A 507,487-nucleotide genomic window follows, 5' to 3' on the forward strand; every position below is an offset into this window, starting at 1 on the left:
TTGCTGCTTCAATTTCATTTTGTGTTATAGGTCTATTCAGGTGATTAATTTCCTCTTGGTTCAGTTTTGGATGATCATATGTATCTAGAAATCTGTCCATTTCTGTTAGATTTTCAAATTTATTTGAATATAGGTTCTCAAAGTAGTCTCTGATGATTTCCTGGACTTCCATGGTGTTTGTTGTTATCTCCCCTTTTGCATTCCTGATTCTACTAATTTGGGTTTTTTCTCTCCTCATTTTAGTCAGGTTTGCCAGGGGTCTATCGATCTTGTTTATTTTTTCAAAGAACCAACTTTTTGTTTCATTAATTCTTTGTATGGTTTTTTTGGTTTCTATTTCATTGATTTCAGCTCTTATTTTTATTATTTCTCTCCTTCTATTTGTTTTGGGATTTGCTTGTTCTTGTTTTTCTAGGAGTTTGAGATGTATCATTAGGTCATTGATTTGGGATCTTTCAATCTTTTTAATATATGCACTCATGGCTATAAACTTTCCTCTCAAGACTGCCTTAGCTGTGTCCCATAGGTTCCGGTAGGTTGTGTTTTCATTTTCATTGACTTCTAGGAACTTTTTAATTTCCTCTTTTATTGCATCGATGATCCATTCTTCATTAAGTAATGAGTTATTTAGTTTCCAGCTGTTTGCATGTTTTTTGTCTTTACTTTTGTTGTTGAGTTCTACTTTTACTGCATTGTGGTCAGATAGTATGCATGGTATTATTTCTATTTTCTTATATTTGCTGAGGCTTGCTTTGTGCCCTAGGATATGATCTATTTTGGAGAAGGTTCCATGGGCTGCTGAGAAGAATGTATATTGTGTAGAGGTTGGATGAAATGTTCTGTAGACATCTACTAGGTCCACTTGATCTATTGCATATTTTAGATCTTGGATTTCTTTATTGAGTTTTTGTTTGGATGACCTATCTATTGATGATAATGGAGTGTTAAAGTCTCCCACAACCACTGTGTTGGCGTTTATATATGCTTTTAGGTCTTTCAGGGTATGTTTGATGAAATTGGGTGCGTTGACATTGGGTGCGTACAGATTGATGATTATTATTTCCTTTTGGTCTATTTCCCCTTTTATTAGTATGGAATGTCCTTCTTTATCTCGTTTGATCAATGTAGGTTTGAAGTCTACTTTGTCAGAGATAAGTATTGCTACTCCTGCTTGTTTTCGGGGGCCATTGGCTTGGTAAATCTTCTTCCAGCCTTTCATCCTAAGCATATGCTTATTTCTGTCGGTGAGATGAGTCTCCTGTAAGCAACAAATTGTTGGATCTTCTTTTTTAATCCATTTTGTCAAACGGTGTCTTTTGATGGGTGAATTAAGTCCATTAACATTAAGTGTTAGTACTGATAGGTATGTGGTGATTCCTGCCATTTAGTTATCTTAGTTGTTTGAAGGTTTGATTGTGTGTACCTAACTTGATGTTACTCTCTACTGTCTTGCTTTTTCTTATCCTGTGGTTTGGTGCTGCCTGCCTTTTCATGGTTAAGTTGGGTGTCACTTTCTGTGTGCAGGATCCCTTGCAGAATCTTTTGTAATGGTGGCTTTGTGGTCACATATTGTTTTAGTTTCTGCTTCTCATGGAAGACTTTTATTGCTCCATCTATTTTGAATGATAGCTTTGCTGGGTAGAGTATCCTGGGGTTGAAGTTATTTTCATTCAGTGCCCGGAAGATCTCACCCCACGCTCTTCTTGCTTTTAGTGTTTCTGTTGAGAAGTCTGCTGTGATTTTGATGGGTTTACCTTTGTATGTTACTTGTTTTTTCTCTCTTGCAGCCTTCAATATTCTTTCCTTAGTTTCTGAACTTGTTGTTTTAATGATGATATGTCGTGGAGTAGTTCTATTTTGATCTGGTCTGTTTGGTGTCCTGGAGGCCTCTTGCATTTGTGAAGCTGAGCATTCTTGATGGACTCTATTTCTAGTTGTAAGTGATGTACTATCTGTGTTAATTGACTCAGACCTCTTGATAGGGCTTCTATTGCCTCAGCCTGGTGTTTTGTAACCTGTTTTAGATCATCCAGGGCTATGAAAAGTTGTGCTGTTAAGGTTGTCATTACCACAGTTGCTACCACAGTTGCTACCACAACTGCGATGACACCTGCCATAAAGAACTGTGACTTAGGCCATATGAAAAGGTAGGTAGCTTTAACCCTTTACATTTCATTTCCTTAGGCACCATGTTATTGAGATTTAGTGTGAGTGTAAGCTCTCTTATCCTGGGGTTAGGCAGTATTCTTAAAGAAGTGTAAGTCAATGGTAAAATCATTGGGGGTTCTCTCCAGATGATGTGTCTATGTATATCAGAAGTATTTTCTGATATCCTTGGTGCAAAGAGAACCTCCAGTTTATAATGTATGGAGTAAAATTTAAGTGTCTCATTCCAGCCTCCTCTATATAATACACATGGTGTATCTGAAAAGTCTTTTATCCAACATTTTTTAAATGAAGCTTCTAAATGGTATATTGTGTCCCAATCATATCCAGGCATAATAACTGGTATTCCTTCTGTTGGCATTGCACTGGATGTATCATTTCTCCATCTAGGTTTGTGGGCTACAAAGTCCACTGTATGCCATCTTCCTTTACATGGTAATAGGAAGGAGAATGCGTATGGGACACCAAAATGGTTTATTTTAGTTAGTCCCTGCATGCTCATCCCTGCATTGGACCACCACCATAATGTATGGTTGTTGGCTTGTGCTGTTTTATATATAGGTTTAACATGAATGAGAGGTCTAACATAAGCAGATTTCTTAACTTGATTAGAGGTTATCAAACCATCTAAAGTGTAATTAGGTGCTGCATAACTACTGATCTCATAGTATGTAATGTTTGTCCAATTTGTCATAGCTCTAATAGGCCCTGGTAGCCATTTATAATTTAACTTTTGGGCATTTAGCACAATAGTTTTAGTAGCTGGTGTTACTAAGTCCAGTGGGATAGGTTGTTCAGCTATGCTAGATTGGTATGGTAGGGCTTTTCTAGGTATATATTGAGCTTCATGTATATATGTTGGAATATCACAATCCAAATTGCCTGGGATTGTGCCTGTTCTATGTATATTTGAGAACTGGGTCTTATTCATTAAGGCATACACTGTTAGATTCCTTTTTCCCGCAAAGCGAGAGCCGTTCTGGGTGTAGTACCAGTGTCTGCAGGTTTCCCTGTATGATTAAATAAGACAACATGGAAAGTCTTATTCAGAAAAATGGGAAGTGAAAAGTTGAAACTGGCCACACCTTCAATAGTACTACCATCTTTTGTTCTGTTATAAAATTTATAGGTTGTTCTGATGCCAAAATCTATTTCAGCTAATGGAGAACATAGGTTTGGATAAGTTGATGCCAGAGATATTGTCCATTTTTTTACATTTGCACCAGAATCAGTGGTAGAATTCAGTTTTATCTGGTGGAGCGCAGTATCATTAGAAAGGTCTTGATGTGAAAAATTTTGTGCACACAGGAATGACATGGCCACTCCTGTGGTATCATTACCCAATTTGGGATGAGCACTCCATAGAGGCGCATCATATTTTGGTATCTCTTCTGGCCTTGGTAAATCCACATAGTGTTTACCAATGTAAGAAATCCCAAGACACAATGATAGTGGTCTTGTAATACCAATTTCTGTTTAGTATAACCTTTAATTTTTTTCCTGCTGGTGTAATCTGTCTCCATAATTGATCAGTATTTTAGCTGTAAAAGAAGGGTCTGTTGGTGGGAATGGTTGTGGCAGTAATTCAGTTAAAATAATCGGGAATCTCCAATGGTGTATACCCAATGGGAGTATGTCCATCCATGCTGGAATGTGTGGGAAGGACAGGTTAGTCACCTTGGGTGTGCTAACATAGGAACTGCCATAGTAATAGTGTAAGGCTCCATAATATGGCAAATTTGGGAAGTTAGCAACACACACTACTATCCTGGTATCATTTTCCTGCATGAATCATGGGATACTCTTATTCATAGCTGCTTCTGGGCATATATCCCCATATGGCTCATTGGGATAGTCTAGATACAAAGTGTTCCTGCCTTCTGGGGGGGCAAAATTTGGTATAGGTTTTCTAAGTATATCCTGTGGTAATGTTGTGGGAGTACTTGGGGTACTTAAAGTATCACTCCCTTCCTCCTCTCCATCATCCTTATTCTCACTATCCTCATACTCATAATCCTCACCCTGTTCACTCTCAGTTCCAAATTCTTGTCTGATCAATGGGGAAAAGAAGATTTGAGGGAATGATGTCTGTATAGCATCATCACAAGTATAGATGGGTTCCTCCTCCAGGGTAATCTCGGTGTAAGAACTGGGTCCCTTGGTGACATTGAATATATGATAAGTTGGAGATTTCCACATCATGGTGTTAAGTTTAATGTCTACTACTTATGTAGTGTAAATGGCTGACTCAGTAGTGGCATTCCTCCATAAAACACTTTCAATACATGCTGCAGGACTTGATTTAACATGACTGACTGATGGAAATAGCTTCCTGCCCATAAGGTGGAAATGGAACAAATCCCTGGTTTCAAAGTAGTCATTGCAGTAAGATGGAGCCACCCACTTTCCTCTAGTATAGTCATGTGTATACAGAGCCCAATAGGAAGGCCTATACTTAAAAAATGGCTGTCTGTCTAAGTATTTCCATGGGACCAAGAAAATTGAAGAATTAAGTGTAGGATTAGGGTTGTATGTGGGTAGGGTTTCAGGATGCAAGTATTTAGTGGGTTTAATGATGGTGGTAGGACTAGCATCACTGGAGCCAATGATCCAGGATATACAAAGTATGGTTAGTAAATTTCTTGCACATGAGGTTAGTACTATTGGTAGTATTGTTATCGACATTGCCCTGGCATCTCCTTTCATGGCAGAGGGTATAATGGCCAACTACTGTGATTCCTACCCAAGCTACAGTAACTATAGTAATGAGCAAAATAATGCATTTCAGGTAGTGTGATGCTAAAGATGGCATTGTGGTGCCAGCTTGTCTATTTTAGTGATTTTGAGGTTGCCCTTTTTCCCTGTGGTCCAGTGTTGGGCGCTCCTGAGCACACAATCTCCTGTGGAGAGAGATTATTATTGTGATCTTTTAAAGTAACTTTGTGTGGTAGGAGTACCTTGTTATCCTGAGTTACCACCCTTGGGTTAAAAAATGGTGTGGGGAAGGCACTTTCAAAGGGTGAGGGTCTGCCAAGCCTTAATCTAGAATTGAGCTCATAACAAGCTATCTCTAAAGATCTACTCAGTGGCTGATCCTTCAAATATTGTAATTTCAGTTTTAATAACCCATTATGTCTTTCTATGTTACCTGCTGCATGTGGGTTGTATGCTAGATGATAATTCCACATAACATCCATCTCCTGAGCCCATTTCTTGACTATTTGGCTAGTAAAATGCGTGCCTTGATCTGACTCAATAATGGCCGGGGGGCCATATCTGGCCCACCAACACCATAGGGTGTATATGTTGGCCATAGCGTCAGGTCTCTTATGTGCTTTTGTCAGCATTACACCAGAATGTACATCTACCATTGTGCATGTATAATCTCCCTTATGTGTTTGTAATGGTCCTATGAACTCTATCTGTATTATAGCATTAAAGCAATTAGGTTTATACAACTCTGGTAGGGCTCTATATCTAAATCTTTGTACTGTCATTGGGCAGTTTTCCACTGCCTGTTTACATTTTGTCCAAGACAGATCAATATTCCTTAATTGTCCCCAAGTAAACAATGCATGTATGCCACAATGGCCTAATGCCTTATGAAGGTCTCTTAGTTCTTGTATTGAGGGGGTACATGCCTTGAGTTTTTGTTGTTTTATTTGTTTATTTTGTTCATTCTTATAATTCCTAAATGTATTTGTTTTAGTCCATTTAGGTTTATCTTGTATTACCTTACTCCCAGGCCCTCTTTTGAGAGTCATTTTTAGTCCTTCTTGTTTATGCACATGCCATGGATCTGCCCAATTATCTTTCCTATACAAGGTTACAGAATGGTCTGTGGACTCTTTCACCTGCCAAGGTCTATTTCTGGTAATCATTAGAGCTGCTAACTTATCTGCCTTTTCATTATGCTAAGATGTTGGATCGCCTCTCCCTGTGTATGCATTCATGTGTGTCATGTAGATGCTGATAGACTGGGAGAGTTCATCCATTTTTATCCAATCTTGCTTAGACCATATGTCCTTGCCATTTATCTGCCAGTTAGTATGCTTCTGTTTCCCTGACCATACTGCAATGCCATTGCACACACACCATGAGTCTGAATATATCCTAACAATTTTATATCCTTCCTTTTGAGATTGTTCAATTGCTAATCTGGCTGCATGGACCTCTGCATGTTGCTCTGATCTACCCATGCCTTGGTCTGTGAGGATTTGCCCATCTGTGGGTCCCCAGCCTGCAGATTTCCAATGCAGCTTACCACCCCACAACATGGATGCTCCATCAGTGAGCCAGGCATTTGTCTGTGAGTTGTCCCACCTCTCTGTCCCCCCAATGGCCAATATTCTTGGTCTGTGTAATTTTTGGCATGGCTATGGGGTATGGCACCATCGGGGCTGAGGCAATCTCCTCCACCCAGAGTGGTGTCTTCCCCTTTGCCATGATCTTACGATTATTGAGGAACTCAGAGAGGAACCACTTCCATTGCAACACCTTGGGTTTAGGAGGGGTTCCAGCCAGGGCTTCCCCTTTCATGTTGATCCAGTCCAATATTGGCACTGGGCTATGGATTACTAGGCATTGATCCATCAGAACCAGGCACACTATTTTCACTGCCTCCATGAGCATCCAAGTGAGCCTCTCAAAAATTGTATATTTGGATTCCACATATGGGAATCTTTTACAATAAAATGATACGGGTACTGTGCGTGAACCTTGTTTACACATCACGCTCCAGTTTCCATTTCCTGCTTGATAGGAAATATCCAGAATCACGGTGTCAATGTGGGCAATGGTATATAGCTGACTATGAGTTGCTATCAACTCTTTTACTGCCTTAAAGACATGTTCTTGTTGTGGGCCCCACTCAAAATCAGAGGCATTTTTAATAACCTGATACAAGGGTTGTAATAGGATCTGTAAATATAGAATATGATTTCTACAAAATCCAAACAATCCAATAGTTTGTTGCACTTCCATTTTATTAGTTGGTGCTTTTAAATTAGTAATTTTGTCTAGGACTGGGTCAGGGACCTTTGGTCCTGTCACCGTCCATATCACTCCTAAGAACTTAACAGAGTCTTGTGGGTTTTGTATTTTATTTGGGTTTATTATCTATCTATCTTTCCTTAATATCTCCACTGTTTCCTTTAGTAATTTTGATACATTTTCTTTGCTCTTTCCAGCTATAATTATATCATCTACATATGATAGTACTAAGCATTCATCTGGGATCTTTAATTTGTCTAGTGACCACTGTAGTGTCATATGTGCTATAATGGGGCTGTTCTTTTATTCCTGTGGTAATTTTTTAAATTGATATTGTTTGTTATTCCAGGTAAAGGTGGTAATCTCTCTAGATTTAGGGTGCAATGGTAAGGCAAAGAACATATCAGATAAGTCCACTGATGCAAACCACGTGTATGCTCCCTTCTGTATTTTATGAAATATGTCCTGTATATCTGGTAAATTATCAGGCATTGCAGATGAAAGCTCATTAATTTTCCTAAAGTCCACAGTGAATCTATAGATGCCATTTGGTTTCTTAACCAGTCAGACTGGGCTGTTAAAATTAAAGGATTGTGTCCTTTCAATGACTCCTTCGTCTATCAGAGTATTTATGCATGCTGTCACTTCATCATGTCCTCCCTTCAATTGATATTGTTTAGTAAAGGAAGGTTGTATTTCTGGCAGTCATATTGGCTCTACTTTTACCTCTGCCAGATTTACTTGTAACATTTTGTTTTTCTTTAAAGGTAGCCATGCACCAAATATTTGTGGAATAATATCCATTCCTAGCAAATCTGTTGGTGCAGACATAAAGACTGCATTTATTTCTATATGCTCTCTATCATACACTAATATTCTTACTGGGCATCTATAAGCAATATTTACAGCATTTACTCCCTGTATCTTTATAGGATCCTGTTGTTTGGGGCAAAGCACTGATGTAATAATTGTGACCTCACTTCCTGTATCAATTAAAAATGTTAGGAAGTGGGTCTGTCCATTGACAAGCACTGGTAGTTGGATGTAGGGCCTGACATCTGTGGTCTCTGTGCTGGCTGACCCCATAACCTTGGACCCCATGAGTGTGTTTCCGGCCTTGGGCCTCTGCTCATGTTTGGGTCCCCAAAAGGTCTGATATTCCTCATCACTTGTCCCCATCTGTTCCATCCTGGCCTTCTTTGTTATATTTGGCCCCCATAGGGGCTTCCCCCATTTTTTGGAAATGAGTGTCTATAGGTACACTGTGGTTGGGGTCTGGTTAGGACATTTTGTCTCTGCCTGCAGGGACATTCCCTTCCAGGCCTACCACACCTGAAGCACGTTGGTGCTTCAGTTACAAAGGTGGTAAGCTGTTTTGGTAGCCATTTACATTCTCTTTTCTTTTCTACTGGGAAGGACAGTACCTTGCATTTTTCTAAGTTTCTTACTTCCTTAATAAAGTCTATGATGTCCTGTAAAGTTTCTGCCTGCGCTAAGGCTGTTGTTAAGGTCATTTTTAAATGTGTTGGAGCACCATTTATAATTATCTTTTTCATGTCTCTCGAGACTGGTGTCCCCAATGGTGTCCTAATTTCAGGGTGGTAAACTTTATATATAATCCCTACCTTCCTTAACAGTTTTATGGCCTCATCTAAATTCCTCCACTGAACTGCCTCTGCCTCTACTGAGGACAGATCCATGTCTGGTACTGTATTCCTCCATGCCTCTGTTATCCTGGCAAACAAGATCCTGATGGCCTCTGGGCGCCCTTCCAGAGCCATCAGTAGTCCCTCGTGTATGTGGGGGTTTTCTATCATACCTGCCAGCTGTTTCATTTCAGCTGCTGATAGTTCTACTGTATCGGCTCCATTAGACCATATTCTTTCTAGGTAGGTTACATCTTTCTCTCCTTTCTGGGCAAATTCTGTTCTATATTGTTGCAACTCAGTTCTTGTCAGAGATCTCTTTTCTATTATGGTGGTCTCTTCTCCTGACTCCTCATGCCCTTTTACAGGGGTGTAAGTCACCTTTCTAGTTGTTGCTGGGCATGCCTCAATGAAGGGGTTATTTTTGCCTAGGACTTTATTGACTGGTTGTTTTTCCCTTCTTCGGTCAATATCTATGTCATCTATTATTTTGCACAATATGGCTGGTATCTCTTCCTTTTGGGCCCTTTTCACTATGGGGTTTACAGTGTATGAGTCTGTTAGAGGAATAGTTATATCTTTTCCCTTAGGATAATCTTTAAATTTTTCCTGTGTTAGCATCTCTGACTCTTTCCAAGGGGATCCTGGCTCTATCTCCACCCTGGTCTTATTTTTACCCCATTTCCTTTTCAGCTTCTCCCATGCTTTACTCCCAGCAGTAGCCATGACCTAGGCTTCAGGTTCCCACCAGGTGGCTAGGGTAAATATTCCCTTAATGAGCATCTTCCTTAGGTACCAACGAATGATCCAGACGTGCTTAATTCCCGAATTTGTTTGTCTAATAGTGAGTCTCCAATTTTATACAATCTTTTAGCTATCCACTGTTTCATAGCCACTTGGCGTTTTTCATCAGGGGTGAGTTCTAAAATCCCTCTGAGAGAATCTCAGTGTTGGAGGCTCCCTTTGCTCCAAGCAAGGGGTAGCCTTCACCCAAGTTACCCTCTCTTCCCCAACCAAGGCTGGGTTGGCTTCCTATGGGTGGTAGGCCTAGGTACGCAGGAGAGAAGGACCCACACCTGAGTTACCTGCTCTTCCCCAACCAGGGCTGGGTTGGCTTCATACAGGTGGTTGGTCAAAGTTTCTGCTCACTGTGCCCTTCCTTGTTCCTTTACTCAAGTACCTCCAATGCCTTGATTAGTTCCCAGACCAAGATTTGTGTCCAGATCGCCTTTTCTTGTGCCAGGCTTATAAAAAGCCAAAAAGCCACAATCATAATCCCCTTCACAATATCCTGCTGACGACGCCAATTGTCATGAGCGCCTGTTGGTTCAATTGAGTACAGAGAGACAGTACTCAGGAGACTCTTATTTCAGAGAACAGGGTTTTTATTCAAAAAATTCACATGGCACTTTCCTATGGATCCTAACACCTGTCTCTACTACCCTAGCCAGCCAGGAGTTACTCAGACCTTCCCCCAAGTCTCGCTCACCGTGCGCCGTCTTCTCAGCCAATGAGGGGGCGAAGCTGTGCCCCAGGGGATCCTCACAGCCACCTTCAGTGCAGGTCCAGTTCACGGTTCACCGGCGACACCCAGTGGTGGTCGGGAGAAGGGGCACATTCACAAGCGCGGCGGCTGCCTCTATGTCAGCATCTCAGGGGGACTCCTGACAGCATGGGCTCTGATGTCAAAGAGGCGAGCAAGGCTTTGGGTTCTGGCCTGAGTTTATATACCCTGTGGTGACCTCGCTACTTCTGTTATCCACACTGTCACCTTAGGATTGGCTTATTAGCATATCAGCTGCCACCTTAGGTTTGGCTCATTAGCATATCAGCTTGTCACACTCCTCTGGCTGGCCTCTAAGCCCTAACACACACTAGCTAATGCTTCTTTACTTCAACAATTTTTCATGCTTTAACACAATACAACCCATCAATACAATAACAATCTTATATGTGTTTACCACAACAATCCTTCAATACAACAATCTTATATGTGTTCACCACACACACACACACACACACACACACACACACACACACACAAGGCTATTTTATACCAGTCAAATTCAAGCTAGAATTCAAAGCAGAAAATATCATCAAGGTCAAAGCATAATAGGTTTGATGCCTATGGAAGGCCCTGGGTTAGATCCTAGCACTGTGGGGGTGGGGAGTGGAGAAGGAAGGAAGGAAAGGAGGAAAGGGCTTGGTGCTGGCTGTCAGGATATATAAAACTAGATATATATAGAACTGGATATATAGAATTAGAATTCAGTGGCAAAGTTCAGAGTCAAAGTCAAAGCTGAGATATAAATTTGGAGTCGTCAGCATATATGTAGTACTTAAAGCCTCAAGACTGGGTGAGACCATCAAGGCAATATAGTCAGGAAAAGAGGTCCATGGAGTAAATTCTAATCTACTCCAGTATTTTGAGGTCAGAGGGATGAGGAACCATCAAAAAAGATATAGAAGTGACAAAAAAGGTAGGAAGCAAACCAAGAAAGCATGATGTTATTCAAGTCACATGAAAAACTTATTTCAAGGAAAGTGACCAGCTGTTTCAATGTGCTGATAGCTCAAGAAAGACAAGGACTGAAAATTAATCATTGGTTGTAACAATATGGAGGTTGTTGGTACTCTTGGCAGGAGCAGGTTCAATGGTGGAACAGGGTCAAAACCCATATTAGAATGGGCTCAAGCAAGGAGGGAAATTGGAGACAGTGAATTTATACAATTGTTTTATTTTTTGTTTGAGACAGGGTCTTGCTGTATAGTCAAGGCAGGCCTTGAACTCAAAATTATCTTGCCTCTGTTTCCTAAGTACTACAATTATGGGTGTGTACCACCACGTTTGGCACTATACAGTTTTTTAAAGGAGTTTCTCTGTTAGGGGAAAGAGAGCATTGAGGCAGTAACTGGCAAAGAAATTGGGTAAAACAGAGAGTTGCTTTTTGTTCTTTTAAAGTTGAGGGGGGAAATCATGTTGGAGAGGAAAAATGATTATATGTAGAAAAAGAGAATTACTGAAGCTATATCCTTGAACAGAGGAGAAGAGATAGGATCTGATGTACAAGTGAAAGGGCTGGCGTCAGATGGGAGTCAGACAATCTGTCTACTGGTAACAAGAGAGAAGTAGAATATATGGGTACAGATATATTTGTGATAAATATATATAGAAGTATGTGTGGGGCCCTATGCTCCTTTGCATAGCTGCCCACCATTCTACCCCCTTTCAATGGCATCCTAATAAAAAATTTGTTTCTCAAAAAAGGAAAAAGAGGTATGTATAGTTTTAAAAAATGAAATAAATATGTGTAGTTAATAATGATTGCTTCTAATGCAATAAGAAGCCAAGTCATCAGCAAGAATGAAGATGGAAGAGAAGATCTTAAAGATTCAAGAAGACAGGGGAAAACACATAATTCTTGTGTAGCAGTGTGAGTGCATTAGAGAGATATGTTTGTCAGTCAGCATTCTGGGGCTACTGGAGGTTAATGATTATTTAAACTGAGACCAGTTAGTAAGTTTAAATGTTTTCCTGAAGCTACATTCAGCTCTCAGGGTGCAGGTATGGAGTAGGCAGAAATAACTATAAAGCTGGGCTGAGGTCAGTCAAGATGCACTTCAAAGCAAGAGAGAAGAAAGTGAGTAGGAGGTGAGCAAAGGACTGATTATAATTATTGACCATGGAATTTAAACTGGGTAACAAAGGAAATGAGGACATGAGTCAGTGAAGGACAATAAGAAGGTGATAGAATCAATTATGTAAAAGTTCCTGTGAAGATCAAAGAATTCTCAGTTAAGGTACTAGAGGGAATGAGCTTTAAATAGGTGATGTTTGAAGAATAAAATATTTGAAATTTATAGAAGGGTTGCAATTTTTTTGTTTTTGTACAACAAAGTCAAGGGTATAACCAATGGCTACAGGATTGTCTCACTGGAAGAGAACAAATAAGAAAACAGAAGCCAAGTGTTGGAAAGATCTATGTGAATATTGAAATTGCTGGGGATTATGACAGAAGAAGTGGATAAAGTAATGATGAGCAAGGAGGTAGATGACAACAACAAGTAGGGTAGTGAGTGGCATATGGTCCTGTAACAGGAGATTTGAAGTTGGGTGTGATTAGGGAATTGCAATAATGATCTGGAAGCAGTATTGAGGAGGATCCTCATGTCATTCCCAGGCCAATGTGATAAAGGAGGATGTGGGAATTAAAGGCATCATTTGCTGGAAGCGAGGGGATGGGGAGGAGAGGGAAGGGGCAGGAGTAGGGGGGGAGAAATGACCCAAACATTGTATGCACATATGAATAAACGAAAATTAAAAAAAATAAAGGCATCATTTGAAATGGCTTCAGGTGAGGTAGTATTATCAAGGGAGAGCCAGAGGTCAGTTATTGCTTTATATATTGTGAAGTTATGTTGTTAAAATAGTTACATTAATGATCATTACATATTTTTGATCTACTATTTCCCTTTTCACATATTGATGCCTTTTCCTTGAAATATGTTTCTGATATTATATGTCTACTTGCCTTTCTTTTAGTTCATATTTACCTTTTCCCCCTTTGTTTTAACTTACTCTATCCTTTTAAGTATGTCTCTTATAAACAATATATTGGTAGGTTTTGTCTTTTTTTTAAAAAATTCAGTCTTAGAATCCTTTCTTTTTTTTGGTGAATTTAATATATTAAATTAATTTTATGTTAGAGCTTTTTACTCCATCTTAGTTTGTATTTTCTTTATTTTTGCTTCTTGTTCATTTCCTTGAAAAAATCATTTTTATTTCCCTATGGGTTTGAGAAGCATATATTTTATATTTGTTCTTCCAGTGGATATCCCTCTGGGCTCTCTGAAAGTTGTAACCTGTTCTCCCACTTTGTTACATCTGATTTTTTTTACATATATATTTTACTATATCCTTTTTATTGTGGCATTGGGGTTTGAACACAGGGTCTCACACTTGCTAGGCAGGCATTCTACTGCCTGAACCATGCCCCCAGTCCTTTTTTCTTTGGTTATTTTTGAGATAGGGTCTTATGTTTATGCCTGAACTGGCCTGGACTACAATCCTCCAATTTATGTTTCATGTGTAGCTGGGATGACAGGCATGTACCACCACCATGCTCGGCTTTTTATTGGTTGTGATGGGGTCTTATGAACTTTTTTGCCTGGGCTGGCCTCAAACCTTGGTTCTCCCAATCTCTGCCTCTTGAGTAGCTAGGATTATAGGTGTAAACTACTGCGCCCAGCTAGTTCTCTTGCTTTTGTTTTCAGATAGGGTCTTGCACTTTTTGCCTGGGCTGGTCTTAGATAGAGATCCTCCTACCTCCACCTTCCATGTAACTGGGATTACAGGTGTGTCCCACCACACTGTGCACCACCATGCCCAGCACATATATTTAGATAACAACTTTACAAAGTTATTTCCCCTTTCTTATTTCCTTATATTTTATAACACTCCCTAAATATTTCTTTTTTTCTTGGTTTTCTTTGAGACAGGGTCTTATAGCCCATACTGGCCGGAACTTGCTGTGTTGCCCAGGCTGGCCTCAAACTTGCAACCCTCCTGCCTTCACCTCCCTAGTGCTAGAATTACAGGTACCCCCATGCCTGGCTACATTTCCTAAATATTCCTTATTAACAGATTAATTACCCAAGAGTACTTTCAAAAAGGGTCTGCATGATAATTTGCTGAGACCATAAAGGTCTGAGAATATATTTATTGTACCTTTATGTTTAAGTGATAGTTCAGCTAAATGTAAAAATTTAGAGCCACAGTTTCTTTTTCCAATACTCGAAAATATTTCTTTATTATTTACCTGATTCTGATTAATGTTGAGAAGACTGATAGTATTTGGATTCAGTTTTTTCTTCTCTCTCTCCAGACAGGGCCTCTGTAGTCCAGGTTGATCTTGAACTTGTGATCTGCCTGCCTCAGGCTTCCAAGTGTGAATGTTATCATCTCTATCTCCAACCACCATTTTTCTTACCTTTTTATGTTTCCATCTTATTCTTCCATAATGTCTTTTGGAAATGTTCCTTGACCCAATCTTGACCTGTGTCAATTTTGCTGTTTGCCAGGATCGCAGAGGTCCTTAACCCAAAAGGGTTCAGGGCAGGAATCAACAAGACAAGACAAGACAAGACACATATCGAGAGGGCCAGCAGGCTGATGACCAACTGGCAAAATTTTTTCTCAGTCAGCTTTATACAAAAGAAGAAGAGACTTAAACATCAAAAACACTCTGACCTAGTTACAACCTTTCTGTGTTTTTCACCCTGCATTCTTACTGCCAGTGTCCTTGACTAAGTATAAACTTCTTTTCAGTCAAGGGAAGGCTTTGGCCTCTTAAGGAGCCTAACCTAGGGCTTTGTTCTTTTCTAAAAAAAGTATTTATATTCTAGAGGGGGACACCGTTAGATGCTTCTCAGTAAAGCCAGCATTTACTATTTTTTTTCTTTTATGCCCTGCATCCCAATATTGCTCTCCTATGAGCCTCTTGGCACTCCTGCTTTATGGAATTGCAGTAGGGCTGATGGGAAATGCAGTTATCTACTTTGCAAAATGTGAATAGAAAAGATCCTATCTCAAAAATTTTCCCCAAATCTATCCCAGTGTAGGAAGCCTGGCCTTCTTCTATACAGTGTGACTATTTCCCTTTCTCACCAAATGATAACCACCTTCTGATTCTTTAGGGGTTTCTGATGGCTTTGGTTTCCTTTATTTATATCCATTTCTTATTTCTGAGACATCTATGAGTTTGGATTGGTAATTGGAGGATGAAGACTGTGCACTTTACCCTGTCCCTTTTTATGACTCAGCCCATTCCAGAGTTTGGTGTAGCTTTATTTCCAGTGAAATAAAGAGCAGATAACATTTCTTAAGTGGTCACAGCAGTATTGTGGAAATGAATAACACCAGCACAGAACAGACAAAGCAGTTTATATCCACGAAATAGAGAAAAATAGCCATTTTACTGAAACACATTGAAATTTACTTCCAACATGCTTGTATTTCATTTTGCAGTCACTTGGGAATCTTCTTAGATCTGGAAATGAGGTAAGAAAATTAATTATATTACAACCTTCTCTTAAACACATTTGTGGGAATAGAGGTGAGTCATATGGAAAATGCCTCTGGAGCTCACAAAAATAGACTAGTAAAGTCAATATATAATCCATATTTATAAAAGTTACATTGAGGAGGCAGAATTTCTCCTAGGACCAAAATCAGGAAGAGTGGGGCTTGACAATGGATTATTACTTACTGAGCAGTATTCTTAAACCTAAAGTTAGAACATGAGTTAAATCTTGACAAGTGTTTGTTATTTCTGGGGGATGGACTTGCCTGCATTTTCCAAATTGTCTTTAGTAAACTTGCATTAACTTTGTAATTGGAAAAAAACCTAAGTATTATTTTAATAGAATTATCATAGGGAAACAATCGTGTAAATATACAAATTGTTTAAGAATATTTGGTGCAGTATTGTTGGTAATGTTGACAATTTCTAATTTATTTATTTGTTTTGAAATTGACCTCATGATTTTATTTTCTTCATAAAAAAAAAAAGAGGGAGCTTAGAACTGGATCACTTGCCCCTTTTTCTTATCTCCTCCCAGTTCAAAAAGCTTGCATCTCTTTTTTTTTTTTTTTTCATTTTTCTTTTATTAGTCATATGTGCATACAAGGCTTGGTTCATTTCTCCCCCCTGCCCCCACCCCCTCCCTTACCACCCACTCCACCCCCTCCCGCTCCCCCCCTCAATACCCAGCAGAAACTATTTTGCCCTTATCTCTAATTTTGTTGTAGAGAGAGTATAAGCAATAATAGGAAGGAACAAGGGGTTTTGCTGGTTGAGATAAGGATAGCTATACAGGGCATTGACTCACATTGATTTCCTGTGCATGGGTGTTACCTTCTAGGTTAATTCTTTTTGATCTAACCTTTTCTCTAGTTCCTGGTCCCCTTCTCCTATTGGCCTCAGTTGCTTTAAGGTACCTGCTTTAGTTTCTCTGCATTAAGGGCAACGAATGCTAGCTAGTTTTTTAGGTGTCTTACCTATCCTCACCCCTCCCTTGTGTGCTCTCGCTTTTATCATGTGCTCATAGTCCAATCCCCTTGTTGTGTTTGCCCTTGATCTAATGTCCACATATGAGGGAGAACATACGATTTTTGGTCTTTTGAGCCAGGCTAACCTCACTCAGAATGATGTTCTCCAATTCCATCCATTTACCAGCGAATGATAACATTTCGTTCTTCTTCATGGCTGCATAAAATTCCATTGTGTATAGATACCACATTTTCTTAATCCATTCGTCAGTGCTGGGGCATCTTGGCTGTTTCCATAACTTGGCTATTGTGAATAGTGCCGCAATAAACATGGATGTGCAGGTGCCTCTGGAGTAACAGTCTTTTGGGTATATCCCCAAGAGTGGTATTGCTGGATCAAATGGTAGATCGATGTCCAGCTTTTTAAGTAGCCTCCAAATTTTTTTCCAGAGTGGTTGTACTAGTCTACATTCCCACCAACAGTGTAAGAGGGTTCCTTTTTCCCCGCATCCTCGCCAACACCTGTTGTTGGTGGTGTTGCTGATGATGGCTATTCTAACAGGGGTGAGGTGGAATCTTAGTGTGGTTTTAATTTGCATTTCTTTTATTGCTAGAGATGGTGAACATTTTTTCATGTGTTTTCTGGCCATTTGAATTTCTTCTTTTGAGAAAGTTCTGTTTAGTTCACATGCCCATTTCTTTATTGGTTCATTAGTTTTGGGAGAATTTAGTTTTTTAAGTTCCCTGTATATTCTGGTTATCAGTCCTTTGTCTGATGTATAATTGGCAAATATTTTCTCCCACTCTGTGGGTGTTCTCTTCAGTTTAGAGAGCATTTCTTTTGATGAACAGAAGCTTTTTAGTTTTATGAGGTCCCATTTATCTATGCTATCTCTTAGTTGCTGTGCTGCTGGGGTTTCATTGAGAAAGTTCTTACCTATACCTACTAACTCCAGAGTATTTCCTACTCTTTCTTGTATCAGCTTAAGTGTTTGGGGTCTGATATTAAGATCCTTGATCCATTTTGAGTTAATCTTGGTATAGGGTGATATACATGGATCTAGTTTCAGTTTTTTGCAGACTGCTAACCAGTTTTCCCAGCAGTTTTTGTTGAAGAGGCTGCTATTTCTCCATCGTATATTTTTAGCTCCTTTGTCAAAGATAAGTTGCTCATAGTTGTGTGGCTTCATATCTGGATCCTCTATTCTGTTCCACTGGTCTTCATGTCTGTTTTTGTGCCAGTACCATGCTGTTTTTATTGTTATTGCTTTGTAATATAGTTTGAAGTCAGGTATTGTGATACCTCCTGCATTGTTCTTTTGACTGAGTATTGCCTTGGCTATTCGTGGCCTCTTGTGTTTCCATATAAATTTCACAGTAGATTTTTCAATCTCTTTAATGAATGTCATTGGAATTTTGATGGGAATTGCATTAAACATGTAGATTACTTTTGGGAGTATCAACATTTTTACTATGTTGATTCTACCAATCCATGAGCATGGGAGATCTCTCCACTTTCTATATTCTTCCTCAATCTCTTTCTTCAGAAGTGTATAGTTTTCCTTGTAGAGGTCTTTCACATCTTTTGTTAGGTTTACACCTAGGTATTTGATTTTGTTTGAGGCTATTGTAAATGGAATTGTTTTCATACATTCTTTTTCCGTTTGCTCATTGTTAGTGTATAGAAATGCTAATGATTTTTCTATGTTGATTTTATATCCTGCTACCTTGCTATAGCTATTGATGATGTCTAGAAGCTTCTGAGTAGAGTTTTTTGGGTCTTTAAGGTATAGGATCATGTCGTCTGCAAATAGGGATATTTTGACAGTTTCTTTACCTATTTGTATTCCTTTTATTCCTTCTTCTTGCCTAATTGCTCTGGCTAGGAATTCCAGTACTATGTTGAATAGGAGTGGAGATAGTGGGCATCCTTGTCTGGTTCCTGATTTTAGAGGGAACGGTTTTAATTTTTCTCCGTTAAGTATAATGCTGGCTGTAGGTTTGTCATATATAGCTTTTATAATGTTGAGGAACTTTCCTTCTATTCCTAGTTTTCTTAGAGCTTTTATCATGAAATGATGTTGGATCTTATCAAAGGCTTTTTCTGCATCTATTGAGATGATTAAGTGGTTTTTGTCTTTGCTTCTGTTAATGTGGTTTATTACGTTTATTGATTTTCGTATGTTGAACCACCCCTGCATCCCTGGGATGAAGCCTACCTGGTCGTGGTGAATAATCTTTTTGATGTGTTGCTGAATTCGATTTGCCATTATTTTGTTGAGGATTTTTGCATCAATGTTCATTAAGGAGATTGGCCTATAGTTCTCCTTTTTGGAGGTGTCTTTGCCTGGTTTTGGGATAAGTGTAATACTGGCTTCGTAAAATGTGTTTGGCAGTTTTCCTTCCCTTTCTATTTCATGGAACAGTTTAAGGAGGGTTGGTATCAGTTCTTCTTTAAAGGTCTGATAGAATTCAGCAGAGAATCCATCAGGTCCTGGACTTTTCTTTTTGGGGAGACTCTTGATTGCTGCTTCAATTTCATTTTGTGTTATAGGTCTATTCAGGTGATTAATTTCCTCTTGGTTCAGTTTTGGATGATCATATGTATCTAGAAATCTGTCCATTTCTTTTAGATTTTCAAATTTATTTGAATATAGGTTCTCAAAGTAGTCTCTGATGATTTCCTGAACTTCCATGGTGTTTGTTGTTATCTCCCCTTTTGCATTCCTGATTCTACTAATTTGGGTTTTTTCTCTCCTCATTTTAGTCAGGTTTGCCAGGGGTCTATCGATCTTGTTTATTTTTTCAAAGAACCAACTTTTTGTTTCATTAATTCTTTGTATGGTTTTTTTGGTTTCTATTTCATTGATTTCAGCTCTTATTTTTATTATTTCTCTCCTTCTATTTGTTTTGGGATTTGCTTGTTCTTGTTTTTCTAGGAGTTTGAGATGTATCATTAGGTCATTGATTTGGGATCTTTCAATCTTTTTAATATATGCACTCATGGCTATAAACTTTCCTCTCAAGACTGCCTTAGCTGTGTCCCATAGGTTCCGGTAGGTTGTGTTTTCATTTTCATTGACTTCTAGGAACTTTTTAATTTCCTCTTTTATTGCATCGATGATCCATTCTTCATTAAGTAATGAGTTATTTAGTTTCCAGCTGTTTGCATGTTTTTTGTCTTTACTTTTGTTGTTGAGTTCTACTTTTACTGCATTGTGGTCAGATAGTATGCATGGTATTATTTCTATTTTCTTATATTTGCTGAGGCTTGCTTTGTGCCCTAGGATATGATCTATTTTGGAGAAGGTTCCATGGGCTGCTGAGAAGAATGTATATTGTGTAGAGGTTGGATGAAATGTTCTGTAGACATCTACTAGGTCCACTTGATCTATTGCATATTTTAGATCTTGGATTTCTTTATTGAGTTTTTGTTTGGATGACCTATCTATTGATGATAATGGAGTGTTAAAGTCTCCCACAACCACTGTGTTGGCGTTTATATATGCTTTTAGGTCTTTCAGGGTATGTTTGATGAAATTGGGTGCGTTGACATTGGGTGCGTACAGATTGATGATTATTATTTCCTTTTGGTCTATTTCCCCTTTTATTAGTATGGAATGTCCTTCTTTATCTCGTTTGATCAATGTAGGTTTGAAGTCTACTTTGTCAGAGATAAGTATTGCTACTCCTGCTTGTTTTCGGGGGCCATTGGCTTGGTAAATCTTCTTCCAGCCTTTCATCCTAAGCATATGCTTATTTCTGTCGGTGAGATGAGTCTCCTGTAAGCAACAAATTGTTGGATCTTCTTTTTTAATCCATTTTGTCAAACGGTGTCTTTTGATGGGTGAATTAAGTCCATTAACATTAAGTGTTAGTACTGATAGGTATGTGGTGATTCCTGCCATTTAGTTATCTTAGTTGTTTGAAGGTTTGATTGTGTGTACCTAACTTGATGTTACTCTCTACTGTCTTGCTTTTTCTTATCCTGTGGTTTGGTGCTGCCTGCCTTTTCATGGTTAAGTTGGGTGTCACTTTCTGTGTGCAGGATCCCTTGCAGAATCTTTTGTAATGGTGGCTTTGTGGTCACATATTGTTTTAGTTTCTGCTTCTCATGGAAGACTTTTATTGCTCCATCTATTTTGAATGATAGCTTTGCTGGGTAGAGTATCCTGGGGTTGAAGTTATTTTCATTCAGTGCCCGGAAGATCTCACCCCACGCTCTTCTTGCTTTTAATGTTTCTGTTGAGAAGTCTGCTGTGATTTTGATGGGTTTACCTTTGTATGTTACTTGTTTTTTCTCTCTTGCAGCCTTCAATATTCTTTCCTTAGTTTCTGAACTTGTTGTTTTAATGATGATATGTCGTGGAGTAGTTCTATTTTGATCTGGTCTGTTTGGTGTCCTGGAGGCCTCTTGCCTTTGTATGGGAATCTCTTTCTCTAGATTTGGGAAATTTTCCGTTATTATTTTGTTGAATATATTACGCATTCCCTTCGCTTGCACCTCTTCTCCTTCTTCGATGCCCATGATTCTCAAGTTTGGTCTTTTGATGGAGTCAGTGAGTTCTTGCATTTTCTTTTCACAGGTCTTGAGTTGTTTAATTAATAGTTCTTCAGTTTTTCCTTTAATTACCATTTCATCTTCAAGTTCTGAGATTCTGTCTTCTGTTTGTTCTATTCTGCTGGATTGGCCTTCCGTTTTGTTTTGCAGTTCTGTTTCATTCTTTTTTCTGAGGTTTTCCATATCCTGGCTGTTTTCTTCTTTATTGTTGTCTATTTTTGTCCTGAGTTCATTTATCCATTTATTCATTGTGTTCTCTGTTTCACTTTGGTGTTTATACAGTGCTTCTATGGTTTCCTTTATTTCTTCTTTTGCTTTTTCAAATTCTCTATTTTTATTGTCTTGGAATTTCTTGAGTGTCTCCTGTACATTTTGGTTGACCCTATCCAGTATCATCTCTATAAAATTCTCATTGAGTACTTGTAGTATGTCTTCTTTTAAATTATTCTTGTGGGCTTCATTGGGTCCTTTGGCATAGTTTATCTTCATTTTGTTGGAGTCTGGATCTGAGTTTCTGTTCTCTTCATTCCCCTCTGGTTCCTGTACTAATTTTTTGCTGTGGGGAAACTGGTTTCCTTGTTTTTTCTGTCTTCCTGTCATTGTCCTTGGTGTTGTTACTGTCCCTGTACTGTGTGTAATAAAGTATTTTCTAGCTTGTAATAATAACAATGGTAATATTGAGAATGGAAGAGTGAGCTGAGATGGAAAGCAAGAAGTTAAAGGGGAAAACAAATATACAGACAAGAGGGAGAAAGCAGAACAAGGTATCAGACAAGAGAGTTTCAAAGGTATAAATAGGGAGTGTTAGTGTACTAATCGACAGTAAGCTGGTCCGCGTCTTCCCAAGCCGTATGGGCGCCGGCCACTGGCGGCCCGGGGGCCTCCTCGGTTCTCCGTTTAACGTGAAGTGGAGATTCTCTGCGCCGGCTGGAGATGTGGAGGGGTCAAAGTTATGCCTTTTCTTGGTGATTATGCCTGCTAAGTGTCAGCTTGCATCTCTTAATAGCCAGCATTCTCTTAGATCTGCAGTTGGGTTCAACACACTCAAATCTCAGCACAATTTTCTTTGTAGTTTTAGCTTTTTTCTGGAAAATCAGCTTGGTCTGCCCACCATAGACACTGCTTCCTGTCATAACGCCACTTTCCCTGGGCATACAGAGAATCCTTGCCCTTCTTATACTGTGTCACTTTGTGAGGTTGGTGTTTGCCACACTTTTTACAGAAAGTCTGGCAGGTTTTAGGAATGTTAGCTATGATTACAGGAGGGCTGTCGGCACCAAAAGATGAAAATTTCTAATTTATATCAGTATGAGAATAGTTCAATAAATTATGATAAATCAATACAATGAATGTCAAGCAAACAACAAAATGATGATATCAATCTATATTAACATAAAAATTCCAAAGATATGTGTTAAGTAAAACAAAATCGGGTTTAAAAATGTGCCCACTACCAGATCAGGTAGAAGCTGATACTCCATTGAAGCAGAGTGATGAGTACATGGAAATCATTATGTTGTCCTTTCTCCTTGAAGTTGTCTTTAATAAATATGTTGGGACAAATTAGTAAAAAATAAATAAATAAATAAAATTAAAAAAATTAAAATGTGACCAATATGAGCTTGTTCTTGTAACAGAAAAGAGCACACACGCGCGCATGCGTAAGCAGTTACCACTCCATCCTAACAAGTAAAAAGCTGAAAAACTGAAAAGTCAACTACTCTAGATATGATAGAGAAGTGAGAGAAGTGAAGCAGGGTAAGCTGTTGTCTCCCAGAGAGACAGATACAGATGTAGAGAATCACCACGTAATGCAGGAGAAACCATCAGTGTAATAATCCTCAGTGGGCACCAGAGCTGGGGTAGGGAACCAGAGTTGGAATTGATGAACAGCGCTACAGGCTCAGTATAGACAACTCTGAAATATAAAAACTCCAGGGGATCTAGTAATAAGGAGGCCCCTACACTTTTGTGTGTTTTAATCAGGGCTCTACCAAGTATTCATGGAAAATATTGAAGAAAAATTCCTTGTGCTCTGACAAGACGAAAGGAGAAATAACCATTGTGAAACATGCTAGAACATTCTGTTCTTAACAAGAACTGTTTTTACCAGAGCCTAACCTACCTGGGGCACAGTTCAGAGGCACAGGCTCACCAAAAGACAGACCAAATAATAGGATTATAGAATGCTTCTCATCTCCCCATACCTTAACACCACAATGCTAACAGCCTACTTTCTGGAGTTTTTTTCACCTGGTACATTCATGTTCAGATTTTGACAAAAAACTTTAAGGCACACTAAAACGCAAAAAAATATTTTGACAGATATGCCAAGAATTTGGAATGACTAGACCAAGAATCTAAAACAACTATGATTAATGTTCTAAGGACTCTCATGGAAAAAGTAAATAATGTACAAAAATGTAAATAATATACAAAAAGCAGATAATATAAGCAGAGAGGTAGCAATCTAAGAAAAATTCTGAGATCAAAAAGACTAGCAGAAATGAATAATGCCTTTGAAGGGCTCATTAATAGACTGTATATAGCTAATAAAAGAATTTCTGAGCTGGGTGCTGGTGGCTCACGCCTGTAATCCTAACTAATCAGGAGGTAGAGATCAGGAGGATCAAGGTTCGAAGCCAGCCCAAGCAAATAGTGCATAAGACCCTATCTCAAAAAACCCCTTCACAAAAAAAGGCTGGTGGAGTGGCTCAAGGCTTTGAGTTCAAGCCCCAATACCACAAAAAAAAAAAAAAAAAAAAAGAATTTCTGAGCTTGAGAATATGACAGTAGAAACTTTGAAAACCAAAAAGCAAAGGAAAATAAAACAGTAACAAAACTAGAATAAAATATCTAAAAACTGTTGCATAGCTATGAAAGCCATAACATGCATAATGGGAATTCCAGAAGAAGAAGAAAAAAGGATCAAAAAGCAATATTTTCCCCCAAAATAGTATCAGACACAAAATCACAGATTCAGGAAATTCAGAGAACGTCAAACAAAATAAATTCCAAACTATGCTTAGGTATATCATATTCAAACTACAGAAAATCCTGATAGAACTGGTGAGGAGGAGGTACTTACCTATTGAGAGGCAAAGATAAGAGTTTTCAGAAACTTTTCAGAAACCATTCAGGGAAGTAAAGAATGGAGTGAAATATTTACTATTATTACAAAAAATAACCAACCTACAATTTTCTACCCTCCAAACTTATCTTCCTCTCATCCTTCTCCCTACCCATGATGCTAGGGATCAAACCCAGGTCCTTGGGCATGCTAGGCAAGCACTCTATAACTAAGGCACATTACCTTGCTGCAAAGTTATCTTTCAAAAGTGAAGGAGAATTTGGTGTGGTTGCACACTCCTGTAATCTCAAAACTTGGGAGGCAGAGGTGGGAGAATTATGAGTGCCAGCCTGGGCTACATAATGAGTTCAAAGTTAGCCTGAACTACATATCAGGAGTCTATTTAAAAAAACCAAGGACTGGGGGTGCAGCTGTGTGGTAGTGTCTGCCTAGCATGTATCAAGACCCTGGGTTTGATCACCAGCACCAAGAGAAAAAAAAAAAAAAAAGAAAAGGCAAAGAAAATATCCAGACTAAAAAGAAAAAAGTTAAATTATCTCCATTGACAACATGATCTTGTATATAGAAAAGTACCCCCACCAAAAGACTGTTAGAATTTTTGGTAAACAAAGGCAGTAAAGTTATAAAGTTGCAACACACAAAACCAACACAAAAATATTAGTAATGAAAAATAATATTAGTAAATTTCTGTACATAATAAACTATGTGAAAAAGAAATACAGAAAACAATTCCATTTATAATAGCATCAAAAAATATTGAAGAATAAATTTAATAAAATAGGATGAAACAGCCATAAACTATAAACTAGAAAACACTGATGAAAGAAACTGAAAAACAAATGTAAAGATATTCCATGTCCGTGGATTAGAAGAATTAATGTTAAAATATCTGTACTAAACCAAAATCTATAGATTCACTTTTAAAGGTCGGTTGGGGGTGGAGGTGTAGCTCAATGGCAGAGTGCATGTGCTTAGCATACATGAGGCCCTGGGTTCAATCACCAGCATCAAAAAGAAAAAAAATTCAAGGTCATTCTTCACAGAGATAGGAAAAAGAAATTCTAAAATTCATATGGAACCACATATGAAGACTTCAAATGTTCAAAGCAATCTTGAGCAAAAAAGAACAAAGCTGAATTATACTTACTGATTACAAAATATAACGTAAACCTATAGTAATTAAAAAAGCATGGCACTGGCGTAAAAACAGACACATTTATCAATGGAGGATAATTGGATGGAGAGCTAGAAATAAACCCACACATCTATGGTCAATTGATTTTTAACTAAGAAAGACATAATAGGGGAAAAACAGTCTATTCAATAAATAGTATTGGGGAAACTGTCCACATCCAGAAGTGTGACATCAGGTCCTTATCTCACCACTTATACAAAATCAACTCAAAATGGATCAAATACTTAAGACATGATACCCAAAACTATAGAAATACCAGAAGAAAATGGGGAAAGTTCTATAATATCAGTCTGGGCAGTGACTTTATTTTTTAAAGACAGGATCTTGCTATGTTGCCCAGGCCAGCCTCAAGTTCATAATCCTCCTGTCTCAGCCTTTTGAGTGCTATGATTACAGGTGTATGCCCAACTTGGATAGTGATTCTTGAATATGATCCTAAAAGCACAAAAATATACAAATAGGATTGCATCAAACTAAAAAGCTTCTATGCAGCAAAGAAAATACTGAACAGAGTGGAAAAAAAACCCCAAAGATTGGAAGACAATATTTGCAAATCATACCTTGGATCAGGGGCTAATATCCAAAATATATATGGAACTCACACTGCTCAACAGCAAGAAAACAACTCTATTAAAAATTGGCAGAAGCCAGACATGGTGGCACATGCCTATAATGCCAGCACTTGAGAAGCAGAGTCAGAAATTGGGAGGATTGATATTTGAGGCCAGCCTAGGCAAAATGTTAGAAAGGCCCCATCTCAACTAATAAGCTGGGTATGGTGGCATGTGTCTGTCATTCCAGATATGCAGGAGGCATAAGAAGGAAGATCGTAGGCAAAAACATGAGACCCCATCCAAAAAATAACTATAGCAAAAAGGGATTGGTTTGTGGCTCAAGTAGTAGAGTCTGCCTTTCAATTGCAAGGCTCTGAGTTCATACTGTCACCACCAAAAGGAAAAGGAGGAGGAGGAGAGAGAAGAGGGAAGAGGAGGAGGAGGAAGAGGAAAAAAGAAAACGTTAAAAGAAAAAAAGTAAAGACTTTTTCAGACAAAACTTGAGAGAATTTGTTGCCATTAGGTCTACTGTACAAAAAAGGTCAAACAAAATTACTTAAAGAGAAGAAAAATTTTATAGGCCAGAAACTCAGATTTGCATAAAGAAAGCAAGACAGCTGGAGAAGGAATAGGTAAAATTAAAACTTTTATTTTTCTCATTCTTAATTAATCTACACATAACAGCTAATAGTTTGCTCAAAATAATTTCACCAACAATATATTAGGTTATTTGTTCTTATGTATGTGTGTGTATAAACATATATATGCATATAAGTATATATATGCTTAGATGTATTTGAAATGAATGACAGCAGTGATAAAAGGGGCAGGAAGGAAGAATTAGGATTATTTTGTTATCAGGGTATTGCATTTGAAAGTGAGCTTGGGTTAGTTATAAATGTATATTGCAAACTTTAGAGCACTCAATAAAAAAGTAAAAAAGGAAGTTTGATATACTATGAAAGGAGAGAAAATGGAAATCATTATAATACTCAGTTAAAACCAGCAAAACCCCTTGTTCCTTCCTATTATTGCTTATACTCTCTCTACAACAAAATTAGAGATAAGGGCAAAACAGTTTCTGCTGGGTATTGAGGGGGGGAGCGGGAGGGGGTGGAGTGGGTGGTAAGGGAGGGGGTGGGGGCAGGGGGGAGAAATGAACCAAGCCTTGTATGCACATATGAATAATAAAAGAAAAATGAAAAAAAAAATAATAATACTCAGTTAAGATGACAAAAGGCAAAAAAAAAAAAAAAAAAGGAAAAAGGAAAGAATGGAAGCCAGGTGTGTTGGTACATATCTATAATCCAAGCACTCAGGAGGCTGAGGTGGGGGACCATGAATTTGAGGTCAGCCTGGACTATACTACATAGCAAGACCCTGTCTCAAAGAAAAAAAAAAAGGAAGACAAAAATAGGAGCAAACAGGGCAACAAAAATAGAAAATAATAACAAATATGGTGGACACTAATCCAACTATATCATTAATGACTTTGAACACCAATAATCTAAGTTAAAGATAAAATTGTCAGAGTAGATTAAAAAAACAAGATCCAGGTATACATTGTCTAGAAGAAACCCACTATTAATATAAAGTGCATGGAAGCAACGCTAGGAATCTCTCTGTATAGCTGTCTTTATCCCAAACTAGTGAAAATGATAGGTCTTTCTTGTTATCTCTTATGTTTTCTCTTCAACAAAATTGGAGAAGAGGGTGGAACAGGTTCTGCCTGGAAGCGGGGTGGGGGGTGGGGATGGAGGGAGGGAGGAGGTGGTACAAACAATATATTCACATGTAAGTAAATGTAAAAACAATAAAAATAAAAAAGATGCATATAGATTAAAAGATGAGTAAAGACATAGCATGACAATACTACAATACTAATCAAAAGAAAGCAGGAGTAGCTATAAGTTAGAGCAAACTTCAAAGCAAGGGAACTTATTTGGTATAAAGAAGAGCGTTATATAATGACAAGGGGCTAATTCTCCAGAAGACATGACAATCCATAATGGTTTCCACCTAACAACACAGCATCAAAATATGTGAGGCAAAAACTGATAGAACTGCAAGGAGAAATAGATGAATCTACTATTATAGTTGGAAACTTAAACATTTCTCTATGAGAAATAAACAGATCCAGCAGACAGAAAATCAGTAAGGAGATAGTTGAATTCAACAGCACAATCAATCAGCTGTATATAATTGACATCTATACATTAATTCAAGCTTACATGGAACACTCACCAACATAGGCCATATTCTTGGACATAAGACACACTTAATAAATTTTAAAGGGAATAAAAATCATAGAATGTCTACTCTCACGGTACAATGGAATTAAGCTAGAAATTAATAACACAAAGATAGTTAGAAAATCCCCAAATAATATATTGATTAAATAAATTTCAGGAGAAATTTTGAAATATTTTAAACTAAATGAAAAGACAACTTATCAAAATTTGTGGGATATAGCAAAAGCAGAGCTTAGTAACAAATTTATAGTATTGAATGCATAAAATATAAAAGAAGAAGGGTAAAAATCAATCACCTAAAATGGCTGTGTTGGCACATGCCTATAATCCCAGCACTCAGGAGGCTGAGGTAGGAAGATCATGAGTTTGAGGCCAGCCTGGATAATATAGCAAGAACTTGTCTCTAAATAAATTAAATAAAATAAATCAATCCCCTGAGTTTCCACCTTAGTAAACTAGAGAAAAGAGCAAATTAAATCCAACGTGAGCAGAAGAAATAAAAAAATTAGACCAGAAATCAATGAAATTGAAGATAGAAAATTATTAATAAAGACAAGAAATTTAATTGGTATCTTATATTTTACCTGGCAAATTTACTCACCCCTCAACCATTTATTTATGTTGTTTAGAATTCCCTATATAGTTAAAGTACAAATACAAATGTGTAGTAAGGAAAAAAGTGCCATCAGAGGTACACAAAGAAATTTAGTCCTATGGGTGTTTGTATTATGTATGTATTCTAAAATTCTACTTTTTGTGGTTTTCCTTTCTTTTTTTAGACATTATGTTTTATTCCTTAAGCTTATTAATACAAATATAACTATGCTTATTGTTATCTAAAATAATTATAATTTATATTTAAAAGTTTTCTTTATTATTGTGCTGGGTGGGGATATATTATGGCCTTTATAAAAGTTCTTACAATATATCAAATATATCATACTTGAATTCACCCCATCCTTAAAATTTTTCAGTAGCCCTTTAAACAAAGGCCAGAGAATTTAACTTGGAGTATAAATACTTTCACGGTTTCTCTGACTGCTTCCTTCTATAATCTTGTTACTCCCAGTTTGTACATGCCAGTCTGGCTAAATGGACTAATTTTCCTCAAAAGACTTCCAAATCTTTGCCTGTACTAACCTCTCTGTCCAGAGCACTCAGTCTCCCTCACCTTTCTCTTGTTACTCTAAATCACCACCTGTCAATATCTTCAGGACAACATCTCTGGCAACTTATTTTAAGTCTGGTTTAGGTATTTCTCTATGTATGTCCTAAACATTCAGTACTTTCATCATAACATACCACTTCTTTGCACTACATTGGCATTGCCAACTTACTTCTCTGGACCTCTCATTAGAATAAAAACTGCAAAAGAACAGAGACTGTGTCTTATCCCCCGTAATGTCCCTTGCCCCTGCTCAGGGCTTGACACTAATAGGTCAGCAATAAATATTTGCTATAGGAATTAATTAGTTAATGATGGGTGGAATTATTTAACATTCTTGATGCATCCTATAGTTTTTTTAATTATTTAAGAAAAAGACATTAAAATTGACAGATAGATGGTCAACAGGAGAACAAGAAACCTGGGGTCAGAGTGGAACTTCTAGTAGTGTGCAGACACAACTGTCTGGGTTGCTTGATGAAATCATCCATACATTAGAAACAAATGCAAACCATGATCTTATGCCATTGGCATCACACAGCTAGCTGCTCCTGCCTTGACTCTGTACTTCCTAACCAACTTACTGATTTATGATTTGTATTCTAAGAAGCTTTCTTGAAAAGGAAAATGGTTTTTTTTAAGGAAAATGTTTTTAAAAAGTCATGCAAACATCTGGAAATTTAATTTTTCATTTACTTATGCAAACCTTCACATAGAACCATCCCTTAAGGAATTAAAGGATTATGATGTAACACACTATGTGCCAGCCTTATCATTTAAACAAAGATTTGCATGATGAAAGGCAAAAAGGCAGCCTGTTCATATGTGTTTGTGTGGGACACACAGAGAGTGATGGAGTCATAGAGACACAAGTTGAATGACAGAGAAATGGCAAGTACAATCATTCTGAATAACCCTGACCACTGCCTGCTCTTTGGTAAGAGTTTTCATATCAGATTAATTATTTAAAGCACTTGGATTAAAGTACATCTCATGCTTATCGTGTGGCATAGAGAATTTGTTTGGCAAGTGCTATACCATTGATGTAATTCCCAGCCCTTTATTTCTACTTCCTATCCTCCAAAATGCTTGCTCTAGCTACTTCACCACGATAGTTGTAAGTTTTACACTTGTAAGTAGAATCACTATTTGTGAAAAGCACTCCCCAAACATGAAGCGTTACTCTCGTTACTTATCAGGTAGTGGTACTTTCTTTACTTCATATACATTTCAACAGACACCCTACAAATTTCAAAGCTTCTTCTGTCTCAGGAGAGTTTTTATGATAGTTTTTCCCCCTTCATACTAAGGTTTGGACTCAGGGCCTTGTGCTTGCTAGATAGGCGCTTTACCATTTGAGACATAACCCCAGCCATGATAGTTTTTATCCTTTATAATTCTTCTGTATTTTTTTCACCCCCTGTTTTATTATCTTTTTCAGGACAGAATAATAGGCTTATTCATTCATTGAACACTGAACTTTTTAAAAAACTCTTATGGACCAGGCATAGTGCCAGACCTCCAAAAAAACATAGAAGCAGGTGTATAAACAGATAATTATAATACACAAAGTAAATGCAATGATAGAGTAATGAGCTTAGGATATTACAGGAATATGGATGAATGGGACTTAAAGGTAATACAGACAGAGGGAAGGGCAAGGTGACAGATCAGAAGAATCCTGTATTTTCACTCCTTTAGTGAGACAAGTCAGGTAACAAAGAAGAGATTATATTCTGAAGAGAGGAAAAGCTTTTCAAAGAATAACTGAAAAGCACAGAGATATAAAAAGGCAACAAATAAAAACAGAAAACAGTCCCAAGCCCCTCCCTAGATCTCCTGGATCCCCTGAGAGGAGAAGCCAAAGACACAATCACAAGGTAAGCCAGATAGTCCTGGCAAAGACTGGCTTCAGTATAAGCTCATACTTCCTGCAAGTCTTAAACCCAATGCAGAGATTTGGTGAAACAGTGACTGCTCTACCATGGAATGCTAGCTTTGGAAATGAAAGACATTCTGTTGCTCCCTTTATCTTGGATAGCTATAACAAAGTACTATCTTGAAAGAAGGCCTATTGTTTAAGACTGAACTATACTGAAGGGCTTGTAAAAAAGGAACAATTACAGTTCAGGAAGTCTTGGAACACCCTGCCACAGTGTCTGAGACAGACATAAGAGGTGATCATGGAGAGGGAGAGGATCTGACATGAACAGAGTTCAAGCAGTGGGGTGCTGAAGCAGTGAAGGGTGTGGTAGCCAGAGGCCTTGCCCTTCCTGTGAGCTGAGGGTCACAGAGGGAACAGAGTACCAAGCTCATGACTGAAGTTATACTCAGCCTCCAGGTCTTACCTCCTGTCTATGTATGTTGGTTGCCAGGCTGGTCTGAGAGCTCAAAGCCCAGACCTGCTGAATCACATGATTTCCATGGTCTCCCTTTCCCCTCCACCCACAAGGGGGGTAAACTTCTGGGCAGGGTCTGAACGCACTGAGACCTGCCTCTGAGAACTACACCCCAATGTGTGTTTGCTGCCAGGTAGCACTGAGGACCTCCAAGAACAGACCCTCCAAAACACATGATTTCCACAATCCCCTTTCCCTCATATGGTGGTAAACTGCTAGATGAATTTGAAACCACTGAGACCACCAGGAAGAATGCCTCAGTCCCTCAGTTCTTTTCCTGCTAGAGCAGAACTCAGTGTTCTATTTGGTCCATCCACTATCTGATGTATTCAGGGAACACCCCTTGGCTTGGATGCTTGCTGCCCTTTGGGAAACAAATTGGGGGGCATGTGTAGCAAGTGGGAACCTGCCCAGCACACAGGTTGCAAAGTTCATTGGCCAGAAGCAGGTCCCAGTACACAAAGAAGGTAAGCTTCTATAGTGAAATAAGCCCAGAAGTGGACAACTGATCCTTTTACAAGGGACTGCAACTTGTTTTCCTTGATCTGAGCAGAGTTGGGGTTGGTACCTTGAGCATATGGGAAAATGTTTGGCTACTAAGCCATGCCCCAAATTCAATGGTGTAAAATAGCACCTCAACCCTGCCACTACACTGCCTGCCTGAACATTAAAAATAATTGAACTGAAAAACCACAGGTGAGTACAACTTCTAGCCAACAATTGCCTCAGATACATAAATCCCAATGCAGAGGAGGAGCAAGATGGCAGATTGTTGACATCCCTAAGTCCCAGCATGACTAACTATCATGTAGAAGGAAGATTGGGGGACCCCAAAAGGCACCCATGGGGTCCCATAACCAGCAAGAAACAAAACCCTCTCTGAATCCACGAATAGAGATGCAACTAACCACGGGAAGAATGATTTGCAGCTCAGGACTCCCGATCCCCTGCCCCTGCAGTCTCTGCACAGCTCCAGGTTCCATTACTTGGCACTCACTTGGTGGTAAGTCCTGCTTCCTGGCACACTCAGGAACTCAGGGCTCCACACTTCCCCCAACTACACGACCTGTGAATTTCACTGTGAAATGCCAGGGAAACTGATGCCCATGTAGAAACAGGACCCAGGCCTCCTGCTCTACTGGTAACAGAAGGTGCAAGCCAGCAGGCTTGGTTTCCTGTCCTGACAGCAGCTGCTCTATCACACTCCCAGAAGCCTGCACTGGCAAGCAGGCCCCAGGGCTCCTGCTACCCTCAGGCTTTGTTCTCCTGTGACTATAGCAGCTCCTGTGGCACCTGGCAAGCAGGCCCCAGAACTCCTGCTGCCTCCAGGCTTGGGTCCCCCATGCCTGTACAGCTGCCAGCCTCCTGGTAGCCTGTGCCAGCAAGCAGGTCCCAGGGCTCCTGCTGCCCACAGGCTTTGTTCTCTTGTGACTGCAGCAGCTGCTGTGGCTCCTGGTAGCCCATGCCAGCAAGTAGGCCCTAGGGTTCTCACTGCCCGAAGGCTTGGTTCCCCTATGCCTGCAGCAGCTGCCATGGCTCCTGGAAGCCCATTCCCCAACACAAGTAGACCCCAGGACCTCCACTGCATTGTAGACACCAGACAATTCAAGCCTGCCAGTTTTGCTGCCCCATGGGCACCCTCAACTTGCCACTCAGTGTCAGAAGCCCACTGCAAGTGAACCCGAGGCTTCCCACCTCTATGGGGAGGATCCAGGCCTCCTGCTGCTTACACTTTGCTATTCTGCTGGTGCAAGGAATCGTCCCTCCCCACAGAGCATGGATTTTTGGCAAAGAAGCAGGATACAAAATTAACATACAGCAATCTGTAGCTTTTCTATATACCAACAACAAACAGGCTGAGAAAGAAACAGGGAAACGATCCCATTTACAACAGCCTCAAAAACAAGAAAGTACTTGGAATAAATTTAATGAAAGAAACTAAAGATCTTTTTAATGAAAACTATAAAAGAAAGAAGAGAAAAAAAGAGAAATTGAAGAAGACATTAGAAGATAGAAAGACCTTCCATGCTCATGGATTGGTAGATGTAGAACATGTTTGTAACAGTGGATCTACTCTGTGGAACTCAGGGAAATAGGGAAAGGAAAAGAATGATAGCGCATCAGTAAAATCACATAAAATAATATGTGAAAGTAGAGGATATAAGGATATTTCATCCACTTCATTATCAGTAGCATTTGTTATTGTGGAGTTAAGTTTTGGAGAAGTCATGTTGCCTTTTTTCATCTATCTTGTATTTCTGCATTGGGATTTACTTTTTTAATAAATTTTTTATTAGGATATATTCATTATACAGGGGGATTTGTAGCGACAATTCCAATTAGACTTATATTGTACATTATTTACATTGCCCCCATCATCTCTCCCTCTCAACCCCTCTCCCCATTGCACTTAAAGCAATCTCAAGAGGTTTCTTAGTTTTGTTTCATATAGGTATATGAAGTCTATCTGCCATATACTGTCACCTTAAACTCCCTCCTTCATCCTTCCCCCTCCCAATAGTCCTACACACACACATACACTGTACCTGTTTTACCATCCTGGTTTTCATTATTAATATTTAAGTTGATTTTCAAAAATGTGTCTCAATGTATGCCCACTGTGGGTGTACTTTTCTTTGGTCCATTCAACCCCTTCCATTACTCTCTCTTACCCTTTTACCTCCCAACCCCCATTTTTCAACAGCTTTCATTATAAGAATCATCAGGGAAATTAAAGAGGGCATAAATAAACACCTGAATGAAACCACCCAAGAAATTTCAAAGAGCTGAATGAAAGAAGACAGCAGAGGACATAACAGAGGATGATGGATCCTTTTTTTTTCAGTGCCACTGGGGCTTGAACTCAGGGCCTCACACTTGCTAGGTAAGCACTCTATCACTTGAGCCATTCCACAAGCCCCAAAGAGGAATTCAATAAAGATATAGAAATTCTGAAAAAAATCAAATTGAAATTATTGAATGGAAAAGCTCAAGACAAGTTGAATAAAAAACTCAGTTGAAAGCCTCTCCAGTAAACTGGATCAAACTGATGACAGAATATCAAGGGCTTGAAGACACGATAGATGTATTAGAATATTTAAATTAAAATAAAGAAAAAAATGAAGTACAAACAGCATGCAAGTCCTCTGGGCACCATTAAAAACCAAACATGAATCATGGACATAGAAGAAGAGGTGCAAGTTAATGGTGTAGAAAATATGCTTAATAGAGTAAGAGCAGAAGACTTCTTAAATCTTGAAAAAGAGATGGTCATCCAGGTACAGGAGCATTTTAGAACTTCAAAACAGACAAGACCAGAGAAGAATTTCCCCAAAGCATATTATAGTTAAAACATTCATATACAAAATAAGAAAAAATACTGAAAACTACAAGACAGAAGCACCATGTCACCTATAAAGGCAAAACCATCAGAATAACAGCAGATTTCTTGACAGACTCTCTAAAAGCAAGAAGGGCATGAAATGATGTGTTTCAGGCACTGAAAGAAAATAACTGCCAATCTAGATTACCATATCCAGCAAAGCTATCCTTCATAATTGAAGAAGAAATAAAAACCTTCCATGGTAAACAAAAACTAAAGGAATTCATGGCCACCATGTCAGCATTGCAGAAGATACTTGAAGACATTCTACACACAGAAGAGGAACCATGAAAATACAGGAAAGAAGAAATCTTACTAGATGAGTAGATTATCAAATGAGAATAGGGAAGAATCAAATGCTACAAAAATAACAAAATGGCAGGGATTTCTACATATCTTTAAATAGTAACTCTGAATGTCAGTGGTCTCAATTCTGTAATCAAAAGACATAGACTGTTTCTGGAGAAGATCATTAAAAAAAATAGAATGGCAGATTTGTTGCTTACAAGAAATCACTGGCAAAGACAAATACAAACTTAAAGTGAAAGGATGGAAAAAGATTTTCCAAGCAAATGGAACTCAAGTGCAAACAAGAGTAGCTATACTCATATTTGACAAAGCAAAATTAAGGCTGGAGGTGTGGCTCAAGTGGTAGAACACCTGCTTTGTAAGCATGAAGCCCTGAGTTCAAACCAAAGTCCCATCCCAAAAAAATGCATTTAAAAAAATCAGAGCACAATGGAAACCAGTAATAAGAGAAACTACAAAAAATACTCACACATGGAGACTGAACAATTCACTTTTGAATGATCAGTGGATAATCAAAGAAATAAGAGGAAAAGACAAGGTGTGGTGGTTCATGCCTGTACTCAAGAAGCAGAGATCCAGAGGATCATGGTTTGAGTCCAGCAAAGTGCAAAAAGTTAGTGAGACCTCATCTCAACTAGCAAGGTGGGCAGGGTGGTATATGTCTGTGACCCCAGCTACACAGGAGGCAATAGGTAGGAGGATCACAGTCTGAGGTTGCCCCAGGCAAAAATTCAAGAGCCTACCTGAAAAATAAAGCAAAAAAGGGCTGGGGACATGGCTCCACTGGTAGAGTACCTGCCTAGCAACCATGAGACACTGAGTTCAAACTCTAGTACTACCGAAAGAAAGAAAAGAAGGAAGGGAAGGGAAGGGAAAGGAATGAAAATAATCAAGAAACAAAGGGGAAAATTCCTAGAATCAAATGAAAAGGAAAAAACAACTAACCAGAACCTTTGGGACACAGCCAAGGCAGTGCTAAGAGAAAAGTTATAGCTATGTAGCTTATAGCTACACTAAAAGAATCAGAGATCTCAAATAAATAACCTATCAATGTACCTCAAGATCAGAAAAACAAGAACAAGAACAACCCAAAAGCAGTAGTTGGAAAGAAATTATAAAGATCCAGGGCAAACATTAAAGAAATGGAGACCAAAAGAACAATACAATCAATGAAACTAGAGTTGGTTCTTTGAAAAGATTAATAAACGTTTAACCAAAATAACCAAATGACAGAGGGAGAAGATCCAAGTTAACAAAATTAGAGATGAGAAAGGGGATATCACAACAAATACAAATGAAATTCAGAGGATCCTTGGAGAAAAGACAGACTCTTCAACAAATGGTGTTGGGAAAATGGATATCTACACAAAGACTAAAACTAGATCTCTCTCATCCTGTGCAAAAATCAATTCAAAATGGATCAAAGATCTTAACATAAGACTTGAAACTTCTCAAAGGAAGAATTACAAATGCGTATTAAATGAAGAAAGCCTTAGCTGTAAAGGAAATGCAAATCCAAACCACATTGAAATTCTATCACACTGTAGACAGAATGGCTGTCACCAAGAAAACCAACAACAAATTCTTGTGAAGATGCCGGGGAATATGGAACCCTTATACCCTGTGATAGGAATATAAATTAGTGCAGCCACCATGGAAATCAGTATGGAGGTTCCTCAAAAAGCTAAAAATAGAACTAACATACAATCCTACTACACCATTTTGGGGCAAATATCTGATGAAATTTAAGTTAGCATACAATAGAGATACCTACAATCTGTGTTTATATCTGTACTATTCCCAATAGCTAAACTATTGAATCAGCCTTAGTGCCCATCGACTGATGATGGATAAAGAAAATGTGACATATAAACTGGGCACCAGTGGCTCATGCCTGTAATCCTAGCTACTCAGGAAGCGGAGATCAGAAGGATCGCAGTTGGAGGCCATCCCTGGTAAATAGTTTGAGAGACCCTATCTCAAAAATACCCAACACAGGCTAGTGGAATGGTTCAAGTGGTAAAGTGCCTGCATAGCAAATGTGAGGCCTGGAGTTCAAACCCCATGACCACCAAAAATAAAAAATAGCCAGACCCAAAAATGGCCTGGAGGAGTATCTCTAGCAGTAGATTGCACAGCCCTGAGTTCAAACCCCAGTTCCACCAAAAACAAAACAAAACAAAAATATCCAACACAAAAAAAAGCGCTGGCAGAGTGACTCAAGTGGTAAAGTGCCTGCTAAGGGCAAGGCTCTGAGTTCAAACCCAAGTACCGCCAAAAAATGAAAAGAAAATGTGATACACAACGGAGTATTATTCATCCATAAAGAATGAAATTACATCATTTGCAGGAAAATGAATGGAACTGGAGACCATCATATAAAGCAAACTAAGTTAGACTCATGAAGACAAATACTTTATGTTTTTTCTCATATGCAGAATCTAGACTTGAAAACAAAAAAGAATGACACAAGTGTAAAATGGGGACTGTTGGAGGTAGGAACCAGTGGAAAGGGGGGAGGGCGACAGGAGAGGATGAATTGGTGGGGAGCAAATATGATCTAAGTGCCTTATGAAAATAAAATAATGAAGCCCATTACAAATTGTTTTAAGAAGAGAGAGTAGGGGATAAGAATAAGTAACAGCTGGGGTGAATTTGATCAAAGTATATTATATGCATGTATAAAAATATCACAATGAAACCCCTTTATACAAATAACATATGCTAATAAAAATTAAAATAAAGTTTAATCCCATAAAAAAGGCAATAGAGAGAGTTGGGGAAGAGAAAATGTGTAAACTGAGTAAATTAGTAACATTTTTGGATGTAAGAAGCAGAATACTTGACTAGATGACTAAAACTCTAAGGCCATTTATTGCTCACTTAAGTGAATAACAAAAAGCTCAGAGAAAGGTGTATTAAAGTAAATGAATATAATTGAAAAAACTCCTAACTCCCCTGTTCCTTTTCTTCCTGTTTCCAACAAGGTTGACAAGAACCAAAATTTCTCCCTTTATCTTGCCTTAATGTGTTTGTGATGCTTAGAGCTACTGCCATCTTTAGCCAACTGAATGGTGGTATGCACAAGAATAAAAAGACAATACACCAAGAATTTCAGAGGGAAAAGATCAGAAAAACTCCATCCTTAATGACATCATTGAGTTGCTAAAAACCTGTATGTGAATTCGTTGTTGTTTTTTTTTTCAGTATTGGGGCTTGAACTCAGAGCCTTCACCTTGAGCCACTCCTCCAGCCCAATTTTTTTGTGAAGGGTTTTTTGAGATAGGGTCTCACGAACTATTTGACCAGGCTGGCTATAAACTGCGATCCTCCTGGTCTTTGCCTCCTGAGTAACTAGGATTACAAGTGTAAGCTACCAGCACCCGGCTGTATATGAATTTTTATATCAATTTTATAATTGCCAAAAACTAGAAACAACTCAAATGTCCTTCAATTGGATAAAGAAGTGGATAAACAAACATGGTTCAGCCACACAATAGAACAATACTAGTCAGTTAATAAAAACAATGAATTACTGATAAATGCAGCAACATGGAATGGAATAAATCTCATATGAATTATGCTAAGTGAAGAAAAGGTATGCTTCAATTTATACAACATTATGGAAAAGGTAAAACTATATGGTCAGAAAATAGATAGACAAGTGTCATGATTAAGCATTTGTCAAAACTCAAAACTATGCATTTGCTGGGCATGGTGGTGCATATCTGTAATCTCAGCATTCAAGAGGTAGAGCTGGGATATATAGTGAGAACCTGTCTCCAAAAAGTTCTATGAAACAAATCAAAAAAATATCTGAAAGCGATAAAAGTTCCTTGATTCTGAGTTTGTCTATATGGTAACCTGGAAATAGAGTCTCACTAAGTCTGTAGGGATTTGGCATGAGAAGTGGACAGTTTAGTTCAAGAGGATAGCCAATGGAATGAATGCAGGTAAGGCAAATGTTCTCAAAGAAAAATTCATGTATCTTGTCCTGAGCATTATAATCATTAAATTAGCAGTGTTATCCCTTAAAGTAATCTTAAATGAATTAGCTTAATCACTTAAAAGATGTAATGGATGGGATAGTGTGCACCTGTCATCCCAGCTATGCAAGAGCCTGAGATCAGGAGGATTGTAGTTCCAAGCCCGCCCAGGTAAAAAACTTTGCAAGACCCCATCTCAACAGAAAAAAACTGGACGCAATGACATTCGCCTGTCATCTCAACTGTGATGGGAAGCATATAATAAAAGGCCAAAAAGTGAGACCCTATCTCAGAAGTATCCAAAGCAAAAAGGGCTGGAGGTGAGGCTCAAGCGGTAGAGCATCTGCCTAGCAAAAGTGAATCCCTGAGTTCAAACCCCAGTACCACCAATAAATAAATAAGGGAAAATGGAAAACAAAAAGTTGCTCTCAGATTACATCCTGTAATTTATGAGTCACACGTATTACTTTTAATGGCTGCATTTGGTGTGATACCTCTTCTTTCTTGACCACATAATGTTCATTTTATCTATCTATCTATCTATCTGTCCATATTGTTTGGTTGGTTAGTTGGTTTTTGTTTTGAGACAGAGCCTCAAATTCTTGATCTTTCTGCCTTAGCATCCCAAGAGCTGGGATTATAGATATGTCCCACCATACCTGGTTATCTGTTTTTATATTACAAATATTATGTAGTAGTATTTTTGCTGTTATTTTGTCTTATTGTAGGATTTTTTAAAATTATTTTTATTTCCTTTATTTTTTTAGTAGGACTGGGGTTTGAAGTCAGGGCTTTGTGCTTGTAAAGCAAGTGCTCTACCACTTGAGCTGCACCTCCAGTCCATTTTGTTCTGGTTATTTTTGGAGATGGTGTCTTATGAACTATTTGCCCAGACTAGCCTCAAACCTTGATCCTTTCTATCTCAGCTTCCCAAGTAGATAGGATTTATATAGGTGTGAGCCATTGGGCCTGGCTTATTCTATTATTAATTTTGTTTGCTTTGCAGTGCCGGAGATGAAACCCAGGGTTTCAGGCATGCGGAGCAGGCACACTACCACTAAGCTTATAGAATTTTTAAAAAATTTTTATTGTTTTATTATTCATATGTGCATACAATGCTTGGGTCTTTTCTCCCCCCTGCCCCCACCCCTCCCTTACCACCCACTCTGCCCCCTCCCTCTCCCCCCCACCCCCGAAATTTTTTTTTTTATGGTACTGGGGTTTGAACTCAGGGCCTACACCTTGAACCACTCCAGCAGCCCTTTTTTGTGATGGGTTTTTTTGAGATAGAGTCTCACAAACTGTTTGCCTGGGCCGGCTTTGAGCTTCAATCCTCTTGATCTCTGTCTCCTGGGTAGTTAGGATTACAGGCTTGAGCCATCAGCGCCCAGCTGTTATAGAATCTTAAATGTTTTATTTCATGGTGTCTGACACCTGAACACATTTGTAAATTAACACTACTTCTTTTTACTTTAGGACATAGGTTTTACCATATTAGACAGCTCTTATGAACTCTTTCGAGTTAATAAGCTCAATATTCTAAATTCTCGGTTTAGAACATTGAATAATTCTCTGTGCTGAAAGAGGTGATGCAGACTACAAAGCTCTTTGCTCTCACTGGAATGATTTGCAATAGAATTGCAAATATGGAATTTGGAATTATGGACCATATGATCACCTTATCTATACTTTCCATATCTCTTAAGTATATTCTGGGCTATAAGCACCTACTTTATGTCAAGTTTTTTGTTTGCTTTATTTTTATTTTGAGACAGGGTTTCACTATGTAGCCCAGTCTGGCATCCAATTTAGAATCCTCCTGCCTTACCCCCTATGTGTTGGGATTACAGCTGGCAGACACTATACCAGGCTCCATTTTTGGTTTTTTGAGACATGGCTTCACTATGTTGCCCAGGGAGGTGTCAAACTCATGGGCTGAAGTGATCCTCCCATCTCTGCCTCCCAAGTAAGCTGGGACTACAGGCACATTCTACCACTTTGGGCTAAGTTCCCTCAAACTGTATTTAGATATGACAATTGCATTTAAGGTCATGTCATTGAATCATAATATGAATAAAAGCATTTTACAATGCTCTTTTGATATTTTCAATAACAAATGCCTAAAGGCATAATTCAATGTGGAACTAGCTAGTGTTATATTAGTTTCTGTATTGTGCCTATTTGTTTCTTCGTTTTATATTCAGTAGTGACAGCTACAGGCCTATGAATATAAACACTGACTAATGCTGAATTTAACTGCACTAATTTGTGAGTCTAACTTCACACCATTTACTTTAGCTAACTCCCTGGTGCTGTGGAAAAAAATAAAGTTAGGGAAACAAAAGATATACAGCCAAAGACCCAACCAATTACCAGAGTGCTCCCAGTCCTTACTTACTGTGATTGAATGGATGTGAGTGATTTTCTGAAGGTTGACTGAATATCTAACTGGAGTAGCCGAGGAATATCTGGGTACCCGCCCAGCTGGGCCCAGAGTGACTGAATGGTTGTCTTCTCTGTTATTGGGTAGCTCGAAGTAGAGAGATCAGCATTCCAGATGGACTCCATCTGATCTTGTTGTCTACAGAATCAGAGAGCATTAAGTGGAAGTGCCAAACCCTTCCGAGCTCTATAGCCAATCAAATTATTTGAGTCTTAGTCTTCACCACCACCTTGTCCTACAATGTCCTCTCCTTGTACTAAGGAACATTAGTTCTGCCCACAATGACAGAGGATGTATGTAAAAGCAGAATTTGTTAAAATAGTTACCAAACTACATCTCCACAACTTTACCTAGTCATCTATTTCAAAACTGCCTTCATAACTTCACGAAGTATACAGACCATATGTCATTTCCCCTTCCTTCCCAAAGCTATGGTCTTCTTAAAGACAAAGAAACAAACGACAACAACAAACAAACAAGAACTAGAGATGTGACTCAAGCAGTAGAGCAATTGCTTTGCAAGTGTGAAGTCCTGAGTTCAAACCCCAGTCTCACCAAAAAAAAAAAAAAGAAAAAGAAAAGAGTGGTTTGTGCTTCTAAATATTCTTAAAATAATTTGTTTCTTAGTAAGGAAGAAATTTTTTTTTTCTTTTTGGTAGTACTGGTGTTTGAATTCAGGACCTACATACTTGGTAGGCAGGGACTGTACCTCTTAAGTCATATCCACAGCCCTATTGTTTTGCTTTATTTACTTTTTTGGATAGAATCTCCCACTTTTTTGCCTGGGACTGGGACCAAGATCCTCCTACCTAAGCCTCCCATGCAGTTGGGATTACAGATGTGAACCACCATACCTGGCTCTATTTTTTTCTTTTAAAAAGGAACTCAAATCCAGATGTTAAATATTTAAGTGGAAATATTTATAAATTATAAATAAACCTCTTGATGTACTAGTTAAGGAAATTAATATTCCTATAGACTCTGCCTGTTACCATATCATAACTGTGGAAAAGGAAAACTCTTGGGTAAAATTTTTAAAAAATGAAAATAAAACATTAGATGCTACATATTACCCAGACAAAGCTTAACATCAGTCTATCACATACCTAAATTTCTTGAAAAGGCCAGAGTTTTTGTCCTCTTCAATTAGTAACTCTAAGAATGGTTGTTGAACAAATTCAGTAATAGTAGGTATCTGCTTACTGTCAGTGATCAAAGGGATAGGTTGACTAAGATTCAATTTATACATCTCTCGGAGCTAGAATAATAAGTAAATAAATAAGGAAAAAAGAATCACTGTACGGCTTCTCAGTCTTTTGACTAAGACTAAATGTGAAAAAAAGGAATAGTAAAAGAAAGGGTCAGAATTTTTAGAAAGGCCTTCTAACTGACCTTAAACATGACTCCTCTTTTTCTACAGATTTACAAAGCCTCTTTTTCATCCACTCCACCTCCAACATGCATAATTTTACAGGTGGCAGCTATGATATAAAAAAACCTTGGTCCTACTTAAGCTAGTCCTACTTGGTCCTCTCATTTCTTGGCTATGAGATTTTGGATTAGTTGCTTAATTTACCTGCACCTTTTTCTTCTCGTTTCTAAAACGGGAATAACAGGATTGTGAAAGTTGTGTAATATATGTGGAAGCACTTTGTAAATTGTGAAACACTATGTAAATGTAAATGACAGCTAACACTTGCTAAATTACTTGCCGAATACCAAATGCTGAGCTAAGTACTTTCCATATGTCAGTTCATTTGTAATAGCTTTATGAGGTAAGCACTATTAGTATTTTTATTTTACGTATAGAGAATCTGAGGCTCAGAAAACTCAAGTCATCCAAGTTCATTTAACTAGTATGTGGCAAAGTCTGATTTGAACCCAGACAATATAGTAGCAGAGGTAACCTTCTTGATTACAACCTGATTCAGTGTAAGGTACTTATTCAAACCTACACTCTATCCCTTTTGTTTTTTTCCCCCTCTCCTTTCTTTATGCTTTGATCTCCTTATCTCATCATTTGCATTCTGAATTTCCTGATTCTAGACCCTTATTATCCTCTATGCTCTAGACTTTGTGATTTCTGTTAGATAGCTCATGTCACTGGTAACCCATCTTGCTTTACTCCACCTGCACTGGCCATATTTGCCAAATCAAAAATTGAGGCATAACACCAGGTATGGTGACACACAACTATAATCTCAGGCCTTGGAAGGCTGAGGCAGGAGAATCTCCAGAGTTCAGGGGCAGTCTGAGCTGAACTCAAAAAAAAAAAAAAAAAACAAAGAGGAAAAGAATTGAGGTATATTAATTTTTTTAACAAAACTATAATATTTAAAATGTAACTATTATGGAAAATTCAGACTATTCATTTAATTTGGATCTGGTGATGATGATGAGTCTCTCTCTCTCCCCACCAAAGTAGCATATAAGTAAGTCTTGTAAATTAATCAATGTTAATGAAAAAAAAAGTATATATAGATATAAAATATTCCTAGAACTCCAGCTAGTGGCGTTTATTATTAGAACTCTAGCTTGTACTAGGAACTTTGAGCACATAATCCCAGAGCTCTGTAACCTTTTGGAAGGTCACTGTCACTCCCCAAAGCATATTGATAGTCATCTCAGAAGGGGCTCCTGGACATAATGGTTGGATGCTAGAGTTTAGCAGAACCTTTTGTGTCTGGTGTTATGTAAACAAGTTAAACAAACCCTTTGTTGTAAACACATGATATAAAACCGGTGTCCTGAGAGTTCTGAGGAAAGAACTCTGCTCTGATCCAGAATCAGTCAGAGGGTAGCGACTTCAAAAGGTCATCTGGAAGCTGGTAAATGTAAATTGACTAGGAAGTAGTTGAGCATTTCTGGAAGTTTCTACTATTCTCATCTTACTATCTAGCAAATATTCCTGTTGTTAATTTAGGAGTCATGGCATGGTGCATTGAATGGTGCCTCCCCCAAAAGATGAATTTGTCCTATTTGGAAAAAGGGTCTTTGTAGATATAATTAAGAATCTCAAGATGAGATCACCCTGGATTAATCAGATGTGTCCTAAATTCAATGATATGTGACCTCATAAGAGTCAGAAGAGAAGATAGGAGACATGCTGGGAAGAAGGCCATCTGAAGGCAGAGTGAAGCTACATGGTTACAAGCTAAGAAATCCAATCCACAATCTAAGAGAAGCGTGAGACAGATTTCTCCCTCAAAGCCACCAGAAGGAACCAACCCTGAGAACTGAACCCTGAATTTCTGGCCTTTAGAGTGTAAGATAATAAATTTCTGTTGTTTTAAATCAAGTTTGTGGTGATTTGTTATAGCATCCCTAGGAAACTAATATTCATGGTCTCAAGTAAATGTTATTTTTAAAATGTATCACTTCATATACATATATATGCATAAATAAACACACATGTATATACATATATGTGTGTGCATATATGTGTATGTGTGTGTATATATCAACTAAAGTAAAACTTTATATATATGTATATAAAGTTATACATATATATAAAGTTATATACATATATACAAAGTTATATATATATTGTTTTGTTTTGTTTTAGTTTATTTTTCAGATACGGTCTCAAGCTTTTCTCCAGGACTCACTTTGGGAGATGATCCTTCTAACTCTGCCTCCTATGTAGCTTGGAGTACAGGCCTGCACCACAATACCCAGCTATGTTGTCTTTTCACAACACAACTGGAGAGAATGGGAAATAGGTTACCTGGTTAAATAAATTTATCATTTTCGTCAGGCACTGATTTCGTTTCTGTTGTAGAAGCTTCTGCTTCTCAGTCCAAACCTTCATCACTTTTTTCTGGTAGTCATCAATTCTGCTGAGCGTGGTGCAGAGGTCCTGGGTCTCAGAACCTTTCCCAGTATTTTGGATGGCTTTTAATCGCTGGATTATGTTGTTTCTGGAAAAATAAATAAGAATTAGATTGATACAGTTACAAAGCCTAACACAGCAAACCTGCCCTCAGTTTTTTTCATCCTAATAAGTACATATGGGATGGGAATGGAAGGCTTGTTTAATTAATGAGACCATAATCTAGTTTCCATATATGAAGAACTTCCAAAACCCTATCTGGCTATCAAATTTGCATGAACTCTTCAAGTTTTTTTAGTGTTACAATAGTGTTGCTTATTCATTTTAATATATTTAAAATTCAAGGACTGGTGGTGGATCAAGTTGTAGAGTTCCTGCCTACCAAGTGCATGGCCCTAAGTTCAACCCCTAATACTGCTCTCCCACAAATTCTAGATGGTATATGGGGGCTCTTGCATGTAATCCAAGCACTCAAGAGGTCACTTGGATTATATAGAAACCTGGGCTACATAGCAAGGCTGTGTCTCAAAAAACAAACAAAAAATGTCCTTCAAAGCATTTACAATTCAGAAAAGGAGACTAATAAATTAACTAAGAAACACAAACGTGCTGTATTGAGCAAAAAGGAAAGCACACTCTTGAAAAAGTGATAAATCTTATGGGAAGTTATCAGATATTCTCTTTCTCTCTCCCTCCCTCCTCCCAAATTCTCCCCCTCCCTCCCTCTCATTCTTTCCTACTATATGACAGTTTAATTTTTAGTTTTTTGAGGAACCTCCACTGCTGATTTCCATGGTAGTTGCACTAATTTACATTCCCACCACAGAGTATAAGATTTTCGTATTCTGCCTCATCCTCACTAGCATTTGTTATGTTTTCTTTTTTTGGTTTTTTTTTTTTTTTTAGATTTTTAATAAGTGTATATTAGTTGTACCCAGGGGTTTCACTGTAACATTTGCATATGTGCTTACAATGTGTGTTTGTTTTCTTGTGAGATGGAACCTCAACATCATTTTGATCTGCATTTCATTTATAGCTAAGAATGTTGAAATATCTTAATTTCTTGGCCATTCATACTTCTTTTTTTTTTTTTGGCAGTACTAGGGTTTGAACTCAGAATCTTGTACTTGTTAAGCAGGCACTGTACCACTTGAGCCAGGCATTCAGCCATTTGTATTTTTCTCTTTTTTTGTGGGACTGGGATTTGAACTCAGGGCTTTGCGCTTGCAAAACAGGCACTCTACCACTTGAGCCATGCCTCCAGTCCATTTTACTCTGATTATTTTGGAAATGGGGTCTCAAAACTATTTGCCCAAACTGGCCTCAAACTGCAATCCTCCTGATCTCAGTCTCCCAAGTAGCTAGGATTACAGGTATGAGTCACAGGTACCAGGCTGTATATCTTTTGAGAAATGTCTGTTCAATTCACTTGCCCATTCATTAATTGGATTGTTTATTCTTTGGATGTTTAATTTTTTTAGTTCTTTACATATTCTGGATATTAATCCCCTGTTGGATGAATAGCTGGCAAAGATTTTCTCCCATTTAAGAGTTGTCTCTTCACTCTGGTAATTGTTTCCTTTAATGTGTAGAAGCCTTTTAATTTGATGCAATTCAATTGTCAATTCTTGTTGTTACTTCCTAAGAAAGTAGAGTTTTATTCATAAAGTCATTGCCTGTGCCCATATCTTCATGTTTTCACTATGTTTTCCGCACCAATTTCACAGTTTCTGGTCTTACATTAAAGGCTTTGATTAATTTTAAATTAATTTTTGTACAGAGTGAGAGATAGGGGTCTAGTTTCAGCCTTCATGTGGATATCCAGTTTTCCCAACAACATTTGTTGAAGAGACTCTCTTTTCTCCAATGTATACTTTTGACACTTTGGTAAAAAATCAGATGGCAATAGCTATATGGGCTTTTTCTGGATTTTCTATTTTATTCCATTGGTTTACATATGTTTTTGTATGAATACCAGGGTGTTTTTTTTACTATGGCTCTGTAGTATAATTTAATGTCAGATAATGTGATGCTTCTTTTTACTCAGAATTGCTTTGGCTATTTGGGGTCTTTTGTACTTCCATACGAAATTTAAGATTTTTTTTTCTATTATTGTGAAGAATGACTTTAGAATGTCTCTGGGATTGATTTCAGTAATATAGTCATTTCACAGTATTAATTCCTAATCCATGAATGTGTGGAATCTAGTGTCTGCAATTTATTTCTTCAAAGTATTATAGCTTTCATTGTAGAGGTCTTTCACCTCCTGAAGTATATTTCTGCTTTTGAAGCTATTATGAGTGGATTGTCCTCCTGATTTCTTTCTAAGCCTGTTCATTATTGTTATATAGATAAGCTACTGAGCCAGATGTGGTGGCTCATGGCTATAATCCTAGCTACTTGGGAGACAGAGTTCTGGAGGATTGTAGTTCAAGGCCAACCTGGGCAAAAAATTTGCAAGATCCCATTTCAACCAATGATGGGACACAATAGCAGGTGCCTGTAATCCCAGGTGCATTCGGAGATACAAATAGGAAGATCATAGTCCCAGCTGGACCAGCATAAAAACGAAACCCTATCTCAAAAATAACCAGTGCAATAGGGCTGGCAGAGTAGCTCAAATAGTAGAGAGCCTGCCTAGCAAGAGCAAAGCCCTGATCAGCCCCTTGTACCACCAAATAGTTTTTCTTTAAAAAAAAAAAAAAAAAGACTTGATTTTTTTTCCAGTTTTTTTTATTGTTTTATTATTCATATGTGAATACAAGGCTTGGGTCATTTCTCCCCCCCTGCCCCCACCCCCTCCCTTACCACCCACTCCACCCAAAAAACTTGATTTTCAATGTTGATTTTGTTTTCTGCTACTTTGCCTAAAGTGGCTATAATATCCAACAGTTTTTTGGTGGAGTCTTTAGGGTCTTTAAATATAGGATCATTTCATCTGCAAATAGGGATATTTGGACTTCTTCCCTTTCTAATTGTATCCCTTTTATTTCTTTTTCTGCCTTATTGCTCTGGCAAAGAATTCAAGCACCATATTGAATAAGAGTGGAGAGTGGACCCTTGTCTTATTCCTTACTTTAGGGGAAATGCTTTAATTTTTTCTTCATTTAGAATTATAGAACCCTATAATTAGAACTATATGCTTTTGTTATGTTGAGGCATGTTCTTTCTATTCCTAGTTTCTTTGGGGCTTTTATCCTGAAGAGATGTTGAGCTTTGTCAAAGGCTTTTTCAGCATCTCTTGAGATGATCATGTGATTTTTGTCCTTTAATCTATTTATGTACATTTATTGATTTGCATATGTTGAGCTATCTTTCAATCCAGATTCATTCCAGAATGAAACCAACTTGACATGGTATATAATCTTTTCAATGTGTTGTTGAATTCAGTTTCAAAGTATTTTATTGAGAATTTTTGTGTCTATGTTCATCAGTGAAATTGGCTTAGAATTTTCTTCTTTTTTTTTGTCTTGTCCTTATACAGTTTTGGTATCAGGGTAATAATATTGGCTTTATAAAATGAGCTTGGTAGTATTCCTTCCCTTTCTGTTTTTTGGAGTAGTTTGAAGAGCATTGGTGTTATTTGTTCTTTAAATGTGTGGTAGAATTTAATAGTAAATCCATTTGATTGTGGGATTTTCTTTGTTGAAAGACTATTACTGCTTCAACCTCATTGCATATTATAGATCTGTTTAGGTGGTTTTTACCCATTGGGTTCAATTTTGGGAGGTCATATACATCTAGAAATTTCCCCATTTCTTCTAGAGTTTCCAGTTTATTAGAATATAAAATTTCACAATATTCCATAATGATCCTGTGAATTTCATTGGCCTTTGTTGTGATATCCCCTTTCTCATACCTTTTTTTTTTTTTTTTCCAGTACTGGGGTTTAAACTCTGCCTTCATCCTTGCTAGGCAGGCACTCTAACATTTGAGCCATTTCCCCAGCCCTCTAATTTTGTTAATTTTTATCTTTTTCTTCTTTCTAAAGTTTTGTCAATCTTGTTCATCTTTTCAAATAACCAACTCTTTGTTTCATTTTTTTTTTTGCCTTGTTCTGTTTGTCTCCATTTCATTGATTTCTGCCCTGATCTTTGTTATTTCTTTCCCTCTACTGCTTTTGGTTTTGGCCTGTTCTTGCTTTTCTAAGAGCTTGAAGTATAGCGGTAAGTTATTTGAAGAGCTCTCTGACTTTTTAATGTAGATGCTGATAGCTATAAACTTTCCTCTTAGCACTGTCTTTGCTGTGCCCCAAAGTTCTGGTAGTTGTGTTTTCATTTTCCTTTGTTTATAGAAATATTTTTTAAATTTCCCTCTTATTTCTTTGGTGACACACCTTCTTTCAAAAGTGCATTGTTGGGCTGAAGATATAGCTCAATGATAGAGCAATTGCCTGGGATGTGTAAGGGCCTGGATTCCATCCCCAACATAAAAAAGGTGTATTTTTCAGTCTCTATGTGTTTGAATATTTTTTATTTCATTTCGGTCTGATAAAATACAGGAAGTTATTTCAGTTTTCTTGTATTTGCTAAGGCTTGTTTTATGTCCTAAAATATTATCTATTTTGGAAAAAGTTCTGTGAGTTGCTGAGAAGAATGTGTATTCTGCAGCTGCTGGGTGGAACATTCTATAGATATCTGTTAAGTCCATTTGATCTACAGTGTTAATTCTTAAGTTTCTTTTTTTTTTTTTTGGTGGTGCTGGGACTTGAACTCAGGACCTCGTGCTTGCTAGACAGGCACACTACCACCTGAGCTACTCCACCAGCCCTGTTTTATGCTGGGTATTTTTGAGATAGGGTTTCTTGAACTATCCACCCAGGCTGACTTCAAACCATGATCCTCCTGATCTCTGCCTCCTGAGTAGCTAGGGTTATAGGCATGAGCCACTGATAACCCAGCTTTAAGTTTCCTTTTGGTTTTTTTGTTTGAATGACTTATCTATTGGTGAGAGTAGGTTATTAAATTCACCCACCGTGCTTTTATGTTTTATGAAATTGGGTGTGTCGATGTTTGGTGTGTATATGTTTGCAATTTCTGTATCTTCTTTATGGATTGGTCTTTTTGTCAATATAAAATGACCCTTTTTGTCTCATCTGAATGAATTTCGGTTTGAAGTTTCCTTTGTCAGTTATGCATATAGCTATTCCTGCTTGCTTTTGAGATTCATTTATTTGGAATATCTTTTTTTATCCATTCACTTTAAACTTCTATTTGTTTTTTTTTTTTAAATATTCTGAATTTTATTTTATTTTTTTTTCATTTTTCTTTTATTATTCATATGTGCATACAAGGCTTGGTTCATTTCTCCCCCGTGCACCCACCCCCTCCCTTACCACCCACTCCGCCCCCTCCCTCTCCCCCCCAATACCCAGCAGAAACTATTTTGCCCTTATTTCTAATTTTGTTGTAGAGAGAGTATAAGCAATAACAGGAAGGAACAAGTGTTTTTGCTGGTTGAGATAAGGATAGCTATACAGGGCATTGACTCACATTGATTTCCTGTGCGTGGGTGTTACCTTCTAGGTTAATTCTTTTTGATCTAACCTTTTCTCTAGTACCTGTTCCCCTTTTCCTATTGGCCTCAGTTGCTTTAAGGTATCTGCTTTAGTTTCTCTGCGTTAAGGGCAACAAATGCTAGCTAGTTTTTTGGTGTCTTACCTATCCTCACCCCTTCCTTGTGTGCTCTCGCTTTTATCATGTGCTCATAGTCCAATCCCCTTGTTGTGTTTGCCCTTGATCTAATGTCCACATATGAGGGAGAACATACGATGGTCTTTTGGGCCAGGCTAACCTCACTCAGAATGATGTTCTCCAATTCCATCCATTTACCAGCGAATGATAACATTTCGTTCTTCTTCATGGCTGCATAGAATTCCATTGTGTATAGATACCACATTTTCTTAATCCATTCGTCAGTGGTGGGGCATCTTGGCTGTTTCCATAACTTGGCTATTGTGAATAGTGCCGCAATAAACATGGATGTGCAGGTACCTCTGGAGTAACCTGTGTCACAGCCTTTTGAGTATATCCCCAAGAGTGGTATTGCTGGATCAAATGGTAGATCGATGTCCAGCTTTTTAAGTAGCTTCCAAATTTTTTTCCAGAGTGGTTGTACTAGTCTACATCCCCACCAACAGTGTAAGAGGGTTCCTTTTTCCCCGCATCCTCGCCAACACCTGTTGTTGGTGGTGTTGCTGATGATGGCTATTCTAACAGGGGTGAGGTGGAATCTTTGTTTTAATTTGCATTTCCTTTATTGCTAGAGATGGTGAGCATTTTTTCATGTGTTTTTTGGCCATTTGAATTTCTTCTTTTGAGAAAGTTCTGTTTAGTTCACTTGCCCATTTCTTTATTGGTTCATTAGTTTTGGGAGAATTTAGTTTTTTAAGTTCCCTATATATTCTGGTTATCAGTCCTTTGTCTGATGTATAGTTGGCAAATATTTTCTCTCACTCTGTGGGTGTTCTCTTCAGTTTAGAGACCATTTCTTTTGATGAACAGAAGCTTTTTAGTTTTATGAAGTCCCATTTATCTATGCTATCTCTTAGTTGCTGTGCTGCTGGGGTTTCATTGAGAAAGTTCTTACCTATACCTACTAACTCCAGAGTATTTCCTACTCTTTCTTGTATCAACTTAAGAGTTTGGGGTCTGATATTAAGATCCTTGATCCATTTTGAGTTAATCTTGGTATAGGGTGATATACATGGATCTAGTTTCAGTTTTTTGCAGACTGCTAACCATAAACTTCTATTTGTCTTTGCCAGTGAGGTACATTCCATGTAGGCAACAAATGGTTGGGTCTTGTTTTTTAATCCAATTTACCAGTCTGTCTCTTTTGAATTGAGACCACTGACATTCAGAGTAATTATTGAAAGGTATGTAGTAATTCCTGTCATTTTTGTAATGTTTGATTCTTTCCAAATCCTCATTTGTTTATCTACTCATCTAGTGAGATTTATTTTTTCCTGTATTTTCATGGTTGCACATATCTTCCTCTTCTGTGTGTAGGTTTGCTTTAAGTATCTTTTGCAGTGATGGCATGGTGCTCATAAATTCTTTTAGCTTTTGTTCTAATGGAAGGTTTTTGTTTATCCTTCAATTATGAAGGACAGCTTCGCTGGATACAGTAATCTATGTTGGTAGTTACTTTCTTTCAGGGCTTGAAATACATTATTCCATGCCCTTGTTGTTTTTAGAGTTTCTGTAGAGAAATCTGCTGTTAATCTGATGGTTTTGTCTTTAGATGTGACTTTGTGCTTCTCTCTTGAAGAGTCCTAAAAACCCTACTGACTGTCCCTCAAGATTTGGAAAATTTTCTACTATTTTTTTTAATATGTTTTTTATGTCTTTACCTTACACCTCTTCTCATTCTTTTATGATTCTAGCATTTAGTCTTTTTATCTTTTCTTTTTGACAGGACTAGGATTAAAACTCAGGCAAGCTGAGTTTTGTGCTTGCTAGAAAAGCTGTCTACCACTTGAACCACACCCCCAGCCCATTCTTACTGTAGCTTTTTTTTTCAAACAGAGTTTTACATTTTTGCCTGTGGCCAGTATTGGACATCTAGCTTCCTATCTCAGCCTCCTGTGTAGTTAGGATTACAGGCATGTGCCATCACACCCAGTTTGACTTTTGAAATAGTCTATCTTTTTTGGGTGGCTTCGAACTGTGATCCACCTATCTCTGCTTCCTGCATAGGTGGGATTTCAGACATGAGCCACCATTCCTGGCCCAGGTTTGGTCTTTTAAGGATGTTCTAAGGCCTTGCATGTTCCATTTATACATTCTTATTTTTTTCTTTGTCTTTATCTGAATGTTCTGACTAACCTAATTTGTCTTCAAGCACCATAATCTATCTTCAACTTGATCCAGTCTATTGGCTAGACTTTTGGCTGGGTTTTTTACTTGATGTATTGACTTTTTCATTTTCAGAATTTCAATTTGATTTTTTCAGAATTTCTATATCTTTATTGAATTCCTCTTTTGTACCTCGAATTTTCTTTCTTATTTCTACCTATTTATTTGTAGTCTCTGAGTTCATTCAGCTGTTTATTTATATTCTCTTTGAATTTCTGCAGTTGTTTATGTGTCCTCTTTAATTTCATTGATTATTGTACTAATCATTCTTTTGAATTTTTTATCTGCAATTTCATCTACTTCACTTTCATTACAGTTCATTCTTGTGGACAAGCTCTTTTGGAGGAGTCGTTTTGCATTGTTTTTTCATATTTCTTGTGTTTCTGCACTAGAATTTATGCTTTTGAGGCCAAGTACTTGACTGAGACTTTTAATCACCTGTAGTCTCTTGGGTGAAATATTCTCAGTGCTCAGGTAAGACTAAAATGGCAGGGTTGGGGTGCAGTTCCTCATCACTGGACTGTGGTGGCAGCTCATTAGCGAAACATTAGCCCAAATATTCAGGACACCAGTCCTGCAGCACTACTCAGATAAAGGAAAATTAGCTGGGCTATCTTGTAGTTCCTAGTGTACAGGTCAGTGTTTTATGTGGGCTGAGGGCAGGGTCAGTTGTCCACTTCTGTACTGCTTGTCAAGGGTCAATTGTTCACTTCTGTTCTGCTTTCACTTTAGAACCTACTTTCTTTGGTAGTAGAAGCACTGCTGGCTGCAAGGATCTTTGAAACCTGTGGATTAGGTAGGTTCCCACTTGCTCCACAGGTCCTCTAGTTTATGCCCCTAGGGCAGCAAGAATCTAAGCCTGGTGTTCCCTGTAAGTATCGGGTAGTGCAGATACTGAGTTCTGGACTGGAAGACTCAGATGCTCTGACTGCTGGTCTCAGTGCTTTCAGACCCACCTAGCAGTTCATCACCTTGTGTGCCAGGGTAGACTGGAGAAATTGCATGGTTTTTCAGAACCTGGACTCAGTGCGCTCAGTTCCATCTGGCAGTAAACAACCCTTAACAGGCATGAGAGACATCTCCCAGAGGCCAAACACTCCACCAACCATAGGGTCATGCTGTGTTTCTACAGTGATCCTCAGATGATACGACTTGCTCCTTACCAGGGAGGCAGGGCCACTGACCACTTTGCTGCCTGAGCTTCTTACTACTTAAACTTCTCAGTAGGCCAATGTCAGGCCCTCTGAGTCTCCATGACCACCTCTCCTGGCCATCTCCCACCAATATGCTGTGGCAGGGTGTCCCAAGACTCCCTAAGATAGTATTTCTTGTTTTGTAAGTCTCCAGAGTATCTCAGTCTTCAAAAATAGCTCACCTCCCTTTAAGATGGTGGCTTACTGCAGCCCTAGGAGATATGGAGAGTGAAAAAATGTCTTTCTTCTCCCATACTAACCTGTTACATAGGAGAAGGCACAGTTGTACTGAATACCTGCACTAGGTTTAAGGCTTCTGGGAAATGTGGGCTTGTCCCACAGCTAGGTCTGCCAGTCTGTCACTGGGGCCACTTAGCTTACTTTGTGGTGGAGGCTTCAGCTTCCCCTTCCCTGTGAGGAGCCAGGGCAAGAGTTGCAGATTCTTTCTTAAATTTCCTGTTGCCTTTCTGCTTCTTTGTACTTTTTAGCTTTCCTGTCCCTCTTTCATGGTTCCTGGTGTTCTTCCTCTTTTTTCAAAATATAGTCTCTCCTTTGTTACTCTGACTCTTCTCATTTATAGAGTCAAACAGAGAAAGCTTCTACTGTTCCATCATACCCCACTTCCGTTACTTACATTTGCTATTAATAAATAGCAAATCTGGGAAGCAAATCCAGATGTTCTTTCTTTTCACAGTAGCAATATTTCTCAAAGTATGAACCCTGTTGCCTGGATTGACTTATTTGAGGATGCTTGTTGAAAAGGCAGATACCAAGGTGTTTCCCCAGAACATTTTGTTTGTTTTTTGAGACATGGTCTCACTATGTAGCCCAGACTGGCCTCACTCTCCCAAGTTCTGGGATTATAGGCGTGTACCACTTAGCTCAGCTAATAACTTTTTTTTCTTGCAGTGCTGGGGATCAAAGCCAGGGCCTCACACATGCTAGGAAAGCACTCTATCACTGAGCTACAACCCCCAGCTCCCCAGACCTTTTGAATAAAAATGAGGAATCAGCATTTTAAACAGAATGGGATAAAACTTACTTTACTAAAGTTTGAAAACCATGTGTTCACCAACAGAACAGGGAAGAAGAGAATGAGGAATTCCAGGTTGAAGGAATACTATAAAGAAAGGCAAGAGGCTGGGAATGCATTTCAGTAGTACACTTGTCTATGATGCACAAGACCCTGGGCTCAATCCCTAGTATAAGGTGCGGGGGAGAGAGAGAGAAGAGGAGAGGAGAGAAGAGAGGAGAAGAGAAAGCTTATTGAAAAGATGGCTGGATGAATAAATGATCACCTTCAGGAAAAAAAAAGAAGAAAGCCAGGTATGGTGTCACACACCTATAATTTTGTAATCCCACCAGTCAGTAGGCTGAGGCAGGGGGATTGAGAGCCCGAGGCCAGCCTGCGCTACATAGTAAAACACTTTCTAAATGGAGGAGGAGAGGAAGAGGAGGAAGAGGAGGAAAAAAGATGATCCTCCTATTTTATGCTTCCCTCCATAGCTGGGATGACAGGCATGCCCTACCACACCCAGCTTTCTTCCACTGACATGGGGTCTCACTGCCCTGAAACTACAATCTTGTTCTTAGCCTCCCGTGTAACTTAGAATGACAGGTCCGCACCACCATACCCAACTATTGGGAAACCAATGTCCAGCTATTGGTTGGGATGGGGTCTCATGAGCTTTTCCCCCAGACTGGCCTTGGCATCATACTGCCATTCTCCTCACCTCAGCCTCCCAAGTAGCTAGTATTACAGATGTGAACCACTGGCACCTGGCTACATATCATTTCTTATTTCCTAAAGAAATACATCTCCTTTTGCTATCTTAAACAAGCTTCCCACAGAACCTCTGTAAGAGAATGTTTTAGAGCATATGATCCATGATCTGCCACATATGAATATACTTCTAGGCAATCAGGACTATATCAGAAAACTGGATATATAATAATTACATCTACCTGGCACGCTGGATCAGTCTATAGGCAATGTACTTGCGGAACAAGTATCCCAGCCGAACTGTGTCCATATGAAGTGTCTCAATTATAAGATTACAGGCTATTGCATATTGCTGTGAAGGGAGTCCAGAAGTTTTGGTGGCCTGTTTTAATAGTATCAGGTTCTTCCTCTGAGCCTCCACATCAACAAAATACCTGTTCTCTTCAAGGTCTTGGAGAGAAGAAGGGGGCACCATCATCTTGGTTTTCTTGGCACCTAAAACTGAAGTCAGTATCCAGGACTTGTCTATAGGGGGAAGTTGGGATTTCTGGTCCCATTCAAAAGGTAAGATCTGTGATGTTTTGGGTAGTTGAGTACTAAGAGAAGCTAATGATGTTATAGGCTTTCCAAGAGTGGAAAGGGTTGCCTCATCAATATAAGGGGTTTGTGATTCTGGTGTCCTATAATTGGTGAGGTAAGACTGAAATGGTTCCATGACAAAAGTCTCTGGGAACATCGGGGTTTCTTCCTCAGATATTTGGACCTTCTTAGTGGTGAAAGGAACTTGAGGTACCTTGAAATCTGGGACACTTGGTTGGATCAATGATGATTTAGTCTTCAGAGAAGAAATAGTTTCCAATCTTTTCTGAGTGACAGAAGAGGGAAAAGCTTTCTTGGGTTTCTCATGAATTGGGAGGGTCCATAATGTGGAGGAATGCCCAGTAGTGGGAGAGATCCATGATGGGGAAGCTTGTCCAGGAAGGGTCCATGGTGCAAGATGCTGCCCAGGGGTGGAAGGGGTCTGAAGAAAGGAAGACTGCTCAGAGGTAGCAGGAGGTTGGAATGCCTGGGGTTGCTCTGAGATGGCTGAGAGTCCAGATTCCAGGTGCTCCCTGGGGATGGAAGAGGCCCCAGGAACCAAGGGCTGTTCAGGAGAAAGAGAAGCCAAGTGTCTGGGAATCTGTCCAGAGGTGAGTGGGACTCTGGATATAAGAGGTAGCCTGGGGTTGAGAGAAGCCTCTGATATTGGAAGTGGCTGAGGAGTCAGAGAGCTCCTAGAGATGAAGAACTGGCTAGAACTAAGGGACTGCCCTGGAATGGCCGGGGCCCCAGATATTGGGAGCTGCCCAAGGTGGGACGAGACCTCTGGTGGCAGGGACTGGGAAGGAGTGGCTCCACCTTTATACAATGGGATCTGCGTAGAGGTAGGAAAGATTTGTGGTGCCAGGAGCTTCCCAGAGTCAGAAAGAATATTCTTTCTGAGGTGTCCCCCAGGGGCAAAGGGAACTTGGGTGAAAAAAGGCCTTGGTTTCTGCAAAGGAGTAGAAGTGACCTTAAATATAGATGACTTCTCAGCAATAGATGATGATGTCAGGGGCTGCCTAAGGCTTGGAGATAATTTTGATATAATGGATGGCCCAGTGGGAAGAGAAGTCTTTAATTCCTCAAATGGTCTGAGAGTGGAAGGAGCCAATGTGGCAGGCTCTTCTAAGGTGAGAGGAGTGTGAAATGCCTGAGCCTGCTGATGAGAGAAAGTGACTCCCAAGGCTTGCAACTGCTTCAGAATAATGCTTGGTGCTTTTTGAGCTTTTTCTGGAGTGATAGAAGCCCCCAGTTTCCAAACCTGTTCTTCAGTAAGAGGAACTTCTAATGCCTGTGCCTGCTCAGGGTTGAGGGTGATAGCTGCTGCTTGATCTTGTTCACGGGTAAGTGTGATACCCAAAGTCCGGGCTTGCTCAGGAGTAAGAGTGAACATCAATGACTGTGCTTGTTTTGGATCAGGATGGCCCTGCAATGCCTGAACCTGCTCAGAGGTGAGGGTGGCACCAAATGTCTCAGTCTGCCCTGGCATGATAGTAACTCCCTGACTGTGGGAGAGTGGGACCCCAAATAACTGGGCCTGCTCAGTCTCTAGTGGGACTGGCATTGCCTGATTCTGTTCAGAAGTGACAGATGTTTTTAGTGTCTCTGTATACTCAGGAGTAATAGGGACTTTCAGTGTTTGGACTTGCTCCGGAGTGAGAGTAGTTCTCAATCCCTGGGCCTGTTCATGTGACATTGTAACACCCGAAACATGGTGCTTCCCCAGAGGAAGAGTAATATCCTGAGCCTGGGCCTGCTGAGAGGTGAGCGTGAGCCCCAGGGCCTTCACTTGCTGAGGGGTGAGAGTGATCCCCAGGGCCTTGACTTGCTGAGGAGTGAGAGTAATTACAAGGTCCTGGGCCTGCTGAGAGGTGAGAGAGAGTCCCAGGTCCTGGGCCTGCTGAGGACTCAGAGTGATCCCCAAGGCCTTGACCTGCTGAGGGGTGACAGTGAGTCTTAGGTTCTGGGCCTTTTGTGAGGTGAGGGTGATCCCCAGATCATGGGCCTGCTGAGTGGTGAGAGTAATGCCCAGGGCCTTGACCTGCTGAGGTGTGAGAGTGAGCGCCAGGTCCTGGGACTGCTGAAGGGTGGGAGTGAGCCCCAGGTCCTGTGCATCCTGAAGGGTGAGAGTGATCCCTAGATCCTGGGCCTGCTGAGGGGTGAGAGTGATCTCTAGATCCTGGGCCTGCTGAGGGGTGAGAGTGATCCCTAGATCCTGGGCCTGCTGAGGTGTAAGAGTGATCCCTTGAGCCTGAACCTGTTGAGGGGTGAGAGTGATCCCCAGGTCCTGGACCTGCTGAGGGGTGAGAGTGATCCCCAGGTCCTGGGCTTTCTTTGGGGTGAGAACAATCCCCAGGTCCTGTGCCTGCTGAGGGGTGACAATGATCCCTAGGTCCTGGGCCTGCTGAGGAGTGAGAGTGATCCATTCAGCCTGAGCCTGCTGAGGTGTGACAATGATCCCTAGGTCCTGTGCTTGCTGTGGGGTCAGAGTGAGCCCCTGTGCATATGCCTGCTGATGGATGAGAGTGATCCCTAGATCCTGGGCCTGCTGAGGGGTGAGAACAATCCCCAGGTCCTGTGCCTGCTGAGGGGTGAGAGTGATCCCCCAAGACTGGGCCTGTTGTGGTGTGAGAGAGATCCCTAGGTCCTGGGCCTGCTGAGAGGTAAGAGTGATCCCCTGAGCCTGGACCTGCTGAGGAGTCAGAGTGATCCCTTGAGCCTGAACCTGCTGTGGTGTGAGAGTAATCCCTAGGTCCTGGGCCTGCTGAGGGGTGAGAGTGATTCCCAGGTCCTTGGCCTGCTTAAGTGTAAGAGTGATCCCCTGAACCCGGGCCTGCTGAGGTATGAGAATGATCCCTAGATCCTGGGCCTGCTGAGGAGTGAGAGTGATGCCTTGAGCCTGAACCTGCTGTGGGGTGAGAATGAGTCCTCGGTCCTGGGCTTGCTTAGGGGTCAGAGTGATCCCCTGAGCCTGGGCCTGCTGAGGAGTGATAGTGACTCCCTGTCCCTGGGCCTGCTCAGGAGTGAGAGTGGTGAACTTTGTGACAGGCTGCGCAGAAATAGGGAGGGGCCCAAATGGGGAGGGCTGCATGGAAGTGGAAGGAGTGCCTGGAATGGTGTACTTCTCAGCAGAAAGAATCTCTGATGTCTTAACATCACTTTTGATCTTTGTTCCTTGTAATGGTGGTATAACTTGTAAATGTTTCATTGGCCTGGGAGATAATGTCACTTGACTTTGAGTGAATCCTTGTGTTTCATCTTTAGGTTTGTCCTCATTCCTCATCCTCTCTTGCTTTTTTTGGCTTATCCTCTTCTTGTCACCACCCACTATTGCTCTTCTCAGCTTCTCTTCCTCCTCCTCCTCTATCTCTGTTTTCAGCTTCTGATATCTCTTGTCTTTCTGAGCCTGCCTTGTCTCGCCTTCCTTCAAGGTCACCCCTTGCCCTTTCACCATTTGGTTCCCTTCTTCTAGCTGCTGCTGCATGGGCTTCTCTTGCCCATGCTTTTCTTTCTCATCTTGTTCCATCAGTTTTTGAATTCTCTGTTTTTTCTGTTTCTTCCAGACATCCTCTTCCTGCCACTGTTCCTGCTCCTGTTGTTGATCTTGTTTTTCCTCCTTCATCTGGAGCAATGTCTTTTTCTCTTTCAAACTTTTCTTTCTCAACAAATTGTCCTTTGAGAGTTTTTTTTCTTCTAGCATCTCATGTTGGACACTTTTGCCAGATAAGTCAGCTACTTTTTCTTGATCTTTTAAATATTCCTCCTGCCTCTTTTTTTCCTTGCTGTGCTCTTTCTTTCTTACTGAGACTTGCCTACTGAGAGTAGCTCTTTCACTTTCTATTTCATCCCAGAGCATCTGTACTAAATGGCTGATTACTGGGTCTGTGCTTTCATCTGTGAGGAAGGAGCTAATTTCAGACTTCTGAAAATGTGATCCTGGCACAGGTTCCTTTTGCCATATCACAGGTTTCTCTCCAACTTGTCCTTTCTTTTTTATGTTTTTGTATTTCCTCACGGTTTTAGTCACAGTTTCAGCCACTTTTTGGAAATATTCTTCAATTTTTTCCTTTATGACTTCTAACTTTTCAACTTCTGTTCTTTTTAGTAACTCCTCCTTTATCACACTCTTGCTTTCAAAAGGCATTCCAATGTTATCAGTTTTCTCTTTTAGGAAAGTTAGTATAGCGTGGTGAAATGCTTCTAGGTTACTTTGTTCACTTTTGCCATCTGCACTTCCTACAGTCTGTTTAGTGACCTTTGAATGTGATTTACCAGGTTGAGAAGACAGGATTTGTTTGGTAAAGGCTAACATTTCTTTCTCTTCAGTTGCTCCTTCTTTGCTTACTTGTTTCTTTCCTTTCTTTTCAACTTTCTGTGGCTCAGAGGTGAAATCAGGTTGCTTCTCTGCTAATCTACTTATGTTTTTTCTGGATTCTTTGTCAGTTGATTCCATAGAGGGTTCCCCTTTAATCTCTGATGACAATTGGGCTTTTCCAACTAAGTGTTCAGATTTGAGCTTCCTGAGTGACTCCTCCAAGACATTTGTCTCACTTTTGACATCTTCGCTCTTTGTTTTAGCAGAAGAAATTTGTTGGCTTTTTGGTTCAGTAGATGACTTTGATTGGACTTCTTTTCTCTTTTTATCCACTGTTTGTGGATCAAAGAAGTAACTACTTTTGCTCTCTACAACATTCTGTTCAGCTTTTGATTCAGAGGTGTCTTGTGGCTGTGGGCCTTTTGTGCGCTTTCTTTTCTGTGATCGATACAGACCAGTCCCATCTTTTTGATAGACACCATCTTTCTTCGGTGCTATGTTTTCTTTAGTAGTATCTTCAGGTGGCTTTTTCTTTGTTTTTTCAGATAAAAGGTATTGCTGTTCAGTTGACTCTGGAGGCATTTGGGCTGTATATGACATTGCTGAATCCCACTTTTTCACAGTGCCTGTAACCCCTTTTCTTTGGGATTCATCTATAACATTTCCAAACTCTTTGGCTAAAATAGTGTCCATGCTGCTCTCTTTGTCCACAGCTTTGGTCATTGATGACTCTGGAGAAATTGTAGGTAATACTTTCAAGGCTGAGGTTATGGGCAGTGGTGTAACAATTTTGAATCGAATAAGTTGTTCACATTTTTCTTCTGCATCTTTAAGTTTCTGCTGAAGCATTACATTTTCTTCACTGAACTCTTTTATTATCCTCAGGGAGAGCTGTTTTTCTGGTTCTGTTTCATCTGTATACATATTGCTAATTTGGAAGTTAATAAGTTTTAATTCATCATTTACTAGAGTCAAGGCTTTAGAAAGATTTATCATTGTTGATGATATATATTTAATAGCATTGTTTTCCAATTTAGTGAACATTGCTGTGCCTATGAGTTCTTGTAGCATATCTTGAATTTCTGAAACCTTTGTATTTGTTGCAAATTGATCACTAATCATCTGATCTGGTCTTAAAGCATGGGCTGTTGCAGGTCGTTTTATTACTCTTTCCTTCCAGGGTTTCCATAGAGTACCTCTAACTACTGAAATTAAAAAACAGAATGAAACAATGAAATTGCATTTCTTCTTTTATGTTGTGCTATATCCATATTTAAGCCTAAGGAACTTAGCCTGAATTAATAGATACCCATAGGATGAAGATTCACTTAAAAAAAACTTTACTCCCCAAATAAACAATATTATTTTTTTAAAAGAATGACTCTTTTCTCACAATCACCTAGAACTTCTACTTCCAGAGTTTAAAAAAATTAACTCAACTGTGTTCTAAACTTATTTTCAGTTGTAACTATGGGATTAGATAAAAATGTAAGTCAAAACTTTCCTCTGGCTTTAGCTATGCTTAATGCTTCCAATTTTCTTTCTTGGGTTCCTGCCTCTCTTTTCTACCTTTTCTGACTCAGAGCTAACTTTAGTTCTTTCAAAAGGCTGATGAATCAGGGCTGCTCAAGTTGTTCAAGAGGTAGAGTGACTGCCTAGCAAGTGTGAAGCCCTGATTTCAAATCGTAGTACTGTTAAAAGAAAAAAAAAAGGCTGATAGACAAAAGCATTTGAGGCAGGTGGCTTACCCTGTAATCCTAACTGATCAGGAGGCAGAGATCAGGAGGTGAATCATGGGTCGAAAGCCAGCCCAGGGAAATAGTTCATGAGACACTATATCAAAAAAACCTTCACAGAAAAAAAGGCTGGTGGAGTGATTCAAGGTGTAGGCCCTGAATTCAAGCCCTAGTACCACAAAAAAAAAAAAAAATGAGGGGATTTCCAGAATGACTGAGTGAGAAACTCAGATTTTCTCCCCCTAAAAGCGATAATAAAACTAGACAAAATGGTCAAAATGATCATTTTAGGACTCTGGAAATTGATCAAAGGCATACAACAAATTGAGAAGCATTTATTCAAGAAAAACTACTAAAACTCAGTAAAAACAAAACCAATGTTAAGTCTGGTAACCTGGAGCTGCTTCCATCCCCAAGTCTTCCCCCCTACCCCGCCTTCCATGGCCTCTAGTTCTACCAAAGTGAAGCAGATTGTGAAGACTGATAGTTTTATGCTTGAGGAGGTTGACTTGATTTAGAACTAAGCATGAAAAGAAAAAAAAACAAACAAAGAAAAAAACATGCCCAGGGTTATTATCATAAAAGTCCTAAACCCTCCACACAGATTCACTTGCAGAGTGGAAGCCTCAGTGGATCATCCAATAATTGGTCAGTTGTTGATTGACCACAAACTATAATGATCCAAGGGTGACCCTAGGAATTGAGGCTTAAAAAATAAATAAATAAAAAGGAAAGGAAAGGAAAGGAAGAAAAGAAAAAAATTAAGAACTGAGAAGAGATATTAGTGATTTAATACTTTGGGAGAAATAGACTCTATAATAACTAAAAAACAAACAAAAAGCAACAAAAAACAAACCCTGGCGGGATAGGGGGAGTTATTATAGTATCTAAAACATCTAGTTATGAACATTAAAGAAACATGCAAAGAAACAGAGAAGAGCAACTTGTACAAAGCGGGGGAGGGCAGTCAATAAACATTGTCTCTGAGAAGGGCCAAATGCTAGATTTATCATACAAAAAGACTTCAAAAGAAGCAATGATAAATATACTCAGGAGAATGAATGGAGGAGATGAAGGTGAGGGAATATGATTGATGGGCTCCATATACATAAAGGAAGTAAAATGACAAAACCTCTTGCAATTGCTTTAAGTGGGTTGGGGAGGGGGTTATGGCAGGGAGATGGTGGGGGTGATCTAACCAATATACAATGTAAGGCTATTCAGAATAGGCACAATGGATCTCCCCTGTATAATGAATATATGCAAATAAAATGAAAATAAATTAATATGTGCAGAGAAATAAGAAAGCCATACTTAAAAGAAAATATGGTGGCAATTACTTATCAAATAGAGCATATCAATAAAGATATGCAAGTTGGGGGCTGGAGGCATGGTACAAGTTGTCATAGGCAGTCGTTCTCAGAAGATCTTGGGCCTTGTGCTCCAAATGGAGGAATCCAAGCAGAAAACATGGGTGTAGAGGGAGTTTATTAAAAGTTAGCAAAGGGCTGGCAGAGTGGCTCAAGTGGCAAAGCGCCTGCCTACCAAGTGTGAGGCTGTGAGTTCAATAAATTTTTTTTTTAAGTTAGGAAAGGAAATACAAAGGGGGCACAGGTGGAGTCCACCAGCAGAAAGAGCATCTAACCCATGGGAGGGCAGACCCAGTAGATTCCCACCCAATAATGTACAAGTGAGGAGGGGTATGGGCGGTTATCAGCTAGGTGAGAGTAGTCTGGGTCATCCCCAGGAAACCTACATGAGCCCCAAACTTTTCCTACTTCTAGCCTGCCTCAAAGAGGTAGACTGCTTGCCTTTGAAGCCCTGAGTTCAAAGCCCTGAGCCCAAACCCCAGTGTTGCCAAAAAAAAAAAAAATTTTTTAGAGTTAATAAGTATATAATTAAAATGAAACATTCACCAGAAAGGCTCAAAGACAGATTTGAGGTGACAGAAGAAAATAAGCAACAATTGTTTTTCTTTTTTCTTTTTTTTGTAGCACTGGGGTTTAAACTCACAGCCTCATGCTTTCTAGGGAGGCACTCTCACTACTTGATACACTCTACCAGCCCTTTTTTTGTGATGGGTTTTTTGAGATAGGGTCTCACAAACTATTTCCCTGGTACTGGCTTCAAACCAATTCTCCTGATCTCTACATCCTGAGTAGCTAGAACTACAGGCCTGAGCCAACTGTGCCCAGCATAATCAGCAAATCTGATGCCAAACTAATGGAGATCATTCAAGCTGAAGTACAGAAAAAAGAATGAAGAAAAATAAACAAAGCCTCAGATTTGTGGGCTGCTACCTAATTTTGTTAACACTGCTATAACAGTGTATCTATTAATTTATTTCTCAAAGTTCTGGAAGATGAGAAATCCAGGATCAAGTGAAATTTGGTATATTTGGAAGCAGGTAAGAGGCCTGCTTCCCATGGTGGAAGGGGTAAGAGGGCCTCTTTTATAAAGATACTGTAACAAATGCTTCAATTGCTTTTGCTTGAAAAAGCACTGACTCTTTACTTGGGCCCACAGATTAACTAAAAACAGGAGAAAAGCTTGGCATCTCTGTCTCTATTTTGTACCTGTTGTCCTTTGCTTTGAAACATTCTCTCCTGAAGCCATCTTGGAATCAAGGAAGGACAGGAATGATCATATCCATAACATCTTTATGACAAGGGGCTGAAACTACATTTCTAATGAACAGAGGAGCTTTGCAGGACAGATCACTCTTCAAATGAGGACAATTACTAAGAATGACCAGACTGCACCCTGAAGCAGGAGTAATCATCTTATGAGAACCAGGCTGCCCCTCTCAGGTGATGACAGTAATAACTTCTCAAAGAACAAAGACTGAGAACTGGTGGAAAGGCCTAATAGGTAGAGCACCTGCCTAGCAAGTGTGAAGCCCGGAGTTCAAAACCCCAGTACTACCAAAAAAAAAAAAAAAAAAAGAAAGAAAGAACAAGGATTGAAACAATGGTCAACCAGACCCCACCCAACCAATCCCGGGATAACAATCCAGAAACAATGACCTGCTACATCACCTGACTGCTGCCCCCTCTGACAAAGGGAACAGGCCTGTGATTAGGGCTATCTAATTATGTATACATTTTGCCCCCTGCCTAATTCTTTGTTTATTTAAAGGTAAAGCTCATGTCTATACCCTGAAGATGAATGAAGATGGGCTGGAGTGCTTACTTTTCTTCTCCTTAACGATTACTAACATCTCTTTATTTGGCATACAAGGACAAGTGGCCAGATCTGGCATATGGAAGCCCAGGAGTTTGGTCCAGGGGTTCAAAACTTCAGTACTAATTCCATTCATGACCTTATGATTCAATCACCTGCCAAGGGCTCCATATCCTACCATCACCTTGGGGGTTGAAATTTCAAATAAAGAATTTTTGGGAGACACAAACATTCAGACACTACAAAGCACTCCAATCTAGGACTTCTGGAAGTCCCAGAAGAGAAGAGAGTTACATAAAAGAATAAAGAAGGCTATAATCCCAGCTACACAGGAAGTGGAGATCATGAGGATTATGGTTCCAGGCCATTGGGGGGTGGCAGAAAAAAATCAGCCAGGCCCCATCTTGACCAATAAACTGGGTGTGGTGGTGTGCAACTACCATCCCTGCTACAAGGGAGGTGTAAATAGAAGGACTGCAGACGAGACTGGCCCAGAGCAAAAATTAATGACCCTATCAGAAAAATCCGTAAAGCAAAAAGGGATGGGCCTGCTTGCCCAGTGTGAGGCCCTGAGTTCAAACCCCTAATACCACAAAAAAGAAAAAAAATAAAGAAAATAATGGACAGATCATCTCAAATATGATGAAAAATATTTACCTACAAATTTAAGAAGTTCAGTAAGCTATTTTTTGAGACAGTGTTTCACTGTATAGCCCAGGCTGGCCTCGAACTCATGATCCTTCTGCTTCAAGCTCCGGAGTTGCTGGGATTACAGGCATGCATTAGCATGCCTGGCTCCGGCAATTTCTTTTGGGGACAGGATGGGGAATGGTGGAAATTGAACCCAGGGCCTCTCATACACTAGGATAGAGCTCTATCACAGAGATGTACCCCTAGCCTAGCAATTTCCTACAAAATTACTTATAAAATAACAATCTTATCATATAATCCAGGACCTCTACTCCTAGGCATTTGCTCAATTAATTTGAAAACTTATGCACCCCCCACAAAAAATTTGGCAAATGTTTATAGCAGCTTTATTTTTAATCACCAAAACCTGGAAGCAATCAAAAGGTCCTTGAATAGAGGGATAAATTAAGTGAGGCAACCTATACAATTGAATATTACTCAGCAAAAAAAATAAGTGAGCTAGTCAGGTGCCAGTGGCTCATGCCTGTAATCCTAGCTACTCAGGAGGCAGAGATCAGGAGGACTGAGGTTCAAGGCCAGTCTGGGCAAATACTTCTGTAAGACCCTATCTTGAAAAAAACATCACAAAGAAAGAGCAGGTGGTGTGGCTTAAGGTGTAGGCCCTGAGTTCAAACCCAAGTACTGCCAAAAAAAAAGAAGAAGAAGAAGAAGAAAGAAAGAAAGAAAAGAAATGAACTATTAAGCCATAAGAAGATATAGGGGGAATTTAAATATGTATGATTAAATGCTAGGAATTGAAAAACTACATACTGCATGATTCTAATTTTAAGATATTCTAGAAAAATAAAGACTATACATTCATTTAAAAAAATCAGGCTGGACATGGTGGCACATGCCTATAATTCCAGCACTCAGGAGCTGAGGCTGGAAGATTATGAGTTCAATGCCAGCCTGGGCTACATAGCAAGACCCTGTTAAAAAAAAAATCAGCTGTAGATGTAGCTCAGTGGTAGAGTCTTTGCAGTAATCAGCAAGATCATGGTGTGAAGCCAGCCCGGGCAAAGAGTTACAAACCCTATCTCGAAAATACCAAACACAAAGGGAGGGGGTGGGGGCAGGGGGGAGAAATGACTCAAGTCTTGTATGCACATATGTATAATAAAACAATAAAAACAATAAAAAAAAAGAAAATACCAAACACAGAAAAGGGCTCATGGAGTGGCTCAAGTGGTAGAGGGCCTGCCCTCAGCATGAGGCGCTAAGTCTAAACCCCAGTACCACCAAAAATAAAAGCTGGGCATGGTGATGCATGCGTGTAGTCCCTGCTACTGAGGAGGATGAAGCAGGATTACTCAAACTTGAAGCACAAGTTTGAGGCCAGGTTGGGCAATATAGCAAGACTCCATTGAAAAAGAAAAACATACATATGTATACATATGCTATTGTCATATATACATATATATACCCATACACATGTATGCATGTATACGTGTGTGTGTGTGTGTATAGAGAGAGAGAGAGAGAGAGAAAGAGAGAGAGAGAGTAGTCCCTCCATCTGTGGGGAACACAGTCCAAGACTCCCCCCAGTGCATGCCTGAAGCCACAGATAGCATCAAACTCTACATACACTACATTTTTTCAATACATGCAAGCAGTAAGAGATTAACAATAAAATAAAATAATTGTAACAATTAACTATAACAAAAGTTGTGTGAATGTCATATCTCTCTCTCTCTCTCAAAATATCTTTATTATACTATACTCTCCCTTCTTGTGCTGATACACAGTATTTATGTGATGAGATGAAGTGTGACTCAAATGACTAAGCACTTGCCACTTATCGCATCACTTTTTCAGTTTAAGATGTGACAACAAAATTAGCACAAATTCTCTTTCCTTCTTCACGATTTTATGGGCAGAAGATTCGTTCTTTTTTTTCTTTTGTGGTACTGGGGTTTAAGGGCCTACACCTTAAGCCACTCCACCAACCCTTTTTTGTGAAGAGTTAGAATTACAGGCGTGAGCCACTTGTGCCTGGCTACAAGATTCTTCTTACATCTTTGCAACCTCAGCATATATATATATATATATATATATATTTTTTTTTTCCTTCTGTTGCTAATTCACCAGCTTTCACCTTTTCACTTAAAGGAAAACTCTACAACTTCTCTTTGTTTTTATTTATTTATTTATTTTGTGGTACTGGGGTTTGAACTCAAGACTTACACCTTGAGCCACTCATCCAGCCCGTTTTAGCATTGGGTTTTTTTTTTAGATAGGGTCTCATGAACTATTCGCCCTGGCTGGCTTCAAACTGCCATCCTCCTGATCTCTGCCTCCTGAGTAGTTAGGATTATGGGCATAAGCCACCAGCGCCTGGCTACAACTTCTCTTTAGACTATACAAATTGTCAGCATCACTATTCTTGTACTTTCAGGACTATTGTTGTTGTTACAGCAAACATGAACTGATACTGGCTCATTCTTCAGTAAAATAAGGGTTTCAAGTGAACACAAGATTTGTGATACTGTAATAGTCCACCTGATAACCAAGAAGGCTACTAAATGACTGGTCTAACGTGTGGGTATCCAGTATGGATAAGCTACATGAAAGGATGAGTTACAAAAGTAACTAAAACTGCAAAAAAGCAAAACTGTAGATAAATGGAGATTATTGTATACTGCAATCCCTAGTGCAAGCACTAAGGACATTACTCCAACAATATACTGAGAAAGGGGGATTTAAATGGTATGCTAATCTGGGCACGGTGGTGCATGTCTATCACTCCAGAGGCTAAAGCAGGAGGATCTCAAGTTCAAGGCCAATCTGGGCTACATATGGAGACCCTGTTTCAAAAACAATGACAAAGAACTGGGGCATAGTTCAAGTGGTAGAGTGCCTGTCTAGCTAGCATGAGGCCCTAGGTTCAATGCCAATACAATAAACAAAACAAAACAAACAAACAAAAATCCTGTCAAACTTGTATTAAAAGAAAAAAATTCTGGTCTGGTGCCAGTGGCTCAGGCCTGTAACTCAGTCCTGTAATCCTAACTATTCAGGAGGTAGAGATCAAGAGGATTAATTAAAGGAATAAACACATGGTTCTAGACAATGAAAGACACTTTATAATGAATGGACAGTTAATTCATCAGGAAGCTAATACAATTATAAATAAATATGCACCTAACAACTGAACCCCCAAATACAAGAAGCAAAAACTGACAGAATTAACAGGAAAAACAGACAACTCAGAAATAATAATTGGAGAGTTCAACATCCCACTCTCAATAGTGAATAGAATAACTACACAGAAAATCAGTAAATACACAGAAAACTTAAACAACACCATAAATCAAACTTAAAATGCTCCACCCAACAATAATAGAATATATTTTTCTTTCAAATACACATAGAACATTCTCCAGTTAGAACATACAGTGGACTAGGAAACGAGTCTCAATAAATTTAAAAAAGATTGAAATCATATACAAAGTATGTTCCCCAATGGAACACACAGACAGACAGACAGACAGTCAGACACACACACACACACACACACACACACACAAACACACATGGGTTATATATGATCTCCTATTGGTTCTGCTTCTCAAATAAGTCTCTTGCCTCTGTCTCCCAAGTAGCTGGGACTCTAAGCACAACTGTGCCCGGCTTGATACAAGTTCTTAGTACAATGTTAAAACCACGTTTCATAAAAGAAAAAACTGACAAAGTGGAGTTTTTCAAAATTAAACACTTTTGGGCTTCAGAGATACCACTAAGAAAATGAAAAGTTAAGCCACAGATTATAAGAAAATATTCACAAATCACTTTTCTGATAAAGAACTTATATTTAGTCGGGTATGATGGCTCATTCCTTATAATCCCAGCTACTTGGGAGGCAAAGACAGGAAACTAAGGTTCAAGGTCAGCCTGGGCAAAGTTATCAAGACTCTAACTCAAAAACAAAATAGAAACAACTGGGCCATGCCTATAATCCTAGTTACTCAGGAGGCAGAAATCAGGAGGATGGCAGTTCAAAGACAGCCCTGGCAAATAGTTCATGAGACCCTACCTCAAAAAATAAAAAACACAAAAAAGGGCAAGTGGAGTGGCTCACGTGGTAGAGTGCCTGCCCAGCAAGCATGAGGCCCTGAGTCCAAACCCCAGGAACAAAAAAATTTTTTTTAATTCATATTTGCATACAATGTTTAGGTCATTTCTCCCCCCTTCCCCTACCCCCTCCCTTATCCTTCCCAAAATAAATTAAAAAATGATTAAAATATAAAAACAAAAAGGCTGAGGGCATAGATCAAATAGTATTTAAAGTCATAAAGCACCCTTACATAGTTTTTTCTTTTGTCTCTTCTGTTCTTCAAGGAGAGTCATACTAATTCTACATAGTATCTTGACATCGTTGTCAATTGCTTTTAACGTTTCTGGTAAAAACTCCATTTGTGCTACCCAGTGGTGGTATTCTTCAAAGTCTATTTCAGTTATCTCAGACAAAGTGGCATCTTGAAGAGAGTAAAAAAAATTATTTTTGTACAGAAAGATAAATAATTACAACCACGCAGACTTTTTTTTTATTCTCACCACTATACAAACGAGGACATATAGACTTACAATGTTGCATAACTATATAACATAATAATATGGGTGGCCAGGCACCTGTGGTTCATGCCTATAATCCTAGCTACTCAGGAGGCAGAGATCAGGAGGATCACAGTTTGAAGCCAGCCCAGGCAAATAGTTCCATGAGACCCTATTTCGAAAAACCCTTCACAAAAATAGGGCCGGTGGAGTGGCTCAAGGTGAAGGCCCTAAGTTCAAACCCTAGTACTGAAAAAAAAAAAAAAAGTGTGGGTAATATAATTATCTTGTACTTATTGTTATTCTGAACCTTTTCTCTATAAAGCAATTATAAAGGAAAAGACGAGAAGTCTTGGATATGAAAATATGAATCTGATGAAAATGTGTCTATTTAGTTTATTTCCCTGACTCAGGGAAGTAGATATTGAAAATATGAGTGCATGATTTCTTGCAACAAAATGAAATTCCTTTACATTTTTAAATTTTTAGCTTATTCATCAATCTCTACCCTGTCATGTACCGTTCTAATTTTCTTTTTTTTTTTGGCAGCACTGGAGTTTGAACTCAGGGTCTCACACTTGCTAGGTAGGTGCTTTTACCACTTAAGCCATTCCACCAATTCCTCACGTACTGTTCTACATGTTGTAGATAAAGCATTAAGTAAAACAAATTTTCTGACTTCACAGTATTTACATTCCAGTGAAAGGAGACAAACAAAAAATAAATATGAAGTCAATCTATGTAGTATATCAGATACTAATCCTATAGACAAAAATTAAGGATAATGAATGAGGCATGCTAGGTGACAGGGCTAGGTGACAGGGCTAGGTGACAGGTGTCAGAGACCAAATCATTTAAAAGTAGAAGTTAAGCAGGAAATGAGCCATGTGGTTATCCGGTGAAAAATGTCCCAGGCAAGAGAATAGTAAGCATAAGGACATTGGGCAGGAGAATGCTGGCATACTGGAATAAAGAAAGGAGGCTGAGGCCAGGTGCAGTGGCTCAAGCCTATAAAATATGAGCTACTTGGGAGATGGAGACTGGGAGGATCATGGTTTGAAGCCAGCCTGGGCAAAAAGTTCATGAGACCACATCTCCACCAATAAAAGCTGGATGTGGTGGCCTGTGCCTCTCATCATAGCTACTTTGAAAGCATAAACAGAAAGATTGTGAATCAAGCTGGCCAGAGCATAAATGGGAGACCCTATCCCCAAAATAAATAAAACAAAAAGAAGTGAGGGTGTGTCTGCCTAGCAAGTGCAAGGCCCTCAATTCAAATCCTAGTGACTCATAAATAGATAGATAGATAGATAAAATAAAAATAGGGAAACTGGAATAGCTGCCACTAATTGAGTCAGCCTGTATTTTTGATTTGTTCTTACTGAAACAGAGAAGAAGTGTTCTCTGAACAACCACGTTAGCCTTTTTTTTTTTTTTTTTTTAAACTCAGGGCCTCATGTTTGCTAGACAGGTGCTCTCCCACTTGAGCCACTCCGCCAACCAGTCTTTCCTTCTCAAATCTGATTAATTCTTCAAAATGTACTTATAAATTCTCTTCTCTGTCTTTTTCATTAACTTTGTGGTTTTCCTCTGAATCCCTTAAGGAAACTTACTCCATTCTTCCAGCCAGGCCAGAATGTGGGCAAGAGTCTTTTCTCTAATGTCAATGATCTTAGAATAAGCAATGATTTTCTCCAAGAAAGCGTTCCTCTGTTTGTTCCTAGATTCAATAAGGAAGCTCCTTCTTCCAAAGGGTAAATTAAAATCAATATTATAGCGAGCTATTATGTGCTGCACATTGTTCATTATGTCATTCAGCTGCATACTAATCTCCTACAAGGACAAAAAGGAGTAAAAGATTAATACTTAGTTTGAAAATAAAACTTTTGTCACCTTTCTTCCCAGAATGTCAGTAAGAATTAATATAAATCTGTCTGTTTAAAGGTTTGCTAAGCTCAGCTACTTGGGAGGCTAAGTAGGAAGATGACAAGTTTGAGGCTAGCTGGGGCAACATAGTGAGACTCTATCTCAAAAAAAAAAAAGTTTTGCTAATTTTGGTTTTACAGGGGCTTCAGATTTTCCCTCTTTAAAAATTCTTTTTTCTGCTTTACTCCCATTTCCTACATGGGAACAGGAAATGTTTCTCCCTTTTATTTTCCCACTTCTCTCTACTTTATCCTGCTCTGCTGAAATAAATCCTTGGCTGGGTGCCAGTAGCTCATGCTTATAATCCTAGCTACTCAGGAGGCAGAGATCATGAGGATAGCAGTTCAAACCCAGCCCAGACAAATAGTTGTAGAGAACCTATCTCAAAAAAACCCATCATGAAAAAGGACTGATGAAGTGGCTCAAAGTACAGGCCCTGAGTTCAAGTCCAAGTACCACACACACACACACACACACACACACACACATACACACACATAAATAAATAAAATAAGTCCTTGCTAAAACTTCCACCTTGTGAGACTCTTGCAGATACTGTGGGCTGCATCTGATCCTCTAAAGAATCCTTTGGATAAATGGACTGATTGAAGACTCCCAGACCTGTCTGGAGTGGGGTTGGAGGTGGGGGGCATCAGAAGCCAATCAGCCAAGAATCTTTACCCAAAGGAGATGCATGAAGCCAATGACTAGCAGGCTAAAGCTCAGCATCTGGGTCTCTATACGAAAATAAGGACGATACCAGGTGAACTGGGCAGCTAGCTAGAGCCCTTAACCTACCACACAATCCAGCAGCATGTGCATATACACAAGTGACAGAAGCTATTCTCCCCTGGCTCCTCAAATGAAACATTTAAACTCAAGGCTTAGGTAGAAAAGGGAGAAAAGCTCATTGTGGACAAGTCAGAGCAACCATTGAATTCCCTAAACAGGGAGAAGAGTCAGAGTGCTTTCTAATCCATTAGCTGTGCTCAGAGAACCCACAAACAACTCATGAAGGCTATTTCATATACCTAGAACTGCCCCACCTCACTCCAGCAACTGCCTTATCCAGAGGCTCTTCCCCACATCCCCTGCCAAGTTACACCTGCAATCCAGGGTTGTAGACAAAAACCTAAAGACCAGGCTATGCTCCTTTGTGCAGCCACCCACCATTTATCTCTTCTTTTAATGGCAATCTAATAAATCTTTGTTTTCTCCTAAAAAAAGAAAGAAACAAAAGCCAAAAAAACAAAAAACAACCAAGAACCAGAGATTAGAAGGGAGCATCTAGTGTACTGATAGAGCACAGAAGATATCCATTCTTCCCCTCATCAACAAAGAAATACCAACTTAAAAAAAAGTTTGTAAGACTGGGTGTCTGTGGCTTACACCTACAATGCTATCTACCAGAAGGCAGAGAGATGAGGAGGCCAGCCTGGGCATAGTTCATGAAATGCTATCTCAAAAATATCCAACACAAAAAAGGGCTGGTGGAGTGGCTCAAGTGGTAGAGCACCTGCCTAGCTCTACTCCTCTGTATTGCCAATTTTTTCTACTTACTTTTTCATTTCTTTTCAAAATTTTTTTCTTCACTTATTCTATCTCCTATCTTTTTCTTATATTACTCTCAGCCTTTCTATCCTGACAATAACACACTTCTCCACAACAATTGAACTATATCTCTACACACTAGGATTTTGCTTACCTGCAGCCCTCACACTTCACTCCCCTTTTCCACATCTTCCTTTTTTCTTATCTCCTCCCCCACCTGAATGTAAACAAGTTTTATTTTTCTAACCCCCTACTGTATGATACAAGAGCACTAGTCCCCTTTACATATAATGTAGGTATACAGATAATACCATCAATGGTGTTATACTACATGTAAATATCTAGTTTGGTATTGAGTTGGTGAATTTGTTATTGCTAAATTATACCCCAGGCCAGTCATCAGAAATAGCACAACAACCTAGTCACTAACCACTCTTGCCAGAACATAGAAAATAATTCAAGGGAAAGATTTTAGGTGACTAAAAACCACCAACCAACTAATTGACTACAGATATGCAATTCTCAAAATAGAGTCATAAGGTATATTAAAGACAAGGGAACATGACTCTCTAAAAGGTTGACAATTATACAACAAAGGATCTGAAGGAGGAATGAAATCTCAATTTCTGAGCTCAAAAAAATGATGATAAGCTGGGTGCCAATGACTCATGCCTGTAATCCTAGCTACACAGGAGATCAGAAGAATCACAGTTTGAAGCTAGCATGGGCAAATAGTTCATGAGACTTTATCTTAAAAATATACAACACACACATACAAAAAAAAGGCCTTGTGGAGTGTGGCTCAAGTAGTAGAGCACCTGCCTGGCAAGTGTGAGGCCCTGAGGTGAAACTCCAGTACCACTAAAAAAAAAAAAAAAAAGATAAGAATGATTAATGAGATGAAAGAAGACATGCAAAAACAAGTCAATTAATCAAAGAGAATACAAATAAACAGCTAAATGAATTCAATGAGAATGCAAAGAACAACTAAATGAACTCAAAGATGATGCAAACAACTGAGTGAACCCAAGGAGGATACAAATAAATAGCAAAATGAAATAAGGAAGACAATACAAGGCATGAAAAAAAATTCAATAAAGATATAGAAAGCCTAAAAAACTCAAACTGAAGCTCTGGAAATAGAAAGTTCCTTAAGTCAAATAAAAAATTCAGTTGAAAACCTTCCCAGAAAACTGAATCAAGAAGAAGATAGAATTTCAGGGCTTGAAGACAAAGTAGATGTAATAGAAAAAAAACAGATGAATACATAGGAAAAAGAATGAAGAAGTATTAATGGAATATGGAAGAATTCTGTGACTCCATTAAAAGCCCAAACCTACAAGTCATGGATATTGAAGAGGGTAAGAGGTGCAAGTTAAAGGCATAAGAAACATACTCAACAAAATAGCAGCAGAAAGCTTCACAAATCTTGAGAAAAATATCCCCATCTGTGAAGGACTCTAGGATTTGAAACAGAAATGACCAAAATAGAACCTCTCAATGGCATATTATATTTATTTTTTCAAAGTCACTTTTTTTTGTTTGTTTATTTATTCACATGTGCATACATTGTTTGAGTCATTTCTCCACCCTGCCCCCTCCCCCCTGCATCCCCCCCCTTAGTTTCAGGCAGGTCCTATTCTGCCCTTATCACTGATTTTGCTGAAGAAAGGAGCAGAGTATATTTAAAACATTAAGAAAACAAAGAAAGAATATTGAAAACTGCAAGGGAGAAACATCAATACAAGTATAAAAACAAAGCCATCAGAATAATAGCAGATTTCTCAACAGAACACTTAAAAAGCAAGGACAGCATAGAATGAGGTATTTCAAGCACTGAAAGAAAATAATTTCAAACCTAGATTAACCTGTAAAACTATCATAATTGAAAGAGAAATAAAAAACTTCCATGATAAACAGAAACTGACACCATTTGTGGCCACTAAACAAGCACTCCAAAAGGTACTTAAGAGGAATATTACAAAGATAAACACAGCCATGAAAGCATAATTAAATCTCACCAGATAAGCAGATAAGCAAATGAAAAATAGGAAAGAATCAAACACTAAAAAAAAAAATAATAATTACAGCAACAAAATAGCAGGAATTACCACCTACCTTTCAATATTAACATAGAATGTCAATTATCTCAAATCCCCAATCAAAAGACAGATTGGTGAGCTGGATTAAAAAGCAAGAGCTGACAATTTGTTGCCTACAAGAAATGTATCTCACTTAGCCGGGTGCTGGCGGCCTACACCTGAAATCCTAGCTACTCAGGAGGTAGAGATCAGGAGGATTCTATTCAAAGCCAGCCCAGGCAAATATCTTGAAAAATCCATCACAAAAAAAGGGCTGGTGGAGTGGCTTAAGGTGTGAGCTCTGAGTTCAAATCTCAGCACCACAAAAAAACAAATGTATCTCACTGACAAAAACGAACATTGGCTTAGGTGCAAGGGTGGAAAAAGAGTTCCGAAATAAATGGACCCCCAAAACAGGCAGCAGTAGGTATACCTGTATCTGATAAAGTAGACTTCAAATGTAAATTAGTCAGAAGAGACAAAGAAGTCACTCCATCCTACTAAAAGGAACAATACATCAGGAGGAAATAACAATTGTGAACTTGCATATATGCCTAATATCAGTGCACCCAACCTTATTAAACATGAAATACTGAACTTAAAACCACAGACAAACCCCAACACAATGATTAGAGACTTCAATACCCCACTATCACCAATAGATAGAGCAAGTAGGCAAAACAAACAAACAAACAAACAAAAAAACCACAAAGCTCCAGACACTGGTGGATCATGCCTGTTCAGGATATTAGGAGGCCCTGAGTTCAAACCCTAGTACCACCACAAAAAAAAAAAATCAAAGAAACCACTGAATTAAATGATACTATAGGGGTTGGGGATTCAGCTCAGTGGAAGAGCACTTGCCTGGCAAATGCCAAGACCTGAGTTCAGTCCCCAGCACCAAAAAAAAAAGGAAAAATAAATGATACTATAGACCAAATGGACTTAACAAACATTCACAGAGTATTTCATCCAGCAGCATCACAATACACATTCTTTTCAGCAGGCCATGGAACTTTTTCCAACATAGATCATATTTAAGGAGACAAAGCAAGTCTTAACAAACATAACATAGTTGAAAAAATGAAGTAAAGAAAAAATAAAAGAAAAAAATATATATATAAGAAAGTTGAAGTTGGGCACCAGTGGCTCATGCCTGTAATCCCAGCTACTCAAGAGGCAGAGATCAGGAGGACTGCAGTTTGAAGACAGTCTGGGAAAATGTTCACAAGACCCTATCTCAAAATACCCTTCACAAAAATAGGGCTGGTGGAGTGGCTCAAGGTGACTGAGTTCAAGCCCCAGTACTGCAAATAAATAAATAAATAAATAAATAAATAAATAAAAAGTTGAAATAACTCCCTGTAAGTTATCAGCCACAGTGGAATAAAACTAGAAGTCACCAACAAAAGAAACTACAGAAAATATTCAGACACCAGGAGATCGAACAGCATGTTGTTGAATGACCAATGGGTTAGTGAAGAAATAAGGGGGGAATGAAAATGAAATCACAACCTACCAAATCTTATGGGATAGAAAGTTTACAGATATGAGTACCTATATTATTATAACAGAGAGGGCTCAAATAAATGACTTAATGCTGCACCTAAAGCTCCTAGAAAAAGAAGAACAAGCTAAACCCAAAATTAGAAGGAAAGAAATTATAAAAACTAAGGCCAAAATCAATTAAATAAAAATTAGCATCTTTGAAAAGATAAATAAGGTTGATAAACCCTTAGCCAATCTGACAAGAAGGTAGAGAGGGAAAGGCCCAAAGTAATAAAATTAAAGATGAAAAAAGGGCTATCACAACAAATACCAATGAAATCCAGAGCATCATTGGGAAAAACATCAAAAACCTGTATTCAAATAAACTGGAAAATCTAGAAAAATGGATAAATTTATAGATGCATTTGACCAACCAAAATTGAAACAGGAGTTTGGTAAATGTCACAATGTACCCCCAGTACAATAATAATAATAATAAAAAAAACCCCTCAACTCCCCCCCCCAATTGAAACAAGAGGACATAAAATACCTAAATAGATCTGTAACAAACAATGAGATTGAAGCAGTAATAAAGAATCTCCCAACAAAGAAAAGCGCTGGGTCCTGATAAATTCACTTCTGAATTCTACTAGACCTTTAAAGAAGAACTAATACCAATACTTCTCAAACTTTTCCATAAAAGAAAGAGAATTAATACTACCAAAGTATGAAGCCAGTATTACATTCATTTCAAAACTGGACAAGGACTCAACAAAAGAGAGAATCATAGGCCAGTCTCTTTAGTGAACATAGATGCAAACATTGTCAATAAAATACTGGCAAACCAAATTCAACAACATAGCAAGGGCTGGTGGAGTGGCTCAGGTGGTAGAGCACCTGCCTAGCAAGCATGAGGCCCTGAGTTCAAACTCCAGTCCCACCAAAAAAATAATAAAAATAAAATTAAAAAATACATAAAAAAGAACATATACCATGACCAAGTCAGTTTCATTCCAGTGACGCTGGGATACAAATCGATAAATGTAATACAGCATATAAACAGAAGCAAGGAGAAAAATCCCATGCTTATTTCAATAGATGTAGAAAGGGGCGGGGGGAAGGGGGGAGAAATGACCCCAACATTGTATGCACATATAAAAAAAAAAAAAACCCAAAAAACATTGATAAAGGTGGGCAATCTGCAAAAGGTCTGAGGCCAAAAAAAAAAAAAATAGATGTAGAAAAAGCCTTTGACAAAATTCCACATCCTTTCATGATTAAAAACTCTGAAGAAACTAGGAATAGAAGGAATGTACTTCAATATAATTAAGGCTATATATGACAAACCTACAGCATCATACTAACTGGAGAAAAACTGAAACCATTTCCTCTAAATTCAGTAACAAGACAAGGGTGTCCACTCTCTCCACTCGTATTCAAGATAGTCTTGGAATTCCTGGCTAGAGCAATAAGACAGGAAGAAGAAATAAAAGAAATTCAAAAGTCTAACTATTCCTATTTGCAGATTATATGATTGTGTACCTGAAAGATCATAAAAACGCCATCAAAAAACTCTTAGACATCATAGACACTTTCAGCAAAGTAGCAGGATACAAAAATCAATATACAAAAAACCAGTAGCTCTTCTATAAAACAACAATGAACAGATTAAGAAAGAAATCAGGAAAACAATTTAATATACAATAGCCTAAAAAAAAAAAAAAGACAAAGGAAGTGGAAGACATCTACAACAAAACAACAAATCATTGAAGAAAGAAAACATCAGAATATGGAAGGATCTCCCATGCTCATAGATCAGCAGAATCAATATCATAAAATTGGTATACTATCAAAATCAATTTATATGTTCAATGCAATTCCCTTTGAAATCCCAAAGACATTCTTCACAGAGATAGAAAAATCAATGCTATCATTCATATGGAAGCACAAAAGGTCTTGAATAGCCAAGGCAATACTGAGCAAAAATAGCAATGCTGGAGATATCACAATACTGTACTTCAAACTATTCTATAGAGCCATAACAAAAAAACCCAGCATGGTATTGGCACAAGAACAGACATGAAGGCCAATGGAACAGAAGACTCTGACATAAATCCATGCAGCTATAGCTATATGATTTTTTGACAAAGAAGTCCAAAACATATAATGGAGAAAAGACAGCCACTTTAATGTTGCTGAGAAAACTGGATATCTGCACGTAGAAAACTGAAACTAGATCCCTGTTTCACCATGTACTAACATCAATTCAAAGTGGATCAAAGAACCCAGTGCTGGTGGCTCACACCTGTAATTCTAGCTACTAGGGAGGCTGAGATTGGGAGGCTAGCAGTTAGAGGCCAGCCCAAGCAAATAGTTCAGGAGACCCTATTTCAAAAGTACTAAACACCAAAAAGGGATGGTGGAGTGACTCAAGTGGTTGAATGACGGCCTAGCAAGTGTGAAGCCCTGAGTTTAAACCTCACCCCCAAAAAGATCTGAAACTTTGATTTACAGGAAAGAATAGGGAAAACATTCTAGCATATAAGCATAGGCAATAACTTCTTTTTTTTTAATTTTTATTATTTTTTTTCTTTAAAGTCTCTGTGTCTCTGTTGTTTTTTTTTTTCTTTTATTATTCATATGTGCATACAAGGCTTGGGGCAATAACTTCTTGAATAGAACTCCAGTAGCTTAGCAACTAAGAGAAAGGACTGACAAATGGGACTATATCAAACTAAAAAGCTTATGCACACAGCAAAAGAAATAGTTACCAAACTGGAGACACAGACCATAGAATGGTAGAAAATATTTGCAGACTATACAATATCTGAGAAGGATTACTAACCAATGAATCCACAATGAATCAACAACCCAATGAAGAAATGGGCAAATGAACTGAACAGATATTTTGCAAAGGAAAAAGTACAAATGGCTAATAAATACATGAAGAAATGCTCATCTATTTCTCTGTCCATAAAAGAAATGCAAATCAAAATGACATTAAGATTTCACCTCACTCTTGCTAGAATGACTATCATCAAGAATACAAATAACAACGAATGTTGGTGAGGATGTGGGGCAGCAGAAAGGAACCCATTTATAGTGTTGGTGAGAATGTAAATCAGTGCAACCACTATGAAAATCAGTATGGAGGTTCCACAAAAAACTAAAAATAGAACTACCATAAGATCCAGTGATACCATTCCTGGGCAAATATCCAAAGGAATGTAAAGTCAGGATACAATAAAGACATTGCACACTCATGTCTATTGCAGGCGGCACTATTCACAATAGCCAAGCTGTGGAAACAGACCAGATTGCATTACAATTGATGAATGGATTAAGAGAAAGATGTACATTATTCAGCCACAAAGAAGAATGAAATTATGTCATTTGCAGGTAAATGGATGAACTATAGGTCATCACGTAAAACTAAGTACCAACATATGACCGCATATGTAAAAAACCCTAAAGAATGGACATACACAGACATACATACATACAAACTGTTAGAACTAATAAACAAGTCATGCTTGGTGGCACATACCTATACAGATCCCAGCCCTCAGTAAAAATGGAAAACTATAAGGATAGAAAAGTAATGGTTGTCAGGGTCTGGGAGAGAGGGAGGGGTCAACTGCAAAAGGGCACAGAATTTTTCAGAGTTAGCTACTTGGGAGGTGGAAATCAGGAGGATCATGGTTCAAGGTCAGTCCAGGCAAAAAGTTTGAGATCCAATCTCAACCAATGGCTAGGCACAGTGGTGTGCATCTGTAATGCCAGCTACATGGGGAAGCACAAATAGGAGGATCATTGTCCACACCTTATTTCAAAAATAATTAACACAACAAGGGCTGGCAGAGTGGCTCAAGAGGCAGAGAAAATGCCTAGCAAGAGCAAGGAACTGAGTTCAATCCCCAGTACCACTAAGAAAATAAAAATAAATAAAAGCTGTTGGAATTAAAAAAACAAAAACAAAAACAAAAACAAAATACAAGCAGGGCACAGGTGTCTCATGCCTAAAATCCTAGTTACTCAGGAGGCAGAGATCAGGAGGATTTCAGTTCTAAGCCAACCCCAGGCAAATAGTTCTAGAGACCCTATCTCAAAAAATGCACCACAAAAAAAAAAAAAAAAAAAAGGTTTGGGGGGGCTGGTGGAGTAGCTCAAGCAGCAACAGTGCCTGTCTAGCAAGCATGAAGTCCTGAGTTCAAACCCCAGTGACACCAAAAACAAAGAAACAAGAAGGGCTGCAGGCCCTGAGTTCAATTCCTAGTACTGCAAAAAACAAAAACCAAAACCAAAAAGCCATGAATGTTTGTTCTCAGATCAGGTGTGGTGATGAATGGCATGCCTATAATCCTAGCACTTGGGACACTGAGACAGGAGGAGTTGGAAGCCAACATGGGCTACATAGGGAGAAACTTTCTCAAAAAAAAAAAAAAAAAAAAAGTCTAAATTCCTAACAAGTCAGTAAAGAAACTTAAAATGCACAGAGATGAAAAGATGAAAGGTAGAAATAAAGCTGACTTTATTAGCATATAATAAGACTGCATATGTGGAAATACCAAAGAATCTACCAAAAAGTCAGAGAGGACCAACAACTGAGTTTCAGTGTACCAGATTAACATGCAAAAATCCATCGTATTTCTCTACAATAGCTGTGAATAGTTGAAAATTAAAATTAATTGGGAGGCAGAGATCAGGAAGATTGAAGTTCAAGACCAGCCTGGGAAAAAATTCATGAGCCCCCCCCCCCCCCATCTCAGTCATCCCAGCTACTCAAGAAGCATAAATAATAGCTGGCACTGATGGCTCACATCTGTAATCCTATCAACTCAGGAGGCAGAGATCAGGAGGATTAGAGGTTTGAAGTCAGCCCTAGGCAAATAGTTCACCAAACCCTATCTCCAAAACCCTATCATACACACAAAAAAAGAGCTGGTTGAGTGGCTCAAGTGTGCCTGCCTAGAAGGCATGAGGCCCTGAGTTCAAACCCCAGAGCTACCAAAAAAAAAAAAAAAAAAAGTTCACCACTCAAGAAGCATAAATGAACTGGGCACAAGTGGCTCATGCCTGTAATCTTAGCTACATAGGAGGCAGAGATCAGGAGGATCATGGTTTGAAGCCAGCCCCAGGCAAATAGTTCCTGAGACCCTATCTTGAAAATAACCAACACAAACAGGGCTGATCAGTGGCTCATGTGGTAGAACACCTGTCTAGGGAGCACGAGGCCCTGAGATCAAGCTCCAGGGCCACCAGAAAAAAAAAAATCAATTCTCCTTAACTTGATCTATTAATTAAGTACAATACCAATACAAATTATAAGCATTAAAAAAGAGAAAACTACAAAGCATAGCTGAGAAAAGTGAGCCATAAAAAAATGGAGAATACTCTATGTTGAAGGGTCAGAAAGCTAAGTATTGTTAAGATTTCAATTCTTCCCAAAAGAATCAATAAATTCAGTAATGTTACTGAAGATCAAATACAAGCAGACTTTTAAAGTGTTTATATGGCAGAATTTGACAGGCTGATTCTACATTTTTATTTGGAATCAGAAAAGGAGAATTTGGCGTGGATAAACACAGTTTTCAGATTATGTGTGGTTGAGTGTGTCACTCCAGAGAAAGAAGTCCAAGAAGAGGAAAAGGAGAGAGAGGAAAATGTAAGAGAGGTTTATCATAATTGAAGAAGTACAAAATGGGAGAACAAAACTAAATGATCTCACAAATAACTGTAAACCCTCAGTAATCAAGACATGCTGGTATTGGCATAGAGGAACAGATTAATAAAACATACTAGAGTCAGGTGCCAGTGGTACATGCCTATAATCCCACCTACTTGGGAGGCTAAAATTAGGAGGATCCAGATTGGAGGCCAGCCTGGGCAAAAAAAAAAACAAACCAGAGCAAAATGGACTTGAGTCCATTTTGGAGTCCTATGGCTCAAGCCATAGGGCCTGTTTCATGAGCACAAAGACTTGCTTGAGTTCACCCATGGGGCAGGGGGTGGAGGTAGGGGGACAACTGTTAAAAGCAAACACTTTTTTTGTTTGTTTTTAATTTTGTGTTTGTGGTACTGGGGTTTGAACTCAGGATCTACACCTTGAGCCACTCCTCCAGCCCTTTTTTGTGTTGGATATTTTCAAGATAGGGTCTTGTGAACCATTTGCCTGGGCTGGTTTCGAACCGCTATCCTCCTGATCTTTGCCTCATGAGTAGCTAGGATTATAGTCATGTACCACTGGGCACCCAGCTCAAACACTGTTATTGTTACTAGTTGGTGGAGGTTGGAACAGAGAAAATTCTGTGTAGAGTGAGAAAGTACCAGTATTTCTTTTTATTTTTCTTTCTCTGCCTGCCCCCCCCAAGGTAAGGATCAAACCCAGAGCCTTCAGCATGTACCTACCCTATTACTGACCTTTATTCCTGATTTTGATTTACTTCTTTTGAGGGGGGAAGGGATGGTTTCACCTTAGAACCCAGGCTGGTCTTGAACTCAAGATCCTCCTGCCTCAGGGTTCCTGAGCTAGGATTATAGAAACTCATCACTGCTCCCAGCCTGCTTTTTCACCTGTCTTGATTAATTCTGAGTTCTGATATGGAGAGATTAATATCAAATTTGAGTTTGTTATACACGGGGGTAAAATTGTCATTTGAAGTCAAAGTTATCTCAAATACAGTTAAATATCATGAATGTAAAGTGAGTTCTAAAAAAACCAAATGTACTCAAGTCATGGGAATTTTCAAAGAAAAAAGCTGCAGTGTGTAAACTTCCCATTCATCACCTACCTCTTTGACTCGAAGGAGCTGTGCTTGCTCAATCTTGGAGAGGACAGCTTGTACTGCTAATGGGGTTTTAAGCTCAGGGACCACAGGAATATCAAGAATATTTCTGGATGTTCTTTTCCATTTTTTTGAGATGATGGTTTCCTGGGTTTCATTTTCTGAGTCGGAGTCACTGCTGGTCTTTGTTAACATTTTGGAAAACATTTTAAAATAATAGGTGATTTGCTTTTATTTCTTTTTTTTTTTTCATAGAATATTGGCAAATAAATGCTAATAAAAATGTCCACTAGGAAGCTAGAAGGCTGCTCCTAGAGGTTGCGGCTTACTGTTATTAACTAGCTGTTAACCAACCATGGTATTCTAGTTGTGGTGATGTCATAATATACCCATTATGATATCATTGACTTGAACATTTAAAGAGTGCTTACTCTATTCAGAGAAGTAGGCATTCCATATGCTGTGATGGTAGAAGGGTGAAGGGGGGAGGGAGGGCAGGAAAGAATTGAGGACAAAGACTAAGAGAAATAGAAGACAGCACTGCTTAAATGAACTTAAAATCTAGCTGTTAGAATTCAAGATCCAGTGTTTTAAATGTAACTGTTCTCTCTTCCTGGGATTTTGCTGAAATATTTTTAAGCCTGTAAAGGAATAGTGTGTTATCACTCCTCAGTGGTCCCTTAACTTTTCCTAGATGTGTAGTAACTTGGAAGATATTTGGATGAATATCACACTCTTTCCACTGCCTATTTGTCTTTTCAAGGACCTGACTGAAGAAGGATTTGAAGTTCCATAGTTGGCTCAAAAATTTGAAGAGAAAACTAGAGGCTGCTTTCTACCTGGGAAGTGTGCTTTGGGCAGCTCTGACTGTAGAGATGATGAACAGGTTTAGGAGACTGGAGCAATTAAAGGACAGGGTGGTTTTGTTAGTCGTGTAGCTTCATTTTTTAATTTAAAAAATATGACAGAAAATAATATAGGTGTGCTCAGTACGAACAATGAACAAATATTAACATTTTATCCTATTTGCTTCAGATTTTCTTTTTAGTTTTTCTTTTTTAAAATTTTTTGTTTCTCTCTCTCTCTGGTTGTACTGGGGGTTGAACTCAGGGCCTCATGCTTGTTAGGCAGGTGCTCTTACTGCTTGAGCCACCCACCAACACTTTTCTCTTCTTTTGGGACAGGTTCTTGCTAGGTAGCCCAGGCTGGCCTTGTACTCAATATCCTCTGGCCTCCTCATGTGCTGTGCATCACCATGCCTGGGCAGATAGTGTTAAATAAAGGAAAGCCTTAGAGACAAATTGACATCCCCTGGGCTGTACTCCCCAGATCCTTTCTCTATCCCATTCCAGAGGCCATGACAATCATGAATTTGATGGGCTTGTGCCTAGTCTATCTTTATCTAGTTTTACTGTAGGTATTGGAATTCATAAACTATATAGCATCATCTTACATGTTTTAAATTTTATACAAATTGTGGCTATATAATTTAATTTCTCTACAAGAACTTCCTCTGTTGGAACCTTACTATAAAATTAGTCCTATAATGAGTCCTTGTAAAATTTATGTAGAACACAACTTAGGTGTTTTAGTCCTTTAGAAAAATGGAGGTAGGGAATCATAAAGTAGTTGTCTTTTAAAGATAATATAGAGAGAGCAAATTTAATGTTTTCCTTTCTCTTTAAGATCTCATTGTCTAAGTGATTCCTTCCTTGATATTCCCAAGTCACTTTGTAAACTTATTTGTTTTTCTCACATTTGTCATATTATTTATCAGTTCTTCTTGAGATATTGACTAAAATGTGGAAATCTATTATTAGTTTCACAATCTCTCCTTTTTTGGCAGTACTGGACTTTGAATTCAGGGCATCATGCTTGCTTATGCAGGCATTCTATAACTTGAGCCACTCCACCAGCCATTTGTTGATGGATATTTTTTTTTTTTCAGCACTGGGGTTTGAACCCAGGGCCTCAAGCTTGCTAGGCAAGCACTCTACCACCTGAGCCAATCCACCAGTGGTATTTTTGAGATAGGATCTCACAAACTATTTCCTTAAGCTGGCTTTGAACCACAATTCTCCTGATCTCTGCTTCCTGAATAGCTAGGATTACAGGCATGAGTCACTAGTGCCCAGCTAGTTTCAGAATTTCTCCTTAATGGAAACTTTCATAAGCTCGGGAATACTTTTTTGAGTGGTTAGACCAATTCTACCCCACCTTACTCCCACTCCCACTCTCTGCAGTCATAAATCTCCTCCCCTTTCCTATAAATCACAACTAAGTCTATTTACTCAGATTCGTAATAGTTTCTGAAAGTACCACAACTAAGGAAATTATTTTTATAAATGTGAGCTTTGATTAAAATAGCCATCATTATCCAGCATTTTTGACATTATCAATTCACTTCCAAGTACTTTTGTTGATATTAGATTGAAAGTCTTGCATAACTTTTATTGTTTTCATTGTTTTCTCTAGCAGCCATTTGCAAAGCAACTAAATGTTTGCAGACTAAGCTAATTTAGCATTATTTATCCTCTCTCTCTCTCTCTCTCTCATTTTTCAAGCAGCATGGATTCATCATGGACTGGAAATGAAGGCTTTTTAAAGCAAGTTTTTTAAATTCTTCCCTTTCATTTCAATAAGCAATTGTTGAGACACTACTGTGCAGTTACCAATCCTAAACTGAGGAGAACATATGCTAGGGTTCCTATCAAGAAGCTTAAAAAAGGAAAGAAAATAATTTAAGATTGAACATAATGATCGAGTGCTAACGAGAAATGAAGAAGAGATGTGTGGGGAGCAGAGTCTTTGGGAAAACGTTATGGAGAGAGATGGTTGACTAACAAATGAAGCCACTGCAGAGAGGGAAGATACCCTGAGCCATGGCTTTGGAGGTGAGTGCTAAAGAGTTGGCATTTTAGGGGTAAACTAAGGATGCAGTTATTCTTTATGCAGATCAATTTAGAGAAGGTCTAGGATACAATTATCAGCAACTTAATGGTAGAATGCATTTGGTATTAAAATGAGAAAGGCCTTTCCTTTACGATTACACTGGATCAGAATGGGTTTTGTTTTTGTTGTTGTTTTTTTTTTTTTTGTAGGCACTGAAGTTTGAATTTAGGGCCCCCCCACTTGCTACGCAGGCGTTCTACCACTTGAGTCACTCTACCAGCTCTGTTTTGTGTTCGGTATTTTCAAGATAGGGTCTCGGGGAAATATTTGCCCCAGGCTGTCTTTGAACTGCGAACCTTCTGATCTCAGCCTCCTGAGTACTAGGATTCCAGACATGAGGCACTGGCGCCTGGCTGGAGTTTTGGTTTAAATGAAACCTTCACTTTAGGAGGATTTTTAAAAAAACAATGGAATGGAAAAAAAAAATTCATTGGAAAAGATCAAGACAAAAAACTCTAGTAGCGTCCGGGCACCGGTGGTTCATGTCTGTAATCCTAGTTACTTAGGAGGTAGAGATCAGGAGCATCAGTGTTCAAAGCCAAAAGCGGCAATAGTTCGAGAGACCCTACCTCGAAAAAACCCAGAACAAAAAAGGTCTAGCGGAGTGGCTCAAGCGCCTGCCTAGCAAGAATAAGGGCCTGAGTTCAAACCCCAGTGCCACCAAAAAACAAAACAAAACAAAAGATCTTGTGGCTCATGCCTGTAATCCCAGCTACTTGAGAGGCCTCCATATGGAAAAATCGAGGTTTCCAGGGCAGCCCAGGCAAATAGTTCACATATGAGACCCCATTTCCAAAACAACCAGAGCAAAATGGACTGGAGGTGTGGCTCAAGGGCGCATGCTTCGCAAGCCGGAATCCCTGAGTTTAAACTCCACCCCAGTCCCACCAATAAAAAGAAAAAAAAAATCAAGATATGATTATTTCAAAAGACGAGTAGTTGAACTAGGGTTATGTGTAGTATTGACAAATGCGGAATACAAATGCGGAATAAATCTAGTAAAAAACCGAATTTTTTTTTTGTAAAAAGACAATTTTAAAAATTCTGTGTTTATTGGTATTTCATTTGAATATGGCAGAACACTAATGAAGAAGCTGTCTAGACTAAGTATTATTCATTTGCATTTTTATCAAGCGTAGAAGTGGAGTAGCATTATATTGATTCCAGCGAACTTAGAGCAAAGTTCTTCAAAGGTGTGTCAAGAAAACTCGTCCGTCCTAGAGCGCTCCTTCAACACTCAAATGGGAAAGATAAAAATTGCATAGGATTACTTTAAGATTAATTCACCAAAAATACTTAGTATATAGTGCTAAGCACATCGTAAGCACTTAATATACAGTAGCTGTACTAGTATTTTTACTACTAGTACAGATATATTTTCGGTACTTTTTTTTTTTCTTCGAGTCACTGCGTTTTCAGCAGGGCTGGGAGCCTAGTACACAAGAGCGGCTTTTAATCAAATCTAGACTGAACTATGAAAACTGTGGAAAAACTAAAGGCTGGGGTAGCTATCTGTTTGACAAGTGATAAAATGCGTCGATAAAATTTTTACACAACCCAGTGGCTCACGCCTGTTAATTCTAGCTTCTCAGGAGGCAGAGATTACGAGGATTCCGGGTCGAACCCAGCCCGAGCAAATAGTTTGCAAAACCCTATCAAAAAACCCTTCACAAAAATAGGGATGGTGGAGTGGCTCAAGGTGAAAGGCCTGAGTTCAAGCCCCACTACCGCAAAAATAAATAAATAAATAAGATTTACACAACCCAGTGGCACAAAATGGTACCTCTTCTTGATCGTCTGCCCCCACTCCAGACAGACGATAGTACATTCCACACCGCCGCTGGATAAGAAAGTGCTTAACTGGAGCGCGCCAAGGGCCACCTCTTCTCCCGGAAGTAATTTTGTCTAGAACCGGAAGCAGTTGCTGTTTCAAGGGAGGCGGGACTGGGCGGATCAGGTCGCAGCGGCTGACGGCGGGGGAGGAGTCGGGTCCACTGCCGGGTGGAGGGGCAAGGCTAGTGTCCTTATCCTAGCGATTGGGGCTCGGGCCTGTGAGCTAGTTGGAGTCGCGGCGGCGGGAACGATTGGGCCGAGTGGAAGAAGACATGTTGCTCTTCGTGGAGGTGAGTGGACTTGGTCATCTAGTCCTGCTCTGAGGAGAGCTGGAGCTTGGAGGCGCCGGCCGGTCCCACCGCCATGTGACTTTCCAGGCCGTACACCCGGCGGAACCGGCAGATAGGCTGACACAGCACCTGGGCCGTGCAGGCCTGCAGCTCCAGTCTGCGCGCTCCCAGCCCTTTAGGAAGCTGTCGGGGGGAGGCTGTAGGTGGGAGAGCACGGAAGGTTGGGTATGAGGGCTTGTCTGGTGTGGGGCGAGGATCAGAGGAAGGGGAAAGTGTCCCATATGGACGTACAGGAGTCAAACGGGCGGGCGGGGGGGGCGGAGTCTGTCGGAGAAAAGGGTAATCAGGTGGGCGCGTTCTCGGGGCGAAACGAGGCCTCGCGGGGCCCTCTGGGCGGGAGGCGAGCAACATGTGGGACCGTGGAGAAGGTGAAATGCGACTTAAGTGGGTCTTTTTTTTTTTTTTTTAAGTTTTTGGCTTAAGTGTTTTAAAAAGAAAACTCGAAGCTTTTTAGCAAGTTCTGTCAGATTTTTTAGGTCCCTTTCCTTGTATCTGGAAGGTTCTGTGGGTGAAAGCGAGTTGCTGTGAAGGCCAGAGGCAGCCAATGGGACTTGGAAGCCTTGAAAGGCACCGCTTTGACCTTTTGTAAAAGTTGCTCGGGCTGCGGCTGCGTGATGCGGGTTGATTCTGTGAACTGATTAAAACGCGCTCTACAAGGAAAATTCCAAGAATGAGAGAAACTTAGTCCGGGAAAAGCCGGATTTATTGTGTTATTTGAACAAAAGTCATATTTTTGTTACTTTAAGGTTTCAAGGTGGTGATACACGCCTTACACAGCACGAAGTTTTAGTTTTCTCCTTTCTGGCCTTCTGTTGTGTGCAGTGAGCATCAGCTGGCTGCCTGGCTAATGCTTTGAGTAGATTCCAGATCATACTGTTCTTACATTGTGAAAACGTCAAACCAGCAAAGCTGCAGCTTGGCAACTGAGCATTTGTTAACTATGCCCATAAAAAGAATCTTTTTCAATGAGGGAAGGAATTTACAGGTTGTATAGTGGGCTCGGGAGCTAGGGCCAGCCTTGGGAGAGGTGGAGGGTTCCCGTAATAATGAGATATAAAGTAAATTTATTTTATTTTACTTTAGTCTGATATTGTGTAGCTGGTAAATTGGATATCTGTAAGGGTTTTTGAAAAATAAAGATACTGCTACCTTAGAGTATAAGCAGTGTTAATAATAAACATTCATTGGAATTTTCCAAGCAAATCATTAAGAGGTTTAAAATTGGGCTGGCGGAATGACTCAAGAGCTACAGTGCCTGTCTAGCAAATGTGATGCCCTGAGTTCAAACTCCTGGGGAAAAAAGAAAGGTTTAAAATTACTGATCTCTTTTGTTGGTTTGTTTTGTTTTTTTGTACTGGGTTTTTGAACTCAGGCTCTTCACGGTGAGCCATTCCACCAGCCCTTTTTTTTGGTGGTGTGTTTTTTCGAGATAGGGTCGCGTGTACTATTTGCCCTGGTTGGCTTTGAACTTTGGTCCTCATGATTTCTGCCTCCTGTAGCTAGGTTTACAGGGCGTGAGCCACCAGCCCTCGGCCTGAGCTCATTTCTGAGTTTTTTGTTTTTTTGTTTGTTTTGTGTGTGCTGGGCCTTGCTCATGCTAGGCAAATACTGTACTACTGAGCTACACCCAGCTCTTGGTTTTTTTTTGAGACAGGATCTTCATAGGCACACATCAGACTGGCCTTGAACTCACTGTATAGCTCAGACTATCCTTGAACTGGCATCCTCCTGCTTCCTCTTCCTCCAAAGTGCTGAGATTGCAGATATTTTATTTATTTATTTTTTTGGTGGAACTGGGATTTGAGCTCTTTAAACTTGAACTCTTCAAGCAGGAGCACTGCTTCTTGAGCCACACCACCAGCCCTGGCTGTTCATTAAAAATCCACGTTTTCCTTCAACAGAATCAGAAATCAGATTTGATTTTAAGCAGGGCTAGGTTGTCTTAGAAAAGTTATATCACGCAAATACTGCAGGTTTTAAGAATGTGAAATTTGGCCTATATCATTGTTATTCACAGATGTCATAATCTAATGGTGTGCAGTGTGTTTACTTATCTATCTAATTTTGGCAGTACCCGGGTTTTGAGCTCTGTCTCATCCTTACTAGGTAGGTGCTCTACCAGTTGAGCCACACCTCCAGCCCTCAATTTATATCAATATTAATTTCAAAATAAGCTTTGGAATTGGGAATTGATTCCTTTGTCTTTATTAAAATGTGAACTTTAGTAATAGGCCACTTATTTAGTGTTTGAGCTAGGTACCTCTCCTGTCTCTAAAGAAGCTTTACAGTGTTTTACAGGGGAGGAAAAACAGACTGAGAGGTTAAGTAACTTAATAAAATTAAAGCAGTGGAAATGGCATTTAGATCTAGATCATTCTGATGTTAAATCAGCCTGTCTGCCCACTTTAGCCCAACTTTATCATAGTTTTAGTAAACTATTTTGTATATATAGTCAGTGTCCCCATTAATATTTCTTTATAAATCTTTTTTTGTTTTGCAGTACTGAGGTTTTAACTCAGGCCTACACCTTGAGTCACTCTACCAGCCCTTTGCTTTGTGTGTATGTGTGTGTGTGTGTTGGGTTTTTTTTTTTTTTTTTTTTTTTTTTTTTTTTTGAGATAGGGTCTCTGGAACTCTTTCCCCTGGCTGGCTGCGAACCGCCATCCTCCTGGATTATAGACTTGGGCTACCATACCCAGTTTCATATAAAGTTTTATTGTAAATTAATTATGTCATTAAATAGGTCTGATTATACAATATTAAAGTCAGTCATTCGGCATTTTGTTAACTATTTTTGTGCTGTTGGCAGTCGAACTCACACTTGGCAAAGTATGCCACCACTGAACTACACCTGATGCCCTCCCTTATTGATTCTTATAACCTTATGATATAGAAGCCAAAGCTTAGAAGTTACATGTCTGCAGTCATTCGGGTGTAAATAATGTGGGGACTAAAGTCTGAAGTGTGCTTGTAGAAAATATATCTCTGGCTCCAAAACTTATTTTTCACTTCCCCCTAAGGCATGGATTCTTCATGTAGGTTGCTAGGTAGAATTGAAGAAGTATGTGAGCTTGTTTGAGGAAAAAACCTATCTATTTACTTTCCTTGGCATCTAACAGGATTCTGGATGGAAACAAATTGAAAGTTTAAATTTTAATGATGGCAATAGGGCCTGTGACTTTGTCACCAAAAGAAATCATGTTTTTTTAATTTAAAAGTTTTGCATATATTTTGAAATACTGTTTATGCTCATTATTCCTTGTTATGTTAGTAATCCTATTTAGTGCATTAGTAAGCACATTTATGACCATATTAGAAATTTAAAATATTTCGATAATTATATTTCAATCTAATTGGCTTACTTTGTGATTCTGTATATTTCACACCGTATTTAAAAAATGATCTGAAAGAAACTCATAGATAATTGGACTAAAGAGGTCTGTGGCACAAAAGAGGTTAAAAACCACTTTACTAAACCAAGGTGCTTGTGGATCATCGTTGCCAGGGTTAATCCAGGATCAGTAGTGTTCAGGATCTTTTTTCTCCAATGCATTTTTTTCTTTCTTTTTTTACTTTGTTTTTTCATTTTTGGCTGTATTGTGGTTCATTTTTGGCTGTATTGTGGTTTGAACTCAGGGCCTCATGTTTGATAGGTGCTTTACCATTTGAGCCACTCTTCCAGTCTTGTTTTCAAAATAGGGTCTTGAGAACTACTTGCTTGGGGCTGGCATCGAACCAAGATCCTCCTTATCTCTGTTTCTTGAGTAGCTAGGATTACAAACGTGAGCCACTAGTACCTGTCTTGAATTCATTTTTTCTGATGAGACCCCCAGCTAAAATAGTTTAGAATTGGAATCAGTGGAATAGATAATAGTACCAATAATTATTAGTATTTCTACTATGGACATACATGTGTATGGTGCTTAGTATGTGTCAGACAAATTAGGTGTTTTTGCATGTATGCATATTATTCAAGTCTTACAATATCTCTTTGAAGTACTGTTATCCTCATTTTAGAGATAAGGAAGCTAAGGCACTGAGAAATTAAATTAACTTTGAAACAGCAGTGTGTGTTCTTCACCTGAGTGGTGTTGTATTGTTTACACTTACGAGCACTGAAGAGACAGATTGCAGTTTTTTCATGTTCTTCATGGTTAATCTTCTGTTCATTTTTCATACCATGTTTCCCCTCTAGTATTTGTCCAAGATTATATAGCTAATGAATGTTGAAGCTGGAATTAGATTTTTTTTTTTTTGAGACAGTGTCTTGTTATGTAGCTCAAGCTGTCCTCAAACTTGGTCTCAGCCTCCAAGTGCTAGGGATTATAGATTTGAGCCCTGTGGATTTAGAACTCAGTCTATCTAGTTATATTGCAATAGATAGCTACAGGTAGACAAATACTTAGTTCAAGCCTTCTCTTATATACAAAGGACTATACTAGCTTCAGTAGTTTATCTTGGTTGTTTTTTGTTTGTTTTGTCACCCCTGTTCTGAAGGAGACAAACTGTCTATCAGGGACGATTTTTTAAAAAAAAGTTTGGAGTGAGGGGCCTGGCAGAGTGCCTGCCTAGCAAGTGCAAGGTCCTCAGTTCAAACTCTAGTACCACCAAAAAAAAAGTTTGGGGTGGCATGTGCCTGCCATCCCTAGCTGTACTGGTTGCTGAGATTCGGAGGATCCTGGATAAGAAAGTTTGTGAGACCGCGTCTCAATGGAAAAAGCTAGGCACGGTGGTGCTAGCCCGTCATCTTTGCTGCTTCAGGCATCTTAAAATAGGAAGATTACAGGTCTACCCTATCCAAAATAATTAAAGCAAAAAGATAATTGGACTAAAGTAAAAAAAAAAAGTTTGGGTAATTTACAAATTTGTCAAAAATGACCTGATTTATATTCTATTACAAATTCCATTAGGTTTGAAACAGCAATGAGTGTCCTTCACCTAATTGCATGTTTTTTGTGGTTAATTTTTTAATGTTTTTTTGTTAATTTTTCAGACCACATTTCCCCCTCCAGTAATTTTAGCTAATTATACTTGCTGCTCTAGTGTGACACTTTTTTTTTTTTTTTTTTTTAGCAGTATTGGGGTTTGAACTCAGGGCCTACACTTTGAGCCAATCCACCAGCCTTTTTTTGTGAACTATTTGCTCAGGCTGGCTTCAAATTTCTATCCTCCTGATCTCTGCCTCCTGAATAGCTAGGATTACAGGTGTGAGCCACTGGTGCCCAGTTAGGCAGGGGGGTTTCTAGTTCCCATCCAACTGGGGCTATGTAGTGAGACTTTGTCTCAAAAAACCAAAGTAAAAGCAGCACAAAGAACCCAAACATCTGGGTTCCAGTGGTTCATGCCTGTAATCCTAGCTACTTGGGAGTCAGAGATCAGGAGGATCATGGTTCTAAGCCAGCTCTGGGCAAATAGTTCGTGAGATCCTATTTTGAAAAAATGCTTCACAATAAAGGGCTGGCGGAGTGACTCAGTTGGTAAAAGTGCCTGCTTAGCAAGCATGAGACCCTGTGATCAAACCCCAAGTGCTGCCTTTCCCCTCGAAAAACCATCCAGGCACTGGTGGCTCATGCCTGTAATCCTAGCTACTTGGGAGGCAGAAATCAGTAGGTTCAAGGTTTAAGGCCAACCCAGGCAAATTGTGAGATCCTCTCTTGAAAAAGCCCAACAAAAAACAAGGCTGGCTGAGTGGCTCAAGTGCCAAAGCTCCTGCCCAACAAGTATAAGGCCTTGAGTTCAGTCCCCAGTACTGCCGAAAAAAGGAAATGGTTGCCAAGAAAAGTTATGAGTTAGTGAACAGCTGAGAACTTTTCGAACAGTTTGATTTTGGAATATTTATTGGAGCTGGATGCAAATATTAGAATTCAGAAGAAATGTTGCTAAGTAATACCTGTAATGGATTGAATGACTACAAAATACAAAATTGGAATAAAATGCTCAGAAGTGAGCATAAGGGTGTAAATGTATCCCATAGTACTTTAAAGTATGTTTAAAAAGAAAAGGGGCTAGAAATTTTGTATTTTGATCAATTTGGATTTGTTTAGGCTACCTGACAGCTCCAAGGGTTAATGAACATTTCAAATCTGTAATTTTGGTTTATTACTTTGGGGCTTAAAACGTGATTTTGACCCTGTACTTAGAAATTAAGTCTGAGTCTTGTATTGTAAAGGAGTACAGAGTTGAAGTTGAGAAACTCACCAATCCATCTATCAATCTGAAGTTATAAAAAGGATGTCTTCTCTTTGAATATCCTAAAATGAAAGTAGAAAATGGCTTGGTGGCTCTGATAGTGTTTATAGCGTTTTGATTTATCATTCCCATAATCTGCACTTTGCTTAAACTGTGGTGCTAGGATGGAATCCAGAGGGCTGGAGGGATGGCTCAAGTGGTAGAGCACTTGCCTAGAAAGCGCAAGTGTGAGGCTGTGAGTTCAAGCCCCAGTACCACCAAAAGAAGGAAAAGATAGAACCTAGGGCCTAGACCAGTGCACTCTGCTACTGAGCTGTAGCCCTAACCCAAGTGTTTTGTTTTGCTTGTTTTTTGGGGTTTTTTTTTGGTGGGACTGAGGTTTTAACTCAGGGTTTAATCTTGTAAAGCAAGTGCTTTGTGGTTTGAGCCACACTTCTAGTCCATTTTGCTCTGGTTACTTTTAGAGATGGAAGTCTTGAAAAGTATTTGCCTGGGCTGGCCTTGAGCCTCCATCGTCCCTCTGTCTCCCCAGTACCTAGGATTACAGGCATGAGCCACTGGTGCCTGGCTCCAAGTTTTGTTTTCTTTAAAGTTCAGTATTTAAGGCAGGTTTATCTTGAAAACATACATAGCAAATATTCTATATATGGTAGTTTTGTTTTCTGTTACTGTTTTTTTTTTTTTTTTTTTTTTTTTGGTGGTACTGGAGTTCGAACTCAGAATCTCACACTTGGTAGGCAAGCACTCTACCATGTGAGCCATTCTGCTAGCCCTGTTTTTTGTTGGGTATTTTTGAGATACGGTCTTGAGAATTATTTGCCTGGGCTGGCTGGCCTCAATCCTAAATCCTCCTGATCTCTGTCTTCTAAGTAGCTAGGATTACAGGTGTAAGACACTAGGGACTGACTTGGTGACAAAATTGAGTTTCACTTCTTATCTGTAATTTGTTCCTATTTGTCTTCTGACATAGTTGTGTTTGTAATGTTTCTAATAGTATGTGGTGTTAATTGCTGATACATGAATAGTTGCTCTCAAAAATCCATTGAAATTTGTGTTTTATATAGTGTGTAGTTCTGGAAAGTTTATGAACCACATCATAATAGTACTGGCAATTGCAAAAACTACCCTGAGATACCACCGACTCAGGAGATATGTAATTTTCTAGTTCTAATCCCAGTCTTTTCACTAATCGCTCTGATTTTGGTCAAACCAAATAATTTAATTATTTTATTTATTTATTTATTAAATAGTTGAAGAGCATAGTTTCAACTGGGTGCAGTGGCACACATCTGTAATCAGTACTTGGGAGGCTGAGTTAGGAGAATAGTGAATTGAGGGCTAGCCTGGGCTGTTGCAAAAACAAAAAATTTTTTTTTATAATTGAAGTGTATACTTTTGGGGGACAAATAAAATGAGAGTGAAGGTTGCAGTGTATTAAAACACATTTAAATATAAGGTTTAAAGGAATACAAATTATAAAATGCAGATAGGCACTTTTTAGTCTTGTCTGTTCCTTTGTCAGACTATTTTGACTAATCTTTAGTTCAGAGAATGTCTGTATTTATAAATGAGTGGCTCTAAACCAAAGACAGAAGAATACTTTATATATTACTATAGGTAGAGTATAAACTCAGGCATGAAACCATGCTCCAGAGGTGAGAATTAAGCTCTGTTGCCTTTACCTGTCATTGAAGGGAAAGGGTTTTTTGTTAGGGCAGAAAAGTCAGGAGTGATGCTGGGTTTGTATAGCGCATGGTTGGTTGGTTAGCATTTCATAGGACTTACTATAAACAGATAAGGTGACCATACCTCCCACTGGGCAGTTTTGGGGTTTGAACTCAGGCTCTCATGCTTGCTAGGCAAGCATTCTAAGACTTGAGCCGTGTCCCCAGCCCCTTTTTGCTTGAGTTATTTGGCAAGTCTTTTCTTTTTTTCTTCTACATCATTCACAAAGCAAAATGGGACATGTAATGTTAGTACTAAAATATTTGTTACTGTATGGCTCATGCCAGTAATCCTGGTTACTCAGGACCAGACATGCAGGAGAATCATGGTTTGAAACCAGCCTGGGCAATGGTTCTCAAGGCTCTATCTCAAAAATACCCAATACAAAAAAGGAGTGGAGTGGCTCAAGTTGTAGAGTGCCTGCCTTGAATTCCCAAGTTCAAATCTCAGTGAAATTTGTTACTGAATTGGCTATGGGGTTTATTTATTTATGGGGTTAAAAGTTGCAATTGATCATTGTAAAAAACAGGATTATTCTAGCCTTTGAAGTTAGTGGAAGGAAGAGTAAATAGGGAGACAGTGATTGAGTATAAGACACATTTACATATTATATTCAAGGCTGCACAAAAGAGCAGTTAAAATATGAACTCTAGTCAGGCACTGTGGTGGATACTTGTAATCCCAGCTACTCTTAGAGCCTGAGGTAGGAGGATCACAAATTTGAGCCTGGCCAGGGCAATTTAGTGAGACCCTGTCATAAAATATAAAATAAAAAGGATTGGGAATGTAGCTCACTGGTAGAGTGCTTGCTTAGCATGCACAGGGCCCTGGGCTCGATCTGTATACTGTAAATAAAACAAAAACCCAAAGACTTGGACTGGAGGTATGGCAAAAGCAGTAGATTGCTTGCCAAGCAAGAGTTTAAACTCCATTAACACCCCCAAAAAAAGAAATAGACTCTAAACTGGGCTGGTAGTCTCAGCTACTTGGGAGATTGGGAGAGTGAAGCAGGAGGATTGCCTGAGCCTAGGATTTTGACCCGCTTGGGCATTTCAAAACACATTAAAAAAACCTCTGGGGCCAGGCTGACTCCCTGCTTAGATTGCGTTGTTAAAACCATGCTGGTGCAGTCAGAAGACTTCCACATTCTTGGCAAGAATCCATGGCAGGACACTTGAATATAAAGGGAGTTTATTAAAAATTAGGAAAGGAAATTACAAAGGGGAGTGTGGCCAGGGCCCTGGTAGAGTCTGCCAGCCGAGAGAGCTTGTTTCCACTCTTCAGGTGCTTTTAAAACCTATGATAACCTGTGGGAAGGGGAGAACCATGTGATTCCCATCTAGTGGGGAGTGGCATGGGCTGTTCCCAGCCAGGTGAGGGCCGTCATGGAGCCCCAAAGACGTGATATTTTTCTGATTCCTGATCTTTTCCTAATTTAGCCTGCCTCAGGGTCACTTTCTAGTTGTGTACTTGGAGGCAAGTTGTTTGACCTCTGTTTCTCAGTTTCCTTATCTGTAAATTAAGATAATATTACTATCTGTCTTAAGGTTGTTCAGAGGATTGACAGGGTAAAGCACTTAAAGTATAAGCACTGTATGTGACCTGCTGCTTTTAGGTAGAAAGAACTTGGGGAGACATTTTCTGTCTTTTTCTCTAGAGGACTAGAAATAATAGCTTTAGTGATGAAATAAACTTCAGCTTTTCTTCCACAGTGAATAGACAGTGAACCCTGATTCTGGACAACTTGGAGAGCTTGACATAGGGTGTTTCACTTACCTTGCTGTTTTAAAGCATGATCCCTGGCCAGGGGCTCACACCTGTAATCCTAACTACTCAGGAGGCAGAGATCAGGAGAATTGCCATTCAAAACCAGCCTGGGCAAATAGTTGTTGAGATCCTATCTTGAAAAAAATCCAACACACACACACACACACACACACACATCCAACACACACACACACACACACACACATCCAACACACACACACACACACACACATCCAACACACACACACACACACACACACACACACAAAAGACTGGTGGAGTGGCTAGAGGTGTAGGCCCCAAAATGACCACGGGCCATCTGGCCAAGAGATTCTTTATTGCCAGGTGGGAGAGGGAGTGAGGAGAGAGAGAGAGAGAGAGAGAGAGAGAGAGACAGACAGACACAGACATGATCTGATTGGTTAGGATCTTATGGTTCATGTTGATTGGAGGTTGGGGCAGAAGCAGAATTCAAGCTAGACTTGAGGCAGGACCGTGACCCTGGGAAACAGAAGCTTAAGGGTGCAATAAGAACCGAAACCTATCAGCACCATTATTGCCAACACCCTGAGTTTAAACCCCAATACCATCAAAAAAAAAAGATCCCTGGACTAATTAGAATATAAACTGGCCCTGTCCTAGAATTACTGAATCAGATTCTGCATTTTATCAGTATCCATAGGTGATTCTTAGGCACATTGAAGTTTGAGAAACGCTGACAAGCATATACTCATTCATTGATTTATTTATTAAATTTCATTTTGAGTTTCCTGTGTTCTAGGTGTTCTTTCACTGTTCATACATTCTGGAGTTTTTGGATAAAGTAATTCCAGATAGAATAAGTGCTTTGTGATAGAGGATAAATTCTATTGCATAAACTTCCATGAAATTTTTTCTTATACTGAAATTTATCTGTACTTTTGCCCTCTAGGATAGAAATCATTGTGACTCTGAATTGACTTCAGCCCTGGGGACCATAGTTCTTATCTGGTGGCTATTTCCTATATTCATTTCTTCTGGATCATAAGCCACTTTTAGGCAAAACTTGGGTCAGGGGTCTGCATGACTTTGAAAGAAGATATATAATAATCCTATATAGTAAATAACTGGCCTCTTAAAATATTCCTCTTAGGCCCGAAGTGCATTAATGGCTAAAAGCATGGACTGTGCATACTAACTACCAAGGATCAAATCTTGGCTCTGTCTTTTTTTTTTCTTTTTTTCTTTTTTTCTTTTTTTTAGTACTGGGGTTTGAACTCAAGGCCTACACCTTGAGCCACTCCACAAGCCATTTTTTTTGTGATAGGTTTTTTTGAGATAGGATCTTTCGAACTATTTGCTTGGCTGGCTTTGAACTGTGATTCTCCTGATCTCTGCCTCCTGAGTAACTAGGATTACAGGCATGAGCCACTGGTGCCCGGGTTGGCTCTGTTTTATTAGTTGTGTAATCTTGGGCATTGGGCAGCATAGGGTAACTTTTTCCTTATCTGTGAAATGTGGATGATAATACTATTTAAGTGAGGTTTTTAAGATGACTAATTCAGTGTTTCTTAAATATTAGCAATTATTGTTAGAGTGAGTGGAGAAGTCCCACTTCAAATTTCATTTTTACATTCCCTACAGTACTGATAAGTATATTCTGTAGGACTGAACTTTTGCTGGATGAAATAAGAGATGTTTGATCTTTTTTTTGTCCGTCCCTCCCTTCCCCTCCCTCTTTTCCTTTCCTTAGTATTTTAGTTGCCGTCAGTCTTGAAGATGTAGAAACAACCTGAATGATAAATCTGCCATAGGACAAATAAATTTAACTAAACATTCTATTTCTGCTTTATAGCATTTATGGGGCTAAGTGGTTTGGGATTTCTGTTTCTGATAGTAAATAAGCAGGTAAAACAAAGGTTATGTATATCCCAAGAAATAGTTTCACTATATTTATGGTGACTTCCCCAGTTATTTTTTTTCTAAACATAAGTAGTAAATGACATATATAACTTAGAAATAGCACAGCGGGGGGGAAAAATAGAAGCGGTGGTTTGTATATCAGTTTTAGGTATAGTTCAGATATTTTCATTGAGTATCTGTGCTTGCATACTTCAAACCATGATCCTCCTGATCTCTGCCTCCTGAGTGACTAGGATTACAGATGTGCCTGGCTGGGTTTTTTAATTGATTGGGTTTTTTGAGAGAAGGTCTCACCATGTAGCCTCTGCCGGCCTTGAACTCAGAACCCTGCTTCTGCCTTCCTGAGTGCTGGGATCTCCACCATACCTGGTTCTAAGCTGTAGAAATTTTGAGACTATTTGTTAGGGAAAACACTAACTGTTTTGGCTGAGTATTTTGTTTCCAATTTTCCTTCTTTCTTGTGGTGCTGGGGATTGAACCTAAGAGCTTGCCATTGCACGTGCTAGGCAAGTGTTCTACCACTGAGCTACATTTAGCCATTTTACAATATATACATACTTTATATAATGTGTTGTATACCATAGATATTTATATAACTTAAAATATATATATATATACACAATTTTGTCAATTTAAAAACCATAAAAGTAATATACATACTTCAGAATATCTTGTTATATACCATAAATATATACATATAACTTAAAAATGTATATACACGCATGATTTTTGGTCTGGGTTATGGCTCAAATGGTAGAGTGGTGTTAAATGTAAGGCTATATAGAAAAGCACCAAAATGAAAAAAAAAAATGCTATTACTTGGGAGTAACCAGTGATATTTATTATTATTATTATTATTGTCTTTCAGAATCTTTCCTGTGCTTGTGGATGCTGTTCACACAGTTGAATCATTTTTCTAATATATAGCAGTTTGCTTTATTTTCTGCAAGTTTTTTTTTAAGGTGGAAAACATGAAATTTTACTTATTTATTTTGTAGATTTAATGCAAGTTTTGTTTTATTTTGTTTTTGTGGGACTGCAGTTTGAACTCAGGGCTTTATACTTGCAAAGCACATCCTCTACCACTTGATCCACACTTCCAGTCCATTTTATTCTGGTTATTTTGGAGATGGGATCTATTTGCCTGGGTGGGCTCAAATCTCTGTTCTCCTAATCTCAGCCTAAATTTTTGTGAACATTTTCCATGTCTGTTTTTCCTGATTCATAGATTCACAAGACATTGTCGAAAATACATAGAGTAGTCCTGTGTACTCTGCCCAGTTTCCCCCAGTACTTGCATAACTATAGTATGGTGTAAAACAGCAAGTTGACATTGATAAAGTCCACAGAGCTTATTCAGATTTCACCAGTTTTATATACAATTTTAAGGTTCTGTCTTTATCCTGTTATATGAATGAACTACAGTTATTGAACAAATAACTACCATTGGATATTTCTAATTTTTCACTATTATAAAATTAGTGCAAGTAAGCATGCGCAGTTGGATGCACTGGTGGTCCTAGATACTTGGGAAGATGAGACAGGAGGATTGCTTGAGTCCAGGAGTTCTAGACTGTAATGCACTGTGCTGATTGGGTGTTCGCATTAAGTTCAGCATCAATATAGTGACTTCCTGGGGGACCACCAGGTTGCCTAAGGATGGGGGGGAATGGCCCAGGTTGGAAATGGAGCAGGTCAAAACTCCTGATGCTGGTAGAGGAATCGTGCCTATGAATAGCCACTGCATTCCAGCCTGGGCAAAACAGATCCCATCTCTTAAGAGAGAGGTGGGGGGAGACAGTAAGTGCACAGCAATTCTTTCCTTCCTAAAACCAGGATTTCACACAAATTCTGTTTACACAAGGCAAATGTACCTAATAGAAAATGCTTTTGCTCCAAGGCAATTATTGGTCTAGTACAACCAAACAGGATTTTTGTAGAGGGAAAGGGAGAAGTATATACATGGGGAGAGGGAGAGAAAGAGGAAGTTAGTGCAGGCAAACAAAATGTTTTTGTTTATCTGGGTTTTGTTTATTTGTTTTCAGTGCTGGGGAATGAACCCAGGGCCTTGCACATGCTAGGCAAGCACTTTATCACTGAAGTACATCCCCAGCTACTTTTGTATGGTTTTCTAAGTAAATTTGAGAACTAGAATTTCTGGACCCATGAATGTATACATGTAAAACTTTTTTGTGTGTGTGGTACTGGGGTTTCAACTCAGGACCTACACCTTGAGCCACTCCTCCAGCCCCCCCCCCCCCTTTTTTTTTTAATTTTAACAGGTTTATTTATTTATGTTTGTTAATAAAGTTGAACTGCTGAAATTTGTTGACTGAAACATTTGACTTGCATTAATGCTTTACATCCATACATTTATATTTAAAACTCACATACAAATGAAAATGGAAAAACTGCCAATACCTGATTTCTGTCCCCTGTTTTTCCACTTACAGTCATATACTTAGGGACCTTTTGACCACATGGGAAAAAAAGATCTAACATTCAGAACTACTGACAACAGGAAGAAGAGGGAAAAAAAATTGTTTAAAGAATGAAATGTTTCCCACCCTGGTGGTTCTTAATTAAGCACACTGTCCACATATGCAGCATGCTAGCTGGATGTCTTTTGGCATAATTGTCAACATTTGGCATGGATAGCACACAGGTTGGTATCTTTAAAAAGGCCAACCAGATAGGTCTCACTTGTGTCCTGCAAAGCACCAATAGCTGCAACCTGGAAGCGCAGATCTGTTTTGAAGTCCTGAGCAGTTTCTCATACCAGATGCTGGAAGGGGAGTTTGTGAGTCAGAGTTTGGTGGACTTCTGATAGCGGATAGCATCTTATTTCACGATTTCACAGAGTGCCACAGTACCAGGACTGTAACCATGAGGTTTCTTCGCCCCTCCAGGAGAGGGTGTGCTCTTGCAAGCAGCTTTTGTAACTAGTTGTTTCCTGGGTGCTTTACCCACTGGTGAATTTGCAGGATGTCTGCTTAGTACCAGCCATGGTACAGAGAGCTCCTTACTTACCCCGCTTCTCTTTCAGCTGGAGCTCAGCGAGCAAGAGGTGAGGCAGCACTGGCATTGGAGAGCAGCAGCTAGGAACACCACCACCACCCCCCTTTCCCCCGCCCTTTTCTTATTTGTGATGGAGTTTTTTGAGATAGGTTCTCCTGGAACTATTTGCCTGGGCTGGCTTCAAACCAGCCTCCTGAGTAGCTAGGATTATAGGCATGAGCCTTTGGCACCCAGCTACACGTAAGGCTTTTGATAAACATTGACCACTCTACAGAAGTTACCTGAATTATACCAGTGAGCCAGATTCTTTCTTTTTACACTTGTCAAAATTATATTAATTCCACTTGTGAGGATAAACAGGAGGATCACCAGTTCCAGGCTAGCCTGGGCTAAGGAGCAACACAATGTCTCAATAAACAGAAAAAGCATTAAGTCTGGGTAGTTTAGTAGATAATTGTGATATACTGTTTTTCCTTTGTACATTGTTCCCATTTGGCAAATAGCCTATTAAATCATAATTCTATTATCAATAGATTGCCTTCGTAGCCTTCCAGTTCTTTTTTTTTTTTTTTTTTGTGGTAGTATTGGGAGTTGAATTCAGGGCCTTGTGCTTGTTAGGTAAGTGTTCTACCACTTGAGCCGTGCCCCCAGTCCTTTTGCTTTTAGTTTTTCAGATACCGACTTTTGCCCTGGTGGGCCTGCAAACCTCCTGACTCTGCCTCCCCAGTAGTTGGGATTACGGGTGTGTGCGCCATCATGCCCAGCCTCTTTTCTGCTTTTAATATGGTTATTTATTTATCCAGGCAGTGATTTTATGTGTTTGGTAACAAATGATAAAGCACTTAGTGATTTGTGACTTGATTCCCCCCCCCATCCCCCCACCCATGTCTCCCCATTTACAGTACAGACCAGGCACAGGGCCTGGGCTGAGGTATATATGGGGGAGGTTTACTTTGCCTCCTCTTTCTATACAGTCAGTGTAAGAACACAGCCTGTGATAAGCACCAGGCCATGACTTGGTTTTTAATCACTGAACCTTATGCTTTTGAATACTTTACATATTACAGTAGTTCTCTTATCCACTGGGGATACATTCTCAAATCCCTAGTAAATGCCTGAAAGTGCAGATTTTTTATTTAACATGTTTTTTCCCTCTTATGTTCACATAGCTAAGGTGAAGTGGTTTTTTTGGTTTTTGGGGGTTTTTTTTTTTTTTTGGTGGTACTGGCATTTGAACTTGGACCCTTACACTTGGTCCAAGGCCAGCCTCAGGGAAAAAGTATTCTACCACTTGATCCGCTCTACCAGCCCAAAGTCTAATTTATAAATGAAGCACAGTAAATGAATGATAATAAAACATGTTGTATACTATAATAAAAGTTTGGTGAATGTGGCCTCAAAATATCTTAGCAACCTCGACACATGACTTTTCTTTGCTAAAAGGAACTTTTCTCACTTAAAAAAACTTAGCAGCTCTGTTTAGCATTCCTGAATTGCCAGCATCTCCATTCTTGCACTTTTAAGTTATTATGAATAATAAGGGTATTTGAACACCAGCAGTGTAATACTGTGATGGTTGAGCTGATGATAGTTGATCAGTTAATTGAGCCAGCTGTTAAGTAACTAAGCAGTTGCATTTATGGTGTTGATTCATACACTGAGTGGCTTGGGATTTCATCACAATACTCAGGACTGTAAAATTTAAACTGTTTGAGTTGTTTATTTCTGACTTTTCCATTTCATATTTTCAGAATGTTGTTGACCATAGGTAGTTGAAATTGTGGAAATCGAAACTGGACTAATTGGGGGGGAGGCTACCAGATAGGCCTTTTTTTTCCCCCCCTAAAAATTACTATTATATAGCCAGGCCAGGTGTGGTGGTACACTTCTGTAATCCTATCTATTCAGGAGGCAGGAGGATGCTAGTTCAAGGTCAGCACCCCTCCTCCACTTTCAAAAACAAACCAAAAGTTGGGGGGTGTGGCTCAAGTGTAGAGCACTTGAGGGAGGAAAACCCTGGGCTCAGTTCCCAGTACCAAAACAAGAATAGCTTCAAAAACTTTTATAGCATTTCATATTAGAGATATGTTACTTTATTGTTTAACCATTCACTTTTAGATGGACCTTTATAGGATCATTGCTGAAATACACAGCCTTGTACATGTTGTCTTGTGTACATGAATGACTTTTAGATGTATCCTTTTAACCATGCCTTGAAAAATAAGCCCTGGGGTACTGCTTGTCTATATGCCATAGACCTTACACTTCCATTATCCTTAGCACCATTAGCAAAAAACATAAAATTTTTTGGGTAGCATACTGCTGGAAGGCATGTTTTTGTTTAATTATTTTGATTATTTACTGAAATAATATTCTATCAGCAAAAAGTAAATACTGCGGTATTTGAATTTTTATAAATTATATGACCATGTATTTTGTATGTTAAATATTTTTAATTTTTCTTTTTCCTTTTTTGGTGGCACTGGCTTTGAACTCAGGGCCTTGTTTTTTGTTTTGTTTTCAAGACAGTGTCTTGCTATGTATCCCAGCTGGCCTCAAACTTGATTTTCTTGTCTCAGCCTTCAGAGAGCTGAGACCAAATTTTTAATTAGTTGTGTACATTTGCAGATATGCCCAAATTATGAGTTAGCTTCTCCAGTGTATGTACTAGTCAAAAATCAAATTCCTGGGTTCTTTTGTATTTACATGTGAACCGGCCATGTGACCTAAGAGCCACTGGTGAGACACACCATCTCTTTGAAAAAGTGCACAGGTTAAGGACATTAAGGGTCTTACATAACTTCCATTTGTAGTCAGGAGTACAGCATAGAGATGGTCAGTTTTCCCCCCCCTTGGTACTAGGGCTATATCCTAGGGCCTGGAGCAGGAACGGCAAGCACTCTTGGCACTTGAGTCATGCCTCCAACCCCAAGAGATGGTCAGCATTAAATGGAGGTAATAGTTGGCAGATTGAGTTCCTGATGGCTACTATGGGGGTGCTACTAGTAGTAAAAGTTACAGTGGATTTAAAACTTTGCTTTAAGTGCTTAGTGGTGACAAAGATAGTGGTTTCCTTATCAGGCCACTTCTGCAACATGATTTTGGGTGTTGCTATCTTTGCATTTGTTTTTTTTAGCCCTTTTAGTGACATAGAGGTAATGATACTATTCTTTAATAAATTACCTTTCTGTTTAATTTATCCAGAATGTATTCAGTCTTTTATAAGTAGGAGCTTTACCACAACCTGCAGCTCCTCCTTCTTTTTGAATATTTATTTATTTATTGGTGGTATTGAGGTTTGAATTGGTGGCCTTGTGCTTGTCAGGCAAATGCTCTACCAGTTGAGCCATGCTCCTAGCGCTATCCGTAAGGAGTTGTGATAAAATAGGCATTATACTTTCAAAGATGAGGAAGCTGCCCCTGGTGCTGGTAGCTCAAGCCTGTAATTCTAGTTACCTGGGAGGCCGAAATTGGGAGGATTGTGGTTGGAGGTCAGCCTGGGCAAATAGCCATGAGACTGCATCTCCAAAATAACCAGAGCAAAATGGACAGGAGGTGTAGTGAGATAGAGTGAAGTTTTTTTTTTTTTTAATGTTATATTATAGTTGCTTCTTAATTGTTGGGGTTACTCTTTAACTTAGCTTTAAGACAATATATTGGAATGAGACCCTATCTCAACAAGCTGGGTGTGGTGGTTCATGTTTGTGATCCTACCTATGAGGGAGGTAAAGGTAGGGAGGACCTAGGCCAGAGGCTAGCTCCTGGCAGAAAGCAAGCGATCTATCTAAAAAATAAAGCGAAAAAAACCCCCCAAAAAGCTGGAGGCATGATTCAAATAGTAGAAAGTTTTTAAGTTCAGGGCTCTGAGTTCAGACCATAGTACTGCAAAAAACAAACAGTACATTGGTATTCTTTAAAGAAATACTACAAATTGAATGTTTTGGTATAGTTTGTATATGGTTTGTCCCCTAAAAGTTCATGTTCTAGAAGCATGATGTCTGTCCCCAGTGTGGGATTTTTGAAATGGTAGACTGTTTAAGAAGTGGGGCCTGATAGAAGGTAATTGATTAGGCCATGGAAGTTACACTCTGATGACCGAATTAATGCTGTCTTGAAGGAGTGGGTCAAGGTCTCCTATGACTGAATTAGTTCTTTCCAGAGCAGACTGTAAAGCCAAGGGCACCACAGGAGCTTGGTGACTTACTGCTGTAATTCCAGCTACTTGGGAGGCAGAGAAAGTAGGAACTCCATAGGCCAGCTCAGCCAAAGTTAGCAAGACCCTACCTCAAAAAAATCAAAACAAAAATGTTAGGGGGTGTGGCTCAAGTGGGCAGCTCTGGGTTCATTCCCAGTACAAAGTCTGAAATGCAAGAAAGGTGATCAAAGAAAATGATTAACATTGATGCAAATTTAAGTAAATATTGACTGGTATACAACTGTGTTTGTATACAAGCAGAAAAGGTACAAAAAACAATCTTTGATTTCAATGTATTAAACACTGTAACATTCATACTCTGGTTTGAAAATTTCAGTAGATACAAACTTTTAAGGTTTGTTTTTGTTTTCTTTCCCAGTGCTGGGGGATTGAACATAGGGCCTCCTGCATGCAAGGCAAGCACGCTGCCCACTGAGCTATATGTCCAGCCTCTAGATTCATTCTTTTTTTTGACTCAAATTTCAAGCAACATTTTATTTTTGATTTGTACTGGGATTTGCTTGCTTTACCACTTGAGCCACTCTTATCAGCTCCTCAAGCGACATTTTAATGTTAATGATTTACTAGGAAAAAATCTAGTTTGGTTATTGTAGCAGATCATGTTTCCTTCCAGCCCATATCTATATACTTACGTACTGTTTTGCAATTATAATAATCTGTGGATTGTAATAGTTGTGTAGGTCATTTTTGTTTTGTTTTTCTGGTGGTACAGAGTTTGAAGTTGGGACATTTTGCTGACTAGGCAGTTGCTTTACCACTTGAGCTGTGCTGCGAACCCAGATTGTGTGGTTAATGGAGTCAGGCTGCCTGTATTTGAATCTGACTTCAGTATTGGGAAACAAACCCCATGGCCTCAGGCATGCTAAGCACTTTCTCTTCCAGGGAACTATACCTCCAGCCTCCTCTTTGTCCTTAACTGGATGTATTATTTCTCTGTGCCTCTCACAGTCGGGTAATCTGTAAAAGGGAGATAACTAGAATTTTGTTTTAACATAGTATATAAAGCATTGGGTACCATGACTAGTCTGCAGAACTAATGTATTTGCTTTTTGGTGTCTGTGGAGTTTTCCATTCCATTATGTGAAAGCATTTTTTCCAGGTTGATACTTTCATCAACTGTAAAGCACAGTTTTGTACATTCTAACTTCTCTGGAAATTGGGATATATCCAATATTTCAATTTTTATGTAATAGTTTTTTTTTTTTCATTTTTCTTTTATTATTCATATGTGCATAAAAGGCTTGGTTCATTTCTCCCCCCTGCCCCCACCCCCTCCCTTACCACCCACTCCACCCCCTCCCGCTCCCCCCCTCAATATATGTAATAGTTTAATAGCATTTTTTTCTTTGTAATATACTAATATGCCTCCAGATTTTAGAAAATGTGATGTCTAGATAAATTTTTATGGTGATCAAATATTAACTTGATAATTTTCTTTGTTCCTCATCTGTTTGACTTGGTTTATTTCCATTTCTTGGATTTTATGAATAATGCTAATAAGAGGGAATATGAGTTCCACCATTTTATATAGTCTAGTAAAGGATGTTTGCCAAATTTTTGCCAGTCTGGGAATTATTTTAAGTGCTTTCCGGATGTAATAAGTATAAAGTGATATTTTATTTTCCCATTTGTGTGCATATATAAGTACGACATTCTTGATTTTTATTTTCCTAGCCTTTTTTTTTCTTTTTGTGATACTGGGGCTTGAACTCGGGGCCTTCACCTTGAGCCACTCCACCAGCCCTATTTTTGTGAAGGGTTTTTCGAGATAGGGTCTCACGAACTATTTAACTTAGTTGACTTCAAACTACGATCCTCCTGATCTCTGCGTCCTGAGTAGCTAGGATTACAGGTGTAAGCCACCAGCGTCTAGCCCTACTCTCATTTGTTTTTGTTGTTGTTTTTAATGTTATTCTGTTACTTTCTTATGATTTTTTAAAGCTAATTTTCTATGATATAATTTATATTTAACTTTGGCTTGGAGGTTTGTTTTGTTTTGTTTTAATATGCAGTACTGGAGTTTGAACTTGGTTTACACCTTGAGCCACTCCACCAGCCACTTTTTGTGAAGAGTGTTTTTTTGAAGTAGGGTTTCATGAACTATTTCCCGGGGCTGGCTTGGAACCGATCCTCCTCATCTCTGCTTCCTGAGTTTAGGATTATAGGAGTGAGCCGCCAGAGCCTGGCAGCATGGAGTTATTTTGATGGAATGCCTTAGTGTTTATGTATGTAGTATACTTTTTTGTGGGGGTGGTGATGGACTTGCTCAGCAGGTATTCTACCTACTCTTCCAGCCCTTTTTTTGTGTTGGGTATTTTTGAGATAGGGTCTTGTGAACTGTTTGTCTGAGCTGACTTTGAACGGTGATCCTCCTGATCTCTGCCTCCTGAGAATTAATTTTTAAAATAAGGATTCCTTACCTCAATTTACAATTGAGGTTCAGATGAATTAAGATTTCCCAGGCTTATACATGATCACAGGTTCATATTTGAACTGTTTTGAATTCAGGTATAATTCTAAATCTCAATTATTTTTTGTTTAAGTAGTATTTATTAAACTACCTCAAAATAACTATTTTGCATTACTAAAACTCCAGTCTACTCTGCATAGCAATCCTATGAGTTAGGGGTATTTTTTGTAAACATACGTTTCTTTTATTTTATATTTTTCACATAGAGCTCTTATTCATTAAATGAATATTATACTTCCATTGTATTTATTAAATTCAGAAGTTTGATATCTTATGAGAGTTTTGTATTCATGTCCTTTCTTGGTAGGGATATATCTGGAATTCTCAGAATTGAGAAAAGGATGGATTAAGTATATAAACTCATAGATTTTCTTCTATTAAATGTGCTTCAGGGAGGCCGAGCGCTAGTACCTCACACCTGTAATCCTAGGTACTCAGGAGGAGAGATCAGGACAACCCAGGTTCAAAGCCAGCCCTGGGCAAGATCCAACCATGAAAAAACCCTTCACAAAAAAAGGACTGGTGTGTGGCTCAAGTGTTAAAGAACCTGTCTAGCAAGTATAAGGCCCTGAGTTCAAATCCCTACTACTGCCAAAAAAAAAGAAGCTCATGGGCTAGAGGTGTGGCTCAAGCAGTAAAGTACCTGCATAGCAAATACAAAGCCCTAAGTTCAGACCCCACTCCCACAAAAAGAAAAAAAAAACCTCCAGTTGGGAGTTTAGTTAAGTGGTAGAGTGCTTGCCTAGCATATATAAAACCCTGGGTTCAAAAGAACACAAAAATGCTTGCAAGATCACTATTTTTGACTGGGGATAAAATTTCCAGTGGTTGAATCATTTAAGCCTTAGATAGGGGTCTGTAGCACAACTTAGATGGCAGTAAAAATGTTATATTCTGGGAAATTTCTATAGATAACTGAAAAAATTGCTTTAGATACACAATGTTTCAGATACATGAGTTTGGATAAAATTCATCATATTCAAGTAGGAGAGGATATAAATAGTATTTTATAGAGATAACACATTTTTATTGTATAGGTAGTCAGATTTGATCTAGACATTTCAAGTTTATTATTTTTTTAATATTTATTTTTATTCATTTATGCCTATGTGCATACGTTGTTTGGGCCACCTACCCCCGCCCCCAACACCCGTCCATTACTTTTAAAGCTTTGTATTTCCAAGTTGACCAGAAATTGTAATTTAGGCTGTGTATGGTGGTACACACCTGTAGTCCTGGGACTCAGGAGCTGGAGGTAGCAGGATTGCAAGTACGAGGCTACCCTGGGCTACATAGTGAGACCTTGCCCTTTTTTTTTTTTTTTTTTTTTTCCTTTTTTAAAGCTAATATTTGCATGACACTCGTTACTAAATTATTTCATATTTAATATATGTGTTGCTAAAGCAAGCACATTATTTCACATTTAACAGAAAAGTCCTGGATCTAAATTTGTAACTTAGAGACTGGTGGAATGGCTCAAATAGTAGATCATTAGCAAGTGTGAGATACTGAGTTCAAGCCCTAGTACCACCCGTCCCCCCCCAAAAAAAAAGAAAAACCTAAAAGCAAGCCCTGTAGTTTACATTTGTAATTTTAATCCACTTTTTACCTTTGATTATTTAGCAGGTAACATCTAAAGGGACTGGTTTAAATCCTAATGCCAAAGTATGGCAAGAAATTCCTTCTGGAAATCCTGATGCCCCTTCTTTAACTCATGGAACTGAAAGCTCTTGGCATGAAACGGCAGCGTCAGGGTCTCATCCTGAGGGTAAGTCCTAAATATTTCATTGGAAAATTACATTTGAGTTAAATGTGTGACCAAACCAGTTTATAGAACTTTGGGTACATCCTTTGATTATTTGATATCTTAGTCAGTTTTCTGTCACTGTGAGAAAATACCTAAGAAAATCCACTTTTTAAGGAGGAAAGATTTGATTCATGGTTGTAGATATTTCAGTTGATTGTGACTTGGCCCCATTGCCATTTGGTTAGGCAAAACATAATAGTGGGGGGCTTGTGGTATAGCAGATATGTTCACCTTATGGTAAACAGGAAGGAGAAAGAGAAGGACAAAATATAGTACTCAGGGGCTCACTCTTCAACTCTGTTCCACTTCCTAAGTTACCATCATTTCCAAATAGCCCATTGATTTATGAACCCATCAGTGGATTTATACATTGGTGAAGTACTTACTCATTCACTTCCCCCAAAATCCCACTTCGGAACATTGCTGCACTGGGGACCAAGTCTTCATCATTTCAGCTTCTGGAGGGATATTCCAGATCCAAACCAACATTTGATAAAATTTATAAATGTTTAATGTATAATTGGTATGTATTGGTCTTTATGCCCAATGAGAATGAATTGACATAAATTTCAAGTAGTATCTGTGTCTTTGGGTCCAGCATCTAACATAATTTGGTATTTATACATTAGTTTTGATTTACCATTATTGCTCTGTTTGCTCACTGTTTGACCTTGGGTTAATGACTTCCATGCTTGTTTACTCCATTTGCCAAACAGAAATCCTAGTAATTGCTTATAGCATAGGATTTTCTGAAAATTAAGGGAATAAAATATGTGGAGCACTCTGATACATAGATAATGCTATGTAAGTTTTAGTTATTATTCATCATTTTAGCTTATCCATGATGTTTAAAACTTACCTCCCGTGGGGAAATAACTCTTATTTAACCAGGTGGGCATTGCTCCAACTGGTATGATTACTTAAAATCTTGTTATTGAAGGCATAGTGCCCAGAGTTCCTGAAAATAGGATTTAAAGAGTTCCTGTTTACTTTGACTGCCTCTTCTTTAATACAGGTAATACAGAGCTTTCAGAAGATATGTGTAAGGAATATGAAGCAATGTATCCTCCATCTTGTGAAACCACAAGACATACTGCAGTCATTGAAGAATCAACTGATGGAATGATTTTAGGACCTGAAGATCTGAATTACCAAATATATGAAGTTTCTGGTAATCTTTGTAGCTTTATTGATGAATTGAGAATTCACTACCCTATGGTCTCCCCTTATCATTCTTACAAAACATATGGCATTGATCTATTTCCTCTTCTTTGAAAAGAAGCTTATGTTAAATGAACTGTTAGGTTATTATTAAAAAAGTACTTTTCCTAATATCCAGAAATAAAATTTATAATTTAAAAACAACCTGTATTTTATGAGGTCCTATTAAGTGTATTAGTTGGAATCATTGTAAGTTCTACCAGTTTTCCTGTCACTTTGGTTATTGTGGAATATATTTAAAAATAAAAGTTTTGTACAACAACAATAATAAAAATGAGGAAAAGATTTAAAAATAAAAATGTTCAATTGTAGAGATTAATTTTAAGGGGAAAAAAAAAACAAACCTATTAGGATTTGGGATGTGGCTTAATGTCCTGAGTTTGATCCTCAGTACCACACCAAAAAAACCCCACATGAGTTCCAAGCTGGGTGTGGTGACACACCTCTATAATCCCAGTATTCTGGTGGTAGAGGCTCTAAGATCTTGAGTTCCAGGCCAGCCAGGACTACATAGCACACACTCTTCAAAAGAAAACAAAGTGGGTGCCCATGACTCCTATAATCCTAACTACTTGAGGCTGAGATTGGGAGGATCGTAGCTCAGGGCTAGCCTGGGCAAATAGTTCTAGTTTGTGAGACCCCCCCATCTCCAAAATAGCCAGAGCCAAATGGACTAGAGTTATGACTCAAGCAGTAGAGTGCCTGCTTTACTAGTGTGAAGCCCTGAGTTCAAACCCCAGTGTCACCAAAAAACCCAAAACCAAAACAGTAACAAAAAAAAAACTTATGAGTTCCACTATATTTACCTTCTGAAATATTTTTCCACATTCATACAACCAGCATGGATTAGTGGTTACTTGATTTTAAATGGATAAAATTTAAAAGAAACTAAAAAGAACCATAGTTTTTTTGACTACCTGATCTAGTTTTTTTAAGATCTAAAGGGTCTTTTTGAAATATGGAGTAGGTATTGCTGTTTCTGCTTTTAAGCAGTTCCGTGACTCCCAAACATGGTGAAATGTTTGTTCTCAATTGCCTTATAAATGTTTAGACTACATTTCTATGTCTGTTGGCTTGTAAGGTAGTTTCTGAAGCAGGGAGGAGTTAGTATTCTCATGATAACCTAGGATGATAAGTTCTTCCAAGCTGTAGTTATATATAACTACTTACTACTTGAAAATAGACTTGTTTTAAAAGGATGTGTTAATCAGTTGATGTTTTAATGAATTTGCTATAAATGATATTTGAAGGTTAGGTGAAATAATGCATTTAGTTAGCATTTAGGTGGATGAGGTTTTGCATTAGCAGCATCGCATATACATAGAAATAGTACGAAAGGTTAACATTATTAATAAAGTTAGTATCTAATGTCACTTTCATTCTTGTGGGACAATTTAGTAGTAAAATGATAGATAAAATTTACTCAACCTCATACATCCTATTGTCTTTGTATTTAAAGAAAATTTAGTTTCTGTTATCATTAATGGCTCTTAAGAAGATGTGCTAACAGTGTGTAATATTTATGTAAGATTCTAAAAAGTGATGGTTTGGCATGTTTGTTTCCTAAAGAAAAGTTCACGTTTCTGGATTTAAGCAATAGAAATCATAGAAGGCTATTAGAAAGTTGAGGTGATTCACTGAATATTTGAATACTGTAAACATGCCTAGGAAGATACAGTAATCTAAAATTAAGTATTGAGCCAGCGTGGGTCCACAACAGGAAAAAAAAAAAAAACAAAAATCAAGGAATGGAGAGTTGAAATAGTGTGGTTAACATCAGATTTATTACCAGTAATTATATAAATATGTCTCACTTGGTTTAGCTAATTCCTATCTTCAAATTTAGATTGCTGTTGTTTTTGTTCTTTGAGTTTCCACCAAAGACATAGCTACTGCTTTAAGTGTTTAGGGCAGTGTTTTCAACATAGTAAGTGCTTTTTTTAAGATTATGGTCCTCTGTAAATTTCTTGATTAAAAAATAGTTTTGGTGATTAAACCCATTGCCTCATAGGCAAAACACTATACTGAACTCTGTCCTCAACCCAGTAAGATAATTCTTAAATTAATAGGAAATCTATCTGAAAAGGATGGGTTGAAAGAAATTAGACATTGAGCTATCTAAGTTTAAAAAAATGTGAACATGCAGTTTGGTGGTAAATTTTAATTTATGGGTACTTTGTGACTTAAGTACAACAATATGTAAGTTTCATTACCTATGATAATTTGATGTTAACTTTTCCCCTCTCTCTCTTTTTTTTTTTTCTGCCATTAGGAGAAAGCAGTTCAGCAATTTCTGCAGAAGACCTAAAAGAATGTCTGAGGAAACAATTAGAATTCTGTTTCTCACGGTACAAAATCATTTTTTAATATTGTTCCTTTTTTTTTTTTTTTTTTTTTTTTTGGTTAGATGTAAAATACCTATAGAATTGAGTAGAAGAATGGTAGTTACCATTTCCTTTTAGTGATGTATTTTGGTATCATTCCTTAGTATACCTTTTTGTGGGGGTGGGGGGGAGAGTACTGGGGCTTGAACTCTGAGCCTACACCTTGAACCACTCCACCAACCCTTTTTTGTGATGGGTTTTTTGAAATAGGGTCTCATGAACTATTTGCTTGGGCCAGCTTTGAATCACAACCCTCCTGATCTCTGCCTCCTGAGTAGCTAGGATTACATGCGTGAGCCACCTGCACCGGGCTCCTTTTTAGTTTTTGTAGTGGGAGCTGTTGGTCATGATGTACTACATTTTACTTTTGACTATGATATAGTTAACACCAGCCACGCAAGTGTCATTTGTATCCCAGTAAAATTGCTGGGTATTACTTTTGACTAGGCACTTGTTAGATGTTATATCTACTAATTTGATTTATTTCTGACATTGTGTATCTTCTTTAGATTTATAATCAGTTTTGACACACTGATTATAAAAATAGACCTGCTGAAAGTCAGGGGTAGGTAAAGCTACAGCTTCTTACTTGTGCAAAGATCATGTTTACAGATGACTGATTTCTAAGTTATTAGGCAATATCTTATTAATTTGACTGACATTAATATGTTCTTTTATGTTGGAATGTGAATTTATTTAAACTTTACTGGTATCTTATATCACTGCTCCCCTAACAAACAACAACAACATGTTGGTATTTGTAACCTAAAGAATGTCATTGCCAAATTTTAATGTAAAGGTCTTTGAGCTTAATCTTTGCCAGGCACAAGGATTTTGAAACATTATTGAACAACAAAGATTATCTTTTATGGAACCCATATTCTGGCCAGGGGACACAAAAGAATAAACATAATAAATAAGCAACTAAGGAATATGTTTGGTGATAATTGCTATGGAAATAAAAAGTAAATAGTACGGTGTAAGCAAAGTAAGAATCTAGAGTGTATGGTTGCACAGTGTGGAATTAGGGTCATTAAGCAAGCCTCTTTGGAAGATTTTAAACACAAATTTCTAGCTATTTTTCACTAGCCTGCTTTGAAGAATATTTTATATGAATAAAAAGACTAGAATTTGACCCAGGCATGGTAGGCATATGCCTGTAATTCTAGCACTAGGCAGGCTAATGCAGATGGATCAGGAATTCAAGACTAGCCTGGACTACATTTTAAGACCATGTCTTGGAAAAAAAAAAAAAAAAGACAAGCATTTGATTTACCTTAGTTTATTAAAAATATGTTACATTTGTCAGTCGCTGGTGGCTCACGCCTATAATCCTAGCTACTCAGAAGGCAGAGATGAGGAGGAGTGTGGCTCAAAGCCAGCCCAAGCAAATAGTTTTATGAGACCCTATCTCAACACAACCCATTTCAAAAAAGGCTGGAGTAGTGTCTCAAGATGTAGGTCCTGAGTTCAAGCCCCAGTACAGGAAAAAAAAAGTTACTTGTAACATAGAAGTGTTTATATCTTTTTTAAAAAGGTACTTTAATAAGGAATCTTTTATCTTAATTTTAAATATGTATTTTTAGCCGGGAGTTGGTGGCTCATGCCTGCAATCCTAGGTACTTGGGAGGCTGAGATCAGGAGGATCATGGTTTGAAGCCAGCACAGGCAAATAGTTTGTGAGAGCCCATCTCCAAAATAAGCAAAGCAAAAATGGACTGAAGGTGCACTCAAGTGGTAGAGCCCATTTTTGCAAGTGCAAAGCCCTAAGTTCAAACCCCAGTCCACCAAAAGGGAATATATATTTTTTTAAGTTACAAAAGTAAAACATACTTATAAAAAAATGCAAACATTTACAAATTTAAAAAATCTTCCATGATTCAACTCATGAGTAAACTACTATTTTCTTCATAGTCATACTCTTTTCTCTTTCTCTCTCTCTCTCTGAATAAAAACAAAAAAAAAAACCCCAGGCATTTATTTCTGGGTTACGTCTAAGATTAGTGTGTCACGTGGTCAGGTTCACAGATTGCTATCTTCTTGCTGTCCCCTCAGAGATCAGAAAGGGCCCATGTGCATATTTTAACATTGATGATCCAAATGTTTACAAGATGTAATTCTCTATAGTGTGGACTTTAATATTAAGCCACTTATCAATATAATATAAAAATTTCTCATCTAAAACTATTGGTCCCAGATATGTGTAGGGATTCAGAAACTTTGTGAAAGTGTTACTGATATATATTATGTTGGTATATTTTAAATTGAGCTTTTATAACTGAGTCTTCCATGGTTTATCATATTATTTCTAATAGCATAGTGTTAAAAGTGAATAAGGTACACTTTCTTAGCTGCCTTGTAAGAATTGCTTGTTATGTTGCTTCTGTTTATCCCTTTCAGAGAAAATTTGTCAAAAGACCTATATTTGATGTCGCAAATGGATAGTGATCAGTTTGTTCCAATTTGGACAGTTGCCAACATGGAAGAAATAAAAAAGTTGACCACAGATCCTGATCTTATTCTTGAAGTGTTGAGATGTATGTAAATAATACTTGTTAACTTATTTTGAAATTTAAAAAGTAAATATTCTTTTGACTTCTGATCATGCAGGGAATTGTTTCAATTGACCTTTTTCTATTTTATTCCACTAATTTAGTTTCCTGACTGGGGTGTGTGTGTGTACACATGTAGTTTCTGTATCAATTCTGTGCTTTGGTTCATCTTGATGTTCACATATCAAGTATAAGCAATTAAATCTTTTATGGGATATTGGAAAAAATATCACCCTTGCATCCCTTAAAAGAAATAGATTTCCAACTTGAGGGCTTTTTTGTTTGTTTTGAGACAGTCTCTGTGAAGCCTAGGCTGGCCTCCAACTCTTGATTCTCCCATCTCAACCTGCCAAGTACTGGGATTATAGGCATGTACCACAACACCCATACTATTTCAAGCTTTTGAACCTAAGTAAGGACATTTACATCACAGTCTAGTACATCTACCACATAACTACACACAATTGAAATGTTTCTCACATTAATGCTACATGTTTGCAATGAACTCTTTTCTTTTACTCTAAATTTGATTTCATGACCTAAGAGTTATGACTTGTAGTTTGACAAACACTCTAGAGTTTGGTAAAGAATTTCCCTTCCTTCCCTGCCCTCCTGTCCCCTTCTCTCCTCTCCCCTCCCCTCCCCTCCCTCATTTGCCTGGATCTCACTATCTCCCATGTTGGCCTCAAACTCAAGATCCTTCTGCCTTAGTCTCCAAAGTGCTGGAATTTATACCCATATGCCATCAAGCTCTGCAAGAATTTGTTTCATTCTTTTTTTGGTACTGGGGATTAAACTCCAGGGTTTCACACTTGTTAGGCAAGTGCTTTACCATTTAAACTTTGTTACCAGCAATCCCTCGCACCCCACCCCTTCAAGACAAGATTCTTACTACTTAGTTGAGGCTGGCCTCACAATGTATTCTAGACTGCCTGAACTCAAAATTGTCTTCCTCAGATTCCTAAATACTGGGATTACAGGCATGTTCCACTATGTCACACTAAAATTTTGATTCTCTTGATTTAGGCTCTAAGAATTTTTAGTGGTATTTGTGTTCTGTGTTAACATTTCTTGGTAGACTCGCTTAAGTGGATTTTATTAATTATTTGACTAAAGACAGTTTTCACTTGTATATGAAATATGTTCAAAATGTTTAAAGGTTAAATATAGTAAGTGTAATAATGGACTTATGTAGAAATGGAGTTTCTAATGGGCTCTCATCAATATCATTTTTTAAATATGTCCCAGTCTTGTCTACATAGGAAATTAGCAAACCGTCACCCTTAATGTCTTCTTTTTTTTTATTGTTTTCGGCAGAACTGGGGCTTGAACTCAGGGGCTACATCTTGAGACACTGCATCAGCCCTTTTTTGTGATGGTTTTTTTTGAGATAGGTTCTTATGAACTATTTGCCAGGGCTGGCTTTGAACTGTGATCCTCCTGATCTCTGCCTCCTGAGTAGCTAGAATTACAGGTGTGAGCCACTGGTGCCCAGCTTTTTCTTTTTTTATTATTATTCTTGCTTTTTTTTTTTTTCCTCTTTCTTTTTGGTATTGGGAATCTAACTCAGGGCCTCATGATTGCTAGGCAAACACTCAACCACTGAGGTACATCCCCAGTCCCCTTCTTAATGTGTTCAGAGAAATGTGGTATATTACCTCTCTGAAGGAACTAGAAGCAAATGTTTTGGCTGTGTGGTACTATCCTCAAAATCATCATCTAAATGATGGCTTGGCTCTTTGTAGTAGTAGTAAACATAATGGGTAAGGCGCTGGGATCAATCTCTTATACCACCCAAAAAAGAAAAAGTAAATGCATTATTCAAGTATAATCATGTGTTTTATGCTCTCCGAAGACTCTCTTCTACCTTGTCACAGTGCTGAGTCACAAAGTAGATACTCAGAATATTTGTTAAATGGGCAACATTTGATAATATTCCTTGCATAAAACTCAGGGTTTTTTTTTTTTAAATCCTAACAGTAATCTTTGCTAATTTATTCAGTTGAAAATTGAAATGAATAGCTTTTAAATGGCATTATTAATATTGTCTCTTGTCACTTTTACATGAGAGTTCTGTTTTTTTTTTTTTTTTTTAAATTTCAGCTTCTCCCATGGTACAAGTTGACGAGAAGGGGGAGAAGGTGAGACCAAGTCATAAGCGTTGTATTGTAATTCTCAGAGAGATTCCTGAAACAACACCAGTAGAGGTAAATCATTAATCATTCTTTTAAAGCTAAATATTCTTTTAACTGTTTAAATTGGAGGAGATAGGAAAGCAAAGTATATAAGTCAGTGCCTCTATCAATTACTGTCAATAGGGTGAATACTAATTTGTTTTGTTAATCCTGAAGTATTACAATTGTAAAGGGAAGAAAAGATGTAATTCTGTGGTTTTGAAAGGTAGGGTATATTTGCAGTGAATTCTGAATTTATTGGTTTGACTAAATGGCAATTAAAAATTAAAAATGGCTATTTTGGGAACTTCAGGATACATCTAGAACAATAGATGAAAACAAAAAGTTGAATACAGATTTATGAAGCAAGACTAATCCTCCTGGTTAGCAAAATACAAAGCAATACTGTGGCTACTTGGGAGGCAGAGATTAAGAGGGATGTGGTTGGAGGCCAGCCCAGGCAATTACTTCAAGAGATCCTGTCTCCAGAATAACCAGAGCAGATTGGACTAGAGGTGTCACTCAAGTGGTGGAGTGCCTGCTCTGCAAGCATAAAGCCCTGAGTTCAAACCCCAATCCCACCAAAAAAAAAAAAAAGAAAAACTTGACTGAAACAATTTAATCCAGAAATAGACCCATTTATATAACAATGTATATATAATGACATTTAATAATTGAGCTCTGCTAGATATTTTTGCTTTGTAGTTTTTTAAAGACAAGGGTTTTATTTTCTGTTTTACAGATGAGAAGTAGGAGCCTAAGGATGACTAAGTAACTTGCCCAAGGATAAATTAACTGTTAAATGACAGTCTCTTTTAAAAGGGGTGGGACAAAGGGATGGTTGTTTTGTTTTTAAAGACAAGGTCTGGCTGTGTAGCCCAGGTTTGCCTTCAACTCACAGTCCTATGTTTTCAGTCTTCCAAGTGCTGGAATTATAGCCATGAATGTACTGCCACATCCAGCTTGATTTATTAGCCATTTAGAAAAGAATTTTTAGCCTTGGCACTAGTGGCTCATGCCTGTAATCCTAGGTCAGGAGGCAGAGATCAGGAGGATTGTAGTTTGAAGCCTGTCTGGGTAAATAGTTTTGAGAGACCCTATCTCAAAAAAAAAAAAAAACCTTCACCAAAAAAGGGCTGGTGAAGTGGCTCAAGGTGCAGACCCTGAGTTCAAACCCAGTATCACCAAAAAAAAAACAAAACTTTTTTTTTTAACCTTAGTAATTAATCTTTTTTACCCAACTCATTTAGCATTAAACCTTTAGATTGAAGATTTCTTCTTAGATTTTCTTTTTTTTTTTTTTTTTTGTCAGTGCTGGGCCTCATGCTTGCTAGGCAGGCACTCTACCACTTGAGCCACTGCACCAACTGAAGATTTCCTAAGCTTAGAAGCAATGAGAAAAAAAAAAAAAATTGTCAAAAGATCTTTGATTTTTTTTTTTTTTTTAACTCTATGTTTAAAGTAACAGAAAAGGAAAATCAGAGTGGAAAGAACATTTGCAATATTAAGAAACAGTGAAGTAAGAAATGGTAGCATCTGCAATCTCAGCACTCAGGAGGCACTGGCAGGAAAATGGAAGTAGTTGGAGGACAGCTTGGGTTACATAGTAAGACCCTTTCTGGAAAAAAAAAAAAAAAGAAAAGAAAAAGGAAAGCAAAGAAACAAAAACTGTGTATGAGCCTGCACTCTAGAGCCAATACACCTGCGATTGAATTCTAGCTTTTACTAGCTAGCTCTAAAGTTAAGGATGTTAACCTTGTTTACCTCAGTTTTTGCATCTGCTAAATGGGATAATAGTAATGAGTAACTCATAGAGGTGTTGTAAGAATTGTGTGAGTAAATATATAAAGAGCTTGGGCCAGTACCTGAAGGATAAAATACACTGGCAAATTTTATGTTTATTTATATATTTATTCTGGTTAAGGCATTCATACACATAACAGTAAATCAATCAGTATGACAATAATCTATATTATAAAAAATAAAGGAAATATAGATTACTAAAATAGCCAGAAGATTAATTTAGATAAAAATCACTAAAGTGCATTTTTTCCCTTCTTTTTTTTTTAAACACTTTTATTAGTATATGATAGTTCACAGAGGGTTTTATTGGAACATTTCCATATATTTAAATATATACATATATTTATTCCTTCCATTAATGTCCCTTTTCTCTCATTCCCCTTTTTGAAATGACTTTGATTGTACCTCAACCATATTCTTCCTCCTTTACCTTCTTCATTTATCTCCCCCTCTCACTAGTACCCTTCCTATAACATGACCTGTATTACATATCTGTCCTTCCTTGTTCTAGTGTCTGTTCATTGTTCAGTGGGGTTTTGCCTTGATTTTTTACTTATAAACATATTGTACTTTAGTCCTTCAAACCCCCTATATTTTTCTCCCCTTATCCTTTTCCCCCTACCCTATATTGTTCAATAGTTATCCATTGAAGTGCGTATTAAAACGAGGGATTAAGGGGGTAAACTTTAAGGTTCCTGTCAGGATAAATTTTTTAGCATTTTTTTTAGCATATATTAGTTGTATAGAGGGTTTCCATATGTGCATACAGTATACCGTGGTTAGGTTCATTCTATCATCATTCTCTCTCATCCCCTTCCCTCCTGCTTAAAAGAATTTCAACAGGATTCAATATTGTTTTCTCATACAGGATTTTTTTCCCCCTACACTTGCAAAGCAAATAGTCTTAACACTTGAGCCACCCCTCCAATCCATTTTGCTTTGGTTATTTTGGAGATGGGCTCTCACGACATATTTCCCTGGGCTGGCCTAGATCTCAGTCCTTCCAATGTCAGCGTCCCATGTAGCTAGGATTACAGGAATAAGCCACTGGTGGCCCACTAGGATAAGTTTTTCATTATAGTAAATTCAGACTTCCTTTCTTATGCTTAGGAAAGTCAGTCTGAGAACATAACTTTCTACAAAATGATAAAGGTGGAAAATAGGGATTTTAGTAAGATTTAAGTAAATTCATTCATTATATGTTTTAATGGAAGTTGAAATATTCAGAATGTATTCATCTATTCATGGCTTTAGTTCCATAGATAGTCATACAGAAATGTTATTTTAGATTGGATGAGAATTTTCTTAACTGAATATGGTAATATTTTCCCAGTTTTTACAAAAGTTACTGAACTTAACTGTTTGCCCATTGATTTATCATAAATATTATTGGACCTAGTAACATCACATATATAAACCGTTTTTTTTTTTTAATTCAGTGTCTTAAAAATTTGATGGACTTAATTATACAGGTTACACTTTGTTTCCATACTAGTTTTCCAATCAACGAGGGAACAGTCTATTTAAAAATTGATATCTAATGTTCAGATGTTTGATAGTTTGACCCAGTCAGATTATTTTATATTTTGGAATTGCTGGTTGTTATTAAATTTTGTTTCATACTCGAATTGGTTGTAGACTAAGTGGATTCGGGTGGTAAAAATGGAGGTGATAAATCTTAAACCTCGCGTTGCTTTGAGGAGTAAATTGCAGTGCTTAATAGTACTTCAGCAGATGTTGTTTCCTTTCCTTTTGTAACTTCGTGAATATTCAGTGTTCACGTCTAGTTCTTTTCTTTCTGTTCTTTTTGTAAGTTTCTTTAGCCCATTAATTGTTTTTCCATACTGAGTTTTAGTGTAATTCGTTTTTTTCTGAATCCATATTTATTGGACTTCCTTTTTTTCCAGTTATATCAGTTATAGAAAAGATTTGTTTGCAGAGTTCATGTCTATGACTCTGATGTGAACAAAGCATCTGAATTAAGTGAGAATTCATGAATATTATTAAGGCCTACAAAATATTTATAATGGACTTTTTCTTTAAATAATGGCAGGTCAGGCAGAGAAAGGACCGGAGAGATTTTACTGTAAATGTAGCCCACTACTATATATTTCTGGTTTACTGATGCTATAATAAGATTTCATCCCTAAATCATATGAAGTTTTACACTGCAATTGTTCCTGTTTTTGTTTCATAATAATAAACAGCTAAGTAAAGTTGTAGGATCAAAAGAAATGAACAGGGCCAGGGGTGTGGCTCATGTGGTAGAGTGCCTGCCTAGTGAGTGTAAGGCCCTGAGTCCAAACTCCAGTACTGCAAAAAAAAAAAAAAGATGTGCTTACCCATACTATTAAACAAAAGTTCATTGTTGATACATTTTTCGAGTTTATTTTATTAACTGTAATTTTTTCTTTTTTAGGAAGTGAAATCTTTGTTTAAAAATGAAAACTGCCCCAAAGTTATAAGCTGTGAGTTTGCACACAATAGCAACTGGTATATCACTTTCCAATCAGATACAGATGCACAACAGGTGAGAAGAAAGTTTTTCTTCTGATACAAGTCCTGGTAGTAAGAGAATTTGTAGTATCTTTTAGTTAAGAAAATGGTCCAGGCATAGTGGTTCATATCTATAATCCCAGTTATTCAGGAGGCAGAGATTGGGAAGATCAGGGTACAAGGCCAGCCTGAGTAAAAGGTTAGCACGACCCCATCTCAACAACAAACAGGCAGTCTTAATACCAGCTACTCTTGAGGCATAAATAGGAACATTGTGGCCTGAGGCTGGCCCTGGACAAAAATGCAAGGCATGATCTGACAAATAACTAAAGTAAAAATGGACAGAAAGCATACTTAAGTAATAGAGTGCCTGCCTAGTAAGTATGGAGGCCCTGAGCTCAAATCTTCAGTACCACCAAAAATGAAAAAGTAGAAGAAAGAAAATAGGGTTAGGGTTATGACTCAGTGGTAGAGTGCTAGCCTAGCATGCTTAATGCCCTAGGTGTGCTGTATACCTGTAATCCCAGCACAAGGAGGCTGAAAGTAGGATTGTGAGTTCAAGGCTAGCTGAGGCTACAAAGCAAGACCATGTCTCAAAAAAAAAAAGAAAGAAAATGTTTACTCTTTTTATAAAGACTAATGAGCACCTTGTTCACTGTTTTGCTTTTGTTCAATTGGCTTATTTTTAACCATTTTCAATTTAAGAGTAGTTTATTTCCTGTTAATATAAAAATTAACACCTAGCTGCACACTGACTTACCCTTGTAATCCTAGTTACTTGGAAGACTGAGATTGGAGGATCGTTGTTTGAAGCCAGCCCCTGCAATAGTTTGCAAGACTCCATCTCCAAAATAACCAGAGCAAAATAGTCTGGAGGCAAAGCTCAAACCATAGAGCACCTCCTTTGTGAGCGTGAAGTCCTGAGTTCAAACCATAGTCCCACCAATAAAACAAAAAAATGAATACAAGGATAGGAAACCATGTACTCAATAGTTAGTATTTCTAGAATATAATAGGTCTGCAATAAAAACAAAAAATTCTTGGATTTTTGACTTAATGGTTTTATTCCTTTTTTGAGAGAGGGTCTTGCTGCGCAGCCCACACAGTCATGGAAAACCCTATGTAGCCCAGGCTGGCCTTGAACTTGAGATCTTCCTGAGTGGTGGGATTATAGGTTTGTAGTTTTATTCTTGTTCATTTCCTACTTAAAGGTAAGAGAAATAATATTCCTTTGGAACAAAAATATATCTGTGATATCTTTCTAAACTCATTTTTATTCTTGTAAACAAGTTTCTTCATCTTATGTTATCTGAGTTATTTTAATTTAATACTTAGTTGTAATTCTGTTTTGAATCTTAAGCATCTTGTCTGCAGTAGTGCACTTCTACAATAAATTGAACTGTAGCTGAGAATGTCTTAAATATTTTATTTTCATTCCCTATCACCTCCAGAATTTTTTATCTTAGAAACAATTCATAATACCAAATGTGTTTTATATAGTAAAGGTAGCTTTAATGTTGAATACTGATGAAAGATCTTTTCTGCTTTGTTTTCAGGCTTTTAAATACTTAAGAGAAGAAGTTAAAACATTTCAGGGCAAGCCAATCATGGTAAGGATTATTTGTAAATACAACAGAAGACTTTATGAAAATAGATTTTTTTTAAAGAATTTTTAAAAATGGGCAGAGTTGTATAAAACTTACAGTAATTTTAAAGATGTTTCTAGCTTATGTTGTGTTACTCAGAAAATTAGGAATATCTATTTAAATCATTTACCCATTTTGTGGTAGAGGCATGGCTCAAGGGATAGAGCATCTGCCCAGCAAGTGCCAAGCTCTGAGTTCAAACACCAGTACTGCTAAAAAAAAAAAAAGTGGGGTGGAGGAGGAAAAAGGAAAGTACTTTGGCATCAAAATTGTCTGTATATGGTAGTCTTCTCAAAGGATTTATATTCCTGGTCCCCTTCCCACCCCCGTAAGTACTGGGGTTTGAACTAAGGGTCTCATACTTACTAGGCAGGTGCTCTACTACTGGAGCCACTCCACCAACCCTGTTTTGTGTTGGGTATTTTCAAGTTAGATCGTGCGAATTATTTGCCCTGGCTGGCTTTGAACTGACATCCTCCTGATCTCTGCCACCTGAGTAGCTAGGATCACAGGCGTGAGCCACCAGCACTGGGCTAAGGATTTATATATTGATTTAGATATTTGATAAAAATTCTTTCATTAATTTGATATATAGTATACAATAGGAATCTAATTTCCTTTTTTTCCATATGTGGAAAAGCAATTGTCTCCACGTGTATTTGTTCACTGGTCAGTCCTTTACAGCTGTGTGTAGTACCACATCTCTGAGAGCTGTTTCAGGTTCTCTATTAGGTTTTATTAATCTCTACTTCCCTGAACCAATATTGTTATTCATGTTACCAGAGTTTTGCATATCCTTATTTACATAAGCACTTTCTTTATCCTGATGATTATCTTTCTAGATTATCTCAACTAATTCTCAGATTATTAGTTTTCTGTATAGATTTCAGAATGTTTGTCTAGTGCCAACAGAGAACCAGCCAAAAATCATTTTGGAATCAATGGGATTATATGTTTTGGTATATATATATTTTTTCTTTTATTCATATGTGTATACAATGTTTGGGTCATTTCTCCCTCTTTCCCCCTTGGTATATTTTTTGAGCTGGATTTAATGAGCTTGTATTTAACAGTTAAATTGAGGACAGTTTGTGATTTTACCCTACATTTATTCATTATGATAAATAATGTTTTAGTATTAATTCGGTCTGCTTTGTTTTATAATTCTTTCCTTAAAGAGAATTTTGTTGCTTCCCCCCCTTTTTGGTATTTCAGTGATTTCTTTTGAGTGTTATTTGTAGCACATTTGCTGAAATTCTTTATCTAATGGTTTGATGGGTCTTTTGGATTATAAGCCTCACAGATGACATTATCTATAAATAATCACTTTTGATTATCCCCATACTTTTCTTTTGTTTTCCTTCCTTCCTTTTCTCGCTTTTCCTTTTCTAGACAGGGTCTCACTATGTAACCCAGGCTGGCCTAGAACTCAACGATCTTCCTGTCTCTGCCTCCTGAGTGGTGGGATTTCTTTGTTGTTGTGGTTGTTATTGTGCTGAGGGCTGTGCACCTGCTAGGAAAGCACTCTGCTACTATTCATCCCCAACCCCTGTTCTTACCATGCAACCCCTTCCTTCCTGCCTCCCTCCCTCCTTCCCTCCTCACTGGATACTGAGTCCAGGGCCTCACTCTTGCCCATTTCTGATTTGTTATTTTTGTTGAAATCTCAAGTTGTGATTTTGAATGGTTGTGTAGGAGACAGCGTCTTGCCATGTAGCCAGCCTGATCTTTAAATTAAAATCCTCCTACCCAGTCTTCCAAGTGTTGGGGTTAAAAATATTTCATTATAGATATTTTTCTTTGAGCTTTCTTTTGTTTTGTTTTTCCCCTTTGGTGGAACTGGGGTTGGAACTTAAGGCTTCATGTTCATGCTTATAAAGCAGGTGCTCTAACACTTGAGCCACACCTCCAGCCCTCTTATTGGTTCGTAGATTAGCCATCATACAGTAGTATTTTTGCCAGGATATTTATTATTATTACTCTTTGCAATTGTGAGATTAAAACCCAGGGTCTTACACATACTAAGCAAGTGGTCTACCAATGAGCCATGACTCTTGCTCCTCAAAATATGTTTGCTAACTGTATTCTTTCTCTGTTTTTTTTTTAAGATGGCAGTGTAAAAGTGTAAACTATAGTTATTTTCAAACTGAAATACTTAATAAATTGGAAATCCTGCGTTTTTGCAGTGTTGTGGATCAAACACATGGCTTTGTGCATCCTACGCAAAGGCTCTATCACCACTAAACTACATCCCCAGCACTTGCTAGCTGTATACTTGAGTTGTAGTTTAGTGTGGTTGTCTATTCTCTGTATTTCATGAAAATTAGTACACATTGGTGAAATTTGAGTTTGGTATCAGAGCAACAAAGAATAAAAACTAGCTGCCATGATCATTGACTACATCTATTCATTTATTAAGAATTGCAAAATAGTACTATTTCTACATTATGTTTTTTCCATTTCTTAGGAGCTTACTCTCATCTTCATTGTTCTGAGGTACAGCTCATATGTGAAATGCATGCTAAATGCTTGGTTCTAACTTCTTTTCTTTTTTTGAGACAGGGTCTCACTGTGTAGCCCAGGCTAGCCTCAAATGGTGATCCTCCTGTCTTAGCCTCCCAAGTGCTGAGATTATAGGTATACACCACCATGCCTGGCTACTTGGTTCTAACTTTTTTTTTTTTTATGTAGAAGTGTCTTTATTTATCCTTGCCAATCAATACAGGCTTTTTAGACGGCCTTATTTCATTAACGTGTCTGCGTTGGCAACCTGAATCTTTCTTTCTTTTTTTTTTTTTTCCTTTATTATTCATATGTGCATACAAGGCTTGGGTCATTTCTCCCTCCTGCCCCCACCCCCTCCCTTACCACCCGCTCCGCCCCCTCCCTCTCCCCCCCACCTCCTTGGATCCTTGATCCATTTTGAGTTAATCTTGGTATAGGGTGATATACATGGATCTAGTTTCAGTTTTTTGCAGACTGCTAACCAGTTTTCCCAGCAGTTTTTGTTGAAGAGGCTGCTATTTCTGCATCGTATATTTTTAGCTCCTTTGTCAAAGACGAGTTGGTTATAGTTGTGTGGCTTCATATCTGGGTCCTCTATTCTGTTCCACTGGTCTTCATGTCTGTTTTTGTGCCAGTACCATGCTGTTTTTATTGTTATTGCTTTGTAATATAGTTTGAAGTCAGGTATCGTGATACCTCCTGCATTGTTCTTTTGACTGAGTATTGCCTTGGCTATTCGTGGCCTCTTGTGTTTCCATATAAATTTAACAATAGATTTTTCAGTCTCTTTAATGAATGTCACTGGAATTTTGATGGGAATTGCATTAAACATGTAGATTACTTTTGGGAGTATAGACATTTTTACTATGTTGATTCTACCAATCCATGAGCATGGGAGATCTCTCCACTTTCTATAGTCTTCCTCAATCTCTTTCTTCAGAAGTGTATAGTTTTCCTTGTAGAGGTCTTTCACATCTTTTGTTAGGTTTACACCTAGGTATTTGATTTTGTTTGAGGCTATTGTAACTGGAATTGTTTTCATACATTCTTTTTCCGTTTGCTCATTGTTAGTGTATAGAAATGCTAATGATTTTTCTATGTTGATTTTATATCCTGCTACCTTGCTATAGCTATTGATGATTTCTAGAAGCTTCTGAGTAGAGTTTTTTGGGTCTTTAAGGTATAGGATCATGTCTCTGCAAACAGGGATATTTTGACAGTTTCTTTACCTATTTGTATTCCTTTTATTCCTTCTTCTTGCCTAATTGCTCTGGCTAGGAATTCCAGTACTGTGTTGAATAGGAGTGGAGATAGTGGGCATCCTTGTCTGGTTCCTGATTTTAGAGGGAATGGTTTCAGTTTTTCTCCGTTAAGTATAATGCTGGCTGTAGGTTTGTCATATATAGCTTTTATAATGTTGAGGAACTTTCCTTCTATTCCTAGTTTTCTTAGAGCTTTTATCATGAAATGATGTTGGATCTTATCAAAGGCTTTTTCTGCATCTATTGAGATGATCAAGTGGTTTTTGTCTTTGCTTCTGTTAATGTGGTTTATTACGTTTATTGATTTTCGTATGTTGAACCACCCCTGCATCCCTGGGATGAAGCCTACCTGGTCGTGGTGAATAATCTTTTTGATGTGTTGCTGAATTCGATTTGCCATTATTTTGTTGAGGATTTTTGCATCAATGTTCATTAAGGAGATTGGCCTATAGTTCTCCTTTTTGGAGGTGTCTTTGCCTGGTTTTGGGATAAGTGTAATACTGGCTTCGTAAAATGTGTTTGGCAGTTTTCCTTCCCTTTCTATTTCATGGAACAGTTTAAGGAGGGTTGGTATCAGTTCTTCTTTAAAGGTCTGATAGAATTCAGCAGAGAATCCATCAGGTCCTGGACTTTTCTTTTTGGGGAGACTCTTGATTGCTGCTTCAATTTCATTTTGTGTTATAGGTCTAGTCAGGTGATTAATTTCCTCTTGGTTCAGTTTTGGATGATCATATGTATCTAGAAATCTGTCCATTTCTTTAAAATTTTCAAATTTATTTGAATATAGGTTCTCAAAGTAGTCTCTGATGATTTCCTGGACTTCCATGGTGTTTGTTGTTATCTCCCCTTTTGCATTCCTGATTCTACTAATTTGGGCTTTTTCTCTCCTCATTTTAGTCAGGTTTGCCAGGGGTCTATCGATCTTGTTTATTTCTTCAAAGAACCAACTTTTTGTTTCATTAATTCTTTGTATGGTTTTTTTGGTTTCTATTTCGTTGATTTCAGCTCTTATTTTTATTATTTCTCTCCTTCTATTTGTTTTGGGATTTGCTTGTTCTTGTTTTTCTAGGAGTTTGAGATGTATCATTAGGTCATTGATTTGGGATCTTTCAGTCTTTTTAATATATGCACTCATGGCTATAAACTTTCCTCTCAGGACTGGCCTTTGCTCTGTCCCATAGGTTCTGGTATGTTGTGTTTTCATTTTCAATGTCTTCCATGAACTATTTAATTTTCTCTTTTATTTCATCAATGACCCATTGTTCAAGAAGTAATGAGTTATTTAGTTTCCAGCTGTTTGCATGTTTTTTGTCTTTACTTTTGTTGTTGAGTTCTAGTTTTATTGCATTGTGATCAGATAGTATGCACAGTATAATTTCTATTTTCTTATATTTGCTGAGACTTGCTTTGTGCCCTAGGATATGATCTATTTTGGAGAAGGTTCCATGGGCTGCTGAGACGAATGTATATTGTGTAGAGGTTGGATGAAATGTTCTGTAGACATCAACTAGATCCATTTGATCTATTGCGTATTTTAGATCTTGGATTTCTTTATTGATTTTTTGTTTGGATGACCTATCTATTGATGACAATGGGGTGTTAAAGTCTCCCACAACCACTGTGTTGGCATTTACATATGCTTTTAGGTCTTTCAGGGTATGTTTGATAAAATTGGGTGCGTTGACATTGGCGCATACATGTTGATGATTATTATTTCCTTTTGGTCTATTTCCCCTTTTATTAGTATGGAATGTCCTTCTTTATCTCGTTTGATCAATGTAGGTTTGAAGTCTACTTTGTCAGAGATAAGTATTGCTACTCCTGCCTGTTTTGGGGGGCCATTGGCTTGGTAAATCTTCTTCCAGCCTTTCATCCTAAGCCTATGCTTATTTCTGTCTGTGAGATGGGTCTTCTGTAAGCAACAAATTGTTGGATCTTCCTTTTTAATCCATTTTGTCAAGCAGTGCCTTTTGATGGGTGAATTAAGTCCATTAACATTAAGCGTTAGTACTGATAGGTATGTGGTGATTGCTGCCATTTAGTTGTCTTAGTTGTTTGAAGGTTTGATTGTGTGTACCTAAGTTGAGGTTACTCTCTACTGTCTTGCTTTTTCTTTTTCTGTGGTTTGGTGCTGCCTGTCTTTTCATGGTTAAGTTGGGTTTCACTTTCTGTATGCAGAATCCCTTGCAGAATCTTTTGTAGTGGTGGCTTTGTGGTCACATATTGTTTTAGTTTCTGCTTATCATGGAAGACTTTTATTGCTCCATCTATTTTGAATGATAGTTTTGCTGGGTAGAGTATCCTGGGGTTGAAGTTATTTTCATTCGGTGCCCGGAAGATCTCACCCCACGCTCTTCTTGCTTTTAATGTTTCTGTTGAGAAATCTGCTGTGATTTTGATGGGTTTACCTTTGTATGTTACTTGTTTTTTCTCTCTTACAGCCTTCAATATTCTTTCCTTAGTTTCTGAACTTGTTGTTTTAATGATGATATGTCGTGGGGTAGTTCTATTTTGATCTAGTCTGTTTGGTGTCCTGGAGGCCTCTTGCATCTGTATGGGAATCTCTTTCTCTAGATTTGGGAAATTTTCCGTTATTATTTTGTTGAATATATTACGCATTCCCTTCGCTTGCACCTCTTCTCCTTCTTCGATGCCCATGATTCTCATGTTTGGTCTTTTGATGGAGTCAGTGAGTTCTTGCATTTTCTTTTCACCGGTCTTGAGTTGTTTAATTAATAGTTCTTCAGTTTTTCCTTTAATTACCATTTCATCTTCAAGTTTTGAGATTCTGTGTTCTGTTTGTTCTATTCTGCTGGATTGGCCTTCCGTTTTGTTCTGCAGTTGTGTTTTTTTCTTTTTTTCTGAGGTTTTTCCATATCCTGGCTGTTTTCTTCTTTTTTTTAATGTTGTCTATTTTTGTTCTGAGTTCATTTATCTGTTTATTCATCGTGTTCTCTCTTTCACTTTGGTGTTTATACAGTGCTTCTATGGTTTCCTTTATTTCTTCTTTTGCTTTTTCAAATTCTCTATTTTTGTTGTCTTGGAATTTCTTGAGTGTCTCCTGTACATTTTGGTTGACCCTATCCAGTATCATCTCTATAAAATTCTCATTGAGTACCTGTAGTATGTCTTCTTTTAAATTATTCTTGTGGGCTTCTTGGGTCCTTTGGCATAGTTTATCTTCATTTTGTTGGAGTCTGGATCTGAGTATCTGTTTTCTTCATTCCCCTCTGGTTCCTGTACTAATTTTTTGCTGTGTGGAAACAGGTTTCCCTGTTTTTTCTGTCTTCTCGTCATTGTCTTTGGTGTTATTATTGTCCCTGTACTGTGTGCAATTAAGTATTTTCTAGCTTGTAATAATAGCAATGGTAATATTTAGAATGGAAGGGTGAGCTGAGATGGAAAGCAAGAAGTTAAAGAAAAGGGGAAAACAAATACACAGACTGGAGGGAGAAAGCAGAACAAGGTTTCAGACAAAAAAGTTTCAAAGGTATAAACAGGGAGCTTTAGTGTACTAATTGACAGTAAGCTGAACAGACATTAGAGGGACAGAGATAGGATTGAAAATCAAAAATAAAAAAATTAAGATAGGAATAAAAATAAAAAATAAGTTAATGAAAGAAATATCTATATATTAAAAATGAATTAAAGTAAAATGGAAAATAGAAAGTTAAAAAAATAAATAAATAACCAAAAAACCCTCCAAGTTCAAATGCAATGAAGTTTCCCTCTTAATAATTTGGGTGTCTGTCTCAGTCTCCAATCCTGGAGGTGGTGCTTCAGATGTTGTTCTGTAGTTGTCTCATCAAAGGGGACGCATAAAGTAGAACAAAACTACACAGACACCCACACATACACAAAAAAGAAAAAAAAAATAACCCCACCTAGTGTCCCAAGTTCAAATGCAATATGCAATCCAGTTTCAGTAAGTTTTTCCGCTTGCAGGTTTAATTTGGTTGTTCTCTCATCAAAGGTAGGGAGACAAAGAAAAAAAAGAGTCTAGAGACAGTTCTGAGAATGGTTTCTGCAACTGTGGCTTGCCTGCCCACTGCTGTCAACCTGCTGTTGCTGGAGGCATTGTTTATGCAGATCTCTGGGGTGAGCTTAGCACTCACCTGGCCCTGCAGGGTTTGTTTGGTCAGAGTTCTGTGTGGGAGCCTCTGCTACAGGCTTTCCCCTTTCCAAGCACTGGGAAAGGTGACACTGCCCCCGCGTTGTCAGGCCTGCGTGTTTATTTACAGTTCATGTGGGAGGTGGGTCTTCTCCCCTCTCCTGTGGAGTTTTCCTCCCACCGCCACTTTCACAAGCTTTCCTGCCCCTGCTTACTGGGCGGTGCTGCTGCTCCTGCCAGCTGCCCTGTTTGTTTACAGCTCACGTGGGAAGTGGGTCTTCCCTCCTCTCCTGCGGAGTTTTCCTCCCTCCGCCACTCTCACAAGCTTCCCAGCTCCTGGTTGCTGGACGTGCACCTCTGCTCCCGCCAGAGGCTCTCTGGCCCACCCGGCTTATTTATTTACAGTTTATTTACAGTCCCGGGAAGGGTTCCCTTCCCCCAATCTTCAGTGCTCAGGGTGCCCCACCCTCTTTCCAGCGTGTCTTTATTGCTCTTATTGCTTATTACTCAGTTTCTCTTTTTTCCCTGGGTGGAGGTTGGTCTGTCCAGGGGGCATGCTGCTCTGGCCCAGGCTTGTCTGTGGAAGTACCGCGGTACCGTGAAGCTCACCTGGTCTGCGTCTTCCCAAGCCGTCTGGGCACCGGCAACTGGCGGCCAGGGGTCCTCCTTGTTTCTCCGTTTACCGTGAAGTGGAGATTCTTTGTGCCAGCTGGAAGTGTGGAGGGGTCAAAGTTATGCCTTTTCTCAGTGATTATGCCTGCAAAGTGTGTCTCTGGCGTCTCTCCAAGATTTCACTGTAGGAGGCTCACTTTCTGCTTCCTCCCTCAAGCTGCCATCTTGGAATCCCCCTTGGTTCTAACTTTTATTAACAGTTTTTTTGTAGGTTTGTTTGCTTGCTTCTTCCCCCCGCCCCCTCACATACAGTGTTGGGGGTAGGGATGTAGTTCTATGATAGAATGCCTAGTGAGTGCTAAGATCTGGGTTCATTTCACAGCAATAGGTAGGTAGGTTGGTAGGCAAGAAGGTAGGTAGCTGGATCCCTGACAACATCAAAAGTAGCCTTTCAGGGCTGGGACTGTAACTCAATGGGAGACCACTTGCCTAGCATGCCTAGCATTATAAGGCACTGGCTTTGATTCCTAGCACCACCAAAAAGAAAGAAAATAAAGTAACCTTTTAGTTTTTGTTTTTGAGTATTGAAGTATATTTTGTGTATTTATTGTCCATGTTGATTTTGGCCCTGAGAAGTCTCCTGAGTCATTTTGTTATAGCCCTGTACTCTTCAATAGTTGTCTTGCTTTGTAATGTTTCCTTTTGTCCACATCCTCTCCAACAAGTTAATATTGGTCTTTTTGACATAGCCATTCTCAAAAGCGTGTAGCATTGTCCTCTGATTTTAATTTGCATTTCTCAAATGCTTGGTGATTTTGAACATTTTCCGTGTATCTCTATTGTAATTGTTTCTCTTTTAGGAGTGAGGTTTAGCATCTATTTCATACGTGTTGAGTCATTTGCCTTTCTTTCATGGTGGTACTGGGGTTGAAATTCAGGCCCTTATGCTTCCAAGGCAAGTACTCTACCACATGAGCCACTTTGCCAGCCCTTTTTGCATAAGGTATTTTTGAGATAGGGTCCAGTTTATGCCCAGGTCAGCCTGGACTGTGATCCTTCTATTTGTGCTTTCCAGTGAACGCCACCACTCCCAGCCATTGATTAAGGTAGAATTTTGTGAATTTTTTGCCTGGGCTGGTTTGGAACCATGACCCTCCCAGTCTCTGGTTCCTGAGTAGCTAGTATTAAAGGCCCAACTTAATTTTTTTTTTTTTTTTTTTGATTCTCACTGTGTAGGTCACGCTGGCCTCAAATTTGTAATCCTTCTGCCTCAGCCTCCTGAGTAGCTGGGATTACAGGTGTGTACCACCACATCTGACTTTTCTCTGTATATATTAGGTATTAGTGCTCTTATCTGATGAATTGTAATTAATTTTACTATTTGTGCTTTTACCTTTTTTATTGTGGTTTTTCCCATACACTTTATTATTAATTAAAGCTATAATTTCTTTTTCTTTTGCTCTAGTGATTCTAAACAGAAACAGTATAATCTTATGTATAAAATGTGTTAAAATACAAATATAACATATTTGTTAAAATGTATACTTCATTTTTTATTATAATATTTTCCTCTTCTAGGCAAGGATAAAAGCCATCAATACATTTTTTGCTAAGAATGGTTATCGATTAATGGATTCTAGTATGTATAGTCAGCCCATTCAGACTCAAGCCCAGTATCCCTCACCAGTTTTTATGCAGCCTGTATATAGTCCTCACCAGCAATACTCGGTATATAGTATTCTGCCTCAGTCTTGGTCTCCAAGTCCTGCACCTTACTTTGAAACACCACTGGTAAGTGAGATCCTTACAGCATGATAAAAATATAAAAAAGCAAGAATTTTAATTTAAGCTGAAATGTGAAGAAACCATCTGGGGTAGTTCATTTGTTCTGTATTAATATTGCCTACTTTCTGGCTTTTGAACTGTGGTATAGATGCCTAATAATCGAGCTATTGGTTTCTACAATTTTATTTTTAAAACTTTGCTGAGTCAATTGAAAGAAGAGACCAAGTCCTGTGTGATTTTAAATCTTTTTAGTGTTGTGAAGTTTTGTCAGAGAAGAATGTTCCTTATTAAGTAATGAATTAGTGATAATGTTCGTAGAGGGATACATGATGTGAATGGTGCAAAAGTGAATGAGTAAAATGTTTTCATTCTTTTAAATGAGCGAAGTTATCTCAAGGTATTTTATAACCCTCGATGCATATTTTCTCTTTAATTAAAATTATTTGTGTTAGCTATATTAATTATACAAAATGATCAGTTTCATTGTATAATATTTCCATACATGAATATGTACTTTGATCGTATTCATCCCCTTTATTATTCTTTCTTACCTTCTCTCCCCATATTTTGTCTTTACCATTAGTATTGTTTAAACATTAACATTTTATTCTAGGCTCCCTTTCCCAATGGTAGTTTTGTGAATGGCTTTAATTCACCAGGATCGTATAAAACAAATGCTGCTGCTATGAATATGGGCCGACCATTCCAAAAAAATCGGTAAGATAAAATTATAGCCGAAACTTATTTTAAACAGTTCCTAATAATTCTTAAGAAAGTCCTGTACTATTGAGGGGGTGGGGGGGGAGAAGGAGGAGGCGGAGTGGGTGGTAAGGGAGGGGGTGGGGGCAGAGGGGAGAAATGACCCAAGCATTGTATGCACATATGAATAAAAAGAAAAAAAGAAAAAAGTCCTGTACTAATAACAATGTTTTTTGGTACTCAAGGATTATTTTTATTTTTCCAAAAAAGTATATGAACAATTCAGTCTAAAATTCATAAAACTACTTTGATCTCAGAGTTGATAATAAATGTAAGGAAGTAGGGACTTTAATTCTTGTTTTAGTAAAAGGAAATTGAGATAAGTATTGTAATAGCAATCTGATGTGCAGTGTAGTGTCTGAATGCCATTTAGTAAGTTAAATGGCTACCATTTTGGGAAATCTTTGGGGTTAGAAATGTGATATAATTTGAAGAAAGTTGAAGTTATACCCGTAAGTTATGGGAATTATATATATCTTATAAATAAGGAAATTGAAATGTAAAAGCTTAAATATTCTGTCTAATAGCATGTAGCTAATGATTGACAGACAAGGTTTTAACTCAGGCAACATGAAAACCTGCACTTAAAATATAATTTTTCAGAACAAATAGTTATGGGGCTGGGGATGTATATCAGTAGTAGAACGCTTGCCTTGCATGTCCAAAGGCCCTAGATTTGATCTCTAGTGCTTTTTACCACCTCCCTCCCCATTCCCCCAAAAAACAGTTATTAGGAATTCTGTTAGCTATTTCCTGTCATATAAAAACTTGAGAAGTCTTTAAGTATTTTTCTTTATATGGACATTAACTGATTCAGTATTTGGTTTATACTATGGCTTTTGACAAAGTGTGTGTAACCAAAGAATAAAATGGCAATGCCTGGTGTTTAGAACTATTTAATAACTTGACATTAATTATTTTTTATTTACCTGTTCTTTGAGAGCCTTTTTTTTTTTTTTAAGTTTTTTCACACAGTACGTGATCTTTGAGAGCCTTTTTAGTTTTCGAAGTTTTTTTCCATAATAATTTCTTTTCAGTGATTTTTCAGTCTCTTGCCAGAACTGATTCCTTTGCTTGGTTCTTTTTGGCAAAGAGATCACATGAAGTATGTTTTTCTAAGATGACTGTTAGGAACCTATCCTTTTTTATGAGGTTTTTCTGAAACATGCTTTATTAGAGAAAGAAACCTTACAGTATGAAAAACAATCAAAACTCAATGTTGTAATTTTGGGTCTTCCTTTGCATGGTGGGTTAAAGCATTGAAAGATCATTTTTAAGTGTTGAAAAGTTTTGCTACATAAACATTCAAGTTTCAAACAGTATCTCTGCATATTCTTAGAATGAAGGACAACTGATTTGCCAGGTCTGGTCACTCACACTTGTAATCCTTGCAGAGATCAGGAGGATCATGATTCCAGGGCCACCCTGACAGAATGTTACCGATATCCCCATCTCTACAAGTAAGACAGGCGTGGTGGTACATGCCTAGGTGGGAGGATCACTGTCTAAGGCCAACTCTAGTTAAAAATGGGAGACCCTATCCGGAAAAATAACCCACAAAGAGCTTGGAGGCATTGCTCAAGTGATAGAGTGCCTTTCTAGCAAACCACAAGGTCCTGAATTCAAACCCTAGAACCACCAAAAAGAAAGCGGGGGGGAACCCACATATAATGTGCATGAAGCATATAAGATTTCTAGACGTAGTAACGTGTTCTAGTCCCAGCTACTCAGGAGGCTGAGGCAGAAGGATCACTGGACCCCAAGAGTTGGAAGCCAGCCTGTGCAACCTAGGCCTTATAGATGACTCTTAGTTTGATAATATAACAGCAATTAACTGTTGATTCAGTAATCCTAGGGCATGAATAGAAGTACATAAATTGTTGGGAAAGATTAATTTCTATGAGCACATAAAGACAATGTTTGAACCTTTGTTAGTATGTAGTTTTAACTCATGTACTTAAAAGAAAATAACAATTAAATAGCCAGGTGCAGGGACTCAACGCCTGTGATCACAGCTACTTGAGAGGCAGAGATAGGAGGATCAGGGTTTGAGGCCAGCCCAGGTGAACAAAAGTTCACAAGACCCTCTCTCAAAAATACCCAACACAAAACAGTACTGGTAGAATGGCCAAGTGCTGTAAACAACAATAAAATTTCATAGAGTATATCACAGTTGATAATAGATTGCTCATAATGAGAAATAGTAGGTTTTTAAAGGTATGTATCTATTGATTACGCATGTATTTTTTTGAAAGGGTATCTTTTACTTTAAACAATTGTATAAGATGTATTAATATATTGTTGTTTTTGTAAATGCTTGTCTTTTTTTTCTGATTGCAAAATCTTTTTTTTTTTTTTAAATTCATTTATTCACATGTGCATTACATTGTTTGGGTCATTTCTCCCTCCTGCCCCTGCCCCCATTCTCTCTCCCAATGCTTGTCTTAAAAATATAGGGTTGGGGGCTGGGGATATAGCTTAGTGGTTTAGTGTTTGCCTTGCATGCATGAGGCCCTGAGTTCAATCCCCAGTACCACAAAAAAAAAAAAATATATATATATATAGGGTTGGGCTGGGCCCAGTGGCTCATGCCTATAATGATAACCTACTCAGGAGGCAGAAGTCAGGAGGATCACAAGCCCAGCCTGGGGAAAAGTTAGTGAGACCCCATCTCAACCAGTAAAAAGCTGGGTACAGTGGCATGCCTGTCATCCCAGCCTCATGGGAATGCTAAATAGGAGGATTGCCATCCAGGTTGGCCCCGGCATAAATGCAAGACCTTGTCTCAAGAATAACCGAAGCACTTGGGTTGGGTGCCAGTGGCTGATACCTGTAATCCTACCAACTCAGGAGGCAGAGATCAGGATATCAGCCTGGGTAAATAGTTCCATGATACCCTATCAAAAAAAAAAAAAACCTTCACCAAAAAGGGCTGGTAGATTGTGGCTCAAGGTGTAGGCCCTGAGTTCAAGCCCTAGTACCAAAAAAAATAAAATAAAAATAATAACTAAGCAAAAAGGGCTGAGGGTATGTTTCAAGTGGTAAAGCACCTACCTAGCACATGCATAGTCCTGAGTTCAAAATCATAGTATTGCCAAAGAAAATATAGGGCTTACTGGCTCACGAGTGTAATCCTTGGGAAGTTGAGATCAGGAAGACTGAGGTTGGAGGCCAGCCCAGGCAGATAGTTCACAAGACCCCATCTCCAAAATACCAGAGCAAAATGACTGGAGGTGTGATTCAACAGGAAGGAAGGAAAGAAATAGGAAATTATTAGAAATGTAGCTCACTGATAGAATGCTTGCCTAGATATACAAGGAAGGCCCTGGCTCCACCAAATAAATAAAATTTAAAAATCATTAGATGTGTTCATGTAGCCTTTTTTATTGTCATTGTTTTTTTTTTTCAGTGTGCCTTCTTGGTAAAAGGAGGAAAATTTCAATAAGAAAGCCAAGAAAAAGTGCTGGGTTATGTCTCAAGTAATAAAGTGCCTGCTTCATAAGCCTGGAGCCCTAGTACACCAAAAAGAGCAAAACTTTGGGGTCAGGCACGATGGTCCATATGTGTAATTCCAACTATGTGGAAGACAGAGATAGGTAGGGAGGATCTTTGTTCAAGGCTAGCCCAGGCAAAAGTTAGCAAGACCTCATCTCAGCATGTAATATATGGTGGTATGTGTCTGTAATCCCATCTACCCTTGAGGCTACTCTCTAGACAGAAATGTGAGAAAAGTCATGAAAGCCAAAAAAGGCTGGGGATGTGGCTCAAGTGTGAGACCCTGAGTTCAATCCTCAGTACTGTTGGGAGTGGGGGTTGGGGGAGCCAGGAATGAGTCTAGCCATCTTTGCTTGAAAAGAGGTATGCCTATGGTTTTGAAGATACAGTATAGGTTTATAGTCTCTTTGCGTGTTATTCAAAACGACCCACAGGGACAGACAAGGTAGCTCAGTGAAAGAACTTGAGTGGGCAAAACCATGGTTCAATCTCTAGTGCCACTAGAAAACAAAACACATACACAAAAAATTCATGTGTGGTTCTTTCCCTGATAGTTAATTAACACAGGTAATTTTTTATTGCAGAAATAATACATGTTCTCTTATAATAAAACTATTAAGCATTCCAGGTGGACACTGGTTGCTCAGGCCTGTAATCCTAGCTACTCAGGAGGCAGACGTCAGAAGGCAAATAGTTCACAAAACCCTAGCTTGAAAATACCCAACACCTAAACAGGGTTGGCAGAGTGGCTCAAGTGGGGTACCTGCTTACTAAGTGTGAGGCCCTGACTTCAAACACTAACACTCCCAAAATAAATAAACAAACAGAGATGAAGCTAAATAGGTTTTTTTTCTTTATTTTAAGGAGTGCTGGCTCTCAGGCCTTTATTTTTTTAAGTTGTCAGTCAAGAAGAAAGTAAATATTAGTCCTTTTGTAACTTTCTATTAACTTTGTGACAGCCCAGTAATGATCACTAGTCTTACTTAGAGAGAATAGGACTAACTTTCAGAAGTCCAGACATTTTTCTACCTTTCTTATTATCTTCATTTTATCTCTCCTTCCTTTCTTTTATCACTTTTTTCTTTATTCTTTTTTCTGTTGTCTGGATTGAGATTGTAAATCCCTCTCAGTGAAGGGTAAGATTATGAGATCTGAGGGCTGTTTAGAGTTAATACTTAATTGTTGGGCCTCTTGAAGTTTATAATTCTTGTTCTGAGACCTAGGAATTGACATGTTATTAATACTATGAATTTTTAACTAGATTGTAAGGAGTGGAATGTATAAACTGCAAGCAGTACGCCAAATGTAAAAATACCAAAATCCTCTATTACTTGGGCTTACATTAGAGGTTTTTAGTGTTAATGCACCTGTGTCTTCTCTCTATTACTCTACCCTTGCTTCATTTGCACATATATTTTTAGGAAGTTGGGTGCTTATACTCATTATTCAAGATACTAGCTACTTTTGTAGAAGTAGGTTTCTTTGTGGATTTTTTTTTTTTTTAAACCGTGTTCCGTCCCTTAATTCAGAATGAAGTCATGCCAGGCTGTTGGTTGTTACATTGCTGTATTTCCCTCAGTGCTGGTATCAAATCTAGAGCTTTGCACATGCTAGGCAAGCTTTTACCACTGAGCTATATCCCCAGCTGTATGTATGAGTCTTTGAGCAACTAATTTTATTTGATGATACCTGAGATTTTAGTATATTCCATTATTTCTCTCTTTCCATTGTCACTACCCCAAACGTGTTTTTAAACATTATTTTTACTAATTTTGTCCTGCAAGAATGGAATACTATAGATAATTATTATTTATGTAATGATTATCTGTGCTTTATACATAATATGAGCACAATTTTTTTGTTTACACACACTTAAGAACCAGCTTTTACTCCCACTGTTGCTTTTGCCCTTAGTGACAAAAATGCACAGCATAGACTCATTAGTAATTTCAAAATCTGGCTGATGCAGACATGTCAAGACTACAGCTGATTTTTTAGATTACTGCCAAAATTCTAATTATATTCTACATATTGAGGTCAAAGTAGCTTTGTCTCAAAGATCTTTGGATTTTTCCACTTAATCTTTCCAAATTATTTAATATAGAAATTCTTTAAAAAAAAAAAAGAAATTCTTTTGTCTTTTAAAAATACTATGTATGGGTGGGCTGGTGGAATGGCTCAAGTAGTAGAGCACCTGCCTAGCAAGCATGACGCCCTGAGTTCAAACTCCAGTGCCGCAAAACAAACCCCAAAAAACAACAAAAAAAACCTATGTATGGGATATAAGAGGGGGTAGCATCTTATAAAATAATACTTTTATGTTTATAGAAAGTTTGTACAGGCTAGGCCTGGTTGCTTACAGCTACGCCGGAGGAGTGGAGGGGGAGAGGGAGACCTTGAAAATCCCAGTTTGAGACCAACTTAGACAAAAAGTTAGCAGGACCCCATCTTCATGGTCCATCTACGTGGGAGGCCATAGGTAGAAGGATTGTGGTCTAGACTGGCCTGGACAAAAGTGCTAGACCCCATCTTAAAAATAACCTGAAGCAGAAAGGGCTGCAGCTGTAGCTTAGTGGCAGAGAGCTTGCCTAACAAGCACAAGGCCAATTTAAAAACCCAGTACCGGGCTAGCAGAATGGCTCAAATTCTAGGGCACCTGCCTACCAAGCAGAGGCCCTGAGATAAAACCCAAGTACCACAAAAACTTGGTACTACCAGCTGCGCACAATTGGCTCATGCCTGTAATCCTAGCTACTCAGGAAGCAGAAATCGGGAGAATCATGGATGATGGTTCAAAGCCAGCTCCAGCAAAGAGTTTTGTGAAACCCAATCTTGAAAAATACCTAACTCAAAAAAAGGGCTGGCAGACTGGCTCAAGTGGTAGGGTGCCTGCCTTGTAAATAGTCCCTGAGTTCAATCCCCAGAACCATCAAGGGTTGGGGGGGTATCAGTACAGTAGAAGCTAATTTTTAGCCTGAAGAAAGATTTTTCTATCATGATTTATCCTTTCATGTATATATGGTCTTATATTTCTTTTAGTGTGAAGCCTCATTTTAGGTCATCCAGTGGTTTGGAACACTCAACAGAGGGCTCTGTATCATTGGGGGATGGACCATTGAACAGATCTAGTTCAAGGAACTTTCCACCTGAGCGAAATAACCTTACAGTAGCAGAGAATCAAGAACAAACTTATGTTCCAAAGGAGACTCCCATTTTACAGATGGAACAGAATGGGGACTATGGTAGGGGCAGGTAAGGGTACATGAAAATTCTTTGTTTATAATGTGATCACTCTAAGTATTTGAAGACCACACTCTAATGATTTTTGTTCTTATTAGTGGTATATGGTTATGCTAAATTAATATATTGTTCAAATAACATGGGATGATAGGTTTTTTGGTTTTTAGAGGGTATTTTGTTTTCAGTTTAGATGAGGGTTTGGCAGTGCTAGACATTGAACCCAGAGCCTCATGCATGCTAGATCCTAATCAGGCGCTCCTCTTTTGAGCTATATTTGCAGCCCCAATAGGGTTAAGTTGTTTTTTTTTTTTAAAACTATCAAATATAGAGTACCTATATAGAATCAGGCTTATATTCATTCTCAAGTTCTTTATAAGTTCACTGAAGAAAGAACTGCTTAGAAAAATGAGGTACACCTTTGCTTTTTAATTTTTTCCAACTTGTAAACTAGGTGTGGGGTTATATATTGGCTACCCTGGCTAAATTAAGCTCTAATATGCTTCTGGTGTGAAGGGAGTGCCAATAATAAAAATAAGGTCCAACTAACTTTGTGGCATTAGTAGTAGGTGAAATTTTTGGTACATTAGCTCAAAATTTCTTCAGAAAAATATATTCTCTTAATAATAAAGGAGAATAACCCCAGATTTAGAAAATACAGATATCCATCTTTTATAGGCTGTGTATATTTGAAGAATCTTATGAGTTGTTCCCCCTCTTTTTTCTTTAAAAGGAGAACTGTCTTCAGAGGTCGAAGAAGACGAGAAGATGACAGGATCCCAGTGAGTATTTTTAACCTTTAATTACATCTTTTTTTTTATTTGTTTTTCTCCTGTTGTTGTCATTGTGGCATTGCCTTGTTGGTCTTTCTGTTTTTTTTTTTTTTTTCTTTTTGTGGTTATATTATGGTTGTACTATTCAACAAAGTACATAAAGCCTGAGATTGAATTTATACTCTCCCTCGAGTATACACACTTAGAAGTTTGACTTGTGTGCCTCACTTGAAAAAAATATCATCTGAATGGTTTAAAAATAAATTTGAAAACTTTTAACTATTGCAACTGTTATTGCATTTAAGTAGTTTCAATCCTGTGTTCTTACAAACAGTACTATTAGAAATAAGGCAGTGAAAGCCTCTAATAATCATCATTTCCCATCTATGTAATTATATCTGAAGGAAAATTGCTATATAGGGAATTTTTGTGCTGTAATTCAGTAATGGTTGCCAAATAGTCTTCAGTAGGAGTTTTACCAATTTTCTCTCACATAAACAATGAACAATTACAGAATAAATGTTGTCATTTGCTTTAAAAAAATGTAGCAGTAAAGTTTATTAGGAGAGTAATGGGGTGGGGAGAGAAGCATTTCCTGTTTGCCACTCAGGAAATGGCAGGAAAGATGTAGAAATTTTTTTTTTCTTTTTCTGGTGGGTCCAGGATTTGAATTTGGCTTCATGCTTACAAAGCAGGCTCTCTAAGCTTGAGCCATACCTCTAGTTGTGTTGTTTGCTTTTGTTTGTTCTTGCCAATGTGAAAAGGTGCATAGGTATAGCATTCATTCTTAAAGCTCTGTTGAATGGTGGTGGTATGTTTTACTATTCATTTATTATAATTTTAGAGTAATTTTCTACAGTTGATTCTTTTGAGGGGGAATTAATTACTGGGGTTTGAACTCAGGACCTCACACTTGCTAGGCAAGTGCTCTACCACTTGAGTGACTCGACCAATACTACAGCTGATTCTTGTATCAGCTATCTTACCAAAAAAAAAAAACTTACAGATTAAAAGAAAACTTTTATATTTGAACCTTAGCCTTATTAATATTTTTATTTCTTTTGATCATAGTGAATGCTTTCCACCTCTTTACTAGAGGCAAAAAGAGTTGAGGAATAAAAGGTATATGAGTTGTATCCACTGGTAGACTTTGAACAATTTGCTGTTGTTCTTTTGGTTTGCAATAGGATGCAAAAGAAAATACTCCTTGTCCTTTCTGTCTTTGTGGCAGCCCAGATTGAATTAGGGGAATATACTAACAGAAAAAAAAAAAGTGGTGTGGAAAGGCATGAAGGTCTTAAGAAACACATACATATACACCCTTAAAATTTACAGATATATGATAAATTTGTAGTATAATAAGTCATATGTAGGAATTTTTGTAGCAAAAAGAAACCATTTTCAAAGAAGAAAATTTATTGTATTGTTACACAGAATATCCAAGGCAATCTGAAGCTTTTAAAAACAGTACTGTTTTTCATTTGTAATTTTCTTATTGGCAGCCATGAAACTTCAAGCAGTGATATCTTAGGAACACATTTTAGGATTTCTAACACATAGTAATTAAAGTGATAAGATTAGATGAAATCATAAAGAAAACCCTTTGAAGAGTGTGTGATAAAAGAAGTCTAAATATGGAACTTGGGAAGCATAGTTGTAGCTTTGTTCAAAGCACCAAAGTGAAATCTGAATGTTGATGGCTAATAGAGGTGGCCTGGGTTGAAAATATTTGAAGTATACAATTTAGTGATACTTTTTTTTTTGTAAACCTTTGTGCAACTATGGCCACCAAAAGGTGAAAAAGATCATTTTAAGACTTGTTTGCATATAGGTAGCCACTAAAACCACAGTCATACTAGGAGAATGTGGAAAGTGAAAAGAGTAGAAACCAAAACACCAAAAATTAAAACATGGCAGGGAGAAAGGGCACATGATTTTCAGATTTGAGAAGAAGCAAAAGAGAGGTATACCACAGAAGCTAAGAAAAGAATGAGCTCTCAGGGCTTGGGCTGTTGCTCAGTAGTAGAATGCTTGCTTAGCATTCTTGAGGCTTTGAATTCAATCCCCAGCACTAGGGGTGGGGAACACTCCCAAAAGAAAGAGTGTTGTGCTGAGGTTAGAAAAAAGTATTGTCAGATTTGTTGTGGAAGGCATTGGTGGTTTCCCAAAACAATTTAGTTTGGGGGCAAGGAAGCAATAGAATATGCAAGAGGCTTATTGGAAGATATGTGTATATATAGGGTAGTAGATAGAAAGTAAAGATGAAACCAGGCACTGGTGGCTCATGCCTGTAATCCCAGCTACTTGGGAGACTAAGAATGGGAGGATCTTGATTTGAGGCCCGCCTGAGCAAATAGTTCAAAATAACCAAATAATCAGAGCAAAATGGACTAGAGGTGTGGGTCAAATGGTAAAGTGCCTGCTTTGCAAACTTAAAGCCCTGTTTTCTTGTAGCTTCTATGGCAAAGGACTTAAGAATGTAATAGGCACAGGAACTGTTTCATGATTTGTTTTTTTTTTTTTTAGAGACCTAATCCTTCAACCACTGAAGCAAAGGCTCCAACACCAAAGTTTGACTTACTAGCTTCAAATTTTCCTCCACTACCTGGAAGTTCATCAAGAATGCCAGGTGAACCCATTCTGGAGAATAGAATGTCTGATGTCGTTAAAGGTGTCTGCAAAGAAAAGGTAAACACTGAAGCATCCAATATGATTCTCTACTTTATGGAACATACTTAGGGATTGTCTTTAGGGTTATTTAAAATTACTATTTTTTGTTGTTGGTGCTGGAGTTTTGAACTCAGGGCTTTGTGCTTGCAAAGCAAGCAGTCTACCACTTGAGCCACAACTCTAGTCCATTTTGCACTGGTTGTTTTGAAGATGAAGTCTCTATTTGCCTTGGCCAACCTCAAACCTCAGTCCTCCCGATCTCAGCCTCCCAAGTAGTTGGGTTTATAGGCGTGAGCCACCTGGCACCCAGCCACTGTTATACGTAATGAAAAATCAGCAATCTACTGTAACTACATTCAACTTTTTAGCTTTTTATCCTGACATTCCCTGTATTTCCAATTAACATTTTTTATTGCTATCTTTTGACTTACATTCTAGAGCTAAGGATATATGAAGCTTATTTAAACAGTCATGCATAAAATATTTTCATCCTTCTAGTGTATTGTGTTTCATCATATCTAAGATAGCATTGATTATAAGATGTCCATTATTTTAACATTACTAAGTAAAAGGGATTGGATTCTTGTCACTTTTGTTTTACTCTCCTGTTTTGGTAGGTCACATCTTCTAGAGCTTCCTGAATAAGTTGTCATGAAACCCAAGTTTCTTTTTTCTTTTTTCTCAGAACTGTGTTTTGACCTTAAGGCCTCACACTTGTAGGGCAGGGCGCTTTACCACTTGAGCCATTCTACTACCCCTTTGTCTTGGTTTTGGTGTTTTTGAGACAATGTCTTGTTTTATAGCCCAGGCTGGCTTTGAATTTGCAATTCTCCTGCCTTGGCATCCTAAGAGGTGGGATTATGGATATGTACCATCACTCCCAGCCTTAGATATAAATTTATTTATGCTCTTGCTTTTCTAGGGAAGGGGAAGGAGTGAAGACAGTGACATGCTCATGATTGGGGAAGGGAATAGCAAGAGCTAAAGTTAAAGTAGGCAGATTAGAAAAGAGAATGTAAAAAAATACGGGGGGACTGCTAGAGAGGAAATACTAGGGAGGGGAAAGAAAAGAGAAGGAAGGGAAAGAATAGAGAAGGGAGAGGAGAGTGAAAGCAACAGATATATAAATTACTTGATCTTTCATTCTGAAAACATTTTACTGCTCACACACTTAATCAGCTTATATCTGGGTAGAATTCTGTATTAGAAATCATTTCTGCAGTGGTAGAGCACCTGCCAACCAAGCTCAAGGTCCTGAGTTCAACCCCCCTAGTGCCACCCTAAAAAAGAAAATAATTTTCTTGGAATTTTGAAGGTATTACTTTACTCTCTTCCATCATTTAAAAATATGAAATGTAATAATTTCATTAATTTTAAGGTGTACCTTTTTCGTGTTTTATCATCTTCAAAGTTAGGCCATCTTTTTTGTTTTATTGTGGTACTGGGGTTTGAACTCAAGGTCTACACCTTGAGCCACTCTACCAGCCCCCTTTTTTTGTGATAGGGTCTCACAAACTGTTTGCCCAGTCTGGCTTCAAACCACCATGCTCCTGATCTCTGCCTCCTGAGTAGCTAGGGTTACAGGCATGAGCTACCGGTGCCCGGCTTCTTGAACTCTTAATTTCAGTTTATTTGACTTCATTGTTTGAACATCTGACTTTCTTGTTTTGGCATTTCTAATTTTTACTTTTGTTCTTCTTTATATTTTCTACAAAGTTTTCTTGAACATTACCCTTTAAAACTAGTCAAAATTTTATTTCATTAATCACTTTTAAATTCTAAGTCTCTTTCTGATTTACCTGTTTTTCCTTTTAAAAATTGTGCTAAAATACACATGAAATTTAACAGTCTTAACTATTTTGATATTAGTAGGTGCATTCAGGTTGTTCAGTCTGCAGAACTTGTGAAAAGTCTTTACCCATTGAACATCATTATCTTATTTTCTCCTTTTCTTAGTTCCTGGCAGTCCCCTCTACTTTCTATCTTTATATATTGACTCTTGTAGGTCCCTCAAATAAATGGAATCACAGTACTTCAACCTGGCTTTTTTTTTTTTTTAAACACCCATCAGTCTTTAATGAATGTGATGTGCAGACCTGGCTTATTTTGCTTAGCAGAATGTCCTCAAGGTTCATTTACTTTGAAGCTGTTCCTTTTATTGCCAAATAATACTACTGTAAACATTTGTGCCTGAGGACACTTTTTTTGTTCTTTTCCTTTCTGAAACAGGATCTTTCTTTGTAGCTCAGACTAGCTTCAAACTTCTGCCTCAGCCTAGGTGGATACCACTACACTCAGCTAGACCTTTTCTCTGCCTATTAGAGAAACTTCTGTTGTTTTCATATGGACATACGTTTTATTTTTCTTAGATTTATGCATAGGAGTAGAATTGGTAGGACATAGGATAACTACTTAAATTTTAAGGATCTGCCAGATTGTTACCTCAAGCGGGGCATCATTTTACATTGCCAACTTCAATGTGTGAGAGTTCCAGTGTCTTCATATCACTAACACTTTATTAATGTCTGGCTTTTGTTTGTTTGTTTTGATTTGGTTTTTAAGACAGGGTCTCACTATATATAGCCTAGGCTGGCCTTGAACTCAGTCTTCCTACCTCGTCTTCCTGTGTGCTGCGATTATAGGCATGTGGTACCACATGCAGCTATTGTGTGTCTTTTGATAGCCATCCTCACAGGTAAAAAGTGGCTTCTCACTGTTGACTAAATATTGAACATTTTTCCTGTGGTTTTTGGAAATTTATTCATCTTCTTTGGAAAAATGTCTAAATACAATTTCAAAATATCTATTTACTTTAAAGGACAATGAAGACATGAGAATTTGTTGTCAAGTGCCTGCAGAGGATGAACAGACAGACTGCACTTCTGCCCAGCAACTCAATATGAGTACCAGTCCTCTGTGTACAGCTGAGCTCCCTGTATTAAGGTACATATTTCATAGATGATCTTGAAGATTAAATTACTTTTTCTTAAGCTAGGTGGTGCACACCTGTAATCTCAGACTACAGGAGACTGAAGCAAGAGGATAGTGATTTTGCTGCCAGCCTGGGCTGCATAGCAAGACCCTGTGTCCAAAAAATACATACATCAGTAGCTCAACTGCTTCCTGTGCTGTCCTAAGTCTAATGCCATGCTCTTTTTTCCTTAGTACAATTCAGCAAGAAAAAGATCTAATAGAGGATTCCACCGTTGATAAGGATGTTATCAGTCAGATGACTATACCAATTGCTTCCCCAAGTACTGCAAAGCCATCAAGAGCAAGTACTGCTTCGCCATGTAATAACAACACAAATATACCTGTAGCTGTGGCCCTACAGGTAACTTAAAGAGTTTATTTAATTGAAATTTTATGTTTTCACGTAACACTTTGCTAGAGATTAGTTACTTGGAAGTATTCCAAATTAGGGCTGCCTGCATTAGAAAGAAGCTAAAAGAGATTCAGGTCACTATGAAGAGATGAGAAATTTCAGTTATGTTGTAGAGTGAAGAATTTACTGGTCACTTTCTTTTGGTTGCTTTTTTTTCTGATCATCTTACAGTTAAAGGAAACTTCTTATCCAAGTTATGGGGAATTTATGGTGTTAAAGAGGCTCCAATCTTCTTAAAATTATTTTGTATGATAGTTAAATCTGATGAAACTGATAGATGTTCCCATTTGTATTGAAATTCCAGAATCATTTCATAATTTTATAATGGGAAATATATATAAAGGTAAGGCAAGACACTCACAATTTACCTATAATATATTTTGGTTGAATTCATCCTCTCTATTGTTCTTTCTTGTCTCTCACCCTCTCTTCCAACACTTTTTTGTGGGGGAGGGGAGTCCTGGGGTTCAAACTCAGGGCTTCTACTCTACTAAATTGAAGCCACAGCTCCAATTTATTTTTCTCTGCTTATTTTAGAATGGGGTACAAAAACTGTTTGCTTCTGCTAGCCTTGGACCGAAATCCTTCCAATCTGACCTTTCCAAGTAGCTAGGATTACAGAAACAGGCCACTGGCACCAGGCCTAAAACCAGTTTTGGGTTTCGTTTGTTTTTGGGTTTTGGTGGGACTGGGATTTGAACTCAAGCCTTCCCCCTTGCAAAGCAGGTGCTCTATCACTTCAGCTATGCCTCTAGTCCTAAAACCAATTTTTAATGCGGTTCATTATTCTATTTTCATACATGCATATAAAGTACTTTGGTCATAAGTTCTCTCCTGCTGTCACCACCCCCTTTTACTCTCCACCCACACTGATTCCTCTTCTAAAACAGTTCCTATTTTACATTCATATCATCTCCTCCCACACCCCCACACTCCCCAAGTGTAGATTCAACATATGAGAGAGAACAGAAGAGATTTATCTTTCTCTGTCTGGTCATTTCACGTAACATGATGATCTTTAGTTCTATCCATTTTCTTGCTAATGACATAATTTCATTCTGACTGAATAGTAACTCCATTGCCTATATATATTACAGTTTTCTTTATCCATTTGTCGGTTGATGGACACCTAGGCTCATTGCCTAGATTGGTTATTGTGAACGGTGCTGTTATAAATACAGGTGTATAGGTAATTTCTCTTGTATGTTGACTTATATGCCCAAGAATAGTATAGTGGGATCATATGGTAGTTCTGTTTTAGTTTCCTGAAGAACTTCCATACTGATTTCCACAGTGACTGTACTGATTTACATTCCCACCTACAATGTTATACGGGTTTCTCCGCCCCACCCTGTCCTCATCAACATCTGTTTTGCCCCAGTTTGGTTTTGTTTTTAGTGAGACTTGGAAAGCAGGCACTCTGCTAGAGCCAAGCCTCTAGTCCATTTTGCTCTGGGTATTTTGGAGATGGGGATCTCTCCAACTGTTTGCTTGGCCTGGCCTAGAACTGTGGTCCTCCCCATCTCAGTCTCCCAAGTAACTACGATTACAAGCATGAACCACTGCACCCAGTTCTGTTGTTTATTGTTTGTTTTGGCTTTTTGTTTCTTTTTGGTGGGATCAGGGTTAGAACTCAAAGCTTCAAGGTCACAAACCTGCAATCCATTGTTTTGTAGTATTTTCTTGATGAAATCCATTCTGGTTGGGATGACATGGAATCTCAATGTCATTTTGATTTTCATTTCCTTTATGGCTGAGGATGTTGAATATTTCTTCACATATTTATTAGCCCCTTGTACTTCTTTTGACAACTCTGTTCAGTTCATTTGCCTATTTATTAATTGGATTATTGTTTTGGTGCTTAATTTTTGAGCTCTGTTACTAGAATTTAATATTCTAAATATTAATCCTTTATTCAGTGAATAGCTGACAAAGATTTTCTCCCATTCTGTAGGTTGTCTCTTCATATTAGTGATTGTTCCCTTTGCTGTGGATAACCTTTAATTTGATGCAGTTCCAAGCATCAATTCTTGATCTTGATTTCCTGAGCAGTTGGACTCCTATTTAAAAAATAATTGTGTATGCCTTTATCTTCAATGTTTTCTAACCCTAGATTTTACTGTAGTAGTTTCAGAGTTTCAGGTCTTGCATTAAGGTCTTCTATCCATTTTGAATTAATACAAGAAGAAAGATAGGGAAGTAGTTTCAGTCTCCTAAATATGATTATCCAGTTTTTGCAACACCATTTATTGAAGAGGCTGTCTTTTCCAATGTGTGTTTTGACTCTTTGGTTAAGAATCAGATGGCTATAGTTCTACAGGTTTATTTTTGGATTTTCTGTTATAATCTATTGATGTGTCTGCTTTTTGTGTTGGTTCAAGCTGACATGAACATCCTTATGAAAAACTCCTGAATTAAAATTACTGTATCATAGACCAGTTGCTAAAACTTACCATTTTCAATGGATACTTTTTTAGTTTATACTTACTGTAATAGCAATGTATTTGAGAATTCTGATTGCCTAGAAACTAACATATGCTTTTCTTGTGACTAGACTGACCCTTTTTTTTCTTATCCCTTCAAAGGAACCCCGAAAGTTAAGTTATGCTGAAGTGTGCCAGAAGCCCCCGAAAGAGCCATCTCCAGTTCTTATACAGCCTCTTCGGGAACTTCGCTCCAACGTAGTATCTCCCACCAAAAATGAAGAGAATGGAGCTCCTGAGAAGTCTATTGAAAAACCACATGAGAAAACAGAAGCAAGAGCTAGTAAGGATTATTCTGGCTTCCGAGGCAATACCATTCCCAGGGGCGCAGCTGGAAAAATCAGGGAACAGAGACGCCAGTTTAGCCATAGGGCTATACCTCAGGGAGTAACTCGACGTAATGGCAAAGAGCAATATGTGCCACCCATATCACCAAAGTAAAAACAAACAAAAAACTATTCAAAAACTTTCTCTCTTCCCATTAAACTTGAGCCATGGCTATATTGAACTGTTTTGGAGGGGAATGGGTAGCCAGGAAGGAAACAGAAAGTAGGTCCTTAAATCATTATGGATTTTGGAATTGAGAGCAGTAGGATCCCAAAATTCATCTCTAAAGTGATTTTAATATGCTGGAGGATTCCAATCAGTATAAATATATATAAATATATAAATACATATATATAAATATAATTTTTCTATTTTTGTTTTTGATTTTAATTTGAAGAGATTTTTCTGCCTGGAATCAATTTGAGGGTTCAGATTTAGCTTGGGTAGGGGACAAAAACGTTATACATCCTTCAGTATAGGAGATGAGGGAGTGAGAGAAAATATTTTTTGAAGAAGCATTTCTGTAAAAATTAGAAATTACTTTTTTAAATCTATTTCAAGTTTGGCTTGGAGAATGCCATCTCTTACTATATGGCCTTGTGTTGCAAAGCAGATCAGTGGCTGGGTTATCTGTTGTGGGTATGAGTGTACAAGAGTGATTTAAGCCAAATCTGTTGTCATGTTAGTAAATGATTTGAAAACAGAATGTATTACTTGAGTAGAATTTTTTCCTTGTTTGAAATTTGGTTTGTCTTTTTGACCTTACTAATATTGCGTTCAACAAGCTGTTAAACTCTGATTGTACTTGGAGGTGTGACTACCAATCAGTTTGATCCTCAAGGAAAACAACGGGAGTTTTTCAAAAATTGAAACTTTCGTCTTAGACCTGAGTGGTGGATAGGTCAAATGGATTTCAGAGGTTTAAGTTGCCCTGTAATTTTTCCCCCTTAAAATGGGAAACAGTTTTTTGTTACTTTATTTGTTCTTTGTTCTGCCTACTCCCAAAAGCAAAATAACCAACCACCTCTATATGTTTCTAACTGCTTTGACCAATCTATATAACTGTTCCAAATGTCAGAATTGAATATTGAAGTATTTTTACTCTTCTGTTCAGATACTTAGAATTTTAGGTCCAAGATGGTAGGGCAGACAGACCTGCCAATAATTTATTTGTGTTAGTGTTAAAGATGAAACAATGTAAATGACTTTTTAAAGTGTTAAATAGTATAGAAAGAAGAAAGAAATTTAAAGGATTATTATGGGGGGAATTTTTTTTCTGTTTACATTGTATTTGTCATCTTCCTTCCCTCTATTCCAAAATACATACCCATACAAAGTCAAGAGATTTTTTTTAGATAAGGTGAAAGATGTTTGAAGAGAATTAATGCATAATTTCTCAATGAATAAAGTTGTAACTGTCATATTTAATAGACAAGTTTACATGCTGGTGTTTAGAAAGCAGCTAAGATATTAAAAACCATGTTGCATTTAATGTTTTAAGTCATACCATGTTCAGAGTTCTGTGTAAGAGGCAGGGTTTTATTTTTCTTTTTAGGGATAGTTTATAACAGTAAGAACTGTCCCTTATGTTAGTGAGTTATATGTACAAATTGAAACTGTAAATTGTGAACACTGGAAAGCACCATTGTGACATAGAGTAAACATCTTAGTAATATATTAAAAATGAATGTAAATGGAAGTTAAAATTACATTACTGTGAAACTCATCTTCCAACTCTAAGTTAAGCTTTGGAGACATATTAATGGGTAACTGTTAACAGCTTTGAAAATAACTGCGCATTTCTATACAAGCCAGAATTACTGTTTCTTTGTAACTTATTATTCAGTTTGGCAATTGTTTTTGATTTGGTGGATTGATAGCATGGTATAATACATTTACTCAGTTTGAAACTATTAATTTCTACACACTATTTTTTAAAATCATCTTTTATAGGAAACATAATAAAACTACCTGTACTAACATTTTGGAGAACTTCATAGGTCCTTTAAAAAAAAAGTATTAATAATCATTGGCTACATCTGATAAAAGTGCTTATTCTGGTTTACTTAGATAATGCTGCAGTTGGTAGAATGGTAAACATTTAAAGTGTTAACGCCTCATGAATGCTTTGGATTTCAGAGAATAAATATTTTGTAAAAATGACTTGGTAAGGATTATAAAGTTAATTATTGCACTTAAATGAAACATTGCCCTTTTTTTTTTTTTTTTTTGGTAATGTGTCTTAGATGTAGTCTTGAATTACTTGTATGCTTGTGTGACTTATTCCTTGTTCACCAATTTCTAAAAGTCTGCAGGATTTTTTTTGCAGTGCTGGGGATTGAACCCAGGGCCTTGCACATTCTATGCAAGTGCTCTACCACTGAGCTGTGCCCCCAACCCCTAAAGGTTCTAAAGATCTCATTCATACACAAGAAAGTTTCCTTTTTGAAGAAAACAAGTATATTCTAGTTTTTTCTGAAAATGCCAGTGAATGTAGAAATTTAAAGGTATGGTCATTTAAAAATTTTCTTATAAAACTTAATTACTTTGCCTCATTACATCTAAATAGTTCCCATTTGATGAGATATAGGGAGGAATAAGAGTGTGTGTATGTGTGTGTGTATTTAATATATATATATATTCACAGTATGTATTTAGAATTATTTTATTGCAGCAGATTTAAGGTTTGTAACTAAATGATGCCTGTGAGTTGTGTGAAACTGTTGGCTTTTTACCCAGCATTACTCTGATGCGGGTGGGTATTCATAATAGTTCAACTATTTATTGGTTCTTTAGATAGAAGAGTTTGAATATCAAAGTTTTCGCTTCACCCTCATGGACTATTGGTGGATAAAAATAGATAAAGGTGATTCTGAATGTATGGTACAGTGATCTGCCGTAGTGCTTACTGTGTGAAGAGAACAAAAGTCACACAAGTTCATCACCTTGTACATCATAGAGAAGGTACATAGAACATTGCAAAACCTGTCTCCATTTTCTCTCATAGTTAAGGTTTTCATAATATCTAGGGTCTGTCTCTAATGTGAGTAATCTCAAGCTTGCCAGATACAGACTTTGGCATTTAAAACATTTATTCATTTGATTTTTTTTTTTCCAACTGAATTTTGGAGGAAGATGAGACCTTTCAATGATATGGGTTTGTTGTCTTATGTGCTTAATTTACACATAATAAATGACATGCAGAATTTAATTTGTTTTTGGTTCCTAAACTTAAGATAGCTTAAATATTTCACATTCCCTTTTCTTTTTAAGTAACCAGATTTTCTTTGCAAGAGGCTTTAATGATGGAATGTTAGGATCTTCACTAGTATAAAGGAGAATAGGAAGAACATTGCTAAAACGGAGCATATTAAAGTTTCTAGTTTTATTAGTTATAGCCTTAATTAGTCTCTTAACTGTCCACTGATTTTACTTCAACACAATTATACAACACTGGGGTTCTCTCTCTGATATTTGTGTTGGTGATATATAGTAACCATATTTTAAAAGTACCAGTTTTGGTTTTTTATGGTAAAGATAAAACTCAAAGAGAACAGTATATTCCTTTTGAGAAGTTTTTATAAATTCTTAAACATAATATATGATGGATTTTTTTCCAATTTTTTGTATTTCCTTACAATTTGATGGCCATTAATTTAACTTTTTTGGCATATGCTAATGTAGCCATTCAGCTTTCAAGAAGACACATAGACATTTCCATTTTCATTAGCTGAATGAGGCCATTTTAAGAAAAAAGAATTTGTTTTCAAGTTGACAGAGTCTCTTAAAATTTACCCGATTATTAAATGTGTATTTTTGAAAGCTAAGAACTTTCTATGAATCTTTGAGTAGACAGTTTCTAAAAGTACAACTCAGATATCTACACACCGTGTATTAAATGGTTTTATTTTCACTTTTGCAGCAAAGAACACTGATTAGTATATGTAAAGAAATACCCATGTCAATGTTTTTTTTTTAAACCTCATTCAGGTGTCCCTCGTGTTGGAGGAGGGGGGTGTGAGAGGGGAGAACCAGTTACCTGGCTTCTGTTTTGTCCATTGCTTAGATTTGTTCCTGTTGTCAAAACTCTCCCACTAAAAATGGTATGGCACATGCTCATGTATAAAATGTTAACATGAGTACATCTTTGTATTTGTATTTGTTTTCAACATTGCCAAGGTGCTATGGGAAATTAAAATACAAAATTAAAAAAAAATAAAATTATTAAAAAGCGGGACTGGTTTCCTTTTCTGTAGGTGGTATATGTCTCATGAGTATTTGTATTGCCAAGTTTATATGTTGCCTACTCTAGTTCAATCATTATTCTCATCTCATGTTGTTTTTTGTTTGGAGGGTGGGTGATATTTTATGTGTAAAATAATGGCAGAGAACAGGAGTTTCTTTGATTTTTTTTTATTATTAAAAGTGACATGCAGTTTATTGGAAGGCAAAAATTGACAGAGCAATGTGCAGCCTAAGTATTTGCCCTCATGGAGTAGATTATGGCCAGCTAAAGGTTTGGAGACTGTTTAATGGGAAAGTTTTCAGAATAAGCCCACCCTTGTCTTCCTCCTTCTCCCTTCCTTCCTTCCTTCTCTCTTCCTCCCTCTCTCCTTCAAAGGCAAAAACGAGCAGAGTGATCTCTAGGTTTTTAAATTAATGTGACAGTTCAACCTTTATTGAATATTCTAAAGGTATAGCACATTGGTAAGGCGTTTCACACCTTTGTCCAACAGTTTATGAATTGCTTTGCCAAAATGAATTTTTTAATGATGGTAATCCAGTTCTTTAAAATATTGAAGAATATCCAGTTCTTTAAAAATTTCAAGTTATAGTCTCAATCCTCAAATTTTGCTACACTGTTTTATTGTTGTCTGTAAATGGTATAAATTGTGTGTAGATAATATGTATCATTTGATCATTTAATATGAGCATTCGCTTTGATAATTAACTCATTAAGTAGTTTTTGCCCTTTAGTTAATTTGCTGATGATCATTATTTGTCTTAATGAAGAGGACTGTCATTGAGCAAAATGGGCCTCTTGATTACCGTTTTACAGGGCATTAAATGCTAACAAAGCCTTAGGAGCTTTATTTTATTTACTTATATTTGTGATGGTCCTGGGGTATAAACTCAGACCCTCAACTTGCTAGGTGCTCTACCACTTCACTAGCCCTGTTTTGTATTGTGTAATTATGAGATAGGCTCTCAAGAACTCCCTGCCTGGGCTGGCTTTGAACTGCAATCCTCCTGATCTCTGCCTCCTGAGCAGGTAGGATTATAGGTGTGAGCCAGTGACACTCGTCTAGCCTTAGGAGTTTTATATATAAGTATGTTGATCAATTTGACCAAAGTGGGGGAGGTGTATAAATTTCTTCTTTTTTTGAGATTGGGTCTCATAACTTAGCTAAGGCTGGCCTTGAACTTGCAGTTCTCCTCCCTGTGCTTCCCAAGTGCTGGGATCACAAGCACGCATCCTTAGCCCTTCTCTGAATTTCTTCTTTATCATAGCAGAGATACAGCATAATTGTGTATTCCTTTTAGTGGATTAACAGCCAAATTGGTAATCTCACATATAGTCTTTTGAGTTGTATTTAAATGAATGGATTTATCAAAGGTTTAATCATAGAGAGGGCTGATGCAGGTGGCTCTGCTTGCCTGCCAAGTGGAACACCCTGAGTTCAAACCTCAATACTGCCCAAAAAAAAAAAAAAAGTAGTTTCATCACAAATACCTTAGATTTAACTACATACATACTTACAGGTTTTTATGAAATGTTTAACAGTTAACTATTTGTGAGTTTTTACAGGTTTTTATGAAATGTTTAACAGTTAACTACCTAAATGAAATGAAAAACTATTGAATGTCAGAGGAACTGGGGTATCCTCACTTTCTGTGCTTTTCCCAAATAAGGACTTCCAGCTTCTGGTTCTGTAGGAAAGAGCAAGAAATTTCATTTTTAGCAGCTGCTCTCCAGGGAGATTTTGTTGTTTCAGCTTTGTTTTTTGTATTGCTGGGGTGTTGTTTTGGTGGGGTTTTTTTGTTTGTTTGCCTTGAGACAGGGTCCCACTATGTTCCCAGGCTCAGATTTGTGATCCTCCCTCAGCCTCCTGAGTAGCTGAGATTAGATGTGTGTGCCACCAAACCAGACTGCTGGTTTTTTAAGATGCTGTCTTTGTCTCCTGTTTTCATTTACTTACTGTATCAGATTTAATAAACTAGTAGTATTACTGCCCCCTCCCCCAATATTACAAATATTTTTGGGGGGATACTAGAGATCAAATCCAAGCCTTTGAGCATGTTACACCATGTGACTCTACCACTGATGTACACCCTCAGCCCAACACACACTTGTATTTTGAATGCTACCCCTAACTTCCAATTTTGCTGTTCTGTATTCCAAATTCTGCATTGACAAGTAACTATCATCTTGATTTGTCAAAATGGAAGACATTAGCTGGGTGCTGCTGGCTTGTGCCTGTAATCCTAGGTACTCAGGAGGCAGAGATGAGGAGGATTGTGGTTCAAAGCTATTCTGTTCAAATAGTTCACAAAAACCTATCTTAAAAAAACCCAACACAAAAAGGACTGGTGGAGTGGCTCACGGTGTAAGCCCTGAGTTCAAACCCTAATACCACAAAAAACAAAAAGCCACAAGGATATTGACTTAGTATTGAACCTAATCATAATGTGTGGAGTATTCAGTCCGCCAGGGTTCCAGATAGTGTACTATGTGGCAAAACAGGGTTCTTGCTCTTACTGTGCTTAAAAGTTGCATGTCGTTTACAGAATTAGAGCAATGGTAAATGTGAAAAATGGAGCCAGCCATAGTGGTGCATTAACTATAATCCCACCTCTTGGGAGTCTGGGGCATCAGGATTGCAAGTTTGAGATGAACCTGGGCTACATGGGAGAGACCCTGTCTCAAAAAAAAAAAAAAAAAAAAAGGAATAGCTGGTTTGGTGGCTCAGGCCTGTAATCCTAGCAGACATTGGGAGGCTTGCAGTTGTAGGCCAGTCTAGACAAGTAGTTGGAGAAACCCTATGTTGAAATTAACAAATGCAAGAAAAGGCTGGTGTAGCTCAAGTGGTAGAGCAACTGTCTAGCAAGCATGAGGCCCTGAGGTCAAGTCCCAGTACTGCCACAAAGAAAAAAAGAATGTGCTTAATTGGTCATTGAAAGCTTTAGATCTTTTAAAAGGCACCCATGTCTTTAGCAGAAGTTGGGCGGCATTATGGGTGCAGAATCCAACATCTGCATTATAGTCCTGAAGACTAATCCTGAGTATTAGTGGTTTTTCTTTCACCATGGTCTTGGAACCATAGACCTATGGATAACAATGGCCTTCTATACATACATACATATGCACTAAAAGTATAGAATCTTGCCGGAGATGAAACACCTCTTAAATTTTATATTTTCCTTGTCAAAAATAAGACATATTGAGTCCAGGCACGGTGGCACACACTGAAAGCCCACATTTTGGAGGCTGAGGTAACAGGATTGCAAGTTTGAAGCCAGCCTAGGTACACAGACCCTGTCTTAAAAACCAAAGACCCAGGCATGGTGTCATATGTCCTAACACTAAGAGCCCTGTCTCAAATTTTAAAAATAACAAAAAATAGGTGGAGTGGCTCAGGTGGTAGAGTGCCTGCCCAGGAAGTACATTCAACCCCAGTACAGTCGCAAATTAAAAACAAATAGTCCAAGCACCTGTGGCTCACGCCTGTATCCTAGCTACTCAGGAGGCAGAGATCAGGAGGAAAAAAGTTTGAAGCCAGCTTCGGGCAAATAGTTTGTGAGACTCTATCTAGAAAAATACCATCACAAAAGAGGGCTGGTGGAATGGCTCAAGGTGTAGGCCCTGAGTTCAAACCCCAGTACCACCAAAAAAACCCCAAAAAACATGATAAATATTTTGTAAAGTAGTATAACAGGTAGCCATGTGCTTTTACTCTGTTTGTCTTTTGAATATATTTGGTAATTTTTTTCCAGTACCTCTTTAAATTTTTTAATTTATTTTTAAACTTTATTTTTTATTTTCATTTGTTTGTTTGTTTATTTATTTATTTTGAGGCAGGGTCTCTGTTGCCCAGGCTGGTCTCCAGCAACTAGAATCAAGCAATCTTCCCACCTCAGCCTTGAAAGTGCTGACACTACAGGCATGTGCCACTATGCCTGGCTTCTTTAAATTATTTTTTAAAATTTTGATTTATTTATTTTTGCAGTACTGGGGTTTGAACTCAGGGCCTCATGCTTGCTAGGCAGGTGCTCTTACCATTTGAGCTACTCCACCAGCTCCCTTTAAATTATTTTCAACATTAATTTAGAATATTTATAAATTTACCAAGTAGTTGAAAAGACTCACAGGGCATTCCTATAGAGCCTTCATCCAATTTCCACTATTGTTAAACATCTTCACCATGTATATTAGTCACAATCAAGAAGCCAACATTGGGATGCTACTACTAAGTAAATGCCACAGTTTATTTGGATTTCATTAGATTGCACCCTCTCCCCATGTTATTTTTCTTTTCCAGGACCCCATCCAGGCTACCACATTACTTGTAGTGGTCATGTCTCCTTATGCTTTTCTGGTCTATGACAGTTTCTCAGATCTTTTTGTTTGTTTTTGACTGTACTGGGGTTTGAACTTGGCCTCATGCTTGCCAGCCAGGTGCTCTACATTTGAGCCACTCTGCCAGCCCTGTTTTGTGTTGGGTGTTTTCAAGGTAGGGTCCATAAACTATTAACGTGGGCTGGCCTAAAATTTTACTCCTCCTGATCTCTGCTTCCCCAGTAGCTAAGATTACAGGTATGAGCTGCCAGTGCCTGCCCAGCTTGTTTGTTTTTGAAGACATTAACAATTTTGAGTTTGGTTTTTTTGTTTTTGTTTTTTCCCCTCATAGACTGCAGTTAAGAGTTCCTGGGCTAATGGCCACAGAAGTAAAGTGCCACTTTGATCCTGTCACATGCAGTATGTGTTCTGTGGACATGGCTTGTCATTGATGGTGTTAACTATCACCTGACTGACAGTGTGTTTGCCAGGCTTCTCCCCTCCAAAATTATCTTTTGTTTCCCTTTCCTATATTCTGCTGTTTGGAATCACATTACCAAATATAGCTCACCTTCAAGTGGTGAGGAGTTAAGCTCCTCTTCATAGAAAGGAAAAGTATTTACGTAAATTATTTGGAATTAATCTGCATGGGAGATCTCTTTTTTATAATTTCTTTTTTAAACTAATAATTTTTTAGATAATTTTGTATAGACTACTGTTTGCTTTTATGTTCTTAAAACTTATTTTCTTCCTGCTATAGTTTGAATAAAGTAGCCCCCAAAGTGTTAAAGTCTGGGTCTCCAGTCTGTGACCCTATTGGGAGGTGATTGGACCTCTAACTGGAGAAAGTTGGGTTATTGGGTGCATATCTTTGGAGGGGATATTGCAACCTTTATTTACTTATGGTAGTACCTGGAGTTTGAACTCAGGGCCCCTGCTTGACAGGCACTCTACCACTTGAGCTACTCCACCACCTCTTTTGGTGTTAGATATTTTTGAGACAGAGTCTTGGAAACTATTTGTTTGCGGCTGGCTCTGAACTGCGATTCTCTCAATTTCTTGCCTCTTGAGTAGCTAGGATTTAAAAGCATGAGCCACCAGCACCAGCTTCGACCCCTGGTTTTTGTTTTGTTTGTTTGTTTTGCTGCTTGCTGACTGATTAAGTGAGCAGCTCTTCCACCATGATGTACTGTGTTGCCATCTGCCCAAAGGCAACAGGGCTAAAGAATACGGACTGTAACCTAGCAAACTGTGAGCCAAAATAAACCTTTCCTCCTGCCAGGTGCCAGTGCCACCAAAAAAAAGAAAGAAAAAAAAAATCAAAACCCTTTCCTCTTTATATAAGTTGATTATCTTAAGTATTTTGTCATAGTGATAGAAAGTTAACACACCTCCCAACAGAAGTTTGTTTTGCTTTGTTTTTTTAACAACCCATTAAGTACTCATTGCATGAAGGATTAAGTTAGAAATAGAAAAATTAATAAATTGGTTCCATTTATGACCACATTATAGTCCTTTCCTCAGATATCGCTATGGCTCTTTTAGGAATGTGGTCTTAAAAATTGTTGGGATATTGTTAGAGTTTAGAGACATCATTTTAATTTTTTCTGTTTTTCTGCCTGCCAGCATTTCATTTAAGATCACATTGTGAAAACATACCTTTGTGGGGTGGTGGGGTGTGTGTGCTGGGGATTAAGTTTATGCCACCCTCTCACATGCTAATCATCCACTCTACCACTGAGGTACATCCTCACCTTATCTTTTTTTCTTTTTTTCAGTACTGGGGCTTGAACTCTGGACCTACACCTTGAGCCACTCTACCAGCCCTTTTTTGTAAAGGGGTTTTTTGAGATAGGGTCTCACAAACTATTTGCCCGGGATGGCTTTGAACCTTGATCCTCTTGATCTCTGCCTTCTGAGTAGCGAGGAATACAGGTGGGAGCCAGGGATGCTCAGTTTCCCCGTCTTTCATTTTAAAGCATACCTTAGTACCCCAGTAACATGTCACAATATATAAAGAGAACTTTCTTCCTAATATTTTTCCACAATTTCTAAGTTGCTGAGAGCCTATTGTCCTATGCTTCTTCTGAAACCCTGTGGTTTCAGATGAACTTAAGAACAAAAAGTCTGGAACTGGGCAGTGGGGAAGGCCTATAATCATAGTACTGGGAAGCCTGAGACAGAATCATGAACTCGAAGCCAGCCTGAGCTACATGGTGAGACCCTGTCTCAAAAACTCATAACATAATCATCTCCCAATAATCACGGGATGTTGGTTCATCTCCCAACCACCTTTCTTTTGTGGAATAGTTCAGTTTACATAGGAGTTTCTTACATAGATTCAATTGTAGAAAGGTTTTATATGACATATTTTGCCGGTAGTCCATTTAGGGGCATAAGTAAGAACCTATTAGCATGAATGTAGACATGGTATTGCTGCTGCCTTCAGGCACGGCTCCCTAGAGTTCTCCCAACTCAGCCACTTTTGGGTATTCCAGGATGTGGGTCACAAATCATTCATTCTGCTGCTCTACCACCACCGCCAAGACAGTGCTTTCTCTGTGTTTCTTCCTTTCCTTCCTTTTTTTTTTGACAGTATCGGGGCCTCACACTTGGTGGGCAGGTGCTCTATGTAGCACTTGAGCCACTCGTCATCCCTGTCTTGTGTTGGGTATTTTTGAGATAGGGTCTTGCAATATTAGGCAGGCATTCTACCTCGTGAACCACTCCACCAGCTCTGTTTTTTTTGTCTTTTTGGTGGTACTAGGGTTTGAATTCAGGGCTTGCCTTTGGCAGGCAGGTGCTCTGCCACTTGAACCATGCCCCCAACCCTTTTTGCTTTAGTTACTTTTGCGATATGGTTTAGCTTTATGTTTGGGCCTGTCTGGACCTTGATCCTCCTATTTACACCTCCCGTGTAGCTGGGAAAACAGGCACACACCATCATGCCCAGCTTTTTATGGTTGAGATGGGGTCTTGCAAACTTTTTGCCCAGGCTGGCCTCCAATACAGTCCTCCCAATCTCTACCTCCCAAGTAGCTAGTGTTACAGATGTGAGCCATCATGCCCAGCTGTTCATATGTTTTCAGCTTTTTGTTTGCCAGACTTGCCACTGTCATTGTCTTCTAATTTTTTACTTTTTAAAAATTCATTTCTTGATTATTAAAAATACTTTTTTAATTTATTTTTTGAACTCGGCCACATGCTTGCTAGGGGAGGCACGCTTCCTCATGAGCCACTCCACCAACAGTCATTCTCTTCTGAAAGCACAGTTTTCCAAGAACTTGGCAGAGTTCTTGGGATTCTCCCCACATGTCTCTCCTATCAGGGAAAAGTGTCATTCTCAGAGTTCTGCCCTCCGCCCCTACAGCCCACTCCCCTTTATGTCCCGTGGACAGGACTGGGTTATGTACCAACGTCCTAGCAGCAAGAGAGGCTGAGTGTCTGGCGTTTCCAGCTTCTGGGATAGTGGGCTCACCAAACAAAATGGAAGATAGAAAAATGAGTTGTTTTTTTTTAGGGGGGGGATGGGGCAGTATTGGGGATTGAACTCAGGGCCTTGCACTTGGTATGCATGTACTCTACTGCTTGAGCCACACCCGCAGCCCAGAAATGAGCTTTGGATAAACAACTGAGTCCCTGCCACACCCCCCTCATTCGTTGAAAATTTGTATTCCATTCTAAACAATTAAAAATGCTATAGCATTTCATCCTTTTCTTCAAAGGGAGACACCACCACTATCTTCCAATTACTGCTACAGGATTCACGTACAAGACCTCTGGGACTATGCAGTCGTATTCAGGTCTGAAGATGGTTTCACTGGTAGCAGCAGCCTGGAGTTAAAAGACAAGTTAACTGGGCCGGGTGCTAGTGGCTTACACCTGTAATCCTAGCTTATCGGGAGGCAGCCGAGGAACCCTATCTCTAAAAGCCCATCACAAAAGCCTCCCCTCCCAACCATTTTTTTTTTTTTTTTTAAAGATAGGGTCTTCCTGCTACCTTTGCCTAGGCTAGCCTTAAATTCATGATTCCCTTGCCTCAACCTCCTGAGTAGCTGGGATTATAGGCAAACACCATCATTCCCAGTGGACTAATGGTGCTTTGCGCCCAGTCCTCAGCTATAGGGCTGATGGCTCAGTTACTCTCATCACCCCAGCCATCTGCATTACTTGTGAAACTTGTTAAAAATGTAAATTTTGGACCATACCCAAAGCCTGCAAACTCTGGGTTGGGTCCTTCCCCAGGATTCTGCTGCATGCTAAATTTGGGGAGTTCCTGCGAAAATCAGTGCTGGGCAAGGAAATGTAGGGGCACTAATTCACCTACCATTCAGTCAAGGAACCATGCAGAGATACTGCTCCTGAGCACAGATAATACTCTGTGTTTTAAAATTAGCCATTATGCCGGGGGTTGGTGGCTCATGCCTGTAATCCTAGCTACTCAGGAGACAGAAATCAGAAGGATTGGTTCAAAGCCAGCCCTGGGCAAATAGTTTGTGAAACTTTATCTTGAAAAAAACTCAGCACAAAAAATAGGGTTGGTGGAATGGCTCAAGCTGCAAGAGCACCTGTTTAGCAAGTGTGAGGCCCTGAGTTCAAACCCCAGTGCCACCAAATATAAAATCAGCCTTTGCTGTGCAACAAGCTGACAAAATTAGTGCCTTAAAACTGCAAGCATTTATTTGCTTATGACCTAGGGTTGGCCATTTGGTTTGGGTTCAGCAGGTATCGTTCATGGATTTGTCATCAACGGGCCTCCCTCATATGCTTTGCAATTGGTTGGTTTGTGCTTGGGTATGTTCATTCAAGTGGTAATGATCTCAGACTCTCCAAAAGCAGAAGGGGCAAGCCTCAGTGCACAAACACTTTCTCTGTGTTACGTTTTCTATTATCTCACCAGCCAAAGCAAGACATAGGATCAAACCCAAAATGTGTCAAGGAGGGCTCTACCTAAGGGTAGCAAATGGGGTGGTGTTGGGGGCACATTGCCATTTTTGCCAACTGCTTACCATAGTGCTTCCAGTACAGTGAAAAATAAGCTTGTTAGCTCTTCTGGCCTCCCTGGCTCTGACCTTTGGGAATATTTTAGTCATCCACTGTCCCTAGGGACATTCCTAATATGGGCATTTAGTGTGTGTGCTTCTTGGGAGCTGCAGAGCTTTGCTGGCTATCTTCCTAAAGTGAGAGCTGGGAATTTAGGACCTGCTTTAGATATGAGGCAGTTAAAGCCAGGTAGGAGAGTCTTTGGCTGCAAAAACTTCAATGGGTTTCTGGGGTATCCATTCTAGATAATTCCCTATGCTAATAAAGGAGGTAACGGTCATATCTAGATTGGTTTGGTTCAATGAAAGCCATTAACTGCATATAGATGTCAAACACTTAAAATTTAGCTATTCTAAAGCTGAGTGCTGGTGGCTCACGTCTGTAATCCTAGCTACTAGGGAAGCAGAGATCAGGAGGATCTTGGTTCAAAGTCAGCCCAGGCAAATAGTTTGAGAGACCCTATCTTGAAAATACCCAATACAAAAAAGGGCTGGTGGAGTGGCTCAAATGGTAGAGTGCCTGCCTAGCAAATGTGAAGCCCTGAGTTCAAACTCCCTGCCAAAAGAAAAAATGTAGTGAATTTAATTAATTTTTGTGGTGCTGATCATGGAACCCAGGGCCTTCTGAATTGAGATGTGCTATTTCTTTCTACCTTTTAAAATGTAGCTAGTGGGGAGGGGGAGAGGTAGCCCAAACAATGTATACACATGTGAGTAAATGTGAAAATAAAATACAATCTCCAAAAAAAATAAATAAACCAAATGTAGCTAGTAAGAAATTTAACGCTATACATGTGGCTCATCTTGTATTTCTATTGGACAGCATCGATCAGTCTTTAAGAATTTCTGCCTCGTGGCTATTGTCCTATATGCAGGGACTACTCCTTTCTTAGTTTAAAGGTCTGCTCTTTGAGACAAGTTGATCTCCTCTCTCTTTTGATCAAATCCAGGACATCACTCATCCTGGCCAAGTGCTCTATCACTAAGCTACATTCCCACTCAGGAACAATTTGAATTAATGACCAGGGGAAAGGAAGATTCCATCTTTAATCTAATCTTTCCTGCCAAGCTTGCATTCATTACTAACTTTACCCTCCCTCATCTGTCAAAAAATGTTTTATGAGAGGTGTTCAGATCCTTCTCTCATGTTCTTGCTTCTGTTTATCCTAACTTCAACTTGGGTTTAGAAGAAGTTGGCTTCCCCTAATCTGCTTGTCAGTACGAATTTCTTTAACTTCTTTTTTGCATCCCACATGCATACCTATGTTTATTGCAGCAGTATTCATAGGCAAGCTATGGAAAATAGCCCAAATACCCCACAACTGAGGACTGGATTAAGAAAATGTGATGTATATACTACAGCCATAAATAAGAATGAAATTATGTTGTTTGCAGGTAGATGGATGGAACTGGAGATCATCATGTTAAGTGAAGTAAGCCAGGCTCAGAAGGACAAAGGTGGAATATTTTGCCTTCATATGTGGAAGCTAGACTTTTTAAATCCTTAGGTGACAGTCATCTTTTTCTCTTTATTGCAGGGCTGGGGACGGGACCCAGGGCTTCACACACGCCAGGCAAGTGCTCTAGCACTGAGCTACACCCTCAGTCTCCATCAGTCTTGCCCAAGGCCATATGCCTGGGTAGTACTAATTTCTGTGTGCTGGCTGGAACCTCTAAGGCAGAGGCGAATTTCCCTTAGACTGCACTGGAACCTAGGAGGCACAATCTGAGGGCTTCTGGAAGCTACCATGTGGATCCTAAAAATAAAATGCTCACAATGGAAGAAAGATAGAAAGAGACAATGTATCTAATATCATCTGAGCTCTGACCCAAACCATGACATGGGCCAGAACTGCTCTAAACCTTGTCATTTTTGAACCAAAAATAATGCAGAAAAAAGTGGGCTTTCCCACACAAACGGAGCTCCATTCCTCACCTCTGTCAATCTAGAATACAGTCTGAAAACCTTCTTAGCAAAGCCAAACTGTTTCCCTGTCCTCAGTTGGGACATTTCCAGACTGTTAATCTTTTGTATGAATTGACTGAAAGACATACCAAGCAGTCAATTCATTCCAGAAATCCTGAGTTTTTCTTATTATCTCCAGTCTATATGTGATGAGTCATAACAATGTACTAGACACTTTGCAACTGTACTCAATTTCACATTTTGCTCACTCAGCCCATTTTTGATACGGAATTCAGTATCAGATAGGAGCCTATTATATAACAGGAAGTTCAACGTAGGCAGCTCTAGGATTTGTTGGTTTAGCAGACCTGTTTTGTGCAGTTCAAGGTGATGTTTCAGTGTTTCTCTTAGTTATTCCCTTGTGACTACAAGGTGACTTCTGGTCACTGAACAGCACAATATCCAAAGACAGGAAGGAAGTGAAAGGTTAGTTTTCTATGTGCAGTTCTTATCAGCGAGGAAAATCCTTCCAGATGCTCCTGTTTCAACAGTTCCCTGAGTGAATCATACACCTGCCAAGAGGTAAGGGAAAGTGAGCATTTATGCACTTGGCCTCCACAGGGGCTATGTGGTCTGCTAGTAAGGAAAAGGAGAAAGCAGAACTATTAAGAGGGTAAATAAGAATGCCCGCTGAGCCCTTCTGGCAGTCTATTGCTGGGTAACAAACCACCTCAAGTTTAGGGCCCACACCTTGAGCTACTCCACCAGTCCTTTTTTGTGATTTTTTTTTTTTTCAAGATAGGGCCTCAAGAACTATTTGCTCAGGCTGGATTGGAACTGTGATCCTTTTGATCTCTGCCTCCTGAGTAGCTAGAATTACAGGTGACACTACTGCCAGACTTGGGAGGCTTTCTTGATGGAAGGAGTGTCAGTGAATTAGTAGCCTTTAAAAAAAGAAAAATGCCTGGTGCGGGTGGTTCACACCTATAATCCTAGCTTCTCAGGAGGCAGATCAGGAGGATCGTGGTTCAAAGCCAGCCTGAGCAAATAATTCATGAGAGACGAAAAAATAGGGCTAGGGTGGCTCAAGTTGAAGGCCCTGAGTTCAAACCCCAACACTGCAAAAAACAAACAAAAAACCCAAAAAAACCAAGCCTATAATCCTAGATACTCAAGAAAGCAGAGGTTTGGAGCCAGACCCCAGCAAATAGTTCTTGAGACACTATCTCGAAAAAACCCATCACAAGAAAGGACTGGTGGAGTGGCTCAAGTGGTAAGAGTGTGGGCCTAATAAGCATGAAGCCCTTAGTTCAAACCCCAGAGCTGCCAAAAAAAAAAAAAAAAAAAACCAACAAAAACAACCCAAAACAACAACAAAAAAACAAAGCAGCTGGGTGTGGTGCCTATAATCCCCACTACTTTAGAGGCAGAGATGGGGAGGATTGTAGTTTGAGGCCAGCCTGGGTAAAAAGTTTCGAAGACCTCCCCATCTCAACCACTAAACCTGGGTGTGGAGGCATGGGCCTGTCATCCTAGCTGTGTGGAAAGTGTAACTAAGAGGTTTGCCTGGGCAAAAATGTGAGACCCTATCAGAAAAATAACCAAAGCCAAAAGGGCTGGAGGCATGGCTCAAGTGGTAGAGCACTTGCCTAGCAAGTGCAAGCCTTTGAGTTCAAAACCACAGTACTGCAACAAACAAAACAACCAACCAAACCAAACAAACCTCCCAAAACAAAACAAGACAAAAAAAACCAAACCAAAACTGAACTGGGTTTGGTGGCCTGCACCTGTTACCCTAGCACTCGAGACTGAGGCAGAGGAAACATTACAAACTTGAGGCCAGACTGAGCTATATAATGAGAACCTATCTCAAAAAGAAAAAACAAAAACAAACAAACCAAAACCAAACCAATCCCCAAACCAAATGAAACCAAACCAACCCTGTGACAGTGCTCATGTAAACCAGAGGATGTGTACAAATTTCCCCTTAGATTATCTTTATGTTGTTTCTGTTAAAAGGAAATTTCAAAGTCCACCCCTCAATTAGCCATGATGTCACACTCCCTTTTTTATAAGTGGAAATTCTTTTTTTTTTTTTCTTTTATTATTCATACGTGCATACAAGGCTTGGTTCATTTCTCCCCCCTGCCCCCGCCCCCTCCCTTACCACCCACTCCGCCCCCTCCCGCTCCCCCCCTCAATACCCAGCAGAAACTATTTTGCCCTTATTTCTAATTTTGTTGTATAAGTGGAAATTCTTAACTTTTTTTTTTTTTTCTAAATGCTTTCCTTCCAGCCCATGAATGATACAAAATGCTGCCTAGAAACTACTACCGTGGGCTGTGGATATAGGTCAGTGGTAGAGCAGGGGGTGAGAGGCCCAAGATTAGATAATCAGCACAGCAAAAACAAAGCAAAACAAACGAAAAGATCTCTTCCTGAATACATGTTGGGCCTGGTCTCCCAAAGGATCAAGTTTCGCTTTTTATTTTTTTTGCGGTACTGGGGCTTGAACTCAGGGCCTAAACCTTAAGCCACTCCACCAGCCCTTTGTTTGTGTTAGGTATTTTCGAGATAGGGTCTCTTGAACTATTTGCCTGGGCTGGCTTCAAACCGCTATCCTCCTGATCTCTGCCTCTTGAGTAGCTAGGATTACAGCCATGAACTACTGGCGCCTGGCTTCACTTTTTATTTTTAATGTTTTTATTAGTATATAATAGTTGTACAACAGGTTTCATTGTGACATTTCCGTATATGTGTACAATGTAACCTGTACATCCCCTCCATTATTCTCTCTCTCCGCTTTCCGCCTTCTTAAAATGACTTCACAGGTTTCAGTGTTCCATATTCATACATGTGTGGAAAGTACATCAACCACATTCACCGTCCTTCACCCTCTTCATTTACCCTCCCCCTCCCACTAGTGTCCTCCCTTAACATGACCTGTATTACATTCCTGTCCTTCATTGTTTAAATGTTTTCATCGTTCAGTGGGGGTTTCCTTTGGCATTTTAACTGTAAATACATTGTATAATCAGTCTAACCCTCTCTACTACTCTTCCCTACTCAAAGGACCAACTATGGAACAAGGAACGGAAGTGAAAATACTGGAATCCCTCAGATTGTGGGGGAGGGGAAGATAAACAGAACAATAAACCAGTTGTCTCCATGTCAAAATTTTTCAATACTATTAAACAGAACACTGAATGATAATGTAAAACAACTGTCCCCTTAGTTCCCAGAGGGTCCACCATGTTTGGACCCACTTATATTAACAAAAATTTTTTTTGGCGGTACTGGGGTTTGAACTCAGGGCATCACTCTTGCTAGGCAGGCACTCTACCACTTGAGCTACTCCACCAGTCCCCAATTAGTATTTTTGGAGCACTTGTCAAATCATATACTAAGAAGGAAAAAAAAGATAAAAGACTAAGTACTCCTCTTATAAGTAGAGGCATAGGATGGAGAAAGCGGTCCCCCTCTCCATGTCTCAAAAGCTATAACCAAAGTAGTGACAATGCAATTGTCAGATGGAATCTGGAAGTCCTAGAGAAGGAGGTGACCTGCAACAGGTCCTAATAAATGGGCAGGTGTCCATTAGGGGAAGTGGGGGAGACAAGACAAAGACATACACTAAGTAAGGGGACAGGAAAAAGTGAGGCCAAGGTCCCTGAAGTTCGTGAAAGGTAATGGCTAGTATCCCGCGTGATAGAACCAGACAAACGCACCTGGAGCTCATCTGACTCAGCAGAGTTGGGGGCCGAGTTTGGACCCGTGGTTCCGGAGTATGCCCACTAGAGGGCGCGGAAGCACCACGCGTCCTCTGTCTGCCTGGGCGGTGCGTCCTCCGGGGGCGGGGCCGCGCGCTCACGTGACCCTCGCTCATGGCGGCAGCGGCAGCGGTGCTGGCGGCGCTTGGCGGCCGAAGCGAGATCCTGTAACCCGGGTGTGGGGCCCGAGTCAGTCCGTCCCTCCTTCGGCCCCCTCTCTCGTCTTCCGGACTGTGACTGGCGGAGCCAGGATGGCGGAGCGAGGCCTGGAGCCGTCGCCGGCCGCGGTGGCGGCGCTGCCGCCCGAAGTGAGGGCGCAGCTGGCGGAGCTGGAGCTGGAGCTCTCGGAGGGTAGGCGCCGGGCGGGGAGCGGGGAGCGGGCGCCGGCCGCGGGGCCGGGGAGGGGTTGGGGCCGGTCCCGCCGCGAGCCCCGGCCGAGGGGAGGCGACGGCCCGGGCACAGGGAATCTGGCCTAGCCCTCCCCGCGCGCCCTCTGCACCCCGCGAAATGTTCCGGGGCTTTCATTGTTTTCCCTCGGATTTCTCAAGCCAGGCTTTCGGGAGAGCGGGGCGAGGGGGAGTGGGAAGAGGTCCGCCGGGTCCCGGCTGCTTCTGGGTCCCCTTCCCCCCACCCCCCAAAACCCCGAGACAAAGCTGCGCCCTCCGGCTTCTGCCCTGTCTGGGCAAGCGGCTGACACCTTGCCCCTTCTCTTCTGCCTTTTTCTTGGTGGGGGTGGGGGGGTGGGAAATGCCTTGATCCACCCCTTCTTGTCCCTTCAAAGAGACACAAGGGAAAACCGCAGCAGCATTTTTTCTTCCTCCTTTAACAATGCGAGGTGCCTCCCCAGTGACAGGAGTGGGGGAGCCATTGAGGGTCCTAGGGAGGTTGGAAGGAGGAGACCAACCCAGAGACACACATACGGTTGCTGCTTTTAGACCACCTTTGTCGTTAGGGTTTTTTTCTGGTCCCTGAATTTTTCTGCATCTGATCACCTTTTGGCGTCTGAAGAGGGAGGGGAGAGGTGACTGCTGGTTACGTGCAAATCCTGGCCGACACCCTCTTTCTTTTGACAATGGATTGATTGGTAGAGGGAGGGTTGGCTTTTTTCTTTTCAGAATTACAAAAGTGGAATAAATGAAGCCACTATTATTAGAGAAGTCCTTTGGACAACAATGAGAGAAACACAGCGCTGGTTGTGGGCATGTGATCAGGCTTGTGTGCAGTTGTGATCAGTTTTCTGTAAAGTTCCTGTTTTTATCCCAGGCCGCCTGGGAGACAAAAGCAGCATTTTCTCCAAGCTTGGTATCTGTACTTTGGTAAGAGTTGCATATTTTTGAGTTCCTAGCCAAAGGCCCTCTTCACTAGCAGTTTTCAAGAGGAGTAAAAACTTGATGGGAGAAGAAGAATGTGACAGGTTCCCAGGAGAGTTGACTTTTTGTTTACTTACCAAAGCATTATGGGTTTTTTCCTCCCCCCCCTTTTAAAATCCTTTATAATTGAGAAACAGAAGTGTGAGATATGAGTGTTATAAATCCGTTCAGGCTTTGAAAGAAATAATTATTTTTAATAGCCCTTTTAGGCTTTTCCAGTGTATGGGGAGGTGCTGTTTTCACCTGCACTTAATTGCTAACGTATTATTTTTCAATTAATCAGTTGGGAAGTGTTTAGGAGCTTGGAATCCTTTGGGCTTGTCTGCCAAGTGATACCTTTGGTTGAAATAAGACACCAGCAGACCCTGTTGAAGTAGACTTGAATGGTTGAGCTGTAGTTTGTTAAAACTAAATTTCTGTAAGTTTTTTTTTTTTTTTTAATTTCCTCTTAAATTGAGGGGCTTGTGGATTGCCCTCTGTTCTACCTGGTAAAGGTACCTCATTCTTCTGAAGAAATCTGTGATTGCTTCCATTCAAATCTCTTAAACAGTTATTTTGTAGCAACCAATCAGCAAGCTTTGATTAGCCAGAAAGAGAGGTTTGTCTGGATGTTTGCATCAGAGAGAGATTGAAAATAGAAGTGATTGATTTCACATGGAAAGGAAAGTCCTGGGAGTGCCTTTTTCTTGGTGTGTATTTGCTTCCCTCTGATTACTGGTTACAGCTCTGGGGATTTCTAGACATCTCTAGAAGCATTCTGAGGAACTATTTCGAGAACCCACAACTGACTAGCTCACCTTCTCTGCTTCAGAAAGTGTGAAACTCCTAAAAACTGTGACTGCCAAAGCTTAAAGATTGTAAGGACAAGTGCAGGATGATTTTGGTTGTCACATGACTTAGTTTGAATTAGTTTCTTATGGATTTGTATTACACTATCCTATATTTTATTTCTTATAGCTCTGAAAAAAATATAGATGAAAAACCTTGGGCCCACAATATCAGCATAATGGCCATCTGTTTTTCTCCTGCTTAAAGTACAGAGATGTTGACTTGGAGAGGTAGGACAACATTAGGAATACAAGTGAGGTTAACTCCACGGCCTCCAAATCTGGTGTTATTTGTGACATTGGTAGCATACTTTGAACTAACCTTTTACATTTTCTCTATAATTACTGCTTTGACAAAAGTACTTTGCTTTAAAAAAAAAAAGATGCTTGTAGCCGAGTTTTTATCATACCTACCTTGTTGGCATTGATGCATTCATTTCTCTCCTCAGGTTTCTTTAGGTTCAGGTTGTAGTTGGTCCTAATCGTGGAGATAGTATGAGCTTTGTTCTGTTAAAGATTTTTCTTTGTGTATGGTGTTTGCTGTAGGCGTTGCTCATAGATAACCTACTCTGTGCTGAAATGCAGATTTGTGTCTCCTTTGGGCTGTTTGCCGCAGAGCGTGTTGCAGAAACTTGTGCTGTGTCTGGTGCTTCAGGCAGGTCACTATGCACTTGGTGGGTAAAACCTTCTGCACCAAGAAGAGCAGCCTGCAACTATCTGGAGAATCACTTAGAAATTGAATTACACATAATCATAAGTTTTTCATCAGAGGAGTTTAAATAAGTGGGTTTCTGTGCATATTCCCATAATTTAAATTTTTTCATGATGTACATATATTATTATTATGTATTTGAAAATAAGCTCTGTTGTCTGAGCTTTATTCATATGGCCTACTTAAGTATATGGACATAGAGTAACACTTACGGTGATAATTTATTTCTTTAAATATATTTGTGTAATGATTTTCTTGTACATGGTCATTTGAGCTTTACTAAACTTTGCAGTTAAGTAGAATAAGTATTAATTACTACTTCCTCAACCCCTTTTGGTTTAACAGAGAGGACTTGGTCTCAGAAAGGTTAAATATTTTGTCTAAAGTTGCACGTCTCATAAGTGCCATTGTCTTAGGCTGTCATGTAATTATGAGATCTGAATGATTTAAATAGCTGAGCTGTTATTATGCAGGCTACCAACTTTTTTTTTTACTACAAGGAAACACTACACACAGTTGTATACCACGATTCTGAGTAGTCCTGTTGGTTTCTTTTCTCAAATCTCTTTTAAATTCATCATGCTTGCATGCAGTGTTTTGTTTTTTTGAGACAGGGTCTTGCTGTGTAGCCCAGGCTGGCCTTGAACTTGCAGTCTTTCTGCCTCAGCCCTGCATGCAGTTTAGCTGACGTACGTTTTGTGGCTACTCTGTGCAAGGGATACAAAGATGAGCAGAATACTATATCAGCTTTTAGGGAGTTCTGAGCCTAGTAGGGAAATCCCTTAAAAATATCAGCAAAACAATGTGCGAGCCATAATAGAGTCATGCCTTCTAAGGCATGACATAGAGGCTGCCTTCTAAGAAAAGAGGAAGCTATTTGCTTTGTTGTCATGCAAAAAGAAATGGCAGAGAAGTATAAATACAAGATTGGATTGTGTGGTTAGTAGAGAGGGCTGTGATTTAGCCTGTGCAGTTCAGATATAAATGTGAAGGGAAAAAGGATGGTAATCCCACATGTCTGTTGCATGTTGGAAGGAGCTTAAGTCTTGAACCTTCAGTGTGTGAGAACAGTCCAAAGATGACAACTGGAAAGGTATTTAAGAAAAGTAACACTTACTGGAAGGGATCCTCCCTTTTCTTGTTTGAATACTTCCCTGAGCACAAACAACAAACACATGCTTCATCTTACCTCTCTATAGTCCTTTTTTTCAGGGTGTGGGGATATGTGTTGTACTCAGGGCCTTGTCCTTGCTAAAAGGCAGGTGCACTACCACATAAACCATGTCCGAAGCCCCTTTGTGGTCCTGAAAACATGGCACAGGGTCACTTCACTTTGAAGGTGAAGGTAGAAGAGAAAGCTGCTTCCTAGGAGTTGCATAGAATTCTCAATAGGAGTGGGGAAGAGGTAGGAGAGTTGAATAGGAAAAGAAAAGGTACTGGATAGATTGTATTTCAGTCTGAGAAGTGAGCAAGTAGACTTGTCACCAGAAAACCTGTAAATCCCTCCTGATTTGTCTGTAGTGGGAAACATGGCCACTTCTCTCCAAATATGTAAATTACTCATGGATTCATAGGATACACCTGTTTCACAAAGTTATAGCTAAGCAGTTGTAGTACCTGATGCTGGGGGTGTTAAGGAAAGCTGGAATATAGATTTTATTTGTTTGTTTTGCTAGATGCCAGGCAAACACTCTACCACTGAGCTATACCCTCCGCCCTGTAGATTTTTATTAAAAAAATTTGGGGGTGGTGGTGGTGTTGGGAATTGAACCCAGTACCTTCCACATTCTAGGCAAGCATTCTACCCCTGAGCTGCATCCCTGGTCCTCAGTCGTATGTATTTTTAAATAGCCACAAAATGGGATCTTGTCTTAGTGATCTACCTCCTAGAATTTGCATGTACATATTTTTGGTGGGCTATACTTACGTTGGAACTCATCCTTAGAAATTGTAAACTGGGCACCTATCTTGAAAAAGCCCACCACAAAAAGGGCTGCAGGAGTGGCTCACGGTGTAGGCCCTGTGTTCAAATGCCAGTACTGGAGAAAAAAAGGAAGAAAGAAATTGCAAGAGCCTATGATAACATCTCTTTGAAAATCCTCATGGTGGCAGATTTTTATTCTTTGAGGGTGGTGGTTCAATTTTTGGTTACTTGGAGCCCAGAAGAGTAAAACTGGGTAGTAGTCTTTTTGAGCCCAAATGAGTTGTAATGAAAAATTAGAGTGATTTTAAGCTGATGTTAGTTGTAACTGTCAAAAAGTTATGGTGATTATAAACTGGCTTTGAGGACAGTTCAGGAAGAGAAGTGACAGATTCATGGAAGAATGACTTGCCTTATTGAAAACAATAGAGCTTTTTTCGATACCCTACTTCTGGTGTGAGTATTATGAAAAATTAATCTTGTGCTTTGACAGTCCCACAGCACTGAGCTGGATTTTAAACACGGTAAATCATTAACCCATCACCCTTGGCCCAGTCCTTGGTTGCTACTTTCTTTTCAGGCCTGTGTAAGACCTAGCACCTAAGGGTTGAAAGTTCAGATGATTGACTAAAAGGCTCCTCACCATATATTATTATTATAATTACTACAGTTCTCCCCCCCCCCTTTTTGTGCTCTTTTTTTAGTGATGGGTTTTTTCAAAACAGGGTCTGGCTGACTGTTTGCTTGGGCTGGCTTTGAACTGTGATCCTCCTAATCTCTGCCTCCTGGAGTAAATAGGATTACAGGCGTGAGCCACTGGCACCTGGCTAAAATGCTCTTTCTTGTCTGTGTGATCTCTTGGAGTTTTTCAAGTGCTCAACTAAAGAACTTTTTTTTTTTTTTTGGAGGCACTAGGGTTTGAACTAGGTAGGCACTCTACCACTTGAGCCATGCCTCCAGCTCCTTTTTTGCTTTAGTTATTTTTCAGGTGGGGGTTTGTATTTTTGCCAGGACTGGACTGCAGCATGGGATTATAGGCTTGAGCCACCATGCTAGACTAAGAACTACATTTTTTTTTTTAAACTTACCCCTGACCACTGTGATTTCTGTTGCCTCAAACTTCACAACACTACTAATTTATATAATTTTGCCAGTCATATAGCTTTTGTTTGTTTGTTCGGGTTTTTGTTTTTTTTTTGCTCTGCTGGGGTTTGAACTCAAGGCCACTCCAACAGCCCTTTTTTGTGATAGGTTTTTTTCGAGATAGGGTCTTGCGAACTGTTTGCTCAGTCTGGCTTCCAACCATAATCCTGCTGATCGCTGCCTCCTTCGTAGCTAGGACTTCAGGCATGAACCACCAGTGCCCAGCTAGTTAAATAACTTTTAATTATTTAAATTGCTTTTTAGTTAATATAATGACAGGAGTCATTTATATTTTTTTGAAAATAACACTCAACTACTCTACTCTTCTCCTCCCTCTCCTCCTCCCCCACCCCCCATTTTGTTTCAGACAGTATTGTTCTATATATATACATATATATATATATATATATATATATATATATATACACATATATATATGTATATATATATCTCCCAGGATAGCCCCACACTGTGATCCTCCTTCCTCAGCCTGCCAAGTGTTGGGATTATAGGCACGTACCATCACATACGACTTATTTCTGTATTAATATTGTTTTAGTAGTGCAATAAATGTTTGCTCAGTTCAATTTGATTTAAATTTAAAAATCAGTTCTCTGTCTTGGGGACTTGATTTTGGCATGAGGTGTGTTGTATAATCATTTGAGAAACATATTTTGTCATCAGGTAGGCCTGGGTCCAAGGTACTACTCTCTGTGATCTTGAACAAACTTCGCAACCTCCCTGTTTTCAGGGAGTGAAGCCCTCATTAGAGTTGTAAGGAGGTTTAGAATGAGATAACAGGAAAACTGAATATAGTATGGCATGCAGGGAACACTCAACACATGTTAATGTTTATTGCTTTTGATAGTGAATGGATGCTCAGTGACTTGGTTGCTTTTAATATCTTGGGCTACTTAGTAAAATAAGGTGAAGTGATGAATGGAATCAATTTGTGGATATATATACTTAAAAGTAGAGCTTCAGTGCTTCACCATTTGCTCCTGTCGGCAGCCTGTTTCCTTAGTCCAACACATGTTGGGTCACTGCAAGCAGTTGAATAGAGTAGGAAAGAGTGGCTGGTTTGTTTCATACAGACATCTGGCATATGGCTATATCTCAGACTGTATATTCAAGCAAATGGCTCTGACATGTAAGTATGATTTCTGGGCCTTCAGCATTTACAACTATGAAAAGTCACACATTGATGTTCAGAACTTTTAAATAGTCTCTGACTCTCATATGTGCTTAGTGGAAACATCCTTTTAGTTTCTCCTTCAAATTTTTTTTGCATCTTCTTTTCCTTTGAGTTGACTTGCCACCAGCCTTGTTGAATTCTGTACCTTTATGACCGGTCAGTCTATGGGTAGTATCCTTTTGCCTCTAGATTGAGCTTTCATCTTTTAGAAGTACTACTTTTTTTTTTTAAGCCATTGCTAAATCTAAGGCTATGTTACTCATTATCTTTAACTTCTAAGTTTCCTAAAAGTAGGGATAATTTCCTATATTACTTATTTTAGTGCTTTTATACATGTCAAACAGTCAGTCCATCTCTTTCTGTTGATTGTTTTTTTTTTTTGTACTGGGGTTTGAACTCAGGGCCTCATGCTTGCACTCTACTTCTTGAGCCACTCCGCCAGCCCTCCTTTTTGTTGATAGTTAAGTGAGCGTTTTTCATAACTTTATAGTGAAAAAGATATTTTGTGGTGCGGATAGTCTATGAACAGAATAGGTTCTAAAAGCCCTTTTCCTTGGAATTCCATAGTGTCACAGCTGACAGAGTCTTTAGATTCTTGGGTTGGCTTCATTGGACCCAAAAACTCTCTGAAATTACATGGAGAATTTTGAGTGTGAATTTGTATCTTTTAGGAGTTGGGTGTACAGTCTCATCAGTTTCTTAAAGAGATTTATGAAGCACAGTTAAGAACCAAATCTACATGTTAATTGCTTTTCATTCTCACTAGCTTATAAGGAAAGCCATACTCCTCCTTACCTTTCTCCCCACTACTTATCTATGTCAGTTCCCACCCTTATCTCCTGTCCATTAGTTCCTAGAGGAAGAACTGTCCCCCTCCTGTTCTAAGGAATACCCCCTCTGACTGCTCTTACTGTCATCCCTCCACCTTTTCTGGGATCTACCTTCATGGATTGATCTATTCATTCGTAGTCTTTTTGTCTTTCCTCTCATCTTTTAGCTTCTCACTTAACATTTGACTTTTCAGCCCTTTCTCTTCTGTCTATATATTTGCTTCCTTTTCTCCCATGGGGGGAAGAGAGGAGGGAGGAACCAAAACCTCCCTACAGTCTTGTGTGAACATCTGCTTACTCTCATGTGCTGGCATTCTTTCCTTCTATAGCCTGGAAGATGTGGACTACATTTCTTCCTTATAGTTCTGTTCATTGTTCATTACCTCTGCCTCATTAGGCCTCTGAAACAGTCACCAGTAATATCCATGGCTATGGCCATGGCCACCAATAATTCTTGTTTCAGACAGTGAAGTACCTGCAGGATATGGCACCTTTCTTTGCAGCATTGGATGCTGTGGACCATAATGTTCATGAAACTGTCTCCTTTTGTAACTTTTATGGGCTAGTTTCACTCTGTATCCTTGACTGCTCCTTCTCATGCTTTTTCTTGGACTTCTTTTTCTTTTTTTGTGGTACTTGGGCTTGAACCTTGAGCCACTCCACCAGCCCTTTTTTGTGATGGGTTTTTTTCGAGATATGGTCTTGCAGAACTATTTGCCCAGGCTGGCTTTTTTTTTTTTTTTTGTCTTTTCTTTTTTGATGCTGGGATCGAACCCAGGGCCTCGCGCATGCTAGGCAAGCGCTGTACCACCATGCTACCTCCCAGCCCCCAGGCTGGCTTTTGAACCTCCATCTTCCTGATCTCTGCCTCATGAGTAGCTAAGATTACAGGTGTGAGCCACCAGTGCCCTGTTATCTCTTGGGCTTCTTATTCTCTCTCTTTCTTCTGATGAAAGTGTTCTTCAGTCATTACTCTTCATCTCATCTTAAATATACTTGCAGAGTAATCTCATCCATGCCCAGGGCTTCAGCTGTTGGTTCCCTAGTCTGTATCTCTAATCCTTACTCTCCTCTGCTCTGGACATCCTATTGGTGTCCCTCCAGAAAACTGTAATTTATCAAGTCCAAAACTATTCCCTGTTTCAGATTCTTCTTCCATCCTCCCCACTTCATCTTTCCAAAGATAGTCACTACTTCAGAATGTCCACTTACTGTCTCATTCTGTTTCTGCTGCTATAATGATACCTTAGACTGGGTGATTCATAAGCAATAGAAATTTACTTTTTTTTTTTTTTTTTTTTTTGCAGTTACTGGGGTTTGAACTCGGGGCCTCATATTTGCTAGGCAGGCACTCTACCTATTGACCTACTCTGCAGCCCTAGCAATAGAAATTTATTGCTCACATTTCAGAGGTTAGGAAGTCTAAGATCAAGGTGCCAGCATATTCAATGTTTGGTGAGGGCATGCTCTGTGCTTCAAAGTTGGCACCTTTTTGCTTCATCCTCAGGCAGTGGAAGGTGCCTTTTTTATAGGACACTAATTCCATTCTTGAGAGCTCTGCCCTCATGACCTAATCACCTCCTAAAGTCTCCACCTCTTAACCACTGTCACATTGTGAATTAAGTTCCAACATACAAATTTGTGGGTTTGCACTAACATTCAGACCATAGCAGCTTACCCAAGTCAATAATTGGGCATTATCGCTGGATGCTGGTGGTTCACACCTGTAATCTTAGCTACTTGAGAGGCTGAGATTGGGAGAATTATGGTTTGAGGCCAGCCTGGGCAAAAAAGGTTTGTGAGAACCCATCTCAGTGGAAAAAAAACAAAACAAAACTGAGTGTGGTGGTGCGGTCTTGTCATCACCGCTATGGCAGGAAGTGTAAAATAGGAGGTTCACAGTCCAGGCCAGTCTGGGTAAAAAATGAGACTCTGTCTCAAAAATGACCAGAGCAAGCCAGGTGCCAGTAGCTTATGCCTGTAATCCTAGCTACTCAGGACGCAGAGACCAGGAGGATCGAGGTTCGAAGCCAGCCTGGGTAAATAGTACCCGAGACATTATCTTGAAAAAAACCCATCATCAAAAAGGGGCTAGTGGAGTGGCTTGAGGTGTAGTCCTCAGTACCACAAACAAACAAACAAAAAAACCCAGAGCAAAAAGTAGCTAGAGGTACTGCTCAAGTAGTAGAACACCTGCATAGTAGGCGTGAAGCCCTTAGTTTACTGTCCTTTTCTCCATTCTCATCATTTGTCTTAGTTCAGGCACTTAGCTCTTTCCTTGACTGTTGTGGTCACTCCTATCTCATCACCTGCTCCAGTCTTTTCTTCCCCAGTCCATCCTTCTCCATCTTGTCATGGAGTAATCATTCTGAAACACAAACCTAAATAAGCCCTTTTTGTTCTTAAAATTGTTTCATTAGCTTTTTTTCATGCTTGGAATAAAATCCAAGCATCATCTTTATGTACTTGCTACCTTTTAAACCTCATTTTCCACTCTTCTCTATTTTCTCTTTGGTCTCCAGCCATGCTGTATGACTTGCATTTGACTGCATGTGCAGTGCTTTTTCACTTCTATGCCTTTGTCCAAGCTTCCTTTCTCTAAAATGCCTGCTCAGTATGTTCTTCCCTTTTTTTCTGTCTTGCTAACTTCTGTTCCACTCAGTTTCCTGTGAGCAGCCTTTCCTCAGCTCTTAAGTTTAGATCTCTGTGTAAGTGTCATGAGTTCTCAAGTGCTTACCTGTACAAGCCCTGTGCTTAGCACTTTACTTGCCATACAAGTAAGTAGGTACTGAATACAACATTGATTTGGGAAAACAAACACATGTTGTCTCACATTACCTGATCTTTCACCTCTTCCTTGGCAGTAATAGTAACATTGATGATACTTAGCTACTTGAGGGTCCTGTAGGATTGAGTTCAAGTCCTATTTCTGCTACATACTGTATGACCTTGGGCAAGTCTTTGAAATGTGCTTCTAATCTTAACTTCTAAAGATAGATGTGATTTCCATTTTGTAGATTTATTAAAGAACATGAACCTGAAAGCACAGTGAGCTGGGATTGGAACCTAAGTCTGTTTGGTTCTAAACCAGTGGGTATTTTCACAACGCCTTTCTATTTCTATCTCAGTGAATAATGTTTTAAATAATTTTAGCAAAATTCTTTCACATCTTAACTGGAAGGCCCCATTTTCCTTAGGATACAGCTTCTGTCTTTGGAGTTTTGGAGGTAGGGCTCCCTGGAGAGAAAAGAATGGGAATGTTGTATTCTCAGAGAAATAGATAAGATACGGGAATACAGTTTGTTATTTCTGGCCTTGCTTTGCCAGAATAGAAGGATCAGTGCTGTAAATTATATGTAGAGGGGTCCCTTCATGCCATCCTAACTGCTGATACAATGTGGCTTAATTGTTTTTTTCATTAGTGGGTGCTGGTGATTGAACCCAGATCCTTGTGCATGTTAGGCAAGCACAGCACACTACCATTGAGCATTCTCTAGCCTGACTTGTTTTTTTAGAAGAATAAAAAATATTGGGTAAAATCTTTTAAGACCACCTGTAAAGTGAAAGGTAATGTTATATACTTGTGTTTTGATGTGAAATTAATTTTTCTTCCTTGTTGAGTTGTGGAAAAATTTTTTGTTTGTTTTTTGAGATGAGGTCTCTGAAAAACTGTCATCAGTTATCGAGTTTGTTGCTCTGGCTGGTCTTGAACTCAGTTGTTTAAGTGATCTTTCTGCTCCCAACTATGTGGGACCACAAGTGCGTGTCATCACTGGTGACTGTGGGTTGGCATTTTCCAAAGTTCTGTGGTGTGTACTTGGCATGAAATTCTGGCTGTTAGTACATCCTTACATTCTGGTGAAGAAAGAGTTTTTAGTCTTAGTCTTTTTTTTTCCTCCAATATTTAGTGTTTCATTTAAGAATTGTTTAAATTAATATAGGTATTTCTGTAAATGACTTTCAGTAAAAGACTTTAATTGCTTTTTCTTGGACTTTTCTTTTTTCTTTTTCTTTTTGGTAGTTCTGGGGTTCAGACTCAGGGCTTTGCACTTGTTACATGGGTGCACTATTGCTTGAACTATGCCTTCAGCCTGAGTTATTTCTTTTTCAATGAAGGAATGATGCTCTAATACCCCTTTATTTCAGAGGACTATTGCGTTTAGATATACATTGAAGCATCTGTAAGTTTCTTCTTGTTTAAGAATCTTGGATCATATTGTCTTAAGTTATTCATAGACTGGAACTTGTGTGGTCAAGTGAGAATGAATTTTATAGTACAGACAAGTCTAGTCACTGAATCTCCTTTAAGAAAATGAACCCAAGGCCAGGTGTTGTGGTGCACAGCTGTAATACCAGTACCACTGAGGCAGGAGTTTGAAGCCAGCCTGGTCTACATAGCCAGATCCTCTGGGTGGTAGAGGTTTTGAGAGAATGGTGGGGTGGGGGTAGGGCAAAGAACTCAGTAGGAAGTGTTAGATAGAAGCTGCTGCTGATTTCTTGTTCAGTGAATCTGAGACAAAGGCAAATGGACTACCTTACAATTTTAAAGAGTTGTCAATCTTACTTTATTGTACTTCTCTGGTTTAGAGCAGCGTTCTTTTTTTTGGACATGGAATCTCACTGTGTGTACCAAGTTGACCTCAAAGTCACAATCCTCCTGGGTCAGCCTAATAAGTTCTGTGACTATAGGTGTGTACCACCATACCAAGCTGAAACTTTCTTTTTTTTCTTTTTTTTTTTTGGTGAGATTGGGGTTTGTACTTAGGACTTTGTGCTTGCAAAGCAGGCTCTCAACCACTTGAGCTGTACCTCCAGTTTGAAACGTTTTTAAGTGGAACATGTACAAAAAGCATTGTTATACGTTTTTGGGGTTTTTTTTGTTTTGGTTTGGCTTTTTGGCGGTATGGAGTTTGAACTCAGGGCCTCATGCTTGATAGGCAGGTGCTCTTAGCACATGAGCCACTGTGTCAGCCCTGGTAAAAGTTTTTCTCCTGTAGTTATTTGCTTGTCTTTCCTCAAGAAGACTAAGGGGCCAGGCACCAGTGTGCATGCCTGACATACTAGCTATGTGGGAGGCTGAGATCTGTAGAATTGGGGATCCAGGCCAGCCAGGGCAAAATAATTTGTGAGACCTCATCTCAATGGAAAAAAGCTGGGCGTGGTGATGTGTGCCTGTCATCCCAGCAGTGGTGTGAATTGTAAAATAGAATTGTGGTCCAGGCTGACCTGGGCAAAAAGCAAGACCCAATCTCCAATATAACTAGAGCAAGCAAGCTGGGAGCCAGTGACTCACACCTATAATTCTAGCTACTTAGGATGCTGAGATCATGAGGATTGAGGTTGAAGACCTGCTTGGGCAAATAGTTCACAAGACCCCCATTTCTAAAATATGCAAAGTAAAATGGCAGTGGAATATGGCTCAAACAGTAGAACAGTTGCTTTGTAAGTATGAAGCCCTGAGTTTAAACCCCAGTACCACCCTTCAGTCAGTCAATCAGTAACTAGAGAATAAAGGACTAGAAGTGTTACTCAAGCAGTAGAGTGTTTGCCTAGTAAGTGTGAAGTCTTTGGTTCAAATCCCAGTACTGCTTAAAAAAAAAAAAGATTGAGGGAAGTACTAGGAAATGAACTTCCTTTTGAAAAATCAACTTCCCCATTTGTTGGTTCTCTGAGCTCTGATCTCTGTTACTCCTCTAATAGGTTTATTTTTCAAATTGTCTTAAAGTTATAAAAATTGTCATTTGCATAATAGTTTTTATCTCCCCTTAGTAAGTTGCCTGAGGACAGCACATAAATGCTTTTTAGTTCAACTAGTGAAAAAAATCTAGACTGCTGTCAACTTCTCACTCTATTCTTATTTTCTTTTAGTACCTGACAGACTTTTCTATTACAGTCAAATTGATCTCTTTCTTCTTTCTGATAGGTTCATTCCCATCTTGGTATGCCTTTTTGCAGGAAGGGATTTCCCTGTTAGGACTGCCTTTTCTTCTGTTAACTTCCTAACCTTGTCCCAATGCCTGGCTGACATCCCCTTCATTATGAAACCAGCTGACTGCTTTAGTTCACATTAATCTGTTCTATTTTTAGACTGTTGTACTCAGCAACATAGATTAACACTTAATTCACCACTATTTGTTTCATTTATGCTATTTTTTACCTCCTCATTTTTATTTTTATTTACTCATTTATTTTATTTTTAATGTACATACATTTTTTGAGACAAGGTCTTGATATGTAGGTGGGCTGGTTTAGAATTTACTATGTAGCCCAGGCTGGCCTTGAACTTGGCAGTTCTCCTGCCTGAAGTTCCCAAGTGCTTACATGGGAGTACCACCATGCCCTGCTTTGCATCCCTCCTGAGTTAGACTTTAGATTTCTTGAATGTTATGACACGGCTGTCTACATTTTGGAACATCTACATTTCCGGTGAGTTACTGAATGTAACAATGTGTCAGTAAAGATTTTGGAGCAAACCTATATTTGTAAGAACAATTGAGAGCATAAGATGTATGAAATGCAGATTCCCTGCTTTCAGCATATCTTTCAGTCTCTTAACTTCTTGATAAATAGGTATTCAGCGTTTCAGAACATTAGATAATTGTCTTCGGAGCATTTATAAGTATTTTTATTTTCTATTTGAGTGATAAGATAGCATTTAAAGGACTGGCATTGTGGCTATGTGGTAGAGCACCATCACCATCTAGTAAGCATGGGGCAGAGTTCAAACCCCAGTACTGCCAAACAAATAAACAAAAAAAGATATCATTTAAAGAATCACACTTTTGAAATGATTCTGGGAAGATGACAGCTGACTACATCTCTACTGCTGTCTTTAAAACTCAGTTCAAATAAATAATTTCAAAGTTTACACCAAAAATACCAAGAGATAGAATGGGAACTCATGAAGATAAAAAGGACTTAGAAAATAGGCCTAGGAAACTAAAACTGTAAATAAGAATTTTAGAAGGATAAGTGATAAAAAGAAAAATTTCCTGACCTGAAAATAAAAGATTACAAATGGGAAAAGACCACATATGAACGAGTACACTGTGTTTCTAGAATCATTGATGAGAAAAGGCAAAAGTCTAGGCAGACTCTGATAAAATTCTTGAATTTAGTAATCAAGAAAAAAAATTATACACGTAGTCCTAGATAGAAAGATCATGTTAAAAACTACAATCACTTGAGCTGGAGGTGTGGCTCAAGTGGTAGAGTGCCTGCCTAGCAAGTACAAAGCCCTGAGTTCAAAGCCTAGCACTGCCAAAAAAGAAAAAAAAAAAGACTTCTCATTAGTAATACTAGGAGTTTGATGGTGAAAGAAACATCCACAGACTATTTATTTCATGGAGCAGAACACTCTGAGTGTGCAAGAATTCAGAGATCAGACCACCATGACTCAAAAATGACTGGTACACTCTAGTGAAATAGATATGTGAAACAGAGACCCCAAGGTAATAGTAGAGGAAATAGTGATGGATGATGGAGTTCGAAATATGCATCTGTATATATATAAATATGAGTGACAAGGAGTGTGTAATATAATTGTTAAGTAAGGATCCTTGAAATAGAAAAGACATATTGCAATAGAAAACCTAGTCATCTGAATACAATACTGTTGTCCCTCAGTGTCTTAGGACCCCCTGGAGACCAAAATCTGTGTATGCTCAAGTCTCTTATATAAAATGTCATTGTGCTTGCATCTAATCTGTATACATCCTCCTGAATACTTTGAATCATCTCTAGATATTAGCTATTATACCTAATTCAATGCAAGTGTTATGTAAATATCTGTTATTCTGTATTGTTTAGAGGATAATGACAAGAAAGTAGTCTGCATATATTTAGTGCAGATGAAATTTTTTTTTTTTAAAGAATATTTTTGAGGGGTTGGGGATTTAGCTCAGTGGAAGAGCGCTTGCCTGGCAAGTGCAAGGCCCTGAGTTCGGTCCCCAGCACCGAAAAAAAAAAAAAAAAAAGAATATTTTTGATTTGCTGTTGTTGAATCCTTAGATGTGGAACCTGTGGGTATGGAGGGCTGGCTGTATTCTCAATGATTTCAGAAAACTCAGACATTGTTGGACAGGTAGTGTGGGGTGGATGCGGGGAGTAAAAGCATTCTCTGGTGTCATTAGGATGTTGGTAGTGGAAATAAGGGATTGAACCAACTTGGTGAGAAAAATGCTTCATTTATACTAGTGTAAAATTATAGAATACTTAAGCCAAGCACAGTAGCACATACTTCTTGGGAGCCTGAGGCAGGAGGATTGCTTGAGCCAAGGAGTTTGAGGCCAGCCTAGCAAGACATTGTCTCAAAAAATAAATTATAAATGGGCTTACACCTGCAATCCTAGCTACTTGGGAGGCTGAGATCTGGAGGATCACTGTTTGAGGCCAGCTGAGGCAAACTGAGTCCCCACCTTAGAAATAATCAGAACAAAATGGACCAGAGGCATGGTTCAAGTGATAGTGCTTCTGCTTTGCTAGCACGAAGCCCTGAGTTCAAACCCCAGTCCCACCAAAAAATATAAATAAATAAAATACTTAAAGAAATATTACATGAAAGGCATAGGACCTCTATGAAGAAAATTATAAAATCTTAAAGGATGTAAAAGCAAGTTCTGAAAAATGGAAATATTTACCATGTTCCTGAATGGGAAGATTAATGTACATAGAAGCATACATGCATACATACAATGAAATTTAGTTAGAATGGCAATGGAAGAGTCTCCTAAGGATGAGGAATTAGATAAAATTACCTCAGTGTTTGTTTGGAAGATACGTTTTAGAACAGTCAAGAAAATTTAGCAACTTCTCATATTAAAACAGATTCTAAAGCTACTATATTCAAAATAAGTTGGTATTTGCTTTTTTTTTTTTTTTCTTTTTCCTCTCTGGTGTTACTGGGGTTTGAATTTAGGGCCTCATGCTTGCTAGGCAGGTGCTCTTCCATCCACTTCGGCCACTCAGCTAAGTGCCAGCCCTGGTATTTGCTTTTAATGTTGGTATTTGCTTTTGAATGAGTGACAGAGTACTTAAATTCTCTGTTTTTGCAGTGTTGGGGTTTGAGCTAAGGCCTTACGCTTGCTAGGCAGGTGTTTTACCTCTTGAGCTACTCTGTCAGCCTTTTTTTGTTAGGTGAACGTGATAACCATTACACTATGGAAACCCCATTGCCAGCCTTTTTTTTTTTTGTGTTGGGCATTTTTGAGATAGGGTCTCACTTTTTTTTTTTTTTTTTTTTTGCCTGGGTTGGCCTTGAACCTTGATCCTCCTGATCTCTGCTTCTGAGTAGCTAGGATTACAGATATGAGCCACTGGCACTAATCTCCCAAATTCTTCTATCTGTAGGAAAAGCAATTATGAAAACATGGATGTTTCATTAGCTTAGCCCAACAGTTTCTGAGTGTCTGAGTTAGAAAAGATTATATAATTTGGCCAAGGACTCTACAGGACATCAGAAACCCTGAACTTCTTGATAGTCTATTCTTCTTCCAAGAGGAGCATATGGAATCCAGAAAGATAAGGTCTTTTTTTTCTTCAGTACTGAGGTTTGAACTCAGCTTCATGCGTGCTAGGTAGGAGTTCTACCACTTGAGCCACTCCACCAGCCTGATAAGCCCCTTCTGGCACTGTATTTCCAGTGCCCTCCACAGACATTCTGGCAGAACTTAACATTATGGCAGCCCGCAAAGTAAAAATATTTAAAGGAACTTCCCCTCTCCCCCCCCCCCACCATATTTTGGGCAGTATTAGGTTGAACTTAGGGCCTTATGCTTGCTAGCCAAATGCTCTATCAATTGAGCTATTTCCCCAGTCCTTTTGCTTTTAGTTTATTTTTCAAATAGGGTCTAGGCTCTCTTTGCCCGGGCTGGCCTTGAACTGAGATCTTCCTATCTCACTGAGTAGGTGGGATTACAAGTGTGTACCACTATGCCCAGTTTATAAGACCCATCATAATTTTCACAGAGTAGTCAGTGAAGGGTATATTTAGAACTGAGAGATGATAAATTGATAACAGGCGCATCCTGATTGCTGTCTTTCCTTCAGTCCACACATGCATGTTGGATACATTGATGAGTCTTTTTGCTGCTTTGAGAATGTATCCTAAATCTGCTTTTGTTCAGTAATTATAGGTAATCATTGCCTTGCCTGTGTTACCACATCTCTTGCTTCCAGAAGTTATCTGGTATCTCTGTTTTCTTCTTTCTAACCAATTTCCTAATTGGTTATTTCCAATAACAGCCAGAAAGCTTTTTAAAGTGGAGATTAGATGATGTTGCTTTCCTGCTTCACAGCCCTGCAATGGATTCTCTGTCTTTAAAATGAAAAATAAAATCTAAGCACCTTTCTACAGCCTACAGGACCTATTCAGTCCTGTCCTATCATCTATTGCCTTCACTCACTTCAGTCAGCTACACTGGCTGACTCTTTTTTTTTTTTTTCTCTCTTCTGACTCTTCTTCCTCTCTCTTCTCCCTTCCTATTTTCCAGTCTCCTTTTCCTCTTTTATTTGTTTTGCTGATATTTATTGAGTGTCTACTATGTGCCACGTAGGTAGACATAGTACAGCAATGTTTAACAAAAATCCCTGCCTTTAAGGGTGCTAACATCCTGCAGGAGTGTGGCCAGAAAGTAAGTAATATGTTACTTATCAGATGGTAAAAATTTCAGTGGAGAATAAGCATAAAGAGGTGAGAGAATACTGGGCAGGGTTTATGGGAACAATTTAAAATAGACTAATCAGGGAAGGCTTTATTGTAAGATATTTGAGCAAAACCTCAGGCTGATGAGGTTTGCTTTCTTTTCCTTGAAGTTACCAGGCTGTGTTAAGTTCTAGGTCTTGTTCTTGTTTTTGTTTTGCCTGGAATGCTCTGCTTCCGATCTGTACTTGATCAATAACTCTGTCTCCTTTTTGTCTCAGCTCACGGTTAATTCTCAGACATGCCTCCCCTGACACCCATGTTTAAATCAGTAACTCTTCCATCATTCTACATCTCAGCACTTTTACTTTCTTTGTTTTTTACTTTAAATTTTCGAATTAATTCCATCATTTGAATTTATGTATTTGTTCATTATTGGATTCTCCCCTGGTAAAATGTTAGTTCTGTGAGTGCAGAGAGTTTGGCTGCTTGTTCCTTGCCATCTCTCAGGCCAGAATAGAAGGTTCTCAATAGACACTTGTTTAGTGAACAAATGGACATGGCTGGGAAAAGATTCCAATGAATTCTTTAGATTGTAGCTGCCTTGAAGAGTAAAGCTGTGTAGTCTGTGTCCCCAGGGTCTCTGTCTGGGAGGAAAAGGGACCCTGATTGAGGCTGACCAGAGCTGGAACACCGAGGCCTATGCATTTTCTGGCATTTGGTTAGTATCTGATGTTTGTTTTTATTTCCTTCAAGTATTTATGTGCACTCTGACTTATGTGGGACTTTTACGGTTGGATGTTTTTGTGTGACAATTTTCAATTTTATCAGCCTGCCTGGCTGCTTTGCTTATTCGTTTCAGGTGACTTTACTATGCAAATACCTCTGGCACTCACAGCTCCATGCCTGGCACAGTGCTTATAGGAGAGCTGGAGCCACACCCTAGATCTAGTGCATGCTCTCTGAAGAGGGGGATTCTCACTTCTTGTCTTTGTTTGCTCACCTGTTGGTTCCTTTTTCCTCTACCTTAACCAACATAGTACCCATAGGGTCTGATCTGAGACTTGTTGACTGGATCTGTAAGACCAGATATTGTCAGCAGCCTTCATTTTGGTTTAACTGGTTCTGGGTGGGAAAAAAGTAAATATTTCACATTCCAGGTTTTCCATTTTCTCCTGGTTATACCACAGCTTTTGTGACATGTTAGAAAAACAGAGAAGCGAAGTATTTAGCCATATGGTAAATACTGGATTTGTTGAACTAAGTCAGACCTTTGGTTGATTTGTTCTAGCATATGCAAACAGTGTGGCTAACTAGAATTCCAAGGACATTCATGAGCTGTCTGTAATGTGTCCAGCTGTACACACAGAACATTTGTCTTTCTGGTTCTGCCACTGCTCCTTGCAGGTGCCTATTTGACTACCTATGTCCAAGGCAGTGTTTCAATACTAAATTTATTATGCTAGTGCATATAGGATAAATACACTAAAAACCTCAAAATTTCCAGTTATTTATTATTCTGTCATGAACTTCAAGTTTATCTTTGTGGCTGAGAAATAGAACTTCTGAAACATCTTAATAATCAAGATCATCCTATTTCATACTGGCCTGGTGGTACATGCCTGTAATCCCAGGAAGCTGAAGCAGGAGGATCATGAGTTTGGGCTACATAGTGAGACTTTCTCAAGCCTCCTGCCCCCCCCCCCATTATTCTGTGTCGGTAACAATTGAAACAATATGATTAAATGATTATTAGATCATTATTAAGGTGATTATTATTATTAGTTAACAGAAGATCATTTGTTGTCAGAAATAAATTTCTCAGAATACTGAATTAGATTTGATTATCTTCTAACTTTTCTTTATACTTGTAGAGAAATGTGCTTTTCATTAGTGGTGGTGATTCTACCCCACCTTTATAGTCATATTTAGTTGTCTCAGTTTTCTCATCCATAAAACAAGGGTTGTATTAGTATTTGCCTGATAGGATTGATGTGAGGACTGAGTTCATATGTAAAAGTATGGTGATTAGAATAGTGTGTGGCACAGGAGAAGCGCTGTAAGTATGAATTATATTGCTGAGTTATTTTATATTCCCAAACTTTCATCCATGCAGAAGTTGCGATTAGTAAATAAAGTATCTAAACTGGGTATATGGAGTCAAATTTGGGTTCCAGCTTTATCTAAAACACTGATAGTTAAAGCCATGAGAATAAATGAGTTTACCCAGGAAAGAGGACTTAGAGTGAAAAGTACTTAAGACAGTCCTGAGGAATACTGCTAACATGGCACAGGAAGAAAACCTGCAAAGATGACTTGGAAGACATGGTGGGAGGCTTAGCAAGAAAGCTAGAGAAGGAAAATCAGTAGAGTTTTGGGCCCAGGAAGACAAGAGAGAGAGAATGAACAAATGTTAATACAAACACAAAATGATAAAGGTGAAGATGGATTCAGTGAGGTGGGCACTATGGCTCATGCCTACAATCCTAGCTACTTGGAAGGCAGAGATCAGGAGGATCTCAGTTCCAAGCCAGCCAGGGCAAATAGTTTGGGAGACCCTATTTCAAATATATTCAACAGAAAGGGCTGGTGGAGTGGCTCAAGTGGTAGAGTGCCTGTCTGCCACACATGAAGCCCTGAGTTCAAACCTCAGTACTACTAAGAGGAAAAAAAAAAAAAAAGATGGATTCATTGGCTTTAGCTACAAGATGATTTATTTATTTATTCATTTATTTATTTTTGCAGTACTGAGATTTGAACTCAGGGCCTACACTTTAGCCACTCCACCAGCCCTTTTTTGGGAAAGCTTTTTTTTTTTTTTTTCCAGATAGGGTCTTGCAAACTGTTTGCCCTGGCTGTGTTTGAACCTCTATCCTCCTGATATCTGCCTCCTGAGTATCTAGGATTATAAGCATGAGCCACCAGTGCCCAGCTCACAAGATGATTTATGAGGTTAGTGGTTTTAATGCAGTGGTGAGGGTCAAAAGCCAGATTATAATGGGTAATGAATGAGTGGGAGTCAATGGATGAATTTCAGAAACAAAACTTTCACTAAGTTTGACAGTGGTTGGGAGGGGACAGGACATGGCACTAATTTTTTGTAGTTCTTAGGTGAGACATGATGTTGCAGATAGTATATCATCTTCCTCCCTCCCTCTTTACTTCATTTTTGAGACAGGGTTTCACTCTGTAGGCCAGGCTGACCTCAAACTGGTAGTCCTCCTGCTTCGGTCTCCTGTGAATGTTGGGATTGCAGGTATGAACCACCATACCTGGTACAAACAGTATCTTTATTGAGTAATAAATGCCATAAATGTACATGCTCAAAGGAAATATATGCATATACTTGAAGGCACTTAGGTGAAGGGCATTAGTGTACCTGCAGTGTTCTGGGAAGTTGTGTCACTGAGGCTCAAATATAGTAGTGAACTAAGAGTTTGAGCAGATGGCCAAGGGAGGAAGAAACTTTAGATTTGGAAAAAGGCATGGGTTTGTGAATTATTGCAGCATGTTTGAGGAGTAATGATGATGTAGTGATACTAGAGCATAGAATGTAAGCTCAGTAAGTCCAATAAGCCTGGGCAGGTGGGCAAGGCTAATAGCAGTGCTGGGGCCAGGGGTGCCTTGTGGTTCATAGACTTTTAACTTTTTTATTTAATTTTTTGGTGGGACTACGGTTTGGACTAGGGTTTGGAGTCAGGGCTTTGTATTTGCAAAGCAGGCACTCTACCACTTGACTCATATCTCCAGTCCATTTTGCTCTGTTTATTTAGGAGATAAGGGTCTCATGTACTGTTTACCTGCACTGGCCTCAAACTTCGATCCTCCTGATCTCAGCCTCTCAAGTAGCCAGGATTATGGGCATGAGCCACCATCACCTGGCTAGACTGTAAGCTTTTACCCTGTAGATCTTTGCTTCTCATTGGGGATTTGTGTTTATGTACCAGGGATGCTCAACAATAGTATAAGTGTGGTGCATTTTCTTGGAATATTCATTTAATTGATATTTGGGGAAATTGATTGCTTTATTAAAACATGAATATATTTTAATGCAGAATTGAAAATATAATCTTAAATTTTAAATTTAGGATTTTGCTGTAGTGGCTTGGCTTCTTCATGCTGTGTCTGTTTTAGGCCCTCTAGCCCTCCCCACTCCACATCACTTTTAGGGGAAGAGTTTAAAGACTATCCACATAGGTCATGGGGAATTACTAAAGAATTGTAAGCCAGGGTGGATGACATCTGTGTTTGGTGGAGAAGGATAGTTTCAAGCTCCTGTGTCATACTACCAAGGAGTACCTTCACATGGAATGCAATGCAAAATAGCCCTAAAGAGAGAAGAATAGGACTAGAGGGCAAGACATAACCAAAAGACTCCTAACTAAGGAGGCTACTAAAATGAGCTGCTTCTGCAGTAGGATTAGGGAAGATGGACTGAAAAGAGTGAAAAGGAGGCAGGATTGCTGGATGAGTATGGAGAAGCAGAAGGGCACATGGATGTGTAGATGTGGTAGAAGAACTTAGGAGGATTTCCTAAATCTCTGGCTTAGATTTCTTGAGAGACAGATGGCACTGTTTCCTAATACAGAAGAGGAAGAACAGTTCCGGGAATGGGGGGAGATAAACTCATTTCTCTGAATTTGGGGCAGTGCAGATAGAGGTCTATAGCAGGCAGTTAGCTCTGGGTTTGGAGTGCTTTAAAAGGCCTGTCCTGAAGGTACATATTAAGTATTCCTCAGTGTGTCTCACTAATAATGGAAGTGACGAGCATGGTTGAGGTTGTTCGAGGAGAGCATATAGAGTGAGAAGAGGCTAAATATAGAGCTCTGGGAAACACCACCATTTATAGAGGAATCTGGAAAAGAGAAAAGCCAAGGAGAGAGAAAAAGAGCAAAGCACCAGGGAATTTCCATAAGTATCTGTTATTGCAGAGGGTTTAACTAAGATATGGGTGAGAAAATGTCACTGATACTTACAAGTAGAGGTCACTGGTGATGACCTTTGCCTGAGCTGTTTAGTGGCACCGAGGGCAGAGTTGTGTGTTGGGGACTGTAGGTAAGGAATACAAGGTAGGTAGGAAGTGGAAGTAGAGGCAGGCAGTAGACACTGCACTTTCAAGCCTGGCTGTGTAGAGTGAAGGAGAGAAAAAATAGTAGCTAAGATGTTTGTTCATTTATCTGTCTTTGTGTCTCTGTCCTCTGGAAAGTAAGTTGCAGGAACTTTGTTCTATTCACTGCTTTATCTCCAGGGTTGAAAACAGCTTCTGGCCCATAGTAGGTGTTCAGTAAATATTTGATGGTTGACTTAATGAGTTATGTTGAGGGGGAGACTTGCGCTCATTCCTTTGTGGGGAAGAGGAGCAAGAAGTCTTGGAGTGGAGAGATTAAAGGTCTGAATAGTTGTAATGGAACAAGGTCTCCCTGAGTCAGCAAAGTTTGAGAAGTTTGAGATCCCATGCACTGCTGGAGGAGCCATCCAGGGTACCAGAGGTGACTTTTTCTGTTGAAACAGAAGGGAAAGAGGAAGGCAGATATTTGTAAGTGGTGGAGGAGGAAGTTGAGCGTTTTCTCTTAATAGCCTCATGAATATTCTCTCAGTTAAAAATAAATTGAGAGTGAGTGCATGTATATTTGGAAAACACTTTGTGAAAACATACAAAAACCCCACCCCCATATTAAACAACTGCTTATGAGGAAAGTCATAGCCATATAATTGTAGGCATATGCAGGGTTGTGATCATTGACACAAAGGATAGTAAGTGAGCTAAGGATGAGTAAGAGTAGGTGAGACAAGAGGTCTCTGTCTCAGACCTGAATGTTGGGTGTGGCTGTGTTCAGACAAGTGGGGGTGGTGAGTAGGCACACCTGTGTGCATACTAGCTCATTCTGCCCCACAAGTCCTTGGGCTCTTAGGGAAGTGGGGGGAGAAGGGGCAGTACATGAGGCCTTTTTTTTTAACCACTGTGAGAGAGAGCCTTGAGTGATGCTAACACACTCTTTGTTAGCACACCAACTTGGGTTTTCACCAGGCTGCCTTTCCAATGATCTATTTCTGATTTCACATGACAGGAAACTGCTTTCCCAATTTTGGCTAACCTGTTTCTCAAAAACTCTGTTTAGAAGTAAAGTTAGTAGTGTGAGAGAGGATGTGACAGTGTCATGACCACATTTGTCTATTGTATCAGGGTTATGTAGAATTAATTTAGAGAATATTAAAGTGCTCACTTGTTCAGAGTTCTCTATTTGCAGTTTAATCAAATTCAAGATTACTTATTTCTCAGGAACTTTTTGAAAGTTTGAAAAAGAGAGTAGTAAGGATGGGTTTGTAATCTTCTAGATTTTAGTTGAAATTAAATAACTAACCAAGCTGGTTGTTATTTCCTTTGGTGTCATCCAAATCTGCCAGTACTGGAAACCAACTTCTGACAACCAACCTATACAAGGCAGGTAGAGCGGACTTGAGTCCTGGCTGTTTTTGTCTTTGCATTTCTCACATGTTAGAACATGTTCCCTGTAAAGTGAATAGAGGATCTTTCAGAAAGAGAGTAAGTTTTAAGGGTATGGAGGGATTTTACTGAGACAAAGCTGCAGATTATAATCATGTATTTACTTTCCCTGTCAAGGAAGACAACTTCATAATGTAAAAAAGCATCTGTTAACTTTTTGGAGATGGAAGGAAATAACTACTTCTTCCTCTGACAGAAGGTGAAATCAGAAATTGACCAAGATATGATAATTAGAACTTTTTATCATCATAATTGGTTCAATACTTAGAATCCACTTTTTTTCTAAGCTATCCCACTTCTGCTTGGGGGTGGGGGAAAATCCTATGTGTCTCTATCTCACTCCCTGAATTCTAAGTTCTTTAGCCATTAGTTGAATAGTTAGAACTCCAGTTAGGCGTTTATTTTGGGGAAGAAGAAATAACTTTGTCAGCATTTTTGAGGGAGAAATCAGGGAACAAGAGGGTCATGCAGTCAGTTTGGCACCAACAAGTTAAGGACCTATTGCTCATTTTCAACAACTAAGACCCTTATTTTCCTGGGATTTATAGTGTGTGTGTGTGTGTGTGTGTGTGTGTGTGTGTAAAGGACTACTTTCAAGAATTTTGAATCTGGGTATGGGGGTGTGCACCTGTAGTCCTAGCTGCAGGTGTAGGCAGGAGGACTGGTTGAGCCCAGGAGTTGGAGGCCAGGCCAGACTGGGCAACATAGCAAGACCCCATATCAAAAAAAAAAAAAAAAGAAAATAAATGTTTGTAAGGAACTTGATATCTCGTTCCCCACCTTTTTTTTAAATATGCAGACTCTCATTTTTTTTTTTTTTTTCTCCCTGAGACTCAATTAGAAAGCCTTCTGTGATTAGAGGCTTACCAGATGTAGTGAGGAAACATGAAAAAGATCATGGCTTTCAGGCTCCACTCCTGTTATATACTTTGCTTTGTGCCCTTGGACCAATCATTGAATCTTTTCTATCCTCTGGGAGATGAAGTGGCTGAATGAGAGAATCTAGTTTTTTCTAGATCTCAGTTGCTGAGATGACCTGTGGTTGGGTATATTTATGAAAATGTATAAAAAAGAGATCCTATTTTAAATTCATCAAGACAGTTGCTTTTTAAAGAAAACCATATGTAGCGTGAGCCATCTCACTACAGTTGAAACTTATGTTAAATTTTAAAAATTTATTTTATTTTATTTTTGTGGTATTGGGGTTTGAACTCAGTACCTACACCTTGAGCCACTCTACCAGCCCTTTTTTGTGCAGGGCTTTTTTGGGATAGGGTCTTACAAACTATTTGGCCAGATTGGCTTTGAACTGTGATCCTATCTCTGCCTCCTGAGTAACTAGGATTACAGGCGTGAGCCACTGCTACCTGGCTAAATTTATTTATTTTATTGAGGTTATTGAGAATTTATCAAGACCTGGTTTGGTGGTGTTAGGAGTCTAGAAGTTTAACTGCAAAGCTTGAGGGGTGAGAGGTATAGGAGAATAAGGAGAGAGAGAGCTCTTTTTTGCTTACTGTGGTTGAGAACAGGGACACTCAATAGTGGGGTAGGATGAGGTTTTATTTCCCTAGCAGAAGTTTGAACATACTTATAGGCCAATGGTAAGATCTAGTTGAGAGGAAGAGGTTGAACATTCAGGAGAGAGTATGGCTGATTCATAGGGAAAGCCTCTGAAAAGGGAAAGGGTACAAGAAGATCTGGGCAGACTGAGGGAGGTTCCTGTGGCTTAACAAAATGTAGCAGATGTAGGAAGGTTTTGTTTGCTTTTAGCTGAACTCTGGCTTGTGGCTGACACATATTGGGACAGCAGGTTGTATTTTGTATTTCTGTCTTTTGCAGGTCTGGGCTTTGTGCTTGTCCAGTGAGCCACAGGGATTATCCACATTGGGCTGGGTAGAGGCTGGGTAGAGGCTGGGCACCTCAGTTCTGCTCCCTGATGAGATTCTCAGACTGTTTCCCCTCATCGATGAGGAGAGAGGTTCACAGAGCAGGTGTGGGAATCTGCCCAGCGTCCTTTGGCTCTCTCTCTGAGGTTTGCTGCATTACTACCTTCATTCTCTCCCAGTCTGCACTGGCCCACAGGGCCACTGAGGACGTGGGTATGAGCCAAGGCAGGGGCCCACCAGTGTCCTGGGATGCTCCCCCGCCACAGCCCTGGTGCACATGGAGATTTTGCCCCTTTTGCAGGTGCCGGGGGTGGGAGCTCTCTGAATGGAGGTGGGCTGCTTAGAGAGTAGGGGTAGCAGGTTCTAACGTGATCTGAGACCTGCTCTGACTCGTGTACAAGTGGTATCCTGGCCAACTTAAGTTTTATTTTTAGTGGACAAATAATGGTATATGGTTATGTTGCACTTTCTTTTGCTTTTTTGTTTTGACGATACTGGAGTTTGAACTCAGGGCCTCCTCCTTACTAGGTAGGCATTCTATCACTTGAGCCAACCCCAGCCCTCTTTCTCCCTCCTTCCCTCCATCACCATGTTGGAATAGAACCCAGAGTCTTGTGCATGTTCTGCAAATGCTCTGTCACTGAGCTACATTCCCCTAGTTTGCATTTTCTTTTTTCTTTTTGTGGTACTGAGGATTGAATTTAGGGCCTCGTGCGTGCGAGGCAAACACTAAACCACTGAGCTATATCCCGAGTTTCTTAAAGCAAGGTATATAATTAATTATTTAGGATGCATGCTGTTATTTTGATACAGTGAGGTGAAGGGAAGATCTTTTTTTTTCTCCAAATTCTGTAAGTATTTTATTTATCACTGAAGAAAAACATAGAGGGAAGGTCTTTTGTTCTGACTCTTTTTAAAAACATTTTTATTTGTATATGATAGTTGTACAGGGGGGGGGTTTGTTACAACATTTCTGTGTGTGTGTGTGTGTGACACACATTGTACCCTGGTTTGGTTCATTCTCCATTATTCTCCCTCTTCCCCTGCTTCTCTTCTTAAAATGGCTTTGACATGTTTCAATATTTCATATTCATACCCATATAGAAAGAACATCAGCAATATTTACCCGCCTTTACCCTCTTCATTTTATTCTGATCTTTCCTCCCTTCCCTTCTTCTCCCCTCCTTTCCCCTTGCTTCCTTACTTACAGACGTTTACTGTGTAGCCAGGCTGGTTTCCAACTGTTGATCTTCCTGGCTCAGCCTCCTAAGTGCTGGAATCACAGGCTTGTGTCATCATACCCACTCCTTTTGACTCTTACTCTTTATACTTTGTTGAATTCTCTTAATGCATCTCCTTTCTTCTTGGTCCCCTACCCCCAATCTTAGCCTGTGCAGTTATCTTTTTAACAGGTACTTATCAGATTGCTTTATAATTGTTTGCTTCCCTGGAGGCTGGAAATCATGTCTTACTCATCTTTGCTTCCCCTGTTGCAAAACTTTAAGGAAAAGAAAGAAGGCTGTAGGTTTGTTGTATATAGCTTTTATAATGTTGAGGTACTTTCCTTCTATTCCTAGTTTTCTTAGAGCTTTTATCATGAAATGGTGTTGGATCTTATCAAAGGCTTTTTCTGAATCTATTGAGATGATCAAGTGGTTTTTGTCTTTGCTTCTGTTAATGTGGTTTATTACATTTATTGATTTTCATATGTTGAACTACCCCTGCATTCCTGGGATGAAGCCTACTTGGTCGTGGTGAATAATCTTTTTGATGTGTTGTTGAATTCGGTTTGCCATTATTTTTTTGAGGATTTTTGCATCAATGTTCATTAAGGAAATTGACTTATAGTTCTCCTTTTTGGAGGTGTCTTTGCCTGCTTTTGGGATAAGTGTAATACTGGCTTCATAAAATGTGTTAGGCAGTTTTCCTTCCCTTTCTATTTTGTGGAACAGTTTAAGGAGGGTTGGTATCAGTTCTTCTTTAAAGGTCTGATAGAATTCAGCAGAGAATCCATCAGGTCCTGGACTTTTCTTTTTGGGGAGACTCTTGATTGCTTCTTCAATTTCATTTTGTGTTATAGATCTGTCTAGGTGATTAATTTCCTCTTGATTCAGTCTTGGATGATCATATGTATCTAGAAATCTGCCAATTTCTTTAAGATTTTCAAATTTATTTGAATATAGGTTCTTGAAGTAGTCTCTGATGATTTCCTGGACTTCCATGGTGTTTGTTGTTATCTCCCCTTTTGCATTCCTGATTCTACTAATTTGGGCTTTTTCTCTCCTCATTTTAGTCAGGTTTGCCAGGGGTCTGTCGATCTTGTTTATTTTTTCAAAGAACCAACTTTTTGTTTCATTAATTCTTTGTATGGTTTTTTTGGTTTCTATTTCGTTGATTTCAGCTCTTATTTTTATTATTTCTCTCCTTCTATTTGTTTTGGGATTTGCTTGTTCTTGTTTTTCTAGGAGTTTGAGATGTATCATTAGGTCATTGATTTGGGATCTGTCAGTCTGTTTAATATATGCACTCATGGCTATAAACTTTCCTCTCAGGACTGCCTTTGCTGTGTCCCATAGGTTCCGGTAGGTTGTGTTTTCATTTTCATTGACTTCCAGGAACTTTTTACTTTCCTCTTTTATTTCATCAATGACCCGTTGTTCATTAAGTAATGAGTTATTCAGTTTCCAGCTGTTTGCATGTTTTTTGTCTTTACTTTTTTGTTGAGTTCTAGTTTTATTGCATTGTGATCAGATAGTATGCACAGTATAATTTCTATTTTCTTATATTTGCTGAGACTTGCTTTGTGCCCTAGGATATGATCTATTTTGGAGAAGGTTCCATGGGCTGCTGAGAAGAACGTATATTGTGTAGAAGTTGGATGAAATGTTCTGTAGACATCAAGTAGGTCCATTTGATCTATTGTATATTTTAGATCTTGGATTTCTTTATTGATGTTTTGTTTGGATGACCTATCTATTGATGACAATGGGGTGTTAAAGTCTCCCACAACCACTGTGTTGGCATTTACATATGCTTTTAGGTCCTTCAGGGTATATTTGATGAAATTGGGTGCGTTGACATTGGGTGCATATACGTTGATAATTATTATTTCCTTTTGGTCTATTTCCCCTTTTATTAGTATGGAATGTCCTTCTTTATCTCGTTTGATCAGTGTAGGTTTGAAGTCTACTTTGTCAGAGATAAGTATTGCTATTCCTGCCTGGTTTTGGTGGCCATTGGCTTGGTAAATCTTCTTCCAGCCTTTCATCCTAAGCCTATGCTTATTTCTGTCTGTGAGATGGGTCTCCTGTAAACAACAAATTGTTGGATCTTCCTTTTTAATCGATTTCGTCAAACGGTGCCTTTTGATGGGTGTCCGTTAACATTAAACGTTAGTACTGATAGGTATGTGGTGATTCCTGTCATTTAGTTGTCTTAGTTGTTTGAAGGTTTGATTGTGTGTACCTAAGTTGAGGTTACTCTCTACTTTCTTGCTTTTTCTTTTCCTGTAGTTTGGTGCTGCCTGTCCTTTCATGGTTATATTGGGTTTTACTTTCTGTGTGCAGAAGCCCTTGAAGAATCTTTTGTAGTGGTGGCTTTGTGGTCACATAGTGTTTTAGTTTCTGCTTATCATGGAAGACCTTTATTGCTTCATCTAGTTTGAATGATAGTTTTGCTGGGTAGAGTATCCTGGGGTTGAAGTTATTTTCATTCGGTGCCCGGAAGATCTCACCCCATGCTCTTCTTGCTTTTAATGTTTCTATTGAGAAGTCTGCTGTGATTTTGATGGGTTTACCTTTGTATGTCATTTGTTTTTTCTCTCTTACAGCCTTCAATATTCTTTCCCTAGTTTCTGAATTTGTTGTTTTAATGATGATATGTCGTGGGATAGTTCTATTTTGATCTGGTCTGTTGGGTGTTCTGGAGGCCTCTTGCATCTGTACGGGAATATCTTTCTCTAGATTTGGGACATTTTCTGTTATTATTTTGTTGAATATATTACACATTTCCTTTGCTTGCATCTCTTCTCCTTCGATGCCCATGATTCTCAAGTTTGGTCTTTTCACAGGTCTTGAGTTGTTTAATTAATAGTTCTTTGGTTTCTCCTTTAATTACCATTTCTTCTTCAAGTTCTGAGATTCTGTCTTCTGTTTGTTCTATTCTGCTGGATTGGCCTTCCATTTTGTTTTGCAATTCTGTTTCATTCTTTTTTCTGATGGTTTCCATATCCTGGGTCATTTCCTCTTTAATGTTGTCTATTTTTGTCCTGAGTTCACTTACCTGTTTATTCATCGTGTTTTCTGTTTCACTTTGGTGTTTATACAGTGCTTCTATGGTTTTCTTTATTTCTTCTTTTGCTTTTTCAAATTCTCTATTTTTGTTGTCTTGGAATTTCTTGAGTGTCTCCTGTACATATTGGTTGACCATATCCAGTATCATCTCTATAAAATTCTCATTGAGTACCTGTATTATGTCTTCTTTCAAATTATCTTGTGGGCTTTATTGGGTTCTTTGGCATAGTTTATCTTCATTTTATTGGAGTCTGGATCTGAGTATCTGTTTTCTTCATTTCCCTCTGGTTCCTGTACTAATTTTTTGCTGTGGGGAAACAGGTTTCCCAGTTTTTTCTGTCTTCCCGTCATTGCCCTTGGTGTTGTTACTGTCCTTGTACTATGTGCAATTACCTATTTTCTGACTTGTAATAATAGCACTAGTGATATTTAGAATGGAAGGGTGAGAGGGGATGGAAAGCAAAGAAGTTAAAGGAAAAGGGAAAAACAAATAATCAAGTAGGAAAAAAAAAGAAAAAGAAACAAACAAAAAAAGTTTCAAAGATATAAACAGGGAGAGACAGTGTACTAATCAACCGTAAGCTGAAAAGGCATTAGAGAGACAGAGGATTGAAAATAAAAAATAAAAAGAATAAAGATAAGAATAGAAATAAAAAATAAGTAAATGAAAGAAAAAAAATAAAATTATAAAAATAAAAATCAATTAAAAATAAAAAACCCTCCAAGTTCAAATGCAATGAAGTTACAGTCTTAATAATTTTGGTGTTCGTCCCTCAGCCTCCAATCCTGGAGATGGTGCCTCAGATGTTCTGTAATTGTCTCATCAAAGGGGAAACATAAAATAGAACAAAATCACACAAAACAAAAAAACCCCCACAACGTGTCCCAAGTTCAAATGCAATACAGTTTCAGTAAGTTTTTCAGCATGCAGGTGTAGTTTAGTTGTTTTCTCTTCAAAGGTAGGGAGAGAGAAAAAAAAAAGAGTCTGGAGACAGTTCTGTGAATGGCTATCTGTGGCTTTGGTTTGCCTGCCCGCTGTTGTCAGCCTGCTGTTGCTGGCCATATTATTTATGCAGATCTCTGGGGTGAGCTTAGCACTCACCTGGCCCCGCAGGCTTTGTTTACCCAGAGTTCTCCTGTGCAGGAGCCGCTGCTACAAGCTTTCCCCTTTCCAAGCACACTGGGGGAGGTGACACTGCACCTGCTTTGGCAGGCTTGCGTGTTTATTTACAGCTCACGTGGGAAGTGGGTCTTCCACCCTCTCCTGTGGAGTTTTCCTCCGTCTGCCACTCTCAGAAGCTTTCCCCTCCTGGTTGCTGGGCGAGACCTCTGCTCCCGCCCTCTCTGGCCAGGCCTGGCTTGTTTATTTACAGTTCTGGGAGGGATTCCCCTCCCCCCCTCTTCGGTGCTCAGTGCACCCCACCCTCTTTGCTACCTGTGTTTATTGTTCTTATTGCTTATTACTCTTTCTCCTTTTTCCCTGGGTGGGGGTTGGTCTGTCCAGGGGGCTATGCTGATCTGGCCCAGGGTTGTCTGTGGAAGTACTGTGTACCGCTTAGCTCACCTTGTCTGCTTCTTCCCACGTCGTGTGGGCGTTGGCATCTGGCGGCCAGGGGGCCCTCCTGGTTTCTCTGTTTAACGTGAAGTGGAGATGTTCTGCGTAGGCTGGAGGTGTGGAGGGGTCAAAGTTTTGCCTCTTCTCGGTGGCCTTGCCTGCAAGGTGTATCTCCAGCGTCTCTCCAAGATTTTACTTTAGGAGGCACACTTTCTGCTTCCTCCCTCCTGGAGAGGAATCTTGGAATCTCCCGAGGATTGCAATTTGAGGCCAGCCCTGGCAAAATGTTTTTGAGAACCCATCTCAACCAATGGCTAGGTACAGTGGTGCATGCCTGTCATCCCAGCCACATATGTGAGGAAACACAAATAGGAGGATCAAGGTTCAACATGGCCTGGGTATAAAGTGAGACCTTCTCTCAAAAAATAGCCAGTGTGTAATAAGGTCTGGCAGAGAGGCCAATATAAGTCCCTGAGTTCAAGTCCTGGTACTATTGTGAGGAAGAGTGTGCTTCAGGACCACGGTGTGATTGGCCTTGTCTTCACAGATGCTGTTGTGTGTTGATCACCGCATATTCTTATGTGACTGCTTTTGTGTGCATGTGTGAGAAGCAGAAAAAAAAATTGCATTATTTTGAGGGTTACTGAGGTAGAAATGCTTGTAAAAATGCTGCATTTTTTTCCTATTCATAAAGACATGGGAACATCTTGGAAAAAAAAAAAAAAAAAAGAAACAAAGTAGCCTGCTCCATTGCCCATGCCCCAGTGTTGCTTCCCCAAATGTAAACCACTTTTTAAAATCAGTTTTGTAGTTCTGGTAGTTAATAGTATAACTTCAGTAATATGGTGTGTCAACTTTAGATTAAACATCTCTTAATTCCCTATGAACAATGAGAAATCTACCCATTACTTACACTGTTTTCTTTCTGAGTCTTTTGCAGTATTATTAATTAGTTTTTGTGGTACTAGGGATCAAGCACTGGGCCTTATGCGTGCTAGACAAGCAAGCACTAAGCCACTGAGCCTTATCCCCAGCCTTTAATTATTTTTGGGAAACAAGGTCTTTCTACTCCGGGCTGGCCTGGAATTTACTGTGTAGCCAAGGCTGGTCTTGAACTCTTGATCCTCCTGCCTCAGGATTTACAAGTGTGTGCCATCATGTAAGGCTGTGTTGTTGTTCTTATATTATCAAAGTAAATAATATTTATATTTTCTTTTGTGTTAAAAAAAAGTCTTCACACTGTGTACAAATTAAGCCTAAATAGTTTTATTCCACATGTACAATTTTTGCAATGTCATTTTAAAGTAAATATTACTTACTTTGGAACCCAGACGTGCTACTGGATATATGGAGAAAGAAGTAGAATAGTTTATCACCAAACCCCTGTCTCTCACAGTGAATGGCCCCAACATCAGATCTACTGAATCAGCTTTTCCTTTCCACTTTCTGTGTTCTTGTTAGGTCTTACTCAACTGTTGTTTCTCATACTTTACTTTGCCATTATAGATATAAGTTTATATTTTTTGTATAATGTGAGGTGTTAAACTTTTAAGTCTTTGCCTTTCAAAGATCTGTCTTTCTTCCTTCTCCTTCCCCTCCCTCTAGAGTCTCTGTATGTAGCCTAGGCTGGCCTCCAACTTACCATCTTGGAGCCCCCACGCCTGGCTTTTTCTCTCTTAAGACTGTAATTGGTTAATTTTATTTTATGCTAGGTTGTGGGGCAGAAAGCAGTCCTTCATAAAGTTGACAGCTTCACTCAGAAGTTTTTAAGTAATGAACATTAAAAAAAAAGTATTCATGTAGCTGGGTGTAGTGATTCACATCTGTAATCTCAGTTACTTGGGAGGTGGAAATTGGGAGGACTGTGGTTTGAGGCCAGCCTGGGCACAAAGTTCGCAACCAATAAAGCTGGGCATGGTGGTGTGTGCCTGGCATCCCACCTACATAGAAACATAAATAGGATCTCTGTCCAGGTCAGCCTGGGCAAAACTAGAAGACTGTTGAAAAAATACTGAAAGCAAAGAGGGTTGGAGTTGTGCCCAAGAGATAGAGTGCTTGCATAGCAAGCATGAGGCCCTGAGTTCAAATTCCAGTTCCACCCAAACAGAAAAATAATATTCATCAGCTGGGAATATAACTCAGAAGTAGCATGCTTGCCTAGCATGCATGAGGCCCTGGGTTTGATTCTCAGCACCAAAAAAAAAAATAAATAAATAGAATAAAATCATCTTACAAAATTGTTCTGCAATCTAAATATCAGTAGTTTAGGAAACAAAAACCAAAGTAAAAAGCAGGATTAGAACAACTAGCACAGTGCAGTTGTGGGGTTTTTTTTTAGGGGGTGGGGCGGACAGAGGGTGTGTGTACTGGGAGTTTGAACTCAAGGTTTCCTGCTTGCTAGGCAGGCACTCTGTCACTTGAGCCACACCTCCATTCCCACTGCGCTGGTTTTATATGGCTTGTGTTTTAACAGTTTTCTTACTGCATCATCGTCAGAAATCCGTTCCTTTAGCTAACTCCATTTCTCTGGATTTAAAGAAATACCCTTTTCCCCCTGCTTTTATTTTGCCCCTGAATCCAGCCAGTATTTTCTAATCTCTATTAGAACTTCCCTTTAATATCTGCAACACTGATCAACCTCATGTTCCTAATCTGAGATGTGCTATCTTCTCTGCTGCTGCTGCTCTTCTTAGAAGGTGACAAAGTTTTCGAAATTTAATAGTCTTTTGTATTTTTAGCAGGTTTTCCTGGAGAAGCTAGTTTTTTCTAAACCCTTTAACTTTTTGTGAGCAACACCCTGAGAATCCCTGTCTGAGTTCCCTTGATACAGGCTTGAGCTTGCTAAGGTCTCTCTGTTTCTCTTTCTCTCCCTCTTTTTTTCCCCCCGCTCTGGACTTTGAACTCAGAGCTTCACATTTGCAGAGCAGATGCTCTACTACTTGAGTCACACCTCCAATCCGTTTTGCTCTGGTTATTTTGGAGATGGGGGTGTCATGAACTTTATTTGTCTGAACTAGCCTCAAATCACAATCTTTCTGATTTCAGCCTTACAAGTAGCTAGGATTACAGGCGAGAGCTACTGACTCCTGGTTCTTTCTCTATTGAGGAGAATCTTATGTTTTATTTTTATCAACACGATGCCATCTTGAATTTCTCTGAGCATATTAACTAGATTGTAAAAAGTTTTCTAATTCCTAAAATGTCTCGTATTTCCTTTGGGAAAGTTCTTTGAGCACACTATCTTGGCCTACTTTCACCTTTCTTTTATTTTCTCAAATGTCACGTAATTGGTGGTTCACAGTTACTGTGAATGATTTGCTTAGTAGTATGGGTTGTTGGTGTGGTTTTCTTCTAGAGTCAAAGAGGTCTTACTAAGTATTTAAATTATTGTGGAATGTTACATGCAAAAGAGTATGTAAATGTGTGTGCAGTTTGAGAAACAATTGTAAATAGAACACTGCTCTGTCCATGATCTAGTTTAAGAACTAAAATTTTAAAATACCTGTGAGGCACTGTGGGCTTCTTCTGTCACTCTTCCCTCACCCACAGATGTAACTGTCATCCTGAATTGTGTTCATTCTCTAATTTTGCTTTATATTTTATATATATCCTTAACAATTTATTAGTTTTCAAGTTTCTGAACTTTGAGTGCAAACATGCTGTGTGTACTCTAGTGGCTTCCATTTTTGACTCAGTATTGTTTGGGACTCATTCTTGCTGATGCGAGTAATTGTAGTTCCTCTATTTCCTGCTACTGAAGCATTCCACTGCATGAATTCATCTCATTAGTCCAGTCACCAGTTGTCCTATAGTTTCCTTGTTTCTGGTTTTTTGCTATTGCAAATATTACACCATATTTCATATTAAAAATATGAAAAATATGTGTTTATACCACTAGTCATGGATTTTCAAAATGTATATCTTAAGTGAGATATAATAGTCTAAAATGAGATATAACAATATATCTGGATAGGAAATTGTGAATGATTAACAATTATTTTATAGACTTTATATTTTCCATAGTTCCTTAAATGCACTTAGTTTTATGTTCTGGACTTAAGAAAATAATTTAACATATACTTTCTTCCTTTGGGGAATACAGAAAAAGGTAAGAGTTACAAGAGAAATTCACATAAATAAACGTGGAAAGAATTGGTGCAGGCCGAGCGTGGTGGTTCACACCTGTAATCTCAGCTGTTCTGGAGACAGATTGGGAAGATCACATTTCCAGGCCAGCCCAGGCAAAAAAGTCTGTGAAACTCCTATCTCAACCAGTAGCTAGGCATGATGACACCCACCTGTCATCTTAGTGTATGGGGAAGTACAAATAGTAGGATCACAGTCAAGGCTGGCCCAGGCAAAAAAATGCAAAGACCCTGTCCCAAAAAAAACCAAAACAAAAGGGCTGGCATAGTGGCTTATGTGGTAGAGGGCCTGCCTGGCAAATGTAAAGACCTGAGTTCAACCCCCAGTACCAAAAAAGAAAAGTGAGTGCAACTTTCATGTGTTAGTTTGGCAAGGCCATCTGTGTTATTTTTTGAGTACTTCCTTCCAGACTTGAACTACAGTGTTTCTGACAAGTTTTGTAATTTTTAAAATTTATATTTTCTTTCCTTTTCATCTACTGTCAGTAACTCAATTTTTTTTTTGTCAGCATTATGTAAGATAGAGACCCTTCCTTGGTTCCATCCCCAACACTGCAAAAACAGAAGAGAAAAAAATACTTTAAAGTGTTAAAAAGATTGAAGAGATTTGTTACAGATTAATTGGGATTTCAAATTGAAAAGGTGTTTGGGTTTTAGTGCTAACAGTTTTTAAACTCAGGTATGCTTTACATTTTTTTTTTTTTTTTGCTGTACTTGGGATTGAACCTAGGGTCTTGGGCACACTTAGTGCTCTACAACTGAGCTATGTCCCCAGCCCATGGTATGTTTTTTATGAGTTTTGATAATCTGTTTAAATTGTGTAGGTTACTTGAGTAACACTTTTCCTATACCTCTTTGGGTTGAGCAGATAAAAGGGATTTGAAGCAATTTATCACAGAGCTCAGGAAAATTGTACTTAATTTTGATTGATGCTAATAGGACTGATAGACTCCAAATACTTTTAAACTTTGGGAAACAATTTGGTTGGACTTTCTTTTAAATATGCATGCTTTCTGATAAAACTTACTCACAGGCCTCTGAAACTCCTGTCTGGGCAGACATCGTAAGTGTCTCCTGAAGCATAAACAGTGATACATTTCATTTAAACATGTTATGGGAGTTGGTTGGAAATGTTCTGATGATCACCATGGTAATTAAATTTGGATAATGGAACTTGCTTGAACATGAGAAACCCTAAGCATATTTCCTCAGTCGGGTTTTGGAGGCATCCCAGATGTCCTCCTCACTTGCCACATCCCTTTGCAGCAACGTGTGCTGAACAAATGTGAGAACAAGTTGGCTGTGATGCTAGTCCTTGTTCAGGAAAGTCAGGTTTCAGAGTTAGGGTGGATGAAGAAAGTTTCATGATAATAGCTCAGACTTAGTATGGCTCAAGAGATTAGAAAGCAAAAATTAAGACTGAAGCAACAACCCACTTAATGTCCATATTAACTCCTAAAAGGTGAATACTTTGTTCTCTAAAGTCTCCTTTTCATAGTTCACCAAACAAAATACTCACGATCTTTCTGTGTCCAGCTGTGGAAAAACCTTTTAAAAAAGATATTTTGGTCCTGACTGATGTAAAAATATTTGTACATTGATTGTAGAGAAATACTATTTTTCCCATACAGAGCATAATGCTCTTTTTCATTGATTAGTCTGAACATGAAAATGGGGACAACCGACTAAAATGTTACCAACATTTTTGTTATTATTTTAAAGAAAAATTAGTAAGTGAAAGAGAACCACATATTCAAATACTGGTTTGAATAAGAATCAAAATCCCTGGCTGGCAAGAGTGGCTGAAGTGGTAGAGCACCTGCCTAGCAAGCCTAGCAAGTATGAAGTCCTGAGTTCAAACCCTAGTACTGCCGCCAAAAAAAAAAAAAAAAAAAGAATCAAAATCCCTAAAAGTGCTTAGGGTACTACTAGTAGTTTTAATTCTGGTTTGAAATTCACATCATTGTCCAAGAAGAACTGAAATCCTTACAGGTGGAAGGGATTGTACTTTTAAATCCAAATAAACAGCTTCTGTTTGGAGAACAGAGAAACACAAACTTAGAGAAATACAAATAGAAAATAAATATTTGATCTTCTATTGTGGCTTATGGTAGCATTTCATATTCTCTTAAATTTTGGACTAGACTTCCTCCAAAAATCTGTAACTGTGAGATGGTATGAAGGTTGCCAGCTGTCTGACACCTTTCTAGATTTGGAACTTTGTGGAATCTGACTCTCTCTCTCTCTAATCTGTACTATGAAAAAGAAAGTAACACACATACACACACACACACACACACTCTCTCTCTCTCTCTCTCTCTCTCTCTCTCTCTCTCTTTCTCTCTCTCTCTTTCTTTCTCTCTCTCACTTTCTATTAGGGCAAGCAAGAAAATCTCATAAATAGGCCTAGGCACTGGTGGCTCACTGTTGTAGTCTCAGCTATTTGGGAGGTCTGGTTCGAGGCCAGCCCAGGCAAAAAAGTTAGCAAGAGCCCATCTCAACCAACAAGCCAGGTGTGATGGTGCACTTCTGTAATCCTAGCTAAGGGAAAGCACAGGTAGGAGGATTTCTGTCTGAGGCTTGCCCCAGGCAAAAATGTGAGACCCCCCATATGAAAAATAACTAAAGCAAAAAATGCCTGGAGGCATGGCTGAAGTGGTGCAGCATCTGGGCAAGGCCCTGAGTTTAAACCCCAGTACTGCAAAAAAAAAAAAAAAAGAAAAAGAAAGAAAAAAGGCTACATTTGTCTTAGAATTCATAAACATGTTCAAAACGTAAGTTTTTTCCATCTTTATTGATAGTACTTTGGTAATACTTTTTCCTATCTTCATTTTCCCTCCTAAGACCAAAAGTGCTATTCTTGAGTTAGTACTCTCCTAAAGTCTACAGTTTTACTCAAATCTGTGTTATATATATAGTACTGTGTTCATGCCCATGTCTGACGTGCAAGAAGAGACAGACAGTGGGTGACTGACTCAGATGATGTGATCTTATTCTACTTGAGCAGCAACCACACCTAGAAACCTTGACAATAACAGGGCCTGTATTTGATATGCCTTACTTGTTAAATCCTGTCTGGGTTTTAGCATGGCATGCGTGTTGTTCATCAGCAAAACTAAACAGGTGCTAGAACAATTATAAAGCTTTAATCAGACTTATGATGACACTGCTTCGCACTTTGGCCTTACCAAAAAGATGAAACACAATAACCAGAACAAATTTCTGGTGGTTTCTTGTGGTATTAATTCTGGTTCAGTGGTTTTTATGCTATACATACTCTACCAATACAGATTTTCATTAGTAAATTAATTAAATATAAGTCAGTCTCTTAATATCTTGTGGCAAGCTGTTAATATTTTAAAAATAGTTTTCCCCTCATTATAGAAATGACACATACTTAATGTTAGAGACAAACAGAGGGAGGAAGAGGAAGAGAAAGAGAATAAAGAAAATGAGTGTTTCCAACGGGGTTAAAACAGTAAATTCAGTTTTATTAACTTTACAAAAAATATTTTGAACATTTCTTAGGTCATTATTATTTAAGAACATGACTATGGTAATATTCATTGGTTTGGATATACCAAAATGTTTCATTATCTATATTATTGGATATATAGACAGATTTCAGTTTCTCTACAGTAAGTATTTTAATTTAAATGTAGCTTACATACAAAAAGCCCAAATAATAAACATGTAATGTAGTTTGTTTTTCTGATAGCGTTTTGAGCTTTTGCCTAGGTCAGCCTTGGACTGTGATCCTCTTACCTCTGCCTCCTGAGTAGCTGAGATTATAGGCATGTATTACCATGTCTGGCATATGTTCTGCTTTAATAGATACTAACCATTTTCCAAACTATTTATACAAATTGGGTGTCCCTAATCTGAAAACATAAAGTCCCAAATACTTCAAAATCCGAAACTTTTTTTTTCTGTTGAGACAGGGTCTAGCTAAGTAGCCCAGGCTAGCATGAAACTTGCAATCCTTCTGCCTTGGCCACCTGGGTCCTGGGATTATAGATGTGTGCTACCAGTGCCCTGTCAAAATCCAAAACATTTTGAGGGCCAACATGATGTCACAAGGTAGAAAATTACACACCTGACCATTTGATGGGTCACAGTTAAAACACAAAACTGAGAATGTATAAAATTACCTTCAGCCTATGAGCACAGGTATATATGAAGCACAAATGAATTCTGTGTTTAGACTTGAGTCCTATTCCTAATATGCATATGCAAATATTCCAAAATCCAAAAAAAACCCTGAACTCAAAACACTTCCAATCTAAGCATTTTGGATAAGGGATTATCAACTTGTACCAGTTTTCATCTCCATCAGTGATCTATGAGTGTTCAGTTTGTTCAATACATGCTCACACTTGGTATTGGTAGTTTCCTTTTTTCCATTCTGATAGGTATGTAGTAGTATTTTCTTGTGGTTTTAATTTGCATTTCCCGAATGTCTAATATATTGAACACCTACCCAAATAGTATTGGCTTTTTACATATCCTTGTTTTGGAGGGTGGGGGAAATACGGTCAAATGTTTTGACAATTCTAAAATTATGTTTGTCTTTTTCTTACTGATTTGTAGATATTTTTATATATTCTGGATGTGAGTTCTTCAGTTATAATATATGCGTCTGAAAAAGGGATTATATATAAACAAATTAAATTGACTTCTTCTTTCTCCAGTGTTAGATTAAAATCTAAAAATGCTGCAAGTTAAAAGTTAAAAATACATATTGGGACCCGTGGCTCATGTCTGTAATCCTGGCTACTCAGGAGGCAGAAATCAGGAGGATCGCAGTTTGAAGCCTGCCTGGGCAAATAGTTCATGAGACCTTATCTCAAAAATACTAAACACACACGCACATGCACACGCACACACAAAAAGGCTGATGGAGTGGCTCAAGTGGTAGAGCACTTGCTTAGGAATCGTGAGGCCTGAGTTCAAATACCAGTACCACCAAAAAAAAAAGTAAAAAGTACACAGGGCTAAAAGACAGAAATTGGTTTCATTTAATGGTGGGAGCTGAGGTTGTGCTGTGAGTTGAATTTATCTGCTGGTTTGGCAGTTTAGGTTGATTCTTTAGCTTCCTTAAGCTTCAGTTTCCTCATCTTTGAAATGAGGATAACCCACCTCAAGGGTTTTGTGAGGATTAAATGAGATAATTTGTGGTGAATGGCCTGTAGTGAGAGCTCAGTAAATGTTTACTGTTGTGTATTAGGAAGTAAAGAATAAGAAGTTGCACCAAATACATTTAATTTGTAAGGACAAACTGAACATTCATACTTTTCCTGAAAAACTTTTTTTTTTTTTTTTGGCAGTCCACTAGTCATTTTTAGTAAAGGAGTGTCCCAAAAATGTTGTGTGGCAGCAGAGGCCAGTCTGAGCTACCTGTGTTTTTTCCTTCCCCTCCCTTCCTCTCCCCTCCGTTCCCCTCTCCTCTCCTCTCCTCTTTCATGATTTCTGAATTTTATGCCTAATAGATCATTAGTAATCTATTTAAATTCATTTATAATGACCCCTTACAAATGTGTAGCTCATGTCTGTGTGTTTTTGTTTCATTCTGATTTTCCCACCCTTCCTCCCTCCGTCCCTCCCGCTAGGCAAGCAGCCTACCACTGAGCTGTATCCCATCTCTATTCTAAATAATTTCTAAAATTGAATTTTTATAACTTGTTCCTTTTTAGCTAGATTTAAATTTCTCATGAAAAGTTCTGTTCTGATCTAACAGTCAAGTTACCTAGTTGTTTGAGATTTGGAAATTTTCTTGATCCTCTGTTTAGTGTTAATGGCAATTTTAGATTTTCTAGGGATTCTTCACTTTGCAAGTTACTCCACCTTTATGTTTTCCTCTTTTAGCCAACAGAATGGCAACCATTTTGCTCTTTGTCTGGTAAAGGAGAGAGATGCCTAGAAATTGAATTTTGTTTTTCAGTCCTGATTACTTTTGTCTGAAGTCGATAACATTAAATTTTTAAATCACCATGTGGTCTCTTGGGATTTAAATTTAGAGTTTGTGTCTTCTGGGGCCAGCTTGATTTTTGAGAATTAAGGATTGTCTACAAATTGTTAGACAGCTTCTTCATTGATTTTTCTCATTCCTCCTTTTCATGAGGTTAGGACATTCCCAATTGAATTGAGAAATTGAGCTGCTCAGAATCTAATTATGACTATTTAATGAGTTACCCAGTCTAAAAGAATGATTACCCTTGAAGATATTATTTATAATCATTAGCTTATTAATAGTGCTATAAAAGTTTCTTATATACTAGGGTCCTGAGGGGAATGGTCTGGATAGCCTATTTCTACTTTCATGATTTATTTTACTTTATTGAAACATTAACTTAAGTAGAACAAAACAAATAGGCCTAGTAGAACCAGATCCTGAACAGGACTGCTCAGTGTGAAGAACTGGTCTGTCAGTGCCAATAAAGGCTATTTTGCCAGAGGCAGCATCCTGCAAGCATCATTTGTGCTTCTCTAAGGATTCCATGTAGCCACAGGTTCAAGGTTTATCAATAGTATTCTCTTCTGTTTCTGTCTCTGTCTCTCTTGCTGGGGATTCAGCCCAGGGCTTCACGTATGCTAGGTTAAGTTCTATCTGTACCTTCAGCTCCTCTTTATTTATTTTGAAGTCTGTAGTGTGTAGTCAGAAGCAGTTTCATTAATGTATATGTCATTTCTACTAAATCCCTTCTATTTATTGAGTATCAACTTTGTACTAGTCATGGTGCTAAGTGCCTTATGAAATATATTATTTCTACCACAACCCTACAAGGTAGGTATTATTATTTTCATGTGAATATGAGATTGTATATGTAGAACTTTTGTGAGTATTACTGGTATTAAAACTTTGAAGTCTAAGTAATAATAGGCCTAGCATCTGGAAAGGTATTAACCCCATTTTGTTGGTAGGATTATTTCATAGTGCTCATGGCTGTCTGATTCTTTATTAAGTATTTGTTTTTTTTGCCTGTGTGCCCCGCTAGATGTAAATTCCAAAATATCATAGCCTCTGTATATTACTTCATAGTGAGCACCGGAACAATCATAGCCTTTTAAAAAACATGGTATCTTCTGTCTTAGCCAATTAAATAATTTCTATTTTTGTTATTTTCCCTTTGCTTTTTAAAAATTTTTTTAATTTAAGAGATGTTGAACTTGATATAGTGGCCCAATCCTGTAATCCCAGCACTTGGGAGACTGAGGCAGGAAGATTATGAATTCCAAGCTAGCCTAGGCTACATAGAGGGCTCAAGGCCCAGGCTGGGCTACATAGTGAGACCCTGTCTCAAAACAAAAAAGGAAGAAAGATGGAAATAAGAGATTTAAATTCTTGGAGCTTTTTTTCCCCTTTCCTTCTTTTTTTTTTTTTTTTTTTAAATGATGCCTCTATTGAGGTATAATTCATGTTCCCTTAAATTCATACTTTTAAAGTAAGTGGACAACTTAGTGGTATTTAGTGTATTTATAAAGTTGTACAAACATCACCACTGTCTAATTTTAGGATATTTTCAGCACTTGCAAAGAAATCCCAAATCTATTAGCTGTCACTCCCTATTTTCTTCTCCCCAAGCTCCTGGCAACCACTAAATTACTTTGTCTCTATGGATTTGCTTGTTCTGGATTTTTCATATAACTGAAATCACACAATAATATGTGGTCTTTGGTGCTTCTTTTTCTTACTTCTTTTCTTTTAAAATATGAGTCAGATGTTACATTAGTCACAGTGGTTTATTCAGAATAAAGTAATAATGTGATAATTCTTTTATTATTGAGTAATACAGTATTTTGGATCTGTAGTTTTCCTAGTGGCTGATAATTACGTCAAGTGAATTGTAAGAGCTAAAATTATTTAATGAAAGTTTTCCATTGTGCTGCATAATTCTCTAATTTCTTTAAAAAAAAGTATAATTAAGACAACAGCCTAACAACTTTTTTGTAATACCATGGGGTCCATTGTCTTAAGTGTCCATTGCTCTGTACCATACTACTGAGGTGGCTGTGGGTATTTGAGGTGACCTTATTCAGGTTACCTCAGCACTTACTGCATGGTCTCTGCTTACTATGCTTCAGTAGTTTTTAATGTCTGTCTGAGATCAGATCATTTACTTTAGACTGGAACTTGATTTAATTTTTTCTTAGTTTTTCCTGTATACACAGAGCAATGCACGTTCATTGTAGAAAAACAAATTCATAGGTAAACAAAAACAATGTGAAAAATTACCCATGTACCAGAGATAAGTGTTGGTAACCTCCCTCTCTTCCTCTCCCTTGCTTCCTTTTCACTTTCTTTTTTCCCATCTTTTCTTTCCTCTTTCCCTCTCCTCACTCTCACTATGTAGTCAGGTTGGCTTTGAACTCACGATCCTATTGCCTTGGCCTCCCAAGTGCTGAGATTACAGGCCTGTGCCAGAATGACTAGCAGGGTCCTTCCTTTTTATAGCAGAGTAATTCCATTTTTGTATAGCTCACATTTGTTTATTAGTTTATCTGTCAATAGACATTTGGATTGCTTGTATACTTGTGATTAGAAATAGTGCTGCAGTGAGCGTGAAAATGCAAATGTTTGTTCAAGTCCCTGCTTGAAGCTCTTTTGTATATACACCCAAAAGTGGGATTGCTGGATCATATGGTAGTTCTTTTTTAATTTTTGAAGAAACTCCATACTCTTTTTCCATAGAGGCTACACCAATTTACAATCCCACCAACAGTGCTCAAGGCTCCAATTTTTCCACAACCACACAGACACTTATTTTCTGGTTTTTTATGATAGTGATAGCTCATTGAGGTTTTGATTTGCCTTTCTCTGATCATTAGTAATGTTGATCATCTTTTCATATGCTCATTGCCCATCTTAGGAGAAATGTCTATTCAAGTCTTTCACCCTTCCTATTTTTTAGTTGGTTTGATTTTTGTTGTTGAGTTATAGGAGTTTGTTGTCCATTTGTTTTTTTTAACTTTTTACTTTTCCTTTTTTTTTCCCCCTTTTTTTCTGTTGAGAGAATCTTGCTATATAGCCCAGATTGGCCTCAAACTCTTGATCCTCTTGTCTCTGTATCCTCAGTGCTGGGATTATAGAAGTGCACCACCACACCAGGCTCTTTTGTTTGAAATGATTGCCAAGTTCAACCTCATAGAGCTTTCCTCCAGTGTTTTCTCCTAGGAGTTTCAGGTCTTAATGTTTAGGTCTTTAATTCCATTTTGAGTTAAAGTTTATATATAGTATAAGAAAAAGGTTCATTTTTCTACATGTGGATATTCCTAGCACTATTTGTCAAAGAAACTGTTGTTTTTCATTAAGTGGTCTTGGCACCCTTTGATCAAAGTTGTTTTTAAACTGCCACTTTGTGTGATCATTTCATTAACTCTTTGTCCCAGTACTATGAAGTGCTATGGGAGTGTTTTGCTGACCATTATATGCCTACCGTTATCACAGTGCCTACCTTCAGTATAGTCACTTTATATTCATTTATTGAATATAATGAATATAATAATGCATTAAGCAATCCTGAATGTAACAAGAGATGACCTATATGTTGCAGGTCTGTTTGAGAAATATTGCCAGGGTGTGGTAAAATAGGACTGAATTAAACAGTGGTGCTAATGGTTTTGTCTAAATGGGAATGTTATTCTGACAGCCAGTATAAAGCATTTTTAATGTCTCCTTATAGGAGGACTTTTGGGCTGGGCGCTGGTGGCTCATGCCTATAATCCCAGCTACTCAGGAGGCAGAAATGAGGATGATTGTGGTTCAAAGCCAGTCTAAGGCAAATAGTTTGTTAGACCCTATCTTGAAAATACCCAACACAAAACAGGAGTGGCCCAAGTGGTAGAGTGCCTGTGTAGCAAGTGTGAGGTCCTGGGTTCAAACCCCAGTACCTTCAGAAAACAAAGAACAACAACAAAAAACAGAGGACTTTTAGTTCATTTTTTGCTTTCTTTTAGTCTTATATTGTTACTGAACTTTTATTGATATTAACGTTTTGTACAGATTTGAAAGTTTCAGATCATTTTATAAGATATCTAAAACAGCATGCTCTTAACATCTTCCATTCACTTTCTTTTTCCTCAGAGATTACCTCTTTCAACTCTTTTACCTGATACTTTTATGTCTTACCTTCATACTTTTAAATAACATGCATACATTTCTTCTTGATTTTCAAGTTGTTTGTCGTTATGCATTGGCTTCACATCTTAGCTACTCCCCTCTGTACTTCCTCTCCATATAGTTAAATCATAATTTTGGTTAAATGTTAGGTTGATAGTATTTATCTTATTATGACTATGTAAATGTTATTGACAGCTAAGTCATGGTATTCCGAAATTTGTTTTTTCCCTGCTTAAATTTTGTTTTCTCTGGAATTGTTAGATTTTTAAATTTGCTAATTTTCTGTGTATTTATTGTTGATATGTCTCAAATTCTTAGTTGTGTGAATATTCCTCTCTATGACATCATACATTCTGTCAGTTTCACCTTCTTGGATAAGTCCACCATGGAGTATTTTCACATGTACTGGTTTAGAAGGTGGGTTACTAGGTAAATGGTACCTAGTGGGATGGATCACCCTTCTTCAGCTCCTGAGAGATTTCCTTTGCTTCCTGTGTTGTAGCCTCTGTTTCCTGAGTCCTGGGTCCTCACCTTTCTGAGTTTACTTCTTCACTTGGTATAGTGCATCTCTGGAAGACATTCTACATGTCTCTTGTTCTTTCAGTATGATGTCTTTGCCCTCAATTGTGCCTGGTGTTTCCTATCTTTGAGACATTCTATTTGCTTTCTAGAAAATAAATCTTCAGTCTTCCGGCAGGGTAAGGAAAAGACATTCTCTTGGCTACATGGAAGAAGGCATCTGGACCTTTCTTAAACCTTCAGTGAGCCTGCCTATTGGCACCTGTGTCTACTCCTGCTTCCAGAGGGACCTGGTCCTTACATTCATATGACTTTTCCTAGTATAAATCACATTGCCTTCTCTTTGCCACTTAGAATTCAGCTTTCTCAGGCCTGCTAAAACATCTATCACATAACTACTTGCTGTGTTGTTGCTGTTTTTTCAGTTCTTTTTTTGTGCTTGTGGGTGAATGCTTAATCTGTTTCTTTACTATCATTTAATAAGGTCTGAGAAGAACAGAGAGTGGGTACTTTTTTGCTGTCTCTGTGTGGAAATCCCTGAGTTGTCCTTTTCTCCCCTCTTCCTCTCATGCTGCTCTTCTTGTTCTAGCCCCAGTCGCTTTCCCAGCTTTTTGGACCTTTTACCTTTCATTGCATCCTTTCACCCCATGCTTCTCTGGCCCCTCGTGTTCTTTGTTTCTAGATGCCTACACCCAGGAGAGTAACCCTTCTTTTCCTTTGCTTCTTCAGTTTACCTCCCTTTCTATACTTCTTTGCTCCCCAAGACATAAAGCACACCTACCAAAGGGTAGATTCTAGCTATGTTTGGTTACTGTTCAAGAAACTTCTAAGCAACAACAAAGTCATACACCAATCTTTGGAAATTAAATTCTTGTTGATTTAGTGCATGGTCTGACTTTTTTTCTCTTGCTATCCTTTATCCTTTGTCATGACTCATACATCATTTTATTAACTGCTCCTTTTATTGACATATTTTCTCTGCAGGGTTTTGCCACTATGGAAACATGTGTTTACCTTTTAAGGAAAATAAATGCTGTGAATAGAAGAACAACTTTTATATTGGGAGTTAGAAGGAAGTTCGTTTATTGACCTAAATGATACATATCGTTAAACTTTCTGAATTCCTGAGTCTTAGCTCTTTCTCTATAAAATGGGGTGGGTCCAGTTTTATAGCACCTGCAGAAGCAAAAGAGTGAAAGTGTTAGGGAAACTCTGAAATGATACGTAATTTGTGTGACCTGTCCATCTTGCTTCTACAGCTGGTTTAGGCTTAGGTATGAGAGCTGCTTTTCTATCTTGTGGCATGTGACCATGAGCAGGACTGAGTAGATCTCTGGAGGGTATACTGTGGCTTGGGTGATTTCTCCATTCTTGATCATCATTCCTGCTTTCACATCTTAGCCTGAAGCATTGACTGTGCTATTCTTGGTACAAATCCTCGTGTTTTTGGTGGCAAGGGCTTCCTAGGCAGAGGATATCTTCAAGGACTAAGTGCCTGGTTGGTAGCTGCCACCAACTGAACTGTGACTAATGGGCTGCTTTGGGGGAGATAGTCCCTGAGGGATCTGTTGGAGTTTGTGGTGGGCAGAGGCTAGCAAAATTTTTGCTACTGTTATTGTGACCATTTATATTATGAACTAACTAGGCTGGAAAGAATTTAGGTTATATAAGTCGAGCAAATTTTAGTAAATTCTAGAGCCCTCATTTTCCTCAGGTTGAGCTTGCCCCTTTGTCATATAACTGGAACCACTCATTTGTTCAGTTAACCATTTCTTCAAGAAAAAGGAAATTTAAGTACTTAAGTGTACTTACACACAATCCAATATAAATTGTTACAAACTTCAAGATTTATGGAGTTTTATTAATTCATCCTTGGCTCAAAAACATTTTGGATATTACATTATTATTTTTTGGAATACTGAGGTTTGAACTCTGGGCTTTGTGCTTTCTAGGAAGACACCTCTACCACTTGAGCCACATTTCCAGCCTGATGATTGCATTATTTTGATTAGTCTCCTTTAAAGTAACACAAGTAATGAAGATGAAATAGTTCTACATACACTAGTGCTGGTTGAAAACATGGGTGATAACACTTGTAGACCCGAAAGAATCTTAGGAATTCTCTGTTGTTACACTTTGTATAGATGTGGAAAAGCAGGTCCTAGGGGTAAAGAGTTGGTACTGAGAGGTCAGGTTTTCTCAAGGTCACAAAGTTGGTAGCACTGTACTTCCAAATTTGTGTTCTACCAACAAGGAGCATCTCAGGTATTAAAAAGTGAAAGTAAAGAGCAGTTCAGGGAGTGCAATATGAGATGGTGAAATGAACTTACCTGACAGCCTCTGTTCTTTCGCAAACCTCACTAAATGATAATAAAGAAAAGCAAAAGCATTAACTGAGAAGAACAGAAAAGATCTGCAGAAGAAACAGCAGCAACAAAATTTTGGAGACTCAAAGCAGGTAGGTGAGTGGTCACTGACTTAGCAGACTTAAGAAAGCTAAATCCTTAGTGGCAACTGGGGAGTAAAGTGATTTAAACTATGAATATCCAGAAGGCTCAGGAATATAGACTAGTTTGCAAAAAGACTCAAATCCTCTCCCTTCCTTCATGAAGCCAAGAGAACATCCTTTCCTTACTTTAGCAGGAGAGAGTGCAGATTTGTTTTCTTTTTCTTTTCTTTATTCCTTTCTCCTCCCTGCTTTTCCTTTCTCTCTCCTCCCTCCTCTCTCCCCTTCCTTGTCTCTGTTTCCCTCTCCCTCTCTCAATAATGTTTCACTATAGCTCAGCTGACCTCAAACTCTATCCTGAATGCTGGAATTATAGATGTATACCACCATACCAGGCCAGATTTATTTTCTAGAAGGGTCTCTAGAATGGGGGACAGCAGGCATAGTTGAGTTCAAGACTATATTCTGTCAAACACTTATGTATAATTTTCTCTATACCCAGCATCATATGTCAAGGTTGCTTTAGTTTTAGATTGGGAACATGGGTGATTGTCTTCGCCCATTCTCCATCAAGGGGCAAATTTCTTATTAAGTGTTTTCCCATTGACCAAATCATTTAGATTTTTTGGGTTTCATTTTTCTCTTTTCCTTTGTGTTTTGGTTATTTTAGAGATAGTGTCTCAGTTTTTGTCCAGGCTGGCCTGGACCACTGTCCTCCCTATTTATGCTTTCCCTCATAGCTGGGATGACAGGTGGGTGCCACCAATTCCAACTTTTTATTGGTCAAGATGGGGTTTGGTAAATTTTGCCCCAACTGGCTTTGAGCCTTTATCCTCCCGTTCTCTACCTCCTAAGTAGGATCATAGGCGTGAACTGTCTCACCAGACTCCAACTACCATTCTTTGTGCACTTGTGTATAAGTATAAGCCTGTATAAATGTTGAAAAAATCTTGTTCACTCCTCTCAGAGATGACAGTTTATAATGATCTTTCTGAAAATACATTGTGATGACCAGTAATCTTCAGTGAGATAGTTTATTAAAGATATAGTGGCTTAATATCTTCTTTTTGAGAATGCTGTTAAACAGTAGCATACTATAAAAGGCATAGGCCAAATCTTACCATTTGCAGGTAAATGGATGGAACTGGAGAACATCATCCTGAGCGAGTTAGCTAGGCCCAGAAGACCAAAAATCATATGTTCTCCCTCATATGTGGACTTTAGGGCAAACACAACAAGGGAATTGGACTTTGATCACATGATGAAGTAAGAGCACACAAGGGAGGAATGAGGATAGGCAAGAAACCCAAAAAACAAGATAGCATTTGATGTTCTCAATGCAAAGGAACTAATGCAGAAACTTTAAAGTGACAGAGGCCAATAGGAGAAGAGGACCAGAAACTAGAGAAAAGATTAGTTAGAGAAGAATTAATTTAAAATGTTACACATATGTACAGGAAAGCAATACGAGTAAACTCCCTGTGTAGCTATCTTTATCTCAACTAGCAAAAACCCTTGGTCCTTCCTATTATTGCTTATACTCTCTCTTCAGCAAAATTAGAGATAAGGGCAAAATAGTTTCTGCCTGGTAGCGAGGAGGTTGGGGGGGACGGGAAGGGGGAAGAAATGACCCAAACATTGTATGCACATATGAATAAAAGAAATTTAAAAAAATTAAATAAAAAGGCATAGGCAAGCATCTGGCAAATAAATCTTTTAATGTTTTTGTGGTTTAGTATTTCTTAAAATTATTCTAAAGATTAAAACTTTAGGAAATAGCAACCTGTGTAAGAAAATGTTCCTCTAGCCTCCATGGAAACTAGATTGGCAGTAAATCATGGTTAAATCACCAGTCTTTTCCCCTTTATTTACTCATTATAGGTTAAAAGAGTAAGGCACCATATCCCCTACATTCTCTCCCTCCATGAAGCTAATGGTGAACACTTGAGATTTTATTTTTATTAATTGTCCTTTACTGTGTTAGACTTTCTATTGCTGTGGTTTTTCAGCAGTTTGGTTATGATGTGATTTTTTTTTTTTTATGTACTAGGGCTTGAATTTAGGGCCTACCTGAGCCATTCCACCAGTTTTTTTTTTTTCTGAAGGGCTTTTTGAGATAGGGTCTTACGAACTGTTTGCCCATGTTGTCTTGGAACCTTGATCTTCCTGATCTCTGCCTCCTGAGTAGCTAGGATTACAGGCGTGAGCCACTGGCTCCCAGCGAGTTTATCCTGTTTGGGGTTCCCTGAACTTCAGTCTGTAAATTTATGTCTTTCACCAAGTTGAAACTTTGTAGCCCCATTGTTTCTTCAATTACTTTCTCTTCCCTTCTAGGATTCCAGTGACATGTATGTTAGGCTCTTTGATAATTTTAGTCTCTGTTAATTTTTGTTCCTCTTTTTTCTTTCTGTTCTTCACATTGAATCATACTGTTGATCTTTATGTTCACTGAATTTTTTTTTCTCTGTTACTGCTATTCTGCTTGGCCTATGACTTTTCTGTTTTACTTTTCTTTTTTTCCTGTTTTTCTTGATATTGGGGATTGAACCCAGGGCCTTTGTGTGTCCTAGGCAGGGGCTCTACCACTTGAGCTACATCCCTAGGCCCTTTGTTTTTATTTTGTTTTGTGCTGGCATGGAATTTGTAATCCTTCTGCCACTCCAGTAATTGGGATTACAGGTATGTACCATCATGCCCAGCTGTATATTACTTTTCTAATGTAAAATTTTTAATGTGATTCTGTTAAAAACACTTCTGGAAGTAATTACAGATTTACATAAAGTTGCAAAGAAATAGAGGTCCCAGGAATTTTCTGGCCTCTCCCAATATTAATGTCTTGCATAAGTATAGCACATTATCTATAGTAAGAAATTGACATTGGTAGAATCCACAGAGTTTACTCAAATTTTTCCAGTTATACATGTGTGCACGTACCTCTGTCTGTGTGTTTGTGTGTATAGTTTTCTGTAATTTTAGCTCATGTATACCTATATGTAACTACCACTACAAACTACAAAGCTACCATCATCCTTTTGCTTCTTTTTCATAGTTTCTGTTTCTCTGCTGAGAATGTCTTTCTAGAGTGTTTACCTTTACCTCATAGAGCATGGTTATGATAACTGCTCTATCTGGGGTTTGATCTCAGGGCTCACATCTTGAGTTCTCCATCAGCTCTTTTTTTTTTTTTTTGGTAACAGTGAACTATTTGCCCAGGCTGGCCTCAAACCATCCAGCCTCCTGATCTCTGCCTCCTGAGTAGCTAGATTATAGATATGAGCCACCAGCATCTGGCTTCATTGGTAATTCTAATATTTGTTTGACTTCAGGTTTTTTTTTTTTTTTTTTTTTGCAGTACTGTGGTTTGAACTCAGGGCCTTGCAGTTGATACACAGGTGCTCTACCACTTGAGTCATACCTCCAGCCCCTCCCAGAAATCGCTCATTTTCATGGTTCTTTGCATGTCAGGTAACTCGGGTTCTTTGCATGTCAGGTAACTCGGGTTTTTTGAGAGTTGGGATCCCATTAAAATCCTCTGGAGAATGTTGAGTTCTGTTTTGTTTGCTTTTGAGGTAGGCACTTAGCTTGGCCAGGGTCAGATCTTGAGTTTGGGCTCATGTTGTTGGATGGTGGTTCCAACATGAGTTCATTTCTCAGCCTTTTCCATGCTGTTTCTAATGCACTAATCAGGGCTTAGTTTAGGACTTGGGCAGTGTCTTATTGTAGTTCAGGTCTCAAAGCTTTTGCTGGCCTTCCTTGGAACTGTTTTACATATGTGAGCTTGAGGGTCAGCCCAACACTTGGCTTGTTCATAATTAGAAATCCAGATTTTTTTTTTTTTTTAACTTTCTCCTGTTTGGAGTTACCTCCCACAGTCTTGCACTCCCAAGGGGCCCTTTTTCTTAATACAGTTCTGTGTCTGGCCAGACCTCTAAAGGCAAGGGCCAGGAGTGAAAAAATGAAAAAACTTAAAAAAAGGGAAATTTACCCTCATATTTGTTGGGTTGCTTGGACTTTTCTCAGGGCTCTGGCCAGGGTGAGGTTGTTTCTTTCAGTAGTTTTAGTGTGTGTGCACTGTGTTGTTCTGTGAATTGGGTCACCAAGAGAGGGCTATTCTTGGGTCAATGCCAGCAAGTAAAGGAGTTTACAGAAAAAAAAAGGCAGCAGCAGCAGGAAACACAATGTACTATAAGCCTCCAGTGGACCTCCCTCTTCATTTGCCTCTTTACCCTTCTCAGTTCTCAGGTAGTTGCTCACTGTATTTAATCCAGAACTTTTACTTACAGTCAGTGGGAGAGATAGGCTATTGAGAGGTTATTCTCATCTCGGCTGTCATCAGAAGTACGATTCTGTTTCATTTTTTTTGAAACTGTAAAACTTTGATAAATAATTCCATGGAAAAGGCAAGATGTCATGTTTTGTATGAATGATTTTAAAGGACATTGCCTGAGACTTCCACATTAGAACAAAGTGTGATAAACCTTTTTGCCATATCCATTTTTTTCTCCATAAGAATGTTTCCTCCTTTTGTGAGCTGGGGACTGGAGGTGGTGTGAGGCATGGTGATGAGGGTAGTGGCTTTCTGAAGTTGTGCCTCCTTTCCCTCTTAGCTAATTTGAAGTAGTCCTTGAGTTACATGGCGAAATTTGCTTCGTTAGAGTTTAATTTGCTAATTTCAGGACAGGTAAAGTATCAGATACAGAGAAACTAGTTAATGACATAGATTTGTGAAAGCAGAGAACTAGTTGGTGCTTAATAGATATACACTTTCCACAGAACTGCCTTGCAGTCTGTGAAAAGCACTGAGATGTTATCCATCAGTATATTAAACTTCCTGGGCCATGGGCCTTTCTGTAGACCAAACTTATTGTTTCATTGTGACACACTAAATGACTTCTTGTTACTGAAAAACAGGGCCTTACATAGTGATTGATACCCTTCTTAACTGTGCCAGGCATTTACAGGTAGCAGAGAATGTGCATGTGAATTCCACCATGCTGAGTCATGTGGCCTCTTGTCACAGTTGGCTTGATCTTGTCACATTTATTTCCAGGGGAGGCTCTAAGAGAAGACTGACACTTTTAACTCCTTGCCTCACTGTTGGCCCTTAGATTTTTTTTTGAAAAAAATTTAAAGCTGCTTTGTATCATCTTTTACCAAACTGTGGCTTGAGATTCAGTTTGTGTCCGTGTGTGTTCCTTTGGCAGTACTGGGGTTTGAACCCATGGTCTTGCATTTGATAGGCAAACCTACACCTCTAGCACAGCTGTGTTTTATAAAGCTATATTCTACTTTTAATGAATTATAGTTTTAGGAGTTATACATATCAGATAAATAACATTATCTTCAAAAATTTTACTTTTGCACTTCTTTTCTTTTGAGACAGTCTTGCTCTGTAGCCTATGCTGGCTTTTACCTTGGCAATCCTCCTGCCTCAGCCTCCCAAGTCCTGGGATTACAGGTATGTACCACCATGTCTGGCTGTATTTGTTTTTAATACTATTTAAACAGTCATGTAAATATTAGATAAGTGGTCTTATAAAATATTTTTACATATTTTTACATTTTCTGGGAAACTGTTTTAAAAATCATCTAACTTTCAAGCAGGAGTCACAACTGAACTTCTCCCATATGGACATCTGTTGCTGCTAGTCATTAAACTCAGAATTTTTTTTTTTCAGTTTGGTTGTAGAAACTGGGTACCTCTTTAAGTGGTATTCTCTGATTCTTTTATGAGAGAGTCATTTGTTTAGGTCTTTGTTTGTCATGATTCCTTTAACACTTCTGAAAATCAGCTCTTGAAGATTTTCCAGTTCTCTGAGACAGTTCTCTGATTTTTCCTTTAGGCTTTATTTAAAATTGTGGTTTTTTTTGATAGTACTGGAGTTTGAACTCAGGGCCTTACACTAGCTAGGTAGGTGCTCTACCACTGAGCTATTCTGCCAGCTGTTTTTTGTGTTGAGTTACTTTTGAGATAGGGTCTTGCTTTTTTGCCTGGGCTGGCCTTTAACCACAGTCCTCATGATCTCTGCCTCCCAAGTAGTCAGGATTACAGGCGTAAGCCACCGGCACCTGACAAAAAAAATGTTTTTTTGTTTTTTTTTTTTTTTTTTGGTGACACTGAGGCTTGAACTCAGGGCTCACGCTTGATAGGCAGACATTCTACCACTTGAGCCATTCCACCAGTGCAAAAAAAATCTTGGTATTTTGAAAACATATAGGGAATTCATCTTTTATATTTTGGTGTGTGTGTGTATACATACACATACATACATACAGATGTATGTATACCCAAAGTGTTCTAGATGTATTAATTGGGTCATGAAATATTTGAGTACCTACTAAGTTTAAACATTTTTGCATGAGATATTGCTAACATTCTAAAGTATAAAAATACAGGCAGACAATGCATGGCTATATCATGCATAAAGAAATACATAAAAAAATAATTTTTGGGCTAGGGGCATGGCTCAAGTGGTAGAGTGCCAGACTAGCAAGCTCAAGGCCCTGAGTTGAAACTCCAGTATAGCAAATAAATAAATAAATAATAAAATAAAAAATAAAAAAAAGAAAGTAAAATATTTTTTTGTAATACTTCAGGTTACTTGAAGTATTCCTTTGAAAGAGTAGCTTTTTGTGAGACAGAATTCTTAAATGTTTTGCATTTACTCTTTCAACAAAACTTTAATTAACTGTTTAACTATTTAGTGGATACTAAATGTGGCAAAATGACTATGACCCAGCTTTTGTTTATAGAGAACTCATAGTCTAATCAGGAACTGATTTATAATGAAAAGGAAATTAAAATATGTATGCTGAGGTAAGTGACAATAGGGGTATTAAAAGAAACACCATGGCAACATTAGGGGAGGGGTCCTGGAAAGGATAGGGTTTCCAAGAAAGGGCTCACAGAGAATATCTTATTGTTGGCAGCCTCTTGAATGGTTTTGGCTGTAAATAGGTGGGAGTCAAGTTCTCTGACCCTTGAACCTAGGCCTTTTAATTACTTGTGTAACTTTAACATATATTTATTTAAAAATGCATCTTTCCAGTTAAACTTTGAGTTTAACTGTTCCCTTATGGATGCAGCTGTGAGACAACATTGCAGAAATTTGCTTCTTAAAGTCTATTACAACATAGCTCCAGCTATACTGCTGGAGTACAGAAGGAAAATCTTTAAAGAAATTGATGTTTATCTGATACTCCTAAAATTACTTAGGCAGTACCTTCCTTTTTAACACTAAATACTTCTCTCTAGTCTTCTTTCTGTAAAAATAGGGCAAGACTTTGAAGTATCACAATTTTGGATCTGTTTTATCATCCTTAAGTGTCTTCCTTTTTTTTTTTCGAAGCTCAGATGCCCATCATGTGCTAGACTCAGACCAAGACCGTGGTTACCTCAAAGTTTGCATTTGCACAAAGGAGATTGTGGGTTTTTTCACTTACATATTATGAAGTTAAGATATATTTCTTAGAAAAGTATTTTGCAATAAGAGGAATCGAGACAGCATTTACTAAGGAAAGAGTTAAGGGTTGCTAAATTTCTAACAGCCTAGACTGATGGTGTGTTGGGAATACTTTTGCAGCAGTTTGTTTCAGCATACATTTACTGAATTGCTGTGGGCAAAGGACGCTTAGTAGACCCTTCTCATGGATAAGAAAATGAACAGAGCACAGGCTCTGTTTTGAAGGAACTTCCAGTTTACTGCACTGTTTCTGAATTGCACTCCTTCCACTTCCCATTTTTGCCATTTTCCAGATAGTGAAGATTAGAGCTCTAATATATCAATTCTGTAAGGTAAAACGTCTATAAAATTAGTTTGCTTAAAATGTTGGTTACAGATTCTCCACTGCACTGGCAAAATTTAGAATAACAAACATTTTTGATGTCTCACTGCCTCCTTCCAAAAATTGACATTCACGTAAGTGACCTCCTTTCATAGAGTGTCATGATGCAGTCCCTTACTTTGTGTGACTCTTCATGGACAGTATTAAATCTAGGAGCAGCTCTAGGAGACAGTGGAGAGTTTGAGAATATGCCCAGGCTCAGCATCTTGGCTAGGAGGTGCTATTAAAACAAAGGACACTTTTGACATTCAAAAACTGTAGGCATGTACCATCCTACATGGGAGGTCTTATAAATAAGGCCACATAGGGTGCTCTGTGCTTTCATTTGGGCTGAACTAAATGGTTAATAACCTTTTAGGTTTTCCCCTAAATCTCTCACAGTATTTGTACACTGTGATAATCCAGAAGAAATAAATCCCATAAAGTTTTCAAGTTGGCCACTTACCCAGAAGCTAGAGTTCCAACTTCACCAGCTGCAATGTTCAGTTCCTTTAAGCAGATAATTGCTCGAATGCCTACTGTATAAATCTCTGTGCTGAGTGCTTCAGGGAATAAAGAGGTCACTAATATTCAGTACTATCAGAATGATTCAGATTCACTAGAGCCTGTGCTCTTGTTGTTCTACCTGCTATCCCATTCTCAGTCCCATTTCTTCCTGGAGTCACTCTGCTCTGTAACCACTCAACTTAGTGTTGCCACAAACTCATTTGGTGTGTTTATTACACCATAGTCTGTATGACCTTATTCTCAAAGTATAGTAGGTGTTGGAAGCAGTAGAGAAGGTGTGCTTTGACAGTGTCTGTAGTGATTGGTGGAGAACCCCATTGTAGCACTGTTCACTTAAGGTGCTGTTTCAAGACAATTTTATTTTTCTAATGGAATCCTACATTTCTCATAGTTTAAATAGGCAGAACTCGGGCAGGAGGTGGTTTTTAAAAATGGTTAGTTCCAGTTTGTTGACATTTCCTTTCTCTGTAGAATGTGTTTTCCCTTCCTCAGATTAAAAATGGCATAGCATAATGTATAATAGTGGAGAAGTATTTTGAACGAAATCATTAAATTCATTCAAGTAACCAGAGATAAATATTTATGAGTCATATGTAAGGATTTGAAGAACACTTTGGAGATGTATTTTTCTTATGAATAGAATTATGCTATGATTTCCTTGAGTATGTTTAATGATGGTAAGAATTCTTAAAAATCTTTTTCATAATCTTACAATCTGAAAGTGGAAGTGACATTAAAAATTCATCTCAGCCATAATTGTGTCTTCAATGTCAGCAGTCTCTTGTCAGTTTCATTTTAGAAACAAATGTGAAATGTAACACTCTCTCCATCAAAATACTTAAGAGACATCCACCTAACAGGAATGTAGGGAGGTAAGATACATTTAAAAAATTTTGAATTATTTTACCAGAATTAACATTAAATTAGGTTACTCTAATGATAGATTGTTGTTTAAATTCTTAATGTTAGCTTCTAGAAACTGTGGTAAGATTAGGAGAAAGCCATAAATAGCACCTCTCTTTATCCAGGTTCTGAATTGTGGGGAGTGGAATAGGAGAAGCCTGTGAGGACATAAGCACAGTTGTACTCAATGTTCTATAGGCTGAATTCACACAGCTTTAGCCACAGAATAAGGCTAAAGTAAGATGCAGAGCAACTGCTTTTCCTAAAATGTTTATTTCAAATAATCTGCAGGCTGAGATTTGGCACAGCCCCAGCCTCAGAAGAGAGCAAGAAGCGGAGATGTAGTTTAGCTGCTTTTCCTAAGTTGTTTAGAAGCAGGAATGCAGGTTCCTCTTGTTACAATGTCACGCCCCTCCCTGAGAACTGCTGCTCCACCTCCTTGTTTACCACTGGGTATAAAAGACTCGCTGAAGGAGGATGCAAGGCTTTTTGGATGTGGGAGGCTTTTGGATGAAGGGAGACTTTTGGATGAGGGATTTTTGTCTGGAGGGAAAGTGCTGGTGGAGGATTGCTGAAGGAGGGAAATGAATTTCTGGCTAAAGGGAGGATTGCTGAAGGAGAATTGCTAAAGGGAAATTGCTAAAGAGTGGTTGATAGAATTGATTGGCAGCTTGCGAGGAGAACATGGGACAGTGCAAGTCTGCACCGAGAACTTTATACATAGGTTTTAGAAGAAGCTAAGCTAAAGAGAACATGGGACAGTGCAAGTCTGAGGGCAAAGACTTTAAGAGAGATTATGCTTTTAAAGAAAAGCTAAGAGAAAACATGGGACAGAGTGAGTCTAAGGAAAGAGGTTTTAAAGAATAGTGAAGCAAGGTTTTAAAGACTTTAGAAGCAAAGTTTTAAAGAATTGTAAAGGAGTAAAGCCTTAAAGAATAGAGAGAGAGAAAAGAAGCAGCATAAAGAAAAGAGATCAATAGAGATAAAACATAATAGAGATAAGAGATCAAATGAGATAAGAAGTGTGTCTCCATCCAAGCGCCCAACACACCTGGCCCCAGCTTTCTGTCTGTCTTTATTATGTGTCCTTTCTGCATTTCCTGTTGCCCTCAGTTAGGCCCAGTTAGGTTCAGTAGTAACAAAGGAGCGAGAGAAAGCTCCCTTTACCAGATAAATTGAGAAAAGCAGAAGAATGAGCAGATAAGGACCATAATATCACTTTCTTTATTGATAAAGGTGAAGGTAAAGGAAGCAGTTCAGTGTTAAGGCCAAATTGGCTTGCTAGCTGAATTCATGGTAGGCAGGTGATCCCTGTTTTCTTGTTGGTATTGGATTGGAGAAGGTGTATGCATGTGCAAACCTCTACCCAACCCAACTCCAGGAGCTCATGTACATGAGATAGAACTAGATTGTGTATTTTTCTCAAATGTGCCAGTCAGGTCCATTGCTTCCCTCTCCAGCATAGAATCATCACAGCAGCAAAGAAATGTCAGCAGTGTTAGAAATGGTGGTTCTCAATTGTTGGAAGGAGACTTAAGAAGCAAGGAATAAAGATTCCCTGCCTCTAGCATGTCCTTCCTTCTTCTATGCATGACTTATATTATAAGAATGGGTTGATAATCGGTAGGAAACAGCATAAGTAAGTCAAGGAGTAAACCTTGTTTTGGGGAATTATAACAATTGGTCTCTTGGAAATTGTAGCAAATATTTATATATGGGAATGTAAGAATTGTTTGTTTAGCATTCTTTCCTGAGTAATAAGTTAAGGCCCACAATTTTATCTATCTTTCTATCTTTTCTTCTCTTTGTGTCCCCCCCCACCCCACCCCCCGTGTTACTGTTTCTGAGGCAGGGTCGTGCTGTGTAGCCCAGACTGGCCTTTTTTTTTTTTTATCTTTTTTCTTTTATTATTCATATGTGCATACAAGGCTTGGTTCATTTCTCCCCCCTGCCCCCACCCCCTCCCTTACCATCCACTCCGCCCCCTCCCTCTCCACCCCCCTCAATACCCAGCAGAAACTATTTTGCCCTTATTTCTAATTTTGTTGTTGAGAGAGTATAAGCAATAATAGGAAGGAACAAGGGTTTTTGCTGGTTGAGATAAGGATAGCTATACAGGGCATTGACTCACATTGATTTCCTGTGCGTGGGTGTTACCTTCTAGGTTAATTCTTTTTGATCTAACCTTTTCTCTAGTACCTGTTCCCCTTTTCCTATTGGCCTCAGTTGCTTTAAGTTATCTGCTTTAGTTTCTCTGCGTTAAGGACAACAAATGCTAGCTAGTTTTTTAGGTGTCTTACCTATCCTCACCCCTCCCTTGTGTGCTCTCGCTTTTATCATGTGCTCATAGTCCAATCCCCTTGTTGTGTTTGCCCTTGATCTAATGTCCACATATGAGGGAGAACATACGATTTTTGGTTTTTTGAGCCAGGCTAACCTCACTCAGAATGATGTTCTCCAATTCCATCCATTTACCAGCGAATGATAACATTTCGTTCTTCTTCATGGCTGCATAGAATTCCATTGTGTATAGATACCACATTTTCTTAATCCATTCGTCAGTGGTGGGGCATCTTGGCTGTTTCCATAACTTGGCTATTGTGAATAGTGCCGCAATAAACATGGGTGTGCAAGAGGCACCTTTTTCTAATGTAAGTTTTTTACTCCATTGTTGAAAATCAGATGGCTAAAGCTATGTGATCTTCCTTCTGGGTCTTACATTTTATTACATTGGTCTATATGTCTGCTTTTATGCCAGTACCTTATTGTTTGTGTTACTATGGCTCTGTATTTAAGTCAGGTATTGTGATCCCTCCAGCATTGCTCTTTTGGCTCAGGATTGCTTCTGCTATTTGGGGTCTTTTGTGCTTCCATATCAATTTTAGGATTTTTAAAAACTTTTGTGAAGAATGACACTAAGATATTGATACAGGTTGCATTGAATTGGTAGACTGTTTTCAGTAGTATAGCCGTGTGTGTGTGTGTGTGTGTGTGTGTGTGTGTGTTACTATGGTTTCTTATCTATCCTCACCCCTCCCTTGTGTGCTCTCGCTTTTATCATGTGCTCATAGTCCAATCCCCTTGTTGTGTTTGCCCTTGATCTAATGCCTCTGGAGTAACAGTCTTTTGGGTATATCCCCAAGAGTGGTATTGCTGGATCAAATGGTAGATCGATGTCCAGCTTTTTAAGTAGCCTCCAAATTTTTTTCCAGAGTGGTTGTACTAGTCTACAGTCCCACCAACAGTGTAAGAGGGTTCCTTTTTCCCCGCATCCTCGCCAACACCTGTTGTTGGTGGTGTTGCTGATGATGGCTATTCTAACAGGGGTGAGGTGGAATCTTAGCGTGGTTTTAATTTGCATTTCCTTTATTGCTAGAGATGGTGAGCATTTTTTCATGTGTTTTCTGGCCATTTGAATTTCTTCTTTTGAGAAAGTTCTGTTTAGTTCACATGCCCATTTCTTTATTGGTTCATTAGTTTTGGGAGAATTTAGTTTTTTAAGTTCCCTGTATATTCTTGTTATCAGTCCTTTGTCTGATGTATAGTTGGCAAATATTTTCTCCCACTCTGTGGGTGTTCTCTTCAGTTTAGAGACCATTTCTTTTGATGAACAGAAGCTTTTTAGTTTTATGAGGTCCCATTTATCTGTGCTATCTCTTAGTTGCTGTGCTGCTGGGGTTTCATTGAGAAAGTTCTTACCTATACCTACTAACTCCAGAGTATTTCCTACTCTTTCTTGTATCAACTTAAGAGTTTGGGGCCAGACTGGCCTTGAACTTATGTTTCTCCTACCTCAGCATCCCAAGTGCTGGGATTCCAGGTGTGCACCACCACATCCAACTAAAGATTTCTTCACAGACTCCTACTTTCCTTTCCTTCAAGCTCTTGGTGTTTCCAAGATGATAACCAACTTTATTTTTATTTGTCACTCTGTGCTTGGCTAATGTTAGCCACTTACACAGTTTTAATGTGTAAGTAAATGATTTCCACATCTCTGTCTCCTGCTCAGACCCATTCTGAGCTCTATTTTTATAACAGTCTACTTAATAGTTCCACTTGTGCCATCAAACCTAAATTTATTTCTTGTACCCATTCTCTCAAAAACAACTCAAAAGCCCTGCCTTTTATTTTGTTTTCACAATCTTTGTGAGTGGTACCCACAGCCTGTCCACTAGGTTAGACCAGAAATCTGGGTGTCATCTAAGGCTTCCTTCTTCCTTACTGCTTGCATACCGTGGCTGCTAGGTCTGTTCTGGCTGTTTGCTACAGTGAGCCAAGATGATTTTACTTTTTTTTTTTTGTGGGTTTGAACTCAGAGCCTCATGCGCTTGCTAAATAGGAGCTCTACAACTTTTACATTTTAAATGATTTAGGCATGCATACCTACATATATGTATACACACGTGCGTGCGCACACACACACACACACACACACACACACACACACACATATTTGTGATAGAGACCATACGTGGTCTGCAAAGCTTACTTACTACCTGACCTTTACAAAAAAGGTTTGGCTGCTTCTGTCCTAGGTCAGGTTCTACCAGTTCTGCCTCTAAAACATCACTTTTGTTTCCTTCTTTCTGTTCCCACTGCCCCTGTTTTCCCTTAGACTAACACATGTAGCCTACGGACTTGTGTCTTCTGAATCTGTTACCAGATTTCTTTATAAAACACAAATATAACCATTTCTTCTCATTAAGAACATCCCTTTCTCCTCTATTTTTGACTACAACAACCTCCCCATCCCTTAGGACTTTGTTCATTTGTCATCTTTTCCATTAAGCTCACCTGTCTCCTACAAAATTATGCCCCACTTCAGCTGTTAGACATTTTAGATCTGGTCCTAAGAACTCACTGTCCATTAAGTCATCTCTTTTACACTCAAGAGCAAGTTTAATGTCCTCTTTGTTTTTATGTTCTCTTTAACTAACACCCTGTCTGGCATGATGTAGGATTCCTATGAGTATTATAATACATACTTCCAAGGACAACTTTTATTCCTAAGACATGAAAAATATTAGTAGACTAAAGATTATCATTGATCAGCTTGATTGGTAGGCAGGATTTATAGGTTCTAAGTTATTGATACAATAATACTTCATTCTATCAATTTATCTGTTTCATAACTTCTTTTTAAAAATTTTTTTTATTATTCATTTATTCACATGTGCATACATTGTTTGGGTCATTTCTCCCTCTTGCCCCCCGCCCCCACCCTCTTCCCCTTCTGCCCTCCCTTCCAAGGCAGAACCTGTTCTGTGCTTTTCTCCAGTTCCGTTGAAGAGTAGAAATAGGCAGTAATAAGAAAGATAAAGCATTTCTGCTAGTTGAGATAAGGACAGCTATACAGAGAGATTCCTAGCATTGCTTTCATGTACAAATGTGTTACAACCCAGGTTGATTCATCTCTAACTGATCTTTACACTGGTTCCTGATCCCCTTCTCGTGTTGACCTCTGTCGCTTTAAGATTTCTGTATTAATTCCTCTGGAGTGGGGACATCAAATGCTTTCATGTTTTGGGTTTTCTTTCTAACCCTGTACGTACCATATATGTTCTCCCCTTGTCATATAACCCAAGTCCTACAACATTGCTGTATTTGCCCTTGATCTAAAGACCGCATATGAGGGAGAACATATGATTTTTGGTCTTCTTAGTCTGGCTAACCTCGCTCAGAATGATGTTCTCCAGTTCCGTCCATTTACTTGCAAATGATAAGACTTCATTTTTCTTCATGGCTGAGTAAAATTCCATTGTGTATGAATACCACATTTTCTTGATCCATTCGTCAGTTGTGGAGCATCTTGGTTCATAACTTCTTAAAATTAAACTTTTTAAATTTATGTTTGTGTTTAGATTGTACAGTTATAAGAAATAATGCAGAGAGATCCTTTTACTTAGTTCTCCCAGTGGTAACATATGGTAAAACTACCATACTGTATTACAACAGGATATTGACATTGATACACTAAGATAACATTTCCATCCCCTCTTTTATGACCACACCCACCTCTGCTCTCTTCTTAGGTTACCAGGGCTACCATTAATCTGTTCTCCATTACTAAGTATTTCTCCAGATCTATAATTTTGTCAATTGAATAATGTAATCTGAATGAAATCATAAAATGTGTAACCTTTTGGGATTGAATTTTTTCATCATCATAATTCTTTGGAGATATGTTTGGCTTGTTCTGTGTTTCAGTAGTATTTTGTTTTGTTTAGTTTTGTTTTGTTTGAGACAGGGTCTCACTATGTAGCCCAGGTTGGCCTTGAACTTTTAATCCCTCTGTCTCAGTTCTCAAATGCTTAGATTATAGGCATGTACTACCATGCCCACCTTCATTAATTCTTTTGTTGAATTTTTGTAATGTTTAAAAGATGGAGCACCCACGCACAGGAAATCAATGTGAGTCAATGCCCTGTATAGCTATCCTTATCTCAACCAGCAAAAACCCTTGTTTCTTCCTATTATTGCTTATACTCTCTCTACAACAAAATTAGAAATAAGGGCAAAATAGTTGCTGCTGGGTATTAAGGGGGTGGGGGGGAGAGGGAGGGGGAGGAGTGGGTGGTAAGGGAGGGGGTGGGGGCAGGGGGGGGAGATGACCCAAGCCTTGTATGCACATATGAATAATAAAAGAAAAAAAAAAGAAAAGATGGAGCAGTCACTTCTTTATATGTCATTACAATTTCTTTAAAGGCTAATTAAAATTTTTACTGCTTGTTTACAGCAGTGGTTTTCTAACTTTATACATCCTTATCATTATTATTATTGCATACTTTTTGTGGTACTGGGGACTGACCCCAGCATCTGTGCATGCTAATAAGCAAGCACTCTACAACTTAAGCCACACCCCCAGTTTTACACTTTTAAATATATATTGAGGCTGAAAGAGCTTTTGTTTTTGTGGGTTATAGTTGTCATAATTTACCATATTAGATATTAAAACTGAAATATATTTTTACATGTTTATTTAATTCATTTTCAATAATAAACCTGTTGTATGTTATAAGTAACATTGATAGTGAGATAACTGTATTTTCCAATAAAATATTGAATGAGAAGAAAAGTGCTGCTTTACTTTTACTGAATCTCTTTAATGCCTGAATTCTCATGTGCTTCTGCACTTATCTGTTAGAATTTTTTTTTTTTTTTTTTTTTTTTTTTAGTGGTAGTGAGGTTTGAACTTAGGATCTTATGCTTGCTAGTTGCTAGGCAGGTGCTCTACCACTTGAGCCACTCCACCAGCCCTACACTTATCTGTTAGAATAAGTTGTTTTGGTTGAGATCCTCTGAAGAAAATTTGACCTCATGGAGCTGTGTAGTTTGAAAGGTTAGAAGTTTTCTAACAGTTTTATCAGATAACTGGACATGCTTTTTGGACACAGTATCTACACTCCACAAGTAGTAGTGTCTTAAAGGTTAATTATAATGTAGACTATGAAATCCTGTCAGTTAACTTTCATACTATCTTACATTAAAATCCATTGTCTTTTGTGCTTTGAAGAGATGATACCCATAAATGTTTTCTTGAAATATATGTTGATCATTTGGAAAACACATATCTTCCAAATGTTGACATACTTCATCAAATATTATCTTGCTATTTGATGCTGTTTTTGATAGCATCAAAAATTATCTTGGGAAGCTATCTAACTTGTTTTCCAAAACTTGGTTTTTGCTTGAAATCACTGTCACTTCACTGAAATTGATCATTGTCAGTAATATTCCAGTGACAGGCTTCCTTCATTCATTTTTGAGAAATGTCTGCCAAATACACATTATTCAAACAGAAATGAGGTTAAATTAAAAAAAAAAAGGCAGCCAATTCAGCTTACAGTTCAGTTGTACATGCGCTTTTCTTTGAGTTTCACGGAATATTAAAAAAATGTGGACTCAGGAGTTAAGACATGATAAAAATCAGCCAGGCACTGTTGTGTAGGCCTATAATCCCAGCATTTTGCAAGCTGAGGCTGGAGGATCACCTCTAAGGCTGGTCCAGGCAAAAGTACAAGACTTGTATTAAAACAAAACAAATAAGCCTGCTGTGGTGGTACATGCCTGTAATCCAAGCTACTTGGGAGGAAGCATTGCCATTCGAGGCCAGCCTAAGCAAAAACACAAAGCCCTATCTGAAAACAAACTATAAAAGCTCAAGTAGTAGAGACCCTGAGTTCAATCCCCAGTACCATCCAAATCAAAACCTACCAACCAAATAAACAAAAAAGGTGACAAAATCAGTAACTTTTCTTATGAGCACATGGTCTAAGTCACCACTGCCTCAGCACTTTTACTCACCATTGCTCTTGTACCATCAGTGTGAATAATTTAACTGTTTTTGTGGATACAGGACAAGAAGTAAATATTTCAAATAGCTGTTTACACAGTAAAAAAGGCAAATAATATCATTACTGAATTTTTTTTTTCTTTTTTAACTTTCAGGACTCCCCTAAGTTCTTAGGAGGCCCCTAGAATTGAATGATTTGGGAGAACTGTTTATTTACAGTGAAGTAATTTCTGGCTTACAATGTTTATTCCTGTCTCCTCTGATATTCTCTGTTTGCCTTTATTTTTGTTGACATAGACCCTATATGTGCGCTGATCTAGGCAGACTACTGCTCCCTGTCAGTTCTCCACTCCTACAAGCAACCTTAAATACTCATCAGGCAAATGCTGGGAATAAGTGTTGGGCACAAAAGGAAAAACCAGTTCATAGCCTCATCCTAGCCTCGAGGGGCAAAAGCAACAGGGAAGGGCAACAAAACCTGCTAACTTTGTTGGCTTGCATGTGTGTGCATTCAGAAATTGGTCCTATAACATGGATGTGAATCCACAATGAGGGCATTGAGTATGAATCATTTGTGTTTTTTTCTGAAGAAGTCTTTTGGGCTCCAGGGTAAGAGAGACTCTTAGGTGACAAAGACCTCCAGAAGTCTCTCTCAGCTACATGTGCTAGTTCTAAAGTTTCTGTGTAATGTCACATTCTAATTATCTTCAGGATAAGATCTCCAGATCCTGGCTGTAATAAACTTTCATAGCCAAGGGATTTTCCCTTATAAGTACTCTAGACACTTCCTTTTGTAAGTTAAGCCCATTTCCTTTAGTTTTATTTTTAATAAAAATATCTAATAGCAGAACTCCTTATGATTTCTTTATATTTAAAGGCACTTTCATTTCCTGTTTCTTTACTCTCAGTCTACTTTATCTTTTCTTCTATTTTTAACATAGTTCCTTTAGTCCAGTGTTCTAAAGTGGGGTGATTTGGCCCATAGGGACACTTGGCAATATCTAGAGACACTGATTTTTATGAATTGGGAGGAAGAGGAGTATTTCTGGCATCTAGTAGGGATCTTTCCTTCATTTTAGCAATATCACTAGTTATGTTGTTACAATAAGATTTCACTGAATTTATGTCAAATGATAGGAACATCTTATAAATTAGCACAAGGCAGTTTCCACCAACAAAAATTATATAGCCCAAAATGTTAATAATGACAATCTTAAAAGATCCTGTCTTAGTTCTTGTAATTTATTAGCTTTTAAATATTTTTTTCTGAATTAAGAATTCAGTTTTACTTAGTATTTAAGTTTTAAGATATTTTGGAGAAAATATCTTACATTCAGCATAACTAAATATATTTTAGAAGTGGGTAGGTCACTATTTAGAATTAGTTTATGCCTTAAGTCATTAATTTCTAAACCTGAAGACCACAAATACCTGATGACTTAAAAATACAGATTTCTAGGCCCCAGCTGATTCTTTAAAAAGAAAAAGAAAAAAAGAAAGTTCTAGAAATGCCTACAACTCTCCAGGTATGAGACTCACTGAAACCGGTATGCATTTATAAACTAAAAGATGGATGTGAAGTATGTTCCTGTGTAAAGAAAACATCCTTTATTGTTCTCAGAAATAATATACACCCTCCTGGGCAACCAGTTCTGTCAGTAAAACCAGTCAGGTAGCCCTCAGGTTAGCAAGGCTGTGCCAGTAGGAATTTGATGTCCGATAGAATTTTGGTTCTTTCCAACTGCATGGGGTGCCGTTCATCTGGTTAGCTATGAGCTAGGTTTTAGAAAGGGGAAGGGCAAAAGGAAATGTGAGAGGGGATGAAGGGCATGGGTAGTAGAATCTGAGAAATTATACTTCCCTATGTCCTAGGAAGGGAATTGCTCAGTGCTGACTGTTTTCTCCTCAGCATTTGTTTGCTGCCTATGTTCTCCACAGTGGTAAGTGTCCTTAAAAGATACTTTTGCTTAAGTTAACCTACTCAAGGCAGTGGGGACACAGGGAAATTTAGGGCTAGGTTTTCCATTCCTACTGTTAAGGACACCCCTGTCCCTATTCATATTTTACTTCTGGCTGAAAGAAAAGTTAATGAGAGTGAGCTTCCTTGTTGTAATGGTTTCATGAACTGTAGAGACCAGAAATTTGTTGAGGGAGAAGTCAGGCATTGTGGTGTATATCTGTAATCCCAGCAGTTTGGGTGACTGAGATTGGGAGGATTGCAGTTTGAAGCCAGCCTGGGCAAAAAGTTAGCAAGGGAAATCCCATCTCATTCAGTAAGCTGGGGGTGGTTGGCGCATGCCTATCATCCCAGCAATGTGGGAGGTATGAATAGGATCATGGTCCATGCTTGCCTGGGCAAAAAACGTGAGCCCCTCTCTCAGAAGCACAAAGGGCTGAGGGAAGCTGGGCACCAGTGGCTCATGGATATAATCCTAGCTACTTGGGAGGCTGAGATCAGGAGGATTGTGGTTCCAGGCCAGCCCAGGCTGAAAAATTTGTGAGCCCTCATTTCAGTGGAAAAAAGCTGAGCATGGTGGTATGTGCCTGTTATCTCAGCTATGGTAGGAAGCATAAAATAGGAGGATTGTTGTCTCAGCTGGCCTGGGCAAAAAGTGAGACTACTTCCAAAATAACTAGAGCAAAAAGGGCTGGAGGCATGGTTCAAACAGTATTGTGACTGCCTATCAAGTGCAAAACTCTTGAGTTCAAACTCCAGTATTGCAAAAAAAAAAAAAAAGAAAAAAGTTCAAGGCCAGTGTGGGTTAGAACACCTGCCTAGCAAGCACTCAAAGCCCTGAGTTCAATACTGGTTCCCCCCCCCCCACCAAAAAAAAAAAAGTCTGTTGAGGAAGGAAAGAAAAGATTTTACTTTTTTTCTTAGGCCAAAATGCAAAATGTCACCTTTAATACTGATTGAGGCAGAATTTAGCATGAAAGTCAGGAGAGCCTCCCCTGCTAGGCAGTAGTGCCCACCTGTTCTTAGGTAGTGTTGGATCCAGCTAGGCCTCACTCACAGCATAATGCAGTGGGATGGATCCTGAAAGAATAGGAGAGGCAAGTGCAGGAACTTTTATAATAAAGCAAATTTTGATTGGAAGGACAATAGCTTTTATTTCTGAGTAGCTGTTTAGAAAACAAACTAGAATGTTATGAAACTTTGTAATATTAGCTTGTATCAGAAGTATAAAATAAATACTGTTTCCACTTTGACCTTCTGGGTTTCTGTTATTAATTTTATCTTTAGTAGTGGAAAATTTCAAGCAAAGAATAGAGAGCCTAGTATAGTAAGGCTCCACATACCCATCTCTCAGCATCAGTAATTACCAACAAACACATGGCCAATTGAGTTTCATCTATGTCCCATCTAATTTCTTCTTCTGCTGTATCCTTGTCCCCAGTTATTTTTAAAATATAAGCATTAATACATAATTTCCTCCAGAAATAGAAGATACCTTGTTTGATTTCATAATTTTTTTCTTAATTGGTTTGATTTCTTTTTAAAAAATGGTTGATGATGAAGTGACTGAATCAAATTCGGAAGGTACAGAGTATATAATAATCTAATTTGGGGAGATACTTACTTGGATAAGATTATCAAAGATATTAAAAATCTAACTCTTGGTATAAACTTAATAAAATTAATTGAAATAAATATTTGCTATATACAGAGTATTGATAGAATTCCATGTAGCTGTAACCACAAGCCCACATACGGACTTCATTGTACCTGGAAAGCCCCTGCTGATCTGATGTTTTTTTTGTTTTCTCATGTTCTGAGAGGATTGTTTCATACTTATTCTTCATACCTCACATACTTCTCTGTTATTTCACATTTGACTTTGTTTCATGTTCCTCTGAGAAAATAGAAATCACTCTAGAAGCCCACCCTCATCTTTTTTAATTTTTTTTTTTTTTCTGCTGATACTGGGGTTTGAACTCATGGCCTCACATTTGCTAGGTCAGTGCTCTACCATTTGAGCCAAGCCCCCAGTCCCACCCTCATCTTCTTTACCTCACTACCTCACAGTACTTTTTGGCAGCTAGTCCATTTTCTTCCTCTGGTTGGTTATAGTGTACTAGGTACTTGTGTTGTCTCTACTCCCACCATTCATCAGCCCTTCCACCTCCTTCATAGGACCCTGCTGCCTGTATGTCCCCTTTCTGTCTGCCCTGTCTGGTAAAGTAGTCTTATTGATATGCAGATATGCACTGGCAACCTCTCCTTATAGTTAGTGATCCACATTTTTCTCCCCTTCACAGCAAAATCTTTCCAAAGAGTTTTCTGCTTGTCTTCTAATCCCCCCACCCCCAACCGCCCCCAGATGAGGCTCCTGCACAGGGCTTTGTGCTTACTAGATAAATACACTCTACCACTGAGCTACACCCTCCCCTTCCCCAGCTTGCTCCTCTACTTTTTGTTCACTTCTATTCAGTCTTCTAGCGTACTTGATTTTGGCTTCCATCCTCACTACTTTACTGGGATCATCTGTGATGGAATCCAGTGGTTTTCTTTTTTTCTCACAGACCTATCCTTCTCATTCTCTTTACTGCCCATACTTGCTCTGTCTGTCTCTCTCCCCTGTCCCTTTTCTTTCTTACTCCATGACTTTAATACCATCTTTATGTTGATAACTAAATTTGTTCATAGCTGAGACTATCCTCTGACTTCCACCTGGATGACACTAACCTGTGATCCAGACTTCATGGATGAAGAAGAGAGTGTTGGCTTCTGTTTTGGCATCACTGGGATTTAAACAGAGGACAGTTCTGACTCTCTCCATTTTGTTTTTCATTTTAGTAAATGGTCAAGTCAGAAATCTAGAAGTCTGGGATGGAGGTGTGGCTCATATTATCACATCTTCAGATGTGAAGACTTGGGTTCAAACCTCAGCACCACCAAAACAAATGAAAACAAAACAAACAAAAAAGAAATCTGGGAGTCATCTTAATTCCTTTCCTGCTTCTGTGCAGCCCTTCAGCTACCTTATCAGTGGTACCTCTGTGCATATCTCAAATACATTTTCTTCTCTCCACTTGTGCGCCTGTGCATGTGCTTCAGCCACTAATCATTATTTCTCTTGGTCTCCTTGCTTCCACTTTAGTCTCCTTTACACTATTCTCATTACAGCAGGCAGAGTGCTCTACTAAAACCATATCATGTAACTCCCCACTTAGTCCTTAGTGAGTATGTTTCATGTAGAATCAATTATTGACTCCTTTTCATAGCCTTCAGGGTCTTTCCTGCTTTGCTAGCTCATCTGTATAGCTATATTGGCTATAGATGTATTTGCCCCTTTTCACACCAAGATCTTTCATGCCCTAGTGCCTTGATACTGCTGTTACACAGACTGTGCTGTTTCTGCATCTTGTATTTATTTAGGATGCAGCTTAAATGTCACCTCTTTTGAGAGCCCATTTCTTTTCATTTTATTTACATTTTTTAAATTATCATTATTGTTGTACAGGGGGTGCATTGTGGCATTTACAAAAGTTCTTACAATATGGCATAGCTGAATTCACCCCCTCAATCCTTGATAGCCCTTTTCTGATCACTTTTCCCAGATAACCACTTAATCTATTCTTTGTTACATCATTGTTTTTTTCCAATATGTACTTACTAAGTTCCTACTCTGAACCCCTGCTGTTCCAGGCACAAGGGATATGGCAGTGAACACTGTAGACACACCTGGGAGTATATAGTGAAGAAACAAGCCATAATTAAATCATATCCTGACTGTGATTTGTGTGGTATAGACAGTGGAAGCAGGCTACAGGGATGGAGTGAATTGAAGGATAGATCCTATTCTAGACAGTGGTCAGAAGAAAAGACATTTTGGCAGGAACTACAATGAAATGAGAGAGAATCATATGAAGATTTAGGGGAATGGTGTTCTAGGCAGAGGGAACAGTGTATGAGGTCTTCCAAGGAGCAACAAGCTGGGTGCCCGCAGGGGGGAGAAATGGCCCAAACAATGGATGCACATATGAATAAATGAATAAATTAAGAAAGAAAACAAGCTGGGTGCCGTGGAAGACTCCAGAGTTGAGTGAGGAAGTGCAGAGAGCAAAGAACCTTCTGAGAGATAAACAAGAGCCAGATCACTTGGGGCTTCATGGGTTGTGGTAGACTTTGATTTTACTCTGAGTGGGAGTTTTTGAGAAGATGTAGATATGATCTGATTTGTATTTAAAAAGGATCACAGCCTCCCATGTGGAAATCAGTGCAGAGGCCAAGAGAAGTCACAGAGACTGCCCAGAAGTTCACTGCAGTCTAGACTGGAGAGGATGATGCCTAGGTAATTATGTTGGGTATTCATTTGCTTCTTTTCTAAAATTATATCTAGAAATAAGAGCTCTATCTATGAAGTTTGATATATCTATCAAACTATCTGTTCAGTGCAGTTCCTGATACTGAGCTCAGTGCCTGGCCTATAGTGAATAACTTTTGGGTTCTGACATAATCATTGGCATTTAGAGGACCTCTGCACTCCAGGTGTGGCCCATTTCCTTTGTCTCCAAGGGCTTTAGTCCTTCTGAGGGTTGCAGGAGGGGGTCATTCTCAGGAGATGATTTCTTTTTTTATTGTTCATTCATTTATTCATATGTGCATACATTGTTTGGGCCATCTCTCCCCACTGTGTCTCCCCCCTCACCCCCCATGTCCTCCCTCTCCCTTTACTCTCCTTCACTTCCAGGCAGAACCTGTTTGGCCCTCTTCTCCAGTTTTGTTGAAGAGAAGACATAAGAGAGAAAAAGAAAAACATAGCGTTATTGCTCGTTTGAGATAAAGATAGCTATACAGAGAGATTCCTAGCATTGCTTCCATGCACATCTCTATTACAACCCAAATTGTTTCATCTCTACCAGACCTTCCTGGTCACCTTTCCATAGTGGCCTCTGTCAGTTTAAGATTACTTTATTCACTCCTCCACAGTGGGTACATCAAACACTTTCAAATTTTGGGTTTCCTGCTTTTTCCTATTGCTCCTGGACGTGTTCTCACCTTAGTGTGTGACCCATGTCCAATAATATTACTGCATTTGTTTTAGGTCTAAAGTCCGCAAATGAGGGAGAACGTACGATTTTTGGCCTCTGAGCCCGGCTAACTTTGCTTAAGATGATGTTCTCCAGTTCCATCCATTCACTTGTTGATGACAAAATTTCATTCTTCTTTGTGGCTGATTAAAATTCCATTACGTATAAACACCATATTTTCTTAATCCATTCATTGGTAGTGGGGCATCTTGGCTGTTTCCATAACTTTGCTATTGTGAGTAGTGCTGCAATAAACATGGGTGGGTGTGCAGGTGCCTTTGGAATAACCTGAGTCGCATTCCTTTAGGTATATCCCTAGGAGTGGTTTGCTGGATCACATGGCAGATCTATGTTTAGTTTTTTAAGAAGCCTCCATATTGTTTTCCAAAGTGGTTGTACTAACTTACATTCTCACCAGCAATGTATGAGGGTTCCTTTTTTTCTGCATCCTTGCCAACTTTTGTTGTTGGTGGTGGTTTTGATGATAGCTGTTCTAACAGGAGTGAGGTGGAATCTTAGTTTGGTTTTGATTTGCATTTCCTTTATGGCCAGGGATGGTGAGCAGTTTTTCACATGTTTTTTGGCCATTTGGATTTCTTCAGGAGATGATTTCTAAGGCTCTGCTGCCCGCCCTGTGGATGATTGTATGCCCCATTCCTGGTTTTGCTGAGGTAGTAGTAAAGAAGTTTCAAAGGATTTGAACATATTTAGTTGACCTAAAACTAAGATTTGCTTTTAAAAAATTATTTCAGTGAGTAGGGTGGCTTGGAGGTGGTAAGAAAGTAGATTATTTGGAGAATGTAGAGAAATTTGGGCAAGTCCAGGCTGATGATGGTGAGGTAAGGAGGTACGAGAGAATGGCAAAGAGATGCTTTTCTACATTTGAACAGAGTTGAGGCTAGAACTCATATTCCTGGTTCCTAGTCCAGCACTTTTACTCTGCCACTTCTGTGATAATTTTTTAAATGTCTTAAGTCCTCTTCTTAGAAAAGTTGTTGTAATATATGGATGTGTGTAATGCCGGTGAATTTAGTTAAAAAATTATTTTGTGAGGGCTATACTGGAGTTTGAATACAGCCTTGCTCTTGCCAGGAAGCGGGTAGAATGGGACGTATCTACAATGGGCTCCTTTGCAGTTACCATAAAGGCAACAAGATCTACATTCTACCCCTTCTGCAAATGAGAACGATTAGTGAATCACGTAAGGTCATAAGTGGAGTTGAGGTGTGGGCATTATCAGGAAATCAGAACCATAGTTCCTGCTAGGAACACATCTTTTGGTTCATTTTAGGTATGAAGTACTGGAGCCGAACTAATCCTCTCTGTTGTTTCAGTAATTAGAGCACAGATCCAAATGTTGTCCATTTGGATGAATATCCGTGCATCTTTTGCCATTCCCTCAGAATTCTTGGACCTGTAAGGATCTTATAAAGAATTAATTTAGGTTTAATTTATAAATGAAGCCTCTGCAAGGAAAGAAACTGTTCCCTTTTTTATTTGGCTGATGTTTAGGCCAAATTTAGAGCTTTGTAGAATTTAATTTTAGAAAGTAAAGTCAATGTGTATTAATGAGAAGTTTGGTACATGTATTACGGTATCATGGGATATAGATTAAGACATACACTTATTCAGTATAATGATTTGTGCAATGTTCAGTATTAACTGTCAGATAGGGAGTAGGTCATCAAAAATGAAAGTTTGGCCCAGTTCAAAGATATAGTTTGATATGTGATAGAATATGCTTCTTTCAGTTTGGATGTTTTGCTGTTTTTATTTCATGTAACTGTTTTTTAGGTAAGATTATTAGTTTATTTTAGCAAGGTAAAATAATAGTGTCAGCCTTGAATGACAAGTCTTAATGGGTTTATCCTCTGGATTCATTTGAGATATACTTTTTTCTTTTAGTTATAATATATTCATTTGGCTTGCTTTGTTATTTCTTTTGGGGGGGAGAGGAATAACATGTAAATTAAAAAGTTATTTTCATGCTACAATTGAGTTAAATTGGCTATATAAGTTATCATGGAGGTGAAGGTATAAAAGGGATAGATAGCCTTTTGGCAGTTGCTGGCTCTAACAACAACAAAACCAATCAGACTCTGATAATGTTAGTAAGCCAGTGGTACACATGGCTGATCAGTTCTCTGGCCCTTTATGTATTGTAAATCTATTTGAGACTCAGGTGGTAAATGAGTTTTATTAAAAGAAAGCTTTAGGCATGCCAAAATTATACTCAGTGCCATAAGGGAGAACACTATATACATGTTGGTCAAGTACAGTTTACTCTTTATGACAGTTGAATGTATTCAGCCAAAAGAGTATATTGATTTGTAATAAATAAGCCATTTATTAACAGAAGAAAAGTCCCCAGATTGACTAAAATAAAAATGTATGAGGGCTGGTGGAGTAGTTTAAGTGGTAGAGTGCCTGCCTAGTAAGTATGAGGCCCTGAGTTCAAACCCCAGTGCAACCAGAAAAAAAAAGCAAAAAGAATGAAATTTGTGGTATGTGGTCTCCAGAGAATATTCATCAATGTGCTTTTCCCTTCCTTCCCTTCCCTCTCAGCCTTACCTCTCAATGCTGTAGGAGTAGGATTTCTTTATGCCTTTGTGATTTCCTAACTCCAGTTCAGCTCTGCCGTATAGTTTCTTTCCTGCTTTATTTCAGGTGTTTATAGTGTTCATGAAAGCTGGATTATTTTATCATACTTTGCCAATAGGCATAGTATCCTGAGAATTCCATGGCTTAAGACTTAGGTTCATTTCAAAAGAATTCAGTCTTATTTAGTGCTTTATATTTTATGTTATGTTTCTGAGTTTACTTATGGGTCCTTTGGCAGGGAAATATAAGCATCATAAGTAGAAATGAAAAAGTAGAGAATGGGAGAGGATCTTAATGACTCAGTTTTGATTGGAATCAGGTTATGTCTGTTTTGCAAGTTGGTGAGACAAGATTAATAAAATCAGTTTGTATATGGTTGAAGAATGATAACTTATATGCCCAGACAGCCCGGAGCTGTTGAACCTTATGACTTTTCTGCTCATCTTTCAAACAGCTGTATAGATGCCAGATCAGCCTTGACTTTCCCTTTGACATGTGTCTAGGAGGTTTCAGAGCATTGATCTGGCTGGATGATCCTTAGAAAAACACAATGTCAGCTGAGCGCCGGTGTCTCATGCCTGTAATCCTAGCTACTCAGAAGAATCGTGGTTTGAAGCTAGCCCTGGGTAAATAGTTTGTGAGACCCTATCTTGAAAAAACCCATCACAAAAAAAGGACTGGTAGAGTGGTTCAAGAAGCAAGAGCATCTGCTTAGCAAATGTGAGGCCCTGAGTTCAAACCCCAGTGCCGCAAACAAACAAAAAACATGTCTCTCTCTCTCTACACAACACACCCCTATCTTAGGGAACATTCCAAATCAGCATATATAGATTTACTTTTTTTTTTTTTTTGGATGCTGGGAACTGAACCCAGGACTTCATACATGCTAAGTTGATACTCTACCATTGAGCTATATACCCTCAGTCCTTACTATTCTTTTTTTTTTTTTTTTAAGGCCTGGATCATGCATCTCAGAATGAGAGTATCATCATTTATTTAATTAAAAATTAACTTAAGCAAAGGTATTTGAAAATCTGGCATCTTATATTTGTTTGGATTACTTGTCAGCATTATGCAGCTTCATATAAATGACTTTTAACTTACCCATTGTGCTAATAATTAGAATATGCAGACAGCAGCTACTTCAGTATTCTGGTTTGTCTGTAAAGGGAAAAGGTTAAAAATGAGAATGTTACCTTGATATACCAGTAGTAGGTGGTGTTGAGGACTTATGTGTGCAGAGGAGTGTTACTAAAATTAGCATCTCTTCTTTGAATTAGAGGGTGGCATTGGAATGTGTGCTGTCTGATGGATCTGAGGAAGTTTGAGGGGAAGGTTTTGTGACATCTAGCACATGGCAGTCAGTGAGTACGGCTCAGGTACCTGTCCTGCTCTGTCCTTTACTGAATCACAGATGACACAGGCTGGCATGTGTGTAATGAAAGCTGACTCCAGTTTAGTCCAAACAATAGAATGCTTTAATGATATATTTGAGCCCTTTTATAATCATCTTTTCAAGCTTTACGAAATAAAGTATATGCTACAGAAAAGTTAATTCTCATGTTTAAGGAGAAAGTTAGAAACTGAACTATAAAGGTCTTTTGATAATTGTATCAATGGCTTAGTTGTTTGCAATCTTTCAGCCTCTTTGTCACATTTGACAAATATACATTACTGCTTCCCAATTTATGGGAAAGTGAGCACTGTTTTAGAATGCTGTCTTAATCTGTCCCATCAGATGGAGTCCAAAGCAGCCAGGTGGCTGACTGATGGTGAGATTCAAAGATAACTCAAGTAAGTCCTCATTATGACTTTGATTTATTTGCTTTCCTTTAATGCCATCAAGTCATTTGCACTTACTCCTGCATTAATGAACAAAAAGACTTTTTCTTTTATAGAAAGGATAGATTAGGAATCCTGATGATTTCTAAAAGTTGAAGAAGCCAGTTAATTAAAGTAATGAACTTTCTTGGGAGCAGCAGATACAACCTATATCTCAAGATGTACCTTTCTTAAACATAGTTTTGTTAAGTAGTCTTAATCCCAGAATTACATCATTAGGGAGAAATATTCTTTTTTCTTTTCTTTTTTTTTTGAGACCGGATTTCATTATGTTACCCAGACTTTTAACTCTTGTACTCAAGGGACCCTCCTGCCTCAGCTTACTGAGTGTTCAGATTATAGGTGCACACCACAACCCCTGCCTTAGTGAGACCTTAACACAAGTCCTTTTGTTGCCCCCACTGCCCCAATCCTATCCTTCTCCTCTTAGAGCCTTTTGGACTGGCTTTTCAACTGCTTCTCACATTGCTTTAAAGTATATCTTTGCATGATGGCACATTCTTCATGAATGCCACTGCTTTATCTCTCTTGTCATCTTTCCAAGAAGGCAGTTTTACAAAGCAGCCTGCTTTCCTTTCTCCTTTGCTTCTCTTTTCCCCTTTGAAATGCTTCCTTCAGATGCAGATTTGATGATGATCCTTTATTAAACATCTTTCAAAATGTTTTTGGATTTATTACTTTCCCTTGGTGCCTCCTCCCCATACCAACAAAACCCTCAAAGACAACTCCCCTCAAAAAAACAAACTGCTACGGGAGCAAAATTGTGTAGTCATATCCCCATTTTACAGATAAGGAGACCAAAAGTACTGGAAATGACGTGCCTATGGTCACACAGTTAGTTAGGAATGAATCCAGCTTGTCAGCTAACGCCAGTGCTTTTTATACTACCTATATTGTATATTAAAAAGGTCTTTTAACCAGGCACAGGGTGCACAGCTGCAGTCCCTCCTACGTTGAAGACTGAAACAGGAGGATTGTAAATTAGAGGCTAGCCTGGGTAACTTAGCGAAATCCTGCTGCAAATACAATTTAGGGAAAAGGACTGGGGAATATAGCTCAGTGGTAGATCTCTTTGCATAGTACTGTTTTTTTTGTTTGTTTGTTTTATATTTTAAGTTTTCAACAAAGACAGTTCTTTTTGCCAGAAGAATTGTTTTTTGGAGGTACTGGGGTTTCAATTCAGGGCTTACTACTTGCTAAGCAGGCTGTGTACCTCATGAGCCACACCTCCAGCTCTCCTAGAGAAATTCTTAGTAAAACCTCTCTTTTGGGGCATTGTAGGGGGGGGCAACATAATATATCAAAATAAAATTTTAAGCCATTTCTGGCTGTTAAGCATCCAGAATTTTCGTGGTTGTTACCTTAGAAATAACATTGAGTGGGACAAATTTTTGTTTCTGTTTTGAATAGATTCCTAGAAAAGATGTATTAAACATTTTAAACATTTTAGCCAGTGTGGTGATACATGCCTTATAATCACAGTATCTGGAAGGCTGTGACGGGAGGATCATGAGTTCTAGGCCATCCTAGGCTATATGAGACCCTGTCTTAAAAAAAAAGATAGATAAATAAACATTTTAAAGATTCTTGAACTCTACACATTTGCTTCCCCTGAGGGGATGTTCTGATTTCATTATTTCCTCATTTAACCAGATGTCCACATAATATGATAAACAAAGCTTGACAGAGTATAATTACAGCCTTTCTCAAGGAGATTCGAGTCACTGGTTGTTATTTATTAGTGTAACAGTTATCAGCAACACCATTTCTATTCAAAGATTACCTGTTTTCTGTGATGGCTTCAGTAGGTTTTTGAGATTATAATCTTCTGTATTGTTTTGCTCTTTTCCTGATCATGTAATTTATGACAACAGTTCTGTAAGGACATCCGTATTTATGTTCACATCCAACTGTTTCCATTTCCTGAAGCTCATCTGAGCAGGAAAAAAAAAATGGAAATATTGGAAACCTTTCTTTTTTAATTAGCAAGATAACTCAAATGTCTGAGAGGTGGTGTCAGATTTATAGAACCAGAAAGAGTATTTTCATGATGGTTAGTAATTAACATTTACTCTTTCAAAGTAGAAGGCAAGTAACCAAGAATCATATATATTTGAATTAAATACATCTCTGCCTCTCAGTTTTATAAAAGCAGCCAACATAGTTGAATCAGACACCTTTTGATATTTCAGATCATTTCCCTTGGCCCCTATCACCTAATATAAAATGAAGATAAAATATTTTCCGAGAATTTACTATTTATTTTATTTTTTTTTTTTGGTACTGAGGTTTGAACTCAGGGCCTTATGCTAGCTAGGTAGGCACTCTACCACTTGAGCTATCCGCCAGCCCTAGAGAATTTATTATTTTAATTATTAATAGTATTGATACTTGAATAAGTTGACTGCTGTTCTCCACAGAAATATCATTGTTGTAGTGTGCACCAATATGGGTGCAAATAACATTTAAATGTTGTAGTGTGCGCCAGTATGGGTGTAAATAACATTTAAATGAGATAAACAAATTTCCCTGTTACTAGTACTTCCTGTGTTGGGGGAGTGACCTGATAACAGAATGGTGATCTACCCTCTGAATGGAGGCCATAGGTTGAAGCAGAACCTTTACAAAGAGCCAGGGAGGCTGGGCCTTGTGAACCTGACCTGGGATTAGCTGGTCACAGGCTCATTTTCTCTCTCCCATTGGATAGTTCATGACAGCATTCACATACCTGTTTAGGTAACATTTTAGTTTGTTAGTTTGTAAATAGGTGGCTTGGTTTTAGAAATGTTTCTGACAATACAGGCATTTCTATTTATCCTTTTTTTCCTTCTGAGAATTGTTTTCTAAAGATGAGGGAGTGTTTGGGAGAAGAATGATACTTGCCCCCAGTGTTAAACCTAGAACATGTTTATATTTATAAATTCATTGATTTGCATAGCTATTTACTCTTCCTGGAGGGTTCCTCTGAGAAGGCTGTTCCCAAGATAACTACTCGTTCAGGTTTTGCTCACTTTACACATGGTCCCATGAGTTCTGCTTGATTTCCCTATTCAGTGTTATAGCCTAGATCTCTCATCCGAAACCCATACTCTGCTTTTTTTTTTTTTTTTAGGTAGGTACTGGGGTTTGAACTCAGGCAATATAATCAATATGTAAGTTAAAACCATATTTAAAGCTGGGTGTGGCTTACAGCTGTACTCTCAGGCTGAGGCAGGAAGATCATGAGTTCAGTGCCAGCTTGGTCTATATAATGAATTTCAGGCCAGCCTGGGCTACATAGCAAAACCAAAAACAACAACAAAGCAAATAAACAAAAAAAACCTCTCAATGTTTAATACTTGAACATAACTATTTTTCTCAAGCAAATATGTGATGTTATAAGAGAAAAATAGGCAAGGGCATGCCTTTTCATGTGTCAGCAAAGGATTAGTATTGTATATAATATATTCACATCTGGAAAGTACACAAAGCAGGATGGGAAGACCTGGAAGAGAGTTTCACAGTCTGAGTAAAACACTTGCTTTAGTCTCCTTCTGATTGCTTAAACTAACAAAGCAAGTAAAGTATTTGAGGATTGGGTCTTTTAAACAAGGCTGAAGTAATTTTGAGATAACCTGGAAAACAGGGCAGAGATAACAACTTGATCAACTGTTTTAATGTTGAGAGAGATTACTGAATGTCTTTCAGATCTTATTTTTTTAATTTTATTTTTTAATGAGCATACACTAATAATACACAGGGATTTCTTTGTGACAGTTCCATATGTGCATACAGTGTACCTTGTCTTTCAGATTTTAAGGCTACTTAATGGCCTTAAGCAATTGAAAGCCATTTCTTTGCTGGTATAGAACCCAATTGGAGGTCTTTTCTCAGGAACTGCTCAAGGTTAAATTCACAATGATCATTAAGCCATGGATAGGTTCCAGGCCTTGGCTTACTGAATCAAAAGAGCATTTGGGGGAAATGTTGACCTTGGCACTGACCAGAGCACCAAATTCCTTTCTCTGCATTGTTTTGCATCTCATACAAGTTCCTGATGGATTGTCCTGTCCAAGATAGCAATATGCATTGAATACTGTGCTAAATACAGAATAAGCTTTTGAAAGAATTAAGTGGAGACAAGTCAGGCATTAATTATTTGTAGTCCTCCAAGAGAAGTATTCTGTGAATCCTTTAAATTGCAAACTCCCTAGTGCTTCTAAATGTGATTGATTATATACAGTTTCGATAAACAAATATATTCCGTATAACAAGGAATATAAATGCAAACATGTGTCTAACCTCATTTCATTTTCTTATGTGCTCATATCATTAAATGGCAAAATATGTTTCATAGGCTCTGTATACATTGTAAGTAAATGCTACAGTAGTAGATTGCTTTTTATGGCTCAAAAAAAAAGTTAGGCCTTGTTGATTAATAAGTGGATTGTACTGTTGAGATATGATACATGATGTATGACAGATGTATAAGATATCAGTTCACTGAAAGTTTTCATAACTTGCTTTACAGTTAGGTATATAGTCAATTTTTATAACTGTTCTATTTGCTTAAAAAGAATATCAGTGAGAATGTCATGAGAATTAAACTCTACAGAATAGACTCTTCCCAGTTCTTCCAAGGTTGTTACATAGCTGACATCATTTCAGATGCACAGGAGATAAGATCTCTATTTTATGTAACTAGTAGACATAAACATGGTGAATTGATTAAGGATTCTTATAAATGACTTAGAAGTTTGTATACACATACCTAGCACTGTGACCTGTTTCCAGATGGTATCGTCTTTTGAATAGCTGTGATTTGATTTTACTAAATTTTAGATGCTATGAGTTTTTTTTTAACAACTTTTTGAAGTATAAATTACCGCACAATATACCCATTTAAAATATGTAATTCAATGTAAGTTCACAGTGTTATATGACCATTACTCCATTCTGATGTTAGAGGGTTTTTTTGGGTGGTGGTGGAGGTGGTGGTGGTACTGGGATTTGATCTCAGAACCTCATGTTTGCTAGACAGATTCTTTACTACTTGAGTATTTTCAAGACTCTCAGAAGATGCTCTATTAGCATCTTTTGATTAGTGATCACTTCTCATTCTCCCCTATTTATTCCCTGGCAACTACTAATCTATTTTCTGTCTCTGGATTTGCTTATTCTGGACATTCATACGATGGAATCATACAAAGTAGCCTATTACAATTGGCTTGTTTTCAAAGTTTGTAGAGGTTGTAGCATGTATTGGTAGATAATATTCCATTGTGTGAATATACCAGATTATGGTTTTATCCATTCAGCAGTCGATGGACATTTGGGTTGCTTCCACTTTTTATTTACAAATAATGCTGCTATGAACATGACTTAAAAATTTTTGTGGGGCGGGGGGAAAGGGGGAGAAATGACTCAAACATTTTATACACACATATGAATAAAAGAAATAAAAAAATTTTTTTGTGTGATGTTTTTCATCCAAGTAGGTGTTTTTAGCTGATCTTCAACATAAATATCACCCATTGCAAAATAATCTCATTACTTTTCATCAAATCAGACATTTTCAGTGATTTATCTCCTTTTTCAACAGCATATCCTTTCTACTATTGAAAGGCCAGTGCTCTCTCCTAGCCATATACTTAGTAGTTTTAAGCTCTTGTGATGAAGGAGAGGTTCTTCTGTCAAACATTTCTTACATTAAAGCATGGTTGAGTATAATTGGTAAAAGCAGATTTGCTCTGGCTCAAACTTGGGGAATTTCCTGGAATTACTAATACTTCTGGTACAGCAGGCTCTTAATATGAACACAAAGAAAAGCATCATTCCTCACACAGTTTGTGTATTTTCAAGCTGTAGTCAGTTGATAATTAGCAAATTAGTAATTGGAATTTGTGTTCTCATGTCTGTTTTTAACTAATTGTTTATTTTGGTGAAATTTTGATGGGGAACTCAAAGTACCAAATGGTTGCTGTTTTTATTTCAGTAATGAAAGTAAGTACAATTTAGAAAAGGTACTTTGTGCTAAAATCTTACATAGAAACATCATCTGTAAGTGATAACAGTTTCATCTATTGATCAGCTATTTTGAGCCTCTTAGCATGTGTTTTTAGATAATTTTTCATTAGCTTAAGAGTTTCTTTGTGGGCTGGCAGAGTGACTCAACTGGTACATTGCCTGCCTAGCAAGTGTGAGGCCCAGTACCACTGAAAAAAAAGAAAAGAAAAGAAAGAATTTCTTTTTAATACTCTGATTTCAAATAATAAATATTTACTTTGAAAGATTTCCACCCAGATCAAAATTTTATTTGTATAAACTTGTTAGCTATGAAAAGTTTATAAGGGGTATGTTATACTTGACAGGTAAAATTAGCTTTTAAAAGTTTTAGTAACATGGTTTGTGGTTCTGGTGATGTCACCAAAGTAGTAGCAATTATTTGCTGCCACTGACTGAAAATCATCTTATTTACTGTGTATTGTTAGATTATGGGTGTGTTGCATGTAACAGAAACTCCGAATAATGGGGTACTTACACAAGATGGAAATTTATTTCTGTGTCTTATAGTAGTCTAACTAGTATGACAGCTCTGTTTCATGAGGTCATCAGGCTGTAAGCTCTTTCTGACTGTTCCTTCTTCACTCTTGGGTCTGGCTGTCAACCTGTACTCTGTGATGGCTGATTGCCACAATCTCATTTTAGCTATCTGCTATGGAGAAGGGGAAAGAGGACATGCCCTTTTCATTGAAGAGCATTACTTAGAAGATGCATGCATTCTTTCTATAGATAACACACTGGCCAGAACCTAGTTATTTGACTATGCTTAGATGTGAGGGGACTGTGAAAGGTAATCTTTATTCTGAGTGGTAGTTTGCCCGGTTGAAAACGTTGTGAAAGACAAAAGAAGACATGCTGGATGGTTGTCTCTTCTTAAACCCCCTGACACACAAAGTGCTTATGCTTGTTTTTTTTTTTCCTCTTATGCTTGCATTTATAATGATTTTTCCCTCTTCTTTGATACTGTTAAAGCATCACAGTTGCATTTTTAAAAAAAGCTTCATTCTAAGCTGAGGCAGGAGGATTGTGAGTTCAAGGCTAGCCTGAGCCACATAATGAGAGTTTGTTGCAAATAAAGTTTTATTGTAAAAAAGGGCTGTGTTATAGAATTTCAAATGAGAAGGAAAATAAGGAAGTAGTACTTCAAATTCATGATAAAATATTTATAAAGTTTTTTTTTTTTTTTTTTTGGCAGTTCTGGAGGTTGAACTCAGGGCCTCCTGCTTGCTAGGCAGGTGCTCTACCACTTGAGCCATGCCCCAGCCCTTTTGCTTTGGTTATTTTTAAGATAGGGTCTCATGTTTATGTCCAGGCTGTCTAGACTGCAGTCCTCCTATACACTCCTCTTCTCACCCCCAACCAGGATGACAAGTGCACACCACTGCATCCAGCTTTTTATTGATTGAGAAAGGATCTTGAAAACTTTTTTGCCTAGGCCAACCTAATAATCCTTCTTATCTTTGCCTCCCATGTAGCTAGGATTATAGGTGGAGCCACTGTGCCTGGCCAAAGTATTTTAAAATTCAAGAATTTTAAGTTTTGAAAATTTCCAATATATCGCTATAAAACCTAAAAGTAACTGAGCAAACTTAACATTTGATTACTTCCAGCTTTTATTCTAGAATAAGATTTTTCTAACTTCTTTCATCACTGTCATTAGATGGAATTCTTAGACTGCTTAATACTCATTCTCATATATTGATAGCCTTGAAAGTTTGTAATTTTAATAGTTTTATATTCAGATGAGTGGTGGTACTGTGTTGTTTGGAGAAAACATTCCGTGCGGGATTTTTTGTTGTTACTGAAAGTATTTTTTCCTTTTTAATTCCTAGTTTGATTGTGATTAGTACATTGAGTGAAGTACAGGAAATATCTGTTAGAACTCTGAAGTATTATTCCTTGCATTGTTGTCTTTGCTATTTTAGGATAAGGAATTTGGGGTGTGTGTGTGTGTGTATGTGTGTGTGTGTGTGTGTGTGTGTGTGTGTGTGTTTCCCCAAGCAAAACTGCAGGAAAGTAGATTTTTCTGTAATAATTTTAGCGATTTGACTATCTCTATGGCTAGAATAGACACAAAAATTACAGAAATAAAGAAAACATCCTTTGACAGCCAAACCAAAGATTATATTTTCTAAACATTGGTAAATAGATGTTTATGAAATTACAAGTCATTTATAAGAATCCTTAGGAAGTTCATCATATTTCTGTATTACATTCTACTTTTTAAAGTAGAGTGCCTGCAAAGAATATCAGCTCTTACACTACCAAAATACCATGAGCAGTTTACTTACAAATTATACATTTGCAAGATCATTTTTATTCCACTTGGTTGCTTCTCCACCTTTCGTCAGGAGACTGTTCCTAAGAGGGATGTGGGTTGTTTTTATTTAATCTTTAAAAATAGTGACCACTAGCAAGTTATTTTAAATTTTTCTGGGTAAAAGAGGAACCAGAAGCAGCAGCTGGCTGTCCTTGCTGAATATATGATCCAGGATCAAACCCTGTGGGTTTAAGAGCTCCTCTTTCCTCTCAACCTGCCAGGTCTGGTCATTTATTTCTCTTCCTCTCCACCAGTAATCCATGTGTTTAGACACTTTTTCACCAGTTATGACTCTCTTCCCCCCATGACTTTTCACCACCATGTCCTTCAAAGGTGCTCCCTATACCAGCAGTAATCTCTTCATTTAGTCTCCACCCTTCCCCCCTGGGTTTTTAAGAACAAATGGCCAAGAAGATTTCCATTTTTAGTATTTCCTCTGAAACATAAATTAATCTTCAGTCTTCTCTGTCTTGATCTTTTGTCTGTAGCTTTGTCTTTATGTCTAGGTTCAAAATGAGAAAAGAAAAGCAGTTCTGGGAAGTAAAGAAGGAGAATCAGCCTAGGAGGGAACCTTTTTTGGGGGGGCAGAGGGGAACTGGGGTTTGAACTCAGGGCCTCATGGCCTCTAGCCAGCCCTTGGATTTTTAAGTCTAGGGAACAATTTGCCTGGGGCTGCTTTCCAACCAGATCCTCCTGATTTCTGCTTCCTGAGGCAGAGATTAGGATTACCAGCATGTGAGCCACCAGCACCCAACTCTAGTATAGGGCTCTAGGAGGGAACATTTATATACTCTGGCCTTTTTGGGATTCTGTTCAGATCACTCTCCTTTTGGAATCCTATTATCTCATTCTGAGGGTGATGTGTTCTGTCATCTCAGGATGAATTCTCAGTGTATTTCTCATAAAAACAACAACAAAAAAAGGGCTGGAGGCAAGGCTCAAGTGGTAAGGCACTTGCCTAGCAAGCCTGAGGCTCTTGGGCTCAAACCTCAGTACTGTGTCCCTCCCCCGACCCCCCCCCAAAAAAGAAAACCTTAAATATTATATAAGTTAGGTTGATAGTATACATTTATTGTTGATTGGTTGATTATTGTTCAGCAAATATTTGCTAACCTAAACCCTCTGCTTTCTTTCACCTTCTCCTAGATCTGAGTTAATCCAGCTATTACCCTTCTCCTGGGGATTGCTAGAGACAATAACAAAACTGTAGAAACTGGCATTACTAAAAAAAAAAAAAAAAGAAGTTCTGCTTTGTCTTCCTTGGGCTCTAAGCACTGTCTGATATTAATGTTCATTTCTTGAGTTAACTTCCTCTGCCTTTAGAGTATGAATATCATTGTTTATTCTATGCTAGGAATACATGCATGCATGTGTTGTCTCTTTTAATAATGTATAGGTTCTGTTAGCACATTTTACAGTTGAGGAAATCGAGGCTTAGAGAGGTTAACTAAGTTTTTGGGACTCATAACTGGCAAAAAGCTGGTGGGACTGGAACTGCAGTCTATGTCAAACCCAGAGCACGTGTGTTCTATTCCTATAGAGGCAATTCTGAATTTTTAGGAGCTTGGACTTCAGAGCCAGGTATGAAGCTGGCTTTCTTACAGTGTTTTGTCCTTGGAGAAGTCATGTAATCTCTCTGTGTCTAACTTTCTCATCTGAAAACTATAACTCAAATAATGCCACCCCTTGGGATAATTTTGAGGATTAAATGAGTCAATGCATGTGATTGGGACCTGGCATGAAATAAGCAGTAATTAGTGTAGAGGGGACTCTGATCCCTGTACAGAAATTTAGAAGTCATCAAGCCAGAGCCCCCTCATCCTTCTGTACCTACTTCCACTGCTCCCACAGTATCTATATGCCTATTCACTTTTATCTTCTTTTTCAGAGAAAGAAGTATCATTAAAGTCTTTTATTGCTTTTAGTCTTTTAAACATCTTGATAAACACAGAAATCATAATATTTGTTCTCTGTAGTGGAGTAAAAAGTCTGCTTGCATATTGGAGGTTACTGGCCCATGGTTTCCAGCTCCCTCAGGCTTTACCAGATTGCCTAGGATGGAGAATCATCTCTACACTAATGAAGGACTCACAGATCAAGGACTTGTACCACATTTCCAGCACAGGTTTGGAACTGTGGTTTGCTTAGCTGGAGCTAACCACCGAATGATGTGGTTCGACAGAGTGACCCTGCTGAAGTCTTATCATCGCTCTCAGGCTTGTGATTAACTTGTAATTAAATCACTAATTAAAGAATTGTTTTCGGATGTCTTCTTTATACTGGAAGTGACTATGAACTTATGACCATGACTACAAATGTTGGGACCATGTTCCAAGCTAAAGTAGTGCTTTACACATAGGAAGTTTAGTAGCATTTGCTGGTTGAATCAGTGTTTCAGCCTTTCTCATAGTGTTTTCTCTATGATATATGTATTTGTTCATCTTTAAGAAAAAGCTCCACACCTCTTGACTCTTGCATCATACCTCATTCTTTTTGAGACATTGAAAGAAAAAAAAAAACCTGTTGCATTCACTTCACCTCCTAATCATTCTTCACTATTCTGTCTTCTGCCTTCACTGTTCCTATAAGCTGTTCTTAACTGGACCACTGGTGGTCTAGCTGCCCAACCCAGTGGGTGTTTTTCAATGCTTATTTTACATTTGTGACTATGCATTCATCTTCTCTTCTTTGCTCCCTCCTCATCTCCCTGCTCTGTCTCAGTATCATCTTTTTGTCTGTTTTTTCCTTAAATGTTAGTTTACCCTAGGATTGCTTCTTTGGCCTTCTTTTCTTCTCACACTGCATTCCTTGTGGGTGATACAATTCATACCCAGGCTTCATCTGCTACCTCCTACGCCGATGGTTCCCCAAATCTATATATTAATGCTAGAGTTTATCTGTTGCCTGCTGAATAATCCTCCCTTGCTTTTCACTTGCTACATGTTAATAGTGCCAGACAAGTGGCATTTATCGAGCATTGATCAGAAACATTATAGAGCTCTTGTGATCCTCATTCCTACAGATTAGGAAACAAAGACCCAGGGAAGTATAGTGTCTTGCCTAGAATCAGAGAGCTAGTTTATAGCAACAGGGGAGAAAACCTCAGTCTCCAGATGCCTGAAGCCTGAGATGATAAATCTTTGCAAAACACATAAAATCTGTTTTCTGCCTCATTAGAAAAGTGTTTTCCACTGTACCTTAAATGACCTGGTTATTTTGTGATCCACATGCTAAGTTGGGACAATATTTGTACTTGTGTCTTTCCCTGTACATCTTCAATTTCCCAGAGACTATGAATTAACCTCCAGTGAAATTCTTCAATCTCTTTAAAATTTTTTATTTCTGTACTTATAAAAGGACATGCTTCGATTTTGATCAGTTCTTAATTTTGACTACCTATTGATAAACAGTGCCTGGCTCCTGCACTGTATAATATAGATTCGGTGATTGGTATAAGAAGTTTTTATTTATACCCTGACTTTAAAAAATTGTTCCAGTGGATACCACAATAAAGTCAGAACTTAGTTATTTGACCATACTTAGCTGTGAGGGGACTGGGAAAGGTGATCTTTATTCTGAGTGGGAGTTTGCCCAGTTAAAAACACTGTTGGGAAAGACAAAAGACCACCTGACACACAACCTGCATATGCTTGTTTTTTTTTCCTTTTATGCTTGCATTTATAATGATTTTTCCTCTTCTTTGAGAAGTTTTTTTTTTTTTTGGGTGGTATTGTGGCTTGAACTCAGGGCCTCATGCTTGCAAGGCAGGTGCTCTACCACTTGAGCCACTTCGCCAGCACCTCTTCTTTGATATTGTTAAAGCATCACGGTTATATTAAAAAACAAAACAAAACAAAAAACTTCATTCTAAGCTGAGGCAGAAGGGTTGTGAGTTCAGGGCTAGCCTGGGCTACATAATGAAAGCTTATTGTAAAAAAATTTTTTAAAAATTTTTTATTGTAAAAAAGAAAAAGCTGTATTATAAAAATATTTCAAATGAGAAGGAAAACAAGGAAGTAGTATTTCAAATTCATGTTAAAGTATTTATGTTATTTCTAGAAACAGTTTTCTAATTTTCAGAGAAAATTAAAGGTAAAAGTCAGGATAAAGAAACACCCATATGAAGAAAATTACCCTTTTTTCCTGATTTCCAATGCACGTGGTCCTGTTTTGTGTAATTTGTGTGTGCTGTTTTATTTATGTAATTTATATATTTCATTTTAACTAGTCTGTTCATTTCTGAACAGACACCTCCTCCTTTTTGAGACACCATTTTCTTTCTTTTAGACCATTAACATCTAATGGCACTAACTTTGTTGGCTTTTATTGTTGAGAATCTAGCACCACAGTGTGTTTTTAGAGACCTTTGATGCACTCTGTACTCTTCTTCCTTTAAAAAGAAGGTTTTAGGGTTGGTGGAGTGGCTCAAGTGGAGAGCACCTGCCTAGCAAGCGTGAGACCCTGAGTTCAAACCCTCCAGTACTGCCACCACCACCACCACCAACAACAACAACAAAAAAAACCAACTACAACGTTGGGAATGTGGCAAAGTGCTTTCTTGGAAGAAACACCAACCCAGAATTTTCTAAAAGACCATTCATTCATTCATTCATTCTTAGGGATTGAACTCAGGTCTTGAGCTTCTAGGCAGGTACTCTAGCACTTGAACCATTCAATCAGCCACCTAAATGATCATTTTTAGAATAAATGTATTATTAGGAATGTCATGGGATTGGAGTTGAGTTCTGTCAACCAAAACTAATTGAGTGTGTTCTGTGTGCCAGGGACTTTTGCATTCATTCTCCCTGAAGTCTCATTGTAAGCACTCAAGTTTGAGGTTACTCCAGTTTTGCCTATAGTGAAATAGGCATAGTGTTGCTCAGTACCTTGTCCAGTTGGGAGTGAATAGGCAGGCTTAAGGTCCAAATGTAGGTCAGTCTCGTGCTGAAACTCGTATTTTTCTACTGACCCATCCTGTGATTCCTCCTTCTCTTTTTAAATATTCAGACCATTTGTGTAGCAAATTTCTTATTAGGTATAGTTTTTCTAAGTGGACAAATGAACATACCTTTTGTATCAGATGGATTAATTTAATCAGCTGCCAGATGGTGTAGTCAGACTTACAGTTTAGTTTCTCAGTGTCTTACTTTATGGGTTTTTATTTGTTTGAACTTGCTTGGTGCCTTAGGTGAAATACCATTTGTAAGAAGTCATATATATTTGACCTAGAAAACTGAATTGTGTATGATTTGAGTTTTGGAAGAAAGCAATCTAGACTTATCTTCTACCTTTTGACACAGAAAATGCCTAGTTATTGTCCTAAACGAGGTGAGAAGACATCTACTGAGAATGTCTTAAAGTTAATCTCCTTCACATTTTTTATAAGATTAGCAAGAACCTAGCTGCCAATAGAGACTTTTAGAATCACTGATTTTTTCCCCACCTTCTTTTTGTTTTCCGACTTTTAATGGGTTTCATTATTTTCACGCATACACATAACATATATCAAGCATATTTACCCCTCTCCCCTCCTCCTTTAGCTTTAGAAGTTTCCCTTCTTCCACACTGGGAGCTGCTGCTGGCTGCAAGGAGCTTTGTTGCCTGTGGGCCAGGCAGGTTCCCACTCATTCCAGAGGCCCCCAGTTTGTGCATCCAAGGGTGGCAGATGTGCATTCCATGGGGTGTTCCTTGAGTGTAAACAGAGCACTGAGTTTTGTGCTGGAAGAGGGGACCAAAGGGAACCAAGCACTCTGCCTGCCCTCTGGCCTCAGTCTACAATCACTGATACTTTTTCAAAAGAAAAATTAGATAAATAAAAATTCTCAACCCTTAACAGATTATAGCATTTCAAGAGCTTTATTTCTGACTAAACTATGAAAATGTTACCTTTTCACTGTCTTTCAGCATAAGATTGATTTCACCTTTATGTAAAAAGAAACTACAGAGCATTAGAGATAGGACAGTGTTTTTAATTCTTTGGAGTCCTATTAGACACTGAAATTCAGATATAGTAAGAAAAATAAGTAGGGAATAACAAAACCAGCAGCTGGATTAAGAGGTATGGCTATTGTTTTGTATGGCTGTGGGCTTCATTTTGTGTGTTTATGAGACTTTATGTCACCTCTGGAAGGATGGTGCTTAGAGATTTGTGGCTGCTTTGTGTCACTCACTGAACAGAATTATCACTGTAAGGAAAACAAAATTTTAACAAGAAATTTCTTTGTCTTCTGGCATTGTCTTCAGAATATGGTCCAGTTCCTGTGTCTTTTTCAGCTTTAAGAGTGACTTTATTCACATTCTTAGCCATAGTTTTGAATCTTTCTCTGTATGGGTCTGCTTATATCCATTATTGTATGAATAGTCACAACCCCAGGCCCACTCCTGTTTCCAGCCATAGCCAACATGTACCACCTTCCCAGTATAAAGTTTACATGTAAAGGATAAAATAGGTTAATATGATACAGATATGGATTTGAAGATGATGATGGCACTTTAGAACTTTTCCTTCTTAGTCCCTTACTCTAAGGGACTAAGGAGGAAACTCTTTCTTTTTTGTCTTTCACTTCTTTCCCTCTTAATTATCCCTTAACAAAATGAAAGGCCGCATTCTACATTATATGAATATTTAGAAATTATGGGCAGTGACTTTTTTGTGGGGGGAGGGAGTACTGGAGTTTGAACTTAGGACCTAGCACTTGCTAGGCAGGTTCTCTACTGCTTGTACCATGCCACCAGCCCTTTTTTGCTGTATTTTTTTTTCTTGCTTTCTTCTTCTCTTTCTTCCCCTCCCTCCTTCTCTCCCCTATCTCCCTCCTACTCCCCTTTCTCCTTTGCTATGCCTGAGCCAGCCTGGCATAACAGGCATATACCACCATGCTCAGCTTTTATTAATTTAGATGGGGTCTTGCTGACTTTTTGCCTCTATTTCTCCCTCTCAAGTAGCTAGGATTACAGGTGTGAGCTACTTCACCCAGCTTGAGTCAGGTTTTCACTATATAGTTCACCTAGCTGCAAATTCCCAATCCTTTCCTTCACCTTCCTGAGTGCTAAGATTACAGGTAACACCTGGCTAGTTTTTGCTTTGTTTTTGTGGCACTAGAGTTTGAACTCAGAGCCACTCTCCCAGACCTATTTTTGTGATGTTTTTTTCGAGATAGGGTCTCCCAGATCATTTGTTTTGGCTGACTTTGAACTGTGATACTCCTGATTTCTGCCTTCTCAGTAGCTAGAATTATAGGCGTGAGCCACTGGGTACCTGGCTATAGTTTTTGCTAATTTTTTTTTTTTTTTTTTTTTTTTTTTTGGTGGGACTGGAGTTTGAACTCTGGGCTTCACATTTGCAAAGCAGGCACTCTACCACTTGAGCCACACCCCCAGTCCCTAATTTTTTTTTTTTTTAACAGCAACTGGACACAGTTCTGACAATTGCCTGTCTGATTTAAAAAATGAAAGGGATTAATAGTTTGCCCAGGGTCGTGGTGATGTGTATGGAGAATTGTTAATGCCTTTTGGAAAGTCATCCAGTTGAAGAGAGAGTCATAAAAATTGTTTATCACATGATGTTTATTTTATGAATAATAGGTTAGTTTTATTTTATTGTGTCTAATCTGGAGGCCACTGTCAAAGAACAGTAAGAAAAGGCCAGAGAGGACCAGGGATGTAACTCTGGGTTAGAATGTTTGCCTCACTTGCATGAAGCCCTAGATTCAATTCCCAGAACAAGAACAACAAAAAAGCCAGAGACCTCAGTCTAGTCTGGCTCTATATTCTTTTTGATGTTATTTCTATTTTTGTTTTGTTGGTGGTACTAGGGTTTGAACCCAGGGCCTCACACTTCTTAGGCAGGCACTCTACCACTTGAGGCATTCTGCCTCAAGTTTTTTTGTGTTTGGTGTTTTTGAGAGAGGATCTCATGAACTATTTGCCTGGAATGCCTCAAACCTTGATCCTCCTGATCTCTGCTTCCTGAATAGCTAGAATTATAGGCATGAGCCACCGATGCCCAACTAAGATAGTTATCTTTTATCATCTCAGTTTCTTGTTTGTCATGAAGGTGATAACTTTCCCATTTACTGAATAGGGCTTTTATCCAAATCAAATGAATTGGTGTCAAATGTTTAAAAAATTCAGAATGATGGTTGTTATATAGAGCCATTTATTGAAGAGGGAAATAAATTGAGCTGTTAGGTAAATGTCAGACCTAAACTTGAAGTGTCTGTTGAGGTGGACATGGTGGAGTCCTCCACTTGGGCAGGGCCTGCAAGAGCGGCTGTCATGCTAGTGTCCTGTTCATTGCAGACTGAGCATACAGTTTTTATATGTTCCTGTTGCTCCAAGCATGCCACTCTCTTCTAAGCTGTGGGTTTGATATACTGTCTTCCCCGTCAGTGTCTATCTGTTCTTAAAGTTATCCAGACCCAACAAAGGAGGCAACTTTTGTGGCATCTTTCCACCCTTTCTGAATATAGGGTAGTATTTAAGAGCAGGGACTCTGGAGCCAAGTGTACCTATGCTAAAACCCTTATCACAGCATTTACTAGTCGTGACTAGAGGTGAATTGCTTTCACTTCCTTCTGCCTCAGTGGCCTTCTCTGTACAGTGAGAGTTATGATAATTTTGCTGTGTAGGTGCTGTTGTGAGGCTTTTGAAATAGAAACTGACAGGTTGTAAGCCCCTGGCAAGTGTTGTTACGTACTTATTTATGCTTATTGAATGCTATTATTTTTTTTATTACCATTATTTCTTTTGTGCTTCCATAAGACTTTGTACAAAATCTCTAGGTTAGCACTTGTTACTTTTATTGTAATTATTTATTTAGACTGGGAACTTCTTGAAGACAGACACCATTTTAATTTATTTTTGCTCAACACGCTTATCCATTCAGTGCTCAAAAATGTTTTTCTTGTACTCCCAAAGTTTCCCCAATGGTGGCTACCTCAAATAGGTATGACTTTGAAGTGAGGCTGTGGCAGCACAGACCTTTTATTTCCATTGGAGCAGAAAGAGTATATGGCTGGAGCTGTAATCCTTGCTCTTGGTCAAGAGTGTTCCCTATAGGAAAAGTTATACATATAACTTGATGATCCTGTAGAATTTTCCAAACACTGTTTTTTTTTTGTTGTTTGTTTGTTTTGGTTTTTAATTTTTATTTTTTATTCATATGTGCATACAATGCTTGGATCATTTCTCCCCTCTGCCCCTACCCCCTCCCTTACCACCCACTCTGCCCCCTCCCTCTCCTCCCCACCCCCTCGATACCCGGCAGAAACTATTTTGTCCTTATCTCTAATTTTTTTTATTGTTTTATTATTCATATGTGCATACAAGGCTTGGGTCATTTCTTCCCCCTGCCCCCACCCCTTCCCTTACCACCCACTCCACCCCTTCCCTCTCCCCCCACCCTCTCAATACCTTTCAGAAACTATTTTGCCCTTATCTCTAATTTTGTTGAAGAGAGAGTATAAGCAATAATAGGAAGAAACAAGAGTTTTTGCAAGTTGAGACAAGGATAGCTATACAGGGAGTTGACTCACATTAATTTCCTGTGCATGTGTGTTACCTTCTAAGTTAATTCAATTTGATCTAACCTTTTCTCTAGTTCCTGGTCCCCTTCTCCTGTTGGTCTCAGTTGCTTTTAAGGTATCTGCTTTAGTTTCTCTGCGTTGAAGGCAACAAATGCTAGCTAATTTTTTAGGTGTCTTACCTATCCTTACATCTCTCTTGTGTGCATTCGCTTTTATCTTGTGATCAAAGTTCAGTCCCCTTGTTGTGTTTGCCCTTGATCTAATGTCCACATATGAGGGAGAACATACAATTTTTGGTCTTTTGGGCCAGGCTAACCTCACTCAGAATGATGTTCTCCAAATCCATCCATTTACCAGCGAATGATAACATTTCGTTCTTCATGGCTGCATAAAATTCCATTGTGTATAGATACCACGTTTTCTTGATCCATTCGTCAGTGGTGGGGCATCTTGGCTGTTTCCATAACTTGGCTATTGTGAATAGTGCCGCAATAAACATGGGTGTGCAGGTGCCTCTGAGTAACCTGTGTCACAGTCTTTTGGGTATATCCCCAAGAGTGGTATTGCTGGATCAAGTGGTAGATCAATGTTTAGCTTTTTAAGTAGCCTCCAAATTTTTTTCCAGAGTGATTGTACTAGTTTACATTCCCACCAACAGCAAACACTGTTTATTTTGAACCTAATTGCTCAGGGTGCTGCATAAGGTTATAAATGAAAATGACTTAGCGTTTTCCTACTTTGCTAGAAGATAAGAATCCTAAAACAACTACCAAATTTGGCCTTGTCCATACTGAACCTGTCAGCAGCAGAGTAAAACTAGCAAACTACTAAGAAACTATGTAATTATGAATTTATATCATATTTCTGATAGTAGAACAAAGGACCACACCTCAACCAAATACCACTGGCTCTTTGTCTACCCAGGCAGAGCTCATGATGCTTCCTCTAGGTTCCACACTGCACTTAGTATGCATCTCTTCTATGCCACCTAATTACAGAGTGTGTGTAATGTTTGTCTATATCCTCTCTGTGCCATAGTTGCCCGTTCCATTCCCAATCTGACTGTAGAATAGGCATCAGCAGGCTTTCTGAAATCATGTGTTAATATTGGTACTACCTGTAGCCCAGACCCCATACTTCTAATCATAATAAAAACTTTACAAGATAGATCTTATTGTTTCCCATTTTATAGACATGTAAACAGACTTGTCAAGAGGTTAAGTCAATCTGTCTAGAGTCATATAGGCAGGAAGTGGTAAGTGTTTACTCCACATGTAGTTCTGTCTAGTTCAAATTCTAGGTTCTTAACCACAGCCTGTTGCTGCCACACCTTATCAGTGTAAATGTACATCCAGATGGCTGTTCTTCCTATCACCTTCTGGCCCTTAAGAGGCTTGGGTTGGCAGGCAGGCTCCTGCACCCCTCCTCCCAGGTCGCCCTGTGAGTTGAACATGATTTGTGGGTTGTGCCAAGCTGTTTTTCATTGATCCCAGGTGGTGAGAAGTTGGGAACATATTTCCTCACTATTCTAATAACACACACACACATCGTTGCATATGTTTGCTGTTGGCTATTTAAGATTATAGTAGAGCCAATGCGACTGGACAGTCTCAAGGCATGTGGGTCCCAGAGTGCTCATGGCTTGTTTAGTCAGTATCATCTTATAGGACTATGTTCCTTCACACCTGCCAGGTATTGTAGACCCCTTCACGTGGCTACTCTTGTGAGTGTACATGTGGGTGGAAAAATACATCATTCTAGTGGGTGGGGAAGGCTAATCCTCCCTGTTTAGTTCTCAAAAAACTTGAAGAACAGGTTTACTTCAGACACAAGCCATTTTAATGGAAATTTTATATAGGTATAGTTATGGCACTCTTTCACATTTCATATGCCAGATGGCAAAAAAATCTCTTCTGAGTAAGAATGTCTGTGGTGTGACTTAGTGTCTGAACTCCTCAAGTTCATACTCTTCTAGAGGGGTGGGTAACAGAGGCATTTCTTCTTCCTCCTCCTTCCCCTCCTCACATTAAGTCAGCAGAACCACCCAGCACACTCTGGCAGGGCTCTTTAGTACAGCGGTCTCTAAGCTTGCTGACTTTTAAAAGACTTACTGGAACTTTTCAGAAGTATAGCTTTCTGAATCCTACTCCAGATTCAGTGAATCAGAATCTCCTTGGGAGGGACTTGAGAATTTGTGTTTTTACAAATTCCTTTGATGAGTCTTTAAAAATGGTCAAGGCTGGGGATGTAGATTAATTAGCGGTAGAGTGCTTGCCTGGCATGCACAAGACCCCGGATTTCATCTCTAGCACCACTTACGTACATGTGTACACACATACACACACACACAGACAAATAATAAAACCCACAACAATAAACAAACAAGAAAGAAAAAAGTTCAAGTTGGGAAAGCACTGCTTTAGTGCAGGAATATCTACTTGGCTATAGGTGGTGAAAATGACCTAAGATCACAAAATATAGGTGGGGAATTACAGAAATGTGGAATAACAAATTCTCTCTGAATCCTAAGAGATGTATCTGTGTCTGGAGTAGAATTCCTCTGGCATTGAGTGCCCTGTGATTTATTACTATTCCTTCCTTTCTCCTGGCAGTCCAAGTACTGTTGTCAAGTTTCTGTAGACTTCTGGCTATAGATTTTCTCTTTGGGCCTTTCAGCTCCTGATAAAGTAAAGACCCTGTTTCTTCTATTCCATCTAAGTACATGTCTCTTTGATTTATCGGTCCTTTCACTGCCTCCATTTTTACTAATTCACTCAGTTACTCATTCAACAAGTGTCTCTTGTGCCAGGCTGTGGGTGAGCTTCAGACACAATCCCTGCCCTTAAGTGCATAGTCTAGTAGGAAGATAGGGTGCAAGCAGATAATTATTTAATTTATTTATTTATTTAGCTTTTTTTTTAATTTCTTTTTTTATTATTCATGTGTGCATACAATGCTTGGGTCATTTCTCCCCCCTGCCCCCACCCCCTCCCTTACCACCCACTCTGCCCCCTCTCTCTCACCCCCACCCCCTCGGTACCCAGCAGAAACTATTTTGCCCTTATCTCTAATTTTGTTGAAGAGAGAGTATAAGCCATAATAGGAAGGAACAAGGGTTTTTGCTAGTTGAGATAAGGATAGCTATACAGGGAGTTGACTCACATTAATTTCCTGTGCATGTGTGTTACCTTCTAGGTTAATTCTTTTTGATCTAACCTTTTCTCTAGTTCTTGGTCCCCTTGTCCTATTGGCCTCAGTTGCTTTTAAGGTATCGCAAGCAGATAATTAAACACCAGTGATGAGCTAAGTGCTACCGCGAAAGTGTGGCTAGAGTTGCAGGAGCCCAAGAAGGAACGACTGACAAATGGAGGAAGGTTGGCATTGGAGGTTACTTTGAGCAGGGTTTTGTCAGAAAAAAAGAATTTTCAACTTCCTATATGGCCTAACATCATTGTCCTCACATTATCACTGCCACTGCTTCTCCTTGGTCTCCTTAACTTCTTTGCTCATTTATGGACCTAGCAGAGTTAATTGGAATGGTTGAATTAGACTCTCTTGATTGACCTTTTTCAAAACCTGCATTTGTTGTATCTGTAGGTCGTATGTACTTTATGTGTACTTTTATTTAACCTTGTAGAAAAGGCAAATGTATGTAAATAATACAAACCAATGACTAAGGAGAGAGGATGTGGGAGTTTTACCACAGATGTTAGTATGCAGAAGAGCCTTTTAAATATCACATCCTGGTGCCTGCACCTTCACTGCTTCTCTTAACTACACTTCTAATTTCATATGGTTTTCTATAATAGTATAAGACAATACCTCACAAATCAATTGGACTCATTCAGTTAAGCTGAAACTTTTATAGAACATCATTGTCTGTCAGCCTTGCGGTGTCCCTTTTTGGGATTTCTTAAGTACCATGGAAACTAGGTATGCCTGAGAACTGGGGAATCTCTGTCATGGTATGTTGTAGTACACTGTTGTGTAAGATTAGTGTAAGGGACAAGCGCTGCAGTTTTCCACAAGTAGTCAAATCCAAGCCTGTGGGAAGTTACACTTAGCAAAATCTTGGCAAAGAACCATACATTTTCTCCCACATATAGAACTATGTGTGGTAGTTCTATGACACTGTATAATTAATTTTATTTTTATAGTGAATGACCACAGAATAAGAAAAATGCATAACCTATTTCTGTTTCTTGCTATTTTAGGGGACATCACACAGAAGGGATATGAGAAGAAAAGGTCCAAACTCCTATCTCCTTACAGCCCACAGACACAAGGTAGGCGATGAGAAATGGTTTCAACTTCTTCAGTATTTTTACACTAAAGTGATGATACTGTCTTAACAAGAGATCTTCTTTTGTTTATTCCTGTTTTTTCCTCCCTTTGTTGCAAGGGAAGAGAAAAACAGAAGGGAAGAAAAGAGGAAACGAATCGTAATTGAGCATCTGCTATGTGCTAGGTACTTTAAAAATTCCCAAGGTCATCAAATCATTTATGCAGAGCTTGAATGGTGGTGGGTAAAAGACTAACTGAGGTGGTTCAGTTGCAGAAAATTCTAGACCAGATAAGAACTGCATCTTATTTTTGCAACAGAACAAACTGCGGTAGAGAGGAGCAAGGAGAGCAGGATAGCAAGGAAGAACAGATGCAGTGTTATAGGGCACCTCCAAGGTTGGAAGACTGGAGGGTTTGGGGGCAGGACCCCAGAAAAGCTTGAGGATTAGTTCAAAGCCTGGATTACTGCTTCTGTAAAGAGATTGGCAAGTTCTTTAAATATCCAAAAGTCCAGAGTCACTTTTGAGCTTAATTCCAAAGGGGTTGCTATACCTTTGTCTCTAAGCAAGGCTGTTTCTAAGTCATCATCTATTTTTTTCTAAGTCGTCACATTTTTAAGGTTACTCAGACTCCAGAATTTATCTTGACAACTAGTTGTCACCTTTATCACTTTCACTTTAAAATATTTTTCTTCATTTCCAGTTTTTCCCCCTGCGATCAAAATATGTTCTATAAGTCTTCCTTATAGAGCTTAATTACTTTTGTTGCTGGGTTATAAATACCAGGAGAACTTTTTATCTGCCATGGTTCTTATATTAAGCCTTGCACAGGATTTATACTCTGTAAATATTTGTTGAATGAATAATGGGATAAGCAAACAAATAATGAGTGATGACATACTAATATATTTCACTGAGGTCCTTGTTTTATTTCCTGTAATTTCTTTTTTCTTTTTTGCGGTACTGGGGCGTAAACTCAGGCCCTACACCTTTACCCACTCCACTAGCCCTTTTTTTGTGATGGGTGTTTTTGAGATAGGGTCTCACAAACTATTTGCTTGGGCTGGCTTCAAACCACGATCCTCTTGATCTCTGACTCCTGAGTAGCTAGGATTATAGGTGTGAGCCACTAGTGTCGGGCCCTCCTGTGTTGTTTTTAAAAATACAGTTGTCCCACATGGTCTAAAGCAGGGGATTGTTTCTGTGATCCCCTGTAGATTCCAGAATCTTCAGATGCTCAGCTTGCCTATGTGAAATGGTAATGTTCGTGCATAATCTGTACACATCCTCCCGTATATTTTAAAATCATCTATAGATTACTTATATTTCCTAATGTGATGTAAATGCCATGCAAATAATTATTATACTTTGTCATTTAGGAAATAATAGCAAGAAAAAAGGGCTGTATGTGTTCAGTACAGTTTTGCTCCCCTTCCCCTCAAATATTTTCAATCTGAGGGTGGCTGAATCCCTCTGTATGGAGGGCTGACTCTACCTTCCTACAAAAACTAGTTAGGTCAACACAGTGATGGCCAGCTTAAAATATCTTAATGAATAGATGGCTATAGAAATGGGAGAGAAGAGGCAGAAATTGGGCCAGTGACAGCTGATAAAAACCCAGCCTTCCTAATGGCCCCTGAAAATAGTCAGGAGTAGCTATACTTATATCAGATAAAGTAGACTTCAGACCTAAATTAGTCAGAAGAGACAAAGAAAGTCACTTCATACTAGGAGCAGTACATCAAGAGGAAATAACGATTGTTAACTTACATGTGCCCAGTGTTTGTGTACCTAGCTTCATTAAACATACACTACTAGATTTAAAAACACAGCTAGACCCCCAACACAGTGATAGTGCAAGATTTCAGTAATACTCTATCATCGAGAGGTCATCTAGACAAAAAAAAAAAAAAAAAAATCGACAAAGAAACTTTAGAATTGAATGACATCACAGATCAAACGGACCTGACAGACATCTATAGAGTATTCCATCCTGCAACAGCAAAATTAATTCTTTTAGCAGCCCACAGAGCTTTCTCCAAAACAGATCATGTTTTAGGTCTCAAAGTAAGTTTTAACAAATATAAGAAAATTGAATTACCCCCTGCGTACTGCCTGACCAAACAGAATAAAACTATAACTCAACAACAAAAGAAACTACAGAAAATACTCAGACACTTGGAAACTGAACAACACATTGCTCCATGATCAGTGGGTCATCAAAGAAATAAGGGAAGAAATCAAAAAGTTCCTGGAATTTAATGAAAATGAAAGCACAATCTCTTAGAACCTATGGAACACAACAAAGGGCGTGCTAAGGGAAAAGTTTATAGTCATGAATTCATATATTAAAAACATAGACTTCAAATAAATGACCTAATGCTACATCTCAAACTCTTAGAAAAACAAGAGCAAGCTAAACCCAAAACTGGCAGAAGGAGAGAAATAATAAAAATAAGGGCAGAAATCAACAAAATAGAGACCAAAAACAACATACAAAGAATCAATGAAACAAAAAGTTGGTTATTTGAAAAGATAAGTAAGATGGATAAACCCCTAGCAAATCTGACTAAAACAAGGAGGGAAGAGACCCAAATTAATAAAATTAGAAACGGAAAAGGGGAGATTACAATAAACACCAAAGAAATCTAGAGAATCACTAGGGGTTAGTTTGAAAACCTATATTCAAATAAATTGGAAAATCTAGAAGAATTGGGTAAATTTCTAGACATATATGACCAACCAAAATTTAACCAAGAGGATATAAATCATCTAAGTAGGCCTATAAAAAGCAATGAAATTGAAGCAGTAATAGTCTCCCAAAAAAGAAAAGTTCAACACCTGATCATTCACTGTTGAAGTTTACCATATCTTTAAAGAAGAACTAATACCAACACTCTTCAAACTTTTCCATGAAATAGAATGGGAAAGGACACCACCAAAATCATTCTGTGAAGCCAGTATCATACTCATCCCCAAGGATACAACAAAAAAAGAGAATTATAGGCCCATCTTTTTAATGAACTTAAATGCAAAAATCCTTAATAAAATACTAGCAAACCAAATTCAACAATATATCAAGAAAATCATACACTATGATCAAGTCAGTTTCAATCCAGGGATGCAAGGATGGTTCAACACACACAAATCATTAAATGTAATACAGCATATTACAAGAAACAAAGACAAAAACCACATGATCATCTCAATAAATGCAGCAAAAGCCTTTGACAAAATTTAACATCCTTTCATGAGAAAAGCTCTGATGAAACTAGTAATAGAAGGAGGATGCCTCAACATAATAAAGCCTATATATACACGATAAGCCTATGGCCAACATCATACTAAATGGGGAAAAACTGAAACCATTTCTTCTAAAGTCAGAAACAAGACAAGACTGTCTACTTGCTCTACTCTTACTCAACATAGTCCTGGAGTTCCTAGCCAAAACAATAAGACAGCAAGAAGGAAGAAGTCAAACTATCCCTATTTGTAGATCACATGATCTTACGCCTAAAAGACATGAAAAACTCTACCAAAAAACTCCTATACATCATAAATACCTTTAGCAAAATAGCAGGAATTAGAAAGAATTTAGGAAGACAATTTCATTTATAGTAGCCTCAAAAATCAAAACCAAAAAAAAACCTGGGAATAAACTTAGCAAAGGAAGTGAATGACCTCTACAAATAAAACTACGAGCTATTGAAAAAAGAACTTGAAGAAGACTACAGAAGATGGAAAGAGCTCCCATTCTCGTGGATTGGTAGAATCAGTATTGTGAAAATAGCTATATTACCAAAAGCAATTTACATGATCAATACAATCCCATCAAAATTCTAATGACATTCATCACAAAGATTGAATAATCAACCCTAAAGTTTATATAGAAGCACAAAAGACCTCGAATAGCCAAGGCAGTACTGAGCAAAAAGAGCAATGCTGGAGCTATCACAATTCCTGATTTCAAACTATACTACAGAGCTGTAACATAAAAACCATTTGGTACTAGTACAAAAACAGACATGAAGACCATGATGGAACAGAATAGAAGACCCAGCTATGAATCCATGCAGCTTTGCCCAACTGATTTTTGACAAAGGCATTCAAAATATATGATGGAGAAGAGACAGCATCTTCAGCAAATGTTGCTGGGAAAACTGGATGTCTGCATGCAGAAAACAAACTAGATCCAAGCCTCTCATCCTGTACAAATACCACCTCAAAGTGAAAAAAGGACCTTAATCTAAGGCCTTGAACTTTGAAACAACTGCAGGAAATAGTAGGAAATATACTGGAATATATAGGCATAGGCAACAACTTCCTAAATAGAACTCCAAAGGCTCAGCAAGTAAAAGAAAGGATTAACAAATGGAGCTGCAGCAAATCAAAAACCTTCTACACAGGAAGAGAAACAGTCACTAGACTTAAAAGACTGCCCACAGAATGGGAGAAAATCTTTGCTAGCTGTTCATCTGTTCAGAGACTAATATCCAGAATCTACAGCGAGCTCAAAGAACTCAATCCCCAAAGAATCAACAACCCAGTGAGGAAATGGGCGAATGAATTAAACAGGGATTTTTTTAAAGGAAGAGGTACAAATGGCTAATAAGTACATGAGGAGGTGCTCAACTTCCCTGGCCTTAAAAGAAATGCAAATCAAAACTACACTAAGATTTCATCTCACCCCAGTTAGAATGGCTATCATCAAAAACAAAACAACTAATACTGGCAAGGATGTGGCGAAACAGCATCCCTTTATATACACTGTTGGTGGGAATGTCAGTTAGTACAACCACTGTGAAAAGCAGTATGGAGATTCTTTACAAAACTAAGTATAGAACTGCCATATGATCTAGTGATACCACTCCAAGATACATACCTGAAGGAATGCAAGTCAGGATACAACAGAGACACTTGCACACTGATGTTTATTGCAGCACTGTTCACTATAGCCAAGCTATGGAAAACAACCCAGATGCCTTACAGGTGATGAATGCATTAAGAAAATACCATACACACGCACATACACGCACGCACAAAATAGAGTTTTATTCAGCCATAAAGATGCATGGTTTGAAGATGCATTTGGAGGACATCACATTAAGTGAAGTAAGCCAGTTTCAGAAAGACACATATTTTCTCATATATATGGAAGATAAGTCCAAAAGATAAGCATATACACAAAAACAAACATGATCATGTACAAACTTAGATGTAGAACATGTTTGTAATAGTGGAACTACTCTGTGGAATTCAGGGAAGGAGGGAAAGGAAAAGAAGAGAATGATAGTCAGTAGTATCGATATACATTACATCCATGCAGGTAGAGGATATTACAATATGTAATGAAAACTGTTGAATAATTGTAGGTGGAAAGGAAGGGGTAAGTAATGGTAGGAGTTGAATTGACCAAAGTAAAGGATACTCACAGCGGGATACATCAAGTAACCCCTTTGAACATTGACTTTGGAATTAACAATGAAAGACAGGACTGTAATATAGGTACAGGATGGAGGAGTACTTGTGGGAGGGGGAGGGGGAATAGAGAAGATGAAAGTGAGGGAATATGGTTGGTGGGCTTCATATTCACATATGAAATAGAATGATGAGACCTCTTTCAATTGCTTTAAGTTGGGCAAGGAGAGGGTTGCAGAGGCGGGGGAGATGTTGGGAGCGATCTAACCAATGTATAATGTAAGGCTATTTGGAATTGTCACAATGAATCCTCCTGTTGAATGAATATATCCTAATAAAAAGTGCGGGGCGGGGATGGGGGAAGCATTGTGCCTCTGCAGAGCAGCGCACAATGGGGAAAGTTGGTATTTTCTGATTTACTGCTTAATTATGGATGTGATCCATGTCTCTGAACGCCCAGAGTTTCTCTTTAGTCACTTTGTATAAAAACAGTCAGATCCTAAGTGAATAATTCAATAAGAATTGTAATAATTAAAAAGGTCATGATTTGTGTATTGTCTATATTCAGGCTACATAGAAACCAAACCATGTTTTAAAAAAACCAGTTTATGCCAGGCTCTGGTGACTGATGCCTGTGATATTAGCTACTACAGAGACAGTGATCAGGAGGATCATGGTTCGAGGCCAGCCCAAACAGCTTGTGAAACTACCCAACATAGAAATAAGGGCTGGCGGAGTGGCTCAAGTCATAGAACTCCTGCCTAGCAAGCATGAGGCCTGAGTTAATACCAAGTACCACAAAAAAAAAAAAAAAAGTTTATTAATTTACTATGAGAAATCTGTATTGTCAGCATATTCTTGACCTATAGGCAAACTTAGATACGGAACCAAATCATAGATAAGTGGCTGCTTAGTGAGTATAGATTTGACATATCAGACATTTATTTGCAATAGGACAAGAGTATGCGATTACCTGTCTCTCAATAGGGATAGCCTTGCAGATGACCCCACTGGGGAAGTCGAAGCCATTTGTTCATAGCTCCTTCAACTTCTTGCCATCAGACTTCAAACTTCACACATTTGTGCCTATCCATTGGGGTAGGGTGGGGGCACTGAGATTTGAACTCAGGGCCTCATGCTTTTTAGGCAGGCACTTTACCGTGTGCCCATCCATTTTTACCTTCTTCCTTTTGGCTAAAAAGATTATCTGTAGCCCAGGCACCTGTGGCTCCTAGATACTTAAGAGGCAGAGATCAGAAGGATAGTGGTTTCAAGCCACCCCAGGCAAATAGTTCAGGAGACCCTATCTCAAAAATACCCAGCGCAAAACAGGGCTGGTGGAGTGGCTCAAGTGTAGAGCACCTGCCTAGCAAGCGTGGGCCCTGAGTTCAAACCTCAGTACCAGGAAGAAAGAAAAAAAATCATTTGCCCCTCTAACCAAAGACAGTCTTTCCACTATGCTCTACATCCCAACCCCTCTGCCCTTTTCAGAAACCTAATACTGGCACCCAGTACAGGGTATTTTGGGTGTCCACACTGAGTGTAGACAATGAGGGGTACAGTATCTATAGAAAATTAAGAAGTAATAATACAAACAATTGGTCTACTTTTTAAAAAAAACCACTTTGTATAACAATTCTAAACATTGTCAGTAATAAAATGCTCCTCCGACTGAGGCAGACAGCTGTGTTATCTTTTCAGTATGCCATTATACTCAGTGTCCTCTCAAGCCAGATTCTTCTCTTAGCAGTTTGTCATGCTCATTACTGTCCTATTTTTAAAAATCCTCCCTTTACTCGACACCCGCTCTCATCTTCACCTTATCACCCCTTGGTAATCAGACGGCTCAGAACTGTCTTTACTTACCACCTTTCTGTTTTCTCAACTGCTCACTTCTCAGCCCATTCCAGTTCCCTCTGTAGCTTTAGTCCTTGATCCTCATTAGTATTCCAAACTCTACCTCTCCAATAACTTTCTTTTGAAGAAGCCTCCTCTTCTCTCCCCCAACCCCTCTTTTCTTGCTGCTCCTCTTAGCATTCTTGTGGGTCCATCCTCTTGTGTTAAATGTTGCCATTCTTTCTCTCTCTTTTTTTCTTTTTGCTGGTACTGGGGTTTGAACTCAAGGCCTCTTACCTGCTAGGCAGGTGTGCTTGGCAGGCTTGAGGCCTTGGCATTCTTAAGGAAAGGTCTCAAGCCCTTTTGACTTCTTGCTCTGTTTCAGCAGATCTCAAATTGCAGCCTGTATCAGAATCACTGTAGGGCCTGCTAATACACAGGTTGTAGACCTCCCCTTCTCAGGATTTCTGATTCTCAGGGTAGAGCCTGAGAATTTATATTTCTGTCAGGTTCCCAGGTAATCTTGAGGTTGCTGGCCTAGAGACTACACTTTGAGAACCAGTGCTCTGTTACCCTAGATTATTTTAGATACATCTGTGACTATCGTTTGAATGTAGGAAACTCCCATGTATCTTCAACCCAGAGTTTTCCTAAGCCCCTGCTCCACAGATCCAGCTGCATGCTTAGCATCTTTACTTACATATCTTAAAGGCACCTCCATTTCAACATATCTGAAACTAAATTTATGACTTTTCCACACCAACCCTACTACTGCCACCAACTCCTCCCTAAACTGCACCCCCAATCCAGCTACAACAGCATCCAACCTACTTCTATACTTCTCTTCCAGTTTTTTCCTTCTGAGAAGACACAACTCATATCCACTAGCCCAACATGATAGAAATTAGAAATCATCCTCAAAAGCCTTGTCTTCATCCCTATCTCTTGACCAAAACCAAGGGCTCAGTTTTCTTTTTTTTTAACTTGAGCCAGTATTGGTAAATTTAATTTCTCTAGGAAATTATTTGTTTTGTATAAGTTTTCAGGTTTATTAAGTTATTCACAATAGTTACTTTATGTTGAAAGTCTCTGTTTTGTTTGTTTTGCTCATTGTGTGTGCTGGAGGTAGAAACCAAGGCCTTGTGCAGGTTAGGCAAGTGTTCTACTACCAAGCTACATCCCCACCCCCACCCGTATTTTTGGTTTTTGGTTTTGTTTTTTTTTTTTAATCTTGATCAGTCTTCTTGGGGGTTGTCTTTTCAAAGAACAGCTTTTGGTTTTGCTGGGGTATGTCTTTATTTTCTGGTTTATTTTTTGGTTCCTTATGTATTTCTTTCTTGGTACTCTTTAAGTTTACTCCTGTATACTTTTTTCTAAGTTGCATGCTTAGATTGTCTGCCTTTTTTACTGAGATAGGTATTACTTAACTCATCATGGTCAGAAGACATGCCTGTACAAAGGCAAGTCTTTGTCATTTGTTAAGACATGCCTAGTCTTTATTAAATTTTTTTAACTCATTTGTGTTTTAATTGTTGAGTAGATGATTCTGTGTCAGTTAGCTCAAACTAGTTCATTATGTTGTTCGGGTTTTCTCTATTTTTTTACTAGCTTTTTGACTATTTGATAAGTCAGTTTTCCTAGGAAGTATATTGAAAAACCTTTACTGTAATTATGGGATTATCAATTGCCCTTATAATTCTGTCAAGTTTTGCTTTTATAACTTTTTAAGCTATGCTACTAGATACACTCAAATTAAGAAAAATATCTTCTGGAACTGAAGATATATCCCAAGTTAGAGCTCTTGCCTAGCCTGAGCAAGGCCTATTCTAGTTTTCCTGTACTCCCTGAAATCTAAACTTAGACTAAAGTTATTAGGCATCTAATTCTCTCAAACAAACAAGGACTTTAGAATGCTTTCATGCTGATCACTACCATTTCTCGTGTTCCCTTGTAGCGTCACCTTGTTTCCATACGCTTTCATCAATTGTTATTGTTTTATGTAGTTAAATAACGATTTGTTCACTGTTCTGTCTTATATTTCACTCTTTGGTTCAATTTCCTTCTTCCTAAATGTATACTCTATTAGTTGGATGTTTCAGGGAGTATATTAGTTGTAAATTCTCTTTGCTTGTGTTTATTTCCCTCCACACACCCCTTTTATTTTTTTGTTTTTGATTTTTATCTTAGAACTTTGTGTTTGGTTTGGAGGAGCTACCCTTAGAGCCACACCCCCAACCCACAAACTTTGTTCTTGATCCTTTCCCAGTGTGTTGTAGGGGTGGATGATGTATGTTATAGAAATTCCATAGCAGAAGAGATTACCTCTGGATGTATTTACTCCATATATCTTCATAGATTTTGAAGAAGACATTTATATGATATTCTTTGTGACATTGGAGTGCAGATTTAAAATTTATTATATTAAAGTCATATCAAATCAAGTGAAAATCATTTTAAGGCTTTTGATAAAAGCCTCCTCCTTATTTTTAGAGGGGTTCAACTTCCAAACTCTGTCTCTTTCTTATATTTTAGTCATTCCAATAGGAAGATGCTTCATTGTGAAGGTGGATAATTGAGTGTAGTGTGTAAAAGTAACATTCTTCACTAATATCTTTTGAAATAAAAAAATTAATACCTCATTGTATTGCTAGAACAATTATGTACAAATGCTTCTTATTTTGTGGAGGGGTTGGGGGCTGAATCCAGGCCTGTGCCTTCTAAGCACCATTACCATTGAGTTACACCCCCAACCCTATGTATATTTTAGATTTCTTTTGTCAAACATTACATAATCTTTAAAATAGGACTTCAGAAAAAAAAAAAAAGTAGGCGCCAGTGACTAACACCTGTTACCCTATCTACCCAGGAGGCAAAGATCAGGAGGATCAAGGTTTGAAGCCAGCCTCGGACACTTAATTCACGAGACCCTACCTCAAATACCCATCACAAAACAGGGCTGGTGTAGTGGTTCAAGTGGTAGAGCACATGCCTAGCAAGTGTGAGGTCCTGATTTCAAACACCAGTACTGAAAAACAAAACAAAACTGTGTAACAGGGAGAAAGAGAAATCTGGAAGCTAACACAGATTGAGGGAAACACTTAAAAACAAGCTGTGGAGCTGAGCACTTGTGGCTTATGCCTGTAATCCTAGAGCTACTCAGGAGGCAGCAATCAGAAGATTACGGTTTGAAGCCAGCCTGGGCAAATAGTTCATGAGACCCTATCTCAAAAAGAAAACTCATCATAAAAAGGGACTGATGGGAGTGGCTTAAGGTGTAGGCCCTGAGTTTAAAACCCCAGTATTGGGGGGGAAAAAGTCATGGAAATTGAGTAATGACAATTTGGGTTAGTATTAAGCATAGCTTAAGACATCATAGGAATTAGGTTGTAAAATCACTATTATTGGAAAATCTGATATGTCCAAATTACCTCATTTAAACTTCCTAAACTGCCTGTTGTTTCTTTGGTTAAACAAAGCCAGACTTATCTTGTATGTAAGGGCTATGCTGTCTTTGAAAGAGATCAATATATATTTATGAAGATTAAAATCATATTCAAGGCCATAGAACATTAGCACTTTGAAAGGCATGAGAACTGAAGACAAGGCAGATTCACATCTCCCACCTCCTACCCATGTTGAGCCCAGGTACTCTTGACAGGAATATCCTGTAGAATGTCCTACAATAGTTGGAAGCTTTGGAGGCCAAGTGTAAAGTTTCCCACAACCCTCATTTAGCAAAATTCCAAGGCGAAGGCACAAGGAAATTAACTATCTCTTTTGATATGGCCTAAAGAATTAGTTTCAAACCACATACATTGTGACTCTTATGCACAGTACACTCTTGGCCACTTTTGGGAATGCAGAGAAATGGAAGGTTTTTGTAGAAAGACAGCGTCCCTATGCTAATCCTGCAGTCACTTCTTCAAATTCAGAGACTTTGAATATAAGTAACTGATAATTCCAGCTAGCTAGTAATAGAAAAAGAGTAGTGGGTGTGGTAGGTAAGGCATGCCTATAATCCCAGCCCTCAGGAGGCTGAGGCAAGAGGATTGGGAATTTAAAGCGAGTTAACTGACAGAATGACAGTACTGCGTACTCTTTAGACACCAAGGAAGACAGCAGTGGATAAAGTCTACAAGGCTCTGCCTTTGTGGGTCTCTCCTGCTTCTGCCCAGAGCCTACCTGCTTAGTGTAGGGCTTTGCTCAATGACAGAAGTTCTAGATAGTACCCATTCCCCTTACCTGAGTTGCATTTTTAAAAAGCTTCCTCTGGCTGTCCCATAGATTATTTTCTGTTTATGTGTGTCACTTACCTAATGGACTCTCAGAGTCTTTCAGGAGTATTCTTTTAAATTATTTTTATTTCTCATGTCCCCAGTTTCTAACATTAGTGCCTTATATCTCAAAGATGTCATACAAATAAATGTTTACAGAATTGAGCAGAAAGAACATTAAGAATTTCCATCGTTTTTTCCTGTGAAGGTAAACGTGTGAGTAGTTACTCCATACACTGAAGAATGATCTTTTGTCGTAGATTGTTCCTGGCAACAGGGTCTCCACTCTCAATTAATCTTTTCATTTAGATCTGCTAAAACCTCAAGACACTGCAAAGTGTGTTAATTCTCATCTGAGATTCTAGCATTTCTCTTGTTAAAATTTCAGTTACTTATTTATTTATTTATATTTTGGAAGACAGAGTCTTCAAGTGTAACCCAGGCTGGCCTGGAACTTACTATATAGCCCAAGCTGAGCTCAAACTCACCATCTTCGTGCCTCAGCCTCCTGAATGCTGGAATTGTAGGCCTGCACCCACATGCCTGGCTCAATATTTATTTATTCATTCATTTTGTTATTTACTTCAGTCTTGGGGATGAACCCAGGGTTTGGGGTATACTAGGCAAGAGTTGTACCACTGACCTATATGCTCAGCAATTTTTATTTTTAGATGAAATCAGTATGTCTATTTAAAATAGTAATACATGCTTATAACAGCAACAAAAATGAGTAGTGCCTGACTCTCCTCTGTGACAGCTTTTTTTCCAAGTCTTTTTATTGTTTATAATAGTTACCTCTATATTCTAAATAATGGATATTTAAAACCTATTTCTTGATTTTATTCAATTTGAGGGATTATTTGTTCATTTCCTAGTATAAAAGATTAGAATCTTTTCCTCTCACATCTACTTCCTTCAACCACACATTCCCTATTTCCCCTTGCTTCACATCTCCCAGCACATACTCTTCACTATGTTCAATATTATTTATATATATATATATATCATATATTTTGTTACATCAGCATGCAGTATTTATTACAATTATGTAACTGTTGTTTAGAACTAAGCCATGTAGTTTACTATGATTAAATTTCCTTTCTTGTACAGTTTTTTGCTTTTTTCAGAGTTAATAGTTCCATTACTATTTTTATAGTGCCAGCTCCTGGTGTCCTCTCTCTGTGTCTGTCTGACCTTGATTACCATTCTAGTGACTTTTGAGGAGCAGGCATAGCTAGAAGTGTTCATTTTGCCATATTTAATCAGAATTCTTTAGCCTAAAATTTCTATGTATGAATTGTTCAAGATTTACACAAAGGTAATTTGTATAAATTTAAAAAATTTCAAAGACCTTAGTACCTCATTTTGACTGTTCACCAGCAAATTGAACAACTAGATTTAAATGTTGAGACTAGCAGGCCTCTCTTCTGGCTGGGTCTGAAAAGAGCAGTGCCTACCCTCAGTGTTTGGCAACTCTTTTTACAGTTGCCCTTGAAGTTCTACAGTTTCATCTCCTATTGGACCACAAATCTTTTGCTTTAGGACATCACTGCAGCTTCTGTTTTTAATGGCATTGGTGAAGACATTCCATTCTATCTCGGTGTATTTGAGATTATTTTTGACCTTTAGGTATTTGTATTTTCTTCTTTCACCTGTTGATTTTCTTCTGTCTTTTACTTCATTTAATTGTGTTTGTCTCCAGCTTAGAATAGAATCTCACCTTGTACTTGCTTCTTCTTGGCATATAGATGTCCAGTACTCCCCTCCCCACCCCCAGGATCTTATCCACTGCCTATTTAAGGGTAAGACATGTCTGTTTGTGAGTATGGTTATGTGATGACATTCTCCACCGAGTCCTGATAAGAAGTTCTTATGACCCACAGGTTTTTGCCAAACTTGGATTGCTGCTTGTTTTGCTGGGGGGTATTTGCTCACTAGTGTCCCAGTACATATAGATACACTGCGCTGTTAGCTGCTCTATGCCCTTTCCTTCACAGTTCTTTTAAATTCAGTCCTGCCATTGAGGTTGAGCAAGTATATGTGTGATTGAGTTAATTGAAATAATGGAAAACCCATGTGTTTTGTTTACTTTCTTTCTTTCTCAAGCCTCTAATAACAACTCTCAAGAATAGTTTGTAATCTCATTTTTCTTAATGGCTTCATTATATGAAAATAGTGAGAGTTACAAATTTTTTGCACAAAACTTGTATGACTTTAGAAATACACAGATAAGAAGGATATTTTAAGTTAACATTTAATCATATTCTTTAAACTGGTATTTCCATTTTTGTCTTTGTTTTACCCAACCACCTACTATCATTGGTGGAGATGAGAAGAGAGAGACAAGATCTTAATTATTTTAACCTAAATATTAGGTGTTTGCAATGTAAGAACAACCAAGCACAATTACTACAGGAGATACTGGATGAGTAAGAACAGTCTTTGACCTCAAGTTATTTGTACTATAGCAGGAGAGATAAGACAGGTATACAAATGAGTATAAAAGAGTAAAATAAGCACTGTGAAGATAGTTCTAAATAAAATACCGTAGGAATTCAGACGAACTGAAATTGAAACCAGTTCTTGAAATTAAGAATGACATTTGGAATGCTGTTTAGTAGGCATTGCACCTCTGAGGGAGAGGGTTGGGGGATTGGAAACTATTTTATTTTATCTGTCTCATTTTGATTTGTAAGTTCCTTCCCCAGTTAAGCTTATAGCATAATGGAAAGAGCATGGAATTTTTTTTATTGTAATCCCAGTTCTACTTTTTTATTTGCTGAGCATGGGTAGTATTAGAATCATTATGAACTAGAGCACACATTGCAGTTATATCTTTCCCCACATATCTTAGCAGAAGGAAGTTCAGTGTCTTCCTCTTGGGGCTTCTTTTTTCCTTGTGAATTGTCCAAGAACCCCCAGGGATTTAGGAAGTGCATCAGGAGAAGTGGTCGGTCCAGCTTCTACTTCCAAAGGGGAAGAGTCCCAGGGGGTCTTCTGAGCCCACTTCCTGGTCTGCAATTCTGATGCATTCTGAGGGAGGAGCCTCCTTTGCTTGACTCACAAGGTACCCCTCTTGGATTCCCTGAACAGAGTTCCTATATTGTGTTCCTTTAGACTCCTACATAGCCATTTCGCTGATATCATGTGACCCAGAAAGCTTTTGGTCAGGATCTGTTCAGACACCTGCCTTTTTACAGACCTGGGGCTGTTAATCTCCTTCCCTCCCAGAATCCATCCTAGGAATTAGGTGGGTGGCCTCTTTTCCAGAATCCAAAAACCAGCACTCTTCCTCTCACCGTTTCTCTAGGTGTGAGGTTAATCACCCATCCTCCTCAGTGATTCATGGTGCCTTAGCCTCTCAGGGGAAACTCCCTAAAGGTTCAAGGTACTCTCCTACCCTTCTTGGACAGGGTGGGATAATGATTCAGGGTATTATTGGCACATTCTTACTATAGGAAAACAAATCTGTGATGGTCATCCTGCTTGGTAATAATATCTATTAGACAGTGTCACTGTCAAGATAAAATGAGATTGTGTTAAGAAAGTTAAAAGAGCCACAAAAATGTCATTACCATTGTTATCCTGTCATTTCCTGTTTAAATCCCTTCACGAGGTTGCCCATTGGGCTTAGTGCAAGTGACCTGATCCTGCTTTTTATTTTCCAGCCTCCTTTTGTAACACCCCATTGTGTGTTAGCTCCATATATTTAATGTCTTTCAAAATTACTTCTATTTTATACATAATTTTGTTTCTCTAAGCAAAACAATGAAATGGTAAAGAATTACAGGGTATCTCATCAATACTTCATCCCTAATACTTGTGGGACTTTTATGTCTGATGAAAGTCTTCCTCAGACTTAGTGAGGTTTTCCTTTCTCGCTGGACTTCTACAAATACCACACTTTCATACAAAGTGACTTTTCCCTTCTCTGCCCTGCCAGGTCCTGCCTTGGTGTCTCCTTTTAACATTTATTCATTCACTTATATTAGTTTCAAGTTAAATTGCCCATTATGTAGGATCAGAAAACCCTTTTCTTTTCCTTCTCAGCACACACTGCATTGTAAAAGCATTAGGTAAATTAGCAGCTACTGGCTTAAAATGTTCCTTTTCTAGACACAGGCACCAATATAGTTATCCCTCAAAAGTGGAAGTGAGTTCTGTGGTTTTCAGAGCCCATCCTACTTCACTCTATTACTCCTACATGTGCAGATATCTGTTAAATTACAGGCAGAGTTGAAAGATAAGAAGCTGTCTTCCTGAATGGAAAATTTGTGCAGGAGCAAATCTGCTGTTTCTCCAGGTTATCATTATTACTTTGTTCAAACAGTACAAACATAGGAGACTCTGACATCTTTTCAGCAAAGAACAATGAATTGTGTACGTGTTGGTTGTTATAGAAGAATTTAAGACTTTTTTAAACTTAGCATTAACCTTCTATTATCACTATGTAGATGGAATTGTGCCCCCTAGTGGATACTCTGCATAGCCAATTGAAAGATTAGGAAGCCCCAAGCTGAAGCTGCTGCTATATTAATGATCAGCAAGTAGTCTTTTTCCTTGGATCTCTATTACAGTTCACACTGGGATTGAAATGTTATAAAGAACACTTAATTTTGAGACTGGCAGCTTCCAGTGCAGTATTACATATATTTAATGTCTTTCACAATTATTTAATTTTATACATAATTTTGTTTCTATGAGTAAAATAATGAAATGATAAAGAATTACGGAGTTTCTTATCAATAACTCATTTCAAATACTTAACGGGACTTTTAAGTCCCATCTAATCCTTACAATCATGTAGTAAGCTTTTCCGTTCTACAATGGTAATCATATAATGCACATAATAGTATGTAGTGTTCTTTTATCACTTGATATTATTTCATTTAGACCAAAGTGTCTGCGGTCTACGTTTTCCATTTTTAATGGCATATAGTATCTCTTTATATTGATACATGTAGATAATTCCATCTTTGCTTTTAGCTTTTCCTTACCATGGCAGTTAAACTCTGCACACTTTATTCAGAACTCAGAGACTTGTTTTTCAGCACCTTAGGTAATTCTGAAATCTGGTTGGAGTGTGAAACCCTGGGCAGGGAATGACTCAGCTTTACGTACGTAGCATCTTGCCTGCCCAGTTGAGGTTGAGTAGCCTGTTTATACCCTTTGCCTTTCCATGCTGTCAGTTACTTACCTCCCTCACCCCTTTTAGTGTGGTGCTGGGATTTGAACTCAGGGCCTTGAGCTTGCTAGTCGGGCATTCTACCATTTGAGCTACTCCAACAGCCCTCCCTCTTCTCTTGACCTGTCATGGTAAATTGGTGCCCTTGCAAATAAGTTAAGGTGGGAATAAACCTTCCATAATTCTTCGATCCCATCTAATATATAGTTCTCCCTATAACTCCCAGATATACACTAATTTTCCAGTTGCTTTGGGGAAAAAGGAGATAATTGATTTTAGAATGTTGAAAATCCTACATTGGTGTCATAATTTATCTAGGAAGCCGAAAACTAAATATTTTAAGTTATTTTAATAGATCATGACCTTCAAATTAATCAAGAAAATCCAATATCACTTAAATTTTCTTCTTTGTACCTAGCTATTTCCTTGATGTTCTATAATAAACATTTGCTTTTACATTTAGAAAAAATAAAGCTTAGCTGGGCACGGCATGGCATACGTCTGTAATCATAGCTCACAGAAGTGAGAGGCAGCAAGTAAGGGCATCTTGGACTGTCTAGTAAGAACTTATCTCAAAGTAAACAACACCCTCCGTATGCAGAAATAAAAATGTATAAAGTTTGTATAAGTTAGAGAGTGATTGTTCCCGTTTCAAAAAAGATTAACTATAGGATTTCCTCACTAAGTTCTCCTGATACATATATTTAATGTGATTCAATTTATAGGAATTGATTTTACATTTCATTTTTTTCTTTTTTTTAGTAGTTACATCTTAGTCCTGTTTTTTTTTTTTTTTATCGTTTTTACATTTACTCACATGTGTATACATTGTTTGGGCCACCTCTCCACCCCCCCACACACACATATTTCATTTTTTTCTTGATCTTGGGTGACAGATTCATTAGAGGACTGAGATCAACAATGCAGAACACGTATCAGCGTTGCTTGGTGAAGAGCCTGTTGTAAGGCTTTGTTTTTAATATTAGTGCAGTAGAGCTCTTGGAAGTGTCATTCTCATCAAAGACTTTATTTGTGTTAATTTCCTTACAGTTTGATCTGTAATAACAAATTATCAACTTCTACTTCCCTATCACCTATCACTTCTTGGTAATAAGTTTTATTCTTTAGCCCACATTATCTTTCTCTAATTAATTACAGACAAACATGAAGCAAAAGCATATGTGAGAGAGAAACAGTAAAAAAAAAAAATCTTTGTGTTTTTCCTCTTTGAAGTGAAAATTCATCTTCATCCTTTTCTTTTTTTAAGGAGAAAGCAATTATTTATTAGGGTGCCACTAAAAGGGAAGAAAATGGTGGGCAGCTAGTCTAAGACGCCTAGAACTCCTCATCTTCATCCCTTTTACCCTTTGGATTATTAACTGTCTAAAATTTGGAAGCATCATGTTTCTTAGTACAATGGTTTGTGTTGTTGAAAATCTGCTTATTAATAAAATAATCAGTGGTAGGTAATTCTGTTGTAGCTTCATTATGACCAAAACATAGCAATAAATGGCGTGTTCTACCTCAAATTACCATCTTCTCTGAATATGTACAAGCAAAGTAGCTCATGTGTACTAATGTGGTTTTCTTCCTGTGTATATCATGTTACCATATAAATAAAAATAGCCTCTTTCTGGTTTTTGTTCTCTATTTAAATTTAGTTAGAATACATTTTAAGTACTTTTCTTGAATGAGTTGCTGAATATTATTTGGAGTTGCTTTTTGCAGAATGTTTTGCATAATGGCTGGAGTATGTGGGTTCTTTTTTTAAAAAATTATTTATTTTTTAACTGCTGTCTCTAAATCCTGAAGCATTTAGATGCTCTTAAACTAAAATTTGGTGGGGGGGTGTACTGGGGTTTGAACTTGGGGCTTTGTGCTTGCTGGGCAGGCTCCCTACCTCTTGAGCCACTTCCCCCAGTCACTAAACTAAATTATTAATCCTGATTACTTTGTTTTTTAAGAGTCTTAGGAGAGTTCTTATAACCTTTTCCAAAGCCTTTTTGGTCTAGAACCAGTAAATTAGACCGGGTTTTTTGCCTCACTCTGTGATTTTAAGTCAACTAATCCATGTTTCTTCCTTTTTTGTATAAAAATAGTAGTGCTGGCCTCATAGGTTCATTGTGAGGAATAAATACAATAAAATACAAAGACTTCTGTTTGCATAGTGCCTGACACAAAACAAATACTTAAATATTAGCTTTTATTATTATAGGCCAGAGGTTGGTGTTTTCTGTAAAGGACCAGATGGTATTTTAGACTTTAAAGACCGTATAGTCTCTGTCATAGCTTTTCAGTTCTGTGTTTACACTGTAAAAGCAGCCATAGACACTATGCAAATGGCTGAGGCTGGCTGTGTCCCAGTAAATCTGTTTGTAAAAACACAGGCAGTGGAGTGGACATGGTGGGTACATGCATGTAAACCCAGCATTTTGGGCAGAAGGATCATGAGTTCACAAGCAGGCTAGGCTATATAGTGAGTTCATGGCTACATAGTAAGACTCTATCTCAAAACAAACAAACAATCATGTGGAAAATATTAAGAATTCCATATAGCTTTTCTGTGAAATGGATTATCAAGAGAATTTTGGTTGATTTGCAGTTTATAACCTCAGACATTTAAAACAATTCTCGGTGTCAGAAACATGTTCTGCTTAGTTACTATATTTTGTGATGAAAATCTCAGCTACCAGGAACCATCAAAGACAAGCATTTCTAAATACATAAAAGCACATTAATGGAGAGCATCCTGAAATATTTTCTTCTTTGTTGCCTTAAACACAGTATATAAAAAATAATCTAGACAAGGTGCGGTGGCTCACACCTGCAATTCCAGCTACTTGGGAGACAGATTGGGAGGCTCACGGTTCAAGGCCAGACCGGGCAAAAAGAGTTAGGAAGGCCCCATCTCAGTAAGCTGGTGTGGTGGCTTGCATCAGTGATCCCAGCTATGTAGGTGGCCATTGGTAAGAGGATTGTAGTCTGAGGCCAGCCAGGGCAAAAATGTGAGAGCCTATGTGAAAAATAACTAAAGCGTTGGCGGGGTTGGGGGAGGTGGTGGTGAAAAAGAAGTCTGGGGATGTGGCTCAAGTGGGAGAGTACCTGCTCTGAGTTGAAACTTCAATAAAAATAATCATCACTACATCAGTAAAAATAATAACCCACTATAGGACTGTGCTCTTTCCCTTCCCATGAGTACTTTTTGGGTTAGAAGAAATAGAATTGAAGAGTTAACTAACTTAAAATTTCATTATGAGATTTGTTACGGCTCTATCATTTAAGGGACTAGTAAATCAACAGCTCTGCAAACCTGCCCCTTCAAAGAGCCCACTGAGCTCTCCCAGCACCATCCACATAACCTAACTCCCTACCTTCTTATTTACCTATTTATTCACAGTGCCTTTGTGCTTGTCTGGCTCCTCTTCTGAAACTTAAATTCTTGAGGGTAGAAATGCTCTTATTTCCTGCTGTATGGTCACCAAATACTGAGTATCTACTATACCTGACACACAGTAGGTACTAAATGATTGACGAATGACTTAATATATATCTTGATAGCACCGTGGCAGAGCATTCGCTTAGCATGTGGGGCCCTGGGTTTGATCCCCAGCACTGCAAAAAGGAGGGGGGAAAAAAAACAACTAACCTTAAAAAAAAAATTATATCTAATGATTTTGTGAGCCAGTCTCTGAGATGACCTTTATACTTTACATTTATCAACTTGCTACTTCTTTCCTTGTCAGTCTGTTGACAATTACAGCTATAAATATTTTTAGTCTAGGTGTCTTTGCATCAAATTTATGTATGCATATTCAAGCTCTCTAACCCTTTTCTGTAGCTGGGGTAATAGTAATTACCTTGTACTGTTTTGAAAATGCTTGAAGTACTCAGGAAAAGTTAGCTATTTGTTACTGAATAATCATCTTCCAAACTTCCTTTTTCAGAAACTGATTCAACAGTTCAGAAAGAACATAGAAACCAGACATCTGGTCCACCTACATCTCAAACTTCCGCTTCCTCTAAGTACCACCGAACTCGATCTGGAGGAGCCAGGGATGAGCGATACCGATCAGGTGAGAAGGAATTGCAGCATTACCAGCTGAGTAGTTTTACTGACTGATGTGCCTTTAATATGTAGAGAGCTTGTAATGTTTGATTTGTTTTTTGTTTTTGTTTTTGTTTTCCTTGAAACACCAGCAGGTATATATGAAGTCATTCGTTAATCATTTTAGTACCTACTGTGTGTCAGGTGTAGTAGATACTCAGTATTTGGTGACCATACAGCAGGAAATAAGAGCATTTCTACCCTCAAGAATTTAAGTTTCAGAAGAGGAGCCAGACAAGCACAAAGGCACTGTGAATAAATAGGTAAATAAGAAGGTAGGGAGTTAGGTCATGTGGATGGTGCTGGGAGAGCTCAGTGGGCTCTTTGAAGGGGCAGGTTTGCAGAGCTGTTGATTTACTAGTCCCTTAGGGGATAGAGCGGTAACAAATCTCACAATGAAATTTTAAGTTAGTTAACTCTTCAACTCTATTTCTTTTAACCCAAAAAGTACTCATGGGAAGGGAAAGGACACAGTGCTGTCGTGGGTGTAGAAGTATGCCCTGCTCATGTGCCACTCTGATGGGCAGAGCAACAAATCCTAGAGCCCTGGTAAGACATGATGCCTGTTTACTGTCCACCGTCTCAAGAGTTGTCTCTGCAGTACATTTCAGGCTTCAAGTGGCTGAATGAGGCTGAAAGACTTAACTGGAATATTGTTTTACCTTCTCCACATTTTTGTCTCCCTTATAACAGCCAAGATTACCGTAACCTTTTCTTGAATTGAAAAACAAGAGCATAGATCACATTCTCTCAGAAGTTGCTTTAGAAAAGGTGAGGAAGGGCTGGGAGCATGGCTCAAGTGGTAGAGTGCATGCCTAGCAAGCACCAGGCCCTAAGTTCAAACCTCAGTACCACCAAAAAAAAGAAAAGGTGAGGAAGAGACATGATGCAGAGCTGCATCAGCCACGTTCTGAGCTGATTTTATTATATAAATAATTTTTCACACAGTAGGAGAAGAGGATGAGCGCTGTTCTGCTGGGATGGGGGCTGGGGGAGAAAACATTACACATCACACCAGAATTTTCCCTTGAGCTTAACCTGATCTTCAATGATCAGAGAATGAGACAACTAAGCATTCACTGCAGACAGACAAGAATTTAGCCAGAGAAATAGCACAAGATGGTAGAGCCAAAAAGTAGTACATGTTCATGAAAGCCAGAACTTAAAATAGAAGAGCCAGCAAGAAGTGGGAAATTTGACTAAGAAAGATACCCAGAAACCAAATCTTGAGGAATTTTGAATGTCATAGAGGACTTCTGACAGAGCAGTAACCTAATCAGATTTGTGTGTGTGTGTGTGTGTGTGTGTGTGTGTGTGTTATTAGGGTTTGAACTCAGGACCTCACACTTGCTAGGCAGGTGCTCTATCACTTGAGCCATTTACCGGCCTAACCAGATTTTTATTTGTTCTAGTACCTCATTCCAGCTGCAAACTGTTTTGCAGTGCTAAGCAGATATTTTGGAAAAAGGAATAAAGTAGTTATAATTAAGGAATGGTTTAGTGGGAGTCAAAGCTGGAAGTAGCAATGCATATCCCAAGCTCCTGTTGCCAAGCACCCAGATCTGATTTCCTAGGTACCAGTGTTGCCTCCTGAAGCTGGGCTCAGGTTCAGCAGCAGCATGCTCTAACCATCACAGAAGGGTTTTGGCCTTTAGAATTCATCCTTGGCCTTCTGGGAGTTGTGGGTTCCCCCCCCTGGTTTTTCTTTCTTTCTCATGTGTTTGTTTGTTACAACCTACGATAGAAGGATTAGTACTAAGGAACCAAAAAAGATGAATTTTTTATGTCCTGTTTCCAGCATGATCACATTACATAAAGGCTTTGTGAGTTTATTTGGTAGTGTGAAGTTTTCCCTTCACCTATAGAAACTCAGCCATGATCTCTGATCCCTGCTCTTTTGTCCCAGTGTTTTTAGATTACTGCAGTTATTAGAAGATGTAGTCTGTAAACCAGATACTCGGTTAGGTATAAGAGTACTGATGAGGATTTTTTTTTTTTCCTTGCCCTACTGGGGTTTGAACTTGGCCTCACTCTTGCTAGGCTGGCACTCTACGACTTGAGCCATTCCACGAACCCCTGATAAAGATTTAACAGTCAGGCTTGGATATTTATTTCACTGGGAGGGGGGAGGATATTATTGAAAAATAGGCCTGAAAGGAGAGGGGACGTAGAGAAGAAAAGGTGATTTAAAAAAAAAAAATTCTTGAAGATACTGAAAGTGATTAGAGGGGAACGTGAAAGAGGCATACAAACACAGATTTTAGGTGAAAGTTACACTTTTCCCTATATTAGGAATTGCTCAACTAAATAGCAAATGAAAACTCAACACACTGGAGAAATTGATGGTCTCAGAATTAAGGCATCTCTGAAACCAAACAGCAATGCAGAGCTGGAGAAGATAAGTTGTAAAGCTTGTAGGGAGCTAAACTTCCACCTCTCTGTTACTGTAGTCATAGAAAGGATTATATTTAAGTGCCACATGCAAAAATAACTTAAGAATGTAGGGTATGTTTAGTAAAACTTGTAAGAGTTTAGAATAAAGTGATTGGTACATAAAAATAACTTAATAATGTTGGTGAGTGTAGCTGGAAAAAACTTTTTTATGGGTGCTTAAGAATACCCACAACATTTCAAAAATCATAATCAATCTAAGTAGACTTAGTATTTAATGTTTCAGATACAGTTGTAAGAGCTTATATTTATTTAGAGTTTACATCATCTGACCTTACTCTGTTCTTTATCCTGGCCTAGAGGGGCCTTACATTTCAGGTGTACTGGATTTAGTGCCTTTTTCCTACACATGATGTACCTTTTTTTACACATAATATAGTCCCAAGCATGGAAAGTACACAATTAATGATCAAGAGGAAAGTGATCTTACTGTAGTCATTCTGACAACTTGTTTCATGTTAATCTCTTGATAAATTAACCATCCCAAATAAAACAAAGAGCTTTCAGGGAGTATTGTATCACCTTGTTCAGTTCAAACTTTAGTGTTGGAAACTGATACCTAGCTTTCACCTGCTTCTGGCATAGAAGTCCAAAGTCAGCTTTGTCTGGAGACTAAACTTCGGAAGTGATTTCCTTGTCAGAGATCATGATGAATTGTATATGCTGGTGAATGAGTCAAATTCTGTTGCGAGAGCTCTCTGTTCTTATCAGTAGGAATCTTTGCTAATAGAGTAACTGTGAATGTCTCCTTTTGACATCAGTGTAGGGTGAAGGTTTAGCATATTACAAAACAGGTGAGTGGTAGGATTTGTTCTGTGATCTGATGCTGTAAATTCTTATGCTATGGAAGAACATACTGTACAATTACTAATTTTACAAATGACCCAGGCCCCTAAAGCTTTATCACTATAAACAGTTCCTTTGCTTTGTCACATTTGCTATTACATGTGCTATATCGCATGTAAAAATAGTTTTTGGAAATGTACTGTTTTTAATCAGATCAAGTGCTCATACTTGATTTGCTGTTCTGGTATTGAGAAAGTACTTTTTCTCAGTATAATCGGTTAACCATTTATTTTCCAAGGCAGTTAAGACCCCTGTTTCTTCTAATATAAGGACCCTTTTGACACTCTAATATATTTGAAATCAGGGTATATTTTATATGATAGCATCATAAATTCAATAAAATGAGGCAGTCTTGATTCAACTAAGTAAACCTTGGAATAAAATAGTATAATAAACATATGCAATATAAAATTATTTCAGAGCCTGCCAGGTGCTGGTGGCTCACACCTATAATCCTAGCTACTCAGGCAGAGAACAGGAGGTTTGAAGCCAACCTGGGCAAATAGTTCGAGAGACCCGATCTCAAAAAAACCCATCACAAAAATGGGCTGACAGAGTGGCTTAAGCAGTAGAAGCACCTGCCTAGCAAGCACGAGGACCTGAGTTCAAATCCCAGTACTGCCAAAAAAAATTACTTCAGAGCCCAAAGTAAGTTGACACTATGATCTGGAAATAAAAGCTCAAGCTGGGCAGGATGGCACATGTTTGTAATCCCAGCACTAGGGAGGTTGAGGCATGAGGGTCACAAGTTTGAGGCCAACCTGGATTACATAGTAAGACCCTGTCTTGAAAAAAAGAAAAGAAAAGAAAAAAAAAAGCCCAATAGTTTAGCAGTATCTTTAAAACTTTAAATCTTTATACTTTTTGTATAAAATTCATAGAAGTAGAATTTTTGAGCTAAACACCTACATATGTACCTAAGGAGACTTGTGAAGATGTTTGTTGTTTTATACATAATAATACAGTGTTTTTTGTTTTTGTTTGTGGTGCTAGGAATTTAACTCAGATCTTTGCACATGCTAGATAAGTGCTGTACCGCTGAGCTATACCTCTAGCCCAATAAAATGGTTTGTAATAAGTTATGAGTAATATCCACAGTGGAATTTAGAAAAGCTGATTTAAAAGAAAAAATAAGGTAGATCTATTTGTACAGATATGGAAAATGTACAAACTATACTTTTTAAGTAATAAAGGAAGTTAGTATATAGGATATGATCTGATTTTTGTAAATGTTAATAGCATTATTACATACATTACTATGTTCATAGGCACAGAAACCTGAAAAGATATTTGCCAGGGTATAGATGTGTGCTTATTTCTGGTAGATCTAGGAAGATTTTTTACTTCAGTATATCTGTGTAGATATGCATATCTGTATAGATAGTTTTTTCAGTATATGTATAACATATATGTATATAACATTATATGTATAACAGTATATGTATAACATATGTATATAAACATTTAATAATATGTATTATTAATTTTGTGACAAAATGCTCACAAAATTAATAATACATATAATACATATTATTAATACATATTTAATAATTTAATATTAATGTATTTAATAATACATATTATTATTTTAAATGCTTATAAAATCTCTATATGTTAATCATAAGCATAAGAATAACAAAGATAGGTTTTTAAGTGACAGCGCTGGATAAATGATTAAAACTCTTACATCGTGGGTCCCCACCCCCAAAAAAAATTGGCTTTTGTGATTGCATCCATTTTTGGACTTAGTTCTTACTGTACTTTTGTCTTCTTCTAATTTAATATTGGGAGCTAAATGCAGGAGTAACTTCCTCTGGGGCCCTCATCATCCAAATCTGGTCTCTAGTGACATTTGCAAAGGGCTGGCACTGGTGCTCCAGGGTCATTTTTCTTGTTATACTAATATACCCTTCATACTCTGTGAGGTTTTGTTTTTTTTTCTTTTTTCTTTTGTGGCACTGGGGTTTGAACTCAGGTCCTCAGGCTTGCTAGGCAGGCGCTCTTACTACTTAAGCCACTCCACCAGTGTCCTTCATACTATGGAATGTACATTGAGTTCAGTTCAGTAAGCAGTTATTGTAGCCCTCCTGTGATTTGAACACATTGCTACACGCCCCCTCCTACCTATTTTACAGTCCTGTCTTTCATGGTTAATTCCAAAGTCGATGTTTAGAGGGGTTTCTTGAGGGATCCTCGCTGTGAGTGTACTTTACTTTGATAAGTTTAACCACTTCTTTTACTCTCTTACCCCTTCTCTCCCAATTCTCCATTATTCAACAGCTTTAAATACATATTGTTACATCCTCTACCTACACAGGTGTAATGCATTTCAATATTGTTGACTTTCTGTCATAGTCTTATCCTTTCCTTCTTCCCCTGTAGTTTCACTATTACAAACATGTTTTACATATAAGAAGAATCCTTTCTTCAAGGCATATTCATAGTATAGGGAACAGAGACAGCATAAAAAGAGGTAGGGAGAGGTGCACATGTCAAAGCACCTCATGGAATGGTGGTATCTGAGCCATTCCTAAGAATTAGTAGCTATTTGCTATATAGACATTTCAAGCAAAAGAAGTGTAATTGTCAAGGCAGAGAACGTGAAATATAAGATTAAAATCCCATTCTCCTTCCCCATTCAGTGCACACATCTGGATTATCAAATTATTTACAGAGCTAGAAAACTTATTTTGAAGTTCATTTTGGAAAAAAAAAAGTAAGAATAGCTAGGAAAATACTGAGAAAAGCTATGAAGAGTGACTAAATATTAGAACATTATATGACTCAATAATTAAAAAGTTTCCTATGGTACACAAATTTGCAGACCATTGGAAAAGAATAACAAGTTCAGAAATAGACCCAAATATTTCTGGAAATTTAGTGTGTGACATATAAGTGGCATTGCAGATCACTGGAGCAAAAATAATACTTTTTAATAAATGGTGCTAGAACAGTTGGAAAAAGATTAATTAGATCCATACCTTATACCATATGTGTATATATGGTATATATATATATATATATATATATATATATATAAACATGAAATGGATCAGAGATCTACTTGTAAAAAAGAATCCATATAAGTAACCAAAAGGAAGCACCGATGAATTTTTTTATATACTCTGGGTTTGTAGGAATCCTTATAGAAAGGATTTCTAGCTACAACTCAAAATCCAGTTGTAATAAGAGGCAGCATAAATTTCTTATTTTGGCTTAAAAAAACTTATTCTCTTGACTCTGTGTGTGTGTGTTTGTGTGTGTGTGTGTGTGTGTGTGTGTGTGTGTGTGTGTGTGTGTGTGTAAGAGAGAGAGAGAGAGAGAGCGCGCAAGAGAGAGACAGCGACAGACACACACAGGGAGCACAGGCTGGCTAGGAACTCCTGCCTCAGCCTCCTGAGTATCTAGGACTACAAGTGTACACCACTACACCTGACTCCTTTTGACAGTTTTTAAGTGTAAATTGCAGTATTGTTAATTTTAGGCACAATGTTTACAAAAGGCCTTTTGCCTGACTGAAACTTTATAACCACTGAACAGCCACTGCCATTTCTCATTCCCCTTAGCTTCTAGCAGCTACCATTCTACTTTATGCTTTTATGAGTTTTATTACTTTAGGTACTTCATGTAAGTGGAGTCATACAGTATTTGTGTTTTTGTGACTGTCTTATTTTACTTAGTATAAGATCTTTAGCATTCATTCATGTTGTAGTGTATGGCAGCACCCTTCTACCGTCTGTGCTGAGGATTGAACCCAGGGGCCTAAGCATGCTATACAAGCACTCTACCACTGAACTGTACCCCCAAACTCAGGATTTTCTTCTTTTTAAAGGTTGGCTAATATTCCCCTTTTAATTTTTTATTTATTTGGACAGCACTGGGGTTGAACTCAGCACCTCATGCTTGCTAGGCAGGAATTCTCACCATCCCTTGTACTTATATATCACATTTTCCTTAACTATTCAACTGTGATTGACTTTTAGGTTTTTTTCTATTCCTTGGTTATTGTGAATAATGCTGCAATGAGTATGGGGATTCAGATACCTCTTCAAGATTGTGTTTTCAGTTCTTTTGGGTATATACTGAGAAGTGGGATTGCTGGGTCATATGGTAGATCACATTTTCCATAGAGGCAGCACCATTTTACAGTCCTATCAACAGTTTGTAAGGTTCCTATTTTACTCCTGCATCCTCACCAACACATTTTTTTGTTTTTGTTTTTCTATAATGGCCATTTCAGTGGGTGTGAGGTGATACCTCATTGTGGTTTTGGTTTCATTTCCCTGATGTTAGTGATGTTGAACATCTTATGATTTTGGCCATTTGTGTATCTTCTTTACAGATTATATCTCTTCAAGTTCTTTGACCAATTTAAAAATGGGGTTATTTGGGACAAAACTACTAATAATGTTAAAAGACAAATGACAAGCAGAAAGAAAATACTTTTTACATATCTCAGAGATAAAGGTCTGCTGTCCATTATATATGATGAAATCTTAAGGTAAAATAAACTCAGAAGCTCTATGGAAAAAGGATCAAGTGATTAGAACATTCACTTCACTTTAAAGAAAACAAGCATATACTGGCCTTTAAGTCTTCTGTAAAGATATTTAGTCTCAATAATGATAAGAGAAAAACAAATTAAAGCTACAATGAAATATACCTTTTCTCAGCTATCAAATTGGCAGCAATCAAAAAAAGCTAACTAAGAGCCTAGTATGGTAACCCATGAGTATATCTAATCCCAGCATTTGGCAGACTAAGTCAAGGGGATCATTAGTTTGAGTCCAGCAACAACAAAAAAACCCCAAAAGCTAAGCATTATACTCTGAACGTGAGACTGAAGAGAAACAGGCATACCTTGTTGGTAGTAATGCAGTATGGTGAAACAATGACAATAACAAAAAATTCTTTGGAAGGAATTTTTTCAAGATAGAATTTTTTAAAATGCATTCACTTTTGATTTAGATCTCTGGCTTATAATAATTTACTTTGTACTTCATCAGTATAAAAACATATTTGCACAAGGCTTTTCATTGTGACATTATTTCTAATTATAAAATACTGGAAATACTTAAGTACCCAAATATAAATTAACAGGTGAATAAACTGGTATACTATGGAATGTTTTGCAGCTGTACATAAAAAAGAATGAGAAAGATCTCTAATATTTGATATAAAATGATTTCTAGCATACATTATTGAGTGAAAAGTATATATAATATGCTGCCTTTGTGGATAACAGGGAAATGAGAAAGCACACATGCTTCCATTTATTTTTATGAAAAGAAGTACAGAAAGGATAAACTAATACATAAAGAGATTGGTTATCTATAGAGAGCAGATAGGATTGCTAGAAGTGATTGTTTTTGAGAGCAGTAGAACTTAAATTTACCTTTTGGAATAGTTTTGATTTTTGGAACCATGTTAATATTTAATCAGTCTAGATTGGAGAGACCTGTAACTGTATTATGCAAATGAATAATATAACCACACCAAAGCAGGGGAGGGATGAGAACTAACCCAAATAGCTTTTATTCACAATATTTTACATATATACTCTGTCTAAAAACAAAAAAAAGCTATGAACAAATACTGAACTCTAGTTAAAAGATTTTTTTAATGATATAAGATAGCCATTTTGAAACTCTGTATTTCAGTATTGAACTAATGAGTTAAATAAAATACTGAGAATATTGTGAACTAGGTTTCTTACTGTTAGAGAAGGAAGTTACAAATGGAAAAGAAGTTAGAATGAATTATGTGGTCTGACTGAAATTAGAATAATAGTATGAACTCATTTTATACATATAGATAGAAATAGATGTAGACATGTGTATAAATATTTGTGTGTATATATGTATACATATATATTTACTTTTCTTTTATCCCCTGAAAGGACTTACAAGGAAGATAATCCACTAGTATTGAACACCTCTAGTTCCAAGATCTTAGTTTCTAAATGCCAGTTATTTTCCACTAAAAGGAGCCAAAAACCCCTTGGAGAACTAATTTCAGGGCTGGAGCAGTGAAAGCACTAGGTAATCATGCAACAGCTTGTGCTATAGATACTCAAAATCATGGGACTGTGTCAAAAGGACATAGAACTAGTTTGATTGGATTCCTTGGCCAAATCTGGGATAATAGAAAATCAGAATAAATAATGATAACAGAACAGTCATGGGAGAGCCAGCAGAGTGATTCAAGTGGTACAGTGCCTGTCTAGCAAGCATGAGAACCTGTGTTGAAACCCCAGTACCGCCAAAAAAAAAAAAAAAGAACCAAGACAGAATAGCCATGGAATAAAATGAGAAACGATTTATGAGTAGATATACCAAGTAATAAATACAGGAATAATAAAGCTATAAAAATTACCAGATTATAACCATTATAATGATAATAATTGATTCACCTAAGAATTGTCAGTGGATGCTAAAAACACTGAGTTTGATGAAGTGAGTGAGTGAAAGTTTGATGAAGTATATAACATTTACATAGCCTCAAAAGTATCTTCCAGAGGGAGGGTAAAAGAAGGAAGTTAAGAAGGTGAATATGGTTGATGTACTTTCTATACAAGAATGGATGTAGAATTTTTAAACCTGTTGAAATCACCATAAAAAGGGGACTAAGGTAGAAAGGAGAAAAATAGAGGAAATGAACCAATTTGTTTATAGTACATATATACATGGAAATGTCACAGTGAAACTTGCTGTGTAGCTATCTTAAACAAACAGAAATGTCTTTTTTCAAAAATGGAGAATAAGAAGGTAAAACAGGTCCTTTCTGGGGATTGGTACCAATGGGAGGGGGGAGGATATAGAGAAAGGGTGTAGGAGGGTGAATATGGTGGAAATATTATGTATTCAGATATGAAAATGGAAAAATAAGACCTCTTGAAACTTTCAGGAATGGGGGAAGGAGATAAAGGAAAATAATGGATGGGGTAAATTCAACTATGATATATTGTAACAACTTTTGTAAACGTCACAATGTAATCCCCAGTACAACAATAATTTAAAAAAAAAAAAAGGCAAGAAAGAGCTAAAAAGAAATAAAAGGCTAAGCAATGGGGAAAAATAGTATCTCCCCATAAATTACATATTAATATAAAGGGAAGAATTGTAACTTCACAATGGATTCATTTAGCATACAACATCTTAACTAAGTAACCAAAGTTACTATCACCAGTAATGGAGAAGATGCATCTTGACATCATGTTTTTACAAGAACACATTTCTTCCATGATATCCCTGCCAAAATATATAATTATGAGAAAATATCAAAGAAACCAAAATATTTTACAAAATAATTAGTCTGTACAAAAACATTAAGGTAGTAAAAGACAAAAACTGAGACACTATTGTAGATTATAAGAGAATAAAGAAACAGGACAACTAAATATAATGTGTGTGTCCTGTATTAGGTTCTAGATCAGGAGAAGAGGGAAAAACTAGCACATCATAAGAACAGTTGGTTAAATTGGAACATGGATTATAGGTTTGATAATAGTGCGTATCATTGTTGAATTTTTGGATTTGAATAAATGCACTGTGGTTACATAAGACAAAAATGGTTGTTTTAAGGAAACACTGAAATATTTTTGGAGTAAGAAATACATATATATTTCTCAGGGTGGTGTACCCAGGAGGCTGAGGCAGGAGAATTGTGAGTTTGAAGCCAGCCTGGGCTACATAACAAGATCCTGTCTCAAAAAAAAAAAGAAGAAAAGAAATCCATATACTTAGGCTCTTTAATCCTAAGGAAATAATTAGACATGTGTGCTAAGGTGAAAATGCTGAATTAAAATTTCCAAAAATTTGGAAACAACCTAATAGCTGATATTAATGGGATGCTTAAGTTATAATACATTCATTCAGTGAAATGCTATAGAATCCATTAAAAGTTATGCTACAGGTCTATATATACATGGTAAAATTTTTAAATTGTATTAGTGAAAGTTTTCGTGGGTGTGTGAAATAGATACCAACTCATGCTTCCTAAATAGCTGGGATAGGCCACAGAAGCAAACTGAAGAGTTGAGAAATCCCTAGAAAAAGATAGAACTCTAAGGAATCTCACCTTGAAGTTCAAAAAGACTTTCCTTCTTTCTAGGTTATTATCATTAAAGTGACTCAGGTCTAGGTCCTACACTTTATTGATTAGGTTTAAATTCCCCAAAGAAGGATTTGATTAGTTCAGCTTCTCTAAGGGCACATTTACAGAGCACAAAGGTTGGGTAGCATGTAGACTGAAAACATTCCTGGACCAGAAGAAATTGTAAACTGGGGAGCTACCTTGGTTGTTACCTACTTCAGTAGAACACTGTAAGAGATTAAAAAAAAAAAAAAAGCAGAATACCATATACTGCATATAGTGTGATCCTGTTTTGTAAAACTACAGAGTGAGTTTTCAGTGGGGGTGAAGACTCAAGAGATCTGTTTGAATATGTTAATTTTGAAATTCCTGTTAGACTTACAAGTAGAGATCAGAATTCTTTTGTGGCCAAAGTGGCAAGCAAGTAACATCTGCCCTTGTATTTTTCTAGATCAAAACCATCCCTTCTGTTCCTGTGGCATAGAACTGAGGGGTCTCAACCAAGTTTTCTTTCAGACAGTTAAGCAAACTCTAAGCTTCTTTTTTTGAGAAATGATGAGTCTCCTCTAGGCACCTATACAGCATGCATTTCATTTAGAGGTGGGGCTCGCTTCTGGCACAGATGCATGTTAGACTGTACTCCCTACCCTTCTCAGTCAACTACTTGTCTGGTGTGTCTAGCAGTTGCATAATCATTCAGGACTTCCATTTTCCTCCTGTGTGAAATTATCCTTGACTTCTTTTGTTTCTGTTTTTGGTTTTTATTTTAGTTGGTTTAAATCAAAAGATAAAAAACACCTAAACACTCCCTTTACATTTTTTAACAATTGAGGCAGTGATAATTCATCCCACAGAAGTTTATAAGCCAGCATAAATGCATATAAATACAAATGTTTAACTTTTCAGATATCCACACAGAAGCAGTACAAGCCGCACTGGCAAAACACAAAGAACAGAAAATGGCTCTGCCCATGCCCACCAAAAGGCGGTCCACATTTGTCCAGTCTCCTGCGGATGCCTGCACACCTCCTGGTAGGTTTATTGAAATCCTTTCTGTCTAACAATTGCTATCTTGATGTTCCTTAAATAAGTTCTGCCTTTTCTTTCTGAGGTAGAAACAGGAACTTTCTCCACATAGTAAGAGATATATAAGAATGTGCTCTGAAAGTGGCAGGTTTTGATTGTGACCTTGTAAACATACAAAAAGAAGCCTTAAGAGAAGAGCTGTTTGAAACAAAACAAATCGTCCTTAATTTTTTGCCTTTTCTTGCTATAACTCCCAAACTCATGTAGTCAAAAATATAGATCAAGGCCTTCCTGTGATGGAATAGCTATTTCCATCACCCAAAATGTGATTCCTAGCCCAGTGTAGTAACCAGCCTGCACTTCTAAATCAGATACTTCATCTCTGCAGCAGCCAGGGCAGTCAGTGTACCTGGGACAAAATTTGATGTTCATCGAAGATTTGGGGCAAATTTAAAATAGATCTGAGAATGTGTTTGAGTGTGTATGTTACATATATTTATATTCTTCTAAGACTCTCCTTTTCATAATGAAGGCCAGAAATTAGTAGGAACTAAGTGTCTTCATCCCATTCTCATTTACCAAACTTGAAATCTTTACTGCTCCTGAAGTAAACTTAAGAGTTATAACACATATTTGAGGGACAGCTAGAACAACCGTAAGTTGTATTATCCAAAATTTTTCCCAAAGTTTATAAAAGCCTTTAAAAAAAACCTTTATTTTTAAATTTTTTTTTTATTTTAACATCAAATCCCAGACAAGATCTTCATATAGGCCTCTGGGACTAAACATGGCAAATCTATTTCAGAGCCTCAATATAGTCTCTGTCTCTTTACTGTTGTGTTACTGCTAGTGACGTCTTTCAGGGGGAAAAAAAAAAAAAATCCCCATACTGTTTTGGCCTACAGTGTCTTTGGGGAAGATTCCTAGAAAAGTTGAGTTGTCATGGTTGAGTTTTATTCACAGCAGTCATGTTGTTAAGCTCTTCATACTGATCCTATTGACTGTTCCAGACTCATATTAGTAATTTTCTAGTTTACTAGATTTTGGCTAACTTCTCAGAGCATTTGGGTATGCTGTGGGCAGATTAACTGTGTGTGCTTTTTTTCCTTCACATCTGTGGTATCAGTATGTTTAAAAGAGAAATAGCTCTGTGGCTTCAAGTGTTTCTCAAAATGTAAAACAGGATACCTCTAGCAGACTGTCACAATAAGGCATTTTGTGTTTATAGTGATGCATACTTCAGACCCATTCATTCAGAATCTTGGATGGATTCCCTTCTGCATTAGTACAGTACAAGTTGGGTCTTCATGGACAAAAGGGGCTCTTAGTTTAGTAACCATTCTTTGTTGGCAGATTCTACTGCAGAGTAGATGAGGGTTCAATTGCAGTAAATGGCAAAGTGTAGGGAGCAACGTAACATGCATTTCTTAGAAACACCCTCTCCAAAGCTCTATTAAAGATGCAGATTGAGAATAAATAGGCTACTCTCCTGGTTTTGGCTAATGTGAGAGTGCAGCAAAGGATCTAGAGAATTCTCAGAAGAAATGGAAACCTTTTTATCCCTTTTTACAAAAGTCAATGCCTGAGGGGAACTTCCCAGCTCTAGAAACAAATCACAGCTGTTCATTGCTGAATGAGACCATAGTCCTTAGGAATTCACTACAGGCCTCAGTGATTATAAACACTCATGTTCTTCTCTGTCCATTGCCTTGAAGATATAGCATAATATTCTTGATCTCTTTGCATACTTTAATAAATCCATTATTACAGAAATACATTCCCCTGTCTTAAGACCAATATTTAGCAAAGCAGAGTAATAAAAGGGTTTAAGGAGTAAAATATGTCAAATTCTGACTTCATTTATGGTATCATATATTCTGGAAACTATAGTAAATACTTGGCACAGTATTTACTTGTCTGGTTTATGAAACATCCTTAAATAATCTAAAATTTGTGGATTGATATGTGCACTAATTTCTACTGTGGATTGGAAAATTTAAGTACTCTTAGTAGCAATCGATGATTCTTTTACTGCCTGTGGCTTTTTTCAGTCTTTTAGACTGCTTGAATTCCTGCCATCCAGTTCCCTTTACATGACATTTACTAATGTCATGAGGCACTTACCTCAGTTCTTTCTTTGTAGGGTTCTTTGTGTAACACTATTCCTCATTCATACAAAAAGAAGAAGAAAAAAAAATGCAAAAACTATAGCATTAATTTTTTCCCATCTGAGCCTTTTCTGCACCCTTTGCTGCATTGCCAGTACACAGGTGACCCTAAAGCACAGTAAGCTATTCAACTGGCCTGGATAGAAAGAAGCTTAAATGTTGACGTCTGTCTTACACTGACCCTGCTTGACAGGGGCTATAGTTATTCTTGGGACTAGAAGACAAGGAAAAATTTTCCTCTCTGTATTTCTGTTTATGAAAATGATGCCCATGAGCAGACTGCAACATTGTTAGGCTGTTAGCGTAGTTTAATAATGCTTTATGGTATCAGAATGCTTTATAGTATGCAGTGGACTTTGACGTACCAATGATTGCCCTGCTTTATTTTTTCCTTGTAAATGCTCTGTAAAGCAGGAAGAGTAGAGTCCTTTAGAGACAAGCAATCAACAGGTTCATAATCACTAAGTGATTTACCCAGCTCAAAACAATTAAGTGTCAGACTCAAAGTCTTTTTGCTTGCCTCTTTTACCTAACTGATGCTCATGTATGTGCAGTTCTGGAAATGGGTATTGTCTCAAACAGATTGAACAGACATTGTCTTCTGAGAGTTATATATCAAGACACATACCAGTCAGTTAGATGGAACATAAAAGAAAATACCTGCTGAATTACCAACTTGGGGAATTTCCTTCAAATATTCTAATTTTATCCAAAACCACAGAGTAAACAGTGTTGGTGAATTGGACTTTATTAAATGTGCTCTAATTAATATATTTGTTTCATTTTAATAGCATTCTTTAATACATTAATGAATGTGTTTAGGCTGATGATAACTCTGAGGTACAAATAGTCTCTGAAAGGATACAACCTCAGCCAGGGATATAGGATTCCTATAGAGATCCACTCAAATGTTAGCTAATAAATGTAAGACTTTAGTGGAAATAATCTACCATGAGAGTCAAAAGAAAATAGGACTGGCGTGGAGCTCAGTGGCAGAACACCGGCTTAGCATGTCCAAAGCCCTGGGTTTAATCCCCAACCCAAAGGAAACAATAAACAGAATGAAGACCCCCTAAGATTTGATTTGCTCAACAGCTCTCTGTGACAGAGCTAAGACCTAAATCCAGGGCAATCTGACTTTAAAAGCCCTAAACCACTTCCCATATTGCCTCTCATTCTATCACACTGCCAAATAATTTCTGGCAAAATTTGAAGATCTAACAGTTGCTGCATGTTTGATCTAACCTTCAAATGGGCAATAAAATGGAAACTCCTCTCTTAATATGGTATATAGCATTAACTAATTTTCTGGCTGTCAGAACATACCTAGATATGTCATAACAGATGTCAGAAAATACCTAGGAAAAACAGTGTTTAGAAATGCATCATAGGTCAAGTGACCCTGAAGTAATTACTAATAGTGAATGCCCCTTCCCAGGCTGCCACTTACACTCTCAGACCAGTTTTTCAGCCCCCAGCCATGTCTCCAGGTACGTGGATTGTCTTGGAATATTTTAAAAAAACAAACAAAAAACACTTTTTTTTCTTAGGTAGCTAACTCTGAAAGTCTTCCTAACAATTGTCTGGTGAACCAGTGCCCACCCTTGCAAGTTTAATTTTAGATTAAGTGACACAAAATTTGTAGTCCAAGGTAGATTCAGATTGGCCCTACCTTTAGAATTAACCTTTTAATCTTTTATGTAAATATGTTTCTCACACACACACTTTTTATTCCTGACTTTTCCTTCCTTTTCTCTAAAGACTTTCCTTAAGATTTAAAAATTTCAAGCATGATTCAAGTGCTAGAGCACCTGCCTAGCTAGCACAAGACACTGAGTTCAAACCCCAGTACCACAAAATAACAACAGTAACAAAAATTAAACTTTTGCCTTGCTTACCTAAAAACTTCTGCCTTTTTTTGAAAGTATTTCTGGGTCCGAAACTCCCTGACCCATCAATGCAAGAGAAAAATGGCACTTTTTCCCCATCCCACCCCCGCACATTCTTTTCTGTGTACCTTAACTATCCACTTGGTGGTTTCATTTATTTGTTTTTTGAAGCTCATACTTGCAGTTACCTATTATCTTGCCCAATTTAGGAGGCATATTTTGTAGTGGCTGTTAAGGTGAGACCTTCATTTCACTGGATCTTGACTTATCTGCTCTTCTAATCCAGTGTCTGGGGCTAATTTTGGTATGAGTACTATGAACCCAGTGACAAGATCTATCTTCCAGGACCTTGTCCAACTTACACAATATCCTTCAGATTGTGTATTCTGACTCTCAGATGTTACTGTCCTCTTTTGAGTTTAATATATAATAAATAGCATTTATTTTGGGGGGCAGGGATGCTGGAGTTCAAGACCAGAATCTCACACATGCTTACCATGTTCTACCTCTGAGCAGCCTAATAGCACATATTTAAAGTGCATGCTTTGCTAAGTTTTGACAAGACAAAATCATGAAACCATGATCACAGTTTGAATAATGAATATCTCCACCTTCCCCCCTTAAATTTTGTCCTAATTCCTTTCTCCCTCCTCTCCACATCTTCATCCCATTTAACCATTAAACTGCCTTCTAACATTATGCATACATTTGTTTGTACACACCTCTCCCCTCCCCCCTTTTTTTGATGGTATTGCAGTTTGAACTCAGGCCTTGCATTGCTAGGCAGGCACTCTACCACTTAAATCATGCTGACAGCTCTTTTTTGTTTTAGTTATTTTTGGCATGTCTTGTGTTTATGCCTAGACCAAACCTTGAACACTATCCTCCTGTTTATACTTCCTGTGTTGCTAAGATGACAGGTGCACACCCCCACATCCAGCTATTGGTTGAGGTGGAGTCAACGCTTTCCTTGTGCTGGCCTTGTACCATAATCCTCATGATATCTACCTCCCAAGTAACTAGGATTACAGGCATAAGCCACTGTCCCTGGCTATTCTGCATTCTTCTAGAATATTATATAGTAAAATCATAGAGTTTTACTTCTTTTTTTGCAGGTAGAGAGAAGCGTCTGGTTTCTTTCACTCAGCAAAGTTTTTTTGAGATTCATCCATGTTGTATCCATCGCAACAGTAGACATACTTTTATTATTGCTGAGTTGTAGTCCACCACATAGTATACTGCAGTTTACCTATCCATTCATTTGTTGATGGACATTTGTGTTGTTTCCCATTTTTAGCTATTACAGATAAAGCTCCTGTAAACGTTCATGTCTTTGTATAGATACATGCTTTCATTTTACTTGGTTAAATACCCAGGAGTGCAGTGGGTAGATGATATAGCAGGTGTTTAAATTTTTAAGTAAACATTTTTAGATATAATAGTATATTTTCCAATAAGACAAAGAGAGTCATTTCCAGACATGACTAAGACAAAGTACTACAACAGTTAAGAACACTTAGTAAATTCAAGACTTTCCTTTCTTTAAAATCAACAAGTTAATTGTTTATATGTTTCCTAACTGGTTACAAATAGATTGAAGGATTTTAATGACTAGTATTAATGAGTATAAATTAAAGGGCCAATTATGTTCTCAAAGTTTTTTTCTGTGTGTAGATATATTATACTCATCATATAAAGAGCTTAGGCAGGAGGCTTTAGGTATAATGGAGAGCAGTTGTGAGTTCATGTTTAACTAGAATAGAATCAGGAGGAAATCGTTAACTTTATTTCTAGTAGTATTGGTCTTGCCTGAATTTCTATAGATCCATAGTAATTTCCTGGATGAGTATTACTTTTTTTAATTAAAAAAAATTTATTAGTGTAAATTAGTGTACAGAGGGGTTTCATTATGATATTTACATATATGCTTATAACTTAGTTTGATCAAATTCACCCCTCAGTTACTCTTTCTTTGTTTTGGTACTGAGGCTTGAACTCAGGGCCTACACTTTGAGCCACTCCACCGGCCCTTTTTTTGTGATAGGTGTTTTTGAGATGGGGCTCAGGAACTGTTTGCCCAGGCTGGATTCAAACCATGATCTTCCTGATCTTTGCTACTGAGTAGTTAGGATTATAGTTATGAGCCACTGGTGCCCAGCTTAATTACTCTTTCTTAACTCCCATCTCTGTTTTTATGTTTTTTTGGTGGGACTGGGGTTTGAACTCAGGGCTTCATGCTTGCAAAGCAGATGCTCTACTGCTTGAGCCAAACCTCCACTTCATTTTGTTCTGGTATTTTGCAGCTAGGGTCTTGCAAACTGTTTGCCCAGGCTGGCCTCAAACCATGATCCTCCTGATTTCAGCCTCCCATGTAGCTAAGATTACAGGTGTGCCTCCTCTTTTTTTTCTTTTTTAAAACAACCAAATGATAATACTTAAAGGATTTTATTTTGATTTTTATAAAGATGTTTCCTGGCAGGGTGTGGTGGTTCAGGCCTATAATCTTAGCACTCAGGAAACTGAGATAGGAAGATCATGAATTACAGGCCAACCTAGGCTACATAGTGAGACTCTGTCTGGGAAAAGGGGTTGGAGGGCGATGTAGTCCTGTTCTTACACTTCATATGAACTTCACACATAATCATCTTTCAACATTGCCCAGCCAGTTTTGTGTCTGTGAGATTATGCAGAGACAAGTTATTCATAGCAACCACATTTCTCAGGTTGCATGATTATCGTATTATTTTTCTTTTACCCACCTTCAGTTTCTATCACCTTTACCTTCATATTTATAGGAAGGAACTAGCTATTTAAATTATTCGTAAGGAAAATTTTGGATACTGCTGAAAATCAAAAAGAAACACCCAACTGTTCTCCCAGGGAAGAAAGGGGACCTAATGTTAATTGGCTGTTAGTGCTTTCTGTACATCAGCATTTTCATGGTCCCCCATAGTAATTATGAAGTCGGATTTCTTTAACATATCTTTTGGGGCCCTTAGCAACCCTGTGCTACCTATTTGTCCAGCCTACCTTTCATTGCTATCAGTTTTTCATGCTGTTCTTCCTACACATGCTTTCTTTTCTGCCCCTTCCAAGCTTTCTCTCTGTTTCCCTCTACCTGCTCTCTCCCCATCCAAGTGCTCCTCATAGCTAAGATAATTCTTATTTACCTCTTAGGCCCTATAAGAGTAGGGCTAAGTCTTGGCTTAAAATTTTATTCCTACCAATTAGTGTAGGGCCTAGTAATATTTGTTGAATGGACAAATAAGTAAACAGTCCTAGCAAATAGATAATTTTATCCCCAAGTCATGTAACTGAACTCTGGTGGGCTCCAGAGTTCAAATTGAAGACTGACCCCAAAGCCATGTTTTTCTCCTCCTCTAAATTGCTACATAGCTGTAGTTTTTAACACTATGAGGAAGGATGGCAGTAAATTAGGTAATTAAATTGCAACAGTACACCTAATTGCATAATTGATGCAATACAGAAATGTAATGAAACCACTTTTACCTAAACCTAATCATGAAAATACTGCTTTTAATATCTTTTAGAATTTAAATTATTCTGATTTTAGACTTGCACAAACTAAAATGATGCAGTAAAGGCAGCCTGCACATCCAGAGGAGTTTATGGGATTCTGAGATGTATTACACTGAAAATGCTTTATTCTTAGTGTTAGAGTCCCCTGTTCCACTGGACCACTGACACCCTTTTTCTTTGTTTTTTGTATTTTTCTTTTGTTTGCATGTTTACAAAGATAATTCCTCCTAAGGTTCAGTTCAGATGTTAGAATATTTTCTGAAAAATACACAAAATGCTTTCCTTAAATGAAGAGTTAGAGATACTTACTTTTCTTTGTATTTTCCTTTGACCAATCCACTCCACTCCACCCCCTTTTCTTTCCACTGGTACTGGGGATTGAATTTTGGGCTTTGTGCTTGCTTGACAAGCACTGTACTACTTAAGCCATGCCCTCAGTTCTTTTGCTTTTAGTTTTTCAGATGGGGTCTTGTGCTTTTGCCTGGGCCAGCCTCAGACCACAGACTGCAGACCATGATTCTCCTGCCTCTGCCTCTTGAGAGTAGCTGGGATCACAAGCATGTGCCACCATGCCCAACTTGTTTTTGAGACAGTATTGCTAACTCTGCCCAGTCTGACCTCAAATCTTCCTATCTCTGCCTTCTGAGTAGTTCAGATTACAGGCATGGGCCAGTATGCCCAACTTAACCACTATCTTTTGCATTATATATTTCTTTCTCCTTTAAAGAACTTCCTCCTTGGTTTACAATATACTGTGGTTAAGTACTACATTTACCAAAAAAAAAAAAAAAGTCAGTTTGGGATGCAGGTATCCTGCAATATGAGGTAATAAATTGGTGGTAGTACAGAGCAAGAAGCAAGGAGATAGTCTCATTATTTTAACTCTCTTGCTCTGGACCTTCAGATTTATACTTCTAGATTACTGTTTTGTGGTTCAAATTCCCACTGTGGAATGCTAGCAATTTTCCAGTCCTACTAGTTATCTCTTTAGCTCTTTGAACCAAAGCATGACATGGACCAACAGTTTCACCTGAGTTAGAGGAAAGTTTTCTTCAGAACTTACCATAAAATGTTTAATTAAAAAAATTGAATGGACTCGTATAACTCAGAGTGTTTGTCTAGCATGTCCAAGGCCCTGGGTTCTAGCTCCAGCGCCACAAAAAGTAAATTAATTCGTTAATTTACTGGTTAATTCAATCCACAAATCATAAATTCTAGCCACCCCAAACTATTTAGAAGGGCTTGTCCCACATCGGACCAAATGTCCCCTTTAACTTGTATGCCTTCTAAGCTTAGAGCCTGAAATAATTCCTGACTTTTTCCCTCAGCTTTTGCTTCCCTATATTTGGTTAATTTTTTTTTCTCAACATGCTTTTCTAATTTAGGCCTTATTTTCCTGAAGTCAGAGCTAGGCTAAATACAGACATCAGTAAATTTCCCACAATTCTGCTCTGACTGAGAAATAAGGAAATAAATCCAGATCCTATGCCCTCCAATGCCCAGTTTGGAAAGTTTACCTGTGGCACATGACCTGCTGACTCTTCCACTAAAGCCATGAATGCCTCTAGGCCAAAGACTGTTTCCTACCCCACTTCAGTTCCCCCATCACTTAGCTCAGTGTTTGACACATAAGTTTTTAACAAGAGTAAGTTTTTCTGTCTCCCTGTCATTTCCTTTCAAGTGGAGATTAACAAGTACTTGTAAAAATCAGTATGGAAACCTGTTACAGAGGTTCTCTAAGACATTGAGGAAGTTATATAAACACTTCAATATTATATGAACATAAGTAGAGGAACTAAAAGAATTTAGGTATTAAGCTTAGAACAGGAAATCGTGAGTGATGGGTGGGGGGAGTACTGGAGTTTGAACTTAGTGGGCTTGCTAGGCAGGTACTCTTCTGCTTGAGCCACGCCTCCAGCCCCAGAAGGTTTTTAAAGGGTTTTAAAAGAAACAACTTAGGGTTTTGTTTTGTTTTGTTTTTATTAATTTTTACAAGCATTAGCCCATAGCTCTTTCCTGAGACTCTTGAGAAACTTTACGTATTCATCTGATTTGAGAATGCGAATGTTTTGCTGGTGTCAACATCAAATGTGTGATCAGTGAACAAGAATTGAAAAGTCTCTGTTCTAGGCAGGATCGAGAACTTCTTTTTTTCTAATTCCACACAGACACGTCTTCGGCCTCTGAAGATGAGGGTTCTCTGAGACGCCAAGCTGCGCTCTCTGCTGTCTTGCAACAGAGCTTACAGAATGCTGAGTCCTGGATCAACCGTTCAATTCAGGGATCGTCCACTTCTTCATCCGCATCTTCTACGCTGTCCCACGGAGAGGTCAAAGGAACCAGTGGGTCTCTAGCTGATGTATTTGCCAATACTCGAATAGGTAGGAGCTGGATCTATCCAAGCAATCCAAATTATATCCCATTTGGCATCCATCCAGGAAACAGTTTATGGTTGTGTTAGGTTTTTCAGTGTGGCCTGAAAAAATATAATTGGAGACAACAGTTAATGAGGCAAAAAAGGAAACACCAGCAATACATTTGTTGTAGGAAAAATAGGTATCATCTGCATTATTGGTGCGTAGTGTTGCCCACCTGAAGCCATATCTATTTCCATAAGCAATAATCAAGCTGCAAGATATAACACCAGTCTTAGTACGGGGTTTATCCCAGTAGAAAAATATTCCATATATTAAAAGATGCTTAAAAAAAAAAAAGCAACATTTTAAATTGCCCATGGTCATGTCAAAAAAAATTAAACCCAAGCAGATTCTACACTAAGCCAATATCAGTGAGGTCTTTCTGTCTTTAGCATAAAGACTGGATTTATTTTCCTTGCTGCTGTGATATTGCTATACCTAGAATGTTCAGGCTGAGGATGTTGGTACTCTGAGCTGCTGTCTGCTGCTGGTGCTGTCATATGGAGTGTAGCTTTTGCTTGGCTATGCTTCATGTTTTTGTGTGTTTTTTAAGAGTTGTAACATCTGCAGATAAAGCTACAGATCTCTGCTTTTGTTTAATTGGTTGGTACGAATTAAAGTAAATAATGTATGTTCAGAAATGTATCTGGATACCTTTTCCTTTTTTCTTTGACAATCACATTTGATGTCTTGTCATCTCAGTGACCTTCTGTATTACTTTATATCTTCATTTGAATCCTGAAAAGAAAAGATTGGAAAATTCTCAATTCAAGGTTATAATTTTTAAAGAAAATAGCTACCCTAAGGGGTATGATTGCCTTCATAAAAGCCAAGTGCCATCCTACTAACTTGACCTGAACTCTTGGCTCTGACCTGTAGTTCATTGAGGTTCCCAGAGCAGATGCACACAGATGTGCGTATTCCCCATCTCTTCTGTTATGACGGTAAACAACAGAGCCATGCTTAACACTTGTAAAAAATACTGTGCTAATATCCATTTAACATTATCTGGATTTTTGTTAACTAGGTGATCTGTCTGACTTCATATTTTTCTGTTGCTTTTACAACAGAAAAGGTATTGGTTCAGTTACTCATAGAAACCATTTTATTTAACATTATTGAGCTTTTGGGGGAAGGGCAGTACTGGGGTTTGAACTCAGAGCTTCATGCTTTTTAAGGAGACACTCTACCATTTGAGCCATGTCCCCAACCCTTTTTTGCATAGCTATTTTTTGGATAGGGTCTCACGTTTTTGCCCAGAGCAGGCCTTCGACCACAATCCTATCTATGTTTCCCTCATATCTGAGATTACAGGCTTCTACCACCATGCCTACCTCATTGGTTGAGATGCATCTTGCTAACTTTTTGCCCATCCTGATCTCAAACCATGAGCTTCCTAATCTCTCCCTCCTAAGTAACTGGGATTATAGGCTGCTTTTTGATGTTTGCTCTAGAAGAAGTAATTCACATTCCCAATAGAAACATTCAAAAACACAGTTAAAAGGAAGAATAAAATAATCTGTAATCTCACTTCCTATGAGTACACTTTAGTGTTACCACTTTAATATATAGTCTAGATTTTATTTACATATGAAAATATAGGGCCTTGGTTTTGATTTTATAAGAATGAAGTTGTCCTAAACATAATGTTCATTACCTGCTTTTCTTAGAGGTTTATCACAAACATCTTTGATATGTTTATATTTATACAGTTATTTTTATGGTTTTTAAGGTGTACCACCATATGGCTGTGCCCTGGTTTATTTAGCCATTTCCTTATTTTAGATACTTAGTAGAATCTGTTTTTTTGCTATTACATAAACTACTAGAATGACATGCTTTAACATACAATACTGTGCATTGGTTTGTTTCTTTAGGATATGTTTCTAGAAGTTGAATTGCTGAGTCAAATAAAAATATATGTTTTTAATGCTTTTGTTATCCTCTAGAAAGATACAGTGCAATGTACTTGTGCCTGTGCTACTGTATTACTATCTTTAAAAACTATCAAACTAGTGTTGGTTGAGTGGTTCAAGTGGTAAGAGTGTTGTCAAAACTATCAAACTAGTGATTGTTAGACCTTTTGAGCATAGAAACTTTACCCTCAGTGTGATTTTAAAAAGTATTTATGTTATAGTTTTTTATTTTTTATGCTTTTTAATAACTTTTCACTATTTTTATAACTCATATTTTACTTTATCTAGTTTTCTTCATCTTCTGAAGAAAACATACAAGTTTTTTGCAACATAATCCTGTTAAATGGATCTTTCTTTGTATTAAGAATTTGGTAAAGTAGTAGAGTAACCTTTCACTCTACATGGAGCAAAAGAAGAGCCTTGTCTGACAAGCAGATCCAGGTTGACTTTCCTAATTTTTTTCCTAACAATTAGAAGTGGACTTTATGTGGTTTTTCTCTGTCTGAACTTGATAGTCTGAGCCACTTCCACAGACTCCTTAGTCTTTGATGGAAAGGGAAACATTCTGATAAACTAGTCATAAAGAAGTGTTCAAGAGACTAGAACATTAGTAGTCAGTTAGGATCTTACTCACTTTGGTGAGTAGCTTGCAACTTTTATTTTATTATGATTATTTTTATAACATTGGAATTCTGCCAGCCTTTCTGTGTAGAAAATAATGTTTTCAAGAAACATTGGCAGGCTGGTGGTGGGGCCCAAGCAGTAGAGCACCTGCCTATCAGCGCAAAGCCCTGAGTTAAAAAAGAAACATCAGCTATGTGATTTGATCTTATTAATGCTACCCATCTTGAAAATAATAATTTAGGAAAGCCAATGTGCTCTTGCTTAGCATCTTGTTTTTCCTTGTATCTTGACAGTAGAATTTGATTTAAAAAATTGTCTTATAAAAGCTAATGCCCTTGTTATGTAGTTTTTATCCCCCTTGTTAAAAATTTTTAAAAAAATGTAGAGGTTCTTACTTTTGCTGCCATCATATAATTCTAGGTTTTGTTTTTTCCCCCTTAGAGAATTTCTCTGCTCCCCCTGATGTCACTACAACTACCTCTTCCTCATCATCATCGTCCTCCTTACGCCCAGCAAATATTGACCTGCCCCCCTCGGGAATAGTTAAAGGCATGCACAAAGGATCCAACAGGTCCAGCCTTATGGACACAGCTGACGGTAGGGAGTTCTTTTTGGTAGCTAAAGAGGGGCATAAATTAAGCTGGAAAAATTCAAGTTATAAACAGTAGCTCCTGAACGACTGGCTCAGCAGCAGCAAAACTATTTTGCAGTTGGCCTACTCACAATAGGTCATCCTGAGCACCCTCTTCACACTTGCTCACATTTAGTTGGTGCTTCCAAAAGATATTTTGAACCAAAACCAAGTGGGAATAAAGAAAATGCTAAAAGAGAAAGAGTAACTTAAGTGAAATCCTTAGACAGTATATTAATAATCGTACTTTATTCTTATTTGTCATGTACATATTTATGTCTCTTTGACTCAATTGAAATAAAGTAAGACTGTGGGCAAAGACTGAGCATTATTAGAAATAAAAGCTCCTAAGAGAATTGAGTCACCAAAATACCTGTTAAGTCAACAAATTTTAACTAAAATTATCATTTTTTCCCTTATAGGTGTTCCTGTCAGTAGCAGAGTATCCACAAAAATCCAGCAGCTTCTCAATACTCTGAAACGACCCAAAAGGCCTCCCTTAAAGGAATTTTTTGTGGATGACTCTGAAGAAATTGTGGAAGGTAGTAGTAAAAATGCCAAAAACAAGTATTCATTAAACAAATATTTCCTAAGCAATTATTGCAAGTCCAATATAAAGGATGAACAAGACAATTCTTGGTTGAAAGAATTTATAGTTCTCTGTTCTTTTTTCCCTAAGGATCATATATGTTTTAGATCTCAAATGAAATGTAAAGAGGGAGAATGGGAGAATAAGGTCATAGAAGTAACTAGAGTATAGAACTGTCTTTGGTAATATGCTCTTTGAACCTAAGAACTATCCCATGTACATAATTTAAAAAGTAGTTTATGCTTGGCATTTTTCTAGGATGTGGATGATAAATTCAACTTCAGGTATTTACCTATTTTTTTTCATAACACAGGCTTTTTATTAAATCATTCAGTCAACATATACTTACTTGCTTTCTACAAGGTATTGTAGTAGATGGTTAAAAAAAAAAGTTCAAAGATTTAGGAAAAAGCAGTCACTTTCTTCATGTTATTTGAGATTAGACCAGTGCTACAATATGTACCTGTGGAAACTTAATTTAGCCAGTAAATTCGTAATTGGGGAAGGGAATAAATCGTTTCCATCTATGTGGTTAGAAAAGATTAGAGAAGCAAGGAATAATCATCAGTGTTTTAATTGTTCAGTAATTTAAAAAAACGTTCATGGATGAAATCATACATAGTTTAGGAGTTAATAGGGAAAGATGGGAGGGAAATGGATGCGAGTCTAGAGAAAATGAGAGTAGCCATTAGGTGATGAGAGAGAGCAAGCAAGCACTTTTGTTAAGTAAATCTGGTGGCTTTGTAGTTGGTTTTTATATTCTAAGACTAGTAGTAGGCTTTGATCATATCAGATTATTAATGGAATTAGGCATATTGGTAGACTAGATCTAGTCTTAGCCTAGTTCATGCAGTAGAAGCAAAAGCATGTGAGGGTAAGATGAGATTCTGTTTATTTAGGAGTTACTAAACTCATTGAACTGTGGACATCTTCCTTGATGCACTGATGTTTCAGGTGCACATGCCAGTGACAGCCTCTCCAGTCTTTCTAGCACTGGATACTTGAATAGTTTGCATTGGCAGAATAAATCTAACAGCATTCTACTCATTATAAGTAGACAATAGCTGCTTACTTGATTGTTACCTTTGGAAAAGAAAAATGCCAGTATGTTTTTGGAAGTATGAAAGTGTGTGCCCAGAGCTTGCATTGAGGCCTAGCAGAGGGTGGCAATAATGTAGTCTTTCATGGCCAGAAGACTATACCTACTGTGCATGTGTATACATATACACACACACATATATATAGTCTACCCCTAAAAATGAAACAATTTCTTTGGAATCACCCATGTTTTGTTTTGCTTTTTAAAGATTTAAATAAACTAACCTTAGAGTCTGGTAATAAAAATAGAAGGGTAGCAGAGACTTTATCTACGGCAGCAAGTTGGAAACTGAAACTATTTCATGAGTGTGTCAGCAGAATGAATCAAGACATGCTAATAAGTTTCCTAAATCTGTTATTACATTGATCTGCAAAGCACAATTTATTTCATTTGTTCATCTAATACTCTGCTCCTTTTGCCTCTTCTCCCTTCTGTGCCTCTTTTCTCATCTCCATTTCACCTGACAAATTCTTACCGTCCCTTTACACTCAGCTCAGGAAACCTTTGCTCTGAGTATGTGTTTGTGTGTCCCCAAGGTATTCTGGATACTCTTCTAGGGCTCCAACTCTGTTTTCCTTGCACCAAGCACTTATTAGCACAATAAATGTTCAGAGAATGATACATGCAGCATTTATTTGCTCAATATTTTGTTTTGTTTTTTGAGACAGGGTCTTGCTATGTAGTCCAGGCTTGCCTCCAATTCACGTTCCTCCTGCTTCAGATTATGGGCCTGTGCCACCATGCCCAGCTGGTTTATTTTCTCAGTGTTTATTATATTCTGTTTAAATAATTGGCACTCAGTAAATAACTTGACTTTTTGTTTCATGAGTACATTATCTTTCCTTTTATGAAAATCTAGGACTTAAAAAACTATTTGATACTTGTTAATTGTAGAAAAATTAAGAGGACTTTAGTTTTATCTATATGAAAGAACATGAAATATTTACCTTTGATTCTTGGGATGACTGTGTTAGTAATCTAGTTGGGTCTTTTTAAAATTCCTTTCAATTTAGCTAACATTACTAAGCAACCTTTATATTTTAGACGCTATAGGCCAAGATGGGAATAAGAGCCATCCCTTCCCTCAGGAAACTGTCACTGTTTTGGTGGAGGGTGGAATTTGACCAGTAGTAGAAACCACTGAGGACATCAGTGCTTTAATAAGGGTAGACTGAGCATAGTAGTTCACACCTGTAATCCCATCACTTGGGAGGCAGAGGTAGGAGGGTTTCTTATTTGAGGTCAGCCTGAGATGCATAGTAAGACCCTATCTGGAAAGAAAAGGTAGACTACTACATTGTGTGGAAGCATTAAGGGAAGAATAGTGTCCTTGAGGAATGGTTGACAGTGGTTCCCAACAAATGTGCTGTTGAAATGAGTGCTGAGGAAGATGAGTAAAAATTTAACTAGGAAGCAGAGGGATTGGTTCCACAAATGAACATGGAGCACACCATGATTTACGCCCATTAGCTGCTTGAGTCTAATAAAAGCCTTGTAGTGTAACTGTTACCACCCACACTTTGTAGATGAGGAAAGCAAGGGAAAGGTGAGTCAGTTTGTCTTAAGATCATATTAGTAAGAAGTGAATATAAGCTTGGGTTTTCTCACTACAGTTTAATGACTTTTGATTAAACATAACCTGGTGACTGGAACCTGGCTCTCTAACATGGACAGCAAATGGAAAGAATTAAAAACAAGTCCATGAAAAATTGTGGAACTCCTAAAAAAGAAATTTGTACTTTGTGCTTTTCTATATATACAGTGATTTGTTTTATCAAGGTAAGGATATTTTTGTTTCATAAAAGTATGCTGAATATGATTTCACAATTAAGTGTAAAATTGAATGAAAGCCCAGTTTTCAGAGTACCCTTTCTAACCATATCCTTTCTGTTTTCAAACTAAAGCCAGAGAACTATGAGGAGAAAAAGATGTGTTTGAGATTAGAGATGTGTTAGTTGATACTTGGATTTATTTCATCTTATTTCTTATCTTTTTGATACAGTACCTCAGCCAGACCCCAACCAGCCAAAGCCTGAGGGACGGCAGATGACACCTGTGAAGGGAGAGCCCCTAGGAGTCATCTGTAACTGGCCACCTGCACTGGAATCTGCCCTGCAGCGCTGGGGCTCTACCCAAGCCAAGTGCCCCTGCCTGACTGCACTGGATGTGACAGGGAAACCAGTTTACACACTCACATATGGTGAGTTTACCAGAATCCACATCCTCCATTTGTGAGCCAGTTACTGTTTAAGAACAGCCAAAAGAGGAAAGACGCTGTAGATCCATTGATATTTTAACATTAGAAGAGGATTTTAGAAAAACATTTGATCAGTATTAATGATGTATGGAGAAAATCAGATAGTTTTATCTAAAAATTGAAACATCACTTTTTAGATCTTTATTCCATCCTGCGTTTTGCTTATAATAGGCACAAAATTCTATAATGATAATGTTAACCTTGAAAGTTGTATATTTATTTCATCTACATAACCCTTAAAACATTCAGCAAGGTCAGAGCCTTGCATGTTTAACATCTGTGACTACATCCACATGTCTCCTGTAGTCAGTTTCCTTTTTACTGTGTTTTCACTGAATTACAATAGTATAGCATGCAGAATCATTTGAGTCATACCTTTTGCTTTCCAGGCACCTCAAGTATCTTATAACACCTGTGCGAGCAGTTCTTTAGAAAAAGCTCAGGACAGAACTAGCCTTCTGCTGTTTTACTCTTTTGATACCATAAATGTGATCATATCACATGAAGTTACTCCTAAGGATATTCATGTTACTTCAGAAAAGAATTTGAAATATTATATAAGCCAGGATGATGCTTTATTTTTGTTTCAGGGCAGAATTGGCTCTTATAAATTAAGAATTTAAAGCTTCTTTGGGAGGAAGACTTACAGTGCATTGACGGAGTGATGTTACTCATCAAGTAAAAGTGTCTCTTGTCTTATTCAGCTTGGCTAACTGAATGCTATCTTGATGAGAAAGACCTGGGTTTAGGGACTTGGGGTGTTTTTGGGGGTGCAGAGGACGGGTACAAAGGTTTGAACTCAGGTCTTTGAACTTGCCAGGCAAGCGTTCTACCACTTGAGCCATACCTCCCCAGCCCTATGCCTATATTTTTTGTATTTGACTATTTTCTTTCCTTTTTCCAGGAAAGTTATGGAGCAGAAGTTTAAAATTGGCCTACACACTTCTTAATAAACTGGGGACCAAAAATGAACCTGTGCTAAAACCTGGAGACAGGGTAATTGATTCTTGGTTTTAGAAAGGTGGTATTTACTGTTTTCCAGTATACAAATTGTGTGGGTTTAATGTCCAGTAAGAAAATTTACACAACTCTTATTCTTAGAAAATAAAAATGGTTTAGTTCCAACCCAGATTAGCCCAGTACCAGGTAGTATTTCTTGCATTCTAAGACTGACAGCAGTTCACATACGTCTTTCTGAAGCTGCTCATTCATAAACTCTTGAGAATCTAAGTATTTCCAAAAATAAATATATCTATTTAGCCATCATAAGTAGTAGTAAAATTGATTTCTTCTTTACAAAATGCTTCATAAAACTGTTAAAAAAGCTTCTGTGGTTTAATGTAGAAAGGGAAGGAATTTTATGATGCTTCTAAGAAGAAACAAATTGATATTATTTTATTTCTTTCCTAATTGGAGGTGACTCTTATTTTCAGTTTTTGAAAACTTTTTCCTATTAATAACTTTCTAACTGTGACTTCTCCCTACCATCAAGCATTACTTTTTACTTGTAATTGGGAGGGTGAAATACTAGCTATACAATAGGCTTCATTTTAGTAGGCTCATGATTACAGAATTTCCTAAGTTAATCTTTAAAAATATTTTTGCATTGTGGCAAAAAAGTACCTAAGGTGTGGTTTTTACTTGTAAATGTGATGCTATAGTATTTCCTATGCCTTGCTAAACCTTAAGAAGATATGTTTTATCTACTTAAGTGTCCACATGGATGGTTGTGAGCAGGAAGGAAATGGTTGTGTAAATGTCCTGTGAAATTAGTATTTTCTAGTACTGACCCAGACTGAACTCATTTCCCAACTGAGTTCAGAGAATTTGAAAGCAAAAGAAGGGAACAATTAAATTTTAATTGTTAAATGGAACAAACTCCACAGGGATGGTAACTTCTGTGTTTATACATTTTTTGAGTAAATTATGAAGAGTACATTATCCTTGTGATGTGTAACAGATAAGATCACAGGTTTGAACATATTTTAGAGGTGTAGATATTTATCTTTTGTTAATGAATTAACTTTATATCCATAATGGCATCTGCCCATATTGTTTACATCTATTACCAAATGCCTTCATGCTAGAAGACACTTCTACATTGTTGGTAAGGGAATGGGGATTATTGCAATGAATTAATTAAGAGTAAAAGACCTTATGTTGGCCCTAAGGTGGTATCACGTTGGGCAACACTTTTAGGCTCTCTCTGAGAGATGTAAAGCTTATTCTTTAATATATTGTTCTAGAGAGATCCGTTACATTTATTGTTTTAGCTCTGCACTAAAGTAAATTGCCTTAGTTTTCCAAAGTAATTAATAATTCAGGCAAATTTTTTACTGCTAAATTACCAATAGAATTAGATGAATTTTTTTTTTTTCAGCACTGGGGTTTGAACTCAGAGTCTCACTCCTGCTAGGCAGGCACTTTTACCCATTGAGCCACTTTGCCAGCTCTTTTTTGTGTTGGATTTTTTTGAGATAGGGTATTATGAACTATTTGCCTAGAGTTGGCTTTGAACATCAGTCCTCCTGGTCTCTGCCTCCTGAGTAGCTAGTATTACAGCATGAGTCACTGGGCCTGGCAAATGAATTTTTTATGGTAATGAATTGCACTTTCATTTCTCAAAATGTATAGTACAGTAATGGAAATGATAGAGATCATTTTTTATTTTTTATCCTCAGTAACTTAATTTCCTTGGAGCAAATATCTATTAGTTGGATTTATTGTGCTCATGATAAATGTTATGTATCTTGGAGAGTGACAGTGAAAGAGCTAGTATGTTCTTATTTCTCTATTATTGAATGTCTTTATGAATTTTAGGTAGCCCTGGTTTACCCCAACAATGATCCAGTCATGTTTATGGTGGCTTTTTATGGATGTCTGCTGGCAGAAGTAATTCCAGTGCCTATAGAGGTACCTCTTACCAGAAAGGTAACTGCTAAATGACAAAGAATGTAGCATAATGTGACATGGCAAGCATGGGGTTCTCACTGGATCAGTTTACTCAGTCATGACATTAGAAACAATTTGACCATTTTCTCAAGTATCACCTTCACTTTCTAAAAACATTAAAGTTACAGAAAAATTACTTAATATTTACAAGTATCATGCAAATAACGTTTCCATCTGTGATAGAATTTTTGTAGTATTTTGTATATCATTTTTAAAAGTTACAGCATATTTGATTTTTCAATAGTTAATATTCATAAAGAGTTTGAACTCGGGGCTTTGCCCTTGCGAGGCAGGTGCTCTACCACTTGAGCCATGCCTCCAGCACAAGGATACTACTATTTCAGACACTTTTTTGTAAACGAATTTCCTTTAGCCATATCACACATTCTCAGATTACCATTAAGTAGGATGATGCAGCAATGGCATTTTACTACTGTGAATTACAGGATTGTACTTGGACAATACATCATCCCTATTAAATGAAGATGATGTAACAAATTTCCATGTCTGACTGAATGATTTCTCCATAAGTGTTCACCTGAATTTCCTCATGCAGTTTACTAAGAGTTGATGTCAGAAACAAATATGGGAGAGAATGTCAATTTATAAGAAAAAAAATACCTTTTAAAAGGGATAAAAAACAAATTGGTGACATTCCTGAAGTTCTAGTTGATGGGATAGAGTGTCCTTCTATTGGTCAGGAAATCATAGGGTTCTTCTTAAATTATTTTAAGTTGGCAGTATTTATGTGGTTTCATAATGATGCTTTTAAGATGACATTGTAATGGGGATATTTTAGACTGTATCTTTTGGGTTTTGCTGAGTTTTTTTGGTTTTGGGTTTTTTTTTTTTTTTTTTTTTTTGCTGCTGTTCTAAGGCTTAAATCTCTCTCTAAAATAGAATTTTAAAAAAGAGAAATATATGAATTTGGTGTAACCATCCATTGAAAACTTGGATACCTGGGATCCATTTACATAATTTATTTTGTTCTGACCTTAATTGCTTTCCTCTTAGATGTAGGGGTAGGGCTAGGAGAACGTATCTTAACCATGTTAGAATATTTCATTTGTCTGAAAATCATCTAAAAGGGAGTCATTGTTGACCCTTGAATAAAATGGTCACATTTGGCTAATTGGATGCATAATTAGCAATGACTGGTTAATAAAGTATTTGATTTGTACTTAGGAAATCATGGTAGAAATTATTTCAAAGAACATATTGTCACTGAGTTTTAACATTTGCCAGGTATCAGTGGGATTCCATGAATGCAGTCTCTCAAGTGCCCTGGAGTATTATAGGTGCTTGGTTTTGAGCATGAGTATGCTCACATTCACTCCCTTGCTATGCTCATTAACTTTTCTCTACAGGATGCTGGAGGTCAGCAGATTGGCTTCTTGCTAGGAAGCTGTGGTATTGCCTTAGCTCTTACTAGTGAAGTTTGTCTAAAGGGACTGCCAAAAACCCAGAATGGAGAAATTGTACAGTTTAAAGGTGAGTAATATTTACACCCAGATTATCAGATAAAAGTTAAAACTTGATGCTTTAATTAGCAGTTTAATTTAGTAACAGCTAAAATATGTGAGTACTTTACATAAATCTTATTACTTAATTCTCTCAATCTTAAAAAGTAGGTACCATGATTATCCCCATTTTATAGGTAGAGAAACTGAGAAATAGAAAGGTTAAGTAATTTGCCCAAAGTCCCAGTGAATAAATGGAAGAGCAGTGATTTGAACCCAAATCTGTCTGATTCCACAGCCCACACCCTTAACCTTTATGCTGATGATTGGATAAAGCTACTACTCTGTACAGTAAAGCTAAATGCTCCATGTAGAGACAGAGGATAGACCACTAACCTCAGTGGACTTCCACTGCCAAATGGACCTCCCAATTGTTGAGGTAATATCAAGGCCTATAATTAGCATGTGGAGTGAATGTACTTTGAAAGAAGGCATAATTGTATTGACAATTTATCATTAAAGACTAATAAAAATAAAGTATTTGTTGATTATAAAATGATCTTAGCTTGGTCTCTTGATATGTAAAATGACCGGTTCAGTGTGAACTCCTTCTGTGATGGCTTATGCAATTCCATTTTGCTTTGGGTTTGATTTAGGTTGGCCTCGGCTCAAGTGGGTTGTAACAGATTCAAAGTACCTTTCAAAGCCACCTAAAGACTGGCAGCCTCACATCTCACCTGCTGGTACAGAACCAGCATACATTGAGGTATGTCCTGAGACTATGCACCTGCTTTCTGGCTCTCCTTTGGCTTTAGTTGCTACTTTAATGATAGACCATTCTCTTGTTTTGTGGGTTTTCCATCTTTTGACTTATAAAATGCTGTGTAGTAGACCTTCTGTTCTAATTTTTTTTATCATAAGCACTCATTCAAAAGAAAGATAGCAAAGAAATTGATCCTTAATATAAGAAAATTACCAAGACATTTGAGAAGTACAAAGGTTTATGAAATTACTTATTGGCAAAGAAATTTTTCTGCTGCTCTTAAAGGGAGTTGAGACAGGGAATATAGAAATGAGGGAAAATAGCTGTGCTTGAAGAAAGTAAGTTCTACAAATGGAAAATAAAGAGCAAAAAAGAAGCATATAGTTGGAAAGTTTAATATTGAAGGTTAGTATAGGAACTTGATTGATAGGCAATAGGATCCAACTGTAAGATCAAGTCTTAACCAAGACCAGGCTAAATGCCTTAAATACGTTACCTCATTTAGTCCTTATAAGTACCTTGAGAGTTTTCAACTAGTAAAAACTACTCTGTATATGAAGAGACCAAGGTTACATGACTCAAAAATGGCAGAGCAGGTTCTCAAAATCAGGTTGTGTGACTCTGAAGCTTTGCCCTTCACCCCTCTGCATCCTTCCTGTTTGAGACATATACTCCCCAGCTGTTTGCTAAATTAATGAGTAAGCAGTCATTCAATATTTTTTAAAAGGTTTAGGGAAAAAATAACCACCCACCTTTGAATACTATTGTAATAACAAATATTAACATCAGATAACTTTGGGTATAAAAGAAAGAGAGTAGGCAGTAGCTTTGAGGAATGATGGAGTATTATTGAGTGTAAGGAAGATTGTTTTTAAAGAAGGAAGAGAGCTGAGTATGTTTAAAAGACAAGCAATTAAAATACCAAATTTAGTGATTAACTTTCAGTCTGTCATCTCTCAATGCTGACATGGTTAGTATTCCATTCTCCTTAAAATTTGAATCACTAATTTCGGCTCTCAGTTCTTTTATCTCATTGACTATTCCTTATCAGTCTTCACTAGTTCTTCCTAAAAGGTGGAGTCCCCTTTATTGTGCTTAGCACTCTGCCTTCATGTAGAACTGCCATACTCTATATTTCTAGGCTCCTGCTATTCTGAATTAACTTGCAGTTTTTACATAATATCTCCTGTTAGATCCAGGACTCTGCTAGTCAGTTTAAAGTAGCCTGAAGGATCATCAGCAGGAGAATAGTAAAAATGAATTTTTATAAAAAGATGTATCTAGATTGGTTAGGTTATGAAAGGAAGACCAGCTTTCACAGCTGTCCAGGTGAAGTCAAGTTTGTGGTCGGAAGAGAGAAAAGTGGATGGGATAGAAACACAAAGTAGTACAGGCAGGACTTTAGTGATTGACAGTGGAAGTGGAGAAGCAAGAAAGACTTGGGCTTCTGACTTGGCACCTGGGTCAATGGCAGCATCCTTCACTAAGATAGAAAATACACCATCAGAGTTTTCGTGGCCAAATGTGGGTGATGAATAATGTTGGGTACATTGGGTTTCATGGGACATGAGGTACTCCAGAAGAACACTTGATGCTTCAGTCTGGATCTCTGAAGGAGAGGCCTACCTGGGAGATAGAGGACTACAAGTTGTCAGGGATGCAGTACCCTGATGGAGTAAGGTGGAAAGAAGAGGTAGGAGACAACAGAAAGCCCTAACATTTAAGAGATGATCAGAGATGGTGTGGGAATAACTAGAAGGGGAGACAGAGGCAGAGAAAGATAGATACTAAGAGAAAGAAAATATCACAAAAGCCAGTGAAAGAGAAAATATCAAGAAAGAGTACTCAAATGTTGCAGAAAGATCTAGTTACATAAAGTATATAAAATGTCCTTTAATCAAAAAGCTAATGATCTTGGTTAAAAGCAACATAAATGGAATAGTGAGGATAAAAGCAAAGTAGAATGATTTATAGGGGTGGATAGGGTATTCATGTCTAGGTCTTCCTTTACCAAACTGGTGCTCCTAATGGACAGGGAGCAGTTTTTTGTTTTGTTCTGTTTCTTTGTGGTAGTGGGTATTGCACCCAGGAGCTATCCCAGCCTTAGGGACCACATCTTATATACACCTTTAACTCCACAGTGCTTTGCCTGACATGTGTAATCTGACCTCTGTATCCACAGGTTCCACATCTGAGGATTCAACCATCTGCAGTTCAAAAATACTCTTACAAAAAAGGTTGAGGTCATTATCATTGTCTTTCTAGAGATGACCTGCTTTCAGTGTATTGAAAGTGTATTCCTTTCTTAGAAACTTTACTCTCACTTTCAGTAAAAAAAAAATTGAGTCTGTATTGAATATATACAGACTTTTCTTGTTACTCCCTAAATAGTGCAACATAGCAACCATTTAATGTAGCATTAAATATTATTATAAGTAGTCTAAAGATGATTTAAAGTCTAGAGGAAGATGGTGTAAATTATATGCAAATACTATACCATTTTATATAAGAAACTGAGCACCTACAAATCATTGTATCCCAGGGGAGTCCTGCAGCTAGTCCCATATGGATACCAAGGAATGACTCCTTTGGTATTGTGCTTCTGTCAATGCGGCTCTGATCACTTGCTTTAGCTTTTTTAGCATCCACTTCATACTGATAACTAAACTTTTAAATCTTTTTCACACTCCTTTTGTTCCAGTGCTGTCTTTGTGTGTTAGAGTTTGGGATCCAAGTGCATAGTCTTAAATATTGATATTCAGCATGTAACATTCAGCCCAGTATGATGTTTATCTAGGGTTGTTTTGAACTTCTAATTTCGTTATTTAAAGTAACCCATTTTGTTGTTGTTTTATTTAAATAACCCATTTTGGTTTTGTTTTATTTTCCTAGTATAAAACAAGCAAAGAAGGGAGTGTAATGGGAGTTACAGTGTCCCGGCTTGCAATGTTGTCTCACTGCCAAGCTCTGTCACAGGCCTGCAATTATTCTGAAGGTCAGACCTCATCCCGTGACTGCCCTCATTGTTAGCCCCAGATCCATGTGACTGTGAGCAAAACGCTCAGTAACTGGATTCCATTTAATGACCAAATTCAGAAGGAAATGTTCCAAGACACATTCTTGGCTTGCTTTTGTTTTCTTCTTTTCTTATAAATGTATCATAATTTAAAAGAACTAAAATTCTGGGCAACCCAAATATGTAAAGCATGGCTTCAAGAGTACAGAAATAGAAAAGAGAACCCTGGTTAAAACCAAGTGATTATTAGCTGTGGGATACCAGGTACCTCCATATTCTGTGTAGAAAGAGCTGCCAGCTATATATTTGGAGTCAAGAAGATTAAGCTACCAGGCACGTGATGGTGCATGCCTATAATCACAGCACTAGGGAGGCTGAGGCAGGAGGATCATTAGTTAAAGGCCATCCTAGGCTACATAGTGAGACTCTTTCTCAAAAAAAAAAAAACAAAAAAACTAAACTAAAAAAGTACAGATTAAAACAGACAAAAAAATTCTGTAGTGTCATATCTGTTGATATGTATCATATAATAACTATTTGCCTTTTGGTTTTTTTGGGGGGGAGGGGAGGGGCAGAATCTCGATATGTAGCCCATGTTGGCCTCCAGCTTGCTATGTAGCCAGGGCCAGCCTTGAACTTGAGATCTTCCTGCCTCAGCCTCCCAACTGCTGTGATTACAGTGCATACTACCACATTAGAATGTTCTTGGCAACATTCTTTTTTTTTTTTTAGTGTTTCATTTTCCTTTTGCAACATGAAACAATTTCAAAGTGTCATTCTTGTCTGGTTTTAAAAAAGTACATGTATGCAATCAGACTGCCCCAAAATAGAGAATGATTGAATCATAAGGTATTCACATAAAGGATTATACCCTGAGGCACTAAAACTCGTATTCTTAAATATTAAAGAAGAATAAATTGTTTCAATGTATCATTAAATACAAAAAAAAATAGGTACAGAGTTGTATATACCAATTTTGTTATTTTGGATATCTGTATGTAAATATATCTAGAAGTATATATATGTATGTATGTATGTATAGAGAACACATCTTACGTATATAGACCAACATTTTTTCCTCTAAGAAGTATAATTTTTTACATCTATTTGTGAAAATTCCAAAGTTTCTAAAATAAGTATGTGTTCCTTACATAATTAAGGGATAAAAATATGTCTTGGAAGAGATGCCTAAGTGATAAAGAGTTTCTAACTCAGTGTCTCTACTGTAACCACATCAGCCAGTTTGCAGGGACCTCAAGCAATGAAAATAGCCTGAGTGCTTTTAGTCATTTCTTTGAAAGCACCAAATCATTTTCTTAGTAGAGGCAAGCAACATGATTTTACTACTTAACACTAAAGTAGATTTCATTGTATTTTTTTTTTTCTATTTTAGGAGAAACAGTAGTAAATGTTTTAGACTTTAAGAAGGATGCTGGGCTGTGGCATGGCATGTTTGCGGTAAGCTGTTCAGAATTAAGGCCTGCAGTGTAAGTTGTGTTTAAGCTTAAGGCCAGCATGGTATGTAACCAGTGTATCTCTCAGAGCTTGTTTGAAATTTAAGCTCCCAAAATAACATTTTTTTCTAGAGGACATATAATATTTCCAGTGGACAAAATGTATTGAATGACTGCCACACAAAAGCTACATGCTGCAATTGAAGGAGAGAGCAAGTAACAAGGTAGAGGGGGATACTTCCTATAATAAATAGGTGAAATGCTATGGGTATTAGAGAAAGGTGACTTCTTTCTGGCTCTGGACATCATGGCAGTTTTAGTGAAAGAAATAATAGATGAAAGTGGACTTTAAAAAATAGGTAAACTTTAGCCATATGGAGATTTTTAGGGGACAGGACTAGAAGAGGACATTTCATGTGGGAAAGCTGTGATATATATATCTATAATAGATAGATAGATATAGATAGATATATTGATATATATCTATCTATATCTATATATATGTAACATGCCAATTCAGAGGAAAGAGAAGACACACAGGATCCGAAAGTTGAAGAGAACTTCAGAGAGCGTCTAGTCCAACTTTCTTAGCTTCTGCGGGAGTCAGAAAATGAAGCATGAGGAAAGGGGAAGAGGATCTCCTTTCATCCAGTACCCCGCAAGTAGAAGAGCTATATTCCTTGAAAGATGCCTAACGTCTAGCTATTTTCTTTTTTCATTAAAAGTTAAAAATAAACCAAAAAACCTCGAAAGGAGTTAAGGGGAGTCTTCTCCTGTAATACAAAGTGCTAGATAGAAAAATTAGTTATAAACACTCTTTTCCCTAAAACCAAAAGTTTGTCAATGGAGGTAGGAACTTGAGGGAGGGAAAATGGTATCATGTGTTTTTTTTTTTTTTAAAGCCATTTAGGTGGTAAGCAAAGCTACCAATCTAAATACTCAGGCGTGGTTACTCTGCTAGCCCAGGTCTCCAGGTCTCTTTGGGAACAGGGCATCCTGGATATATGATGACCCTCAACTCTCTTTATTAGCTTTATGTAATCAAACATTTAACAGATGTGGGCAGGACCACCTGTAAGACTTCTTACCTTGTGGTATGTGACAGCAGGAACATGAGAGTACTGGGTGGGCTAGGGAGCAGTTTGGCAGCCCTATTACCATTTCAAAAGCAGGTGCCCTAGGATCCAGCAGTGCTACTTTGCTCTGTCTACCATAGAAAAACACTTGCATAGGAGCACAAGGAAGTGAGCAAAATAAATTCCTTCAAACATTGTTTATAATAGCCGAAATTTGTCATTCATAGGGAAGTACCTAAATATACTGTGACATAGCCATATTATGGAATACTGTACAGTAGTTCAAAGAGGATTATGTAGCTTTCTTGTACACAGGTGCATAGATTTATATCTAAAACAACTTAAGTGAAGAAAAGCAAGCTGCAGATATTTGTATACTATGATGTCTTTTATTTAAAAATACTGTGTATTTCTGTGGTGACAAATGAATTGAAAAAAGGACCAGAAGGATTCGTACCAAATTCATAATCATGATTGTCTCTGGGGAAACAAGGAGGGAGCCAAGGAACTTCTACCCTATTGTTAATATCTCAGTGATTTTTTTTCAAAGAGTGTGTATTTGAGTAATATTTCTATAAAATTGCTAACAAAATATTAATTCAGTTTTAAAATGCTAAATATGTGTTTGCTATCAATTGCTTTTCAGAATGTAATGAATAAGATGCATACAGTTAGCGTACCCTACTCTGTTATGAAGACCTGTCCTCTCTCTTGGGTTCAAAGAGTACATGCCCACAAAGGTAATCACATAGCATCTAAGCTTTATTTATGTGGTTGTTTGAAATAAGATTTCAAAATTTCGTGGATTTTCAAATTGCCCCTTTAAAGACACTTTTCTTTGCTGTGCTGGCTTAACAACTTATAGGATTCCATTACTATAGAATTAGATGAGCTGTCTCTTTTATCTCACTAATGTCCTTTCTTACCAACTGAGGTGAATTTTTCTGAATCTGAAAATTAGATTGATGAGTACTGTTTGTCCATAACTTCCTTGGCTGGGATACTTATCTGGAGGTTGCACTGAGCAAACAATTGTGTATCCAGTCCATTGTCTAAATATGATGCCTTTTTTCTCTGAGCAGCTGGCACAGTCTCTGAAACTTTAAAAATTTTCGCCATGTGAGAATTATGGTCCCCAAAATAAGTAAAAATGTTAGTATATTAGACGTATACCGAATGTAGTATATTAGATGTATACCAAATTTAGCAGATGTCTATGTTAACTTTACCCACCTTGAATTTACAGCCAAAGTAGCATTAGTGAAATGTCGAGACTTGCACTGGGCTATGATGGCACATCGGGACCAAAGGGATGTGAGCCTGAGTTCTCTGCGAATGTTAATTGTTACTGATGGAGCGAATCCCTGTGAGTATTTATGAATTGTGGATCCAGGAATATCCTTTCTTTGGTGGTTAGGTATTTTGCACCTTTTCTGTAATTTTTTATTATTATTATTTTGGTGGGACTGGGGTTTGAACTCAGGGCTTTTTGCTTGCAAAGCATATACTCTTCACTTGAGCCACATTTCAGTCCCATTAAAAACATTTTAACATCTCTATTGATAAATAATTCACATACCATAAAATTTACCCACTTAAAGTATACAATTCAGTATATTTGCTATATTCATAGAGTTATACTACCATCACCATGATCTAAGTTTAAAACATTTTTATTACTCTTTAAAGAAGCCACATATCCATTATCAGTCACTCTTCATTTCTCCCCATGGTTTCTCAACCATAGTCAACCATGACTCTACTTTTTGTCTCTATAGATAATTTGCCTGTTCTGGATATTTCATATGAATATAGTCATGGAATATGGAAATATGGAATATAGTCATGAATCTCCATCAATATGGGGATTCTTCCAATTAGCATAATATTTTCAAGGAATTAATGGTTTAGCATGTATCAGTGTTTCATTCCTTTTTATTGCCAAATACATCTCTTGATGGATTTATAAGACTTTTTATTTTTCTTTTCAGACATGGTCTCCTGATGTAGCCCAGGCTGGCCTTGAACTAGTGTGGTCCTCCTGCCTCAGCCTCCTGAGTGCTGGGATTTCAGACATGTGTCACCATGCCTAGCAATCTATAAACTTTTAAAACCACTCCTTTTTGCTTATTTTTATCTTCTTTCTATCATGTGACTGTGGGTACTCCTTAAATAAAAGGAGAGATACAAAGCTCACTTGAGATCACCAAGCGTATAGACTTTATATAAATTTCCCCAAGCAAAGGAGTTTGCAAAAAACTTCTGGAGATCTTACTGTGTTGCCTGCATTTCTGTATAAGCATAAAAATCCTGGTCCTCCACACAGTAACCATTAGTTACTTGTACTCGTTGTTGAAGGTGGATTTTTGTCAGTAGTAACACTGATCAAACTGGTTAAAACACAGTGTTGAGATTAACTTTAATAAGAAAAAAGTCAGAGAATATCACCTAGAAAAAAGTGGAACTCAGCCAAGACTGCATTGCACTGGCTATAATAAAAGTGTTGCTAAATTAGACTGGGTTCATATTGCCTGCAGTGTTGTCTCTGATATTTATCTATCAATTTGGTAGCCACAGCCTAGTTCCAAGTTGTAACTAATAGCATCAGTCACCTTTCATGGACTGAATGCATTAACTCATCCTAAAATGTATTGAGCCACCTCACAGCATAGTAAACTATTTGTATGAAATGAATGATATACAACATGAGTTCTCCTGACAAATATGTCAGCCTCCCACTCTTTACCAGTTTCTGGCAGTAATGAAAATGACAATTTCGGCTCTCAAGTTGATCTGTTCCAACTCATTAGGGTCTGTGTCATCCTGTGATGCCTTCCTGAGTCTGTTCCAAAGCCATGGACTGAAACCTGAGGCCATCTGTCCATGTGCTACATCTTCTGAAGCCATGACTGTAGCAATCCGCAGGTACTGTTCACGATATCAGATACTTTTGATGTGTGTTATATCTTGGATGAAATGTGCAGTTTTTGCCAGGTGATCAGAAAGGGGTTCTAATTTTCTGCTTTATAATCTAAAAGTGAAAATTACTTTCTAAAATAGTTTGAAGCATCTCATTTATTTTTCCCACTCGTTCCCAAAGTATATCCAGTAAACCAAAAATTTACTTGAATTAATCTTACTTCGTATTTGCGAATTAATTCTTTTCCTTTTCAGAATCTTTAGCATCTTAGATTAGAAATAAGCTACTCTTGATTATAACTCAAGAATGAAAGATACATTTATAGTTCACCCAACACCAATGTTTCTTTTGTTTTGTCTTGTTTTTTTGAGGCAAGGTCTCTTTGTGTAGCCCATACTGGCCTGGAACTTGAATTCCTCCTGCCTCAGCCTCCTGCGTACTGCGATTATGGGCCTGTGCCACCATAGCTGACCTGGAGACCAATATATTCTTAATAACTGATTGAAAGTTACTTTATTTTTTCCACCTGTTTGAAAGTTGACTGTCCTTTTGTACATACAAATTTGATTAATTTGGCATATTTTTGGTAGAGTTAATGGAGATTTCTTTTGTATCATAGCTAGAGGAAATTTGTGTTGCTACATATTCGTGTTTTTCTTTTGATATCATTTAATTTGCCAGGCTTGATTTTTTTTTTTTTTCTTTTTTTCAGGCCTGGAGTTCCAGGGGCTCCTCTGCCAGGAAGAGCCATTTTGTCAATGAATGGATTGAGCTATGGGGTAATACGGGTCAATACTGAAGATAAAAATTCAGCACTGACTGTCCAGGATGTGGGGCATGTAATGCCTGGTGGTGAGTCATGAGAAGTACCATTTGTATTTTCATTAACATGTGTCATCAGAAATAGCAGGGCCTGGGCTGGGGATATAGCAGTGGTAGAATCCCTATCTACCATGTACAAGGTGCTGCATTTGATCCCTAGCACTGAGGAGGGGCGTTGGGGGGAGTCAGAGAGAAAGAAAGAGAAGAAAAGAAATAATACAGCCTGATAAAATAGGAAGAGTCCTAAGTTCAGTACTTAGTCACACAGTATCTCCAAACCTCTGTAATGGTTAAGTAGATATAATTATGCTGACCTTCCACCATGCTATATGATTTATCAACTGTGAAGGCTTTAATTACTTGTGCACATGAAAAGCTAAGTACTGAATGATACTGAAGTTATCCAGTTTTCACTGTAATTGCCAACCCATTAGATTGTCAGAAAGCTAGAGCACACTGTTTTCATGAATGTTAAATTTATCCTGCCTAGGAATAATACCTAATTCACCTAGGCTGTTTCTTTGGAGTTTGTAATTATTTTTTTAATATGACCTGGTCTGTAAACAGTTTAAATTTCAAATATACCGATGTAGTTTCAAGTTCTTTTTTAGCATTCTAAACTTGATATTTTTAATGCCACTCTGTAAATGTGAAGCTCTCCTGGGTTCACTAAGGATAAAGCTGTGAACCTAGGAAGGGATTATTTTGTGAAGGTTTTCTAGAATTTCTGTCTCTTAACTGTATTTTCTATGTGTTAGGCATGATGTGTATTGTGAAACCAGATGGACCTCCCCACCTCTGCAAGACAGATGAAATTGGAGAAATCTGTGTTAGCTCCAGAACTGGAGGCATGATGTACTTTGGGCTTGCTGGTGTGACAAAAAATACATTTGAGGTACATGATATTAGCATTCCACAGCAAAATGTTTGGTGAGGTCAGGTGTTACTAGGACAGATCCCTTGGCTGATGGGATACAGCATAACCTAGTTGAGAGTGTGTCTTCTGAGGCTAGATGCCTAAAATTAAAACTTGACTCTGCCACTTACTGGCTGACCTTAGGTGAGCTGCTTAGCCTCTCTACACTTCAGTTTCTTTCTCTTAAAATGTAAGAAATAAAACAGGCATAGAAGCTCATGCCTGCAATTCCAGCTACTCAGGAGGCAGAGGCAGGAGAGTGGCAAGTTCAAGGCCAGCCCAGGCAAAGTTTGAGAGACCTTTTCTCAAATACAAAATACAAGGCTGGCAAAGTGGCTCAAGCAGCAGAGCACCTGCCTAGCACATGTGAGGCCCTAAGTTCAAACCCCAGTACCACCAGGAAAAAAAAAAAGCTAGGGGCATGGCTCAAGTGATAGAGCACTTGCCTAGGCCCTGGGTTCAGTAGCTACTACTGCAAAATAAAATGAGTAATAACTGGGCATGGTGGTACATGACTGTAATCCCAGCAATCAGAGGCTGAGGCAAGAGGATCACACATTCCAGGCCAGCCTGGACTATATACTGAGACCCTGTCTCATAAACAGCAAATAAAGGCATAAGTAAAATGTGAGTAATAACAGTAACCATCTCCCAGGGGTGTTGGAGGACTAAATAAATGTTTATAAAAGGCTTAGCTCCTAGAACATAAGAAGTGCTGAATATGACAGATTGCTAGTAAGATTGACACACTATCCCATCACGGGTCAGATTGCTCAGGCAGGCAGTTACTCCTGAGCCCCTCCTTGTCCTAGCACTGTTGTGGATGCAGGACTAGAGCTCATGCTCTAGTGGAGCTGGCACTTCTAGCTGGATAGCACATTGCTTTCCTGCAGCCATTTCTGCCTACAAAGCCAAGTTGTACTGAGAAATTTGTCCCATGGACCTGGAAATCAGAACATATTTGTCTGAATTTCATAATTGGAATTATTAACCCACCTTGGGATACATTTTAGGGAGCAGAGAAATTTGGTTAATGGTTTCTGTCCCTATGACGTTAGACAGGGCTTACCTGAGTGCTGTCAACTTTCAGTTCTTTCAGCTTTTTCTATAATGTAGACTCATGATTCTCAAGATGGCAAGACACCTTAGAACAGCTCCTGACACATAGGAAGTTATGTGTATATTGTCCCATTTGAGAATGAGTACATGCAGTTATGTACTAATAGATGTCACTGGTGAGAGTGTGTCATCTATGTGATGGCATATCTGTGCTGTCCATGGCATGGTGCCTGAAAAGGGCTAAGAACTCCTGGACCGATCCTCACATTGGTGTTTACCCAGCCTAAAATGGCACACTGTAAATCATTGTGTCTGTCACTATCATCATCACTGTTCCTGCTGTGTACTGGCCTGCCTGCAAAGGTGGTTCCCAGTTCACCTTTATGAGAATGGACATTAATAAACTCTTAAGCATGTTTACCCCCGGTTTCTTGGTCTACTTTACTTCCATAGACTCTTGGTTGACTAGTTACCTCTCTTGAGTATATATACATTTTACTATTTTAAATCTCACACACTTTTTCTCCCCCTCCCCTTTCTGTGCCGGGGATTGAACCCAGGGCTTTGTGTGTGCTAAGCACTCATTCTCACTCTCCCACTGAACTACATTCCCAGCCCTATTTCTCCTACGTTTAAATGCTTAGACTATATGTTTCCATTGCCTATACTTTTCTTATTTGGCTTTTCCTTACTACAGACAAGATCCTTAAGCACTGGTTGTTGCTGTTTGAAACTGAGTTTTCTTTTTTTCTTGGTGGGGGGGGGTGTTTATTTATTTGTTTATTTTTGGTGATACTGGGGTTTGAACTCAGAGTTTTTGCACTTGCAAGATAGGTGCTCTGCCACTTGAGCCATGCCTACAGCCTGGTGAAACTGAATTGTGCTAAATTGCCAGGGCTGGCTTCAGACTCATAATCCTCTCACCTTAGCCTTCTGAGTGGTTGGGATTATCAGCATGTATCATCAGACCCAGCTTCAAGCAGTATTTGAAGATACGAATACTTTATTATATGACCTTCCCTTTAAGGCATTTTTTTACCCATAATTCTCAGACTTAATGTCAAATTGCTAGGTTAAAAGTAATGAACACATTTTCAGATTTCCTATATAAGTACAAGATAGTAAAGTAGAGTGAACTCCTAACCAAAAGAGGAGAAAACTACTTCGTGGCTTTCATAAATTAAAGTTTGTAGTATTTATGTTTAAATCCTGAGAGAAGATTTAAATTTAAATACTGAAAGATTTTTTTTTAACATTTCACTAGGACCAAAGATGTAGTAATGATTTGTCAGAAAATAAAAATGTATTTTATAAATAAGCCATAGAGAGAAAAAGTTTAATAACGTTTGAGAACAAAGAGCTAATTTTCTATTGTCATGTCCTCCCTGTTTGGCTTGAGCAAATGAAACTCTGTGTCTTAACTTTCTCTTGTAAAATGGAAATAATAATCCTATTTTGTGGCGTTGAGATTAATTATAAAGCAAATAGATCTGTGATCTAGCACATGATAAATATTTAGCACATATTAACTGTCATAATTGTTCCCCTACAGAAAAATGAAATCTTAAAAATTAAAGAGGGAAAATCAGTCAAAAAAAACAAACAGGAAATTCATATGAGTAAACTACTCAAATACAAATGAAAAGAAATTTAACCAAATTACTAATAAGGAAATGGAATTAAGATAACAATGGCAAAGTTTGGAAAAATGGAAACACAGTATTAACTGTGATATGGGCAAAAATGCACATCATTATATAGGATCTAAATTGATACAACAGTTTTGTAGAACAGTGTATGAAAATTGAAAAGACTCATCATGCCTTTTTTACATAAAAATATATACAGTAATATTCATTAAAACACTGTTTTGTAATAGTGAAAACTTTGAATACCTATCCAGCCCTAAAGCTTAGTTACATTCCAAGAGCTACCATTTCCTAATAACAGTCTGGGCCAAACGCTGTGCTTAATTAGCAATTTTGTTTACAGTCCTTAATCTTTACTCCAAACCTAGACTAGGCATTGACAGCTCCATTTTATGCCTGAAAAAACTGAGGCTTAGAAGAGTCTAGGACTTGCCCAAAGACCACCTTATTAGTAAGTGGCAAAGCCAGAATTGATTCCAAGGACTGTGCTGTCCTGTCCCCTATGAAGTGGTATATTCCATTACTACCTTACAAAGTGAGCAGGATTAACTGTTAACCAAATTAGAAGGGTAACCAAGATATATTATGTGAAAAAACATGAGTGAAAAAGTACATATAATATCCCTTTTAAAAGATTTTGTGTATCTTTTTAGAAAGTCCAAAGACATAAACAAGTGTAAATATCACTGAAGTAGATTGGATTACTGGATTCATAATGAAATATGAATTTTTTCTTAAATTATTTAATTTTATAAATTAATTAATTTTTAATTATTGTAATTTTTCTAAAAAATACACTTAAAAAATCAAATACATTTTCTAAGAAAAACTGAAGTTTTTCACTTTCTTTCTTTTGTCTTTTAGGTGATCCCAGTGAATTCTGCAGGCTCTCCTGTGGGGGATGTGCCATTCATCCGGTCAGGACTGCTAGGATTTGTAGGGCCAGTAAGTAACACTTTCATGTTGATTTTGGTACATCTGACCCAAATCGATTAGTCCTAGTACAATGCCACTTAACGTCTGTTTAGAGGGTTCTTGTGAGAATGTCATAAAACGAGCTAATGTTTGTTTCCCTTACCCAAGTTCATTTGACTCCTTCAGACTAAGACTTTTTATTTTCATAACTTTTTCTTTCTTATTCTTGCTACCTTTCTTTGATTTGAGTAACATGTTACAATAATTTAAAAGAGTTCTAGAGTAAGTGACTTTTAGTAGTAAAGGGAAAACATAATGCATGGTGTACAAAACATTTTCATGCAAATAATGAGCACTGTTTTGTGTGTAATAGTAAATTCTTTGAAAACAATTTATTACTCAGCAAATAGTATTTATAGACACTGGGTTTACAGAGCCAACTAGGAACCACAAAGCCGCCTCTCACCGGGCTCACAGTGAGCTTGATAAGCCCACAAGGATAGCAAAGAGCCAGGTTATGAAGGCATATGGATGAGGTAATAAGAAGTTGGGATTTTATTTTGTAATAGGCAGTCATTATCCTAGTTAAGCCCCTATCAGTCCATCTACCTTTGATTACCTTTTACCCCCTCTTCTCTTCACAGCTTTACCTAGGTAAGAAAATAACTCATTTTACTTTATTTGTCCCCTACTAATGGAGTTGCAGTAGGACATATGTCTAGGAGAATCACTCTGCTGAAATAATAATATACACCTACTGTCTTGACTTCTTCACTCAGCACCAAAAGTTTTCAAAGACCCAACTCCTGTTAGCTTACTGCTCTGCTATTGAGGATGGAATTCCATCCATCACATCCATTCCAAGAAATAGAGGAAAAAGTACAGCTTTTCTCTCTCTTAAGAAGATTCTCTGAAACCCCTGTACAGTGTTTCTGCTTATATCTTATTGGTCTAAACTAATCCTATGGCCACACCTAGATGCAGGGGAGGCTGAAACGCAGTGTTTTTGGTGAACCCAGCTAAACATTCTCTTAACTGAAAGAAATGGAGAAATAGACTTTAAAGAACTGGCAGTGACCGTCTCACTCTCTTTACTTACTAATACCAGTGCTTATAGACTGTGTTAGAAATAACTGGTTCTCAGGGGCTGGTGAAGTGGTTCAAGTGGTAAAGTGCCTACCTAAGAAATAACTGGTTCTCTTCTGGTGTCTTCTATGGTCTAAAGCTTCTTGAGCATAGAGGTTCTGTCTTACTTATCCCAGTCACTGTATGGCACTACATTATGCTCAGTAAGTTAACAAGTGACGTTCATATGGAGATAACTAATCAGTCATTGATAGTATGTAAGTGGTCCAAGACTTAAAGGATATCAGTAATGAATACGAAAGCTAATTTATACAGTGATTCTTTAGGGCTTCAGTCACAGTTCCCTGCTGCTTTGTTATCTTGCTTGAAAGCCTCCTATGGTGTCCCTCAGACCTTTCTTTTTTAGTCTATTTCTAATCTTGTCAAGTGGATGCAGCATCACCCTTATAAATCTGAAACGGTCATTCACATATTAAAACTGTTTTAATCTCCTAATTCTGGAAGTAATAACATTTTTCTCCCCTGTATTCAACCCATGAGTAAATACAGAAGATGGACTAATACATATTTATGGCTGGGAAAATGTACATGTTGAAATCCTAGTTGCTTTCTTACAATTCTTTGCTAAGATTAAATATGAATGAACTCCCTTCTTACTTACTATAAGGCCTTATTGGCTATAAAATGCTACTTATTTCCCCACTGATTTCAGAGATGTTAAAGTGTGAAACATTTTATTTAAAATCCCTAAGATAATAACATTGTTTTCTTTCATACATATTTTTTAATTAATTTTTTGGGTGGTATTGGGGATTGAACCCAGAGTCACATGCATGCTAGGCAAGCATCTTTGTTATATTTTTTTAATGAAATTTACTTTAACGTAGAAAATAAATTCAGGCTGTTTTACTATTTAAACCATGAAAATCAAAGTAAATCATTGTTACAATTTCAGGGTAGCTTGGTGTTCGTGGTTGGAAAAATGGATGGATTACTCATGGTTAGTGGTCGCAGACATAATGCTGATGACATTGTAGCTACTGGATTAGCTGTTGAGTCAATAAAGACTGTTTATAGAGGAAGGTGAGTGGTTCAAATGTTAGTACTTCTAATGGAACCTAGGTAGATCTTGGAGGGGTAATTTGAGTTGTGTTCTGTAGATTCTCTTTTCCAAATGATCAGGTTGTTTTGGGTTAAAAATAGCAGAGGCCTGGGCTTTAAATATTTATCCCACAGTGTCTAGTTCTTTGGCTATAATTGGGAAGACTAAAGCATAATTGTGTCCCATATTTCAAATTTTAATTATTACTATACGTTGAGTACTGAAAAGAATTCTAAAACAAAACATTGCACTTCCTACATTTCTTCAGTACATAAGTATGCCATTCAGGCTAATGAAGATAATGCCACTCTGTAGGAGTTTAAGAATTACTTCTCTTGTTTCTAGCTAAGTTACTGTACCATTTTAATGTGGAGATTGACATAGCACAATTGTGCCAATAATTTTAAATCCTATGGACAATGTCAGCTAGGCGTCTTTTTTTCTTATTAATTCAAAGAAAGATATTTGTTAGATATTTGAGTCGTTGTTATTTCAGCAGTTTACAATCATGAACACATATCTTCAAAGCAACCTTGGTGTCCTTTTAGTTTTTTTAAGAAGTAAGAAAAATCAAAAAAGAACCAGTTGCCTTGTGCCCATGGCTCATGCCTGTAATCCTATCTACTTGGGAGGCAGAGATCAGGAGAATTGCAGTTCAAAGCCAGCCCTGGGCAAGTAGTTTGCAAAACCCTGTCTTGAAAATACCCAACACAAAACAGGACTGGCAGAGTGCTTAAGTGGTAGGAGCATCTAGCAAGTATTAGGCCTTGAGTTCAAACCTCAGTGCCACCATAAAAAAAGAACCAGATCCTGAAATGTGTGGGTTTTTTGTAATAGTGTGGCTTCCCAAGAGTTATAAATTCCATGGGGCACTAGACTTTCTGTCTTTGATCATAGTTATGTTCCCAGCACTCCAATGCCTACCACATAGTAAATGTTCTATAAATATGTGTGGCTGGAGGGAAGGAAGGGAGTCAGGCAGGTGAGCCGGCATATTCACCTCTACAGTGGTTTCCCATTCTTTCATGCATTGAATGAATAGCAGATATTCATTGGGTACCAATGACATGCAACTGTTCTACATGTTCTAGCTGTGGCAGTGAACACTGTAAACCCAATTCTCTAACCTGTGTCTCTGCCCTCACATTCTCATTGTAGGAAACAAATAGGAGCCAAGTAAAGAGGAAAACAGATAACATGTGAGAGGGTGATAAGTGCCGCACAGAAAAAACACATGGGGTGAGGTGCCTTACTAGCTTCACTAGCAAGGGGACATTTGAGCGGAGACCTCATTCAGAACCGACTCCATCCTCCCTCCCTCCCTCAACCTCCCAGGCCTCCGTAATCCACCCTTGCCTGTGTCTGACTCTTGCTCCCGCTCTCTGCTTCACCACTTTGCTCCAGGCACACTGGCCTTCTTGCTGTTCCTCAAACCTGCCAAGCTCGTCCCTACCTCAGAACCTTTTCGCTTTTCGTTCCTTCTGCCCGGAATCCTCTTCCTCCAGATCTTCGCGTGGCTCGTGTCCTCACCTCATTCAGGTCTCTGCTCCAGTGTCCACTCCCCAAGAGGCACTCCCACATGGCCTGCACACCACTCTACCTGGGCCTGTCCCATGTGCTTCCTAGTGTGCATCACAACATGGCATTAGTATCCAGTTCACTGGTTGGTTCTGTCTCTGACATGTAAGCTGAATGAAGACAGGAAGTATCTTATTTACCACTTTGTCCCTAACATTCATGACAGTGGTGCTTCATCCATGTTTTTTGAGTGAATCAATCCTGGTTTTGGTGGTAACAGTTGCATATATTCTTTCCTTAACTACTCATTTCTGGGTGGTAGGGTGGGGATGTCTCCTCTCTGTAAATTCTAGTTAAGCAAAAAAGAGGACTGGTTGTAAAGGGAGTCTGATGTGTTTGATCTGTCTCTCTTAGAATTGCTGTGTTTTCTGTGTCTGTATTTTATGATGAGCGAATCGTGGTGGTTGCAGAACAAAGACCTGATGCCTCGGAGGAAGACAGCTTCCAGTGGATGAGCCGTGTCCTGCAGGTAAGCATACTCAGGATCTTTGTGCTCGGAAGTGGCTGGCATCATTGCTTGAACACTTTCTTTTGTTGTTTTCTTTTCAGTTGGGGGTCTCATTGCTACCTTTTCCCCAGTTGACCTCGAACTTATGATCTACTTGCCTCCACTTCTGGAGTAGCTGAAGTTACAGCTTTGTACTACCACTGCCTGCTCCTATGTCCTTTCTGTGGCCAGTTATGCCACGTTATTTTTTTTTTTTCTTGCCAATCAGTGCTTAAATATTCTGTGTACTGTTACCAAAATCAGATAATTAGTGCCATTTCTCTTTGTGGACCACATAGTATTTTTCTGCTCAAATTATCAAGAACAATTGAACTTACTTATGTCAGCACATTGTTTCATGCCATAGTATTTACTTCTCTTGGAGATTTTAACTATCCCTTTGAGTACATCTTTAACAGTAATCAATTCAGTTGTCAGCAGTTAGTCACAATCTTACTATATGCTGTAAGTAGTGCTTTGCATGTGCGGGATCCAGCTTCACTGTGGTGTTAGAGATGATGCTGGATGAGATAAGCCGTGAGGGAGGAGAATGACTTGGGTTTAGTATAAAGGATATGTTTCTAATGGGGAACAGGCTAGAAGAATGGAAGTATACTACTGTTCATTTAAAATCATAGATTTATGGGGTGGGCACAAACAATGTATAAACATGTAAGTAAATGTAAAAATGATAAAAGAAAAAATAAAATATCAATTGCAAATTTTAAAAGAGTCATAGATTTAACTCTCTACCAAAATATATTGAGAAATTCATTGAGGTGACTGAACCTCAATGAATTTATTTCCTAGCCTGTAAAGTAGGGATAAAATACCTATATTACAGAGCTATTGGAAGGAATAAATGAGATAATTAAGGGATGTTTGTATAGTACCTGTGTTCAGTAAATAATGGTCATATAAGTAAATTTTTTTTTAAAACAAACCCAGCATGTTTAAAATTCTTGAAGGAAAGACAGCATGTAAATCATCTAATTACTAACATTCATGACAATATCCTTGTAGGCAAGAGGGAAAAGTCTGATTTTTTGGTAGTTATCTAAGCAGTAATTCAGAGTATAGCGATGAGCTAATTGGCCAGTCCAAACTGGCTTCCTGTGTAAGTAAATTTATATTCATTAATTGTTTGCTATATCCACTATGAGTCCCGTGAAGGTGAAAACTTTCACCTTTTGTTCTCTTCTCAGTCTCCAGAACCTGATAGCTATACTAGCACTCATCATAGTAGGTTTAGAAAAATCTGTTGGCTGAATGAATAGTACAAAGAAAGCATGAACTATCCTGGTAATAACAACTTAAGTTACTGGAAATGTTTCTAATGTCTGTAAAAAGTTACACTTGGATTTATTAGCTGCCATTTATGTTGTAGAAATGACACAGACATGAAATGAGTGATAGGGCTAGATAACTTTTAAGATTTCTTTCTATTCTTAGGCTGGTGGAGTAGCTCAAGTGGTAGAGCACCTGTGTAGCAAGCACAAGGCCCTGAGTTCAACCCTCAGTACCACCAAAAAAAAAAAAATTCTTTCTATCCTTAGAGTCTATGACTCTGAATTATTAGCTCATCTAGCATAAACTATTTGTAGTAGATAATCAGAAATCTATTGAATATAAACTAGGCAGAAAAGATTGAAGAATGTAGGACTACAAGATGAATGCTGGTGAATCATACCTGTAATCCTAGCTACTTGGGAGGTCGAGATAAGAAGGATTAAGGGGTTTTTTTGTTGTTATTTTGTGGTACCAGGGCTTGAAGTCAGGGCCTACATCTTGAGCCACTGCACCAGCCCTTTTTGTGATAGGTATTTTTGATATAGGGTCTTGTGGAACTTTTTGCCTGAACTGGCTTCGAACTGTAAGCCTCCTGATCTCTGCCTACTGCGTAGCTAGGATTATAGGTGTAAGCTACCAGCGCCCAGCAGGACCAAGGTTTGAAACTAGCCCAGTTGTAAAGATGCCTGCTCAGCTAATAAAAGCCAAGTGTGCTGATGCACACCTGTCATCTCAGTTACTTGGGAAGCATGAGATCACAGTCTAGGCTGGCTGGGCATAAAAGTGAGACCCTATTCGAAAAATAACTCACAAAAAGGGCTAGGGGTATGACTCAAAGCAGTGAAGTGCCTACCTGGAAAGTGTAAGGCCTTGAGTTTAAACAGCAATACTGCCAAGTAGAAAAAAAGAAAGAAACCCAAAAAAAAGTGACTTAAAGATAATCTTTACTTTTAGAATTAACTTGCCCATACGCATTAGCAGTAGTTTTTAGGAATTTACCTTTAATGGTCCTATCCAATGCCTTAACTCTTTTGTTCATTTTACATTTATATTTTATCAGTTGATGTAATATTTAATTAAACTATCTGAACACAATAACAAGGACAACTGTCATGAATAGTGTAGAAGCAAGCAATAGTGTAGAATAGAGTCTTAGCAAGCATGTAGTGATGTGGCTGGGAATAGAGTGCACCAGGTACCAGTGCTCATTGTGTTGTGGGCCTCATCCTGGATGTTTTGCAGAGGGGACATGTGGTAATATGATGAATCATTTAAGCGGCGGCAGGGGGGAGGGGGGTCCATTTAAAGAGCTTCTATTGTTTTTGTAGTAAAAACACTTTGCCTCTATTTAATTGAGCTATGTTAGATAGGTAAAAGATTAAAAAGAACAAAACAAACTTTGAAGGTTTTGAAATCATCACTACAAGAGAACTTATTGAGGCTAGAAAATCAGTATCCACCTCTGTCCTTTTAGAATGTATCTTATCTCTCTTGTTAATCTGTGCCCAGAATGAAAGATGTATGGGATCATAAAGATGACCTCTAGATTAGACATATGAGATCATTCTTTGTTTGTTTGGGTTTTGAGATAGGGTCTCACTATGTTGACCAGGCTGCCCTTGAACTCATCTTGTTGCTCAAACTGGCCTTGAATTCAAAAATCTCCTGCCTCAGTCTCCAGAATGCTGATTACAGGAGTACATTACCATGCATGGCAACATGAAATGATTATATCAGATTCCAAACCTAGAATGGATAAAGAAAAATCTACAGTAAAATCATGGATTATGTCAGGAGTGTGTCAATGTAATAAAAGTAATCTTATTGAGTATTTTTTTGTGTGTGTTTTTCTAGGCAATTGACAGCATTCATCAAGTTGGGGTTTATTGTCTTGCTCTGGTACCTGCCAATACATTGCCAAAAACTCCACTAGGAGGGATCCATATATCTCAGACGAAACAACTTTTTCTGGAGGGATCGCTTCATCCTTGCAATATCCTCATGTGCCCACATACATGTGTGACAAACTTGCCAAAACCCCGGCAAAAGCAACCAGGTAATAATATGTTAGCTTTGAATCTATAACATTAAAATGTGACTTTAAGAAGCTGAAATCTCCAACACAATTCTGTCTATAATTAGACTTTACAAAGTCTAGTAACACAAGAATAGCATCAGCTAACCAAAGCAAGGAGGAATAGGAATAGGCTGCTTTGGTAGCCCTGCCCTTTTCTGAGTAATTCTCTATACTATACCTCTATTTCCCCAGCATATAAGGTATGGGTCAAGATAACCAGAGTCTCACTGGTAGAACTGGAATAAAGCAGGTCATCTAGGGAAGGTATGTCAACAGGAGTAAGTATGTAGTATGTAGTAGTTTACTTATGTAGTGAGTGTTTACTAAATCCCAAATACTATCTAACTTTGCCCTCAGCTATGGAAAATAAAGTTCAGAAAAGTTAGTTATCATGTCCAGTCATAGTGTTTGAGCTGAGATCATGCCTAGGGTGACTAAAATCTACATTGAATCATTATGACAAACTACCTTTCTGCTGGGAATCTCTTGCCTAGAGTTACCCTCATTCCTTTTTAGCTGTTAAGGTTTGATTTGGGCCTGTAATACCTCTGGAGAACAAGAAACTTCATACAGAAATTTTCTGGATCATATACACAAGATTAATAGCATGCTTTGTGTTTGCCATATTCCTATAAGTGTAACTAAGAATTGCCATATGAAAAATTTAAAAAACAACACAGTTTCATCTTTTTTTGCCTGATTTCTGAATAGAGTAGATTAGAAGGCTGAATAGGAGACCTAAGGACAGGAATAATTGATCGGTCATATTCAAGTATCTGTTAATGGCTGGCAGAGTGGCTCAAGTGGTAGAGCACCTGCCTAGCAAGCATGAGGCCCTGTGTTCAAACACCAGTACCACCCAAAAAAAAAAAATATGTATAAGGGTGTGTGTGTGTGTGTATGTATGTATGTATATACATATATGTTAAATCCAACATGAAATCATTAGGTTTTATTTATGCTTATTTATTTTTTTTGCCATCACTGCTTGGTTTTGTACTCAGGGCCTTGCACTTGCTAGGCAAGCACTGTACTACTTGAGCCTGCCAACTAATCTGATTGCTTTTTTATTTTCAGAGGTCTTTGAGAGCATTTTAATTTCCTATGTGGCTGAAAACACGTGAAAGCCAAAATCTGGCCTCTGTAGACCAACATACACACATATACACACACACACACACACACAAAATAAATGCATCAGCTTCTAAATGTGTTTGGACAAGAAGATAAAGGTGGGAGAATTGAAAAGAGAAAACAGAATGTGACTATTATATTTCTATGAGACAACTTTTGCTGAAAGGTAAATAATTACTGACTCTAAGATATTGCTATTAGGATATAAAGTTATTAATATACTCTGCAGTAATTACTGCAGTGGACTGATGTCTGAAGATCGAGTCATCAACTATTTTTCCTATTGACAATATGTATAGAGTTAAAATATATATGATACTAATTTCTGCTAGTGGAATTAAGTTTATGGAGGCTAGTGTTCTAAAGGGGCAGTCAAAATGAAGAGGTCTTTGTGATATCAATCAAGAAATGTATTTTAAAAAGTGTCTTGGGCTGGCAGAGAGGCTCAAGTGGAAGAGCACCTGCCTAGCAAAGTGTGAGGCCCTGAGTTTAAACCCAGTACCACCAAAAAAAAAAAAAAAAAGTATCTCTACATAAATTAACTGCCTAGGCATATGGCAGATTTATAGAAACACACGAGGCAGGGGATGTGGCTTAGTGGATCCTTGAGTTTAGTCCCCAGCACTGGAGGTGAAAAAAAATTTACACAAATCTTTCTCTGTCTCAAATTCTGTTTTACCAAAATTTATTTGTCATACAAGTAAAACCTTCTTTTAAGTCGCATTTTAGTAGAGATTCTTGGAGTAGATGCTTCAAATAGTGCTTTGGCCAGCCAGGTTTCAACCAGCTTTGTTAAACAATAAAACATATCTAAGCTCCTGAAGGCATAGCATCATTTCATCCCGTCTGATGACATTATTACCTTTAGACTCAGTGTTTTGGCTTTCTTTTTGCCTATGAAGGTCTTAGTTGGATGCATATGAGTTAGACCAAAACAGATTGAAAGTCATGGTATCAGTGGACAGAGGAAGAGGAAGTAGCATGAGAGTTTGGGTTTGAGAAAAATGCAGGAAAGTGGAGAGGTTTGGGGGAGTGTGGTTCAACTTGTAGAGCCCTTGCCTGGCATACACAAAGCCCTAGGTTCAATCCCCAACACCACCAAAAACAAAACATGGCTTAAAAAACATAGAAAGAAGAGGAAGGTAAGAAAAAGGAGAGGAAAACAGAAAAGGTGTTAAGGCAGCTTAGAGATAGCAGTCTCAATTGGTGCTGTGAAAAGAATGAAAATGTGTGTTAGCACTGGTCTTGACTACGAAATACAGAAAAACACAACAGCAGCTTAAACAAGAATCAAGGTTCTGCTGGGCACCAATGACTCACACCTATAATCCTAGCTACTCAGGAGTCGGAGACCAGAAGGATGGTGGTTCAAAGCCAGCCCAGGCAAATAGTTTGCAAGACCCTATCTCGAAAATACCCAACACAAAAAAGGGCCTGGTGGAGTGGTTCAAGTGGCAGAGCAGCTGCCTAGCAAGCATAAGGCCCTGAGTTCAAACACCGGTATCACAAAAAAAAAAAGAGAGAGAGTCATGAGTCAAGGTTTTTTCTTTCTCAGGTAAAAAAAAATTCAAAGGTAGGTAGGTCACGGCTAGGGTGATCACTCCTCATTCGTGTTCTTCCTTTTTTTTTGCTCTGGTATTTGTCACTCAACTATTATAGATGTGATATGTAATAAATAACTCAAAACTCAGTGCCTTGACATAACAAGTGTTTTTCACTTGTGGAATATGGATCAGCTAGGGGACCTGACTTAGTCTCAGGTTGCAGGTTAGGCTCAGAAGTAGCCCAGCTCATCATGGACCCAGCAGTTACCCACATTTTTCTCAAGTTAGGTGGCAGAAGCAGAAAGGCCATCCATACCACACAAGCATATTGAAAGCTTCTGTTTGGGTCACAGTCTCCTAACATTTCACTGCCCAGAACAAGTCAGACCATGCCCAAAGTCAGTGGAGCAGAGAATTAGACTCCTCCCCTGTAACCACGGCTAGGATAAGGAAGACAAGGAAGGATTCTAAATCTACCACAGGCCTCTTTAGCAGGCCTCAGGGTCTCTTAAGCTGCCTGACTTCCAGCCATTGTTTCTGCATCATTTTGTATTCTGGCCAGTAGGTAGGAGGAAAGGAGAACGAAGTAAATATCTTTTCCTTTAAACATTTTCTAGAAATTACACATATTACTTGCTCTTTCATATTATTCTTCCACACTAAAGAATACAGTCTTTATTCCAGGCAAATATCAACTAAAAACTGAGGTTGTTTTTAAGGAAGAAGAGAAGCCAGGCACCAGTGGCCCACACCTGTAATGCTGTCTACTTGAAAGGCTGAGATCCAGAGAATCTTGGTTCAAGGCCAGCTTGGGCAAATACTTTGTGAGACCCCCATCTGAGTTCAAACCTCATTCATGGGTGGGGGGGGGGTGAAGGGAAAAACAGATATTGGGATTGATAAATAGCAAGTGATTTTTTGTTTTGTTTTGTTTGGCAGTACTGGGGTTTGAACTCAGGGCCTCATGCCTGAGCCACATCTGCACACTAAATAGTAGTTTTTGCCACAGGAATCTTAAGAGTTTTGTGGAAAAGGCAAGAAGGCATTTCTAGATACAGGGTCTGCATGTAGCTTCCTAGAGCTGCTGCTTCTACTGTTTCTCACTCTGTGACCCATAACTCAAGAAATGCATGCAGGTTTTGCTGCTGAATTATTTTGTGGCTTTAAACTACTGTGCAAAATTCATTTTGTAAAATATCATATCTTTATTAATTGTACAGTATAAATCTAGGATTGTACAGTTTACGCTATCAAATATACTCTGGGTCCTCTGAATATAATGGACTGTCTCCAAAGTGATATCTCTGTAATTAATTATGCTGCTTCTTAGGAAGGAATGTTGCATTTTGTACTTAAAAGTGCATTGTACACTTTGTAGACTAAAACTGTTCAGTTGGAATATTTTTCCTATTCTCAATTTTTATCTGCCTCTTAATTTTTAAAAACTTTTTATTTTGAAATAATTGTTCACTTGAGAAAAAGTTGCCAGATGATTTAAAAAAACAAAACTCCCTTACTACTCCTCCATTCTTTTTTTTTAATTTTGTTTTGTTTTTTTATTTTTTTGGTGGTACTGGGGTTTGAACTCAGGGCCTTACGGTTGCTAGGCAGGCACTCTACCACTTGAGCCACTCCACCAGTCCTCCATTCTTTTTTTTTAAAGATAGAGTGTCACTAGGAAGACTGGCCTGGAACACTATGTAGCCAAGCTGGCCTCAAACTCACAATCCTCTTGCCTCTGCTTCCTGAGTGCTGGGATTACATGTGTATGCCACTATGCCTAACTGCTTACCTTTTTAAAAGTGATTATATGGCCTGGGTGCATGGCTGAAGTGGTAAAGTGCCCTGAGTTCAACCCCTTCGGTGCCACAGCAAAAAAAAAGAAAAGTGATCATGTTATCTTGTGATTTGTTTCATCTGTTTCAGGATATTAAAGATCAACAGGTGTTAGTAATAAAATATATTGAATATTTAGCTTCAGCAGCATTGTTTAAAACCTAACTGGTAAAAGGTTATCCTTTTAGTTCATTCAGTTTTTTAGGGTTTTAATATTTGACCATTAAGAATGGGTTACATCACTTCTTGGCCTTTTGGCTAAGATCAAGTGTAGCATCTTTTCTTACCAGTTTAATATTTGATACGTCCTCTATCCGAGCCCAATATATTAAATGGATTTTTGGAGCAGGGAGATGGAATAGGAGCTTGCTCTGTCTACATCCACACATCGACCTCGTATTGCAGTACCAGGTCGATGCTCCCCTTCTTAAATTTAAAAAAAAAAATAGAATGGGTTGTAGAGTCCTACCTCTCTTTAAGAGTTAGAGGAATCCTTCTATTCATTTTGAAGTGTTAAACCCATGGTTAACAGACTAGTATACTTTGCACCAATGTACCTTCCCTCAGGTTCTCTAGCTGTGGATTTTTTTTTTCTCCTGAATTCTGAAAATAGATTGCAGATACCATGATCCTTCACCCATAAGTATTTGAGCGCATATTATTCCAAAGAACAAAAATATTCACCTAAAATTTTTCTAAACAACCACAATGCCATTATCCTATTAAGTAATTTAGCAGGTGACCATGGCTTACCCCTGTAATCCTAGTTACTTACTTGGGAAGTTAAGATCTGGAGGATCTTAACCCAGGCAAACAGTTCATGAGGACCGCCCCCATCTCGAAAAAATAACTAGAGCAAAATGGACTGGAGGTGTGGCTTAAGCAGTACAGCGCCTACTTTGCAAGTACAAAGTCCTGAGTTCAAACCTCACTCCCACAAAAAAAAAAAAGAAGAAAGAAATTTAACATTAACTGGATATGGTAGTGCACACTTGACATGTTGAGGCAGAAGGATGAAGAATTTGAGACCAGCCTGGGCTACATAGCAAGACGTATCTCAAAAAGAGGAGCAAAAGGAAGAAAGTAAAGGAGGACAGTACCTTAATATATTGCTTCATCTAATAACACTTTTCTCCTCTTGTTTATTATAACTGATTTTAAAAAAAGCTCATATAAGCCAAGCATGGTACTCATATCTATAATCCCAGCTACTTGGGAGGAACCTCCCAGAGTGGGAGAATCATGTTTTGAGGTCAGCCTGAGAAAGAAGTTAGCAAGACCCCATCTCAATCAAGCTGGGTATGGTGGAATGCACCTGTGGTTTTAGCTATGTCGAAGGCATAGGTAGAATAATTGCAGTCTGAAGCCAGCCCTAGGCAAAAACACAAGACCCTGTCTGAAAAAGAAGTAAAGCAAAAAGGGGTGTGGGCATGGCTCAGGTGGTAAAGCTCCTGCCTAGCAAGCATGAGGTCCCAAGTTCAAACCTCAATACTGCCACTCTCCCCCCCAAAAAAAAAAAAATCCAGGATCTCGTCAAGGTCAGGCATTGCATTTGGTTGCCTTTAATTTAGAAGCTCTTAGCCTTATTTTGTCTTTTAGACATGAATGTTTTTGAAGAGTCCAGGCCAGTTGTCTTGTAGAGTGTTCTTCAATCTGGATTTCATTATATATTTCATTTTAATAAAGCATTTCTCATATTCTGATAAACTCACTCCCAGTCTTCAAAAATGGCAGATTTCTTTCCAGACCTGATATCTGTTATGGTTAAGCCCTCTTTTAGAGTCATGTTATAATTGGAGCAATTAAAGCTATTTATCAGTAGGAACCAGTATAACCAATTGTTGGTTCCTCAGAGTGAAAACTTCTCTGTACCCACCCCCCCATCCACTGAACCCAGCTTTACTGTGGTCTTCTTTTGCCTATTTCTAGCACTTCCAGTGGCCCAACTCTGTTTACATGTATGTGTACTTTAAGTTACCTTTCCTACTAGAATTCAAACTTTATCTTGTGCCTGAAAGAGTACTTCATCAACATTGTTAAACCAAGCACTTGAACCACTCTGGAAATGCTTTGGGGGTATGTAGCTTGAATTGCCATCTCTGAAGGTTGATTTTTCCTCTGCTTACAGGTGTAGGTCCTGCTTCTGTGATGGTTGGGAATCTAGTGGCTGGAAAACGCATAGCACAAGCTGCAGGAAGGGATTTGGGACAAATTGAAGAGAATGATTTAGTGAGGAAGGTAAGTGTACTGAGATGTTGACTTTTTATCAATGAGTAAAGACAGTTTGTACTTCAGGCAGCAGATGGGAAATGCATTATACAACTATTTGAGTTGATGACCCTCAGTCTTTTTTTCTGCATTGTGACTTTAGCACCAGTACCTGGCAGAGATTTTGCAGTGGCGAGCCCAGGCAACTCCTGACCATGTTCTCTTCATGCTGTTAAATGCCAAGGTATTAAAAATTCAATTGTATATGTAATCAACTAAATCTTGTGGGAGTAGCTTAGGCTCACTTGATCTCTTTCGTCAGAAAATTTCTTTTGCCTCCCTCCAAGGAAGGAGCTACTGCTTTCTTCTTGTTGTGACATAGGAAGGTAAATTGTGCAGTCACTTTGAGGTTGAAATGGGACCTCCCAAAGTACTATTTAATACTGCTTTTTCTTGTGTTAAAATCAAGTCTTTTTTATTTAGTTCTAATAATAATGATGGGACTAACCAATTTCAGATATATACATATGTAGAATGCCTTATGTTCATGCAGTTTTTTACCTAATTTGATGTTTATTGTTTTTGTAGTACTGAAGTTTGAACTCAGGACCTTGTGCTTGAGCCACACCTTTAACTCCCAGTTTGAATTTAATTCCTTATTTCTGTCAGGAAGAAAATGATTTTACATCAACATTTTAAAAACCAAACTTACCTTTAGTACACACTTAAAAGGATAAAAAGCAAATGGAAAATTACTTATAAGTACATTTGCCAGGCACAGTAATGTGTAACTGTAGTCCAGCACTTGGGAACCTGAGATAGGGAGGATTGTGAGTTTAAGGCCAGCCTTGGCAACATAGACTCCATTTTTTAAGAAAAGTGTATTTAATTACTGGTTTCTAATGGGTGATTCACCATACACTGTTTTTGTTTTTTTAAAGTGTACCATTGTATGGAAGTTTGCTGAATTTTGTTTGCTTTATTGGCTAAGTCACAGGCTGGAAGTACTGTGACTGTATTACAGCAGTAATTCTCATGAGCAGGGAAGTCTGGAAGGGCCTGGGTGCAATCTAATGGATTTTTTTTTCATTGAGAATTTATGCTATGATAGAACTTAATGAGGAGAGGAATAGTCTGTGCATCTTAGTGAAAACTCATTAAGAACCACTGTTTTTCTGATAGAAAACTGAGACTTCCTTGTTCCATGTCTACATAGAGTAGGCTTCTTTTCAAGCCTCTGCATTCACCAAGGTCCCTATACTTCATTAAGAAGTTCCCCATCTAGCTACTTTCTCACCTTCCTCCCAAGCTTGGCTACAGTTAGCTCCAGGCACTGTACAATACACACCCCAGGTATTTGTTCGTGAGCATAAATTTAAATGTGCTTGTTGGTTACAAAAATAATATAAATAAATGAATGACTGCCTAAAGGATGTATAGTCCATTTATTCTTCTGTATATTCTAATATTTTTACCTGTGATTAGCCCAGACTACCAGACAGTTTAGTAACCACACATTGCTCCCTCATGCCAAGAATGTCGTTTTTACTGAACTTTTAATTTTCCACTGTGCAGTGACTCAAAGAGAGAAGGCTTATAAGAAATACCTTTATGAATGTAACCCCAACTTAAGCCAAAAGTATGTTAATTTGAGTTGTATAGCCTTAACACTCCACAATAAATGGCTAAGCATAGTGGCGTCCGTTTCCAATCCCAGCTACTTGGGAAGCGGAGATAGGACTGGGATTCAAGTCTGATCCAGGCAAAAGTGCCAGACCCTATCTGAAAAACAACTTAAGAGTAAAAGGTTTAGAGATGTGGCCCAAGTGGTAGAGGCTAAGTTCAATCCCCTGTACCATAACAAACAAAGATAATTAGCTAAATATAGCAAATAAATGTAATAAAATATGCAGTGATTCAAAATACATTATAGAAGAGCAGTTGATGACTGAGAAAATATTCATAATGTATAAGAAAGAAGAGGATGTAAAGTTTTAATTGAGTATGTATAAAAGACCCTATTGTAGGTGCTTTCCATTCATAGTTTACTTCTTTAAAGTTGGGGAAATTGATGGATAGATGTCTCAGAGCTAGTACATGGTAATAGTAGGAAGTTAACTCATTTTATATTTTTTTATTAACAAGGATAAATAGTACATATTTTTGTGGCTCAGTTTGATATTTCAATGTATATATACAACATGTACTAAATGAAATAGTACATATTTCATTAAATAAATGAAAATTAGCTCTTTACATTCATTTGAACCCTGGCTTTAGAGCACACATTATTAACCAATACACTATGTAGCCTCTAGCAGATGATATGCCACTTTCTCAAATTGTTGCATGTTAATTTATATATAATATATACTCATTAAAAAAAACAGGCAACACACACTGATATATCATTCTGGTTACATCTTACCAGAAAGATTATATTTGCTTATCTATATTTTTCACATTTTCTATACTGAACATGTACTGTTTTACATTAATGAAATAAAAATTGTTTTTTAAGGAAACAGCTTTGTAAACCTTGCTCATTGTGAAATTTCAATGAGTTATAAAATTTTAATAATTAAGTTAGTATGGTTTGTACATGATAAATGAACAACCATCATGTACAGTTTGGAATTGTCCAATAGAATTAAAGATTGGCAGCCCAGTGACCCAGAAATTACATTTTTAGATCTGTACCCTATTGTATTTAAGGATCAGGGTACATGCCCAAGAATGACAATGCCCATCAGCCATATGGATGGATAAATTATTGCATAATACGTGTGTAATGAAACATTGCACAACAACAGACATAGAAGAACTTTATCTACACATAGCATAGTAGCAAGACTCCTCTTACAATAACACTGAATGAAGGAAGCAAAGCATAGTGCCATTTATGTATAATTCAGAAATTTCACAAGTAATAAAAAACAGGAAAAGAAATCAGTGATTAACCAAAAGTGAAGATAGTGTTTGCCTATGGAGGTGAAGAGAAGGTGGTGAGTGGGGGACCCATGGATGCTTTTGAGCTGCAGAGTGGTCTTCCTCTTGTCATGCTGGTGCTTACACATGCTCGTGTTGTGCTTTCTCAGTAAGATGCTTGCATATTTTATACTTTCCCTTACATGCCTTACATTTCAAAAGGGGAAGGGACTTAAAAAGCCCAGTTCAGTGAAACTTTATGTGGACCCACTCTCAAGACTAGATAAAGTTGGCCATCTTATCATCTCCTAATCTTTATTATTAGCTAGTGGACTGATTATTTTTGTTTACATCTTTACTGTTAGCAGACTAACAGCCAAATTGTGTTCAGATGCAGGAAGTATCTGGGAACAAATGGCTAACATTTATTGTCCTGACCTCCTCCCATCTTCATCCTACTTTGATACCCTTTCATTTCCTTCTACTCTTATGTCTTCACTTTAAAAAATTAAAAATTCATGTGATTTTCAAATCTACTTTAAGGAAGAAAGACTATAAATAAGTATCTTTAAGTTAACGTTTATCTACCCTGAATACCTACAGACATTGAAAAAGAAAAGGAACTTCTGTCTTTTGATACTAAGGGAATTTTCACTAGTTAATAATTTAGGAAGGATAGTCTTGCAAAGCACAAGCCTTTCAGGTATGACATCAGCTTGGTGGTACCATCCCTCTTCATTTCCTTACTGAGCTTTTACATGCTTGTCCTTTCTTCTGTTGAAAGGGAACTACCGTTTGCACAGCTAGCTGCCTTCAGCTTCATAAGCGAGCAGAGAGGATTGCATCAGTTCTTGGTGACAAGGGACATCTAAATGCAGGAGACAATGTAGTGTTGCTTTATCCACCTGGTAAGTGTTAGATTAGTAGGCTAGACTTTTTTTTTTTAATTTATTGTTTTGGTGGTACTAGGGTTTGAACTCAAGAGCCTTGTGCTTATTAAAGGTAGGCATTCTACACTTGAGCCACACCTCCAGTGTAGATTTTTTTTTAAAAATAAATCATTTTACTTATTATTTCTATGGCTTTTCTTCAGTCAGGTTTCTGTCTTTGAAATAAGGCTGGGGTATAGTACACTGGCAAAAATAGTAAGAGGCAAATAAGAATAGTGCCAAACTGAAAACCATGTAGTAGATTAGACTCTGAGCTCCATTACTATACTATATGCTAAGAAAGGGCAGGAACTCAGGGCCACCGTCTATCACCAGAGAGGCCTCACTCTTCTCAGCACCAAGAGCTCTATGCACCCTGACTAAGGTGTGAACATTCTGTGTCTCCCAGAGTTGTGCACTAATGGCTCCGCTGGGACTGCATCTACTTTACTTACTTACATTTTTATTATCAGTGCCTCACATTTGGACCAGGCACATATTTGGAATCCCAGCACTCAGGAGACAGAAGTAGGAGAATTATTAGTTCAAGGCCAACCTGGGCTACATAGGGACACCATGTCTCAAAAGAAAAGGAGGGGAGGGACACTCAGTAAATATTGAATGAATAAATGAATGAGTGAGTGAGTACTTCACCTACCTGACTTGTGGAAATCCTCAAAACTGGTACTTTGAATCCAGACATGGTGGTTGGTATTTGTTGTCCCAGCTGCTCAAGAGACTGAGGCAGGAGGATTGCTTGAGTCCAGGAGTTTGAGGCCAACCTGGTTAATACAGCAGTACCCTTTCACTTAAAAAAAGGGGCATGGACTGGGCTGGAAGCGTAGCTTAGTGGTAAAGCATATGCTGAGGCTTTGGTTTCAATTCTTAGCACCAAAACAAAACAAAAAATGCTTTGTTTCTAGGATGCTCAGAAATTGAACCATTTCACCCAGTTTCTAAAATAATGCTATGTATCAACTCTTTTGACTTAACATTCTTCATACCATGATTGATAGTTTATTCCTCTGTTGCTGCTTTCATCTTTCATGTTCTAATTTAATTCAGCTACAACCTTCTTTTTCTAGGAGGAGGTACTTAGAATATTTGGTGACAGTTTGGTGTAATACTGAAAATTCCACCAGGCACCAGTGGCTCATGCCTATAATCCTAGATACTCATGAGGCAGAGATCAGGAGGATCTTGGTTTGAAGCCAGCCTGGACAAACAGGGCTGGTGTTGTGGCTCAAAGTTCAAACCCCAGCACCGCAAATAAATAAATAAAATTAAAAATAACCCATCTAGCACATGATTTAATAAACTGCTTTAAAAAGATCTGCATTTAGCTTCTGACTGATACTAGGCAGTTAAATGACTCTCTTGACAGGACCCTCTGTCTTACAGGGATTGAGTTAATTGCTGCATTCTATGGCTGCCTGTATGCGGGGTGCATACCTGTGACTGTACGACCCCCTCATGCTCAAAACCTGACTGCTACGTTGCCCACTGTCCGCATGATTGTTGATGTAAGTACCATCGGTATCTTTCTTTGTCCTCATTTCATAAAATCCAGATTCCATCAACTAAAGATCCGTAATAATTTTCCAATCAAGAAGTCAAAGTTTTCTCCTAAGATTACCTTCTTTTCTTTTATCTGGCCAAAGTGAATATCATTATTCAGTGAAGAAACTGTGGGAAAGTAGTTATAGTAGACACAGAATTATACACATTGATCATGAACACTAAGGAGGTGAAGCTGTCATTAGTAATTCTCCATAAAACTTTGATCCTCCCCATTACAAAAAAGAAAAAAACTCCAAGTCTTGTTCTGGAGGTGAAATAAGTTTTTACAGTTTATGAAAATTGAGATAGAATAAATCTGTATTGCATCAGATATCCTAATCTATCTTCCTTCCTTCCTTTCTTCCTTCCTCCCACCTTACCTCCCTCCCTTTCTCTGTACCTGTCTCCCTTCTTCTCCTTCCCTTCCCTTTCTTTCCCTCCTTCTTTCCTTCCCTCCCTCCCTTTCCTTTTGTGCTGGGGAATCAAACACAAGGCTTTGCACATGCTAGACATCTAGACATGTACTCCATCACTGAGCCACATCTCTAGTCTGTCATGATGTACTTTCAAGAAAAGGGCAGTTTTAACCTGTGTATTGAAAGGTTACAGAATTCTAATTTATGTAGTATTTGTTTCTCTGAGAATTGCTGCCCTGTCAGCAACTTGTGCCTACATTATAAAAGTCATATTGATCATAGAGGATTTCATTACAAAGTTTAATTCAGCAAAATGCCCTTGTTAGACTCTATAAAGTGGGCCAGAAAAACAGGGAGGGGCATTTCTTTCTGTTGACGTAGTTTGTGGGCAAAAGTAGGTCGATTTTCATTTCTTTGCTAGCTGGGCAGAGCTCAGTTTCTTTGGGAGCTTCCGTCTCTGTGTCTTCAGATCAGTGTAATTTTTAGGTCTGGTCAGTTTCTCCTTTCACTATACTGGCAAACACCAACTCCAGACATGCTTACCTGACTCCTCTCATTCCCTAGCACAACAAAATTCACGTCTTGTTTATTCTGATCTTCGTGAAATCACGGGATTGTGGGATCCATACTGAGTATAACTATGAAATATTTGAGAATCACTGTTATAAGCAATTGCTTATGCTATAAAAAGTGCATCGTAAGGGAATTAAGCATTATACACTTTCAAAAGGGAAACATTTACCTTGTTCTTTGAAAAGCTAATACTACTTTGTCTGATATGGTATACTGGTTGCTATTACCAGCAGCTAGAGCTAAGCTCGTGGTGTTCACTGCTGTCTGTTTTCTAGGTCAGCAAAGCAGCATGTATTCTCACCACTCAAACCCTCATGAGGTTGCTACGGTCCCGAGAGGCAGCGGCAGCTGTGGATGTGAAAACCTGGCCAACCATCATTGACACAGGTGAAAAAGAGATTTCTCCAAAGCTGCTGAGGGAGCAAGAACATTCACTACCTGAGATTTCCTAGATTCTCATGCCAAACACATTACACACTTTTATGTTATAACATATTCCATCTGCTAAGACAAGGGCAAAACCTAACATGTAGTCAGCTTGTGCTACCAGAGGACTGGACATGGTAACAACCAAATCCAAGAACCAGTTCATGGTATGCTAAGAACTCTTTAAACAAAGCTTCTTGCTAGATAAGTGAAACATACCTATGAATCCATCATTCAGGAGGCTGAGGTTGAAGGTTCACAAGTTCAATGCCAGTCTGGCCTGCGTAGTGTGTTGCTATTGTTCTTGGTGTCATCAAAAGGTGATTAGGTTTTTTTCTCCCAAATGTGGTCATATATGCATGTAGAGCCATATAAATAATGAAACGATCTGATCCTTGACTTCCAGATGTAATGCAGTTGAAACAACATTGAACTAGGAGACAGAAGACCTGGGTTCTAGCTTGAGCCTCCTATTTACTGCCTGTAACCCTGACTGAGATTACCCTTTCCTAAAATACTGCTACTCCTACCTGACTCAAGAAGATCAAATGCAATGCAGTAATGAAAATACTTAGAAAGCCATAATATGTGTGAATTGTAGGTGGTGTTCATATTACAGAAGGGGATAAGAAACAGGGATAGCTGAGGTAGTGTAAGGAAGAGCATGGATCTTGGAGCCACGCAGACAGGGCTTATAATAATCCTGATATCTCTTCTGCTTTCTGAGTATCCTCAGAAAGGATAAAACTAAAATGAGGGTTTTAAAGATTGATATAATGTAAAACACCTAGAATGGAATCATAGTGGTAATATCTAATGTTATCTGTGAGCCCTTCTGATGTTTCAGCTATTTAATGTGTGTTATCTGATTTTATCCCTACAATAACCCTGTTAGGTAAGTGCTATTTGTATCCTCATTTTGCAGACAAGCCAGTTGAGGCATAAGGAGGTTAAGGAAGCAGCCAAACTGAAATGTAGACCCAGTCTCTTAATCATTAATTTCCTCCCTACCCTTTTTTTTCACTAAATAGCAAATAATATCCACCTCAGCAACATATATATGGATTTAAATGCAGGAATGACATGTATTTGTGATATTATGTGCCAGATGCTAAACTGAATTTTTTTTTGTATTTGTTACTTAAGGGTAGAAGCACATATATAACATAACGCAAATAGATTGGTTGGTGTTAATGATGCAAATAGATGTTGTATGGTCAATAGACTCAGTTGTATTTCAGGTCTTCAAGGAAGGTTTCTTTAGGTACGTGAATGGTTATATGAGTGATACAAAGGTAGGTTGAAGGTGATAAGAGAGAGAAAGTCATTGATTTGACCAGAAGTGGGTACCTAATAACATAGATTTGAAACTGAGTTAAAATTGTTTCTTGATCCAGAAAACTAAAAGAGCCATTGAAGGGGCATGAGTGGTCCAGAGACATCCTTGGTTTTAACCTAAAAAGAAAATCTGGGGGAAGAAAGAGGTATCATAAATGAGTGAGAGAAAATAATTCCCATTCTAGGTTACCATTCTAAAAATCTGCCAGGTGAACTTGGAAAAAAATTATCCAACTTTTAAAGCCATGAATTATTAATATATCATATACTAAACTGTGAATAATGGATTATAGCTGGAAACCAGCATAAGAACAACTATTGTGTTTTGAGTATATACTCAGATACTGTTTTAAAAGTGCTTTTTGTGTGCTGGAAGTGTAGCTCAAGTGGCAGAGCACTTAGGCTCTGGGTTCAGTCCCCAGCACTAGGGTGAGGTAGGGAGTATTTTATGTGAATTAACTTCCCAACAATTCTGTGAGTGTAGGTATTATTTTAGAGATCCATTTTAAACAAAAAGAAAACAGAAAAACAGATAAGGTGAAATTAACTCCAAGGTCCCATAGCTGATGAAACAGAGCTGGGACTTGAACACCAGCAGTCTGCTCCTTACTGTGGTGTATTACCCCTTACTTGACTTCTAGTAAATGAATTTACCTGATGCATATTTGCTTATTTCTACTGCCAAATAGCATTCCCAACCCCAACCTGTCTCTGAGAGGACATTTGTGAGCTGCTTGATTAAATACAAGAAGCTCGGGCTTTCACAAATCCCAGAAGCTAAATTTGGCCATAGCAACGCTACAGAAAACCAGTTGAAGAACAATGACTTTCATGTTCGAGCATGTCTGATTGACATTTAATTTTTTGTTTCATTGCAGATGATTTACCCAGGAAAAGATTACCTCAGCTATACAAGCCACCCACTCCTGAGATGTTAGCATATCTTGATTTTAGTGTCTCTACAACTGGCATGCTCACAGGAGTGAAGGTAAAGTAGTCTCATTCACCAAATGCTGGTAAAATGCTAGGCTGCAAAAAATAGAGATGATTGCTGCCCAGGGACTTCAGATGTAGAGGCCAATTTGTAAACCTGAGGCCAGTAGTGGAGGATCATGGGTCCCTGCTATATTTAAATAAAAACATTGACTCTTCCAGAGTAAGTTGTCCCAAGGAATTTATATCATGAAGTGTTGGAACCTAGCACAGAAGTAAATAGCCAACAAGAGTTCTAGTTGAGTCAGTATACAATCATAGATTCATGTATCATAAAATTCATTGTTAACTGTGAACAGAAATCTAGATTTAGACTAGGCTTTGAGGCAATTAAACCTTCCTCATTTGAGGAATTTGGGGAACTAAAACTTTTCCAAATTGATTCTCTGCCGTGGGATGCCAGTTCCATCCTGTTCCGTGTCCTTGCTTTGCAGATGTCTCACTGTGCCGTTAATGCTCTTTGTAGAGCCATCAAGCTCCAGTGCGAGTTGTACTCCTCTCGGCAGACTGCCATCTGCCTTGACCCTTACTGTGGACTTGGCTTTGCACTGTGGTGTCTCTGCAGGTAGGGATGGAAGAGCCCAAGAAACAGAATGTGTGGGGTATGCTTCGGGGACGTAACCATCTCAGCCTTCCCCTCGCTCTCTTAATTAGATAAAATTTCAGCAAAAATCTAATGTTCCCAGCATTTATGCACTTGATGTATTTCCAGTGTTTATAGTTTTGTCTGTATTTCTTTTTTTCCTCTTCTGTTAGTCATATTTCTCATACAAAATGGCACTGATCCACTACTTGCTTCTCTGCTCCATCTTGTTATCCTTGTTTTAGAAGCACAGCCAAATAGAAGGATGATTCTTCAGTGAAATATGACATTCTTTGACAGCCAGAATGTATTCTCTAGGAAGGATATACTGATAGCACTTAGTTGGAAGATAGGATGTTTGTCCAGGCCAGATTGCTTCTTGAGGACTAGCAGGTCCCCCCTCCTTCCACAACCTTAACTCAGACCTGCTTTTATATCTCCTGGGTAGACATCATGAATGCTTCACGTATGCCTATAACTTAGCATCCTCCTTCTTTTTTGCCCTCTTTGTTAGGGTAGGTTTGTCCACCAAGGGACCCAAAACAAAAACTTAATCTTCAATTTCTGTGTCTTTATGTCTCACATCTACTTAATTGTCATGTCTGCTGGCTTAATTGTTCCTATGTCTATTATATGAGTCATTTCTGGATCTTTAAAAAAAAAAAAAAGCAAGTGTGGTGGTGTATGCCTGTAATCCTAGCACTCAGGATGTTGAGACAAGAGGATTGGTGAATTTGAGGCCAGACTGGGCTAAATAGCAAGACCCTGCCAACTGAATGAGTAAATAAATTTTTAAAAATCTTTTGTGATTTATAAATATATTGCTTGGGATGTCACACCTTGTGTGAGATGCTTCTCCCTCATGCCTTGTTATGACATTGGCCATTACCATTAATAAAACTTCTCCAGACTTATTAATTTAGGTTTCCCAGCTTGGTGGAGTGGCTCAAATGGTAAAGCACCTGCCTAGCAAGTGTGAGACCCTGAGTTCAAACCCCAGTACAGCAAAAGAAGAAAAACCTAAATTAGGTTTCCCATGGTAGTGACTACAGCTCAGTATTCCTTGATTCTGATCTATTTTCAAGTTTAGAAAGTTTAGACTTCCTAGTTGATCATATATATGACATGTGACTCTATTCCTTCCTTTTTATCCTGGCTGCATTGTTGGGGTTCAAGCCTGTGTCACTCCTTACACTAGTGTATTGTAGCCTCCCCTAACTATGTGTGTCAGTCTCCATTGGCTCCATCTTCAGCCCCTTGTCTATGTTGATGATTTTGCCCAACTTAAAACCACACTGTAAGGGTTTAACCTCTATGTGTTAAGGAAGTTTAACCTCTAAGTGTTAAGGAAGCCCTTCCACAGTTTGGCCCCAGCCTTTCTGACCTGACTTCCTACATCCACCCAGTGCTCTAGGATTTCAGTGGAATGCAGTATATATTCCTTACTGCTCTGCTTTGTGTGTGCTGTCCCTCTGCCCTCCCCACCACCCCCACTTCTTCCAGCCACTCACATTCTTCAAGCCCAGCTCAAGCACTGCCCACTCAATTAAGGCCCCCACATACACTTTCTCAGCTTAAATGAATAACTCTTTATTCTGTGATCTTAGTGTCCTTTATTCATATCTCAGTAACCACACCCACCACAGTCTGCTTCATCGTATGGTTACTGTGTCTTGTGAACTGCCTAAGAATAAAGCTGACTCTTTGACCTTTGTGTCTAATATGATTCTCCACTGTATTTTGTACTCAGTAAACATTTGTTGACTTGATGATGTTTTAAACATCAATGTGTGTGTCTAGGATGAGTTGATAATGTCAACTCTTACTTTTCTTCATTGCAGTGTGTATTCAGGTCACCAGTCCATCTTAATTCCTCCTATGGAGTTAGAAAACAACCTTTTCCTCTGGCTTACCACCGTCAATCAGTACAAAATAAGGGATACTTTCTGCTCCTATTCAGTAATGGAGCTTTGCACTAAAGGACTGGGAAACCAAGTGGAGGTGCTAAAGGTAAGCAGCCACAAGAAGTAACCAGTCCTAAGAGGTGAGCCTGAGCACAATAATATCAGAGTAGGGGTTAGTTAGCTGTTATGTTTACATGCTTTTGCCTTTTTAGCTAGATACTTCAGCAAGTATTTTGTAAACCTCAAGAAGCTCAGTTCTCCCCTTCTCCTTGCTGTTTTGCTGTGTCTTAGTACACTCTTCAAAGGCCAATTTGATTCTTCCTTTGTGGAAAAGAAGGTGAAAGTGGTTGGGAGGCTAAACAGAAATGATAATTTGTGTAATGGTAAAAAGATACTGACTTCCAGTAGAATTTGAAGCCTCAGAATATTAGAGATTGGGGGCTGCCCCAGTAGTAATTTATTCATGTATCCAGTGACCACATTTCTTACTGCAGTATAAGAAAGTCAGAAAGTACTGGATTTTCTTTAATAGAGAAATATGACCTTAAGACTGGAAAAAAAAAAAAAAAGACATACAGGTTCAATATCCAGGGTTCTGGATTTTTCTCTTAGTCCCAGAAAATAGGGAAAAATCTGAGATACAGAAATGGAGAAAGATAAAAATGTATTGCTGAAAATCCTAGTTTTAAAACTTTTTTTCTTTCATTTTGTCTGGTGTGTATATTTGTTGATTTTGTTTTGGTTTGGGGGTGGTTAAAAGTACTGGAGATTAAACCCACAGTCTCATATATGCTAGGCATGTGCTGTACCACTGATCTACATCCCCAGCCCAAGCCTAAGATTTTTAGAAGGAAGAAATCGAAAATGAGCAAATTTACCTATGGGTGATGATTTTAATGGCTGTTTTGGCATTTTCTTCTTTTCTCTCTGGGGTGAGAAAATGGTTCCTTGGTTTTTCTTGAACAGAGAGAAAACAGGAGCCCTTCCTGTTCAGTTCTTTTCTGATCCTGCTAACTTAGCTCCTGGCCTGGTGTCTTACAGACAAGAGGGATCAACCTTTCCTGCATCCGGACCTGTGTGGTGGTAGCAGAGGAGCGGCCTCGCATCGCCCTCCAGCAGTCCTTCTCCAAGCTCTTCAAAGACATCGGTCTGTCCCCTCGAGCTGTCAGCACCACTTTTGGATCAAGAGTCAATGTAGCAATATGTTTACAGGTGATGTCATGAAATCTTGCTTGCTCACAGAAGAGGAATGTGGGTTGCTCCAGGGCACAGACTTCGAAGCCAGATTGCTGGCCTTAAGTCCAGCTCTACTCACTTGCTATGGGACTTTAGGCTGTTTATTTTGTCTGCTCTGTGTCTCATTTTGCTCATCTGTAAAATGAAGATAATATTTTCACAGCATCATTCTGTGGAATCACCACGTTACTAGGTTAGACTGGCAGATAGGCACCAGTATAAATGCTTCCTCCACATAGTGGTGATGTGGTCCGTAGTAATGGCCAAGAAGCTTTCTGAGTCCTGTTTACATTTTATTTATATCTTACCTTCTATTTTTGTCTCCTCCATATTTTACACTTTTTTTTTCAAACAAAACACAGTTTGTATTCTCTTCTACTCAGATAGTAACTTTGCCATGTTATTCTTGATGGGTAAATGATAGGAAAGGAATTAAAACTGACTTATTTTATGCAGTTTGGAGGCTACAAAGCAAATATTGGCATGGGCGAGAGTAAAGGAAGGTGGCATATGTGGTGGATGTTTTCAGGTCTTCTGTGATCATAGTCAAGTGACTTTCAGGAAGTATGATACTTTCACTTTGGAGCCCCACTGAGGCCCATGCTGTCAGCTGGGGTCAGTGTTGGGTTTTAAAATCCCTTGGATGGTGGCTTGTGTTCATTTCTGCTTTAAGCCCAGGATGCAAGCCCACCTCAGCTTAGTAATATGCTTGTAATGGAGGGAGGGCAGGGGCCTCCCCTTCTAGGGTAAATCGCCAGGCCAGCAGACTCTTGCAGTTGTTAGCTTCACCCTACCTCACTTGGTTGAAGAGAAAGTAAGCTTTCAAAATAGAGCTTTCAAAACATTTGAAAATAGTTATTTTAGTCGGGTGCTGGTGGCTCACACCTGTAATTCTAGCTACTCGGGAGGCAGAGATCAAGAGGATTGCAGTTCGAAGCCTGCCAAATAGTTCCACGAGACCCTATCTCAAAAAACCCTTCACAAAAATAGGGCTGGCAGAGTGGCTCATGGTGAAGGCCCTGAGTTCAAGCCCCAGTACCCCCCCCAAAAAAAAAAAACAAACAGACAAAACAAAAAAAGATGTTTCATGCTAAGTTCCTATTTCTTGATTTGAAAATGTGAAGTATGGAAAGACAGTTTGTTTAAATTTTAAATAAATATGCATTGATTTGTTTTTCTTTAGGGAACCTCAGGGCCTGATCCAACTACTGTCTATGTAGATCTGAAATCGTTAAGACATGACAGGTACGTATGTGCCCATTCCCTATTGGAGTTCCTAAGCACAGAGTTCTGGTTCTCAAAACCAGCATTTCCCCTCATTTCCTTTATGTCTGTAGCTTTCAGGAGGGGAATGGAAAGAAGAAAGGAATTCATTTTTATCATTAGTACGTGATAGAATTTTCATTTATAAAAAGAAAGCTTTAATTCTCACAGTTGCTGCTTTGTTTTGTAATATTATACGGTAATAACTAGTTCCTGCTGGTATAAAAATATTTTGTGGCATTTTATATAAACTGAACTAAAATGGATTGTGTCTTTCCTCTGCGAGTTTAAAAATAAAAGATGGCTGGGTGCCAGTGGCTCACACTTGTAATCCTGTATACTCAGGAGGCAGAGATCAGGAGGATTGTGGCTCAAAGCCTTGGGAAATAGTTTGCGAGACCCTATCTTGAAAAAAACCCATCACAAAAAAGGGCTGGTGGAGTGGCTCAAGGTGTAGGCCCTGAGTTCAAGCCCCAGTACCGTTAAAAAAAAAAAATTGAGCAGACAAGTGAAGATAGGGGTTTTGAAACAACACTTTATCTGAACCCCATGCATAAAATCTTGCTTCCTCCTCTCAGCTGAGAAGGAAGGAAATCTTAGTCTGTCCCAAGGTGATCCTGGCCAAGACTGACCCCAGCCCAGGCTACAGCCTGCATAGGCGGTGGGTATCTTTTTTTTTTTTTTTTTGCGGTACTGGAGTTTGAACTCAGGACCTACACCTGGGCCACTCCACCAGCCATTTTATGAAAGATTTTTTGAGATGGGGTCTCATGAACTATTTTGCTGGCTTCAAACCATGATCCTCCTGATCTCTGCCTCCTGAGTAGCTAGGATTACAGGTGTGAGCCACCGGCACCCAGTAGTGGTTGGAATCTTTTATGCAGTGTTCTCACCCTGGGGAGATTGGCTGCGCACCTCAAGGACATTTGACAACACATGGAAACATTTTTGGTTGTCACAACAGAGGGTTGCTACTGACATCTAGTGGATAGAGACCAGGAATGTTGCTAAACACCCTATAACCAAAAATTACCTGACCCAGAATATCTATACTGCTGAGTCTTAGAAATCCTACCCTACCAGGAAAAGGAGAAACCTAGTTAGAGGTCTTGGGAAGGCAGCAGAGCTGGTGAAATCATTTTTACAAAGGTTGTATACAGTAACAACTGTTCCTCTGCAGGGTCCGTCTTGTGGAACGCGGTGCCCCCCAGAGTCTGCTGCTCTCAGAGTCTGGAAAGGTATTTTCTTTTGCCAACTGTTGGAAGGGTAGACTGGGCTATGGGGAGCAGTGGGCCACTTTAAAGAGGCCTGAAACCAGATGAAATATTTACATCCAAGGCAAGACTTAATTGAAATCTGGAGATAATTCAACAATTTCAGCCTAGCTAATAGTTTTTTGGTGGTTTTTCTTTCCCCCTTGTCCCAATTATTTTGGTTTTTTGTTTATTTCTTTTGGCAGTACTGGGGTTTCTATTCAGGATCTCATGCTTGTCAGGCTGGTGTTCTACAACTTGAGCCATTCCACCAGCCTACTAGCTAATAGTTTTAAATGCATATGAGTACACAGGCAAGAAGAATACTAGATTTAAACTTTGTTAATGTCTATAGATTTTTTTTTTTAGTGCAGCAGACATGTTATTCTTTTTGATGGAACAAATAAAATGCAATGTTCATTACCTACAAGGTGGTTAGATAAGTAACACTTAAAAAAGCCAGTTCTGTTTTTATGAACATTAAAGTTGAAAGAGAAGTCACAGTGAGGAAGAGGTTAAAGACTGAAGACAGTTGCCAGCTCCCACTCTTTCTGCTAGCTGCACGCGTCTAGCAAGTAAAGGCGCATTTCTTAGAGGTCATTAGATTTCATTCAAGCCAGCATTTGTATTTCTCCTTTGATTCTTAGATTTTACCTGGAGTGAAAGTAGTTATTGTTAATCCTGAGACCAAAGGGCCTGTTGGAGACTCTCATTTGGGTGAGGTAGGTATAATTTTCATTTTTATTCAGAAAAACCATTAGTGAAAGATTTCAGGGTTCCTCCAGGCATGGTGATAATGTCTATAATCCCAGCACTTGGGAGGCTGAGGCAAGAAGTTAGAGGGTTCTAGTCCAGTCTGGGCTACATAGCAAGACCCTATCAAACAAAACAAAAAAAGACCTTAGCTTTTCCTCCTTTGTGAATAGCTTTTTTGGTATGGCTGGAATGGACAGGAGGAGGAGGTTGAGATTAATTTAAAAAGATTTAGGCTCCCAGACTAGAAACAGTCCCAGATTTGTCCACTGCCATCCTCTTAGCTGGAAAGGAAATTCGACAAACTCTACCTGTTTCAGGGCTAGAACTGAAAATCTTAAATTCATGCAAATGCTAGATACTGAAATGTATCTATTTTTATATGACTGCTTTTCCCACCTGCCCCATGTTTGCTCCTGAAGCTTAATGGGAAGAGTCTTGTAAGTGCAGGAGCCAGACAAGCTGGGGTCTGCCAGTTATCAGCTTTTCAACATCAGGCAGGTTACTGACCTCTCTGGGCCTATTTTCTTATCCATTAATAATAATAGCATGTACCTCACATATGGAATAGAATCATTGTGATGGTTAAGTGCATTAATACCTGCATCTGCAGTGCACATGAACAGGGTCTTTTTCAGGAGTTAGCAATAAATACTAGCTGATGTTATTATCATTGTTACTGATTGTTGCTCTGTTTACGTTGTAAACTCAAGTGCCCTGTTGTGTTTCCCAAAGGGCTTTGTACCATGTTTATTCCAGCAACCCAGAAATATTGCCTTGGTGTATTTGTGGGAGTATGGAAGCGGATGAGAAATGAGGCAAGGAGGCAGTATAGGCTCGTGGTTAAGAGCATGGCCTTAGGTACCAAACATCCAGGTGGGAACCTCCTAGTTCCTGCATCTAAAGTGAATCACTTGACTCCTTGTTTCTTCTTCTATAAAGTGAGAATAATAGTGTGGCTATATGGCCATATCCTATGTGTCAGAATGAACAGAGAATAGACATACAAAATCCTTACCTTCTTGTTCAGCATATAGTAAACATTTAGTAATGGTCGGCTGCCCTTTGTGTTGCGGTTTTATTGTTGTTAATATAAAAATGAGATTTTTAAAAATCTAAATCTGTCCTGAGAGAGGTAAATTGATACAGGTGTCTTTTCCTGGTGAAATGTGACCACTGACCTTTTCTTGTAGATCTGGGTGAACAGTCCCCACACAGCCAGTGGCTATTATACCATCTATGACAGTGAGACTCTGCAGGCTGATCATTTCAATACTCGCCTCAGTTTTGGGGATGCAGCCCAGACACTCTGGGCCCGGACAGGATACCTTGGTTTCGTCCGCAGAACTGAGCTCACAGCGGCCACTGGAGGTACCTTCCATCGCTGTCCTTTCTCCATTTGCTTTGTTTCTGTAGCATTGTCACCTGTCTGAGTCATGTGGAGTTTGTGCATTTAATTGACTCCTTCTGTGCCTCTTGAACTCATAAGTGAATTCATATTCATTTGAAGTAATAATCTGACCTCTGAAGAGTGTCTGGAAGGGGAGCATTCAGGTTTACTGCATAAGCTTCACAGAACTGGGCATTAGAACACTGGGCAGTCATAGAAATGCCCCTAAGGATGAGTAAATAAATATCTGCCCTGGGCAGAATAAGACTCAGCCTTGTGGGGCTGATTGCAAACCCTGAACCAGCTGCTCGTACAGATTTTACATCTTTTAGCTCTTCTACCCTGGGTGCCATTTGGAGAACAGGAAAAATAGCCCTAATCCCTGAGGTGGAGCTGGTTCTGAGGAGCATCTTGCTTTTCATGATGGGTATAAGCCTGCTTTTTGGTAAGACTCTGGCATCCTCTGCCCAGTTCATTGTCACAGCTTCTTTGTTGTCTGCCTTCAACCTTTCTTCCTGACTGACATTTATAGCCACTATAAAATACTCAACCCTAAAGTGTATTGCACAGTGAAGAACTGATACAAATAGCTTTCTGGACTTTAAAGGCCACAGCTGGGCCATGCCATTCCTCCTTAGCATCTTGCATTTGTTCTATACTGAGCAGCATGCATCATTTCCCCATATTCCATGGAGAGACAATGTAACACATTGGAAAAGAGGGTGACATCCCTAGCCAAATTCTCTGGTTTGCATTCCATCCCTGCCATTTACTATGTGACTGTGAGTAATCACTTCACTTCTTGTTTTCCTGCCTTATGGAAATGATGTGAGATGAAATGATATGGCACATTTTGGTGCTAGAATAATGCCTAGCACATAGAAATAGTCATTAATCAGTTGCTGGTTTTATTGTCAGTCTGTATAAGCTTTCCTAGGCAATGGGAACCTCTGCTGGACCTCCTGATCCTTTTTTCTCCAACAGCTTCTGTTACATTATTCTGCTAAATTTTTCACAAAATTATCCTTCTCAGAAAATATTGTAAAATCACCTCCCTTTTATGTCCTTGCTGGGTTACAAGCCTACCCAGGACTCTACTCTCCATATTCTATAATCCTTATATCCTCTCCATATTCCTTACATCTCACTTTTGTGAAGTTATCTAGAAATAATGACACATACATGTTCATTGTCCCTCTGGTTCAGATCCTCTCCTTCCTTCTACCCTCCCCACAGCCACCATCTGGCAATTACAGTTATTTGTAAAAACTCAGCCCTGGTTTCATCATTTCCCGGAGCTTCTTTGAGCAGAACTCATGGATGTCTCCTGCTCCCCTTGAACCTCATGAATACTCCTGCCACTGCCCTTACTACATTGCAGTGGAATGCCTGTTTGTGTGTCTTTTCCCCCAACTAGATCTTCAGAGCAGGAGCGGTGTTTTGTCAACTTTGTCTCCCCAGCACTTAGCACAATTCCTAGCACATAATAGTAATAACGGCTATTTTTTTAAGCACTTGAAATGTACCACACACCATATTAACTGCCTTGTTTGAAGTAACTCACTTAGTTCTCACAGCAGCCATTTGTTCTTATCTCTGTCTCACAGAGGGGTTAGCAGGACTCATGGCCTATGGAATTTGCCCAAAGTTATACAGCTGCTAAGAACTGGAGCCAGGCAGTGTGAATGAACCTTGTGCCCTTAACTCCAACATTATATTGCTCTTCAACATGTGACTGAACTGTATCTCTCCTCTTCTTTCTTTCAGAGCGTCATGATGCATTGTATGTGGTAGGAGCTCTGGATGAAACACTGGAACTGAGAGGATTACGATACCACCCAATTGATATTGAGACCTCAGTGTCTCGGATCCACAGGAGTATTGCTGAATGGTAATTTCCCTTGCACAGAGTAGCTTCAGTAGCAATGAATATTGATCTGGTTAAGTCATCCATTTGTACCAAATATCCATTGATGGATGTAGACTCCGTGGGTAGTAAGAAAATAGACAACTCCTGTCTTGGGTGGGTGGTCTACTGTGGCCACAGAAGCCGGATGAGGCCATGGAGACACTATGGAACCAAGTCCTTTTTTAAGGGTAGATTATAATAATTGGAAGGGACTAGCAGATCATCTGCCTCTAGGAAGTGTAGGTATAGTATGGTGGGAAAATCCAGGACTTGAAGGTCAAAAGACTCAATTTAAAGGCCCAGTTCTCCACACTTTTCCTCATTAGTAAATGTTCCCTTCTATCTCCTGATTACAGAAATGACTGAGCATATGCTTTGTAAACTGCCAGTGGGAAGTAAATGAAAAGGATCAGTGTTACCATCTCATCCAATTCCCCTCTCACTTTAGGAATGCCCCCTATCTTTTCCCTGACAAGCGTTGTACAATCTGATATTGACTGAAAATTCCTTGAAATTAAAACTAGTTTTTAGCTGGACATCTATGGCTCATGCCTGTAATCCTAGCCACTCAGGAGGCAGAGATCAGGAGGATCGTGGTTTGAAGCAACAAATAGTTCACAGGAACCTATCTTAAAAAAAGACTCATCAATAAAAACACAAAAAAGGGCTGGTGGAGTATCTCAAGGTGTAGACCTGAGTTCAATCCCCAGTACCACAAAAAAAAAAAAAACACAAACTAGTTTCTACCTATTGGTTTTCATTCTGACTTCTTAATTATAAAGAATCCATTCAGTTTCTTTTCTACCTGTTTAATTCAGTGTGTCTGTCACCAACCTTTTCCCAAACTTAGTACCATGGTTCTTTTTGATGGTTGCTCATGCTTTCTAGATATTCCTTTGTCTGAAGATGTTCCTGCCTTAGTCAGATTATCTATCTCTCCAGACCTGAACAAGACTCTAACCAAGGCAAGAACATCTTTAGACAAAGAAGCATCTGGAAAGCATGAAGAAAAGCTTGATGTCATGCCACTCCCTAATTTTAGATAGTCAGTTTTTATTGGAACCAGATATTGTGTACACTTAACTTTAATGGTTGGAATTTTTTTTTTTTTAGTAGTACTGGGGGTTAGAACTTAAGAGCCTCACCCTTGCTAGGCAGGCCCTGTACCACTTGAGCCACTCCCGCCAGCCCTGGGATCAGTTTTTAAAAGCAGATCAATGCTGTTTTTCACAATTCAGATCATGCTACCTAACCCAGATTACCCCACTCAATAAAAAGCGACTTTCTCACTAACAATAGAGGACACTTGTAAGGAACACTAATAGCTTCTATGAGGTCAGACAGATTCTCTTCCTGTTGAATTTAAGGATATTATCATCTGCTACAAGCATCAGAAATTCTTTTCAAAAAAAACTTAAACAAGCTGGGTGCTGGTGGCTCGTGCCTGTAATCCTAGCTACTCAGGAGGCAGAGATCAGGAGGATCACAGTTCGAAGCCAAAGAGTTCCACGAGACCATATCACAAAAATAGGGCTGGTTAGAGTGGCTCAAGGTATAGGTCCTGAGTTCAAGACCCAGTACCACAAGAAAAAAATAAACTTAAGCAAGGTGCTGTTGGCTCACACCTGTAATCCTATCAAAATAACCAGAGTAAAATGGACTGGAGTGTGGCTCAAGTAGTAGAGTGCCGCTTCGTAACCATGAAACCCTGAGTTCAAACCCTAGTCCCATCAAAATGAATAAACAAAAGAATTAATGGAAAGAATACTTGGCTATCTCAGAAGTTCCAAAAAGACTTTAATTCTGGCTCTTAGGACAGACAGGAACAATGGACAGGAAAGCCATCAGGAACCACTGTACTCTTTTACTTTTGGAGCCATATGGCCATTTACTCCTTGCATTCTCTCTGAAGAGCCATGCTTTGTGTTTCTCTGCACTCCTGGCTACTTACGGATGTTACATGTCCTCAGTTCAGTGACCAGCTAACAAATTTCAGTCCTATTTTCAGACTTCCTGGAAATTTTGGAGGCTTAGCTAATCAGTTGTGATTAGCAGGGAACAGTCATATATTACAAACCTGGCTGTTGGCCTTCTGGTTCCTTCTGGAACTGCCAGGAGAGAAGGCAGTTCTCAGGGAAATGGGCATAAGTGTTGGCAGATACAGAAAAAGATGACTAGTAATGTAATAACATGTTAACTGTCATTAAAATTTCAGTGCGGTGTTCACATGGACCAACTTGCTTGTGGTGGTTGTAGAACTGTGCGGCTCTGAACAGGAAGCCCTAGATCTGGTTCCTTTAGTGACCAATGTGGTCCTGGAAGAGCATTACCTCATCGTTGGTGTTGTGGTTGTGGTGGACCCAGGTGTCATCCCAATCAACTCCAGAGGAGAGAAGCAGAGAATGCACCTCCGCGACAGCTTCCTAGCTGACCAGTTAGACCCCATCTACGTGGCTTATAATATGTAGCCAGCCCTGTGGGAGCCACAGGAATCATCCTAAGGATTTCAGAGACTGAAGACCCATGGCTAGAAGCAAGCTTTCAAATGATGTGAAGTAAACTGAGATGGCTATGTTATGTCCTTCATCTCATCCTGTGGGATTATGCAGTCATATAACACACAGGAAAGGGGAATTCTGTGGTTACAAGTGAAAAAAATGTTAACAGTGTATTAGACCTGAGCTTTGGCATAGTGTAAGAAGCACATGACTAAAGCAGTTCCCTGCATGTTGCATTTTTTTCATCTGTTGTACATACTTGTATTTTTACCTAATGCCGTTTTAGAATTTTGTAAGGAGTTTAATGAATTCACATGAAGGGGTAGTCTGAGTTCCCCACTCTGTACTGTATTTTGCCATTTTCCGCTAGATGTTCTGCGGGTTTTGTTAACATGAAACTACTCAGCTTACTTTGAGTCAACCCATAAGTAAATTATATGACTGAATGAGTATGAGAATTACTTTCTATCTATAATTCTTGACTGTAAAACATTTTGACCAGTGTTTTAAACATGTAAATAAGACTATACATAATTCAGCTAAAAAAATTAAACAATTGGTTTGTGTAATTACAACAACCAAAGTAGAAACATTTCTACTTTTAGAGAATTTCAATATTCTCTTAATGTAATTTAATTGATTAACTAAAAAGTACAAATTTTGCAGGTTTTGCTGAACATCATTCTATGTCTTTGTTGGCTGGTGTATTTTACAAACTAAAGCTGCCTACGTTTATTTTTAAAGCTTGCATTCCCAGATTTAGCTTAAGCTTCTCAGGATTCATATCTCATTTAAAAATCAAAATGTTAAGAAAAAGCTAAGACTCATCAGCTCCTGCCCTATAAAGAACCACAATAGCTCACTCCCGTCCTAGTATTGAAAGTGTCTCTCACATTTAGAATGACACAGAAGAATTTAGAACTTCTTCTTTTTCCAGGCTCTTTGTCAACTGGGTCTGCAGTTTACACATAGAGCTTCTCTTTTCTGAAAACTGAGGAGGACCCTCTGTCATTCCAGTCCATGAGAGCAGGGAGTTTAAAGCAAGAATGCTAGGCTAATGAGGCAGTGGGATCAGCCATCACATAGAATTGTAAGGCCATATAACCATACATCTCACACTGACCAGTTTGGGTTGCCCAGAACATCCAGGCTTATGCTAAAATAGGGAAGGCTGATGTATACAAGGAATTCTTGTGAAATAATTGGCCCAGGCCAAGCCCACAAAGTATGCAACTGAGTTTGGCCTCTGGCTTGGTTTCCTTTCTTTAGTCTGACACTTCATGTATTTGAATATAGTTAAATTTTATTATTTTTTTTCTTACAGAAATATTTTTAAAAATTAAAACTTCAAAAGTGAAAAGAATTAACTTGTTAAATCAGAATGGTTCTCTTTGACCCGTTCTGGTCTATTGTGTAAATATTTATTTAGACTATTTTAATAATACATATTATTTACCCCACTGTAACATCATGTAAACTAAATGTGTTTTTAAACAATTTGTAAGACTTGTAATTACCCTGAAAATAAGGTTTATAAAGCAAAGACCAGATTCTTCACTAGGGCAGTGCTCCTGGGCTGCCTCCTACAATCTCACAACTCAGAGCCACTTTCTAGTCCTCTTTCCATCCCAACACATTCTCCACCAAGGGAAGACCTCAAGACACTTCCCAGTTCAGATATCTTTTTCAGCATTTTGATGGAAATCGTTTACACGTGATAGGGGAAGTTCTAGGATATACAGGAAAGAAGCACTTCCATTGGGCATCATGAAATCCTAGTGTCTAGCAATGTTTGATTTGCAAGAAAACAACCTGCTTATTTGGGAGGTAGTGTTCTTAAAATAGTACTTTTTTTTCTTATTTTAGTTAGGGTCTTACTATCTATCCCAGTGTGGCCTGGAACTGTGTAACCCAGGGTGGCTTCAAACTTGGGATTCTCCTGCCTCAGCCCTCCCCCATCCCCAAGTGCCTGTGCCACCATGCTCAACTCTTAAAACAGTTTTTAATGACTCAGTAACCAAAGTAGAAGAGCTTGAGTATTGAATAATCTATCTCCATAATCCCCCCAGGTTCTAAGAAAAAAATTATAGGCAGATTCTATCTTTCAGGTTGACTGATAATTCTTACAATCCCAAGTTAGGTTGTTACATTGTCTGGTATAAATGTAAAGTAAGCCACTTCTATAATGTAAATTTTTCTAGTAACCACATTTTTAAACATTAAAAAGAATACGTGATACCGATTTTAATACATTCAACCCAGTGTACCAAAAATACTATTATTTCAATGTGAAATCAATATAAAATTATTTTTTTTTCATTTTTCTTTTATTATTCATGTGTGCATACAAGGCTTGGTTCATTTCTCCCCCCTGCCCCCACCCCCTCCCTTACCACCCACTCCACCCCCTCCCGCTCCCCCCCCTCAATACCAAGCAGAAACTATTTTGCCCTTATCTCTAATTTTGTTGTAGAGAGAGTATCAGCAATAATAGGAAGGAACAAGGGTTTTTGCTGGTTGAGATAAGGATAGCTATACAGGGCGTTGACTCACATTGATTTCCTGTGCGTGTGTGTTACCCTTAAAATTATTAAGGTATTTTACATTTTTTATTATGTCTTCAAAATTCAGTGTGTATTATACAAATCTTAATTCAGACTAGCCATATTTCAAGTCTTCAGTGGTCTAGTGTGGCTAATAGCACCCATATTGGACATCACAAACCTACTCATTCCTTCAAACAATACTCCGTTCATCTCAACTCTCAGCTATTTAGGGGCTGTTTGTTTAGTTGCATCATTTCTCAGGCCTGTATCTTTGTTTTGTTTTTTTTTTTCCCTTCTGACATGTGGCTGCTTTTTAGGTTTTTGTGTATTCTCCAAAGCCAGACTATGCTTGTGGAGGAACAATAGTGAGAGCCATCTTTGGAGTTACCTCATCAGTAACTTTGGTAAAGCATCCCCAAAGGGAGAGAAGGAAGAAACTACTCACCTCAGTGGTGTCTGTCTCAGACTTGCATGAAAAAAAAAATTATCTTGATAACACAATGCTCTTCCCTTTCCACTGTAGTGAAACCTTTGAGGTAGAACTGACTAAAGTATGCCTGAAAGATCATTGTTAATTAAAAAAAAAAAAAGGCCCATAGGCTTGTAGTCCTCTGAATATAGTCTGCCTGGATTTTTAGTTGGGAGGGTGGGAGTGAGAGACAGACAATAACAGCAAGCCCCCATCTCAGTTAAAAGAAAAAAATTCTTTTTCCTTTTTTGCCTTGTTTTTGAGACAGGATCTTCCTATGTAGCCCAAGTTAGGCCCACACTCATAGTCCTTTTGCTTCAGCTTCCTAAATACTTCTGGGATTACAGTTGTGTACTACCACACCTGATGAGAAATCTTTTGATCTGAAAGTTTCTGAACCTCTTTCTGGTTCTCAGCAGAAGTAACTGAGGTAGATCAAGAAGCGGCTGCCTCAGGAAAATTCCTAGGCCTAGGAATTCTAAGATTTGCACAAGCACAAATGCCATTTGCATCCGTGAGGCCCTGGGTGTGCATCTTGCTCCTCAGCATCAGTGAATCCACAGAGTCTTTCACTCCTGTGCACAAAGGGCCCAGTTCTCCCCAGTAGCAAGTCTTTTCCTTGTGCAGTTGTGTTGCCTTGGCTGTTGAGGGACCATTGCCTGTCTTAGTTATGAGTGCATCTCCTCACTTTAGTCCCTGAGCAGTGCTTGCTTAATGCTTTTGTTGAATCAACAAAGGGCTGGAGGCCTTAGGTTTCTGTTAAGGTCTCTACCCCAAGCATGGTGCTCAATATTTTGGCCAAATAAATTACTTTCCTTGAATATCCAGGAATCTTTTAGACTAAAGCAATGAGGAATTATCACCTCATCCTCAGACTCCAACATAATCTATGCCTTAGTGTTGTTTTTGTTGTCTGCTTTGATGTAAAAGCAAGAGTATTTGGAACAAGAAGCTGCAGAACTCCAAATACACAGCAGGCCTTTTCTTTATCATTCACCCATTTCCAGTTTAGGTATATATAGATGGGCCATGTTATTTGCCCAGAGGAAGAAATTGTAAAGATAGATACAAGAATAATTTTTTAATCCAAAATGCTGTTTTGTTTACTTTCTGTCAAGGTATTTACCCGTGTCAAATTCAAACTATAGTACTGTGTAATTATGTATAAATTTTTTTTTTATTTATTTGAAATTAGACTAGTTATATGTTTTTAAATTTAACATCTGGCTGGACAGTGTTCTATTAACTCATTGAATGTGTTTCCTTTGTCTTGTGTTAATAAATATTGATGCCTGATTGTGTTTCATCTTTCACATTGAGTGGGAGTAGGGAATTGATAGATTTGTGTGTGTGTGTATTTGTGGTGTTGGGATCGAACCTAGGCCTCATGCATGCTAAGCAGGCACTCTACCACTGAGCCACACCCCCACCAGCTCAGGAATTGGTAGACGATTTTTAACATGAGATAGCCAGACCCAACAGTAGCTCCTCAGTGGTTTAAGGAAAGTGAACAGGGATCCAGTCAGTACAAATAAAGGTGGTAAGTGTCATTTTGAAACTAAGGAGGCTGATATCAGGACTTTTCGAGATAACTCTTCGTGTTTTTTCTCTTACCCATGTGGCATTTGGTAGTTTTAAACTATGGATCGTGAACTTGAATTTTCTCCATTCTGTAATTGAGCTGGATTTCAGCTTTTCCTAAAGTGATCCTTCATTTACTCTTCCATTTCCTGGTTTCAAGAAACTCAGTGGGAGCCCATCAAAATGTGTGTGTTCTCAGACATTGAAACTGGTCCTGGAATAACAGTTCAAGCTATTTTGGCAGCTGAGGACAGTTTTTCATTTAACAAGTACTGCCTACTAACCATGAGGCACTGTGATAAGAGCTAAAGCTGGAGAAAAAATACCAAGTCACTGCCCTCAAGAAGATGGCAAGAAAACAATCCTAACACAGTATTTTAATGCTAGAATAGGTCCTTCTGGGGAATTGGTACCAGTGGGAGGGGAAGGGTGTGGGAGAGTGAATGTGGTACAAATACTGTGTACACATGTATGTAAATGAAAAGAGACCTGTTGAAACTATGCCAGGAATGCAGTGAGGGGGAATAAAGGAGAATGATGGAGGAGGTGAATTCAAGTATGATATATTTGATATGTTGCAAGAACTTTTGTAAATGCACAATGTACCCCCAGCACAATTTTTAAAAATTATATATATATAATTATATATATATAAAATTATATATATATATATATATATATAAAACCTTAGGACAGGCACCCAATCCAATGATGAGGGAGAGCACACTGGAGGAGGTAATAATCTGAACTGAGTTTTGAAGAATAGGAGCTGAATAAGATTAAATTGCATATTCTGGGAACCACAATTCATTATTAGAATTGCTATGATTTGAATGCATATGTTCCTCCAAAATTCAAATGTTGGAACCTAAGACCCAGTGTGACAGTACTGAGAGGGCCTTTTGGGACATGATTAAGTCATGAGGGCCCTAATCTCACAAATGGATTAGCAGCCTTATGAATAGTCTAGAGTAACTAGCTATACCCTTTTGCCCTCCTGCCACATGAGGAAACAGCGTTCATCTCCTCTGGAGAAAGCAGCTTTCAAGATACTAGACAGACTGGACCCTCATCAGACACTGAAGCTCTCAGCACTTGATCTAAGACTTTTCAGCCTTCATAACTATAACCAGTAAGCTTATACTGACTGTCTATAAATGATCCAGGCTCAGGTATTTTGTTAAAGCAACACTAAGGATCAAGACAAAGATGCAAGGTTTGAAGGTAGAAAAGGAAAAAGTGGAGGCTTGAGCCAGAGACAGATCACTAAGGGTCTTGTGTATCATGTTAAGAATTTTGGATTTGTATCCAGGAGGCAAAGAAGAATCAATGAGGATGTACTACAGAAGATTACATGCTTCAGTTTGCAACAGAATGATTATTATTTTGATACTCATACAGAAAATGTATTGGAGTGGGTAGGGAAAAGGAATAAAATCAAAGGCAGAGAGGCCAGTTGAGGCACCTTTGCAATAACTACAGTGATACACTGCTGTAGTTTGAATGCATCCCTTCTAAAATTCAGGTATTGAAACAATGATTTTAAATGTTGAGACCATTAAGAGGTGATTAGGTCATGAGGGCTCCTCCCTCATGAATGGGATTAAAGCTCATTAGAAGACTTCATAAAACAGCATTCCCCTTATGCCATGTGATGACATAGCATTCCTCCTCTCCAGAGGATCAGCAGCAAGGTGCCATCTTGGAAGAGGAAAGCAGCTGTCACCAGCCAACCAAAACTGCCAGCACTTTGATCTTGGACTTCCCAGCCTCCAGACTGTGAGCAATAAATGCCTGTTATTTATGAACTATCCAGACTTGCATCCAGACTTGGCTATTCAGCAGTACAAAATGTCCTAAGACAGACAAATGGCATGTCATCAAGGTAATAAGAATGCCAAAAAGAGGGCATGTGTGCAAACCGGAGTCAGTAAAAATTCAACCACTGAATATTCAGAGTAAGAAAGGAGGAGGAATTCAAAATAGCTCTGGCTTGCAGGGTTAGGTAGAGGTTGAGCCATTTACCAAGGTAGGAAACAGAAAAGGATAAATGGGTTTGGGACAGAGGATGCTGGGTTCCATTCTGGTCATGTTCATCTGAGGTGCTGAAGAACATGTAAGGGAAGACATCCAACCACAGCTGAATATTTAAGACTTGACTTTGAGAGAGCTCTGACTAGAACTATATATTTGGGAGGCGTCCTTGGAGAGTGGTTGTTGAAAGCATGAAGGTTGGGTGATAATACCCAGGAAGAGTTTCAAAGAGGAGGTCAGCAATGCCAAAAGCTACAATGAAGCTGACTGAGTAAGGTAAGTAGATAGCATCCTTGTTTCTGGTAAATAGGCAGTCCTGGTAGCCTTGAAAGTTTTTGTGCAGCTATGAGGACAAAAGCCAGAAAACTGGTCCACGAGATGAGTGAGGGGAAATGAGACTGAACAAAAGCTGCTCTTTCCAGAGCTTTTCTCTGCAGAGAAAGGAGAGAGGTAGTTGTTATAAAAGGGATGTAGACTTGAGGGAGGAGGTTTTAAAGAGGGACAAATTAAAATATGTATCAGGAAAGAGCCAGAAGGGAAAGTTTCCAAATATGGCAATGATGGATATTCTATTATTATTACTATTATTTTACAGTACTGGGAGCTTGAACTCAGAGCCTACACCTTGAGCCACTCCTTTTTTGTGAAGGATTTTTTCGAGATAGGGTCTCCAGAACTATTTGCCCAGGCTGGCTTTGAACATCAATCCTCCTAATCTCTGCCTCTTCAGTAGTTAGGATTATAGGTGTGAGCCACTGGCACCCTGCTGAATTTATTTGTGACAAAGTCTCACTCTGTTGCCCAGGCTGGCCTTGAACATCTGGAATCAAGTGATCCTGAGTAACTGGGACCACAGGTGGATGCCACAATACCCAGCAATAACAGATGACTGACAAATCTAAGTTACTAAGGAAGCAGCAGGGGAAAGAATCCAGAAAACAAGTGGAAGGATTAGTTTCTGAGGGGAGGAAATGCTTTTTTTTTTTTCAAATAAAACTGAGTACAGGTAAGGTGGGTGCCCATGGCTCACCCCTATAATCCTAGCAACTTGGGAGGCTGAAATCGGGAGCTGGGGGTGGGGGGGGGAGGAGGAGAAAGTGAAATCAAGGTTCAAGGAAAGTCCAGGCAAATAGTTTACAAGACCCCATCTCCAAAATAACCAGAGCAAAATGGGCTGGAGGTGTGGCTCAAGTAGTAGAGCTCCTGCTTTGAAAGCATGAAGCCCTGAATTAAAACCCCAGTCTCACCACAAAAAAAAAGCAAAACAAAACAGAGTACAGGCAAGTAGGAAGTTGCTGTAAGGCTAACAAGATGCCCTCATTCACTTCTCTGAACTCCCATCCTCAGTCTACAAAGATAAACACTCATTTTTGAGATAATTTCTATAATTTCTGTTGTAGGATCTAATTATAACATGGAATCTGGGAATAATGGGAGTTCCTAAAGAGATAGCAATAAGGAATTTTTCAGTAAATCTGTTTATTTAAAAATTGGCCAGGCACTAGTGGCTCACACCTATAATCCTCGCTACTCAGGAGGCAGAGACCAGGAGGATTGAGGTTCGAAGCCAGCCTGGGCAAATAGTTCACAAGAGCAAAATGGACTGGAGGTGTGGCTCAATCAGTACAACACCTGCTTTGCAAGCATGACGTCCTGAGTTCAAACCCCAGTACAGGAAAAGAAAAAAAATAAGCACTCTTGGGCCATCTAGCCAGAGTTTTTCCCCACCTCATTTTATTTTGCCTTCACTTTTCCCTGCTTTTACTTTCAATAAAACTTTGATGCTGCTTTGAAATCTGTGTATTCTCTATTGAATTCTTTGGGACACTAAAGAAACTGAGCTCATGTGAGATTATCCACCTGTTACAATACTAGCTACTTGGAGTCCAAGACAGGAGGAGTTCTTGTATCCAGGAGTTGGAGAACAGTCTGGGCAACATAGTTAAGACTCCAGCTCTAACATAACAGCATAATATAACATAACACATAATATAACATTTCATATGGAAATACAAGGGACTCAGAATTGAAACAATATTGAAGCCGGGTGTGGTGTACACCTGTAATCCCAGCACCCAGGAGGCTAAGGAAGAGGGATTGGGAGTTCTAAGCCATCTTGGACTACATAGTGAGCTCCTGTCTCAAAAACAATAAAAAATAAAAGAATGAAGTTGGAGTACTCACACTTCCATATTTTAAAATGTGTTACAAAACTGTCATAATCTAAACAATATGGTACTGTACTATACTGGCATAGCAGTAGACCTATTGATCAGTGGCATATAATTGAGAATCCAGGAATAAGGTGTTATGTCTTCAGGCACTTGACTTTGACAAGTGTGCTAAAACCATTCAAAGGGTTGGAATAATCTTTCCAATAACCATGCTTGACAACTATATATTCTAAGGTAAAAGAATGACTTTGGATTGGGAATGGTGGTACATGCCCTATAATCCCAGCACTCAGGAGGATGAGGCAGGAGGGTCAAGAGTTCGAGGCTAGCCTAAGCTACATAAGGACACCTTGTCCCAAAATTAATTTACTGAAAATGGATCAAATAACTACATGCAAGAACTAAAAGTATAAAAGAAGATAGCCAGGTGCTGGTGGCTCACACCTGTAATCCTAGCTACTCAGGAAGCAGACATCTGGAGGATTGCAGTTCAAAGCCAGCTGGGGTAGTTTGGGAGACCCTATCTTGAAAGAAACCCTCCACAAAAGAAAAAAGGACTGGTGGAGCGGCTCAAGGTGTAGCCACTGAGTTCAAACTCCAGTACTGCAAAAAAAATAAAGGAGGATGGTGCCCCAGGCTGACCTGGGCCCAAATGCAAGAAAAAGAGGACTTGGGGCACAGTTCAAGTGCCTAGCAAGCATATGTCCCTGAGTTCAAACCCCATAACACCAAAAAAAAAAAAATAGAAGTTGGAGTAACCCCAAATTGGTAGGTGTTGGCCTTGCCTTCTGTATTAAGAGCTGTTATAATGAAGACAACTCTGAGATTGCCTCACCACAGCCAAGATAAGAAGTCAATAACAATATTAACATTCCCTCTCTGGAGGAGATTGGTGCTGCCAGGATTCAGAGCCAGTCATTCCTAGCACAGTTCTGTTTGAGTAAATAGTCTAGCCATAGATCCTGAAGACTGATGGACCACTACCTCAAGCTCAACCAAATAGTAGCTCCAATTGTAGCTGCTGTACCTAATCTGGTATCTTGTTAAGATCATAGTAATATGGTTTCAGGAAGAGAATCAGAAATAGGTCACATTAACATGAAGGAGAAGCTGGGCGCTGGTGGCTCATGCATGTAATCCTAGCTATTCAGAAGGCAGAGATCAGGAGGATCACAGTTTGAAGCCAGCCTGGGCAAATAGTTCTCAAGATCCTTATTTAAAAAACCCATCATAAAAAAGGGCTCACAGAGTGGCTAAAGGTGTAGGTGCTGAGTTCAAGCCCCAGTACCATGTAAAAACAAAACAAAACAAAACAAAACATGGAAGAGATAAGAATATACATTTACAGTTTTGTCACAGAGTTATGATGTCAGTCTGATCAGACAGGGTGCACAAGAAGTGGTTACTAGACTTAAAGCCTTCATAAATCACATGGAATCCAGAGGGTGGGAAGTAAACTCTGTGATGATTTAGAGGTCTTGTGATCAGGGGCAGGATGGTATATCCCTGAAAACAAAACATTAACTGCTACATCTTGCATCCCTTCCTCAAAGAAATCAGAATTCTTGGAAACAGCACACTTCATGCCTCGTAAGGCTGCTCTGGCAGATATTACCAGGCAACAGGTTTAAGTAAGGTTTGGAGCCACATGATTTGGCAGATCCCAAGTGATGTAGGTGACACTCATGGAAAGGGCAGCAGTATGAAGTCAAAGGCAAGACCCAACAAGAGAAATGCAATGCAAACTTTGGAGAATTTTCTGGTGTGCTACTGGGCCATGAGGAGATGGGAAGCTAGACCAGGTGACACCAAGTGACTGAATCTGCAACTTTCCAATACCCGATTCTGCCAGTCACATCACATCATAAATTCAATTGGCCCCATCGCCAATTCCTCATAAGATGGAAAAGTTATACCTGGGGTCAAGTCCAGGAATAAGAATCAGAGAATGAAGTAAGCTGCATAAGCAGGCAACCCAGAGCTTTGTTGTCTACTGTAGTTCCAACACTGTCCTTCACTTTTCTCTTACCTATAGCCACATTGAACCTGCGGTAGGGGCCAGCTGAAAGAAATGGGAAAAGCCCAAGCTTGGTTTATGACTTGGTCACCTTACTATGCAAGGACAAGCCAAAAACCTATGGCAACTGAATTAAAGTCATCTTAAGAGTGCTTTTGAAAGACAGGGGAAGGTATTAAAATAATCACCATTTTGTGTGGAAGAAGTGCCTCAACCTAGGCACTGGTGGCTCTACACCTGTAGTCCTAGCTACTTGGGAAGCAGAGATCAGGAGGATCCCAGTTTGAAACCAGCCTAGGCAAAAAGCTCCATGAGACCCCATCTCCAAAATAACTAGAGAAAAAAAATTAATGAACAACCAGAGCAAAATGGACTGGAGGCGTGGCAGTTTTTATTTCTTTGCAAGCAGGAAACCCTGAGTTCAAACCCCAGGCCCACCAAAAAAACAAAAAACAGAAGTGCCTCCAAGTGAGAATCTGTATATGAAGAATCTACACATGGATTTGTGGGCAGTGGCAAATGGCCTGGTATCTTGAAGGAAAGAGATAAAGAGACCGAAGACTGCATCCAAAGTCTGGAGTGGCGATATAGGGATGTTATAGAGAGAACACAAAGTGCAAAGCTCTTCACCCCATGTCCATGCGTGTGGTTAACAGCATCCATGAGGAAGAGACACTGAAAATCCAAGTACACAAAATAACTTGGCTGGTTGATCCCAAACCAGCTATTAATCACCTCAGAGCTGCCACATGAGCACATGAGCAGAGGTGGCTGCAGAGGCAGAGATGCAGGTTATGCAAGGGCCCAGTACTATGGACTCCCACTACCAAGGCTGATTAACTACTGCTGTCTCTGAATCTCAACTAAACATTGAAGGAGACCGACAATGAACTCCCAATATTGCACCAGAAGACTAAGCCATTTGATAGCAAGGGGACAACACTGGCCCTCTTGTATACTACAAGGGCCAATGATTTGTTCTCTTGTGACCAGATTTACCTTTCCTGAATAAAGATTTGACTTTCAGAGCCTCAATTCAAGATCACTACACCTGGGAGCTCACACAGGTGTGGGATAATTGTAGGCTGCTCTGATCAACATAAAAGATTTTTCTGGCAAATTGACTGTCAGTTACAAAACAAGCTGACTTGCTACAATTCTGTAATAACAATCTTGACTGGCTGGACACAGTGGCGCACACCTGAAATCTCAGCTACTCAGGAGGAAAGTGCAAGGAATCATGGTTCAAGATCAACCTGGGCAAAAAGTTGGGGAGATCTCATCTCAACCAATATCTGGCCATGGTAGGGCATGCCTGTAACCCCAGCTACATGGGAGGCATAGGTAAGATCACCACCTGAGGCCATCTCCAGGCAAAAAACATGAGACCCTACTTAAAAAATAACTAGAGCAAAAGAGAGCTGGGGCCAGGCAACGGTGGCTCACACCTGTAATCCTAGCTACTCAGAAAGCAGAGATCAAGAGGATCAGGGTTCAAAGTCAGTCCAGGCAATAGTTCACAATACCCTATCTCAAAAATACCCAACACAAAAACAGGGCTGGCAGAGTGGCTCAAAGAGCACCTGCCTAGCAAACATGAGGTCCTGAGTTCAAAATCCCAGTACCCCCTAAAAGAGAGTTGAGGGCGTGGCTCAAGTGGTAGAGCACCTATTTAGAAAGGGGCTGAGTTCAAACCCCTGTACCACTCCCTCTCAAAAATCTTGAAAGTAAGTAATTTGTTTACTTACACAATCCAACTAACTAACATAACCAATACTTATCCACTATAAGGTGCTATTAGTTGAACCAGCTGGGAAGCTAATGGACTATACAATGCAAGAAAGAATGATGGCTTGGGCTAAAATGATAGTGATGGGAATATAAAGGGAGGTCATAAATTATTTCTTGTGTATCCTAGCAACCAAAGCAAGCTACTTCATATACAAAGGGGCTACTCAAGCCAGGCATGGTAGCATATAGCAGCTACTTGGAAAGCTGAGGCAGGAGGAGCACTTGAGCCCAGGAGTTTGAGTTGCCAGCCTGGGCAACATGGTGACACCCTTTTACCTCCTCCCCCCAGCCACCAAAAAAAAAAAAAAAAAAAGATATTCACTACAAGGAAGCAAAGGGAATCTTATGCAATCTAAAGGCCATGGTAATCAAGTGTGTTTAAGGCAGGTTCTAGAAAGGGAATTGATCACTTGCTCAGCTTATCTGCATTGTTCGAAGGGAGAAGATACTTGAAAGCTCCTAAGCTTTAGTACCATTTACTATAGGTGAAAATAATTCTTGTCCAAGTCAAGTTTCATAGGGAAGACTGATTGCCCAGCTGGGGTCAGGTGTCTCTTGAAGGCAGATACAGATGATTGGGAGATTCTCAAACGGGGAGGGAGCTAGATGAACAGCCCTGTCTGTAGTTATAATCACTCCAAGGACCTAACAGGCTAGTATTATGGGTTTCATTCAAACTTAGATAACATGAGATTGAAAACAGTCTATCTGGAACAATCCTGTTTCATGAGTGTTACCTAAAATAATATGGTTATAGTTTATACAGTAGAGGTAGAAAATGAGGGAATCCCTGTCCTGTCCATCATAAAGGGTCATGGCCAACACCCAATAACAAGACAAATTAACAAGAGAAAAGCATAACAAATGTATTTGATCATAGTTTATGTGACACAAAAGCCTGAAGATTGAAGACTTAAAGACCAAGGGTGAGCTATCCATTTTTATGGTTTTTAGGTTCAGTGACACAGAAACGGTCATGTTGACACAAAATATTGAGCTAATGGAGATAGAACCGGTGGGGGAAACCAGCAAAACCTGTCTGTCTGGATTCTTCTTGACTCCTCAGTTGTAGCATTTCTCTCAGGTATGAGGCAGGACCCCACTGCAATGGCCAATTCTTACACAGAAGGTGGGGGAAAGTTAGGGTGATATATTGAGGTTTTATGGCTAGCTTTGAGGAAAAGGGCTCTGGTTTCTGTAACCCACTTTTAAGAGGAATTCCAATTTCTGTGGCTTGCCTTCTGAGAAAATGAGGGTAAGAGGCAGAGAGAAACTGCTTCTTAGCTGCTTTGAGGCCTTCACTTTGGGTATCATTTTTTAAGCCCCAACAATACAATTTCTGTAGGGATTTAGGACCTGTTGAGTTTTCCTCTATGTTTAGACTTGAGTATTGAAAGGTAAAAAGCCAAAAGCAATTAGTTCTATCTTGTAGGTTACAAATTTTACATCTATTCAATCTCAATAATTTCTGTCATTTGAGAGGTGGGCTGGTCCAGACACTGTTTATAGTCCAACACTCCAACTCAGTCCTTTTGTGAACCAATGAGGCTTCTTTGGATATGCAGCCACCATAGTGGTTTTTAGCTGAGTTTCCAGTAGTATCTTCCATATTAATATTAAACAATTATTTAATGCTTACTCTGTGCAGGGCAGAGCTCTGCTCAATCCTTTAAATTTATGCCACAGTTGTGTTTTTATTTATTTATTTTGGTGGTATTGGGTTTGAACCCAGGGCTTCACACTTGCGGCACTCTGCCAGCTTTTAGCCTCATTTCTTTATGTCTTTTTTTTTTTTTTTTCGTGGGCCAGAAGAGCCATAGTGGTGCCACCAGGAGCTTGACCAGTTTTTTGTTTTTGTTTTTCCTTCAAAGCAATTGCTGTGGGCTCTTGGAAGGATTTACTTTGTTAATTCATGGTTCCAGTGGTTTCAGTCCATCATGACAGGGAGAGCAACCCAGTTTACATCATGGCAGCCAGGAAACAGAGAGGGGCGCCCTGAAAAATATACAACCCCCACCAGGACACAACCCCAGTGACCTACCCCTTCCAACCAGGCCTCCCTCCAAGTTTCTATAACCTCCCAAAATATCACCACCAGCTGAGGATCAACTCCTCAATACATGAGCCTTTTTGAGAGATACCTCATATCCAAATGCTAACATTAGGTTCCTTTCTTTCTCCCCCCTCACCCCTTCAGTGGTGCTAGGGTTTAAACTCAAGGCTTCATGCATGATTGCTAGGCAGGCACTCTACCACTTGAGCCATTCCACCAGCCTTTTATGTATGTGTGTTGGGTTTTTTTCAAGATAAGGGCTCACAAACTATTTGCCCAGCCTGGCTTCAAACTGTGATACTCCTGATCTCTGCCTCCTGAGTAGCTAGGGTTACAGGGGTGAGCTACTGGTGCCCACCATTGGACTTCTTCATTGCACTTTATTTCCTCACTTTTAAAGTTAAAAAAAAAAAAAATCTGTCCACCAAATTTATAAAACTTATTATTCAGATAGAACCAAGACCTCATTTTCTTCATTTAGTTATTAGAATTCCGAAGAGTGGTAGGTACATACTTCATTAAGAAGGCAGACAGATTTGAGTTGCAGTGTTGTAAAACCATAACCTTTTACACTGAAGGTGCTTTACAACGGGGAAAGGAGCTAAAGGGTGAATGGTCCAAATACATTTAGAGGTTTCATTTCTTTAATATTTTGAATTTGTATTTTTGCGTGAGATTTTTCAGTGTTGCCCCCTTTACCCACCCTCTTCTTTTTTTGGTGGTACTGGGGTTTGAATTCAGGGCCTCACACTTGCTAGGCAGGCTCTCTACCACTTGAGCCACTGTGCCACCCTTGACATTACATTTTGACTCCTTCAATAACACCTCACATTTGTATGACACCTCCCATTTTTATACTGAGAAGACAAAACTCAAGAGAGTTGAGTAATTTTCCTAATAATAAAAAATTCAGCACTTCTAAGAGTCCTCATCCGGTTTAGCTTTTAATAGGTAGGGTACAAAGTTTGCGAAATGAATGACACTGGCTAAATGTCGGTGAACTCTTGAGGGAGCCTGTAAGGCTTTAGCCTTAACCACATCTTTTCCACTATATCAGCTTCCTAGTTGGGGATCTCAAGTGCAATGTCACAAAATCTTTGGAACTTATTTTGTCAAGAGCAAAAATGACCATTTGTCGTATACTATCACTAAAAAGCCATAAAAGAACACTTTGCACAAAAACGGATTTTTAAAAATGAGAATAAAATTCCTTTTTCAGAAAGGTAGATACACATTATTTTTAAAGTTTTTTAACATATTAAGATTACGGCATGCCATTTTATTTTACAATACCTTGTAACTTTTTCCTAAATACTTTTTTTTTTTCGGGGGGCGGGGAGACTGGGTCTCCCTTGCCTGATAGCCCTCCAGGCTAGCCTTGACCTCGTCGACGCTCCTGCCTCAGCCTTCTGGGACTGCAGTCGTGCCCCACCACGCCCCCTTTTTCTCAGTACTTCCGAGTTGGAGGAAATCTGGGCCGTAGCGTGCCACCGCCCTACCGCACCTAATTTTAAGTCAATCTGCAGAAAAGCCTTTCAGCTGAGGGTGTGGCTCAGCGGTACAGCGCTCTCGTGGGAGGTTCTGGGTTCCATCCCCAGCACTTAAAAAATCCTTTCCCACGGGTACCTGACAGGACTACGAACCACGTGGACGAGCTAGGGGAAGCTGAGGAAGGCGTGCCCCATGCTTCAAATCCCTTCTCTAGAAGCGATGGGGCAGGCGTCTGTCAAAAGCCAGGAGCCGCAGCTGAGCTGAGAACGACACCAGGAAAACCTGCCCCACACCAAAAGGCCTGCGGAGAGCACCCAGCTGGTGCGGGTGTCGGGAGACAAACGTTCGGGAAAGGTGAGCAGAGAGGGACAGAAGAAACAACCCAGACGACTTTCCACCTTCCCCCAAGTAGAGCGCCGTAGGGAGGAGGCCGGAGAAGATGGCGGCGTGTCACGTGAACGCGCGATGACGCAGCACGGCGGCCCGCACGGAAGCCCAGCCCAGCCTCACCCCCCACGCACATTTACACTCAGTTTTGCACCATCCCCCCCCACGCCTTGCCCCCGGCCTGGTGTGGGTCATGCCGCTTGTGGTAGTTCTGACTGCCGAGAAACGGTAGCCTAGGATGGTTGGCTGTTAAGTTACACTGATCTCCCTGCCCCGCCTGACCCCTGAGAAAGAGGCGCGCTCCCCGCCGCGTGAGGGGGTGGGGAAGAGGACAGCGAATTCGGATTCACCTGGGGGGGGGAGTGGAAGTTCCCACTTCCCCTCGGACATTGGCGAGGCGGCAGCCACAGGTAAGTGTTAGGGGAGTGGGGTTGGGGGAGAGGACATGGGCCAGGGGCCCAGAGCGCGGAAGGAGCAGGAGCGCGGCACTGGCGGCGACGCCGAGCCTGTCGCGCGCTGAGTGGGGGTCGCGCGCAGATGGCCGCGTTGGGGGAGGGGAGCAGCGGAAGGAGGAGGGGTTGCCGCTTGCCGCTGTTCCGGCGCGAGAGGGCTTCCGGTTCTTGCGCCTTTGCGCTGCTCGGTTCCCATTTGGTGGTTGGTCTTCTCTCCTCCCCAAATAGAAATAAAGCCGAAAAATCTCCCGCCGTGAGTGGCTCGAACCTAGACGTTGCCCCTCGGCGGTCGGAGGCCAGAGCTTTTGGGGTCGGGCGAGCAGAGTGGCCTTGGCCGGGCACGGTGAACTCCGCGAGAGCCGCGGAGAAGGACAGACCCATGCACAGCCGCGCAGCGTACAGTCTCTGGGGAGGCCGACGGCGCGGGGATCGCACCCCGAACAGGCTGGGAGCGGGAGAGGTGCGACGATGAGCGGGAACCAGGGTGGGGTTTTCACCTGCAGAAGTGACCGGCCGAGTCCTCCGGCGTCAGGGAAGCCGAGGAAGCTTTACTCGGACCGGATCAGTGCTTTGTTTTCTCACATACTGTAAAGCGACGCATGGTGTTTCTCAGCTTCAGATGCACCGCCGCGGAGCAAGTTTTTGAAAAGCATTGGGCTGTTAGTCTTGGAGCCTACATATATTGTAGGTCACACTGCCCCACTTCAGAAGAGTTTGAGCAGTGTTTATGTCCTCAAAGTGTATTTTATCTCGCCAATTTTGTTACCAACAGATGGACACTTTACTAAAATGCTATTTTTTAAACTGGGCCTACGCCTTGAGTCACCCCACTATCCCTTTTTTGTTACTCGTTTTTTAAACTAAGGTCTCGCGAACTATTTGCCGGGGCTGGCTTCGAACCGTGATCCTCGTGATCTCTGCCTCCTGAGTAGTTAGTATTTAGAGGAGTAAGCCACTGGCGCCCAGCTAAAATGCCATTTTTTAATCTACTCTACAATGTAGTTTGTTTGTTAGAATGTAGTTCAGTTGTACAGCACTTGCCTAGCATGCACAAGGCCTGGGTTCAATCCCCAACATCACAAACAAAACAAAACATGAAACGAGAACCCGTGCTGTTGTAAGTCGAATGTGAAAGAGATAATGATTTCATTGGTGGAAATGTTTTGAGCAAGGGACAGAGATGTCCCCAGATTTACCATAGTCCATCCTCTACAATGAGGAAACTTAGACTCCTCTATTCAACGATTAAGAATACTGTATTTGATGATTACTGTTGACCATAGTAGGTCTCTGTTGACCACAGGACACAGTCATATGATACAGGCCTTGTTGTTGGGGACTTGGAATGGGGAAACAGACATGCCAATAAACACATTTCAGTGTTAAGTAATCTCGTTAGAAATATATGCAAGACTTAGTGAAAATATTAAAGAAGGTAATGTGAGGATATTCCAGGAAGAGAGGCAATATGTAGTATGACATCAAGGACTTTCTATTAAAACAGGTCTAGCTTCAGGTCTTTCACATCTTACTGTGAGATCCATAGTAAATGAAGATTTCTGTAGGCCTTGATTTACACATCTGAAAAGTAGGGAAAAGGGAATCCAGGAGAAAACATATTAAAAAGCTCTTAGAGAACTTGGGAGTATTGTAGCTCAGAGGAGCCGTTGGCAAAGGCCTGGGTTGGATCCCTAGCACCACCACAAAAAAAAAAAAAAAAAAAAAAAATCTGTTGCCTAGGTTATGATGTACTTTCTTAGCGGTACTGGGGTTTGAACTCAGGGCGCTTGATAGGCATTTGAAGGACTCCACCAGCCCTTTTGTGTGATGGGTTTTGTTTGTTTGAAAGGGTCTTGAATCTGGGGCTGGCTCCATCCTCCTGATCACTGCCTCCCAGTGCCCAGCATGATGGACTTCTCTTTGCAAATTTTATTGAGAGTGCCTTGCCTTTCAGATCATTCCTATTGAAGGTGCTTTTTTTTTTGGTGGTGGTGGTGGTGGTGGTGGTGGTGGTACTGGTACTGGTACTGGAGTTGGCCTTGCATTTGCTGTGCAACAGCACTCTACACTTGAGCCACATTCCCAGCCTGATGGTGCTTTTGAAGCCAAGTTTCACTGCCCTCTTGTGATGTTGCTCTACTTGGGGTTATCACATGGTAAGCCTATAGCTGCTGCTTGGAGCTTTATTTTTCATAGAAAATGGATTACACACATAAAATTTATTCTGTGCTAAACAAGTTTGGGGTTTTTTGTTTGTTTGTTTTTTAAACAGATTGTTAACTTTTGGGAGTAGCAGTGGAGTTAGAACTCAGAACTTCTCATTTGTTAGGCAGGCACACTACCATTTGAGCCACACTGCCAGCCCTTTTGAATTGGTTATTTTTGAGATAGAGTCTTGCTTTATTCCTGGGCCAGCATGCTCCATGAGTCTCCTCATTGTGCTTCCTGGTGTAGCTGGGGATGAAAGGCACCACCTCAACCAGCCATTGGTTGAGATAGGGTCTTGCAAACTTTTTACCCAGGCTGGCCTCCAGCCACGAGCCTCTGCCTCCATAATAACTAGGATTACAGGTTTGAGCCACCGCACCTAGCCAGATTGTTAATTTTAACTCAATACGAAGAATAATAGTTAAGAAAAAGTGAGGCAAATAAAGGTTATACTCTGGTAATTTCAGTAGAACAGAGTGTGTACTATTTGTTGTTTATGATGAGATGAAACCATAAAGCTCTTTAATTTTTGGAGAAAAGCTTGATTTAATTAATTCTTCAATTATAAAATAATAGAAAATAGGCTATCCTTTCAGAAGACTGAAAAGAACTCAGACAGTACTGTGATTAAGATTTCTCAGCCTTTTTTCTGTCTGTAATATGTTTTCATGTTAGAAAAAGAAGCAGGTGACATATTTAAGAGGGGGAACCAAGATCCAATTTCAGCCTCTTAAGTAGTGAGGATAACAGGCGTGAGCCAGGGGTGCTAGGCTGTGGCCTTGAACTTTTTTTTTTTTTTTTTTTGTGGTACTGGAGCTTGAACTCAATGCCTACACCTTGAGTCATTCCATCAACCCCTTTTTGTGATGGATTTTTTCAAGATAGGGTCTTAAACTGGTCTTAAACTGTTTCCCCGGGCTAGCTTTGAACCTCAATCCTCCTGAGGAGCTAGGATTACAGGGGTGAGCCACCAGCACCTGGCACTTTTGAACTCTTGATCTTCCTGCCTCTGCCTTTCAGGTAGCTGGGATTACAGGTGGGTACTCCCATGTCTGGCAAAATGAATTTGTTTTATGGTTTCAAAACAAAAAGAAGAAAGAACATGTATTTATAGTTAACAGTTATGTCAGTGAGGCTAAGATGCATCACCTAGTTGCCCTCTCTCTTTAAACTGTTTATTATATTTGTGGTTCCAGGGATTGAACTCAGGGCCCCTCATTTGCTAGGCAAATGCTCTACCTCTTGAGTCATGTTTTCAGCCCTTTTGGTATTTTTGTTTTTGTTTCTGAGATAGGGTCTCACTAATTTTGCCTGGTCTGGGTTCAAATTCAAATTCAGGATCCTTCTTTCTCTGCCTCCTGAGTACCTGGGGTTACAGGTGTGTGCCACCATGCTGGACTCTAAAAATTCTAATTGTATAAAATACACATAACATAAAATTGCCTTTTTTTTTTTTTTTTTTTTGATGCTGAGGATTAAACCCAGAGCTTTTTGCATGTTAGGTAAGCACTTTGCCACTTGAGCAAAATCCTCAGCCCCAGCTTAACCTTTTTGTTTTTATTGTGGCACTTAGGTTTGAACTCAGGGCCTCATGCTTGCTAGACAGGTGTTGAACCACTCTGCCAGCCCTTTTTGTGATAGGTTTTTTCAAGATAGGGTCTCACTAGCTATTTGTTCAAGGCTGGCTTCAAACCATGATCCTCCTGTTTTCTGTCTCCTGAAATAGGTAAGATTGCAGATGTGAGCCATTAGCTCTCAGGTTTTTTTGTTTGTTTGTTTGTTTTGGTTTTTTTTTTGCAGTTCTGGGGTTTGAATTCATGGCTCCTAGGCAGGTGCTCTATCACTTGAGTCACACCTCTAGCCCTTGACCATTTTTAAATGTACAGTTCAGTAATGTTAAATGTATTGAAATTGTTATATAGTTAATCTCCAGAACTTTTTCATGCTCATTAAGGAACTATATTTCCTTCCTCATGCCTAGCAACTATCATCTTTTTGTTTCTGCTAGTTTGACTACTCTAGATATTTCATATAAAGAAAAAGAATACAATGTCTGTTTTTTGTCTTTTTTAAAATTTTGCTTAGCATAATGTGCTCAAGGTTGATCCATGTGTCAGAATTCCCTTGTTTTTTAAGGATAAGTAGTAGTCCACATTTTGGAATATCCATCTGTTGGTGGATACTGGGATGCTTCTACCTTTTGGATATTATGAATAATGCCGCTATGAAAATGCACATACAGATATCTCTTCAAGTCCGGAGGGAAATTGCTGGATCATTTGGTAATTCTGCTTTAAATTTTTTGAGGAATTGCCATGCTTTTTTTCTTTTTATTTATTTATTTTTTTATGGCACTGGGCTTTGCACTTAGAAAGCAGATAAGTACAGAGTAGTCACTCTACCACTTGAACCACACCTCCAGTCCATTTTCCTCTGATTATTTTGGAGATAGGGTCTCCCAAACCAGACTGACCTCAAACCATGATCCTCCCTATTTCAGCCTCCCAAGTAGCTAGAATTGCAGGCATGACCCACTGGTGTCTGGCTGCCATAATTTTTTCTAGCAATCGCATTTTACGTTCCTACCACCACAGTAGTGCACAAGGGTTCTGATTTCTCCACATCCTTGCCAACAGTTTTTATTACTTGTTTTGGTATTAGCTATTTCAGTAAGTATGAGGTGACATTGTCATTTTTCCTTTTTTGGCAGTACTGGGGTTTGAACTCAGGGCCTCCCACTTGCTAGGCAGGCGCTCTACCACTTGAACCCTTCTTATTGTCATTTTGATTTTCATTTCCTTAATGAAGATGTTGAACATCTTTTCATATGCCTGCTAACCAGCTTTTTCTTTTTATGTCTTTGCATTTAATCTAAAAACTTTAAATTCTACCCAAACCTTTTATCATTTTTTTTTTGTTAGTGGCGCTCCTCCCATTTTATATATTCGATCTCTTATAACTTACTCTCATTCTTACCCAGCCTACATATACTACAGTTGGTTATTTAGATCATCTAGGTTTTAGAACCACTTAGTTATAATTTTGCTTATTTGTTGTTCAATTTTTACTCAGTAAATTCTGTATATGAAACTACATGTGCAATTAGAAACTCTTCCTAGACCAGAGAAAAAAATACATGTGCCCCTGAACAGGAACACTGTTATACTTCTCGAATGGGATATCATTTGAAAATTTAGTCACAGTAACTTATGTACATTATCTGCTATCTACTAAGCATGTTCTCATGTGTATCAGAACTGAAAAGAATATGCAAGGAATAGTTTCTCTCCCCCTCTTTTTTTTTTGGCAGTAGTGGAGTTTGAATTCAGGGCCTCACCCTTGCTAGGCAGACACTATCATTTGCCATACCCCCAACCCTTTTTTGCTTTAGTTTCTTTTTAGGTAGGGTCTCTTGTTTTTTGCCAAGGGCCTACCTCAAACCATCATCTTCCTACCTACAGCCTCCTGCTTAGCTGGGATGGTAGGCACAGGCATGCTACCACAACCAGCTTATTGGTTGAAATGGGGTCTCTTGAACCTCGATTCTCCCATCTCTGCAAAGTGTCTGGGGTTACAGATGTGAGCCACTGTGCCTGGCTCTTTTTTGAGACAGGGTCTTGCTTTGTAGCCCAGGCTAGCCTCAAACACAGAGTCCTCCTGCCTCACCCTCCTGACTGCAGCAAGTACAGATGTATAACCACTATGCGTAGCTAAAAAAATCTCTGTTATCTCTAAACCATTAGCCATCAGTTCCCTTCCATCGAGGCAGTAAATGATCAAGTTTTACATGATTGTATAGTATATGATAAATATTCTGCAGTACTTTTTTATTTTAACTGACTTTTTTTCCCCTTATAGTCGATTATGGAAGATTCCCACAAGAGTAACTCTTCAGAGACTGCACCTCAGCCAGTTCAGGGAGCGCATATTTCTCATATTGCTCAACAGGTAAGGCAAGGATCAGCCAAAATATTGAGCTAGTTAGGAATATGCTATCTGCAGGTTAACCTGTTTTTTTGAATCTCTTACTACTAATTTTTATGGAAGAACCAAGCTGCTGAAATATGAATAAGGAAGTTAGATTTAAATACATTGTCAAGACCATTTGGTTCTTCCCTTCTTTCCCCCTTTATATCCCTCCCTCTCTTCTTTCCTTCCTTCTTTCCTTTCTTTCTTTCTTCCTTTCCTTCCTTTTCTCTGAGACAGGGTCTCACTATATAGCCCAGACTGGCCGGGAACTCTTGATCCTCTTGCCTCTGCCTCCCAGGTGCTGGGTTATAGGCATGTTCCTCCATCCTTTAAGCTAACTTGAAACAAAGACTAATGGTTTCAGAAAATGGATCATTATTTGTTTATTTTTGGTTTTTTTTTTTTTTTTTGGTGGCACTGGCACTTGAACTTAGGGCCTCACACTTGCTAAGCAGGCACTCTACCACTTGAGGCACTCCACCAGCCTGGTATGTATGTATGTATGTATGTATGTATTTTGCTGTGCTGGGGTTTGAACTCAGGCCCTTCACCTTGAGCCACTCCACCAGCCCTATTTTTGTGATGGGTTTTTCAAGATAGGGTCTCTAGTACTATTTGCCTGGGCTGGCTTCAAAGGAGATCCTCCTGATCTCTGCCTTCTGAGTAGCTAGGATTATAGGTGTGAGCCACCAGCGCCCAGCCTGGTGGGCTTTATTTTTGAGTCAGAGTCTTCTTATATAGCCCAGACTAGCTTGTATTCTCAATCTTCCTGCTTTGGCCCCCCTGAGTGCTTGAACAATCCTCATTTCAATAGATTTAACATAAGATATATTGAAATGTTTTTGCTGTACTGGGAGATAATCTAGAAATTTACTAGAAATGTAAATTTAGAAGTAATGTGTATGTGGTATTTAAAATCATGCAGCAATACCTGGTTTCTACCTAGAATGTAGAAACAGTATTGCTCCTACCCTAAAACAAGAATAAGTTGTATAATCTACAAGTTATAACTTTTTTTGGCAGCACTGGAATTCATGCTTGCTAGACAGGCATTGTTACTGCTTGAGCCACTTCGCCAGCCTTATAACTTAACCCATGCCACTTCACCAGCCCTATAACTTAACCCCATAGAGGTGGGATATGGGTGTGGCTCACCTGGCAGAGCACAGAAAGTAGGCAGGGCTGTTATACCAGAGGGAAAGAATAATTCAGCTGTCTTTTTTTTTTTTTAAGTGGAACTGGGGTTTGAACTCAGGACTTCACCCTTAAAAAGCAGGTGCTCTATCACTTAAGCCATGCCTCCAGTCCATTTTGCTCAGTTGTTTGGAGGCAGGAGTCTCTCAACTATTTGCCCAGGCTGGCATCGAACCACAAACCTCCCAGTCTCAGCCTCCCTAGTATCTAGGATGATAGGCATGAACCATCTGGCACTGTTGGCACTGTGCCTGGCTGAGGTGAATTTTTAATGAATTGTTGAACCTCAAACAGCATGAGAATTTAAAACCCACGGAAGCTGAGGACACAAGAAGAATTTATACTGTCTTACAGGCTTTTCTCCAGGGATCTCCATCAAGTGCTCAGATAGACCAGAGACAACCTTGTTGAGTGGTTCGGGCCTGCTTGGATCATTTTCTCTTAAAAAGAGAAAGAGCTTTAAGCTGTTGGTGAAAGGGTGTAAACTCTATTTTCTTTTTTTTAATTTTGTTTTTTTGGGCAGTACTGGGGTTTGAACTCAAACTTGCTAGGCAGGTGCTCTACCACTTTCAAAAACAGAACTAATTGCCCAGAGCTGACTTTGAACTAAACCAGGATCCTCCTGATCTCTGCCTCCTGAGTAGCTAGAATTATATTTCCATTGTGTCTGGAAGAAGTGGGGAAAACAAAGGGGACCAACCCTGAAGGAAGGGCAGTAAACTGCCCTAGGCTCAGATCTTTAGTTGTTTTGGTTTTTTTTTCTTGTCACTGGGAGAGAGTTCCATCCCCTGACACCCTAGAACATAGATTCTACCTGACACAGAGACCACAGAGAATCTCCTTGTTGGTGCTATCAAGTCAAGCAACAGCTTTCTGCTCCTAAAGAAGGGACTAGAGTATGAAGAGAGCCTCTTTGGGGCAAATGCACAGAGAAGGCCTAAGATTGAGGATGGAGCAAGAACAATGAAAAAACCACCACTACACCCTGCAGATGACACTAGGGGAATTTGAAGCTGGTTAGTACAGTTAAGGTAATCGAAACAACAAAAACCCAACTCAGTTCAGTTCCTGAATAGATTGCTCAACCCTCCTCTACACACACTAATGGCCTCCTAAGGAAGAAACGGTCTATTTCTAGACATAAATGCTATTTACTTCAGTCTACCTTCTTACACATGATGTCCATTTAGGTAAAAATTATTTAAAATTATAATTTAATTTATAATTATATTTATAGTTTGACTGTATTTTAATTTTAATTATATTTAATTTTAATTTTTTATTTATTTCCGTTAATTTTAAATTACATTTCAAGTTATAATTTAAAAATTATAATTAATCCATAAAAGTGCAAGTCAGATGAAAATGATCAACAGAACCAGACTTGGGATGACCCAGTGGTTGGAACTTAGTGAATTTTAAATAATAATGAATGATGTTAACTTTAGTGGAAAAGATAGACAACATGCATGAACAGCTGGGGAATTTCAGCGGAGAGGTGGAAATTGAAAAAGTCATGTGGAAATCCTGAAATAAAAACGGTGGCTCACTTAGGCTGGTGGAATGGCTTGAGTGGTAGAGTGCCTGCCTAGCAAGCCTGAGTTCAAACCCCAGTACCATCAGAAGAAAAGAATGACAGAGATAAAGTGGTGTTTAGGCTTTTTTTTTCCCCTCTCTTATTTTATTGTTTTTATGTTTACTTACATGTGTATACATTGTTTGTGCCACCTCACTCCCACCCCCACCATGTTTAGGCTTATTAGACTTGTCACAGTTGAGGAAATAATCTGCAAACTTAAAGTTAAGCTACTCAAAATTACTCAGATGGAAAACAAAAAGGAAAAAGAGTAGGGAGAGAAAACAAAGCACGCAGGGACTGTGGGATGTCTCTTTAAGGTAGATATAATCAAAGTCCTGGGACTGGATGAGGTTACTGGGAGGTGTGTCTAGTCAGAGATGAGGTTAGTTAATCTGGGGCACTCATTTCAACTCTAATGCTGTAAGCAGTTGTCCTTTTTGCTGTCTATCTAGTACCATATTTTTTGGATTTTGTGCTGCTGGTGATTGTGCTGTTTAAAAGTGAAGCATAGTGCTTTAGTGCTGTCTAGTATTCTAAGTGAAAGAATGCTGTGATGTGCCTTATGGAGAAAATACATGTGTTAGATAAGTTTCATTCAGGCATGAGTTGCAGTACTGTTGACTGCAAATTCAATGGTAATGAATTATATTAACTAAGGTATCTTTTTTTTTTTTTTTTTTTCACAATACTGGGGTTTGAACTCAGGACCTCATGCTTGCTAGGCAAGCACTCTACCACTAAACCACTCCACTAGCCCTTTTTTGGATGGGTATTTTTCAAGATTGGGTCTCACGAGCTATTTGCCTTGGGCTGGCTTCAAACTGTGATCCTTCTTATCTCTGCCTCCTGAGTGGCTAGGATTATAGGCATGAGCCACCAGCACCTGATAACTAAGGTTTCTTTAAACAGAAACACATAAAACAAGGTTATATATTGAACAATTGATGAAAATGTGCCCAGAGATTTGCAGGAGCTTAACCCTGTATTTCCCTAGATGCAGTAGTCCAGTGTTTGCTAATTCATTTTATGTGTAACTTTATTACTACCACAGATAACAACAATCAGCTATATTTGCAAGGGAGTTCATTGAAAACCTTGATAAGAACTACTGTGGAATTAGGGATAAAAATGTAATTTGGTCACAGAGACCATACAAAGACAGGAGAAAATGCATAGACAAACTTCTCAATGAATAGACAAGGCCTTCAAAGAGTTTTGCTGAAAACAGAGCTAAAAAATTAGTTATGAAGAGATCATTAAAGTTTTATTTTTATTATTGTTTTGTTGTTGTTTATTTTTGTTTTGGAACTGGTCTCACTATGTTGCCCAGGCTGGTCTAGAACTCACTTGGGATTACAGACACGCACCACCAAGATCAGCTTATTTTGATTACTTTTTAAAGCTAGAAGGAATTAGCAGCCTGTTTTTGTACCAAAAGTAGTAAGTAAAGGGGGTAAATTTGACTGTATAGAAGAGAAAGGACAATCCTGAGACAATGTCCTTAAGGAAAAGAGGAGATAAGAATTAGTCTATAAGTGGAGAAGTTCATCCTATACATTATTTATAATAAAATAAATACAGGATAGGTGGGGAGATTGAAGATGAGATACTCAGACAGGTTTGTTTTTTGTTTTATCTGGGGTCAAGCATAGTGGTGCCTGTAATCCTACTTGGAAACTGGCTGGTGGAATGGCTCAGGAAGTAAGAGCACCTGCCTAGCAAGCATGAGACTCTTGAGTTCAAACCCCAGTGCCACCAAAAAAAAAAATTTTTTTTAAAGGCAACTAACTACTTGGAAATAGAAAGAGGAAGATCTCAGCTTATGGCCAGCCTCGGCAAAGTTAGCAGGAGACCCCATCTGAAAAACAAATGGGCTGGGAACTTGGCTTAAGCCTAGTAAGCTTGAGACTCTGAGTTCATACCCCAGTACCACAGACAAAACAAAAGAATACAAAAAACTAGAAGTAGCCAGGCACCAGTGGCTCATGCCTGTAATCCTAGCCACTCAAGAGGCAGAGATCAGGAGAATCAAGGTTTGAAGCCAGCCTGGGCAAATAGTTAGGGAGACCCTATCTTAAAAAACACCCAAATAAAGGCTTGGTGGAGTAGCTCAGTGGTAGAGAGCCTGCCTGGCAAGTGAGAGGCCCTGAGTTCAAACCTCAGTACTGCCAAAGAGAAGAAAAAATAAAACAAAAAGGACTGGGGTACGGCTCAAGTGATAGAGCACTTGCCTAATAAGCAGGAAATGGCAAAAGTTTTCTTCTGGTAATGTGTATGTAAGTGCTTTCAGAAGATAAAGAGGATGAAGAATGTATGAAATAGTTTGTGAGGAGAGGAGGAGAGTTCTGTGGACTGGGGGTGCATAGTAAGGTGGCTGGAGAGCTTAATGGTTAACTGGAAAAGTTCATACTGTTTTCCAGTCAGATTCAGGTGTCCTTCGGTACAGAATGTATGTGTAGATGAGTTACATTGTCAAATAACTATAGTAAAGCAAGAAAAAAACAAGGACATTGAGAGTATGTGCAATAAAGTGATTAATCATGTTAGACATGAAATTAAGCTGTATAAGGAAGTGGGGTCTTGATGGGGTGAAGAATCAAGAAAAGACAGTAGGTTGCCTGGCCAAGGTGGCTCATGCCTGTAATCCTAGCTACTTGAGAGACTGGAATCAAGAAGATCGCAATTCAAGACCGACCTAGGCAAACCATTTATGAGACCCAATCTCCAAAATAACAAGAGCAAAATGGACTGGAGGCATAGCTCAAGTGGTATAGCGCCTGCTTTACAAGCACAAGCCCCAGTCCCACCAAAACAAAACAAAACAAGACAGTAGATCAATGGACATGCAGTTTAGAGAGTCCAAGTACTAGAGTTAGTAGTGAGTTTTAAAAGAAAGTAGGTGGTGATCAGAGAGAGAAAAGGGGATACCTGAATTTGAGATTGTGCAGGTATACATTTATCTATAATGGTCATTAGGTCATTGGTTCTCTCTCCTTTGAGATGTCTGGAAATTTGGAAACAGGAGGGTTATAACTAGCATTTAATGTGCAGAGGCCAGATGCCAAATGTCTTGCATTAAACAGGATATTCTTGCACGTGAAAGAGTTGTCCTGCCCCAAATGCCTGATGAGAAACTAAGGAAGTAGGTGGCTGAGGAGAGTGGAAGAAAAGGCTTTGAAAGAGAGGGTGTCAAAAACAGAAGTCTGTCCATGCACCATGGTTACATGCCTGTAGTCCCAGCTACACTGGAGGCTAAGGCAGGAGGATCACTTGAGCCCAGGAGTTCAAAAAGCCAGCCTGGTAAACACAGTGGAACTTCATCTAAAATGAAATTACAGAAGCCTTGGCATAGAAGGATGTTGCTTCAAATTGCAGTCCTTCTTATGTCTGCCTCCCAAGTAGCTGGGATTAGACATGAGCCACTGTATCAGGCACATTTTGTTGTTTTAAACATACAGATCTTGTACATGTGTTGTTAGATCTACACCTAAGGAGCAGTTTCTCTCACGCTCGCTCTGAGGAGGTTAAACCTAGGGCCTAAGTTGCATGCTAGGCAAGCACTTTACCTCCTAGTCCCCAGTATTGGATATTTTCTTTGGAGCAATTATAAATTATATCGTATTGTCTCCGTATTTTGTTTGTTGTTTGGATGTAGAAAAGCAATGGATTTTTGTGTACTGATTTTGATCTTGTACCTTACTTGTACTAAACTCAGTAATTCTAAGAGGGATGAGTTGTGTTTTTGTTTTTGAATCCTTGGGGTTTTCTATGTATACAATCATGTTATCTTCAAATAGCAATGGTTTGATTCTTTTCCAATCTATAGGCCTTTTATGACTTTTTCTTGCCTTAATTGCACTGGCTAGATCTTCTAGAGCTGTGTTGAATAGAGTAGTGAGAATGGACATCCTTGTTTCTTCCTGATCTTAAGAGTGAAAATACTTATTCTTTGTCAAGTACATATGATTTTGGCTATAAGGGTTTTTGTTTGTTTTACGGTACTGGGGTTTGAAGATCTGTGTTATCCTTCTGTTACTGAGTTTTAGTTTGACTTCATCATAGTTAGAAAACATTCTCTGTATGATTATAATTATTCTAAGATTATTAAAGTGTAATAATCCAGGATATGGTATGTTGCTTAACATTCCATTTTGAAAGTGAAGTAAGAGCTTTGAACAGCTCAGACTTTTCTCATTTATTAATTTGTTTTGCATAAAGAGTGAAATGAGGTAGGTTGTTGAATATCTCTTAACTAAAAAAAGTATGAGAAAAAGTACTTATTAATATCTATAATTTTTTTCCCATGGGATGTCACAGTAGATGTGGTTAATATATTTTATGCTATAGTAAAATTTAACCTGTAGAGAACATTTGGGAATAATTTAGGCACATCATCTTATAATAGGATGTCTATATTGTTAAAATATTCTGAATATGGCCCATAAAAACTGAGTATAATTAAAAAATTGCTAACAAAAAAAAATTGCATAAAGTAATGTGACTGAACTAATAGATCAAAGTATTCACAATGTTTCTTTTTTTTAACCTATTTACATTTTTCTGACGATACTTGAAACCTAATCTATTCTATGTTTCTTTCTTTTTTCTTTTTTTGTGCTCTACCACTGAATGATACCCATAGGCCTATAATCTGCTTTTTCTTTGCACATAGGTAGCACAGTTGTTTTATAATCTGTGGCTGATAGTATTGGTGTCTGGTTCCTTGTGTGATTGGTTATTTTTTAGTCTTGAAAAACTATTCTTGGGAATTCTTTGTGGCTAAGGAAGATTCTGTCTTCATTTTTCAAAATTGTTCACTATATAGATATGCTTGAAAAGATAGTCCAGAAAAAAAGCTGTCAGTGATTGCTCAGAAGACCTGGGAAAACACAAAGACCCATGGAGAATTACTTCCCAGCCAGAAGGATATAACAGTTTATTTCCTCTTTTTCCCACCTTTGCCCCTCCTTCACCCTGTTCCTATCTTTACAACCATTTTGTTCTCCTAGATGACTGATCTTGCGTTTTTTACATATTCCTTCCTTTATACACACACACACACACACACACACACACACTCCATATACTCTTAAACATTTTCTTTTTGGTTTAAAGCTTTGTATTTTTTAGGGAGATTTAAAGAACATATCAGTTCCATATAGGAAGGCATATGTGGAGTGAAACATTTAAAGTTTTTTGGGTTTTTTTTTTTTTTTTGGCAGTACTGGGGCTTGAACTCAGGGCATACACCTTGAGCCACTCTACCAGCCCTTTTTTGAGATAGGGGCTCCAGAACTATTTGCCCAGGCTGGCTTCAAACTGCAGTCTTCCTGATCTCTGTCTCCTAAGCAGCTAGGATTATAGGCATGAGCCACTGGTGCCTGGCTTAAAGCTTTTTAAATCTGTGTTTTTGTGATTGACAATGAAGGCAGTAACTGCAGTTCTTTTTTTTAATCTTGAGAATTTAGCATAGCACATGGCACATAAGGGACATTACTTAATCCTGTTATCTGTTCAGTCAAAACTCTTAGTCCTGATACTCAGAAGATAGTATTGCCTAGATTGGCTAGTATCACGCCCCCTCCACTGTAGAGTATGGTATGTATTTCACCACTGGTGGCATTCTAGGTCTTTTAAGGTAAAGTGTTGACTTCAAAGACATCTAAGTTAACCTGGACATTGACTAAAATAAGATGAGTTATCAGCAGTGAGAATGAGCCTATCAAAACTTGGAGCAGAAATGATTTCCCCCTGGTCATGTGGATCATCCATATCTCACCCCTCATTGTTGCTTGGCTATAAATGAAAGTTGGTCCATTGTCCTGAAGTGAGGAAATACAGCATTTAAAACTTCCAAGGTGGAAAAATCAAAGATACACCCAGAAGAAATTGTAGAAATTCACTGAATTATACTGTCCAAAATTGGGAGGAAGTTCATTACTTCACTAAACAATGATTAATTTAGCACTGTGGAAATTGGGTTAAAAATCTGGCTGGGAATACAGTGTGGAGCAAAACGACAAGTTCCATCTTGGCTCTTGATATCTAGTGAAGGAGATAAGACAGGGACCAAATACTTATACACAGGTAAAACTGGGACCTTGAGGAGTCACCTGAGAAGTGCTACAAAAGATTATCCATAGATAAGGAAAAAATGCAAGACCCTACCTGAAAAATAACTAAGCAAAAAGGGCTGGAGGCATGGCTTACGTGCCTGCCTAGCAAGCATGAGGCCCTGAGTTCAAAACTCAGGACTGCCAAAAAAAAAAAAGAACTATCCAAAGAGCTAAAGAGAACCTATTGTAGGGAATTTGACATCTTCAGGAGTAGGACAGCTTCCCTGGAGGAAGTGATCTGCAGATGAGTGTTAGCTTTACTTTTAGACCTTTTTAAGCATTGGAGAGAACATCCTGTGCCCAGGCCTGCAGTGGGAGGAAGCGTGGAGAATAGAAGGGACTGCAGGGATGATACGGTTTGAGACAAAGCAAGTGAAGTAGTCGAGGAATCATTCTGTCAGGGCTTTGTAGCCTATGGTAAGGAAGGGCTTTTTTGGCAGTACTGGGGTTTGAGCTCAGGGTCTTACACTTGTTAGGCAGGTACTCTACTACTTGAGCCACTCTGCCAGGCCTTTAATGTTGAGTATTTTTATTTAAAAAAAATTTGTTTTTTGGTGGTCCTGGGTTTTGAACTCAGGGCCTCACACTTGCTAGGTAAGTGCTCTACCACTTGAACCACTCTGCCAGCCCTTTTTTGTGTTCGGTATTTTTAAGATAGGGTCTTGCCTTTGTTCCCCTTGAACCACGATCCTCCTGATCTCTGCCTCCTGAGTAGCTAGGATTGCAGGTGTGAGCCATCTACGCCCAGCTGTGTTAGGTGTTTTTGAGATAAGGTCTCCCAAACTATTTCCCCGAGCTGGCTTCAAACTGCGATCCTTCTGAGCTCTTCCTCCTGAGAAGTAAGGATTACAGGTATGAGCCACAAGCACCCAACTAGGAGTTTTTTTAAATTACTGTATTTTGTTTGTTTCCAAATTAAAAATATATTTAATGCTGTTTACATTATATTTAATAGTTACCATGTAATTAATGCAAGTGATATGAGTTTCTGTTTACCATAGTGAAATAGTTTCAAGTACATCTGCTTTTATAAAAGGAAATTTTTTAAAAGAAAAAAATAAGTAAATTGAATAGGAGATAGATGCAATTGTAGTTCTCCTAGAGTATGCTAATGAATATGAATTTGTTAGTCATTTATACTTGTTTACCATGTATAAATTTTAATTGTCCAAGGACACAGTTGAAGCTTTTGAGGCATAGGAATGAGTAACATTTGGAGACAAGTACAGCATAGGCTTAACTATGGGAAAAAATTAATATATCCACAGAATTACAGTTAAATTATCTTTATGTTAAATAATGAACTGGGTTGGATGTATAGCTCAGGGGTAAAGGCCTTGTGTGACATGCATAAAGCTTTGAGTTCAATCTCCAACACTGCAAAAAAAAAAAAAAGTTTTTCACTAATGAACTAAAAGATGAGAAAACCTTATTCATTCTTTTGACTTAGTGGCTCTAATCTACTGAGCAGATACTCTAAGCTTATAGTTTGCCACAGTTGGTACTAAAGTAATTAACAAATTGTTACTCCAAACAATGTCAAAACAGATCTGTCTAAATAGTTCAAGTGGTAAAGCACCTGCCTAGCAAGTGCGATACTCCTGAGTTCAAACCCCACCACCATCAAACCCTCTCCTCCCCAAATAATAATGTGCTCTCTTTTTCTATGAAATTAAAAAGCAAAACAAATATACTTGATAGGTGGGGAGCAAACTGAGAACATAGAGTGAGAGCTTGTAAAAACTTCTTGATTGGCACCAGGAAGGATAAGTTACATTGGGATGAGAGATGGGGCATGGCTCAAGTGATGGATTGCCAAGTTTGAGGCCTTGAGTTCAAACTCCAGTATCATATGGAAAAAAAAGAAAGATATATATTGGAAAGAGAATTGGATTGGGCTCTGGAGCCAGACAGGACCAACAGCTTATGTTTTACTGTTGTGCTGGGTGCTTTTCAAAAAACTTACTATGGAAATTCTCAGTCGTTCCAAAGCAGAGGTTATTGGGTTAACCATCATGGCTCCCATCACCCACTTCAGCAATTATTAACTCATGTCATCTTGCATCCTTCCCAGACACCTGGAGTGTACTGAAGCAAATCCTACATGTCATCCTTTTAGCCTTCAATATTTCAGTACAAAGACTCCTTTAGAGGATATAAACACAATTCTGTTATCACACCTAAAAAGATTCCTTGATATTTAATATCCATTCAGTGTTTAAATTTTTCCTGATACTTGTACATACATGCATACACATGTACTTTTTAATAGTTTGTTGAACCAGAATTCAAATAAGAAACATGATCATGAAACTCACCACTGTTTAAAATGAAAATGTAACGGAGGAGGTGAACTAGTTCAGGGTACACTGTATACATGTATGGAATTACCACAATGAAATCCCCCTGTATTATTAATGTATGATAATTCAAAAATAAAAAAGAACTCTTACTGCTTCTTTCAAAGCAATAAAAAGGAAAAAACATATGTGGGTTCCTTTACCTCACCTTCTCCCATTTTCCTTTTAATTTATTATTACTCAATTATTGTTATTAATTTGGGAAAGGTAGTATTTCTTTTTACAAAGGAAGAATCTCAGGCCCTGAGGGTAAATAATTTGATAAATATCACAGGGCTAGAGAGTACCTGTGTTAAGACTTTTCATTGCTATAACAAAATACCTGATACAATTTAAAAAAGGAATGGTTTATTTTGCTCATGGTTCCGTAGGTTTCAGTTGTGGTCACATGGCTCCATTTTATCTGGACTTACCATGAGGCTGAATAGCTTGGAACGGAGTGTGTTGTGGTTCAAAGCAATGTACCTCATGGTAGACAGGAGGCACAGGAGACAGGAAGGGGTTAGGGACAAGGGATATCTTTCCAGGGCACATTCCCAGTCACCTCCTTCCTTCAACTACGCTCTACCTCCATTTTTCTACCACCTCCCAATAATGATATCATGTGAATACATTAAGGGATGAATCCATGAATGAAGTTAGAACTCTCGTAATCCAGTCACTTCTTAATGATTGAATCCACCAGTTGGGAACCAATTCTTCAACACATGAGCATCTTTGGACACTTCATGTCCAAACTGTAACAGTGCCTTTAGCTGAAAGTGAATGCAGGCCTGACTGATCCAGAGCCTGAATGGCTTTCTGTAGTTGGACAGTTTTAGATTCAAACTCTGGCCATGCCACTTTGCTAACTCCCTGCCCTCCCTCCTACCCAAGTCTTCACTGTCTTAAGTCACATAATTAGGTAGCTAGGGGAATGCTTTGGGCTCAGCTACCCCATGGAATTTGAGGACTTAACTAGAATAGCTTTAAAAAAATCCTTTTCTATCTCTTTAGATCCATCCTAAGAGGAGTTCTGAGGTTGGCCATAATACACTAGAGGCTCCATAGCTCTCATAGAAGAACTGCAGCATTCAGTATGGTAGCCACTAGCCATAAGTAGGTACCTCAGTTTCAATTTAAATTAGTTAAACTTAAATAAAATTAAAAATTAGTCTTTCAGTCACACTAGCCACATTTCAAGTGCTTGATATTAACATGTTGACTAGTAACTACCGTATTGAAAGGGGCAGATAGGGGAACATTTCCATCATTGCAGAAAGTTCTATTAATGCTGAAAGGTAGTGGAGGCAATCATCTGTGTTTCGAATTCTGGTTAAAATTGGAGGACCAGTTTCTTTTCCTCCCTTGAAAGGGAGTATGAATTTAGATGATCAGATTTGAGAGAGTGAGGTAGGAAGACTCCAGACTTTGAGACCTGAGCAGTAAACATTTTGTGAGGTTAGAAAAATAGTACTAATAAGAGGGAAGAGACAACTACTAACTGAAACAAAATGTGGTGCCTCTTTTTCCCTTCCCATCTTCCAGACCCACAGTGCACTAAATCACATGGATTGCCAGAAATCCTTGGGGAGTGATGGCTCTTAATCTTTTAGAATTGTAAATAAAATCCATCCTGGCTCTCCCCATTAACTGAATGGCTTCCATTGGGGTCCAAAAGGTAAGGGGACTTTTCATTATTTTTCTATGAGTATAATGGCAACTGTACAGCCGGACTCAATATTTGTGAGTTCTCTCTGTTTATTCTTATTTTTCAAATTCAATTTCTTTCTTTCTTTTATTCTTTTTTTTTTTTTTTTGTGGTACAGGGGTTTGAACTCAAGGCTACACCTTGAGCCACTCCGCCCTTTTTTTGTGATGGTTTCAAACACTGAACCTCCTCATCTCTGCTTCCTGAGTAGCTCGGATAACAGGAATGAACCATCAGCGCCTGGCCTTATTTTTCAGTTTCTGTATCCTGTATTGGGGTATTGTCCAAGAAAAACAGAACTAGACGTTTTTTAAATGCACGACATATTCAGATTTCTGCAATATGGGAGAGAGAGACTGTAGCATAAGCTAAGCTCAACTTTGCTAAAACAAAAAGCTGGGAGTTTTTTAAACACTAGGGTGTGCAAAGAAAAGTACTTAAGACCTCAGGTGGGGAGGTTTGTCACTGTGATTAGCCATCCCTGTTGGCTAATTGGCACTAACCAAAGTTAGCCTCCTACTCCACAGAGACTGGAGGCAAGCACCTTATTTCAAAGGGATGAGCCCAGGTCCTTGAGAAAGACATTTCTGTGTTGTATAGAAGATTTACATCTCAAGGGGCAGAAAAGGATTTACAACTTTTTGTTTTCTAAAGTAAATGATCTAAAAATAGTGAAGACAGGGCCTCTAGTCAAGTTTTGGTTGAGACCAACAGGAAATTCTTTTGGCATAGGTGAGCCTTCTCAGGCATTTTACAGGTGTGGAATCATCTTAGGGACATGGCATTGAACTGATAGAAGAGGTAGAATCTAAGGTGAGTCTTGAAGGATGATAGGTGAACTTTTTTGTAGTACACTTTATCATGGTATTTTCATGAATCCCCATCACATTTCCACAAAAATAAATTGCCATTTCATGATTTAATTGTTGACTTGAAATTTTTATTTTTTTAAGATACTGCCCAAAGTTGGAATTTTTCTTACTTTGACTCTCGATTTTTTGGTTGTTTCTCAACCACATCTCTTCAGACTAAATGTTCTAAAAAAGCACCTCCCTCTTTTTGCACAAGTTCCTCTGCCTGAAATACCTCCCAGTCCCCTTACTCCTCTGCCCACATGTACACCCTCTGAGAATCATTTGTCCTTCAAGACCCAGCTGACATGGATGTCCTTCTTTTGCTACCACAGTACAGACCTTCCTACCTTTCCTCTACTGTAGCTGCTTTGTTAGCATGTACTGTCAACTCCCTGGTTCTGTATCTGGTCCATAAAAAGTACCTAATGTTTGGCTAGTAGATGTGATTACATGTAATTAGTTCTGAAATGTGTTTTCTAGTGTTAAGAACTCAGGTGTCTTAATGTGGATAGGTGCAATACTTTTTTTTTAATTGAATTTTTATTTGTTCTTAGATGTCATTAAGAGGATCTTCACCAGTGACAATTGTACCTCTTCCTGGAGAGCAAGTACAGGTTCAGGGGGTCATCCAGACAGCTCAGTCTTCTGTAATTCACCCACCACTCGTGCAAACGGTACAGAAATTCAAAGATAGTGGTTGAGAGTGGGGACTTTTATACCCTAAATTTTTTTTCTTGCGGTACTAAGGGTCGAATTTAGAATCTCGAGCTTGCCAGGCAGGCATCCTGCCAGTTGAGCCATGCCCCCAGGCTGACCTGGACCATAAACCACCTGTTTGTGCTTCCCCACATAGCTGGGATGACAGGCCTGCACCACTATGCCTTGTCTCATGAAAATGAAACTTTCTTAAGGGAAAGAATCCTTTTATCTCAGTGGTATCCTTCATGGAAGAAATGGGGTTTTTTTGACAGTACCAGGGTTTGAACTCAGTAACAGGCACTCTACCATTTGAGCTGCACCCCCAGGTTCTACTGAGTAGCTGGGATTACAGACCTGAACCACTGCACTTGGCCCTCATGACATGAATTGTGAAGCAAGGGTAATGATTCTAGCAAAGAAAGAAAGAATCTACCTTATACTTTATAGAGGTCAAATAAGAAAATTCTCTCATAGTAAATTTCATACTTATATCTATCTACCTTCATGTTAACACTTGACATTAGGAAAGAAAGCGCCATCCTCAGCTCCTTTTCTTTTTGGTTCTTCCCATTTTATATTCTGTCTCCTTTGAGTCCTCTCTGGTCTACTCTCATTTTTAAAAGCAAGTACCTGAAAGAAAGGCAGTCTGCCCTCTTTTGTTCCTAAGTGCTGGGAGCACATCATGTCCTAGCATGGTTTTTTGTTTTTTGGGGGGTTTTTGGGTTTTTTGGTGGCACTGGGGTTTGAACTCAGGCAGGGCATCACACTTGGTAGGCAAGTGTGGCTCATATCACTTGAGCCACTCTGCCAGCCATTTATTTTGTGATGGGTTTTTTCAGATAGGGTCTCCAGAACTATTTGCCTGGGCTGGCTTTCAACCCATGACCCTCATGATCTCTGACTTCTAGGATTATATGCATGAGTCACCAGCACCTGGCCCTAGCATGCATCTTGATTTAATGATTCCCATGTAAAGGGTGGCAGCTGCATGGATTTTTGAGTTTTTACTTGAAGATTTTACTGCTTATTTGTGGGTGTCATTAAAGAGAAACACTTTGTTACAAGTAATTTTTTTTTTCTTTAATTTCTTTTTTGTGGTTCTGGGTTTGAACTCAGGGCCTCATGCTTGCTAGGCAGGCACTTTACCACTTGAGCAACTCCAGTCTTTTTTTGTGATGGGTTGTTTTGAGTGAGGGTCTCTCAAGCTATTTGCCAGGGCTGGCTTTAAACCATGATGCTTCTGATCTCTGCCTCCTGGGTAGCTAGGATTATAGGCGTGAGCCACCAGCTATGGTACAAATAATTATTTTCTTGAGTAAATAATTACTTGAGTAAACTTAGTAACAAACTGAAAATATCTAAAGAAATGGGTCAGAAATTAGATCAGAAATGGAGTATCTATGATGCTTGAAGAAAAGACAGAAGTGAGATTTGCCTTATTTAAAATATTTATCTTTTGTTTGGTGGTACTGGGTTTGAATTCAGGACTTGCTTGCTAGGCGGGAACTCTCTTGCTTGAGCTACATCCCTAGTTCTTTTTGCTTTAGTTAGTTTTCATATAGGGTCTTACTTTTTTGCCCAGGGCCACCCTGGAACCACCATCTTCCTACCTACACCCCCACATAACTAGAATTACAGGCATGGGCTAGGCTACCATGCCCAGCTTATTTGTTGATTTTTTTTGCCTGGGCTGGCTTTGAATCTCAATCATCAAGGTCTCAGATTCCCAAGTAGCTGGGATTACAGTTGGGAGCCACTGTGACTGTCTTTACTATTGTTAATTATTGGGTTGTAACTAGTTCTTTTTCTCTGTCAAAACATACAGGTTTAATTAATATATAAATTACTTATAAATGAGTAGCTGTACACTCACTAGAACTTTGTTTTTCCCTCTCTTTTGATACACTTTTTTTTTTTTTTGGTGGCACTGGAGTTTGAACTCAGTACCTCATGCTTGCTAGGCAGGCACTCTACCAGTGGAGCCACTCGGCCAGCCCTTTTCCCTCCCTTTTGAGACAAGGTCTCACTACTGTAGCCCAGGTTGTCCTCACAAACTCTCAATCCTCTTGCCTCAGCCTCCCAAGCACTGGAATTATAGGTATATGATTCAAGCATGGTGATGCTTGGCTAGAATACATTTTTGAAGGAGATGATGACATGTAAAGCAGCCTTCTAGAAATTTAGTGCCTAAGTCTAAATAGTTTGGGGGAAGGTTTTCTGTAGGTGATAACTAATTCAGAGAACTGATTTGTTTTTGGCAGCACTGGGGTTTGAACTCAGAGCCTCGCACTTGCTAAAGAAGGCCCTCCTACCTCTTTGAGTCATTAGGCCAGCGTGTGTGTGTGTGTGTGTGTGTGTGTGTGTGTGTGTGTGTGTGTGTGTGTGTGTGTGTGTGTGTTTGTTTTGGGTTTTTTTGAGTAGCTAGGATTGCAGGCGTGAGCCACCAGCACCTGATTGAGAACTGATGTCCCTTTTAGTAGCCTGTTTGGATTATTTTTTTAACATGAAGCCAGGCATCATAATCCACTTTTGGGCAAATGTTGGGAAAATTGACACATTTATTTTTACATTCACGCACATTTCATTGAGGAGCAATAGAAAAAGCTTTTTCTTTGTCATCGTTACAAGTACATACTTTGCCAACATTTTAGAAGTCAGATTGCAAAGGGACGGCTTTTTAGACTGTAGTGAATTACTTGACCACTTAACATGAACATACTTTTGTCTTTGTTGTTTTTTTCAGAACGAACCAGTCATAACCATAACTCATAGACAAAGGGAAAAAAGTACATATTTTTGACACATGACAACAGAATTAAATAACAACCATTATGACATTAGCAGCTACCATGCAATAGAGTTTCACATGTAGTCTGATGGAATGGCTCAAGTGATAAGAGTGTCCTGCCTAGCAAGTATGAGGGCCTGACTTCAAGCCCCAGTGCTACCAAAAAAGTTTCACATGTAACTACAGACTAATTTAAATTTCACAGGATTTGCTAAATATACTTACCATCTATCTGTGTACTGTCAAGCTTATGTTAAAAACTTTTGGGGTATTTTTGGTGGGACTGGGGTTTGAACTCTGGGCTTTACCCTTGGAAAACAGGCACTCTACGACTTGAGCCACACCTTCAGTCCATTTTGCTCTGGTTATTTTGGAGTTGGGAGTCACACAAACTATTTGCCTGGGTTGGCCTCAAACCCCAATCCTTCCAATCCAAACCTTCTAAGTACCTAGGATTATAGGTGTGACTCACTGGTGCCCAGGTTAAAAATTTAAGAATGCTCTCCCCTTTAGATTTTTTCAAAACTTTTTTGATTACAAAATTTCAAAGGCATTAAAATTTTTAGGGACTGTAAATTACACTATGAACATACATTAATACATTTAAAAATAATTTATAGTACTTTATTATGTATTTTATAAAGACATTAATACATTTTAAAAGTTGAAAGTAGTTTTCTCAGTTATAAACTATTGCTATAACTTAAACCTTGCGTATTGTGTTTATACAGTTTGAAAGTACCCATTAAGAACAGTTAATATTTATTGCATGTATGCCACACACTTAAGTGCTTTACATGTATATCTCATTTAATTGTGAGATTAGGGGAATAAAAAATGATGGTGTGAATTCAACCATGATATATTATAAGAACTTTTGTAAATGTTACAGTACAATAATAAAAAAATAGAAAAAATTTTTGTGAGAGGAAATAAAGGTGATTACTACAGATCTTAAAATTACATATATTTATACCTACCCTTGCTTGCCACCTGTACCTTGCTAAATCAAATGGTCTGCTCTCTGTCCTTTTATTTGTAAGCAGCAGTTGACATAGTTGATCACTCTTGGAACTAAGGCACTGGTCAAGTGGTAAAGTACTTGCCTAGCTAGCATGAGGCCTTGAGTACAATTCTAGTACTGAAGGAAAAAATATTACATAGTTGATCACTCTTTTTTCAGTACACTGTCTTTACTAGTTTTCCCAGGACAGCACATTCATTTGGTTCCCTTCTTTCCTCACTGGTGGCTCTTTCTCAGTTTCATTTGCTGGTTCTTTTTCTAATCTCTTAATGTTGAAGTATTTCTGTGTTAAGTCCTTGACTCTCTTCTCTGTATTTATCCCTAGTGAGCATGTCCAATTTCATGTCTTTAACGACTCTATAGACCTTTGCCTTCCAGATTGGTATATCTAGCGCAGACTTCTTCCCTGACCTTCAGGCTTGTATATTCAGCAGTCTCCTCGTTGTGGGCAAATGGATATCTAATAGGCTTTCAAACTCAGCCATATCCAAAATCCATATCAGATAGCATTAAGTGATTTACAAAACAAAATCTTTAATGTCCACCAGTGTAGAAATAAAGTGGAAATTGAAATCAGAGTTTGGTCTTAACTCTAGTAGAATAATATTGCTTCTTTAGGGGAACAGACTTTATTCTTAGCTCTAGGCTTACTGTATTGTATGCCCCTTAATTACTTTGAGCTCCTGGAGTAAACTTACCCCTTTTTCCACTTCCTTTTGTTCCTTTCTTTTAGACCTTAGATTTAATATACAAATGAGTTTGGTAATTTCTTTTGAAAGTAAAAACTCAGTTCTTATTCCCACCTGTATTCTTCATCATACTAAGACCAGTTCTGATTTTTAGGTATCATCTTTATCAGAAAGTGAGGAATCTCAGGACTCATCTGACAGCATAGGCTCCTCACAGAAAACTCACGGGATCCTAGCACGGCGCCCATCTTACAGGTCAGTACTCTCTTGTACTAACCCCTGCAGGTGTTATATTACCAGATGAGTTAAATGGTGCTGTGTAAATGAAATTAAAGAGGGAATGTGTTAAGAGAGATTGGAGCCAGATTATTTAGGGCTAAATTTGATAGACCAAAGAATTCAGACTTCTGACAAAATACTAAATATCCATATTTACTTCTACGTATTTCTAATAGCAATACAAAAGCAGGACTAGAGACTTTAGGAATTCAACTACTTTGTGTTCACCTTCTTATCTTAGCTTCCTAACTCTGGGCCTTTGTTCCCTATATGTTTCTTTGTCTGAAATACTTTGTTCTACATTCTGCATAATTCCCACACATAACTTTCCATAAGCTTCTCTGATTACCTCTTTCTGACTGGCCCAAGACCAGACCAGGTCTTTCTTCTATGGCATCCTTCTACTGACCTCAGTTATATTACTTAACTCATCCTATTGGAATTCCACTTTATTTAAGGCATGACTCATGCATTATTATTTTTTGTGATCCTAGGGCCTAGCACAGTGACCATCCCATAGTAGATGCTCAGGAATTACTTGATGAATGAATGGAAAGATGGAAGTAGTACAAGTAATTGAAGAAAACTTTCAAAATAATCTATGATTTTATATTAGTGGAATATCTTTGTGGTGACTGAATTTCAGGCACTTCTATAAGCCTGGTGACTATGTGTTAGGAGAGGGAGATATAAAATGACAAAACATTTTCTTTGGGACATAGAAGAAAATGCAAGAGGATTTTAGATGATATGAGAGAATTATATATAGGGTACATTCAGTCCTCTCTGGTGAAATTAGTAGTAAAGATTTCATAGATGATGTGACTTGTGCCACCACCAATCTGTTGATTTTTGTGAAACTGGAGCTGCTTTAGCTGAGGGACAGTGTAATCTGATATTGTGTTCCCTAAGTGCTATTTAAAGTGGTATCTTTGTTGCAGGGGAAAAATAATTGGTCTATTCTGGGAATTGAGAGTTTAATATGAACAGAAGAAGTTTAGCAAAGAAAGGTAAACAGGAACCAGATTGCTTACAGCCTTGTTACCTTCCTCAGGAATCTGGACTCCATTGAACAAATAGGCAATGAACAGATATGTTAGCTTTGCATACTATGATAAAACAAATTCTTAAAGGGGAAAGATTTGGGTTTGTTTTGTATTTTGGGTGAGACTGGGGTTTGAAGTCAAGGATACCCAATTGCAAAGCAGGTGCTCTACCTTGAGCTACACCTCCAGTCCATTTTGCTATGGTTATCTTAAGAGATAGGTCTTGCAGACTATTTGCCTGGGCTGGCCTCAAACCATGGTACTCTCAGTCTTAGCCTCCCAAGTAGGTAGGATTATAGGCATGAGCCACAGGCATCTGGCAAAGAGGAAGAGTTTATTTGACTCACCGTTTTGAACATTTGACTCCATGAAAATTGACTCCATTGCTTTGGGTTTGTGGCAAGGAGTATGTGGTAAAGCAAAGCTATTTATCTCATAGCAGACACAAGGTGAAGGAGAAATGAGAAGTCTTAAGGTCCAATAACTTCTTCCCACTAGGCCCCCATCTCTATAAGTTCCACCACTTCCCCTCCAAAAGAAACCACCATTGATGACCAAGCCTTTAATGCTTGGGCCTTTAGGGGCCACTTACTTAAAACAAAGCGACTAACAAAAAATTTTGAGATTTTTAGATGGAAACCCTTAAGAGTGAACCTGTGGGCTAAGGGCGTGGCTTAGTGGTAGAGTACTTGCCTAACATGCACAAGCCCTGGGTTTAATTCAGAGCATCACAGGGGAAAAAAAACAAAAAACATTTTGTAGACTCTTCTTGCTGGGTGTGGTGGCACCTACATATATTTCTAGTACTTAGGCTGAGATAGGAGGATTGTGAGCTCATGGTTAGCCTGGGCTACATAGAAGACTCTGTCTGAAAAACAAACAAACAAACAAAAAGAGTGAGGACTGCAGATGTGGCTGAAGTGGCAGAGCATATGCTTAGCAAGCATGAGGTCCCAAGTTCAAGCCCCAGTATTGCCAAAAAAAACAGTATGAAAACTGTAAGAAGCTGAAAGGAATAATACACTATTAACTAACAGCAGCAGATACAACAAATGACATTATATCCCTCAGGACTTCAACTAATGAAATGACTAGAGACTTTAGTATAATTAGAACTGTGAAAGATACAGAGATGTCATCAAAACCCTAATATTACAATAAGAGACTGGGGTGGGGGTGGCTCAAGTGATAGAGCACTTGCCCAGCAAGCACCAGGCCCTAAATTTAATCCCCAGTACCTTGAAAATAAAGTAAAACTGGAAATGAAAGATGCTAAAGTTTTTTGAAGAATTTTAAGTAAGTTTTATAAACTGAAGAATTAAGTAACTGGAAGATAAGGCTCTGAGTAAATTCCCTAGAATGGAGCACAGTAAGATAAATATTAGAGACCCAGATAATAGAATGAGAAAGTTCAACACAATGTACATTTAATAATACTCAAAAAGAGAGAATGGGGAAGGGCACTTCCAGCTTCTATTGTCTTTAGGAGGAAAGGTAATGACTGGTATTTCCAGGAAATGAATTCCTCAGCTTTGGAAAGCAAGGTCCCAAATAAGATAAATTAATATAAACCTACATTTGAATGTATCTTATAAAATTAACACCAAAGTTAACAAATAAGATTTCTTTTTTTCCTTGTGGTACTGGCAATTGATGAACTGAGAGTCTTGCAGCTAGTAGCTACACTCCAGCCCAGGTAAACATCTTAAAACTTCTAAAAGAAAGAAGACAGATTACCTAGAAATGAGTGACCATGAAGCCAACAATAGATTTTTTTGAACAGCAGCATTAGAAGATATGAAGTGAGTATCTGTACTCACCTGGACAACCACTCAAAAATGATGATGAAAGACTGTAGCTCAGTGGTAGTGTGTGCTTAGCATTTATAAAGCCCTGCCCTGCTCCCCCAAAAAAGGAAAGGATTCTATTGGAGTTTTAAATTATTTTTAGATTTATCAGAGACTTAAAGGCAGTCACCACCAAAAGAATACAAATAAAAAGTTCAGTTTCCAAATAGTGAGGCTCTCCCAAACAAAACAGCTCCTGGATCAAATACTTTTTAATGCATTATGTGCTTACAGAAAATAATGAAACTCTCTTACCATACACCCCTAATAAGCAGAAAAGATATATACATACAAGCATAGGAGCTGAAACCAGAATGGGGAACAAAAAGAAAAATGCAAAACAGGGCACACTCATTAACTTTGCTGCAGAAAGGAAGTCTGAACCTGAATTTTCTTCATTAAGCAGGAGTCTCTGAAGGAGGCTAGAACACCTGAGAAGAGACTTCCCAAAGTTAAGTTTTCTGGATTGCCATAGGTTAGGATCAAATACGAATTCAGTCAGAAATCATCAAACATACATGGAAGTGAACTACCACAAGTGAAAATCAAGAGAAACAATATAAACAATAAGTGCAGAAAAAAAGCATTTGATAAAATTTAACACCCAATCATAAGGTTTTAGCAAATAAATAATAAAAACAGGTTTCTGTAGACTTTGAAAACTGAACTATATCTAGAAGAAGCCATATCCCAACTCCTAAGCTGGTCACTACCTGATGTACCAATAGAACACATTTCAGTAACATTGCAAACTAAACTGACACTGGAAGTGCATAGAAGACTAATCAGAACTTCCACCTTGGACACAATTAGATTGATAGTCTGCTAAAACAAGAATTTAAAGAATCTGGTAGCATAGTATTGAAAATGTCCAAAATAACTTGGCAGAATACCTGAAAGAAAAATCCCAGTTTTCTAAGGAAAGATTATCAATATATGCCAAAATCTAGATAACAGAGATATTGCAATTATATGGTAGAGACTAAAGGAATTATTATTAAAATGTTCCAGCAAGTATGCATGAATCCTCTTGAAATAAATGGGAAGATACAAAGTCTTAACAAAAAATATAGATATAAAGACAAAAGAGAAGTTTTAGAATGGAGAAATATAGTAACCCAAATAAAACCAACACTGGATGGATTTAACAGGAAAATGAGATGAAAGAGAAAATAGTTGGTCAATTTTAAAGATTAAGGATATTATCCAGTCTAAACAATAAAGATTAAAAGGACTGAAAAGAGAACCTGTGAGACAAATGCATAAGGTCTTAATATTTGTATCATTAACAGATGTAAGCCTGCAGATTCAAAAAGATCAGCAAACCCTAATCAGGGAAAAAAAGAAAAAAGTTGCCCAGATACACCACAGTCCAACTTCTGATAACTTAATGACAAAGAAAACTGGTGTACTAACAGAAAAGTAGCACATTGCTTATAAATGTTTAAAGAAATGAATTATTAACCCTGACATCTGTAGCTAGTGAAAATATCTTTCAGAAATGGAGGTGAACTGTTCACATGAAGGAAAACTTAAAGAGAACTCCTTATGAACAGAACTGCTCTAAAATAATTACTAAGAAAGTTCTTAAGACAGAAACCAGGAAGGTTAGGAATGAAGAAATAGCACCAGAAATATGTAGGCAAAATGGGTTAAACTGGGCATACTGGCACATGCCTGTAATCCTAGCACTCGGGAGTCCTAGGCACAAGGATCATGAGTTTGTGGTTAGCCTGGGCTACATAATATTTTCAAAAAAAACAAACAAAAGCTACACAGATTTAGTTAAAATTATAATAAGTTAAAATGGAATTCTGAAAATTTTTCAAATAAACTAAAAGAATGCAGGTGAAGAGAAACAGGAATTTTAAAAAGAATAAAGAGAAAGAAAGTAATAAAATAGTAGATCAACTAGGCAGTGGTGGCTCACTCACGCCTGTAATCCTAGCTACTTGGGAGGTGGAGGATCACCGTTTGAAGCCAGCCTGGGCAAACAGTTCAAGATCCTCACTTGAAAGAATCCATCACAATAAAGGGCTGGTGGAGTGGCTCATGCAGTAAGAGTGCCTGCCTAGCAAGCTTGAGGCCCTGAGTTCAAACCCCAGTGCCATCAAAAAAAAAAAAAAAAAACTACATAAAAACTTGTACATCAATGTTCATGGCAGTATTGTTCTTATTAGCAAGAAGTGGAAGCAACCCAAATGCCCACCAGCTGATGAATGATACACAAGGTTTGTTCATAGAGTGGAATATTATTTAGCAAAAAAAAAAAAATGAAGTACTAATACATGCTTTAGTATAGGTGAACCTTGAGTGTGCATATTTTTGCATGATTCCATTTATTTATTTATTTATTTATTTATTTATTTATTTATTTATTTATTTATCCTAAACTATTCCAGTTTAGGCAAATTTATAAAAACAAAGTAGACTGGACTCAGTTATAGAGTGCTTGCCCCTGAATTCAATCCTAGCACCACCAAAAGAAAAAAAAAAGAGAGAGAGCTATTGAGGCTGGCGGGGTGGCTCAAGTGGTAGAACACCTACTTTGTAAGCGTCAGGCCCTGAGTTCACACCCCATACCACAAGAAAAAAAGGAAAGAAGGAAGATAAAAAGGAAAAAAAATAGATGGATGGTTGCTTACAGCTAGGAGGAGGGAAGAGAAGAATGGGGGTTATTGAACTGCTGAGGGGTACTCGGTTTATTTTAGGAGTGAACAAAAACATGATAATGGTAATGGTTGTACAACCCTGATAATACATTTAAAGCACTGTGTTATATACTTAATTGATGGTTAATTGTATAGTAAATGAATTGTATTTCAAAACTGTTTTTCCTTTAAAAAGACAAAGATAATTAGAATGAATTTTCACAAATGACTCACTTCAAATATAATTATATATCTAGCTAGGTTTTAAAGTAAAAGGATGGCTAAAGAGAGGCCAGAAAAATACTAATGTGAATTAATGTGGCTCTATTAACATCATACAAAATAGATTTGGAACAAAGGGAGATAGTACATAATGATAGTTCAAGAAAGTAATAAGCAATACAAATGTGTATGCACCTTAAAAAAAATTCAAAACACATGGGTTAAAAACTAACAACTGAAAAGAAAAAGAGCAAATCCAGTTATAGATGAAGATTTTAGTACACCAAGTTTAGTATTTAATAGAACTTATAGTCAGAAAATAAGGTTATAGAAAAAGTTAACACCTGCAACCAGCAGCATCTAATTGACATTTCTGGACACTTCACCAAATAGCTTTAGAATGAACATTATTTCCAAGAGCACAAATAACATCCAATAAGAAATACCTGGTCATAACAAATCTTAACAAATGTAGAACTGAAATTATGCATAATATGTTTTCATACTGGAATTAGAGTAGAAACCAATAATAGAAATATAATAGGAACATTTCCAAATACAGAAATTAAACAGCAACACTAAGAAATAATTCATTTGGGACTGAAGGAATGGCTCAAGCAGTAGAGCATCTGCCTTGTAAGCATGACATCTTGAGTTCAAACAGTGGTACCACCAAAAAAATAATTCCTTTGCCAAATGGGAAGTCTTAAGGGAAATAAAAAAATATTCTGAATTGATGAAAATAAAGAATATCAAATGTGGGTTGTAAATAAGTCAGTGAGGGAAATAGCAGTTGGAGGAAAGTATAGCATTAAGTCCTTGTGTCTCAAATGAATAAGCTCACACTTTCATAAATGAGGGAGGAAAAGAGCAAACCCCAAAACAAAGCAAAAGAAAAGAAATAATAGGTAAAGAGTAGAAATCCTAGCTATTTTGGAGGCTGAGAGCAGGAGGATGGAGGTTCGAGGCTAACCCAGGGAAACAGTCCATGAGAACTCCATCTCCAAAATGAACTGGAGATGTGGCTCAAGCAGTATAGTGCCTGCTTTGCAAGCATGAAGCCTTGAGTTCAAACTCCAGTTCACAAAAAATGGCGCCTGGAGTTCTGCCCTAGATCTTTAGGAGCATCAGATGGGAATCTGGATGGAACAGACCTCTCCAGATAATTTTAATACATAGGCAGGTTTTTTTTTTTTTTTTTTTCTACAAATGCCTTTACAATAGTCTTGTAGCCAGGCTCTGCAATCCTAGCCACTTAGGAGGCAGAGATCATGAGGATCCCAGTTTAAATCAGCCAGGGAAATAGTTTGCAAGACCCTAACATGAAAATATCCAATAGAAAAAAAAAGGGCTGATGGTATGGCTCAAGTGGTAGAGCACCTGCCTAGCAAGTGTGAAGCTCTGAGTTCAAAGCCCAGTACTGCTGAAAAAGAAAAAAAAAGTCAAACTGCAACTTCTGTTAATACAGTCTGTGTATTACCTCTTGGTAGAAACATTGTCCGGAGAAAGGAGAGAAAGCTGGAGAAGGATCTTAAACTTGTCACAGAGGAGCACATGAAAGAACTGAAAGTATATGGCCTAGAATAAAGACCACCTGTAGCAGTAGTCAAATATTGCAAAGTAGGGCATGGGTAAGTTAATGAGGTTAGGCTTAAATTTCTTTAGCTCCAGTTGGGTGGATCTAATTTTAAATCTAACCAAGGGAGAGCTCTCAGTGTTCAATAATAGAATGGTCTACTTTTTGTCAGTAGTGGGTGCCATATTTCTGGAAGTAGAAGTTGTGAGTAGTATTAAAAGGAATTTCCTCATGGCAAGGGGGGTTGGCATAGGTAACATGAAAGATTCCTTTTGTCTTTTTCATCTCTGTTCCTCTCATGAATCCCATTTACCAAATCTGAGTGATACCACTGGGATATTTACCTCTTTTTGCTAAGATAAGCAATTTATTGTGCATATTATAGTAGTATTTCTTTTTTCTTCTTTGTTTGTGGGACTGAGGTTTGAACTCAGGGCTTTGTGCTTGCAAAGCAAGCACTCTGCCACTTGAGCCATGCCTCCAGTTCATTTTGCTCTGGTTAATTTGGAGGTGAGAATCATGCAAACCATTTGCCTAGGCTGGCCTTGAACTGAGATCCTCCTGATCTCAGCCTTCTGAGTAGCTAGGATTACAGGAGTGAGCCACCAGTGCCGGTTTATAGTGCTATTTCTAAATCTCATTTCCTGAAAACTGTGGGCTTCTGTTCCACTATATATAGTCAAAGGTTGAAAAAGCAAAATTGATCTTTTTAAGTGAAAACTGACACTATTTAGATAATGAAAAGTACCTTACAATTAGTGAAATACCTCACAATGGAACCATCTTTCCTACAGGAGAAAGAAATTTTACAACAAGGCCTAGGTGTGTAGCTCAGTGGGAGAGTGCTTACCTAGCTTACACAGGACCCTAGGTTTGATTCCCAGCACCACAAGAAAAAAAACAAAAAAAACTTACTGTCTCACCCATAACTACAAGGGCCTTATACATAGAAAGGCTCATGTGTATATTTGTACTCAGTGTATAACTGTCTGTTTTCAGATAAACTGAAGTTCAAGTATCCTGGACCACATAATTATAAATACATGCTAAACAGAAACAGAAGGATTTTTTTTTTGGCATTACTGGTGTTTGAACTTTGGGCCCCATGCTTTGTAGACCAGTATTCAACCCCTTGAGCCACTCTGCCAGCCTTGTTTTTGTGTTAGTTTGTGAGAACCTGTCTCAAAAATACCTATTTGCCTGGGCTGGCAATGAACTGAGGTCCTCTTGATCTTTGCTTCCAAGTAGCTAGGATTATAGGTGTGAAGCACCAGCACCCCACCGGAAGGATTCCTCGACACAACAGTTTAGTTGTCTTGTAGATTTTTGAGACAGAGTCTTCTTACATTGCCCAGACTTGTCTTAAACTCTTGGGCCCAAGCAGTCCTCCTGTCTCAGCTTTGCAAGTAGCTGGGGCTACAGATGTGCACCACTGTGTCTGGCTAGTTTATTGTACTTTTAACCTGAGATTGAAAATGGTTTAGGGCCAGGTTGGGTGGTACATCCCTGTAATTGCAGCACTTGGGAGGCTGAGGCAGAAGGTTCATGTGTTCAAGGCCAGTTTAGACTACATAGTGAGACCCTGTTGAGAGAGAGAAGAGAGGAGAGAGACAGAAATGGTTTAGCAGTTTTGTAAAGGCAATCTCATTACCAACATTAATAGAGTTCTATTTTTCACAGAAAAATTTTGAAAGACCTCTCTTCTGAAGATACTCGGGGTAGAAAAGGAGACGGAGAAAACCCCGGAGTTTCTGCTGTCACTTCTATGTCTGTTCCAACTTCCATCTATCAGACTAGCAGCGGACAGTACAGTATGTATAGGATTTGTTTACACATGTAGACACACAAAACTAACTTTGCTGTGGAAAGAAGTGGTGTGCAGAAAGACTGTCATACTTTCATAGCAGTAACTGAAAGGACGTTGAGAATAATGCACAGTACTTTTCAGCATTATCTCATTTGCTTCTCACAACTTTGTGAGGTAGGTAGCTAACAATTTATGAGGGAACAGGGGCTTAAACAGTTAGATAACATTCCTGAGGTCACACGGCTTACAGGTAGTGGAGCCAGAATTCAGTTAAGTTATATTTTGTTTGTTTAGTTTTGGGTTTCTTTCTTTTTTTTAACAGAGGGACCCACACTTACTAGGCAGGTGTTCTGTCACTTGAACCACACCCCTAGGCCCAGTATTTAATTAGTTTGATTCTAGAGATAGAATTTTCCCTAAAACTTCACTGCCTCTTAGAGACTGCTCTTTTGGACACTAGCCAGTTAAATCCATGACCTTCATTCCAGTGGAAATTATATTTGGATTAGTTATACAGAAAAAGATTAAATATGAACATTGAATTTTTAGTTTGAAGTTAAGAAAGTTTGAATCAGAAGAATTCAGACTTGTGCAGTGTGATTTACAACATACCTACTGTGAATAACCAGGGGCTGATCACATTTAATCACTAAATCACTCTACCTGAAAATGTTAATAGGAAGATTACACCATACATAGAACAAAGAATGAGCATCCACTGGTAAAGAATCCTATCTGAGCCAGGCACCAGTGCCTTACACCTTTAATCCTAGCTCCTTGGAAGGCTGAGACCAGGAGGATCCCAGTTTGAGACCATCTTGGGGAAATACTTTAAGAGACCTCATCTCCAGAATAACCAGAGCAAAATGGACTTGGAGATGTGGCTCAAGTGATAGCGCCTGTTTTGCAGGTACAAAGCCCTGAGCTGAAACTTTGGTCCCACTTAAAAAAAAAAAAAAAAAAAAAAAAGCCCACCTAAGGACTAGGTGAAGATACAAAGGATGTAGACATGCAAATGTGGTCCTTGCCTTTAGTCAAAAGAGACAAAACACTTAGGATTTTTGCCTAAAAATTTAGGGATGAAGTCTATGGCTTATTAAAATAACATTTGACAAAACTAGCAAGATATAATGAATTAGACCTCTCAGTATTTTAAAGTTAAAGTTTTAGTTTGGTTTTCAGCATTTCTGATGAAAAATTTCAAACATACTAAAAGTTAAACAAGTATACAGCAGATATACACACACATGCACATCTGTAATTTTTTCTTTGATGTTGTTTGGATTTAGAATTAATATGCATAGAGACTTAACCATCTCTGAGATTTTCCCCATGCTTGCTTCATTTTTTACTTTCAAATCTTTTATCCATCATAATTGTCTTGCTTAAGGATTCAGGAGACTCCAATTTTTTTTTTCTAGTTTTCTAGTTTCTTCCCCAGTTTATGAGAATACACTATTTACATATTTCTGTCCATTTGTAGCTTACTGAAATGGGAATTTAGTGTAGGATGAAGGCAGTATTTAATACATTTGAAGTTCTATGGATTGGTACAGGCTTTTTCAGAGTTTTCTGACTATTCTAAATATTTTATTACTTGCAGTAAAATTCACTTTTGGGGGTTTTATAAGTTTTGATAAATGTGTGCAGAGTGTATACCACCATGAGCTACCACAATTAAGATTTTAATTCTCTTTTCCTAAGAAATTCACTTGTCCTCCCATTTTAATATCTCCCTCTACTCCTAACCTTAATCTTTAAGTCTAATTGGCTCTTGCCACAAAATATATGTCCCTTTATGATCTCCTCAACCACTACCACCACTACCACCACTACCACCATACCTCTTCAGTTTAGATTCTCATCTGAATTACTGCAGTAGGCTTCCAGTTGATCATATTTCTTCCATTCTTGATATAATTTAAATGTCAACTAGATCACTTCACATCTCCCCAAAATTCTCCAATGACTTTCTGTTAGGATAAAATCCAAGTCCTAAAAGCCATTACATTTGGAATCATCTTTGATTGCTTAAGTGTCACCTCCTTAGAGGGACAACTCTTAAAAACATGCTCCCCCTTGATTTAGTTTTCTTTACACCTCTATGTTATTCTTTTTAGCATTTATATATAATTTAAGTACATATTAGTTTAATTATAGGTTAACTTAGATTATTTTGTAACTTGTTCTCCCCACAAGAATGTAAGTTCCTTGAGTGAAAGAACCTTGTTTGTCTCATTCACAGCTATATTCTTAGCATGTAGAACCCAGCTTTCAGTTAAAATTGTTAAAAATAAGTGAATTTAGATAATATATAGAAAATGCCTCTGTAAAGACACATTAGAAACTGGGAGCACTGGTTACAAGGTAGAAACTTGAGCGTAGGGATCAGTAGCAGTTGAGAGGTTTACTTTGGGTAAATTTTTTTTCTTTACCATATACATGTATTACTGACATTCACTCCCTCCCCAAAATTTGTTTTAAAAGATAGCATATTAACAAGTTATATCAATATGGCTTATTCTGTGTTTGTGTGTGTGTGTGTGTGTGTCCCTGGGGTTTGAACTCAGGGCCTTGCCAATCAGGTACTCTACAGCTTGAGCCACCCCCCCCCCCCCCGCCGCCCCCAGCCACAATATGGCTTATTTTAAACCACTGAAAATTAGAATTGTAAAAATCACATAGAAACTTAAGCAAATATTTCAGATTATAGTTAAAATAGATACAATACAAACTCATATTGTAGGCAACAATGCTGAGATGATGGGAATGTTTTATATCTGCATTGCCCAATTCAGTAGTGATAAACCAGGTGGGACTGTTGAGTGCATGAAATATGGCTGGCGAAACTGAGGAACTGAATTCTTTATTCTAATTTTACTTAATGGTCACTTGAGGCTAATAGCTACTATACTGAACAGTGCAGCTTTAGAATAAATATAACCAGGTAAATACAGATGTTATACAAGAAAGGCTAGAAAAAAAATTCTGTATTACCATGTATATTTAGCAGTAAAACACATGCATCTACAGATACATATAATTTTGATATATATATATTACTTTTATTGATATATTCACATAGGAAAATCTGAGATGCACCAAAAATAATGGCTACCTCAAAATGTAGAGGTTGGTCACCTCATCCTGTCAGAAATAAACAGGGTTAGATAATGGGACTTTTTGTTTATATATTTATACTTACGTGATAAATGTGTGTGTGTGTATACACACACATACACACACACACACACACACACATAAAATGAGTGAGAGGGAAAAAGAATCCTAACAAATTGCAAATATAATTTCAAAACAAATCTCTGCATCTAAATTTTTTGGGCGGGGAGGAGAGTGGAACTGGATTTCACGCTTGCAAAACAGCACTCTACCACTTGAGCCAAGAAAAGTTTTTATGAGTATTTTTAAAGTCATGAATTAAAGTATATGGAAATAGCTGTGTGTGGCAATGGGGTAGAAATTATTAGAAACTCTAGAAAAAATTATTTTCAATTATAACACACACACCCCAACACACAATTGTATTTTGGCTTTGTGGCAACCCAAAGCATAAAAGGAGAAAAATGTTACATAAGAATGATTTGGAAAGAAGTACAGGAATGAGGTATTAGATACTGAATGGGATTAGTTGCAATTGCATAATGCTAAAAATGTTTTCTGTTTGAGCATGCCTTTTGGGTGTTTAGTTTAAGGGTAGAACAGTAACACAAATACAATTCAGTGTGAAAACCTTTGTGGGGAGTTAAGTAATGTGATCTACACGTGACTTTCTACTGACATGTTTTAACTCACAGCCTTGTGCTTGATAGGCAGGCACTCTGCTATTTGAACCATGCCCCCTGCCCTCTTTTTTTTTTTTTTTAATTTCTTTCTTAAAAAGTTAGCAATCAGCCGGGCACCAGTGGCTCACACACCTATAATTCTTGCTATTCAGGAGGCAGAGATCAGGAGGATCGGGATTCAGAGCCAGCCAAGGCAAATAGTTTGTAAGACCCTATCTCAAAAAATCCTGTCACAAAAAAGGGCTGGTGGAGTGGCTCAAGGCATAAGCCCTGAGTTCAGATCCCAGTATGGAAAAAAAAAATTAGCCATCGATGCCCTCTTCTAATGTCTCAGAATTTCTGGAAAGGCTGGAGGGACAGGCAGCATTTAAAAAAAAGAAGAGGGGAGGGAGGGGAAGGGGGCGGAGTGGGTGGTAAGGGAGGGGGTGGGGGCAGGGGGGAGAAATGACCCAAGCCTTGTATGCACATATGAATAATAAAACAATAAAAACAATTTAAAAAAAAAAGGAAAGAAAGAATTTCTGTACCAAATAGCAATTAGCATGGAATGACCCTTTCTCAGAAACAGAAGGACTCGGTGTAGCTGAGTGGTAGAGTACTTGCATAGCAAGCAAAACCCCTTGAATTCAATCTGCTGTGCCTGAGAAAAGTTTTTTCACCCTTCCTTTGAATTAGTGCATTGCATAGCCTTATAATAGCTATTTTCTCTCTTTGGTTAAAGTTGCCATTGCGCCAAATGGAGCCTTACAGTTGGCCAGTCCAGGAGCAGATGGAGTACAGGGACTGCAGGCATTAACCATGACAAATTCAGGCAGTACTCAGCAAGGCACTATTCTCCAGTATGCGCAGACCTCTGATGTACAACAAATACTTGTGCCTAGCAAGCAGGTGGTTGTACAGAGTAAGTATGCTTAACTGCCTTTGAAAGTCCCAAAGCACTTTCAAGGATACTTACAAATTAACACTTGTTTTGATTGTACAGCTGCATCAGGAGATATGCAGACATATCAGATCCGTACCACACCAGTTACTTCACTGCAACAAACTGTGGTGATGACATCTCCTGTGACTCTTACGTCTCAGACAGCTAAGACAGATGACCCCCAACTGAAAAGAGAAATAAGGTTGATGAAAAACAGGTAGGTAGTAGAATTACACTACCAAAATGGGTAAGATTTTTGCAAACCTCACAACATAACCAGATATTACTGGGAATTGTGTCGTTAGAAATAGGGAAAGACATTACTGAGTGTTGGATGGACTATGTCTGGTTCATTCCCAGTGGATTAGTGAGTCCCATTTTTCTGTGTCTTCTGTTTAGTACGTTACATGGCCTAGAGTTCTTCTGGTTTTATTATAGACTTTGAAATAGCATTGTTAAGCAAAGCTTTTCAAACATTTTGTCCTTGGGCTCACAGAGTTAAATGAAAATAATACAAGCATACCTCAGAGATACTGTAGATTTGGGTTTAGACCACCACTGTACAGTAAATCTCATACAGTAAAAGCAAGTCATGCAAATTTTTTTTCTTCAATGTATAGAAAAGGTATGTTTACCCAATTCTGTGGAATTATAGTGCAGTAGCATTATGTCCCTCCAAAATGATATAGCTACCTTAATTTAAAATGAATTGCTAAAAAGTGCTAACAGTCATCCTTTAGCAAGTCATATCTTTTTACTTGGTAGAAGGTCCTGCCTGAATGACATGATGAGAGTTGGGGTGGCTGTGGCAATTTCTTTCATTTATTATTATTATTATTATTTTGCTATACTGGGGCTTGAACTCAGAGCCTTCACCTTGAGCCACTCCACCATCCCTATTTTTATGAAGGGTTTTTCGAGATAGGGTCTCATGAACTATTTGCCCAGGCTGGCTTCGAACTGTGAGCCTCCTGATCTCTGCCTCCTGAGTAGCTATGATTAGGTGGCATGAGCCACCAGTGCCCATCTGCAATTTCTTACATTAAGACAAGAATGAGGTTTGCCATGTTGAGTTACTCGTTCTTTGATGAAAGAGTTCTCTGTAGCATATAGTGCTGTTTGATAACATTTTATCCATAGTATAATGTCTTTCAAAATTGGAGTCGATCCTCTCAAACCTCACTTTGCTTTATCACCTAAATCTATGTATTATTAAAATCCTTTGTTGTCATTTCAACAGTGTTCACACCATCTTCACCAACAACAGATTCCATCTCAAAAAACCACTTTATTTGCTTGTCCTTAAGCAACTCCTTATCTGTTAAAGTTTTTATTTTACCCTGAGACCAGCAATTTAATCGCATGTTCAAGCTCCACTTCTAATTCTGGTCTCTTGGTATTTCTACCATACCTGCAGTTACTTCAACTGTGGTTTGTTATTGTTGCTGTTTGTTTTTCTGGTGCAGTGGATGAAACCCAGGACCCCATACATGCTAGGCAAGCACTCTACCACTGAGCTACACCCTCAGCGCATTCCTCCCCTGAATTCTTGAACTCTCCAAAGTCATCCATGAAGGTTACAGTCAACTCCCAGAGTCCTAGTAATGTTGATATTTGACTTCTTCCCATCCATCACAAATGTTGTAATGGCATTTAGAATAGTGACTCTTTCCCAGAAGGTTTTAAATTTGCTTCACCCGTATCTATCAGATGAATCACTATGGAAGCTAAAGCCATGCAACATTCATTTCCTAAATAAGATTTGAAAGTCAAAAATTAGTCCTTGACCCACAGCTACAGAACGGATGTGTTAGCAACATGAACATATCATTAATCTATTGTATATCTCCACCAGAGCTTAGGTGACCAGATGCATTGTCAGTGAGTAGTAATATTTTTAGAGAAATCTTTTCTCAGCAGTTCTCAACAGGGCTTTAAAATAGTCAGTAAGCCATGTTGTAAACAGATGTGTCGTCACCCAGGCTTTGTTCTATTTATAAAGCATAGGTAGATTAGATTTAGTATATATAATTCTTACGGACCTAGAATTTTGAGCTGGTAAATGAGTATTGGCTTAAAGTCCCCAGCTTCATTAGTCCCTAATTGACCTGTCCTTTGAAATTTTTTTTTCTTTTTTGAAATCCACATGCTTATTTTATTTCCATTAGAAAAATATTACTTATATAAAATTTTGGTCTACTTTCTTCTCTTAATACTGTTGACATTTGAATACTTAATTTTACTCATCACATATCTAACGTGAGAACTAAATATTTAGCTCATTAAGTTAGTAAGATTTAATTATGTGTGCTCTTTCTTACTTCTCAGGAACAATACCTCATCCTTCCTACACTAACTCATCTTTTCCTTTGAGTAACTATGTAATTAGTGTCTCCTTTAACATCTAGCAGTATGAGTGTGTATTAGTGTAATTTATTGCATTATTATCTAATCTTCGAATCTTGTCAAATTTCCCTGTGATGCGGTATTTCCATAATAACCAGATTATTTTAATTATACTTACACTTCCCAACATCAATTGTAAAAATTAAGATGTTAATTTAATGACAAGATGGAAATTCCACAAACACTGGGTCCACTTATAGTGATGCTATTGCAAGAAGTTCTTGAACAACTATTGCTTTAATATTAACCCAGCTTCCTTTGGGCAAAGCTGCAACCTGGTAGGCAGTTACTCTTGAAATACTGTTTGTAGATTGCATTGACAGTACCAAAGTCATTTATGTCAGCCAGCAAAACAGTTGTTTTTACCACATCAGTGAAGTCACAGCCTACAGCTTTCAGAACTTCTCCCATGTTTGTAAGAGCTTGTGTAGTTTCTTCCACTACCCCTCCTGGTACAAGCTGTCCACTTGCAGGGTCCATGCCTACATGTCTTGAAAAGTATATGGTCCTATCAACTAGCACAGTTTGACTGTACGGACCTGTGCAGGATAGAGAATTAGAGAAATGTCACTTAAAATCCACAATGTCTGGATTCATGGTCCTGCCCACCCCCCGAACCACCCCTTTCTGTTGGAAAGCACTTAACCCAGGCTCCAACATATTGTCATACATTGAGGTCTAACAAGCCCAAGTCTAGAAACACAGAGGACAAAAAAGATTAGGATAATTCTAACAAAAATCTTTGAGATGTAGATACTATTATTTTCTCTTTTTTGAGCCAAGGATACATAAAGGCCTAGAGAGATCACATGATTTGCCCAAGGTTATGCTGCTTAGTAAGTGGTAGAGGTACAATTTATTTTGCTTTGTTTTATTTTTTATTGTTTTACAAGCAAAACAGGAAGTAGAACCCCCAGAGCTAGAAGTAGTCCCAAGAGAGAGTTGCCCACAATTTAAATTCAGGGATCCAACTAGGCGTGGTGGTACACACCTGCAATCCCAGCATTGGTGGGGCTAAGGCAAGAGGATCATGAGTTTGAGGCCAGAATGGGTTACATAGTAAGACTCTGTCTCAAAAATCCAAAAAGTAAAAATTAATAAACACAGCGATCCAGGTTTAAAACATTTATTGCCTGGCATATATGTAGCTCGGTGGTAGAGCACTTACTTGCCAAGCATGTGCAAGGCTTTGGGTTCAATCCCTAGCACTGAAAATAAAAATCTGTATATTTAATGCAGAAACATCAAAACAGTATATAAAACAAGATACTATATAGTATAACAAAACTTAAAAAATACCTAATATATGTGACTTACATGCGACTTCACAGAAATGTTCTAAGAGGCCATGAGTGATCAAGAACTGATTGTTAGCAATTCAAACTTAACTAAAAATTAAAGAGGAACCCATAAATTTTACTTTGGTATGTATTCAAGAGAAATGAAACTTGGGGGCCGTGGAAATCTTGCAAGGCGAGGGCTACGTAGGCAGCTCTGTAGATGATGCTTTTAAGTTTTTAGTTGAGGGATTAAAAATGAGCAGGGAAAATTACTGAAATAATTTATGTTTAAAGAACATGAAATTTTTTTTCTAACACTTTTAAAAATATATTTAGAGAAGCTGCTCGAGAATGTCGCAGGAAGAAGAAGGAATATGTGAAATGCCTGGAAAATCGAGTTGCGGTCCTGGAAAATCAAAATAAAACTCTAATAGAAGAGTTAAAAACTTTGAAGGATCTTTATTCTCATAAAAGTGTTTGATTCCTAAAGTATTTTGTGGACCTGCCTAAAAATTAGATGGATTTTTTTAGTGGAGTTTTATAAATTAAAAAGGTCAAAAGTGAAGCTGAGTTTAGGCTTGTGCCATGCAGAGGCATATGTCTTATTACAAGCGATCTGGTGACAGATAATAAAGTGGAAGACGACCTCAAGGACACTGCCGGCACAACTGGAAGCTCTGTAAAAGTTAAACACACTGAACAGGAAGAAGAAAGGCGCTCTCAGCAACTCTAGTTTTCTAAATAGTACTAATTGTCAATCCAAAAATGGCAGATAAGATAAAATTTGGTAAATTGAATGTTTTCAAGTAAATCAGTTTACCCTCTAGATTTGCATTTCTTAATGTTTCCTGAAACTTAACCTTTCTCAGTTATATGTGGTTGTGTGTGTGTTGCTATGAATAAATTCTAAATTACAAATATAAAAGAAAACCTAATACATTACTAAATATATAAATTATGTGTTCTGATTGATTATGTATACTTGTTCTATTGTCAAGTCTTTAAAATGGGTTTTTAAACGTTTGTTGAACTTGAGAGTTTTTGAGACTGGGTTAACCATTTTTGACGTTTTTGTCCTATTGGGCCTCTAAGGTACATGAATGGAGTGTAGTGATTTTATAACATTTTGTATCAGAATGGAAAGAACTGTTTAAAAGTTTGATACTTTTAAGTAGTTTGGTTTTTGCTTACTCTGGTAAGGTTGATTTTTTACAAATATGTAACAAATTGGTTTTTTTGATTCTACATCCTGTATGCAAGTTGAAATATCCATTACTTATCTGTTGTGCTTTGATGGAATGAAATGTTTACATAAGTCCTTAAAATATTTTTTAGAAAACCTAAAAATGCATACCAAAGTTTTTCCAAGAAGATTTTATAATCAATTTAATGTAAGGTTTATCAGGTTCTAAAATAGCAGTTATTGAGGTAATTTTATGTTAGAGACTATTTTGTAATGTAGTGAATGGTACCTTTATAAGAAAAGTGACTGCCAATATATTTTTATAGCTAATCTTTATAAATTCTAATGTTGAGTTTTTAATGATTGTTTTAAATGTTTATATAGTTTAGTAAAAAAATTTTGATCTCAAAGTATCATTTTTATATTATGGGAAGTAAAGCTTTCAGATTGGCTGAGTTGAATTGGCTAAGTTTTATAAGCAGTTTATTTAGAAGTTCAAAATGTGGTCAGCATACCAGTGTTTAACCTCTGTATTCTAATTTGTATACATTTTGAAACTATATTGCAAAACTGTTGTTTGCTTCTTATATGTTTCATAGTGTTGTCTGAAATTAAAGCACATTTGATAAAATTAAGTTTGCTGAATATAAAATATAATGCTTGATATATGAACCACAACCTTTGTTAACTATACTACCTTTAGTACATTTTTATTTTTTGGTGGGACTGGGGTTTGAACTTAAGGCTTTGAGCTTGCAAACATTCACTCCACCACTTGGGCCACACCTCCAGTCCATTTTGCTGTGGTTATTTTGGAGCTGGGGTTTCACAAAGTATTTGCCCAAGTAGGCCTCCAACTGAGATCCTCCCAATCTTAACTTCCCAAGTAGCTAGGATTACAGATGTGAGCCACCGGCGCCCAGCTTACTTTTAATGTTAAAGCAAGGATAAATTTATGGTTCTGGTCTACACAACCTGTTTTAAAGGGGGAATGTATTTCTATTGAATTAGTTACAATAAATTAAAAATTTTTATACAAGTGCTTAGGATATTAGGGAGGCTAGTATGTAGAAATACTTACTTGATGAATTCATGACTGATCCTTCTGATGACAATTTTCATTAGAAGGATCTTTTAAAATGGGATTCCACTGACTTGGCAGCAGTTTGTAGAAAGAAAAAAAAATTACATCACTAATGAGACTGCGTACATCACTTACTATCTTGTGTAAAGTCAGAACCTCAAAGTGGTGACCCATTAGGCCTGAAAAATAGGAGGTATGGTGTCAGTAGGTTATACCAAACACTTAATAGAGTCTAGGGTACACGTTACGCTGGGCCACAACAGTTCTTAGTGCCTTAACAGCTGGGTATCTGCAGACTTCTGTAGACCCTTGCTCACTAGACCCAGTCACTCATTCCACCTGTATGTAATACACTGGGCATACCATTGATGGTACTGTTAGTGCATATAAATTATTTTCCTGGCTGTTTTTGTAACTGAGATCAGTGTGATCAAAATTTTCATAATAATTTATAGTCCAAATGTGAAATGTTTCAAAATGCAATTGACCAAACTCAACTATTTTACATAATAAATTTTTATAAACTTATACACTTACTGATAGAAACAATTACTGCCCACAAATACACACATCTAGACATGTCAAATCCTTTTAATTTTGTTGAACAGAGCATGAAGAATGGGTATTTACTAGAGCTTTGGAAATCTTAATATATTTGTTCTTTGAACAGTTACTGTGTTGAAGTTACCAGGCTAAACCTGCATTTTCCTCCAATTAAGGCAAAGGAAATAGAATATCCAAAATGAGTTTTGAAAAAACAAAAATTTAATATGGGAGGTGTACAGAAATATCTGTTAGAGTTGAAAATTAAATAACTAGTTCTCACAATGGCAGTTCAAGTTCCCAAAAAAAGATGTTAAAAATTGAAAGTAAAATTTGACTAAAGGTTTAATAGCTAATTTAAAGAATAGGTTGTAGTCAATATGTCCTAGCTTTATAAAATATAACAATTTACAGTAATGAACATCATTTACTTTTTTTTCTTTTTTGGCAGCACTGGGGTTTGAACTCGGGCTCATGCTTGGTAGGAAAGCTCTCTACCACTTGAGCCACTCCGTCAACCCAACATCATTTACTCTTATAAAAAAAAAAAAAAGACTTTATTTTATATGTTGCTTTTTTTTGAAATGCCTGTACACTTTATTAAGATCATTTCTGAGTAGGACATGTAACAATATTTCTAATTTGCCTAAGCATTAATAAATACGCTAAACCTTTTAAGTTACACAATAAGCGTAAGTTTGACTATATATATTGCTTCTTTAAGCAAAAACTGTAATATAGGAAAATAACCCATCCAGAATGCAGAATTCCAAAGGCTGTTCTAGGGAGAGCTCATCAGGAATCTTTTGAGGGACGTGGTTTTGAGGAAGTCCAAGCCCCACCAATCCATACAACCCCCCCCTTTTTTTTCCTAAGAGATTGTGATAACTAGGTCCCCTTTTTTTAGTATATGTTTCTTTCTACCAAACATAGGCATTAGAAATCAATGTCTTCTGCCATTTCATCATTGAGATCTTTTTCTGCCAAGGTGACAGGATTATATATAATAGTATGCTGTGTTCAATAAGTGTATGATGTTCTTAACTTGTAAGTGATATAGTATTTATCTATGTAAATCATTTAAAATCCAAAGTTAGTTATATATAAATATAATATACATAGTTGTAATTACCTGAATATCTACAATTTATTAAATGGTTACTATGCACCAATGACTGTGTGAAAAGTAACAATAAGGTAATGTCATCCAGTCACTGAGCGAATTTTTATTGAAGGCCTTTTCTATGCCAGACATTACTAGGTAAAGAACAGTGAACTAAGCAGGATACCAGCTCTCATGGAACTTAGCTCTTAATGTCATGCTTGAAATCAGTACTCTCCTAAGATTTTGAGAGCATTCATTCATAACTAGAGATCTAAGGCATGGTGGTGCACACCTGTGAGGCCAAAAAAAAAAAGTTCTAACCACTCAATAAAACAGCAACTCTGCTTCCACCCCAAAATACACCTACGAGGATACCGTCTCTTCTGTAGTTCCAATCTAGTCTGATTCACAGGAGTACTTCATATTTGCTGAATGAAGGTCCAGGTTCAAACTCAATAAGGTTACAGTGAGCCTTAAGGTCCTGCAGTTATGTAACAAAACTACGATTTAGTCCTAGGTCTGTCTGGTCAGCCCAAGTCTGTGGTCTTAACCACTGGAGTCTGTCTTCTTTCTTACCTGTGCTGTCTTATGTTTGTTTCATTTTGGGGGGAGGGTTTTGTTCTTTGGAATTAAGCCAAGGGTCTCACACATGTTAGGCAAGTGCTGCACCACTTGGTCCACGTCCCCATCACCTGTGGTGATGAAGAGTAGGAACATCTTTGTTTCACTGCATGTTGTCAGATTTTTTTTTTTAATAGGGTTTTGTACTTTCACTTGGCTGACCTCAGGCTGCGATCCTTCTACCTGATTTTAAATGCTCAATTTAAGTATGTCCACTAGATGGCAACCCTCTATTTTAAAGTCAGTTCTACAAAATTAAAAATATGTAGAAATTGACATATCAAATGTTTGTACACCTGAAATCCAGCCTAAGTGTTAATGTTTTGTTACCTTTCTGAAGAAAAAAATGCACAACTAGATGAGTCCCCACAAGCCTGGTCCTATTTCCTTCTGTAAACTAGCCCGTGTTTTCATGTTTAGTACATGTTCTCAAAAATGATTGTAGGGTTTTGTTTTTTTTTAAAGCAGTTTATAAATGATCCTATAAGCAGGGTCTCTGGAACCAAAGGGATGTAAATATACAGCTTTTCTTAAAATTGAAGGTGTTTATGCTCAAGATGAAACCAGATTCTCCTTGGGGCAAGAGATGTGCTTATGTGTACAAAGCAAAAAACAACACAGTAACTCCTGGCAGCAAACCAAACAAAACCAGAGTAATCTGGGGAAAGGTAACTCAGGCCCTGGAAACAGTGGCATGGTTCAGGTCAAGTTTCGAAGCAACCATCCTGCTAAGGCCACTGGACACAGGATCCGTGTGATGCTGCACCCCCGCCCCCACCCCCCACCCCAGGGATTTAAACCAATGAAAAGTAAATAAGTGAGTTTGTGCTCTTGTAGTTTAAAAATAAATAAGTGGCCCTTTAACATTGTCCCATTCTATAAATGAAGGGTAACTAGATCAATGAAAACTTTTTTTTTTTTTTTTTTGGTGGTACTAGGGCTTGAACTCAAGAGCCTAACGCTAGCCAGGCAGGTGCTCTACCACTTGAACCACACCTCCAGCCCACAGATCAATGAAAACTTAATGGAGATTTTAGTTATGGTCATTCTTTTTTTCTCCCAAAATAATTGAAACAGTGTCAAAGCTTTTTCCCCCCAACTGAGAATTCTTGAAATTTAATAGCACATCTGAAAAAGCTGCTTGGCCTCTACCAAAATTTTTAATTCAGAAAACCTTACACAAATAAGACTTAGACTAAGTATACAAAACACTGAACAATAACTGCCTTAGATTTTTTAGCATTTTTTTTTGGTCGGGGGGAGTTTATTGAGATAGAAAAGTAGCAAAGAGTGGAGCTCCCAGAGCTGGGAGGGATCCCAAGAGAGAGATTGCCCCTTTGTTCACTGTTTCGTTCAAAGATAATCAAATATAATTTCTATGAATTGATTGTATAAAACATTGTCCCAGGTGAAGGATAACAAATATGAACCATGATCTTTCACAAGTTCAAGTTCTACTTGGGAATTGGCAAAGAGCCTTCTTATTTTTACAGTATCACAGTCCTATAGAATAGGATTCTATTCTCAGTAAAGATATTCATCAATCCAACAGAACACAGGAAGGAGGGAGAAAAAAGCAAGCAGGTGTGACAAACAGACCAAAATAAGATGGTAGAAACAAAGCTCTATGTGTCTGTAATCATAATAGATAAATGAACTGGGCTTTTTAGTTGAATGACACAGATTGTCAGGTTGAATTAGGAAACAAAATCCCACAATACGGTGTTTATAAGATGTAAATCTAAAATAAAAAGAAACAGCAAAATTGAAGATTTGGTACTTCAAGCAAAAGTATGAAAAATGTTATACCAAACACTAGCCAGAAGAGAGAATAGAGCATGAAGGAAAAATTGTTACTTGGGAGATAAAACACATCTAAATTTGAGGGTAAGGATGTTATGCAAAATATATAACTACAATGAGAAGGACAACTTAAAATATTAGATATTTTTTATACAAAAAGCAGGAAAATAATCTGCAAAGATACAGATTGAACAGTGAACAAACTTGACCTAATAACCTGTATTTCAAAGTGAGCCACTGATGATGTTAAAGTACACTGGTATTTTAAGTACCACTAAGAAAAAACACAGGGACGGGATGGGGTGGGTGGTAAGGGAGGGGGTAGGGGCAGGGGGGGAGAAATGACCCAAGCATTGTATGTACATACGAGTAATAAAAAAAGAAAAGAAAAAACACTTGTCAAGTAAATTATGACATGCCATGGTGGTAAGATGTGTACTAATTTTAGACTTTTTTTTTTTTTTTTTTTTTTGGTACTGGGGATCAGAGCCTTGTGCATGCTAGGTAAATACTCAACCACAATTGAGTATTTGTATCAAGCTACATCCCCAGCCCAATTTTAGGGATGCTTAAATGTGAAAAATGTGCATCTATAATTACTGAAATTCAAGATAGGATATATAAACTTCAGGTACTTCTTCAGAGTTTATGAGAATAGTCCATATATTGGGCAATAAAGATGGTCTAGCAAATTTTCAAAGGACTGGTTTCATTCAGACAATGTTGTTTGATCATACGTTGCTACCCTTTCATTAGAACCATATTGTCTTGATCACTGGAGCTTTATAAGAATTGTTGAAATCAAGTAGTGTTAGAAGAGGTACTTAGAAACTACTTTTGCTGAAAAGCACTGATTGCTCACTTGGGCCTGCAAGGGAACTAAAAGCAGGCCCAGAGCCTGGCATTCTGTCTTCATTGTGTCTCCTTTACTTTGGGTCACACTCCTACTCTACTCTTCACATAGGCAAGTTAATCATTCAAGGAGTGTCTGTCTAACACATCAAAAAGATTATTCACCATGACCAAGTAGGCTTCATCCCAGGAATGCAGAGGTGGTTCAACATACAAAAATCAATAAACGTAATAAACCACATTAACAGAAGCAAAGACAAAAACCACTTGATCATCTCAGTAGATGCAGAAAAAGCCTTTGATAAGATCCAACACCATTTCATGATAAAAGCTCTAAGAAAACTAGGAATAGAAGGAAAGTACCTCAACATTATAAAAGCTATATATGACAAACCTACAGCCAGCATTATACTTAATGGAGAAAAATTAAAACCATTCCCTCTAAAATCAGGAACCAGACAAGGATGCCCACTATCTCCACTCCTATTCAACATAGTACTGGAATTCCTAGCCAGAGCAATTAGGCAAGAAGAATGAATAAAAGGAATAAAAATAGGTAAAGAAACTGTCAAAATATCCCTATTTGCAGATGACATGATCCTATACCTTAAAGACCTAAAAAACTCTACTCAGAAGCTTCTAGACATCATCAATAGCTATAGCAAGGTAGCAGGATATAAAATCAACATAGAAAAATCATTAGCATTTCTATACACTAATAATGAACAAACTGAGAAAGAATATATGAAAACAATTCCATTTACAATAGCATCAAAAAAAATCAAATACCTAGGTGTAAACTTTAACAAAAGATGTGAACAACCTCTACAAAAAAACTATAAACTTCTGAAGAAAGAGATTGAGGAAGACTATAGAAAGTGGAGAGATCTCCCATGCTCATGGATTGGTAGAATCAACATAGTAAAAATGTCGATACTCCCAAAAGTAATCTACATGTTTAATGCAATTCCCATCAAAATTCCAATGACATTCATTAAAGAGATTGAAAAATCTACTGTGAAATTTATATGGAAACACAAGAGGCCACGAATAGCCAAGGCAATACTCAGTCAAAAGAACAATGCAGGAGGTATCACAATACCTGACTTCAAACTATATTACAAAGCAATAACAATAAAAACAGCATGGTACTGGCACAAAAACAGACATGAAGACCAGTGGAACAGAATAGAGGACCCAGATATGAAGCCACACAACTATAACCAACTTGTCTTTGACAAAAGCGTTAAAAATACACAATGGAGAAATAGCAGCCTCTTCAACAAAAACTGCTGGGAAAACTGGTTAGCAGTCTGCAAAAAACTGAAACTAGATCCATGTATATCACCCTATACCAATATTAACTCAAAATGGATCAAGGATCTTATTATCAGACCCCAAACTCTAAAGTTGATACAAGAAAGAGTAGGAAATACTCTGGAGTTAGTAGGTATAGGTAAGAACTTTCTCAATGAAACCCCAGCAGCACAGGAACTAAGAGATAGCATAGATAAATGGGACTTCATAAAACTAAAAAGCTTCTGTTGATCAAAAGAAATGGTCTCTAAACTGAAGAGAACACCCACAGAGTGGGAGAAAATATTTGCCAGCTACACATCAGACAAAGGACCGATAACCAGAATATATAGGGAACTTAAAAAACTAAATTCTCCTAAAACTAATGAACCAATAAAGAAATGGGCAAGTGAACTGAACAGAACTTTCTCAAAAGAAGAAATTCAAATGGCCAAAAAACACATGAAAAAATGCTCACCATCTCTAGCAATAAAGGAAATGCAATTTAAAACCACACTAAGATTCCACCTCACCCCTGTTAGAATAGCCATCATCAGCACCACCACCAACAACAGGTGTTGGTGAGGATGTGGGGAAAAAGGAACCCTCTTACACTGTTGGTGGGAATGTAGACTAGTACAACCACTCTGGAAAAAAATTTGGAGGCTACTTAAAAAGCTAGACATCGATCTACCATTTGATCCAGCAATACCACTCTTGGGGATATACCCAAAAGACTGTGACACAGGTTACTCCAGAGGCACCTGCACACCCATGTTTATTGCGGCACTATTCACAATAACCAAGTTATGGAAACAGCCAAGATGCCCCACCACTGATGAATGGATTAAGAAAATGTGGTATCTATACACAATGGAATTTTATGCAGCCATGAAGAAGAACGAAATGTTATCATTCGCTGGTAAATGGATGGAATTGGAGAACATCATTCTGAGTGAGGTTAGCCTGGCCCAAAAGACCAAAAATCGTATGTTCTCCCTCATATGTGGACATTATATCAAGAGCAAACACACAAGGGGATTGGACTATGAGCACAAGATAAAAGCGAGAGCACACAAGGGAGGGGTGAGGATAGGTAAGACACCTAAAAAACTAGCCAGCATTTGTTGGCCTTAACGCAGAGAAACTAAAGCAGATACCTTAAAAGCAGCTGAGGCCAATAGGAAAAGGGGACCAGGAACTAGAGAAAAGGTTAGATCAAAAAGAATTAACCTAGAAGGTAACACCCACGCACAGGAAATCAATGTGAGTCAATGCCCTGTATAGCTATCCTTATCTCAACCAGCAAAAACCCTTGTTCTTCCTATTATTGCTGATACTCTCTCTTCAACAAAATTAGAGATAAGGGCAAAATAGTTTCTGCTGGGTATTGAGGGGGTAGGAGGGAGAGGGAGGGGGCGGAGTGGGTGGTAAGGGAGGGGGTGGGGGCAGGGGGGAGAAATGACCCAAGCCTTGTATGCACATATGAATAATAAAACAATAAAAAAAACAGGAGTGTCTGTCTAAACTGCGATACTGAACCTACCTCATCCCCCTTCAAGACTGAAGGCACAAGTCGGGCGCCAGTAGCTCATGCCTGTAATCCTAGTTTGGCAGGCAGAGATCAGGAGGATCATGGTTCAAAGCCAGCCTGGGCAAATAAGTTCACAAGACCCTATCTCAAAAATACTCAACACAAAAAAGGGCTGGGAGGGAGTGGCTCAAGCGGTTGAATGCCTGCCTAGCAAGCATGAGGCTCTGAGTTTAAACCCCAGTACTGAAAAAAAAAAAAATCTGAAGGTATAAAGTAATTGTAATGTCTTGCTCCAGACCCCTGAAAAGTTACCTGAAAGTCTCCTTTGTCCTAAACGTGCAGTCACCTTGCATCCCAGGAACAGTGAGGTCTCACAGACTGATCGCGCCTCCCCAAGACGGGGGAAATTATCCTGTGACTGAGAAAACTGAAAAGCAGACTGCTTACCCACAGCAGGGGCAATCGTCTCATGGGAACCAGATTTTCTCCTTGCGCAATCAGGACTTTTCTGCATCACCTTGAAGAACCAGGATTGAGATAACGACTAACCAGACTATAATTCCATCAAAACTTTTTTTTTTGGGTAGAACTGGGGATCGATTGTCCTCTATTTAAATCTAAACCTCATGTGAGTTCCCAAAGATGCTTAATCATCATCTTCCCAATGTGGTCATATGGACTAAAATCCTTTCCTGCCTTTCCACTACTTTCCACCATTACTTTTCCATCTGATTTCTGGGGTGAGTGGCTGTATCACAAACAGCTGGTGGATGGGTCCTTTGGCTCTACTTGGATAAAAAGCACGAATAGGCAAGTAGCACTTCCATTACCAGCTCACAGACCTAGAGACTGACAGCTGTAGGTGCTCAGGTTAAAGCAAGCTCCGGCCCATCGAAGCTAGAGGCATATGGCTCCAGGCGTCGGAGAACTGGACGCTCACAGCTCTAGGCATTAAGAGCTGGAAACTTAGAGCTCCAGGTGTTGAGGTCAGAGCCCGATGTCTCTGGGTGTTAGTGCCAGCTCCCTAGACCCAACAGCTAGTGTTACAGTTCTGGGCCTTCACATATCAGGGTCTCCCAGCTTTTAACTTTTGGTGGCTTTCTGGAACTCTCCCAATGACTGAAGCTTATCTGGGCACTGGTGGCTCAGGCCTGCAATCCTAGCTATTTGAGGCAGAGCTCAGGAGGAATGCTGTTTGAAGCCAGCGTGGGCAACAAAGGCAAGACTCTATCTTGAAACTACCCAACACAAAAAAGGGCTGGCAGAGTGGTTCAAGTGGTAGAGTGCCTGCCTAGCAAGTGTGAGGCCTTGAGTTCAAAACCCAGAACCACCAAAAAAAAAAAGTGACTGAACCTTGTTGTCTTGGCTTTTTGCATTCTCTGGTCTCCATGGCTTGATCTTTCAGTATTTCCACAGTCTTTCATCATCTCGGCTGCCATAATTTCTGCTCTAGGCCGTTCTCCTGAACTCTTCAGCTACCTTCTCCCTGCTACTGTTGGTGCTACTGCTGCCATTGCCAAGACCAGAAGCCAAGGAGTTTTGTTTGCTTTTCATGCAACCAGCTCAAGACACAAGTAGGCAAAAGACCATTTGGGAGAAGCCTTTATTGAGGCCCAAGGTTATAACACCAGGAGAAAAAGCCTCCCAGACTGACCTGAGGAGGCCGAGAAACATGGTACTTGTTTTCTACCACTTGAGACATGTCCCCAGACCTTTTTTGTTTTTTGCAGTACCAGCGCTTGAACTCAGGGCCTACACCTTGAGCAACTCTACAGCCCTTTTTTGTGATGGATTTTTTCGAGATAGGGTCTTGTGAACTATTTGCCAGGACTGGTTTCACACTGCAGTCCTCCTGATGTCTGCCTCCTGAGTATCTAGGATCACAGGTGTGAGCCAGCCCTTTTTGGTTTCATTTATTTTTCAGATAGAATCATGCACTTTTGCCTGAGACTGGCCTCAGATTGTGATCCTCCCACCTTGGGGATATAAGGAGTACACCACCACACTAGGCTTATTTGTTTGTTTTGCAGTACTGGGGATTAACCTCAGGCTTTGTACTTGCTATGCAGGTGTGCTACCACTTGAGCCACTCCACCAGCCCTCGGCTTGTTTTTTGACAGAAGATATTACTAACATTTTGCCCTGGCTGGCCTCAAACCATGATCCTCTTATCTCTGCCTCAAAAGTAGCTGTGCATCACTATACCCAGACCCTTATTTTCTTAAATAAGGTAAATAGGACTGGAAGTTTGGCTCAAGCAGTAGACTGCCTGCTTTGCAAGCACAAAGCCCTGAGTTCAAATCCCAGGACCCCACCCACACACAAAATATAAGGGGTAATATAATAATAATCCCTTATTATTTTTTTTTTCTCGGTTCCAGCTTCTTACAGGTAATCTCATGCTGGAAACAAACACAAAATGCCTGCCCCTCAGCCCTGGCACCAAGAGGGCTTCAAGAAGACTCACAAAAGCAGAATTGCAACATACCTCTCCTGGCTGGATTTGTAGGTTCACAGCCTGACTAAATCTACAGTGCATATTTGCTTTTGTTCTACCCATCCAATAGACTGTACAACTTCTGTAGGTCTAGGGGAAGGAAGACTAGCTGTCATCCTGCTTTGGCCAAACTGTGAATAAATCCACTTTCCCCTTTTCTCTTACTCCCATGAAGGCCAACAACCAAATCCAGGTGGTTGGGACCCCCAGAGTTAAGCTTCTGGTCTGGGCCCCAGGAACAGTAATGTTTAAATTTCAGTTTTCAGTTGTTCCTTACCAGTTAGCATACAGAAGGAGGCCTGTGTCCTGCAACCACATTAAATTCACTTATTAATTCTATGAGCTTGTAGACTTTTTTCTATATAGGTAACATCTGCCAATAGAGACAGTTTTATCTCTTTGAACTCTGTGTGGCTTTAATTACTCTTACTTTATTGTACTGGCAAGGATTTCCAGTATGATGTTGAATAGGACTGGCTGAAAAGGATTTTTGAAAATTTATTACCAGTCTTCGGGGAAAAGCACCTGTAGTTTGTTTCTTTGTAGAAGCTCTTTATCAGTTTAAGGCAGGTTACTTCTATTCCTAGTTTGTGAGAATTTTTATTAAGGATTGATGCTGAATTCCATCCAGTGCTTTATGTGCCCCACTGATATGATCATATGACTCTGTTTATATGGTGGATTTTATTAAAGTATTTTCTTTTTTTTTTTGCAATACTGAGGATTGAATCCAGGGCTGTTTGCATGATAGGCAAACAGCCACTGAGCTACATCATTTCTTTTTTAAAATATTTTTTATCATTTTTACATGTTTACATTTTTGCATCTACTCACATGTGCATACCTCCCCCATCTCCCCATTAATGTATTTTCTAATCTTGAACCAGTTTTATATTCCAAAGATAAATGCTACTTAGTCATAATATGTTATCCTTTTTATAAAATGCTACACGATATGCTAATATTTTATTTAAGGTCCTTGTTTTTATTGTTTTATTATTCATATGTGCATACAAGGCTTGGGTCATTTCTCCCCTCTGCCAAGGTCTTTTTGTGTGTGTGTGTGTGGAACTGAGGTTTTAACTCAGGGCTTCATACTTGGAAAGTAGGCATGCTACAGCTTGAGTCACACCTCCGGTCCATTTTGCTCTGGTTATTTTGGAGATGGAGCACAAACATTTGTCTGGCTGGCCTCGAATAATGATCCTCCTGATCTCAGCCTCCCAAGTAGCTAGGATTACAAGCGTGAGCCATCAGCACATGGCTAAAGATTTTTTAAATTGGCATAAATTAATGGTACTTTGGGGTTTCGTTGTTATAGTTCCATAGATACAATGTACTTTGATCAAATTTATCCCCTCTATTATATTCTTTTCCCTCTTCTCCCCCTTTTCAAACAACATTTAGTGAGTTTCATTATGCTCTTTATAGACAGCTACATAGACAGATCATGTTCTCCCCTCAGCATATGCTCCTTTCCCTCCCCAATCAGATAGTCCCCCTTTTATGCTCATGTCCCATTATTAGTTATCATCATCACCATTTTAAGTCTAGGTTCTGCATATGAGTGAAAACATGATATTTTGCTTTTTGAGTTTGGCTTATCTTGCTCAACATGATGTTCTCTTGTTCCATCCATTTTCCTGTAAATAATGTAATTTGATTCTTCTTTGTGGCTGAATAATACTCCACTATGTATGAATACCACATTTTCTTCATACATTCATCAGTGATTCCATCACTTGGCTATTGTGAATAGTGCTGCTATAAACATAAGTGTGCAGGTATCACTGCTGCATGCAGACTTACACTCCTTTGGATATATGCCCAAGAGTAGTATTGTTTTTTGAGGAACCACCATACTGATTTCCACAGTGGTTGCACTAATTTTATTGAAGATGTTTGTGTCTCTGTCATGAGGGGTATTGGTCTGCAGTTTTCTGTTCTTGTAGTATCTTTGGATTTTAGTATCAGTGTAATGCTAGCTTCATTTAATTAGTTGCTATTAAAGAACTAAATTCATATTTTAAGTGCAATAATGGTGTTGTACTATACTTTTTTAAATTTTGTTTTTGAATATTTACAGATAAAATTATGTAAGATTTGAACTTCACTTTGTCATTTCTGGGAGCATTTATGGAGGAGTGTCTGGAGAGATTAGTCAACAGACTGATGGGCACAGAAGGCTGAGCCTCACTATTGAGGATGGGTACTGTCCAATCTATTGAAGGCCCAAATGGAGAAAGGGCAAATTCTCTCTCTTCTTGATCTGGAACCAATTTTTTCCTGCCCTCAGATATCAGCACCCCTGGTTCTTAGGTCTTGGACTCACTGAATTATATCTCTGGCTTTCTTGTTTTTCCACCATGCAGATGGCAGACTGTGGGATTTCTTGGCTTCCACAATTGCATGATCTAATTCCTATAATCAAACTCCCTCTCCCTCTGGATCTGTTTTGCTGAAGACCCCTAATAAAGTTCAAGAACATGTATAAGTAAATGATACATTGTTTTTTAATTGTGCCATATACTAGAACTCTCTGCATCAACAGCTATGTTGTTGAGTACAATGACAACTAGCAACACGTGGCTAATGTACTGAAGAACTGAATGTTTGTTGTTTATTTATATTTATTTATTTTTTGAGACAGGGTCTCACCATATAGCCCAGGCTGGCCTCAGACTTGCAATTCTGCCTCGTATCCTAAGGGAGGGGATTACAGATGTGTCCACCCTGTCTGGTTAACAACTGAATTTTAACTTAAACTGAAATTGTCATATGTGACTACCATGTTATACACCCAAGTTTATAAACAGAATTAATGGCATAATAAATAGAAAATCCAGAATACTGTTGTTTTTAAGGGAAAGAAAAAAGAGAAAGAGGGAGGGATACACAGGGATTTCAAAAGTAACAATAATACTTTAGTTTTTTTGTGGTGGGACTAGGGTTTGAACTCAGGGCTTTGCACTTGCAAAACAGGCACTCTACCACTTGAGTCGCACCTCTAGTCCATTTTGCTCTGGATGGGGGTCTCCCAAATTATCCCAGGCTGGCCTTGAACTATGATCCTCCCAATCTCAGCCTCCCAAGTATCTAGGATTACCGGTGTGAGACATTGGCACCTGGTTAGTACTTTTTTCCTTAAATGAGCATTCTTATACTGTCACTATTAGAACTGTACACATTCTATAAATGTCCCTTCCTGTATATTAAATATTTAATAAAAAAAAAGAGTGAATGAGGTGGTAGACTCATGGATGTTGTATTGTTGTTATCTGTTTTTTTTTTTTTTGCAGGACTGGGGTTTGAACTTGGAGTCTACACCTTGAGCCACTCCACCAGCCCCTTTTTTGTGAAGGGTTTTTCTTTTTTTTTTCCCCCTTTTTCTTTTATTATTCATATGTGCATACAAGGCTTGGTTCATTTCTCCCCCCTGCCCCCACCCCCTCCCTTACCACCCACTCCACCCCCTCCCTCTCCCCCCACCGAAGGGTTTTTCAAGGTAGGTCTTGCAAAGTATTTGCCTAGGCTGGCTTTGAACCACAATCCTCCTGATTTCTACCTCCTGAGTACCTAGGATTACAGGTGTGAACCACCAGCACCCAGCTGTTGTTATCTCTTAAACTCTACATAATAAAACATTTTTATTTAAAAAAATTCTAGCACTAACTCGTAAATGCTCCAAATGGAACAGGAGACAACTAGGAAGAAAAAATTTTGCCCACTCCAGACTCAGGCCTCCTGACCACTGACTCCTGACTGGGCCCTGCACTGATGCTTTCATCTGCCATGGCTCTAAGTTTCCACTTACAAAGCAGAGGTAGGAAGGCATTTTGTTTGGATGCTCACCTAATTTTGTTGGGAAATTTTTGTGATGGAGTAGGCTAAAAAAGAGATTCTGTGTCTATAAGAAGGTATCTTCCTCTAAAAAGAGGAATAAAGTCCTGTTCTTAAAAACAAAAAACATACCAGACAAAAATTAAAAAAAAAAATTGAGGGGAAAAAAATGTATGGAAGTGGAGCTGGGGGTGTAGCTCAGTGGTAGAGCCCTTGCCTAGCACGTATAAGGACCTGCATTTGACTCTTAGCACTGTACTCCTCTCTCCAAAAAGGTAAGGAGGTAGAAGGGAACTGTAAACAACTATTTAGGTGCAACTTTACTATATAGGAAATCAGGAGACATGCAGGCAGTGGAAGATTTTTCAAAGGTGGGAGAAACCACCTTTGATACTTTATTGCTGTGTCCCAAATTATCCCAAAATTTAGTGGCTTAAAACAGCAAAAATTTGTTATCTCACAGTTCTGAGTATGGGGAATCTGAGTGTAGCTTAGCTGAGTACCTAACTGAAGGTATCTCATGAGGTAGCAGTCAAGTTGGCAGCCAGAACTGTGGCTCTCCAGGTGCAGAGCCACAGCTACTCAGGAGGCAGAGATCAGGAGGATTGAGGTTTGAAGCCAGTCCAAGCAAATAATTTGTAAGACCCTATCTCAAAAAACACCTTCACAAAAAAAAAAAAGGGTTGGTGGAGTGATTCAAGGTGTAGGCCCTGAGTTCAAACTCTAGTACCACACAGAAAAAAAGCAACTGTGGGCTCATCTGAAGGTTTTAGAAGGGAAAGATCTGCTTCTAAGCTCACTGGTATAGTTTTGCACGATTTGGTTCTTGCTGGCTCTTTGACTGAGGGCTTCGGTTTCTCCTTGCCTACTACTGAGGCCTCTCCACAGGACCATGGGGCAGCTAACAACAGGACTGGACAGAGTGCTTTAACATAGAAATTACATTCTTTCTATATCTTAATCTTAAAAATAGTAGCCCATTGTATTAATCTACTCTGTGTTGCTGTAATAGCATACCTGACACAAGGTACTTCATAAAGAAAAAAGGTTTATTTACAAGCTCAAAGTTTTGGAGGCTAAAAGTCCAATGCCAAGTAACCTTTATTTGTTGGACCTCTACTGAAGGCCTGCCTAGCTGCAATAGAGCAGACAGAAAACTGGAAGGAGAAATGACTCCACAGAGGGAACACGCATGTGGGGTGGACTTGCTTTATAACAATGCACTCTCATGAGAACTCACTCCAAGAGATCAGCTTTAACTACCCGTGAGGATGGTATCCCTATTGATGTAGCAGGGAAGAGGAGCAGAAGAGAAACAGACATGCAGCAAGAAGGGATGGCAAAGCAGAGAATTAAAACATGAAGAAGGTGACATAGCACTGGGAAAATGAAATAGCCAATAAAGTCACATACAGCTCTAAATGGGTTGAGCTTTGCTTTTTGTGTGTGTGTATGTTTGCCCTTGATCTAATGTCCTCATATGAGGGAGAACATACGAGTTTTGGTCTTTTGGGCCAGGCTAACCTCACTCAGAATGATGTTCTCCAATTCCATCCATGAGCTTTGCTTTTTGATTCTGTAACCTGCTTGCAAGGGTATAAAGGTGAGGCCTATTTGTTCTCATGGCTTAGTCTTTGGACACGAGTCTGCTAAGTCTGTGCTGGCACAATAAAACATTGCTTCCTGCTAAACTCAGTGTCCTGTAGCTCAACTAGAGATTTCCGTAACATTTCTTGGGGATCGTCCAGGATTGCAGAGACAGTGATTTGTCACCTCCCTTGTTGCCGGGGTGCATCCCCTGGACTGCCAGGAGAAGATCCCACCAGGCGCCAACAGACACCTTGATCTGGAGGAGGGATTCATCTTCCCAGCGAGTTGGGGTGAAGGCCTCGGATGCACAACAGAACCCAGTGAGGCACAGGAACCAATGTGGGGAGGGAAGCACCACTTGTCAGACTGGTAAGAACCCAGGTTTGAATTCAGGCCTGCTTCAGGAGGCAAAAGGGGAGATTAATCACCTCCCAGAGACCACTAGTAACTACCTTTTGGGGTGAAACCATGTTTCTCAGGTTCAGGGAGTGGGCAGAAGTAGTGTGCTGTGTGAGAGTGTGAGCCTGGGATGCAGCCCAGCTGCCAACTCTGAGGGGTCCCAATCCACAGGTCCATGGCGAACTCATAAGGTCAAGGGTGAGCCCTAATAGGGCCTCTGGTGTGGGGTTTATACGGACTCACTAAGGCCAAAGAGATGCCTAAATCCTGGCGAGGGGAGCGGCTGGAGCTGGACAAAGTGAGTGTTCTTCCAAAACCCCTCCTCCTCTGTGTCTGTCTTGCCATCTGGTAACAGGAGGTGATGGATAGAAATCAGAGTAAAAATACTCCCCTGGAGTGTATGGTTAAAAACTTCAAAAAGGGATAGAAAACAAAATTCAGTTCCAAAGAGGTAGACTCACAAGAAAACAGATGCATCATCCACCATTCCACTGGATAGCCCTCTGGGTATAATTTTAAAGTTTTTTCTTTTTTAGAGTGCACTCTAATTTTGTGTGTGTATGTGTATGTCAATTTGTTTAAAGCACTGGGCAAAATTTAATTTACTCCTGGAATTCCAGCTCATCTTATGCGCATTTAAGTTGACATTTTTTTCCTGGCATACTTAATTTATAAAACTTTTGTGTGTGTATATATGTAAGCATCTTCAAAATGGTTCTTAACCTGCAGTTATAAGGTTAATATGATATTCAAGGTAACAACAACAAAAAAGCCAGGGTGTTTGTTTTAAAGATCTCTTATAAACTGCTTAAGCTTTTTACATATGAATATATAAACACCTTGAGGATGGTTCTTACTATAGAGTCAATATAAAAAATTATTACTCTGTTCTACTGCTACTTTTAGGAAAACAGGTTTTCAAACTTATTTCAATCGGGTCTCACTAGGATACAGGCATTCAGGGGTTAGCACTCTGGCTTAGACCAGAAGAGAGAAAAGAAAAAAAGGGAAGGGGGCACAGCCTACAGCATGAATCTTAAAATTTGGGTAGTTACAAATGACCTTAGCCTGTTTCATTCTGTCATAAATAAAATCTGGGATTTAATTCTCTCTTATAATACATGGGTCTATTATAAATGGACTTTCTAAAAACTGTTTTTATACAAAAATAATTTTAAGATTGCTTTCTTTCTGATTTTTTTCATACAAATATAAGACTCTAAGTTAAAAGGTTTTATAAGTTATTTTCAACAAGTAACACACACACACACACACACACACACACATATATATATATATATATATATAAAATATTAAGGATATGGGTTTTAAAAATAAAAGGTTAAAAAATCCTTTTAAATAAAAAAAGTATAAAGACAAGTTCCCCCAGAGGATACAAATAAGTTGTCATAAAGGTACAGAGTAAGTTGTCATAAAAAGGTAGAGCTTATAAATGTTTATGTAAGTGATTGAAGTGACTAAAATCTAGTTACGGTAAAGGTTTTATAAGGTCCAAATTTAATGTTCTGATGTCAAACTAAAATCTAATTCTCTATGTCCATAACAATGAGACTGTCTTAAAAATATTGTTCTGTTCTTGATAACATTTGCAACATCAATAAAAAACCTGTCTTAAAGGTTTTTGTTTTATCAAGATAATTGTCAGGGATATTTGGTGGTACAGATTGATAAAAAATTTTACAAAGTCATACAAGTAGGAGAAGTAAAAGTTTATTTAGACACAGAGAGGCAGTGAGCAACTGAGCACAGGGAGTGCTTCTGTACTGATATAAGGATTCAGACAAATTTATTTATATAAAGCAAAGTAAAAACAAAGCAAAGTGCACCCTCCAGATGGGATGATAAAAACTCAAAAAAGGAGCACTACACTGGAGGTCAAGACCTCCAGTTTTTATTGGTGTCAACAGAGTGGAGATGTTAGTCCTACTCCTTCCACATGGCAAGCAGAGGGAATTTTTGGCCTGGAATGGCCAGATTGGGCCTATTATTTGTTTTTGGTGGGGGGGCTCCACTGATTACAGGTTGATGGGATCCTGCTGTATGTCATTAACCATCTGTTAATGTCAACAATCTGGGATGTGATCCCTTATCAACATCTGAGCCATGATTCTTGGCTATTAGGTTTCCTAACTCCACACTTAGTCCCCATAAATATTTACCTGTGTTCTCTGATGATTTTTGTCAGGATTTTAACTACTAAGGTAACTGAGTCATGTTCATTTAAGAATTGGTTTATGTTGGGGTTAACAGTGAGGACAACCATGTTAGACCAGACCTCCCCTTCCCCCTTGCAGATGGCTTACTAAAAATTCCCCATCTAACCCCAAAGACTGACAAAGGGTCAATTGTTAACCTTTATCTCCCCAGATGGATGCCAAGGACAGTGGAGCAGACAGTGAACTAACTGCAACTTACCTTTCTGGATTGCCCAGCAACAGTATTCCTTAGTGACCTTCCTGGTACATTTCCACTAGCCCCCCATATCTAGCCCAAGACTGTGTGTGGCAATGGGCTCTAGCTCTCTTGCTGAGGTCCCCCTCCACAGGACCCCTGCCTAAACAATAAACCCTGTGCTGGTGTTTGTGCTGGTCTCTGCCTCTTCCATGCCTCTTATTTTCTAACAGTTTATGTAAAATTTTCTAGATGACCTCATGGCTAACCAACTGTTGTCTTGGATGATTCTAATACAGTCAGTATCCTATGTGTCTATGACTAGGCTTTTCGGGTTTACTAAAAGTGTTCTCCCCCACCCCCCACCAGCTGATTAAAAAAAAATCTAAGATTTTACTTCAAGAACAATAACTAAACTAATATGTATATATAAAACCTCTATAGAGCTATGATGCTGTTGTGACTCCTTTATATATTAAATATATTCATGTTTTTCAAGTATATCAAACCTTCTAAAATACAAAACTCAAATAAACATGGTAACAAAAAAGTTAGTGTTCTGTTAGTTGCTAAATTGTCCATCAAAATTTTAACCATGGCTCTTTTAAGTTTTTGTCATTACAGTTCTGATCCTTCTGGGACATTTACAATCAAGACCATTAAAAAAAATTACTCTAATAAGTGCTTATGTGTCAACCCAGTTAGCTTTTTAGACATTTGCTTTTGTTGTGTTTTGTTATGTATTGTCCTTTTCTAGAAGCCCACTGCCTAACAGCCACTCCTTCTAAGCCTCTTTGTTGCTTAAATTAAGGCCAAAAATGTCTCGCTGGTACTGACTCCCACTTGATCTGCTCGTTATTTCCCCCCTGACATGGGACCAAAACCAAACAAAATCCAGGAAAGAGCAAATCCTCACAATGAGGAAAGAAAGTGACCAATCAAGAAAGATCTTCAGTCTCTGGCCATATCACCCTGAACGCATCCGATCCCATCTGGTCTCAGAAGCTAAGTAGAGTCAGACCTGATTAGTATTTGGATGAAAGACAAATCTTCAAAAAAGACTGCTCAGAGACAAGCAGTCTGGAGACAAGGGGGGAATGTCATCAAAGTTCAAATGGAGTCACTCATGCCAGACCTCCCAAAAATAACAAAGGCTGAGAAGATTGATGAAATGGTTAATATATACATGTAGCCATCTGGCATTAAAGCCCTTCTGACACAAACTCACATTTTTAGACAGAGTCTTCTACTTAAGAGACAAAATGACTATTTTTACTGGCTTTAAACATGTCCTTTATTACTTAAAGATGGTAGTTTTAACTTTTTTAAACAAATGAATTTTCTTAAACATATATACTGATAGTATATTGTTGCCATGGTAATTCTACTCTGTTTAAAAAAAAAAAGATACTGTCTGGGTAAAAAAATAAAATAAAATAAAATGTCCAACCATTAAAACCCCGTTAGAGGGGCCCTTTTGTTGTTATCTTGTCTATCCCCACTACAGTTAAAATAACAAAAAATGCTCCCTGGATCCACCACAGCCAAGTAAAGCCAGCCTCTCCCAAGTGGGAGTACGACCCTGACTCAGCCTCACCATCCAAGATCACTCTCCGAAGCACCTGTGCCCTTCCTTGGCAGGACTCCACTTCCCAGCAGAAAACAGGGGACCACAAACAAAAGGACAACAGCCCCACTCTAGTCACTCCAAAAGCTGACACTTCTGTGTAGACACGGAGGAAGCTCAAACATGGGACGCACCCCTGCTCTCCTCTACACACTTGGACTCTTACCTTTTGGGTTGGCCCTTACAAGGTTTTTCCCAGGTACTAAATGTTATAAGAGAGCCACTGCTGGGACCTCTACACAGCCATACTTTGTATCATGCACCCACCAACAGGTCAGATATAACATCAGCTCATTTACTCCCAGGTTAGCAAGATTGCTGGTAAGTGAAACTAAAACTCTCAGAGTACAAAACAAACAAATGAACAACAACAACAAAAGAAAACCAATATAGACTACATTTATCCTAAAAAGTGGGGCAATGGGTCTTATCCTAAGAACATGTTTAATAATACCCTGCCTGGTCCCCCGGTACTGCGGTCCATCAGGACCATTATGGAGGCAGGCCACTACAGAAAGGAAAATGGCCACACATGTAATGATGCTATAAAAATACAAACCCCTAGATCAAGATGGTGCTCTTTGACCCTAGGTGGGTCTGAGCATCAAAATGGGGAATGATGTAGCAGGGAGGAGGAGCACAAGAGAAACAGACAGGCTGTGTTCTGATAATGGGGTAGGGAGAAGGAATGACAAAGCAGAGAGATAAAACTTAAAAAATTAAAACATAAAGAAGGTCACATAGCCCTGGGAGACTGAAATAGTCAATAAAGTCACATACAGTCACAAGTGGGTTGAGCTTTGCTTTTTGCTTTTGTAACCTGCTTGCAAGGGTATATAAGGTGAGACCTCTTTGTTCTCGGAGCTCAGACTTTGAACACGAGTCTGCTGAGTCTGTGCCTGCACAATAAAACACTGCTTCCTGCTAAACTGCCTCAGTGCCCCATATCTCAACTTGAGATTCCTGCAACACTATAACCTAATTACCTTCCCTTAATCTCTATCTCTTGAACTCTTGGGCTCAAGCCATCCTGCTTTAGCTTCCCAAGTCCCTGGAACTTATGACCTATTCCACCACACCCAGCTCAGGCCCTGCCTCTTAAACATCAACATCACCACACTGGGGACCAAGCTTCCAGTACATGAACCTTTGGGGGACACTCAAACCATATGCAAACCACTGCATCCATCACCTCACAAGAAGTGAGTCACTAAGTCCAGTCCACTAAGTGTCTAAAGAGGTATGACATAAGATGGCAAAAGCTCCCCAATGAAGGAGGTTGCCTATCACACCAGTGGTGTTTGCACCCAGAGAGGAAATGGTGATGCAGGAGAGAAGAGGGAAGACCCAAAAAAGGCAGAGGAAATCCAGGCTGAAGACCTGTGCACTTACTGGTCTACTTCTTTCTCCTGCCATTTCATGTGTTGACTGTGCTGTAAGGGGAGTGATTATTAAGCTAAGTGCCTGTATCCAGGCACAACTGATAAGTACACTGCTCCTAAGTAACCACCTAAGGTCAGTTAGTTATGTAATTAATGGCTGGATTTGAATGCGCAGTTGATGTAATAACTTGGCTAGATGCCACTTTTGTGTATAGTGGTATAAAACCCACTGCACTGAGTAGCCTGCTGCTGGAGCTGCTGTGGCTGATGATGATGGCAGCTGATTGGCTGATGGCTACAATGGATAATGAAGCATATCAACTCCTTCCTGGCTCCTGTTTGAACCCCAGGTTTGCTCAAAGCAAAGGACCTATCTGCTTGAAGCAGGGTGTTTGGCTCACGGCTGCATGCACTTGTTTTATGAATCTGTGGAACCCCTATTCTGTCATAGCAAGACTCATCATCTTACAAAGCCATGTACAGTCTGATCACATTCCCTTCCCCCCACGCCCCCGCCCCTCAGAAACAAACACGCTCCATTTCCCCCTTTCCAATATTACTTTCTACTAAAATATTTGTGGAACAGGGAATTTGTTTCTTGTCAGCCCCTCAGTGCAACTTGTAACTTGTTTCTCCAACATTATCTACTTCCTGTTCAATGACTGAAGCTTAGCCCCAGCCTCTGCTTCCTTTCCCATGTGCTAACTGAACCCAACTAAAATAGACTCCTTTTAATACTGTTAGCCATGTCAGCCTCAGAGGAGTGATGTAAGCACATGCCCCCCATGCCTTAATTCCCTACCACACAACCAACTTCTTAGACTACCATAGCTCACACTGTTCCCTTGCTACTGAAGGGCAAATTTCAGCCTAACTCAAGAGGTGAATGGCAAGCCAATTTAAAACCATACATTAGACATCATTCTTTAAAACTCTGGGTAATATTAAAGGAAAAATTATTTAGTTATAACTTATTGAAGCACAGTAAGGCAGCCTTTCCTCAGGATCTTTAAGATAAGTATAGGAAAGACTGGGAATGTATAGTGGTAGAGTTTCCTAGCACACATGAGGCCTTGGGTTTGATCCTCAACACCCATCTTCACTCTCCTTAAAAAGGTATAGATAGAAACTAGGGCAAGAGAATTTTGAAGTGGGGAGAGACTGGGCTCAACTCCAAATACAGCATGATTAAGTGGGAATTTATAGTCAAGGAGTAGGAGGAGGGTTAGTGGGTGGAAAATCACTAAAAGAGAACACTGGGCATAACAAGAATTCTGGCTAAACCCACCTGACAGGATTCTTAGTGACCACAGGCCAAGGTGATCAGACGTCATCACCTGGGGGATGAGGAAACTAATTAGATATCAAGGATAGGAAGTTCTTTCTAAATGGTCTGTCCTTCAAGACTCTTGCTATTTCTTAGGGGTAGTTTTAGTCTCTTGTCATAAAGATGTTATCAATCATTCCTGTCCTTTGTTTATTCCAAAGTGGCTGTAGGAGAGAATGGCTCAAAGCAAAGGACAATAGGTACAAAATAGAGACAGAGGTGCAAAGCTTTTCACCTGTTTTTAGTTAATTACGCCAAGTAAGGAGTCAGTGCTTTTCAGCAAAAGCAGTTTAAGCACCTCTTATAAGACCAGGTACTCCAGGGTACTCCAGGTTGTACCTTGGAGTGAGTATAATCATGCCTTGGGAACCAGATTGCTCCCCTCAAGTGATAAATAGCAGTAACAAACCTCTGGAACCCTGGAAGAATAATGACAAAATGGTCAGTTAGGCCCCTGACCAATTTGACCAATGGAACACACCTGTGTCTGGGATTGTTTTACTGTGCATATCTCATGTCTCCTGTCCTAATTCTTTGTCTATTTAAAGCTGTAGCTCATGTCTGTACCCCAAAGATGGCTAAAGATGGGCTGAAGTGCTTACTTTACCTCTTTCCATGGTGTGTCCTGGGTTGTGCAATAAACCTTTCTCTGCCCTTCACTGTCTCTTTACTTGGAGCATAGGGGTGAGTGGCTGGACTTGACATACGGAAGCCTAGGAGTCTGGGGTCCAAAACTCTGGTTTCAATACCTACTTGTTCAATGGCTACTTATTTGTGCCGCCTGCTGTTCTGCAGTGGTTGGTATGTCTGGGGACACCTCAGGGTTTGAGAGGCAAGGGTTGATGCATCTCTCAGGCTTGGGACTGAAGAGTGTGTGTGTGAGGGGGGGGGGGATTGAGGTGGAGGTGCGTAATTACCAGCAGTCTGGCTTTGTCGTCAACTTTGCTGGTCCTTAAATTTGATTTTTACCAGTTTAGCTTGAAGTGTCTAAGGCACCCTACTTTAACGCTGTAAGTGATGAATCTGCATCACAGAAGCTGGACTCTCTCACCGGCTATGCTGTCTCCAGTCCCAGCCTAAGCAGCCTCCTGCCCTCCGGGTCTGTCCCTGTCTTCCAGCAGTCCTCGTCCGTGCGAGTCTGTTGCTAGGGTCGGAGGGACTCGCCAGTTTAGGAATCCCCAGGCCTCAGCTGCGGCAGGCCACCCAAGGCCTTGTGGCGGTAAGTGCAATGCCCGCTGGGCTACTCCTCATCCGGGCACCTGGCCCGCGGCCGCTCGCGCCTGCCCGCCGCCATCTTGCCGGCGGCGAGCACGGACATGGGGCTGGCGCTCCTGAGGACCGCGCTGTTGGTGGGCAGCGCTCTCTTGTGCTCTGAGCACCGCTCGCTGTCCAGGAGGAGCGGGCAGGCCGGGCCCCGGGCCGAGGCGGCGCGCGGGCGGCAGGAGGAGCGGGCCACTGAGGAAGGGCAGGCCTCAAAGGGCAGTATGCGGTGCGCGCCCGTGCCTTCTCTCAGGGCGGCGACGCGGCCCGTCCCCGGCCACCCCGGCGTCGTCGTTAGGGCGCTGGTAGAAACACTAGTCAAAATGGCAGACGTCTGTGCCTTAGCGTCGTTAGAGTCGTAGTCACACGGCCGACGTCTGTGTAGGGCGGCTGACTGCCCTCACTACCCTCTCGAGGCCTGTCCTCCTTTTACAGACTAATAGCGCACTACAATGTTGACAGTTGAAACGGGCGTTAGGTGACCTTTTCATACTACCGTTGAGAAGAGTTCAACAAGTTAAATGGCAAGAATCAGAATTTCTAATTCGTGATTTCATCAGTCACAGATGTGTTTCTTTAATGGTGATTTAACCTGGAACCTCGCACATGCTACCTACATTCTACCACTGAGCTACATCCCAAGCTTGTGTTAAGTCCCAAGTTGGTAATCACTGTTTTACATAAGAAAGAAAATGATCCCTGGCCAGAGAAACTTCTCATTTTTATGCTTTTGGGAAATAGAGTTCTTAAATTAATGAACTGTGTTGATTTCATGTCTATTTGCAAGTAGTCAACTATGACATCTTTATCTTAGCTCCTTTAAGATTTTTTCAAAATTTGGGCATGCTTCCAGATACCCAACTTGCTTCGATTTTTAAAAGAGGAATTTAAAAGAATATACTAACGAGTTCAGATTAGGAAGTAATAGATGCTCAGTCTTAATAATGTATATCATGTTTATTTTTAGATTGTGGAATAGCACCACTTAGGGATGTATTGAAAGGGTCTCGGATTGTAGGGGGCACAGAAGCTCAAGTCGGCGCTTGGCCATGGATAGTTAGCCTGCAGATTCGAAGTGGTAGTCTTCTTGTTCATATCTGTGGGGGAAGCCTAGTGAGAGACAGGTGGGTCCTCACAGCTGCTCACTGCATTAAAGATGCTAGGTATGTATTCAGATCATAACTCCTATTTTATTCTCAGGGGTTACTTTGACGTGGTAGAGGACCATTTGGCTTCAGCTATTTTTAGTGAAGCCATGTTTGCAAGTAGCCATAATGCCTTATACATAGTATGCTGCTTTTGTTGACATGGATCCTTTAAGTCAGAGTTTGGCAAACTTTTTGTAAAGATAGAAAATGCTTATAGAGTTTGCAGGTCATATGTGTGTTATAATTACTTAGCATGAAGGTGGACGTAGAAAATACATTATTGAATGGATGTGCCTATGATCCAATAAAATATATAATATATATTTCCATCAATCGCAAAACATTAGTTTGTTTCTTTTTTCAGGCATTTAAAGATGTCAATGGTGGGGCTGTAGCTCAGTGGTAGGTTGCTTGCCTAGCATGTGTAAAACCCTGGGTTCTATCTCCAGCACTGAAAAAAAGAAAGAAAAAGAACCAGCTGGTGAATATGCTCAAAGTACATTATATGGTGTATGAAAATGTCACCAGGGTGTGGCTTGAGTGATAGAGTGCTTGCCTAGTATGCCCTGGGTCCAATCCCCAATACTGAAAAAAAAAGAAAATGTCACAATGAGACCTATCATTTTGTACAATTAATATACACCAATTAAATTTTTTAAATGTGAAAAACATGTTTTGTTCTAAAATAAGACACAGGTTTATTTGGCCTTCATGGTTATACTCTTTGATAAAGAGACTCTCTTTTGCTTCATTTACATTGACCCATAAAATCTCATTTGCAGTTTCATTTCTGTGATCAAAATACAAAGTTCTAGCCAGGCGCTAGTGGCTCACACCTGTAATGCTAGCTTCTCAGGATGCAGAGATCAGGAGGATTTCGGTTCTAAGCCAACCCTGGGCAAATAGTTCGTGAGACCCTATCTCAAAAAAACCCATCACCAAAAAAAGTGCTGGTGGAATGGCTCAAGGTGATGACCCCGAGTCCAAGCCCCAGTACTGCAAAAAAACAAAAACCCACATACTTCTATAGCTGGGAAGGTGGTTCAAATCTATAATCCAGCAGACTGGAATGAACGTGATTCATAACAAGACCCACATTCCAACCAATGGCTGGACGTAGTAGCTGTCATCCCAGCTAATGGGATAGGAGAATCATGGTCCAAGCCAGCCCAAGCATAAAATGAGACCTTATCTCCAAAATAACCAACATAAAAAGGGCTAGGGGAGTGACTCAAGTAGTAAAGTGTCTGCCTAGCAAGTATGAGGTCCTGTGATCAAACCCCAGCACCCATAAGAAAGAACCTACCTCCATGCCAAATCTAGTGGACCTCAGGTTCCATCCTACTGATCTCTACAACATTCAGCAATGTTGACAGCAGCCTTTCCTTAAAACTATCTCTTTTCTTGATTTCTAAGACACACTGCTGAAAAATAATGCTGAAAGAAATAGGAGAGAAAGAGAGAGTGTGTGTATAGAAGAGCACTTGCACATGATCCATTATGGCCCTTCATTCTAAATAATAATCTTTCACTTTTAGCGCCTACTGCTAACTGGCCTCATCAAATTTTACGATTATCTGGTTAGCCCAGCTTTTCATTCTAGGCAATATCATTGTTGCCCAATTTATGAATGAATCATCCTTTAACCAGGTGTCCACTCCTGTCCCACAGAACTGCAGACAGAAGATCTGGATCATGTATTAAATGAGGGCATCTTGACAACAGTGGGCAGGGTGCTTTCCCTTGCTCAGAAACATGGGTATATAGGCACCAATGGACAGTTAGTTAGGAAAAGGGAGAGGATTGTTTTTGTTTTCATGGTGCTGGAGATCAAACCCAGGGCCTCACAAATGCTAGGCAAGTGCTCTACCACTAGGCCTCATCCCCAGCCCAGAAAAGATGTTTTTTATTTTAACATTTTCCATAAAACTGGCACTGAAAAAGAATGTGGATAGTGCACACACACACTACAACTTAAAATCCTGTAGTCCTAACTCATGTTAGCAGAAATGACCTTTTGGATTTTTCTTTTCTCACATTTCTCCATTTTCCACTTACTATTTTCTTTTAAAACTTAAGACATAATGTACATGATGTAAAATTCACCTTTTTAATGTTCCATCTTGCAAAATTTTTTTGTTTTTTGTGTTACTGGGGTTTGAATTCAGGACTTCATGCTTGTGAGGCAGGCACTACTGCTTGAGTCATACCTCCAGCCTTGCAAAATTTTGTTTTGTTTTTGTGATACTAGGGATTGAACCCAGAGCCTTGTACATGCTGGGCAAGTGCTCTACCATCAAGCTACATTCCCAACCTTTTACTTTTCTCTTCTTTTTTTTTTTTGAGACAAGATCTCGCTAAATTGCCTAGTCTACCCTTGAACTCACAAGCCTCCCAACTGGCTGGAATTACAAGTGTATAGCACCACACTCAGCTCCTGTTCTGCAACTTTAAAAAAAAAAAATCTTTGGTGGGACTGGGGTTTGAACTTAGGGCTTCAAAATTGCAAAGTCGGTGTGCTGTACTGCTGGAGCCACACCTTCAGTCCTTTTTTTTTTTTGGTGGCTGTGTTGAAGATGGGGGTTTCATGAACTATTTGCTGCCCTACATTGCTTCCAACCACAGTCCTCTCCATTTCAGCTTCCCAAGTAGCTAGTATTACAGGCTTGAGCCACTGGCACCTGGCTCTGTAACTTTTGACAGTGTATCTAGTCATGTAACTACCACAGTAAAATTTAGAACAGTTCCATAACCTCACATTCTCTCATGACCCTTTGCAGTTAACTCCTACCCTATACCCAGCCCTTGGCAACCACTGATAGTTTTCCTCTGTTTTTTTGCCCCTTATGTTTTACCTGACAATATGTAGCTTTTTGAGCCTGGTCTCCTTTACTTAGCATATATTTGACATTCATCTATGTTGTTTTTCTTCATTGGTAGATTATTTCTTTTTTAAAAATGAATGACAAAAATGACTTAAGATATAACAATATGCAGTAAAATTATTTTCAGTGTACAGTTTTGTGAGTTTAACAGAGTCATGTAATTACCAACACAAGACAGTTCTTTCACCTCTAAAAATTCCCCACCCCCTACTCCTTTAGAATCAACATCCTCCCTCATCCTTAGACAACCACTGATCTTCTATTTTTCTATTTTTCTGTTTTTCTATCTTCATAGTTTTGTATAGTTCTGTAAAAGGAGAGTGCCTATAAATGGAATCACAGAGTATGTAGCTTTTTAAATTTGGTTTCTTTTACTTAGCATTTGAGATTACCCATGTTATTATGTATGTGTCATTACTGTTCTTTTCTGTTTTGTGGTACTGGGGTTTGAACTCAGGGCCTACACCTTGAGCCACTCCACCAGCCCTTTTCTGTGAAGGGTTTTTTCAAGATAGGGTGTCACAAACTGTTTGCCCAGGGTGGCTTCAAACCATAATCCTGAGTAGCTAAGATTACAGGTGTGGCACCTGGCAACTGTTCCTTTTTATTGCTGAGTAGTATGCCATTCTATGGATGTAGCACTGTTTATCTACCACTTGAAGGAACATTTAAGTTGATTCCAGTTTGAGCAATTAAAAGCAAAACCACTAGCTGGACATACTGCTGCATCTCTATAATCCCAGCACTCAGGAGGCTAAAGCAGGAGGATCATGAGTTTGAGGCCAGCCTGGGCTACATAGCAAGTTCCAGCCCCTCCCAGGGTACATAATATGACCGTACTTTAAGAAAAAAAAAAGAAAAGAGTAGAGCCACTGTAAATATTCAAACACATCTTTTTGCGTGAGTCTAGGTTTTCCTTTCCTTTGACTCATGATTTAAACAGCCAAGAGTGATCACCAGGTGAAATGATAATTGTATGTGCAATTTTGTATTAAAAAATAAGTAGAACATATTTAATGTAAGAAAATAAGAAAACAGAAATGGCAAAAAGTAAAAATCAATTATATCTCCTAAAATAACAGCTGTTTTTTGTTATCCTAGATTTTTCTATGCATGTATACAAATTATTTTACCTAACAGGCTTATTATATATTATAAACAGCCTTCATTAAATTATATAACATGAGAATCTTTACATGTCAACACATCTGTGTTACTTCTGCATTCCCTTAGATGTGTCAAAGTTTTCTGTGGTAAATGTTCTTTTTTTCACCTGGCCTTTCTTATGGCTAAATCTTTGTGTTTATCTTCTGTTTCTTTGGATAAATTCTAGAAAGTAGAACTGCAGAGTCAAATGCAATGCAGCTTTTATAGGCTGTTGATACATGTGAAATGACTACCTATTTACACTTTCATGATGAGTAAGAGTGCCCTTGTTCCTCTCTTACCTGTACTGTTATCAAACATGGACACTCATAACTTTGCTAATAGGGAGGGTTAAAAGGTATCTCAGAACTTGTAAACAATAGTGGATAAAGTTAAAGTTCTTCCTTCCTAGTTCAGTTCCATATGTAATAACTGTTAACCTTTCAGGGATTTAATTGTCGGTCTTTAACTTTTGTTATTTTTTTTTTAAGACTTTTGCTTCTTGTTTTTACCTTCAGTACAATGCTTTATAAAATCTTTACTCATGTCAGTGTTATTTATTCACCAACATTTTCTTTCTGGTCTAGTTGTTTTTTTTTTTTTTGCTGTATTGGGGTTTAAATTCAATGCTTTGCACTTGTTAGGCAGGCGCTCTACTGTTTGAGCCACATCTCCAGTTCTCTGGTTTAATTTTTTTCTAAATCCTCATGCTAAGTTAATATCTGGATATTTTATTCTAGTATAGTTCAAAAACATATAAAAGTAGAGGAAATATATTAGTGAACTCCCATGTGCCCATCACACAGCTTCAAGGTATCAATTTGTACTTGATCTTATTTTATCTATACTCTTACCAGCTCTTCACCCCATTTGTTTTTGGTGGTGGTATCAAACCCAGTCCCTTATGCATACTAAGTATGTGCTCTACCACTGAGCTACACCCCGGCCTGCTCTTTCCAATTATTTTGAAGCAAATCTCAGTCCTATCACTTTGGATATCTCTAAAATACAGGGATTCTTCATTTGAAAGTTACTCATTTAAATAATTCATTTGGAGTTTATTTTGGTGATTAGTGTTATACCAGGAATTTAATTTTCTCTTTTCAAACAGTTTAACATAGTTGTCCCTATACCATATATAGAATAATTTATCTTTTTGTCCATTGGTAAGACATGCTAACTTGATCATACATTAAATTCTCATGTACTTAAATCTGTTTCTGGATTTTCTGTCCCATTGATCTTTTTCCCTCTCCTACATTATAAATTTTTGGCTTTTACACTAACACGAAAGTAGAATTAAAACTTTTTGTTATTAATCCAGCATAAGAAAAATAAAAACTAGCAGGAGATTAAGAATATTTACTTAGCCTGGTTCCAGTGGCTCACACCTATAATCCTAGCGACTCAGGAGGCAGAGATCAAGAGGATTGCAGTTCAAAGCCACCACAGGCAAATAGTTCTTGAGACACTCTCTTAAAAATACCCAACACAAAAAAAGGGCTGGTGGAGTGGCTCAAGGTGTAGGACCTGAGTTCAAGCCCCAGTATCTTAAAAAAAAGAAAAGAGTATTTACTTAATTAGGGCTGGTGGAGTGGCTCAAGTGGTAGTGTGTCTGCTTTGTGAGTGGGAAGCACCTGCTTAGCAAGTATGAGGTCCTATGTTCAAGTAAGCATGTTTATAATAAGAATATTTACTTTTTTTCAGAAATCCTTTAAAGTGGAGAGCTGTGATTGGAACTAATATTATAAATGGAAGCTATGCACATACCAAGAAGATAAAAATTACAGCAATCATTATGCATCCAAACTTCATTATGGAAACTTTTGTAAATGACATTGCACTTTTTTATTTAAAAAAAGCCGTAAGGTATAATGACTATATTCAGCCTATTTGTCTACCTTTCGACGTTTTCCAAAAACTGGACCAAAACACAAAGTGTTTTGTGAGTGGCTGGGGAAGAACAAAAGAAGAAGGTAACTATAGTCTCAATTTACTGATACCTATCTTCCTAATTATTGGTAAAGGAGAGTTATTCTTTTATATGTTTCTTTTTAAAACTTTTAATTGTTTTTATAGTGCTGGGGATCAAATCTAGGGCTTTGTACATGCTAGGCAAGTGCTCTACCACTGAGCTATCTTCACAGCCCAACTTTATGCATTTATCTCTCTATAGTACTACTTTATCATGAGATTGAAAAATAGCTATTTATAAACCAATGAAAAGGAAAAATTTTTTGTGTTTTCTTCCTTGTGGGAGGGAGAGAAAAAATTCTCTTCCAAAGCAGAAATATATAGACTTTCTGGTTATGCATACCAAGATACACATTCTTAGATAGAATGATACTTCCAAGTGTTCCTGTAGTCTAAGACTCACAGGCGATGGAGGCAGCTCTATAGCAGAATGCCTACGTTGAATAATAAGCTTTTGGCTATATGGGATCTTATTTAGTTTCCTTTTTATTTAATGCCCTATTTAGTATCAACCAGGTTGACTGCCATGTATTTCTTTAGTATATATAGAAGCACTAAATGTTGATCAACTGAAATAATGGGAAGAAAAAAACACAAAGAAAGCACAGACTCTGTCTTCAGTAACAGCAATGGCTATCTTTTGTGAGCATCTGCATATTTTAAGTATGCTACTTTATTGTAGCTTATCCTCCCAATATTTCTACTAATTGAAGCTAATGATAATAGGAGCTATTATCATTATTACTATTATTTTCCATTTAATACACCAGGAGTTGAAAATGGTACATATTAAGAAGCTAGGACTCAAATTCAGGCCTTTGTGATTCTGAAGCCTAAATATTTAACTACCATATTAAACTGTTCTTAAGGAAATCACAGTCCAGTTAGGAATATTTAAGATCAGGTACTGAGACTTTTTCCTATTCCCCACAGGCCCTAGCTATTTAAACATTTGTAAATTATTTAGACGGTATGATAAATTATGAAAGACTTGTGAACTATTTTTATTTTTTCCATCTGTGAATACTTTCTGAGAAAGATAAGAAGAAAATGACATGATATAGAAGGATAAAAAGCATGGGCTTTAGAATCCCAGACCTAGATCCAAATCCCAGCTGTGCTATGTTCTAGTTAAATGACCATGTGCACGTTAATGAAATTTTGACAATTAGAATAACAATAAAAGGAGAAACTACCATTTATTCAGGACTTGGTACCTAATAAAATACTAAGCATTTTAATGCATAGTCTCATTTAACACTATGAAAAAGATTATAACATAAGTGAATAAAATGAGGCTTAAGGAAAGGTTAAATTAGTTGCCCAAAGCTATATAGCCAAGTAATAGAGTCAGAATTCAAGCCCACATCTGCCTGCCTCAAAGCTCTTGTGTTTCTACTATATTATATCAGCTTTCATGGTCAAAAGATGAGAGCAGTAATATCTGTCAGACAGTTGTTTGGAGGTTTAAACTGGCTCTCCAGCAACATGGCTACATGTACATTCCAGCCTTCCTACAGAAAACTATTTTTTTATTTTGAGATAGGGTCTTACTTGTAGCAAAGTATGGCCTCAGAATCCTGATCCTCTTGCCTCTGCCTCCTGAGTGCTGGGATTACAGGTGTGAGTCACCATGCTTGGCCATGAAAAACTATTAAACAAGAAAACATAGATCAAGGACTGAGTGTGAAGATAGGAACTTAGGGAGGTAACTAGAGTACCAAAGTGACTTTCATCTTGAGGATATTTGTGTAATTGTTAACAGTGAATATGGATTTTGGTGGTTTTGTGGGCCTTGGTGAGAACAAAGTTTACCCAAATTGGGTGGGGGAGACTCCCATAAAGCTCATAACTCAGCATGTAGCTCATATACCCATAGTATAACTCAAACATGATATTGGTAGATTGAAAGTATCTTTACGCTCAGTCTTTGACCTATGCGTTCTCCCTCATTAACAGTTTTCTGTGGGAAGGGTAGGGTGTACATGCAGTCTACCATGTTGCTGCAGAGCTAATTTAACCCTCAGAACAACTCTGGAATGAGTAGTAGCATTTTCATCTTACACATCAGTGTGTGACACTGGCAATATTAATTTTTTAAAAAGCTAGAATAGGGCTGGGGACATAGCTCAAGTGGTAGGGAGCTTGTCTAGCATATGTAAGGCCCTGGGGTTTCAATTCTCAGTACCAGAAAAAAAAAAAAAGCGTGGAATGGAAAAAAATTAGGAATGGCTATATTAGTATCAGATAAAGTAGACTTCAGAGCAAAAAAAATTACTAGAATGGTGATGAATACTGCATAAGAATAAAAGTTTCCTTCCACTGAGAGGATATAGCAACTCTAAATGTGCATGCACCAAGAATCAGAGGTGCAGTTTTTAAAAACATACATGTGACCTCACATTTGCCATATGATCTAGGAATAGTACTCCTGGGCATTTACTCAAGAGAAATGTAAACAGTTGTCCATAGCAAAAATATATTCACACATGTCTATAAAAGCTTTATTTGTGGTAGCCAAAACCTGAAACAGAAGGTGGGTATGCCCACATGTAGCCCTAGCACCTGGAAGGCTGAGGTAGGAGGACTGTAGTTTGAGGGTAGCCTGCACTAAATAGTGAGAGACTGCCTTAAAAAAAAAAAACACTTTGGGAAACAAACAAAAAATTCCTTTAATAGATGAATGATTAAACAAACTAGTGTACCATTACCATGGAATACTGTTAAACAACTAAAGTGGATGAACTAGCTGGTGGAATGGCTCAAGGGAAGAGTGCCTGCCTAGCAAGCACAAGGCACTGAGTTCAAACCCCAGTACCACCAAAAACAAAGCAAAACAAAAACTAAAATGGATGAACTACTGGACTGGAGTCATGGTTTAAGTAGTAGAGCACCTGCTTTTCAGGCCCAAAGCCCTGAGTTCAAATCCCAGTTCCAACAAAAAAAAATGGCTAAACTATTTATACATTCAGCAAGTTAGATGGACCACAAGGGAATTAGGTTGAGTGAAAAGAAGACAATATTAAAAGGTCACATACTATAAAATTCTAGTTATGTAATTTTCTCAAAAAATAGTTTTTAAATGAACCACCTATAACCAAAGCATCCTCAACTCCTAACTCCAGCCCCAGGATTGTTAGGAAACCTGTCCAATGGAAGGGAGAAAGTTAGAAATTTCCCTAGAAAATATGTAACTCCAAATATCACTTCTATGGACTTGCTGTCCAAATCATACTGTGTAGACTAAAAATTATCCAGATGCTGAAAATTTTGTTTTGTTTTTGTTTTTTTGCTATTGTTGAACTGGGGTTTGAACTCAAGGCTTTAACATCTGCTTGCAAAGTAGGCACTCTACCTCTTGAGCTACACCTCCAGTCCATTTTGCTCTGGTTATTTTGGAGATGGGGGTCTCAAGAACTACTTGCCAGTACCCAGGATTGCAGGTGTGAGCCACCAGTGCCCAGCTTGAAAATTTAGTTTAAATAGATCCTGGTGTGTTATGTTCCTAGGTGACTGACAAATCAAATGCAAATCATTTGTATAAAAAGTTAATTTCACATAAGACCTCAAAAAATTTCACAATATAAAGTTCAATGAAAATGAATAGATTACAAAAAAAAAAAAAAAGACTAACTGCTAAACACCCAAAGAAACAAGGCATCATGAGTGAGAGTCTTCAGAAACATGAGAGATGAGAATAAGACCTTCAAAGATTCTAGATATTGGAATCATTGGGTAAAAATATATAATACAGCATGAGGAAGAAAAAAATGTCTAAAAATATGAATAAAGCAAGTAGACATGAAAAAGAACCAAACAACTATGAAAATTTAAAAATCTAATACTTGAAATTAATTCAACAGCCTAAAGTGAATTCCACAAAGAAAAAAAAAATCAAATATCAGCTCACAAAGATCATAAGGAAACAAACTATTAAAAATGAAGTCAACAGAAATAACAACAGATTAGACCAGCTGAGAACCTCAGATATTAATATTTTAGGTGCAGAACAGAAAATAAATATATATTAATTATTTAAAGAAAGAAAACAGTAGAGTTATAAATGAGCAATAGACTATGCAGAATGACCGGGCACATTTAAAAGAGAACAAAATCGAATCTTTAAAAATGAAAACTGTAACTGCTAGCATTTAAAACTCATTGTATGAATGAGGTATCATATTTATACATATAGCTGAAGAATCTGTGAACCAGATGTATCTGAAGGAACTTCTTAGATGTACCATAGAGAGAAAAAACAGGAAATATGAAAAAATTAAAGTATAAGTATGAAATAAAAAAAAGTCTAATATACACCTAATGAAAGTGCTAGAAAGGACCGGAGGTGTGGCTCAGCAGTAGAGCACCTGTCTAGCATGTACAGAGGCCTGAGTTCAAACCCCAAAAAAGAAAAAAAACAAAGTTAAAGAAAGTGCTAGAGAGAAAAATAAGGAGAATAGAGGAGAGCAGTATTCAATGGATTGGGTTGAAACTGATGAAAGATCTGAATTGGAAGCACAGTACAGGAAAAACAAATGCAATCCCTTTTCATACACTGTACTGAAGTTACAGAACAAAAAACAAACAGAAGATTTGAAATACAGCTAGACATAAAAGAAAATCCTTGTAATCAAACTTCAGATTGAATTTCAGTAAACTTCTTAATAGAAATAATGAAAATGAAAATACAATAAAATGCCATCTTCAAAATGCTGAGAAAAAATAACTATGAACCTACAATTATCTAGCAAAACTATCCTACCATATCATATGTCTTCAAAAATAAGTGTGAATAAGTTTACTACCAACAATCTTTCACCAAAGGAGATAAAAGAGACATCAGAAACAAAGAAAATGATGCCAGAAGGGAAATACAGTAACCCCCCCTTGTGCTAGGAGAAATATGTTCTAAAAAATTTTGTTTGCGCTTCAAACCACAGATAGGACTAGACCCCTCTAAATACATACTGATCATAAAATTTATAAATTAGGCCCAGTAAGAGTTTTATAATAGAAACTAATAATAAAATAGAACAATTATAACAATATACTGTAATAAAAGTTATTTAAAACTTATGAGTTATTCATTTCTGTAATTTTCCATTCAATATTTTTGGATCATAGTTAACCACAGGTTACTGAAACTACAGACATCAAAACTGCAGATAGAGGAGGACAATTGCATCTTATATGAGAAGATCAGTGAGAGAAGAAATGGGTAAATAAATAAATAAATGTAGATAAACACTGGCTATATTCAACAAGACAATTTTGCTTCTAGGAGAATGTTTGGTAACAACTGTGCTGTATAGCTAGGCATGCTATAAGCTTGCTACTGCATCTGGTCGGCAGAAGTCAGGAATTCTGCTCAACATCCTCCAATGCACAGGATAGTCCTCCCACCTCTACAGCAAAGAATCGTTTGGCTTAACATGTCATTGGTGTCTAGATTGACAAATCCACTGACTATAATAAAAAATAATATGCAATTTGTGGGAGGAAAGCATGTGTTCCAGGAAGGCGATCAGAAATAAAGAGTTCTCAGGTCCTTGTATTATACAGGAGAAGGGTTAAAATACTAATTAACATCATAATCACAAATGATCAAATTTCAGTGATAGATTCTGCCAAGCATGGTGGTACACACTTGCAATCCCAGCACTTGGGAGGATGAGCCAGGAGGGCAGATGGGCTGCACAGCAAAACCCTGTCTCAAAAAAAAAAGGAGGGAGGAAGGAAGGAAAAGAGAAGGGAAAGAAGGAAAGGAAGAGAGGGATGAAGGGGAGAGGAGGGAGGAAGGATTTCCTAGAGAGAGACAAACTATAAAAATTGGCTCAAGAAAAAAAGAATATCTTAATTGACCTATAAAAAGTACAAGAAATGTAATAATTTTAAATCTTTTAGAAAATCAAAACAAAAAAAACCCCAAGTCTAGATGACTTTATGGATGAATACTAACAAATGTTTAAAAAAGAGATAGTTTTAATCTTACACAAACTAGAAAATTTGAAGAGGAGAGTATATTTCACAAGTTATTCTATAAGGCCAGTATCATTATTCTGATACCAAACCAAAGACATTACAAGAAAACTACAGAGTAATATCCTTCATAAGCAAAGACACAAAAATCATTAACAAAATGTTAGCAAACTGAGGATGGCAACATGTATTTTTTTAAAAAAAGTATTATGCACATGACTTAGTTGGACTTATTCCAAGAATGCAAGGTTAAATTAATATATGGAAATCAAGAAGTAAAAATAAAGCCAGGCATGGTGGCTCACAACATGAGATGAGCTTATCTTGAACCCACAAGTTGGGGGACCAATCTGAATAACATAGTGTGATCCCATCTCAAAAAAAAAAAAAGATCAAATCCATATTAGGATAAAAAAATGAAAGATCACTGCTACTGATGTGAAAAACATATTTAGCAAAATCCAACACTATTTTCTTTTTCATTCCTGAACTCAAGTGATCCTCCTTCTTTGGCCTCCCAAGTAGCTGAAACTATAGGCCCAAAATCCATTCTTAATTAAAAAAATAAAAAAGTAGAAAGGAAATTTAGATGGATAAAAGCACTGAAAAATCTAAAGCTAACATTATTCTTGATAATAATGAAAGACTGAATGCTTCTTCTCTAAAATCAGGAACAAGAAAGAATTCCAGCAAGTACATCAGCAAGAAAAAGAAACAGGAAGCGGCATCATGGCCCTTCCAGGGCACTTGGTCTGGGGCAGCAGTACCCAGCATGGCAGTTATCTATCAAGATGAAGATGAATGGAAAGAACTTGAGGAGGTTGATTACAACAGGTTCAGAGTTCAGGTGATGCAAATAAGTGAAAAGGAAGATGGTACTGGAAAGAAAAAGATCCAAGAGGTAGCTGGGAAGAAGGTGGAGGTGGTAGTGGTAGAGAAAAATCTTCAGGTACCTGGAATAAAACAGCTGTTACAAGCACCTCTTGCTCCAAGTAATTATTACTGAAAGCTCAGAATTGGCAATGCCTAGTGGTGTATAAAGGCCTCCTGGGGCCAGGCCAACCATAAGGAAAACACAAGGACAATCAGAAATGTACAGCAGAACACAGTTCATCTCTGTAGAACACTGCCAAGTATGTAGAACACTGGCAACACTGAGCCTCGGAAATGGCTTGGGTGCCTCAGATTTGCTGCACTTATTGTGGACTTCATGTGGATCACAACTTCTGTATAAGAAGGTTATAACTATTAAATTACGGATGTGAATGTTGAAACCAGCTCTACTGGCTTCCTATCACAAATCCTGCAGAAAGTCAGCCATCTGGGTTCTGATCTGTTATAAAAGGTGAAGATGGGGCTGGTGGAGTGGCTCAAGTGGTAGGGTGCCTGGCTAGCAAGCATGAGGCCCGGGTTCAAACCCAGTAAGTGACTTTAAATTAACCTGTCCTGTACCCAACCCTAACAAAAACCATCTGTAATAGGTTATAGGTATAATAGACTTCTTGGAACATGCCACTCTCAAAAGAAAAAAAAAAAAAAAGAAATTGAAGACACACCGATTGGACAAGAAGTAACAATGTCTTTATTCATTGATGACATGATTCTGTTAATGTAGAAAAGCTTTAAGAAATCTACAAAGAATCTAGTAGAACTAACAAGTTCACCAAGGTTGTAGGATATAAAACAAAAATCAATCATATTTCCAGATACTATCAATAAATTATCTGAAAATTAGACCGTAATTGCATTTATAATAGCATTAAAAATAATAATTAGGAACAGACTTAACAAAAGATATTCAAAATTTATATGCTGAAAATTATAAAACACTAGAGAAATTTTAAAAGACCTAAATAAACAGGCAAACCACACTCATGGATTGGAAGACTCACTACTGCTACTATAGCAATTATCCACATTATTGGCCTATATGTTCTCAGTGTAACCCCTATCAAATCCAGGTAAGACTTTTAATGCAAATTGATAAACTACTCCTAAAATGTATATGGAAAGGCAAAAGACCTAAATAGACAAAATTATTTTGAAAAGAAAAAGGATTGAAGGAGTTATACAACTTTATTTCAAAATATAGTATAAAACAACAATCATGACAGTATGATATTTGTGTAAAGATAGACCTACAGATTAATGGAACACAATATATATAGAGAAAAAATCCCTTATATTTATGGCCAGTTGATTTTCACAAAGGTGCCAAGGTAATATAATGGAGAATTACCAGTCTTTTCAACAACTAATGCTGGGGCAATTGGATATCTATAAGCAAAAACAAAATCCAAACAACTCTAAGCCTTGCCTCACACCATGTTTAATAATGCTGTAGTCTGGGTATTTGTTTCCACCTAAAATTCGTACCTTGACATTCTAAGCCCCCAGGTGATGGTATTAGATGGCAGGGCCTTTTGGGAGAGTAGAGCCCTCAAAAATACTGCCCTTATAAAAGATGTCCCAAAGAGCTGCCTTGTTCTCCTGCCATGTGAGGACACAGATAAAAGGCACCATCTAGAAACTAGAAAGCAACTCTCACCACACTCCATATCTGTCTGTGCCTGGATCTTCAGCTTCCCAGAATCTACAACTGTGAGAAATAAATCTCTGTTGTTTATATACTACAGTCTATGAACTTTACTGTAGCAACCCAAATGAACTAAGACAAATAAGTAACTCAAAATGGACCACAGACCTAAATGTAAGAACTAAAACTAGACTTCTAGAAAAAAGCTCAAGAGAAAATCTTTGAGAAACTTGGGTTAGGCCATAATCTCTTAGGACAACCAAAAGCACAATTCATCCACAAAAATAAATATAAACTGGACTTCATCAAAATTTTAAAATGCATGCTCTTCAAAAGGTACTGTAAGGAAACAAAGAGATAAACCCCAGAGTAAGAGAAAAAAGCTCCATAACTCTGATAAAGGAATTGTGTCAGAATATGTAAAGAACCTTTATAACTCAATACTTATACAACAAACAATTTTTTTTTTATGGTACCAGGATTTGAGCTCAGGGCTTTGCACTTGCTAGGCAAGTGCTCTAGCACTTGAGCCACGCCTCCAGCAAAAGATTTCACAGCAAATGTCAGACAGCTTGGTCTTTTGCCAGGGGGCAGAGGGGAGAGGGGTGGTACTACGGTTTGAACTCAGGACCTTGCACTTACAAAGCAAGTACTCTACCACTAGAGCTACATCACCAGCCTTTTTTTTTTTTAAATTTTGGTTGTACTGAGATTTGACTCAGGGACTTGCTAGGAAGGCACTCTACCACTGGAGCTACACCCCCAGTTCCAGTCTTTTACTTTAGGTTATTTTTCAGATAGGGTTTCAAATTTTTTGCTCAGGTTGGCCTTGGAGCACAATCCTTCTATCTATGCCTCCTGCATAGCTGGATTTACAGGTATGCACCACCACACCAAGTTTGTTTTTTTGAGATAGGGATCTCACTAACTTTTTGCCTGGGCTGGCCTCAAATCACAATCCACCTGATCTCTGCCTCCCGAGTAGTTGAGATAATAGGCTTATCACAGTTTTGAAATTGCCTAACAGTACATGAAAAAATGTTAGCATCACTGAAACCATGATGAGATACCACTATACATGTACTAGAATGGTTATAATCCAAAAAATCCTGACAATATCAAGTTTTGACAAGGATGTGGAGAAATTAGTGAGGAATGTAAAATGGTAACATTGCTTACTAACAGTTTGGTAGTTACTTGAAAAGCTTACCATGTACCTACCATGTTCAGCACAGCACCATATGATCCAGCAATTACATTCCTAGGTATCTACTGAAGAGAAATGATGGTTTCCAACTGGAAACCATCCAGATGTACACCAAATCATGTGTGAACACATAAACCATGACACTAATAGTATCTATGAATACTAACAGTATTCAAGAGAATACTATTCGACAAAAAAGGAAAAAAACTATATATACATACTATAATACAGATGAACCTCTAAAACATTATGCTAAATGAAGGATGCTGTATATAAAAGACCATAAATTATGTGATTCTGTTTATACAAAAATCTCTGGAACAGGCAAGCCAACAGAGGCAGAACTCAAAGAGTCATTTCCTAAATGTGGGGCGTGAGCTGGGAATTGACTCCAAGGAAGCACAAGAGAACTCTTTGAGGTGAAGGAAAAATTCTAAAACTAGGGTGGAGTGCTGGCATAAATTTATGAGAAATCATTGAATGGATGCTTATGATGTGTGATTTTTTTCATACTATATAAACTAAAAACTAACAAAGTTGTAAAAATGACAAAAACATATGTTTTTGAAAAACTACACATTTGGTGATCTTAAAACATCACTATCTGGGTGTTTAAAAGAACATAGGCCCCCAGAAAACAGAAGAAATAAAGGAAAAAGAAGTAGAAGAAACAAAGAAAAGAGATAATTACACCAATTAATGAATAGAAAATAATGACAGAAAAGACAGGACCAACAAGGTCAAAATCTAATCCTTAGGAAAAACAACAAATGACTGGTCTGGCGAAAAAAGCAGAGAAGGCACAAATATAAGTAAGATCATGAATTAAAATAGAATAATTTTTAAAAACTGTGCTGGGGATCAAACCTAGGCCCTCACACATTGGGCAAGCGCTCTACCACTGAGCTGTATCTCTAGCTCATAGCATTTTTAAATGTTATACTCCAAGCTGGGCGTGGTGGTACATGCCTGTGATCCCAGCACTGTGGAGGCTAAGACAGAAGAATGGAGAGTTCAAGCCCAGCCTGGGCTATACAGTGAGATCCTGTCTCCAAAAAGACAAATAAGTTATGCTCTAAATTTTCATTCATACTTCACTAACAACAGGCATATGTTCTGAGAAGTTCAGTAGTAGGCCATTTCATCATTATGCAAACGTCACAGATTGCAGTTACACAAGCTAAGACGGTTGCAATGACGTTCTAGGCGGTATTATCTTGTGTAACCCATCATATGTGCAGTCCAATGTTGACCAAAACGTTATTGTGGGACACATGACCACATGTAGATAAAATTATAAATTATTTGGTAACTAATCAAAACTGTAATTAACAAAAATTAACTAAGGGAAATCTATTGTCTTATATGGGGTAAAAAAAATGGAATCCATAATTAAATTTCTTTTTCAAAAATAAAACACCAGAACTCAGAACAAGTGAGTTTTACCGTAATTACTAGAGATAGATTATTGTAATCTTATATAAATACTTTCAAAAAATCCAAAGTGAGGAAACCTACCTCAATTCAGCATAAGAGAACAATAATAATCTCAATGATCAAATCAAGTAACTATAGTATAAGAAAGGTCAAGATTAAATCAAGTAACTGTAGTATAAGAAAGATCAAGATTATAAATGTAAATATTACAAACAATTATTAGCCTGCTAAATTTATCACATATATTATAAAGAGAATTTATTATAACCAAGTGAGGTTTACCTCAGAAACTCAAGAATAATTTAATCTTAGAAGTTTCTTCACAAGGTCATGAGTTCAAACTCCAGCACCACAAAAGGAGTCTCTTAATGTAATTCATGAAGTGCTTGATTAAAGGATAAAAAATATTATCTCAAGAGATGCAGAAGAAATAATGCTAAAAATTCTTACTAGTTTAGACACAGAAGGAAACTTCCTTAACCTGACTAAGGTTTTCTAACTTCAAACATAGCAAACATCATTATCATAGCAACCATTATTACCGAAAAACATTTCTTTAAATTTCCCCCACCATTACCATGCATTTTTATTCAATATTGTAGCAGAAATCCTAGCAAGTACAATAACATTAGCAAAAGATTCAAAAGACAACAAGAAAGGAAATAAATCACCAGGTATGATGGCTCATGCCTGTAAGCCCAGCTAGTTAGGAGGTGGAAATCAGGAGGATCCTGGTTTAAGCCCAGCCACGGCAAAAAATTTGGGAGACCTCAGTTCAACCAATGGCTGGGTGCGGTGGCTTGTGCCTGTCATCCAAGCTAGTGAGGAAGCACAAATGGGAGGATCATTGTCTAGGCTGGGCAGGGGAACAAGGCGAGACCCTATCTCAAAAATAACCAACGTAAAAAGGACTGGAAGTGTGGCTCAAGTGGTAGAGCACCTGCCTAGCCCGGGGTTCAACTCCCCAGTACCACACACACACACACACACCCCCCCAAAAAAAATAAAGGGAAAGGAAATAAATCATTCATTAGTCACAGATGATATAATTTCCTACACTAAAATAGAATCTAAAATCCATTGGAATTAACAAAGTTTAGTTAGCCAGGTATTATAAAACCAACATAAAAAATCTACTTCATTTCTATATACTAGCAAAAATTAGAAAATAAGTTAGAGGGAAGAGCTGTAGCTCAGTGGTAGAGCACTTGCCTAGCGTATGCAAGACCTTCAGTTAGATCCCCACCAATGCAAAAACCAAATAAGTGAATAAAAGTTAACATATGTCTCACACAAACACACACACACACACACACACACACACACACACACACAAGGATAGCTACAATCAAACCACTGGACAATAGCAAGCACTGAAGAGGAGGAAAATGGGAGTCCTCATGAATCACTGGTGGGAGTATAAAATGTTACAGCTGCTTTGGAATACAGTGTGGAAGTACGGTATACACTAAAGAGGAATGGATACATATATCCACATAAAAGCCCGTACATAAATGTTCACCGCAGCATTATTCATAATAGCCAAAAACTAGAAACAATCTAAAGGTCTATCAACTGATGAATGGATAAACAAAATATACTATATTCATATAATGGAATATTATTAAGCCATAGTAATAAAATACTTATACATGCTATGACATTATGCTCAGTGAAATAAGCCAGACACAAATGGCTACATATTTTATAGTTCTATTTATATGATGAAATGTCCCAAATGGGCAAATCATAGAGACAGAAAGTAGATTAGTGACTATAAACAGTTAAGGAGGATTAGCAGACAAGGACTAAATGAGAGAGAGAAAGACACATAAAAATTTACATAATTTGTCACTTTGAGAAGAAACCCCACTAAACACCAACATTTTAAATCACTGTAAAAATGCCTGCATTCCAAAATAATTAGGAATTTTTTTTGTTAACAGGTGGTGGTACAAGTATCTTACAGGAAGCAGAAGTACGTTATATTTCTCGAAAAATTTGTAATTCTGAGAGTAGTTATGCAGGAGTAATTCCTAATACTTCATTTTGTGCAGGTGATGAAGATGGAGCATTTGATACTTGCAGGGTAAGATACTTTCTAAAGTCAGAAGGGAATCCGAACAAGGCCTTTGATTACTTTCTGGTGATTTTCATTATCAGTCCTAAACATACAAATATTTTTCTTCTTTTTTACCTACTTCAACAATCCAAATCTTGGTTCCTTATTCCTTGGGTTTTTACTATCCTGATGGCCAAATTTAGGAAAAATTTGTCTTAAATCTTTCCTTCTTTTTGATTATCACCTTTGAGCTATAATTTACCTACTTATAGTATACAATTCAATGGTTTTTTTTAGCATATTACAGAATTGTGCAACCATCAACACAATCTAATCTTAGGACATTTTTGTTGTCTCAAGAAACAATTCCCATTAAGAATTACTCCTTATTTTCTTCCAGTGCACCCCTAGCCACAGGCAACCACTAATCTATGTAGAGCTGCATATTCTGGACATTAACTGTTCTGGACCTTTCTGGAATAGTTCAATATGTGGTCTTTTATGATTGGCTTCTTTCACTTGCATTTTTGAAGGTTCATCCATATTGAGGAATGTACCAAACTTTATTCATTTTATTTCGAGATAACATACCATTGTATGGCTATATCACATTTTATCCATCCATTCATTAGTTGATGGTCATTTGGCCTGTTTTTACTCTTTGTCTATAACAAATAACATTGTTATGAACATTTGTGTTTGTTTTTATGTGTATATGTTTTTATTTCTCTTAGAAATCCCACCCTATAATTACTAAGTCAACACTTAATATTTTGAGGAACTGCCAAGTTGTATTCCATAGTGGCTATACCATTTTGTACTCCCACAAGCAATGTCCAAGCACTCTGGTTTCTCTACATCCTTGACAGTACTTGTTATTGGTTCTTCTTTATTACAGCCATCCTGTGAATTGGAAGTGGTTATCTCATGGCTTTATTTGCATTCCCTAATGACTAGTGATAAGCACCTTTGCATTTGCTTATTAGCCAATTTGTATATCTTTGAAGAATGTCATTTTGGATCCTTTCCCCATTTTTAAACTGAGTTTTTCTTTAATCATTGATAGTATTTTAAAAATATATTCTGGATATGTGTCCCCTACTACATATATAATGTGTGAATATTTTCCTCTATTTGGTCTGTCTTTTCAATTTTTTATGTTATCATTTGTACCATGTTTTAAATTTTTTATGAGGTCCAGCTTATCTATTTTTGTTTTGTCTCTTGTGGCTTTTTTTAAAAACCTTTTCCTTTCTGAAGATTGAATCCAGGGCCTTGCACATGCTAAGCAAACACTAGACCACTGAGCTATATCCCAGCCTCTTTTGTGCTTTTTGACTCTAACCTTCTTTTATTTACTACTTTGAATCCACCAGTCCTATACTTTCAAGAGTAGTTTGTGCTCTCATCTTTTCCTACACTATTTCTACAGCATAAAGTTTGTTGTTGTTGTTGTTGTTGTTGTTTACGGTATTGGGGCTTAAACTCAGTGCCTTCACCTTGAGCCACTCCACCAGCCCAATTTTTTGTGATAGAGTTTCTCAAGATAGAGTCTTGCAAACTATTTGCCTGGGCTGGCTTCAAACTGCGATCCTCCTGATCTCTGCCTCCTGAGTAGCTAGGATTACAGGCATGAGCCACCAGCACCCGGCTAGAGTGTAAAGTTTATCTTTCCTATGTCCTTACCCTTAAAAATCGTGATGAGTAAAACAGTAAAGAATCCAATCTAATTGAATTGCATTTCTAGACAAAACATCAAAAAGTAATTATTCAATGCCTGCCTAATGTAAAGAATTGTAACACTCAGAAACACAGTCCTTACCCTTTACATTAGTTCAGTGTCCTGTTGCTTTGAGTACCTTAACAATCCTTAGTAAGAGGTTTGGTTGCCTTAACAGTCTTGGTTTTTTTGTTTTGTTTTTAACATTTTTATTAGTATATAATAGTTGTACAGGAGGTTTCGTTGTGACATTTTCATATATGTGTACAATGTACCCCAGTTTGGTTCATCCCCTCCATATTCTCCTTCTTCCTCCTACTTAAAAAAAACTTTGACAGGTTTCAATGTGCCTTAACAGTCTTGTATAAGCAACAAAAGAGATTTGTTATTTGTAATACTATTTACTCTTCCATTTATTCTCATTTTCCTGCACTAGCCAATGTCAACCCTTGAAAAGATGCTCCACTTACTTTGTCTCTACCTAGTAAACCATGCACACACACCTAAAATTCTTCACGTCTTAAAATTATGTCTTTCGCACACAGTGGTAAGCAAAAGAAATATTCTAATGAACACTTTTTACAATATTTTGCATACTTCCTAAAATGTATTTCTCCAGAGTAATTGTATTTAAAAAGCCAAAGAATTTCATTTATGGTATTCTGGTTCAAAACTGTGCAGATGAATTATTCTACCAGCTATATGGTTGCTCCAAACATCTGGGCAGACTGAATTCTTCCTGTTTAAGATGGAATATTAAACTAAAAACCTACTGATCTTCTAAAACATTACATTAATGTGGTAAGGGAGAGCATTATAACTTATGTAGCCTGGGAGCCATTCTACCAAGACACTGTCTAGCTCCAGAACTTCCTACCCTACACTTCGTTCAGTTATTACAGTCTAGCTAGCTACTATCTGAGATAAAGATCTATGTTATCGCTGGAGGTATATAAAAAGTGAATACTTATCTAGATATATGCTTAATGTAATTCATTTTCCCCAGTTCTACTCTTGCTTAGAGAATACTAGAAGTAACTAATACTATTTTGGGACTTTTTTTAATAGGGTGATAGTGGTGGACCATTAATGTGCTACTTACCTGAATATAAAAGATTTTTTTTAATGGGAATTACCAGTTACGGACATGGCTGTGGTCGAAGACATTTTCCTGGTATCTATAGTGGGCCATCCTTCTTCCAAAAGTGGCTGACAGATCATTTCTCCCAGGCAAGCGCTACAAGCACATTTGATACAGATATTATACTTGGACAGATCCTCATAGCTTTAGGTTCTATCATCTTACTAGCAACAACATAAAGAAATTTTGAAGACTTCAGTATCTTTATTTTGCATTGTGTCCCCTTCTATATTCTACATAATGAAAATCATTTATTCTTTTTAGCTATTAATTGCTCACATGCGAACATTTTTTTGGAAAGAAAGGATTGTGACATATTAGATATACAATTGTAAATTTGGCACCGAATCATAAGCCTCCTTCATAGAACTTGACTGCTTTACTTTATAATAATTTTGTATTTGGAATATTTTCCTAGAGTCTGCATAAAATATTCAGTTAAATATGTACTTTATGTGTATAATTGCCAAATAATAAAGTTTATTATCAAAATGAAATTGTTCTTTGGTTAAATTAATTAAAACTCTTTCCTTTTAAGATAGAGTTTATTGTATTTATTTTTTATAATTTATTATCTATGATTTAAAAAAAAATTAGAATCTGTTTCTAGTCCTTTAGGGTTTTTTCCTAATACTAGGATTTGAACTCAGGACCCTACATTGCTAGGCAGGTGCTCTACCCCTTGAGCCACACCCCTAGCCCTTGTTTTAATTCTTAAAGGATATTTGGAGAAATAACTGTTTATAATTTAACTTCTAATTAAGGCAATTTATTTTCTTCTAAAGTGATAAAAGCAGATTTTAATCAAGAACTATTGCAATAGGAGAAAAAGATTCTGAGCACAACACAGACAAGTGGAGATTTATCACCAAGAGCAGGGTGGGGAACCAGTGGATGGAAAATTACTAAGAAGAAACATCAGGGGAAGGGGGAGTCTAGGTAAACAAAACAAATGGATCCTGCAGAAATTTGGCCTGCATGATCCAATATCACTTGAGGGGGAGACAGGAATGAGGGATTTAATCGGCTATCTAAACCAATTTAGCAGGATTCTTGCTGCAGCTGGGTAATATAAGCCTAATAAGGTCATCCTCTGAAAGCTGAGGTATGGAGGGCTTAGAGGAGCCTGACTGGGGTTTGGTCTAGGAGAAAGTCTTTGTTAGTCCCTCCTCTTATTCGTGGTTAGAAGAAACATTCTTTTTGAATAATAAAAGTCTGTTTCACATTCAGTCTAATTTCTTATCCTTTTTATAAAATGCTGGATTTGATCTACTAATATTTTATTTAAGACTTTCGTGTCTCTGTTCATGAGGGATATTGGTCTGCAGTTTTCTGTTCTTGTAATATCTTTGGTTATTGGTATCATTGTAATGCTGGCTTTATTTAGAGAGTTGCTATTGAAGAATGCAACTAAAAGTTGGTTTTTGAAAAGGTAAACATCAACACACCCTGAACTATACTCAATTAAGTCAGAAATGAAAGAGGAGTCATTATAACTAATACCACAGAAGTTTAAAGAATCACAAGTATGTACTATGAATAATCATATGCCAACAAGCTGAAAAACTAGATAAATTTGGGCTGGGGATATAACTTAGTGCCTAGCATGCACAAGGCTCTGGGTTCAATTACCAGTACTACAAAAAAGAAAAGAAATAAATTCCTAGGCAAATACAACCTTCCAGGACTGAATCATATAGAAAATATGAACAGATCAATAGTAAAAATATTGAAGCAGTAATCAGAAGTCCCCCATCAAAGCAAAGCCCAGGAACTGACAGCTTCACAACAGGATCATACTAAACATTTAAAGAACAAGCCCATCCTTCTCAAACTCTTCCAAAAGATGAAGGGGAGGGAATGCTTCCAAACTCTTTTTATGAGACTGACACTACTCTGATGTCAAAATCAGGTAAGGACATTACAAGAAAAGAAATTTATGAGCCAGTATCTTTGATGAACACAGACGTACAAATCCTAAAATGGTCACCATGATCAAGTAGTATTTATCTCTGGGTGATAAGGATGGCTCAATATATGCAATGTAGCACATTAACAGAATGAAGGACAAAAAGCATATGATTATCTCATTAGAGGCAGAAAAGTATCTTACAAAATTAAAATCTAAAAATGAGTTAAAGACTTAAATATAAGACCAGAAATTGTAACACTACTAGAGGAAAACAAAACAACATTGAACTGGGCAATGTACTCATGGTTGAACACAGAGCCCCACATTCTAGGCAAGTGCTTTACTACTGAGCTCCACCCCCACCCCCTTTTATTTTTTGAGACAGGCTCTGGCTAAGTTGCCCAAGATGGCCTGGAACTTGTGATCCTCCTGCCTTGGCCTCCTAAGTAGCTGGTATTACAGGTGTATAACATGTAACACCTTTAACATGTCAGTCAAAAAGCACAGGCAATGAGACAGAGACTCAGTTCGGGGGAGAAATGTAACTGGATAATCTGTTATCTTTTCAATTAAAAATATACTTAAAATTTTAAAAACAAAAAAGCACAGGCAACAAAATCAAAAGATTTTCCATCCCAAAGAAAACAACACTGCAGAGTCAACCCACGGATTGCAAGAAAATATTTACAAATCAATAAGCAGTTTGTATCCAAAATATATTAGGAGCTCAAATAATTCATTAGCAAGAAGGAAATGTTAATGGGCAAGGGCTCTGAATAGACATGTCTAAAAAGAGAATATATGAAATATGTTTAACATTAATAATCATTAAGGAAATACAAATTGAGGATTCCAAGATGGCGGCTAGAGGGAGGAAGCAGAAAGTGTGCCTCCTACAGTGAAATCTTGGAGAAACGCTGGAGACACACCTTGCAGGCAAGGCCACCAAGAAGAGGCAAAACTTTGACCCCTCCACACCTCCAGCCTGCACAGAGAATCTCCACTGCACGTTAAACAGAGAAACCAGGAGGGCCCCCGGGCCGCCAGTCACCGCGCCCAGACTGCTTGGGAAGATGCAGACAAGGTGAGCTAAGCGGTACACGGTACTTCCACAGACAACCCTGGGCCAGATCAGCATAGCCCCCTGGACAGACTGACCCCCACCCGGGGGAAAAAAAGAGAAACTGAGTAATAAGCAGTAAGAACAATAAACACACGTGGCAAAGAGGGTGGGTGCACCCTGAGCTCCAAAGAGGGGGGGAGGGGAATCCTTCCCGGAACTGTAAATAAACAGGCCGGGCCTGGCCAGAGAGGCTCCAGTGGGAGTGGGGGTGCGCGCCCAGCAACCACCCACTCCACCATGAGAGTGGTGGAGGGAGAAAAACTCCACAGGAGAGGGGGGAAGACCCACTTCCCACATGAGCCATAAACAAACACACCGGCCAGCAGGATCAGCAGCACACGTCCAGAAATCAGGAGTGGGAAAGCTTGAAAAAGAAAAGTGGCGGTGGGGGGAAAACTCCACAGGAGAGGGGGGAAGACCCACTTCCCATGTGAACTGTAAATAAACACACAGGCCTGAGAAAGCACGTGCAGCATCACCTCCCCCAGTGTGCTTGGAAAGGGGAAAGCTTGTAGCAGCGGCTAGCGCACAGGACTCTGAGTAAACAAAGCCTGCTGGGCCAGGTGAGTGCTAAGCTCACTCCTGAGATCTGCATAAATAAAGCCTAAAGCAACAGCAGGCTGACAGCAGCAGGCAGGTGAACCACAGCCTCAGATACCATTCTCAGACCTGTCTCCAGACTCTTTTTTTCTCTCTCCCTACCTTTGAAGAGAAAACAACCGAACTACATCTGCATGCTGAAAAACTTACTGAAACTGTATTGCATTTGAACTTGGGACACTTGGTGGGCTTTTTTTGTGTGTGTGTGTGCAGTTTTGTTCTACTTTATGTCTCCCCTTTGATGAGACAACTACAGAACAACATCTGAGGCACCATCTCCAGGACTGCAGGCTGAGGGACAAACACCAAAATTATTAAGACTGAAATTTCATTGCATTTGAACTTGGAGGTTTTTATTTTTTATTTTGTTTTATTTTATTTTATATATTTTTTTCTTTCATTTACTTATTTTTTTTTATTTTTCTTCTTATCTTTACTCTTTTTATTTTTTATTTTCAATCCTCTCTCTGTCTCTCTAATGCCGTTTCAGCTTATGGTTGATTAGTACACTGTCTCTCCCTATTTATATCTTTGAATCTTTTTTTTTTGTTTCTTTGTTTTGTTTTTTTTCTACTTGATTATTTGTTTTTCCCTTTTCCTTTAACTTCTTTGCTTTCCATCCCCACTCACCCTTCCATTCTAAATATCACTAGTGCTATTATTACAAGCCAGAAAATACATAATTACACACAGTCCAGGGACAATAACAATATTAAGGGCAATGATGGGAAGACAGAAAAAAAGGGAAACCAGTTTCCCCACAGCAAAAAATTAGTACAGGAACCAGCAGGAAATGAGGAAAACAGATACTCAGATCCAGACTCCAACAAATTGAAGATAAGCTATGCCAAAGAACCCAATGAAGCCCACGAGAATAATTTAAAAGAAGACATACTACAGGTACTCAATGAGAATTTTATAGAGATGATACTGGATAGGGTCAACCAAAATGTACAGGAGACACTCAAGAAATTCCAAGACAACAAAAATAGAGAATTTGAAAAAGCAAAAGAAGAAATAAAGGAAACTATAGAAACACTGTATAAACACCAAAGTGAAACAGAGAACATGATTAATAAACAGATAAATGAACTCAGGACAAAAATAGAAAACATTAATGAGGAAACAACCCAGGATATGGAAAACCTCAGAAAAAAGAATGAAACAGAATTGCAAAACAAAATGGAAGGGCAATCCAGCAGAATAGAACAAACAGAAGACAGAATATCAGAACTCGAAGATGAAATGGTAATTAAAGAAAAACCAAAGACCTATTAATTAAACAATTCAAGACCTATGAAAAGAAAAGTCAAGAACTCACCAACTCCATCAAAAGACCAAACTTGAGAATCATGGGCATCGAGGAAGGAGAAGAGGTGCAAGCAAAGGGAATGAATAATATATTTAACAAAATAATAACAGAAAATTTCCCAAATCTACAGAAAGATATTCCCATACAGATGCAAGAGGCAGACCAGATCAAAATAGAACTATCCCACGACATATCATCATTAAAACAACAAGTTCAGAAACTAGGGAAAGAATATTGAAGGCTGTAAGAGAGAAAAAAAAATGACTTACAAAGGTAAACCCATCAAAATCACAGCAGACTTCTCAATAGAAACATTAAAAGCAAGAAGAGCTTGGGGTGAGATCTTCCGGGCACTGAATGAAAATAACTTCAACCCCAGGATACTCTACCCAGCAAAACTATCATTCAAACTAGATGAAGCAATAAAGGTCTTCTATGATAAGCAGAAACTAAAACAATATGTGACCACAAAGCCACCACTACAAAAGATTCTTCAAGGACTTCTGCACACAGAAAGTGAAGCCCAACATAACCATGAAAGGACAGGCAGCACCAAACTACAGGAAAAGAAAAAGCAAGAAAGTAGAGAGTAACCTCAACTTAGGTACACACATTCAAACCTTCAAACAACTAAGATAACTAAATGACAGGAATCACCACATACCTATCAGTACTAACACTTAATGTTAATGGACTTAATTCACCCATCAAAAGGCACCGCTTGACGAAATGGATTAAAAAGGAAGATCCAACAATTTGTTGCTTACAGGAGACCCATCTCACTGACAGAAATAAGCATAGGCTTAGGATGAAAGGCTGGAAGAAGATTTACCAAGCCAATGGCCCCCGAAAACAGGCAGGAGTAGCAATACTTATCTCTGACAAAGTAGACTTCAAACCTACATTGATCAAACAAGATAAAGGACATTCTATACTAACAAAAGGGGAAATAGACCAAAAGGAAATAATTATCAACCTATATGCACCCAATGTCAACGCACCCAATTTCATCAAACATACCCTGAAAGACCTAAAAGCATATATTAACACCAACACAGTGGTTGTGGGAGTCCTATCAATAGATAGGTCATCCAAACAAAAAATCAATAAAGAAATCCAAGATCTAAAATATACAATAGATCAAATGGACCTACTTGATGTCTACAGAACATTTCCTCCAACTTCTACACAATATACATTCTTCTCAGCAGCCTATGGAACCTTCTCCAAAATAGATCATATCTTAGGGCACAAACCAAGCCCCAGCAAATATAAGAAAACAGAAATTATACCATGCATACTATCTGATCACAATGTAATAAAACTAGAACTCAATAACAAAAGTAAGGACAAAAAACTTGCAAACAGCTGGAAACTAAATAACTTATTACTTAATGAACAATGGGTCATTGATGAAATAAAAGAGGAAATTAAAAAGTTCCTGGAAGCCAATGAAAATGAAAACACAACCTACTGGAACCTATGGGACAAAGCAAAGGCAGTTCTGAGAGGAAAGTTTATAGCCATGAGTGCATATATTAAAAAGACTGAAAGATCCCAAATCAATGGCCTAATGACACATCTCAAACTCCTAGAAAAACAAGAACAAGCAAATCCCAAAACAAACAGAAGGAGAGAAAAAATAAAAATAAGAGCTGAAATCAACAAAATAGAAACCAAAAAAACCACACAAAGAATTAATGAAACAAAAAGTTGGTTCTTTGAAAAAATAAACAAGATCGACAGACCCCTGGCAAACCTGACCAAAATGAGGAAAGAAAAAACCCAAATTAGTAGAATCAGGAATGCAAAAGGGGAGATAACAACACCATGGAAGTCCAGGAAATCATCAGAGACTACATCAAGAACCTATATTCAAATAAATTTGAAAATCAAAAGAAATGGACAGATTCTAGACACATATGATCATCCAAAAATGAACCAGGAGGAAATTAATCACCTGAATAGATCTATAACACAAAATGAAATTGAAGCAGCAATCAAGAGTCTCCCCAAAAAGAAAAGTCCAGGACCTGATGGATTCTCTGCTGAATTCTATCAGACCTTTAAAGAAGAACTGATACCAACCCTCCTTAAACTGTTCCACAAAATAGAAAGGGAAGGAAAACTGCCTAACACATTTTATGAAGCCAGTATTACACTTATCCCAAAAGCAGGCAAAGACACCTCCAAAAAGGAGAACTATAGGCCAATCTCCTTAATGAACGTTGATGCAAAAATCCTCAAAAAAATAATGGCAAACCGAATTCAACAACACATCAAAAAGATTATTCACCATGACCAAGTAGGCTTCATTCCAGGAATGCAGGGGTGGTTCAACATACGAAAATCAATAAATGTAATAAACCACACTAACAGAAGCAAACTAAAAACCACTTGATCATCTCAATAGATGCAGAAAAAACCTTTGATAAGATCCTACACCATTTCATGATAAAAGCTCTAAGAAAACTAGGAATAGAAGGAAAGTACCTCAACATTATAAAAGCTATATATGACAAACCTACAGCCAGCATTATACTTAATGGAGAAAAATTAAAACCATTCCCTCTAAAATCAGGAACTAGACAAGGATGCCCACTATCTCCACTCCTATTCAACATAGTACTGGAATTCCTAGCCAGAGCAATTAGGCAAGAAGAAGGAATAAAAGGAATACAAATAGGTAAAGAGACTGTCAAAATATCCCTATTTGCAGACAACATGATCCTATACCTTAAAGACCCAAAAAACTCTACTCAAAAACTCCTAGACACCATCAATAGCTATAGCAAGGTAGCAGGATATAAAATCAACATAGAAAAATCATTAGCATTTCTATACACTAATAATGAACGAACTGAAAAAGAATACATGAAAACAATTCCATTTATAATAGCATCAAAAAAAAATCAAATACCTAGGTGTAAACCTAACAAAAGATGTGAACAACCTCTACAAAAAAACTATAAACTTCTGAAGAAAGAGATTGAGGAAGACTATAGAAAGTGGAGAGATCTCCCATGCTCATGGATTGGTAGAATCAACATAGTAAAAATGTCAATACTCCCAAAAGTAATCTACATGTTTAATGCAATTCCAATCAAAATTCCAATGACATTCATTAAAGAGATTGAAAAATCTACCATTAAACTTATATGGAAACACAAGAGGCCACGAATAGCCAAGGCAATACTCAGTCAAAAGAACAATGCTGGAGGTATCAGGATACCTGACTTCAAACTATATTACAAAGCAATAACAATAAAACAGCATGGTACTGGCACAAAAACAGACATGAAGACCAGTGGAACAGAATAGAGGACCCAAATATGAAGCCACACAACTATAACCAACTTGTCTTTGACAAAAGCGTTAAAAATACACAATGGAGAAATAGCAGCCTCTTCAACAAAAACTGCTGGGAAAACTGGTTAGCAGTCTGCAAAAAACTGAAACTAGATCCATGTATATCACCCTATACCAATATTAACTCAAAATGGATCAAGGCCATTTTGATGGCCAATATTATATATATTATATATATATTATAATAATATATATAATATTATATAATAATATAATAATTATTATTAATAATATATATTATTAATATTGACCAATATTAACTCAAAATGGATCAAGGTCTGATTAATATCAGACCCCAAACTCTAAAGTTGATACAGGAAAGAGTAGGAAATACTCTGGAGTTAGTAGGTATAGGTAAGAACTTTCTCAATGAAACCCCAGCAGCACAGCAACTAAGAGATAGCATAGATAAATGGGACTTCATAAAACTAAAAAGCTTCTGTTGATCAAAAGAAATGGTCTCTAAACTGAAGAGAACACCCACAGAGTGGGAGAAAATATTTGCCAGCTACACATCAGACAAAGGACCGATAACCAGAATATATAGGGAACTTAAAAAACTAAATTCTCCTAAAACTAATGAACCAATAAAGAAACGGGCAAGTGAACTAAACAGAACTTTCTCAAAAGAAGAAATTCAAATGGCCAGAAAACACATGAAAAAATGCTCACCATCTCTAGCAATAAAGGAAATGCAATTTAAAACCACACTAAGATTCCACCTCACCCCTGTTAGAATAGCCATCATTAGCAACAACAGGTGTTGGCAAGGATTCAGGGAAAAAGGAACCTTCTTACACTGTTAGTGGGAATGTAAACTAGTACAACCACTCTGGAAAAAAATTTGGAGGCTACTTAAAAAGCTAAACATTGATCTACCATTTGATCCATCAATACCACTGTTGGGGATATACCCAAAAGACTGTGACACAGGTTACTCCAGAGGCACCTGCACACCCATGTTTATTGCAGCACTATTCACAATAGCCAAGTTATGGAAACAGCCAAGATGCCCCACTACTGACGAATGGATCAAGAAAATGTGGTGTCTATACACAATGGAATTTTATGCAGCCATGAAGAAGAACGAAATGTTATCATTCGCTGGTAAATGGATGGAATTGGAGAACATCATTCTGAGTGAGGTTAGCCTGGCCCAAAAGACCAAAAATCGTATGTTCTCCCTCATATGTGGACATTAGATCAAGGGCAAACACAACAAGGGGATTGGACTTTGAGCACATGATAAAAGCGAGAGCACACAAGGGAAGGGTGAGGATAGGTAAGACACCTAAAAAACTAGCTAGCATTTGTTGCCCTCAACGCAGAGAAACTAAAGCAGGTACCTTAAAAGCAACTGAGGCCAATAGGAGAAGGGGACCAGGAACTAGAGAAAAGGTTAGATCAAATTGAATTAACCTAGAAGGTAACACACATGCACAGGAAATTAATGTGAGTCAACTGTCTGTATAGCTATCCTTATCTCAACTAGCAAAAACCCTTGTTCCTTCCTATTATTGCTTATACTCCTTCTTCAACAAAATTAGAGATAAGGGCAAAATAGTTTCTGCAGGGTATCCAGGGGGTGGGGGCGAGAGACAGGTTGCGGAGAGGGTGGTAAGGGAGGGGGTGGGGGCAGGGGGGAGAAATGACCCAAGCATTGTATGCACATATGAATAATAAAACAAACAAAAAAAGGAAATACAAATTATAATCACAGTGAGATATCATCTCACACCTGCCAGAGTGCCTTATATCAAAAAGACAAAAGATTATAAATATTGCAAAGATACTTGTACACTACTAGTGTACACTATTAGTAGAGATGTAAATGGAACCCCTGTACACTATTAGTAGAAATGTAAATTAATATACCCATATGGAAAACTATATGGAGGTTCCTTAAAATGGAATTACCACATGACGCAGCAATCCTACTTTTGAGTATTTACCCAAAAGGTTTGAAATCAGTGTATCATAAAGACGTCTTTACTCCCATATTCATTGCTGTATTAGATATAAAACCCAGGTTACAGAATCAACGTAAGTGTTCATCAACAGAAGAATGGATAAAGAACATGTGATATGTATACTCAGCCTTAAAAAAAGAAGGAAATTCTGTAATTTGTTATTTTTTTTTCCACCTTATTTTTGGGAGAGAGTAGGGCTGGAGTTTGAACACAGGGCTTCTTGCATGCTAAGCACACACTCTCCTATTGAGCTACACTCCCAATCCAGAATTTTGTCATTTGTGACAACACCAATAAAATTGGAAAATAGTATGCCACTAAAATAAGTAAGGCACAGAAAAATAATCAAAAATCAACAAACTTTGTGAGTATGCAAACACCACTGAATTGTATTCTTTGTAAATAAAATAAATTTTATTGTACATGTATTTTATATCAATTAAAAATCAGTCATGCTGGGTGCCAATGGCTCATGCCTGTAATCCTTGCCACTCAGGAGGCACAGAACAGGAGGATCACGTTTCAAGCCAGCCTGGGCAAATAATTCATAAGACCCTATCTCAGAAAAGCCCTTCACAAAAATAGGGCTGGTGGAGTGGGTCAAGGTATAGGCCCTGAGATCAAGCCGCAGTACTGAAAAAAAAAAATCAATCATGAGCTGGGTGCTGATGACTCACACTTGTAATCCTAGTTACTCAGGAGGCAGAGTCAGGAGAATTGTGGTTCAAGGCCAGCCTGGGCAACAAAAGCAAGACTCTATCTCAAAAATACCCAATATGAAAAAAGACTGCTGGTGTGGCTCTGAGTTCAAACCCCAGTACTACAAATATACATATAATCACAAGCTGGGCACCAGTGGCTTATGCCTGTAATCCTAGAATCCTAGCTGCTTGGGAGACTGAGATTGGGAGGATTACAGTTCAAGGTAGTCTTAGCAAATAACTGTCAATATCCCATCTCCAAAAATAACCAGAGCAAAAAGGGCTAGAGGTATGGCTCAAGAGGTAGAGCAGCTGCTTTGCAAACACAAAGCCCTGAGTTCAAGCCCCAGTCCTGCCAAATAATTTAAATATATACATTTATTAGTCATTATATTAACAGGCTAGAGGAAAAATTACATGATCAGTGATCATTATAATAAATACAGAAAATTTGTAGGCAAAATTCTAACACCCAATCATTATAAAAACTGAGCATAGGACAATTACTCAAATCTGATAAAGTACTGTGTTGTGGCAGCATTTGCTATGCTCATCTGTCTTGCATGAGAGGCTCATGTCAACTGACCCAACACTTAAAATAAAAGCCAGTATGTGATTTTGAAGGGACCATGCTAAATTGTTTACTGTTGGTTCATATAGTGAAACTGAACTGCTTTCAGAGATATTTAGTGCACATTTAACTTATTTGCATATGTTCTTATTGTCACATGAGTACAGTTAATGCTGCAGCCTAAAAGTCACCTGTGTTACAGAACACCAGTGGGTGGGGCTAGCACTGCTGCTAAGCACTGTGGCTTCCTGACTCTGGAGGACCTGGGTATGGGGAGGGGTTTATCTGAATGTTGGAGAACAGTTGATAGCAAGTGTTTTTCTGTATCAGTCAACAACTGTCAAAGTGAGGGAATTCTTAGTGGTGATGGTAAACTTTGAGTTACCCACTTTAATGAAGAAGAGTAGCCAGTCTTTTAGATTCTTCTTCTACCAGAAGAGATACTTCACCTCTTTGGTTAAACTTATCTGTAGGGTTTTTTTGTGGGGTGGGTTGTGTGTGTGTGTGTGTGTGTGTGTTTGTTATGGCTATTGAAAATAGAGTTGTTTTCTTGACTTCTATTTCAAATAGTTTGCTATTGGCATATAGCCACACTACTGATTTTATATGTTGACTTTGTATCCTGCAATTTTGCTAAATTCATTAATTCTGATAGTTTATTTTTGTAGAGTCTTTGGGGTTTTCTACATATAAGATTATGTCATCTGCCAATAGTGACAATTTGACCTCCTTTTCTCTGATTTGGATGACCTTTCTTTCTTTCTCTTGCCTGACTGCTCTGAATAGGACTTTCAGAACCTCACTGAATAGAAGTGGTAGAGTGGGCACCCTAAAACTGTCCCAGAGAGATGGGTGCCTTCACGGTGCTATGGCCATAGACCTTGTCCTTTTCCAGACCTTAGAAAGCTTTCAGCCTTCCCCACTCAGCACAATGTTAGCTATTGGCTGCTTATATATGCCCCTTATTGTATTGAAATGTATTCCTCCTATGCCTAATTTGTTTATTGTTTATCATAAAAGGATATTAAACTTTATCAACTGTCTTTTCTGTACCTATTGATATGATGTTTTAAATTTATTTAAATTTATTTTTTTTTGGCACTGACGTTTGAACTCAGGGCCTCACCCTTGCTAGGCAGGCGCTCTACCACTTGGGCCACTCCGCCAGCTATTTTAATTTTTTAAATTTTATTTTTATTATATTATTGATGTACTGGGGTACATTGTGACATTTACAGAAGTACTTACAATATATCTTAAATTCACCCCTTCATCATTCTCCTTTATTTCTCCTCCCCCCCTTCTTAGAATAGTTTCAACAGATCTCATTTTTCCATTTTCATACAGGAGTATATAATATTTCCATCATATTCACCCTCCTTCACCCTGTCCTTATATCCTCCCCCATCCCATTGGTACCAACCCCCAGACAGGATCTGTTTTACCTTCCTATCCTTTGTTTTTGAAAAAAAGGCATTTTTGTTTATTTAAGGTAGGTAGATATACAGAGTTTCATTATGACATTTCCATGTATGAATTTTTTTGTACACTGTTGATGTGGTATACCACATTTTTTGATTTGTGTGTGTTGAACCTTACTTGCATCTCTGGGATGAATCCCAGTTAATTGTGGTTTTTGTTTGTTTTTGCAGTGCTAGGGATTGAACCCAGGACTTCATGCATGCTAGGCAAGCACTATACTGCTGAGTTACATTCTCAGTCCCTAAGTAATAACCTTTTTAATATACTATTAGTATTTTGTTAAGGATTTTTGCATCTATGTTCATTAAGGATATTGGTCTACAGTTTTAGTGTTTGTGTGTGTCCTTGTCTGGTTTTGGTATCAGGGTAATGACGGTCTCAGACTGTGTTTGGAAGAATTCCCTCCTCTTCAGTTTTTTGGAATAATTTAAGAAGAACTGGTGTAAGTTCTTATTTAAAAGTTTGGTAGAGGCTGGGTGCAGTAGCTCATGTCTGTAATACTAGCTACCTGGGAGGCAGAGATTGGGAGGGCTGAGATTTGAGGCTAACCTGGGCAAAAAGTTTGAGAGACCCCATCTCAATCAACAGCTCAGTGGGGTGGTACATGCCTATCATTCCCAGCTACACAGAGAACCATAAACAGGAGGACTGCAGTCCAAGCCAGCCAGTGCATAAAAGGAAACCTTATCTGAAAAGTAACCAAAACAAGTGCTGGACATCAGTGGCTCACACCTGTAATCCTAGCTACTTGGCAGACTAAGATCTGGAGGATCATGGTTCAAGGCCAGCCTAGGCAAATAGTTCATGAGACCCCCATCTCCAAAATAACCAGAGCAAAAGGGATTGGAAGTATGGCTCAAGGCAGCTTTGCAAGCTCAAAGGTGAGTTCAAACCTCGGTACCACCAAAAAACACACAAAAAAACTACCAAAGCATAAAGGGTTGGTGGTGTGGCTCAAGTGGCAGAGTTCCTGTTTAGCAAGTGTAAGGCCCTGAATTCAACCCCCAGTAGCAAATGAATGAATGAATAAAATGTATGGTAGAATTTACCAGTGAAAATGTCTAGTCCTGGGCTTTTTATTACTAATTCAGTCTCATTAGTTGTTATTGGTTTGTTTGGGTTTTCCACTTCTTCATGATTCAATCTGTCTAAGGTGTATGTGTCTGGAATTTGCTCATTTCTTCTAAGTTATCAAATTTTTTGGTAAATAGTTGTTTGTATAATTTCTAACAAACCTCTATATTTCTATGGTGTCAGTTGTGATGTCTCCCCTTTTACCTCTTAAAGGTTTGTCAATTTTATCTTTTTGAAGAACAAGCTCTTCGTTTTGTTGGCTTTTGTATTTTGTTAAATCTCTACTTCATTTATTTCTTCTGTAATCTTTATTTCCATTAATTTTTGGATTTAGTTTGTTCTTGTTTTGCTAGTTCCTTGGGATGCAGTGATAAACTGTTTGAGATCTTTTAAAGGCACAGATCACATACTTGACAAATAACTTATATCAGAATATATAAAGAATTCTTAACCCTCATGAAAAACAAAATAAAATAAAACAAAAACAAGCCACCCAATTTAAAAATGGGCAAAGTAGCTGGATACCAGTGGCTCTTGCCTGTAATCCTAGCTACTCAGGAAGCAGAGATTAGGAGGATCATGGTTTGGAGTCAGCCCCAGGGAAATAGTTCCCTAGACCCTATCTCAAAAAAAAACCCATCACAGAAAAAGAGTGTTGGAGTGGTTCAAGCGGTTAGAGCACCTGCCTAGCAAGTGTGAGGCCTGGAGTTTAAACCCCAATGCTGCCAAAAAAAAAGGCAAAATATTTGAATGGGTATTTCACCAAAGGAGATATGTGGAAATGAAAACATATGGTCAAAGATATGTAACTAATGTTCATGGCAGCTTAATAAGTAATAACCTCAAATTGCAAACAACCCAACAGTTAATAAATTGTTATCCATCCGTGCATCCGTGTGTGTGTGTGTGTGTGTGTGTGTGTTTTGTGTGTGCATGTATTGTATATATAATTGTAACAGATGCTAAAAGCATTGACTCCTCACAAGTTAACTAAAAGCAGGATTAAGGCTTGGCATCCCTGCCTCCATTTTGTATCTATCTCCTTTTGCTCTGAGTCTCTGAAGTCGGGGAATGATGGAACTGATAATGTCTTTTTTTCAGGGAATGAAAACTACCCCCAAGGAACAGCAGAACCTCACGGGATGGACCGCTCCACAATGAGAACAAGTACCTATAATGATGAGGCTGTACCCTGGAGCAGAAGTAATCATTCCATGGGAACCAGGTTGCTCCCCTCAAGTGATGAAAGTATTAACTTCTCTGGAATCCCTCACAAAAGAATTGAGATAATGATCAACCAGACCACACTTTGCCTGGGACTGCTTAATTATGTGTATCTCTCACCTCGTAGAATAAATAGCCCTAATGTTAGAACACTGGTGTGATTCCTATCATGTGCCTGCACCCATGTCTAGGTGTTTACTACCCTTTCCTATGTGCCTGTGCCTTTCCTATTAGGCACAGCTGTCCTTCTGTTTTATTTGCCTCAAATTTTTATTATGCATTCAGAGGCAAGAATCTAAAGGGCCAAGTTGAGGACACCCCTTAGGGTGAACAAAAGGGATCGAACCCCCACCCTTGCAGGCAGCTTACTGAAAGGCCCACACCTAGCCTCAAAGGAATGACAAACTCTCACTTTAGCTGGCTGTGCATCCATCCCCTCTAGCTTCCCCTAGCAATTGTTAATCCCAGAAAAACTCCCTGCCCAGCTGAACTTCCCCACCAGACCCCTCTGGTATATTTACTCTAAGTGGAATCGGCAGTGGGCTTTTGGCTTTGGCTGAATACCTCCTCTGCAGTGTTTCTTCCTGAATAAACCCTGTGTCTGGCATTTGAGCCGTCTCCCGCCCTTTCTATTCTATGCCTTTTTCAGTATAACACCCCCCTTTTTCTTGTTTTTAGGGGACCTCCTCAAGACAGTCACCACCACTGACATAAACATTACACA

General features: G+C 38.5%; 5 protein-coding genes, 4 non-coding genes and 1 pseudogene across 17 annotated transcripts; 7 read left to right on the forward strand and 3 right to left on the reverse strand.

Moving 5' to 3' along the window:
* Positions 1-13,501: 13,501 nt before the first annotated feature.
* Fam186a (family with sequence similarity 186 member A) lies at positions 13,502-90,534 on the reverse strand. Of its 3 annotated transcripts, XM_074083352.1 has the most exons (9): positions 90,425-90,527; positions 85,696-85,872; positions 73,472-73,691; positions 71,612-71,782; positions 57,041-62,900; positions 45,919-46,111; positions 43,298-43,449; positions 42,147-42,329; positions 13,502-15,853 (listed from the first exon to the last, which is right to left on the reverse strand). In XM_074083352.1, exons 1-9 carry the CDS (start codon positions 90,467-90,469, stop codon positions 15,832-15,834), a joined length of 7,023 nt encoding a protein of 2,340 aa, XP_073939453.1. In that variant the 5' UTR covers positions 90,470-90,527; the 3' UTR covers positions 13,502-15,831. The 3 variants fall into 3 exon arrangements, with proteins under 3 accessions (XP_073939453.1, XP_073939455.1, XP_073939454.1); XM_074083354.1 differs by lacking the exons at positions 73,472-73,691; positions 85,696-85,872 and having other exon boundaries at positions 90,425-90,534; XM_074083353.1 differs by lacking the exons at positions 13,502-15,853; positions 43,298-43,449 and having other exon boundaries at positions 42,157-42,329.
* A 72-nt stretch (positions 90,535-90,606) lies between these two features.
* On the forward strand, positions 90,607-159,835 carry Larp4 (La ribonucleoprotein 4). 4 transcript variants are annotated; one of them, XM_074083356.1, is made up of 16 exons: positions 90,607-90,764; positions 113,735-113,879; positions 114,934-115,089; positions 117,412-117,487; positions 119,924-120,060; positions 122,179-122,282; positions 126,472-126,582; positions 128,105-128,158; positions 138,263-138,475; positions 139,083-139,186; positions 145,763-145,975; positions 146,694-146,742; positions 149,260-149,421; positions 152,222-152,346; positions 152,569-152,737; positions 155,374-159,835. In XM_074083356.1, exons 1-16 carry the CDS (start codon positions 90,747-90,749, stop codon positions 155,710-155,712), a joined length of 2,175 nt encoding a protein of 724 aa, XP_073939457.1. In that variant the 5' UTR covers positions 90,607-90,746; the 3' UTR covers positions 155,713-159,835. The 4 variants fall into 4 exon arrangements, with proteins under 4 accessions (XP_073939457.1, XP_073939460.1, XP_073939458.1 ...); XM_074083357.1 differs by having other exon boundaries at positions 90,619-90,764; positions 113,738-113,879; XM_074083358.1 differs by lacking the exon at positions 90,607-90,764 and adding an exon at positions 91,162-91,208.
* Positions 104,990-105,529, reverse strand: LOC109696743 (histone H3.3A-like; annotated as a pseudogene).
* On the reverse strand, positions 106,308-106,436 carry LOC141410612 (small nucleolar RNA SNORA51). Its single transcript, XR_012435448.1, has one exon. It is a non-coding gene; the product is annotated as a small nucleolar RNA SNORA51 (small nucleolar RNA).
* Positions 147,865-147,990, forward strand: LOC141410577 (small nucleolar RNA SNORA31). The gene has a single exon (XR_012435423.1). It is a non-coding gene; the product is annotated as a small nucleolar RNA SNORA31 (small nucleolar RNA).
* A 15,143-nt stretch (positions 159,836-174,978) lies between the features above and the next one.
* Positions 174,979-386,142, forward strand: Dip2b (disco interacting protein 2 homolog B). 3 transcript variants are annotated; one of them, XM_074083360.1, is made up of 38 exons: positions 174,979-175,224; positions 276,102-276,173; positions 296,828-296,956; positions 309,286-309,411; positions 319,171-319,383; positions 322,401-322,556; positions 323,013-323,135; positions 326,281-326,478; positions 327,440-327,531; positions 329,356-329,466; positions 330,855-330,978; positions 331,604-331,713; positions 334,603-334,705; positions 336,120-336,184; positions 337,903-337,996; positions 338,503-338,622; positions 340,067-340,181; positions 340,889-341,028; positions 341,757-341,893; positions 345,487-345,567; positions 347,579-347,706; positions 349,658-349,772; positions 352,935-353,136; positions 359,800-359,909; positions 360,043-360,123; positions 363,592-363,715; positions 365,138-365,259; positions 366,561-366,672; positions 368,928-369,037; positions 369,477-369,607; positions 371,467-371,635; positions 372,571-372,741; positions 373,949-374,010; positions 375,209-375,266; positions 375,929-376,003; positions 377,228-377,405; positions 379,192-379,315; positions 381,549-386,142. In XM_074083360.1, exons 1-38 carry the CDS (start codon positions 175,125-175,127, stop codon positions 381,799-381,801), a joined length of 4,734 nt encoding a protein of 1,577 aa, XP_073939461.1. In that variant the 5' UTR covers positions 174,979-175,124; the 3' UTR covers positions 381,802-386,142. The 3 variants fall into 3 exon arrangements, with proteins under 3 accessions (XP_073939461.1, XP_020035500.2, XP_073939462.1); XM_020179911.2 differs by having other exon boundaries at positions 323,013-323,132; XM_074083361.1 differs by lacking the exon at positions 319,171-319,383.
* Positions 357,910-358,097, forward strand: LOC141425974 (U2 spliceosomal RNA). Its single transcript, XR_012451099.1, has one exon. It is a non-coding gene; the product is annotated as a U2 spliceosomal RNA (small nuclear RNA).
* LOC141410672 (small nucleolar RNA U13) lies at positions 370,423-370,524 on the forward strand. The gene has a single exon (XR_012435494.1). It is a non-coding gene; the product is annotated as a small nucleolar RNA U13 (small nucleolar RNA).
* A 12,237-nt stretch (positions 386,143-398,379) lies between the features above and the next one.
* Positions 398,380-443,653, forward strand: Atf1 (activating transcription factor 1). Of its 2 annotated transcripts, XM_020179915.2 has the most exons (9): positions 398,380-398,784; positions 399,055-399,286; positions 404,893-404,982; positions 419,351-419,470; positions 424,151-424,251; positions 433,298-433,428; positions 437,949-438,128; positions 438,210-438,366; positions 442,172-443,653. In XM_020179915.2, exons 2-9 carry the CDS (start codon positions 399,206-399,208, stop codon positions 442,314-442,316), a joined length of 1,005 nt encoding a protein of 334 aa, XP_020035504.1. In that variant the 5' UTR covers positions 398,380-398,784; positions 399,055-399,205; the 3' UTR covers positions 442,317-443,653. The 2 variants fall into 2 exon arrangements, with proteins under 2 accessions (XP_020035504.1, XP_020035502.2); XM_020179913.2 differs by lacking the exons at positions 398,380-398,784; positions 419,351-419,470.
* A 24,593-nt stretch (positions 443,654-468,246) lies between these two features.
* Tmprss12 (transmembrane serine protease 12) lies at positions 468,247-491,844 on the forward strand. The gene is made up of 5 exons (XM_020179910.2): positions 468,247-468,526; positions 469,158-469,353; positions 475,077-475,345; positions 488,449-488,591; positions 491,353-491,844. The coding sequence occupies exons 1-5, from the start codon at positions 468,247-468,249 to the stop codon at positions 491,602-491,604; spliced, it is 1,140 nt and encodes a 379-aa protein (XP_020035499.2). The 3' UTR covers positions 491,605-491,844.
* Positions 491,845-507,487: the final 15,643 nt, after the last annotated feature.

The sequence above is a fragment of the Castor canadensis genome, chromosome 8 (genome assembly GCF_047511655.1).
Source record: "Castor canadensis chromosome 8, mCasCan1.hap1v2, whole genome shotgun sequence".
Taxonomy (NCBI): domain Eukaryota; kingdom Metazoa; phylum Chordata; class Mammalia; order Rodentia; family Castoridae; genus Castor; species Castor canadensis.

What these genes read in the sequence shown, in the direction of transcription:
- Tmprss12 (XM_020179910.2), top strand. Translation starts at nt 468,247, where the DNA reads ATGGGGCTGGCGCTCCTGAGGACCGCGCTGTTGGTGGGCAGCGCTCTC. An exon ending in AGTCAAAATGGCAGACGTCT is followed by an intron (nt 468,527 to 469,157) that starts GTGCCTTAGCGT and finishes GTTTATTTTTAG; the next exon opens with ATTGTGGAATAGCACCACTT. An exon ending in GAGCATTTGATACTTGCAGG is followed by an intron (nt 488,592 to 491,352) that starts GTAAGATACTTT and finishes TTTTTTTAATAG; the next exon opens with GGTGATAGTGGTGGACCATT.
- Fam186a (XM_074083352.1), bottom strand. Translation starts at nt 90,469, where the DNA reads ATGTACTATCGTCTGTCTGGAGTGGGGGCAGACGATCAAGAAGAG. An exon ending in GGGCAGACGATCAAGAAGAG is followed by an intron (nt 85,873 to 90,424) that starts GTACCATTTTGT and finishes ATGTTAACAAAG; the next exon opens with ACCAGCAGTGACTCCGACTC. An exon ending in GAGACAAAAGAAAAAACTAT is followed by an intron (nt 62,901 to 71,611) that starts GTAAGGGTGCTT and finishes TTTTAATTTCAG; the next exon opens with TAGTTAGAGGTACTCTATGG.
- Dip2b (XM_074083360.1), top strand. Translation starts at nt 175,125, where the DNA reads ATGGCGGAGCGAGGCCTGGAGCCGTCGCCGGCCGCGGTGGCGGCGCTG. An exon ending in TGACAAAAAATACATTTGAG is followed by an intron (nt 341,894 to 345,486) that starts GTACATGATATT and finishes TTTGTCTTTTAG; the next exon opens with GTGATCCCAGTGAATTCTGC. An exon ending in GCATGCTCACAGGAGTGAAG is followed by an intron (nt 369,038 to 369,476) that starts GTAAAGTAGTCT and finishes CTTGCTTTGCAG; the next exon opens with ATGTCTCACTGTGCCGTTAA.
- Larp4 (XM_074083356.1), top strand. An exon ending in CGACCATTCCAAAAAAATCG is followed by an intron (nt 139,187 to 145,762) that starts GTAAGATAAAAT and finishes TATTTCTTTTAG; the next exon opens with TGTGAAGCCTCATTTTAGGT. An exon ending in CTGTAGCTGTGGCCCTACAG is followed by an intron (nt 152,738 to 155,373) that starts GTAACTTAAAGA and finishes ATCCCTTCAAAG; the next exon opens with GAACCCCGAAAGTTAAGTTA.
- Atf1 (XM_020179915.2), top strand. Translation starts at nt 399,206, where the DNA reads ATGCACAGCCGCGCAGCGTACAGTCTCTGGGGAGGCCGACGGCGCGGG. An exon ending in GCACGGCGCCCATCTTACAG is followed by an intron (nt 424,252 to 433,297) that starts GTCAGTACTCTC and finishes TATTTTTCACAG; the next exon opens with AAAAATTTTGAAAGACCTCT. An exon ending in GACTAGCAGCGGACAGTACA is followed by an intron (nt 433,429 to 437,948) that starts GTATGTATAGGA and finishes CTTTGGTTAAAG; the next exon opens with TTGCCATTGCGCCAAATGGA.